This window comes from Agelaius tricolor, unplaced genomic scaffold (assembly GCF_023055355.1).
Source record: "Agelaius tricolor isolate 1412-34295 unplaced genomic scaffold, bAgeTri1.0.p SCAF_26, whole genome shotgun sequence".
Classification (NCBI taxonomy): Eukaryota; Metazoa; Chordata; class Aves; order Passeriformes; family Icteridae; genus Agelaius; species Agelaius tricolor.
In genome coordinates this window covers 860,540-1,431,923 of record NW_027269286.1, presented here as the reverse complement: position 1 = coordinate 1,431,923, position 571,384 = coordinate 860,540, and the positions used below count along the sequence as shown (strand labels likewise).

The following is a 571,384-nucleotide window of genomic DNA, read 5'->3' as shown; positions in this document are numbered from 1 at the left end:
TTCAATGTACACATTTATCTGGGCATGGTCCTTCCAGATCCTCCCTGGGCCACCAGCCCATGAAAGAGCAGATGAAGAGGGACAATGTGGCAATGTGGGAGGGAATCTGTGTACTCAGTACCCTTTCTAGGCAGGATGGGACCACAGGATCTCACTTTACCCACTGTGAAGCTCAGATTTGCCCCTCACTTGACATCAGTAGGACTGATAGTCTCTTACAACAAACACCATGAAATCTGGACCACCTGGAATTGTCTGGCAGATCTAGCTCAGCCTTTAACTCACTGTTAGGAGCAGATATTAGGGTTGCCCTTTTCCCCTACAGGCACTTGTTGTCATAGTGATGGCTGAAATGGCAAATTTAGGCATTTCTTCAGGACTATAGGACATAACATAGGACCATAATCTGAAATAGTGTATTTGCAAGGTTCTCCAATATAGAAAAGTTAGTGAAGGAAAATTATTCCTGCAGAAATACAGTGACATGTTCACTCAGAAGTTAACTTATGAATAAAACCAACATCAAAGCATGAATGGAAACTGAAAACCACGAAGCAGCTCCTCTTTTAAAGAAACTACTGAAAATGTGCATTAGTTGTTCTTCAGACTTCTTACTGTGGAAACTGGGCACACTCCTATGGGTTTTCCAGCAATGTTACAATACCATGCAAAATTAAATGTGAGGATAGAGGTATTTCTCATCCTGGAAAAAGCCCTCTCTGGACATGTAAAGAACAGTTTCTGAAGAGCATCCAGGGAACTGGAGCAGGATTTGCCCTGAATGAACTACACAGGGAATCTCCATCATAAATGTGTCCTTTACACCAATTTCTTACCTGTCAGCAACTGCTGAGCCCAAGCTCAAGAAAAAGCCACGCAAGTGATTTATGGGTTTTGGCTAATATTATTCTAAAAAAAACGACAAACCGATGCCTGTGCTGAAGGAACAGTGAGGGCACAATTCATTAACTAGAAGCTTAGTCTCCATCTTATATCTAATCAATAATACTCTGTAACAAAAATGAAAAAAGAGAGATGTAACTGTACTCTGGGACCAGGTCTATATGACCAGATCAGCATTCAGAGTTAGAAGTGAAGCTACATAAGTAAATATGTGTGGCAAAAGAATGCCCTGACGGACACCTATACTTGTTTATTGAGGAGAGAAATATTTGAATAGAGTAATTTTTTGTCCCCTAAAACAGTAGAATGTCTTACCTAGAAAAATCTGTGGGCAAAAATAATTATGCCAGCACAGCTGGCATAAAATGCTCAATTTTTTACAATTCAATTATATAGCTTTTCTTTTTAGAAATAGATATTTTGTAAAAAAAAATTACAAAGGAAAAATTCTAACTTTGTTTGCAAAAAGCTATACATTAGATTAGACTTTTTAAAAGTTTAATTTTCTGCTTCTGATTTTTTAAACTGAAGCTGTTTAAAGACATTTATTGTATTAAAACTGCATGTTTTGGTGTTCAAACAAATGCAGCCACTCTGCTGCTGTCTATAAGGGACAGAAGGTGAAGTGAAACTATGCCAAGGAGCCAGTCCAATTTTCAGAAAGCACCTGGAGATTTTATACATTGATAGCCTACAAGCCACCAGTCCTTGTCAGACTTTCAGTGGATGATCAGCTCCCACTGATCTAAACCAAAGAAAACAGAAGTGAAAAATAGTTCAGCTCACCTGGGTCTTGATGTCACCTGTGTGGTGATTATCATGATTACATTAATGGGCTTACCTGCCCTTGGAAAGGGGTACACAGGAGGTTGATGCTGCTTTCATCTCCAAAGCACAGTGCTGGGAGGAGCTGGGAGAACACCTGTATCTGGCATCAGGAAAGTGACCTTGGCCAAGCCCCTCTTGGACAGTTTGGGCGTTGTTAGCGAGCCAAGAGCTTTGTGGAGCAGCGGAGCAGGGCTGTGTTCCGCTGGCACATCAAACTGCCCGGCAGCACTGAGGTGTAAAGCAGCTTGAGGAATGCTCCAGGCAAGCAACCCATCTTTTCTTGGAGAGAGGAAAAAAAAAAAAAAAAAAAAAAAGGCTCCTTCAGGCTACTTTTGCGCCCTGCATTCGGGGCATGTAATTGTCCGCTGTAGCCACAGAGCGGGGCCCTTGTCTTTGGGAGCCTGCGGAGGGCAGGGGATGCGGAAAGGTCACTGAGCCAGGAGCAGCCGGGCTGGAGCTCACCAGGTCTCCTTGGACAGCTGGAGCAGATGCAGTACAAACAGGACTAGCAAGAAAAATAGGAGGTACATGGAGCTTGTAAATAATCTTCCCACGTAGGTGTCCTTGCAAGGGCTCTCACCAAAAAATAAAAAATGCTGAAGGGAAAAATCTCAAGTACAGTGGGACATGATGTTCCTTGGGGATTCAGCCTTGCTGGAGTACCATGGGTCAGACAGTGCGGGGAAGGCAAACCAGCTGCACAGAAGAGGGGTAACGCTTGCTCCCAGGGTAAAAGACTTGTTGGAAATCCAGACAAGACTTTCAGCTTACAGAGACAAACCTTTCAAGTGAGCTGGCAGAGAAGGGCTGAACACTGAAAATAATTTCAGTGGAATAAACTCTCCACGGAGCTGAAGAGTTTCTAAGTGAAAAGCATGACAGTGTTTCAGGATGGGAATAATGTGGTAATCTTCTTATATGTGGTAATCTTCTTAACCCATTAAATATAATGGGTTAACTTGACAGTAGGGCTGAGGTGACAAACTGTGCAAGAGAGTCCCAGATGTAGAGGCTGCTATATATTTCAGGTACTCTGATTAAATATGCTTGAATGGACCATATTTGGTGAACTGAAGCAAAATACTTTTTCTGCATTTTCCAGAAACTCCTTCAGTTCTTTCCTCATCCTTGTTTTGTTTATATTCTTTTTCTATAGATTTACAGGTATACTTTACAACTACCTGATACTCTGCAGTCTTGGAGTCGTATCATAACAAAGTTAATGGCAGTGTTTGAGTTAGAGGGCTCAGTAACAACTGAAAACAGCTCAAGGAAAAAGCTGACTGTGAAATGTGAGCCCACACCACAAAAAGGCAGTGGAGAAGCTGGAAAAGTATTTGGCTGCAGGGAGGAGGGAGAGCTGAGCAGCTCTTCAGCAACAAATTATTGAAATAATTTCCTCCCAGTAAAGATACTGCTTACTCAGCTCCAGGGATGAGAAAACACATCCGGAGGAGGCAGCAAGCCAGAAGCCTCTGAGTTTTTGCACTGACATGAAGGGGGCTGCCTGAGGATTGCTGGATCCAGTCGTCTTGCCCAAAGCAGGGTCAGCTGCAAGCAGGTCAACACATGAAAGCACCACAGCCTCTCTGGACAATCTGTGCCAGTGTTTGACTACCCCCTCAATAATCTATTTTCTTGTGGAATTTCATGTGTTACAGTTTGGCTTCTTCTCCTGTTGTGGGCACCACTGGGAAGGCCCCAGCTACCTCTTCTTCCTTCTTTCCATAAGGTATTTATATACATTGATTATATCCTTCAGAGCCTTCTATAGACTAAACGGTCCCAGCTCTCTCAGCCTCTCCTCATGTGAGAGATGCTCCAATCCCCTAATCATCTCAACAGCCCTGAGCTGGGCTCAGTGCAATATCTCCACATCTCTCTCTCTTCTTCTGGGAACCCAGAACTGGACACAGCAAAAAATATCCCTGTAACTCTAGTTGGAATAGAGTAGTAGAATATTTTCAGCTGGAAGGTATCTACAGTGATCATCTAGTATAACTGTCTGACCACTCTGGGGCTGACCAAAATCTAAAGCATATTGATAACAGCATTGTCCAAGTGCTTTTTAAACACTGACAGGTTTGGGATATCCACCACCTCCCTAGGAAGCCTGTTCCAGTGTTCTCAGGTTAACTTAGGCTCAGATTCTCAGGTGGATTTCTTTTCTTCTTCCTCTTTTCTTTTTTTCTTGAAGAACTGGTGCTTAACAATCCCCAAAAATGCCATTGTGCTTTTTGCCTGTGGCTTCTCCTGATGCTATTCTGTTGGAACCTACTTGTTTCTATTCAAATCTGTCCTGAAGAGAACAGATGCAACTCAGCTGAAATCATGATGACTATACAGTCCTGTATGTCACTGCAGAGTGAAAAAAAAGTTAATAGCATCTAGTAAACTACAAAGCAAAATCAAATGTGTGGTTTCAGTTATCATAGCTATTTTCTGCAGTTGGAAAAATGCTTTCTGTTTGGTGAAGTTTGACAACAGCTCTGAACACAGCCGATGGGGTTTCAACAGTTTCTATTTTAATATTAAATGTCTCTATATCTGCAAGTATAAACACACTGCTGGGAACAAACACCCATCTTGACCTGTGGTCTCATCTCTGGTTTTGATTAAATTTCTCCATTTGCAGCAAAGGAAGCAACAAATTTACAGCTTTGTCAGTAAGGGAAGATAGTCAAACAGTTGCTCTGTCTTGATTTACAGCTTGTTTATTTCTATCTGCCAGTGAACATACAAATACATTCTGTAACAGATTTGGGATTTCAAAGAGCTTTCAGAAGAGAAGTAATGTTTTCTGATCCCTTTTAAACAGCTACGTCTTTTTTCAAGGCCAGTTGTCAAATACAGTGAAAAGTGACATACAAGAAACTTTTGTCTAGATGAATAGAATATTCCAATCTGTAAATATATCCATCAAACCAGTTTGGCTCAGGGAATCTGCAGGTTTACATCCTTTATTAGTCAGCAAGTTCTTTGGCCTCTGTAAGGAACTAATCACCACCATAAGTCATTACCACTTACCATACTGCATGTCTACTTTTAAAATCTGAAATCACCAACTCCAGCGTCATCTGTATTGTTTGGCAACAACAGCTGCATTTCTAATGATTATATTTACACCAGACTTTCCAAATTTGTACTTTAAAGCCTGTGTAGTGAATGGCAGAGTCTGTCTTGTTTACAAATGCATGGACAGCTTGGCAAGAGGTATAAATGTGTTTGGGAAGTGTTCCCTAACCCCTCAGCCTGCTGGGCAGTGGTGCCATGTGAGGGGAGGGCAGCTGCTCCCACTGAGATTATCCCATCTTCCAGAGTTACACCTGTGTTATGTCAGTGACAATGCCATACCTTTCTTAGGTCTCTCCAGTGACTTGGATCCAGCCATGAGAACAAAATTTGCATGGGATTGGGTGGCAGGACAGAGCTGTGCTCACACAGTGCAGTAAGGACAACAAGGCATTGTACCAGTCTGGGGTTGCAGTTCTAGTCATACTTGGCACTTCAAATCATAAATATGAATGTTTGGCTTGATTTAAAGCCCAGCTGACCACAGGATCCAGTTCACAAAGCTGCTCATTATTTTACTGCAGAAATAGAGTGACAGGTTACACTTTGAGCAGGGGAAATGATAACCCAGAAAATGACATGACAAAGAGGAATGAGGTAGTGAATCCATTTCTCTTCCCCTCTCGCTGGCCTTCCCTTATTCTGATGGGGAAAAGTGGCAGAGCCACTGCCATTTATCCTGCCCATTCCTTCCTACCCTCTGCAGGTGCACCTTGCACTTCCTGCAGGTCAGAGCTCAGGTCTTCCTGGCCGTTGTGCAGAGCCATGTGTGCCCCCTTCCACCCACTGCACATTTCTGAAATCACAGGACAAAGGCTGGCCCAGAAAGCCCTCATCAGTACAAGCAATTTCTGTCCCTGCTGTCCCTGCTCACGTGAGTACAAACATCATATCCTTAAAGGACAGTTTAGGAGCTCCTCACTTGCTACTTGTATTTGTTAAATGCAGGTCTTTTACAAGAAACCCCTACTTTGTCCTGGTATCCGGTAAGAATAAGCTGCAGTATTGGTGAAGAATGAAAAGGAGTTGTGTGGTATTTATGATTCAGCAGCAAAAGCTGCCCCCTGGAGGAACATGTTATCAGGCAAATAAGATAATAAGATGCAATGGGGTCCAAAAATACCTCCACACATTCAACCGTGAGCATTGTTATTGTAGTTGCTTTACTAAGTTAACCAAAGAGACTCAAAAACTGAAATACAGACTTTATACAGAACGAGTTGGAAGTACAAATAAACAAAAGCAACATTCCTCAAGAATTAGTTGTGTTTTATAAACATCAATAAACACTGAAAAATATGTGAAAACTAAAAAGAAAAAAAGGAAACAATATCAACAACTTTAAATTGTCCCAGTATTAAGCAGGTTTTTTGTACTTTTGCAATAGGGATTTCATCCAGAAGTCCTTATATAATTAAAAAAGGAAAAGAAAAACAGTCAGCATATTGCTGACACAAGACCAGGGAAGGGGTCACAATTAAAGCAGAAAAATGACACATCCAGTTAGAAGTGTATTACTATTTGGCAGGAACACTCTTAATGAACACCGTCTATGCGTGAGAAAGAGACAGCATCACTATTACAGGCAAGAAGTGATTATCAGGTATCATTCATTATCCATTGTCCAAAATTAAAATTAGTTAAAGAGGAAATGAAAACTAGAAAAGGAGAGGGGAAAAAAAATAAGGAAACTTTTAAAAACACCTCTTGATAATAGTCTTCTAAGGCAAATGTTACATGCACTACCTCCCCAAGAGACCAGACAAAGCTCTTCCATTCCTCGTGTGTTTCCTTTCATTTGTTTTCATGAAGAAAGGTTTGAGAGAGCAGAGCGCTGGGAAGAAATACTGCAAACCTCTAAATTAGTGAACGAACTTCCAGCATCACTATTGTACTCAGGGTAGGAGGAACTGGAAGAAATGATGTTTTTCAGCCTCTGAAGTGCAATGATCAGTAGCAAAAGGAGAAAAGCTAAGAGACTAAGGAATATAGAAACATAGACATAGACGTTGGATAAACGGCCAGGCGATGAATCCACTGAAGTTGAAAGGGATGTGGGATACAGCTCCAGAAAAGTCCCATTCTCCATGTTTCCCACAAATCCAGATGAAGGGTCGGGTTCTGACATTATTGGGTTTGTGTTTTAAAAATCACAACAGATCTTGTATTTGAAGGCAGTTTTAGTGGCATAAAAAGGGTTTATTTTAAGCGAACATTTTTCCATCACAACGATGAGATGACAAGTCAGCCAGAGAATGAATTTATCCTTTACTGCTCAAGCCCAGGACAATTTAAGATTTTATCCTTCAGAACTGCAAGGGAAAAAAAAAAAAAAAAGCAAGGTTAATTTACTAGCAGATAATGTGCACCTGATATAATTTAGGTCTTAAGAGTTACATTTCTTAGCTCAAAGATGCACTTCTTAAAGAATTAATCAGCAATTATCTCTATATCTCAATTTTTCAAAATGCAGTGATTAGGAGAAATCCTACTGAATCCTAATGGATTGACTCTTTCCAACCACGAGTTGTTTAATTGCAGAAGAGCACAATCAAAAATGTACTGTATATGGGACACAGGTACTGGAATCCAATTTATCTTGTGATAAAAAATCTAGTCAAGTAATGAAACTCCCTCTCAAGACTTCAGCTCCTCAACCTAGATGAGCAAAGCCACTCAACATCACAATGTGATTCATGACAATGAATCCATTTTACCTACTTACTCCACAGTGTCTTGCCAAAGGCACCCAGAACCAGAAAATCTGCCAGACTTGCTCTCTTGTTGTGTATTTATTAAATGTTTTGAATGGCTTCAAACATGAAAATGTACCTTGCTGTAATTCTGCCATTAAGATACCAATGGCAGGCATGTTTCAGTAGAGTGATACAGCTTCTGACTCCTCCAAGCAAAATCCCAAGGAATGGGCAGCCCTGCCAGCCCAGCAAGCATGACACGACTATCTAAGGGCTATGGAAAAAAGGTTACATTCCAGATGTTGTTTTATTGTTTATTTATTGTGTTTGCTGTTTTATAGTGGAGCTTTTGGTGGTCTCAATCAAGCATCCCAACAGCTTGCAAGATACACAGGAGTGCAAAACTGCATCTGCAAATATCAGATAAAAAAATTCTTACCATTATGGTCTACAACTCATAGTGATGCATAAAATATACTAAACTAAAACCATTTTATCACCCTAATAGTATTTAACCCCATAGGAAACTGTATTTGTTGTATCTCCTGAAATAAGTCACAACAGACTGAACAAAGAGAGATCTTTATGAGATTATATTCCTTTTGAACTGTCTTTAATTTGGTGATATAAAATTAACTAATGGAACAATATGTGTTCATTTCATGTTCTGGAAATAGTTAAGTGTGTTATAGCTAATTTATCCTTTTTAAAAGATAGGCTTTGATGTAGAAGATGTTTATTCTTAATTACGTGTCATAACGAAAATTAGATCCGTTATCAATTGAATTGCTCTATAATAATTTAAGGAATTACTTCACATGAATTCTTTAACATGGCAGAAGTTGAAAGCCTTTAAATTTCTCAAAAATTTAAAATCTACTACATTCTGCTTTTACTACTAACAGTTGACCCCGGTACAAGGAATAACTTTGGCATTTTTAAGGACTTTTTTTGAAGTCAGTGGAAAATTTATAGTATTAAATAGGACTAATCAGAAACTCAGTTAAGCAGAGATGTGTTTTGCTAAATCAGAGCTTTTATAGATCTTACAACATCACCCAGGCTATTTTTAAATTAGTATTTTGTAGTGATGTAAACTCTGATTCCAAATGAAGCCATGAGTAGTTTTATTCAGTGCACCACAGCCACCACTTCAGCTCAGGTTCCTGCTTCTGCTGGGAGAAGAAGGTAAGTGCCATGAAGTGTCTGTCTCTCTTACCCTGATCCTCCTGAAGAAATAACCCCTAGAGAGTCAGATGGCAAATTTACTTTCTTGTTAATTAGGGGTTTTTTTGCATTTCTGAAAACTAAATACAACAACATCATAAGATTTAGCCCATACCTAGTCCTCAAAAATGATTGGGAATTTTGTCACTGACATCAAAGTATAATGGCAAAGCTGGTAAACTGCAATAAACCTGTTGTCTTTCTGAGAGCTGTAAACTGACCCAGGAAACGAACAATGCAGGGAAATTTTTCAATTCTCTAGTGGTCCCTGCCTTTCCCTCATCTGTTTTTGGAAAGTTGAGTTGGTTTAAAGCAAAGAATGAATTGCAAGTATTGCTCCTGAATGACTGCAGATGGAGAACTCTGTCTGACAGGAGGCGTCTTTCCAATTAACCACTCTTGAAAACTGCTGGGACAGCAGAACTGGCACCTGTCTGCTGGGGCACTCAGGTTTTGTGGTGTAGCTGGATCTGGATTACTTTGTCAGAGGCACCTCTGCAATGCCAGGACAGGGCTGTGTGACTTGAGGAGGCTCCCTGAGTCCTCCAGTGCAGCCTCACTGCTGAAAGCCCCAGATCATACTCTGCCTTTCTGACTATGGCTGAGTTTTCCTGCTATTGCTCCTTTGTTACACAGCCTTGCTGCTGTGATGGACAATCTGCCAAGAAGATTCACACATTTCAGTAAGGTCCAAGAAGGCACAGACTCTACCTCCACTGTCTGCTGGTTTTAGATGCACAAGAGAGCAAAACCTTGTTCTGCCACTCTGGTCCTAAAATATGAGCATTGGCACAAAAGGAAAGGCTCTCCTAGATACATGGTGTCATTTGTACATCCTGACTTTTCAACCAGAGCCACTATTTAGCTATATTCTCCCAGCTGTGCATTGTTTCTTCATTCATGTCCTTGGTATAAATACCTCTCACAGGTGAGGACAACCACTCTTACTCCAGGGGTAAGCCAACTTGGCAGATGCTGTAGGCAGGCTCAGTTGGAGTTTTTCACATTTCCTTTTATCCTGTGGTAAGTAGGAGATGGACAAGGTGGCATTCACCAGAAGAAGGGCAAACTGAGCAGGTGAGGGATCAGGCAAGGCATCACTGTGTGTCACTGTGCAGGTACTAGCAGTTCCACGCCTAAGCAGCCACGCCAAAGCTAGCCACTACTGCATATTTGATGGGATCTGCTGGAAAATTCATTTTGTAAGGAAATGTAAGTGTAATCAGGAGCAGAGGCCTCACAATTAGCATATGCCCTGAGTGCCACATTATATGTAACATATGTAATTTAATCCTTAGCATTGCTAAGACAGTAGCCATCTCCCAGTTCAGACTAAAGTGAATATTAAATGAGACTGCAACACTCTGCAGGATGGCATGAACAGAGGTTTTTCATCATCCCAATGTTGTAAAAGCTTTACTGTCTGTATTGTATTTCTTCATATATCTTGATGCAACAACTCTACTTCTCCAGGCTTAGTCAGATATAATTTAATGGCCTGCACTCACACCACTGAAACTCTAAAAACTGAGGAACAGGCAGCAAAGATAGGTCTGGTAGACTCAATTTCTTGTGAGTTTATCAGCCACAGAAAAGCACTTCATTTTCTTGGCTCTTCCTATATTTTCAGGACTACAAGCTAAGAAATATCTTGGTTGTTTCAGTGTCTTCAAAACATTTCAGTGTCCTCAAAAGCAGAGAGACAAACTGACATCAAAGAAAATCAACGTTTGTGTATTACATAAGCTAACACTTTTGTCACAATCTCCTATGAACTGTTTCTTTACAGGTAGAAGGTATCCTAGAAAGCCTTTATTGTAAACATCTCCTAACAAATGAGATCTTAATTTGTCTTTAGCACAGTTACAACAGAGAGGTCCTCATCTGGCCAAACTTCAACATGCTGCAGCAGGGCAGGAAGAGCAGGAGGAAGATTGTGCAGGTTCCCAGGTGACATGGTGATGCCAGTTCTAAGACTTACTCATCCCTAAAGATGTGTTGCTCCTCCCCAAGTTCTGCTATCACAGTGATTGGTCCCAAAAGCTGGCAGCAAGTCTTCACTAGATTGATATATGTATGAAGGCCAGGGAGCTCCTGGTTTAATTCTTTCATCTTCCCACTCTTGTTTTCTACACTTATTTCCTTCCTAGGTTGCCAATATTTCCCTTCCAGCAAACATGTAACACAAAATATTTAATGCCAATAAAAATATGTTTGCATGCTCATACTAAAGGGCTGAATGAATTTTACGTACCAGGAGCACTACAGCCTTGAAAGGCAATATGCTCTAGACTGGAAAAGTGTAGCAGTTTAACATCATGCAACTAAATAGGACAGTAGCTCTAGACAGGAAAAAAGATGTGAGCAACATTTTATTCCATTGAAAATGTAGGTAGGAAAGGCAAAGAATGACTTCTAGCTCGCAGTTTAACAAGAATATGATCCTTAATACTTCTTCTCAGATGCATGCCTTTGGCAATTAAAGACCACAAGTCAGTAGGATGCTTCCTTTTTCCATTACAGATGGACCGTCCAGGAGCAGAGAATCCCTTTTCCACTCTGCCTGGGAAACAGGATCAATTGCCAACTGACTCAATAAAATAGAGCACAGAAGGAAAAGAAAAACTATTTCCTGCCACAAGGAAAGTTTTCCTTTTAATTTATTATCTAATTTCATTTTTTATTATGATTTAATATGATTTAAATTTATGTCTTTGAAAATCTAAGAAGACAAGTGCCCAGATGGCTTGGTTGCAGGTTAAAATCAAGTTATATTTTGTTTGGGGGTTTGTGTGGGGCTGTAAAAAGGAAACCCTCTGAACCATAAGGATACTTAGATTAATTCAGATAGGCTCCAACGATTCTCTAATTTACATTTCCCATGGATCTGCGGATTAGAGTCATTTGTATCAATGTAAATCAAAAACATTGTGACCTGGGATCAGACCCAGAACCCATGGGTTAAATCTGATCTTTGAAAGTAAAAGAAAAATAAGCAAGGAGAAAGAATAAAATACTTACAAGCAGGAAGAAGATATGGAAATAGAAGCTAAATGTCCAATGCAGAGGATGTGGTTGGTGTTCACGCCCAAATCTAAAGGGACTGCATGCTGAGAAAAGCCCCTATAAAAAAGCAAATAAAAGTGGAATAGTTTAATAATAACTCCAACAATAATAATACAATAAAGGAAGGACAAGTGCTGAATTTTGACTGCTCTTACTGGCAGAAATTTCAAGGGAAAAAAGCCCAATCAACTGGAACCCTGGCTTGTGTTTTATTCCTGCTAACAACATCCTTCTGTGGCCCTGTTACAGCATGGCATGTACAGCATCAAAACCATGATCCAGAACTCTGTTTTTACAGACAGGCTTTGATAACACCTTACCTTTGTTCTGCTGTGTGCTCAAGGACCAAGACAGACATTTGTCCTCTGGCACATTTTTAAGTACTAGAGCACTGTATCTGCTCTCCAATTCATTTCACATTATACCCTGAAGACTCCTGCCAGGAATCCGGTCTTTTGGATTACACACTATTATTTATTCATCCTCTTTATTTCTGACTATCTGCAGTTTAAATTTTGACATACTTGAAATATCCAAACTGAATATGTTATGTGCACATGAATAGCTAGAAGAATTTTGTGTGCTACATGCATTCAATACCTAAAATTAAAACATAGCCCCTGAATTGTTTTTAATAAAGTAAATTAGATTTCTTGTGTATGAAGAAATTATACAGATTAAAGCAAAAGAGGGCCAATCTCAAACAGATTTTCCCCTCTGGGAGACAAAAGACACTTTCACAATCACTGTACATCTTAGAGCTCTGCCCCTTCAGCACATTTGGTTTGACTGTGTTAGAGAAGCAGATCTCTGGGGATGGATGTTGATGCATTGTTGTGCTGCTTTCATCCCTTCAGTCACTGAATCACTTCTGGTTTAAGCCTCTCCAAGTTCAATACAGAAAATTGTCTAGTGCAGCTGTTAAAAGACAGTATTGTTGAAATCCAAATGTTTTGATAACACTGACTATACTAATGTTCCACCAAAGGGAGTCAGACAGCTTCCTGACCATCTCTTTGTGAAGGAGAAGTAGGAGACTGTGGGTGAACCCCAAAGTCAGCTGCCCCAGAGATGGACCCAGGATATGCACTGGATGTGAGGGTATGCACCCTTGTCACCTCACCCAGAACTGCTTCTGAGGCTGAGGCAGGTGTGGTACAGGATGGAGAGGAGGTACAGCAGCCCCTGTAAGCATTTTCTCTGGCAAATACGCCTCACGTGGCCAAGAGCTCTACCCTATGTCCCTCAGTTTTGTCTGCTTGTAGCAGAGATCCTTTTCCTCCCCTTTCTTTCTTTCCTGGGGGAAAGAGGCATAGATCTCTGCAACAGGGCTGTATCTTCAATCAAAGCAAATACAAAGTATTTTGCTCTTTTTTCTTGGGCCAATCTTTGTTAGTCCATCTCCTCCCAGATACACAGAGCACTGCTTTAGCCCACTTAGCCCCTCATTCAATACAACAGCGCCACAATCTCCAGCAAGGCAAGACCCCCAGAGCCTACCAAATTTTGGGCTGATTAAACATGAAGTGAAAAACACAAGGCTTCCTCAAGGCTTCCTAAGTGCAGGCATTCATATTCAAATGGCAACTGTACACAGTGAGGCAGGGAGGGCAGAACTTTTAATTATCTTTGAAGAACAGAGAAATACTTGGACCAGAACATCAATAAGCTTATCTTCAGAAGACCTCTTGCCATACACAGTTGTATCCCACAGTCCTTCATCCTCTTGCACCACTCTAATGCACCTCACACATATTTTTACTGTTTCAGGTGTAGTAGTAGCCTATAAAAGGAATTGGCCCAAACAGTGTATTCATTCACTGTGCCAGTAAGATATGCAAGGAGTAGGGATCTATCTGTTCCCTGTATCTCTCAGGACGTGGAGAGGGGTAAGGAGTCTCACTGCTGTGCCTCTGAGAACTTAGATAGAGAAATGGGGCCCTCCTGGTCTAGCATCCTATGAGACCATCAGTCTGAATCTCACCCAAAGGATACAGTCACCAAGGAAATCAATCTCCTTCCTGTGCTGGTCTGTTAAAAATATTTATTTGTCTTTTGAAAATTTCCCATGGAAAAATACAGGTTGCTAAAAAAAACCCACCCAAAACTCAACAGCCTACTTTTTGCTGACCCTGGGGATGGGTCATATTTGATTTCTTGGTGTCCAGTCCCAAATCTATTCCCCTTATTGCCACTCGGAATAACTTTTGTTGCCACTCTCAGCCAAATTCAACCCAGGCAGAAACCTCAAAAAGATTTGAGCTCCTAAGTTTAATGACAGTGGGTGATCAGGCAGAGAAGACATGAAGGTTCACACAGCCGTTTGGTTGCTCATAACAGCTTTAAATCTTGGTAATTGACCTCTACAGTCAAAAACAGCCACTAAGGTGTCACTGTCAAAGTGATCCCAGGTGCCAGGCTGGAAAGGAGGTCCAGGGCAAAGTTAGCCAGGGAAGAGGAGAAACCAGCAGGTGTCAGGAATCCTTAACTTCTGCATTTTGTGTAATGACTTCTTGTTTGATTTCTTGCAACATCTGATTTGGAAGTTTTGTTTGAACAGAAAATTTAGTGTAGTGTGGAATGGCTGCTTAATGAGAAATGAAAATTCCATTAAAACCCATTTTCCTCAGTGGAACAAGTATATGAAAGTATTTCAACTGCCTCTGCTTTGTTGCCTTCTTTAGTGGTTGAGCCTCCCATTCCTGCTACCCCTTCTTTCTGAAGGCTGTGTGGAGCATCCGACCAACTGAGAAGCCTCTCAGGAGATTAATCCAGCATACATCTGTGTGGCATAGCGGTGATGTAATTAATCTCAGAACAAACAAAAGTTAATTAAGCTTCACCACTTCATGCCTGACTCTTCACATGGGCTCCCAATAACCACCTCTTTTATTTGACACAGGCAGAGCAGCACTGGACTCCACAACTGAGGCCAAGTGGCCATGCAGTGGAGGGCTGGGCACTGTCTTCGCTCTTCCTGAAGCCACCACACTTCTCATGGGGCAGTGCTTCAGCTCCTGCATATGGTTTATTCAGAACAAAACCAGATATATCATACCAAATATATCATACCAGATAAAATACCAAGCTCCAGGGCAAGCAGTCCTTGTTATCTGAGCTTGCTTTCATTTTTCATCACACTCATGTGTGGAACTAAAAACTTGCAGGGCTTAGACCCTCAGGTTCACCTCCAGGTAGAAGGGAAAAACCCCTCGAAAGTATCATACCCGTCCCCTTAATCTACAAGGAATGCAGTTTTAGGACAAAGTGTGGCTAGATCTGGAACTGAATGGACTTAAGCTCTCTATTGTCTCTGCCAGTGCTGCAGCACATCCTCCGGCCCGATGCCGATGACACGGCTGCACGCACGAGCGTACCTGAGAGCCCTCATCTCCCACTCTCCACATGGGAACATCCACTCCCGTCTCGGGAGAATTCTGGGCAGACTACAGCAAGGAGCTTTGCTGAACAGTAAAAGCAAAGTGAACTTTGCTGGTCAAGGGGGTTATTGGTCCTTACCTAGCGAAGATGTGACCCAGGAAGTAGAGTCCGGAACAATAGGAAAACACCTTTCTATTGCAAAATTCAGCTGATATGCTGATTTCAATATATTTTATAAAAAAAAGCAGGTATAAATCACACATTTTATAAATCACAAATAAATCCATATCACACCCAAAAATGTCAAGCAGATTTCATTTCAACCTTCTTAGGAACTTTGTCACAATATAAAGCTAGGACACAATTTTTTACACTTGGTTCAACAGAAATTTCTGTTAATGCATCATTTTCAGGGTTTTTTTTTCTCTCAAAAAAAGTGCAGATTCAGTATCAACTACACTTAAATGTCTGTACATTTAAATGTCAAGGGAATTTTAGGCACAGATGTGCTATCACAGTAACTCCATTCACTGTAACTCTGCTTCCTGACTTGGGTACCTTGTGCTTTACGAAGAAAAGTAAGAAACCACGCTTCTCCTTTGATTCTCTGTTTCCCCTCACTGCTGTAACAGAAGATCCCTATCCCCACCATTCCTTATTTTACCAACACAGGCTGCATGCATGCCCTCCCCTGATGAAGAAACCATGGCATATTTGTGTGCCTAATATTCACATATAGTCCCTGTTTGCAAAACAGCCTGCAACGACTCGGGCAAAGAGTCAACACGATTGCAAAGGGAGCTGCAGCGAGCCATGCTGTGCTGTGCAAGCATAAGGGGGCAGGGTTGCGCCTGAAATGCCAAAAAAGAACAAGTCAGGATAATGTAGGCTATGGAAGGAGAGTTTCTGCTGGTGCTAGATAGAGTGATCTGTTCAACAACTGCCTCTCAGATGTCCTAGCTCTAGAGGACACTGTCGTGCTCCAGTCCAGAGCAAGTGTAATTCCAGTGGCAGGGATGATGACAGACCGGATGAGGGCTTGTCTTAGCATCTCACCAGACGGCTGCTGAAGGCATCAAACCAAAGCAAATGTGCTGGGACATTTCAAGGAAATTAAAGGAATGATGGACAAAGTGCCTATATGAAGTTACAAGTAAGCACAAGGTGGAGCTGGGAGAAATGCAGAGATGATGACTTGAAGGAGAAAGATGCTGAGGGCACAGGCTGATCAAAGCCCAGGGGTACATCCTGGGGAAACAGGAGACTTGGTACCTCATGTACAGGGCGACTGTCAAGGACACTTGAAGCCTCAGACTTTCATGTCAGATGCAGGGAGAAAGAGGGAGCAGCAGAAGGGCTGACAAAGAGGGGAGATGCAGGCTAAGAGGTGAGTTTTGCAGCAGCGCCATGGATCGGCTCTGTCGTAACAGGATTTCCTCTGCGCAAGCCAGGAAAAGGAGGCAACCGCAGTCATGAAGACACAGAGGGAGGACTGCTTGCAAAAGAGTGCAGGAGGTAGAGGTGAAAATATACTGACTTTTTAGTATTTAGATTCCAAGTCTCAGACCTATAAGGAACACCAGATTTTTCAGCAACTTCTGAATGTACTCTTGTTGAGATAATTCCTCTTCTGCTTCTGTGTAGATGGGGTGCAAGAAGGAAAGGCTCTGTTGCTTCCTGCCTCTGATAGAGAATTTACAGAAGACAATTTACAATTTGCACTGCACCAGTAAGACCCAATTATGAACAAAGACACTTGGCAGAGATGAGTTATCCTAGTTCAGCCTTTTACATCTGAAAAGGTTAGCAAAATGTCCACGACAACAGCTTCCTATGCCAAATAAATTCACATACATACATTCATGGTGATAGTATTAGATTAGACCTGGATGCTGAAATAGCCTAAGACCCCTTCCCCAACAGTTCCAGGTCCTGCAGCATATATCCTGTTGACAGCAAAGCATACTTACTGGATGTAGCAAGTAGCAGCCTGCAGGCAGGCCAGCCTGTGTAGCAGAGCACAGGAAAGCTGGGGAAACATGAGGGAGGCAGGGGGGGGACATGCCTGCCTTTTCTTTCCCCACCTGGGGTGATAGGGGTGGCCCAGTCTGAGGAAGAGGTGGGAAAGGAAGGCAGCCAGTACACAGCTACAGCCAGCAACCATCCCTAAGGAGAACAAGCCCTTCTAGGGATAATAGCAGAGAGAAGGCAGCTGGTGGTTTCAGGTTGCCTTTTGTTTCAGTCTGCTCAGGCACAGGAAAGTTAGAGTAGGTTCAAAATGACTGTAAAAAGCAAAAGCACAAGGAAACAGACATGGCATTCCAGCTGGATCCCTTATCACAATAAAACTGCCAGCACTATATGCATCTTATATGGTCCAGATTTTATACATTTCTCCTATTCATCTTTCTCCCATTCTGCTATAATTAGCTGAGAATTAATTAAATAATAGCTAGTATGCATTCCTAATTGTCTTTGCTTATATAAATGTTAATCAGCATGGCAAATTCTCGGCCCTTTAGCACTATTTTCACAATTTGCCTGTAACTGTTTAGTATTTGCAAGGCTAGGAAGAGTTTGCATTACTTGATTTCTGTTCCAAACTTTATTGCATCTAGCAAGATGATGTTGAAACAGCCTGCAGCTTTCAGGCAGACATAAAATGCTTGCAAAGGGCATATTTTTGTGCATCCATCCTGTGTTTTTTTCCATGCTGTGCTGAATAAGCTCAGTTCTTCTCCCACTACATTGGATAAGCGTGTTACAATTTATTTGCAGAGGGAGCAATGCTTTCCCCGTCATCTTTCTGCAAGCATTGTGAAAGAGCACACGGGTGGCAGCCTGTTCTTATGCCCGCTGAGCCAAGAATTTGCTTGCACAGTGATGACCCAATGGTCTGCGCTATCACACCCCTGGGCTGCAGCATCTTTCAGCAAAAGAAACCAGCCCGTGCCTCCCTTCTCTCCGCATCCCTCCTTCCAGAAGCTGTGCAGCCCCGTGCTGTCACCACGCTCTCCCAGAGCGTTCCCCTTTTTTGCCTCCGCCGAAAGCAATTTCTCCAAACCCAAGAAGCGTTCGTTCAATTCAAGCACTCGCCAACCCGCGAAGTGAGTTAGGCTAAATACAGGTTCTTTCCAAAAGACGTTTGTGAACGATCAAGCGCAGGCCACAAAACACATACCTCGGTTAAACGCTTGTGAAAACCAACTGCCCTTGGTTACAGCACAGGACAGGCAAACCGCTAAAGATGCTCCCTCGGAGCAGCAGCACGGGCGAGGCGCGGCGGGAGCTGTTCCAGGGCGCACAGCAGCCTCCCAAACCCGCCGGGGACCCGCCGGGACCCGCCTCAGCCGGCGCGGCACCGCTCGGCGCCGGACAGCGGGAGCGAGCGGCCCCGGGAACGTGCGAGCAGCAGCGCCGGGCAGCCGGGCAGCCGTGCTCGCCGAGGCTCCGCTGGCACCGAGAGCACGAACAACGCGCACGGGTGAGGGCAGGGGCAGGAAAAAACGCCCCGCACACGGAGTGTCGACCTCCCTCGAAAAGCAGACGGCTGACGCCACCGGGATGCTCCGGCTCGGGATGCTCCGGCTCAGGCACAAGCGGCAGCGCGGCCCCTTCCCACCCGCAGCCGCCCCGCTGGGGCAGCTCCGCTCCCCGTTCCTCGCTCCCCGCTCCCCGGCGCGGCTCCAGCCCCGGCTCCGGCTCCCGCTGCCGTCCCGCGCGGCCGCGGAGGCGGCGCCGCTCCCGGCCCGCCCCTCGCCCGTCCCCGCCGTCTCCCGCCCGCTGCCGGGCGGGGCGGCCGCTGCTCCAGCGCCCGGACGGGGCGGGCTGCGCTGGGAGAGGGGCTGGGGCTGTGCGGGAGCCCGGGCGAGGCGCTGTGCTCAGCTGGAAGTGGGGCGAGCCCCCCCACCTCACCGGCCTTGCGGGATGGAAGGCACCGGCATCGTACAAACCCGCATCAACACCTGGCTCTTACCGTCCCGCGGCTGTCGCACAGCGTACATCTCTGAAACGAGATGTACTTTCTGGTACAAGCCCTGTGTCCGGGCTGGTCCCTCGAAAAAACAACAAAACCCCCCCCCCATATTGAGTCCGTATTCCACTGGGCAGAGTGGGAAATGCGAGATCCTTCGGAGCAGAGCGTCTGCAGAGGGGGTCAGATCGTGGCACCATAAAGGAGCTGGACCTAGCAAAGCAATGGGGTAGAAAAGAGGTTTCCTGGAAAGTGAAAACTTGCAGATGGCTTTTGAAAATTCTGCCAGATTCTCGGCTGGCTGAGACCTTTAGGGATACTTTGACATCATGTACTCTGGAGTGAATGAATAGTTGTGCTAAGATCAACTGAGATAATAAGGTAGTGTAAATGAGAACAAAACCTGGCTTCCCTAGTTCATTTGGAGAATGACTTACCTGCAGATATCACATGCTCTGGAATGAAATATCGAGAAAGTGTTGGCTGGATCAGACACATTTCCTTCCATGGACACTGAGGAAGGAAAGGTTCATCTGGCTTCTAGTACACTTGTCTCATCCACGCTTTTTTTGGCCAAATGACTTTACTGTGGGTTAGATATCAGTGATGATGAGCACTGTGAAGAGCAGATGCACACTGTGCAGCTCAGTCTTGTGTCTGGCTAATGTCCACGTGCAGTTCTGAAAGGATGTTGGAAAAGGTTGTTCTTCATTTTAAATTGCTCTTAGGGAGATGTGCAGTCCATAATGTGCTGCAGAGGCACTTCTGTGAGATGTGCTCTCTTTGATACAGTCTACACAGTTTCATTAGAAGAGTAACTTGGAATGTCATGAAACAGTCAGTCTTGGAGGAACAAGACATATGAATAGATAGGAAAAAGACAAAACTTAAAGGAAAAATAATTCCCAAGAATGAGCCTTATTTCTCCTTGGTAATAACCAGTGAATGCAGTGGCATATAAGAGACAGGTTTGACTTTCAAGTGGCAAAAATGCTCCATATTTCACCTATGAGAAAGGAAATCAATGTTTTTGTGGGTTTTTGTGGGGTGGATTTTGTTTAGTTTTGGCTTTTCAGAGTGGAAAGTCATATGCATGGCATATGAACAAAAAAAGAATACCGTATCAGTTAGTGCCATGATATTCCAAACCTGGAAGCAGACCTCTGGCTCACTTCAACTTGCAGCCACTGCAGAAAAGGGCACATTTGACAGTGAACTTGATGATTGCATAAACTTCTGTGGGAATAGCAAGCAAAGCGTGTTGAAACTGTAGGGAAAGAAATGTTGTAGACACCTACTACAGTACTGGTTAGATTAGAGGTGGATAATCCTGCTGGAATAATTTAAAACAATGCAGAGAATTTGCTATATCCTTTTTTATTTGTATACTCAGGCTAGAGGTAGAGACTTTCTGGTACAAGCCCTGTGTCTGGGATGTCACTGGGTATAAACAGAGACAGATGGTGCATTGGAGCTCTCAACATTGATTTTGCATATAGATAAGTTCCCAGGTACAAAATTCTAAGGAGATAAGAGAACCAAAAGCAGTAAAGCAAAATGTTTGAATCTTGAAAATAAGAAAGCAGTGAATGGAAGGGTTTCTGTTATATCTCAATTTTTCCAGCACTGGAATTGCAACCTGGGACAGGCAGAAAGAATTTTCCCAAGGTCAAGCAGCGAGATGAATAGAAGGAAAGGCAAATGCAGCAGAGCTGAAGTGGCTGCTGAGACAGACATGCTGTTGCTAGGACTGGCCAGAATAAAAACCCGGTGCTTTCTAAAGGAAACAAACTATGATTGCTTGGGCTTGTATTACTTTTGTTGATTTTTGCTCAAAGCTGAATCCACTGAAGAATGAGAAAATTCTCAAGTTCTTCCTGCTGATGAATGTGCTTACCCCAGAGCATCAGGCACAGTCACTAGTAATCCTTGGCTTTGGAAGAAACTGAGAAGTCAGATCCAGATCTATCCACTGTGTCTCACAATCTCAACATACGCAATGTAGGCTAGGTCATATCATCCTAGCATGTTCAGGTACAAAAAATACGAGTACTTAGGCCACAAGTGAGAATTACTTTTTGCAGCTGTGCTCTGATTTTTCATTCTTTTCCTAGATAAAGCACCTCTCAAAGGGAGGTGAACAGCACTGCTAGCAGAGGTTATGATTTGTTCAGCAGAGCAGAGAGAACAGGGCAAAAAGAGGAACAGAGCAGAAAGGCTTTTGTGCTTTTTGGAGGTCACTGCTGTTTCTGTAAGTTTTTTAGCCTGGGCTACGTCACTGATGTCCTGCCACTTTTTGTGGCCTGTTCATTAGCTGTGAGCTGCTCAGTGACTTTGGGTAGAGCTGCACCAGAGGAGTTGTCAACAAGATCAGGCCTCTCTCACCAAGGCTGGTGGCTGCGTCAGGACCTCATGCAGGGGCTGTGGCAGCAGGAAGCACCACGGCTCCAAAGTAATTAAGTTGCTCTTTTATTGCTCTTCCTCCTTCATGCTCTCTATGCAAACAACACAGTGTGAGTTGGCCCTTCCTCAGGGCAGTGTCTTTCATGCAAAATGTGTTTCAAAATGTTTTGCAATTATAAAATATACCAAGAGTATTAAACAGAGAAATGGGAAGACATATATTTTCAGAGAAGGTTTGAAAGAAAGATGACAGTAAAGAAGAAAAAAATGCATGGATTCTTGAGATGGTGAGAATAAAAAAAAAGTAACAAATAGAGACTTTTTTTGTTTGTTTGTTTGGTTTGTTTTTTGTTTTTTTTTTTTTTAATGCAGTTGCGGTCAGATAAGTACTGATTTTTCCTTTGAGTCAGAGCAACAGGTTGAGGGTCTGGAAGGGTCTGGTTGCCTCCGAGGTTCTGGCAAGAGCACATCAAGGAGATGTAGCTTGACTGATGCTCAGTGTGATTGGGCCTCCAGAGCTCAGTGTCATTCCTGCTGCTATTAGGCTGTCTATGAGGCAGCATGGCTGTAGTGGATAGCTTTTAATAGCTTTTCTTAGAATACAGAAAAATATGGAAAATTAAATGTTATTATTGTTATTATGACTGATTTGATGGTTCTTGATATGATTTCCTGTACCTTCTCAGAGTCATTAGGTGGTGGAATAAGCAAACAGTGACTGTAAAAACTTCCAGAGGGAGTTCTTACTCATCCAAGTTTGAGTACAGGAATTAGGTATACATGATCTTCTCTAGTGGACTTAAAGACATTTCTCTTCCTCGTTTTGACTATCTAAGGAACTTAGGAACTTCCTCAGAAAGGTCTGCTTCATTGCACTCCCAAGATACAGGAACATAGCAGTTAAATGAACTAAATCCCACCCAAGAAAATCAGATCCTCATCTGTTCAGCTAAACTCTCCACTTTAAACATTTACATATAGAGAATGCAGTTCTACTGAGACCCAGGTTAAAAATAAAACCTGCTATTTGGACAACCAGTGAATACTGTCTCTTCCCTCATTCTTTACCAAGATCTCAGGAGAAGGCAGTGAATAGTAATGCCTTCCTGAACCTGACTATGTCCTCTTAGTGCCTGGATTTGTACTCAGCTTGTAGCACTGCCTTGAGCACCCATTTTGTCTTGTACTTCTTTGTGAACATGGTGGCTGAAAGTTAATGAGTTTTGAGGGTAACCTTTTCCGATACTGAAAAGGCTTTGGCACTATAATTTGCATAAACATTACTATTTAATAATGGCCAACACAGAAAATAGGAAACATCTTTGAAGACTGATTGAGACAATATTTAACTTCTAATTCCTCCATCACATAAAAGCTACTTGTTAATGCAAGGACCAGCTAAATGAATTCTAAAGCTCAATTAACTCCATCATTAGATGTTTTTAAAATACTGTTAGACCACTATTAGACTTAGAATTCTCCAGATACCTCTGGTCTTTTTAATTACCTGGAGTCATTATAAGGAGCAGTCACTGAAGTTCATTCATTCTCTCCATGCTTCCTACTAATCCACTTACAAACTTTGCCACTGAGCAATCTCAGGAGAGGCTATCTTTAATGAGACCCCCTATGGAATAATGGGCTATTCATTTCCCTAAATGTCACTTGGATCATATTAATACATTCATATTCTAATAAGAGGACAAGTGCCTCATACACTGCTTATGTGTGATATAAAATCTTGGCATGGATCAACTCTCTCTGTTAGTAGTCAGCATTTTTCACTGAATCTTTTTCATTTTTATAAGCTGGCTCTTTGTTTAGGACATATCTGCAGTGAGGTACATTAAGTACATGGATAATGTCCAAGGTCAAATGGTGGTGGCTTCTCATGTCCAGGGACTGCTGCTTCTTCTGGGAATCAGGATTCATTAACAGCCAACAGCAAATCCTGTACAGAGACAGATGAGAAAGTTGCACTTAATTTTTAAAGGCAATGAAATTCATACATAACTTATGATGAATAAATAGTTCTGCAAGTATTGCAACTGCAGAAGTTTGTTTTCTTGGAGATTTGTGTCTTGTGGCTAATTACTTCTTGTCTGCTCAAAGACACAAACTCCACTTGAAGTTTTGCTAGGCAGAGCAGTTATAAGGTGGTATGTATGTATATGTAGTTTTTCTGATGGTCTATCTTTGTGAGAAGGACCAAGATGTTTCTTGCCCTAAGTTCATAAGGTCTAACTACTCTATTTCAATGAAATTGATTCTGGTTTATTTATGTATTGGTAACATCAGATTATACCTATTAAACGGGGACATCTTGCCCACAGATACCATCCATGACATTTTAGATGTCATAGGGTACCAGAGACATTGTGGAGTGCTGGTAGATATGAGCAGGGCCTATTGGAAGCATTCGGATTTCTTACTTGGTAACTGGGATGCAGGCAGGATGCAGGCAGTATGCCTAAGGGCATCTCAAATGGCACTGAGCTGAGCCCCAGTTCTTTAGTATCTGTATTGGAATCTTGGGCACTCATCTCCAAATGTACACATATAATTAAGTGTTTTAAGGAAAATCCAACCAGCCAACTCCCACCCATTTTTATATTTTAAATATATATATATATATATATACACTTTATTTTATTACTTAAGTTGGGGGTGGGGGCAGTGACTGACATCTGGAAAGGGTTTTCTGTTCACATAGATCTCACTGTGGAGCCAGAAAAGCTGTAAGTGCCAAGCCAGGATTTCCAAATTCCAGTGTTGTTCTGTGCGTTTGCTGTCACTGCAACCCACAGGCTCTCCCAAAAGCCCATCATTGCATCAGCCAGTACAACCACTGTTTTCAGTGATTTGCCATTTGAGGAATAATTCTGTATTTCATCTGTTCACAGGCACACTCTTGGCTGCTATTGCACCTGTATTAGATGATCCACTTAGGAATACTGGATATAGCAAGGCAGAACTACCCTGCTACCCTTACCTGTGACATCTTCATGTTCATGTAATTTTCAAAAGATTGTTACATACCTGTCAGTTAATCAAACCATTATAAATCTGATGCCCATGTACTAAGCAATCATCTAATACCATTCTGTCAGAGCAGAAGTGCTTTAAAGGGGGTAAAAATTTGATCTGAGATGATTCTAAAGACCCATTACACTGCCAGAGTGCTCCAAAGTGGCCTAAGTATAATTGGAAATCAGGACCTCCATCACAAAGATAAATGATCCCGCCAAAAGAACAATCTCATCTCCACAAAATAGCAGGAGCAACAATAGTAGAGATAAATCTCTTCAGGGACCTCCTGTTTGAAGTCTACAGAGCCACCTGCAGAGCCCATAGCAAGAAGGGAAAACAAACCTAAAGTGCAAGACAGATCTCATGTGGGGCTGCCTTTTACCCAGGGGATGAAGCACAGCTACTGCAGCCCATCTATTTATGTTGGATGAAATATTGCCAAATGACTCCTCTCTCTCTTTAGAAGGCATCTTTTTTTTTTCCTTTTTTTTTTTTTAAATACAGTAATAAATTCTGAGCTAAGGAAAAAAAAACAGTGTAAGGAAAGGTTGTTCATTATAATTCTGAGAAATGTGAGGGTTTTTGATAATTTTAACATCTCAAAGGTCAGTGACTGCTGCTTCTTTGTCCCTGAGGTAACATTGCCTTTTTCTGTAGTGTCTCTGTTTCATCAAAGTCAGAGAAAATCTATGAACTGTGTGATAACCTTAGGTAATTTTTTGGAGTGGTAGCATAATGTGCTGTGATATCAGCACTGAGATAGACTAATTTTGATAACATATCAGCTCCTGAGTGCATCTGCACATACCAGCCCAGGAACATATACACTGAGAAGATCAGCTTTTCATCCCAACCCTATAATAAAATGCAAGTTCTGTCACCAACCAAGAGTGAAGAAATAGCAGCTGTTCCTGCCTCTTTCTGTGATCTATTCACATTTGAAGCACTAGTGAAAAAATAAGTAGATTCCCTGCTGGTTTAGAGTCTTATAATATCAAAGGCAAATAATCACAGGTTATCTGTGGACAGAAATGCCAAAGATACACAAAAGGGACCTCAGTTCTTTTTCTTCTCAAAACTCAGCCATGTTAATGGCAAGTGCAATTTTCATAAGCTTTTCAACTGAGACAGTGTTTCAATAAGTTGGATCTGATTCTGAAGAGTACTAAACATGTGCTTAGCAATATATGAGGAGAGTCCTCCTTTGGCACTGGTATCAGATCCTTTGCCTTTGGAATCTCTTGACTGCAGTCAAGGATGCTAAAGCATAACAGTGATAGACAGAGAGGCAAATAAATCTTCTCTGGACGTGCTTATCTCCTTGTTGAAAGTAGAGCTTTGCAATTTTCCATGCTCTCACCCTAAAGCAAGCATATAATATATCCTATGTTATGCAGCTGTCCTTCAGGCCTCTTATAAACTACAATTCTTTTATTCCTACCTCCTTAGGTTCTCTCTTTTATAGGCTCTCCTCAAATTTTAAACAGAAAACTCAGGGCTGGAGTTGTTACACTTTCTCATCCAGTTTCATGTGTACCGAAAAAAAGGCAATTCTTTTTTGCTATTCCTTTTTGACTGTGTTTCAGATCAGAGGAAACCTAGCAGACAAGGTCTTCCTGTACTGCACCTTTGAGGCTTGGAAGCTCAAAGCTCTGCTGAAGTGTAAACCAGAGCAGTAAGGGAAGATGCCTGACCCAGCCATTTGGAGGGATGGGATTGTTTGTGAAAGGCAGATGAACAAGGTCATGTTAGATTTTTGTGTCATGGTCTCCAGCCAAGGCTCATGCTGACTACAAACAATTACCCAGGACCAGCCAACACAGGGAGGGTAATGCAACACTTAGACATATGCAGGTTGTGTCATGAATACAATGTCCTGTATTTTGCCAGTTTGATTGATTCTAATGTTAATTTTTTCCTTTTCCTGATTTTCAGTTTTTGCTAGGTAAGGTTGAAAAGTAAGGTTGAAAACCTTATTTTTCTTTTCAAAAACCACTCAAGGTGTATGGAGGGCCAGCTCTGTAGTGGGAGAGACAAGCAGCATGTGAAGAATAGGACCTGACTTGGTGTGTCTGATGAGCCTTCTTCATGGCATTTCCCAATGTCCTTTCTTTTGTGGTAGGCTATGTAAGAGCTCTTTCAATGAAAGATGCTATAAAAAGACTTTATTTCCTAATGATACCTTATTACCCAATGAAATGGGGCAAGGCTAATTGCATCACTGTTGCAAAGGCTCAAGGGATGACTGAGAAAGATGGTTTAGCAGTTTCAGGATGGTGGGCTAATAGCTGCATGCTGGGGATTATTCACTTCTCATATAATTGTATGCATGTGCAGTTCCATGGGCAGCAGTGATTCATATGAGTGGCAGAAGAAGGCCCTATAAGAAGAAGTGTACCACAAACTGATTGATTTATTCCCATTGCTTAGTATGGAAGACAAATTTCTTGAGCCAGATTTCTAATATTGAAATCCATGAAAGTATTCTGCTTGGCAGCTATTTTTGACTGTTAGCAGAAGAGCTGTGGAAAATGAATTTTTGATATGGTTTATTTATAATCTCTGTTCCAAGTTGTCCTTCATAATTAATTAAAACTGACTGGTGCCAGTTTTTCGCCCTCTGCCATTACAACAAATTCATCACTGCTTATAATCTGATTTTTCATGAAATGAAATGAAAAATTCCACCAGCTTTTTCAGATACAACCTGTTGTTGCTTTCTCATAATTTACACATGCATATATGAATGCATTTTAGTAAATTGCTGGGTTTCTTGGTCTGTAGTCCTGATTGTCAGAAAAAGGTAAACTCGCCCCTGGTTATGGTCACATGAACTGTGAAGTACTTGACATTTGGAAGCATGAAAACACCAGAGTGCTATTTAGTCAACTTTTTAAGTTTTTGACAAGCTGTAGTGTAATGGGTGCAAAGAGCTTAGCAAATAACATCACAAATGAAAGACGGATTTTATTTACTATTTCTATTGCCCTTAAACTGAAGTAATTGTTTTTAATATGCACAAAATAGCTAAAAATAAGAAATGAGTTATTACTATGCAGCAGTAATAAATTCCCAGACAATAAGTTGAATATAGGAGTTTGATTGTTACCTTTTTTCCACCTAGTAAAGTGAAAAATTAATTTTAAAAATTCACCAGTTTTCAATGTGAGGCATATATTTGAGCCTTTATCCCAGGGTAATTTACTTCCATTAAGACCCAAGTCAGTAATGGCCAAAGTCTTCAGTTTTACCCTTTCTATTTATTTGCTCGTCTCTCTGAAAGCAGACTGATTGTTTCAAACCATCACCCATGCCAAACTGAACGGATTAGCACAGCTCTTTTCATGTCAAATCACCTCACAAAGGAAACAGTTCTGAATGTGTATTATAGCTCTAAATTGTACCAGTGTACTTTCTGTAGGCTTTAGCAATAACCCCATGGAGACTTGGAGCCTATGCTCGTGTTTATTGCTTTGACATGTTCTTTGTACAAGTACCAGAGACACAAAAAGTCAAAGTTGTCACTTGAATTAAAACAAAGGCATCACACTTTCCCCCAAAATAAATTCTTATCAAACTATTGTGCATGTTTTCTATCATGCAAGTTGTGACATTTTGCCTCCTGCCTTCCTATTCATTGAAGTGTACTAAATTATAAGCTGATAGAGGATAATATTTTTTTCTTTGTCTTAACCTGCTCACTAATTTTGTATGTTGATATACCTCTGAAATATCACCTTTGTGCTTGGTGGAGGGACAGAGGTCTAAAAGCAGGAAAAGCAATATAAGGTTCGGGTACAAAAAATTAGCTGTGCTAGTGAAAGACACATTTCAAATTAATCCTGTCACTGCCTTATGGAACAGTCTTATTTTCCTCTATTTCTCACTCTTCTGTGGGCTGCAGAGATACAGATGGACATATAGCAAATGCAGCAGAGACAGCCTGCATATTGCCAGAGGTCTTAAAAGGCATTAAAACTGTTTCCATTCTCTGAACTTTTTTTTGCACACTATATCCCATGGTAGGATTATAAGGCCAGAATTTATCCCTTAAACCTTACCAGGGTATATGAGTTTCTGTAGTAGATCACTATTCTGAATTTGGGAAATATTTATAGTACTTTAAACTCCCATCTTCATCTAAGACAGTCATCAACCTGGAGTACACATGTATTTGCTTCTATAGGATGTCAGCAGTCTTGAGTGAATATTCCTCAACTCTTCATTTATCCCTCCTAGCTGTCCTATTTTATATGTTAAGAATATCCTTTCATTCATTTAATCTTACTCTGGAAGACACTGAAGCATTTCTAAGAGGTCGCTTAATTTCATTAGCTTTTCTGAAAACAAAAGCACAGCACGAACACCTTAGTAGAAAAATTAAATTACTAGATAGAAGTCAGAAGAGGGAAATGCCCTGATACCAGCTTTAAAGACCATAGACTATTTCTAAACTCATCACTATAGTAACTAAAATTATAGCCACAGTCTTGGAGATCAAAACTTGCTGCAAGGAAGAAGAAGATGGGGTGACTTAATGCTGCTCTGTATGTGTCAGGACAGCAAGGCTATGTCTGAAATTGAAAGTTGTCAAAGCAGTCTCATACGGTCGTCTTCTGTTTATCAGACAGTTTTACTATAATATTTAACATTGTTCCTCTCTGAGCTACATTTTGTCTCCTTTTAGTTAGAGTAGTCTCTGAAAGCTATACAGAGAACAGTAATTAATAGCATTTTTAATCTCAGGTGTCACTCTGTAGGCAGAAAGGAACATAGGATGCAAAAAAGTAATAAAGCTTATATTGGCTGTAGGCTTTTGTGAGCATTTCCAAGTTTGGAGACAATAAAAAGCCTGATTGTAGGGTCGCTCCATGTTATTTTACTTAAAAGTTAAGCAGAATGGTAGCTGATGGTAAAATTACTGGTTATATGGCTGTCACTCAGCCATGAATTTAAAGGGAGTTGAATGGATAAATCCCCACCCATTCAAAGCAAATCAAAGGAAAGATACTCAATTTTACTCAAGTGGTCCAGCTTCCACATTTCAGTGAAAAATTAATGCAAAAAGCATACTGGATTTTTTGCCTTCTTCCGGGTTTTTGGGCCAGAGTTATTGTCACTTCTGATCCTCAAAAATGCCAATAATGGAAGAGTCAGCAGCAATGACAATGGGAACAGCAGTGGTTAAACATGAACTGGTGACAGAATTTCATCTCTTATAATACAAAATCTAATTAGCATTAATATATTCTTCAAGCTGAATAGCACCCAGTGTTTTGCATACATAAGTACAGGCAAATATAATTTAATAGCTTGGTAGATCAAAGTGCTCCATGTAAGACCTGAGTATCTGCTACACACAGAAGCAGCAGTGCTTGTTGGGATTTGTGGCATCTCTTCCGAGTGAACACCATGATGGCATGGAGGAGGAGGGACTGGGAGGATGACTGTGGAATCTAAGGATGTGAAAGTGAACCCCAGATGCCTTATGGATCTGCACTTTTTAAAGAGTAGAAATGTCCAAGTCCAGATGCCTCACACTTATTAAAAAAATTCTACCTTTGAGAGAAACAGGTAAGCAAAAGAGGCTACAGTTGAGGTTGGCTTTTGAGAGATTTTGTTCAGAATATACGCTAAAAATAAAAGAGATGCGGTAACAGTCTTAGAACCATAGTCACAGAATGGTTTGGATTGTAAGAGACCTTAAAAATCACCCAGTTCCAACCCCCCTGCCATGGGTAGGGAGCACCTTCCACTAGACCAGGTTGCTGAAAGCCCCATCCAAGCTGGCCTGGAGCTCTTCCAGAAATAGGGCATCTACAACTTCTCTGTGCAACCTGTTACAATGCCTCCACAACTGTCAGAGTAAAGAATTTCTTCCTAATTATCTAATCTAAACCCAACCTCTTCCCATTTAAAGACATTCCTTCCTGTCCTACATGTCCTTGTAAGAAGTCTCTCTCCAACTTTCTTGAAAGCCCTCTTCAGGTACTGAAAGGTGCTATAAGGTCTTCCTGAAGCATTCCCTTCTCCAGGCTGGACAGCCCCAACTCTCTCAGCCTGTCTTCACTGAAGAGGAGCTCCAGCCCTCTGATTGTCTTTGTGGCTTTCCTTGAAACCACTCCTTTGTGGATGCTTGTCTTCATGTTATCCCTATTCTAGATGAAAGAAAACAATAGTTTATCCGTTTATTGCAAGGAGTTTAATGAATACCATATAATTAATATCATGTAATGCTTACAAAGTATTTTGAGAAAAGAATATGAAAGTGCTAAGGGCTGTTAGTGTAATGGATGTCTTAATTTTTTTCATAACAGTCAGACAGTTTTCATGTAGCAGACAGTTTTAAAGCAATAACATGAAAGACTAGTAGCACTTATTAGTTTGATGGTATGAAATAAATAATGGATATCCATTCCTGGGACCTCTTGCTTCTTTGGGTAATACTATTTGTTCCTTAATTTATTACTTCTTTATCCCAAGACATATGTGGCTTTCAAAGAGTGAGATAGATTAGAGCAAGGGGAAGGGGAAGAGCTGGAAAAGAAGCTGAAGAGCATCACCACCACTATGAATATTTAAGTAGTTAAGGGTGAAGGTGTCAGCTTTTTACATTAATTTTTTTTTTTTTTTAGGGTTTTCCCTGTTTGGTTTAGTCCATATACTGGGGAAGGAAACACAAAGCATTGATGCAGCAGGATCACCCACTGGTGGAGTTGTTCCAGGAGGAGAGAAAGAGCAGGTAAGGTGCCAAGTGTGGGCAGGTGGAGTTTTCCATAAATCCTTTCAGGATGTACTGGTAGGAAGAGGTGGGGCTGATGTGATGTAGGAGTCCGAGGTTCCTATTTAGAATACAATCAAATCTGAGTGGAAACCATAATTTTTTTTTTTTTTCTGCAGAGTTTTCTTCAGGCATTGATTTTCATGAGGGATCCCCATTAGATCAGCTGTATAGGTATATTTTGCATCCAAATAAAAAATACATGCTGACCATGAAGAGAGAGAGTAGCTTTCACCCCTGGAGCAGAGAGAGCACTGCCAGAGGGTTGCCATTCTGGGTAAATTGTTCTTGGAGTGGTGTCAAGACATGAGGAAATGCCCAGAGAAACCAGAGGGCATCTCTCAGGCACTTAACATTGTGCTTCACGTCTTGGGGTCAGTCAGAATTGCTGGCAACCTCAGGTTGCAGGCAACCAAAAGTCAAGCTAAAATCTATCGAGGACAAATATGAAAATGTTTCTTCCAATTGTTTGGGACCTGATGTAGGTGAACTGAATTTTCAATCCTTCTAGAAGGTGATTCTTCTATTCCAAAGTGAACCTTTCCCTTTCTTCACAGTGGTGTTCTTTTTTCTGTTGTGAAAACAGAAGTATTTTCATTTGAGGTTATGTACAGACCTTTAGAGTAACCCAGTTAAATCAGATATTAATGTTTAAAATTTTGCAATTTTCCTGCTTTTAAAAGTGTTTAATTATTAGTTATCTGATAGAAGGAAATCTGTTGTGAAATAATCCTCAGGCACAAGTTTACAATGCTTTTAAATTCAAAGAGAAACTATTTCTTCTGTCATTTCCCAGGGCTTGCAATCAGTGTTCCACTAATTAACACACTGAGATATACATTAGTTCCTGTTCTTGCTGCTATATAGCACACTGACTGATCCACACGTCAGCTTTTCCCTTTCAGCATTCAGCCCTGGAAATCAGGCTGAGGTTTTTAGGTGGTGTCATGGGGAACCAATGAGGTGAAAGACCCTCTGTTTTCACTGTTTCCAGCTCCATTTGAGCAACTGTGGCAAAAGCAGTCGGTTTGTGCATGGGCCATTTGTTTCCCCCTCTGTTTTGTGGGACTTCTTGTTCTCTCTTAAGCTAAAAACCAGTCTGTTAGTAGTAGTGTTCTTGGGGTAGGATGGTTTGTGCCATTCTCTGGTTGTAGTTAAAAAAACTTCCAAGTCAGAGTCAAAAAGAGTCTGAAAAATCTGATAAACACAGATCAGAGAAAGGAAGCAAGGGGGAAGAGGCATGTCTATGCCCATCCTGCAAAGATGCAAAGGCCAGCTAATCCAATATCAACTTCTTCCAGAGTCTTAATGGTCTCATCACCTTTTTGTGAGCACCACGTATTCCCAATCTCTTGCAGGTAACCCTATCAGCACCCTCCAGAAATAAAACTGAGGCAGCAGCAGATTGCATGTCAAAGGTGTGTGGTAACCCAGCCCTGCAAAGGTGTCAGAAATGTGTCAGTTATTAATCAGACCTTCAGAAGAACTTAAAGCTGGTTTCATCTTTTTCCTGCTGGTTTACAATGTAGCTTGTATTTGGACCACGGGGGTGTTCCTTCTTCACAAAAAAAGAAGTATCCATGCTAGTATAATAACATCTGATTTATAAATGTTTGCATTTCTGGGTTCCAGTGTGCATACATCACAGGTACATTGATGTTTGTACATGTGTAGTGCTTAAAGAGCATTATATAGAGAATTACAAATATATATGCGTATGTGAATATACCATTCCAGCCTGTACTAACATAATTTTTGGTTTTGTTTTTTTTTTTTTTTTTCTATTCAGAAATTAATTATTTGCAACTAGAAAAAGAGATTTCATACTGAAATTTTTTTGCATGGCTCCATTTGTATGTACATGCATACACAAAGCAAGTGAAGATTTGTGAAGAGCTGAAGTATTCTTAATATTGAATTATGTAAAATAGATTCATGTTTATCTTTATTATTGTGTAAAAAAATTGTATTCTTTCATATTTTCTGCTGACTATCAGAGTTTTTTGGTTGGTTTTCAATCTCAAGATGGACCGTCTGCTCGTGTCTTCAATCAACTGAATATGGAAAAGTGACATTACATTTGCTAAAATCCAGAACAATTTCATAATGCATCTTGTACATCTTCTTCATGTTGACAGAGAAAATTGTGACAAAAATTTCAACTAGTGTAAGATTTTCTCCAGACCTTCAGCAAATTTTGTTCTCTGAATTCCCTGTAGCCCCAGTGCAGAACAGCAAACAAGTATTCCACTTGCTTTTTTGTGTATGCTCTGACAAATCTAACCTGAAGCTCTCTTCTGAGCAGAACCTTTTTATAATATTCCCCCTCCTCTTGAATACAGCAATTTCAGATTATTTTATCTTCAGGCACTTTTTGTTCCCTCTTCTAATCCTTATCAACAGCATGGCTTGGATTCTTTAATTTTACAGATCATTATAAGCGATGATAAAAAGACTAGACTCGACATGGGTAAATGCCAAATCTCGGCATGCGTTGGTTACAGAGGTGTAGCTTACATGAAACATGTGAGAACATGATATAAGTTATTTGCCAGTCGGGGGTCTAAAGTGTCAGCATTTTTGTGCCCCAACAGGACAGATACTGGCCCAGTGGCTGCCTCTTTCCTAAAGCTTCAGTTCAGGTTTGAATGAGCAAATGAAACAATCGCCTTCACCTCTGTGGTTTCCTGCCCTGTGGATTCTCCAATGTTTGATAATGTGACAGTGAGCAGGCTTTCCTACCATCCATTAACTGATTCAAATCTGTTCCCTTCCCCACATTGCTGGTTTGCATTAAATTAGTGGGATTTAGTAATTTTGAGATTTTTTCACTGAAGTTGGCCAACATTGAAAAGATATAAAAAGGCAGGAAATTATACACAGGTGAGACAGACAAGATTGTGTCAGCTCTACTTCCATAAGAAATCAGGCAGGTAATCTGTAAAATTTACCTTCTTGTACTGCAAGAAACATTGCTCCTATAACTCTCGATGTAAGTATTTTTGGCTGGAACAGGACTATATTCCTGTCAAATAATGGGGCAGACTTCTAGTAGGATTATAACTACATACAGGTAGGAAATGTCTGATGCAAAGAATTTCCAGTTCAGCAACAAAAATGGTTTGATAACTCAGAAGATTGATGTCACTGTCATTTAATGGTTTTTAGGAGCTGCAAAAGATATATATTTTGGTCCCTATATTACCAACAGGAGAGATAATTTACACATTATTATGAATTTATTCATTTCTTAAAACTATCACTTCTGTTTATTTGTTTTCATCAGATATTTATTCACAGTCTCACAAATCTCACCCACCTTTTTGTCATCTTTGTTTTGTTCCTAACACCTCAGATTTTAGCAAAGTTTCAAAGGACCTTGTGCTAATCCTGCCTCCCAAGTCTTCACAGGAAGCTGCATCTTGTGTCTGCTGGACCTCTACGTGCAAAGAACTGAGATCACAAAGTTCAACTATTAATTAGTTTCAGTAGTGTAATGCTTAGCATAAAAGACAGGAGTCAATGAAGTATAGCTGTGGTTTCACACTATGGTTTATATAGAATCTTACCTGGGATTAAATTGCAGGAATACAAGTAAATAGATATTAGAAGTGGAATGTCATTATTTAAGGACTAAATGCAACATCTCATTGTTTTTATTCACTAGAAATAAAAACTTCTGTTGGTGTTACCACAATAAACTGTGTATATCATTATTTGAGTTTGCTGTTCTTTCTGAATTTACTCTAGCACCTAAGGACTTTGAATTGTAAAGTTCAGTTGCGTATCTGAATAACACATTCTTGCCCTTACTCTGTGGTGCAGAAATACAGACTTTCACTAGTCCTTGTGGTGGTGCAGCTTCAGTGTTTTGTTGTGCAGAGTACTATGGTGTGTGAAGAACTCTACAGTTAATTTTTGTGCAAATCTTAGAGACATGTTTCTAAATCAACATTACATAAAATATAATTTTGAGGGTTTTTTTTCTTCCTTTGTGCATTGCCTATTTTACCGTCATTGTAATAAAATAATATGGTAAGTTTTAAGGCGAGTGGGTTCATATATTATGTCAAAAGCTTACTTATTTATATACCCTGTCAACTTCATTCTCACAGTGGGGTTCTTTTTGGATAATGGCTACACTTCAGAGATTGGAAAAGGCATAATTATAGTTCGTCCCACACTGACTCATATATAGGGAGGGAAAATGAAATCTGGAGTAAGGATATTTTAACATAGAAGACCTCTATCTTCTAAAATAACAGCTACTAAGCTACTTTCCCTTTAGTAAAATTCTAATACTTGCAGGGCTGAAGAATAAAATCTAGATAATTAAAGTTCCCTGTTGATTATGTGTTATTTATTTGTTAATACCACAGTTTTCTTTTTCTCTCTAACACCAAGCAGATTTTTATGTTGCAATTCTCTATATCATCTAGAGCTAATTTAGCCAATTTTATAGATGCATATCCCAATAACTACTCCTGCTTGGTGAAACTTGCATCCACCTTTCCATTATCAAAAATTCTGTTCCCAAAAAGCTAATTGCAGGTAGTGCTGTATGAATAGGATATCCTGATCAGGTATTTGCTGATGGTTCCATCTGGCATCAAAGAGCCCATGGCTTCAGTCACAGGATCACAGAGTGGCTTGGGTTGGAAGGGGATGTAAAGATCATCTAATTACAGCTCTCCTGCCACAGGCAGGGACACCTTCCACTGGACCAGGCTATTCAAAGCCCCATCCAACCTGGCCATCCAACATTTCCAGAGACATGGCATCACAACTTCTCTGAGAAATCTGTTCCAGTCTCACATTACAAAAATACTTCTCCATTTCTTTAATTGTTACTATTACTTTTGATTCCCTCATTTCTAAAAAAAAAGAGTGCCATTTGCCTGAAATAGAAAATGGGGACTCAGCCTTTCTATTACAGAAAATATGTTTGCAATGCAGAGCACTAGTGAAAGGCTGATCGCCTATTTTAAATTATTCTGCACAAAATACAAACACACACATTTTTTGTATAAAAACCTCCATGTATGTCTCTTTAGCAGGTGGTTTCCTCCCCAAGGTGATGGAGAATTTTTGTTTCTTCACCCTCTTATCACTTTGATGGAAGTGTTATTTGTCACAGTCACTGGCTCTGATTCTCAGAGGGTTTCAGGGATTTGCACATTTCCAGTCCTTCACATTCACAATAAGAAATCTTTTCAACAAAAACCTGATGGTGCAGATCATCCTTTCTACTTACTGTGATGATTGAGGACAGAAAAAGATATTAAACATGTTCTATTTCATGGATTAACTGTTTTCAGTTTTCCTGGAAAATGTGTTCTCTGGTTCAATTTCACTTCGATAGATCAAGTCCCCTGGGCCTATTTATCACATGAAAAATGTGAGGTAACTGGATTTTGTATAGAAAAATGACTCTACTTCAACCAACATTTACAACACTGGCTTAGATTTTTGGGAAAAAACAAGCCTGTCTACAGAAGGTAAGGTTATTTCTGTCCAGACTTTACTCACACTTCAGCAAGGAAGATATCGCATGTGGCATATTTTAGCTTTTTATCACCAAAGTTAGCTCTGTCTGTTCCAGTGGTTAACCATGAGGTGCAGATGAATCCTATAAGCCTCCTGAAATTTATTCTAAAACTTTGGTTTGGACTGTAAGTGTTTTGAAATTCTGTGTGTTTGCCTAAATTAAATACTGCTTTAATTTATCCAAATAATTATGAGTGTGCTTTCTCATATGAGGGATTTTCTTTAACCAGAACTAAGCTAGGTTGCAAGTGATTTGAAGTCTTCTTAAGCCAACTGGCAGAGCAGACTGTGTTCTGTTGTTTGATGAAATGCAAAAAAGAGCACTACTTTCCTGCTTGTAGGATTAATTAGTGCATACATTCCTTTGTTTTCACAGGTTTTTCCCCATCCAAATTTGAATAAAAGCCTTCTATTTGCAAGAAGCTCTCTTGCTCTGTCCTGCTTTGATTATCCTGAGAGAGTATTCACACTGCATGCTCATTTTACCTACACATGGATATTAGCAAGGTGCTCCTTGTTTGCCTTGTCTTGTTTTTGTGGCTTTTGCATTCATCCTTTTTCATGTAACTTGAGAAAATTCCTCTTCCGTGCTTCCATTTTCCCAATGTTTGTGCAAAGATTTGTATGGACCTGAGCTACATTTACTGCTCATTACTATTATTCATTGTTTGCCTATTCTCTTCATTTAAGCTTCCATGCCACTTCCCTGTCTTTCCATGTCCCTGTTCTTCATTTGTGTTCTTTGGATATCAAGAGTTACAAAAGACATCCCTGAGCCAGCCAGCACTTTCTCTTTTGTTTCTGATTTCACCATGCTTAGTGAAGTGTTTGAGAAGACCAAATGGGTTTCCAGGGCTTATTTTTGCTACCTGTGCCCAGTTCTGACTGCTGGTGTCCTGTGGCCACATTAGAAAATTAAGAGCCAGCACATGTCCTTCCTTTGTATTCCTGTAGCTTGGCTCTTGGTGTGCTGGGGTGGTATTTTACCAATACATTAACACAGAACTATATTAAGTCAATTATTTATCAAAGCATTTTGTTCTAGATAATATTTTTCCCTAGCTGTTCAGTGTCCATGGCAGCAAGATTATGTTAGGTGTGTGATGTAGGCTGGCTTGCAGCAGGAGTCCCCTCACTACGTTTTAGGGTTAGGCTGCAATCCCTGTTATGCTGCGTGGTAGATAGGAGCTCTCAAAGGTGACAATCATATTAGCTGGTTTACCAACTCCTGTAGCTCAAAAATGAGTGGATTTATCTCTCAAATAACTAAGTCAAATCAATTATTACTCATTAATATTCAACATCAACATTAAATCTCCATACATTACCTAAAGGGAATTGTGCTTGCAGCATTCACGTCCTCACTTTTTCCAAGAGAATTGCTCCTATTTATATGCCATTTGTTTATGGCACCTGAAACATTTAATTTCCCTGCTGCAGATCTCTCCCACGCCTGCCTTGACTTGATGTTTTAAGTCAGTTGCTGACAAGCTTTCAAAGACCATCATACTGACTGTACCTTGCATAGGTGCAGTTCTGCTGTGCTTCATCAGCCGCAGCAGAACATGAGTCTCGTACCCGATCACATGCAAACCCAGAAATTACAGTCGTCAGCTGCCTTCCCCACCAGAGCCTTGTATGAATACAAATGATCCTGAGAGGAGGTTCATGGTTAGGTAACTTACCCCGTGTACTGTACAGTCTGTACATGTTTTGTATGAGATGACTGAAAAATGACATTTGGCCCATGCTTAGAATAATTTAATTTGGAAAAGACCTGTAAGATCATCCAGTCCAATATTAAAACCTATCCCTAAAGTCAGATGGACTCCACCTAGTAATAGTTAAACAAATCTTTCTCTTGACATCCTTTCTATGGCCTAGGAATGGATGAAAATCTTTCTTATTTGACACACTTTATAGAAATTTAAACAAACATTTCTCTAGTCCAATCCAACGATGTCTGATTCTCAGTGTGATGGGATGATGGCCCTTCTGCTTGACATTTCTATAATTCTACTAAAATCCTAAGTCCCGAAAAGCAATGTTTCTGTGTATTATTGCCATTTTTAACAAGAGGAGGAAAACATGTAAGGTGAATTAATTGTCTTGTCTTTCCTTATTATCTCTTAAGATACAGGATCTATTTCCTCTCCATTTAGATTCCAGTTATTTAAGTACTGTAAGTTAACACGAACCTAATTTCTGAAATGGGATTTTAATAGTTGTAATAGAAGAGGTTGGAATGTGAATAATTTTACCTTCCGGATAAAAACAAAAGGAGCTTCTTTCTGTTCATTGGATAATAGAGTAACAAACCCTCTGATGTGCCAATGTGTTAAAGCCAGAACATGTTTAGACTAAGGTGCTGAAACAACTTAATTTGTAGCAACTGGTAAGGCAGTTAGAAGAGTTTGGTTGTTTCTCCTGACATTCACTGAAAGGTGAGCAGGGTCTGACATTATTGCCCATAACAGCAATGTGAGGTAAGGGTAAACCAAACTGTGGTTAGCTACACCATAGGGTATCCTGATGTGCACTACAGGGCTCACATGAGGTGTTGACTGCTACACTAATTAAATAACTCATGGGTTGATATGGGATACATTGCAGCACAAGAAGATTGGGTTATACATTATTTGGTTTCTGATTAAGTGATAAAAGTTACTGTGTTAACAAATAAGCAGCACCTTCCTTGAGTACAAAATCACAACTACTTTATGCCTGCTTTAGATTTTTATCCATGGGGGCACAGTCTTTTTATGTGAGTTTTACTGGAAAAAGAAATTGTCAACAAATGTTGTTTTTCCAGGTGTCACCTACCATCTAATAATCAGGAACAATCTTCTTCTTTTTTTCCCCCAAATGAAGTTTCTAGCCAGTAAGGTGTGCTCAGATACCAATATATAATACGAGCTTTTGTGTAAATTATTAGGGTATTTTTGAAATGAGTTTTAAAAGAGGCCATGACAGACCAGTTACCCTGACAAAGGCCGGTGTTGTCAGAGGATGAGCATGGTCCTCAATGTACCTGTAGCATTTTTATGTCAATCGATGTAGAGAAATGAAAGCACCTCATGAAAACCAGGGTAGAAGCTTATCTTTCTTCACCATATAGTTATTGGAAGACAGAGAGATGAACTGGTGAATGAGAATTCAGAACAAATTCACTGGATGTTATGCTTTATGGACACAGCTCACTGGCAGGTAGTAGCCAAAATATGATGAACTATGAGAACTGTGTGTTCAAGGCCAGGTTGGAAGGGGGCTTTGAGCAGCCTGGTCTAGTGGGTGTCATCCCTGCCCATGGCAGGGGGGCTGGAACAAGCCGATCTTTAAGGTGCCTTCTAACTCAAACCATTCTATGTGTCTATCATAATAAGTAATTTTGAGGGATTTCCTGAACTGTGGCTCAGGTGATGCTTCTCAGCCAGAGAATGATTCTTGTATCCCAACACAAAATACACAAGACCATGTAAATTGTCATTCTCCTTCCTTTCCATTCCTCCTTTCTGGATATGCATCCAGATCTTTGTCTGGTGTTGACATTTGAGATTAAAGGAGAGGCAACGAGGCTGTTTAGGTTCAACCCAATGTTATGTATAGAATATATATAAAAGTTACTCAGGGAAAATGTAATAGGAAGAGCTTACCACAAAAATAGGTAATTTCATGGCCAGTGCACTGGGTTAAATTTGTTTCTCTTTCATATCTAGCCATATCTACAGTTAAATATGTCTTTTATCAAATATGTCTTTTATCAAAATGAATGAGAGATCACAGATGCTCAGGTATTTCTAGATTGTTGGAAGCCAACAGCTGGAACTGAAGAGCAAAGAAGAAATTAGTCCTGCATAGTAATATGTCTAAGAATAAAGAGAGCCAGCTCCTGTCCCTAGGCAGCTGGTTGGTAGCTGTATTGTCTGTATTGTCTGTATTGTCTGTCATCCTCAGGTGAGAGGGTGATAAAATCATAACTTTTAGGATGTGCTTAACTTGAACCAATGTGGTTATTTGGGAGCTGGAGTGGTGAATTATATACTTATTACACACTTATTATATATATAGGACCCAAGTAACTTTTTATAGTAGAAATGCCTAAATATAAATAAGTCCATGTTTAATCAGAGAAATGAGGTTCCCCAAATGCACTGGGGAATCCATGACAGGAGAGAAATATGTATTTAAGTTACATCATCTAGGTTGCAAAAGAATAAGTGCCTGGAGCAATTCTTTGGCATTTGCCCAAATACAATACCTTTAAAAGATGACAGATATATTGCTCTGCTGGGTCAAGAAAATTGTAGAATGGGAAGGGATGACAAGCTGCTGCCCAAGGTTTGCTTTATGAAAGTATTGTTTCAAATGTCAGTGATCAAGAGCACTACTTTTATCTCCCGGGGTTTTTGTGGTAAGTTCAGAGTTAATGGCCAAAACTTGAAACCTTGCAAAACAAAAGTGATAACTGGCTTCCATAATCTCAGTCCAGTCTGAAGCATACAGGCAAAATGGTCTGGGCTTTAGTTAAAATATTAATATGTTTTTTTTACTACCCGTTTCACAGTTTTTTTTTCTTAGATAAAATACCTGTAAAAGTCTCTGAGTATGAATAGAGATCATGTTTATTTTTGTAGGAATCACACAGTTCTTAATGTCTAGAACAAGACAAAAGCTGCTGTGTGGGAAGAGTGGGAAGAGCGTGGTACAATAAATGCACTTAATCAGCTGCCAATTATCTAATTAGCAAATGTAAAAATGGATGGAGAGATTTAGAGAATGTAGGGGGGGTTGCCATTCACCTACCAGCATTTATTTGTGAAAGAAGGTCAAGATGCTCCTGTTTCTTTCCCCTATAAGTGTCCTTTTGCACTCTCAGATTAAATTATACATTTCAGAGAAGAACAGGGCAGATGTAGACAGAAAGGAGCTGGTGCAGCACTGTGAGTGAGGATCTCTCTTTTAGCCATCTGAAGACAAGGAGCTGCTTCAGTGGTACAGCAGGAGAAAGGCTCTCCAGGTCCTCCCACCCTTGGCTAAACAGACAAACCAGATTTTGGAGGCAGTTGAGTGTCTCCTCTAACTTGAGAAAGCCCAGACAGTTTTCTTTGACTAGAAACAACCTCTTAGAAAGTTCAGTTAAATAAGAAAGAAGCCTGCTGATACCCTTTGACAACTCGAGGTGGCTGAGAAAAATCCCATTTTATGTCTGTAGCTTTCTTTCTTTTTTTTAGGGTTGTGTAACTATTTGCTACTCTCCTTATCCCTATCTATATATATCTGACATATGCTGAAAACTAGAATTTTGCTCCTACACTTACATAGCTAGAAAGCCATTAAGCATTACTCAGTCAATATTGAGCCTGCTGACAGCTGAATTGGCACAGCCAAAAAGCCTGAGAGCTTCCTTCCTAGTGTGGATGAACTCCAAAGTCCTTACCATAACTGGGAAGAACAACAGAAAAAAAAATTAAAACCTTTAATATACACCTATCTAGATTGTTTCTTACATGGAAAGGTCTGAGTGGAACACACAAGGTCAAAATTTTGATACATTTTAGAATGACTACAGAAACCATCCTGAAAGCCTGGTGAAGTCAGTAGATATTGACTTAGGTTATTATAATGTTAGATTATTATGATGTTAAATCAATATTTTCTATCTATGCATCAATGTTTTTTAAGTAACCTGCACAGAGGATTTATCTTCTTTCCTGAGTATTCATTTCATGCTCTAGCAGAACTTATAGACTTAAACAGGACAGGACTCATATAAGTATTTATAACTTACTTTAAAAGGTGTAGAAGGACTGTAATTTTCCAATACATTTTCTCAGACCTTTTTCGGTGTGTATTTTATCCTGAAAGCATTTTGCCTCTTGTTAGCAGGAAGTCTCTGGAAACACATTTATAACAAAATTTCTCCAGTTCAGTTGTCAAATTCCTTGAAATAGCTTTCTTTGCTTTACTGTCCTGCTCTCCTGGTTTCCAGAAACAGAGGAGTAATCTTCTATAGCATAAAGAAATTAATGATTTGTAAAGACTTTTGGAAAAAATGTTAGTGACCCCAAATAATTTCAGTCAATAGCTTATGTGCTTAAGCACTTAGACTGTTGCCTTTTTTGTTTGTTCATTAGTTTGTTTGTTTGTTTTCCCTATATGAATGAAATTCCCGACTAGGTAAGAATTTCAAAGCTCTCACATCAAAGCTTTTAGTCTTCCTTTTTTACACCATGTTTTCATATTTGGAAGGAGACATGGTAACCTGTCTCTGCATTTCATATTTCAATATTTGCTTCTAGCACTATTTGAAGATACAAGTTTTTTCCCATGATTTTGAAATGGAGCAGGTATTTACAGCTTCTTACATGTTTAAAAAATTCAGTGTAGTTAAAAAAAACCAGATAGGACACTTCCTAAAAAATGAAGGAAAATAAGGAAGTGTGAACCACTCCTAGAGAAAAGGAATAATAGGAGCTGAAGAAGCCAAGGCAGGTAAATATTTGGGGTGCTCAGTGCTGCCAGTGTTTTGCTGGGGGAAGGGACTGATTCTTTATGAACAGGCCCAGGAATGAGTCTTTGCACAGTGTACAGTGGTGAGGCTGCTGCCCTCCTTGTACCTGAGAAATGAATAATTGGTGTGCCTGCCTTCCTTGAGAATGTTTGTCTTCTCAAAAGTGTCCCTTCTTCTAGGGTTGGGCAGGAGTCAGGAGATGTTTGTGCTTGAAAATCCTGCAGTGTGTTCTCTCATTAAGTTCTCTCTTAGCAAATGATTTTTATGACTTTTATCTTTTGGTTCCTCCTCAGTTGAACACCAAACTGGTTTCCATTTGCCAGCTCTGCTGACCTGCAGGTGCTGTTTTCCAGGGCTAAGAGAAACAAAACTGCTTGGTGTCTGCAGCTCTCAGTGTTGGAGGCTGCTCAATTTTAATTTTTGTTTCCTGGCATGATTTGCCCTAGGAGCCTTTTAGTGGTGGCTGGGGATCTCATTCTCCTTCCTGGTCCAAGCATGCACCTACCCTCATGCAGCTCTTCATCCACATGCACTGCCCACAGAGGAGCTATGAAAACAAAGAAGGAAAAAGATATTTCATAGGCACTAATTACACCTGCAGATGATTCTTCCCTGACTTTTATTCTCTGCTCGTTGTTAAAATCAACAATCTCTTTATTATTATTTCAAAGCAGTGACTACCCCAGGAGCGAGTGTGCTAAAACTTTCACACTCCTAATTCTGATTAAAAGGAAGAGCCCATTTCTTTGCAAGCTAGACAGGTAAGTAATATAGAAAAAGGAATGAAAATACTATAATCTTTTGTCTTGGTTCCCCAAGTCAAGTTTTTGTTTCCATCTGAGTTCTTGACTTTTTCTGGTTTTCAGAAGCAAAAATGCAAAGATTTAGTCACTTCTTATACCCCTGAAAGGAAGAACTGTCATGTTCCATGGAAGCAACTGGAGCTGCCAAGAGGGGTCTGGCTACCCTAGCAAGGAAGAACCACATTGCAGCAGCTGGGAGGTGACAGGTTTTTCCCTGCTGAAATTCACCCTCATCAGGAGGCTGTCACATCCCCAGCTTTTAAGCTTTCTGCAGACCATATTTCTTTGGACAGGGATCCTGATATAACCTTGATGGCTGGCTGACCATCTCCTGTGCTTTCAGAAAGTCTTATGCAACACAGACACTGTGCCTTGAAGGAGAAAACTCTTTTTCTTTGGTCAATAAATATAAAAACACTGCTCGGATGTGATGGGGATAAAAGCCTTTAGAAAAAACCAACACAATCTCCCTGGTGACATTTTGGGATGATTTTTCTGTCATGTATACTGCTCTAATCCCTATCCAAATCATTCTATCTGGCTTCTTCCAAGCTATTTCATCAGAAATAAGCATAAAAAAATTATGACAAATGCTGCAGTCAGTTGTTATGGGGAATAGCAATTTTGTGAATTTTAAGAAAAATTGAATGTTTTACACACTAAAGAAGAGTGACATTCAACTCTTTGTTCTTTGAGAAAATATGAGGACACCATAAAGAAGATATTAATACCACCATGAGTGAAAATACATACATTAATTTTACATAAAGGAAAAGGTTCTTAAGTGTAAGCCCAATATAAGAAAACACACGTCATGCTGAGGTAAAATGAGATAGTGAATATGAGGAAGAAAGCAGTAGTTGGGAAAACACATAATTTCCCTTTTGTGTTACGTGTGGGAGGTGAAATTGTACCACCTTTCTATGGCAATTGCATCTGCTACTGAACATCTGTTTCCATCTGTAGGATTAGTCTCTGAATCCTACTACCACCTTTCCTTCTCTTTTAGACAAAAAAGGCAAGACATGCAGGTATGTTTGCACTTCTCTTTGGAGTATCTCCACACTCTGGGGTGTTGGGGTTGTGCTCCCACCACACTGAGATTCCTGGACACCCTTGCAGTAGCAATCACCCTGTGCTGCTTTCTCCCAGACTGATGCTAGCAGATAATATTGTTCCTATTTGAAGTGGTTGTCTGTGTATGGGGACAGAGCAGTAGGATCAGCACAGACAATCTGGACTGGATGAGGGCTGAGGTGGAGCCAGACACTGATGCTTCTCCCCTGGGGGCTGCACTTGACCCTGAATCTTGCAGGGCCCAGAGCCACTGCTATCAAGACACATAGAAAGGGATATGAGTGTGTGAAGCTGTAAAGCACACCTGGGAAAAAGTGTGTCCTGGAGATATCCAAGTGGAAACAATTAGAGAGAGACAGAGACAGGAAAGAAACATTAATGCATTTTAAACAGTGGGAAACAATTTGGATGTGCAGCAACACATGTCAATACCACTTTGGCCCCACAGCTGCTCTCTATTTCCAGTACTTCCTTACTCCTAGCCTAAGTTTTGCTTATGCTGGGGCTAAATTCACTTCCTTCCCCATTGTTTTGCATTTCTCATAAGCCTGCATAACTTAAAGCCTGCGTATCAGGTTGGAGACAGACAGAAAGGAATCACTCCAGAATCACTCCTTCTTTCAGACAGTTTTTTCCACGTGCTATTCTCCCATTCTTTCACCAGATATCTGCTTGGGACACATCCCTCTGCCATGTGCAGACCCCAACATCCCCATTTGGTGCCCTGCTACAATGGCTCCCGGGAGTGTGCCTTGAAGCAGCCCTGAGTACTTGGCATCCCGCAGGATTAGTCATTCTCAATTCACATTTCTTTTGGGAAGTTCAGCCTCCCATTTTTGCTTCCACTAATTAACGTCAGAAATATTTTATTGTCATGCTGTCTTTATCCCAGTGTTCCTCTAATTAGCTCTCTGAGTTATTCAGTGTGCATTTGAGGCTGTGCAGTGTTAATGAGCCTGTCAGTCACAGTCTTCAAAGACTCACAGCTTCAGAAAAGCCAGAGATGGAAAGGACCTATTAAAGATGGATAGTCCCTGCCTCTGAAAGCCAGAGTCCTCCAGGCTTAGTTTAGCCACTTGTAAAATGGGCAATGTTTCTTCTCAGCTTTGAGGGTGGCACATGTGTTCTATTCAGCTCAGCAGTTTGACCAAAGCAAACTTTGCATACTGAAATGGAAAGGTTATTGCCATGTGTCAAAGGCACATGGAAAGATGATGCTTGATTGACAATTACCCTGCTCTGCATTCTGGTCTTATCTTCACAGCACACCTATGCTGAAACTGTATTTTATGTAAGTTAAATCCTTTCAGAGTTTGCTAAAGTAGGGACAGTATAGAAGACAATGACTCCTCTAAAATGCATATGGGATTTTTGGAAACCAGCCACACTGGAGCTAGGATGGTGATGCTGGCCTTTTACCAGGACCTGAGATATCTTTCCAGTTTAAATATATTTCATGCCTATCTCCTGAGCTGGATTCATCCCATATGGCTGCTGCTGCAGACTTTCATTGAGCCACAACTCCTCAGAGCTACCTTTGGCTGGCCCAAAAAACCTTTCCCATTTTATGTATCTTAGCATTTCAGAGGCTTTAGCCACTTGAATGGCAGCTGGATGTCAGTTTCTGTGCACTGATGTCTCTGCTGCAGAAGGGGCCTCATTCTGTGGCTGCTCCATCCATCTGCAGTGCGGAGATCCAGCCTTTCATGCAGGGGACTGATCTGGCTGTCTGCTAAATAAGTGGCTTTACTGGCTGAGATGATTTGACAAGGCTGAAATTCGATAATCAGAGCCAAAATTTGGCACTAGCACATCACAAAAAGGGCCTATTTCCATGGGGACCCTTGTGTAGCAGTTGATTCAGCTGCATAGATATTTCTGACAAATTGCAAATGTCCATTTGCTTTTCCCATCTCCTGTCTCAGCCTCAGCACCATATTCATGACAAATGAGAAAAGCAGTGGCAAGGTCTTTAGAGAGATTTATGCAAGTCTAGTTTTTATTTGGAAGCTGTTCACAGTCACTGGTGCGATAGGAAAAAAAGCTGCAAAGCTCTGGGGAGTTCAGTAACATCTCAGCTCCACGCTCCTCTGCCAGGCAGAGGAGCTGTGGGGCACAGGGTCCTTGGCTAGAGATGCAGGGCTGCTTGCTTGTGTTGCATTGCCTCAATGGCATGGATGTTTGCTGATGCTTCCAAGCAGCTGTTCCAAAAAACCCTGCAAGACTTTTCAGCTTGTCACCAAAGTTATTAAACACAGCTCGTCCTCAAGTGGTTGCAATGCCATCAGGGAGCCTGAAGGTGAAATGCTATCTTTTTCTCATCCAGCCCACCCAAACCCACCCATACTGTTTCCATGAGGCTGCTTGGCTGCAAGGTCTTTTGGAGTGCAGTTCTTGCAGAGAGTTGGAGGACACAGAGCTGAAAGATGGACAGGGCAGAGGACAGGATCTTACCAGCCTGTAAGGGTCCTGACAGCTATCCTAGGAGGAGTGCAAGCCCATGACTTCCCACCAGCTCACACAAGACAGAGATCAGCTTCTTTTCCTTTTGGTAGTCTCTTCAGGCTCATACCTAGACACTAGCCTTCTCTGTACAGACTAAACAACCCCAATTCATTTGATCTTTCCTCATCATCCATATCTTTCGCACTTCTCCAATAATTTTATTTGGTGTTTCCAGCACCAAAAGTTGGTCACAGAAATCCAGAATTGACCATCCCACAGCTGAGAGAAGCAGACAACTCCTTTCCTTGTGGGTAGGCTATTTTCCTGCTGAGGGCTGATGTTTCTCTGCTTTGCTTTTCAAAACCATGCAATTCCTGCCTCATATTCAGGGGTAGTTGTAGCTCAACCTCTCTTCTAGAAAACTGTCTTGGGACATTTATTCCCAAGTAATCTCAGTAAACCCATGACAGTTGATACATCTGGCTTTCTTCTAAGTGCTTCCAGAAAGCTTCTTTTGTTGCTGGATCTTTCTGAGATCCAAAGGCTAGTATTTGCCAGACTCTTCTCACACAGGCTCAGCAGTGCTGCTGCCTTTCCCAGCCCCCCAGAAGCTCATCTATTTCATGGCTTCACAGAGCTCTGCCCTTGCCACAGCTGCAATACACCCTGAGGTGCATCTTGTCCCTGTGTCATGGGTATGAAATGATTAGTCAATTGATTGCAGTTAACCTTTTTTACTAAGGGAAGCAAATAATCATTTAACAGTTGCAAGCAAAAGGTATTAAACACAGTCCACTTGTACTGATAAGGGATTACACATTTTCTGTTTGTCTCCTCATTACTGGTGTTCCTACAGAAGCTAATAAGAAATTCTATGACCAGAGACAGAGGCATCTCATATCATGTCTTTCTTTTCCCTATTTCCCTGTTTGAGAGTTGCACTCAGTAATCTTTTCTCTCTTGTCTGTGTGCCCTGTGATATTAGGTCAACGAAGAACTCAGTAACCAGACACACTCACCTCTTTCTAAACTTTGCATACCTCCTACTCTCTGGGACATTTGGCAGTTTTGTTTTTTAAGAGCATTTCCTTACAAAAAAAGCTGTCTACTCCATTTTCAGTTTAATTGCCTCCCATGAGTTCTTACTGCCAGTTGCCTGAGTCTATCAAAAACTGCTTCCTCAAAGGCCATCTTATCTTGCTGCTCTCCCTCATGAAGTGTGGCAGTTTCATCCTGCTATGGTCCCTTGCATCCTGTCCTTTCCTTGGCTGAAAACAAAGATGATCTCCCCTCCCACAGCTAGCTTTCATATTTAGATTAAGTGCTGTATGTTCTACGTCTTTTGTAGAAACAATCTGTGCTTTACTCAGTCTCTTTGGGATTGGTTACATTTTATTTTTTCTTAGCTCTCAGCTCATGGTTTTTTGTCCTTGTATACTGGTTTTAATTGGGATAGAGTTGTTTTTATTCCTAGATACGATGTTTTGAATTTGTGATGAAAACAGACATACTGATGCTTTAGTTATTGCTGAGCAGTGCTTGCTCAGTGTAATGGTCTTTTCTGCTTCCCCCACTGCCCTGCCAGTGAGTGGACTGGGGGTGCAGAAGAGGTTGAGAGGAGAAACAGCTGGAACAGATGACCCCAAATGACCAAAGAGATATTCCAAACCCTATGGTGTCATGCTCAGCAGTAAAACGGGGCATGGGGGAGGTTGTTCAGAGCTGTTATTTCTCCATTCTTGGGATCTAGCTGAGCAACCATTGGTTGGTGGTGAGCAACTGGGATTTTTTTTTGCATCACTTACTTTTCTTAGTTTTGTTTTGTTTTGTCCCTTTAATTTTTTTGTTGGGTTGCTGGTATTTCTTTGGGGGGAGAATGGCGGGGGGTGAGGGGGTGGTTGTGTGCTATGGGTTTGCTGGTTTGTTTGGTTTTTAACTATTATACTATCTTTATCTTGAAGTAAGATTTTTTCACACTCTTACCCTTCTAATTCATTCCCCCATCCCATTGGAGATGGAAGTAAGTGGCTGAGTGATATTTAGGTGCCTGCCAGGGGTAAGCCATGATACCTTGCCAACTGAATTCTCATTCATCTCATGCCTTGCTGCTGAACCTTTAGTTTGCTCACGTGTCTAAGTCACACATGATTAGATGTAATTTGTCCTGAAAAATTTATACTCAAGCAGTGAATTGAATTGGAAGCAGCAGAATGACTGTGAGGGAAGTGCTTGTTTAATGTATCTAGAGCAGGGTCATGGACAGTCCAAGCTGGTCTGCATAGATAGATACAGACAGGGCCTCTTGGCAGGTTATGTGAATAACCCTTTGCAGGGTTATCGAATCCCTAGAGCTGGCTCACAACTTGAAAATGTGTGAGGGAAGGGTGTGCACAAGTCTTTCTGTACCTACCAGTATCTTCACGCCCTTCATGCAGAGGAGTGTGCTTCTCTGGCTGTTGACCATGAGGTGCAGGGTGCAGCTGCCAAGGAAGAGGATGAGAACAAGGTCGTGTTTTCAGGTCTGCTGAAAGTGCCCAGCTGCAGTCCCTGCAATCCCTCCTGGCAGACATGAGGGACAAGCCATTGCAGAGACATAGAAGAAGAGCATGGACCTTAGGTGATGCCTTTGGCATAGCAGCAACCAGACTGTTCCTCTTGTAGAAGAAAGGAACAACCTTGCAGATCCTAAGTAAAAGCAAAGCCAACCTTCAGGCTTCTTCCACTGAGGAAGCAGGTGTTAGATGACCAGGTGTTATCAACTATCTGTTCAATGGCTCTCTCACAGGAGAGCCTGGTGTGGTATCTCCAGATCAGGTTTTAAAATCTATGCCTGAGGTTCTTCAGTAACTTTAAGAGGATCGGAGATTTCAGAAGCAGATGCTTTGTCTTCTTGGTTAGCATAAATTAGCAAGAAGCCTCTTTGCAGAGGGTGCTTTTCAGCTGAGGTTTCATTATGAGCCTTAAAGTCTATTGAGAACTTTCCTCTGCCACCAGAGGTCATGCCACTGTTTTCTAGCATGTTGAAATCTCAGCTGTTCATTTTCTGATCCTCTAGCACCAGAGCACGTGTAGTGCTGGTATCCATCTCCAAACAAGTGGTATGGTTTAACTTAATGGGTTCTGTTTAAACAGATGAGCTTCTGTGATGGACCAGTTGAATACCTTGGAAAAGCTTCTGGAGGAAAAAGAATGCAAGAGGAATTTCAGTAGGTCTCACCTATTTTCACCTCTTTCCTGAAGGGCTTAATTTGCACAGCCTGACATGTATACAATGAAAGTGGATATAAATTAAAATGTGATTACATGTTTGTAAACACACAGAATTATTTTCTTCATCTAGCCAGTAGAATCTTTCTGCAACAGTAGTTTGTTGTGAGATACTTCTAATCTTGACTTAAATTGGCAGTGAGTTTCTGCTTGCTGCCATGGAAATTTATCCATTAGTGCAAGTTGCTGGTGGACAGGATCTATTTTGTTTTGCTCTAGCATTCTCTCACGTAAGAGGATACAATCTTAGACACGACACCCTTAAAATCAATGCACAGTTTTAATAAAAATGGTCTTAACCAAAGATTTTACAATCAATTTTGTACTTTGCTTGCAGAATGATTTGACTTTAGCAATTAATCCTAGCCTACACTACTCTCTGCTGTAGGAGAATATGACCCAGAAGTTTTACCACAGCTTTTAATAAAGATGTAATAAAGAAAAAAAATCAAATTCAGATGCCTATCTGATAATATATTAAAACCTTCAAAGTGCCATTGTAATTGTAAAATGCCAAACAATCTCAAGAACACAGTTGAATTTGCAATAGAAGGAACCATGAAGTTTAAATTTCTATCATGAGAGGAATTAGCAAGTTAACTTTGAACTAATTGCTGCTTTTCCAATGATTGTAGTCTCCTAGGAATAACCTACTTTTCTTAGCACTACAGACTTGATTTTGTTGAAAGAATACATACACACACACATTACTTTCATGTCAATCACACAATTCTAAGGTTTATTTTAGCCTTCCTAAATATTAAAAAAACACAGTGAGTTTTGCCTCCATAACTGAAGAGGTTCTACTACTTAAATTACCAAAAAGAAATGCAATAAAAATGAGTTCAGTGAGCCTCTGTTTAGCATCATGAAAATGAAACTTTCTGAGTCCTTTTAGCTAGTAAAAATTAGTAAATTGAAAAATAAAATTATATTTCCTCCTTCTCTAGGCTGTACCTCCTACATTTATGATGCACATATTTAGATGTAATCACATAATTCTAATCAAGAATAATTAGAAATAATTATACCAATTGCCAACAAGTTATTTGAATAACTGATTTCACATCTAGGAGGAGTGAGGCCTTCTGTAGAACCAGATTGTAAATCAAATTTTTTACTTTGCTTTATCTGATGAGTGGGGTTTGTTTGGGTTTTTTATTTTTTTGTTGGTTTTGGTTTTGGTTTTTCACTTCTGGTTTTAGGGATTTTTACTAGATCCAGAATTGTGATAACAAAAGATTCAGCAGTATAAAACTGTGTCGGAGAAAAAGAAGCATAAGAGTAGGAGAAAAAAACCCTGTTTCTTAATATTTCTTGGTACAAGTTTATCAAATCCCTTTTTTGCTAAAATTAGCTGAAGAAAATTACAAGAAATTTCAGTGCCAAAATCCCTGTTTTCACTATGTGAAAACCTGCACACCAGAAATGAAAGCAGTGGTATCAATGCTCCGGGAACAGAATTTTGTGGAGTTCACCATATTAAGAGCATCCAAGCATTGTTCTCAAAAAGACTGGACACTTGCAAGCTTGGTGTCAAGAACCCAGAAATTCTGGAACACTGCTAGATTCAGGGCTGAGACCTCTTGTGTGCCTGTCCCCTCTCTTCAGCTTTCACACCCTCCCCTCAGGAGGTCCATCACTCCCATCTGCCTTCACCAGCCTTTCCTTGACAAGCATGGATCTGTACGTCTGACCTGGTGCACCCGATCCAGAAGCCAAACTAGGATTAGCATTTGGATTCCAGCATGTCTCACCGAGTTTGCACGATTCAGCTTTGCAGTTGGGATTCAAACCCATATGCAATGGGAACTGTATTTTTGTTGCAGTGGGTTTGTTTGGGTTGTATTTTGTTGGGGGGATTTTTTTTGTTCTTATTTTGTTGGTTGTTTTGGGGGTTTTTTTCACTTCTAACAGATAGTTCAAAAGCCATGACATTTCCCACTGGAATGCATTTCTCAAAGTATGCCTGAAGAGCTGAGTAAAGGCCTTTGAAGAACTTTTTCCAAGAAAATGCAACATAATTTTTTGTACTTCCAAATTTAGCACACAGTGTAATTCACATGTGGAATTCATTGAAACAGAAGAGAGGCCAAGGTTTCATCTATGTGGACTGTAAAAACATCTGTAGTTATAACTGAATGGTCCTCCCCAAAATGATCCTCAATGATATTTTCTGTAATTTAGATACTGACTGACAGATATCAGGGAGAAGCTTCCATGGGGTAAATGAAATTCCAGCAGTGCCACCAATCTCTGAAGCACCTGGTACACAGTTCTGTGAGAGAGCAGCTACAGGGTTAAATGGACCACTTGGGCAAATGTTAAGTTTAAAAGACTTGGTCCAGCTGAAATTCCCTTGCAAGTGCACATGAGATACCTGCGCTTTTCCTTACTTCTGCAGCTGTTAGCAAAGATGAGGGTTAGGCAGATTTATGCCACAGTGATGTGAAAGGAGACTATTCTACCCCCTCTCCCTTCCCCTGTAGACAAACCCAGAGATTTAAGAAGCTGTTCTTCCAATATTGTAATATTTTCACATTCACACTGTGTGACTTCCCTATAAGAGAGGCAACTTTGCAGAACATTCATTGTATAAGCCAAAGATCTTTAAAAATGGATGTCAGAAGTTAGACCCCTGAACAGGCAGTCTGCATTGCAAACTGAGCTCCTACTGTTTCTCTTTCCTTCAGGAGCACTCAAATCCTTTCAAACATGAATTGTTCAGTGAGATGTGTACTATTGACCTGGTAAGGTTACAACAGGTACCTTAGTTTAGAAACCTTGTTTTCCAACTGATATTCAGCAAATTACTACTAAAAAAATTAATTTACATTGTCAGCAATCAGATAGCACTTTCATCTCTAAATATAGCACTTTATAATAGCATTATATTTACCAAAGTAGAATTGCACCCAGTATATTCAGTAAGATTGCACACAGGGTACACAAACTTCTTCCTTATTCCAGTAGCACCTCCATTAATGCTGGCTTGTATCCCAGTGGAGAATTGATGGAATAACAGACTCAGTCTTTGTTTTCCCAACGTACTGTGGGAGACTGAAATGTTATGGTTAGTGGCTTAAACACTGTCATGAAGGACTTTTTGCCCATTATGGGAAAATTGTATAACGAAGTTGTGACCACCTAACCCTCCCTGAAGATGCCTCCTGACAGGGAACTTTGGACTGAGTTAAGCTGCCTAAGGGAACTTGAGATAAAATAAAGGTGACACCCTTGTCCAATTATCTCAGGCTCAGGGGGAAGTAAACAGGGCTGAGGGAGAACCATGTATCCACAAAAAAGGCAAACCCAGCAGCTGTCCTGAAATTGGTTCTGGCTGGGTTTGGAGTGGGCGAGGCCATAGCCCACAGACCCATCTGCTGAGGGGCCAGGTTTGTGCACACTGAACCCCAAACCAAGGAGGGAGAAGAGTTTTGGGGCTGTGGTGTAACCTCTGGTCAGAGAGGGTGAACACCCATCCTCCCTTACACAAACCAGCTCAGCTGTAGAACCCACCACCCTGGGAAGGCCACATCCACGGGACATTCACGTGAGGGGCAGCTGAGGGGTGTCATCATCCATCCTGACCCCTGAAGTGCCCCCCAGACTGATTCCTGAGGCCTTGCACCGCAGAACTGAACAGGATCCAAGTGATGCAACGGGTCCAGAGTCTGTTGCAAGAGACTGTGTCAGTCTTGCCATCTCCCTGGGGGGATACCTGGGCATTCCCACCTGGCCCAAAGGTATATTAATCCATTGGATTCTGTGATTTGGGGGACCCTCACCACCAAGAAGATGAGAAGAAGAGGATCAATGGGACACCATCAGGATCCAGAGTGGTGATATTTTCTACTTAATCTGTCTCTCTATCACTCACTTTCTCTCCCTCTATTTCTCTCTTTCCCTCCCTCACATTTACTGGTAAACAAAAGCCATGCTATTGACTTCAGCATATGGTCTTGTTTCCACCTTAACTTGGGCAGAGGCACCTCTCTAAGAATTTTAATGACTGTATCATAACACCTACTCTAGAGGAGTTTACTGGACCTGCTCTTTTGCTACCTGCAAAGTGTAGGCTTTTTATCTTGAAGCTGTCTATGTCTGTTACAGCTTGAGTCAAGATACTTATAAAAATAAGCCTTCTTTAAAAAACCCCAATGCAGTAAATTGATTAATAATAAAATTTCTGAACTTCAGATTTAAAGAAAATTTAAAGTAAGAGTAATGATCCACCTTAACAAATATGACTTGAAAGAAGCTCTTCAAGATATTTACTCACAACTCTTTTTGTCTTTCCTTTATTAAATTCTGTTACAAGTTCTCTTATCATACTCATCAGCAACAATTAAAAGATGTATTTTCATCAGAATTCTGTTTCACCTTAAATCCATTGTTTAGAAATGGTGTTTGCATCCTCACTGAATTCCTGCTGAGGAAAAGTAATCCACAATCAATACTTGTACTACACTGGCTTTCATCCTGAAGAGTTGAGGTCTTTAGGTTCTCAGTTTCCAGTTCTACCACTAAACTGCAATGATTATTGCTGCAGTGGTCTGAATGCAAAATACCAAATATTTCTGAAGGTTAAAACTGACATTCTCATCTCACAGTTTGTTCCCTTAAACTTTCTCTCCCTTGAGAGGTGCTAAGAAAAAAGCCTCTAAAAGTACATGCTGTAGCAACTACGTGAACCTTACTCTGGGAACCCAATTGAAGGTGAATGCTGGTATAATAATAGAGAACTACGAACAGAAGCTTGGTCAGAAACTCTGGCAAGAGCTGTGATAAATAGACTGCTTTTTTTTTTTTTTTTTCCCAAAGTTTGTGCCTGCAGGGAATACTTTGATTAAAATGCCTTCAAATTTCATCCCAGTTCTGCTACCTTTACTTGTAATGGCAGCACTTATGGGAAAAATGACAACCTCATCCACCACAAGCAGAGTTGAAATTCAGGTCACATGTCCTGATTTTCTCCCTTCACTGTACTTAATTTAAAAATAGATTATGACAGTTAAATAAGAAAATTAGTTGAAGTTCATTAATTGGACTAAGGTGCTAAAACAGAAGTAACAAAAGCATCTGAGGTGCTTTTAAATGCTTTTGGCTGTGCAGTGCTCATTGAAGGTAGGAGTCTGCCATGATGGAGGAGTCACATATCTTCTGTCACAGAAGAAAAATATCTGTCATCTTGGAGTATCTATAGTTCAAGAAGGTTGCATTTATAGAGGACCATTGTGGATGGATGCAAGCACCTGAAAAGTGATTCTAGGGAAGTCTAAAGCATTCTCAGGCACTTTTCATTGGGATTCTGAAGTCCAATTCAGTATTACTAAGTATTACTGCAAAATGAAATGCAGAAGGAAGTTCAACACTACAGCTTGATTTTTCAAACATGGCAAGCCAAAAAGAATTTGGTTACTGCATTAACATGGCCCCATTTTCAGGACTGCTACTGATTTTGATGTCTCTGAATGGGTTTAACAATTTAAGACTTTAAGCTTAAGGCTTCAATTCTCCTAAAGGCAAATAGGGCTGAACTAAAGCAAATGCTGACTTCCTTTTCTCATCAAATGTGGGGAGGCTGATCCTCCCCATGATGGGCTGGAGCACTGAAGAGTCGTCACTAGAAGTGGAAGGAGCTGTTGTATTGTGAGACACCATATACCACATTCTTAAATACCAAGAAAAAAAGACACTTGGGAGCCAAAAGGCTGCTGCGTGGTCCCTGGGTCTTGCAGCTCCTGACGTAAATCTCACAGAAGAAAGAGGGCAAAAGGAAATCTGCTGCTGTGGTTCCCTGTTTGATGCTAGTTGCCTCCCTGCAGGATGAGGGACAGATAGTTCCATAAACTCTGTGGGCCACCAGGAGCTCATAGGAGTCCTGAAAATCTAGAGACAATAGTTACATTAAAACTGCTAATGAGAACAAATCAGGAACAAAGCTTGAACAGCCCACCTTGGCTGGCCACAGTTTTAAGTAATAGTTCATTTCCTGCTGGGCTTTGGATCACATCACCCAGTTTTCTCCTGGGCAAAATAGGAGTATACTTTACTCCAGGAAGAGCTCAAAACCATTATGGATGAGACTCCAGCAGGTTTGGCTCCCTGTGCCCCACACAGTCCTATGATGCCATCCCAGCTGCCTATACTCCCTCAAACACTCTTGTTTGTCCTTCTGCCCCATGCAAAGCTATGCAACATGTCCTCAGTTTCAGGTTTTAGAAATAGCATTCTGGTGACCTACAACACCAATATAAGGTACTTTGAACTGAAAAAAATGTAAAAAAGAGTGTAGCCAGGTATTAAAGCCACGAGACATTGCATAGGAGCTAGGAAACACTTCGAGCCAAAGGCTTATAGATATAGCCAACTCTGCTCTGCTTGGGTCTGCACTGCCCTGTGGTGAGCCCTAAGCCATGTAGGCAAGAGCCAGCTGGTGCTCCTTGACCTCAAGACCATGTGTTTCTTCTCTGGCTGTCTTCCACTTGGTAGTGTAGACATAGATTGTGAAACCTAGAACTGCCACAAAGGAGCCATCATGTCAGCTCCACCCACTGGCCACAGTTCCCACAAGACTCTGTACTCCAAAATAGCAGGGATTGTCCAACTTTCCTATTTGTGGGCCTACCTGAAATAAATAAAAGCTTTCCCTCGTTAAATTCGCAAGCTGGAAGAAGTAGCAGATGACACCAGCCATTTTCTTCTCATGTGAAACCAAGAAGCTTTGTGAGCCAGAGTCCAGACTTCCAGACTCTATTTCCTATGACACCAAAATGGCATCCTGTAGTAAATGCCAGTGCAGAATTCTGTTATACAAGAAATTCTTAAATATCCATAACAAAATTACAATGGGTAACACCTCACCAACATTAAGTCAGCAGGGTTAGAATACAATGGATTACATACAGAAATTGTGGAGCAAATATTACGCTGAGGTTCATTACTTCTTTTTAAAGGTTCAGTTATGGTGACAGTGAGGAAATAGCATTCCTATGGAGAAGACACCATGTTCTTTACAACCCCTTCATTTGCAGTCTCTTTCCTCCAGGAGATCACTGAACCTCATTCCCAGAAAGCAGTCTATGTCATTTTTATCCATTCTTCTCCAGAAAAGTAAAGCAAAAAGATGTAAGGTTGAATTTCTTTTTTGTTTTTCAAGAATTTTTATTTTTGCTTTTTAACTCTTTATGGTATTTTTAACCATGTCTTACCAGCTCCACGGGAAAAACACCCATTGCATGGAGCACAGGCACAACATGGGGACCTGCAATGCAGACCTGCCTCTCTATTCAAACAGCCTTGGCTGCTGGAATCACCTCTGGGCACATGTGCAAGCTCCCTGTGCAAACTCTAGCTGAGCGCTAACCTCTGTTGTTCCTGCCACATGCAAGGACACCACACTGAAATACTTCTGTGCTGAGCAGCCTTCTTTCTCCTTTGAAGGCAACTCAGGTGCTGGGAAGAGTCTTGCTATGCCAGCAAGCCCTGGGAAGAACCCATCCCCCATGCCCAGCACTTGCTGATGCTCAAACACCTTCATTTCAGAGTGCAGCAGGTACCACAAAACTCTGTGTGCATTGCACAGAGCAGACATATATGATAGAGAACTGGAGACAAAGGCTCTGCACTGAGAGTACCAGCACATCTCACCTCAGCTGAAACAGATAAAAGCAATTTTCAGCAAATACCAACCTGGACAGGGATTTAACCTTCATTATGATAAGTCCCGTATCTTCTCAGCAAGCCTCTGAATAATTTAGTGCCCTGGTTCTTTCTGTCATTTCACATAAGATATTCAGCTTTTATGGAATACAGAAATGAAAAACTAAGTTTTCAGTTCATAGATGTTATATTTTTTTCAGAAATGAAAGTGAATGAGAAACCAAGAAAGTATAACTGAAGAATCTGTTTTGAGTGAGGTACTTTATGTTGTCTTTTTAGACCTCCTAGAGACAGCTGCATTTGACTAAGAAAGATGCCCAGATGTTCACCTAATGGACAAAATAAAGGATAAAACAAAGATCTTGAGTGACATATTTTCTTTTGCAAACATGAGGTCTTTTGCTTTTTGGTACAAGCATTCATTCATTTGAGGTTTAGTGTCCCCCAGATGCCAAAGAAAAAATAAAAAAACAGTTCCCAGCAAGTGACTGTTTCTCTGTGAAGTACTTAAGGCTATATATAAGAATGTTCAGAGAATTATTAATACAGAAAACTAGAGAGCAGAGTTTCAGGAGAAATGAAGATCCACATTTCAATAGAGCCAGAGAACCAGACCAGCAGTGCACACACAGAGTAATTTTGTCTTTATCAAAGCATTCAGTGTCAACAGCAATCTATTTTTCAGAAGCAATTAAGTAGTATCCAAAACATCTCTTTTTAGAAAAACAAATTTTTGTTTCTGAGAAGCAAGAATCCTCTGGCATTTGTCAGCTCTAATGTTTATGACTGTATTTCCTCTTTGCTGATTGATAGCTCACAGAACCAACAGAAGTGGGGAGAAGGAAGGTGAATTTTTAGCAATTAGAGAAGGATTCTGAGTCTGTAACTCCTAAAAAGAGGGGAAGAAGACGTACAGAAATGCTTCAGAGCACAGTGAGAAATCTATCAGACACAGATTTTGCTTAAGTCCTGTACTAGTTTTGCAAGTGTTAAAATAGACAATAGCTTAAGGCCACAGCTATTCTGTATTCTGTTTGATTGGAAGTTCTGAAAAAGAAAACCAAGCTGGATTATACCCAGCATTCCTGAGAATAGCTGGAGACATGGGCAGAACTCAAAACCACACATATATATGTACATAAATAAACACAGAAATTATATCTCTCTGGTTGATTTTAAAAGCTTTTCTCCAGGAGCATGAAGAGTCAGTGAAAGACTCTTAAAACCTTATAAATCTCCTGGACTTGAAAACTTGACTTTTCAGCATCTCAATGCTTATAATAAAATTTTCAATTCTGGGTTTAACGAAAATATTCTCTCTGGTTCAATACACTGCCAAAAACCATGAATTTAATTCTGTGTCTTAACAGCAGAGAGGAGGAGAAGAAAGCAAATGGCCAGAAGAGAGAGTGATTCTGTGAGGCAGTCTGGAGATGGCAAATTGAAATTAATCTCAAACAGAAAGGGTTCAAGGTTCTTTTTCCAGGCATTGACCATCTGATAGTCTGTACAAAATGCTGATACACTTCAAGTGAGCATTGAGGGGATTACCAGGGTCCCTAGGAGCCCCCTGGAAGACATTCCCCTTGGCTTGAGGATGCCTTCATACTTGGTAATCATAATCCACCAAATTGCCATAGCACAGCTGCACACCTGCAAATAATGCAATGCCCAGGGCAGAGTCCTGTGAACCCTTAAAAATGTTTTCAATGTTTCAGCAGTATTAGATATCTAAATACCTTATAAAATAGCCATGTGTCATTAACCACATCAAGCATGTGGCCACCTCTCCTGATTTGGTCTCTGGTTTGGTTCTTTCCCTTGAATCCACAACAAAGGTGACAACCACAGTTGAAGTTTGTGTAGCCAGAGCCAATTTTAAAATCATAGAATAGTTTGGGTTATAAAGGACCTTTAAAGGTCATATAATTGCAAACCCCCTGCAATGACCAGTGACATCTTCAGCTAGATCAGATTGCTCAGAGCTCCATCCATCCTGGCCTTCAATGTTTCCAGGGATGGAGCATTCCCCAACTTTGTGTGCAACTTGTTCAAGTGTTCTACCACCTTATTTGTGAAAAAAAATTATTATTTATATCTAGTCTAAATCCAATCTATTTTAGTTTAAAACCTTTACCCCTTGTCATGTTACAACAGGCCTTACTCAAATATCCATCCCCATCTGTCGCAGACATCTTTCATGAAAAATCCTTTCTTAGGATTTTTCCTTGTGAGAAGCTGCAGTTTCAGCAACCAAAAGTAAACAATGGTTATCTGCTGCTGTGGAATGCAACAGGTAGACCTGTGACTGGTCTCCTGTGGATGTTTGGATTTACTGACCACTCATGGCAGAGCTGGCTCTTGCTCTCTGTCTGAGACACAGATCTTTGTTATTCATTCTTGTCTATTCTTAGCTTAGCTAGCTTCTGAAGACACCTTTTCCTTTCTATTTCTTTTTAGTATAGTCTTAATGTAACATATATCATAAAATAATAAATCAAGCATTCTGATCATGGAGTCAACATTCTCGTCTCTTCTTCATCCTGAAAACCCTTGTGACCACGGTCACACCCATCTTTTTCATAGCCTCTTTAGATACTGGAAGGATGCAATAAACTCACTTCAGAGTTGTCTGTTCTCCAGGCTGAACAGTCCCAACTGTCTCAGCCTGGCTTCATAGATGTGCATTTTTGTGTCCCTCCTCTGGATCCCTTCCAACATGTCCATGTCTTTCCTGTGCTGAGGTTTCTATAGCTGGATGCAGTTCTCCACATGGGGTCTCATGAGAGCAGAGTTGAGGAGGAGACTCAGTAGAGGCTGGAGAGGTGTTTTCCTGACATTGTATTTGTTTAGGTCATCTCTGCCTTTCCTGGACATGTTCTTTGGATGACAACATGAAAGGCTGTATCCAGCCCTCTATTAAATATGCTGCTGTCAGAAGTGCAAACAGAAATCTACAAAAAGGTTCACTTGGGGTGTCTGACATTGTTGAACAGATTCCTTTTTATGCTGCCTGATTAGCCCTTGAAGCAGGACTTTGTTGAATTGGATCAGCTGGAAACAGAAGTCCTAATAGCAGACAGATCTGTAAGAATGGAGTGAGGCAATACAGCACAGGTTGGGAGCATATATTTTGCCTAAAGATGGTTAAAGAAAGTAACAGAAACTCCATGTATCCAGTTTGACCCCAGAGCCACGTACAGGTGCTACCAGGCAGCCAAGAGTGTGATCTGTGAATCCAACCCTGGAGAACGTGTTTCTAATGCTAAGTGAAATACAGGTGTTTAAGATCACCTCCACTTGGTAAAGACCTTGGCTGGAATCCTTCAACATCCTCTGAAATTTCCAGACATAAGTTTTTACTAAAATGAGAATTAAACGCTATAGACATCTGCCACACATGCTCTACTCTGCTCGTGATCCCTGCCATAGTTGTCTCTTCAGTTTTGAAAGATGATTCTCTAAATCTTTTCTCTGTGTTCATTCTCACAGCAAGTATCCACTGAGCAAGGCTTTATACTGCTGACAAGATTAAAAATAATAATCAAAGAACCAGAATGAGAAAATAATTGCTAGTTGTGGACTTATATTCCATCAGCTTTGTCCTGTCAGTGGGGAACAACTCTGACCACATAAGCACTCAGGCAGCGAAAATGTCAAATTTAGCATACTTACTGCAAATGTGAGGCAGTTTTAAAAGATTTATTGAAAAAAATATATAAACTGGGAATGAAAATGAAATAACAGGGACATGACTCTATCCCCAACTCTTGACACATCAAGACCATGACCATGGGACATATAAACTGCAGCAATCAAGCTTTGGCACAGATCCATGGGTCATGGTATGTTTCCCTACTCTTATCCTTCCTTTCACTTTCTTCCTTTCTTTTCCCTTATACATGTTGTTAAGATTTCTTGGTCATGTCATTTTTGGGCACTAGAAGAAGGATCATGGCTTTCTCTCCTCAGTCTGCCAGGCAGAACTCCAGCAACCTGGCAGGTGAGGTTTTGGTGTTCTCCCTTGTCAGCAGTGCAGATGCTGCTCTTCTCCCTGTGTTTCAGTGCAGGTTCTCCAAGAAGGGGGCTTCTGAAATTTAAAAGAGGTCCCAACCTCTGAAGTTTGGCTCCTAAATTGCTCAAAACAGCACGACATCAGTGAACAATCACTTGTCAGAATTTTTGTCTCGTGTGTTAGATTGCAAAACCTGAAGAATTACCTTGCCTTGTGGGAGTGGAGAGGAAGTTGTCACAATCATCCATCATTTAGCACTCTTCTGCATCAGCTGTTTATGTTCAGTCATCCTAATGTCTTTATGTTCCAATGTTGGTACCAGTGCCCCCACTGTGCAGAAGTACTTCCATCTCTCCACTGGGACTTGTTCCTCCATGTTACATCACTTCTAACTTGGTCAAATCTCAGCTGAACAATGTCAGAGTTAAAGCAGTTTATTTATCATCTTATCTGCCAATAAACTAGAAGAGATTTGCAGTAAGGGTATTAGTAAGAACTTGGAGCTTGGCAAATTGGAAGCATTAAGGAAAAAAATGCAAATTGAGAAAACTAATACAAAACAGTCCCAAACCCCTGTTTTCTGAAAAAATGTACCTAAATTGTTATCTGGAGTAGAAATTAATTAAAAATTCTCTTTTATTCTGTCCAATTCAAGGACTTTTGGGCACTGAAATTCTTGAGACTGAAATCAAGAGAGGAAGGTCTCCCTCTCTCTCTGTCTCCCTCCCTCCTCCAATGCTATCAAGGGCAGACTAAAACAACCTTTCAAAAGATTCCTTTGATTTTTAAAACATTGGTTTGTCATTTAACAATCTTTCAGCACACTTACAGTCAGGATGATTAACGGCACAATTTGTTGCAGACCGACTATTGAATTCAAGAACTTAGTCATCAAAAGTTTTGGCTTGCACTAGATAATTGATCAAGAGAGTTGCAGTCAATTCACTTTCATCACTGAACAGTCCTAAATCACACACAGAAATCCATCCTGATTTAGAAGACTGCTTAGGCTGAATGAAAAGTTTGATTCAATTGCCTCTGCCATCAAGGACAAAAACCATACAGAATAATCATTCTAACCACCGTAGCTCAGAATTCAAATGGGCTCAATGAACCTGCTTAAGAATGAATTAGGCTGCAAATTATTTGCATGAATTACTGAGGAAATAATTATGAATGACAATTACACTGGGAAGAATTAGGCTTTGTTCACAGAATAGAAACAATATTCATAAGTTCTTTGTTAGAAATTGTTTACCCTACCCCAATATAAACAAGTGAAATTAAATAAAATAATTACCAAATAAGAGAAATAAAATTATTTTGAAAACATAATCTGAATTTTATTGGCCCCCCTAGTCACAATTAATAAAAACAGAAGCATATTATATGCATGCACACATATGTATATATATATGTGTGTGTGTGTGTATGTATGTATATATATATATATATATATATATATATATAATGTACATATAAACAAGATGGAGGACCAGACATAAGTATACATTCTGTTTTGCCTTAGTGAATAAATATTATTTGAAAGGTTCTGTTTTTAGGACACCAAAAGAATAAACACACTCATTTTGCTTGTGGATTTGATCAAAATAACTTTCAAAGACAGGTCTTGAACAGACTATACTTACTTAATTTGCTTAGTCTTTGGGCAATTTATCTGTAATCATCAGGTAATTTTCTAAATTTAACCCAATGATTTGTTTATTATTTTTTACAATTCCCTTTGTAAGAATTTGAAAGGTCTTTGTAAAGCAAAATTTTTCTGCTGCAGAAGTTATTTTATTGGAATTTTTTTTTCACTGAAGTCAATAGAAGCTGCTTTGAAATCAAAGCATTTCTTCAGGGCAATAAGGCTTCATTTATTGTTTGGAGCCATGCAACTCTGACTAACTTTGATCATCTTATAAACACGTGGGGCATAAACTTTGCAGCAAAAGTACAGGGAAAGAAAACCTGAAGGAGTAAATGGAAATAGGTAGCTCACTACAGAGCATCTAATTTCATCAGTAGTCTTGGCAGGGGAGGGTGAACCTAAGCAATACCTTTTTCCCATCTCTCCATCTCTATTGGTTCCAACCTAACATAAATCAACCCTCCTAAATTTGTGTCAATGTAAACCTGTGGGACCAATGATCTCGGCTAAAAACAAAACCTCTCCTTTGGAGATTTATTAATAAAAAATATTTAATTAGATTGAATTTACAGACTCAAGTTAGAGAAAAAGAGATTCACAGAGGCTGGATCCAGGGGAGGTGAGAGGATGGGAAGTCCTGAGCAGCTGCAAGCACAAAGGTTTGCTTTCCTCTCACAAAGGAAGAGAGTCACCTGTATAAAGCAGTGACTTTATTCTGCTCACTGAACTCATTCTGCTTTGTGCTTGTGGGGACAGTTCAGAAAAGCTAGGCAATTCCTCAGGAAAAGAAAATGGCCATGAAAGGATTCCTTGAGAGGCTTCAGTGAGACACAAACTAAGGCTCAGTTGTGGTGCAATGACTGAAGAGGAAAGTCATCAGAGATTATTAATCTCCTGACCCGCAGAGCAGAAGACGTGAATGATTTGATCACAGCATGACCCTCTCATATTCCCTTCATTAAGAAATGATACATAGGCTTACACACCACTGGAAGATTACAAATATTGCTATTCCACAGGCAGATGACCAAATAAAACACTCATTCCCTGACATTTTGGAAGGTTGGTCAGAAGATTTATGACCACTATTAAGTTTAGAACTGCTAAATAGAATGGTTCCTTCATTAGCATACAGAAAAAAATTTGCTAAGTGTATTTTCATTGTGGCGCCAGCACACAATGGAAAAAACCTTTTTTTTTCCTAAAACAAATACAATGTGGCTGAAGTGCTACTATTTATTTTATAGACATGGGGTATGTATCCTAATTCTGGTTTTGTTCTCAGGAGGTGGTTAATAAGATAATATACCATTCCTGGATCAGAGGAAAATTGATACCCAGTGAAACCTTAGAGGACGATCTCTCTGTGTCAGTTGATAGAGTCACTTTTCTAGTGCTGATTTTTCTGTTAGTAGGAATGCTACCATTTTGTGACAATTTTTCATTCTGTTTGTTTTTTGTTATTTATTGATAATTTTGTTTATTTAGATACTGATGAGAATTTAGGGGAGAACCTGTAGGGGGATAGAATATAAGAAAATAAAGACAGTGTAGAAAGTAATCTTACCCCTAAGGAGTTGCAGCTGGGCCAATTATCAAAGATTAGGAACAGGCCTGACTTTAACAGGCCACAGCTCTACCCAATGAGAAGAAGAGTGCTATAAAAGAGTGGGGTGGCTGGTTGAGAAGGGAACTGGAGCAGTTGGCTGCTTTGTGAAGAAGAAGTAAGAGTCAGTGCTCTGAAGAGCTGCCCATGAGAAACACCAAGAAGGTAAGAAACTTTTATAATAAGGAAACAACAGTATGGAACCCTTGCAATAAGATGACAACAAGAAACAATGAGCAATTCATTATAAACAGGCATCTCTCATTGTAAATATAAAGGTCTAAAGAATTATGAGCCAGTGGAAACTTTCCCAAAGAAGGAAAGGAAACAGGTATTTCAGCAGCTTCAGGAGATCCAGTGCCTCACAGCTGTCCCTCCAGGATGTTTATGAAAGGGATAGTATTCTGAGAACTGCCTGGGTTTGCCAGCGTGTTCCAGTTCTTGGCATTTCCAGAAACTTGAATGAAGCTGATATAGCACTTACTGATCATCAAAATGTCACCACAGCTTTAGAGTGAACTAACTCGTAACCAATACTTTGTCAAGAAAGAACAGGGCAATTACTCTGTCAGAGAAGTGTAAATCATGTACAGAAAAACACTTTCAGACAAAAATAAAAAGCATCTGTAAGGACAACAAGTAGTGAAGTGATGGATGTCCAGACATATATATGTACAGCACTGCAGCAAAAAAGATAGGCATTAAAAATCTTGTCCTTGTCAGGTGCAAGATGATGAACTAGGTGTGGATGAGTCATGGCTTTCTCCTCAACCTGCATTTAAGGTCAATGTGCCAGCTTCTGTTGTGTGCTTCAAACCACTAAAAATCACTGTGAGAAAACTAAGCTTTGGCCACTATCTCAAAGGAAGGCAGATGTCATTTGCATGGACTCTGGTACCTGAAGGAATAACCACAATTAGCAGGTACTTCTGGGTTTAGCAGAGGGAACAGGTTCTCCAGTACTGATAAGGTAAGGTGGCCATGGGGATTGGTACTGATTAACTTCCAATTCTTTTCAAGGCAGGCAAGCAAAAGCTTAGGGAAAGGAACTACTTTTTCTTTCCAGAACAGAATCTTTGCAAACTTGACAATCACAGGAGTTTTTTTGCAAGATCGCTGTCTGAAACTGCAGAAATTGACGTGTTCTTTGCAGGTCCCTAAAAGGACATGAAGTGCCATATTTGAAGCACAGTTGTTGCAATCTACTTTCTTATGCTAAGAGGTGAAAGATACTCAGGCCAGATAACATCGAAAGTTCTCCCTTCTAACAAGTACTGCATGTAAGCTATCATGCAAAGTTGATGGTCGTTGTGATGTGAATCCCCTGGGCTGAATCAAAAGTATCTGGATTGACAACTAAAGCAGAAAAGAATTTGTGCGGTGGTAAGGCAATTCAATCCCTGGGACCCAAAGCAGCTTTTTCTGTTCCTGCCAAATCACTGAACACACATTAGTGATACATTCAAGGGTACAGAGATCAACAAGACAAAAATCTTTGTGAGCCAGAGCTACTATCATGTAGGAATAAATTGTGTGCAAGATTGCTTTAGTGAGGATTTGGAGCAAGGGAAAGGGAATTGCATGGTTCAAGCTATGCATATTGTGGAGGAGAAAGAGACCAGGATAGGACTGGTGGGGCTAAACGTGTACATGTGAAAATGAGGCTCTCTATGTCTGAACTTGTCATTTAGGTACATCCAGGGTGTAATTAATTTGTCCTAAAGGACCTATCTAAACCAGACTACTCGACACATGTCCTGAAAGTGTCTTTTTCCCTGCTGCCCCAAGGGTAACCAAAGCTGTCAAATTCAGGTGTAGATGACTACACTGCAGATATTTAACCAGCCAGGAAGTCCCTTGTTCCTATCTTAATATAAGCTATATTCCTTCATCAAAGGAAAGTGTTGTATTTTTTGTCTGGTGTACTTTGAGAGATCTTGCGCTTCACTGTTACTAAGAATTTTTTTTTTTTACTATAGAGTATTTGAAGTTTTGGTGGTAATGCTATAATAATTTTCTTTAATCACCAAAATAGAGCATTCTGTCATTCTAAGGACAGTTACTAAACTACAATTTGTTCTCTCTGAGGAAGTCTTCAGCTCTAAATGTTTAAAAAAATACAGCATTACAGTTCACAAAGTTAGACAATGCTAATTTCTGAAACTTCCTACTTTTTAAATATTTTTTCTGTTAATAGCATCCACAGACATTGAGAGGAAAACTTTCTTTCTTGTTCAGACAACATTTTTGTTAAGAAACCTGTTATTCCTTCTTCCTTCTTTGACTGGAATGGGAAACAGAAGATCACTACCCAAATGCTAAAAAAATACACAGTAAACACCATTTTTGTGTGCATGATTAAAAGCAAAGGAGACCCATTATTTATAAAATACAACAGAAACTTTACTCACTTTTTAAAACTCTTTGTTGTTGGGAGTTTGCAAGAAGCCCAGAGCATTTTTTTCTCCCTGTCCATTAACAGGTGTCAAAAAAAAAAAAATCTGTTCTCTCTCATTTTTCAGCATGGAGTTATGTCTTGCAACCTTCTTAGAGGCACAAATGGGGATTGTTTGAGAAATTAGGCATATGGAGCTTAATACATATATAGACTAAATGTAGGCTTTTTTTTCTACAACCTGTGAGGATTGGAGAAAGGTTTTGAAATGAGAAACTTTACAGGATCCAATTGTTTGGTGTATCACAAGTAGCGTGACTGATCACAGGCTCAATGCCTGTGCCAAAGTACCTTTACAGGTAATAAAATCTAGATACACAAGAAATTTTAAATCTAGTGGAGAAAGGCATATTTGGAGGCTGAAGCTATGCACATTACAGTGAGAAATTATACACATGTGTTTAAATGTAAGGGCAATTTCCCATTAAAATAGATAACCAAGAGTGGAGCAAGATCATCCACCTCTTCGGGTTTTCAATCTCATCCTTATTCATCCTTCTGAAAGCTGTGCTTTAGTCAAACAAATTGTCTTCATGCATGGATGACTGTAGCATCCCATGAATTCTCCCCCCTTGGTCAAGCCCTCAGCCCTGAAAACATTAACTACTTACCGCAGAGCCATCCCTCCCAAAGGGAAAAACAGTCTTCCCCGTGGACTTGGCATCACAACTTCCTCGGGTTTCTCCTTCCCCCTCACTGGCTTGGTACCCCGGTGGCCACCCCCCTAGCCCTGGACACCAGATCCCTCTGCCCACCCCTTAGCTCCACCCCTCACCCCTTCCCCTTTGTAAGCTGCCTGCTCCAGGTGGTTCATCCTCTTTCCCCGGATTTGTCCTTCAGCGATGGTGTTACTCTGCTGGAATAAATCCTTTCAAAAGAGCCTTTCTTGCCTCTATCTCTGAGCCAGCTGCGGTGAGTGTTGAGTGGAGTTTGACTGCATTGCCTGAATGTTAACTCAGCTTGCTTTTCAACAGGAGAGGATTGCTGGGGACAAGAGCCAGGCTGCAGCACCTACCCGCTTTAACACCTGCATTTTTAGATGACTGCATTGAATGCAATAGCTTGTGAAAATGGTCAGACCTGATGATGTAAAACTCCCTGTTCTTAGATGTAACGAGTGTAGGAAATTACTCATTTATGTAAAGTTGTGTACATTATTACTGCACAGGAAGGTTAACCTTCACCTTGCATAGCCTCTAGAATTCCATTCAGTCTTTGTAAGTTAGGGACAGTGATTTTTTTCCTTTCTACTCAACAAAAATGTATTTATCTAAGATCAAGCTAATTGACAACTTCAGAATTTCTGTTTCCTTACTGCTTATTATGTACTGAAAAGTACATCACAACTTTTTATGAAGATGCTCTCTCCTGGAAGAAAGTCAGGTATATTATTTCACTTTCTAGTCCAATAAATGCAGAGATGAACAGTAACTTGCAACTGGTGGGGAATAGATTGAAAATCCCTGGTACAGGTGACCTAAATCCTGCTTACAAACACAGGTGCTTTACAGAAGGATTACACCAGATCCCTGAGCCTAACTTTTCCTTTGTGTGATCCTGGCTCTGAGTTCTGCACAATACCCTTCTAGAAAGCCAGAATTTCTTAACTTCATGATGCTTCTGCTCTCTACAAACAGCAGTGTAGGTAATATACCTTTTTTGGGGTACTCACCCTTATTAGAGGAATTTTCATCTCAAATTAGAAAGAAATCTCCAACAAGCTTAATGAACAAGGAGAGATAAGACTAACTGTGCCCACTACAGGAAGGACATATCAGAAGTGGGGAGAGGGAAGAGGAAAAAAAAAGGGAAAAAAGAGCCCTTTTGTCTGAAGAGGCCACCTGCATTTTTTCAGTGCTTACAATCTGCCCCAGCAGGAAACACTTCAGCATGAATCACAGCTGTCAGTCTTTTGGTAGAAGCTGAGGAGGGATTTGCAAACTACAGAAGAGGACCTGCTCAGCAACAATGCTGCCAAATGGCCTGGTACTGTAAATGCTCCATTTCCACAGTTCTTGCAGGGTTTGGTAGGACCAAAATGTTTTCCCTGTCGTATCACATTTTGGCCTGTGCCTCTACATGATGGCCAGTAGGTAAAATTCCATGTGAGGATGTTTATAGTCAGTCACACCTCCTCTATTCCCTGGGAGCAAACCCTAAGGGGTAACCTGAAAATGTACCCAAGAATGATCCTGTGAGTTAAAAAACAAGATCCCTGTCAATGTCAGGTATTTGGTCAATGTAACAGTGTACTAATGTTTTTAAATTCCATTGTTTTTCTTATAAAACATGAGAAGTTGACTAAAAGCTTAAGCAGATTTGATTTTTCATTATAGGACAGAAACAAGTAAACTCCTAGACATATAAATAAATAGATGAGTATTCTGCCAAAATCTGAAATATTCTTATTTCTGCAGTACTAACATAAGATTATACAAGATCTTTGTCTTTTTTTAAATAACTGGAGAAATTTTAATATTCATACCTAAATTCAAGTTGTAGGGGCTTTAAAAAGACCAATTGGTATCACAGGCTTTGGAACATAATGTTACCAGGAAAAAAAACCCCTGTTAGTTGAAAAATTTTGGCATAAATTAAATTCTTATCCACATTAATTCAGCACTGAGAGCCAAGTGCTTAAGAAGTTGCAGATTTAATGAATAACATGGACACCAATCTGAAGCAAAAGGGCACATCACTAATGTGATGATCTCAGAAGCCCTTGTGAGTTCCTTCAGCTGATGGTGAAGGTGGCTAAAGTATGTTCCTATATTAAAATACATAACAGGACGTGCATCATAATGGGCTGTGTTACCAAGAAACATGTTATGAACCTCATCAAAGACAGCTGCTGTTTTCCACACAAATTTCCCCTGCCTGATGGAGTAGGCAAAGCTACAGCTCTGAAACTTGCTGGCTCTCAACTGCCAGCAGAAACAGCAATTCATTTAATGCTAATGGCACAGAATATAATTAGATATATTTGTGTAAGTCAGAATGAGAACCCTTTCCTTCTTTTTTTTTTTTTTTGTCTTCTTTTCCCCTGTGTGCTGTTTTTCAGCACAGAAAAATATATGAAAATATATGAAGACAAGCTGTAAGCCATAGCATTACTGGATAGCAAACCCTTTAGCAGCTACTCAGCTACTGTGATGCAGGTGATACTGGTCTAACAAATTTACATGTTATGAATAACAAATATCTCTTGTTAAAAGTATCTTGCAAGGGAGGAAGAGGATGCAGGTTTGCAACACTGACTACCTCTAGATATGATGAGAGCAGAAAGACTGGAGCCTCACATTGCAGAATCTGAGATAATACTTAGATGTTTCCCTTCACAATTGTTAGAGGATCAGTGGCTCTATGATTACAACTTCTTTTCTGTGCGCAATATCCTCTGCAGACAGAATTATCACGCAATTCCCTTACTGCAGATACTCACGTACAGAGATTGTTGTTTTGGGAAGACTTCATATTTTCAACATAATTGAAGTGATTCATTTGAAAATAGGCACTTGTTTCTTTTCTTGTTTTGCGTGAATATCCTAAAATCTATTTTTTCCTGTTTTGTCTGTTTTCTTTTCTTACGTGGTCCAGTCATTTAAGCTGATTTTTCCACAACAGGATAGAGTCATAGTATCACAGAATCACAGAATAATTTGGGTTGGAAGGGATGATCTTTGTTGGACAAAGTTCCACATGGAACTTTGCCGTGGTTAGGGAATCTTCCACTAAACCCTGAGTTGCTCAGGATCCCAATCCAGCCCAACCTTGAACACTTTCAGAGATGGGGAGTACGCAACATCTCTGAGCAACCTGTTCTGGTGACTCTCCACCCTTATAGTAAAGAATTTCTTCCTAATATCTAATCTAAAGCCATTTCCCTTTGTTCAATCACTGCATGCCTTCCTGAAAAGTCCCTCTCCAGTCTTACTGTTGCCTTCTTTAGACACCAGAAATCTGCTATAATGTCTCCCTAGAGTGGTTTGGGTGGGATCCTTTGCTACCAATTACTCAATTCATTTCCCAAAGGCAAAATGGGGAATCATTCCCAGCAGGAAATTATTTACACCTTGGCCTGTGAGCCTCTGGGAGGATGTGGTGAGGCTGTTGACGTGGCATTATTGCTTCCCACAGACAGTGATTTGGAATTGCTTATAATGTTATAATACAGAAACTAAGGATTTACTTGCCCCATTTTTTTTCTTATCTATATTGTGTTTTTCTCCTTTCACTGATGCTTTCTCGCTCCCTTTTACTCCTCTACCTTGTGCTAAAGCCTGCACCCAGGATGACTATACAGCAGAAACAAATTATTACATAATTGGAAAGGCAGGTACTTACATTTAACTACATGCAAAAACACTCTCTTGAGTGACTTAACATAGAGGTCTTCACAAGAAAAAGGTCTCCAAGCTAAAAATTTGTTTCACTAATAATTCATTTTCAAAACAGATAATTATGCAGTGAGACACTCCAAAGCCTTTATCACTGTTCAATAATGCATGGCAAAATGCAGAAGAACTTTGGTGCTAATTTTTTCTTGATAACCTTTCTGATTCTGCAGCCTTTGCTGAATTGTTTTTTTGTCTTTTTTTGTTGTTGTTGTTGTTGTTCAAAATGCCTTTAAAAATACAGGCTTCAGAGCAACATGTGAATAATTTAAGCCCAAGATGACAATTAGGTTGTAAAGCACTGAGGTAACACGTTTTATGAAAAGTGCATGCTTTTGGTGCAGCTGTGAAAACCTGAGGCTGGTTGATTTTCCTTTCCAGAATGAAACCTAACCTAGCAAGGTTATTTGGATATCTGCGGGACCTAGTCCCTGTGTTGAACTTCTATTTCCCCCTGATTTATTTACATGGATGCATTATACAAATAGAGGAAAGCAGATTGTGATTCCATCCCATTAATGGAAATCCTTCTGAAAACATAACAGGGAAGAAAAAACATCAAGGGGTTTTGTACTGATTACTGATGTGTAATTTTCTGAAAGCTGTGAAGGAGAAAAGGTAGGGTTGCTAATTGTTGAATGGGATATGATCCAAAAGACAGAGCCAGTAGCCATTGGAGAAGGGTATATATTGGAGGTTTGGAGGATGTTGTTTATAATCCAGACACAGCTGGGAGGCAGGAAAGGCCACTGGTGATGCCATTTCCTATACAAAGCTGTCAGTATGGCACATTTTCCAGTTGTTTCTTTGCAGGAATCACGTCATTATGTGGCCATTTCTCATCCCCAGGAGACTTGAGGGCTTCAGATCAATACTTGAAGTAGGTAATTAGTGGATATCAAAGGTGATATCCAATTCAAATTTGGATATCTAATTCAAAGGTGAGGAAGCAGTTGGAAGCAAGCGGCTTCATGGGCTAAAATAACCAGGTCACATCATTCTTGTAATGTAAAGCACATATATGCTGAAAGATGGAACAGAAAATATTAAGTACTCATTTGTAGAACTGCAGACTATAAGCTTCATAGAATCTAATGTCACTCTGAATAAAGTTATTATCAAAAGATAGGAAAGCACTGTTCTATAAACCTGCATGGTAAATATTTTTATTCTGTCACTGTAACTAGCATTTTAATATAGGTGTCACAGTAGATTTAATCGCTTTGCCAGGCCTTGCAGACTGTTCAATGTTAATATCACTGGAGGTCAGCCACTGCCCTGCCCCACCATGTGAAGATCGTCCAAAGTTTTTGTCATGGATGAGTGTGCTGTGATTGTGGCAGGTGCACTGATTCTGACAGCAGGTGAATCTGGAGAGAAAGCAAGAAAAGTATTTAAGTTCTCATCTGATTTTCTATAGGACAAAAAAGAGCATTTTGGAAATTGAATAGTCTTCTGCATGATCTTGCAGGTTCCCTGCAATAGAAAAAGTGTGTGGAAAAAATGACCTAAAGTGGTAGGTGTTAATGTCAACAAAAGGTATTTACCCAAACACCTGAAATTACTGCAAAACAGCTATAATATTTTAGAGATGGGACAATATAATTCTCTCAATGAATGTTATTGATTCTTCATGGAAAAAAGAGAATCTTGAACCAAATTTATAATTGTTAATGTGAAGCATAAATGTCAAACTAATAGAAACTCGAGCATTTTCCGCTGAGACACCACACCAGTGTGAACCCCCAGCTGGCAGCTGAAGAAGGGACACAAGCTTCCAGTGCTGCTACAGAAATGTAATTGAGAGCAAGCATGGCAGGCCAATGGCTGTGATATATCACTAGGGCTGATGCAGCAGCGCTCCTGGATAAATATATTCCTAGAGACCTTACAGATAAACTCTGAGCTGATCCCTTACACTAGTAATATCCACAAAACCCTTCCTATCACTACTAGGTATGTAACCACAACACCTCTGTGGAACTGTAAAGTAAAGATCAATATAATTTTTTTTATTTTTTTTTAACATGCAATACAATATCGGGAGAAGCTTTTAACTAGTGTCAGGTTAAGATGTGCACTCAGAGCTCTTTGTGCTATGGCAATACAGCGTCATGAAAACGATGCCAGCTGTTTCCTGTAGATCCTCCAGGACTTCATCTGTCCCAAACTTTAAATAAAAAGATGGCACAGTAGATGGGTTGGTTTTTTTTACTTCCAGTTTATTTATTTCTGTTTTATTAAAATGTTATTGTATATTTAATTTTATAATATGCTTAATATTCTTTATGAGAAAACACAATAGAATCTCCCTGGTACAACTGGCCATAGCATTAGAGCTCTAGAGATAGATTTAAGGACATTGAAAAGCCACCAGAGAGGGAATTAAAAAACCCTAATCTCCATAAGTCTCAGTGGGATAAAAGGATGTGAACTTTGCATGTAGCTAAGAGGAGTTTTATAATCTCAGTAGAAGACCCAATGTTTGTGGATCCATTGTAATCACCCAACATTATCATTCTCTTGTGAAGCTTCAACTTCCCAGTCTGTCCTGTGTGACTCAGCGTTGCATAAAAAATTATTTGTGAATATGAACCACCTTAGTAAAACTGTGAAAATTCTCTGTTCTCTAGGGTCTTGGGAAGATCTTCCATTGTGTAGAGTGCTATTAAATGGGTTTTATTAAGCTTGCATAGTTTTTGTATGGGTTTAAATTTGCTATTCTTCTCATTCTTCCTCCATATGTCTCATCTGGTTATATATATTTTTTATTAACTGTATTGGCTATAATGAGAGGTCAGGAATTAAAGGATTGTGCTGCAAATAAATAAAATGCAATGGATCTACACTGTGGGCTGCCACCCTTAACATGTTCTAAAGGTGAGGGTTGAAGCTTTTATGTTTTTTTAAACAGTAAGTTTAAAAAGCTCATAGCCCAGATTTTTAAATGTCTAACTACAGTGATTTCAGTTCAGCAAAGAACATAATAGAATCCAACAAATCCACTGCAGCAGTGATGCCTCTGTCCAGTAGGAAAAAAACAAGTTGTTGGTGAATGCCCTTTAAAAGGTTTCAGCCTGTAAAATAGATTTTTATTCATCTTACCTCAGTTTACCATATAAATAACTTTGACAAGTATTTTTCAGATTTCTGGTGAACTACTACCATAAAAGGAAATTAATAATATCAATTCTAGTATCTCTTGGAGGAGCATAAATCGATCTGTCTCTAACATCCTGTGTGGAATTACCGTGGATACAGAATCTGGCCTGTTGTCCCTGGTAGAAAGTAACTGCTTAAATGGAGGGGTTTGCTGGGTATAATTACTTAAAGACCTCCACTGATATTTCATAGAGCATTTCAGTTATTTAAGAGTAGTAAACTCATGCCTGGGTCTCTGTGCAACACTATGCAGTCCCTGTAAAAGAAATAGCAGAGTACAAACACATTTCATTTAAAAAATAGGGGACGAGAAATGAAATCTTGCGAAACAGAAAAAAAAAATTAAAAAACACTCTGGAAAGGAGATAGCATCAAATAAGATGCAATCAAAAAACCTAGGAAAAACCAGAGAACTGGGACCTTTAATGACTAGCAGAAAATGGTCTGGGAGGAAATGATGTGTAGTGCAAAGGACCAAAACATGCCAAAGCGAACCTCATAGATCTGGCAACACCTGGAGACAAAATCAAGGAGGAAGACAGAACATTGATGGAAAGATATGAGTGATATGGCATGGATACAGAAAAGAAAAAAGACATGGCAATATGAAAGACATCAAGAGCCATGGAATGCCATGAAGTGCAGGGACATGGACCAAAGATTGCCCAAGTGGTCCTCATGGAAATTGCAAAATTTCGTTTCCTTTCTTGAAAGGAAATTTCACAATTTACTTTTTATTTATTTTCTTCAATTGCATTTCCTTTGATGTATCTCCATTCCAGAGCATATGTAAGTCCTTCTTTTCTGTTCCCAGGACATAAATAGGGTTTAATTTTGGCAAGCTTTGGCCCATGTCCCTGAACTTTTGATCGCCTGCCTTTTGATAGCCTTCACTTAGGCAATGAATTTTTTCTTTTTTTTCAGTATCCAAGCCATACCTCTCATATCTTCCCTTAAACTTGTGCCTACTTCCTTGATTTTTTTCTCCTGATTTTTCAGCATCTGTGAACTTAGTTTGGCATGTTTTTGCTTGTGTACTGCACCTCATTTCATCCCAGACCATTTTCTGGTAGTCACTAAACGTCCCAATTTTTTGGGTTTTTTTTGGGTATTGTTCAGTTGCATTTCATTTGATCCTATTTCCTTTCTAGAGTGTTTGTAAGCCTTTCTTTTGTGGTTCGCAAGATTCCCTTTCCCTACTTGAAAGGAAATTTCATTTCCATTTCCTTTCAGGGAAGGGAAAGGGAATATTGCGATTTCAATGGGGACCACTTGAGCAATCTTTGGTCCATGTCCCCGCACTTGAAGGCATGCCATGCCTTTTGATGGCTTTCACTTAGGTGATAATTTTTTTTTTAAATTTTTTTTTCATTATCCATGCCACACTTCTCATATCTTCCCCTCCAATTTGTGTCTTCCTCCTCGATTTTTTCCCCTGCTTTTGAAGCATCTGTGAGCTTAGTTTTGGCATGTTTTGGTCCTTTGCACTGCACCACATGTAGTCCTGATCCATTTTCTTGTCCAAAAATTTCCCAATTTCCTTTTTTTTCCCCCTTCAATTGCATTTCCTTTGAAGGTATCTCCATTCCAGAGTGTTTGTAAGTCCTTCTTTTCTGTTTCCAGGATTTCAGTGGGGTTGAAGATTGGCAAGCCTTGGCCCATGTCCCTGCAGCTGATGATATCCCGTGACTTTTCATGGCTCTCCCTTAAGCAATGATTTCTTTTCTTTCAAATATTTTTGTTTCAGTATCCATGCCATGTCTCTCATATCTTCCCCTCAAAGTTGTGTCTTCCTCCTTGATTTTTCCCTGCTTTTGCAGCATGTGTCAGCTTAGTTTTGGCATGTTTTGGTCCTTTGCACTGCACTTGATTTTCTCCCAGACCATTTTCTGGTAGTCCAAAAATTCCCAAATTTCCTTTTTTTTTTGCTTTACCAATTGCATTCAGTTGATCCTCTTTCCTTTCCAGAGTGTTTGTAAGCCTTTCTTTTTGGGTTTGCAAGATTCCCTTTCCCTTCCCAAAAGGAAATTACATTGCTTATCGCAAAGAGAGAGGAAATTTTTTAATTTCAATGGAGATAAATTGGGCAAGCTTAGGCCGATGACCCTGCACTTGATGGTGTGCCATGCATTTTGATGGATTTCACTTTTGCAAAGTTTTTTTTTTATTATTTTGTTGATTTTTGTTGTTGTTTTTTAATATCCATGCCATGTATCTTATATCTTCCCCTCGAAGTTGTGTCCTCCTTTGAGGAGGGATAGAATGTAAGAAAATATAGTGCCGAAGGGAGTCTCACAACTGAGGAGCTGCAGCTGTACTAATCACAAAAGATTACGAGCAGGCCTGCCCTTAAGAGGCCACAGCTCTGTCTAATAAGAAGACAAGTGCTAAAACAACGTGGGTTACCAGATGGAGGAGAGGGTGGAAATTGGTCAGTTGTATTCTGAAGGGAGGTAGAGTTTGTTATCACTCCAGTGAAAAAGAAGAAGTTAGAGCTGTAAGGAGGTGCCACGGAGAAAACAGCAAGATGGCATGGGAGGTTAACAATATGGTGAAAGAAACATCTGTAAGCTTAGTTTTGGCCTCTTTTGGTCCTTTGAACTGCAGCTCCTTTATTCAAAGGCACGTTTTTAAAGACACCAACTTTGCCAAATTTCTGAAATTTTGGTTTTTTTTCAAGTGCATTTCATTTGATCCTATCTACTTTCCAGAGTGTTTGTAAGCCTTTCTTTTTGGGTTCACAAGATTCCGTTTCATTTCCTTTCGGGAAGGGAAACGGAATCTTGCGATTTCAATGGGGACCACTAGAGGAATCTTTGCAGCATGTGCCTGCACTTGATGGCATGCCATGCCTTTTGATGGCTTTAGCTTTGGACAAGATTTTTTTCTTTTTTTTTTTTTTTCAATAAGGTATACATGCCATGTCCCTCCTATCTTCCCCTCCAAGTTGTGTCTTCCTCCTTAACTTTTTCCCCTGCTTTTGCAACATCTGTGAGCTCTTGTTTTACCCTCTTTTGGTCCTTTTCAGTGCACTTGATAAAATCCTGGTCCATCTCCTTGTACTCACTAAATTTCCCCAATTTTTTTTTTTTTCTCCTCCAAATGCAATTCCTTTCATGGTTTCTCCGTTCCAGTGTGTTTGTAAGTCCTTCTTTTCTGTTTTGGCCTTAAGCAGAGATCAATTTTCCAAGCTTTGCTGCATGTGCCTGCATTTGATGGCATATGGCCTGCATTTGATGGCTTTGACTTTGGGCAAGATTTTTTCCTTTTTTTTTTTTTTTAACATATCCATGCCACGTCCCTCTTACCTTCCCCTCTACATTGTGTCTTCCTCCTTAACTATTTCCCCTGCTTTTGCAACATCTCTCGGCTTAGTTTTGGCCTTTTTTGGTCCTTTTCAGTGCTCTTGATAAAATCTTGGTCCATCTCCTTGTAGTCACTAACTTTCCCAAATTTCCCCAATTTTTTTTTTTTCTCCTCCAAATGCAATTCCTTTCATGGTATCTCCGTTCCAGTGTGTTTGTAAGTCCTTCTTTTCTTTTTTGGCCTTAAGCAGAGATCAATTTTCCAAGCTTTGCTGCATGTGCCTGCATTTGGTGGCATATGGCCTGCATTTGATATCTTTGACTTTGGGCAAGAATTTTTCATTTTTTTTTTTTTTAAGTAACCATGCCATGTCCCTCCTATCTTCCCCTCCACGTTGTGTCTTCCTCCTTAACTTTTTCCCCTGCTTTTGCAACATCTGTGAGCTCTTGTTTTACCCTCTTTTGGTCCTTTTCAGTGCACTTGATAAAATCCTGGTCCATCTCCTTGTACTCACTAAATTTCCCCAATTTTTTTTTTTTTCTCCTCCAAATGCAATTCCTTTCATGGTTTCTCCGTTCCAGTGTGTTTGTAAGTCCTTCTTTTCTGTTTTGGCCTTAAGCAGAGATCAATTTTCCAAGCTTTGCTGCATGTGCCTGCATTTGATGGCATATGGCCTGCATTTGATATCTTTGACTTTGGGCAAGATTTTTTCCATTTTTTTTTTTTTAACATATCCATGCCACGTCCCTCTTACCTTCCCCTCCTCGTTGTGTCTTCCTCCTTAACTTTTTCCCCTGCTTTTGCAACATCTCTCTGCTTAGTTTTGGCCTCTTTTGGTCCTTTTCACTGCACTTGATAAAATCCTGGTCCATCTCCTTGTAGTCACTAACTTTCCCAAATTTCCCCAATTTTTTTTTTTTCTCCTCCAAATGCAATTCCTTTCATGGTATCTCCATTCCAGTGTGTTTGTAAGTCCTTCTTTTCTGTTTTGGCCTTAAGCAGAGATCAATTTTCCAAGCTTTGCTGCATGTGCCTGCATTTGATGGCATATGGCCTGCATTTGATATCTTTGACTTTGGGCAAGATTTTTTCCTTTTTTTTTTTTTTAAGTAACTATGCCATGTCCCTCCTATCTTCCCCTCCACGTTGTGTCTTCCTCCTTAACTTTTTCCCCTGCTTTTGCAACATCTCTCTGCTTAGTTTTGGCCTCTTTTGGTCCTTTGCACTGCAGCTCATTTCCTCACAGACCAGTTTTTGCGGACAATACATCTCCCAATTTTCTGGAGTTTTTGGGGTTTTTTTCAATTGCATTTCATTTGATCCTATCTCCTTTCCAGAGTGTTTGTAAGCCTTTCTTTTTGGGTTCGCAAGATTCCGTTTCCTTCCCGAAAGGAAATTTCATTTCCTTTCGGGAAGGGAAACGGAATCATGCGATTTCAATGGGGACCACTAGAGGAATCTTTGCAGCATGTGCCTGCACTTGATGGCATGCCATGCCTTTTGATGGCTTTAGCTTTGGACAAGATTTTTTTCTTTTTTTTTTTTTTCAATAAGGTATCCATGCCATGTCCCTCCTATCTTCCCCTCCACGTTGTGTCTTCCTCCTTAACTTTTTCCCCTGCTTTTGCAACATCTGTGAGCTCTTGTTTTACCCTCTTTTGGTCCTTTTCAGTGCACTTGATAAAATCCTGGTCCATCTCCTTGTACTCACTAAATTTCCCAAATTTTTTTTTTTTTCTCCTCCAAATGCAATTCCTTTCATGGTTTCTCCGTTCCAGTGTGTTTGTAAGTCCTTCTTTTCTGTTTTGGCCTTAAGCAGAGATCAATTTTCCAAGCTTTGCTGCATGTGCCTGCATTTGATGGCATATGGCCTGCATTTGATGGCTTTGACTTTGGGCAAGATTTTTTCCTTTTTTTTTTTTTTTAACATATCCATGCCACGTCCCTCTTACCTTCCCCTCTACATTGTGTCTTCCTCCTTAACTATTTCCCCTGCTTTTGCAACATCTCTCGGCTTAGTTTTGGCCTTTTTTGGTGCTTTTCAGTGCTCTTGATAAAATCTTGGTCCATCTCCTTGTAGTCACTAACTTTCCCAAATTTCCCCAATTTTTTTTTTTTCTCCTCCAAATGCAATTCCTTTCATGGTATCTCCGTTCCAGTGTGTTTGTAAGTCCTTCTTTTCTTTTTTGGCCTTAAGCAGAGATCAATTTTCCAAGCTTTGCTGCATGTGCCTGCATTTGGTGGCATATGGCCTGCATTTGATATCTTTGAATTTGGGCAAGAATTTTTCATTTTTTTTTTTTTTAAGTAACCATGCCATGTCCCTCCTATCTTCCCCTCCACGTTGTGTCTTCCTCCTTAACTTTTTCCCCTGCTTTTGCAACATCTCTCTGCTTAGTTTTGGCCTCTTTTGGTCCTTTGCACTGCACTTGATAAAATCCTGGTCCATCTCCTTGTACTCACTAAATTTCCCAAATTTTTTTTTTTTCTCCTCCAAATGCAATTCCTTTCATGGTATCTCCGTTCCAGTGTGTTTGTAAGTCCTTCTTTTCTGTTTTGGCCTTAAGCAGAGATCAATTTTCCAAGCTTTACTGCATGTGCCTGTATTTGATGGCATATGGCCTGCATTTGATATCTTTGACTTTGGGCAAGATTTTTTCCATTTTTTTTTTTTTAACATATCCATGCCATGTCCCTCCTATCTTCCTCTCCACGTTGCGTCTTCCTCCTTAACTTTTTCCCCTGTTTTTGCAACATCTGTGAGCTCTTGTTTTACCCTCTTTTGGTCCTTTTCAGGACACTTGATAAAATCCTGGTCCATCTCCTTGTAGTCACTAACTTTCCCAAATTTCCCCAATTTTTTTTTTTTCTCCTCCAAATGCAATTCCTTTCATGGTATCTCCATTCCAGTGTGTTTGTAAGTCCTTCTTTTCTGTTTTGGCCTTAAGCAGAGATCAATTTTCCAAGCTTTGCTGCATGTGCCTGCATTTGATGGCATATGGCCTGCATTTGATATCTTTGACTTTGGGCAAGATTTCTTCCATTTTTTTTTTTTTTTAACATATCCATGCCACGTCCCTCTTACCTTCCCCTCCTCGTTGTGTCTTCCTCCTTAACTTTTTCCCCTGCTTTTGCAACATCTCTCTGCTTAGTTTTGGCCTCTTTTGGTCCTTTGCACTGCAGCTCATTTCCTCACAGACCAGTTTTTGCGGAAAATACATCTCCCAGTTTTCTGGAGTTTTTGGGGTTTTTTTCAATTGCATTTCATTTGATCCTATCTCCTTTCCAGAGTGTTTGTAAGCCTTTCTTTTTGGGTTCGCAAGATTCCGTTTCCTTCCCGAAAGGAAATTTCATTTCCTTTCGGGAAGGGAAACGGAATCTTGCGATTTCAATGGGGACCACTAGAGGAATCTTTGCAGCATGTGCCTGCACTTGATGGCATGCCATGCCTTTTGATGGCTTTAGCTTTGGACAAGATTTTTTTCTTTTTTTTTTTTTTCAATAAGGTATCCATGCCATGTCCCTCCTATCTTCCCCTCCACGTTGCGTCGTTCTCCTTAACTTTTCCCCCTGCTTTTGCAACATCTGTGAGCTCTTGTTTTACCCTCTTTTGGTCCTTTTCAGTGCACTTGATAAAATCCTGGTCCATCTCCTTGTAGTCACTAACTTTCCCAAATTTCCCCAATTTTTTTTTTTTCTCCTCCCAATGCAATTCCTTTCATGGTATCTCCGTTCCAGTGTGTTTGTAAGTCCTTCTTTTCTTTTTTGGCCTTAAGCAGAGATCAATTTTCCAAGCTTTGCTGCATGTGCCTGCATTTGGTGGCATATGGCCTGCATTTGATGGCTTTGACTTTGGGCAAGAATTTTTCCTTTTTTTTTTTTTAAGTAACCATGCCATGTCCCTCCTATCTTCCCCTCCTCGTTGTGTCTTCCTCCTTAACTTTTTCCCCTGCTTTTGCAACATCTCTCTGCTTAGTTTTGGCCTCTTTTGGTCCTTTGCACTGCAGCTCATTTCCTCACAGACCAGTTTTTGCGGACAATACATCTCCCAGTTTTCTGGAGTTTTTGGGGTTTTTTTCAATTGCATTTCATTTGATCCTATCTCCTTTCCAGAGTGTTTGTAAGCCTTTCTTTTTGGGTTCGCAAGATTCCGTTTCCTTCCCGAAAGGAAATTTCATTTCCTTTCGGGAAGGGAAACGGAATCTTGCGATTTCAATGGGGACCACTAGAGGAATCTTTGCAGCATGTGCCTGCACTTGATGGCATGCCATGCCTTTTGATGGCTTTAGCTTTGGACAAGATTTTTTTCTTTTTTTTTTTTTTCAATAAGGTATCCATGCCATGTCCCTCCTATCTTCCCCTCCACGTTGCGTCTTCCTCCTTAACTTTTTCCCCTGCTTTTGCAACATCTGTGAGCTCTTGTTTTACCCTCTTTTGGTCCTTTTCAGTGCACTTGATAAAATCCTGGTCCATTTCCTTGTAGTCACTAACTTTCCCAAATTTCCCCAATTTTTTTTTTTTCTCCTCCCAATGCAATTCCTTTCATGGTATCTCCGTTCCTGTGTGTTTGTAAGTCCTTCTTTTCTGTTTTGGCCTTAAGCAGAGATCAATTTTCCAAGCTTTGCTGCATGTGCCTGCATTTGATGGCATATGGCCTGCATTTGATATCTTTGACTTTGGACAAGATTTTTTCCATTTTTTTTTTTTTTAACATATCCATGCCACGTCCCTCTTACCTTCCCCTCCTCGTTGTGTCTTCCTCCTTAACTTTTTCCCCTGCTTTTGCAACATCTCTCTGCTTAGTTTTGGCCTCTTTTGGTCCTTTTCACTGCACTTGATAAAATCCTGGTCCATCTCCTTGTAGTCACTAACTTTCCCAAATTTCCCCAATTTTTTTTTTTTCTCCTCCAAATGCAATTCCTTTCATGGTATCTCCGTTCCAGTGTGTTTGTAAGTCCTTCTTTTCTGTTTTGGCCTTAAGCAGAGATCAATTTTCCAAGCTTTGCTGCATGTGCCTGCATTTGATGGCATATGGCCTGCATTTGATGGCTTTGACTTTGGGCAAGAATTTTTCTTTTTTTTTTTTTTAAGTAACCATGCCATGTCCCTCCTATCTTCCCCTCCTCGTTGTGTCTTCCTCCTTAACTTTTTCCCCTGCTTTTGCAACATCTCTCTGCTTAGTTTTGGCCTCTTTTGGTCCTTTGCACTGCAGCTCATTTCCTCACAGACCAGTTTTTGCGGACAATACATCTCCCAATTTTCTGGAGTTTTTGGGGTTTTTTTCAATTGCATTTCATTTGATCCTATCTCCTTTCCAGAGTGTTTGTAAGCCTTTCTTTTTGGGTTCGCAAGATTCCGTTTCCTTCCCGAAAGGAAATTTCATTTCCTTTCGGGAAGGGAAACGGAATCTTGCGATTTCAATGGGGACCACTAGAGGAATCTTTGCAGCATGTGCCTGCACTTGATGACATGCCATGCCTTTTGATGGCTTTAGCTTTGGACAAGATTTTTTTCTTTTTTTTTTTTTTCAATAAGGTATCCATGCCATGTCCCTCCTATCTTCCCCTCCACGTTGCGTCTTCCTCCTTAACTTTTTCCCCTGCTTTTGCAACATCTGTGAGCTCTTGTTTTACCCTCTTTTGGTCCTTTTCAGTGCACTTGATAAAATCCTGGTCCATCTCCTTGTAGTCACTAACTTTCCCAAATTTCCCCAATTTTTTTTTTTTCTCCTCCCAATGCAATTCCTTTCATGGTATCTCCGTTCCAGTGTGTTTGTAAGTCCTTCTTTTCTGCTTTGGCCTTAAGCAGAGATCAATTTTCCAAGCTTTGCTGCATGTGCCTGCATTTGGTGGCATATGGCCTGCATTTGATGGCTTTGACTCTGGGCAAGAATTTTTCCTTTTTTTTTTTTTAACATATCGATGCCATGTCTCTCATATCTTCCCCTGCATGATGTGTCTTCCTCCTTAACTTTTCCCCCTGTTTTTGCAACATCTGTGAGCTCTTGTTTTACCCTCTTTTGGTCCTTTTCAGTGCACTTGATAAAATCCTGGTCCATCTCCTTGTAGTCACTAACTTTCCCAAATTTCCCCAATTTTTTTTTTTTCTCCTCCAAATGCAATTCCTTTCATGGTATCTCCGTTCCAGTGTGTTTGTAAGTCCTTCTTTTCTGTTTTGGCCTTAAGCAGAGATCAATTTTCCAAGCTTTACTGCATGTGCCTGCATTTGATGGCATATGGCCTGCATTTGATGGCTTTGACTCTGGGCAAGAATTTTTCCTTTTTTTTTTTTTTTAACATATCCATGCCACGTCCCTCTTACCTTCCCCTCCTCGTTGTGTCTTCCTCCTTAACTTTTTCCCCTGCTTTTGCAACATCTCTCTGCTTAGTTTTGGCCTCTTTTGGTCCTTTTCAGTGCACTTGATAAAATCCTGGTCCATCTCCTTGTAGTCACTAACTTTCCCAAATTTCCCCAATTTTTTTTTTTTCTCCTCCCAATGCAATTCCTTTCATGGTATCTCCATTCCAGTGTGTTTGTAAGTCCTTCTTTTCTGTTTTGGCCTTAAGCAGAGATCAATTTTCCAAGCTTTGCTGCATGTGCCTGCATTTGATGGCATATGGCCTGCATTTGATGGCTTTGACTTTGGGCAAGAATTTTTCTTTTTTTTTTTTTTAAGTAACCATGCCATGTCCCTCCTATCTTCCCCTCCTCGTTGTGTCTTCCTCCTTAACTTTTTCCCCTGCTTTTGCAACATCTCTCTGCTTAGTTTTGGCCTCTTTTGGTCCTTTGCACTGCAGCTCATTTCCTCACAGACCAGTTTTTGCGGACAATACATCTCCCAATTTTCTGGAGTTTTTGGGGTTTTTTTCAATTGCATTTCATTTGATCCTATCTCCTTTCCAGAGTGTTTGTAAGCCTTTCTTTTTGGGTTCGCAAGATTCCGTTTCCTTCCCGAAAGGAAATTTCATTTCCTTTCGGGAAGGGAAACGGAATCTTGCGATTTCAATGGGGACCACTAGAGGAATCTTTGCAGCATGTGCCTGCACTTGATGACATGCCATGCCTTTTGATGGCTTTAGCTTTGGACAAGATTTTTTTCTTTTTTTCTTTTTCCAATAAGGTATCCATGCCATGTCCCTCCTATCTTCCCCTCCACGTTGCGTCTTCCTCCTTAACTTTTTCCCCTGCTTTTGCAACATCTGTGAGCTCTTGTTTTACCCTCTTTTGGTCCTTTTCAGTGCACTTGATAAAATCCTGGTCCATCTCCTTGTAGTCACTAACTTTCCCAAATTTCCCCAATTTTTTTTTTTTCTCCTCCCAATGCAATTCCTTTCATGGTATCTCCGTTCCAGTGTGTTTGTAAGTCCTTCTTTTCTGCTTTGGCCTTAAGCAGAGATCAATTTTCCAAGCTTTGCTGCATGTGCCTGCATTTGATGGCATATGGCCTGCATTTGATGGCTTTGACTCTGGGCAAGAATTTTTCCTTTTTTTTTTTTTAACATATCGATGCCATGTCTCTCATATCTTCCCCTGCATGATGTGTCTTCCTCCTTAACTTTTCCCCCTGTTTTTGCAACATCTGTGAGCTCTTGTTTTACCCTCTTTTGGTCCTTTTCAGTGCACTTGATAAAATCCTGGTCCATCTCCTTGTAGTCACTAACTTTCCCAAATTTCCCCAATTTTTTTTTTTTCTCCTCCAAATGCAATTCCTTTCATGGTATCTCCATTCCAGTGTGTTTGTAAGTCCTTCTTTTCTGTTTTGGCCTTAAGCAGAGATCAATTTTCCAAGCTTTACTGCATGTGCCTGCATTTGATGGCATATGGCCTGCATTTGATGGCTTTGACTCTGGGCAAGAATTTTTCCTTTTTTTTTTTTTAACATATCCATGCCACGTCCCTCTTACCTTCCCCTCCTCGTTGTGTCTTCCTCCTTAACTTTTTCCCCTGCTTTTGCAACATCTCTCTGCTTAGTTTTGTCCTCTTTTGGTCCTTTTCACTGCACTTGATAAAATCCTGGTCCATCTCCTTGTAGTCACTAACTTTCCCAAATTTCCCCAATTTTTTTTTTTTCTCCTCCAAATGCAATTCCTTTCATGGTATCTCCGTTCCAGTGTGTTTGTAAGTCCTTCTTTTCTGTTTTGGCCTTAAGCAGAGATCAATTTTCCAAGCTTTGCTGCATGTGCCTGCATTTGATGGCATATGGCCTGCATTTGATGGCTTTGACTTTGGGCAAGAATTTTTCTTTTTTTTTTTTTTAAGTAACCATGCCATGTCCCTCCTATCTTCCCCTCCTCGTTGTGTCTTCCTCCTTAACTTTTTCCCCTGCTTTTGCAACATCTCTCTGCTTAGTTTTGGCCTCTTTTGGTCCTTTGCACTGCAGCTCATTTCCTCACAGACCAGTTTTTACGGACAATACATCTCCCAGTTTTCTGGAGTTTTTGGGGTTTTTTTCAATTGCATTTCATTTGATCCTATCTCCTTTCCAGAGTGTTTGTAAGCCTTTCTTTTTGGGTTCGCAAGATTCCGTTTCCTTCCCGAAAGGAAATTTCATTTCCTTTCGGGAAGGGCAACGGAATCTTGCGATTTCAATGGGGACCACTAGAGGAATCTTTGCAGCATGTGCCTGCACTTGATGGCATGCCATGCCTTTTGATGGCTTTAGCTTTGGACAAGATTTTTTTCTTTTTTTTTTTTTTCAATAAGGTATCCATGCCATGTCCCTCCTATCTTCCCCTCCACGTTGCGTCTTCCTCCTTAACTTTTTCCCCTGTTTTTGCAACATCTGTGAGCTCTTGTTTTACCCTCTTTTGGTCCTTTTCAGTGCACTTCATAAAATCCTGGTCCATTTCCTTGTAGTCACTAAATTTCCCAAATTTCCCAAATTTTTTTTTTTTCTCCTCCCAATGCAATTCCTTTCATGGTATCTCCGTTCCTGTGTGTTTGTAAGTCCTTCTTTTCTGTTTTGGCCTTAAGCAGAGATCAATTTTCCAAGCTTTGCTGCATGTGCCTGCATTTGATGGCATATGGCCTGCATTTGATATCTTTGACTTTGGACAAGATTTTTTCCATTTTTTTTTTTTTTAACATATCCATGCCACGTCCCTCTTACCTTCCCCTCCTCGTTGTGTCTTCCTCCTTAACTTTTTCCCCTGCTTTTGCAACATCTCTCTGCTTAGTTTTGGCCTCTTTTGGTCCTTTTCAGTGTACTTGATAAAATCCTGGTCCATCTCCTTGTAGTCACTAACTTTCCCAAATTTCCCCAATTTTTTTTTTTTCTCCTCCAAATGCAATTCCTTTCATGGTATCTCCATTCCAGTGTGTTTGTAAGTCCTTCTTTTCTGTTTTGGCCTTAAGCAGAGATCAATTTTCCAAGCTTTGCTGCATGTGCCTGCATTTGATGGCATATGGCCTGCATTTGATATCTTTGACTCTGGGCAAGAATTTTTCCTTTTTTTTTTTTTAACATATCGATGCCATGTCTCTCATATCTTCCCCTGCATGATGTGTCTTCCTCCTTAACTTTTCCCCCTGTTTTTGCAACATCTGTGAGCTCTTGTTTTACCCTCTTTTGGTCCTTTTCAGTGCACTTGATAAAATCCTGGTCCATCTCCTTGTAGTCACTAACTTTCCCAAATTTCCCCAATTTTTTTTTTTTCTCCTCCAAATGCAATTCCTTTCATGGTATCTCCATTCCAGTGTGTTTGTAAGTCCTTCTTTTCTGTTTTGGCCTTAAGCAGAGATCAATTTTCCAAGCTTTACTGCATGTGCCTGCATTTGATGGCATATGGCCTGCATTTGATGGCTTTGACTCTGGGCAAGAATTTTTCCTTTTTTTTTTTTTAACATATCGATGCCATGTCTCTCATATCTTCCCCTGCATGATGTGTCTTCCTCCTTAACTTTTTCCCCTGTTTTTGCAACATCTGTGAGCTCTTGTTTTACCCTCTTTTGGTCCTTTTCAGTGCACTTCATAAAATCCTGGTCCATCTCCTTGTAGTCACTAACTTTCCCAAATTTCCCCAATTTTTTTTTTTTCTCCTCCAAATGCAATTCCTTTCATGGTATCTCCGTTCCTGTGTGTTTGTAAGTCCTTCTTTTCTGTTTTGGCCTTAAGCAGAGATCAATTTTCCAAGCTTTGCTGCATGTGCCTGCATTTGATGGCATATGGCCTGCATTTGATATCTTTGACTTTGGGCAAGATTTTTTCCATTTTTTTTTTTTTTAACATATCCATGCCACGTCCCTCTTACCTTCCCCTCCTCGTTGTGTCTTCCTCCTTAACTTTTTCCCCTGCTTTTGCAACATCTCTCTGCTTAGTTTTGGCCTCTTTTGGTCCTTTTCACTGCACTTGATAAAATCCTGGTCCATCTCCTTGTAGTCACTAACTTTCCCAAATTTCCCCAATTTTTTTTTTTCTCCTCCAAATGCAATTCCTTTCATGGTATCTCCGTTCCAGTGTGTTTGTAAGTCCTTCTTTTCTGTTTTGGCCTTAAGCAGAGATCAATTTTCCAAGCTTTGCTGCATGTGCCTGCATTTGATGGCATATGGCCTGCATTTGATGGCTTTGACTTTGGGCAAGAATTTTTCTTTTTTTTTTTTTTAAGTAACCATGCCATGTCCCTCCTATCTTCCCCTCCTCGTTGTGTCTTCCTCCTTAACTTTTTCCCCTGCTTTTGCAACATCTCTCTGCTTAGTTTTGGCCTCTTTTGGTCCTTTGCACTGCAGCTCATTTCCTCACAGACCAGTTTTTGCGGACAATACATCTCCCAGTTTTCTGGAGTTTTTGGGGTTTTTTTCAATTGCATTTCATTTGATCCTATCTCCTTTCCAGAGTGTTTGTAAGCCTTTCTTTTTGGGTTCGCAAGATTCCGTTTCCTTCCCGAAAGGAAATTTCATTTCCTTTCGGGAAGGGAAACGGAATCTTGCGATTTCAATGGGGACCACTAGAGGAATCTTTGCAGCATGTGCCTGCACTTGATGACATGCCATGCCTTTTGATGGCTTTAGCTTTGGACAAGATTTTTTTCTTTTTTTTTTTTTTCAATAAGGTATCCATGCCATGTCCCTCCTATCTTCCCCTCCACGTTGCGTCTTCCTCCTTAACTTTTTCCCCTGCTTTTGCAACATCTGTGAGCTCTTGTTTTACCCTCTTTTGGTCCTTTTCAGTGCACTTGATAAAATCCTGGTCCATCTCCTTGTAGTCACTAACTTTCCCAAATTTCCCCAATTTTTTTTTTTTCTCCTCCCAATGCAATTCCTTTCATGGTATCTCCGTTCCAGTGTGTTTGTAAGTCCTTCTTTTCTGTTTTGGCCTTAAGCAGAGATCAATTTTCCAAGCTTTACTGCATGTGCCTGCATTTGATGGCATATGGCCTGCATTTGATGGCTTTGACTCTGGGCAAGAATTTTTCCTTTTTTTTTTTTTAACATATCGATGCCATGTCTCTCATATCTTCCCCTGCATGATGTGTCTTCCTCCTTAACTTTTCCCCCTGTTTTTGCAACATCTGTGAGCTCTTGTTTTACCCTCTTTTGGTCCTTTTCAGTGCACTTGATAAAATCCTGGTCCATCTCCTTGTAGTCACTAAATTTCCCAAATTTCCCCAATTTTTTTTTTTTCTCCTCCAAATGCAATTCCTTTCATGGTATCTCCGTTCCAGTGTGTTTGTAAGTCCTTCTTTTCTTTTTTGGCCTTAAGCAGAGATCAATTTTCCAAGCTTTACTGCATGTGCCTGCATTTGATGGCATATGGCCTGCATTTGATATCTTTGACTTTGGGCAAGATTTTTTCCTTTTTTTTTTTTTTAACATATCCATGCCACGTCCCTCTTACCTTCCCCTCCTCGTTGTGTCTTCCTCCTTAACTTTTTCCCCTGCTTTTGCAACATCTCTCTGCTTAGTTTTGGCCTCTTTTGGTCCTTTTCAGTGCACTTGATAAAATCCTGGTCCATCTCCTTGTAGACACTAACTTTCCCAAATTTCCCCAATTTTTTTTTTTCTCCTCCAAATGCAATTCCTTTCATGGTATCTCCATTCCAGTGTGTTTGTAAGTCCTTCTTTTCTGTTTTGGCCTTAAGCAGAGATCAATTTTCCAAGCTTTGCTGCATGTGCCTGCATTTGATGGCATATGGCCTGCATTTGATGGCTTTGAGTCTGGGCAAGATTTTTTCCTTTTTTTTTTTTTTTAAGTAACCATGCCATGTCCCTCCTATCTTCCCCTCCACGTTGTCCTCCTCCTTAACTTTTTCCCCTGCTTTTGCAACATCTCTCTGCTTAGTTTTGGCCTCTTTTGGTCCTTTGCACTGCAGCTCATTTCCTCACAGACCAGTTTTTGCGGACAATACATCTCCCAGTTTTCTGGAGTTTTTGGGGTTTTTTTCAATTGCATTTCATTTGATCCTATCTCCTTTCCAGAGTGTTTGTAAGCCTTTCTTTTTGGGTTCGCAAGATTCCGTTTCCTTCCCGAAAGGAAATTTCATTTCCTTTCGGGAAGGGAAACGGAATCTTGCGATTTCAATGGGGACCACTAGAGGAATCTTTGCAGCATGTGCCTGCACTTGATGGCATGCCATGCTTTTGATGGCTTTCCCCTGTTTTTGCAACATCTGTGAGCTCTTGTTTTACCCTCTTTTGGTCCTTTTCAGTGCACTTGATAAAATCCTGGTCCATCTCCTTGTAGTCACTAACTTTCCCAAATTTCCCCAATTTTTTTTTTTTCTCCTCCAAATGCAATTCCTTTCATGGTATCTCCATTCCAGTGTGTTTGTAAGTCCTTCTTTTCTGTTTTGGCCTTAAGCAGAGATCAATTTTCCAAGCTTTGCTGCATGTGCCTGCATTTGATGGCATATGGCCTGCATTTGATATCTTTGACTTTGGGCAAGATTTCTTCCATTTTTTTTTTTTTTAACATATCCATGCCACGTCCCTCTTACCTTCCCCTCCTCGTTGTGTCTTCCTCCTTAACTTTTTCCCCTGCTTTTGCAACATCTCTCTGCTTAGTTTTGGCCTCTTTTGGTCCTTTTCACTGCACTTGATAAAATCCTGGTCCATCTCCTTGTAGTCACTAACTTTCCCAAATTTCCCCAATTTTTTTTTTTTCTCCTCCAAATGCAATTCCTTTCATGGTATCTCCATTCCAGTGTGTTTGTAAGTCCTTCTTTTCTTTTTTGGCCTTAAGCAGAGATCAATTTTCCAAGCTTTGCTGCATGTGCCTGCATTTGATGGCATATGGCCTGCATTTGATGGCTTTGACTTTGGGCAAGATTTTTTACTTTTTTTTTTTTTTAAGTAACCATGCCATGTCCCTCCTATCTTCCCCTCCACGTTGTGTCTTCCTCCTTAACTTTTCCCCCTGTTTTTGCAACATCTCTCTGCTTAGTTTTGGCCTCTTTTGGTCCTTTGCACTGCAGCTCATTTCCTCACAGACCAGTTTTTGCGGACAATACATCTCCCAATTTTCTGGAGTTTTTGGGGTTTTTTTCAATTGCATTTCATTTGATCCTATCTCCTTTCCAGAGTGTTTGTAAGCCTTTCTTTTTGGGTTCGCAAGATTCCGTTTCCTTCCCGAAAGGAAATTTCATTTCCTTTCGGGAAGGGAAACGGAATCTTGCGATTTCAATGGGGACCACTAGAGGAATCTTTGCAGCATGTGCCTGCACTTGATGGCATGCCATGCCTTTTGATGGCTTTAGCTTTGGACAAGATTTTTTTCTTTTTTTTTTTTTTCAATAAGGTATCCATGCCATGTCCCTCCTATCTTCCCCTCCACGTTGCGTCTTCCTCCTTAACTTTTTCCCCTGTTTTTGCAACATCTGTGAGCTCTTGTTTTACCCTCTTTTGGTTCTTTTCAGTGCACTTCATAAAATCCTGGTCCATTTCCTTGTAGTCACTAACTTTCCCAAATTTCCCCAATTTTTTTTTTTTCTCCTCCCAATGCAATTCCTTTCATGGTATCTCCGTTCCTGTGTGTTTGTAAGTCCTTCTTTTCTGTTTTGGCCTTAAGCAGAGATCAATTTTCCAAGCTTTGCTGCATGTGCCTGCATTTGATGGCATATGGCCTGCATTTGATATCTTTGACTTTGGACAAGATTTTTTCCATTTTTTTTTTTTTTAACATATCCATGCCACGTCCCTCTTACCTTCCCCTCCTCGTTGTGTCTTCCTCCTTAACTTTTTCCCCTGCTTTTGCAACATCTCTCTGCTTAGTTTTGGCCTCTTTTGGTCCTTTTCACTGCACTTGATAAAATCCTGGTCCATCTCCTTGTAGTCACTAACTTTCCCAAATTTCCCCAATTTTTTTTTTTTCTCCTCCAAATGCAATTCCTTTCATGGTATCTCCGTTCCAGTGTGTTTGTAAGTCCTTCTTTTCTGTTTTGGCCTTAAGCAGAGATCAATTTTCCAAGCTTTGCTGCATGTGCCTGCATTTGATGGCATATGGCCTGCATTTGATGGCTTTGACTTTGGGCAAGAATTTTTCTTTTTTTTTTTTTTAAGTAACCATGCCATGTCCCTCCTATCTTCCCCTCCTCGTTGTGTCTTCCTCCTTAACTTTTCCCCTGCTTTTGCAACATCTCTCTGCTTAGTTTTGGCCTCTTTTGGTCCTTTGCACTGCAGCTCATTTCCTCACAGACCAGTTTTTGCGGACAATACATCTCCCAGTTTTCTGGAGTTTTTGGGGTTTTTTTCAATTGCATTTCATTTGATCCTATCTCCTTTCCAGAGTGTTTGTAAGCCTTTCTTTTTGGGTTCGCAAGATTCCGTTTCCTTCCCGAAAGGAAATTTCATTTCCTTTCGGGAAGGGAAACGGAATCTTGCGATTTCAATGGGGACCACTAGAGGAATCTTTGCAGCATGTGCCTGCACTTGATGACATGCCATGCCTTTTGATGGCTTTAGCTTTGGACAAGATTTTTTTCTTTTTTTTTTTTTTCAATAAGGTATCCATGCCATGTCCCTCCTATCTTCCCCTCCACGTTGCGTCTTCCTCCTTAACTTTTTCCCCTGCTTTTGCAACATCTGTGAGCTCTTGTTTTACCCTCTTTTGGTCCTTTTCAGTGCACTTGATAAAATCCTGGTCCATCTCCTTGTAGTCACTAACTTTCCCAAATTTCCCCAATTTTTTTTTTTTCTCCTCCCAATGCAATTCCATTCATGGTATCTCCGTTCCAGTGTGTTTGTAAGTCCTTCTTTTCTGTTTTGGCCTTAAGCAGAGATCAATTTTCCAAGCTTTACTGCATGTGCCTGCATTTGATGGCATATGGCCTGCATTTGATGGCTTTGACTCTGGGCAAGAATTTTTCCTTTTTTTTTTTTTAACATATCGATGCCATGTCTCTCATATCTTCCCCTGCATGATGTGTCTTCCTCCTTAACTTTTCCCCCTGTTTTTGCAACATCTGTGAGCTCTTGTTTTACCCTCTTTTGGTCCTTTTCAGTGCACTTGATAAAATCCTGGTCCATCTCCTTGTAGTCACTAAATTTCCCAAATTTCCCCAATTTTTTTTTTTTCTCCTCCAAATGCAATTCCTTTCATGGTATCTCCGTTCCAGTGTGTTTGTAAGTCCTTCTTTTCTTTTTTGGCCTTAAGCAGAGATCAATTTTCCAAGCTTTACTGCATGTGCCTGCATTTGATGGCATATGGCCTGCATTTGATATCTTTGACTTTGGGCAAGATTTTTTCCTTTTTTTTTTTTTTAACATATCCATGCCACGTCCCTCTTACCTTCCCCTCCTCGTTGTGTCTTCCTCCTTAACTTTTTCCCCTGCTTTTGCAACATCTCTCTGCTTAGTTTTGGCCTCTTTTGGTCCTTTTCACTGCACTTGATAAAATCCTGGTCCATCTCCTTGTAGTCACTAACTTTCCCAAATTTCCCCAATTTTTTTTTTTTCTCCTCCAAATGCAATTCCTTTCATGGTATCTCCATTCCAGTGTGTTTGTAAGTCCTTCTTTTCTTTTTTGGCCTTAAGCAGAGATCAATTTTCCAAGCTTTGCTGCATGTGCCTGCATTTGATGGCATATGGCCTGCATTTGATGTCTTTGACTTTGGGCAAGATTTTTTACTTTTTTTTTTTTTTAAGTAACCATGCCATGTCCCTCCTATCTTCCCCTCCACGTTGTGTCTTCCTCCTTAACTTTTCCCCCTGTTTTTGCAACATCTCTCTGCTTAGTTTTGGCCTCTTTTGGTCCTTTGCACTGCAGCTCATTTCCTCACAGACCAGTTTTTGCGGACAATACATCTCCCAATTTTCTGGAGTTTTTGGGGTTTTTTTCAATTGCATTTCATTTGATCCTATCTCCTTTCCAGAGTGTTTGTAAGCCTTTCTTTTTGGGTTCGCAAGATTCCGTTTCCTTCCCGAAAGGAAATTTCATTTCCTTTCGGGAAGGGAAACGGAATCTTGCGATTTCAATGGGGACCACTAGAGGAATCTTTGCAGCATGTGCCTGCACTTGATGGCATGCCATGCCTTTTGATGGCTTTCCCCTGTTTTTGCAACATCTGTGAGCTCTTGTTTTACCCTCTTTTGGTCCTTTTCAGTGCACTTGATAAAATCCTGGTCCATCTCCTTGTAGTCACTAACTTTCCCAAATTTCCCCAATTTTTTTTTTTTCTCCTCCAAATGCAATTCCTTTCATGGTATCTCCGTTCCAGTGTGTTTGTAAGTCCTTCTTTTCTGTTTTGGCCTTAAGCAGAGATCAATTTTCCAAGCTTTGCTGCATGTGCCTGCATTTGATGGCATATGGCCTGCATTTGATATCTTTGACTTTGGGCAAGATTTTTTCCTTTTTTTTTTTTTTTTAAGTAACCATGCCATGTCCCTCCTATCTTCCCCTCCACGTTGTGTCTTCCTCCTTAACTTTTTCCCCTGCTTTTGCAACATCTCTCTGCTTAGTTTTGGCCTCTTTTGGTCCTTTGCACTGCAGCTCATTTCCTCACAGACCAGTTTTTGCGGACAATACATCTCCCAGTTTTCTGGAGTTTTTGGGGTTTTTTTCAATTGCATTTCATTTGATCCTATCTCCTTTCCAGAGTGTTTGTAAGCCTTTCTTTTTGGGTTCGCAAGATTCCGTTTCCTTCCTGAAAGGAAATTTCATTTCCTTTCGGGAAGGGAAACGGAATCTTGCGATTTCAATGGGGACCACTAGAGGAATCTTTGCAGCATGTGCCTGCACTTGATGGCATGCCATGCCTTTTGATGGCTTTAGCTTTGGACAAGATTTTTTTCTTTTTTTTTTTTTCAATAAGGTATCCATGCCATGTCCCTCCTATCTTCCCCTCCACGTTGCGTCTTCCTCCTTAACTTTTTCCCCTGCTTTTGCAACATCTGTGAGCTCTTGTTTTACCCTCTTTTGGTCCTTTTCAGTGCACTTGATAAAATCCTGGTCCATCTCCTTGTAGTCACTAACTTTCCCAAATTTCCCCAATTTTTTTTTTTTCTCCTCCCAATGCAATTCCTTTCATGGTATCTCCATTCCAGTGTGTTTGTAAGTCCTTCTTTTCTGTTTTGGCCTTAAGCAGAGATCAATTTTCCAAGCTTTGCTGCATGTGCCTGCATTTGATGGCATATGGCCTGCATTTGATATCTTTGACTTTGGGCAAGATTTTTTCCTTTTTTTTTTTTTTTAAGTAACCATGCCATGTCCCTCCTATCTTCCCCTCCACGTTGTGTCTTCCTCCTTTACTTTTTCCCCTGCTTTTGCAACATCTCTCTGCTTAGTTTTGGCCTCTTTTGGTCCTTTGCACTGCAGCTCATTTCCTCACAGACCAGTTTTTGCGGACAATACATCTCCCAATTTTCTGGAGTTTTTGGGGTTTTTTTCAATTGCATTTCATTTGATCCTATCTCCTTTCCAGAGTGTTTGTAAGCCTTTCTTTTTGGGTTCGCAAGATTCCGTTTCCTTCCCGAAAGGAAATTTCATTTCCTTTCGGGAAGGGAAACGGAATCTTGCGATTTCAATGGGGACCACTAGAGGAATCTTTGCAGCATGTGCCTGCACTTGATGGCATGCCATGCCTTTTGATGGCTTTAGCTTTGGACAAGATTTTTTTTCTTTTTTTTTTTTTTTCAATAAGGTATCCATGCCATGTCCCTCCTATCTTCCCCTCCAAGTTGTGTATTCCTCCTTAACTTTTTCCCCTGTTTTTGCAACATCTGTGAGCTCTTGTTTTACCCTCTTTTGGTCCTTTTCAGTGCACTTGATAAAATCCTGGTCCATCTCCTTGTAGTCACTAACTTTCCCAAATTTCCCCAATTTTTTTTTTTTCTCCTCCCAATGCAATTCCTTTCATGGTATCTCCGTTCCAGTGTGTTTGTAAGTCCTTCTTTTCTGTTTTGGCCTTAAGCAGAGATCAATTTTCCAAGCTTTGCTGCATGTGCCTGCATTTGATGGCATATGGCCTGCATTTGATGGCTTTGACTCTGGGCAAGAATTTTTCCTTTTTTTTTTCTTTAACATATCGATGCCATGTCTCTCATATCTTCCCCTGCATGATGTGTCTTCCTCCTTAACTTTTCCCCCTGTTTTTCAACATCTGTGAGCTCTTGTTTTACCCTCTTTTGGTCCTTTTCAGTGCACTTGATAAAATCCTGGTCCATCTCCTTGTAGTCACTAACTTTCCCAAATTTCCCCAATTTTTTTTTTTTCTCCTCCAAATGCAATTCCTTTCATGGTATCTCCGTTCCAGTGTGTTTGTAAGTCCTTCTTTTCTTTTTTGGCCTTAAGCAGAGATCAATTTTCCAAGCTTTGCTGCATGTGCCTGCATTTGATGGCATATGGCCTGCATTTGATGGCTTTGACTTTGGGCAAGATTTTTTCCTTTTTTTTTTTTTTAAGTAACCATGCCATGTCCCTCCTATCTTCCCCTCCACGTTGTGTCTTCCTCCTTAACTTTTTCCCCTGCTTTTGCAACATCTCTCTGCTTAGTTTTGGCCTCTTTTGGTCCTTTGCACTGCAGCTCATTTCCTCACAGACCAGTTTTTGCGGACAATACATCTCCCAATTTTCTGGAGTTTTTGGGGTTTTTTTCAATTGCATTTCATTTGATCCTATCTCCTTTCCAGAGTGTTTGTAAGCCTTTCTTTTTGGGTTCGCAAGATTCCGTTTCCTTCCCGAAAGGAAATTTCATTTCCTTTCGGGAAGGGAAACGGAATCTTGCGATTTCAATGGGGACCACTAGAGGAATCTTTGCAGCATGTGCCTGCACTTGATGGCATGCCATGCCTTTTGATGGCTTTAGCTTTGGACAAGATTTTTTTCTTTTTTTTTTTTTTCAATAAGGTATCCATGCCATGTCCCTCCTATCTTCCCCTCCAGGTTGCGTCTTCCTCCTTAACTTTTTCCCCTGCTTTTGCAACATCTGTGAGCTCTTGTTTTACCCTCTTTTGGTCCTTTTCAGTGCACTTGATAAAATCCTGGTCCATCTCCTTGTAGTCACTAACTTTCCCAAATTTCCCCAATTTTTTTTTTTTCTCCTCCCAATGCAATTCCTTTCATGGTATCTCCGTTCCAGTGTGTTTGTAAGTCCTTCTTTTCTTTTTTGGCCTTAAGCAGAGATCAATTTTCCAAGCTTTGCTGCATGTGCCTGCATTTGATGGCATATGGCCTGCATTTGATATCTTTGACTTTGGGCAAGATTTCTTCCATTTTTTTTTTTTTTAACATATCCATGCCACGTCCCTCTTACCTTCCCCTCCTCGTTGTGTCTTCCTCCTTAACTTTTTCCCCTGCTTTTGCAACATCTCTCTGCTTAGTTTTGGCCTCTTTTGGTCCTTTTCACTGCACTTGATAAAATCCTGGTCCATCTCCTTGTAGTCACTAACTTTCCCAAATTTCCCCAATTTTTTTTTTTTCTCCTCCAAATGCAATTCCTTTCATGGTATCTCCGTTCCAGTGTGTTTGTAAGTCCTTCTTTTCTGTTTTGGCCTTAAGCAGAGATCAATTTTCCAAGCTTTGCTGCATGTGCCTGCATTTGATGGCATATGGCCTGCATTTGATGGCTTTGACTTTGGGCAAGATTTTTTCCTTTTTTTTTTTTTTTTAAGTAACCATGCCATGTCCCTCCTATCTTCCCCTCCACGTTGTGTCTTCCTCCTTAACTTTTTCCCCTGCTTTTGCAACATCTCTCTGCTTAGTTTTGGCCTCTTTTGGTCCTTTGCACTGCAGCTCATTTCCTCACAGACCAGTTTTTGCGGACAATACATCTCCCAGTTTTCTGGAGTTTTTGGGGTTTTTTTCAATTGCATTTCATTTGATCCTATCTCCTTTCCAGAGTGTTTGTAAGCCTTTCTTTTTGGGTTCGCAAGATTCCGTTTCCTTCCTGAAAGGAAATTTCATTTCCTTTCGGGAAGGGAAACGGAATCTTGCGATTTCAATGGGGACCACTAGAGGAATCTTTGCAGCATGTGCCTGCACTTGATGGCATGCCATGCCTTTTGATGGCTTTAGCTTTGGACAAGATTTTTTTCTTTTTTTTTTTTTCAATAAGGTATCCATGCCATGTCCCTCCTATCTTCCCCTCCACGTTGCGTCTTCCTCCTTAACTTTTTCCCCTGCTTTTGCAACATCTGTGAGCTCTTGTTTTACCCTCTTTTGGTCCTTTTCAGTGCACTTGATAAAATCCTGGTCCATCTCCTTGTAGTCACTAACTTTCCCAAATTTCCCCAATTTTTTTTTTTTCTCCTCCCAATGCAATTCCTTTCATGGTATCTCCATTCCAGTGTGTTTGTAAGTCCTTCTTTTCTGTTTTGGCCTTAAGCAGAGATCAATTTTCCAAGCTTTGCTGCATGTGCCTGCATTTGATGGCATATGGCCTGCATTTGCTATCTTTGACTTTGGGCAAGATTTTTTCCTTTTTTTTTTTTTTTAAGTAACCATGCCATGTCCCTCCTATCTTCCCCTCCACGTTGTGTCTTCCTCCTTTACTTTTTCCCCTGCTTTTGCAACATCTCTCTGCTTAGTTTTGGCCTCTTTTGGTCCTTTGCACTGCAGCTCATTTCCTCACAGACCAGTTTTTGCGGACAATACATCTCCCAATTTTCTGGAGTTTTTGGGGTTTTTTTCAATTGCATTTCATTTGATCCTATCTCCTTTCCAGAGTGTTTGTAAGCCTTTCTTTTTGGGTTCGCAAGATTCCGTTTCCTTCCCGAAAGGAAATTTCATTTCCTTTCGGGAAGGGAAACGGAATCTTGCGATTTCAATGGGGACCACTAGAGGAATCTTTGCAGCATGTGCCTGCACTTGATGGCATGCCATGCCTTTTGATGGCTTTAGCTTTGGACAAGATTTTTTTTCTTTTTTTTTTTTTTTCAATAAGGTATCCATGCCATGTCCCTCCTATCTTCCCCTCCAAGTTGTGTATTCCTCCTTAACTTTTTCCCCTGTTTTTGCAACATCTGTGAGCTCTTGTTTTACCCTCTTTTGGTCCTTTTCAGTGCACTTGATAAAATCCTGGTCCATCTCCTTGTAGTCACTAACTTTCCCAAATTTCCCCAATTTTTTTTTTTTCTCCTCCCAATGCAATTCCTTTCATGGTATCTCCGTTCCAGTGTGTTTGTAAGTCCTTCTTTTCTGTTTTGGCCTTAAGCAGAGATCAATTTTCCAAGCTTTGCTGCATGTGCCTGCATTTGATGGCATATGGCCTGCATTTGATGGCTTTGACTCTGGGCAAGAATTTTTCCTTTTTTTTTTCTTTAACATATCGATGCCATGTCTCTCATATCTTCCCCTGCATGATGTGTCTTCCTCCTTAACTTTTCCCCCTGTTTTTCAACATCTGTGAGCTCTTGTTTTACCCTCTTTTGGTCCTTTTCAGTGCACTTGATAAAATCCTGGTCCATCTCCTTGTAGTCACTAACTTTCCCAAATTTCCCCAATTTTTTTTTTTTTCTCCTCCAAATGCAATTCCTTTCATGGTATCTCCGTTCCAGTGTGTTTGTAAGTCCTTCTTTTCTTTTTTGGCCTTAAGCAGAGATCAATTTTCCAAGCTTTGCTGCATGTGCCTGCATTTGATGGCATATGGCCTGCATTTGATGGCTTTGACTTTGGGCAAGATTTTTTCCTTTTTTTTTTTTTTAAGTAACCATGCCATGTCCCTCCTATCTTCCCCTCCACGTTGTGTCTTCCTCCTTAACTTTTTCCCCTGCTTTTGCAACATCTCTCTGCTTAGTTTTGGCCTCTTTTGGTCCTTTGCACTGCAGCTCATTTCCTCACAGACCAGTTTTTGCGGACAATACATCTCCCAATTTTCTGGAGTTTTTGGGGTTTTTTTCAATTGCATTTCATTTGATCCTATCTCCTTTCCAGAGTGTTTGTAAGCCTTTCTTTTTGGGTTCGCAAGATTCCGTTTCCTTCCCGAAAGGAAATTTCATTTCCTTTCGGGAAGGGAAACGGAATCTTGCGATTTCAATGGGGACCACTAGAGGAATCTTTGCAGCATGTGCCTGCACTTGATGGCATGCCATGCCTTTTGATGGCTTTAGCTTTGGACAAGATTTTTTTCTTTTTTTTTTTTTTCAATAAGGTATCCATGCCATGTCCCTCCTATCTTCCCCTCCAGGTTGCGTCTTCCTCCTTAACTTTTTCCCCTGCTTTTGCAACATCTGTGAGCTCTTGTTTTACCCTCTTTTGGTCCTTTTCAGTGCACTTGATAAAATCCTGGTCCATCTCCTTGTAGTCACTAACTTTCCCAAATTTCCCCAATTTTTTTTTTTTCTCCTCCCAATGCAATTCCTTTCATGGTATCTCCGTTCCAGTGTGTTTGTAAGTCCTTCTTTTCTTTTTTGGCCTTAAGCAGAGATCAATTTTCCAAGCTTTGCTGCATGTGCCTGCATTTGATGGCATATGGCCTGCATTTGATATCTTTGACTTTGGGCAAGATTTCTTCCATTTTTTTTTTTTTTAACATATCCATGCCACGTCCCTCTTACCTTCCCCTCCTCGTTGTGTCTTCCTCCTTAACTTTTTCCCCTGCTTTTGCAACATCTCTCTGCTTAGTTTTGGCCTCTTTTGGTCCTTTTCACTGCACTTGATAAAATCCTGGTCCATCTCCTTGTAGTCACTAACTTTCCCAAATTTCCCCAATTTTTTTTTTTTTCTCCTCCAAATGCAATTCCTTTCATGGTATCTCCGTTCCAGTGTGTTTGTAAGTCCTTCTTTTCTTTTTTGGCCTTAAGCAGAGATCAATTTTCCAAGCTTTGCTGCATGTGCCTGCATTTGATGGCATATGGCCTGCATTTGATGGCTTTGACTTTGGGCAAGATTTTTTCCTTTTTTTTTTTTTTAAGTAACCATGCCATGTCCCTCCTATCTTCCCCTCCACGTTGTGTCTTCCTCCTTAACTTTTTCCCCTGCTTTTGCAACATCTCTCTGCTTAGTTTTGGCCTCTTTTGGTCCTTTGCACTGCAGCTCATTTCCTCACAGACCAGTTTTTGCGGACAATACATCTCCCAGTTTTCTGGAGTTTTTGGGGTTTTTTTCAATTGCATTTCATTTGATCCTATCTCCTTTCCAGAGTGTTTGTAAGCCTTTCTTTTTGGGTTCGCAAGATTCCGTTTCCTTCCCGAAAGGAAATTTCATTTCCTTTCGGGAAGGGAAACGGAATCTTGCGATTTCAATGGGGACCACTAGAGGAATCTTTGCAGCATGTGCCTGCACTTGATGGCATGCCATGCCTTTTGATGGCTTTAGCTTTGGACAAGATTTTTTTCTTTTTTTTTTTTTTCAATAAGGTATCCATGCCATGTCCCTCCTATCTTCCCCTCCAGGTTGCGTCTTCCTCCTTAACTTTTTCCCCTGCTTTTGCAACATCTGTGAGCTCTTGTTTTACCCTCTTTTGGTCCTTTTCAGTGCACTTGATAAAATCCTGGTCCATCTCCTTGTAGTCACTAACTTTCCCAAATTTCCCCAATTTTTTTTTTTTCTCCTCCCAATGCAATTCCTTTCATGGTATCTCCGTTCCAGTGTGTTTGTAAGTCCTTCTTTTCTTTTTTGGCCTTAAGCAGAGATCAATTTTCCAAGCTTTGCTGCATGTGCCTGCATTTGATGGCATATGGCCTGCATTTGATATCTTTGACTTTGGGCAAGATTTCTTCCATTTTTTTTTTTTTTAACATATCCATGCCACGTCCCTCTTACCTTCCCCTCCTCGTTGTGTCTTCCTCCTTAACTTTTTCCCCTGCTTTTGCAACATCTCTCTGCTTAGTTTTGGCCTCTTTTGGTCCTTTTCACTGCACTTGATAAAATCCTGGTCCATCTCCTTGTAGTCACTAACTTTCCCAAATTTCCCCAATTTTTTTTTTTTCTCCTCCAAATGCAATTCCTTTCATGGTATCTCCGTTCCAGTGTGTTTGTAAGTCCTTCTTTTCTGTTTTGGCCTTAAGCAGAGATCAATTTTCCAAGCTTTGCTGCATGTGCCTGCATTTGATGGCATATGGCCTGCATTTGATGGCTTTGACTTTGGGCAAGATTTTTTCCTTTTTTTTTTTTTTTTAAGTAACCATGCCATGTCCCTCCTATCTTCCCCTCCACGTTGTGTCTTCCTCCTTAACTTTTTCCCCTGCTTTTGCAACATCTCTCTTCTTAGTTTTGGCCTCTTTTGGTCCTTTGCACTGCAGCTCATTTCCTCACAGACCAGTTTTTGCGGACAATACATCTCCCAGTTTTCTGGAGTTTTTGGGGTTTTTTTCAATTGCATTTCATTTGATCCTATCTCCTTTCCAGAGTGTTTGTAAGCCTTTCTTTTTGGGTTCGCAAGATTCCGTTTCCTTCCTGAAAGGAAATTTCATTTCCTTTCGGGAAGGGAAACGGAATCTTGCGATTTCAATGGGGACCACTAGAGGAATCTTTGCAGCATGTGCCTGCACTTGATGGCATGCCATGCCTTTTGATGGCTTTAGCTTTGGACAAGATTTTTTTCTTTTTTTTTTTTTCAATAAGGTATCCATGCCATGTCCCTCCTATCTTCCCCTCCACGTTGCGTCTTCCTCCTTAACTTTTTCCCCTGCTTTTGCAACATCTGTGAGCTCTTGTTTTACCCTCTTTTGGTCCTTTTCAGTGCACTTGATAAAATCCTGGTCCATCTCCTTGTAGTCACTAACTTTCCCAAATTTCCCCAATTTTTTTTTTTTCTCCTCCCAATGCAATTCCTTTCATGGTATCTCCATTCCAGTGTGTTTGTAAGTCCTTCTTTTCTGCTTTGGCCTTAAGCAGAGATCAATTTTCCAAGCTTTGCTGCATGTGCCTGCATTTGATGGCATATGGCCTGCATTTGATATCTTTGACTTTGGGCAAGATTTTTTCCTTTTTTTTTTTTTTTAAGTAACCATGCCATGTCCCTCCTATCTTCCCCTCCACGTTGTGTCTTCCTCCTTTACTTTTTCCCCTGCTTTTGCAACATCTCTCTGCTTAGTTTTGGCCTCTTTTGGTCCTTTGCACTGCAGCTCATTTCCTCACAGACCAGTTTTTGCGGACAATACATCTCCCAATTTTCTGGAGTTTTTGGGGTTTTTTTCAATTGCATTTCATTTGATCCTATCTCCTTTCCAGAGTGTTTGTAAGCCTTTCTTTTTGGGTTCGCAAGATTCCGTTTCCTTCCCGAAAGGAAATTTCATTTCCTTTCGGGAAGGGAAACGGAATCTTGCGATTTCAATGGGGACCACTAGAGGAATCTTTGCAGCATGTGCCTGCACTTGATGGCATGCCATGCCTTTTGATGGCTTTAGCTTTGGACAAGATTTTTTTTCTTTTTTTTTTTTTTTCAATAAGGTATCCATGCCATGTCCCTCCTATCTTCCCCTCCAAGTTGTGTATTCCTCCTTAACTTTTTCCCCTGTTTTTGCAACATCTGTGAGCTCTTGTTTTACCCTCTTTTGGTCCTTTTCAGTGCACTTGATAAAATCCTGGTCCATCTCCTTGTAGTCACTAACTTTCCCAAATTTCCCCAATTTTTTTTTTTTCTCCTCCCAATGCAATTCCTTTCATGGTATCTCCGTTCCAGTGTGTTTGTAAGTCCTTCTTTTCTGTTTTGGCCTTAAGCAGAGATCAATTTTCCAAGCTTTGCTGCATGTGCCTGCATTTGATGGCATATGGCCTGCATTTGATGGCTTTGACTCTGGGCAAGAATTTTTCCTTTTTTTTTTCTTTAACATATCGATGCCATGTCTCTCATATCTTCCCCTGCATGATGTGTCTTCCTCCTTAACTTTTCCCCCTGTTTTTCAACATCTGTGAGCTCTTGTTTTACCCTCTTTTGGTCCTTTTCAGTGCACTTGATAAAATCCTGGTCCATCTCCTTGTAGTCACTAACTTTCCCAAATTTCCCCAATTTTTTTTTTTTTCTCCTCCAAATGCAATTCCTTTCATGGTATCTCCGTTCCAGTGTGTTTGTAAGTCCTTCTTTTCTTTTTTGGCCTTAAGCAGAGATCAATTTTCCAAGCTTTGCTGCATGTGCCTGCATTTGATGGCATATGGCCTGCATTTGATGGCTTTGACTTTGGGCAAGATTTTTTCCTTTTTTTTTTTTTTAAGTAACCATGCCATGTCCCTCCTATCTTCCCCTCCACGTTGTGTCTTCCTCCTTAACTTTTTCCCCTGCTTTTGCAACATCTCTCTGCTTAGTTTTGGCCTCTTTTGGTCCTTTGCACTGCAGCTCATTTCCTCACAGACCAGTTTTTGCGGACAATACATCTCCCAATTTTCTGGAGTTTTTGGGGTTTTTTTCAATTGCATTTCATTTGATCCTATCTCCTTTCCAGAGTGTTTGTAAGCCTTTCTTTTTGGGTTCGCAAGATTCCGTTTCCTTCCCGAAAGGAAATTTCATTTCCTTTCGGGAAGGGAAACGGAATCTTGCGATTTCAATGGGGACCACTAGAGGAATCTTTGCAGCATGTGCCTGCACTTGATGGCATGCCATGCCTTTTGATGGCTTTAGCTTTGGACAAGATTTTTTTCTTTTTTTTTTTTTTCAATAAGGTATCCATGCCATGTCCCTCCTATCTTCCCCTCCAGGTTGCGTCTTCCTCCTTAACTTTTTCCCCTGCTTTTGCAACATCTGTGAGCTCTTGTTTTACCCTCTTTTGGTCCTTTTCAGTGCACTTGATAAAATCCTGGTCCATCTCCTTGTAGTCACTAACTTTCCCAAATTTCCCCAATTTTTTTTTTTTCTCCTCCCAATGCAATTCCTTTCATGGTATCTCCGTTCCAGTGTGTTTGTAAGTCCTTCTTTTCTTTTTTGGCCTTAAGCAGAGATCAATTTTCCAAGCTTTGCTGCATGTGCCTGCATTTGATGGCATATGGCCTGCATTTGATATCTTTGACTTTGGGCAAGATTTCTTCCATTTTTTTTTTTTTTAACATATCCATGCCACGTCCCTCTTACCTTCCCCTCCTCGTTGTGTCTTCCTCCTTAACTTTTTCCCCTGCTTTTGCAACATCTCTCTGCTTAGTTTTGGCCTCTTTTGGTCCTTTTCACTGCACTTGATAAAATCCTGGTCCATCTCCTTGTAGTCACTAACTTTCCCAAATTTCCCCAATTTTTTTTTTTTCTCCTCCAAATGCAATTCCTTTCATGGTATCTCCGTTCCAGTGTGTTTGTAAGTCCTTCTTTTCTGTTTTGGCCTTAAGCAGAGATCAATTTTCCAAGCTTTGCTGCATGTGCCTGCATTTGATGGCATATGGCCTGCATTTGATGGCTTTGACTTTGGGCAAGATTTTTTCCTTTTTTTTTTTTTTAAGTAACCATGCCATGTCCCTCCTATCTTCCCCTCCACGTTGTGTCTTCCTCCTTAACTTTTTCCCCTGCTTTTGCAACATCTCTCTGCTTAGTTTTGGCCTCTTTTGGTCCTTTGCACTGCAGCTCATTTCCTCACAGACCAGTTTTTGCGGACAATACATCTCCCAGTTTTCTGGAGTTTTTGGGGTTTTTTTCAATTGCATTTCATTTGATCCTATCTCCTTTCCAGAGTGTTTGTAAGCCTTTCTTTTTGGGTTCGCAAGATTCCGTTTCCTTCCCGAAAGGAAATTTCATTTCCTTTCGGGAAGGGAAACGGAATCTTGCGATTTCAATGGGGACCACTAGAGGAATCTTTGCAGCATGTGCCTGCACTTGATGGCATGCCATGCCTTTTGATGGCTTTAGCTTTGGACAAGATTTTTTTCTTTTTTTTTTTTTTCAATAAGGTATCCATGCCATGTCCCTCCTATCTTCCCCTCCACGTTGCGTCTTCCTCCTTAACTTTTTCCCCTGCTTTTGCAACATCTGTGAGCTCTTGTTTTACCCTCTTTTGGTCCTTTTCAGTGCACTTGATAAAATCCTGGTCCATCTCCTTGTAGTCACTAACTTTCCCAAATTTCCCCAATTTTTTTTTTTTCTCCTCCCAATGCAATTCCTTTCATGGTATCTCCGTTCCAGTGTGTTTGTAAGTCCTTCTTTTCTTTTTTGGCCTTAAGCAGAGATCAATTTTCCAAGCTTTGCTGCATGTGCCTGCATTTGATGGCATATGGCCTGCATTTGATATCTTTGACTTTGGGCAAGATTTCTTCCATTTTTTTTTTTTTTAACATATCCATGCCACGTCCCTCTTACCTTCCCCTCCTCGTTGTGTCTTCCTCCTTAACTTTTTCCCCTGCTTTTGCAACATCTCTCTGCTTAGTTTTGGCCTCTTTTGGTCCTTTTCACTGCACTTGATAAAATCCTGGTCCATCTCCTTGTAGTCACTAACTTTCCCAAATTTCCCCAATTTTTTTTTTTTCTCCTCCAAATGCAATTCCTTTCATGGTATCTCCGTTCCAGTGTGTTTGTAAGTCCTTCTTTTCTGTTTTGGCCTTAAGCAGAGATCAATTTTCCAAGCTTTGCTGCATGTGCCTGCATTTGATGGCATATGGCCTGCATTTGATGGCTTTGACTTTGGGCAAGATTTTTTCCTTTTTTTTTTTTTTTAAGTAACCATGCCATGTCCCTCCTATCTTCCCCTCCACGTTGTGTCTTCCTCCTTTACTTTTTCCCCTGCTTTTGCAACATCTCTCTGCTTAGTTTTGGCCTCTTTTGGTCCTTTGCACTGCAGCTCATTTCCTCACAGACCAGTTTTTGCGGACAATACATCTCCCAATTTTCTGGAGTTTTTGGGGTTTTTTTCAATTGCATTTCATTTGATCCTATCTCCTTTCCAGAGTGTTTGTAAGCCTTTCTTTTTGGGTTCGCAAGATTCCGTTTCCTTCCTGAAAGGAAATTTCATTTCCTTTCGGGAAGGGAAACGGAATCTTGCGATTTCAATGGGGACCACTAGAGGAATCTTTGCAGCATGTGCCTGCACTTGATGGCATGCCATGCCTTTTGATGGCTTTAGCTTTGGACAAGATTTTTTTCTTTTTTTTTTTTTTCAATAAGGTATCCATGCCATGTCCCTCCTATCTTCCCCTCCACGTTGCGTCTTCCTCCTTAACTTTTTCCCCTGCTTTTGCAACATCTGTGAGCTCTTGTTTTACCCTCTTTTGGTCCTTTTCAGTGCACTTGATAAAATCCTGGTCCATCTCCTTGTAGTCACTAACTTTCCCAAATTTCCCCAATTTTTTTTTTTTTCTCCTCCCAATGCAATTCCTTTCATGGTATCTCCATTCCAGTGTGTTTGTAAGTCCTTCTTTTCTGTTTTGGCCTTAAGCAGAGATCAATTTTCCAAGCTTTGCTGCATGTGCCTGCATTTGATGGCATATGGCCTGCATTTGATGGCTTTGACTTTGGGCAAGAATTTTTCCTTCTTTTTTTTTTTAAGTTACCATGCCACGTCCCTCCTATCTTCCCCTCCACGTTGCGTCTTCCTCCTTAACTTTTTCCCCTGCTTTTGCAACATCTCTCTGCTTAGTTTTGGCCTCTTTTGGTCCTTTGCACTGCAGCTCATTTCCTCACAGACCAGTTTTTGCGGACAATACATCTCCCAATTTTCTGGAGTTTTTGGGGTTTTTTTCAATTGCATTTCATTTGATCCTATCTCCTTTCCAGAGTGTTTGTAAGCCTTTCTTTTTGGGTTCGCAAGATTCCGTTTCCTTCCCGAAAGGAAATTTCATTTCCTTTCGGGAAGGGAAACGGAATCTTGCGATTTCAATGGGGACCACTAGAGGAATCTTTGCAGCATGTGCCTGCACTTGATGGCATGCCATGCCTTTTGATGGCTTTAGCTTTGGACAAGATTTTTTTTCTTTTTTTTTTTTTTTCAATAAGGTATCCATGCCATGTCCCTCCTATCTTCCCCTCCAAGTTGTGTATTCCTCCTTAACTTTTTCCCCTGCTTTTGCAACATCTGTGAGCTCTTGTTTTACCCTCTTTTGGTCCTTTTCAGTGCACTTGATAAAATCCTGGTCCATCTCCTTGTAGTCACTAACTTTCCCAAATTTCCCCAATTTTTTTTTTTTCTCCTCCCAATGCAATTCCTTTCATGGTATCTCCGTTCCAGTGTGTTTGTAAGTCCTTCTTTTCTGTTTTGGCCTTAAGCAGAGATCAATTTTCCAAGCTTTGCTGCATGTGCCTGCATTTGATGGCATATGGCCTGCATTTGATGGCTTTGACTTTGGGCAAGATTTTTTCCTTTTTTTTTTTTTTTAAGTAACCATGCCATGTCCCTCCTATCTTCCCCTCCACGTTGTGTCTTCCTCCTTTACTTTTTCCCCTGCTTTTGCAACATCTCTCTGCTTAGTTTTGGCCTCTTTTGGTCCTTTGCACTGCAGCTCATTTCCTCACAGACCAGTTTTTGCGGACAATACATCTCCCAATTTTCTGGAGTTTTTGGGGTTTTTTTCAATTGCATTTCATTTGATCCTATCTCCTTTCCAGAGTGTTTGTAAGCCTTTCTTTTTGGGTTCGCAAGATTCCGTTTCCTTCCTGAAAGGAAATTTCATTTCCTTTCGGGAAGGGAAACGGAATCTTGCGATTTCAATGGGGACCACTAGAGGAATCTTTGCAGCATGTGCCTGCACTTGATGGCATGCCATGCCTTTTGATGGCTTTAGCTTTGGACAAGATTTTTTTCTTTTTTTTTTTTTTCAATAAGGTATCCATGCCATGTCCCTCCTATCTTCCCCTCCACGTTGCGTCTTCCTCCTTAACTTTTTCCCCTGCTTTTGCAACATCTGTGAGCTCTTGTTTTACCCTCTTTTGGTCCTTTTCAGTGCACTTGATAAAATCCTGGTCCATCTCCTTGTAGTCACTAACTTTCCCAAATTTCCCCAATTTTTTTTTTTTTCTCCTCCCAATGCAATTCCTTTCATGGTATCTCCATTCCAGTGTGTTTGTAAGTCCTTCTTTTCTGTTTTGGCCTTAAGCAGAGATCAATTTTCCAAGCTTTGCTGCATGTGCCTGCATTTGATGGCATATGGCCTGCATTTGATGGCTTTGACTTTGGGCAAGAATTTTTCCTTTTTTTTTTTTTTAAGTTACCATGCCACGTCCCTCCTATCTTCCCCTCCACGTTGCGTCTTCCTCCTTAACTTTTTCCCCTGCTTTTGCAACATCTCTCTGCTTAGTTTTGGCCTCTTTTGGTCCTTTGCACTGCAGCTCATTTCCTCACAGACCAGTTTTTGCGGACAATACATCTCCCAATTTTCTGGAGTTTTTGGGGTTTTTTTCAATTGCATTTCATTTGATCCTATCTCCTTTCCAGAGTGTTTGTAAGCCTTTCTTTTTGGGTTCGCAAGATTCCGTTTCCTTCCCGAAAGGAAATTTCATTTCCTTTCGGGAAGGGAAACGGAATCTTGCGATTTCAATGGGGACCACTAGAGGAATCTTTGCAGCATGTGCCTGCACTTGATGGCATGCCATGCCTTTTGATGGCTTTAGCTTTGGACAAGATTTTTTTTCTTTTTTTTTTTTTTTCAATAAGGTATCCATGCCATGTCCCTCCTATCTTCCCCTCCAAGTTGTGTATTCCTCCTTAACTTTTTCCCCTGCTTTTGCAACATCTGTGAGCTCTTGTTTTACCCTCTTTTGGTCCTTTTCAGTGCACTTGATAAAATCCTGGTCCATCTCCTTGTAGTCACTAACTTTCCCAAATTTCCCCAATTTTTTTTTTTTCTCCTCCCAATGCAATTCCTTTCATGGTATCTCCGTTCCAGTGTGTTTGTAAGTCCTTCTTTTCTGTTTTGGCCTTAAGCAGAGATCAATTTTCCAAGCTTTGCTGCATGTGCCTGCATTTGATGGCATATGGCCTGCATTTGATGGCTTTGACTTTGGGCAAGATTTTTTCCTTTTTTTTTTTTTTTAAGTAACCATGCCATGTCCCTCCTATCTTCCCCTCCACGTTGTGTCTTCCTCCTTTACTTTTTCCCCTGCTTTTGCAACATCTCTCTGCTTAGTTTTGGCCTCTTTTGGTCCTTTGCACTGCAGCTCATTTCCTCACAGACCAGTTTTTGCGGACAATACATCTCCCAATTTTCTGGAGTTTTTGGGGTTTTTTTCAATTGCATTTCATTTGATCCTATCTCCTTTCCAGAGTGTTTGTAAGCCTTTCTTTTTGGGTTCGCAAGATTCCGTTTCCTTCCTGAAAGGAAATTTCATTTCCTTTCGGGAAGGGAAACGGAATCTTGCGATTTCAATGGGGACCACTAGAGGAATCTTTGCAGCATGTGCCTGCACTTGATGGCATGCCATGCCTTTTGATGGCTTTAGCTTTGGACAAGATTTTTTTCTTTTTTTTTTTTTTCAATAAGGTATCCATGCCATGTCCCTCCTATCTTCCCCTCCACGTTGCGTCTTCCTCCTTAACTTTTTCCCCTGCTTTTGCAACATCTGTGAGCTCTTGTTTTACCCTCTTTTGGTCCTTTTCAGTGCACTTGATAAAATCCTGGTCCATCTCCTTGTAGTCACTAACTTTCCCAAATTTCCCCAATTTTTTTTTTTTTCTCCTCCCAATGCAATTCCTTTCATGGTATCTCCATTCCAGTGTGTTTGTAAGTCCTTCTTTTCTGTTTTGGCCTTAAGCAGAGATCAATTTTCCAAGCTTTGCTGCATGTGCCTGCATTTGATGGCATATGGCCTGCATTTGATGGCTTTGACTTTGGGCAAGAATTTTTCCTTTTTTTTTTTTTTAAGTTACCATGCCACGTCCCTCCTATCTTCCCCTCCACGTTGCGTCTTCCTCCTTAACTTTTTCCCCTGCTTTTGCAACATCTCTCTGCTTAGTTTTGGCCTCTTTTGGTCCTTTGCACTGCAGCTCATTTCCTCACAGACCAGTTTTTGCGGACAATACATCTCCCAATTTTCTGGAGTTTTTGGGGTTTTTTTCAATTGCATTTCATTTGATCCTATCTCCTTTCCAGAGTGTTTGTAAGCCTTTCTTTTTGGGTTCGCAAGATTCCGTTTCCTTCCCGAAAGGAAATTTCATTTCCTTTCGGGAAGGGAAACGGAATCTTGCGATTTCAATGGGGACCACTAGAGGAATCTTTGCAGCATGTGCCTGCACTTGATGGCATGCCATGCCTTTTGATGGCTTTAGCTTTGGACAAGATTTTTTTTCTTTTTTTTTTTTTTTCAATAAGGTATCCATGCCATGTCCCTCCTATCTTCCCCTCCAAGTTGTGTATTCCTCCTTAACTTTTTCCCCTGCTTTTGCAACATCTGTGAGCTCTTGTTTTACCCTCTTTTGGTCCTTTTCAGTGCACTTGATAAAATCCTGGTCCATCTCCTTGTAGTCACTAACTTTCCCAAATTTCCCCAATTTTTTTTTTTTCTCCTCCAAATGCAATTCCTTTCATGGTATCTCCGTTCCAGTGTGTTTGTAAGTCCTTCTTTTCTGTTTTGGCCTTAAGCAGAGATCAATTTTCCAAGCTTTGCTGCATGTGCCTGCATTTGATGGCATATGGCCTGCATTTGATATCTTTGACTTTGGGCAAGATTTTTTCCTTTTTTTTTTTTTTTTAAGTAACCATGCCATGTCCCTCCTATCTTCCCCTCCACGTTGTGTCTTCCTCCTTAACTTTTTCCCCTGCTTTTGCAACATCTCTCTGCTTAGTTTTGGCCTCTTTTGGTCCTTTGCACTGCAGCTCATTTCCTCACAGACCAGTTTTTGCGGACAATACATCTCCCAATTTTCTGGAGTTTTTGGGGTTTTTTTCAATTGCATTTCATTTGATCCTATCTCCTTTCCAGAGTGTTTGTAAGCCTTTCTTTTTGGGTTCGCAAGATTCCGTTTCCTTCCTGAAAGTTAATTTCATTTCCTTTCGGGAAGGGAAACGGAATCTTGCGATTTCAATGGGGACCACTAGAGGAATCTTTGCAGCATGTGCCTGCACTTGATGGCATGCCATGCCTTTTGATGGCTTTAGCTTTGGACAAGATTTTTTTCTTTTTTTTTTTTTTCAATAAGGTATCCATGCCATGTCCCTCCTATCTTCCCCTCCACGTTGCGTCTTCCTCCTTAACTTTTTCCCCTGCTTTTGCAACATCTGTGAGCTCTTGTTTTACCCTCTTTTGGTCCTTTTCAGTGCACTTGATAAAATCCTGGTCCATCTCCTTGTAGTCACTAACTTTCCCAAATTTCCCCAATTTTTTTTTTTTCTCCTCCCAATGCAATTCCTTTCATGGTATCTCCGTTCCAGTGTGTTTGTAAGTCCTTCTTTTCTTTTTTGGCCTTAAGCAGAGATCAATTTTCCAAGCTTTGCTGCATGTGCCTGCATTTGATGGCATATGGCCTGCATTTGATGGCTTTGACTTTGGGCAAGATTTTTTCCTTTTTTTTTTTTTTAAGTAACCATGCCATGTCCCTCCTATCTTCCCCTCCACGTTGTGTCTTCCTCCTTAACTTTTTCCCCTGCTTTTGCAACATCTCTCTGCTTAGTTTTGGCCTCTTTTGGTCCTTTGCACTGCAGCTCATTTCCTCACAGACCAGTTTTTGCGGACAATACATCTCCCAGTTTTCTGGAGTTTTTGGGGTTTTTTTCAATTGCATTTCATTTGATCCTATCTCCTTTCCAGAGTGTTTGTAAGCCTTTCTTTTTGGGTTCGCAAGATTCCGTTTCCTTCCCGAAAGGAAATTTCATTTCCTTTCGGGAAGGGAAACGGAATCTTGCGATTTCAATGGGGACCACTAGAGGAATCTTTGCAGCATGTGCCTGCACTTGATGGCATGCCATGCCTTTTGATGGCTTTAGCTTTGGACAAGATTTTTTTCTTTTTTTTTTTTTTCAATAAGGTATCCATGCCATGTCCCTCCTATCTTCCCCTCCAGGTTGCGTCTTCCTCCTTAACTTTTTCCCCTGCTTTTGCAACATCTGTGAGCTCTTGTTTTACCCTCTTTTGGTCCTTTTCAGTGCACTTGATAAAATCCTGGTCCATCTCCTTGTAGTCACTAACTTTCCCAAATTTCCCCAATTTTTTTTTTTTCTCCTCCCAATGCAATTCCTTTCATGGTATCTCCGTTCCAGTGTGTTTGTAAGTCCTTCTTTTCTTTTTTGGCCTTAAGCAGAGATCAATTTTCCAAGCTTTGCTGCATGTGCCTGCATTTGATGGCATATGGCCTGCATTTGATATCTTTGACTTTGGGCAAGATTTCTTCCATTTTTTTTTTTTTTAACATATCCATGCCACGTCCCTCTTACCTTCCCCTCCTCGTTGTGTCTTCCTCCTTAACTTTTTCCCCTGCTTTTGCAACATCTCTCTGCTTAGTTTTGGCCTCTTTTGGTCCTTTTCACTGCACTTGATAAAATCCTGGTCCATCTCCTTGTAGTCACTAACTTTCCCAAATTTCCCCAATTTTTTTTTTTTCTCCTCCAAATGCAATTCCTTTCATGGTATCTCCGTTCCAGTGTGTTTGTAAGTCCTTCTTTTCTGTTTTGGCCTTAAGCAGAGATCAATTTTCCAAGCTTTGCTGCATGTGCCTGCATTTGATGGCATATGGCCTGCATTTGATGGCTTTGACTTTGGGCAAGATTTTTTCCTTTTTTTTTTTTTTTAAGTAACCATGCCATGTCCCTCCTATCTTCCCCTCCACGTTGTGTCTTCCTCCTTTACTTTTTCCCCTGCTTTTGCAACATCTCTCTGCTTAGTTTTGGCCTCTTTTGGTCCTTTGCACTGCAGCTCATTTCCTCACAGACCAGTTTTTGCGGACAATACATCTCCCAATTTTCTGGAGTTTTTGGGGTTTTTTTCAATTGCATTTCATTTGATCCTATCTCCTTTCCAGAGTGTTTGTAAGCCTTTCTTTTTGGGTTCGCAAGATTCCGTTTCCTTCCTGAAAGGAAATTTCATTTCCTTTCGGGAAGGGAAACGGAATCTTGCGATTTCAATGGGGACCACTAGAGGAATCTTTGCAGCATGTGCCTGCACTTGATGGCATGCCATGCCTTTTGATGGCTTTAGCTTTGGACAAGATTTTTTTCTTTTTTTTTTTTTTCAATAAGGTATCCATGCCATGTCCCTCCTATCTTCCCCTCCACGTTGCGTCTTCCTCCTTAACTTTTTCCCCTGCTTTTGCAACATCTGTGAGCTCTTGTTTTACCCTCTTTTGGTCCTTTTCAGTGCACTTGATAAAATCCTGGTCCATCTCCTTGTAGTCACTAACTTTCCCAAATTTCCCCAATTTTTTTTTTTTTCTCCTCCCAATGCAATTCCTTTCATGGTATCTCCATTCCAGTGTGTTTGTAAGTCCTTCTTTTCTGTTTTGGCCTTAAGCAGAGATCAATTTTCCAAGCTTTGCTGCATGTGCCTGCATTTGATGGCATATGGCCTGCATTTGATGGCTTTGACTTTGGGCAAGAATTTTTCCTTTTTTTTTTTTTTAAGTTACCATGCCACGTCCCTCCTATCTTCCCCTCCACGTTGCGTCTTCCTCCTTAACTTTTTCCCCTGCTTTTGCAACATCTCTCTGCTTAGTTTTGGCCTCTTTTGGTCCTTTGCACTGCAGCTCATTTCCTCACAGACCAGTTTTTGCGGACAATACATCTCCCAATTTTCTGGAGTTTTTGGGGTTTTTTTCAATTGCATTTCATTTGATCCTATCTCCTTTCCAGAGTGTTTGTAAGCCTTTCTTTTTGGGTTCGCAAGATTCCGTTTCCTTCCCGAAAGGAAATTTCATTTCCTTTCGGGAAGGGAAACGGAATCTTGCGATTTCAATGGGGACCACTAGAGGAATCTTTGCAGCATGTGCCTGCACTTGATGGCATGCCATGCCTTTTGATGGCTTTAGCTTTGGACAAGATTTTTTTTCTTTTTTTTTTTTTTTCAATAAGGTATCCATGCTATGTCCCTCCTATCTTCCCCTCCACGTTGCGTCTTCCTCCTTAACTTTTTCCCCTGCTTTTGCAACATCTGTGAGCTCTTGTTTTACCCTCTTTTGGTCCTTTTCAGTGCACTTGATAAAATCCTGGTCCATCTCCTTGTAGTCACTAACTTTCCCAAATTTCCCCAATTTTTTTTTTTTCTCCTCCAAATGCAATTCCTTTCATGGTATCTCCGTTCCAGTGTGTTTGTAAGTCCTTCTTTTCTTTTTTGGCCTTAAGCAGAGATCAATTTTCCAAGCTTTGCTGCATGTGCCTGCATTTGATGGCATATGGCCTGCATTTGATATCTTTGACTTTGGGCAAGATTTCTTCCATTTTTTTTTTTTTTAACATATCCATGCCTCGTCCCTCTTACCTTCCCCTCCTCGTTGTGTCTTCCTCCTTAACTTTTTCCCCTGCTTTTGCAACATCTCTCTGCTTAGTTTTGGCCTCTTTTGGTCCTTTTCACTGCACTTGATAAAATCCTGGTCCATCTCCTTGTAGTCACTAACTTTCCCAAATTTCCCCAATTTTTTTTTTTTCTCCTCCAAATGCAATTCCTTTCATGGTATCTCCGTTCCAGTGTGTTTTTAAGTCCTTCTTTTCTGTTTTGGCCTTAAGCAGAGATCAATTTTCCAAGCTTTGCTGCATGTGCCTGCATTTGATGGCATATGGCCTGCATTTGATATCTTTGACTTTGGGCAAGATTTTTTCCTTTTTTTTTTTTTTTTAAGTAACCATGCCATGTCCCTCCTATCTTCCCCTCCACGTTGTGTCTTCCTCCTTAACTTTTTCCCCTGCTTTTGCAACATCTCTCTGCTTAGTTTTGGCCTCTTTTGGTCCTTTGCACTGCAGCTCATTTCCTCACAGACCAGTTTTTGCGGACAATACATCTCCCAATTTTCTGGAGTTTTTGGGGTTTTTTTCAAATGCATTTCATTTGATCCTATCTCCTTTCCAGAGTGTTTGTAAGCCTTTCTTTTTGGGTTCGCAAGATTCCGTTTCCTTCCTGAAAGTTAATTTCATTTCCTTTCGGGAAGGGAAACGGAATCTTGCGATTTCAATGGGGACCACTAGAGGAATCTTTGCAGCATGTGCCTGCACTTGATGGCATGCCATGCCTTTTGATGGCTTTAGCTTTGGACAAGATTTTTTTCTTTTTTTTTTTTTTCAATAAGGTATCCATGCCATGTCCCTCCTATCTTCCCCTCCACGTTGCGTCTTCCTCCTTAACTTTTTCCCCTGCTTTTGCAACATCTGTGAGCTCTTGTTTTACCCTCTTTTGGTCCTTTTCAGTGCACTTGATAAAATCCTGGTCCATCTCCTTGTAGTCACTAACTTTCCCAAATTTCCCCAATTTTTTTTTTTTCTCCTCCCAATGCAATTCCTTTCATGGTATCTCCATTCCAGTGTGTTTGTAAGTCCTTCTTTTCTGTTTTGGCCTTAAGCAGAGATCAATTTTCCAAGCTTTGCTGCATGTGCCTGCATTTGATGGCATATGGCCTGCATTTGATATCTTTGACTTTGGGCAAGATTTTTTCCTTTTTTTTTTTTTTTAAGTAACCATGCCATGTCCCTCCTATCTTCCCCTCCACGTTGTGTCTTCCTCCTTTACTTTTTCCCCTGCTTTTGCAACATCTCTCTGCTTAGTTTTGGCCTCTTTTGGTCCTTTGCACTGCAGCTCATTTCCTCACAGACCAGTTTTTGCGGACAATACATCTCCCAATTTTCTGGAGTTTTTGGGGTTTTTTTCAATTGCATTTCATTTGATCCTATCTCCTTTCCAGAGTGTTTGTAAGCCTTTCTTTTTGGGTTCGCAAGATTCCGTTTCCTTCCCGAAAGGAAATTTCATTTCCTTTCGGGAAGGGAAACGGAATCTTGCGATTTCAATGGGGACCACTAGAGGAATCTTTGCAGCATGTGCCTGCACTTGATGGCATGCCATGCCTTTTGATGGCTTTAGCTTTGGACAAGATTTTTTTTCTTTTTTTTTTTTTTTCAATAAGGTATCCATGCCATGTCCCTCCTATCTTCCCCTCCAAGTTGTGTATTCCTCCTTAACTTTTTCCCCTGCTTTTGCAACATCTGTGAGCTCTTGTTTTACCCTCTTTTGGTCCTTTTCAGTGCACTTGATAAAATCCTGGTCCATCTCCTTGTAGTCACTAACTTTCCCAAATTTCCCCAATTTTTTTTTTTTCTCCTCCCAATGCAATTCCTTTCATGGTATCTCCGTTCCAGTGTGTTTGTAAGTCCTTCTTTTCTGTTTTGGCCTTAAGCAGAGATCAATTTTCCAAGCTTTGCTGCATGTGCCTGCATTTGATGGCATATGGCCTGCATTTGATGGCTTTGACTCTGGGCAAGAATTTTTCCTTTTTTTTTTTTTAACATATCGATGCCATGTCTCTCATATCTTCCCCTGCATGATGTGTCTTCCTCCTTAACTTTTCCCCCTGTTTTTGCAACATCTGTGAGCTCTTGTTTTACCCTCTTTTGGTCCTTTTCAGTGCACTTGATAAAATCCTGGTCCATCTCCTTGTAGTCACTAACTTTCCCAAATTTCCCCAATTTTTTTTTTTTCTCCTCCAAATGCAATTCCTTTCATGGTATCTCCGTTCCAGTGTGTTTGTAAGTCCTTCTTTTCTTTTTTGGCCTTAAGCAGAGATCAATTTTCCAAGCTTTGCTGCATGTGCCTGCATTTGATGGCATATGGCCTGCATTTGATATCTTTGACTTTGGGCAAGATTTCTTCCATTTTTTTTTTTTTTAACATATCCATGCCTCGTCCCTCTTACCTTCCCCTCCTCGTTGTGTCTTCCTCCTTAACTTTTTCCCCTGCTTTTGCAACATCTCTCTGCTTAGTTTTGGCCTCTTTTGGTCCTTTTCACTGCACTTGATAAAATCCTGGTCCATCTCCTTGTAGTCACTAACTTTCCCAAATTTCCCCAATTTTTTTTTTTCTCCTCCAAATGCAATTCCTTTCATGGTATCTCCATTCCAGTGTGTTTTTAAGTCCTTCTTTTCTGTTTTGGCCTTAAGCAGAGATCAATTTTCCAAGCTTTGCTGCATGTGCCTGCATTTGATGGCATATGGCCTGCATTTGATGGCTTTGACTTTGGGCAAGATTTTTTCCTTTTTTTTTTTTTTAAGTAACCATGCCATGTCCCTCCTATCTTCCCCTCCACGTTGTGTCTTCCTCCTTAACTTTTTCCCCTGCTTTTGCAACATCTCTCTGCTTAGTTTTGGCCTCTTTTGGTCCTTTGCACTGCAGCTCATTTCCTCACAGACCAGTTTTTGCGGACAATACATCTCCCAATTTTCTGGAGTTTTTGGGGTTTTTTTCAATTGCATTTCATTTGATCCTATCTCCTTTCCAGAGTGTTTGTAAGCCTTTCTTTTTGGGTTCGCAAGATTCCGTTTCCTTCCCGAAAGGAAATTTCATTTCCTTTCGGGAAGGGAAACGGAATCTTGCGATTTCAATGGGGACCACTAGAGGAATCTTTGCAGCATGTGCCTGCACTTGATGGCATGCCATGCCTTTTGATGGCTTTAGCTTTGGACAAGATTTTTTTCTTTTTTTTTTTTTTCAATAAGGTATCCATGCCATGTCCCTCCTATCTTCCCCTCTAGGTTGCGTCTTCCTCCTTAACTTTTTCCCCTGCTTTTGCAACATCTGTGAGCTCTTGTTTTACCCTCTTTTGGTCCTTTTCAGTGCACTTGATAAAATCCTGGTCCATCTCCTTGTAGTCACTAACTTTCCCAAATTTCCCCAATTTTTTTTTTTTCTCCTCCAAATGCAATTCCTTTCATGGTATCTCCGTTCCAGTGTGTTTGTAAGTCCTTCTTTTCTTTTTTGGCCTTAAGCAGAGATCAATTTTCCAAGCTTTGCTGCATGTGCCTGCATTTGATGGCATATGGCCTGCATTTGATATCTTTGACTTTGGGCAAGATTTCTTCCATTTTTTTTTTTTTTAACATATCCATGCCTCGTCCCTCTTACCTTCCCCTCCTCGTTGTGTCTTCCTCCTTAACTTTTTCCCCTGCTTTTGCAACATCTCTCTGCTTAGTTTTGGCCTCTTTTGGTCCTTTTCACTGCACTTGATAAAATCCTGGTCCATCTCCTTGTAGTCACTAACTTTCCCAAATTTCCCCAATTTTTTTTTTTTCTCCTCCAAATGCAATTCCTTTCATGGTATCTCCATTCCAGTGTGTTTGTAAGTCCTTCTTTTCTGTTTTGGCCTTAAGCAGAGATCAATTTTCCAAGCTTTGCTGCATGTGCCTGCATTTGATGGCATATGGCCTGCATTTGATGGCTTTGACTTTGGGCAAGATTTTTTCCTTTTTTTTTTTTTTAAGTAACCATGCCATGTCCCTCCTATCTTCCCCTCCACGTTGTGTCTTCCTCCTTAACTTTTTCCCCTGCTTTTGCAACATCTCTCTGCTTAGTTTTGGCCTCTTTTGGTCCTTTGCACTGCAGCTCATTTCCTCACAGACCAGTTTTTGCGGACAATACATCTCCCAATTTTCTGGAGTTTTTGGGGTTTTTTTCAATTGCATTTCATTTGATCCTATCTCCTTTCCAGAGTGTTTGTAAGCCTTTCTTTTTGGGTTCGCAAGATTCCGTTTCCCTTCCCGAAAGGAAATTTCATTTCCTTTCGGGAAGGGAAACGGAATCTTGCGATTTCAATGGGGACCACTAGAGGAATCTTTGCAGCATGTGCCTGCACTTGATGGCATGCCATGCCTTTTGATGGCTTTAGCTTTGGACAAGATTTTTTTCTTTTTTTTTTTTTTCAATAAGGTATCCATGCCATGTCCCTCCTATCTTCCCCTCCACGTTGCGTCTTCCTCCTTAACTTTTTCCCCTGCTTTTGCAACATCTGTGAGCTCTTGTTTTACCCTCTTTTGGTCCTTTTCAGTGCACTTGATAAAATCCTGGTCCATCTCCTTGTAGTCACTAACTTTCCCAAATTTCCCCAATTTTTTTTTTTTCTCCTCCCAATGCAATTCCTTTCATGGTATCTCCATTCCAGTGTGTTTGTAAGTCCTTCTTTTCTTTTTTGGCCTTAAGCAGAGATCAATTTTCCAAGCTTTGCTGCATGTGCCTGCATTTGATGGCATATGGCCTGCATTTGATGGCTTTGACTCTGGGCAAGAATTTTTCCTTTTTTTTTTTTTAACATATCGATGCCATGTCTCTCATATCTTCCCCTGCATGATGTGTCTTCCTCCTTAACTTTTCCCCCTGTTTTTGCAACATCTGTGAGCTCTTCTTTTACCCTCTTTTGGTCCTTTTCAGTGCACTTGATAAAATCCTGGTCCATCTCCTTGTAGTCACTAACTTTCCCAAATTTCCCCAATTTTTTTTTTTTCTCCTCCAAATGCAATTCCTTTCATGGTATCTCCATTCCAGTGTGTTTGTAAGTCCTTCTTTTCTGTTTTGGCCTTAAGCAGAGATCAATTTTCCAAGCTTTGCTGCATGTGCCTGCATTTGATGGCATATGGCCTGCATTTGATATCTTTGACTTTGGGCAAGATTTCTTCCATTTTTTTTTTTTTTAACATATCCATGCCTCGTCCCTCTTACCTTCCCCTCCTCGTTGTGTCTTCCTCCTTAACTTTTTCCCCTGCTTTTGCAACATCTCTCTGCTTAGTTTTGGCCTCTTTTGGTCCTTTGCACTGCACTTGATAAAATCCTGGTCCATCTCCTTGTAGTCACTAACTTTCCCAAATTTCCCCAATTTTTTTTTTTTCTCCTCCAAATGCAATTCCTTTCATGGTATCTCCATTCCAGTGTGTTTGTAAGTCCTTCTTTTCTTTTTTGGCCTTTAGCAGAGATCAATTTTCCAAGCTTTGCTGCATGTGCCTGCATTTGATGGCATATGGCCTGCATTTGATGGCTTTGACTTTGGGCAAGATTTTTTCCTTTTTTTTTTTTTTAAGTAACCATGCCATGTCCCTCCTATCTTCCCCTCCACGTTGTGTCTTCCTCCTTAACTTTTTCCCCTGCTTTTGCAACATCTCTCTGCTTAGTTTTGGCCTCTTTTGGTCCTTTGCACTGCAGCTCATTTCCTCACAGACCAGTTTTTGCGGACAATACATCTCCCAATTTTCTGGAGTTTTTGGGGTTTTTTTCAATTGCATTTCATTTGATCCTATCTCCTTTCCAGAGTGTTTGTAAGCCTTTCTTTTTGGGTTCGCAAGATTCCGTTTCCTTCCCGAAAGGAAATTTCATTTCCTTTCGGGAAGGGAAACGGAATCTTGCGATTTCAATGGGGACCACTAGAGGAATCTTTGCAGCATGTGCCTGCACTTGATGGCATGCCATGCCTTTTGATGGCTTTAGCTTTGGACAAGATTTTTTTTCTTTTTTTTTTTTTTTCAATAAGGTATCCATGCCATGTCCCTCCTATCTTCCCCTCCAAGTTGTGTATTCCTCCTTAACTTTTTCCCCTGCTTTTGCAACATCTGTGAGCTCTTGTTTTACCCTCTTTTGGTCCTTTTCAGTGCACTTGATAAAATCCTGGTCCATCTCCTTGTAGTCACTAACTTTCCCAAATTTCCCCAATTTTTTTTTTTTCTCCTCCAAATGCAATTCCTTTCATGGTATCTCCATTCCAGTGTGTTTGTAAGTCCTTCTTTTCTGTTTTGGCCTTAAGCAGAGATCAATTTTCCAACCTTTGCTGCATGTGCCTGCATTTGATGGCATATGGCCTGCATTTGATGGCTTTGACTCTGGGCAAGAATTTTTCCTTTTTTTTTTTTTAACATATCGATGCCATGTCTCTCATATCTTCCCCTGCATGATGTGTCTTCCTCCTTAACTTTTCCCCCTGTTTTTGCAACATCTGTGAGCTCTTGTTTTACCCTCTTTTGGTCCTTTTCAGTGCACTTGATAAAATCCTGGTCCATCTCCTTGTAGTCACTAACTTTCCCAAATTTCCCCAATTTTTTTTTTTTCTCCTCCAAATGCAATTCCTTTCATGGTATCTCCGTTCCAGTGTGTTTGTAAGTCCTTCTTTTCTTTTTTGGCCTTAAGCAGAGATCAATTTTCCAAGCTTTGCTGCATGTGCCTGCATTTGATGGCATATGGCCTGCATTTGATATCTTTGACTTTGGGCAAGATTTCTTCCATTTTTTTTTTTTTTAACATATCCATGCCTCGTCCCTCTTACCTTCCCCTCCTCGTTGTGTCTTCCTCCTTAACTTTTTCCCCTGCTTTTGCAACATCTCTCTGCTTAGTTTTGGCCTCTTTTGGTCCTTTTCACTGCACTTGATAAAATCCTGGTCCATCTCCTTGTAGTCACTAACTTTCCCAAATTTCCCCAATTTTTTTTTTTCTCCTCCAAATGCAATTCCTTTCATGGTATCTCCATTCCAGTGTGTTTTTAAGTCCTTCTTTTCTTTTTTGGCCTTAAGCAGAGATCAATTTTCCAAGCTTTGCTGCATGTGCCTGCATTTGATGGCATATGGCCTGCATTTGATGGCTTTGACTTTGGGCAAGATTTTTTCCTTTTTTTTTTTTTTAAGTAACCATGCCATGTCCCTCCTATCTTCCCCTCCACGTTGTGTCTTCCTCCTTAACTTTTTCCCCTGCTTTTGCAACATCTCTCTGCTTAGTTTTGGCCTCTTTTGGTCCTTTGCACTGCAGCTCATTTCCTCACAGACCAGTTTTTGCGGACAATACATCTCCCAATTTTCTGGAGTTTTTGGGGTTTTTTTCAATTGCATTTCATTTGATCCTATCTCCTTTCCAGAGTGTTTGTAAGCCTTTCTTTTTGGGTTCGCAAGATTCCGTTTCCTTCCCGAAAGGAAATTTCATTTCCTTTCGGGAAGGGAAACGGAATCTTGCGATTTCAATGGGGACCACTAGAGGAATCTTTGCAGCATGTGCCTGCACTTGATGGCATGCCATGCCTTTTGATGGCTTTAGCTTTGGACAAGATTTTTTTCTTTTTTTTTTTTTTCAATAAGGTATCCATGCCATGTCCCTCCTATCTTCCCCTCTAGGTTGCGTCTTCCTCCTTAACTTTTTCCCCTGCTTTTGCAACATCTGTGAGCTCTTGTTTTACCCTCTTTTGGTCCTTTTCAGTGCACTTGATAAAATCCTGGTCCATCTCCTTGTAGTCACTAACTTTCCCAAATTTCCCCAATTTTTTTTTTTTCTCCTCCCAATGCAATTCCTTTCATGGTATCTCCGTTCCAGTGTGTTTGTAAGTCCTTCTTTTCTTTTTTGGCCTTAAGCAGAGATCAATTTTCCAAGCTTTGCTGCATGTGCCTGCATTTGATGGCATATGGCCTGCATTTGATGGCTTTGACTCTGGGCAAGAATTTTTCCTTTTTTTTTTTTTAACATATCGATGCCATGTCTCTCATATCTTCCCCTGCATGATGTGTCTTCCTCCTTAACTTTTCCCCCTGTTTTTGCAACATCTGTGAGCTCTTCTTTTACCCTCTTTTGGTCCTTTTCAGTGCACTTCATAAAATCCTGGTCCATCTCCTTGTAGTCACTAACTTTCCCAAATTTCCCCAATTTTTTTTTTTTTCTCCTCCAAATGCAATTCCTTTCATGGTATCTCCATTCCAGTGTGTTTGTAAGTCCTTCTTTTCTTTTTTGGCCTTAAGCAGAGATCAATTTTCCAAGCTTTGCTGCATGTGCCTGCATTTGATGGCATATGGCCTGCATTTGATATCTTTGACTTTGGGCAAGATTTCTTCCATTTTTTTTTTTTTTAACATATCCATGCCTCGTCCCTCTTACCTTCCCCTCCTCGTTGTGTCTTCCTCCTTAACTTTTTCCCCTGCTTTTGCAACATCTCTCTGCTTAGTTTTGGCCTCTTTTGGTCCTTTGCACTGCAGCTCATTTCCTCACAGACCAGTTTTTGAGGACAATACATCTCCCAATTTTCTGGAGTTTTTGGGGTTTTTTTCAATTGCATTTCATTTGATCCTATCTCCTTTCCAGAGTGTTTGTAAGCCTTTCTTTTTGGGTTCGCAAGATTCCGTTTCCTTCCCGAAAGGAAATTTCATTTCCTTTCGGGAAGGGAAACGGAATCTTGCGATTTCAATGGGGACCACTAGAGGAATCTTTGCAGCATGTGCCTGCACTTGATGGCATGCCATGCCTTTTGATGGCTTTAGCTTTGGACAAGATTTTTTTCTTTTTTTTTTTTTTTCAATAAGGTATCCATGCCATGTCCCTCCTATCTTCCCCTCCAAGTTGTGTATTCCTCCTTAACTTTTTCCCCTGCTTTTGCAACATCTGTGAGCTCTTGTTTTACCCTCTTTTGGTCCTTTTCAGTGCACTTGATAAAATCCTGGTCCATCTCCTTGTAGTCACTAACTTTCCCAAATTTCCCCAATTTTTTTTTTTCTCCTCCAAATGCAATTCCTTTCATGGTATCTCCATTCCAGTGTGTTTGTAAGTCCTTCTTTTCTTTTTTGGCCTTAAGCAGAGATCAATTTTCCAAGCTTTACTGCATGTGCCTGCATTTGATGGCATATGGCCTGCATTTGATGGCTTTGACTCTGGGCAAGAATTTTTCCTTTTTTTTTTTTTAACATATCGATACCATGTCTCTCATATCTTCCCCTGCATGATGTGTCTTCCTCCTTAACTTTTCCCCCTGTTTTTGCAACATCTGTGAGCTCTTGTTTTACCCTCTTTTGGTCCTTTTCAGTGCACTTGATAAAATCCTGGTCCATCTCCTTGTAGTCACTAACTTTCCCAAATTTCCCCAATTTTTTTTTTTTCTCCTCCAAATGCAATTCCTTTCATGGTATCTCCGTTCCAGTGTGTTTGTAAGTCCTTCTTTTCTTTTTTGGCCTTAAGCAGAGATCAATTTTCCAAGCTTTGCTGCATGTGCCTGCATTTGATGGCATATGGCCTGCATTTGATATCTTTGACTTTGGGCAAGATTTCTTCCATTTTTTTTTTTTTTAACATATCCATGCCTCGTCCCTCTTACCTTCCCCTCCTCGTTGTGTCTTCCTCCTTAACTTTTTCCCCTGCTTTTGCAACATCTCTCTGCTTAGTTTTGGCCTCTTTTGGTCCTTTTCACTGCACTTGATAAAATCCTGGTCCATCTCCTTGTAGTCACTAACTTTCCCAAATTTCCCCAATTTTTTTTTTTTCTCCTCCAAATGCAATTCCTTTCATGGTATCTCCATTCCAGTGTGTTTGTAAGTCCTTCTTTTCTTTTTTGGCCTTAAGCAGAGATCAATTTTCCAAGCTTTGCTGCATGTGCCTGCATTTGATGGCATATGGCCTGCATTTGATGGCTTTGACTTTGGGCAAGATTTTTTCCTTTTTTTTTTTTTTAAGTAACCATGCCATGTCCCTCCTATCTTCCCCTCCACGTTGTGTCTTCCTCCTTAACTTTTTCCCCTGCTTTTGCAACATCTCTCTGCTTAGTTTTGGCCTCTTTTGGTCCTTTGCACTGCAGCTCATTTCCTCACAGACCAGTTTTTGCGGACAATACATCTCCCAATTTTCTGGAGTTTTTGGGGTTTTTTTCAATTGCATTTCATTTGATCCTATCTCCTTTCCAGAGTGTTTGTAAGCCTTTCTTTTTGGGTTCGCAAGATTCCGTTTCCTTCCCGAAAGGAAATTTCATTTCCTTTCGGGAAGGGAAACGGAATCTTGCGATTTCAATGGGGACCACTAGAGGAATCTTTGCAGCATGTGCCTGCACTTGATGGCATGCCATGCCTTTTGATGGCTTTAGCTTTGGACAAGATTTTTTTCTTTTTTTTTTTTTTCAATAAGGTATCCATGCCATGTCCCTCCTATCTTCCCCTCCACGTTGCGTCTTCCTCCTTAACTTTTTCCCCTGCTTTTGCAACATCTGTGAGCTCTTGTTTTACCCTCTTTTGGTCCTTTTCAGTGCACTTGATAAAATCCTGGTCCATCTCCTTGTAGTCACTAACTTTCCCAAATTTCCCCAATTTTTTTTTTTTCTCCTCCAAATGCAATTCCTTTCATGGTATCTCCATTCCAGTGTGTTTGTAAGTCCTTCTTTTCTTTTTTGGCCTTAAGCAGAGATCAATTTTCCAAGCTTTGCTGCATGTGCCTGCATTTGATGGCATATGGCCTGCATTTGATGGCTTTGACTTTGGGCAAGATTTTTTCCTTTTTTTTTTTTTTAAGTAACCATGCCATGTCCCTCCTATCTTCCCCTCCACGTTGTGTCTTCCTCCTTAACTTTTTCCCCTGCTTTTGCAACATCTCTCTGCTTAGTTTTGGCCTCTTTTGGTCCTTTTCACTGCACTTGATAAAATCCTGGTCCATCTCCTTGTAGTCACTAACTTTCCCAAATTTCCCCAATTTTTTTTTTTTCTCCTCCAAATGCAATTCCTTTCATGGTATCTCCGTTCCAGTGTGTTTGTAAGTCCTTCTTTTCTTTTTTGGCCTTAAGCAGAGATCAATTTTCCAAGCTTTGCTGCATGTGCCTGCATTTGATGGCATATGGCCTGCATTTGATATCTTTGACTTTGGGCAAGATTTTTTCCTTTTTTTTTTTTTTTTAAGTAACCATGCCATGTCCCTCCTATCTTCCCCTCCACGTTGTGTCTTCCTCCTTAACTTTTTCCCCTGCTTTTGCAACATCTCTCTGCTTAGTTTTGGCCTCTTTTGGTCCTTTGCACTGCAGCTCATTTCCTCACAGACCAGTTTTTGCGGACAATACATCTCCCAATTTTCTGGAGTTTTTGGGGTTTTTTTCAAATGCATTTCATTTGATCCTATCTCCTTTCCAGAGTGTTTGTAAGCCTTTCTTTTTGGGTTCGCAAGATTCCGTTTCCTTCCCGAAAGGAAATTTCATTTCCTTTCGGGAAGGGAAACGGAATCTTGCGATTTCAATGGGGACCACTAGAGGAATCTTTGCAGCATGTGCCTGCACTTGATGGCATGCCATGCCTTTTGATGGCTTTAGCTTTGGACAAGATTTTTTTCTTTTTTTTTTTTTTTCAATAAGGTATCCATGCCATGTCCCTCCTATCTTCCCCTCCAAGTTGTGTATTCCTCCTTAACTTTTTCCCCTGCTTTTGCAACATCTGTGAGCTCTTGTTTTACCCTCTTTTGGTCCTTTTCAGTGCACTTGATAAAATCCTGGTCCATCTCCTTGTAGTCACTAACTTTCCCAAATTTCCCCAATTTTTTTTTTTTCTCCTCCCAATGCAATTCCTTTCATGGTATCTCCGTTCCAGTGTGTTTGTAAGTCCTTCTTTTCTGTTTTGGCCTTAAGCAGAGATCAATTTTCCAAGCTTTGCTGCATGTGCCTGCATTTGATGGCATATGGCCTGCATTTGATATCTTTGACTTTGGGCAAGATTTCTTCCATTTTTTTTTTTTTTAACATATCCATGCCTCGTCCCTCTTACCTTCCCCTCCTCGTTGTGTCTTCCTCCTTAACTTTTTCCCCTGCTTTTGCAACATCTCTCTGCTTAGTTTTGGCCTCTTTTGGTCCTTTTCACTGCACTTGATAAAATCCTGGTCCATCTCCTTGTAGTCACTAACTTTCCCAAATTTCCCCAATTTTTTTTTTTTCTCCTCCAAATGCAATTCCTTTCATGGTATCTCCGTTCCAGTGTGTTTGTAAGTCCTTCTTGTCTTTTTTGGCCTTAAGCAGAGATCAATTTTCCAAGCTTTGCTGCATGTGCCTGCATTTGATGGCATATGGCCTGCATTTGATATCTTTGACTTTGGGCAAGATTTTTTCCTTTTTTTTTTTTTTTTAAGTAACCATGCCATGTCCCTCCTATCTTCCCCTCCACGTTGTGTCTTCCTCCTTAACTTTTTCCCCTGCTTTTGCAACATCTCTCTGCTTAGTTTTGGCCTCTTTTGGTCCTTTGCACTGCAGCTCATTTCCTCACAGACCAGTTTTTGCGGACAATACATCTCCCAATTTTCTGGAGTTTTTGGGGTTTTTTTCAAATGCATTTCATTTGATCCTATCTCCTTTCCAGAGTGTTTGTAAGCCTTTCTTTTTGGGTTCGCAAGATTCCGTTTCCTTCCCGAAAGGAAATTTCATTTCCTTTCGGGAAGGGAAACGGAATCTTGCGATTTCAATGGGGACCACTAGAGGAATCTTTGCAGCATGTGCCTGCACTTGATGGCATGCCATGCCTTTTGATGGCTTTAGCTTTGGACAAGATTTTTTTCTTTTTTTTTTTTTTTCAATAAGGTATCCATGCCATGTCCCTCCTATCTTCCCCTCCAAGTTGTGTATTCCTCCTTAACTTTTTCCCCTGCTTTTGCAACATCTGTGAGCTCTTGTTTTACCCTCTTTTGGTCCTTTTCAGTGCACTTGATAAAATCCTGGTCAATCTCCTTGTAGTCACTAACTTTCCCAAATTTCCCCAATTTTTTTTTTTTCTCCTCCAAATGCAATTCCTTTCATGGTATCTCCGTTCCAGTGTGTTTGTAAGTCCTTCTTTTCTGTTTTGGCCTTAAGCAGAGATCAATTTTCCAAGCTTTGCTGCATGTGCCTGCATTTGATGGCATATGGCCTGCATTTGATATCTTTGACTTTGGGCAAGATTTCTTCCATTTTTTTTTTTTTTAACATATCCATGCCTCGTCCCTCTTACCTTCCCCTCCTCGTTGTGTCTTCCTCCTTAACTTTTTCCCCTGCTTTTGCAACATCTCTCTGCTTAGTTTTGGCCTCTTTTGGTCCTTTTCACTGCACTTGATAAAATCCTGGTCCATCTCCTTGTAGTCACTAACTTTCCCAAATTTCCCCAATTTTTTTTTTTTCTCCTCCAAATGCAATTCCTTTCATGGTATCTCCATTCCAGTGTGTTTGTAAGTCCTTCTTTTCTTTTTTGGCCTTAAGCAGAGATCAATTTTCCAAGCTTTGCTGCATGTGCCTGCATTTGATGGCATATGGCCTGCATTTGATGGCTTTGACTTTGGGCAAGATTTTTTCCTTTTTTTTTTTTTTTAAGTAACCATGCCATGTCCCTCCTATCTTCCCCTCCACGTTGTGTCTTCCTCCTTAACTTTTTCCCCTGCTTTTGCAACATCTCTCTGCTTAGTTTTGGCCTCTTTTGGTCCTTTGCACTGCAGCTCATTTCCTCACAGACCAGTTTTTGCGGACAATACATCTCCCAATTTTCTGGAGTTTTTGGGGTTTTTTTCAATTGCATTTCATTTGATCCTATCTCCTTTCCAGAGTGTTTGTAAGCCTTTCTTTTTGGGTTCGCAAGATTCCGTTTCCTTCCCGAAAGGAAATTTCATTTCCTTTCGGGAAGGGAAACGGAATCTTGCGATTTCAATGGGGACCACTAGAGGAATCTTTGCAGCATGTGCCTGCACTTGATGGCATGCCATGCCTTTTGATGGCTTTAGCTTTGGACAAGATTTTTTTCTTTTTTTTTTTTTTTCAATAAGGTATCCATGCCATGTCCCTCCTATCTTCCCCTCCAAGTTGTGTATTCCTCCTTAACTTTTTCCCCTGCTTTTGCAACATCTGTGAGGTCTTGTTTTACCCTCTTTTGGTCCTTTTCAGTGCACTTGATAAAATCCTGGTCCATCTCCTTGTAGTCACTAACTTTCCCAAATTTCCCCAATTTTTTTTTTTTTCTCCTCCAAATGCAATTCCTTTCATGGTATCTCCGTTCCAGTGTGTTTGTAAGTCCTTCTTTTCTTTTTTGGCCTTAAGCAGAGATCAATTTTCCAAGCTTTGCTGCATGTGCCTGCATTTGATGGCATATGGCCTGCATTTGATATCTTTGACTTTGGGCAAGATTTTTTCCATTTTTTTTTTTTTTAACATATCCATGCCACGTCCCTCTTACCTTCCCCTCCTCGTTGTGTCTTCCTCCTTAACTTTTTCCCCTGCTTTTGCAACATCTCTCTGCTTAGTTTTGGCCTCTTTTGGTCCTTTTCAGTGCACTTGATAAAATCCTGGTCCATCTCCTTGTAGTCACTAACTTTCCCAAATTTCCCCAATTTTTTTTTTTTCTCCTCCAAATGCAATTCCTTTCATGGTATCTCCGTTCCAGTGTGTTTGTAAGTCCTTCTTTTCTGTTTTGGCCTTAAGCAGAGATCAATTTTCCAAGCTTTACTGCATGTGCCTGCATTTGATGGCATATGGCCTGCATTTGATGGCTTTGACTCTAGGCAAGAATTTTTCCTTTTTTTTTTTTTAACATATCGATGCCATGTCTCTCATATCTTCCCCTGCATGATGTGTCTTCCTCCTTAACTTTTCCCCCTGTTTTTGCAACATCTGTGAGCTCTTCTTTTACCCTCTTTTGGTCCTTTTCAGTGCACTTGATAAAATCCTGGTCCATCTCCTTGTAGTCACTAACTTTCCCAAATTTCCCCAATTTTTTTTTTTTCTCCTCCAAATGCAATTCCTTTCATGGTATCTCCGTTCCAGTGTGTTTGTAAGTCCTTCTTTTCTTTTTTGGCCTTAAGCAGAGATCAATTTTCCAAGCTTTGCTGCATGTGCCTGCATTTGATGGCATATGGCCTGCATTTGATGGCTTTGACTTTGGGCAAGATTTTTTCCTTTTTTTTTTTTTTTTTTAAGTAACCATGCCATGTCCCTCCTATCTTCCCCTCCTCGTTGTGTCTTCCTCCTTAACTTTTTCCCCTGCTTTTGCAACATCTCTCTGCTTAGTTTTGGCCTCTTTTGGTCCTTTGCACTGCAGCTCATTTCCTCACAGACCAGTTTTTGCGGACAATACATCTCCCAATTTTCTGGAGTTTTTGGGGTTTTTTTCAAATGCATTTCATTTGATCCTATCTCCTTTCCAGAGTGTTTGTAAGCCTTTCTTTTTGGGTTCGCAAGATTCCGTTTCCTTCCCGAAAGGAAATTTCATTTCCTTTCGGGAAGGGAAACGGAATCTTGCGATTTCAATGGGGACCACTAGAGGAATCTTTGCAGCATGTGCCTGCACTTGATGGCATGCCATGCCTTTTGATGGCTTTAGCTTTGGACAAGATTTTTTTCTTTTTTTTTTTTTTCAATAAGGTATCCATGCCATGTCCCTCCTATCTTCCCCTCCAAGTTGTGTATTCCTCCTTAACTTTTTCCCCTGCTTTTGCAACATCTGTGAGCTCTTGTTTTACCCTCTTTTGGTCCTTTTCAGTGCACTTGATAAAATCCTGGTCCATCTCCTTGTAGTCACTAACTTTCCCAAATTTCCCCAATTTTTTTTTTTTCTCCTCCAAATGCAATTCCTTTCATGGTATCTCCGTTCCAGTGTGTTTGTAAGTCCTTCTTTTCTGTTTTGGCCTTAAGCAGAGATCAATTTTCCAAGCTTTGCTGCATGTGCCTGCATTTGATGGCATATGGCCTGCATTTGATATCTTTGACTTTGGGCAAGATTTCTTCCATTTTTTTTTTTTTTAACATATCCATGCCTCGTCCCTCTTACCTTCCCCTCCTCGTTGTGTCTTCCTCCTTAACTTTTTCCCCTGCTTTTGCAACATCTCTCTGCTTAGTTTTGGCCTCTTTTGGTCCTTTTCACTGCACTTGATAAAATCCTGGTCCATCTCCTTGTAGTCACTAACTTTCCCAAATTTCCCCAATTTTTTTTTTTTCTCCTCCAAATGCAATTCCTTTCATGGTATCTCCATTCCAGTGTGTTTGTAAGTCCTTCTTTTCTTTTTTGGCCTTAAGCAGAGATCAATTTTCCAAGCTTTGCTGCATGTGCCTGCATTTGATGGCATATGGCCTGCATTTGATGGCTTTGACTTTGGGCAACATTTTTTCCTTTTTTTTTTTTTTAAGTAACCATGCCATGTCCCTCCTATCTTCCCCTCCACGTTGTGTCTTCCTCCTTAACTTTTTCCCCTGCTTTTGCAACATCTCTCTGCTTAGTTTTGGCCTCTTTTGGTCCTTTGCACTGCAGCTCATTTCCTCACAGACCAGTTTTTGCGGACAATACATCTCCCAATTTTCTGGAGTTTTTGGGGTTTTTTTCAATTGCATTTCATTTGATCCTATCTCCTTTCCAGAGTGTTTGTAAGCCTTTCTTTTTGGGTTCGCAAGATTCCGTTTCCTTCCCGAAAGGAAATTTCATTTCCTTTCGGGAAGGGAAACGGAATCTTGCGATTTCAATGGGGACCACTAGAGGAATCTTTGCAGCATGTGCCTGCACTTGATGGCATGCCATGCCTTTTGATGGCTTTAGCTTTGGACAAGATTTTTTTCTTTTTTTTTTTTTTTCAATAAGGTATCCATGCCATGTCCCTCCTATCTTCCCCTCCAAGTTGTGTATTCCTCCTTAACTTTTTCCCCTGCTTTTGCAACATCTGTGAGCTCTTGTTTTACCCTCTTTTGGTCCTTTTCAGTGCACTTCATAAAATCCTGGTCCATCTCCTTGTAGTCACTAACTTTCCCAAATTTCCCCAATTTTTTTTTTTCTCCTCCAAATGCAATTCCTTTCATGGTATCTCCGTTCCAGTGTGTTTGTAAGTCCTTCTTTTCTGTTTTGGCCTTAAGCAGAGATCAATTTTCCAAGCTTTACTGCATGTGCCTGCATTTGATGGCATATGGCCTGCATTTGATGGCTTTGACTCTAGGCAAGAATTTTTCCTTTTTTTTTTTTTAACATATCGATGCCATGTCTCTCATATCTTCCCCTGCATGATGTGTCTTCCTCCTTAACTTTTCCCCCTGTTTTTGCAACATCTGTGAGCTCTTCTTTTACCCTCTTTTGGTCCTTTTCAGTGCACTTCATAAAATCCTGGTCCATCTCCTTGTAGTCACTAACTTTCCCAAATTTCCCCAATTTTTTTTTTTTTCTCCTCCAAATGCAATTCCTTTCATGGTATCTCCGTTCCAGTGTGTTTGTAAGTCCTTCTTTTCTTTTTTGGCCTTAAGCAGAGATCAATTTTCCAAGCTTTGCTGCATGTGCCTGCATTTGATGGCATATGGCCTGCATTTGATATCTTTGACTTTGGGCAAGATTTCTTCCATTTTTATTTTTTTTAACATATCCATGCCTCGTCCCTCTTACCTTCCCCTCCTCGTTGTGTCTTCCTCCTTAACTTTTTCCCCTGCTTTTGCAACATCTCTCTGCTTAGTTTTGGCCTCTTTTGGTCCTTTTCACTGCACTTGATAAAATCCTGGTCCATCTCCTTGTAGTCACTAACTTTCCCAAATTTCCCCAATTTTTTTTTTTTCTCCTCCAAATGCAATTCCTTTCATGGTATCTCCGTTCCAGTGTGTTTGTAAGTCCTTCTTGTCTTTTTTGGCCTTAAGCAGAGATCAATTTTCCAAGCTTTGCTGCATGTGCCTGCATTTGATGGCATATGGCCTGCATTTGATATCTTTGACTTTGGGCAAGATTTCTTCCATTTTTTTTTTTTTTAACATATCCATGCCTCGTCCCTCTTACCTTCCCCTCCTCGTTGTGTCTTCCTCCTTAACTTTTTCCCCTGCTTTTGCAACATCTCTCTGCTTAGTTTTGGCCTCTTTTGGTCCTTTTCACTGCACTTGATAAAATCCTGGTCCATCTCCTTGTAGTCACTAACTTTCCCAAATTTCCCCAATTTTTTTTTTTTCTCCTCCAAATGCAATTCCTTTCATGGTATCTCCATTCCAGTGTGTTTGTAAGTCCTTCTTTTCTTTTTTGGCCTTAAGCAGAGATCAATTTTCCAAGCTTTGCTGCATGTGCCTGCATTTGATGGCATATGGCCTGCATTTGATGGCTTTGACTCTAGGCAAGAATTTTTCCTTTTTTTTTTTTTAACATATCGATGCCATGTCTCTCATATCTTCCCCTGCATGATGTGTCTTCCTCCTTAACTTTTCCCCCTGTTTTTGCAACATCTGTGAGCTCTTCTTTTACCCTCTTTTGGTCCTTTTCAGTGCACTTGATAAAATCCTGGTCCATCTCCTTGTAGTCACTAACTTTCCCAAATTTCCCCAATTTTTTTTTTTTCTCCTCCAAATGCAATTCCTTTCATGGTATCTCCGTTCCAGTGTGTTTGTAAGTCCTTCTTGTCTTTTTTGGCCTTAAGCAGAGATCAATTTTCCAAGCTTTGCTGCATGTGCCTGCATTTGATGGCATATGGCCTGCATTTGATGGCTTTGACTTTGGGCAAGATTTTTTCCTTTTTTTTTTTTTTAAGTAACCATGCCATGTCCCTCCTATCTTCCCCTCCACGTTGTGTCTTCCTCCTTAACTTTTTCCCCTGCTTTTGCAACATCTCTCTGCTTAGTTTTGGCCTCTTTTGGTCCTTTGCACTGCAGCTCATTTCCTCACAGACCAGTTTTTGCGGACAATACATCTCCCAATTTTCTGGAGTTTTTGGGGTTTTTTTCAATTGCGTTTCATTTGATCCTATCTCCTTTCCAGAGTGTTTGTAAGCCTTTCTTTTTGGGTTCGCAAGATTCCGTTTCCTTCCCGAAAGGAAATTTCATTTCCTTTCGGGAAGGGAAACGGAATCTTGCGATTTCAATGGGGACCACTAGAGGAATCTTTGCAGCATGTGCCTGCACTTGATGGCATGCCATGCCTTTTGATGGCTTTAGCTTTGGACAAGATTTTTTTCTTTTTTTTTTTTTTTCAATAAGGTATCCATGCCATGTCCCTCCTATCTTCCCCTCCAAGTTGTGTATTCCTCCTTAACTTTTTCCCCTGCTTTTGCAACATCTGTGAGCTCTTGTTTTACCCTCTTTTGGTCCTTTTCAGTGCACTTGATAAAATCCTGGTCCATCTCCTTGTAGTCACTAACTTTCCCAAATTTCCCCAATTTTTTTTTTTTTCTCCTCCAAATGCAATTCCTTTCATGGTATCTCCGTTCCAGTGTGTTTGTAAGTCCTTCTTTTCTTTTTTGGCCTTAAGCAGAGATCAATTTTCCAAGCTTTGCTGCATGTGCCTGCATTTGATGGCATATGGCCTGCATTTGATATCTTTGACTTTGGGCAAGATTTTTTCCATTTTTTTTTTTTTTAACATATCCATGCCTCGTCCCTCTTACCTTCCCCTCCTCGTTGTGTCTTCCTCCTTAACTTTTTCCCCTGCTTTTGCAACATCTCTCTGCTTAGTTTTGGCCTCTTTTGGTCCTTTTCACTGCACTTGATAAAATCCTGGTCCATCTCCTTGTAGTCACTAACTTTCCCAAATTTCCCCAATTTTTTTTTTTTCTCCTCCAAATGCAATTCCTTTCATGGTATCTCCGTTCCAGTGTGTTTGTAAGTCCTTCTTTTCTTTTTTGGCCTTAAGCAGAGATCAATTTTCCAAGCTTTGCTGCATGTGCCTGCATTTGATGGCATATGGCCTGCATTTGATGGCTTTGACTTTGGGCAAGATTTTTTCCTTTTTTTTTTTTTTTTTTAAGTAACCATGCCATGTCCCTCCTATCTTCCCCTCCTCGTTGTGTCTTCCTCCTTAACTTTTTCCCCTGCTTTTGCAACATCTCTCTGCTTAGTTTTGGCCTCTTTTGGTCCTTTGCACTGCAGCTCATTTCCTCACAGACCAGTTTTTGCGGACAATACATCTCCCAATTTTCTGGAGTTTTTGGGGTTTTTTTCAAATGCATTTCATTTGATCCTATCTCCTTTCCAGAGTGTTTGTAAGCCTTTCTTTTTGGGTTCGCAAGATTCCGTTTCCTTCCCGAAAGGAAATTTCATTTCCTTTCGGGAAGGGAAACGGAATCTTGCGATTTCAATGGGGACCACTAGAGGAATCTTTGCAGCATGTGCCTGCACTTGATGGCATGCCATGCCTTTTGATGGCTTTAGCTTTGGACAAGATTTTTTTCTTTTTTTTTTTTTTCAATAAGGTATCCATGCCATGTCCCTCCTATCTTCCCCTCCAAGTTGTGTATTCCTCCTTAACTTTTTCCCCTGCTTTTGCAACATCTGTGAGCTCTTGTTTTACCCTCTTTTGGTCCTTTTCAGTGCACTTGATAAAATCCTGGTCCATCTCCTTGTAGTCACTAACTTTCCCAAATTTCCCCAATTTTTTTTTTTTCTCCTCCAAATGCAATTCCTTTCATGGTATCTCCGTTCCAGTGTGTTTGTAAGTCCTTCTTTTCTGTTTTGGCCTTAAGCAGAGATCAATTTTCCAAGCTTTGCTGCATGTGCCTGCATTTGATGGCATATGGCCTGCATTTGATATCTTTGACTTTGGGCAAGATTTCTTCCATTTTTTTTTTTTTTAACATATCCATGCCTCGTCCCTCTTACCTTCCCCTCCTCGTTGTGTCTTCCTCCTTAACTTTTTCCCCTGCTTTTGCAACATCTCTCTGCTTAGTTTTGGCCTCTTTTGGTCCTTTTCACTGCACTTGATAAAATCCTGGTCCATCTCCTTGTAGTCACTAACTTTCCCAAATTTCCCCAATTTTTTTTTTTTCTCCTCCAAATGCAATTCCTTTCATGGTATCTCCATTCCAGTGTGTTTGTAAGTCCTTCTTTTCTTTTTTGGCCTTAAGCAGAGATCAATTTTCCAAGCTTTGCTGCATGTGCCTGCATTTGATGGCATATGGCCTGCATTTGATGGCTTTGACTTTGGGCAACATTTTTTCCTTTTTTTTTTTTTTAAGTAACCATGCCATGTCCCTCCTATCTTCCCCTCCACGTTGTGTCTTCCTCCTTAACTTTTTCCCCTGCTTTTGCAACATCTCTCTGCTTAGTTTTGGCCTCTTTTGGTCCTTTGCACTGCAGCTCATTTCCTCACAGACCAGTTTTTGCGGACAATACATCTCCCAATTTTCTGGAGTTTTTGGGGTTTTTTTCAATTGCATTTCATTTGATCCTATCTCCTTTCCAGAGTGTTTGTAAGCCTTTCTTTTTGGGTTCGCAAGATTCCGTTTCCTTCCCGAAAGGAAATTTCATTTCCTTTCGGGAAGGGAAACGGAATCTTGCGATTTCAATGGGGACCACTAGAGGAATCTTTGCAGCATGTGCCTGCACTTGATGGCATGCCATGCCTTTTGATGGCTTTAGCTTTGGACAAGATTTTTTTCTTTTTTTTTTTTTTTCAATAAGGTATCCATGCCATGTCCCTCCTATCTTCCCCTCCAAGTTGTGTATTCCTCCTTAACTTTTTCCCCTGCTTTTGCAACATCTGTGAGCTCTTGTTTTACCCTCTTTTGGTCCTTTTCAGTGCACTTCATAAAATCCTGGTCCATCTCCTTGTAGTCACTAACTTTCCCAAATTTCCCCAATTTTTTTTTTTCTCCTCCAAATGCAATTCCTTTCATGGTATCTCCGTTCCAGTGTGTTTGTAAGTCCTTCTTTTCTGTTTTGGCCTTAAGCAGAGATCAATTTTCCAAGCTTTACTGCATGTGCCTGCATTTGATGGCATATGGCCTGCATTTGATGGCTTTGACTCTAGGCAAGAATTTTTCCTTTTTTTTTTTTTAACATATCGATGCCATGTCTCTCATATCTTCCCCTGCATGATGTGTCTTCCTCCTTAACTTTTCCCCCTGTTTTTGCAACATCTGTGAGCTCTTCTTTTACCCTCTTTTGGTCCTTTTCAGTGCACTTCATAAAATCCTGGTCCATCTCCTTGTAGTCACTAACTTTCCCAAATTTCCCCAATTTTTTTTTTTTTCTCCTCCAAATGCAATTCCTTTCATGGTATCTCCGTTCCAGTGTGTTTGTAAGTCCTTCTTTTCTTTTTTGGCCTTAAGCAGAGATCAATTTTCCAAGCTTTGCTGCATGTGCCTGCATTTGATGGCATATGGCCTGCATTTGATATCTTTGACTTTGGGCAAGATTTCTTCCATTTTTATTTTTTTTAACATATCCATGCCTCGTCCCTCTTACCTTCCCCTCCTCGTTGTGTCTTCCTCCTTAACTTTTTCCCCTGCTTTTGCAACATCTCTCTGCTTAGTTTTGGCCTCTTTTGGTCCTTTTCACTGCACTTGATAAAATCCTGGTCCATCTCCTTGTAGTCACTAACTTTCCCAAATTTCCCCAATTTTTTTTTTTTCTCCTCCAAATGCAATTCCTTTCATGGTATCTCCGTTCCAGTGTGTTTGTAAGTCCTTCTTGTCTTTTTTGGCCTTAAGCAGAGATCAATTTTCCAAGCTTTGCTGCATGTGCCTGCATTTGATGGCATATGGCCTGCATTTGATATCTTTGACTTTGGGCAAGATTTCTTCCATTTTTTTTTTTTTTAACATATCCATGCCTCGTCCCTCTTACCTTCCCCTCCTCGTTGTGTCTTCCTCCTTAACTTTTTCCCCTGCTTTTGCAACATCTCTCTGCTTAGTTTTGGCCTCTTTTGGTCCTTTTCACTGCACTTGATAAAATCCTGGTCCATCTCCTTGTAGTCACTAACTTTCCCAAATTTCCCCAATTTTTTTTTTTTCTCCTCCAAATGCAATTCCTTTCATGGTATCTCCATTCCAGTGTGTTTGTAAGTCCTTCTTTTCTTTTTTGGCCTTAAGCAGAGATCAATTTTCCAAGCTTTGCTGCATGTGCCTGCATTTGATGGCATATGGCCTGCATTTGATGGCTTTGACTCTAGGCAAGAATTTTTCCTTTTTTTTTTTTTAACATATCGATGCCATGTCTCTCATATCTTCCCCTGCATGATGTGTCTTCCTCCTTAACTTTTCCCCCTGTTTTTGCAACATCTGTGAGCTCTTCTTTTACCCTCTTTTGGTCCTTTTCAGTGCACTTGATAAAATCCTGGTCCATCTCCTTGTAGTCACTAACTTTCCCAAATTTCCCCAATTTTTTTTTTTTCTCCTCCAAATGCAATTCCTTTCATGGTATCTCCGTTCCAGTGTGTTTGTAAGTCCTTCTTGTCTTTTTTGGCCTTAAGCAGAGATCAATTTTCCAAGCTTTGCTGCATGTGCCTGCATTTGATGGCATATGGCCTGCATTTGATGGCTTTGACTTTGGGCAAGATTTTTTCCTTTTTTTTTTTTTTAAGTAACCATGCCATGTCCCTCCTATCTTCCCCTCCACGTTGTGTCTTCCTCCTTAACTTTTTCCCCTGCTTTTGCAACATCTCTCTGCTTAGTTTTGGCCTCTTTTGGTCCTTTGCACTGCAGCTCATTTCCTCACAGACCAGTTTTTGCGGACAATACATCTCCCAATTTTCTGGAGTTTTTGGGGTTTTTTTCAATTGCGTTTCATTTGATCCTATCTCCTTTCCAGAGTGTTTGTAAGCCTTTCTTTTTGGGTTCGCAAGATTCCGTTTCCTTCCCGAAAGGAAATTTCATTTCCTTTCGGGAAGGGAAACGGAATCTTGCGATTTCAATGGGGACCACTAGAGGAATCTTTGCAGCATGTGCCTGCACTTGATGGCATGCCATGCCTTTTGATGGCTTTAGCTTTGGACAAGATTTTTTTCTTTTTTTTTTTTTTTCAATAAGGTATCCATGCCATGTCCCTCCTATCTTCCCCTCCAAGTTGTGTATTCCTCCTTAACTTTTTCCCCTGCTTTTGCAACATCTGTGAGCTCTTGTTTTACCCTCTTTTGGTCCTTTTCAGTGCACTTGATAAAATCCTGGTCCATCTCCTTGTAGTCACTAACTTTCCCAAATTTCCCCAATTTTTTTTTTTTTCTCCTCCAAATGCAATTCCTTTCATGGTATCTCCGTTCCAGTGTGTTTGTAAGTCCTTCTTTTCTTTTTTGGCCTTAAGCAGAGATCAATTTTCCAAGCTTTGCTGCATGTGCCTGCATTTGATGGCATATGGCCTGCATTTGATATCTTTGACTTTGGGCAAGATTTTTTCCATTTTTTTTTTTTTTAACATATCCATGCCTCGTCCCTCTTACCTTCCCCTCCTCGTTGTGTCTTCCTCCTTAACTTTTTCCCCTGCTTTTGCAACATCTCTCTGCTTAGTTTTGGCCTCTTTTGGTCCTTTTCACTGCACTTGATAAAATCCTGGTCCATCTCCTTGTAGTCACTAACTTTCCCAAATTTCCCCAATTTTTTTTTTTTCTCCTCCAAATGCAATTCCTTTCATGGTATCTCCGTTCCAGTGTGTTTGTAAGTCCTTCTTTTCTTTTTTGGCCTTAAGCAGAGATCAATTTTCCAAGCTTTGCTGCATGTGCCTGCATTTGATGGCATATGGCCTGCATTTGATGGCTTTGACTTTGGGCAAGATTTTTTCCTTTTTTTTTTTTTTTAAGTAACCATGCCATGTCCCTCCTATCTTCCCCTCCACGTTGTGTCTTCCTCCTTAACTTTTTCCCCTGCTTTTGCAACATCTCTCTGCTTAGTTTTGGCCTCTTTTGGTCCTTTGCACTGCAGCTCATTTCCTCACAGACCAGTTTTTGCGGACAATACATCTCCCAATTTTCTGGAGTTTTTGGGGTTTTTTTCAATTGCATTTCATTTGATCCTATCTCCTTTCCAGAGTGTTTGTAAGCCTTTCTTTTTGGGTTCGCAAGATTCCGTTTCCTTCCCGAAAGGAAATTTCATTTCCTTTCGGGAAGGGAAACGGAATCTTGCGATTTCAATGGGGACCACTAGAGGAATCTTTGCAGCATGTGCCTGCACTTGATGGCATGCCATGCCTTTTGATGGCTTTAGCTTTGGACAAGATTTTTTTCTTTTTTTTTTTTTCAATAAGGTATCCATGCCATGTCCCTCCTATCTTCCCCTCCACGTTGCGTCTTCCTCCTTAACTTTTTCCCCTGCTTTTGCAACATCTGTGAGCTCTTGTTTTACCCTCTTTTGGTCCTTTTCAGTGCACTTGATAAAATCCTGGTCCATCTCCTTGTAGTCACTAACTTTCCCAAATTTCCCCAATTTTTTTTTTTCTCCTCCAAATGCAATTCCTTTCATGGTATCTCCGTTCCAGTGTGTTTGTAAGTCCTTCTTTTCTGTTTTGGCCTTAAGCAGAGATCAATTTTCCAAGCTTTACTGCATGTGCCTGCATTTGATGGCATATGGCCTGCATTTGATGGCTTTGACTCTAGGCAAGAATTTTTCCTTTTTTTTTTTTTAACATATCGATGCCATGTCTCTCATATCTTCCCCTGCATGATGTGTCTTCCTCCTTAACTTTTCCCCCTGTTTTTGCAACATCTGTGAGCTCTTCTTTTACCCTCTTTTGGTCCTTTTCAGTGCACTTGATAAAATCCTGGTCCATCTCCTTGTAGTCACTAACTTTCCCAAATTTCCCCAATTTTTTTTTTTTCTCCTCCAAATGCAATTCCTTTCATGGTATCTCCGTTCCAGTGTGTTTGTAAGTCCTTCTTTTCTTTTTTGGCCTTAAGCAGAGATCAATTTTCCAAGCTTTGCTGCATGTGCCTGCATTTGATGGCATATGGCCTGCATTTGATGGCTTTGACTTTGGGCAAGATTTTTTCCTTTTTTTTTTTTTTTTTTAAGTAACCATGCCATGTCCCTCCTATCTTCCCCTCCTCGTTGTGTCTTCCTCCTTAACTTTTTCCCCTGCTTTTGCAACATCTCTCTGCTTAGTTTTGGCCTCTTTTGGTCCTTTGCACTGCAGCTCATTTCCTCACAGACCAGTTTTTGCGGACAATACATCTCCCAATTTTCTGGAGTTTTTGGGGTTTTTTTCAAATGCATTTCATTTGATCCTATCTCCTTTCCAGAGTGTTTGTAAGCCTTTCTTTTTGGGTTCGCAAGATTCCGTTTCCTTCCCGAAAGGAAATTTCATTTCCTTTCGGGAAGGGAAACGGAATCTTGCGATTTCAATGGGGACCACTAGAGGAATCTTTGCAGCATGTGCCTGCACTTGATGGCATGCCATGCCTTTTGATGGCTTTAGCTTTGGACAAGATTTTTTTCTTTTTTTTTTTTTTCAATAAGGTATCCATGCCATGTCCCTCCTATCTTCCCCTCCAAGTTGTGTATTCCTCCTTAACTTTTTCCCCTGCTTTTGCAACATCTGTGAGCTCTTGTTTTACCCTCTTTTGGTCCTTTTCAGTGCACTTGATAAAATCCTGGTCCATCTCCTTGTAGTCACTAACTTTCCCAAATTTCCCCAATTTTTTTTTTTTCTCCTCCAAATGCAATTCCTTTCATGGTATCTCCGTTCCAGTGTGTTTGTAAGTCCTTCTTTTCTGTTTTGGCCTTAAGCAGAGATCAATTTTCCAAGCTTTGCTGCATGTGCCTGCATTTGATGGCATATGGCCTGCATTTGATATCTTTGACTTTGGGCAAGATTTCTTCCATTTTTTTTTTTTTTAACATATCCATGCCTCGTCCCTCTTACCTTCCCCTCCTCGTTGTGTCTTCCTCCTTAACTTTTTCCCCTGCTTTTGCAACATCTCTCTGCTTAGTTTTGGCCTCTTTTGGTCCTTTTCACTGCACTTGATAAAATCCTGGTCCATCTCCTTGTAGTCACTAACTTTCCCAAATTTCCCCAATTTTTTTTTTTTCTCCTCCAAATGCAATTCCTTTCATGGTATCTCCATTCCAGTGTGTTTGTAAGTCCTTCTTTTCTTTTTTGGCCTTAAGCAGAGATCAATTTTCCAAGCTTTGCTGCATGTGCCTGCATTTGATGGCATATGGCCTGCATTTGATGGCTTTGACTTTGGGCAACATTTTTTCCTTTTTTTTTTTTTTAAGTAACCATGCCATGTCCCTCCTATCTTCCCCTCCACGTTGTGTCTTCCTCCTTAACTTTTTCCCCTGCTTTTGCAACATCTCTCTGCTTAGTTTTGGCCTCTTTTGGTCCTTTGCACTGCAGCTCATTTCCTCACAGACCAGTTTTTGCGGACAATACATCTCCCAATTTTCTGGAGTTTTTGGGGTTTTTTTCAATTGCATTTCATTTGATCCTATCTCCTTTCCAGAGTGTTTGTAAGCCTTTCTTTTTGGGTTCGCAAGATTCCGTTTCCTTCCCGAAAGGAAATTTCATTTCCTTTCGGGAAGGGAAACGGAATCTTGCGATTTCAATGGGGACCACTAGAGGAATCTTTGCAGCATGTGCCTGCACTTGATGGCATGCCATGCCTTTTGATGGCTTTAGCTTTGGACAAGATTTTTTTCTTTTTTTTTTTTTTTCAATAAGGTATCCATGCCATGTCCCTCCTATCTTCCCCTCCAAGTTGTGTATTCCTCCTTAACTTTTTCCCCTGCTTTTGCAACATCTGTGAGCTCTTGTTTTACCCTCTTTTGGTCCTTTTCAGTGCACTTCATAAAATCCTGGTCCATCTCCTTGTAGTCACTAACTTTCCCAAATTACCCCAATTTTTTTTTTTCTCCTCCAAATGCAATTCCTTTCATGGTATCTCCGTTCCAGTGTGTTTGTAAGTCCTTCTTTTCTGTTTTGGCCTTAAGCAGAGATCAATTTTCCAAGCTTTACTGCATGTGCCTGCATTTGATGGCATATGGCCTGCATTTGATGGCTTTGACTCTAGGCAAGAATTTTTCCTTTTTTTTTTTTTAACATATCGATGCCATGTCTCTCATATCTTCCCCTGCATGATGTGTCTTCCTCCTTAACTTTTCCCCCTGTTTTTGCAACATCTGTGAGCTCTTCTTTTACCCTCTTTTGGTCCTTTTCAGTGCACTTCATAAAATCCTGGTCCATCTCCTTGTAGTCACTAACTTTCCCAAATTTCCCCAATTTTTTTTTTTTTCTCCTCCAAATGCAATTCCTTTCATGGTATCTCCGTTCCAGTGTGTTTGTAAGTCCTTCTTTTCTTTTTTGGCCTTAAGCAGAGATCAATTTTCCAAGCTTTGCTGCATGTGCCTGCATTTGATGGCATATGGCCTGCATTTGATATCTTTGACTTTGGGCAAGATTTCTTCCATTTTTATTTTTTTTAACATATCCATGCCTCGTCCCTCTTACCTTCCCCTCCTCGTTGTGTCTTCCTCCTTAACTTTTTCCCCTGCTTTTGCAACATCTCTCTGCTTAGTTTTGGCCTCTTTTGGTCCTTTTCACTGCACTTGATAAAATCCTGGTCCATCTCCTTGTAGTCACTAACTTTCCCAAATTTCCCCAATTTTTTTTTTTTCTCCTCCAAATGCAATTCCTTTCATGGTATCTCCGTTCCAGTGTGTTTGTAAGTCCTTCTTGTCTTTTTTGGCCTTAAGCAGAGATCAATTTTCCAAGCTTTGCTGCATGTGCCTGCATTTGATGGCATGTGGCCTGCATTTGATATCTTTGACTTTGGGCAAGATTTTTTCCTTTTTTTTTTTTTTTTAAGTAACCATGCCATGTCCCTCCTATCTTCCCCTCCACGTTGTGTCTTCCTCCTTAACTTTTTCCCCTGCTTTTGCAACATCTCTCTGCTTAGTTTTGGCCTCTTTTGGTCCTTTGCACTGCAGCTCATTTCCTCACAGACCAGTTTTTGCGGACAATACATCTCCCAATTTTCTGGAGTTTTTGGGGTTTTTTTCAATTGCATTTCATTTGATCCTATCTCCTTTCCAGAGTGTTTGTAAGCCTTTCTTTTTGGGTTCGCAAGATTCCGTTTCCTTCCCGAAAGGAAATTTCATTTCCTTTCGGGAAGGGAAACGGAATCTTGCGATTTCAATGGGGACCACTAGAGGAATCTTTGCAGCATGTGCCTGCACTTGATGGCATGCCATGCCTTTTGATGGCTTTAGCTTTGGACAAGATTTTTTTCTTTTTTTTTTTTTTTCAATAAGGTATCCATGCCATGTCCCTCCTATCTTCCCCTCCAAGTTGTGTATTCCTCCTTAACTTTTTCCCCTGCTTTTGCAACATCTGTGAGCTCTTGTTTTACCCTCTTTTGGTCCTTTTCAGTGCACTTGATAAAATCCTGGTCCATCTCCTTGTAGTCACTAACTTTCCCAAATTTCCCCAATTTTTTTTTTTTCTCCTCCCAATGCAATTCCTTTCATGGTATCTCCGTTCCAGTGTGTTTGTAAGTCCTTCTTTTCTGTTTTGGCCTTAAGCAGAGATCAATTTTCCAAGCTTTGCTGCATGTGCCTGCATTTGATGGCATATGGCCTGCATTTGATATCTTTGACTTTGGGCAAGATTTCTTCCATTTTTTTTTTTTTTAACATATCCATGCCTCGTCCCTCTTACCTTCCCCTCCTCGTTGTGTCTTCCTCCTTAACTTTTTCCCCTGCTTTTGCAACATCTCTCTGCTTAGTTTTGGCCTCTTTTGGTCCTTTTCACTGCACTTGATAAAATCCTGGTCCATCTCCTTGTAGTCACTAACTTTCCCAAATTTCCCCAATTTTTTTTTTTTCTCCTCCAAATGCAATTCCTTTCATGGTATCTCCATTCCAGTGTGTTTGTAAGTCCTTCTTTTCTTTTTTGGCCTTAAGCAGAGATCAATTTTCCAAGCTTTGCTGCATGTGCCTGCATTTGATGGCATATGGCCTGCATTTGATGGCTTTGACTTTGGGCAAGATTTTTTCCTTTTTTTTTTTTTTTAAGTAACCATGCCATGTCCCTCCTATCTTCCCCTCCACGTTGTGTCTTCCTCCTTAACTTTTTCCCCTGCTTTTGCAACATCTCTCTGCTTAGTTTTGGCCTCTTTTGGTCCTTTGCACTGCAGCTCATTTCCTCACAGACCAGTTTTTGCGGACAATACATCTCCCAATTTTCTGGAGTTTTTGGGGTTTTTTTCAAATGCATTTCATTTGATCCTATCTCCTTTCCAGAGTGTTTGTAAGCCTTTCTTTTTGGGTTCGCAAGATTCCGTTTCCTTCCCGAAAGGAAATTTCATTTCCTTTCGGGAAGGGAAACGGAATCTTGCGATTTCAATGGGGACCACTAGAGGAATCTTTGCAGCATGTGCCTGCACTTGATGGCATGCCATGCCTTTTGATGGCTTTAGCTTTGGACAAGATTTTTTTTCTTTTTTTTTTTTTTCAATAAGGTATCCATGCCATGTCCCTCCTATCTTCCCCTCCACGTTGCGTCTTCCTCCTTAACTTTTTCCCCTGCTTTTGCAACATCTGTGAGCTCTTGTTTTACCCTCTTTTGGTCCTTTTCAGTGCACTTGATAAAATCCTGGTCCATCTCCTTGTAGTCACTAACTTTCCCAAATTTCCCCAATTTTTTTTTTTCTCCTCCAAATGCAATTCCTTTCATGGTATCTCCGTTCCAGTGTGTTTGTAAGTCCTTCTTTTCTGTTTTGGCCTTAAGCAGAGATCAATTTTCCAAGCTTTACTGCATGTGCCTGCATTTGATGGCATATGGCCTGCATTTGATGGCTTTGACTCTAGGCAAGAATTTTTCCTTTTTTTTTTTTTAACATATCGATGCCATGTCTCTCATATCTTCCCCTGCATGATGTGTCTTCCTCCTTAACTTTTCCCCCTGTTTTTGCAACATCTGTGAGCTCTTCTTTTACCCTCTTTTGGTCCTTTTCAGTGCACTTGATAAAATCCTGGTCCATCTCCTTGTAGTCACTAACTTTCCCAAATTTCCCCAATTTTTTTTTTTTCTCCTCCAAATGCAATTCCTTTCATGGTATCTCCGTTCCAGTGTGTTTGTAAGTCCTTCTTTTCTTTTTTGGCCTTAAGCAGAGATCAATTTTCCAAGCTTTGCTGCATGTGCCTGCATTTGATGGCATATGGCCTGCATTTGATGGCTTTGACTTTGGGCAAGATTTTTTCCTTTTTTTTTTTTTTAAGTAACCATGCCATGTCCCTCCTATCTTCCCCTCCACGTTGTGTCTTCCTCCTTAACTTTTTCCCCTGCTTTTGCAACATCTCTCTGCTTAGTTTTGGCCTCTTTTGGTCCTTTGCACTGCAGCTCATTTCCTCACAGACCAGTTTTTGCGGACAATACATCTCCCAATTTTCTGGAGTTTTTGGGGTTTTTTTCAATTGCATTTCATTTGATCCTATCTCCTTTCCAGAGTGTTTGTAAGCCTTTCTTTTTGGGTTCGCAAGATTCCGTTTCCTTCCCGAAAGGAAATTTCATTTCCTTTCGGGAAGGGAAACGGAATCTTGCGATTTCAATGGGGACCACTAGAGGAATCTTTGCAGCATGTGCCTGCACTTGATGGCATGCCATGCCTTTTGATGGCTTTAGCTTTGGACAAGATTTTTTTCTTTTTTTTTTTTTTTCAATAAGGTATCCATGCCATGTCCCTCCTATCTTCCCCTCCAAGTTGTGTATTCCTCCTTAACTTTTTCCCCTGCTTTTGCAACATCTGTGAGCTCTTGTTTTACCCTCTTTTGGTCCTTTTCAGTGCACTTGATAAAATCCTGGTCCATCTCCTTGTAGTCACTAACTTTCCCAAATTTCCCCAATTTTTTTTTTTTCTCCTCCCAATGCAATTCCTTTCATGGTATCTCCGTTCCAGTGTGTTTGTAAGTCCTTCTTTTCTGTTTTGGCCTTAAGCAGAGATCAATTTTCCAAGCTTTGCTGCATGTGCCTGCATTTGATGGCATATGGCCTGCATTTGATATCTTTGACTTTGGGCAAGATTTCTTCCATTTTTTTTTTTTTTAACATATCCATGCCTCGTCCCTCTTACCTTCCCCTCCTCGTTGTGTCTTCCTCCTTAACTTTTTCCCCTGCTTTTGCAACATCTCTCTGCTTAGTTTTGGCCTCTTTTGGTCCTTTTCACTGCACTTGATAAAATCCTGGTCCATCTCCTTGTAGTCACTAACTTTCCCAAATTTCCCCAATTTTTTTTTTTTCTCCTCCAAATGCAATTCCTTTCATGGTATCTCCATTCCAGTGTGTTTGTAAGTCCTTCTTTTCTTTTTTGGCCTTAAGCAGAGATCAATTTTCCAAGCTTTGCTGCATGTGCCTGCATTTGATGGCATATGGCCTGCATTTGATGGCTTTGACTTTGGGCAAGATTTTTTCCTTTTTTTTTTTTTTTAAGTAACCATGCCATGTCCCTCCTATCTTCCCCTCCACGTTGTGTCTTCCTCCTTAACTTTTTCCCCTGCTTTTGCAACATCTCTCTGCTTAGTTTTGGCCTCTTTTGGTCCTTTGCACTGCAGCTCATTTCCTCACAGACCAGTTTTTGCGGACAATACATCTCCCAATTTTCTGGAGTTTTTGGGGTTTTTTTCAAATGCATTTCATTTGATCCTATCTCCTTTCCAGAGTGTTTGTAAGCCTTTCTTTTTGGGTTCGCAAGATTCCGTTTCCTTCCCGAAAGGAAATTTCATTTCCTTTCGGGAAGGGAAACGGAATCTTGCGATTTCAATGGGGACCACTAGAGGAATCTTTGCAGCATGTGCCTGCACTTGATGGCATGCCATGCCTTTTGATGGCTTTAGCTTTGGACAAGATTTTTTTCTTTTTTTTTTTTTTCAATAAGGTATCCATGCCATGTCCCTCCTATCTTCCCCTCCACGTTGCGTCTTCCTCCTTAACTTTTTCCCCTGCTTTTGCAACATCTGTGAGCTCTTGTTTTACCCTCTTTTGGTCCTTTTCAGTGCACTTGATAAAATCCTGGTCCATCTCCTTGTAGTCACTAACTTTCCCAAATTTCCCCAATTTTTTTTTTTCTCCTCCAAATGCAATTCCTTTCATGGTATCTCCGTTCCAGTGTGTTTGTAAGTCCTTCTTTTCTGTTTTGGCCTTAAGCAGAGATCAATTTTCCAAGCTTTACTGCATGTGCCTGCATTTGATGGCATATGGCCTGCATTTGATGGCTTTGACTCTAGGCAAGAATTTTTCCTTTTTTTTTTTTTAACATATCGATGCCATGTCTCTCATATCTTCCCCTGCATGATGTGTCTTCCTCCTTAACTTTTCCCCCTGTTTTTGCAACATCTGTGAGCTCTTCTTTTACCCTCTTTTGGTCCTTTTCAGTGCACTTGATAAAATCCTGGTCCATCTCCTTGTAGTCACTAACTTTCCCAAATTTCCCCAATTTTTTTTTTTTCTCCTCCAAATGCAATTCCTTTCATGGTATCTCCGTTCCAGTGTGTTTGTAAGTCCTTCTTTTCTTTTTTGGCCTTAAGCAGAGATCAATTTTCCAAGCTTTGCTGCATGTGCCTGCATTTGATGGCATATGGCCTGCATTTGATGGCTTTGACTTTGGGCAAGATTTTTTCCTTTTTTTTTTTTTTAAGTAACCATGCCATGTCCCTCCTATCTTCCCCTCCACGTTGTGTCTTCCTCCTTAACTTTTTCCCCTGCTTTTGCAACATCTCTCTGCTTAGTTTTGGCCTCTTTTGGTCCTTTGCACTGCAGCTCATTTCCTCACAGACCAGTTTTTGCGGACAATACATCTCCCAATTTTCTGGAGTTTTTGGGGTTTTTTTCAATTGCATTTCATTTGATCCTATCTCCTTTCCAGAGTGTTTGTAAGCCTTTCTTTTTGGGTTCGCAAGATTCCGTTTCCTTCCCGAAAGGAAATTTCATTTCCTTTCGGGAAGGGAAACGGAATCTTGCGATTTCAATGGGGACCACTAGAGGAATCTTTGCAGCATGTGCCTGCACTTGATGGCATGCCATGCCTTTTGATGGCTTTAGCTTTGGACAAGATTTTTTTCTTTTTTTTTTTTTTTCAATAAGGTATCCATGCCATGTCCCTCCTATCTTCCCCTCCACGTTGCGTCTTCCTCCTTAACTTTTTCCCCTGCTTTTGCAACATCTGTGAGCTCTTGTTTTACCCTCTTTTGGTCCTTTTCAGTGCACTTGATAAAATCCTGGTCCATCTCCTTGTAGTCACTAACTTTCCCAAATTTCCCCAATTTTTTTTTTTTCTCCTCCAAATGCAATTCCTTTCATGGTATCTCCGTTCCAGTGTGTTTGTAAGTCCTTCTTTTCTTTTTTGGCCTTAAGCAGAGATCAATTTTCCAAGCTTTGCTGCATGTGCCTGCATTTGATGGCATATGGCCTGCATTTGATGGCTTTGACTTTGGGCAAGATTTTTTCCTTTTTTTTTTTTTTAAGTAACCATGCCATGTCCCTCCTATCTTCCCCTCCACGTTGTGTCTTCCTCCTTAACTTTTTCCCCTGCTTTTGCAACATCTCTCTGCTTAGTTTTGGCCTCTTTTGGTCCTTTTCACTGCACTTGATAAAATCCTGGTCCATCTCCTTGTAGTCACTAACTTTCCCAAATTTCCCCAATTTTTTTTTTTTCTCCTCCAAATGCAATTCCTTTCATGGTATCTCCGTTCCAGTGTGTTTGTAAGTCCTTCTTTTCTTTTTTGGCCTTAAGCAGAGATCAATTTTCCAAGCTTTGCTGCATGTGCCTGCATTTGATGGCATATGGCCTGCATTTGATGGCTTTGACTTTGGGCAAGATTTTTTCCTTTTTTTTTTTTTTTTTTAAGTAACCATGCCATGTCCCTCCTATCTTCCCCTCCTCGTTGTGTCTTCCTCCTTAACTTTTTCCCCTGCTTTTGCAACATCTCTCTGCTTAGTTTTGGCCTCTTTTGGTCCTTTGCACTGCAGCTCATTTCCTCACAGACCAGTTTTTGCGGACAATACATCTCCCAATTTTCTGGAGTTTTTGGGGTTTTTTTCAAATGCATTTCATTTGATCCTATCTCCTTTCCAGAGTGTTTGTAAGCCTTTCTTTTTGGGTTCGCAAGATTCCGTTTCCTTCCCGAAAGGAAATTTCATTTCCTTTCGGGAAGGGAAACGGAATCTTGCGATTTCAATGGGGACCACTAGAGGAATCTTTGCAGCATGTGCCTGCACTTGATGGCATGCCATGCCTTTTGATGGCTTTAGCTTTGGACAAGATTTTTTTCTTTTTTTTTTTTTTCAATAAGGTATCCATGCCATGTCCCTCCTATCTTCCCCTCCAAGTTGTGTATTCCTCCTTAACTTTTTCCCCTGCTTTTGCAACATCTGTGAGCTCTTGTTTTATCCTCTTTTGGTCCTTTTCAGTGCACTTGATAAAATCCTGGTCCATCTCCTTGTAGTCACTAACTTTCCCAAATTTCCCCAATTTTTTTTTTTTCTCCTCCAAATGCAATTCCTTTCATGGTATCTCCGTTCCAGTGTGTTTGTAAGTCCTTTTCTTTTTTGGCCTTAAGCAGAGATCAATTTTCCAAGCTTTGCTGCATGTGCCTGCATTTGATGGCATATGGCCTGCATTTGATATCTTTGACTTTGGGCAAGATTTCTTCCATTTTTTTTTTTTTTAACATATCCATGCCTCGTCCCTCTTACCTTCCCCTCCTCGTTGTGTCTTCCTCCTTAACTTTTTCCCCTGCTTTTGCAACATCTGTGAGCTCTTGTTTTACCCTCTTTTGGTCCTTTTCAGTGCACTTGATAAAATCCTGGTCCATCTCCTTGTAGTCACTAACTTTCCCAAATTTCCCCAATTTTTTTTTTTTCTCCTCCAAATGCAATTCCTTTCATGGTATCTCCATTCCAGTGTGTTTGTAAGTCCTTCTTTTCTGTTTTGGCCTTAAGCAGAGATCAATTTTCCAAGCTTTACTGCATGTGCCTGCATTTGATGGCATATGGCCTGCATTTGATGGCTTTGACTCTAGGCAAAAATATTTCCTTTTTTTTTTTTTAACATATCGATGCCATGTCTCTCATATCTTCCCCTGCATGATGTGTCTTCCTCCTTAACTTTTCCCCCTGTTTTTGCAACATCTGTGAGCTCTTCTTTTACCCTCTTTTGGTCCTTTTCAGTGCACTTCATAAAATCCTGGTCCATCTCCTTGTAGTCACTAACTTTCCCAAATTTCCCCAATTTTTTTTTTTTTCTCCTCCAAATGCAATTCCTTTCATGGTATCTCCGTTCCAGTGTGTTTGTAAGTCCTTCTTTTCTTTTTTGGCCTTAAGCAGAGATCAATTTTCCAAGCTTTGCTGCATGTGCCTGCATTTGATGGCATATGGCCTGCATTTGATATCTTTGACTTTGGGCAAGATTTCTTCCATTTTTATTTTTTTTAACATATCCATGCCTCGTCCCTCTTACCTTCCCCTCCTCGTTGTGTCTTCCTCCTTAACTTTTTCCCCTGCTTTTGCAACATCTCTCTGCTTAGTTTTGGCCTCTTTTGGTCCTTTTCACTGCACTTGATAAAATCCTGGTCCATCTCCTTGTAGTCACTAACTTTCCCAAATTTCCCCAATTTTTTTTTTTTCTCCTCCCAATGCAATTCCTTTCATGGTATCTCCATTCCAGTGTGTTTGTAAGTCCTTCTTTTCTTTTTTGGCCTTAAGCAGAGATCAATTTTCCAAGCTTTGCTGCATGTGCCTGCATTTGATGGCATATGGCCTGCATTTGATGGCTTTGACTTTGGGCAAGATTTTTTCCTTTTTTTTTTTTTTAAGTTACCATGCCATGTCCCTCCTATCTTCCCCTCCACGTTGTGTCTTCCTCCTTAACTTTTTCCCCTGCTTTTGCAACATCTCTCTGCTTAGTTTTGGCCTCTTTTGGTCCTTTGCACTGCAGCTCATTTCCTCACAGACCAGTTTTTGCGGACAATACATCTCCCAATTTTCTGGAGTTTTTGGGGTTTTTTTCAATTGCATTTCATTTGATCCTATCTCCTTTCCAGAGTGTTTGTAAGCCTTTCTTTTTGGGTTCGCAAGATTCCGTTTCCTTCCCGAAAGGAAATTTCATTTCCTTTCGGGAAGGGAAACGGAATCTTGCGATTTCAATGGGGACCACTAGAGGAATCTTTGCAGCATGTGCCTGCACTTGATGGCATGCCATGCCTTTTGATGGCTTTAGCTTTGGACAAGATTTTTTTCTTTTTTTTTTTTTTCAATAAGGTATCCATGCCATGTCCCTCCTATCTTCCCCTCCACGTTGCGTCTTCCTCCTTAACTTTTTCCCCTGCTTTTGCAACATCTGTGAGCTCTTGTTTTACCCTCTTTTGGTCCTTTTCAGTGCACTTGATAAAATCCTGGTCCATCTCCTTGTAGTCACTAACTTTCCCAAATTTCCCCAATTTTTTTTTTTTCTCCTCCAAATGCAATTCCTTTCATGGTATCTCCATTCCAGTGTGTTTGTAAGTCCTTCTTTTCTTTTTTGGCCTTAAGCAGAGATCAATTTTCCAAGCTTTGCTGCATGTGCCTGCATTTGATGGCATATGGCCTGCATTTGATGGCTTTGACTTTGGGCAAGATTTTTTCCTTTTTTTTTTTTTTAAGTTACCATGCCATGTCCCTCCTATCTTCCCCTCCACGTTGTGTCTTCCTCCTTAACTTTTTCCCCTGCTTTTGCAACATCTCTCTGCTTAGTTTTGGCCTCTTTTGGTCCTTTTCACTGCACTTGATAAAATCCTGGTCCATCTCCTTGTAGTCACTAACTTTCCCAAATTTCCCCAATTTTTTTTTTTTCTCCTCCAAATGCAATTCCTTTCATGGTATCTCCGTTCCAGTGTGTTTGTAAGTCCTTCTTTTCTTTTTTGGCCTTAAGCAGAGATCAATTTTCCAAGCTTTGCTGCATGTGCCTGCATTTGATGGCATATGGCCTGCATTTGATATCTTTGACTTTGGGCAAGATTTTTTCCTTTTTTTTTTTTTTTTAAGTAACCATGCCATGTCCCTCCTATCTTCCCCTCCACGTTGTGTCTTCCTCCTTAACTTTTTCCCCTGCTTTTGCAACATCTCTCTGCTTAGTTTTGGCCTCTTTTGGTCCTTTGCACTGCAGCTCATTTCCTCACAGACCAGTTTTTGCGGACAATACATCTCCCAATTTTCTGGAGTTTTTGGGGTTTTTTTCAAATGCATTTCATTTGATCCTATCTCCTTTCCAGAGTGTTTGTAAGCCTTTCTTTTTGGGTTCGCAAGATTCCGTTTCCTTCCCGAAAGGAAATTTCATTTCCTTTCGGGAAGGGAAACGGAATCTTGCGATTTCAATGGGGACCACTAGAGGAATCTTTGCAGCATGTGCCTGCACTTGATGGCATGCCATGCCTTTTGATGGCTTTAGCTTTGGACAAGATTTTTTTCTTTTTTTTTTTTTTTCAATAAGGTATCCATGCCATGTCCCTCCTGTCTTCCCCTCCAAGTTGTGTATTCCTCCTTAACTTTTTCCCCTGCTTTTGCAACATCTGTGAGCTCTTGTTTTACCCTCTTTTGGTCCTTTTCAGTGCACTTGATAAAATCCTGGTCCATCTCCTTGTAGTCACTAACTTTCCCAAATTTCCCCAATTTTTTTTTTTTCTCCTCCCAATGCAATTCCTTTCATGGTATCTCCGTTCCAGTGTGTTTGTAAGTCCTTCTTTTCTGTTTTGGCCTTAAGCAGAGATCAATTTTCCAAGCTTTGCTGCATGTGCCTGCATTTGATGGCATATGGCCTGCATTTGATATCTTTGACTTTGGGCAAGATTTCTTCCATTTTTTTTTTTTTTAACATATCCATGCCTCGTCCCTCTTACCTTCCCCTCCTCGTTGTGTCTTCCTCCTTAACTTTTTCCCCTGCTTTTGCAACATCTCTCTGCTTAGTTTTGGCCTCTTTTGGTCCTTTTCACTGCACTTGATAAAATCCTGGTCCATCTCCTTGTAGTCACTAACTTTCCCAAATTTCCCCAATTTTTTTTTTTTCTCCTCCAAATGCAATTCCTTTCATGGTATCTCCATTCCAGTGTGTTTGTAAGTCCTTCTTTTCTTTTTTGGCCTTAAGCAGAGATCAATTTTCCAAGCTTTGCTGCATGTGCCTGCATTTGATGGCATATGGCCTGCATTTGATGGCTTTGACTTTGGGCAAGATTTTTTCCTTTTTTTTTTTTTTTAAGTAACCATGCCATGTCCCTCCTATCTTCCCCTCCACGTTGTGTCTTCCTCCTTAACTTTTTCCCCTGCTTTTGCAACATCTCTCTGCTTAGTTTTGGCCTCTTTTGGTCCTTTGCACTGCAGCTCATTTCCTCACAGACCAGTTTTTGCGGACAATACATCTCCCAATTTTCTGGAGTTTTTGGGGTTTTTTTCAATTGCATTTCATTTGATCCTATCTCCTTTCCAGAGTGTTTGTAAGCCTTTCTTTTTGGGTTCGCAAGATTCCGTTTCCTTCCCGAAAGGAAATTTCATTTCCTTTCGGGAAGGGAAACGGAATCTTGCGATTTCAATGGGGACCACTAGAGGAATCTTTGCAGCATGTGCCTGCACTTGATGGCATGCCATGCCTTTTGATGGCTTTAGCTTTGGACAAGATTTTTTTCTTTTTTTTTTTTTTCAATAAGGTATCCATGCCATGTCCCTCCTATCTTCCCCTCCACGTTGCGTCTTCCTCCTTAACTTTTTCCCCTGCTTTTGCAACATCTGTGAGCTCTTGTTTTACCCTCTTTTGGTCCTTTTCAGTGCACTTGATAAAATCCTGGTCCATCTCCTTGTAGTCACTAACTTTCCCAAATTTCCCCAATTTTTTTTTTTCTCCTCCAAATGCAATTCCTTTCATGGTATCTCCGTTCCAGTGTGTTTGTAAGTCCTTCTTTTCTGTTTTGGCCTTAAGCAGAGATCAATTTTCCAAGCTTTACTGCATGTGCCTGCATTTGATGGCATATGGCCTGCATTTGATGGCTTTGACTCTAGGCAAGAATTTTTCCTTTTTTTTTTTTTAACATATCGATGCCATGTCTCTCATATCTTCCCCTGCATGATGTGTCTTCCTCCTTAACTTTTCCCCCTGTTTTTGCAACATCTGTGAGCTCTTCTTTTACCCTCTTTTGGTCCTTTTCAGTGCACTTGATAAAATCCTGGTCCATCTCCTTGTAGTCACTAACTTTCCCAAATTTCCCCAATTTTTTTTTTTTCTCCTCCAAATGCAATTCCTTTCATGGTATCTCCGTTCCAGTGTGTTTGTAAGTCCTTCTTTTCTTTTTTGGCCTTAAGCAGAGATCAATTTTCCAAGCTTTGCTGCATGTGCCTGCATTTGATGGCATATGGCCTGCATTTGATGGCTTTGACTTTGGGCAAGATTTTTTCCTTTTTTTTTTTTTTAAGTAACCATGCCATGTCCCTCCTATCTTCCCCTCCACGTTGTGTCTTCCTCCTTAACTTTTTCCCCTGCTTTTGCAACATCTCTCTGCTTAGTTTTGGCCTCTTTTGGTCCTTTGCACTGCAGCTCATTTCCTCACAGACCAGTTTTTGCGGACAATACATCTCCCAATTTTCTGGAGTTTTTGGGGTTTTTTTCAATTGCATTTCATTTGATCCTATCTCCTTTCCAGAGTGTTTGTAAGCCTTTCTTTTTGGGTTCGCAAGATTCCGTTTCCTTCCCGAAAGGAAATTTCATTTCCTTTCGGGAAGGGAAACGGAATCTTGCGATTTCAATGGGGACCACTAGAGGAATCTTTGCAGCATGTGCCTGCACTTGATGGCATGCCATGCCTTTTGATGGCTTTAGCTTTGGACAAGATTTTTTTCTTTTTTTTTTTTTTTCAATAAGGTATCCATGCCATGTCCCTCCTATCTTCCCCTCCACGTTGCGTCTTCCTCCTTAACTTTTTCCCCTGCTTTTGCAACATCTGTGAGCTCTTGTTTTACCCTCTTTTGGTCCTTTTCAGTGCACTTGATAAAATCCTGGTCCATCTCCTTGTAGTCACTAACTTTCCCAAATTTCCCCAATTTTTTTTTTTTCTCCTCCAAATGCAATTCCTTTCATGGTATCTCCATTCCAGTGTGTTTGTAAGTCCTTCTTTTCTTTTTTGGCCTTAAGCAGAGATCAATTTTCCAAGCTTTGCTGCATGTGCCTGCATTTGATGGCATATGGCCTGCATTTGATGGCTTTGACTTTGGGCAAGATTTTTTCCTTTTTTTTTTTTTTAAGTAACCATGCCATGTCCCTCCTATCTTCCCCTCCACGTTGTGTCTTCCTCCTTAACTTTTTCCCCTGCTTTTGCAACATCTCTCTGCTTAGTTTTGGCCTCTTTTGGTCCTTTTCACTGCACTTGATAAAATCCTGGTCCATCTCCTTGTAGTCACTAACTTTCCCAAATTTCCCCAATTTTTTTTTTTTCTCCTCCAAATGCAATTCCTTTCATGGTATCTCCGTTCCAGTGTGTTTGTAAGTCCTTCTTTTCTTTTTTGGCCTTAAGCAGAGATCAATTTTCCAAGCTTTGCTGCATGTGCCTGCATTTGATGGCATATGGCCTGCATTTGATGGCTTTGACTTTGGGCAAGATTTTTTCCTTTTTTTTTTTTTTTTTTAAGTAACCATGCCATGTCCCTCCTATCTTCCCCTCCTCGTTGTGTCTTCCTCCTTAACTTTTTCCCCTGCTTTTGCAACATCTCTCTGCTTAGTTTTGGCCTCTTTTGGTCCTTTGCACTGCAGCTCATTTCCTCACAGACCAGTTTTTGCGGACAATACATCTCCCAATTTTCTGGAGTTTTTGGGGTTTTTTTCAAATGCATTTCATTTGATCCTATCTCCTTTCCAGAGTGTTTGTAAGCCTTTCTTTTTGGGTTCGCAAGATTCCGTTTCCTTCCCGAAAGGAAATTTCATTTCCTTTCGGGAAGGGAAACGGAATCTTGCGATTTCAATGGGGACCACTAGAGGAATCTTTGCAGCATGTGCCTGCACTTGATGGCATGCCATGCCTTTTGATGGCTTTAGCTTTGGACAAGATTTTTTTCTTTTTTTTTTTTTTCAATAAGGTATCCATGCCATGTCCCTCCTATCTTCCCCTCCAAGTTGTGTATTCCTCCTTAACTTTTTCCCCTGCTTTTGCAACATCTGTGAGCTCTTGTTTTACCCTCTTTTGGTCCTTTTCAGTGCACTTGATAAAATCCTGGTCCATCTCCTTGTAGTCACTAACTTTCCCAAATTTCCCCAATTTTTTTTTTTTCTCCTCCAAATGCAATTCCTTTCATGGTATCTCCATTCCAGTGTGTTTGTAAGTCCTTCTTTTCTTTTTTGGCCTTAAGCAGAGATCAATTTTCCAAGCTTTGCTGCATGTGCCTGCATTTGATGGCATATGGCCTGCATTTGATGGCTTTGACTTTGGGCAAGATTTTTTCCTTTTTTTTTTTTTTAAGTAACCATGCCATGTCCCTCCTATCTTCCCCTCCACGTTGTGTCTTCCTCCTTAACTTTTTCCCCTGCTTTTGCAACATCTCTCTGCTTAGTTTTGGCCTCTTTTGGTCCTTTGCACTGCAGCTCATTTCCTCACAGACCAGTTTTTGCGGACAATACATCTCCCAATTTTCTGGAGTTTTTGGGGTTTTTTTCAATTGCATTTCATTTGATCCTATCTCCTTTCCAGAGTGTTTGTAAGCCTTTCTTTTTGGGTTCGCAAGATTCCGTTTCCTTCCCGAAAGGAAATTTCATTTCCTTTCGGGAAGGGAAACGGAATCTTGCGATTTCAATGGGGACCACTAGAGGAATCTTTGCAGCATGTGCCTGCACTTGATGGCATGCCATGCCTTTTGATGGCTTTAGCTTTGGACAAGATTTTTTTCTTTTTTTTTTTTTTTCAATAAGGTATCCATGCCATGTCCCTCCTATCTTCCCCTCCAAGTTGTGTATTCCTCCTTAACTTTTTCCCCTGCTTTTGCAACATCTGTGAGCTCTTGTTTTACCCTCTTTTGGTCCTTTTCAGTGCACTTCATAAAATCCTGGTCCATCTCCTTGTAGTCACTAACTTTCCCAAATTTCCCCAATTTTTTTTTTTCTCCTCCAAATGCAATTCCTTTCATGGTATCTCCGTTCCAGTGTGTTTGTAAGTCCTTCTTTTCTGTTTTGGCCTTAAGCAGAGATCAATTTTCCAAGCTTTACTGCATGTGCCTGCATTTGATGGCATATGGCCTGCATTTGATGGCTTTGACTCTAGGCAAAAATTTTTCCTTTTTTTTTTTTTAACATATCGATGCCATGTCTCTCATATCTTCCCCTGCATGATGTGTCTTCCTCCTTAACTTTTCCCCCTGTTTTTGCAACATCTGTGAGCTCTTCTTTTACCCTCTTTTGGTCCTTTTCAGTGCACTTCATAAAATCCTGGTCCATCTCCTTGTAGTCACTAACTTTCCCAAATTTCCCCAATTTTTTTTTTTTTCTCCTCCAAATGCAATTCCTTTCATGGTATCTCCGTTCCAGTGTGTTTGTAAGTCCTTCTTTTCTTTTTTGGCCTTAAGCAGAGATCAATTTTCCAAGCTTTGCTGCATGTGCCTGCATTTGATGGCATATGGCCTGCATTTGATATCTTTGACTTTGGGCAAGATTTCTTCCATTTTTATTTTTTTTAACATATCCATGCCTCGTCCCTCTTACCTTCCCCTCCTCGTTGTGTCTTCCTCCTTAACTTTTTCCCCTGCTTTTGCAACATCTCTCTGCTTAGTTTTGGCCTCTTTTGGTCCTTTTCACTGCACTTGATAAAATCCTGGTCCATCTCCTTGTAGTCACTAACTTTCCCAAATTTCCCCAATTTTTTTTTTTTCTCCTCCCAATGCAATTCCTTTCATGGTATCTCCATTCCAGTGTGTTTGTAAGTCCTTCTTGTCTTTTTTGGCCTTAAGCAGAGATCAATTTTCCAAGCTTTGCTGCATGTGCCTGCATTTGATGGCATATGGCCTGCATTTGATGGCTTTGACTTTGGGCAAGATTTTTTCCTTTTTTTTTTTTTTAAGTTACCATGCCATGTCCCTCCTATCTTCCCCTCCACGTTGTGTCTTCCTCCTTAACTTTTTCCCCTGCTTTTGCAACATCTCTCTGCTTAGTTTTGGCCTCTTTTGGTCCTTTGCACTGCAGCTCATTTCCTCACAGACCAGTTTTTGCGGACAATACATCTCCCAATTTTCTGGAGTTTTTGGGGTTTTTTTCAATTGCATTTCATTTGATCCTATCTCCTTTCCAGAGTGTTTGTAAGCCTTTCTTTTTGGGTTCGCAAGATTCCGTTTCCTTCCCGAAAGGAAATTTCATTTCCTTTCGGGAAGGGAAACGGAATCTTGCGATTTCAATGGGGACCACTAGAGGAATCTTTGCAGCATGTGCCTGCACTTGATGGCATGCCATGCCTTTTGATGGCTTTAGCTTTGGACAAGATTTTTTTCTTTTTTTTTTTTTTCAATAAGGTATCCATGCCATGTCCCTCCTATCTTCCCCTCCACGTTGCGTCTTCCTCCTTAACTTTTTCCCCTGCTTTTGCAACATCTGTGAGCTCTTGTTTTACCCTCTTTTGGTCCTTTTCAGTGCACTTGATAAAATCCTGGTCCATCTCCTTGTAGTCACTAACTTTCCCAAATTTCCCCAATTTTTTTTTTTTCTCCTCCAAATGCAATTCCTTTCATGGTATCTCCATTCCAGTGTGTTTGTAAGTCCTTCTTTTCTTTTTTGGCCTTAAGCAGAGATCAATTTTCCAAGCTTTGCTGCATGTGCCTGCATTTGATGGCATATGGCCTGCATTTGATGGCTTTGACTTTGGGCAAGATTTTTTCCTTTTTTTTTTTTTTAAGTAACCATGCCATGTCCCTCCTATCTTCCCCTCCACGTTGTGTCTTCCTCCTTAACTTTTTCCCCTGCTTTTGCAACATCTCTCTGCTTAGTTTTGGCCTCTTTTGGTCCTTTTCACTGCACTTGATAAAATCCTGGTCCATCTCCTTGTAGTCACTAACTTTCCCAAATTTCCCCAATTTTTTTTTTTTCTCCTCCAAATGCAATTCCTTTCATGGTATCTCCATTCCAGTGTGTTTGTAAGTCCTTCTTTTCTGTTTTGGCCTTAAGCAGAGATCAATTTTCCAAGCTTTACTGCATGTGCCTGCATTTGATGGCATATGGCCTGCATTTGATGGCTTTGACTCTAGGCAAAAATATTTCCTTTTTTTTTTTTTAACATATCGATGCCATGTCTCTCATATCTTCCCCTGCATGATGTGTCTTCCTCCTTAACTTTTCCCCCTGTTTTTGCAACATCTGTGAGCTCTTCTTTTACCCTCTTTTGGTCCTTTTCAGTGCACTTCATAAAATCCTGGTCCATCTCCTTGTAGTCACTAACTTTCCCAAATTTCCCCAATTTTTTTTTTTTTCTCCTCCAAATGCAATTCCTTTCATGGTATCTCCGTTCCAGTGTGTTTGTAAGTCCTTCTTTTCTTTTTTGGCCTTAAGCAGAGATCAATTTTCCAAGCTTTGCTGCATGTGCCTGCATTTGATGGCATATGGCCTGCATTTGATATCTTTGACTTTGGGCAAGATTTCTTCCATTTTTATTTTTTTTAACATATCCATGCCTCGTCCCTCTTACCTTCCCCTCCTCGTTGTGTCTTCCTCCTTAACTTTTTCCCCTGCTTTTGCAACATCTCTCTGCTTAGTTTTGGCCTCTTTTGGTCCTTTTCACTGCACTTGATAAAATCCTGGTCCATCTCCTTGTAGTCACTAACTTTCCCAAATTTCCCCAATTTTTTTTTTTTCTCCTCCCAATGCAATTCCTTTCATGGTATCTCCATTCCAGTGTGTTTGTAAGTCCTTCTTTTCTTTTTTGGCCTTAAGCAGAGATCAATTTTCCAAGCTTTGCTGCATGTGCCTGCATTTGATGGCATATGGCCTGCATTTGATGGCTTTGACTTTGGGCAAGATTTTTTCCTTTTTTTTTTTTTTAAGTTACCATGCCATGTCCCTCCTATCTTCCCCTCCACGTTGTGTCTTCCTCCTTAACTTTTTCCCCTGCTTTTGCAACATCTCTCTGCTTAGTTTTGGCCTCTTTTGGTCCTTTGCACTGCAGCTCATTTCCTCACAGACCAGTTTTTGCGGACAATACATCTCCCAATTTTCTGGAGTTTTTGGGGTTTTTTTCAATTGCATTTCATTTGATCCTATCTCCTTTCCAGAGTGTTTGTAAGCCTTTCTTTTTGGGTTCGCAAGATTCCGTTTCCTTCCCGAAAGGAAATTTCATTTCCTTTCGGGAAGGGAAACGGAATCTTGCGATTTCAATGGGGACCACTAGAGGAATCTTTGCAGCATGTGCCTGCACTTGATGGCATGCCATGCCTTTTGATGGCTTTAGCTTTGGACAAGATTTTTTTCTTTTTTTTTTTTTTCAATAAGGTATCCATGCCATGTCCCTCCTATCTTCCCCTCCACGTTGCGTCTTCCTCCTTAACTTTTTCCCCTGCTTTTGCAACATCTGTGAGCTCTTGTTTTACCCTCTTTTGGTCCTTTTCAGTGCACTTGATAAAATCCTGGTCCATCTCCTTGTAGTCACTAACTTTCCCAAATTTCCCCAATTTTTTTTTTTTCTCCTCCAAATGCAATTCCTTTCATGGTATCTCCATTCCAGTGTGTTTGTAAGTCCTTCTTTTCTTTTTTGGCCTTAAGCAGAGATCAATTTTCCAAGCTTTGCTGCATGTGCCTGCATTTGATGGCATATGGCCTGCATTTGATGGCTTTGACTTTGGGCAAGATTTTTTCCTTTTTTTTTTTTTTAAGTTACCATGCCATGTCCCTCCTATCTTCCCCTCCACGTTGTGTCTTCCTCCTTAACTTTTTCCCCTGCTTTTGCAACATCTCTCTGCTTAGTTTTGGCCTCTTTTGGTCCTTTTCACTGCACTTGATAAAATCCTGGTCCATCTCCTTGTAGTCACTAACTTTCCCAAATTTCCCCAATTTTTTTTTTTTCTCCTCCAAATGCAATTCCTTTCATGGTATCTCCGTTCCAGTGTGTTTGTAAGTCCTTCTTTTCTTTTTTGGCCTTAAGCAGAGATCAATTTTCCAAGCTTTGCTGCATGTGCCTGCATTTGATGGCATATGGCCTGCATTTGATATCTTTGACTTTGGGCAAGATTTTTTCCTTTTTTTTTTTTTTTTAAGTAACCATGCCATGTCCCTCCTATCTTCCCCTCCACGTTGTGTCTTCCTCCTTAACTTTTTCCCCTGCTTTTGCAACATCTCTCTGCTTAGTTTTGGCCTCTTTTGGTCCTTTGCACTGCAGCTCATTTCCTCACAGACCAGTTTTTGCGGACAATACATCTCCCAATTTTCTGGAGTTTTTGGGGTTTTTTTCAAATGCATTTCATTTGATCCTATCTCCTTTCCAGAGTGTTTGTAAGCCTTTCTTTTTGGGTTCGCAAGATTCCGTTTCCTTCCCGAAAGGAAATTTCATTTCCTTTCGGGAAGGGAAACGGAATCTTGCGATTTCAATGGGGACCACTAGAGGAATCTTTGCAGCATGTGCCTGCACTTGATGGCATGCCATGCCTTTTGATGGCTTTAGCTTTGGACAAGATTTTTTTCTTTTTTTTTTTTTTTCAATAAGGTATCCATGCCATGTCCCTCCTGTCTTCCCCTCCAAGTTGTGTATTCCTCCTTAACTTTTTCCCCTGCTTTTGCAACATCTGTGAGCTCTTGTTTTACCCTCTTTTGGTCCTTTTCAGTGCACTTGATAAAATCCTGGTCCATCTCCTTGTAGTCACTAACTTTCCCAAATTTCCCCAATTTTTTTTTTTTCTCCTCCCAATGCAATTCCTTTCATGGTATCTCCGTTCCAGTGTGTTTGTAAGTCCTTCTTTTCTGTTTTGGCCTTAAGCAGAGATCAATTTTCCAAGCTTTGCTGCATGTGCCTGCATTTGATGGCATATGGCCTGCATTTGATATCTTTGACTTTGGGCAAGATTTCTTCCATTTTTTTTTTTTTTAACATATCCATGCCTCGTCCCTCTTACCTTCCCCTCCTCGTTGTGTCTTCCTCCTTAACTTTTTCCCCTGCTTTTGCAACATCTCTCTGCTTAGTTTTGGCCTCTTTTGGTCCTTTTCACTGCACTTGATAAAATCCTGGTCCATCTCCTTGTAGTCACTAACTTTCCCAAATTTCCCCAATTTTTTTTTTTTCTCCTCCAAATGCAATTCCTTTCATGGTATCTCCATTCCAGTGTGTTTGTAAGTCCTTCTTTTCTTTTTTGGCCTTAAGCAGAGATCAATTTTCCAAGCTTTGCTGCATGTGCCTGCATTTGATGGCATATGGCCTGCATTTGATGGCTTTGACTTTGGGCAAGATTTTTTCCTTTTTTTTTTTTTTTAAGTAACCATGCCATGTCCCTCCTATCTTCCCCTCCACGTTGTGTCTTCCTCCTTAACTTTTTCCCCTGCTTTTGCAACATCTCTCTGCTTAGTTTTGGCCTCTTTTGGTCCTTTGCACTGCAGCTCATTTCCTCACAGACCAGTTTTTGCGGACAATACATCTCCCAATTTTCTGGAGTTTTTGGGGTTTTTTTCAATTGCATTTCATTTGATCCTATCTCCTTTCCAGAGTGTTTGTAAGCCTTTCTTTTTGGGTTCGCAAGATTCCGTTTCCTTCCCGAAAGGAAATTTCATTTCCTTTCGGGAAGGGAAACGGAATCTTGCGATTTCAATGGGGACCACTAGAGGAATCTTTGCAGCATGTGCCTGCACTTGATGGCATGCCATGCCTTTTGATGGCTTTAGCTTTGGACAAGATTTTTTTCTTTTTTTTTTTTTTCAATAAGGTATCCATGCCATGTCCCTCCTATCTTCCCCTCCACGTTGCGTCTTCCTCCTTAACTTTTTCCCCTGCTTTTGCAACATCTGTGAGCTCTTGTTTTACCCTCTTTTGGTCCTTTTCAGTGCACTTGATAAAATCCTGGTCCATCTCCTTGTAGTCACTAACTTTCCCAAATTTCCCCAATTTTTTTTTTTCTCCTCCAAATGCAATTCCTTTCATGGTATCTCCGTTCCAGTGTGTTTGTAAGTCCTTCTTTTCTGTTTTGGCCTTAAGCAGAGATCAATTTTCCAAGCTTTACTGCATGTGCCTGCATTTGATGGCATATGGCCTGCATTTGATGGCTTTGACTCTAGGCAAGAATTTTTCCTTTTTTTTTTTTTAACATATCGATGCCATGTCTCTCATATCTTCCCCTGCATGATGTGTCTTCCTCCTTAACTTTTCCCCCTGTTTTTGCAACATCTGTGAGCTCTTCTTTTACCCTCTTTTGGTCCTTTTCAGTGCACTTGATAAAATCCTGGTCCATCTCCTTGTAGTCACTAACTTTCCCAAATTTCCCCAATTTTTTTTTTTTCTCCTCCAAATGCAATTCCTTTCATGGTATCTCCGTTCCAGTGTGTTTGTAAGTCCTTCTTTTCTTTTTTGGCCTTAAGCAGAGATCAATTTTCCAAGCTTTGCTGCATGTGCCTGCATTTGATGGCATATGGCCTGCATTTGATGGCTTTGACTTTGGGCAAGATTTTTTCCTTTTTTTTTTTTTTAAGTAACCATGCCATGTCCCTCCTATCTTCCCCTCCACGTTGTGTCTTCCTCCTTAACTTTTTCCCCTGCTTTTGCAACATCTCTCTGCTTAGTTTTGGCCTCTTTTGGTCCTTTGCACTGCAGCTCATTTCCTCACAGACCAGTTTTTGCGGACAATACATCTCCCAATTTTCTGGAGTTTTTGGGGTTTTTTTCAATTGCATTTCATTTGATCCTATCTCCTTTCCAGAGTGTTTGTAAGCCTTTCTTTTTGGGTTCGCAAGATTCCGTTTCCTTCCCGAAAGGAAATTTCATTTCCTTTCGGGAAGGGAAACGGAATCTTGCGATTTCAATGGGGACCACTAGAGGAATCTTTGCAGCATGTGCCTGCACTTGATGGCATGCCATGCCTTTTGATGGCTTTAGCTTTGGACAAGATTTTTTTCTTTTTTTTTTTTTTTCAATAAGGTATCCATGCCATGTCCCTCCTATCTTCCCCTCCACGTTGCGTCTTCCTCCTTAACTTTTTCCCCTGCTTTTGCAACATCTGTGAGCTCTTGTTTTACCCTCTTTTGGTCCTTTTCAGTGCACTTGATAAAATCCTGGTCCATCTCCTTGTAGTCACTAACTTTCCCAAATTTCCCCAATTTTTTTTTTTTCTCCTCCAAATGCAATTCCTTTCATGGTATCTCCATTCCAGTGTGTTTGTAAGTCCTTCTTTTCTTTTTTGGCCTTAAGCAGAGATCAATTTTCCAAGCTTTGCTGCATGTGCCTGCATTTGATGGCATATGGCCTGCATTTGATGGCTTTGACTTTGGGCAAGATTTTTTCCTTTTTTTTTTTTTTAAGTAACCATGCCATGTCCCTCCTATCTTCCCCTCCACGTTGTGTCTTCCTCCTTAACTTTTTCCCCTGCTTTTGCAACATCTCTCTGCTTAGTTTTGGCCTCTTTTGGTCCTTTTCACTGCACTTGATAAAATCCTGGTCCATCTCCTTGTAGTCACTAACTTTCCCAAATTTCCCCAATTTTTTTTTTTTCTCCTCCAAATGCAATTCCTTTCATGGTATCTCCGTTCCAGTGTGTTTGTAAGTCCTTCTTTTCTTTTTTGGCCTTAAGCAGAGATCAATTTTCCAAGCTTTGCTGCATGTGCCTGCATTTGATGGCATATGGCCTGCATTTGATGGCTTTGACTTTGGGCAAGATTTTTTCCTTTTTTTTTTTTTTTTTTAAGTAACCATGCCATGTCCCTCCTATCTTCCCCTCCTCGTTGTGTCTTCCTCCTTAACTTTTTCCCCTGCTTTTGCAACATCTCTCTGCTTAGTTTTGGCCTCTTTTGGTCCTTTGCACTGCAGCTCATTTCCTCACAGACCAGTTTTTGCGGACAATACATCTCCCAATTTTCTGGAGTTTTTGGGGTTTTTTTCAAATGCATTTCATTTGATCCTATCTCCTTTCCAGAGTGTTTGTAAGCCTTTCTTTTTGGGTTCGCAAGATTCCGTTTCCTTCCCGAAAGGAAATTTCATTTCCTTTCGGGAAGGGAAACGGAATCTTGCGATTTCAATGGGGACCACTAGAGGAATCTTTGCAGCATGTGCCTGCACTTGATGGCATGCCATGCCTTTTGATGGCTTTAGCTTTGGACAAGATTTTTTTCTTTTTTTTTTTTTTCAATAAGGTATCCATGCCATGTCCCTCCTATCTTCCCCTCCAAGTTGTGTATTCCTCCTTAACTTTTTCCCCTGCTTTTGCAACATCTGTGAGCTCTTGTTTTACCCTCTTTTGGTCCTTTTCAGTGCACTTGATAAAATCCTGGTCCATCTCCTTGTAGTCACTAACTTTCCCAAATTTCCCCAATTTTTTTTTTTTCTCCTCCAAATGCAATTCCTTTCATGGTATCTCCATTCCAGTGTGTTTGTAAGTCCTTCTTTTCTTTTTTGGCCTTAAGCAGAGATCAATTTTCCAAGCTTTGCTGCATGTGCCTGCATTTGATGGCATATGGCCTGCATTTGATGGCTTTGACTTTGGGCAAGATTTTTTCCTTTTTTTTTTTTTTAAGTAACCATGCCATGTCCCTCCTATCTTCCCCTCCACGTTGTGTCTTCCTCCTTAACTTTTTCCCCTGCTTTTGCAACATCTCTCTGCTTAGTTTTGGCCTCTTTTGGTCCTTTGCACTGCAGCTCATTTCCTCACAGACCAGTTTTTGCGGACAATACATCTCCCAATTTTCTGGAGTTTTTGGGGTTTTTTTCAATTGCATTTCATTTGATCCTATCTCCTTTCCAGAGTGTTTGTAAGCCTTTCTTTTTGGGTTCGCAAGATTCCGTTTCCTTCCCGAAAGGAAATTTCATTTCCTTTCGGGAAGGGAAACGGAATCTTGCGATTTCAATGGGGACCACTAGAGGAATCTTTGCAGCATGTGCCTGCACTTGATGGCATGCCATGCCTTTTGATGGCTTTAGCTTTGGACAAGATTTTTTTCTTTTTTTTTTTTTTTCAATAAGGTATCCATGCCATGTCCCTCCTATCTTCCCCTCCAAGTTGTGTATTCCTCCTTAACTTTTTCCCCTGCTTTTGCAACATCTGTGAGCTCTTGTTTTACCCTCTTTTGGTCCTTTTCAGTGCACTTCATAAAATCCTGGTCCATCTCCTTGTAGTCACTAACTTTCCCAAATTTCCCCAATTTTTTTTTTTCTCCTCCAAATGCAATTCCTTTCATGGTATCTCCGTTCCAGTGTGTTTGTAAGTCCTTCTTTTCTGTTTTGGCCTTAAGCAGAGATCAATTTTCCAAGCTTTACTGCATGTGCCTGCATTTGATGGCATATGGCCTGCATTTGATGGCTTTGACTCTAGGCAAAAATTTTTCCTTTTTTTTTTTTTAACATATCGATGCCATGTCTCTCATATCTTCCCCTGCATGATGTGTCTTCCTCCTTAACTTTTCCCCCTGTTTTTGCAACATCTGTGAGCTCTTCTTTTACCCTCTTTTGGTCCTTTTCAGTGCACTTCATAAAATCCTGGTCCATCTCCTTGTAGTCACTAACTTTCCCAAATTTCCCCAATTTTTTTTTTTTTCTCCTCCAAATGCAATTCCTTTCATGGTATCTCCGTTCCAGTGTGTTTGTAAGTCCTTCTTTTCTTTTTTGGCCTTAAGCAGAGATCAATTTTCCAAGCTTTGCTGCATGTGCCTGCATTTGATGGCATATGGCCTGCATTTGATATCTTTGACTTTGGGCAAGATTTCTTCCATTTTTATTTTTTTTAACATATCCATGCCTCGTCCCTCTTACCTTCCCCTCCTCGTTGTGTCTTCCTCCTTAACTTTTTCCCCTGCTTTTGCAACATCTCTCTGCTTAGTTTTGGCCTCTTTTGGTCCTTTTCACTGCACTTGATAAAATCCTGGTCCATCTCCTTGTAGTCACTAACTTTCCCAAATTTCCCCAATTTTTTTTTTTTCTCCTCCCAATGCAATTCCTTTCATGGTATCTCCATTCCAGTGTGTTTGTAAGTCCTTCTTGTCTTTTTTGGCCTTAAGCAGAGATCAATTTTCCAAGCTTTGCTGCATGTGCCTGCATTTGATGGCATATGGCCTGCATTTGATGGCTTTGACTTTGGGCAAGATTTTTTCCTTTTTTTTTTTTTTAAGTTACCATGCCATGTCCCTCCTATCTTCCCCTCCACGTTGTGTCTTCCTCCTTAACTTTTTCCCCTGCTTTTGCAACATCTCTCTGCTTAGTTTTGGCCTCTTTTGGTCCTTTGCACTGCAGCTCATTTCCTCACAGACCAGTTTTTGCGGACAATACATCTCCCAATTTTCTGGAGTTTTTGGGGTTTTTTTCAATTGCATTTCATTTGATCCTATCTCCTTTCCAGAGTGTTTGTAAGCCTTTCTTTTTGGGTTCGCAAGATTCCGTTTCCTTCCCGAAAGGAAATTTCATTTCCTTTCGGGAAGGGAAACGGAATCTTGCGATTTCAATGGGGACCACTAGAGGAATCTTTGCAGCATGTGCCTGCACTTGATGGCATGCCATGCCTTTTGATGGCTTTAGCTTTGGACAAGATTTTTTTCTTTTTTTTTTTTTTCAATAAGGTATCCATGCCATGTCCCTCCTATCTTCCCCTCCACGTTGCGTCTTCCTCCTTAACTTTTTCCCCTGCTTTTGCAACATCTGTGAGCTCTTGTTTTACCCTCTTTTGGTCCTTTTCAGTGCACTTGATAAAATCCTGGTCCATCTCCTTGTAGTCACTAACTTTCCCAAATTTCCCCAATTTTTTTTTTTTCTCCTCCAAATGCAATTCCTTTCATGGTATCTCCATTCCAGTGTGTTTGTAAGTCCTTCTTTTCTTTTTTGGCCTTAAGCAGAGATCAATTTTCCAAGCTTTGCTGCATGTGCCTGCATTTGATGGCATATGGCCTGCATTTGATGGCTTTGACTTTGGGCAAGATTTTTTCCTTTTTTTTTTTTTTAAGTAACCATGCCATGTCCCTCCTATCTTCCCCTCCACGTTGTGTCTTCCTCCTTAACTTTTTCCCCTGCTTTTGCAACATCTCTCTGCTTAGTTTTGGCCTCTTTTGGTCCTTTTCACTGCACTTGATAAAATCCTGGTCCATCTCCTTGTAGTCACTAACTTTCCCAAATTTCCCCAATTTTTTTTTTTTCTCCTCCAAATGCAATTCCTTTCATGGTATCTCCGTTCCAGTGTGTTTGTAAGTCCTTCTTTTCTTTTTTGGCCTTAAGCAGAGATCAATTTTCCAAGCTTTGCTGCATGTGCCTGCATTTGATGGCATATGGCCTGCATTTGATATCTTTGACTTTGGGCAAGATTTTTTCCTTTTTTTTTTTTTTTTAAGTAACCATGCCATGTCCCTCCTATCTTCCCCTCCACGTTGTGTCTTCCTCCTTAACTTTTTCCCCTGCTTTTGCAACATCTCTCTGCTTAGTTTTGGCCTCTTTTGGTCCTTTGCACTGCAGCTCATTTCCTCACAGACCAGTTTTTGCGGACAATACATCTCCCAATTTTCTGGAGTTTTTGGGGTTTTTTTCAAATGCATTTCATTTGATCCTATCTCCTTTCCAGAGTGTTTGTAAGCCTTTCTTTTTGGGTTCGCAAGATTCCGTTTCCTTCCCGAAAGGAAATTTCATTTCCTTTCGGGAAGGGAAACGGAATCTTGCGATTTCAATGGGGACCACTAGAGGAATCTTTGCAGCATGTGCCTGCACTTGATGGCATGCCATGCCTTTTGATGGCTTTAGCTTTGGACAAGATTTTTTTCTTTTTTTTTTTTTTTCAATAAGGTATCCATGCCATGTCCCTCCTGTCTTCCCCTCCAAGTTGTGTATTCCTCCTTAACTTTTTCCCCTGCTTTTGCAACATCTGTGAGCTCTTGTTTTACCCTCTTTTGGTCCTTTTCAGTGCACTTGATAAAATCCTGGTCCATCTCCTTGTAGTCACTAACTTTCCCAAATTTCCCCAATTTTTTTTTTTTCTCCTCCCAATGCAATTCCTTTCATGGTATCTCCGTTCCAGTGTGTTTGTAAGTCCTTCTTTTCTGTTTTGGCCTTAAGCAGAGATCAATTTTCCAAGCTTTGCTGCATGTGCCTGCATTTGATGGCATATGGCCTGCATTTGATATCTTTGACTTTGGGCAAGATTTCTTCCATTTTTTTTTTTTTTAACATATCCATGCCTCGTCCCTCTTACCTTCCCCTCCTCGTTGTGTCTTCCTCCTTAACTTTTTCCCCTGTTTTTGCAACATCTGTGAGCTCTTGTTTTACCCTCTTTTGGTCCTTTTCACTGCACTTGATAAAATCCTGGTCCATCTCCTTGTAGTCACTAACTTTCCCAAATTTCCCCAATTTTTTTTTTTTCTCCTCCAAATGCAATTCCTTTCATGGTATCTCCGTTCCAGTGTGTTTGTAAGTCCTTCTTTTCTGCTTTGGCCTTAAGCAGAGATCAATTTTCCAAGCTTTGCTGCATGTGCCTGCATTTGATGGCATATGGCCTGCATTTGATGGCTTTGACTTTGGGCAAGATTTTTTCCTTTTTTTTTTTTTTTAAGTAACCATGCCATGTCCCTCCTATCTTCCCCTCCACGTTGTGTCTTCCTCCTTAACTTTTTCCCCTGCTTTTGCAACATCTCTCTGCTTAGTTTTGGCCTCTTTTGGTCCTTTGCACTGCAGCTCATTTCCTCACAGACCAGTTTTTGCGGACAATACATCTCCCAATTTTCTGGAGTTTTTGGGGTTTTTTTCAATTGCATTTCATTTGATCCTATCTCCTTTCCAGAGTGTTTGTAAGCCTTTCTTTTTGGGTTCGCAAGATTCCGTTTCCTTCCCGAAAGGAAATTTCATTTCCTTTCGGGAAGGGAAACGGAATCTTGCGATTTCAATGGGGACCACTAGAGGAATCTTTGCAGCATGTGCCTGCACTTGATGGCATGCCATGCCTTTTGATGGCTTTAGCTTTGGACAAGATTTTTTTCTTTTTTTTTTTTTTCAATAAGGTATCCATGCCATGTCCCTCCTATCTTCCCCTCCACGTTGCGTCTTCCTCCTTAACTTTTTCCCCTGCTTTTGCAACATCTGTGAGCTCTTGTTTTACCCTCTTTTGGTCCTTTTCAGTGCACTTGATAAAATCCTGGTCCATCTCCTTGTAGTCACTAACTTTCCCAAATTTCCCCAATTTTTTTTTTTCTCCTCCAAATGCAATTCCTTTCATGGTATCTCCGTTCCAGTGTGTTTGTAAGTCCTTCTTTTCTGTTTTGGCCTTAAGCAGAGATCAATTTTCCAAGCTTTACTGCATGTGCCTGCATTTGATGGCATATGGCCTGCATTTGATGGCTTTGACTCTAGGCAAGAATTTTTCCTTTTTTTTTTTTTAACATATCGATGCCATGTCTCTCATATCTTCCCCTGCATGATGTGTCTTCCTCCTTAACTTTTCCCCCTGTTTTTGCAACATCTGTGAGCTCTTCTTTTACCCTCTTTTGGTCCTTTTCAGTGCACTTGATAAAATCCTGGTCCATCTCCTTGTAGTCACTAACTTTCCCAAATTTCCCCAATTTTTTTTTTTTCTCCTCCAAATGCAATTCCTTTCATGGTATCTCCGTTCCAGTGTGTTTGTAAGTCCTTCTTTTCTTTTTTGGCCTTAAGCAGAGATCAATTTTCCAAGCTTTGCTGCATGTGCCTGCATTTGATGGCATATGGCCTGCATTTGATGGCTTTGACTTTGGGCAAGATTTTTTCCTTTTTTTTTTTTTTTTTTAAGTAACCATGCCATGTCCCTCCTATCTTCCCCTCCTCGTTGTGTCTTCCTCCTTAACTTTTTCCCCTGCTTTTGCAACATCTCTCTGCTTAGTTTTGGCCTCTTTTGGTCCTTTGCACTGCAGCTCATTTCCTCACAGACCAGTTTTTGCGGACAATACATCTCCCAATTTTCTGGAGTTTTTGGGGTTTTTTTCAAATGCATTTCATTTGATCCTATCTCCTTTCCAGAGTGTTTGTAAGCCTTTCTTTTTGGGTTCGCAAGATTCCGTTTCCTTCCCGAAAGGAAATTTCATTTCCTTTCGGGAAGGGAAACGGAATCTTGCGATTTCAATGGGGACCACTAGAGGAATCTTTGCAGCATGTGCCTGCACTTGATGGCATGCCATGCCTTTTGATGGCTTTAGCTTTGGACAAGATTTTTTTCTTTTTTTTTTTTTTTCAATAAGGTATCCATGCCATGTCCCTCCTGTCTTCCCCTCCAAGTTGTGTATTCCTCCTTAACTTTTTCCCCTGCTTTTGCAACATCTGTGAGCTCTTGTTTTACCCTCTTTTGGTCCTTTTCAGTGCACTTGATAAAATCCTGGTCCATCTCCTTGTAGTCACTAACTTTCCCAAATTTCCCCAATTTTTTTTTTTTCTCCTCCAAATGCAATTCCTTTCATGGTATCTCCGTTCCAGTGTGTTTGTAAGTCCTTCTTTTCTTTTTTGGCCTTAAGCAGAGATCAATTTTCCAAGCTTTGCTGCATGTGCCTGCATTTGATGGCATATGGCCTGCATTTGATGGCTTTGACTTTGGGCAAGATTTTTTCCTTTTTTTTTTTTTTAAGTAACCATGCCATGTCCCTCCTATCTTCCCCTCCACGTTGTGTCTTCCTCCTTAACTTTTTCCCCTGCTTTTGCAACATCTCTCTGCTTAGTTTTGGCCTCTTTTGGTCCTTTTCACTGCACTTGATAAAATCCTGGTCCATCTCCTTGTAGTCACTAACTTTCCCAAATTTCCCCAATTTTTTTTTTTCTCCTCCAAATGCAATTCCTTTCATGGTATCTCCGTTCCAGTGTGTTTGTAAGTCCTTCTTTTCTGTTTTGGCCTTAAGCAGAGATCAATTTTCCAAGCTTTACTGCATGTGCCTGCATTTGATGGCATATGGCCTGCATTTGATGGCTTTGACTCTAGGCAAGAATTTTTCCTTTTTTTTTTTTTAACATATCGATGCCATGTCTCTCATATCTTCCCCTGCATGATGTGTCTTCCTCCTTAACTTTTCCCCCTGTTTTTGCAACATCTGTGAGCTCTTCTTTTACCCTCTTTTGGTCCTTTTCAGTGCACTTGATAAAATCCTGGTCCATCTCCTTGTAGTCACTAACTTTCCCAAATTTCCCCAATTTTTTTTTTTTCTCCTCCAAATGCAATTCCTTTCATGGTATCTCCGTTCCAGTGTGTTTGTAAGTCCTTCTTTTCTTTTTTGGCCTTAAGCAGAGATCAATTTTCCAAGCTTTGCTGCATGTGCCTGCATTTGATGGCATATGGCCTGCATTTGATGGCTTTGACTTTGGGCAAGATTTTTTCCTTTTTTTTTTTTTTAAGTAACCATGCCATGTCCCTCCTATCTTCCCCTCCACGTTGTGTCTTCCTCCTTAACTTTTTCCCCTGCTTTTGCAACATCTCTCTGCTTAGTTTTGGCCTCTTTTGGTCCTTTGCACTGCAGCTCATTTCCTCACAGACCAGTTTTTGCGGACAATACATCTCCCAATTTTCTGGAGTTTTTGGGGTTTTTTTCAATTGCATTTCATTTGATCCTATCTCCTTTCCAGAGTGTTTGTAAGCCTTTCTTTTTGGGTTCGCAAGATTCCGTTTCCTTCCCGAAAGGAAATTTCATTTCCTTTCGGGAAGGGAAACGGAATCTTGCGATTTCAATGGGGACCACTAGAGGAATCTTTGCAGCATGTGCCTGCACTTGATGGCATGCCATGCCTTTTGATGGCTTTAGCTTTGGACAAGATTTTTTTCTTTTTTTTTTTTTTTCAATAAGGTATCCATGCCATGTCCCTCCTATCTTCCCCTCCAAGTTGTGTATTCCTCCTTAACTTTTTCCCCTGCTTTTGCAACATCTGTGAGCTCTTGTTTTACCCTCTTTTGGTCCTTTTCAGTGCACTTGATAAAATCCTGGTCCATCTCCTTGTAGTCACTAACTTTCCCAAATTTCCCCAATTTTTTTTTTTTTCTCCTCCAAATGCAATTCCTTTCATGGTATCTCCGTTCCAGTGTGTTTGTAAGTCCTTCTTTTCTTTTTTGGCCTTAAGCAGAGATCAATTTTCCAAGCTTTGCTGCATGTGCCTGCATTTGATGGCATATGGCCTGCATTTGATATCTTTGACTTTGGGCAAGATTTTTTCCATTTTTTTTTTTTTTAACATATCCATGCCACGTCCCTCTTACCTTCCCCTCCTCGTTGTGTCTTCCTCCTTAACTTTTTCCCCTGCTTTTGCAACATCTCTCTGCTTAGTTTTGGCCTCTTTTGGTCCTTTTCACTGCACTTGATAAAATCCTGGTCCATCTCCTTGTAGTCACTAACTTTCCCAAATTTCCCCAATTTTTTTTTTTTCTCCTCCAAATGCAATTCCTTTCATGGTATCTCCGTTCCAGTGTGTTTGTAAGTCCTTCTTTTCTTTTTTGGCCTTAAGCAGAGATCAATTTTCCAAGCTTTGCTGCATGTGCCTGCATTTGATGGCATATGGCCTGCATTTGATGGCTTTGACTTTGGGCAAGATTTTTTCCTTTTTTTTTTTTTTTAAGTAACCATGCCATGTCCCTCCTATCTTCCCCTCCACGTTGTGTCTTCCTCCTTAACTTTTTCCCCTGCTTTTGCAACATCTCTCTGCTTAGTTTTGGCCTCTTTTGGTCCTTTGCACTGCAGCTCATTTCCTCACAGACCAGTTTTTGCGGACAATACATCTCCCAATTTTCTGGAGTTTTTGGGGTTTTTTTCAATTGCATTTCATTTGATCCTATCTCCTTTCCAGAGTGTTTGTAAGCCTTTCTTTTTGGGTTCGCAAGATTCCGTTTCCTTCCCGAAAGGAAATTTCATTTCCTTTCGGGAAGGGAAACGGAATCTTGCGATTTCAATGGGGACCACTAGAGGAATCTTTGCAGCATGTGCCTGCACTTGATGGCATGCCATGCCTTTTGATGGCTTTAGCTTTGGACAAGATTTTTTTCTTTTTTTTTTTTTTCAATAAGGTATCCATGCCATGTCCCTCCTATCTTCCCCTCCACGTTGCGTCTTCCTCCTTAACTTTTTCCCCTGCTTTTGCAACATCTGTGAGCTCTTGTTTTACCCTCTTTTGGTCCTTTTCAGTGCACTTGATAAAATCCTGGTCCATCTCCTTGTAGTCACTAACTTTCCCAAATTTCCCCAATTTTTTTTTTTCTCCTCCAAATGCAATTCCTTTCATGGTATCTCCGTTCCAGTGTGTTTGTAAGTCCTTCTTTTCTGTTTTGGCCTTAAGCAGAGATCAATTTTCCAAGCTTTACTGCATGTGCCTGCATTTGATGGCATATGGCCTGCATTTGATGGCTTTGACTCTAGGCAAGAATTTTTCCTTTTTTTTTTTTTAACATATCGATGCCATGTCTCTCATATCTTCCCCTGCATGATGTGTCTTCCTCCTTAACTTTTCCCCCTGTTTTTGCAACATCTGTGAGCTCTTCTTTTACCCTCTTTTGGTCCTTTTCAGTGCACTTGATAAAATCCTGGTCCATCTCCTTGTAGTCACTAACTTTCCCAAATTTCCCCAATTTTTTTTTTTTCTCCTCCAAATGCAATTCCTTTCATGGTATCTCCGTTCCAGTGTGTTTGTAAGTCCTTCTTTTCTTTTTTGGCCTTAAGCAGAGATCAATTTTCCAAGCTTTGCTGCATGTGCCTGCATTTGATGGCATATGGCCTGCATTTGATGGCTTTGACTTTGGGCAAGATTTTTTCCTTTTTTTTTTTTTTTTTAAGTAACCATGCCATGTCCCTCCTATCTTCCCCTCCTCGTTGTGTCTTCCTCCTTAACTTTTTCCCCTGCTTTTGCAACATCTCTCTGCTTAGTTTTGGCCTCTTTTGGTCCTTTGCACTGCAGCTCATTTCCTCACAGACCAGTTTTTGCGGACAATACATCTCCCAATTTTCTGGAGTTTTTGGGGTTTTTTTCAATTGCATTTCATTTGATCCTATCTCCTTTCCAGAGTGTTTGTAAGCCTTTCTTTTTGGTTTCGCAAGATTCCGTTTCCCTTCCCAAAAGGAAATGAAATTTCCGTTCGGGAAGGGAAACGGAATCTTGCGATTTCAGTGGGGACCTGTAGAGGAAATTTTGGTGCATGTGCCTGCACTTTATATCATGGTATGCCTTTTGGTATCTCTCATTTTGGCTACCATTTTTTTTTCAGGTGCAATGCCATGTCCCTCATGTTATCCCCTCTACCTCCTTGAGTTTTTCTCCTGCTTTTGCACCATCTTGAGCTTTGATTTATTATATATTTGTTGTGAACGGCAGGAATTTGTGAGGAATTGCCTCACAAAATATGCGTGAACAGCAAATCCCAAAGTTTATTGATAGCTTACACATATTTATATTGGTGTTAATGAAGCTTATACATATTGCAAAAGCTGAGCTCATTATTGGTTAAAGCACACTTGGATCAACCACACCTACGTCTATGCTCTAATGATTATTTTGTTTCTATGTTTACATTCCTTTAGTTACTCTATCTAGGCTATCTTCATTTTCTGGCAAACTATTTTCTCCCCCATCTTCCTGTTTCAGCGAAGGTCACCATGACCTCTGTCAGTGATTGGACACTGGTTACTTAATCCCCAGCTTGTTTCCCCTATTCTTTATCCAACGCTATCACATCGAAGTGGCCTTTCTCAGCTAGCCAATTATCCACAAAGCTCTCCACATATTTTCACTCTTTTCTTTCCACCTCATTTCCTTCCAGACAATTCTCTTTTAGACCCTAAACATCCCACTTCCCTGGTTTATTTCTGTGTCTATGATAAAAGAAAGAATACTAAAGCAAGGCTTACCAACACTCTGGAAATGAAAGGAAATGAAATGGCATTTAAAGGACCAAAACATTTTTGAAGGTTTTCCACCTCCAGAAAATAACTTTGGAGGTATGGATGTGCAGTGCAATGGACATATATATGCCAATACCACTCTCACAGATATTTCAAAATCAGGAGAGAACATCAAGGCAGAAGCCTGAACATTCAGGGCAAGATAAGTGAGACATGGCATTGATACTGAAAAACAAAGAAAAATAATCTTTGTTGAAGTGAAAGCCTTCAACAGGCATGGGATTCCATGAAGTTCAGGGATATGGATGAAAGCCTGCAAAATTGATTCCCATTGTTATCACAAGGACAATGTTATCACATTTGTCAACATATATGTTACTTCTTTTCAGCTTGTCTAGCTGTGCACTTCATTTACAGAAGGAAGGGTTCAGATATTTCCAGCTTGTTGATAGGAAATTACAGTTCAAACAAGCCACAGAAACAATCTAGTGAGAGGCAACATGCAAATTAAGCTGAGTCAGGATTGTTGTGTTGCCTTTATTCACAGCTATGCTTATTAGATACTGGGACTTAGTCTCCATGGAAAGAAAAGTCTTGATTTTAGAGCAGAGGCTGCTGTGCAGCATGGGAAGGCTGATAAATGTTGAGGAGGAACTGGTCCTGCCCAGGCCTGGTAATGGGAGTCTTGCAGGCTGCAGGGAGGTCTGATGATCCCCAGTGCTTCGAGCAGGAGGTCTCTGTGCTGCCCAGGCAGGAGCCAGAGTAAGGCTGTTTACCTTTCCAACAGATTCCAGTTATCCCTTTTAGTGTGCATGCAGAATTAATTACCTGTCAATCCACACAGATGGCTTCAAAATAGAACACAAAGTACTGAACTTTCTTTTAAGCTCCTTTCATACCAAAGCAGTGGCTGGCAAGACCCTGTATAACAACCCCTGAAAGTCAAGAACTATCAGCTAAGACTCCAGTTAGAGAAGTGGAATTGGAAAAATTGATCTTGAAACTGTCCTCCAGAAACTACGTCTCAAGGTTACCATCAGCCTGTGTATATGGAACAGAACAGGGGGCATGAAACCCAGCTCCCTGGGCTACAGTCTTCTGTCATGCTTTCATACAGGCAGAGAAATGGATGAATAAACCACACTGTTTTACATTTAAATATATGAAAACACTTTTTTTGCTGAAGACATTCCACCTCATTCTTCATTTCATCAGTTTCTAGTTCATATTACAGAACAGATCACTGGGGTTTTTTTGTTAAAGTAACTGTGATATTTCATTAAAATGTTGGTAGTGTGAGGCTCTGACTTTCTTACAAAAATAAATGCATTTTATATAACCTACCAAGTATACTGACTGTTGCTTTTGCCCTTACCACTAACCTTAGCACATAAAGGTTGTAAAGTGTTTCAAGTGTTCAGCAGACATTCACTAGCTTCAGAGAAAGGCTGCCTTTTCTAGAAGAAATCACAGGAGAACCATTCAGGCATATTGCCCTTCAATGTTAATGGCACCTTCTCTCTTTGTACATTGTAAAAAAATCAATTTGGTCATTTGAGGGGTAAGAAGTCAATTCTAGTCACTCAAGTTATTTATGGATTTAAATCCCTCATGCCCTAATGTAAGAACATTCCTACCATTACTGGCATTACAGAAACACAGGCAGTGAAAGAGAGTACTAGGCACTTTATAAATATCTTTCTCACAACGAAGGAACATGGCCTTGATTTGAGTCTTTGTATCTAAAAAGACAATCCACTTTGACAGGTGAAGAGACATCTTTTTAATCTTACAACTGACAACTCTTTTTTTTTTAATGAGAATAAATTTAATCTTTGCTTTTTGTCTAAATGTTAATTTTTACAATTCACCTCTCCTTGGACAACGTTCAGTCATGAAAACTTTTATTATTAGTTAATTTTTTTAAGAGTTCTGAAACTATTGTCTTCACTGAAGGAGGAAAGTATTTCTTCTAAAACAAACTCTTAATGAGCCATGCAACACTTGGGAACATTTCAGCAAGTCTTACATCTTACTAAAGCAATTGTGAGTTTGTCTCTTTTAACCTACTCTTAGAAGCCACATAACAGAACCTTGCTCTGTTTTAACATCTTCCAATTCCAGAATATACCAAGGAAGGAGAGAAGCCCAGTTTTAGTCCAAGAGTAGTGTCCAGACTTCAGAGTGCCACTGCAACAATCCCATCTCAAGAATTTGTGTTTCTAAGGAAGAATTATCCTCCCTCCTGTAAAGAAGAAAAGCTGCGACTGATAACCAAGCAGAGCTCCACAAACAGCTTCCACATCACAAAAGAACATAAGCCACAGGACTTTTCCCCAGTCTTCATTCTTACATAACAAATGTCTGGACTGCACATGACTTCTATCTGCTGCCTCTGATCACGGGACTTGCCTCTTAATTGCTTCTAGCCCCCTTGTGGCTTCAGTTCAAAGCTTTTCCAAGCTTTGCAAAGGCAAAGACAAAGAGAGGAAGCCAGTATGCATACTGAATCAGTATAGACTATTCTCTCTGCTTTCATATATTCACACAGTAAAGTGAAAGTTAGTCCAAGAATCAATGTCTGATTAATTCTGCCAAGCAGACTAATCCAGCCTCAAGTCAGTAACTCAACATAATAAGATTTCTTTTATCCTCCAGAAAATAACTGACTGCAATAGCTTATTTTCCAGAATGCCACAGAAGAAAATGTACTTGCACGTTTCAGCTCATTTCACCCATACATCAAAATGCAATGATTTTAAAATTACACGAATGCCACTTCATTTCAGTTGTACAGCAGAAAGGGCACAGGTTAAAAACCACTTTTGTACTTCAGCTAAGTTAATTTTTCAAAATTTGACTTTTCCTCATTTGAGGCAAAGGCACCGAATGTAACTCTGAGGACTGGAGAACCTGCAGCATGACATTGATGATATTAAGGATTTTTTCCAGTGTAAGTGATTCTCTGATATCTGCCTCATATTCATTAATTGTGTCTCAACTTCACTGACCTCATCTGAGTTTATGTGATATATCCACATTGCAAGATGACAGAACAAAAAATTTCTATTTCGTACAACTACTACCTGCAGCTCCAAAGCCTTTAAAGGGTGCTTCAATTGGCTCAGCAATTAAGAAAATACATTTCTTTTACTTATCCTTGGATCTATTATTTCTGAAGATCAAAAGATAATGTTGTGCTTCTCTGATGATGGAAAGTGTTTGATAGCATTTAATACATTTAAGTAGCATGATTCATAAAATACCAAGCAAAGTTCTTATATCTTAATGAGCCCAGAGTGTGATTTGCGTAATAGGCACAGACATATCAAACAGTGTCTCTGGCCCATCACTGAAGCAATTTCACCAGAGGGCTGATGCAGCCTTTCTCACAGTCAGGGCACATACACTTTCTCTCCCCTACCCAGCCAGGATTTTAGCAAGACTTGTTAGAGAGTACTGTATGTGAGAGAGCATGTGGGTCAGGCTCGACCAAAGGCACAGGCTGCCCCTCCACACATAAACTGTACAAAGCCTCATTGCTCTGGGACACCAGAGGTGACACTGACAAGCCTGCAGGGTTCTGACAAGCACAGCTACGGGACAGGCCATTATGGTTCTGCAGATATAGACAAGAGCAAACAGCATTTACCTGTCAATACCACCAGCCACAGGCAAAAACAATGGTGCGGTTGTTGGAGGTTATCTTATATCCATGACTATAAGCATGACATCGCAGACAAAGTAAATCGCAATGCAGAGCTGATGTGGCAAGACTGCTGGTGTAAGGTGAGAACTGGAGCTCTCTAGCTCTTCAGAGGAAGGGAAGTTTTATGGAACAAGCCATCCTCACACAGGTGAAGCTTCCTTCCCTGGTGGAAATACCAGTTCCTCTAAGCTAGCCCTGTTATTTCTGCAGCCAGCCATGCTTCTGTCTGTCTTCTGAAGCTGCCAGGTCACAGCTGAAGAAAAGATGATGGCCTGAGATACAAGTTCATTTCAAGTATGAAAGAAAACACCATGAGATGGGTACTACTCGTGGTTATTCCCAAGGAGACATTGACAGGAAAGACTGAACCAAAGGTGAATGGCTCTGCAGGTGATCAGTGTCCCTATACCTTGCTGTCCCTTTTCTAAAGCTCCCACTTCTTTAATGTTGATTAAAGGTTACTTTTTTCTCAACTTTATGTTTAAATGTTTTATTTAAGAAATTAATATGCAAAATTGGAACTTACTAGAGCTCATTCCTTGGGGGTATGTGTAATTATGCAGATTTGAACTGAACATAAATTACACATTTTGCATTTTCACAGAAAAACATGGACAGAGAGCTGGATTTTCCGTGTTGTTCCAGTAACTGACTACTTTTAAGAATCTGGTCTAAAATATGTACATTTTTGCCCCTAAGCAAAATTTGTAAGTTTCAGTTAAACCAATTTTAATAGAAAATTAATTTATGCTATTTAAAAGACTAACTGTAGATAGTTCTGTGCACAATATTTTTTTTCTAGTTGTCAGTTAACTGTCACAACAGCACACCCCAAGGATTGTGTTCATGTGAGATAACACTTCTGTTAGGTCACTGACGATTGGTTCGTGAAAGACCTTTGAGGTTTGGGCTGTCCAAGCATAACCTGCAATTTCAAGGAATCTTACTGCTAATTCTAATCCATTTTTAACCTAGAGATCATTTTAAGTATTAAGGTTTAAATTTTAAAGCCTTACATATTAAAAATACAAAAACACAGCCAAGGCAGTTCTGAGGTCATAGAACCATAGAATATCCTGAGCTGGAAGGGAAACTCAATGACCAGCAAATTCAACTCCTGTCCCTGCACAGTACAACCCCAAGAGTCACACCATTTGCCCAAAAGCATTGTCCAAACACTTCTTGAACTCTGTCAGGCTGGGGCTGCGATCAGTTCTGCTGGGGAGCCTGTTCCAGTGCCAAATCACCCTCTGGGTGAAGAACCTTTTTCTAATATGCAACCTAAACCTTCTGACACAGCTTCCAGGCCATTCCCTGGGGTCCTGTCACTGGTCACCACAGAGAAGAGATCAGTGCCTGCCCCTCCTCTTCCCCTCACCAGGAAGCTATAGACTGCAATGAGGCGTCCTCTCAGGACACCTCAATGCACAGTATTGACCCCTCAGGTCACAGTATTAAAATACCAGCGAGCCTGAGTTTTGTTCTGTCTCCCTCACACACACACCAAAATTATCTACAGTCAGAACTAATGTAAAAATGAAAAAATGGCTTACCTTTAGATTATTAGTTGTGGTTGTTCTAAGTTTCTGAATTGAGACTAATATTCAAAAAGGTGCGGGTGAAAATCTGCAGAAGAAAAATCCAAACGTAGAGATGCTTATGGGAGGAAATATCTTCTATAAAATGCCATCACTTTGGGGGTCTCAGTATCAGAAATGGCTATATAATTAACTTGTTAACATCTTTTAATTGCTTCTTTTGTATCAATAAATGACATCTTTTGCTCACATTCTAGATGTGAGTTGTGTTTCCATGAAGCCTCTTGGATTCTGAGAGTCAGAGGGAAGAACAACTCTCATCACTGTTAACATCATAGTCACCAATTAAAGATCTATGAATAACATCTTATAAGACTAAGCAGGCCCAGAAAGGCAGCTTGCAAAACCAGTTGAGGAAGTGCTTGGGATATTCTACTGGAACCCACCCTGGAACACTGGAAAGGAACATTTCTTTCTTTTCACATAAATGAGGAAGGCAGAGAAACTGTTTCTGCAGTCTTGCACTGCCTGCCCAGCAGTTCTAAAGAACAAAGACTTCAGGTACTAAAGTATATTAATGATCCTAAAAATATAAAGATTTTTAAAAAGCGAAACAACCCAAACCTGTAATTAAACCTTTCCTTGAGCTAGCAGAGTGGTTTTTTTGAAGTGTGAAGAGCTGCAAAAATCGGTGTCTCAGGCAGGTAGGAGGAAGAACACTGGTTGCACCAAGGCAGGCAGCAGTGCTGATGAGTGTGGTGGGAGGTGTGGGACAGCTCCGCCACACACCACAGGAGATGGCTGAAGTACTGACACAGCCTGTGAACAAAAGCTTTTTCCTCCTTAGAACATCACTGACACAGGACAACAAGTATAATTTTTCAGTTCAAGTATAATTTTCCAAACTAATGAGAATCTAGGGTCTAAAATGCCAAGTCCCCCTCAGCTGTGCTGGGGGTTAGAAATACGCTGAGTAATTAAGGGGAGAAATATTCTTTTCACTTTCCCTCTCTTCCATCAGAGGTACACAACAGTCAGCAAAGCACATTCTCCCCTCTGTGACATGAACAGAGTAGCCTGGCTCTGTGAAGGCCTATTTTGAGTCAGGCTACATCAGTTCCCCAGGTGCAGTGCACTGGATGATCAATTGGAAATGGTTGTATGAAGGTGAGGTGCCCTGATGCCTTACAGAGCTCTTAGAGCACTCCAGAGGCTTGCTTTCTAGCAGAATAATTAAATTTATTTTCTCAAAAACTATGAGCAAGGATGGACTAGGAGAATAAAGAGAAACAGGGTCACTTTAATCAGCAGCAGGTGGCTTTTAATACTTTCAGTAAGCACAGTTACAAAAATAAGAGAAGATCAGAGACAGAAACTGGGGAATCACATGCAGTCTTTGGAGATGACAGCAAGGAGATAAAAGATAATTCTAGGGAAGATAGAAAAGAGCCATCCAAGTTACCAAAGAGGAAAGATTCTTAAGAATGTGGAGATCTTCAGTCTTGAGATCAAACCACAATATATCCTAAGGATATCAATGGAAGACATGAGAAGAACTGAAAGATAGAAAGTACCCTAAAATAATGACTAAATATTACTATTTATTCTGTGCCTTGCCATCTCATTCAGCAAAAAATATTAGTGCCTTTTAGAACCACTGATATTTGTATCCTCTGTTTCACTTCACGTTTTGTTTATTGTCTGCAGAAAAATTGTCACCTTGTTTTTTTCCCCTCCCCATGCCTTTTTATCATTTTCCTATTCTGCATATTTTTTCTGCCGCAATTGCATCATCAATACCACCTATGATGCTAATGAAAGTGAAGGAAAATGTTTCTGGTATCACTGTGGATGTTTAAGGTTAGATGTGGAAGTTAAGCTTCCTGTAGCATCAAGAGAAAGAAATTGGTGCCTTGAAAGAGTTATTCATCTCCTCTTAAGGTGGGTGTGTGGGGCACAGGGGATAACACCTTTTGAAGGTACCTTTTCCCGCCCATGGACTGTAGGGAGTCCAAGCTCAGGCAGCTGGTTTTGACAAGACATTGGAGTTATAGATCCAATTAATTAATTCTCCCTTAATATTGCAAAAGCTTTACTGGCTAATGAAAAAATGTAATGAAAAAAGGCCTGTGTACTGTGCCTGCATATAGATTTATTATGCATTAGAGGAATATTTGTACAGAAGTCTAGATTTTGGAGGATCTTTGGTTCATATAAAAATCTCAGCAGGGACAAAGCCCTGTTGACATACTTGGTAGGGAAAAAATATGCAGGGTCCCAGAAGAAAGATCACTGAATATGGTTTAGAAAAACATTTACCAGTTACCCTGGAGAAACTGGTTTGTCAAGACCTTGCTGAAGGGGTCAGTGACGTGGGGGAGATTATTGCAGAGGCATGGTTTGGCTTATCATACAATGCTGCTTGTATTCATTTCCTCTCAGAGAGACCTGGTTTGACATAGAGGATCTGTTTCTCCAGTGAATTTTCCAAGACCAAAAATTCACTGCTGCTTACCATGAGGGTAGGACTCAGCCTGCATGCTTGTGTGGCTGCAACACACAGCAAATAAGCCTCTGGACTCTGAGACTTGGTCCTCATAAGGACTGCTCACCCCTCTTGACAAAAATTATAACGTTACTGGCCTAAGAAATATAAGACAAATTAATAATGGTGTGCTTTTCATATTAGCAGATAACAAACACAAACTTTAATTTTTTTTTTTTTGTATGGGACCTCCAAGCCATTTGATAAAAAAATAAAGCAGGAGTAGTGAGTTCAAATGTAATCAAATGGCAAGGGAGGGGACTTACCTACTGCACTCCACATGGGAGTACAGATATATTTCTTGTCTGATCAAGTAGGATTAAAATCCAAGAAGATCTTTTCTGCAAAATCCCCAAGACAATAAATTAATCATTGGCCTGTGTATATAAGGTGAATTACTTGGACAAACAGAAAAAGTATCCCAAAGCCAAAGTGAAAAATTACAAAGTTGTCAGAATTTTTGATTATTAAAAAAGAAAGCATGTTGGTGCACTTTTATCTGTGAATAAATTCTGCTGTAAATGCAAAATAATCCTGAAGGATCTTGTCATATAAGTGTATACTGAGTATCTTGACTCATGGAAGAGTTTTAGCATACAAAGGATAGATATGACTTTTGTTTTATTTTTGCTTGAAAACACAATACTTCCCTGCTAACCATCCTAAAGTCCTTACAATTTCAAAATAAATGAAAACAGAATTTCAGACACAAATATATGAATTTAAAATACATTTATCTACTGCAGCAATTTTCACCTAGATAGAATAATCAGTATCATTTGATAAGGAAAATTTCCTCATGTAAAATAGGATTGAGGAGAAGGGAAGAATAAATTACTTTAGAAGGACGGTGAGCTGTAAACCTTTAGATTTCAAACACATACATAAGAAATCAGGAGTAGATATAAAGATAGCATTAAAATCTTATAGTTAAAACTAGTCCAATGTATTTCTAGATCTGTACTAAACGCAAATCACAAGAGACACACATTTCCCTTCCAGAATATCAGACAATCCAACCATTATGTCAATCCCAAAGGAGGTAGCCACAAGATGGCCACTCTCCCTGTGCAACCTATATAAAGCAATATACATTTAGAGCAGAATAGGTAATTACTCATATTTTTCATTAATACACTTATTTTCTGACTTTACCTGACATCACTGAAAACATTCTGTTTCAGGTACCTGATGCCTGGGCTAGTTAAACTATATATCCTATTAGTTTGTTTAAAGGTAAGAGGGCAGAAGATAGTTGCTTTTATCTCTGTTTCTGTTTTTCTCAGTCAAAAATTGAGCTTGATGAAATTAGTATATAGAAAATACTGGGTTTAGTATAGTTTAAAAAGGAAGAAAACAAGCCTCAGCCTTTGAAAGAGAGAGCTATATATGTCACACCCTTAAATAAATCTTAGCAGCATATAAGCAGCTCAAAAATGAAATTTTCAGTAGCACATCTTCCTCAGCATCACATGCCCATGGTAACGATCAATCCTGAAAGGCAGCTGTGGAACAATGGAAGAGTTTCAGAAATTCGATGTTTTATGTTTCAGAGCCAGAAGCTCTGAGAAAAATTCCAAACTCAGGCTACACTGTTGTTTTAATTCTTTGGCAGACAATAAATTGTGAGTCTCTGCCCTTCCCAAATGCAGGGGTTAATGGATCCCTTTCCCTGTGGGAAGGCCTTATAATTGCTCTCCTTTTGATGTTAATGGGAAACCCTGCAAGGATTTCCTCTCTGAGCAGAGTGCCTCTGGGCTTCCACACAGGTCCATGAGCATGATTCATCAACAAGGGCTGTGGCTAGCACTAATGAAGAGGGGGGAAAAAGAGAAAATTCAAGGTTTCAAGATGCTTTCCCATAGTTCCTTGTCCATCAATTCTCATCTACTATCCATAAGCTGGTCATTAACCCTCCAGCTCTGTCTTTGCCTGAGCCACAGAGAAAGCCAGGGGCTTGTTATACTTTAGAAGAGTTTACATGTAGGGGTAGGAAAATAATTGCCCTCCAGAGTAAAAAAGGGTAAAAGAGAGATACGATTTTCTTAAATGGAATGAAATACAAGACTGCCACCTAATACACTCTTGCTGTTGTTGGACAGGTTGAGGGACTAACAAGTACATCCCATAAATATAGGTCTTTTCCTGCTGGAACACAGGTTCAGAATTTCATGTCCACAATGACTAGAACCAGTGTAAACTTACTTAGAGAAGCATATTTCCCTCCTAATAATCATACAAGAACAAATATTGTATCTGTAGAGTAGAGTACCAGTCTGGGATAAACTAAAAAAGTTGGGTTTGCTTTCCTTTTGGAATACAGATTCATCAGACAGGACTGGCCATCCTACTAACCCTTTCTTGCTCACTGGATTTCAATCTAGTAGATTGTTGAATGTGAACAACCAGAACTGTACATAGATGAAATCACTGCAGCACAAAGCACATTGCAGATATCTAACCTTACGCATATTAAGACTGCAATATTTTTTGGCTTTTCCATTTCAGAATATTTGTCATTTAGGACAAGAAGTGGAAATAGAAACAAAATGGGAAGCATGGGTCTTTTAGAAGTAATGAAGAAATTATAGAATTACTAGGTTTGATTATTAAAATTTTACAGTTTTAAGTATTCTATCATATTAAAGATTTAAGTATTTTCTCATTCTCAATTGTCGCTATAGGACACAAAACACATGCTCACACCGTTCTCAAGGTGAAAGAGAAAAAAGGGCCATCTATTTTCTGACTCCAACATTTATAGTTTTCCAAAAGTGACAGTGGATTGGAGGATGACAGTGGCACCTCTCCAATGCCACTGGTTGAACCAACAGTCCATCAACTCTCTCCTCCTCCATAAAGGAATGCAAAACAATGAGTTATTTACAGAAAGTGTGTGAGAAAGTTCACTATAAGAATGTCAACATCAGAAGGCTTAGAAAATCTTAAACCAGGGTGACACTCAATTTTTCATAATTCTACTATCCTTTTTTTCCTGGAACACTAAATATGTAAAACAAAATTTTGTCTTCTCTCCCCACACGTATAGAAGACGCACTGACTGCGTATAGCTTTCTTTTAAAAGTAATTTAGAACCATCTAAACTCCAAAACCAGAGGTTTTCCAAACACCAATCATTTCACTGACCACTAGTGAAGCCCAGTGTCACCCTGTGTTCATTTCCAGTTGATTATTTGTCATTTTCCTGGCCTGGTTAAACAAAAATCCTTATCCTGAAAGACAGGCTCCTTGGGATATTACCCAAAACATTAGACAGGTCCTGGGGAATGTAATCTGATAGAGCCTGAGGAGCTAGAGAACAGGGAGACACCAATGTACAGATAAATGCCACAAAGCAGAATCCTCTGAACAGCAAGGATATTTTGCACCTCTGCCAGTATTTTTTCACTTCATGTATTTAATAGTTCATTCTCATCACAGTAACCACAAAAGGAATTAGAATTTCTAAGGCTTTTCATGATCAGAGCAACTACTCTTTCCTTAGAAGTGTCAAATTATTATAACTGTCACTCTACTTTCATGTGCATTGAACTCACCACTGTAACAGGCATTAATTTTACTCAATATTGAATTCACTGTCATTTCCACATCTCAGTCCAAAAGGAGGACGTCAAAGTTATTCAAACTTATTCAAAGTTATCTCAAGTAATTGAGATAATAAATCACAGTGTTTAGTCCCAAAGCCACTGAACAGGAAACCACAGAGAATGTGTTGCAGAACTGTCAAACGAAGTTCTGTACACAAAGAAACGCGCTCACCATTCTCTAAGTTGCTCCAAACAAACTGTGCCTCTCTGATATTCACAAAGTCATACAGTTCCTCCAAAACAGAACGTCTCTTCCAGTGTGTAGGACATGCAGCACACACTTGAGATCCACTTGAGATGTTCAAATGCTGCTGACTTCGTGTATCACTTTTAGCCATTTTCTCCTTGTAGAATTCAGGTCTCTGCAGTGCAAGAGGCTGTGTGGGAACCAGGGCCACTATAGCCAGTAGAATCCCAAGAACAAGACAGCTAAGCAGACCAAGATGTGACATAAATGACCTCTTCACTCTGATGGCAGCTTTGACTTCAGCTCCTCTGAGTATAATGGGAGCTTTCAAACTTCTAGCGAAAGCATGCACAATGTGGAAACCTAAACTTATGGGTCTAAATCTGGAGATGAGTTAGACCTTACTGTCAGATCAACAGGACATATAAATAAGCTAACAAGTTTACTTGGCTGAGATTTGTTGTCTACCTGTGAAAATGGATATGTTAATTTCCTGACACTCAGGGACAAATATATGAGATAAAAGTGAAAAAAAAAAATACTAATGAAAGCGAGGGAGAAAAAGGGCCGTGCAATATCTGTGAGGAGCTTATCAAAGAGAACAGAGCTGGGCTCTTCACAATCCTGCATTTTGGGAAGACAAGATACAGTCATCAGTTGAAAAAAGGATACTCAAGCTGGCTCTATAAACTTTTGCACTGCAAGGATAGTGAACAGTGGAAGAGGTTGACCAGAGAGATTGTGCCATTTCTGCCCTAAATGGTTTTCAAAAACAGGTGGAATAAAGTTCTGAGCAGACACCTGGGCCCTCATGGCTGACTGCTGCATGCTACAGGTTGGAATAGACACCTGAGTTACTCTGGCAGAGAAATCTGTCATCTCTATTCTACTATCGAAATTCAGGATTATTTTTCTGCATTTTTTCTCCATATGGGAAAGGCTTCAGCTGAGCAGTCTTGAAAGTCAAAAGTCCTAGAGTTACATTCTCCTTTTCTACCATTTCCTCTTAAAAAAAAAAGTGAGGGGAATGTGTAGTTCTAAATATTGTACCCTGTCGATGCTTCCAAGAAAGAACATCTTAGATGTTTTTGGACCTTTCATGTGTCAAAAGCCTTTCAGATTTGTTATCACTGCTGCCAGCACAGAAAAGCAAGGCAGCAGGTGGTACACAGTTATGCTTATTGAAGGACAGATCACATTCTTCCCTGAAAAAGCACAAAGGAAAACCACCTGCCCTTTTAAACAGTGATTTCATATCAGCATTTTAATTTCCACTTGATACTGATCTCCATAAGCATTAAGGCATAACCTTTGTCAGATGCCTGTGTTTACCCAGCACAATTTCATTATTAATATAATTTTAATATGGAGCATTTGATGTACAAGTACAACTGGGACAAGTCCCTATGGCTAATATTCATTTAAGCTATTATGTTGCTGAGGGCTATCTGCAGCTGCATCAAAGACAGTATGAATACACAGAACAGTGCTGAGTCCACAGAGCCATGAGAGCATGAGCTGGCTTTTATTCTCTTCTCTTGCATCAGCAGCATTTCCAAACCATGTTTTAATGAGTGCCAGCATGAGCAAAAACAATCGATTAGATAGTCAGCAAGCCCTCCAGCTATATCCTGATTAGGCAGAAGTGGTAGGTAAAGAGCCATATTTTTACTCATATCCTGGGAAAATGTGTAAAAAACAATGCCATATGAGTTCTGCCCTAAACTCCAAAACTAGAGTGTTCTACAGCATTTCATAAAAATCATACGATTGCATCTTCTCATGCACTTCTCTGCCCTTCCCATTTCTGAGGTAGCAGAATCCTTACCTGTATTGCTTAACAGACACCCATATTTCCCTTAGTGTCATCATAGACAAAAGCCTCTCTTAAAAAATTTAAAAGAAAATAAAGAATCAAAATTAAAACAAAACACCTGCACAAACCTAAATTTTCTTTTTACAGTTTTCTGAAACATACTTCCCCTCCAGTTGTGAAGGGGATTGCTAATGTCTCACTCTTTCAATGTTATATTTATCATAGCTCTCATCACTTCTCATCATGTTGTCACTAACAATATTTAACTAAAACCACAAAAGGGTGAAGGTTAAAATAGAAAGGACATTTAACACTTCTGCCTTCCCAGCGCCAGTGGTGGCTAAATTGGTTTTTCTTTCTTTTGGGCACACATAGAAATATTTTCATGTTCATAGTCTTACAATAACATACTGTTTTCTTATATCATATACATTTTAACACCTGCTAATTGTTCAGGAAAAAGGCTCAGAATATCTTCAGAAAGCTATGTTGATATAGGTTTACCTTTACAGGTTAAAAAAACCCACCAAAGACACAGAAGAGCAGAAGACAACATTCTCAGCTTCAGGACTTCTATTTATCAACCACCCACACAGAAAGCTTGATTTTCAGATGAAAAGAGCTGAGCCCCTGGATTCCCATTTGTCACAATTACCACAAAAAACTGAAGAGGCTTAACCTGCCCTAGTAGGAACACAATTGAATCCAGGTGCTCCTGAGCATGTAAACCATCAACAGCAGATATCTCTGACCCATAGCTTTTATCCAGAGATGCCCCAGGGCAAAGCAGTGCTGTATGACAGGCTAGAAACAAAGTATTTTAAATCTCTTTTCCTTCGGAGGAGCCTTACTCCTGGTAGGACTGGCATCAAGCCCCAAAGACTTAAAAGGTTTTACTTTGTTTCTGAGTTTGGTTTCGTTTTTGTTTTGTTTTTAGTTTTTTTCCTTCCCCTCCCTCACTGCTTTATTCTTCTCCTGGTTGTGTAAGCAGTTTTGAATGTTCTAACTCACATGAGTAAAGGCTTCTGGAGAAGGGAAGATTACACAGATTATTTAATGAGAGTCAGACTCATCCTCCCCATGTTCCCTCCTCCTAGCTTCACAATCCCTTGTTCTTGGCAAGCTCCAAACAACCACCTATCCCTGCACCTCATCTATTGCTTGTACTAGCTGTCTTTGTTCTTGACCAGATCCCTTCTCTGAACAGATGTCACCAATCCCAGATGCCTGCTCAGTTACTCTGTTCCCTGGTTCTGGTTTTTGTTTTTTGTTTTTTTTTTTTTCCAGAAGAAGGGAGGCAAAATTAGGCCATTCAAACACCAAACCAGAAAACTCTGAGTCACAAACACGCAAGCTTTCCTGCTATATGACACTTTACACGCTTTTTTGTTCCTCTTACTAAACATCAACTGATATGGCTGTGAGGGATTATTATTTCCTTCATTTTTGCAGGCAGAGAAACTTAGGAAATGATGCCTCACATCATTCCTTCAAGCAGGCCTAGAAGTTCTGACACTCCCACCTACTCCAATGGGAATATAGATTAGCTCAACACTGAGTGCCTTTGAAAACCCTACCCCACATTTCTGCCTCAAAGCAACTCAAAACCTATCTCCCAGGTGCCTTTTAGTCAGTAAGCACTGCATCTGTTTCTAGGAAGTTATAAACACAGCATTTTGCAAAACAACTGTGCAAAATCTCTGGAAAGATTAAAAAAAATAAATATAAAAATGCATAAAGCTGCTGCACTTAGGTAATGTCAATGTGGACTTTAAGCCATTACCCATAAAATACATGAAAGGGCAAAAAAGCATACGGCTGCAGCTGTTGATCTGCTCAACACATCTGATGCAATATGCAGTCTTTTCCAGAAATGGAAATCAATTATGCCTAGAATTATTAATGCAGAGACAATATGTACATATGCAGAACTGCCAGCCCTGGAGTGAACAGTATACAGTCTTCTTGTTGGACTACTGCTGAGACAGTTTTACAGCATCGGTTCCTATGAAAGCTTGAGTAAATGTGTTTACATAGTAATTTCAAATGCAAAAACCATTTTAAGTTACTGCCGTAACCAAGAATAATGATACAATGTTTAGCAAAGTGTCAGATGACCAAAACAATTGCAGTATATGTTCCCCTTGTATGTTAGAGTTGGAGCCTGGCACTACTTTGAAAATCCAAAACCTTTCTGAGGTTCCAGACGGCCACGTCTGCTCTTGGTACCTTATAACACTTCAATTCCTGCAATACTGATAAGTTTTCCCTAAATAATGTCAAAGAAACATTACTATGGTTTACAGCAACCCATTGCATATTAGCAGTGCAATCACATAAAATAAATCAGAGATGAGTGACTCAGTTAATCACCTTCTTACTGCACTTCAAAGTGAAAACAAGCTGCTCAGTAAAACTTGGACAAGTATTGCTACTGATTCTGACAGTTTTTAAGTGCCTAAATAACTCGGGAGTGTGAGTCTCTAAAATTGCAAAAGTCCTAGGCTTCTTAGTCATTCAGGCACTCCTGAAAACTTTCTCAGGTCCTAGGTCAGTCAACTGAAACCTGTCCCAGCCAACATCAAGTTCAGCTTTAGCCTATGATTGTTTCTAATAAAGTTACAGCATGCCATGGACTGGGTTGGTTTCATTTAATCTTCTAGGTTACAAAGATCAAAGCTACCAAACAACTTTTCTGTTCATCATGGTGGAAGATGGCATAAAGGCTCATACTGGCATGAAAATGTTATGAGAACTGCTGTGGTGACATTTTTATCATCAGTTATGACAGAGATGGCTGTAATAGAATGGAGGCCACAGGTGACAGATCAAACATCGGAGCTCTGTGCAGCATCTCAAAATTATTGGAGCATGTTGGCACACAGGTGACCAAGAACAAGTTCAAAGCTCTCAGAGGCTGCGTGCACAGGTACATACAAAGCACGTATGTATGTACATGCTTTGTAGAAAAAAGTAGAAAACCCCTGCTACACACCACATCAACACACATGGTAGAGACTTTTACCATTAAATTTCCTACCTCTTACTTTGAACTCCTAAGGATCAAGCCACCAAACTGGAGAAGGCACCAGCCTGTATGTCAAATAAAGTTGATAGAAGATATTGCCTTCTGCTTTTGGAAGAGTCTGTTCATCCTTTTATTTTTTAAATTTTTTTTAAATTCTCCTGACTTTGATAAGCATTGATGAAACCAAAATAATACTGGCAAATACAACTCACAGTTATGAGAACTATATACTTCTAGCATGCATGTACAGCAGCAAAGCAACACCTCCAAAGGAGGTGTCCAATTCCACCCTATTTCTGCTTAAGACCAGTCTCATAATGAAGTATTTTTCCTCAAGTGTAGAAAGAGTTTTCCTTGCTGCTGCAGCATCACAACCTCAGCCATGTGCTTAGAGAGATCCCATGCTTGCTTTCTTGCAAGAATCCTGGGTGCAAACAACTAAATAACTATTTAGTGCAATACAATACTTTCTAACAACCTTCTTTTAAACAGTTGAAAGCAATTTTCCTTAGCTATCCTTTCCCACGCTAAGCAAGTCCTGCGTCCTCAGTCATGAGCAAATGAGTTGAGGAAAATGAACTTAATTTATTGCCAATAAAAAAAAACCAAAAAAACTACTGATTTGATTAGTGGGAAAGAAAGAGGCAAACTTTGAAACAGCTTTCTTTTCCTTATTCCAAAGGCCTGGCCTCCCTCCAGACTGCAGTGCGTGGGGATTCAGTCCGTCTATAATGGCTTGCCTGTGACACTATCTCCCCCATGCTTCCCTCTGCTCTGGTGTGGGACCTTTCCCAGTGCTGCAGAGGAATCCTTTGCCTCCAGCCTCGGTCTTCCCTCAGGTATTTTCCTCCTTTCTCACATACACTTTCCCTGAGGAGCAATATGTTGGCTGCAGAGTTCAGCTGTGCCCTGTGGTGCATGGGTCAGAGGCAACTGGAACCATCTGTGTCCTGCACAGGGCAGCCCCCTGCTGCCAGCACCTCACCACAGACACCCAGCAGAGCCATGTAATTAGATGTTCCCTAACTCAATCCTCTTCCACTGCAGATGGAAAGCATCAGCATGATGCTGCTAGGAAAGATTAGGGGGAAGACACCATTACATGCCTCAGGCTCCATTGTGTCCTTCACCCCTAAGTTTCAGAGTTTTAACTTCATAAACTGTTTATCCTCCTTTACCTTATTAATCTGCTTCTGGTATACTTTGAAAAAAGGAGAGCTAAGAAGTGCAAGCCATGTCTGACCATCCAAGCAACACTGAGGTGAGCATTACTAAAAACAAAATAGGTATCAAAATCCATACTATTACCTCTGAAATTTAAATAAATAAATACTGGAAAAAGCTTGAAGTCATTTAGTGACAGTGATTTCATATAAAAACCAGAAGGTGATACTTAATACTAGCATAGTAATTACAGCTAGTATACATTAGCAGTGCTTCTCAGCATGGAAGACATCTGGCCAAATCCTGCCTAACTGATGGCTTGGATAGCTTGCCAGGAGGCAGAGAGATTGCCTCTGATTTATACACCGGGAAAAAATTGGTGAATCAGCTTTCATTAAAAGCAGGCTTCAGCTAGAGCCATATCTTCAGCTGTGTGAAGCTGCCAGCAGTTACTCTCAGTACTCATTAGGAAATTATTTTCCCTGGGACTGTGGACCTTACAGAGCTGCAGCTTACACTTACTGCCTTCATGAGACCATGATGAGAGCTGCATCCTATCCCCTGATATCCATGTTGTTAGAGGGTGTTCAGTAACTGGGGAGGACTGCTGCGAACGCACAAGAGCTAGAAATAATTTTTTACCATGAAAAGAACCCCAAACAAATCCAAGCATAGCAAACTCAGTCCATTTTGTTTACAAGAGAAAATAACCATAGGGTAATTTAATTGCTGTGGTTAAATTCTGACATGAGAAGAAAATGCAATTAGCGAAGGGCTCTTTAGCCTAGCTGGTGAAAGGAAAATTAAAGGACTTGAAATTAGAGTCAGATATATAGAAGTCAAAAATAGAATGATTTCAACAGGGATTTAGCAGCACCCAAACATGGTCAAATGCATTAGAAAATCTGATAATTGCTTCTGACCTTAAAAATCAATGCATCTATACAGACAACATCAGCTAAGGCCTCTGTACACTTTGACTCAGTATCGAGCAAAAAACCCCATCACTTTTTGTTGCCAAAGCCTGAGCTGCAACAAGCCTTCTAATTAACCATCACCCACAACTATCCTAACACACACTTATTTCAAATTATACACAGAGGTTTCTTCCACTGCTTCGAGACTGTTCATACAAACTAACTTAAAAGGTTCACTGCTGAAACAAATGAAAAGCAGTCTGCTCAGCAGGATCCTACAAAGCATTTATTAAAGACAGAACAAATACAAATGAGTCGATGAATTAAGCAAAAGAGTAATCATGTTCTCTGAACAAGAAGCCATGATTCTATTCAGCCCCTGCACAATGGGATCTGCCACAATAAGACTACCCACTCATTTCAGTCCAAGTGTTTACTGATGAGCAGTGGAAGCTGCATGTATTTCCTTGGCTTTCTACAGTGCCAAGAGATCTTTCCTTACAAAAAATTAGGAGCCAAGCTCTTTATCAAAAAATTGAGGGTTCTAGGCAGAAATTATCATCATCCCTGGATGCAGAGTATGGCAAAAATACTTGTAAAATATGTTCCTATCTTAAACTCTGATCATGAAATGCAGGCCCCATTTGATGGCTGTGTGAGATTCCATGAAGATTTCACTAGTTGAAGATGGGGCAGTCAATAAGGTTAGAAAACTAAAACCTAGTGATAGCCTTTAATCTCTATCCATTTATAGATCAAGGGCAGGTGGATTCATTACATTCAGTACTGTAATGAGCCTTTTTTCTTTACCTTTAATGTTACATTGAATTTTATACCATTACACTCAATGTCACTCTTGAGTTTTTCAGTACCTTTAAGATGAGTTACCACAAAGAAATTCCCACAATCTCCTTGCGCATCCTTACAGGAATGATCACTCCTGTCACGCCATACCAGGAAAACTGGCAAATGTTCTATTATTTTTCAAACACTTACCAACCAGACCTGTGGAGGCTTTTCCCATCCCAAAGCATCCACAAGTTTCTCCAGATGGAGGAATTTTGATTAATGTTCTGTTGTGCTAGAGACAATTCAGTACAGTATTGATACAATATTGCCAGCATAGTCTTTATGATGGTTTGATTAATTAATTAAAGTTTGGTGTGTGTTGGGTTTTCTATACCTTGTTTCGTGTTTGTTTCTTTACCTTTAAAAAAATTGCTTCTCTCTTTACAACTCAGCTTTGAAAGATTCTGGAGGTTTCATCTGAAAATACAATAAAGGATTTTTCCACAGTTAAGTGCAGTCAGCATTTGCTTTAACCCAAGTGGGAGTTACAGAGATCAGCAGTTCCTATATAGTAAACAGAGAATGATATTCAGCAGAACCCACTTGTACATCACTTACTTACTGCCCAGCTCAGTGATCTGGGAACATGAGCAGTGGTTATACTATGAGTGTCATGATGGCCTGAAGTCCAGGCACTAAAACAATAAGCCATTTGCAGAAAGTTTTGTGAGGTAAAATCTGGCAAACTGCAGCAGAAGTTTCTGCACTGATTACTGGCAGAAAAAACAGGGCAGTCAGAGGCTGTTTACTCCCTGTTGGGCTTGTCTTTACACCAGGTGATATAGGACAAGTAATGGAAGATTAAGAGCCAAGTTCATGTGTAAGACTGGATGCAGGGAGATACTTTTAAAATTAGTGTGCTCTACTCAACACTAGTGTGCCAGTCGTGCCCCATGGATAGTTATTACTTGCTGGCTCTGGGCCAAGAACCATGCACAGTGTTATCCTGCTGGCAAAGGAGCCTCTGCAGGGCCACATCATCCTTCCACTCCATTTGAAATTTGTGAGCAGTCACCAAATGACAAGAAGAGAGAGAGGAAGGAGCACAATGTCCAGCTAGCAGTGCACAGGCATGTGTGGAAAATTGCATTTGTTCGCGAGTGCTCAAGTGCCTACTGAAGACACGCCTGTGTGATGTGAACACCCTCTGCTCTCCCTGGTACCTCTTTCATTCAGAGACAACACCACCTTCTGAAAGCTGCTACTGTTAGCCAGAACAAAACATTTTTTTTTCCTCTAGCCAACCTCCATGGAGTGTCTCAGGCAGCCCATACCTCTGTGCACATGACATAGTAGTTCAGCAACTGTCTTAAAATAAATCTGTACAAATACAGGCAAAAGCTCAAAGAGAATAAGGAACACAAGCTCAGTCATAGCTCAGCAACATAACTGCCCAAGGAGAAATCATTTCCCTTTGACTTAAAAATTTTCTCTGAAACGTTTTTTATTGAACTGTCAGACACCACTGCAGCACTCAGATGACTGCCCTCAATAAAAATCTTCCACTGACTCTGACAGTGCAGCTTCTGCCGCCTATTTAACAGATTAAAAATTAGAGCAAATACATTTTGGAAATAGCTGTAGAAAAAGACAAGTACAAATTTGAATGGGTGAGCAGGTTGTGGAAGTAAAACTCAGTTCAAGTTGGGACAGGACAAGGACAAAATGACCAAGATGAAAAAATTACACTTAAATATCTGAACTGGGCAACAATTGTCATACATAAACACTCTCCATATAGCTAGATTACACTGAAAAAAAACCAACCAAAACAAACCTGCATTCAAATTTTCAATGAGCAAAAGAAATACATTCAAACTTAAAAATTATAGGTAATTTTCCCCCTCTTTCCCGCACAAAGCATACAAGATCTGTAATATTAGAAATGCTTCATCTGCCCAGCTTGCAATATAAGGAGCCACTCCTACATCAGACTTGCTTCCACAGAAGACTTATGTAATGAATATTAGCAGAGCACTTTCCATCATATTTTTATCCTCTCTGAATCAAGCTTTAAGTCAACATCAGTTAGCTTGGCTTTTATAGCCAGGGAGAAAAAAAAATCTTTGAGAAAAATTTTGATAAACTAGTGCAAAGAGTCAAACTTCACATACAAGACTAGAGATGTTCTGAAAAGATAATTTACTTTGTCCAAGTATCCTTGGATCACCAGATGTGAGACATAGGCAGCGCAGCTGACAACCTTACATTGCAACTTTGCTAAATCCTGGTTACACGTCACAAAAATGTAATTGAACAAAGCTGTGTTGATACAGTGATCATACATGTTGCTGGTCTACATGCAAACCATGTAAAAATGAACCCAAGAAAAAACACTTTGTTGGACTGTGACCCTTTTGGGGAACGCTGAGGTTAGCTTTCCCTTCAAGCCCCAGATCAAGGATGCTAGTGCCCTCTTCTGGTCCTGTCCTTCAGAAACCATCAGGATACAGCATCCTTCTGTTCAACAAAACAAAAGGCTCAAGGTCTTTTCCAACTGTGCCTCCTCAGCAAACAGAGGTGACAGTACACCATGCACTGGGACAGGTGTGCTGTTGGAAAGCGTGTGCTATGCAGATGTGCTCCAGAGTGAACCTGCTTCTGCCACCTCAATGCCTCACTCCGTTGTCACATGCAGGAACAGCACTGTTGCTGCTGCTCATCTGCACTCTGCTTTCCCATCCATTTTGTTAATGCTCAGAAATTTCCATCCTCTTTATGAGGGGAAAAAAACCTGCAAATGGATTATTCTGTTTTGAGATACATGTGGCTACAGTGCCTGCCTAAACAGGGACGAGTTTACATGAATCTATGGTAAGGAGCACACGTCATCTGTTGAATGCTGCGGGGTCTAGCGCCCTCTCTTACTTTTTCAAGTAATTTACACATCAAAACACAAACAACAATAAACAAGAAGAAAAGGCAGCTTGGCTGCAGATGGTGGAGGGAGGAGATTGTTTCTTGCCAGAACTCAAAGCTTCCTCATGAGCCTGGTTTTTCAGCACTTGGCTCCAGTAAGGCATTTCTGTGTTCAAATAAAGAAAATCAAAAAACAAGGTCTGAGGACTCCTTTATTGTTTAACTAGGTATTTACTGGTGTCAATGGCAGGGACACTTGGTCATTCTAGACATATTGCTAAGACAAAAGAGAAGCAGACCGCAAGCACAAGCTCTGAGCACAGACATCCACACAGCCTTTTAGCTCACACTGAGTATTTTGTCCTGCTCCAAAAGCACTCTCCAAGACAAATCTACTTAAAAAGCTAGCCAGCCCAAAGAATCATGGAAACAAGCCAAATAGAGACAGACATTTGGCCAGGAACCAGTCCTTGCTCAGTCCACAATTATTTTTCATTACCAGCATAGCCTAACTAGGCAAGTGTTGTCATCTTATTGCAGGAGTTCCATATTGTTGTTTCCTTATCACAAAAGTTTCATACCTTCCTGGTGTTTCTCGTGGGCAGTTCCTCAGAGCACTGATGCTTTCTCCTTCACAAAGCAACCAACTGACTCCAGCTCCCTTCTCAACCAGCCACCCCACTCTTTTATAGCACTCTTCTTCTCACTGGGTACAGCTGTGGCCTGTTAAAGTCAGGCCTGTTCCTAATCTTTGATAATTGGCCCAGCTGCAACTCCTTAGGGGTAAGATTACTTTCTACACTATCTTTATTTTCTTATATTCTATCCCCCTACAGGCAAGCACTGTGCAAAACTCCTAGACAGAGCCATAATTTTAGCATCTTCAGAAGGATTAGGGCCAGGACTGCCTGGTCTTTCCTAGCCCAGACCCAAGTTAATTTGATGCAGTAGGCATGTACTTTAGGATTAACTCTATCATGTGGTCAGTATCTGTCTGTAGGCTGTCTTGTGAGTTTGTCTGAAGTTTGCAGGGCTGCCATCTACAGTGACAAACCACAAGGAAGAAGAGCTATGACTGGCTATATTACTTATCACACAGGTTTATGCCTAATCTACTGTTTCTCTACATCTCTGCAGTGCACATTCTCCATAAACATTTATCAGGGATGTTCATTATGGACATTTCATCATGCTAAACTTTGTCTTTTTTGCATTTTAAGTAGATACAAGCATCCAAGAGAAAGTCAGAGCTTGCCATACAAGAGAACTATGAAACAACAGCTAAAAATAAGTATTCAGTGTATTTCTTGTTTTATGCAATGGGAAAATACATACATCCATTATAAGCACTAAAGGACACAAGAAACTTCAGAAGAGTTAGCTTGACAGCTCTAGAACATCTGAGTAGTAGGGGATGGGTCTGTACTGCCTCCAGTTCACATCTGCCTAGCACAGTTTGTACAAGTATAGGAAGATGATCTTGCTCTGGGGAAGCAGGTGCTGAGGAAAATTGCAAGATAAAAAGCTTAAACCCAGGAAGCAATCACTGATGTTGCTAGCTTGTTTCTCATGCTTCAGAGCAGCCCTACAAGCTGCTTCAAGGCCACTGGCTAAAATAAGTATCCACCTCAGTGATCAGAGCCGATTTGAGTCACTTGTAGAGCTGACAACAAGCAGGTATCACACAGACTGATCACACAGCCAGATTTCCCAGCAAGGCAGACAACCTTCTGCAGCTTAGCTATTCTGAACACAATCAAAGCATTCTCTCTAAATACCTAATTACCTTTCAGACATCCTTAACTCACCCCAGAGAAGAGGAAAACAAAGGCAGACCATAGCTTTTAAGCCAGTACTTTCCCATAAAGTATCACTTATCATAAGTTGCACTTATCCCTGTTAATCTTAAGGGAACAGTGGATCCACAATACATCTCCAGTTATAAGAACAGCTTACTCAAGACACCAGAGATGGCTAAAATATTGTTAGAAATTATTGGTTAAAAATGTTAACTACAACACAGAAAACCACTATCATGCAGCCAAGTCTCTTGAAAGTTGCAGCATGATATTATGGAGATTGCTAGAATAAGATTAGGGATGTTCATGTTTGTTCTAATACCAGTGTTAAAGACCTCTTGAACTGAACATCATGGGTTAAAGATAAAATCCTCAACACCTCGGTTCCAACCTCCTCCACTAGGAGTCCTGAGTGATCCCTCAAAGCTCCTTGGATGTGCTCAGCCTGCTGTTTCACAAGTAGGTTTTGTCCCAGTGAATTTTAACTGGGGGAAGATACTGTAACCTGCATAGAAGTCAATATTCAGCCTTTGAAACACACACGCTGATATTCAACAGACTGACCTTCACAGCAGAGATAACTGAACATGATCATCCTTGGCATTTCCAAAACTGCCACAGTTGAAGTATTTCCTGAACAAAAATAACCTCAAACAAACATACAAAAAAACCCAAAAAACAAACAAACAACAAAAAAACCCCAAAACAAAAACAAAAAAAAACCCCAACCTGAGATGAAGGACTACATTTTGTTCATCACGAAAAAGAGACCAGTGTGTTACAAGAGTTCTCTGCTGACTATTTCTGTACTACTTCATGAGATATGAGCTACAAGGATACCAGGGAAGGGGTTGCAGGAGCCCACACATAGTCCCACCCAGCAAATGGTACAAACAGATAACTAACAGAAATAACGACCAGGTAAAGGCTGGGGAAAGGGCAGGGGCAGATTAACACCCAGCAGGGAAACCTTTCCCGCTGACAAATGGTACAAGCAGATAACTCACAGAGATAACGACCAGGGAAAAGCTGGGGAAGGGGCAGGGGCAGATAAACAGTCTGCAAGGCAGGATATTTGCTTGCTGAAACTTGATAGGGCACATATTGCGTTAATCATAAGATTTTGGTAATTTTCCACGGAGAAGTCACCAAATAAAGACATAGGGTGAAGAAGACGCAGCTGAGGAAGACTCCGCAGCCTTTTATCACCGACCACCAGGAGACAGAAGGATGACCCTCTAGCAACAACCAGCGCAGGCGCAGAGAACTCCGAGATAACATGGACTCCTGAAGGATGGAGAGGATAAAAGGACTGAATCAGAAACTAGTTGGCGCGGCAGTAGGTGGAGCTGAGACTCCCCTGTCGCCCAGCGCTGAGCCTTTGCTTACGTAGTATAACTGCTTCAATAATTAATAAATTCTTTGATTGGAAATTGCTCGTTTTGAGTCAATTTTATAACACAACCAACTAAACAACCAAAAAAAAACCCCCCAAACAAAAAAAACCAAAAAAACAAAAAAACAAACAACAAAAAAAAACAAACAAAAAACCCAACAAAAACCCAAACAAACAACAACAACAAAAAAGTTTTATTTGTGGCCAAGGTCTACAAGGCGATGAAGGTCAAGAATTGAGACTGTCTTGGTTTAAGCTTTAATGCTCATTACCTTTTATTTCTTTTCCATGATATGGCTGTCTTCAAAAGGTCTGGTTCTGTTTCAAGGATCACACAAGGTTGTGAGCTTTATACCTCTTAGTTTCTCCACACAGCACAGGCACTACATCATTGAAAACTTAAAGCTTCCTTTTGGATCGCTTTCATCTCCCTCTTTATAAATCCATCTTCCAGTACACCTGATTTTCAGTACAACCTTTAGTACCCCTACATGTTTTTGCATCTGTATACAAGTACTTAATCTATTAAAACAGCATTATTTCACCTTCATTACCACTTTATGCCCAACTGTAATGTCTTTTATCACTTGATCTCAGGTATCATTTGCAGAGAACAGCCCACAAGGGGTAGGCCAGAGTTAAGTGTGATGATTCACATTGAAGGAGAGAGGAGATAGCACTCAGTTTTCACCTTGGAAGAGTCAAGGCTCACTCCTATAACAGCATTAAGTCTTTTTTCCTTGCTCTGAATAAGACAAATTCAACAAAAGGAAGTGAGATTAGAGCAGGAACTTTCAAAATGACATTATTACAGATCTCAGATGAGACCACTTCAAGATGAGTTTCTTGTATCTCACAAATTAAAATTTAATCCATCTTGCCCAAACTCCTTATTAGCATTCAGACTGCAGCATTATGTGATTCTTCATCTTAACTACTTTTTTTTACCCTTTCTAGCCTTGGATTGAAACAATATTTAAGTCAAAAGCTGAGTTGAAAAATAATTACAAAACAAGAAAGCAGATGAAGTACAGTCTTCACATATTATAAAAAACCAAAAGCCCCAGGTATATTTTATTTGTATATCAAAGAATTGAAGCTCTGAGAATGAGAAGTGAAACTGCTGCAATAGCCTTGCAGTTGTAAGTTAAATTTAAGAAAGTAAAACAGAAGAGAAGTGTAGCTTCTAGAAAGACTCCAGATGTTAAAACACTTAGTAAATTCAGACTCTCACTTTATTAGATGCACCAATCTATTGGCCCAGCAACATGAGGCATGACTGTGGTTATAGACTGTTTATAAGAACAAAAGCTCATCTCTTCCCCATTACTGCTGCAGCATGACCACACAAATCTTTAGTCTCCTGTAACACAAGGAAAACATTCCTGCACTTGAGACATTCATTTCTGCTTTGAAAATATCCAACACCACAGTTAGTTGCAGTTCAGTGAGTACAATTACTTACAGGCAGAATCTTGTTAATATGGGGTTTCAGAATATCTTATGTTCAGTCTGAAACACCAAACAAGCTGATACTCATAAGCTGGGCAGACTTAGCAACGCTTGCTCAGGGCACTCACCACTTCCTTGTGAAACAAGCAACCAAGAGTTGCCTGTTGTAGGTAGGTGCCACTGGCACAGCTTTGCACTGAGACACTCTTTAAAGAAGCTGACTGCAAGCAGGAGTGAAGTTCATGGCCTACCTTTAAGACATATGTCCACAAGCCATGAAATTCAGTGCATGAACAAAATCTATAGATTGAGGCCCCCACCACAAAATGAATGCCACAGACATGAGCATGGGATATGTGGTCACTTCACTGTCCATTATCATAGACATATCAAGACAAATTCACTCTACTGATTAGAAAGTGTTTGAAGCAAGAGACCAAGAACTAGACTGAAACTACAGCACAAGACTGTGCTAGACTGAAATGGAATACTCTCCTCCCTTAAAGGATTTTTACTTTGAGACAAGTGAAGCAGTCACAACCACTACCTCCACTTCAGAGAAATACAAGAATTTGCATTACTAGAAAGATCCATCAGGCTGCACAGGGAGGAATTAAGGGAAAGGAAGTCTTACATAAATTGAGGGAATGCCAAAGCTAAGAGCCTCATCACACACATATTGGCATAATCAGGTTTTAAATTAAAATAAGAGGCTTGTTATCTGCTACTTAATATGTCTGCTGAATTGCATCCTGGTGTCAAGCGTTAAACCTATTCTTGCTTGGAAACTCATAATGCACTGTACAGATCACTCTCTTAGGAAGCAGTAAGCCCTGGAAGTTTTAAACTCTTGCAGTACGAGCACACCTCATACTTACCTTACCATTTATATGAGTGGATTATAGCTCTCTACATGTTGACCAATACGACTAACTGATTTTTAAACTACTTTGGACAGGGGTGGTGTTTGAGAGTACAAGGTGGTGCCCTGTTTGGATGTTTGGGGTTTTTTTGAAGCATTACCTAACAAATACCTGACAGTGGGACACAAGACCATGTAGCAGCTCAGGCAAAGACAGCTAATAGCTCTGTCTCATTGCCCTCCCTTCACACATGATCACCAGTGCTCTAGTGACATGAGACTTCATCTCAGACAGGTTTGTTATAACAACACTCCATACTACAAGAATGACTCAGGAGCCATCCAGATCAACTCTGCCATTCCAGTACCTCATAGCTTTTGGCATTGCTCTCTAATGCAGTCTGTTCACCAGTGTATGAAAACCTCCTAATGCTCTGCCAGTCACAATCTCCCAACTCCCTGCAGGGCAAACCCCTATTTTGTTTCCATAAAGGGAAGTCTGACTTTTACCTCAACATTGATAATCTTCTACAAACATGTTCAGAGTTCAAAGACCAATTGCATGTGGATGTTCTTGGTCTGACACGGTAAACAAGTCACAGAAAATAACTTCTGTTCATGCCCACAGGATCTTATCTCATTGAAGAGAGAACAAACAGGACTACAGCAAATCAGCTGTGCCAACAGGGATTTCAGGTTGTGGTGGTTCAAGCTCGGCTTTATCCACACCAGCCAGCTTATAAGTGCTTACAGCTATTCAGTAAAAAACAAATCCCACCTCCCCCCAAAAAAAACAAAACAACAGAACAAAACATTCAAAAATTCATTCCACTCACTGTTACTGCAGGTATTAACTGAAGTCAGAAGATTCACAGAAGTAGAGTGTAATAAGACATTTATTAAAAGTGCTTTCAGTTATGTTAAGAGCTATAGTCTAATACCTATTTTTAAAAAGGCATCTCATTAAAAAATATTAGCTTAAAAACCATTCTGATCACTGTGGTTACAGACACATGACCCGCAGTGCTCTATGAAATGTTAGACCAGCTTTGTTGATTGGGACACAGTAATCTTCAAGTCCAGGATCCACAGTGTCTAGCTTAGAGGAAGAACTGCTGGGAGCTCCAGAAGAGACACCTGCAGGTACCTGGAATAGAAATGAAGTGACTACAGATATTGGCTTTAGATTTGTCAACTGAATTATCTATTGCACTGATTGTGCAATACATTGGTGAAGAGAAGCATCATCCTGCAACATTGCAAACAAAATTGTTATCCAATGCATCTGCATACTTATGGATTAATCACTTTTCTGGTCAGAAAGGTTTTCTCCTCAAGGAGCTGATGGAGGCTTCTGTTTCAGAACTAGATGCTGACAACTGTGAGAGAGCTACAACAGCCACAGCCCAAGCCGGAAAACCAGAGTCATCCTGTGCTTACAGCTATCCAAGACACTGGTATACTGGTTACTTACTTTGGGTGCTTATACTTCTGCTTAATAGCTTGCAGCTGGCAATGGGATGCATCAAGGCATGCTTTGTGCAGGTCAGTCAGGCAAGGCGCTATCTCGCTTAAGGAATATCCAGTAAATGCAGCAAGTGTTTCTGGCTGGTCAGAAGAGAAAAAACAGTGTTACTCTATTGTAGCCAGCAGCCATCTAGAAGATGGGTTTCCCACGGAAGCAGAAACTCTTTTCACTACATCAGAGCTCACTCTAGACTCTTTAAACATGAAAAAGATTCAATTGTATTGTGCCATCAGTTTCACTCTAGGTCTTCCTTGGTGCCATGAAGTCTGACAAGCTCCTTCTGCTCAAAGCATGTGCATCCATTACATCTCTTCTGGATCTTACTCTGCACTAAAGCTATTTCTCCGACATACAGCTGGAAGGTCTACCAAGGCTTGTGGTAAAGCAGCCACAATTACACAGCAGTATAGTCACTCAAGCAGACAGAATCAGTTCTCCCCTTTCTCCCAGAAAGACCCTGAATTTGGCATTGGGGTGTAATTTTGAACATTTGTGAGGCCTTTGGTACAGCCTTGATGTGAGCAAGACAGTAAAATGCCTTCCATTTCAGAGGAGAGGCATGATATTTCAGGTTTACTTAACCTTATTTAGTCATTTATCAGGTAGTCTCATTAACTCAAGAACAGCTACTCATTCTAGGATTTCAGCCTTCAGAACAATATACTTTGTAGGTACTTCTCCTCCTTCTCAGCTCAGTTCTAGCAATAACAAAATGATTGAGCTATTTATTAACTCACAGTTGCTGTTCTTACCCAGAAAGATCTGTTCACTGTATAGTTTGCTAAACAGTAGGCTGCTGCAGCAATTTGTGAAGGAAGATACTTCAGAAGAGGATCAACTTGGAGGAGACTCAGCTCTGCAAGATACTGAACAAGAAAATCCAAGTTTTTCAAAAAGAATCAACCTAATTGGTACAATCAGTCCAATACTGCAAGTATAAAATTTGTCAATAGCCTCAGTATGATGCACAAAAGCATAAACTATGTATTTAGTGAGAATAATTAGCATTCTAGTCCTGTTGATCTTACAGAAGATCCTTTATCATGTTTCAGGGGGGACAGAAAGACCAGATTTTGCCAAAGCCTAACCCATCTACTCTAATCCGAAGTTCTGGTACTCTAATCTGAAGTTCTGGTTCCATCATCAGATCTGACTTGTTTTTACAGGTAGAGACTCAGAAAAGTCAAGTTTCATAAAACTGATAGACACACTCTTCCTATGTGCTCAGGCTCTTGTCTATATCGATAAACACCTGGACATCAGGGATAAATGGACAGCTCTAAGAAGCACAATATGGGTTCTGTTGGAGTAGAGTCATTGTACAATCCTATACCCTTTGCAGAGAAGCAGCTAGTTAGATGTTTTATTGTAATTTTGTTGTTTCTAAGCATGGTTGCCTACTCCAGGCAACTCCTATGCAGCTATGCAGGTATATTCTGTGTCATTGTGGAGCAATATGCAGTAGCACCAAATCCAGGACAACCTTGCTACACAGGCATTTTTACCACCTCATTGCCTGGTCAGTGAATTATCCCTGACCAGACAAGACAGACCAAACCTAGGACTTCCATGAGGCATCTATCCAAAAGTCTCAGCACACAAGCCATCGCTATGAAACATGCAGTTTTAGGCCTGTTGCAGAGACTGCCTCCTGAAATGCAAGTAGTTCTCCTTTAAGGATCACTTCTTCCCCCTCAGTCCCAGAAGGCAGATAGACCATACCCTTGCAAAGTTCTCTGTCCTCATACAGATTCCACGTCTCTGAATATACTGAAGGAGGAACTGGTTGATGGTTGGGGCTGTTAGGTCAAAACCCAGCACTTTGAGAAGCAAATGTTCCATTCTTAGTAGCTGCTTCTTTGTGTAGGTATCATCTGTTATATAGACAAATTCATCTACATCTGGTGGGTAGATCTCTTCATACTTCCTGAAAAAGGGATACAGAAGCCACATTTTTCAGCTTTGAAGTTATATGAGAACATGACATTACTAAAACTTGTGGAAAGCTCTAATTTTACTTGTTCCTCCAGGCTAGCTTACAATTTAGTTTCAAACTTGGGCAAATATACTTAGAGGAACTTCGAGTCATCAGTCTAGAGACATACATTCACATCTTTAGCTCTTAACAGCTAACAGTGGGCAACTCTCAGTAACACAGCACACTCCAAACACCCATGCACCCGTAAGTTATGTTGCTTACTCTGTCTAGTTAGAGCAGTTAAAGGCCAACTGTAGATTGCAACTGAGTCCATTGCAGCCTTACAGGCAAGCAGTTTAACACTGTACTGCTTCTGCTACTGTGTTTATGGTTACAAGCTTGCCCCATTACAGTTTTTTCACATTCAACATTAAATGCTGCATTTTAATAGTACCAAAGGATTGGTAATCTTGAGACATCATGAAAAGCTACCTACTAATGCAACCGTCCTTCCTTCCTTCAAATTGCATTAGAAGACTAAGCCCAAAAATAGGCTTCAGATCACCAAGATTTTGGAGGATGAAACACTTACGCAGCCAGAAGAATTGCCGCTGTTCCCACAAGCTGTAACTTGCCTCTGAGAACAGACATACAGGAAAGAAACCTGTCCAGGAAGTTCACTGCCAAGTACAAAGTCTCTGTCCGAAGTTTATATTCTTCCCCTACTTCCACCAGCCAGTCTACCAGGATAGCACGCATTCCTGTTGTGATATCCGGCTGCTTCTTCATGTAGTAGGGCTTGGGCCTAAATCTTACCTGTTTGGAAAGAGTTGAAGAATCAGGATGATCACTCTGAAGAGAACCATGGATGGCTGAGCTGATGAATATTCTTTATACTTACACTAAAAAGAGCAGGGGTTGTCCCACTCTTAATAACTGTAAGTACTAACTGCAATTATTTTGCTAGTGGTAATTATTCCCAGCTAGTGGCACCTCTAGAATTTCTACACTGAAGAGACAGATTGAAGCTTCGGTGCTAGCAGGAGAATAGTAAAACACTTCCTGGACTATGGACAGCCTTTGCCATCAGTTGAGCCATTCAGAAAGACCTGAAAATGAACCAATCAGAATTTCCCCCTTCTTCCCATCAGGAGGCTGCACTTCACTGCTCTGACATAAGGAGGTAGGAAAACCTACTGCTATAGCCAGAGAGCTGTCAGTGAGATCCCATCAAACTCCTGTAGCATTATTACAGCATTCTATGCCCATTTGCAAGAATTCTTCCTACCAAACAAGTCAAGAGATGCTTCCATCATAGGAATTAACAGGGATGCATTAATCCAGAAAGAACTTATCCCTGACTATATGTTGCCTTTAGAAATTACTTTTACTATTTACTTTCTCTTTGTAGTTCAGTGGCAACCCTGGATCTTTGCAATATTGCAGCCTACCACAGATACCTATAAGCTTCTCACAGCAACTTACTTCTGCCTCTCGGAGGTACTGATGAATGTCTTCTGCATACTCTCCCACAGCCAGAGTTACAACATCTTCCATGTGATCCTCTGGCTGGGATTGGAAGGATGTGTCCACTACCATAGGAGAGCCTAACAGGTAATAGGAAGCAGCAAGACATTTGTATAATTAATCTCTTGACTTTCTCTTGCTAATTTTAGCTCAGAAGTATTGCCCCTCATGTAGGCACAATCGAAGTTAGCTTGCAGTGTTATTTGTTGTCACATAAGCTACTCACTAGCTTACAATTCACAACTCATAACCATCCTACATGTGGTTGTGCTACGGACACCATCTGAGTAGTAACAGGAGTTACCTGAACTCAGATTCAGCAGCCGGTGAATACTGGATGTCATTGCACTGGTATCCAGTTCACAGTGGCTTAATTCCAGCTCTTCAGACACTTGGCAGCTGTAGTTTTCTTTATCTTCTGAGTCATCTATGTAGATAGCAAAACCTTGCTTTGATGCAGCACTGATGATGCAGCTGGGCACTTCATCTTTTCTAGATGAAGTGATGTTGTTTTCAAAGCCAGGGAAGCGCTTGATAACAGCAGCACCCTGAAGCAGAGCACACAGTAACGCTGTGGGAGGGCAGCTCAGGAGGAAAACAGAGTGTGTCACTTGTTTTCAAAAAGAAAAGCACTTTCCTTATGTAACAGACACCAATAACAGAAGTTCATGAGAAAAGCCACCAACTAACATTTGATGCCTCTGAAGTTGGTGCCACTCGTTGCTGTCTTGCTGTGACTGACTCCTCACAGAAAGAATCAAGATTAGCAAAAGTCAGGAAACCAGGGGAGCAGCATCATACTCAGTGCCTCCCACCAAGGAGAACGTGGGTGCTGCTCATTTCCAATGGGGCTGGGAAGTGCAGTCTGATACACAGTTCTGGCAAGGAGCAGTTGCAAGTGCAGCAAGTTAACAAGTGCTCAAGCACTGCCACAGACTTAGGAACGACTGCACTGGCAAGAAGGCACTTCAAGCAGAGTTAAAAACGGAAGTTTGAATTTTTGAGCTTAAGCATCACAACCCCTAGGACTACGTGTGACCAGGTTTCACACCATCTACAATGTTTCACACCATCTACCAGTAATCCACCAGCTGAGTTAGGGGCTTTATACAGCCAAAACCAAGAAGAGTTTGTGTGCCCATACCAGCTGCTATTTTAGGTCAGAATAGTAACATTATCCCTGCCCCACCAGCAGACTCCAGGAGGGCTCAAGGGACAGAAAAACGACACGCCATTAACTTGAACTTCTTGAAGGCTCTGGCACCCTGGAGTGAGCACGGCTAGCCACACACCAATGAGAGCTTTGGGTCAGTTCACAGCCCTTCCTTGAACCACCCCCGACACTGTGCAGGGTAAGCGGCCGAGTAGTATCCCTTTCTTACAGGATTACTTATTTACGCAGAGTACTTCCACGGGGAAACACCCGCAGGGTGGGACTGTGCGGTTACTAGCAGGGTTTCTCGGGAAACTCACGCTTGAGAACTGGAGCCCGAGTCACCTTCTCACCCCGCCACGCCAGGTCATTGCCGGCAGCCTCGGGGCAGGTGCGTGCACCGCTCATGCCGGCGGCTGCCAGCCCGGGGCCGCGGAGCTCAGCCGGGCTCTGCGGGCAGGGGGGCGGCAGGGCTGCGGGCAGCGGGGCTCACCTGGCCGCCGGGCCGCTGCTGCTGCTGCCCGTTCTCCGTCAGCACCCCCAGCACGGCCCGGCCGCCGCTGCTGCGGAGGGCGGCGGGGCAGGACTCCCGCCGTCCCGCACGGCTCTTCTCTCCGGTGCGATGCATCGCCCCGACGTCGGTACCTTTCGGAGGAGCGAAAAAACCCACAGAAATAAAACGAAATCGCGGGGGGGAAAGAATAATGAAAAATCCTCCGAACGACCACAAATGCGCCCCTGGCAACCCCTTCCTCCCGCCCGCCCCGCAGGATGACCAGTGGCCCACCGCGCTGCCCGGCTCCGCTCGCCACCAGCCCACGGAAGGGTCCGGCCGCCCTGCGCCGCCCGCCGGCCCTGCGTAGGCGCGGCCGCTGGAGGCGGCGGCTGTTGGCCGGGGCCGGTTGGGAGCCCGGCGGCTCAACCCCCGGCGCGCCGCCCCGCCAGCCCCGCCGGCCGCGGGTCGCCATGGTGACCCCGGCAGGGCCCGGCCGCGCCGCCCGGCCCCGCGCGGGCCCCGCGCAGCCCCCGGGCCCGGAGCCGCCGCGGCCGCGCACCGGCTGCGCTCCGAACGCGCGGAGCGCAAGGATGGGATGTTGTGGAAAATGCATGTATTTTATGATTGGCTTTTCGCAAATATTAAAATGAATATTATATGTGTTGTGCTAGAAAGTAATGCTGTATTAATTCTCTTAAGTAGTGTGTTAAATATAGTTTTAGGTTATAAAAATGTTAAAATAGAAACTATGCTATGTCGGATACTTTTTTTAAAGAAAGGACTCGCAGCGAGATAGCAGCCACCGGACACCTAAATCTTTCAGAGAATAAGAATTTATTGCCCTCTTAGCAGAAGAAACGAACTTCTTCCCGCCTCAAAGGCACTGTTAGGATTCAGAGGAAGAAATTGACGGTGACCAGACAGAATTCTGTATTTGAATGGAATTTATGCATCATGTATGAAGTGTATAAATATGCAACAGGCTATTGCTTTTAAGGGTTAATCCTCTGTTAACGGATGTCCTTTTTTGGGCTCGTGCTGCCCAGAAAAAGGTACCCGGACATCTGTAATTCTTTGTCTCTATTGTTTCATATTGTCCTAATTCAATTTGTCCAAATTATTATTACTCTAATTGTATCATTATTTTTATAACCATTTTATTACTAAAACTTTTAAAATTTTAAAAACAAGTGATTGGTGTTTTTCACAGATGTGCAAGCAACAGCAGCAGCTCTGTGCGAACAGCTGGGCTTGGACTTTGATATCAAAGTCTGTTCTCCCTTTGTAAAGGATACACGAGAAAAAGGAGCTTTTAGTTCGTTTAAGGGTGAGTTTGACTCCTGTGATAAGTCCAAGCCGAGGGACAGCTAGGTGACGACCTGGCTGTGCTGTTGCACGGCTAAGCAGCGCTCAGCTGCCAGCACGGGAAACACAACGGTTCATTCAGTCAAACCAGCAAAGTTTGTCACCAGTGATGTGGATAGTGATACATGCAAATTGAGCACGTGTGGGAAGGCTGTGGCCATGCTAGGGAACATGATTAGATTTCTGAAATGATCTTGGCAAACTGGATAAATGTTCAGGAAAATCAGGATGCTTCTGAAGCACAAGTGCAAGGTCAGAGCCAGTGGATGCAGAAATGCAGGGTGAGGAACAGCCAGGTAGGGAGCAGCTCCCTGAAGAAGAATCAGGAGGTTACAGTGAACCTCAGCCTGAGCATGATCCACCAGGATCAATCATAGCTGTCTGAGTAGGAACAAACAGGAGTATAGCCTGTTTGAGCCCTCTGAAAGTTCATAGTGAAGACAAAGGAATGAGAACTACAGCAGCTGAAACCTCAGCATGAGATTCAGGTTAGATGCCAGAATCATGACACCCCAGAAGAGACAGCATGGGAAATTTCAGAATTTCCCTTGTTGCAGATTTGTAAGACCAAATTAAAGAGAATTTTGTTAAAACTGTCTGTGCGTTGGCAGTAATGATACTTGAGATGCTCTCCAGGGATTGGAGAAATGAAATGTAGAAGAGAGAAATGAAATGAAATGTAGAAGCTATGATCCAAAATTCTGATATATCAAGCAGGGTTTTATGCCAGAATTGTTTTTTGTAGTTCTTTTGATCCAATCCGCATTAAAGGGCTGTATTTTTTCTTCACACTCTTCTTACATTTATTTTTTAACCAACTCACTCTGAACCCCCAAAAAGATTTTATCATAAGGAGCAAGTGGTATATCTGAGGGTGAAAAATGTTACCTGATCCATTGTTCATGACATACTACTTTTCCTTTTGGATGGAAGGGGCTCCATGTCCTTGCAGCAACAGGGTTGTAAGCAGGTAGTTACTGTAGTGGATCTGTCACAGCTACAGGTGTGGGCAAAGGCAAGTCAGGGAAACAGAAGGTTATGTTGTATATCCATGCTCTTCTCTTTCTTTAATTTCTAACCCCCAGGTTTGCACAAGGACACTTCACTTGGGGGCAGTTATTTAAACATTTTCATGCCAAGTTTTAATTTCTGAAAAGAAATTGGTCTAGGCTAATATTTTATTTCAGCCTTTGAAATAAAATATTAGCCTAAGTTGAACTTTAAACACTCCTTACTCTCTTGTTTTGATGGGATGACCAAATTCATCTTCAGTCTCTAAGCATTCTTTGTATCCAAGTGCCCATGATATCTTTATTCCATTTAGACATAACTTAGGAATCTCAGCTAGCCAACAGATGACTTATTCATACTTTTATATATGAGCAGCATATGGCTATCCTAACTAGTCATATTGTGCATTAATGTAGCTGAAACCCCTCTCAAATGCTTTTAATGAGGTTATCTAAGCTCCAGTTTCTCAGGGACTCTTTGAAACAGCCCAGTATGGATTAGTACCTGAGGGAGGCCAGTGAGATTTGCCAGCCACTACATAATTGTAGCAGCAAATCAAATAAAGCTTTGGGCCATTAGTCATTTGCTTCTGAGCTTCCCTTTGTGTTCGAGAGGAAGCTGAACCCTTCCTGAGTGGACTCCTAGGGCTTCTTGCAGTAATCACTGTCTTACCGATGATTTCTAGGAAGAGAGAGAAGTCAGAGCAATTCCTGACCTGGCAGGGATGTTTCCTTCCTCTGTACCTCTGGAAAAGACAGTGTTAAAGCACTTTGTCTCTTGTCTTGTCTGTCTTTCGTAGTTTCTTAGATCATTCTCCTTCTTGCAGTCTTTGCTTCAAATGTCCAGCTTTGGTGCCTTTTTCAGCTAAAGGGTCTTATTCCATGCTGTGGGAGAGCCACTGGTTCCTGCTTTTTCTCTGAAAATCACTGTTAATTCCCGGTTTTTACACAGCAAGCTCTGCACAGGCTTCAGTTCACAATCTGGGGCATGGATCCCTCTGCCCACAAATTAAATCACTGTCAGCTGTCCCCTTCTCTCTTCACCCTTTGAAGTATTTTCGGGTCCCTAGCGTGCTTTAATCCCTGGGTTTTCAGCTTGGCCTAAATAGTTATTGGCCTGCAGCCTGGGAATAGCATCTTCACTGATAATAAAACAGTCATAGTCTTACAATTAAGTGCAAGTATAAGATGAGAAGCAGTTCATGGAAGACTGTTGCAACTTTCCAGTCTTGCTCCTCTAAGTCTCACATTGAATTACAACATGGCACTCATATAGGAAAACCCATTCAGGAAGGTTAGACACAGTTACAATGACTTTGGCCAGGTCACATTCAATATTTGGCAAGTCTTTCCAGACCAATGCATTAAGCAGTTGTTCCATGTGTGGCATAGACTCTTCTGAGGTCAGCTTTATGGCAGAGCAACAGTAGAAATCCCCTGAATAGCAAATTGGATGCACAGCTGCATAACATCCTAGGAAATGTGCTGTGGGAGCAGTCTTAGAGTCAGAAAGTTTCTAAAAAGAATTATGAAATCTCCTTGACATTAAGAGCAGTGTCTGAAGTCAGTGACCTGCAAGGTCCCATCAGGACTTTGTTGGATGGTCTTAAAGTACCAAAGAAGTAGAAAACATGACTTCTTTCACATGGCTATGATTCCTTGGGTTGTGAATAGTCCCCTGGTTGCAGTGTGTTCCAATTATCCTACCATGTGAAATTAATTTCACATTACTTAAGAATACATAGACTGTATCTTGAGTTTTGGTGTTTTTCTGAACCACCAAAATCATAAAAATGGTCAAGAAGTAAGACATAGGTGCAGGGCTCAGGAGTTGCTGCCCAAGGCATACAGACAAGACTAAGACATAGTTTGAACCACCAACTCTCCACATACGGAGTGATAGATCACTTAGCACTGTCTGTACTGGGCATTTGAACTATGTCCCAGAAAGAGCCATAAACATCTTGTTCCCTCTACATCTTGCTTCTGTATTCTGTGCTTGCAGTTGTGTTGTACATGGTGTGGTTGATGCTGTGAGAAGCCTGATGCACTCTGCATCTTTATTATCCCAGTAGGTTGCCTAAGCTTGGAGCACAGCCTGCCTGCAAATCCCATTGCTCTCATGCTAGATAATACAGGGACCCTCCAGAAACAAGCCTTTGCCACTCTGTCTATGTGTGATAATAGGCAGAGCTCACTTCAGGGAGCAGTGGGACCTACCAGAGTGACACAGAGCACCAGCTGATGCCCACAGCAGGGAAGCAAGGCATAAAGCCTTGAACAGCTGCAAGATTTTCCGCTTTGGGGCTGTAGCAATCCTAACCAGAAGACTGTTGTGCATCACAGAGGAATGTCAACTCAAGCAGGCTGTGCTGCCCTGTGCTGCATATGCACCTTGTCCTTCAGGATAAACTCAGCAGGGTGATGGTAACAGAGGAGCCCACAGGCAGCTCCCACACTCTGTTTCCAATTACACCACCTGTGTGGCCTTGGCATTATCTTAAAGAAGCACAGCGAGTTCTCATGTGAACATACAGTTGGTTGACAACAGATATAATGAATACATTATTTTTTCTCAGAAAATTCTATAAGAGATCTCAAAACCAAAGTGTTAGGGAAATTTTCTACAGGATAGGGTCTGTACCATATGCTCTGAGTAGAGGTCTGTGAGATGCTGCATGGCTCAGGGCTCCCACCATCTGAAGGGATGTAAAATGACATATATTCTTCCTGTTTCTTGTGTTAGCTCCAGAAAATGGTGTTTTTAGCAATAGCTTATGAAGTCTGAGTGCCTTTCTTACTGGATCACAAGGTACACTGAGGTAGCCTTGGTGCTTTGTACTACAGGTTAGCAGCAGAATAGCCTAAAGTTGATCCCAAAGATGTTTCTGTATCAAGTGGTGTAGAAGATGACAAATAAAGCTCCAAAGAGTTCTGGCTTTGAGGGTGCTTTTCCACAGCAGTCTGGTCCCACTAGCTTTGTGACTATGTAGGATGCCCAGTACCACTGCAGTTACTCCCATTTCACCCAGAAGTACAAGAAAATGAGCTTTTTCAGTATCAAAACAATAACAGAACATAAACTATACCCTTTTGTGCTTCATGTGAAGAGAAAACATCAAACTTAAAATGAAAAATTTCTGCTAACCATATTTTATTCCCTTACAACCTTCTCTGTATTGTAAAACAGCTGATAGCAAGCTTTAGCACTGTGCATGTTTTAAATTAATGTCCTGCACAGAACATTAATATCTCAACTCTTGTTTTTCATTTCAGAGCTACAGAGGAAAACACCCATAACTTTGACAGAACCTTGAAACTGTACTGCATAATTCAGAAACAGCTATTTCTGAATTCTTCAAATCACTCTCTTTAATAACCATCTAGCTCCACTGCCAGGTTCTTCTGCCAGGTATTGCTGAAGTGAATGCTGAAATGCCATTGCTGTATAATAGGTCTTTTCTCAGTCAGGCCCTAATTTATGGTCCCTATACTCATGCCATCTGTTACTCAGCTGTTATTGACAGGTACTGCTTATTTCTACTTAGAAGCTGACAGTTGAAAAGTTTCAAAAGAAATTCACGTTCTGACTTGGTGATCCTGTGGAAGCAGACTCTTGGGGACTGTTTCTCGGGTTACAAAGCACAAACAAGCTCTCAGAGTGCAGCATCTGGACAGAGTGCCAACCATATCCTGGGCTGCATCCAAATCAGGGTGGCCACTAGGGTGAGGGAGGAACTCTGCTCCTCTTCTCTGCTCTGGTGAGACCCCCCCTGCAGTGCTGCACCCAGCTCTGGGGTCCCCAGCACAGGAAGGACATGATCTGTTGGAGAAAGTCAGAAGAGGCCACCAAGTTGATCAGAGGGATGAAACACCTCTCCTATGAAGAAAGGCTGAGAGAATTGGAATTGTTCAGCCTGGAAAAGAGAAGGTGTGATCTAATTGCGAACTTCCAGTACTTGAAGGGAACTTACAGGAAAGATGGGGAGACATTCTTTATGAGAGCATGTAGTGACAGGAGAAAGGGAAATGTGTTCAAACTAAAAGAGAGTAAGTTTAGATTAGATATCACAAAAAAATTCTTTACTGTGAGGGTGGTGTGACATGGGCAAAAGTTTCCCAAAGAAATTGTGAATGTCCCACCCCTGGAGGTGTTCAAGGCCAGGTTGGATTGGGCAGCCTGATCTGGTAGAAGGTGTCCCGTCTTATGGCAGGAGGATTGGAACTAGATGATCTTCAAGATCCCCTTCCAATACAAACTACTCTAAGATTAAAAGAACAATTAATTTGTTGCTCTCAATTCTATTTGTTTGCGTTAGCAATTCAAATGTAGTGGTGTGTACATATAAGGCATATGAGTTGGGCATGAGTAGTTGAAGATCAACTATCTGTAACAAAAACTTTTAGTAATAAAGCAAAATTTATAGTAATAGCAACAGTAATATTGGAAAATAGTTTTTATATTTATTGTTTGGAAAAATAGGTGCAATGATCAACATCTATAGTGTTGTGAAGGCAAAGGTTATTCATAAAGGCTTCAGCTCAGCACAACAAAATCTCAGAACAAAAACAATGCATGTTTTGGTTTTGAAGGAAATGATCAAAATTACAACTATTTATCAGACTGAATCATGACTAGTAACTGTTGCTTTGCATGCAAGATTTGGCATTGCTGGAATATGGCAGTGTTTTAATTAAACTGGAAGAATGGTTGTCCTCTGAATGCTATGCCTTACGTATTAAGTGCATGACTACATGCCACCGTGCACGGGTGAAAGGATAGATTAAACAGAGGATGGCTTAACAGAGCCATTGCCAGGTGGATTCATGTCCCTGGCACTCTTTCCCCTGCTTTCCCTAGAAGTCAGTGATTAGACTCATTAAAAGTGTTGGATGTGCTCCAAGATGAGACATCAGACCATCCATGTGGATTCCATAACCCATGAAGCAAATAGCCTGTACTGTACTGATCATACCTGGAGCACTGCAGTCTTGCTGTTTTCAAACTAAAGAAAAAGAACAGTGCACTTTGTCACAAATTATATACCAGGATTATTAGCCCTGTATATTAGTGTTGAAAGAGGAAACAGAAGTAGCCAAACTCTTCCTTTACTTTATGAGTTTCCCTGCCTTTTTTCTTTGGTTTAATTGGAATACCTTGTGGTTTCTCTACAGTGTAGTGGAGAAATTTTAGTTGGCTCTTGATTATCTAAGTAGATTAATTAATGACACTTTCTCACTGCAATTACACTTTGCCATTGCAGTTATCTGAACTCTGCTGTTTCAAGTCACCTATTCTGTGTCTGTGTTCATAATTACAGTGTGTTGTTTGTAGTGGACGTATGGCACAGCACTGCTAATGTACATATACAGCAGCTACTATTAAAGTAGCTGAGCTCCCACGTTCTTATTGCTTGCTGCATGCTTTGCTAGTGATAAATGATAGCCATTTTTCTCTACCACAGCAAGAACAGAGATTAAAACTCTAGATACCAATCTGATCTCACAGGTCACAGCCCTGTCTGTTGTAACCTGTTTCATGTTATAGCTGATAGCAGTAAGAGGTCTTTCATCAGCCTTGTTTATTTATGTCTGTGATTCACAGTGATGATTTGTAATTGCAAGTGTATATGTCTCACAAAAATGCAATGCAGAGCTGCAAAAAATGACCTTGTAGGAGGGATAGATATTAAAAGTCTAATGTGAATAAAGAAATCTAAACAATTAGAAATCTAAACAAATCTCAATCCAATTATCTACATATAGAACAAATCTATATATAAACAGTGGAGATGGGTAATTAGTAGGGGAAAATAGAGGACTGGAAAATTCAGCACACCTATTTTACATTGTATAAAATTTAAAAAGCCTATTCAGGTAGTCTTTTCTCTTTGGCTTGGTAACATTAATCTTGGCTACGTCTTGGAAAACTGAGAAGCTCTGGGATCAGAGTTGGAATTTCCAAATTCAATCCAGTGGAGAATAACTCCATAATGTAGAAAACACAATGGTTTAAATAGGGAAAATATAATATACAGTGCCTGCATATTAAAAAAGGGTTAAAATGTAGCAAGGGATGCTGAACAGGATAAATGCTAGGAAAAAATGTGGAGGTTTTTGTATAAAAAATTTAAAAGGGCCTTATAGGAAGAGATTTAAATATCTTAGCATCTTACTAAGCAGAAGACAGAAAGATGACAGGATTGCATTAGGATTCCCCTGGGAAGAATATACCAAGCCTGCAAAGCCCATTTATTCTAGCAGACACTGAGATAATAAGATTCAGTGACAGGTACCTGAAAACAGTCAGATTTCAATTAGACATAGAGCAAACATTTGTAACGTGACCCATTACAGCAAGCCCCCAGGGGAAAGCAGGATGTCTTTCAAGGCTTTCAGTGTGCCTTTAGTTAAGATGTACATTATCCAAAAACATTCCTGCTACCGGACTGTATTCTGGAGTAACTGGGGAAAAAAAGATTTTGGTACGCTAATAGGAAGCTCAGTGAGATGATCTAACAGACCTTTGGCCTTTAAGATCAAAACAAGTCTTCTCTGAAAGTTCCTGCAGAGCTCTGTTTGGGCTGTAGCATCACTGACTGAAGGGCCCCATGAGTTTTCACCTGCATGCTTTTCTTTACCTAATTCCTTATGCTAAAAGCAGCTCTTTCCTCAGAAAATATAGTAACAAACTCTTTCCTCCCTTCTTACTCTGGACCGTCAAGAGATTGGTGTCTGTTCTGTCCTCTAGTTGCTGCCTTCTCCCTGTTTTCACCCTTCCCTACTTTCCACCCTAGAAGTCGACCCATGTCCTGTTCTCAGGTAGTTAATAGGCATCTATTGGTTCTCTCTAAAGCCTGGGAAAACTTTACTTCTGATACCCTCCTGAAAAGAGATAGACATCTGAGAGGTGAGCAAACTGTAGCCATTTTAGAATCCTGGAAGAATTCATTTGTTAGCCAGAAAAAAAAGGAAAAAAAAGAAAAAAAATAATTTTATCTCTAGCTCACAGACTACCACTGGGGTACTGATAAGACAGTGAGAAATAAATGCCTTTCTTGAAAAAGAATATACTATCAGAGACAGTACTTAGAGAGCTTTCTTTCATTTCCTGACTTTAGGTTCCCTTTTAGTGTCTAGTATTCAGATTGCTTTTCAATATTTTCTATATGTGCTTCGTGCCAAGAGAGCAAAGAGCTTTTACTTTTTTTACAAACTTTTCAGGCTTTCAGATCTTATTTTCTGACAGCAATGCATGGTGGCCCTCTTCCAGCATGTATTTGGTGCACCGCAGAGAGCTTTATACCTGATTCTTGCAATGATTTCAGCACCAGGGTGAAGGAGACATGGAATCCCACTGTTGTAGGGTGAATAAGGAAGCCTTTGGAGCTAGATACCGCAAAACGAGACATAAATGTCACTGTTTTCCTCTCTCCCTATAAGTAGTGTCTCTTTCTTGTTCATTTAATGTCAGTATTCCTTTTATCATGAAGATGAGTCACTACTTTCTGGTTGTACAGAATACCTTTTCTAGATTCTCTGTGCACTTAACTTAATCAACTTGAGATACAATATTTAAAAAGCTATTTCAATCAGTAAAATGTATTAACTCCTTTACTGATTCTAAAAATTAGGTGTTTAATCTATCTTGCAGCACTACTACTGCTTATCTGTTATGAAACACTTAAAATAATAAATAAAAATGCATGAAGTGAATAGGAAGGAATTTCAAAGTTTTCTGAAATGAAAATATTCCAAAATTAAGTACATGGAGAACCGTGTATATGAATTTTCATTGAAATAATATGATTTTGTGAGGGAAAAAAGACCCAACAAACGTGTTTGGGCTAGTTTTAACTAAGCTTCTGGAAGCTTTATGTAAAGACAGAGCAAGCAGCCATTCAGTTTGCATTTGCAGGGAACTGTGGTTACAATAAGCTATTAGCAATGCCAGGACTTTCAAGAGTCATGAATCACAAAGTCACAAAATCACTTAGGTTGGGAGGGAGCTCTTGAGCTTGTCTAGTTCATCCCCCTTGCTCAAGCATGGTCAGCTACAGTAGGTTGCCTGCCTTCTGTCCAGCTGGGTTTGAATTATCTCTGCAGATGGAGACTCCACATCTTCCCTTAGCAATGTGTTGCAATGATTGATCACTTTCACAGTAAAAAAACCAAAAAAACCAAAAAAACAAAACCAAAAAACAAAACAAAAAAAAAAAAAAACAAACAAAAAAAACAAAACAAAACAAAACAAAACAAAAAAAACCCAAAACCAAAAAACCACCCTTCCACCTTTCTTGTGATCAGGTGGAATCAACTGAAACTGTGTTTCAGTTTATGCCTGCCACCTCTTGTCCTGTTATTGAAGAAGAGCCTGGCTCCCTCTTCTTTGTTCTCTCCCATCACATTTTTATACTCATAGGTGAGAGTCCCCCAAGGTTTCTCTTCCCAAGGCTGAACAGTAACAGCTCTCTCAGCCTTTCCTTGTCTGTCAGATGTTCCAGTCGCTTAATCATCTGTGTTGGACTCACTCCAGAAATCTGTACCTTGTACTGAGGATCCCAGAACTGGTCCAAGTGTGGCATCACCAATGCTGAGTGAAGAGGACAGATCACCTTCCTCAACTTGCTGGAAATGTTCTATCTAATGCAGCCCAGGCAGCCACTGGCCATCCTGGCAGCAAGAGCACATGGCTGCTTTGGGGTAACCTTGCTGTCTATCAGGACCCCAAGACTGTTCCCTGTCAAGCTGTTCCCCAGTTAGTCAGATCCCAGCATATGCTTGTTCCCCTCCACGTGCAGGATTTGGCATTTCCCTGTACTGAACTTTATTAGGCTTTTGCCAGCCCATTTCTTCATCCTGCTGAGGTCCTTCTGAAGGGCAGCACACCAATTCTCTGTATCAGTCACTCCTCCCTATTTTTTATTTTGTAAACTCACTAAAGGTGCACTCTTCCCATCATTCATGTTATTAATGAGGATGCTAAAACAGGGTTGGCCTGAGTACTGACCTCTGGTAGTGATTTGCCTCCATCTTTGTGACTTTGTGACAGTGGCTACAGTCCTTTCAGCCTGCCATTTCAGCCAGTTTTCAATCCACCTCCTTGTCACTTTATCTAACACACACTTTGATAGAGCTGCCATTTCTTATACCTCCACAATCAGTCCTGAAGGCTGCATGGATATGGCACATGAGAACAACCCTCTCCCAGGCTCACACTTTTAAATACACCTGTGATTGCTGTCCTAAGGCATTGCAACAAACTTATCTATTTAGGTTTTGGGTACTAAAGTGATTCTCAGAACAAGGTGGATGCCTTCAAATCAGGCTATATAAAAATGTTACAGTACAAAGTGCTAAAGAGTTTGTAAGCATTGAGCAGGGGACTTCATAGTAGAGAGTAGTGTGATTCTTGAGGGCCAATAAATATATTTTTCATTCAGTGTCTGCATAAATGCAACTTTTCTTCAGACAGTCGGATCAAGGTTTTAACATGTAATATAAAGCTCTTATGAGAATAAGAAAATAGGTAAGAATAAGAAGATATTAATAAGTACATGACAGTCTTCCTAGCATATCAGTGGTTCATCTAGTTGAACAGCATACCTCAGGAAAGGATCAACACTTCAGAAAAATATGAAGTTCTTTCAAGTGCCCATTGTGTGGTTACAGAAATTGCGTCCTCATTATCAGATTTCTAGTCATAATAGTGATCAGTGGCATATAAATCAGAGAAAATGTTCTTGTGGTCCAGATATGAAAAGTATAGTATTTCTCTCTTGAAACCTATCGTCTCTTAATGACAAGAGAAATTTATGTTCTCTTACAAATAAAGGGAACATCTCGTTTTAAAGTTGAAAACCCGAGTCACCTTCAGGAGATGCCTTTCTCCCTCCTTTGGCAATAGACAGAGTCTCTCAACAAGTTATGTTGAGATGAATACAATTTCTTGTGGTTATTTTCTGTCTGGAAGCATATGAATGTCTAAATGTTTCAAAGTCTAAAACTAAACTCTCAGACTGTGATATCTGATAAGTAATATGTATTCAGTATTTAGAAATTATACTGTTATTATTTTTCCATGTGGGAATGCTATTTCTGCTTATATTGATTTGTCTAGTTTTGTCTTTGACTTCAGCTGGAGTCCATGTAAGCTTTTCATGCTCTTTATACTTTTTAACAGGTCAAAGACAATTGCTACTTTCTTGTAAAATAGGAAAAGGGCACTAATAACTTGCCTTGTGTACCCAGAAAGTCCCGTGTCTCTGGATTTTTACACTGTGAAAGATTTGACAGTATTTGGCCAAACCTCTCCCTCTAACATGTTAATGGAGTCATGTTGCTTGTTACAAATATCCCACTGACTTCTTTTAGACATTCACATGTAGCCATCCAAGGCTATTGCAGAGCTCCAAGTAATGTCAGAGTCATGCTGGGAGTGCAATTAACTATTCTTTATTTTCGTTTATTGCCATTGAAAAGTTGTGCTCAAGATGTGCTCAGACAGAAGGGACAAAACACCTTTTCAAAGTATTAATTACAGATTTTATTAAAAGCATACAAAAGATTTGAAGCATAACCAAACAAACAATCACTGTTCTCTCACCCTAGGAGAAGGGAGAAAAAAGAATTCCAGTGGCAAGGAGCTTAGTTGCTTTTGCCGAGAAGGGAAACACAGGCCTCCTAATTAACAGTGCAGTTAAAGAAGGGTGAGCAGGTTGTTGCCAAATGTAACCCCAGGGAAAACTGCAACTGCTGTAATCCAGGGAGTTATTTACCCAGTCAATAAAAACAGGCTGAAACAAATGACATGACGCCCTGAACAACTGTGGTCTGAGAACAGGGAGTTGCCAAGGAACGTGCTTCTCCCTCAGTCCTGAGGAGCTCAGGTACTGCAGCAGGTACTGCAGAAGGAGGGTGTGCTGTATTGCATGGTCAGTGTTGGGCACTGAGCTTGGACCTCATCCCAGTGAAATAAGAGAAATGCCAAACTGAACAGGTCTACGCACTATGAATATCCAAAGGGAAATGATGGTCTAAAAACTCCTCAGGTATTGATCTGAGTCAACTTTTGGGCTATCACGTGTTGAACTGGGCTGCACCATTTTGGATTTTGTAATAAATCTCAGGAGATTTAGGTCTTCATCTAACCGTACCTGGAGAAAAAATGAGGTTTCCCAATTGTTTATTTTATTTATTTATTTATTTATAAGCTTCTGGAAGCTTTATATAAAGACTGAGCAAGCAGCCATTCAGTTTGCATTTGCAGGGAACAGTGGTTACAATAAGCTATTAGCAATGCCAGGACTTTCAAGTGTCATGAATCACAACATCACAAAATCACTTAGGTTGGGAGGGAGCTTTATTGAGTTATTTATTGAGTTATTTATTGAGCCAGGACTTCATTAAAGAGCTAGTGGACCTTTTTCACAACACTGTCAGCATCTTTCAGAGTGTCCAAAAAAAAGAAAGAAAATCACTTTCAAAAATCTCAATCCAAAAGTGATTGTGCATGCCTCAAAAAGGCAAAACTTTACTGTCTATGTCTTGGCTGATATTTAGGAGGATACCAGAAAATGCCCCAGATTTAGAGCTTGCCTGGCTTACACTGGGCCACTCAGTGTTGAGTAACTCAATGTCAATGTTGAGTCCAGTCCTATGAGCACTGTATTGTGAGAGACATTGATAATGGTCAGCTAAATATGGCTTTGCTTTTTTCTTCCCCATCCGTATTAGATTATCCAGAACATCTGCCATAGCCTCACATAGGCTCATAGGCTCATTCTTACATTCTTGATGTCTTGAATGTAAGTGACAAAAGGTAGTTAAAATAAAGCAGTGGCTACATATTTGAAGAATATGGAATACTGTTGGTTGGGGTACCAATTAAAATCTTAGTGCTTATAAACAATTTCTTTCTTAGCTTCAGAAATATTGTGTTGAACCTTAGAGCCAGCTCCAGGTAATATGTGACCAGAGTTTGGATTCTTTGGTACTCCTTCAGATAAAGAGGGCTCGAGTAATGAGGTGGTTGTGTGAGTAAGATTACCAGGATCAACAAGGATTTTAAGGACTTGGAGTGACATATCCTCTAAAAATGCCTTTTTGATTAGCTTTGATGTAGTCTTCTCAAACTCTACTATCAAGAAAACCAGCCAATATTTTTTGTGTGACGGCAGCTGAAGTAGCAAGTAACATAAAGGTGAATCTGGAATTGAAATGGTTTCCTGCCTTTGGTTGTCTGAGTACCTGTGTCCATGCTGAAATCTCTTTGTGAACACAAACAATCAGTTTCCAAGCAGATTCCCCACCATGAAAGACACTTCTGAGATCAGTGTGCACACCCAGCTGGTATGAGTCATTGTGCTGAGGGCTACTTGTCCCTTTCTTGTTTTTACAGGTGTAAAACCAGCAGCTACCTGGTTACACTAATGCAAATGAGTAGAGGATGACACCCAGCAGATCATCCACACAATTGGAAAGTAATCAGTGGAAACAGCTAGATTTATAATTGTGACAAAAAAAGCATTGGAGGCAAATGAAAGATCTGACCTAGCTGGAAAATCTGCCTGTAAATCCATCAGTAAACTCTTTGGGTTTTTCTCTTCCCTAGAAAATAACTAGAAGCAAGGTTCCTAGCTACCAGGGGCAATGATAGAGCAATTAAAATGCAGGAAATTTTAACACTGTATAGTGCTTGCCATAAAGGCTGTCCCCATGAGGCCCAGCTGCTAATGGATGGTTGTTCATAGGGCTGGGGGATCCATAGTCTCCAGGCAGGGCAGTAGCCTTACCATACACCTTTGGCTCCTGGCTCATAATAAGCTTCACCTCCACATGCCACAGACATTGCTGCAGCATAGAGACCAGAGGGAAATGAGGCAAACATCAGATCAGCACAAAACCTTAGAAATGGCTAGCATAAGACAGTTCCAGCTGAGCTGGGTGTTCAATTACTGTTATTTAGGCTTTCTGTGAAGCAAATACTGAGTAAAAGACAACTTCAACATCATATAATCCACACAGCTTTTAATTGAAGCATGGTAGCAATGGCACCTGCTCACAGTGCACATCAATCTCATCTATAAGTACTTCCATCATTGCAGATCACAGCTACAGCTGTCTCCTAAAACTATATTATTTTGTTGAATGATGAATGACATTGTGAAATATTACCTATAATCAGTACCCATTATGGCAAAGCTCATTAAATTTCTGACAAATCTAGTGTTGACAGCACTTTAATTTTGTTTTATTGCCTTCTTTTATCTACACAATTTCTATCTCTGGTTTACAGTTAATGAAAGACAGCAGAACTGCACTGTGCTTAAGAATCAGAAAAATAAGTATTCATCTTTTTAAAAGTCCCTTATTTAGGCCATAGGAACAGCGGGTACTAAACAACACACTCATTGAAAAGGTGATTAAAGTTTAATAAAACTGTCAAGTGAAATAAACCAATCTCCTTGCAAAACATTCTGTTTGCCAGGTGCCTGGACTTCAGCTGTTAAAAAATTCTCTTTCCACAGTCTGTTTAAATGTGTAGCAGACTAATGTTGTGACTGCCAAGACACAATTCAGTATTTTTGCATGATCTGTTGAGATTTGATAATAAGGCTGCTAAAACAACATATTCAGAAGCCACTATAACAAGCACTATGTAGGATAAATGCACTTTTACTTAATTAATTGCTAAAAACATTCTTATCTCTCACTGTTCAAGTTAGACATTGGAGCCTGGTCTTTCACCCCTGGCTTCATAGATGTGATTCTCTACCCATCTGGTCATCTGCAAATGTCCAAACTATGTTGCTATCTGTCTGACTTGATGGAGCTTTGCAGCATTTTTTCCATATGCATATGATTATACAAAATCCAAGGTAGTAAGAAATCAAACACATACATATGGATATAAAACCTATAGCCCCTAAATCTGTAGTCCCCACAACCATCTGAAACAACTTTATAAGACTCTATTAAACTTTAGAAATTGGTTGTTATTAGTGGATTACTAATTATTAATTGATTTGCTATGCAGTAACATTTTATGACTTTTTTGCAAGCTGTAACATTTTAAAGAGGTAACATTGCAAAGAGGTAACATTTTATGATTTTTTTGCAAGCTGTACTCTCTGTAGAGCTGCAGGTGAGCTAATGCAGAATGATTCATCAGTGACATATTCCCATGATTCTGCCTGACATGTCAGAGTGTGCCCTGTACATCAGACCTTTCCTCCATGTTCTCCAGCAGCCTCTCTGAAGAAAACAGCTCAAACAACAGTGTTTCTTGAAGGTCAGGATGTTCCTGAGGGATTCACAGTTATGAGAACATCACCATGTTCTTTAATGAGAACATCACCTTGCCTCTCACAAGGTTTTGCTGTGCAAAGCGCATCAGCTCCCTGATTCAGGGGCAACCCTGATCAACAGGAGCAAGAGACCTCAAATAAGGAGGCAACAATAACACCCTGGCACTGCCCTGAGTTGGAAAGGCAACCTGGCTCTCAGCAAGACAAGCTTTTATGGGGGAACTCTGGAAATTTCATGTGGCCTTGAGAGGGGGAAAATGTCCTCCTGAACAAGTCTGTCTATTCACCTCCCAGCAGAGCAGGCTTTTCTCTGATTTTAGAGGCAGCCAGGAATACTCACCCAGCCAAATGCTCACTACATACACAGGAAATTAAAAGAATGACAGCTAAATCTATAATGGCTTCTGTGTCTTGGTGCTGAGATATCCTGTCCTCTCCCTACATTCTTCCCTATCATAATTACTTTTGCTTGCAACTCATTTTAAATTGCATTGCAAGGTCCTTGGGAAGAGGGTGGATGTCTCTGTGTGTACTAGCTCAGCTTCATGTGTGAATTTTGTGTTCCACAAGCATGTACTGCTGCTATGGCTAAAACATACACATATAAAAGATCTCTCTTGACAGGACAGCCTTAGCTTCCCCTACAAAAGTTTAAAGCAAAGATAGTAAAACATGCAAAATTAAAAGACTGTATGAATGTCTTGAATTTTTAATTTCCCCATACTTTCTCTGTGCTTATGACAAGATGTATGAATTTACACAAAACTTTAATTAGAACTAGATGGTGAGAACTGGGAAGCTTCATGAAAACACACCCATTTGCAATTTTATCCTAAAGATAATGAGATAAACTTCATATTTTTTCTCCCCTTGTGCTTGGCTTTTCAATAATACTGCCAACATATATTGTACTATGTACAGCATTATCTGTACAAACCCACTACAAAGTAAGAATATAAGAAAAATAAGATATGCTACATTTAAGAAAAAATAATTTTGTTTCTTTATGCTTTTTACAGTGGTTTTGAAAAAAAAGTGTGCATAGCTTCTTAGTAAGGAACATGCATGATCTTTTCAGCATACAGAAATCAGGCTTTGTAGCAAGATCCTTATTAACTGATAATGCCTGGCATTCCACTGAATGCATTGCCAAAGCATCCCAGCCCTGCTGTCTGGAGCAGGGCTACCAGTGAGGCCAATTCCTCCACTCTTACACTGATAAACACCCAAGGTTTGAATCTGCTGCCTGGTAGTTTAGATCAAGATTATCGAGTTATGCTTTCTCCCTTTCTGGCTCAACCAAAAAAGTCCACCAAAAAGCCAAGACGGGATACTAAGATAAAACAAGTATTTCCAGGGGATTGCATTTATTTTATTCTGTAACAAAGGAATTTTTTTTTTTCCTGAGGACTTTAGACCATCCAAAAGTGTGGGGAAAACCAGCTTAGGTTCATAAAATTGTTAGTGCTGGTGGTGACAATGCTGAAGTAATAAGCAGGAGAAGGAACTTCAGTTTAATGACCTGGGCCACCAAGGGCTCTATGCTCATTTTGATTTCTGTATGTTAAACATCTCTTTCTGAAAAAGCTATATTTAGCAAAAGTTGAGAATTTTATGCTCAGAGTGCTATCTAGACCAGGAATGATCACCCTTTAATTCTTGATCTGTACTGTCTCAATGGCCTAGAACACACCTCAGGCCCCCATGGGGCTGAGAGTGCTACTGAGATTATTTGTATTCTCCATGGTGGGAAAAAGCAAACCACCATGTCCTGCTAAGACTGCCATTGCTAACTTGCCCAATGTAATCTTACCCTGCAAAATGAAATGCTAGAATGCTGGGAGAGCTGTTGCCTACAAATTGGTCCCAAAGCTTACAGGAGATTCTGATCTGCAGTTTGCAGGGTCAGGATCTTTTGGCTACCTATGTTCTTGAACAATTTGTTACTGCTTTTTTTTCCCCCCTAGGAGATAGATGTTTTGGATAGACATGTATAGGAATTGTTGCAGACTATTTTTCTCCTGCAAATCTTTCACTGCTGGATTACCAGGAGGATGAAACAAACCGCTTCATGTTGGCTCAATACACGTCCTTAATCCCTAGTCTCACACATATGGCATTCTCTCAGACCACCTTTTGCTGATTTGAAGGAAGATGAAGGATACCATTTTTCCCTCTTGTGCTTTTATCACTGTTGGAACAAAGAGGTTTATTCTTGTTATCTCTCTCTGGTGAGCAAAAAAAGATAAACCACAGGACTCAGAAACTCAAAGAAAAGCTGAGAAATGTAACTAAAAAGAAAAAAAAAGAGCTGGCTGCTGCAAGGCACTGCAGGAAGGCAAAGATGGTGGGGTGTTCCATGCACAGCACTCCCTCTGGGCCTAATGGATGAAGCGAATGTGAGAAGAAGGTAGCAAAAAGATGATAAGAATGTTTGTCTCCAGTGCTCTTTGTTCTTTGTTTTAGCATTTACCGGGCATCTTCTCTGCTGCTCAAATCTGTAACTAGATTTTTAAAAAAATATCTATAGCTTTGTTGTTATTGCTAAAAAATAATAGATTTGCTCAGTCTATTTCAAAGAAATTGTTACTCACCTGAAGCTCTGTGTAGATTTTATCCCTATTGCTGTAAGAATCAAAATACCTGCTCTTCTAACCTGCATTGTGTTTTACTAATAGACTGCAACACCTTTGTAATCCAAGGCCAGAGTACAGCAGTGACAGCCACACGTTTCTTCAGTTCCACAGCAAGGTGCAGCACTGCTGATGTTAGCTGCTGAGAATGCTTCCAGCTGATGTGCAATCCTATTAGGACTAGTGTACACATCAACTAGTCTATGACTTGCAGACACTCATACCAAAACCAAATACACAGGAGGCCTCTCTCTTCCTCTGGCAGCAGCTCCTCTAAGAAGTCTTTCATAAATGGCTCTTTAAAAGCTGCCTTCTCTATGCGCCTATTGACATTTGTGTATTGATCAACATAGAATATTTATATGCAGCTTCCAGCTGATACTAGTCTCAGAAGGAAAGAGTCAACGAGTGATGAATATTGTTTACTTGCTTCCTCCAAGTCATAAACTGTGTGTTTTTCCAGCTTTAGCAGAAAACAGCAAAGTGATAGGATTTGTTTCATTTATGAGAACACAGGACACTATTTCTTAGTATAAATTTAAATTATTAACACTTGAGTTGTTTGTAAAGGTGGTGTACACCAGGAGTACTAAGGTATTACTAATGATTTTTTGGCTTAGAATTTGCTTGAAGGACATACAAACAAATTCAAGGTGATGGCTAAGTGTAATTTAAGCTGTAATGTAGTCTCCTAATGAGAGTTTATGTCTACTCTGTGCAATGATGACTGCTGAAACAGATAATACTGACACATCTAGAAAAATAAAGCAATAGAAAAGATGGTATCATCACATTATTCATTATTTTTATGCCTTTTTCCAAAGGAAGCAAGCTAGGGAAAAAAATATGGAGATAAGCAGGTTTCAAAATCATTTTGGCAATACTTATTTAGGACACTTCATTCAAAAAAGTTTTGCACCCAGAGATTTTAATTAACTGTGTATACCAGACAAAGGAATCACAGAAACTCAGTCATTTCTGAGGAAGAGCTCAAGCGATTCTACAGATAAAGGATGAGCTGTGAAAATCAGCTTCTCCAGCTGATCCAGAGGACTAGCTGCTTGCATCAAAGCTGCAGGGTGCGTGTAGGCAGCTCCCCCCCTAGGCCAGTGGGATGTATCATGGGGAGAGGCTGGGAAATTCGATAAATTTGTAGCTCTTTAGGTCTTGGCAGGAGTGAAGCAAGATGCAGTTCATCAGTTTTCAAGCAACTGCTGTTGCAGGAGCTCCCATAGCACATGGCTGCCCCAGATCTCACACACAGCCTCCTATGCCCTTACACACCAAGCTGAGCTGGACTGGACCCAACCTGTCCCTGTCCCTGTCCCTGCCCCTCTCCTGTCCTTGGCTGCCTGTCTGGTGCTCCCCCATTACCCTTCCATGCCACCCAGCACTCTCACAGCTGCCACCACTGCCTGACACCCCAGCTACTCCCAGCACAGCTGGCACCCCACATCACCTGGGCCTCATTCCTGCAGATTTGCAACCGTTACAGCAGACACACCTTCCTGTGTGTGGAAAACACACACAGTTTTCCAAATTACTGATCCTGACTGTCGCTTGTGCAAGAAATGCAGCTGCTTTGACAGAGATCAGTGCTGGAGTGCCTGCCTGAACCTCCCCACCTGGGCTTTCTCAGGAGCCAGTATGACAATAAAGCTTGGTGGCCCTGCATACCTTCTTCTTTCTGTCTGGAGACTGAAAACATTTCAGTTTTCAAGTGCTTCACAGAAAGCCCGTGTATAGTACCTGTCTCACAGGGAGACACTTCCTGGGCTCTGTAGAAAGTGAATCACAAGACAAGACAAGGCCTTGGACATGTGTCCTTTCCTGCTTCCAGCTTCAGAGCTCTCAGCCCTCATCAACTGCAGCCACCACTGCTGCTCCTCAGAAGGGGGCTACTGCACAACGTGGATAATTTGCTCTGGCTAACACTGCCAGCAGTAAGCCCTGCACTGTGCTTTGTACTCCAAGAACACACATGGCAACAGCCTTTACAGCAGTAAGTGCCTGTAAGAGTGGCAAAGTGGTGGGATTAGTTGCTGATTCTAAGGACTGTATTCAATTATTTAACAAACAAATATTCTATTTATAAAATTTTATGTCATTTACTCTATATTTTCAAAGTAGAATGTTTGTTTAAAGAATGTGTCCACAAAGTAAATAGATCAATTATGGGTTCAGGCTTAAACAGTGTATTATTGTAAAATGATTAGCTAGGTTTTTCTACAGTTAATGACAGAATTTGTTCAAGGAATTTCTGAATCAACTGTGGTTTGATGTATTTTCAGCACAATTGCCAAGTTTGATTTAACTATACCACATGGCTGCCTGAAGTGCATTAGATTGACCCAGGTTGACAATGAACATTTGTTGGTCCATTGCTCTTAATTATATAAACCTTCTCATTAGCTCATCAAGTTTTTCTGCTTTACAGTCAGAAAGAGTATGTAAGCATTAGGGTGGAGTGGGCTCTTCTCCCCTCCAGAGCCCTTACATTAGCACAGGTAATGCAATGTCCTGATTATCACTGAACTGTTAGCAAAACTTCAGTTTTCCATACCTATATAGTATTACTTCAGTCATACACTATCTTTTGTTTCTTCCTTGCATATGATATCAGCCTGCTAGCAGGTCCATGTTGACTTCTCTTGGTCCATCAGTCTCTTTAAAAATTTTATGATAGTGTCAGAGTCTTACTCTATTTGAGTGCATTTAACGTAGACTAACAACGGGGATCATGCACTGATCTTAACATTAGGTGCCAATAAACAGGGTAATGTAGTCAGTCTGGCTAACAAGTGAATAGAATTATTTTCAGTAAGATTACAAGAGTCAAGTATGTTTTTAGGAGGGAGCAGTCCATGCATGTAATTAGGGAAATGCGGTATCTGCCATACTTGTTGCTTTGCATAAGGTTTCTTTTTGTTATATACTCATGTTTAATCTCTGAGATCTTTTTGTCTATAATCTTTTCCAGAAGGGAAAATTAACTGCAGGGCAATAGTTGATTTGTAGAAAATGCTGCTTTTACTGTAAGTGCAAAAGCTGAGACGGAAAGATCTGATACAAGAAAATGAGAGTGCTATGTTTCAGAGGGGCTATAAGTCCTCTTTAAGTATTTCAAACTAGACAAAGAACTAGAAGTTGTCTCACCTCTAATGTGTGTAGTTGTGTTAATTTAGTTCAATAAGGATGAACTCAGATTTAGGTTGCAACTGGCTCCTTAATTTAATTCCAAAAGTATTTTTAATGTACTGATGTTTTCATGCCTACCAGACAAAAAAGTATACAGGAAGGTTTTTTTATTTTTATACAGGCTTCAAAAAGTCAAGGAAATGGTATAAACAACTTAACTACCCATCCTTAAGTCAGGAGAATAATGTTCTGCTCTTGAATATCTATTTTTTTACTCAGGCAGCTCTTGAAAATACTTACAAAATACATGCAGTTGACAAGAACAGTGGAACAAGTTCCACTTGAGTAAATATGTATTGAATTTAAAGCACTTTACAAGTGAAAACAAGTCATAGAGAATGAGCATCTTCAAAACCCCATTTTTTTAAACTTAGAACAAAGTAAGCATTTGAACAGTCCAAGAGGAACATGGCATATTGTGAGGAAAGCTAATTTACCTTTCACTGTGAGGTGCTGTACAGGCACTGTGCAGAAGTTTTCTTTTCCCAGATGATGCAAGCCACCTTGCCCAAATGCAGGTGCCTCCCTGTGCACAGAGGTGTGCCTTTCTCACAGCCCCTTAGTTTTGCAGAAAGATCCATGTCCTATTGCTTCTTATTAGCTTATGCAAACAAAAGCAATGAACTAACTACTGCACACCATAGAAACAGCCTAGAGGGTATATTTTAAATCCTTCGGGTACTGGTGGTGCTGCATTTTCTCTGGCAGCAGGGCTATTTCAACAAGTTTCTCAGCTCTCTGCTGCAGTTTGCTGTCCCATCAGTCTGCAGGTGATGGAAACCTACCTTAAATGGCATAAAAGGCACTAAACTGTCAAATCAAAGAAAAATAAACAGTTCTTCATGTGTTGTTTTTGTTTGGTTGGTTTTAAACCAGGATGATTCGACTGTTAAGGTCATTATGCCCTTGGCCTTTCTGCATTTCACTAGTATGCAAACAGCATGAATTCCTGAGTACTCAAAGGGTGAAGAGACTATCTGTTCATTTGGTCTGCAAGAGGGAAAGTGGAAGGATGTTTTGGTCCTACAGGTATAGAGACCTCAAGCCTGGTTAATTCCTTAATAACATTTATTGAGATGATGCACATAAAAAAACCCCCTTAGCTTTAATTAAGATGCATATTATGTTTTCTTAAATATTTTATTAAATAAATAATATTTGAAGTAATAAAAAATCATTCTGGAATATAATAATGTCTCAGGCACTGAGGGAATAGAGTATGAAACTCATTAAAATGTAATAATTGAGATATTACCTTGTTACTTGCATTTCAATATCATGCACATACTTTATCTTGTAGGTGAAAGAGTTCTCAGTGATAGTTATTGGAATTTGTTTGTTTTAAATTAGTCCCAGAAGGGTTTTCCTTGTATTCCGTTTATAAAAAAAAATAGATATTAAATATTTCAATTACAATAATTCTGAAGTTTAATATAAATTCAAGAAAGTTAAAAAAATCAATTTCATTTCAGGAAAGTTTCATGTCCACTAAATTTAATGCATATTTCTCCTTCGTTCAAGAAGATTGAATGAAGAAAACAGTAATTTTACTGTAGCTTATTTATACAGTGGAACAAATTGCCAACACTTGTACTAGGCAGTTTGCCTAAGGAAGTACATAAAGGCAAAAACTAAGCTTTTGTTTAAAGTTCAACTTTTATATTGTAATATCCAAGCTGGAATAACCATGAGACATGTCTGGGTAAAGGATGCAGCCTCCTAACCTAAGAAAGAGGAGTTAGCATAAACACAGAAGTTAGCAGGTCATATTCTCTAGACCCTTGGACAAAATCCTACAGATGTGGGTCCATTTACAGCAGGTCAGTCCATCAGATTTTAGAAGTACTTAGGTGTCTGTGTCATTGTTGTCTCATTTTTCTCTATGTTTTGGCAAATTTAAAAATAAATTCAATCATACTGCAAACTAATGTATTACCTAGCATGTTTACCTGTATATTCAAGGTCAAGGCTCCTCAATGAGTTTCCTATCTAAGTATTAATAACAGAGCTGTGACCTTCTAGGTGGCTTTTTCATTCAACTTTTACAGCTTCTGATGATTAGATTGAATGAACTATTGACTATTGTTCCATATTATACAGCTTTTTATTATGAGATTTACTGACCTTTACTTGATATTACCCATATTAAGAAACTTTGGAGCTTTATGTCAGTTTCTGATGGCAGTTTTTGTCTATCAAACTAGTAAATATAAAAAATTTCTCATAAAATAAAAAAGTATAGGCACTGGATTTACAGAAATAAAAAAAAAAATCAGGAAGTTTTTAGTCTATGGGTTAGCAAGTAATGCAGTCAAAACAAGGCTGTAAATCCAGAATTACTGAACTGAAACCTAATGGTGCATTCTAGCTAATAAAATCACGCTTACATTTTACATTATGACTTCAAGTAGATATGGCCACAGTACAACCTTCAGTGTTACACAGAAATATTGAAAATAGGTGTAAGTATCTCTCTGCTATCCTATAGTTTGCAGTACAGATGATAACAAAGCCTTGTTTTTCACTTCAGTATTACTTCATTTCAGGCTCAAACCTCTGTACATTACATAGCCTGCTTTGTAATGTACACTGCTTTCTTTTCTGCAGTTTAGTCCACAAACAAGAGATAAAAATGTACGGAGAGCAGCAGAAAAGGTTCTTCCAATCTATCAATAGCTTCTCCAAGGACAGTTAGCTGAAATACATAAATAATTGAACTGTGGTAGCAAAGATAAATTCCATCCTGTTTTGATTGCTGAGGCCACAGCAACAGCTTACCAGAAAAGACAATGCCAGGATCTCATTGTGCCTCCAGATCAGGTCAGCACAATCCTAAAGGTTCCTTCTTACAACTTGGGATTGTTGTGACCCAAGTGCAGCACCCAGCACTTTGCCTTGTTGAACCTCACACAATTGACCTCAGCCCTTTGGATCCAGCCTTCAGATCCCTCTGCAGAGCCTTCCTGCCCTTCAGCAGCCCACAGCCCTGCCTGATTTGGTGTCATCTGCAAACTGACTGAGGGGACACTGGATCCCAGATCACTGATAAAGTACTGAGCCCTGGGGAACATCATTAGTGACTGGCTGCCAGCTGGATGTAGTTCCACTCGCCACCACTTTCTGGGCCCAAGCAGCTGGCCAGTTTTTTACCCAGTGTCCAAACCATGAGCAGCCAGTTTCTCAGGAGAATGCTGTGGGCAATGGTGTCAAAGCCTTTACTTTGACTTACAAAGTACTGTCTGTGCTGCACAGAACCATTGCCCATGCCTATTTGTCTCCTTCTTACCACTCATGACACTCATCTCCCTGCTCTCACTCCTCTGTGTTTTTTGTCCACTCAGCCCTTTGCAACTCACTCTGGTCTTCAGCTGAGTGCAATCAAAATCTATTTCTCATAGAGTATTGGGCATCCAAAGCTGCATATAATTGCAAAGCAGGCTTTTAGCAAATGAGCCTGAGGGCTCAGGTCATCCTGCAGAAAGCTGAAAGGACAAGGTAGAGACAGCCAAAACTTTGCTCGCAGTAGAGTGTTCTGTGTATGTCTTGGATTGTGTGAGCCAGGGGGGCGCAAGCTCCCTGTCCTGGGTCTTCCACGGCTCACCTTCATGTGGGCTGACAACATATTAGGGACAGGATGCTTGTGTGTGTAGTAGCCTGGACTAGACAAATAAACATCTTCAACAAGTAGGAAGAAAAAAGGGCTAATGTTGTGAAAGGTCCCTTTACAGGGCAAGGAAAAAGGTGGTGGGGTTATACTTGAGGAGATTGGTAAGGCTTGGGATAGATGATAAGAGGAGCTTGTTGGACATTCATAAAGACTTTGTTGAATAAGTCTTTTGTTCTGTAACAGAAGGGAAGTAATTTTGTGTATCATCCAAACAAGCTTGTAGGTTGTTTAATGATACAAAAATCTCACATAAGTGGAATCTCATATAAGATACAACAAAGCCTGATTTCAGGCTAAACATTAGCCTGTTTCAAAAGATGTATACACATAATCAAATTTTTATCCTTTTAGATAAATGGGTACGTACTACATTTCATACTCATTATCTGTAGGGCCAAAGTATGAACCTCCAATTTAGACACCTAAATGAAATAGTCAGATTTTCAAATGTGTTTGTTATTCAGCCATTCTCAGGTAGCACACTTCAGAATAGGACCATGCCATTTAACTGTAACAGAACAGCCAAATCATACGAATAACTACAGTTTTTCTCAAAGCAATGTGAATGCTGCCATCTAGCTATGCAATATCAGCATATCTCTAGTCCAATTCTGCTAGATACAAACTATTTTGGTTTCAGTTTGGAATAGAGCAGAATAGAGATACAAAAATTCCAATTGCACTTCTGTCAATTAAAAAAGTTGACTGCAGCATTCATTATAAAAAAGAAATTATAGTATTATCAAATACTAATTTAACAGCAAACTGAAACGATAAGAACAACAAGGTTAAAATTACTGCCTCTAAAGGTGAACAGACCTGTGAATGACATATTTTACAAATGCAGGATTTTATTTTTCGAAGGTTTATATATGCTTTCAGAAAAATTGACTTAATAATAAAGTTAAAAACACACATACATAAACTGAAGTCCAGATCCATTTCCCAGTTCAAGATTTATTTACCAAAGCTCAGCATTTCTACAAAAGACAGTTTAAGAAATATCCATTTTGTTATGTTTGATCCATAAACTGTTTGGAAGTGTTTATGTAGTGTCAGCTGAACCCTCAGTATTCTCACAGTACTGTTTGAGTTCTGCCATGGCCATATGGAGGCACTTTGGGACGAATATCATTGCACACTCAAGATGTTGATCCACCAAGCATCCCTCTGAATACCTCTTTCGGTAACCAAAGGACCAAGAGATATCAGACATGTGCACAGGACTCATCCTGATACTGAGAAGGCCATGGGTGGCCTCAGCACCTAGACTTGGGTACTAGAAGAATTTTCACATTTCATCCAGAGCATTATGTACAGAGTTGGGCAGAGCCAGACTGCTGTTTGAGTTTATTGTTTGAGTTCAACCAATCACTCTGGTTGAACTCCTGCCCATCAATTTGAGGAGCTTGTGTTTCAAAACAAATAGAGATATACGATCCCTTCAGTTATTTTTCCTAGGTGGAGAAAATTAATGTAATTACAGGACAGATATACCACCTAGTTAAACACACAGTCTCTAAGTACAGAGCTGTTGGGAACACTATCCACTTCCCTCCTGAGGAAAACAAATCTATTTCATCTAGCACACACATAGTAAGACTTCAAATAGACTGTGAAATTTATCCAAGGACAGACATAAGAGGAGAGGAAATCTACATAAGCAGATGTGTTTAATCTAGTATTTAATAAAACCGTGCCAAATAGGCCACAAAATATGACATATATCCCTGCATAGGATCAGTTCATAAAATTCTCTAGTCTAAAAACTGGCCAATACCAGGTTCATCAAAAGAAGATGCAAGAAAATTTACAAAATAACAGCCCTCGGGCCCATTCTAATTTAAGCAACAGGAGATATGTCTGAATTTCAAATTGTGAAGACCTGAGACTACAAGATGACCCAGAACTTCAATGGGAAGGGTCACAGATTGCCTCATCTAAATCATTAGGAAAACAAGTGCTCCCCCAGATCATCTGTAGAAAAATCTTGATGAAATTTATTCTTCCATACAGTATATCACAAGGCCCTAATTCTGCCAATATAATTTTGGAATAGCACACTGTAAAGTTTGGGTTTATGTGTTTTTGTGCACACACAGCTAATTAGAATTACATCTTCTTATTAAAAGACAAAGAGACTACATGCAATCAAATTACTAACTCAAGTTATCACAAAGGCAAAGCCACTTGTGTGGCTTTTGAATAACATGCATGTTGAATAACATGCAAAAAACAACACTTGATTTTACTGGTGCTATACACATTAGTGCTTGATGGTGTTGTGAGCCACAGAAAGCAGAAGACAGAAGAGAAGTTACCTTCATATTCCCAGAGAAAATAATTTAGGGTGAAGTGCTATCAATATGCAGACCTCTGTTTCTCCTAAACATCAAGAGTATTAAAAAATATATTTAATTATGGATTAATTATGAGATGCACTGCTTTCTAACTCTGCACTTTCAATCTTGCATTTTTAATATCTTGTGTAGCCTTCCACCCACTTCAAAAACCTGTAAAACAACAACCATGAAACCCAGGATAAATGTCATAATTCAGTATTATTTATTAGCTGCATACAGTTTCACTCCTGCACTTATGAAGTGCAAAGTGTCTCTCAATAGTGTCGCTTTTTTGACAGCATCATACTTTTCCAACTTTGGTGCTGAAAGAAATGTATTTCAACACCTCTGCTGCTTTCTGCAGTCTGACCGTATGCCACATCACTCTGGAAAATAATATAGTTGCTATCTAATAAAGTGCCCATTATTCTAAAGTGCCACAAAGGAGGCATGATGGAATACTCACTCCACCAGCATTTGAATTTATTCTTCCTCTGAACTGAACAACCAGCATCTCAATATTGTATCAACATGTGTGAATAACTTGAGTTTTGTGGTGCCCAGCTTTGCTGTGGTCTGTCACAGCACCCATAAACCATCCAGGAGAAGAGCTTTGTTACCACTAGTCTTTACAGAGCCAGATTTTTCCCTGGTCTTTCCGCTTCTGACCATTTTTGTCAACTCATTTTATGTATTGCTGAATAAACAAACTGAACTCCCAGTCAACTTAAGCTGGCCCATCATCTGTCTCTCTTGTTCTCCCATTGCTGTCCCCGTTAGCAGACCCTCCAAGAGCACATTGATCCCTTTCCAGAAACACTTCCCCTAGGCTGAACTTGAGGACCATGTTTGTAGTATCTCTGACAGTCAGGAATATTAAATCTGGAGTCCCATAAAATGGTCTTGATTTTCTGTGCTTGCTCTTTGGGACAACACAAGAATACAGCAGACTGGGGAGAAAACATTTAGCGATTATACACATGCAAATACTTGCTTCCAGCAAAAGGCAGGGAAAAACCTTGCAGAAGATGGCAGCAGCCTGGCACATGGCCAAATGAAGTGCACAGATGCTGTCTGGACCTGGATATGTTTCTTTGAACTAGAGCCTCCTTCTTCCCAGGGCTGTACTGGTAACAGCCAGGTTATTCCATCACCCTTTGGGACTGACCATCCCAGATGGGATCGTCTCAGGAATTAGGTGCCATTCCAGATGTTTCATACTTGTCTGCTCTAAGTGCATTACCCCTGCTTGTAGCCCAAAGCTGTCAACACTGCACAGAGATGTTGAAGATGTGTTCTTGTACCTTAACAAAGTGCCAGTTCAGTCTGAGGTCAGTGGCTGGCATAATTTCAAAAAGGTGCAATATTACCTTTGTCAGACAGCTCTTATTGCTGTTTCCTTGCTTGGCTTCGGGATATTTTTTCTGCAAACGATTAAGGAGTTTAAAGTAGAAAAAAGGTAATAATCACAGCGAGATCATCTATTCATCTACCACAAAAGTTTTTACTATTGTTAGGAGCTGTGGAATAATTACATATTCAGTTGTACCCACACAACAGTGATTTATTGTGCTTCCATCAGTGATTTGGAGGCTGCTGACTTAAAGCACTCTGTCTATGCGGCCTGATTCCCATCGGATGTGCAACCAGGTTCCAGTCGTACTGGCATTTAGCATGAATCAATGAAATTTATTTGCATACAATTAAGTGGTTTGGGAGAATTCTCACATCATTTTTACTCACAGCCTCACTCCCCCAGGTTTGTTAGCATTTAAAGATCAGTTTGAGATCCCTCAATGATTTTACTGTTTGTGATGCTTAAGTAGCTTAGAAAGATATATATATATATGCCTATATACCTTAATACAGATATATTCACAGATATTGCCTAGCTTGCATAGACTTTATGTTATTAAAGTATAAAAAGGAGATATTTGGGGGAAATCACTAAATATATAGCTTACCTTACCTAATAAGCAGAATTAGCATTTACAAATGAGGTTGAAGACTTGCAGAAAAAACACACAGTTTAAAATTTGCAGATTCAGGTGAGGCAAAAGCAGTTTATTTCTATAGCTGTAGGAGGGAACATGTCATGGTAGCAATTCAACCCTCAGTCTAATTCTGACTTAAAGCAAAAGTACTGGGGCTTATATAAATTCACAAGAGATACAAGCTGCCCTGTGAGGTGAGGGGTGATACAGCAGAGCAGCGTCTGGTGGAAGGAAAGGCTGTCAGGGCACACGTGCCCAAGTGTTCCTATAACAGATCAGAGCACAGCCTTGGTACTCAGCTGCCCAGCTCATCCCTCCCTTGCTTCTGACACTACTGTGCTCCTCATCAACTTCCAGACCTTGCAAGGTCTGCTCCCACAAAACAATGTTGGCAAAGGTACCCCCTGCATGGTTAAAAACCTTTAAAAGTCCTTCTATTGTTTTGTGGCCCTGCTTCAAAAGAGATTGTCACTTTTTGTTATAAAAACTTTATTTCCTTGTAAACTTTGTGTATACAGGCATAACATAATCCAGTGACATCTGGTTACCTGAGCACAATCTGTCATCTGTTTAAACAAATGTTTAGGGCCCTCTCCTCCAGTCCAAACCCTCATCTGTCCACACAGGGCTTCACGTGCAAATACTGTCCTCATTGCAGTTAGGAAAGAGGAACCCTCCCTGATTTGTGGACAGCTTGTCTCTCATCATCACTGCTGTTCAGAAAGAGGAACTCTCCCTGATGTGTGGACAACTTTTTCTCTTTCAGGCTGCTGTCTGTTTCTTGTCTGTAGGAAAAAGGACTGAAGAGTGGGCACGTGAAAAGTCTGGAACACAGAATTCCTAGAAAAATGCTATGAAAAATGTTATGCTAGAAACCACAATGTGTGACAAATTTCCAGAGATACTTTGGAGCTAAATGAAGCTGAGCAGTAAACCCATCTGCCCAAGGGCTGGACAGGGCCACCACTACCTGAAGTCAATATTTACTATGAATTTCTTATGGTGTGTGGTCCTGAGTGTGTTAAACAATGAACACAGTCAGTATACACACACAGTACCTCAGAAAGCAAGTTAGTGAGCCTTAACAGGGCTGGAACACAGCAAGTTCTGGAGCTAGCACAGATAAAGAGTCATGCACCATGGAATGCACCTTTGCTAGATTTAACCAAGCTAGAAATTTTCCACTTGGAAGTCAAGCTGCAGAAGAATTTTAGCATTGATTATCAAAGCTGCAAATCAGTAATATTTTGCCAGATTATATCCAGTAATTTGAGCAGCTGTTTCAATGAACAGTTGGAAGTTTGACAGAAAACATGAGTGTTCATGTTCTAAGGCAAGTGCTGGATGTTTAGTGAAATAATTTTTCCTTTTGTTTTTTCACAGCGCCAGTGCACAAATTCAGCTACCCCTTCCCACAGCCCAGGACTTAGGGCAGCAACCAGCTCCAGCTTGCCCAGGCTGGTAAATAAGTCTCACCTGGAGACAGCCACCTTTGGAAGTACAACCTTGCTCAGTGCAGCCTGCCTCTTCGGCACAATTAGAGTAACAGTCAAAGTGAAATGTGAAAACATGCCATGAAAGGGGAGACTTCAGAATTATAGCTTTTGGGTCTTAATTTTCCATTTTTTGGATATTCATACTGACTCCATAACTAGAATTTGAGTGTATTTTGTGCTTTTGTACACACACAAGCACCTAATTAGAATTACAGATTCTCAATCTACAGATTCTTCATCTAAAAGATGAAGAGCTATATGGATTTAAATTACTAACTCAATTCCTTTCCAATGGCAAAGCCACTCAGCTACTGCAAACAACAGGGAAAAAGCCCCCATGGTATCACTGGGGGTATACATTATTTTTCAGTTTGATGTGTTGATCATTATACATTATTTACCACCAGGGTCACCTCAGCCTGCCCAGATGCCGGCAGATGGTGGTGAGAGCCACAGAAACCAGATGTGAAAAGAGAAGCGATCTTCCATGTTCCAGCAAAATTACTTTATAGTGAAGTGAAATCAACATGCAGACCTCTGTTCCTCCCGAACATCAGGAGCATTACAAAAAGAGGAAAAAAAAAAAAGAAGAAATTTAAGTAGGGCTACTGTATGAGGCGCGCTGCTTTCTAACGCCGCATTTCCAATTTTGCATTTTAATCTCGTGTGTAGAACCCCTCCAACCCTCTCCCCCCAAAAAAACCCCAAAACAAACCAAACAACAACAAAAACCCAACTCACAAAAACAAACAAGCAACACTCAGAAATACAAACAGACAACAAAACAAAAATAACACCAAAACCAAGGCAAACCGCACGCTCCAGCGTTATTTATTAATTGATGAAGCTCCGCCCCGGGCTCAGGCCGGCCCGCGCCGGGTGACGCCACAGCCGCGGACCCTTCGGCCCCGCCCGCTGCGCCTGACCCGGGCGAGGGCGGGGGTGGTGGCGCAGGCGGGGCCGGGCCGGGCCGGGCCGGGCCAGGCGAGGCGAGGCGTGGCCGGGCTCGGCGTGGTGGAGGCTCGGGGCTCGGTGAGGCGGGTGTGGGGTCGGGCCCTGCCGGGCTGTCGGGGGTCCCTGCGGAGCCGGGCGGCGCTGGTTGTAGCGGGGCGGGGAGGGGGAGGCACCGGAGCGGGCCGAGGCCGGGCGGCGGCGGTGGTGGGGCAGCCGCCGGAGAGCCGGGAGCCCCTGCGGGCAGGTGGTGGGCGGGGAGGGCCGGGATCTGGGCAGGCTGAGGTGACCCTGGTGGTAAATAATGTAGTGAATGTCTTGAGGGGTTATTTGTCAGAGTACTTCGGAAAGGTGCTCCTTTTCTTTTGTCTTGTTTGCTTTGTTTTTCAAGGATTCGAGTCAGACCGGTTTGAGTTTCTTGAATCTGGTAAAACGTTGGTAGAGATCAGAAACCGGCAGGCACACATAGCTAATGAAATAGTATTAAATAGCAGTCTTACATAACACTGAATTTTCCATGACGATCTTGCAATGTTTTGGAATGGTAGTACGATGTCTTTGTACTTCGGTGCTGCGGAAAACGTCAGTGCTGGGCAGCGCAGCTGCGAGATGAAGGCCATTATCTGCCCTCCTCGTTTTCTGCTTTCTCTTTTAGAGAAGTGACAAGTAGGCACCCGGGGCCCGAAAGCTCTGTGGTGACAGCGTGTGATGGAGGTGCAGACCAAGGAGTCAGGAAGGAAGCTCTTTTATTCGGACAGAAATAATCTTAAAGCAGCAGTAGATGAGGAAAATTAGACGTGCTGGCTGAGAGAAGAAGGTGTAGGTTGAAATGTCAGAGGATGGCAGTTTACTGAAGTATTTGGTAATTTTTTGAGAGGAAGAATTACTTTAATAGCACTAACTCTTTCTGTTGTCTAGTCTGTGATATTATCTAGCATGACAAAATTTTTTTCTTTGCTTAAAAACTAGGAGTAGGCCACCACTTAATGAAAAATTTAAAGGCTTCTTTAAACAACCTAAATAAGCTAAAAGCATAAAAAGGTAAATTTCTTAGCTAGTACCTCGCTTGTGTTAGTTTATAGTCTAGACACCATTTAATTCTTTCAATTCTTGAAAGTTACTAATACTTTCTTACTTGCTCTTTTCATACAGAAATAAGGCTTAAACAATTGTGTTTGCATGGTACTTCTTAGTTGGTGGCTGAGAGAAAAACAGGTTGACAAATTAGAAGAGCTCTTTTTACAGGTGTTTTAGTTTGGGGTTTTTTTTAAATTTGATTTGCATTTTCCTCCCCTACTCTCCTTCAAAAATAGTGAGTTGGCAAGTGTATCCTGCCTCTGTCAGTCAGGCTGTTTAATCCTCTTAATAAGCCTTAGACTTCATGTTTACAGTCTAGCAGTGAGATCTACCATTGACCTGTATTTTTGTTAATATACATTACTTTTTAATGGAGTGGACTTTGCTGCTTCAGAGGAAGGATGGGTGAGATGGTAGCTTACCATACCAAATTAAACTCTAAGTTTCATTGTTGGACTGAAACCTCCTTTGGTCAAGTCACTTAAAACCACAGAGTATATCTGTACTGGTAGAAGAAAAAGGGCTCAAGTGCTCGACTGATCTGTGATTATCTACAGTGCACTTTAGCTCTTACCTCAATTTTGGACTGGCTTTCTCTGAGACAAAGTTCCTCTGAGTCTTAATTAACACTAAATGGTACAGATCTGGGCTGATCTGAACAGGCCATAGGACCAAAGATTAGCTGGCAGTGCTCTCAGTATTGTAATACACATTATCCCGTTCATTACAGCTTTAAAACAGAGGAAATGAGATTCAGCATTATACAGGAGTGGATTACTCCTGTAATAAGCATTACAGGAGTAAATATTTAAATATATACAGATAAATATTAAAATATGCAGGACACTTAAATACTATATTAAGAGCGTACATAAAAAAAAGTGAAAAAGTATATTCCTTGGATATGATTAGATTGCTATTTAAATGTTCTCTTTCAGAGAATATTTCTTCTTGTGAGGGAGCAATTAGATAAGCTTATTTAATACCATCCATTCTTTTGTATTAGTTGTAATCAATTACTAAGAGAATGAAATTCAGGTCTTTGGGCTGACTTTTAGTTCTCACATGTTTAGCTTGAAATCCACTGTGATGTCCTTCCTCCATTTCCAAGTGCTCTGCCAACCAAATGCATTATTTGGAGGTGACTATGCTGCACATATACTGCAAACTTGGGATGTTTCAGACAATCAGAGTTCCTGAGCCAGCTTTTGTAGCTGTGCTGTGCACCAGTGCTCTGTGTACACTGATGGTGCTGACATCTCCATTTCCTTACAGAGCTTTTCCAGTGTTATTAAAGACTGAGCTTTAGCAAGAACAGGGCTGTTGTCATTATGAGAACTGTACAGTGAAGAGTAAATGAATTAAAGATTAAGTTGCAATGTATTTAGGATTTTACTTGATGTCACTTCTTGTTATATGCTAACAATCACTAGCAAAAGAATTAGTTGAAACCTGTAAAGTATCTCTGCATTAGCCTCACCCAGAAAAAAAGAAAACCAAATCAATAAACATGGGTCAAAGGGGACTTGTACTGCAGTTGTGTTCACACAAATGAATCATTTACTTCAAGCCTTGAGAAAGGACTTCATACAGGCTTAGGGATACAGGCACAAAAAAGCTTAAACCAATGCATTTTGCTCAATAGAAAAGTAAATGGTGATGATAGATTAAACTTGTCTGTCCTTCTCAGTCTTCTAAACATTTTCTGTGTTTTAAGAACCTACAATTCTCAAATCAGAGTCCTAAAATTCTCAAATCAGACTCTTTACTGTTAAATTCGTTTTCATCTTCATATCCTAATTAAAAGGAAAAGTGGATTTTTCAATAGTAAATACAAGTGTTGACACACAGTGATGTGGTTTGGCTGTCACCAAGTTTTTCTGCTGTAAGGATCCAGCTATATTCACAACCTTGTAAGGAGTTCTTTCCAATTGCTTTTACTCTAATTGTTTGCTGTTGTGCCAGTCAGGAGCATACTCTTAATTTCTAAAGCTGAGGTCCTTGGTGGTTAGTAAATACACACTTATGCCAGTGTTGTTCTTTAGCTTAAAGATGCTGAGCCTCTTGGCAACAAGTGACTGCAGTCAATCAGCAAACTCTCCTCTAGCCCAAAATTTGCTACATGATGGGCAGTGAATCTGGTGGCTTGAGCTGCTGCTGACCCACGGCACTGGGCTGCCTTCTCAAGCACCTCTGTTATATTCTGAGCTATGTATCTGTTGTTGTACTGAAACCACACATCTTGACTTTATGTGAAATTGGATTCTGTAGCATCATAAAAACAGATGCCTGCCAGATTACATGACACTTCTGTTGTGTGACTGCAGATGCATCAGTTACCTAAATGCTCTCTGCATTTTCATTATAGAGTGTGGGAGTAGAACACAGTATTCTTTGTCTCTTTAAAATTTTTTCATGACCTGCACTTTGTAAGTTTCTTTGTTTTTGTTGGAGTAGAGGAAGGATATTTTCCAGATTATTTTTTTTTAGTTTGTTGATAGTCTAAAAGAAGAAGAGACATTAAGTAAACTTAAATGTAGGTACTATTTCAGGATTTTATTACAAGTTTGGATTTAATTCTTTTTTCTTTCCAAGTAATTATTTATTATTACTGATCTCCTTTCTTCTTTTCACCCGTTATATTTGTAGAGACTAATCCAATCTCTTAGCCTTTGTTGTATTGCCTTGGTAAGCCAAACCTACACCTTTCTAGGGAAGAGTGATTGATTCATCAGAGAAAAAACTTGCTCACCTCCTTCTGGCACAGCTTCCTTGAGTGTGGCTCAGTGTGTGAATTCTCACCAAAGCTCTGTACCGTGGTATTAATGTTTCTACCCGTGTAATGGACGTATTTTCAGTTTTGCACTTTGTATTGAACTTACCCCCATGTTTTCTGTGGTTTAATATCATTGTGATTAACACATGTCTGCTTTCTTTCATTTCCCTTACTGCAGAGAATCATGGTTTTACTTGAAAATATCTGCTCTTTAATTTAATACAGTATCCCATTTTTGTTCAGTCATTATTCTCTTCTAGTATAATTGCCTGCATTTCCTCTCAAGGCTGCCAGCAAAAAAACCCAAACCAAACCCAAATTCATTGGAATTATTTGTATTTTCTGTGTTTGGCCAAGACTGACAATCTGTGTACAGTTAAAACAATGAGTTAACAAATTTTAGAATTCAAATAAGCCTACTGGATTCTTTTCCACACTTCAGTTGAAATACATCAGGCATTTTGAGGAATACATTCTGAAACAGACTTAGAACCTGCAAACTTTTGTACATGTTGGTACTTCCAATTTTTGTCACTAGGGGTGCAAGGATTGTAAAACACCAATTGCCTTTTCTCACTCTATAAACACTGTAAAGGAAATAAGTAATTCCATGTTTTTATTTTGTAAAGCACAGCTTTAACTGTTCAAAGTATATCACAGTTTTGTTTGTTGATGTTAGTTGATTGAGATCTAAAAATCTGTTGAGTGCTTTCTCTTAAATTATTCAAATGGAAATGTACTGTTTGTAAGTTCAGCCTTTATTTAAATAGACAAAATGGTAACTGAATTTTTTAAAACCTTAGAGATGTTTTTGGGAAAGTTAAATTTTTTAAAGTTATTTGTTTATTCCTCTTGTTTGCGACTGATCTTGAAGATGAAAAATTTAGCATCAGGCATGTCCATGTTCTTCTGATGTTTAATTATTAAGAAATAAATATCTGTGATGTAACCATATTTGATGGTTATAGATTCCTTGCTGTCTTGGAATCATGTCAGCTGAATCTGAATGTTATTAGGAGATAACATATCAGACACTGTTCCACTGTTCTGCTAATACAGGCAGTAGGGTCATCATTAAGAAGACATTTTATTCTAAGGTAAACATTGTTTGGCTTTCTCTCTGTATATTCTTATTGATTTTTATTCCAATTTGCAGTAATGGAACAACTGCCGGATCCAGTTATGCAAGAAGATGCAAATATTAAAGCCATTAATGAAGAGTACAGGAAAGCCTTTATTTATATCAATAAAGGACTGAATACAGATGAACTGGGTCAGAAGGAAGAGGCAAGAAGTTACTATGAGCAAGGGCTTAATCACTTGCTCCGAGGAGTTAGCATTCCATCAGAGGGTCCTGAGTGTACAGGGTCCCAGTGGGAGTCTGCCAGGCAAATGCAACAGAAGATGAGAGAGACCCTGCAAAATGTTCGTGCTCGACTCGGCAGTCTAGAGCAAAACACCCCACCGGTACAAGCATCTCCTGCTATGATGGATACCCCTCCTGGGGTGCCCAAATTATACCCCTCCATTCCTTCCAAAGAAAAGCCAGAAAGACCCCCTCCCCCTAATTCTCTGTTTGTTCCAAGTCAGTTGCCTGCAGCAGATGGAAGTGTTGCAGCTGTGAGTCAGGGGCAAATTCCAGCTATGAGTCCATCATCTGCAAAACCTCTTTGTCTGCCAAATGAAGCACCTCCTGCCTATACTCCTCAAGCTACCAATGGCCACTTTACTGTGTCCTATGGCACAGACTCTGGGGAGTTTTCTTCTGTCAGTGAGGACTACTACAACAACAAGTGTACTCAGCCACCTCCCCTGGAAAACCTGGGAGTGGATGCAGATGAGCTGATCTTGATTCCCCAAGGAGTACAGATATTTTTTGTGACTCCTGATGGGCAGGTTAGTGCTCCTTCATATCCTGGATATCTGCGCATCGTCAAGTTCTTGGATACAGATAGTGAAGCTGCTCGGAATCGTCCACTGGCGTTTCTTCAGGTAACAGGAAAATAATTTTCTCCTTTAATTAAAATTTTGAGAACTGTCTTAAAGCTCTAACAGGAAATCTTCTTAGGTTCTTGCTCTTGTGAGCCTAAATATCCCTGTGATAAAACAAAGGGTGTTACAGGTGTTGCAGAAATGCCTTTCTGCAGCTACACACTTCTACAACTCTTTCTGTGAAAAGCACCTCTGTGTCTTCCCAAGGTTTTCAAGTGCTCACTGTTCTCGTGAATTGTAGTATGTAAAGGACTTGACTTAACTTGTCTTTCCATTTCATAAAATTGACTTATTTTTTTCATGTAGAGAAGACATTCTGATTCACCTGTTGTAACAAATCAGGATAAAAGGGGGTTAGGTGCTACCCACTTCATTGTCAATTAGTGTTAAGGCATTGCAGTTACAAGTGATAATTTGAAATTTGAGGGTCCATGTTAATCCAGACTCAGAATTACAGATAAAAAAGATGCATTATTTGTACTTTTTCAGTCCCTATTTTCTTCATGTGGGCATGTTCTGTAATGACCATAATATTTCTGGTCTGGATTCTGACTTTGGATCTTCTTGTTACAGCTAAGATTGGCTGGTTTGGGGTCTGCTGGATCCTGATCTGGGGTCTGCTGGTTCAGCTCCACTCATGTTAGGTGTCTTCAATAGCAGGCCAGTGACAGCCATGCATTTCTATTTGTCCTGTCACATAAACCTGTCCTGAGATCTCCAGAGCGGTACAGGCGCTGTGAATCCTGACTTGTTTGGCAGTTCTTTTCATTTGGGCCTCAAGACGAGACCTCAGTTAAGAGAGTACCAGACTGAATTCTAGTCCTGTGAAAATTAATACTTTCTTTATATTAGACTGTCAGAACTAATCAAGAATGATAGTTCCAGAATCACATGGGGATTGTTTTTCTTTTTTCTTTTTTTCAGGATGGTATAAGGCTTTTTATTTTTCATCATAGAATCATAAAACAGTTTGAGTTGGAAAGGACCATAAAGATAATTTATTTCCACCCCCACTGTCATCAGCAGTGAACCTTTCACTAGAAGGTTCCACTAGAAACTTTATGGAAAATCAAGTTTATGGCGTGTTTCAGTATGTTCTGCCTATCTTCCTTCTTAAAATCATCCTTTGATTCCATGTACTTGTTTTTCCTAGGTTTGTGACTGGTTGTATCCTCTGATGTGTACCCAGTCTCCTGTTCTGTGCTGCAATACTGGGGTCTACATGTTCCCCGACACGATGTCCCAGATACCAGGGTCCTACGTGGGAGTAGTGCTGTCTTCAGAGCTTCCAGCAGCTGACAGAGAGCTGTTTGAGGATCTGTTAAAACAGATGTCTGACCTACGAATCCAGGTAAATTTCTGGGCAGTCTGTTATAAGCCAATAAGGAAAGGTATAAATCATCAATATATTCTCACATTTACATTTAATTGTGTAAAATGACAGATTTTTGTCTTGGTGGTAAGCTCATCTGTGAGAAATAGATAAAGTAGCCATGATAAAGCAGCATTGTAATGAAACTGTAGGTCCTGTGAGATGAGACAACAGAAGTTTTAAAATACTGAATTGTAAGCACAGAGTGGAGTTCAAGACCATTTTTTATATTTTCTCTATTTTTCTGAAAGAGACAGGACCCAAAATGAAATTATGTGTTCAGGAGAAAGCATGCTTTTCCTTGCGTGTACATGCACATAACTCTCAATGTAGTTTTGATGATGGCATTCTTGGAATATCCTGCCCAAACGTGTTTACAGTTCAAAAATGCTAAGCCACTTCAGAGAAGATCAGTGAAAATAGTATGTACCTCAGAAATCTGCCTTCCAATGGGATCTCAAAGTAGATGAATCTGGTGCTTTATTGCAGTAAGATGTTGACAGTAGAGAAAACAAAATAAAAACCATAGTCTAAAAAATGTGCAATGAAATTCAGTGATTTGTAATAAAGTGGAAAATATTACTCTAAGAGCCCTGGAGCATAATTTCAGGAAGAGTGATGATCAATAGCTACTTAAAAGATTATAGCATCACTAAATCTTTTCATGCAAGAATTTTGTTGATTCACCAAAAGCTGAATTCATTGATGACGAAGGACTAGTTTGGAGCATCCCATGAGGGCGGAGTTCTGTTAGGGTGTAAGTCCTGGTGAGTTCAGCAGGGAATTTCACTAGCACAGGAGGCCACTAACTTTTCTTAAAAGAGAAAAGTACTACAGAACTATGTGATATTCACTCACTGGATAAAATTCTGTCATTTTTCCTGCGTAGAAGTAGTTCAAATTGGATATCTTATTAGTTCCATATTTTCCTAAAACTTTGTGTTTTTGTTAATGTTCCCTGATGCGATGTCACAGGTGCCAGGATCCCATGAGAGAGTAGGGTTACCTTCAGAGCTCCCAGCAACTATGAGAGCACATTTTGAAGATAAATTTAAACAGAGGTCTGGCCACAAAGTCCAGGTAAATCCCAGGACATTCAAAAATCCTATAGTAAAAAAAAAGTCACAGAAATGCATGGTAGAATTGCTGATTTGATTGACAGCAGCTGTGTATGCTGTGTCCTGTGGGTTTTTTTTTTTGTTGGATGGCTTTTTTGTGTTGTTGTTGTTTGGTTTCTTGTCAAACACCAATTCTGTTACTGCACCTGCCACATTTCAAATCAGCATATTTCTGAAGTCTTAAAAACTCTGATATAGCGCAAGTATTCCAAAGCCTAGTCTGATGGCCATTTAATGTGTCTGTTTTACATAGTAATTGTGAGGATTTAATTGACAACCATATTTTATATAAATACAATACTGAGTTCCCTGTCTTATTAGAGAATCCATTTTTGCTCCTTAGGGTAGATCTTAGAAGTCTTGTTGACTGGTTTTCTTTATAGTGCCCCAACCTGTGGCATAACTAAATTACATCTGGAACATAGTTTGGGTTTTTTAATAGGTTTTTTTTTGTTGCTTTTTACCTATTCATTGAGGTAATTCCTCCTGCACAGTCCTCAGAGTGTTTTGGTCACATGCTGAAGACATTTCTTGAGCTCCAAGATTTCACATTGCTGTCAAGCAGTAAATGATGATGTAGTACATGTCAGTGATACATTTTGTTGTCAGTGATACAATTGTTAACCTTCTGGGTAGCAACCTCCTAAGGTTTCATCTGTTCTTTTCTGTTAATGTTGGTTTTACTACAACATTCAAGATGTGCAATACCCTGCTTTTATATCCAGTAAATATTTCAGGGGAATTTAAGAATTCCCTGTAATAGCAAATACCATTCTGTATTGTATATTCTGATCTGCCTGTGAGTTTAATCTATAAATGCTCTCATTTAGACTCTTCTAGACTAAAGAAAAATGTTTTTTCTTTCTGTCATTAACTAGCAGTGCTTTCAATCTTTGAAATGCTTGAGGGGCTTATTTACTTTTACATGGGACAAGTTCTCTTAACAAAAACTTAAACCTATTACAATTTTTTTAGATTTCTGTAATTAAAGTTTAATTATGCATTGCCTGTGAGCTGTGTAAAGTGATGTTACACATTTTAGAAGTGTTAAGCAGCTTGTAGTAGTGGTTGCTGTGTTTTAATGATTAACATTTACTACAGAAACAGTAGAGTTTGACACGAAGTAACAAAGGACCTGCCCACCCAGCATTAAATAGGGGTCAGTGTTGTGCATAGTTTGATGTTTTCCTTGGCTGTGCCAGTCTGAAAAAGCAGCAACAGCACACAGCATGAATAATCTCCTTTATTTTTGAATATGGGAGGAAAGAATGAGGAACAAAACAACCTCAACAGCTGCATTCCTTTAGTGTAGCTGGATTCTCTAACCAAAGACTGCAGTTCCCATGCTGAATAACAAAAGAGTTGACTTGTGTCTGAGAAGATAAAATTCTGTCTGAGAGATGGACAGTCTCTTATCTGTTTTGCTGGTGAACAAGTAGTGTAAATTTTCCATGCTTAGTTATTTGGCCATATGGCTGCATTGGCAAGCAAACTTTTTCATTGTAGCTGGATGAAAAAAGTGTACAAAAAAGCTGACCTGCCTGATAAGCTTTCTTGGATGTCTAGAATTTTTGTGGAAAAAGTAATTGAGTGTTAAATTTAGCTTGAGTTTCTGTACACCTACCCAAGGCATGCACAACTTCAGTATTATTTCACAGTGGATGTGTATGATCTAAACCAGAAATACTGATGATAGGTTGCAAAGTAGATGCTCAGATGTTTGCTTTCACTTGTCAGCCTTCTGAAGCCTCTAGTGATGCAATTCACTTGCCTCAGACTGTACATATCCAGCCACAACCTGAAGAAGCAGAAGATCAGAAAGAGTTACCAGAATGGAGTGAGAAAGTTGCCCATGGAATCTTGTCAGGTACAGCTGTAATAAGGGGACTTGTGTTGAACAGAAACCAATGTTAGTGACATTTAAACAGTATTTTCACATAAATGAAATTATGCTGATAGAAGCAGAGTGATCAGAAGTAGTTGTTCACTAGTTCCAGTGTTGATCCTCTAAAGGATGCCTTGATGAGCTTTATAAAAACCACGCAGAATATAAATCCATTGCCAACAGCTTGTTCAGTGCAAATGAGTTTGGCTTCTCATTTGACTCTATTAGACTATCGCCTGCTGGGACTCAAACCACTGTGACAGAATAATTTTACCCCTGTATGAACACATATTACAGTAGGGCATCTGTTGTGATTTCTGCAGATAAACATGTGGGTTTTTTTCCTCTGAGAACCTTTGGAATATACTGATGACCAACAGCTGATTGTATATGAATCTGCAAGGAGGGCTAAAGGGCTGGGTTTGTATGTTTTCCTGAGTGCTAATAGCATTGAGATGTGCAGTTCTGTAAATTCTAACTGAGCTGGTGCTGGCACATCCATGAAAAAACTGAGTATCTGAATTAGGCTGACGTTTGGATGTGGGCTGGCCGTATTAAACTTAAATGAAATGAATGTAAAAGGTGGTAGTATATGGGCAGAAATTACTTCAGGACTTCTGTGCTGTCCCATTCAGGGGAGAATATAATTGCAGACTCCAATCAGGAATGTTTCTGTTTCTGCAGATAAACCCACATGTTTATCTGCAGAAAACCTTCCTGTTTTGCAGAGGCAGAGGAGGGATAGATGAAGGAATCACAGTCCATAATATTGTACATACTAAGAAAAACAATTTTTGCCTTGAAGGTGCATCTTGGGTAAGCTGGGGCCTAATGAAAGGAGCAGAATACACAGGTAAAGCTATTCACAAAGGAGCTTCTAAACTGCGAGAGCACATTCAACCAGAAGAAAAGCCTGTGGAAGTCAGCCCAACTGTAGCAAAGGGACTTCATGTAGCAAAACAGGCTACTGGAGGAGCTGTGAAAGTCAGCCAATTCTTAGGTAAAAATTTTCATCTCATAGAATATAATATTTTTGTCTTAAATAATAAAAACTTAGTAAAATGCAAGCTGGTTTCTCTAGCCAGTAAACTGGAGGAGTTACTGACTTGATAAAATTCAGAGATCAGTAGTTTGTGCCTAGTTATCTCCTGCAAGAGATGTGCTTTAAGACTAGTACGTATTACTTGGCCTTGAGACATCCTTTTCTTTCCTAAAAGAATAGTCTGTATAGTCTTAAGTTTGACATGCTTTTGACAGTTAATTCAAAATGTTGTCTCTTATTTTTTTTAAATTGATAACCATATTTTTTAAACCTCTACTCTCACTGGTTACTAACATACAGTAACAAGAGAATGTGTGTGTGCATATTTTTAAACATGCACACCTGAAACAAGTCTATCTAACTAGGTATAAATATCAAAATAGAAATGGCCTGGTATTCAGAGATGCCTGGAAGCCCTAACAACTCACAGTAACTTAATTTTGTTATTTATTTGCATATAATGTTTATATTTACCATCTAGTGACTCATCCAAGTTTAAAACTAAATTGTGCTGATCTTATATAACTACTTTGAAGAGTTGGAATGCTTGTAAGAAAGACTTCTACAGAAGACAAGTCAGGAAAGCAGCAGCTTGTTCTCTATCTACAAATTAGAGATAACAAAGCAGTGGAAACAGTTTGTTGAAATTTGAGTGTGAGATGTGTATAAATGTCTTTTAAGGCACTTTTTATTCACAAGGCCCATATTACTTGTTTCTTAGGATTTGCAGCTATGTAGAACCTGAAAAATAAAGTTGCTTTGTATCAGTTGGGCACTTACATGTGGATTAAAGTCTGTGTTTTATATAAGCATATTTAAATAGAAACATCACTTAAGACTTCACTGAAACTTCCTGTTAATTATGATTAAAGATTTTTAAGGAAGGATGTTCTATGTTCTCACTAAATAACCTGCATAATCTTGTTTTATGGTAGTTGAAGGGGTGTGTTCGATAGCAAGCTGTGTCGGAAAGGAGCTGGCTCCACACGTGAAGAAGCATGGCAGCAAATTAGTTCCAGAATCCCTAAAGAAAGATAAAGATGGCAAATCTACTTTTGATGGTGCTCTGGTTGTAGCAGCAAGTGGAGTTCAAGGTAATAAAAATTCCTTACGCTTTTTTTAATGGCATATTTTTAATGGTATGAACTCAAATAAGCTGATTGTTTCTACAGGGTTTTCAACAGTGTGGCAAGGTTTAGAAAGTGCAGCGAAGTGCATTGCTAAAAGTGTTTCAACTGAGACTGTAAAAACGGTCAAACACAAGTAAGTTATGTTTTTATTGTTTTCATCTTCTATAGCACACTGTTACTGTCTCTGAATACTGGCAAGAAAAGCTTATGAAAGTGCAGGAAAGCTAACTGAAATACCTCCTTTGCTGTAATTATAGAGCACATGATAAGGTGGTAAGTGCACAGTAATGAGCATCTCTTGTATGCAAAAATCCGAAATGAGGAATTGTAGGAAGTATTTTTTTAGTTCTTTGTAGAAGTATTACAGCTTCAGGCTGTCTTACAAACAATGTTCAGATTTATATCTTTGCTCTATTATATAATATCATTATGAAAAAAGTTACTGGTTTAAACCTCTGAGCTCTAATCCTGAATTTATGCAAACTTAGCTAAATTTATGAAAAATAAAATAACCTTGTCTGTCAGCAGGTTTGGCTAAAGCAAGGCAGTACAAAAATTAAGAAAATTTTGTAAGGAAATCTAAGGCATATATAGCAATAGTAGAACAGCCTCTCTTGCAGAATAAAGATGTTCTGAGAAGAAGATAGTGGGGGAAGAGGACAATAACATTTGGGATTAAGATGATGATACTAAGTTGATGGAAAGATGAAAGCTGTATGCATGTGGAGAATAATGGAATATATTGAAATAACTGTGAAACATGAAATGCACCCTTCACAGAAAGGGCAGTAGATTCAATAGAAAGTGAAGAGTAAGCAGAAGCAAGCAGTTTAAATGGAATTGGTGATAAGTGTAGCAAAAGAGATATTTAAAAGGATTGCTGAAAGTGCATGCAGGCCACAAGCCAGTGGTAACAAGATAAACATCAGCATACAGTATTAAGCAGATTGGCATTCAGGATCGTGTTTTGATGCATTTCAAATAGGAAGCTAAATAGCAAAGTTCTAGTCAGTTGTGGTTTATTGCTAATGTGTTTTTTTTGCAGTAGGAATGTCAGGACAATTGTACTGGTACTTATTTCACATAAATTCACGTTAATGTTTTTGTTTTAGATACAAATATAGGAAGTATGGAGATCAGCAGACAACAGACACTAAGAGTGAAAAACAATAAGTAACTACCTGTTGTAGCTAACTGCAATATGATTGAAAATATTTGATATGGAATCTTTAAAATCTATCCTTATAATTAGATTAAAATTTTACATAATCTCCCTTCTGTAAGCTGTGTTTTTTTCTTTCAGTGACAAAGATGTCTGCCACTCAAAATACCAGTGAATGAGCTAAATTCCACTTAATGGAAACAAAGCTAAAGGAGCACCATCAGTGTCTCTAAATAAAATTAAAAAAGGCTAAAATTTAGCTGCAGTACCCTTGTGGATGGAATTTTAAAGAGATGCTCATCATATGCATGTTGATTAGAATGGGTGGGAAAATGTAGCTTCAGAAGTAATGTGTCTGCCAAAGTTTTTTTAAAACTATTTAAATAAATGCAGTATATATATCTGCACAATTTTTTTAAAAAGAGTTAAAAATTATGCACTTCAGGCAGGCAAACTAAAAAATTAGTTATCAGACATTAGGAAGTTGTTACTCTTACTGTACTGGATAAGCTACAATCGTACTTTAGATAAGGTTACTTATTTTACTGATGCTGTACTGGCTTATGATGTTCCTGACATGAAAATAATCAAATTGACAAACTAATCAAACTGACAGATACATCTGCTGTGAGATTAATTCTCTGACCTGCAAATCCAATGTTGATGATTCAAGGCTTGTTGCTCTATCAGAAAATTAAAGGCAAAACAAAAAACCCACGAATTCTTTTTATTCGGTCTCATTGTTAGTTCCAAGCACATGCTCTGGCTCTACTGATATATTATAGATTTTTTGGATTCTTTGATATTCTTTGCTTCTCTCTATCTTGAGGTCCTCAAAGAACCTCTTGTCATAACAACCACAGGGAAAAAGTAACTGCTGACTGCTGGGATTCTGATGCTGTCCGGAATACTTCCCTTTGCCCTGGTTTGTCTGACTGCAGTGCTCTCTGGAGAAATGTCTGGCTACCCAGAACAGTTGAAGTTACTGCTCTCACTGTACTCTTGTCCTCCTTCATTGTGCTCTCTGTGCACAACTGAGTCCTTAGTCTGAGACTGCCAGCTTGCCCACTAAAGCACAAAGAAGCTGGACTCACAGCCCACGGGAGAGACCAAAGGTTTTTATTGCTTTGTAATTTTCATTGTGTCCTCAAGATAGTTTTGTTGACCCTTTTGGAGTTCTGTAATGATGCAGCATTCCAGGGGGGGTCTCAGAAGAGAAGAGGAGAGGGGCAGAATCGCCTGCTGGCAATGGTGCTTTGGATGCAGCCCTGGATACAGTTGGCTTTCTGTATAGAGAGTGTGGGAATTTTACCTAAGAACTAAGGTGAAAAAGGACCTTTAGTGATTGCACAAAACTTCTCTCCCCTCCCTTCTTATCATTCTATAAATAGGTTTTTACTCTTCAAAATTAGAGGGGAAAAAGGGAGAAAGACTGGAAGTGTTCTTGAAGAAAAAGAGAAGGAGCATATTGGTATTTTCAAAGAGCAATTGATCTGATAGAGGAGCAGCCTTTATTCAAATGGCTTCATAAATTCTAATTTTATTCTTTAGACATTTGGGCACTGTGCTTATTTTTTTTTTTTTGGTAATGCCTGAATTTTGCCTCTCAAAAGAATTCCAGTGAAGATTAAAATACTAAGTATACAAATCTACAAAACTGCTCTCTTTCCTTAGGTATGGAGAGGATGCCGGTGATGCTACAGACAACGCTATGAATTCTGCAATCAATGTTGGTGTTACAGCATTTAACATTGAAAATATCGGTATCAAATCTGTTGTAAAGAGAACTGCAAAAGAAACTGGCCATGCTGTGCTAGATGAATATAAAGTATTGGATAATGAAAAGAAGGGTAAAAAATGAAAGCAGTTAAGTACTTCTCAGAGCCTTACATTAGAGATTAAACTTCCTATTTAGAAGTAATTACACTGCTCATCTGACATTGAACATAAGTCACACTGTACTTTTCAAGCAACTGTTACTTAATTTAAAAGGAAAATGTAAAAGTAGGAGGAGCATTTGTAAGAGGAAAAATGAAAGTTGTCACCTCCTTGCTCAGTACAGAACAAGAGGTTTAAACAACTGGATCAGGGCTTTAGGCAACTGGAAGTTTGCAGTTCATATACTTGCATCTTTAAGCACTTTTTCAAAATAATATATGGAATAATAGATTAATATAGAAGTCTATTGTGAATATTTTTGTAACACTTTATATTTATAAAGAAGGTGGTGATACAGAAAGAGTAGGATGGCTAATTCTGGAATAAGTAAAATTACCAGTTTTGGCTTTATAACTATCCTTAAGAATTAGTTTTACTAATCAAGCCTTGTCTTATTTAATATGCACAACTAATATAAGCATTGTGTTTTATTGTTTCATAGAGAATTTCTCTTTTCACCTACAAAAAAACTGATCTTACCCAAAGTTCATGCTAGGAGAAATGAAAGGTGAACCTCAGGTAATTAGGTAGTCATTCCCTTTCAAACTTTTTTTTCCTCATCCAGCATATAAGTAAACCAAAGATACCAAGTATTTTTTCTAAAAGAGAGTTCTAGAAAACATGCATTTTTAGTTTTATAGTTCTAGAAAAAATGCATTTATAGTTCTAGAAAAATTTATAGTTCTAGAAAAAAAAATGCATTTTCCAGTTGACTTCATAAGGAATATACAAAGATTCTTTGAAATTCAGGTTTTTATGTAGAGAGAATAAGTATGGTTTTGCATAAATTAAAGTATTTTTCTGTGAAAATATTAGAGGGCACTGGGAAATTCTATGCATTCTGTACTTATCAGCTGATCCAGAAAGATTCAGATTATATATCATGACCTCATAATGGAAGACTCCTAATGTTTGAACAAATAGTTCTAATGATCATCATCTTTATTCCATTAAATTACACAAGGGTGTGAAGTGTTGAAAAAGACAATGAAGACAAACCCTTTTAATTAAGAGTTATGTAGAATAGACACTTCTGTGTAGATTTGTCATCCCATTTGTACCACATAATAAAATAACTCAAGATGTTAAATCCTTGAGATGCTTTGACACTGCTACTTATTTAACACTTTACTATTTAGTTTTAAAGCTACTGTGCATTCTAATATTGGCTGGACCTACAATAGGCAGAATGCCAACAACTTACAACTTATCTCCTTTCATGTAGATGGAGAAAATAACTATAAATTGTTGTTGGCAAGTAATATTTGTAGAAGATTGAAAAAATACAGTAACAACTACAGTCTGTTAGAATGGTAATAGAGGCATATTTTGTGGTAGCTACTGCAGGCGTGTGCTTAAAGTGAGAAATGTGAACGAAAGGATCTAACCACTTGAAGTGTAACTTTGATTTATGCAAATAAAGATAAAATCTGTGCTTGATCTTTTTATGATATGAAGCTACTATATGGATCCATAAATGGAAGAACTAGGACTTCTTCAAAAGTAATAAAATAGCAGTATTGGGGTATCTATACAGTATAAACAAGCTCATCAACTAGAGCTTAAATATTTCAAACTAATAAGTTCCATCCAAAGTACACTCAACAATTTCTGTTACTATAGTCTGCCACTTGCCAGCTTGTGTAACCAGTTAAAGATTGCTGAGACTTAACACTAGCAAAAGCATTTTTTGTTGCTATGAGCTGTATTTACAATAGGGATATAGGTATTTGTATCTTCTCTCCCTTGCATTTCAAGGTTTTGCATATAGCTCATACCGTTCAGTTTCATCTATAAACCATCAAAGCACAAAGTTGCATTAAAACAACAGTTAAAATAAAGGTGTTACAGTCTTCAGGAGACCACATTGGAGTACACTGAGGAAAAACAACATTTAAATGCCATCAGTATGAGGTAGTGGTGTCTGGCTTAACCTGCTGTTGTTTTCTTCATGTGTATGTCTTTCAAAATGGATTAAAACTATTTTTTGAATGATGCCTACCCCATTTTACAGTTTGTAATGTGCTATATCCATGATCTTCCCTTTTACATTGTTCCAAAGTTTAGTTAATTTTCCCAGCTGATGGTATGATGCTTGAACTTAGCTCACTTCACCTGCCACTTCTTAGGCCCAGCGTAGCAACTCCATAGGCTTCTCCTCCATTCTTTCACCATATACAACAGCCTTCTCACATTTACTGCGTTATCTCAGCTCTCCATTTATATATTAAGCTCCCAAAACCTCCTGTCTTAGGTTGGCTTTCTCTTCATAGCTTGGTTTTATTTCTTTGAACATCTTTTGATACATGAAGTCCTAGAAATTTTACTAAGCCGTGTAATGTATTAGCTACTATGTGATTTCCTAAGGCATTCTTACTTCCAAATTTAGTCAAATACTTTTCTGCTACAATATTGGTCTCATATCTTGTCTTGAGAGGGTTACTATCAATGATACCTAAGTCATTCTTAGCTATGGCCATCTCTGGAATTTTCATAATTGTGTAGATATAAACCATGGTTCTTATCTCAAATATAAACCCCTGTATTTGAACAGATTCTTCTAGATTCCAAGGGTTGTTTGATTGGTTTGTTTAATGCTGGTTTAAAACCAGCTTGCAATAGCTTATTTTTAATGTTCCCTGAATAAATCCATAATCCTTTAAAAAGAATTGGTAAACCTACCTTCCACTACAAAAAAACATGCTGACCAGCTTAGGATAGAATGATGAGGGTTGGAAGGGAGCCCCTGGTCTCTAATCCACCTCCTGCTCAAAACAGGTCTAGTCTGGAGCACTCTGCCCCAATTCTGCTCATGTTGTGATTATCTCCAAGGATGGAGACTTCACAGCCCTTCTGGGCAACTTTTACCCAACTTGACTCTGCTCAATATTTCCCCTTATACTGAGCCAAACATTTTTAAATGCAGGTGCATTCTGTTGCATATCCTTCCATCATGCACACTGGAGGAAACTTTGGCTTCTCTCTCTTATGTAGACTTTCCTATTACATAGCTAATTACAGCACTAAGCTCTCCTTATGCCTTCTCCAGCCTGAACAAAGGCAAGTTCCTGACCTAATGCAGCCCTTGGGACTTGTTTGGGAGTCAAAAGCTAAGTGCTTCAGCATGTGTTGAACAGAGTGGAAGAACTCTCCCTCAGTCTCCTGGCCATGCCCTTGCTATGGCAGCCCAGGAGCCCTTCAGTCTTGTTTGCTGTAAGCTGTTGGCAGCTCACATGGCAGCTTCTTCACCAGGAAGGCTGTGTCTTCTACATCATTGCATTCTAGACACTTCTCCAGCCTTATTGATCCATGGGCTTTACCCATGCCAGATACTGTGCTTTGCACTTGGTTTTTTTTTTGAATTTCGTTGGGTTTCTCTAGGCTGTACACCTAGAGAAGATACATACACACCTGTGAATGGTCACCCTTTTCCTCCTGCATACTAAATGCTCCTCCCAACTCATCACCATTATCAAATTTGCTGGGCTGGTGCTTAGTCTTCCAGGTTGTCAATCAGGAATTAAGGGTATTGGCTCAGGTATTGATCCCAGAGTCAAGCAGTCATACTGCTGATCTCCACACTTCAAGCCTGATGGCCCGGACAATTTTCTAGAAGCCTTATGAACCAGTTATCCAATCTAGAACTCACCAATTCAGTTGTAAAAGTACTGTGGGAGACTACGTGAAAGTCTTTGGTAAAGTCAAAATATACAACATCCACAAGTTTTCCCTTTTTGCTCCCAGTTTCACCCTGTCCCTTGCATCAAGTCTGGTGCTTTTCCTGTGCAGCTGCTAAGGCACTTCAGATCACCAACCAGCAGAAACTGTGAACATTAAACATTTTCCCTAATGTAAGCTTTCAATGTTTCAGGAGCTGTACTGGCTCACTGTAGAGTTGCACAAATGTCAAAAGCTGGCACTGAAGCAGCCAGAGAAGGTGACAGGAAGAACCTGACAGATGTGATACCACTCTTAAGCAATAATCTGATTAACACACTCCATAACGATCTACCTTGATCTACCTTTCCCTTGCCCACACAGCCATTCATCATACCTTAGTTACTGGTGCTACAGAAATAACTTCTTTGTAAAAATTAATTTATGCCTTCAGCAACTGATCTACCTTGCTTTTAAATAATTCTAGGTGTTTAATGCCTTTACATATCATAAATACTTATTTTAGTATAAAATTATGTTTTCAGAACACATTGTGTTGTGACCAAGTTTTCTAGCTGTTCTTACTAAAATTTTTGAACTCAACCCATTAAAAGCCTTAAAACAATAATGCTTTAGCAGTATCCATATACCTAATTTTAACCAATTTATTTCGAATAAAGAAATGGAGGAAAATTCTTTAGCGTTGCAAGTGTCATTATGTTACTGCTGTGATTCTTAAAAATATTGATGAAGTTTTACACACTGTCCTGGTTTAGGGCAAACTGGGGAGAAAACCTCCAAAGGGGTTCCTCCAGAAAGCAGATTCGAGCAGTCCCTCCTCCAGCTGGTTCGGGAAAAGGTTTCCTTGGAGAAAAGTGGAAAAAAACCTGTTTATTTAACAGGCAAAGCATTCACCAGCACAAAAAAGGAGTTTTATTAAACAATAAAACCTCTCGCTGCTCCGAAGAGATGACAAATTCAGAAAGCCCCCTTCATGGGCTGTAGCTTGGCTCACTCAGTCTATTATCAGTCTCTAGCGTAGGAAATGCTGCGGTCCAGGCCTGGCCCGGTGGGCCACAGGGGCAAATTCCCAGTGCTCTTCAGTCCAGAGCAGGTCCAAACTTCAAAAAGAAAAACCACAGTCCAGGGAACTCCTCTGCCTCAGCTAGCTAAAAACTAACTAAAAACCAAAGGAAATCTCTCTCCTGCCATCTGTCCATGCTGCAGACAATACAGTCCAGGAGAAGGATGCGGGGGAGCAAATGCAGTCCCTGATAACAAGTTCCATGCTTCTTCTCTCTCCCCCTTCACTCTTGGAAGCAGTCTTAAAGGTGCAAAACATATTTCTGGGCTAAACAGATGAATGGGGATACAATTCAGCATTATAAAGTCACCCCGGAACACACACACAAGACCTCAGTCCACCAGACACTTTTGCTTTTCTCTCACTTCAGTTCCCAAACCATCAGGCGATGCACCCAGTTAGACCTCCTGTGCTGTGCCAACCCAGCCAGTGTGGTCTGGGCCCATCCTTATGTGCACAGTGACCTGGTTCCTGAGAGTTTACCTGGCTAAGATTACTAGGTAGTAATCCCTGGGTGAGGATGGGACCTGAAAGTATCCTGGAGAAGAGGTCAAATTCAAGTCTCCTGGGGCAGAAAGAGTATGCTGTGGGTGGGGATACAGCCCTCAGTTCCCCTGTGCCCTCTGCTCTCAGACTTCCTGGGATTCCAGGCCTCTTCCAGAGCTTTCTGAATGTGCCCACGCATTGAGAACAATTCATCATGCTGGTTACATTAATCTTGAAGCAGTTCACAAAAAATTTGTAACAAGAAAAATGGTTACTGATTAAAACCTTTGCTGTTAATATTCAGTACAGTCAGTGAGTTATGAATGCTAACCTAGGTCCAAGCGATTACTTAAATTACTGGTTTGTTATGAAATGTGTTTTCAATATGAATCTTAAAAAGGTAGCATTCAGTAAGACATGAAAGCAAAATGAGCAGCTAAATTTAAATGCAGTTACAGTTCAGCACTCCTAAATTTGTTTCTTGATTAAATTATATCAGAAAATTCTGAATTCAACCACACCAAAGATGGTAATTCACTGATTAGCTGATAGCATTAGTTATAACTTGAGACTCAAAAATCATCTCCTGCTCAAGAGGAGGAGTCTCATATATCAGACAAATGAAATTAAAATTACTTTTTCTTCTTAGAATCAATCTTCCCACCCTCCATCCTACCATTGGACTCCCATTCATTAGGTCCTGCTGGATTAGTGTCCCACTGTTGCAGTATAGGTGAGGCATTAGATTGGGTAATTCCAATGTGACACACTACCACTTTAGGATTACAATTCACACCATTTCAGGACTGGCTTGTGGATGGCAATACTGGTTAATGCTATGTTAAAGTAATGGTAATACATAACCCATGTTTTAAACTTTTAAATCAGTGCCTCTGTTACCCAGCAAGTGGTAGGGCTATGGCATTTGGCTTGCTACTCATGCAACAGAATTACTTGAACTGAGAAAAACATACCCTTTCTCATAATATATCAATAAAGGAAAATTAAAGTTCACCCCCTTCCTGGGAAAGTGAACTGACAGTTCCTTTAGTGAGCATTAAGTCTTGTGAAATGGTGAGTTGATTTTTTGCTCCCAGTTTCACCCTGTCCCTTGCATCAAGTCTGGTGCTTTTCCTGTGCAGCTGGTAAGGCACTTCAGATCACCAACCAGCAGAAACTGTGAACATTAAACATTTTCCCTAATGTAAGCTTTCAATGTTTCAGGAGCTGTATTGGCTCACTGTAGAGTTGCACAAATGTCAAAAGCTGGCACTGAAGCAGCCAGAGAAGGTGACAGGAAGAACCTGACAGATGTGATACCACTCTTACAGCAATAATCTGATTAACACACTCCATAACGATCTACCTTGAGAAACCCATGAACTGATCTGGAATTCCTTGTTTGAAAAATGCAACATCAAACATTTTTAAGCATCAACTGAGACCATGTAAGATAATTAAAGTATTTCCCAATATATTTTGACTAACACCATTGATTTGATCAGTGATAATGATTAAAGCAGATTATTCTGAACTCTCCTATCTCAAGTTAGGGTCTTACACACTGATTTGGAAATAGCACAGATCACAATTATCGAGTGTGCTAAAAGATGGGCTGGTCACGCCATAGGCCAGGTTCCACAGCACTGTGCCTGCCTTCACATGTAAGTCACATTGTCTACTTAAAATCGTGCTACTTCTCATCCAGAAGAAATATTTTTAAAATCTGCACACATTTGTGTTTCCCTAGGTAATGAAAAGCTCAGCTCACAGTTCAACCTACACGGTCAAAACTCTTAATTGGGCCAAAGCTGTATCCTATCTCCCCCATCCCTTTCTGGTGCTGCCGAGCCACATGCTGGGCATTTCGCTAGACGGAGGACAGAGCAGCCCGTCAAACGCGGGCCTTCACCGCAGCGGCGGGCGAGCGCTGCTACAAACGCGGCGGACGGGACGGGGCGGGGGGCGCCCGTCGGGGCCGGGGCAGGTGCCGGCGGTAGCGCCCGACCCCGTCGCCCTTCTCGGCTTTCTGTGAGCAGCGGGAGAGCCGCGGGGAGTGAGGAGTAAAAGGTGCCCGAGCCGGGGCTGGGGTGGCTTCAGCGCGCCGCTCCCTCGGGCTCCGCCGGCCGCCCGCAGCCGTCACCCCGCGCAACGTCGGCCACGCGGGGGATGCGAGCGGGACGGGCGCCGGCGGCAGCGGCGGCAATGGGGGAAGGCGGCGGCCGGCGGATGGCAGAGCCGGAGCGCTTGGCGCTGGAGTTGGGGCGGGAGAGGCGGAAGCAGTGAGTCCGGCGGGGGTCGCGGCGAGGCCGGGCACAGCGGCGAGGCCGGGCACAGTGGCGAGGCCGGGCTCAGCGGCGGCTCCGGGAGCGGCACCGCAGCACCGCCCGCGGGGCACTCCCGCCGCCTCCCTGCGGCAAAATGGCGGCTGTGTCCGTGGCGAGGGGAGCGGGCTGGGCCCACAGTGTGCCGGGAGCCCCTCAGCGCGGCCCGGCTGTGCGGGGAGTGCCGCTGGCTCTGCTGGGCGCCGGGAAGGGCTGGCCCGAGTGATGCGAGTGGCACGGGGAGCCCGAAGAAGCGGGATAAATCATGTCAGCCGAAAAGGAAGATACGGCTGGCTGCCATGGTTAACCGCAGCACGCAGCTCAGCACCACACAACCGCTCTCTCCCTCTCCCCTCCGTGGGTGGGATGGGGGAGAGGAGGAAGGAACGGCGAAAGAGAGAAAATTAGCGGGTTGAGACAAGGCAGTTTAATAACTAAAAAGTAACAACAACAACAACAAGGAAACAAACCCAAGAAAAGCAATTGATGCAAAAACCTCCAGGTGTTCACCACCAGTGGGACAATGCCTTTCCCGAGGCTAAGCAGCCCCAGCAAGTCCCAACACCTTAGTTTTTCTTTCTGAATGTGACATGATTTAGTATAGGATATCGCTTTCGTCAGTGGTATCAGCTGTCCCAGCCATATCCCTGCCCAACTCCTTGTGCACCTCCAGCCCTCTCACTCATGGGGTGATGAGCAGAAAAGGCCTTGACCCAGTGTAAACAATGCTAGATGGTAACCAAAACATCACTGTGCTGTCAACACAGTTTTCATCACAAATCTGAAACATAGTCCCATGTTACCTACTATGGAGAGAATTATATGTGTCCAAGGCGAGCCCAGTACACTGGGCTGGGAAGCCACTTTGGGGGAAAAACAGAGAAGACTTTTACATGGGTGCATGCCTCACTGGGGGAAGACAAATAAAATGGAGAATGAGGTGCCTTTATGGACACTTCTTTCTACAAGGTTGAGTAAAAGTGGAAAGCTGGATTTCACTTGTCTCTAGGGTTGGTAAATATCTCTGAGACCTCTAAGTAAGGTATGGCATTTCTGCATGTAGTTTGCAGGGATGAGGATGTGTTTTAGCAGTCAGTCCCCTTGCTAAAGCAGCAGTTGTTTCAGCACTGTGATAATTGTTGATTCTCATGCCTGGTGGGATTGGTTTTTTCCCCAGTTTGCTTAGGAAGCTACATATTTTTCCCTGTGTTGAAGAATATGATTGCCTTTTGAGTGTTAATAAATGGAAACAGGAAATGTCAGAAGCTCCTGTGCTGCCTTAATTCAGACCCTTGATATTTACATTTACATACCGTTTTCAAGCATTCTATTCATACTGATTTTTTGCCTGAACAATGTTTCTTTCAGTGTCTGAGCTGCAGACCTCTTCAAACTAGTCCTGCAGTTGTGGACTTTATAAAACGTTCATTCATAAATGGAAGAGGAAAACCCAGGACTAACAGATTCAAAATGGCACTTTATGTATTCAAAATGGCACAAAAAGTAGCTTGGACGTGCTTGCACCAATGTGTAAGCAAATGACCTTTAATAAATCTCCTGACTTAGTAGTGCCTCAGGGTAGGTAGATCAGTTATCCTCTGCATGCACCAGTTCTTTTACCTGACACATGGCATTAATGATGATCAGGTCAAAAGTTGAGTTGTGGTGACTTTATGGATAAAAGCAAAATATATGTTCAATAAAAATCTTTATGGTGGTGGCAGTAAAAGACTTTCAGCTCCAAGTGAAACTATTTTCTTTGTGTGCGAATCGACAGTATTATTATTGTCTGTTTCCCAGGAGCTATTTATTCAGCTTAATTGCCAATGACCAGGCTTGTTAGACATCTCCATCTAAACCAGTGGCATGTGTAGTCAATGAATACAGAATAGCTTTTTGAAGGTGTGATTCATCTGACCTACTTTGCCTGGCTGTTCGAGCAGGAGATGACTCACACCCTAGGAGGTGCCAGTTTCTCTCCCTTGGGTAGAAAGCAAGCTGAGGATGAGTGGCTTGCAGATAGATGTCTGCATTCCTATACTGCCATCTCACCCTTGTGTTCTTTTTACTGGCATATATGATTGTTGTGCCAATTAGGCAGTTTGCTAACAGCCCACCTACCGCTCTCATTTAGCAGTCATGAAGAAGAGATTTCTGCTTCACAGAGTAAATTGAATCATCCATGTCCATAAGGGCATGTTCCTAATGTACCTACTGATTCTCGATGATTGTGGATGTAGTACTGTGAAATCTTTCAAATTTTTTTCTGACTGTCATGAAAGTCAGCTCAAATCTGACTCTGTGTTGTTGTGATCAAGATTCAGTGTACGTTTTGATTGGGAAATGTCATGGCAAATGTTTCTGGGAGAGAGAGAGAGAGAGAGAGAGAGAGAGAGAGAGAAGGCATATAATACTGCAGTGCACTATTAGACAAAGAGGTTTTAAAGACATATATTCATACATGTCAGCTACTTAGTAATGTTGATGGAATTGTATGTTACTTCAGCTTGTGAGATTTCATTTCCTGTGGCTTTCCTTGCCAGGAAAGCTGCAGCATTTTCCCAGCACACTGCTGACTGCAAGTGTCAGGAGTCCAGAGCTTTCAATACTGTGCGGGCTCTTCTATGTGATGCCCCTCCACTGTGCAATATTGTTTCTGCTCTGTTCGTAGATTCTGAAGGCATCTGTGCATTTTATCTTCTACAGGGCTCAGTAAAGATCTGCCATGTTATAGAGCTGATGACTTGCCCTGAACTTCTCCTGACTTTTCTCCTGAGTTTTTCTCTTCACTATAGAAAATCGCTTCAGGCAGCCTTTTGCCTGATGTGTGTTCCAGATATCCAGACCTGGGTAGCAAAATGTGCAGGAAAATGGTTTTCATCCTAAATGGCTGCCATTGTCAAGTAAAGTAACACCTTAAGCCTTGAAAAAGAAATTTAGCTTTTTTTTTTTCTCTTTTATAGTTTCAATCAGCGCCTTCTTAACTGAACTGCATATTTTTTTCTCATTTTCTTCACAAGAGCTTTTTTGTTATGCTTAGTATGCAAGGATGTGGTTAGGTTCTCATGAAAACTTAAATGTAAGGTTTCAGGATTTACAGGCTTTCTTCTGTGATGACTGTAAATTGTCCATTGACATGGAGAAGATTAATAGGTCTTGAATAGACTATTTATGTCTATGTGGGGTTGCAGGTAAAAAGTGCAATGCAGTCCCTCTAAGCAAAGACCAAGTCTCTGGGCAGGTAGCCAGCTATACACAGATGCATTAAATTCACACTAACAGATACATGGCATGACCTTCACTTCCTATCACAATTAGAAATAACTCCAAAAATGCAAAATTAACATTAAACCCCAGCAATACTTACCAAGCCTCTCAAAGTGATTTATTTCTACATCCCTTCTCTATCTGGGCAGGGACTGCATTTTACTGAATATACACTGCCTAAAATAGAGTGGTTTCACCCTGGATGCATTCTGGGTGCTACTGGACTATTAAATGTTGATTAACAATTATATTTTTTTTAAAAACTGGTTTCTGTTCCCACATAGAAAAAACACTTTCTGTCAGTGTAGCAATTACAGCGTGACACCTGATAATTTACCATTTTCGTACATATATTCATCAGAACAAAATATAATTGGAATTTGGCTTCTAGTTTTGTTAATGGTGCAGAAAGAATAATAAAATCTAATGAAAGAAATGTTTTATCTAGTCTTGGAATGGTAACAGAAATTGAAAACTGGAAACACTGGATTTAAAGAGTTTATTCTTCCTGTGTTTTCCCTCTGCATCTGAGTACTTAGTTAAGATTTCTTTGAAAATGAAAACAATTTCATTTTGATACGGCTCAGGTCTGGTTACAGCTTTGACTGTTTCTAATTTTCAGTGTTATTTCCTTTTAAAAACTCCCATTTTAGCTCTCACTGTCATCATAATTTCCTCTTCTCCAAGCTCTGAGAAGTTGATAGAAATCTGCTTTGCAGAAACCTTATCTATTTGTGTTGAAATGATAGCAGCAATGTAGTAAGATTTTGTCTTTCTTCTTCCTAGCCATCTGCCTCTTTTATTTGGAGTGGGAGAAAACAGGCAGCAGCAATCAGATTTCCTTTGGTTTTCCTACGTCTAAAGCTTTTTGAGTCATGCTTCAAGGCTATCTTTGACTGGGTTTCACCCTATCCTTTTTGTCTCTAGCAAGTTACCAGTTATTTTTTTGCCAATGCGCCCCCTGTCTTAATTTAATGTTGGTAAAGACAAAAAGAGCAATAGAGCAAGGAGGGCTTGGAAGCCCCACCTCCCCCCTGCCATTCAAGATATCTGTCCTACTGTTCTCTAGTGTGTCTCTTTCACTGAAAACAAACTTGGCTTACCTTGAATTACTCTTTTTTATATTTCTTTGCGATTTCAGCTCTTCAGCCCTCCTTATTCCAAGCTTACCTTTTCAACTCCCTGTGAGCAGTTGGTTTGCTTCTGCAGCTTGCAGTTGAAATCTGTTGTTTCAAGCTATGAAAAAGAAGTGATTGTGTGCACTAGGAGTGCAAAACCAACTGAATGTGAGCACAAGGAGTGCAAGAGGTGATGCAGTCTCTCAGTAATCAATCTCTGTCATCAGAGATTTGATTTCTCAGAGGTTATATAATTATTTCTTGAAGAGTGTTTCTTGTGGACATGTTCAGAAAATTAATATCCGTGTTGACAATGGAAGCTCTCCTGTAAACACCCCCCCCACCCCCAAATATTACAGCCTAATAATTTTCTCACTTGCATGTTTTAATGAGCTAGGCTTCAATGTTTCAAAGACACCAGTCATCATTTCGGCATTGTAAAGCATTTCCCAAAGGGCTTTCTTTGTAGAGTTTGTGTTCTCAGTTCTTTTGGAATATCTTAATTTGGGCACTGAAAAATTGAGGTACCCAAGAACCATTGACTGTTTTTTTTGAAATGTTGGCCTTTCAAACTTAGCTTTAAAGGACAAAACTGCAAACTGCCTCTGCATTTCTGTGCATTGTGTTTTTTGCTTGCACCTATCTTGGTGTGGCCTGACTTCCTGAGACCTCACAGGCAGGAGCCTTTCTCCATAGACATCTCCTCAGAGAACCAGGCTGTTAGCATGAATATGGTCAATAAATTATCAGTAATGTGCTCTTGATTTGATCAAGATCATAGGGTTCATTGTAAGACACTGAACTACCATCTGGCCACTTTGAAGGATGCGAGTCACCCAGCACCTTGTCTGAAGCATGCCAGGTGGGTTGTGCTCTTGTCAAAGTCCCCTGCTACCTTCTCCTTCTGATTATACCTTCCAAGGCAGAAGGAGCCTGGTTTTCCTCATACCTTTCAGCTTTCTGGCTGACCAGTATACAGGATAGGCAAAAATATATTTTCCTAAAAATGGTGGCTTGAGGTCCTGTATTTTTTTTAACACTCATCTTACTTTAATTACTCACTTTCTTTTCTGATAGTCATAAAACATCATTTGTTTTGATTGAATTTAATATGGGTGCAATTTAGGAAATTACTATTAATCATTGAGCAGTAAGTCAAAATGAAGAACTAATTCAGAATTTCAAATAGTACATCTCTCAGGCATATTTTTGTTTTAAAAAACATACTCATTGGGCATCTTCTTTTAGATGAAAATCTAGAGTCAGTGTCCCCTCTACATTTTTTTTAATTCTGATGCATGGCTAGAAAATTACTGTATTTTAGGAAATGTCAATCTTGGGTTTTTGTGGAAGTAGTTTTATTTGCAAAGTAGAAATGCTTCATTGTTTTAAAGACACTGCAATAACCACTGTAGTAACCATTTTTCAATACATTTAAGGATGGACAAGATAATGTAACTACATAGAAATGACCAATAGATTTGAATCTTCTGAATCAATCTTCTGAAAATATATTTGATCTGATTTTTTCTGATTTCAATAATATGACTAGTACAAGAGCCGTTTATTGGCTTGTGTAGCAATTTATTGACTTCTTTTAATACCACAGGCAGATGCTTGAAAGCTCAATATTTGAACTGAGAAACACTGTAACAGAACTAGAAAAAAGTCTTAACAGTACTGAAAATGAAGGTAAGTGAATTACAACAGTCTTTCTAATTGATTGGGAAACACAGATAAATAATTATTATAGGAAGAATCTACAGGGGCTCAGATTTTATTTAGAAATTTAAATTTTTGCTTTTCAAACATGACTATTATAACTGTGGTGCTTCAGATGTGAAATTAAGAAATACTATGTGTGGCCATGCTAGCTTTTTACTGTTAATTATTAATGAAACTATGAATAATATAAATTCACAGAGTTGGTTAATATTCTGACCACAGTAAAAGCCTAGTGAAAATTTCCCTTGATTTATATTTTCAAGCTCTTTTATATGCAAAGATGCTTATTATGAGGATTACTAAGTGAAGATTTTCTCAGTCTCCAGTTAGTTAAAAGGAACAGATTTAAAAATGCTTTTGCTTAAAATTACATTAACTAATCTGGAAATATAATAATTCTGTATTTGTTCTTTAAGATAATGAATGGAAAACCAGATATGAGACACAAGTAGAATGGAACAAGCAGCTGGAAAGGCAAATTAATGTTCTTCGAGATAAGGTGGAGCTTATTCGTGGAAATCCAGCAGGTAGAAAGGGATATTCGTAGCTTTTTCAGTAGAATTAGTGATGATTAGAGATGTTGAAATTATATCAACAGGTCACAATTTTCTGCTTATTTGTAGATAAACTGTCCCTTGTTCGCACCTTTGATAAAATGCCTGTGGTAAGTACTGTGACATTTAGTTGGCTTAACAAATCACAGTCTAGTTGGAAAACTCATATAGTCTTTGTTTTTTCATGACAAAAAATAGCAGCAGTCTGGTCTAGAAGAAAAAAACAATCAGTTCTGCTTATGTTTTTATTGTTTCATATATGCAATTGCTTATAAAATATTGAGTAAAATCCTTATGTAGGAAGTATATAAAACCTGATGTTGGGAAGAGTTATGTAGTGAAATTTATTCCTGAGTGAAGGTTTTATAGTTGAATCTGCAGTACGGCTTGTGAGATGGAATAGCTGGACTAGATCTATGAATAAATGGGAAAACATTAAACCTCATGGAATCATTTAGTCTTTGACCACTCTCACAATAAAAGGTGTCTTTAGTTGTGACAAAATAGAGTTCCAGCTGTTTCAGTCTTGTCCTATCACTGGGCACTGTTGAGAAGAGCCTGGCTGTTTCTTCTTCATTCCTTCCCATCACAAATTTATACACATTGATAAGAACCCCTGGACCTTCTTGTCCCCAGGCTGAACAGTTGCAGATCTCTCAGCCTTCCCTCATCTGTCAGGTGCTCTGGTCTCTTAATCATCTTCATAGCCCTGTGTTGGACTTGCTCCAAGAAGTCCATATCATTCTTGTACTGAAGAGTCAAGAACTGGACCCAGCACTGCCACTAAATCTCATGAGTGCTAAGGATAAGGGTTGGAATACCTCCCTTGACCTGCTGGCAGCATCTTCCTAATGCAGCCAGGCAGCCACAGGCCACCCTTGCAGCAAGAGTGCATTGATTACTTGGGGTCACCTTGCTCACCAGGACCCCAAAGACATCGTCTCCCAGGCTGCTTCCTAGCCAGTCTGCTCCAGCGTATACTGGTGCCTTATTTCTCCCCCAGGGGCAGGACTGCATTTAAACTCCACATGATTCCTCTCTGCCTGTTTCTGCAGCTTCTTGAGGCTCCTCTGCATGGAAACACAATCTTTTGTTGTATCAGTCAGTAATCCCTGTTTTGTATTAACTGTGATAACCTAAGTGAGTATTTGGAGTAACATTTTACATAATATAGTCACAGGAAAAGTTCTCATTTTACAGTAAATTTTTGCATCACTGAAGGAAATATCTGTTTTCATTTTTTAAATTTTATTCCTTAATGCACTCATACTTCATGTCCTTTATTTCAACACAGCATAAAATGTTTTTTCTGCAATCTTGAGGAGAAAATGCCAAGGAAAAAAACCCAGCAAATGTTATGGCGATTTTGTCTTCTAAGGTAGTAAATAAAGTAAAAAAGTAATTGTAGATTCAGAACTGCTTTTCCCTTAGCCTGTCATCTGCTGAAATATTTGATAACTTTTCTGCTTCTTACCCACTTTTAGAAATAGGGAAGGTAGATAAAGATGTGATAATTCCTTGTAATACATTGTGATAATGAACATTATGAAGCAAGAGTGTTGTGATTTTTATTCCTGTTGCCTATACTTACAGAAGTGTTACCATCAGACTTTTTTGGTACTTCAGAATCTGAAGATTGTTGGAAGTTTAGTGAGCCTAGAGGAAGCTGCGTGCTCTGTTAGTGGGAAGGATGATTATCTGCTGTAAACAGGATGTGAATAATTAACTACTTTTTCTGATCTGATCCAAGGCTTTCAAACAGTCAGCATTTTTGCCAGTTTCAGTGTTGTCCTAAGGACCATGGTGCTTTGTAGGTCGGCAAGATTTTTTTTTTCTTTAGCAGCCAATTAAAAAGAGAACAGAATCTTCCCCATCCCACTTTCCTGTTTCACTAAATTCATCTGATAATACAGCTGGGATTATGTTCAAAGAAAAGTCTCGAAGACAGAACACTGATCTAAAAAATTTACAGCAGTCTGCTTTTTATGATAATATTCCTGTCAGCCTGTAAAGCACAGACTGGCATGCATAGCTACAGTATCACAAGTATTTATTTCCCTCCAATTGCCAGTACTCTCCTAACCAATCAAATTACACCTAGCCAGGCACTCCAGGAGGCATTACCCGAGGGATAATCCCCTTTCCCACCAACCCAGTACATTTCTAATCCCTGCTATGCACTGCATTGCCTGTTCACCAATGAGCCACAGTTCTCAGAGGTTTGATTACTGTTTCCATAAAGGGAAGAATGCCAGCCCAACTGAAAGGTTCATCCTGCCAGAAGGAATCTAGAAAAGCTTGAGGAGTCCTAGGCTCAGTGAAGCCTGGGAAAGTCTGGAGCCCATGTGCTAGACCATGCAGTTTCAAATCCTAACTTAATTCTTCCACCTTAGAGTTAATAAATCCTCCTGTTTGCTAATCAGAAAGGGAAGTGCTTTAAGGATTTAATGAAATGTTTAATTTCTTTTCTTGTTTTGATTTTGGGAGATGGAAAGAACAGAAAAATAGTAAGGTATTATGTGGGCTTTGCTGTTTTTTGGTTTTGTTTTAGTTTTTTTTTTTAACTGAAGCTATTAGAAAGGTAAGTGTTTATTTACAGATACTCTTGGAGAATGAAGAGCTGCTTTGCTTTTTATATATATAATTTTAGATGATAAAACATTGGTAAAAATACACAGATAATTTTTTGTGGTGTTCAAGCATTTAGGTTTGTTAAAGTTCTTTTGGGGTTTTGAGGGTTGTTCAGTAGATTAGGGAAGAATATTTAGCTTCTTCACAGATGAGAATAAAGAGCAGATGTGAGTGGTAGAAAAACAAAGAGTTTTCAGCCAGTCATCAATATACATTTGCTCAAAGTGAAAATGCTGAGAGTGGGTATATAAAGCATGGCGCGTGTGTCTGTAAAATCAAAAGTACACTGTGATAGTCAGCTTTCAACTTGCAGTTGCATATGAATAGGAAATATATTCCTATATGAAAATATTCTTCCTAAGTGTATTGCATAGGAAAGATTTCTTCACTGAAAGGCTTGTCAAGCACTGGAACAGGTTGCCCAGGGAAGTGGTTGAGTCACCATCCCTGCAGGTATTTAAAAGACAAGTATTGTGATGCTTGGCAACATGGATTAGTGGTAGACTTGGCACTAATGGGTTCATGGTTGGACTTGAAGTTGATTCTGTGATTATGTGAAGCTCTATGGAAAGATTGAAAAGGGGTTCTTTCAGCAAGGTGATACAATTATACAATTCCTACAACGTGGCAATTGTAGACAGTAGATTTTCAGTAGATTTTGTTTTGAGCAACATATTTAGAAAATTAAATATTATTTTCAAGTACATATAACCTGTCTTCCCAAGAAATTTAAAATTATATCTAGCGTTATTAGAAGGACCTCTAATAATTCTTAATTTATTGAACAATTTCAGCTGTATTTAACAGAGGAGTTATCTCAAAGTTGCTAAAGAGATTTAGCTCACTCAAGCTAGTTATTTAAGGTCCCACTATAGTGAATAGAGGGAGAAAAACATACCTATAGAGTAATTCATCCTCTTTAGATATAGGTAGAGTAAAATATTTTCTTAATATCAAGCACTTCAGGCAAAATAAAAAAAAAGGTATCAGTCATCAGGGACCTGGCAGTCAGCAAGCTATAAAAACCTGAATGAAAGAGAAGAATACAAATGCAAATTCTGGAGTGATGAACAAGGAAGCACAGAGGATTTTCTGTGTTGAAAAATTGCAGTAATTGTTGAAGATGGTTTGCACTATTTTTGCTTTAGAATTAGAATTGAACTGAAGGATAATTTCTTTCTATTAAAAACACCCCTACACCATTTATATATACAGTTATTACTCTGAAGTCTTTATACTGATATGAGATAATCCTTTTTTTTTTTTAATTCAGAAAAATTATGTAGATGTCATGTAGCAATAAATGCAGAACCAATACCTTGAACACAGAAATTCTTACTGCCAAGGTCTAGAAAATTTTTTTTTTTGTGTACTGAGGGCAGATTAAAAATAAAAGTGACAAGCACAAGGGAGTTCCAACAGTGAAAACTGTTTAGTCAGTAATTTCCTTTATGTTCCAATGAAAAATACAAATGTCATATAGTACTTCAGAAATAATTACAGAAGGAATGCATTCTCTCTAAAGTATAACAAGATGTGAATTTTACTTACATCTTTTAAACATGCTGCTTTCATTTGTTTGCATTTTTTCATAAAATGAGTTTTGGTAAAATACATGTTCTCTGCTAAGCATAATTTCCCATATAAGCAGAAAGGAAACTATTCCTTTCTCTCTCACCATTTGTGCAGGAACGAATCCCTAGATAGCAGCTTTAGTATGCAAATACTGAAAAGCACACTGCGAAATCAGTTCACAAGAGCACACTCCTGATAGCATTGCCTTAGCAACGCTCTAGTTAAGATTAGCCCAGGAACCAGGGCTTCTGGGATAAATCACCATTTTTTCTGAATGTCCAGCACCACAGAGGAGAAAATTCTGACATTAAGGGCCAGATACTTGCTATGCAAAGCTGCCTTTCTATAAGGACAGTGACCACAGAGCTGATAGCCTTACACAAGCACCTCAGAGTTTTTTGCTGTCAGTTTTAAACTATAAGCAGAATGTGTGGCAGTGTCACTCTGGAGACATATGTGATTGCAATATGACAGGAAAGGTACCTTGGGTTTCTGAAAACATGCAGTGAAGACCTTGTATTTCAGTAGGTGTTGATAACTGCCTATAGGGACCATCAGCACTTATAATGTCATAGGAAATGTTGACAATTCTCCTAGCAAGTGACTCTTAAATGAACCTTGTTGCTCTTCCTGGGTTAAGCCATGAGTATCTCTATGGAAAGAAGAAATCTAGTATCCTAGCTTTTCATGAAACTTGGAAGTATTTTGGAGAACGTTCTGTCTCTGGTCTGACTGCCCTAAGCTGTTATCCTGCCTCCTCACAGACTTCCCCTTCCTACTCCTTTCATTTGACCTTCAAGTAAATACTTCAAATACCTCCAAGAGACCTTTTTTCTTTTCCTTGTCAAGTTGGCATTAATTGTTCTTCCTGGTGGCTTTGCTCAAACCAGGAGATTGTTTTACTCAAATCACTTTGTGGTGTGCCCAGAGGCAGAATATACTTTGTGTTTCAAAGAAAACAATCAGAGAAAAGTCTTGGAGTCAAGTGACATTCTTATTTGTCTGTTGTCAAGAATTCCTCAGTTCCTTGTTCTATCAATCTGAACCACAGCGCTGGAGGTCTCCGTTTTAACTTCGCCTGCCCAAGTCAGCGCATAACCCCTGTGAACATTGTGCAGAGACCACTGAAATAAAGATTTAGGGAGTGAGCATCCCACCCTTGTGCACTAGTACAGCACACTAAAGCAATTCCACTCTGGGTCTGGTTTGGAATCTAAGGATGGTGCTGACCACAAGGGGGCACTTGGCATTTAGGCAAGCGCAGGGAGCCTTTCCCCGCCTGCGCTGACGCTTTAAGAGGATCCAAGTGTATGTTGCATGGAGAAATACGCTAGGCTAAATAATTTTGAGGTATAATTTTTTTATGCGATGTATGACTCGTGAACTTATTGATACCAATCTAAAATCCATTTCCATTTCAGTAAAACTAAGGATGTATTATTTGGTTTTGCTACTAGTGAGTTTGAAATGATATGTTAAAGGCTTCTTGTGTTGCTTTTTTTAAGGAAAACTGACAGATATATTGCTTTTTTTCTAAATCATGGAGAAAAAATAAAGATCAAGCAAATTGCCATAAGGATCATTAGTCTGCCTGAGCAGGGCTCTGATGAAAACAAGTTTGAGCTGCTTGATGATGCCACGGATTTTTCACCTTGTCTGTTGTGAAATGATTGTTAGAAATTGTTACCTCTGTTGCCACTGAGAGCAGGGCAAGGAAAAATCCAGAATGAGAGCAACTTTTGTGGGTGGCCTTAAAATTCACTTGCATTATCTTTCCATATAATTTCATTTTCTTGCAATATTAAGCCAAATGTGTAACTTCAGTCAAGTGAAAAAAAAAATGGTGGGAAAAAAGAAACTGGAGAATTGGTGTTCCCTTTGTAAAACTCTGGACTTGGTCATTGCTGGACACAAGATTAATGTGTCTTTGCTCTGAGAGTGAGCCATGCTAAGCACCACAAAATTTTGTTATATAAAGGAAGTATTCATTTAAAATCTCAGTGTGTCTTTTAGCTTTTTACCAGCTTTCTCAGAGTGGTTTGACATAGATGATATATTGAAAACTAAGGATCTTAAATTCAGGTTAAATGCCTTAGCAGCTTATGTCTTCTTTTCAGGCATACAATGTCCCACTATTCAAAGCTTAGTAGAAGAACCTGTAATGAATCTATCTTTAAAAAAAGATCAGGATTCAGTTAAACTACTTCTAAAAAGCTTTTCCAGAACTTACCATACTGGTTTATCCTGGAGTTTTGTGGACAATTTTTCATTCTGGGGGAAATCTGCATAGTTCAGAAGCTCCTTCTGGTTCTCTTGACCTATCACTGGTCTTTTCTTTGTTTACAGTCTTTTTCATGATGTAACAACTCTGCTACAAGTCGGTGTTACTGTATGCTTTAAGTTCTGTTTTCTGTAAACTTTTGTGTAGTTTTACACAAGTAAAAGTGAAGTACTTTTGAAGTACTAGGCTGATTATACAACCATGATCATAGAGAATTGAATCTGTTTTGGTGAGGTTTCTTTCTGCATGCTTCCCACAGATTTCAGGAAAGACAAATCCAGCTCTTAATGATTTGGCTGAGTTGATATGCTGTTGTTTCTCACTTCTTGATTTGTGTTGATGTACAGCAGCTAAAACCTGCAGATAAACAAGGACTCTGCTAGTTCCCCAATAACTGCCTTGAAAGTAGGAGTGGGAGATAACTTACAATCAGTCCTGGCTAAAGTAGACCTCTAGAACCTCTATGAAGTTTTGTCCTTTAAAGTTTCTTAGTGTCTGGTTTTGAAATTGCATTCTATAGTGTTTGGGGACTTGGAGAGGTCTTTTAGTTGAGTAGGAACATCTGTGTCATGAGATTTCCACAAGAACTTTAGTACTGCCATACTGAGCTCTGTGTCATCAATTAGGTTCATGGATGCAGGAATAGAAGTTCTCAGGCTGGGTTAGCTGAGTAAATTTAATAGGTATTAGCTGTGAGAAACGCAGCTAGATTGGGATTCAAACAGGTTGCATATTAGAGATGGAAAACCAATAGGAAGTTGGTAAGAAAAATCCAAGAAGTGTGCCTGAAATCCTGCCTTTGCTTCAGAAATAGACATGACCTTTCAGCCTTTTTCCCTTTTTCCATCTACTTCCATGAAAATATTTGTATTTCTGACTCATTGACAGCCTGGCTTCAAAAACTGTGTCAGCACTAGTTAAGTATGATGGTGGCAAGGGTATTCTCAGGCTCTGAGATATGAGAATTCAAGTCTTGGGGAAGCAGAGGACTAAAATGTAACTCAACTACTTTATTTTTGGGTTAAATTTTAGGCTGTTAGATAGAAGAGGCTTTCTTCCCCAGGTAATATGAGTAGAACATCCTTGCCAGGTTGTACTCTGTTAGAGGGATGACGACTGGAAAGCTTTGTATTGATACTCCATGAAGGCTTTCAGCAGCAAACCAGGCAGCTCAATTCAGCTTGGTCAAATGGGCAGTCACAACAGCAACAGCTCAGATGCCTCCCTGTTATTTGACAAAAGCAGATGTGAGGAATGTAAGACATTGCATAGACTGCTTTATTAGCACTAAGATGTTAAATTCTGCCTGAAGTGCAGTTCCAACTCCAGTCCTACTTTGATTTTGGGCTTCACTTCTCAGTCTGTAAATTTTGAATATTTTATAGCTTTCTTATTTCACAAGGGATTTGTAATCGTGGGTTTATTACAATTTATGAGGTAGGTTTATTACAATTTATGAGGTAACTGTACTCTCAGTCACATTATCAACCTATTTCCGTCTGCTTGCTCATCAAAAGCAGTGTAGTGCACAGTTTGTTTGCTTGCATTTGGATAACATCCTTGCTCCAGAGCTGAATGAATGCCCAGGCATCTGCAGTGGACCAGCTGCATTGGCAGCAAAAAATAGACAGTGCTTCTGAAAGGACTAATGAAAAAAGATCTAAAAGTAGTTTACTTTGTAAGTGAAAGAACTCAAAGAAATTAGATGAGTACCATCACTGAGGAGATACCAAATTGCTCTGTTGTAAGTAACAGCTGCAACACCAAGTCTTGTTGTCTTATATAACAATGATGGACAATCTAGTAAAGAAATAAATAGTGTGTTGTGGAATTACATAGAACAAATCTGGAGAGCAGCATGAACTTTTGTATTTACTGTATTTGAGCTTACTGTGGTGATACAAAATATGTAGTAGGTGGTACAAAAGATTTTGTACAAAATATTCTGTCATGTGGTTATAATCTTTAATGTGCACTAAGGTCAAGAAGGAAAAAAAAATTCGTTTCCTAGTTCAACAGTGCTGAGATCTTCTCTGTCTTGTTTAATTCTGTAGAGACACTGATGTTTGAAATGAAATAGCACATGACCCTAGTGGAATTAAGCCAAATCTTCTCTTTAATCTGCAGCTTACTTTTTCTCCTTGAATTGGCCAACATTGCCTGAATTGACTGTAGGAGCCTTCTGTATTTGGACAAAGATTTTATCTGCATCCAAGGCACTTCTGCTTTAATTAGGAAAAAAACCTGCAACTACTCCTCAGTTCTTTTCATGTCTCCAGTACGCCTGTTGTAACAGATTAAAGTTAATAATGGTTGAATCAGGGGCAAAATACTCCTCAAAGATACAACTCTTCTGTATCTCTTTTTTTTTCTTTTGAACAATGGGAGGGGTTATTCTCTCTTGCTATGTTTTAAAAGTACTGTGCCTTTCGCCATGCTCCTGCAAAATCTTGATTGTAATAGAAATTCTCCCTAGGGAAATCTTCAGGAAACCCAGAATTTTTTAAATGAAAAATAAAATTTGGAACCAAAAAGTAACATGTTATGCAGAAAATTATGCAAAAGAATAAAAGTTGCAATAATCTGCAGATGCTAGAAAAGACTGGAGACTTAAAACAGGCAGATGTAATTTTTTTACCAGCAGCAAGCATTCATAAACTCTCTGAGAAATAAACCATATATGGATACTGGCCTTCTGGATCTGAGACTAGCATGATAAAAAGGGAAAAAAATAAAAATTCCCATGGAAAAAAAAACGGAAAAATATTTGGAGAATTGTTATCTTGGTTCAGTGTTTACCAGGAAAATCTGGTAAACAAAGGCCTAGCAAAGCATTAAGATCATGAGAAGAAATAAATTATTATCAAGGGATTGGTCAAGTAATCAGTATAGAAAGGAAAGGATTCATCTGTTTTGACTAAGGAGGTGCTTGTGTTAGAAATAGAAAAAAAAAAAATTCCAAACCGGATACTTATTTTACACAGGGGACCTGAGCAAACAAATGGAAGAACCTGACTGTCCAGGAATGTAATAGCATTGATAGCAAAAACATGGAGGGATAACAAGTACTAAAGGTACAGACTTGCCAGGAAAGAACAAAACAGAGATAGATGTGGTATGTAGCAGATGTGAGAGACTTTGACAATAATGTTGATTCTTTCTTCGTCAGCTATTGGGATGAATTAATCTTGAGAATGGGTTGGAAAACAAAGTTTAGTCACAATAGTACTTGGAAATAATATTGAAATGTACATTGAACAATATGAATCTCTTACATATTTTTCTTTTATGGTAATAAAAAAAAATACTTTGCTTTTCCATATGTAGCTGTCTACCCCTTCGCTAGGTCTTTTAATTCCTACTGTAGGCAGTTAAGGTCTTATTAATACAGTCAACTAAGTAAAGAGATTTGTATCTAGATTTATTTAGTTGGCATCTTCAGTGGAATAATTGTGTAAGCAAAGAGTTTTGAAGATGTTTCAGTGCACAGTCGCCCATTACTGCTCCAGGAGGATGTGTCTTGTGTAACCCATGTGTCATATCAGTCACACATGAATGTCTTGGACTCTCTAGAGCAATTCAAATGGAACTGAGCTGAGCTCTTTAGCTGCTTAGCTGAGTGAATCACTGCACATCATTGATTGTCTTCACTCTGACTCTTAGTAGGAGTTCAGTTCACATTTGCACACTCAAATGTAGATACCCTTACCTCAGACTCAATCCATCCAGTCAAATATATATATATATAAATATCATCGTTCGATGGATGAATTTGAATGTAATATTATTAGACTACTGACAGAAATTGTATTGTATGCTAGACTTGTAAATGAGGACTAAAAAGAAGTGCTAATAATGATGAGACACAAAACTCAATGGATAATTAACACATTTTATCAGAAAATAATAGATAAAAGAGACACAATGCTATTTATATTTTTAAGATCTACCAGAACATTGCAGAAAAGCCAGTCAAAAAACTTGTCAGATTAAGTGCTCATGAATTCATTCACTTTAAACTAAACATGTACATATTGCCTAAGTTTTAAGTAAAGGCAGAAACAATAAAATGCAGGAAAGGAAAAAATAGGTAATGTCAGCAAGTGCTTGGAAGAAGAAATGACAATAACCAAAACCTAAGGAAAACTCAAAGAGCTGTATATGCTTGAAATGAGGCAAATGGGTAATCCATATCTCAGGATTCTGAAAGAACTAGCTTGTCACATCACTAATATGATAGCAAGGGGTTCTAATAAACGTGAACATTGTGTGCACTGGAGAAAAGCACATTTTTCTGTTTAAAGAGAGGAATAGTTGTTGTAAAATGAAATTGAAATATGGATTTATTAAAAGGGGCTCATGGTGGGAAAACCTGTTGACATTCTGTGATAAAACAATATATTTGTTGTCACAATAAATACAGTAATCTTGTTCACTGTGACCTCTGATAAAGATATCATGTCGCATGGGAAGTGACTGATTAATTTGGAGAAAATGAAAATGAATAGATTTGTTAGAGGAGTAAAGAGCTGGCAAATGGAACATGATAGCAGTGATTAGTGAAGGAGTCTGCTGGGAGAGTACAAGCAGAGGTCTTCCAGGACCAGGTTTAAGATGAACCTTAATATTTAATGCATGACCTTGATACAGACAGTAGAATTAGATTGTGATATCTCTCTCCTGAAACCAATTACATAATATAATTGGGATCTGGATGTGGTTTAGAAAAAGAAAGACAGTGAAGACTAGATTATTAAAAATGTGAGTAAAATTTAATAGTGTAGGCCCAAAGGATTTAGAAAAGAGTAAAGAAATTATGTTATGAATTGAGAACTGATACAACTGCAGAGGAGCATCTAGGTATTCTAGCTGATGCCTTGTTGACTGTGAGCCATTATTGTGCAGCTGTGCAAAAGGAAAATGCAATCCTAAAATTTATATAGGTAAAGAAGCATCACTGATTGTTCAAGGCAATGAGATGGCTTTTGGAGTACTGCATAATGTAGGCCAGTTCTGTTCTCTAGCCATAAGAAGGTTGAGCGCCAGCCTGGTGTACAAAGGGATTACTAGGATGAAAGGACAGCCTAGTGTGTGAAAGATAATTTCTGCAAATTCAGCTTAATCATCCTCATAAAATGAATGTGGAAAAAAGATGCTCATGTCTTCGGTATATACATGCTGGGGAGAAACAGCAGGGAGGAAGAAGAACAGTTATTTAAAACACATTTAAATACAAGAACAAACAGGTGTAAACCAACCTTGAATAATAATAGAATAATGGAATGGTTTCAGTTGGAAGGGACCTTAAAGACCTATTAATTCCAACCCCCATGCCATGGACAGGGACACCTTACACCAGATTGTTTTCCTCAGAGTCCCATCCAACCCTGAAGACCTCCAGAGATGGGGCATACACAACTTCTCTGGGCAACCTGTACCTGTGCCTCACCAACCTCACAGTAAAAAATGTCATCCTAATAGCTAATCTAAACCTGTTCTCTTGCAGTTTAAAGCCATTACCCCTTGTCCTGTCACTACGTACCTTTGTAAAAAGTCTCTCTCTGGCTCTCTTGTAGGCTCTCTTCAGGTACTGGAAGGTGCTGTAAGGTCTCCCCAGAGCCTTCTCTTGTCCAGACTGAACAACCCCAAATATCTCAGCCTGTCTTCATAGGAGAGGTGCTCCAGCCCTGTGATTTTTGTGGTCCTTCTTTGGTCCTTCTCTGCTGCAACAAGTCCAGATCCTTATCTTGGGAACCCCAGAGTTGGATGGAGTACTCCAGGTGGGGTCTCAAGAGAGCAGAGCAGAGGAGGGAAATCACTTCCCTCAGCCTGTTCACCACTTGTGATACAGCCCAGGAAACTGTTGGCTTTCTGGACTGCAAGCCACATTGCCAGATCATGCCAAGATTTTCATCTACCAACATCCCAAGTCCTCCTTCTTAAGACTGCTCTCAAGCCATTCTCTGGAGAGGATGCATTCTCCCTAGACATTCTATTACCACTAACGTACCTATAGAAGCTTTCCTTGTTGCCCTTGACATCCCTGTCTGTGTTTAATTCTGTCAGGGCTGTAGCTTTCCTAAACTGATCCCTGACTGTTCAAACAATCCCTGTATTCCTCCCAGACTACCAGTCTACATTTCTAGGCTTCCTCAAAGCTCTCTAGGCTTTCTCTAGGCTTCCTCTAGGCTTCCTTTGTGTGTTTGAATTTGTTCAGGAGCTACTTGTTTATCCACACAGGCCTCCTGGTATGTTTGCCCAAATTCCTCTTTATTGTAATGCAGTGTTCCTGAATTTGGAGGACAAAACTCATATAATTATGTCTCTACTGGATGGAATGGATCAAATTATGAGTGGGATTATGAAAAGCAACTCTCTGTATTAGTAGTAGAAGAGGACCTGCTTGGGTCCTCCCAAGTGTGGGTGTGTGTTTTAGTTCCATTACACAACAAGCAAAGATTTGGCCAGTGCCAGTAACCAAAAATGGACTCTACTGGTGTTACTCATTCCTATTGTAGACAATGTAGATGGCTGCACACACCACAAAGTATTGCTTTCTAGCCAAATTGGTATGACTTACCTTTGATGTCCCATGTGGTTCTTCAACCAGCTCAGCAGCTCTCTCAGAAAGCAGTTTGAAAATGGATGTCCTGGTAAGATGTGAAAACTTCTTCCTACTAAAAAAGAGCCATCAGAGGGAATTTTGCTTAGAGCAAAGGAGCAATTCTGACTGGTTACCACAAGGTGAATTTGCTTAAGATGCCAAGGAGCAGCAGCATGGAATATGTACCTATGTCATTTTAACACAGTGGAAATGTGTAATGCATAGCTGGTAGCTGGAGCATGTGGTTAATTGCTTTTGCCTCTGCAGTGTGCCAGCTAGAACCATGAAAAAAAAAATGCACAGGAACCAAAGAGAATGACAAACATCATAATGCTTGAAGAATAAGGACTATGGTGATGTCATCTTTATAGAGAATGGAAATAGATGTAAAACATTGTTTTATTTACCATAATCACAGGGTTCCTTAAAGGAGATTCTTAAACAGCTAGAAGAAGAGAAGAAAATTCTCCAGAACCAGCTAAAGGACTATGAACTTAGACTGGAACAAGAAGCAAAGGTTTGTAATCACTCTATCCCTCTAGACTGTAAAAGCTGCTATGTTGTGTGGCAAACAGATTGTGTGTGGAACACACAATAGAATGGTTCCAAAAAAATCTGTCACTAAAAAAAGGCTCTGCTGTATATCTGAATCTTCTGTATGATTCAGATTTTAAAATTTGTTCTTAATGATGAGCCTATATCTCATTTTAACTGTAGGCTTACCACAAAGTTAATGATGAGCGGCGCTTGTACCTCTCAGAGATCTTACAGGTAAGAAACATGTGTGACTCAGTAACTTTCGTGCTTTTCTGATAAAAACAGTATCTGTAATGCCATTAGATTGGCGTGTTTTATTACTTCATTTGTGTACCAAATACCTTACAAAAGCTGATTTTCAAAAAATTTAAGAGCCATAAATTGAAAGATCATACAGTTTATTTATTTTAAATACTTTTTTTGCTTTTGTATCGATTGGAGTTTCAGTGTTCCCTAGCATAGTAAAGTGCCCATAACTGAGAAAACTGAAGCAATTTTCTGATGCTTGGCCATCCATTAGTCACAAGACTGCTGTGCAGTTCAACAGAACAGAAGCGAATTGTCAGCAGTAGTGACAGCCACCTTAAGTAGTAATTCCTCCTTTTCATATGTCTCCTTTTTTCTTTTAAAGATAAACTATCCAACCAGTTCAGAATTAAATACAGCATATATTTCCGTTAACTTTATAAAGCAGGGATAAAACACCTTGCTTTGGTGAAATCACAGGTCAAATTTTATTGATGCAAATTATGTAATACATGAAATTTAATACTACAAACTGGAGAAACCTGTAAAGAAATCTGTAAAGATTTATAGTACTTATTATTCTAGGAAAGCTCTAAATTCCTAAATAATTTAAAAGTAATAGCTTAGTGTGATATTCAAGAATTGCTGCCACCGAGTCCCTTTCATAGCTAACTGGGGTAAAAGCCTGTAATTAGCATGTGTTTGCACAGTAGGCAACTGATTCCCTTACATGGTTCATTGCTACTTTGGGAAATCTAAAAGAATTGCTTAAATGAACTTTCCAGCATGAAACCAAGAAAAAGCCTGGGAAATGCTCATGATAACTGTTAATATTTTTACATTAGCCATAAAACTGAGAACTTCTGGAGGAAGAAAGGAAATAAAAGCAGATTTTATTACTGAACATGCTAGCAAGAGGAGTGCCTATGTTCAGCTCCCTATAAAAACACTTAAATATGCGTAAGACACCATTTGAAGTGAGGTATATGCATTGGCATGTGGCTTAGTGAGGCACTGGGATCTAGAATTTTGCCATCAACACTCAAGGTAGTTAGTACATTATATTTTCAGCCGTTAACTATTTACTCTCATGATTTCAGTATCATATGAGAGCAAAATAGTCATCCTCAGATTAATATTCCTATCTTTAGTTCTCTAAACATCAAATAGCCATTCTAAAGTAGTTGTAGAGGAATCCTCTGTAATCCATGAAGAAAGAATCATGTGCAAAGTATCACATCTGTTTTAGGTCAAGATGAAATTCATTTCCCTGGGGACTTTTCTGTCCATCCTCCTGAGCTCTAAGCAGAGTGTGAGTAGTTTAGATCAAACATTGCTGATCTGAGCAGGGCAGTCACCCCACATCCCAGCTGCTGTGGGCAGTTTTGAGCACCTCAATCTAAGAAGGGTATCCAACTACGTGAGTGTGTCCCAGGGAGGGTTAGCAGTGTGGTCTGGCCTCAAGGGCAGGATTTATGAGAAGCAGCTGAGGTCACTTGGTTGGTTCAGCTGGGATGAGAGAAGGCAGAGGGGTGACCACATTGCTGAGCAGTGACCTCACCCCACACTACACCTTCCTCCAGAGGGGCAGAGGAAGGGAAGGTGCTGATCTCTTCTCCATGGTGACCAATGATAGCACATGAAGAAAGGGAATGAAGCTGCATCAGGGGAAGTGCAGATTGAACATAAGGAAAAGGGTCTTCATTGAAAGGGTGGTCAATCACTGGATCACAGTCCCCAGGGAATTGGTCATAGCACTAAGACTTCAAGGAGCAACTGGATGACACTCTTTGATTTTAGGTAGTCCTGTGAGGAGCAGGAAGCTGGAATTGATGATCTTTATGAGACCCTTCCAACTTGGGATTCCAACTATGATTCTGTGGTTTACTGTTGATTTCAAAAGGATCAGTGGTTTATATGTTCCCTTCAGGTTTTTTTCTGCCATGACTTTGATTTAACTTTTATATTATTTTAAAATCTGTACTGTATATGTTAAAATCTGTATGTGTTAAAATCTGCCTTCTCTTTTAACAGTCCACTTTAACAATAGAGGCAGAAGTAGATGTACATTCAGTACAGACTCTTTCAACTGTACTAAAATATCAATGTTCTAGAGTAATATTGCACAGTAGTATTGGCTGCTGTTGAGTTAGAAGGATTTACCCATAGGCTAACAATTTCCTTACCTTGCACAGTAAATATACCACAAGGTATTGCTGTCCTGTGACAACAGTGTATCCTAGTGACACTCTCTTATTGACAGTGAATAGATACAGTGTTCTTCTAAGCCTTTGTTTTATCTCATTATGTTTGTAATTTTTTTTATAGCTGACAGTAAGAAAAAAAAATCATAGTATAGAAGTTTTTTACTGGTAGGTATTAAAAAATACCAGGTGGTGAAAAGCCAGCAGGTTTTTCCTGCTTTGTTTTGGATTCCTCCTGAAGCCTGTGGCAGAAGCAGAAGATAAAGATGTTTCTGAGAAGCCATTTATTTTATTTACCTTTTTATTACTGAGTGCATTTCTGCCTTTTTTTAAAAATTATTTACAGAATATATTTATCTTCTGAGGGCTTTTGATGTTTGTCTTATCTGGCCCATAAGGATGCAGTCAGTTTTAAATGATAGTTTTAAAAGAAATAAAAAAATTTCACAATCTTGAAAGCTCATGCTAGAGGCAATGGTTTCTGGTGTATTCTTGTTTGCTTTTTTTGTTTTGTTTTTAGTCTGGAAAAGCATTGGTTTAGGATTTGGAGTCCACAGATGTCAAAGGCACTCTCTGCTGGTGTTCAGAAATTGGTTTGAGAGCAAAGCAAAGAAGAGCTATAGTGGTTCTTTATAAAGGCCATTCTTTCAGGCCAGATTTTTGCCACAAACTGTTGCAAGCAGAGTGGCATCTGACTTTTGACTGGGATTTCTTTTCAGAAAAGGCCCAAGATTATAGATAGCTACAGCTGGAAAGCTGCTTGTACAGCAATGGCTAATTTTACTTGGGATAGGCCTGGAGTAAACTGTACCAGCAAAAACGGTGCTATGGATAATAATCATATATACAGGCACTCTGTATTCATATAAATTACAAAAACAGTGAAGGCAACCTTGGCATTGCTGTTGCCTCGTGTGTCACAGAATCACATCTGCTCAGATATGATAATATGATAAATTAAACTAGCCATTATCTTTAATACTGGAGTTCCTCAATTACAAAAATTTCTTGCCTTCAATAAAGTAAATCCGTGCAAATCCCATTTACGTCTGTAACTGTGATTGGGGTTAGGATTTAACTTGTTTTGTAAAAATTTGGCTATTATTGCAGACCTCAGCTAAACCGAAAATTTTTGAAAGGAAAAAAACAGATGCTCTGACTGGCAAGGGAGAAAAACAGATACTGAGGTAAATTTCCTTTATATTCCTGTTTACTGGTTGATTATTTGTTGCTAAGTACTGTTTTGAACAATGCAACTTTCTGTTCATGTTAAATATCATAGCATAAGCCCACTGACAAAGTATTACTCAACATATTTTTTCATATTGCTTTTCATCAATTTTATTTATCACAAATGTTGAAAATAGATATGTTTAAATCATTGTTTAAGAGACTTCTGTTTAGTTATATGGTTTAGAAATATAAATTTGAAAAAGTCCACCTGCTCTGAGATACATAAAAATAAAATTAATTTCTGATTGCAATACTTGTGGGTAAGCTTGATATTTGAGGAGATTTATTTTTTAACTGAATTGAATATGTTAAGAATATAAAGTGTCAAGAATATAGGGAGCATATATGAAAAATTTGTTGGACCCAGTCACCTGCCTCCAGTGGCCATAAACAGATGCTTACAAAAGTGTGGAAGCAAGCAGATATAATACTTAATTTTGAAACTCTCCCAAATAATTTATATTTGGAAACTTCCTAAGATAGTATGGTTTCTATGTATTTAGTGTCTCACAGTGAATACTCTTCCACAAACCCACTTACCTATATTATTAAAGTGAGCATACACAATATATATTGGAATAATCTAAAAATGTAATGAGTAAATTATAAACATGATATTGTGTTGACCTATTTGCTTACCAGCCTTTTCCTTTCATTCTGTATAAGCACAGAATCACAGGATTTCATAAATTGGAATAGTGGATCTTCATGTTCCTGGAGAGTATATTAGTAGAATATGAATTTATGCAGTACAATATGAATTCAGTTCTATAACTGAAGTTTTTCAATACATAAAAAGCACTGTGTGGGTTTGAAGTGCCCCATATGCCACTGTATCACTTTTGACCTCAGTGATATTTAACATGGTTCCTATGGAGAAGGTCAGAAAGCTAGAACCAGGAGGATTCACTGCCTCTGCAGTGAGATTAAATATCATCAGCCAGATACGGAGGTTTGCTGAGGGTTAGCGCTGATCTGTGATCATGGTGGGGTTTTTTACAATCTATTTTAGCAGACCATTACTTACCCTACTGTTATATTACAGTGTGGTTTTGTAATTTTCTTTATATCAAACAAAAGAAAATAAAGTGTAAAAGAAAATAAAGTGTCCTCTAACTGCTGGTCTCAGAAGATGTATGGTATAACAAAATATCCTGTTTCAATCCATTTTCCCTAAGAGGACTTTTTTTTACTTTTCAATGTTCTTTAAACATATGAAGATAATTTTTCATCCTTTAAATTGTCCTTAGAATATAAGAGCCTAGTTTTCAGATGATTGACTGTTATAGCCAGTGACTTAGAACTTTCAGGACAAACTTCAATGCTTGCTGGCAACATGAATGTAAGAGTGGGGATTTGGCATAGTTTGTGTTTTAAAAAAATACCAGAATATAAGTATGCACCTCATGAACATCACAAGGTGACTATAGCCATTGTTATATTATTCCTTTTTAATTATGTTTTGGTTTATAGCCTGGGGGTTGTTTGTTCAAGCTGACATTAATGAGAAATAATTTCATTAAAATAAGAGAAGATGTGCATGTTCTTGAGAGTAATTTGAACATTTTCTGTCTAGAGTTCTTATCTCACCTTTGTTGCCCTTTTACAAAATATCTGCATTGGAATTCAAACCATACTAAGAAACTGCCTAATGATTGTTTTAACTATAGGAACAGGTACAGAAAGCCCAACCTGTGTATTAAACGAACACTGAAAACATATTTGTGTAGTAGTTGTGAACACGAATGTGGATTCTTTGCTTTTTTTTGCTAAGGTTGGGATTAAATGTGTGAGATGGTATAGAGATCAGTGCCTGTCAGCACAGAAAATCAAAAATTCTCAGGATCCAGAGTTCCAGCAACTAATTGTTGATGCATTCAGTTTCCTTGCCATCCAAAACAGAAGCAAGTTCAGCAGAGGTCCTTTTTGAGGTTATTACAGGACAAGAAGATAGGCTAGCTGACAGCTGGGAAGAACAGGGATGTCTTGATGGCTCATATATCTGATGCGATTTGAGCAGCCAATTTATTGTCATTCTGACCCCTGCTGTTACACTGAGATTTATGCTGGGGCTTATTAGCTGAATTTCAACACTGCACTGCTACAATTACCTGGCTTCTAAGTCTGTAAGTCTAGCTGGTTTTGAGTGGAAGAGGTTTTGCTGCCTGCAGAATTCCACACAGGCATTTTCTGCTATGTTCAGCTGTAAAGTGATCTACAGTTTAATCAATTGATTTTGAGCAATCAACTGATTTGAATTTGAATAATTGATTATCAAGCACACTGGGGCCTTGGATTGTGATCTTCCAACTCTGAGTCGAAGTACCTCTGTATCTGTATGGGCACATTTCTCCCTCCAAGACCAAGACTGCTTGCAAGAGCTGGAACAAAACATGTTCAATCCCAAGAAGACTAGTGAGCTCTAGGTTTGACTTTGTTCCCTCTTTCCCCACAAGTCTGAAACTTGCACAGATACCATCACTTCTATCACATATCTGGGTATCATTACAAATATAACAGTGTGATGTTGTGATATATTTTCCTTCAAAATGTCTTTGCTTGAGAAAGACACTGAAGCTCTGTATATTGTTGTTAGTATGTAAAGTACTGACTTTCCTCTGCAGTAATGAACAGGAAGAGAAGCAAAGGGACATTGTATAGGAGCAGAAAGGCAGGCTTCTTATTCAGGAGAATGACCATTCTAGACTGAGAAAGCATCATTCTTTCCCTGGAGATTTCTTTACATTCCCACAGATTTCTTAGAAGATCAAGATGAAGCTCTAGCTGGTTTCATGTAGATGGTGTATGTATCCGTGATGAGTACCACTTCAAAAGTCTGCTGGCAGCATCTCCTGCAGGCATTTCTGGTGATCATGGGTTCAAGAGCTTGGCTTTCCAGAGTGGAATACCTGCAGAGAACTGTAACTACACCTACAGGAAGTGTTTTCCCCTTTTCTGGTGGGAATTCTTTAACTGATGAAAATGTCTCTGTAGCCAGTTATCACTCTCCTAGTGCCAATATTTAGTATTCTGTTCATGTTCTCCAAATGACATCACTTAGGTAACAGGAATCATGAGATGAAGATTGCATTTGCAGAATAATTAGATTCTCTGCTAACCTGCGAACCTAGAAATATACTTGTTTTTTCCTTTCTCAGGTTTATTAATTCACAGTAGTAATCAGATATGCAAATATAGAAAGCATGCACATTTTTAGCTGTTAAAACATACAGGCAATGTGACATTTGCTGACTAACTTCACCCATTTTATTTCAGAGGAAGACAGAGTGTTCCAGGAAACCCGAAGATGGTTAATCCTCAAAAACGATCAATTAAAAAGACTGTAGGAGTGAACCAGCTTCCACAGCTAAAGCACTGATTTAATATTAATGCCAAGAACTTCCAGTCACTTTTTAAAAAATTTAATTTGGCTGAAAGTTTCTAAATTGAAAATGAAAGTATTTGTGTCTTATTGCAATGCCAGACCCCAATGTCTTCTTGGCTGCCCTAGTCTAAGTGTTCCTCTGTCTAATGGAATTGCTCTTCTAGTGGCCTCTTTGCACTGGTGACTTCTGACCCTTTCCATTCTGCTTCACATCAGTGATTCTGAAGATGTTGGAAAACTTGGAGAATATTTAATGTCTTATACACCGTGTAGATCCTTGAACTATGCAGCCATGGAAAACAAACAAGCCTCTAGCATTTTTGACCTCTCAATCCAAGACGAGATAACCTGGAGTGTTGTCTAAATATAACTTTTTTTAAAAGCTGGCTTGCCACAGATCCCATGTTGACTACCACTTTCTGTCTGCATGGTTTAGAAGCACAGCACCATTTCCAGCTGCTTTAGGCTCTAGTAATGGATAGAAATGACAGAAAAATTGGGCACTTTTTATTAAGTACTCTTCAGAGCCTATCTTGTGGAATGTTGTTTCTTTTAAACACTATATATGTTCTATACGGAAACACATATCCCGATATTGGTATGTTGCTCTTTGAAATTTGAATTCTCAGATGAACCCTTGTATCCACAGTCTTGGGGTCATAAAAATCTCTGTCTTCTTTGGTGACATTGATCCTTGTACTTTTTGGATCCAAAATAGTGCCAGTCTTAAAAGTCATCTCTTCAGTGAAAGTAGAACTACTTTGTCTCTTCATTCTTAAGTATGCAATTATTGTTGCAGTTTTATTACCTACATTTTAGTTATTAAATTCAGCAAAATTTTTTCAAGTGGCAATGGGAAAAATGTTTTGGTAATGAAGCTTCAGTCCTCTGGGTTACATCTTAAAAGCTCTTGGCAGAGCAAATGTGGTTGCTTGACTGCCCTTTATTATTTTAAGAGCATTCCTAACTCTTTGCAATAAGGTTTTTTCCCTCTTTAAGAGCAGTACTAATAGTTCCTTATTACTGGCAGCATTAAAGTGACACTGTAATTAACTCATAATAAACAACAAACCAATGGTGTCATTCTGAAATGCAGAAAGCAAACACCTGCAGTATGGTACAGCATATTCAGTATGGAAGTCCTTGGTTTTTTTTCTCTTACATAGTATGAAATTCATTACAGATATTTGTCATGTTACCATGATGCACATGGTATTGTTCTTTCATAAGCAGGTTGGTCTGCCTGGCCGGTTTTTTCCTGACAGCATAGCACAGCTGGTTAGGTTAGCACTCTTTTGTTTGTGTTTTTCACGTGAAAAATTTCCAAATGTTTGTTGTGCTGGCGTTTGTCACTGTGGTGAAGGAGAGGGGAAAAATCACCATAATGGCTCTATTGGCATAAAAGATAAGGGACATCTGCAGTAGTAAAGAAGATCCAGTTCTTGGATTCATGCAGCAAGCAATTCCTGTCTCTTAATCAAATGTTAGTGCACTCAAGTCTGGTCTGTGTAGCACCTCAGAATAACTGGAAAAACTGCACAATTATGACAGAACATTTTTTCACAACAGGAGATTTGGATGCTTCCCTCAAGGATATTCCTCACTGAGGACTTGAAAAGAGACTTTTTTTGAAGCCTTAAAAGAGACATTTATTGGTACAGGAATGACCTGGGAGAAGAGCAGACTATGTCCTATTTAGTCCCTGTTTCACCTTGCCAAGAACAATTTGATTTGATTTGGGATTCAAAATGCAGTAGTATGATAATTAGTTGCTAAAATGTGCTGTTTGACCATTCTAATTGTATGTCCAGCTGTAATCTTTGTTGGGCAAAATGGTTATAGTTCAACACTCATACTCTTTTAATTACTTGGCATTTCATTTTCTTCCTGGTTTTCTGAAAATAAGGACAAACCTGATAACTAAATTTGACTACTCCAATTTCTTTGCAACAGCAAAAAGAGAGTTGTTGGTTTCAAAAGTGTAGGTCTCTTTGGATCAAAATAAATCTTTTACATTTCTAGCTTTCCCAAAACATGTAGGAATTTTTTGTTTGATTTGATGGGGTTGGATGAATGAGTGTTTTGAAATTCCTGGATTTATCTTGTGGGGCTTTTCTTACTGTTTTGTTGTCCTGTGAAAGGCATTTTTTTAACATTTGCAAAAATGAACAGTTAGACGGTTTTATGTAATATCTTCAATATGATTATTTCAGCACATTTAGGATTAATTAATCCTTCAAATACTTCATAGTATGCAGTATTATTTTAGGCCTAGAAGACAGAATCAGGTTTATTTAAAGTAGATATGGGAATGTAGTGATGTCTGGTTTTCCCCTGATTTCACAACAGGGTGATGTTTTGTAATGCTGCCAACCATTGTGCCAACCACGATAAAGTCGGCCTCCTCTTAAGTCTCTGTGCATCATACATGACACTGAAACCAAAAATGGGAAACTGGATTGCTGGCAGTTGTGGTCAGTGATTGAATGGAGCTAAACATCAGAGGAAGACAGGATCAGAGGTGAACGTTTGAGTCTGGCCAAACTTCTTCCTAAAGTGTAGAATGTACTTGATACTCCAGATATACTGATTGTAGTGTGTAAGTGGCTTTAATTGATGGACTGGGAAATTTGGTATCCTTACTTGGCACTTGAGAGTATGCTGCCTTTACATGGTTACTCATGCAATTCCATTAATTTCAGATGAGTCATGATTTTGAGGTAACTAAGGCATTTTAAGTATTTATTTACCCCATAGTGTTTCTGGAAAATATAAATTTAAAATCTCAAATGCTGGTAAGCACACATTTCTTATTTCCAAAAAAAACCCCTTTCTTTTATTGTTTTAGAGTCTCATGATTAAAAATGGTATTGAGTCGTGATATCTGTTTTTAATTAATCAGTTTAGCAGCAGTGTACTCTTCTATGATGGAATAAAACTAAAATGTTTATTGGACAGGCATTGACTGTCTGGCTGATTATTATGTAATTATGCAGCATAACCACAGGCTGCAGAGAACTGGGGTGATAGGCTTCCTCATGTTCAGGATATCATTAATAATAAGCACGATATTTTGTTGCCTAAATACTTTGTTTAATGGGTTCTCTGTATTTAAACTGACTAGGTGGTACAGTTGACAGTTTCCCTGATTCCTATGATATTCTATCTCTACTGGCAAAGATGAAGTGCATCATTTAGGCTTAATACATTTCCAGTAGAGGAGGATGCTGTGCAGGCCTTTTTACAAATGTCATGCAGACACAGTAGCAAGCAAATAAAATTAATAAATCAGCAAGTCAACCTCTGTGATATTAGCTTCTGCTGGTTTTGCCAGACTGGTCTCAAACATGACATGTACTTTGAACTAACTCTAGCTGGAAGCAGATATAATGTGCATGGACTAAAATTATAGCTTATTGCCACAGTTTTATAATTTTACACACAGGTGTCACACTACTGGCAGACAGCTCTAGATTGGATAATGAGGCTTTTCAAAGGTGGCAGTACCTTATTTACTTGGCAGATAAGTTTAACCCTCTCTTCCAAAAATCCAAACATTGGATTTAGTTCCTTATAGGTTACATCTTAGAATTCAGTTTTCCTGCACTTCACTGATCTTTGTCCTAAACTACCAAATAAGAACCATGTAGAGATCAAATGAGTTTCTCACGTCTACAAGAATAGCATGCTGATGGAGCCAGGTTTTGCCTGTGGTTCTGGGAGCAGCTCAATGCACCACCCCACAGAAAGGGCTCTCACTGGCTCCATTTCTAGGCTGGTAAAGTTCCTATGCTCTGTTCCCATGTAACTTCTTGCCCCTCCCTTTGTTTCCTGGGAGAAGATGAATTCTGCTTCAGGATCCCATCTGTAATTTGGGGAGAACGGTATGTTTCTGGTGCTGAGAAGTAACAAAAAGATACATACACTGGTGCTGGAGGGAAGCCAGCTGGTAAAACCACAATGAATCTAAGTAAGCCTGACCTAAATCAAATGGGTTTTCTTTTGTCCTACAATGAAGATGGATAATGTTGGTGCTCTGTTGGTGCAGAAACAGCTGTGGCTGCTGCATCTTACTGAAGAGATTTACCAGTAAAGACTGATGTCGGGGTATTTCCTGATGAACACAAGCCAGTGTGACTCAGCAGTGACACCAGTTGCTGTGCATGTCTTGTCAGAGGAAAAAATGTCAGCTCTGTAAAGAGAAGGACCCCATGTGAGATCCAGGACTGGCCTCACTCCCACACCACCCTGCAACAGGCGCTTCCCCCTGCATCTGTCTGATCCCTCATCACAACAACAAGTGTCCTGTGTGGAATCTGCTCAGGAATTGTGTGGTGTAACAGAGCAATGCAGGCTGGGGACCAGAAAAATTGGGCACAGCTGAAGGGTTATTTTCGGGGAAGGATGAAGCAACAAGGCTGTGCATGCTTGACTCATCCTGTGCTGATTAGGAATAGGTTACTGAGAAATCTTTTAAAAAGATGAAAAGAAGGAAAAGTAACCTGGGAATAATGTGTCCCAGTTTGCAGCTTAAAAGCCATACATCTAAATCTGAGCTAATCACTGTATACTCAATGAGTAGTCAATGGGGAATAAAACAAAACCAAAACAGACACCTTCAGAGTGCAGCTCCTCTCATTCTTATAGAGATGCTTAAAATGGATCCACATCAACTGGATTTCTTTCCCCTGACTGGAAAGAGAATAGAGGATGCCAAATTCAGAATAACCTGTCCAGCATGTAGAAAGGTAAGCTGAACCCTCTTCTTGTAATTTTTTTTCTATTTTTCTTGCTCTGGCTAGGGACAGTGACACCCAAGATTAGTAGAGAATCTCAGCCAAGAAGTAATACTGAGCTGCAATTTGACTCTCCTTTGGGCTGATCTTTTTGTCTCACAGCAGCCCAGCACTCAACAGAGGACCTGTTCTTTAGGCATTGAATTTACAAGGCTCAGAGATCTATTCTCATGTTGCATCAGTACTTACAAGGACAAATTACCTTTCTTTTTTATCTTCCCTTTGAGTACATTTGGCAAGCTCCATGTTCTTTTGAAATCAAACCAACAAGCTACTGCATTATGCTAAAAAGCCGTCCTAAAGCCTGTAGACCTCCAATATACAGGTGGGAAAATACAGCCCATAGATCAATCTGCTAGAGACTTTAGGAGAAAATTTGATGCAATTGTGATAGGAATCAGTAACCCGGAGATCAATCCTTTTTTGTGTGTTCCTGTCTCTTAAAAAGCTGAGCTAAGGATTTACTGATGACATGTCAAATTATTGCCTGGGCAAATGTGTTCTTGGAGGATTAAAATAGTTTGCAATTCCTGCCAGGCCTGCAATGGCTGACAGCATAATTTCATTAGTATAATACATTCCTAGGGCAAGAATAATTTGTCCAAATACACTTAAAATGTTTGGATGAAATAATCTACCTTGCCTGAGGCTGCCATCAGAAAGCACTTATCAGGCCAGACCTTCAGTCTCATCAACACCTGTGCAGGTGGCTGCTCCTGTGCCATGGCTCAGAGAGGTGTGAGAGCCCCATATCCTTCACTGGCTGGAGAGGAGAGGAATGGAGGACCATTTAGTTCTGAATTTTTTACTCCAGACATCTGAAGCAAAGCACCAATCCTGAAACCATACTGTGTTGTGCTGTGCTCATTGCTGCCTTGGCTAATATTGTATCAATATCTCCAGAGGCTGGAGTTTCTGGGTGTACCCACAGACATGCTGAGCAGGAAAAGGAATAGGAGTTCCTCACAATCCAAATCAACAAAAAGCTTGAAGGAGATAGAAGAAATCTCTTTCCAGCCTGATCAAAATTAGAAACCAACAAACATTATAAAACCACACTGAGTTCCTTGGCTGTGCATTGATGCTTCAGTCATTCTGGGCTGGGCCTGACCCTGGTTCCCTGATCCCCAGCTCCACTTGCAGGCAATTGTCCTGCCCCAGCCTTGGCTGACCCTGTCCCCAGGGAGATGCCCCTGGTGCTCTGTCCCCAGTTTGTACTGCTCCTGGTGGGGGCAGTGGGATGGTCCCTGCCCTGCCCTGCTTGCCAAGGAATCCCCTGCAGCTCCCAGCCCCCAGTTCCAGGGGTCACTGGCTGCCACCCATCCTGTCAGATTTGCACTCTTTGGTGGTGCTGACATAAATAACAATTCGCTGACTGCAGGAGTGATTTACTTTAAGCACTTTAGCACCTGCTGTTGCTCATTACAGGATTATCATGCCCCAGATTGTTCCTGGCAGCCCAGGGTTTACAGTGTTACCACATGGCACGTGTGTAAGAGTTACCTTACAGGGGTGGTGGGTTCATGCACTTGCTCTGTCCTCTCCATGACCCTACTTCATGCTAAGATCTCTCATGTAACTGGAAGCCACAGGTTTTAGGCATGTGACAATCAGAAAAAAAAATCAACAATTAACTCAACATGAAGGCTTTTAATGGTAGATACCGGCATCTGACAGTATCTCATGGTTCAGGATAGCAGCCCATTCTCCACTGTTGACTCATTTTGTCACTGTGTGGATATCATTGCAATTAGCCTTGCCTGAGAAGGATAAGAAGGATACAAAGATGGAGCTTGTACTAAAGGCTCTGCTGACATCTGGCATTTCACACTGTTCTCCTGGGTTGGCATTCAGTGGGGGAAGTTATAATAGTTTTTAGGGCACATCTTCCAAAATTCTTGGCAAAAATAGCTGTCTCACTCCTCCTGGTAATCTCCTCTGCCTACTTAATTGCTTAAATTGCTGGTTCTTCTGTTTTCTGATATCTGCAACACATCCTTTCTCACTGTAGCATTTCACAGTGCTGTAGATTTAGAGCTTCAACTTGTTTTGTTAAAATTGGTCACCTGCAGCCTAAGCCATAGAAGAGTTCCATTATTATTTTCTGGCCTGGTAACCATGTGTATCCTACTGCCAGCACCAGCCACAGTGGTGCCTGGTATGTCCTCTGAACTGTCTGTCCTCTCTCCTCTCACCATCAAAACTTTCACTGGAAGTTACTTTAATTGTACTGCTTAGGATGGCTTTATGGACAACCATCACTTAAGAGCAGTGCCCATGGCATTTCCAAGTAGGAAAGACGGAACAGTCTGTGCCCAAAGATACAGAAAATGGGGAAAAGAACATGCTAACACTACAGAGAACAAAGCACCCTGCAGCTTTCTCAGCCATTGCTGTGATGAGGTGCAACAACAAAATAACCCGACCAGCAACAAAAAATCCCCAACCCAAAATGACCCCCCCTAAAATCTAAATAATAGGTTTATGTAGTGAAAGACAGAACTGGTCTATACAAGTTTTGAGTTGTTTTGAGGAAAAGGTTCAGCATGACTATAAAAACATTGTAGAATCAAAATTCATATAAACTTCAAGTTTAAATAAGCATTGCTGCAAAGTGGGGGAGAGGAGGAAGGTTACCCTATAAAAGCCTTTGGAATGTTTACTTAAGAAATACCTTTGAGGAACTCTTTTAAATCAAAAGTGGTGCTTAGAGGCAAGGGATATACTTCTGATACAGAACAAAAGACATTCGCTGAGGCCATAATTTCTTTACTTGTAAAGATAAAGTTTAACAAGTTTAATGGACTGGTAATATTCTTATATAAAGAAAAAAAAGAGATATTCTAAAGTAAACCTGCATGCTTTTGGCATTCTTTTTGAGTCATGGAGTGTAAGCATAGCTGAGGTACTTGCCCTATATAACATAGTGAAGATGGCCTAAGAGCATCTAGTAGAATTCTGGACCCCTAAAAAACGGTCCAGATAGCATAGAATATGTTTTATGCTAAGAGCCAGATTTTTAAAGGACTTTGTAGAGTAGATTCAAAGAGGGCCTGAATTATATAGGACTGACAAGTTATTTTCTAAAGGGGAATGTACTGCTGACACTCTGTATGTTGCATGGGAAAAGTTAAAAAATTGTAGTACTCAGATGCTGAATGGGGGGATGTACTCAGATGGGAAAAGTTAAAACTTGCAGTACTCAGATGCTGAATGGGAGGAAGCATAAGCCAGCCAGCCAGTAGTCCAGGACAATGAACAGGAATGGTGGGGAGCTCCTGTCAACTCTGCTTTATCTTATCCAAACCAAGTGAGGAGAGCTTCCATTTCAGTTATTTGCCACTTCACGATGACATGCAACTTAACCAGAAAATTCTGCACTGTGCTCCATTTCAGCACTCTCAAACGTCCTTGGAACAGTTTAACCTTTGGAGGGTTTCTTGTTACTGGAGTTTTCTACAGAGCAGAAATGAATGCAACACTGATGTAATTGTGTGTACATTGCATCACACATGCTTTTCACAGTCAATCAGAATTCTCTGATGTTTGACAAACAGAAAAAACTCTGCTGAAATGGTTAAACAGGTCATTAGTTGCCTTTTTTTTTCAAATATTATTTCACATTTTGAAATGGATGTATATAAAAACACTGAGAGTAATCTTAATCAAGGGAAAGAAAAAGGTTTCCTTATTAAGGAATGCTGAAGAGATTTTGTGTGACCTTTTCACCCACTCAAATCAACAGGCAAATCAACATTTCGATTATGCACGTCTCCATGAGTGATGCTCTTACCAGTTTAGTTATTTCACTTTGTTGTTGCCCAAGAATCATTATTTTAAATATAACAGGTCAGTCTCCTTCTTCTATTTCTTCACTGACCTTAAACATAACTGATATTTAAGAGCCTGAAGTTGTGATTTTGACAATTTTAACAAAGCAGTGATATCAAAAGTCTTTTGTCTATGAGCTGATTAGTCAGGCTGGTGACTCTTGATAAGTTCAGGCTTCTTCAGTGAGAGTAGAAATACCAGAAGATTTTCTCTCCAGGAATGACACTGTTATCAAATAAGCATTTTGTATTTGTATACATCTTGTCCTGCATTTTTAAACCCAGGCTGTGCAGGAAGCATTAACGGTGGCAATGTCTAAAGTTATTTTGTGGCATCTGACTCTTAGCTGGGTAGTGGAAACACAAACCAGAGAAATGCAAATTGTTTTCAAGGAAAATTGCTTGGTTTTCCCACTTGATTTATCTCCTTGATTTTTGGTAGAAAAGGTAGGAAATTGAAGTTGGTCTAGACAACACGTGCATGCAGCTTTTCTGGAATAAAGACATTATTTAATATCAGGGAAAAAAATAAATAAAAAAAAGAAAATATACTGCTAGATGTTGATGATTATTTTTCTAAAATATGTATTTTATTTTCAGAATGGAAACATCAGTGGAAAGTACTTTGTACCAAAGGTTTTTAATGACTTTTAATGACTCATATTTATGAATCTTGGTTTTCTCTTTGATTTTTCAGGTAGAAGGCCCTGTCTCAGCTGCTGGAAGCAGTGTTTTTGGCATGGAGAAATCCAGGTATTGCTTTCTGAGATTAACTATTACCAATGGAATCACGCTTGGTAGGGAGTGACTGTACAGCCTGTCTGCCCATTTGGATGAGATGTGCATTCCATGGGAAAACTTGCAGCTAGTGTATGGAAAACCACAAAAATCTGCAATACCTGTAGTTTTGTTCTCAGGTGACAGTTACCTAACTGGAAGAGAATTTTCTTGGGTTCATAAAAGGAGGGGTTTCATTCTTGTTGCTGTATTGTACCTTTAACTATTGGCTAACACTTCAGGCTGGTGGGTAGAAATTGCCGGTAAGCTGCAAAGCTCCGTGGATGACATCCCATTCATCTGGGCTGGGCTCTTGGGAAAACATTCTTAAAAGGAGAAGTGGTTGAGCTAAGAATAGATGATTACTTCTAAATTTGCTTTCTAAGGGCCATTAAGTAATCAAATGAGCTCCTGTGATTGGGAGGAAAGCTCAGTAAACCGACATAGTGCTGGGTCAGCATGTGTACTAGTGAGCACACAGGAGGGAGCTTTGCATGGCTGAGTGGAAAGTTTCCAGTGATAGCCATGACCTGTTCTCTTCAGAATAAAGGATTTCATTAGGTGAATATTGAACAGCCCTTACTTTGGTCTACACCACCTCCCAAGGTCACCCTGCAGGTGGTGACCCAGCCTAGATGTCTGTAATTCAAATAGGAGACAGCAAAACAACCCAGTATATGGAGGTACTTATCTTTAAGGCTTCATTTTATTTAGACAGTTCTGAATATGGAATGATGTTATAATTAGGACACTCGGCTGGGCTGTAGGAGATGATGATGATACAGTGACTCAATTTCTCACTTGTCTGTGGGATAACAACTGTTTCCTGTGGGCGTTGTAAGCACTATAATTCTGTCATGTTATGGAGGTGTTTCCAGCTCAACGTGACAAGCATTGCCGGTTAAACCTGTAAGAGTCCTCTAACTCAGAAAAATGGAACAAGAAAATTTAATGAATGGTGGAAATTGTGCATGCTTATATTTTTCATACACCAAAAAACAAAAGGGATTATTTGGGTTTATTGGCTGGCCACCCAGAAAGATGTAATACCCAGATTTCTGCAGTGCCTAGTTTCCTGCAGGCTGCTCAGATCATGGACTGCTTCTGCAGCATAGCAGAGCCCTGATCCTGATTCTTTGTGACAGCCACTTCCACCAGTCTAGACCAAGTGAGTGTGAGAAATCATGGCAAGTTAATAATGTTTTTCATCCTCTCTTCCTGAAGGCTAAATGTCTTCTCTGTAGGGACAAGGATCCTCCAAAGGGTGAAACAGAGCAGCCCACATTTGCAGTCAAAAGGACAGCCACAAGTAGAAACACATAGTCTCTTCTGCAGAGTGCCATGGGCATTACTTTGAATTAATGATTTCAAAATCTGTCACGTTCTGCTTCAGAAACTGATGGAGGAAAGGGCCCTTTTATCTTCCTTTCTTTACTGGCAAAAGAACTGGACAAAATCTGCTATTTTGTCCTGGCTGAGACTGGTACAGAACATCCCTTATGACTGAATCATTGCCAAACACCCTTGGTGTTAGAGACATGAGCCTGAATGAAACTGTCAACTGTACTGGGAATGTTTTCAGTTCCCTCCTCATCTCTGATCCACTTTCTCCATACCTTTTCAAGGAAAGAAATAGGGTATTTGGCTTAGGTTTTGGATTTTGTCCAGGTAGATGTAGAGATGGAAACCCCTTCTTACTGCCAAAGTGAGAGAGATACACAAAAAATACAGAGAACACTTGTATGTTAAAACTGATTGGGAGCAAATGGAGAATGATGATAATAATAATAATAATAATAATAATAATAATAATAATAATAATAATAATATGTAAAGTGACTTCACTCTCTTAGTGTTTCTTAAAGTGTGAGTTTATGGCTTATAACTTAGCTGTAGCTGATTTCACTTTGAATTCTTCAGGCTTCTCAATCTAAGCACAGAGATCCACCCACAAGAAACAGCTTGCAGACTCAGACCTTTAGCTGGAAGAGTTGGCTGACTTATGTCAATCAGCCTGCCAGTATATTCTCTCCCTACTCCCTTCCTAAAATAGCAGTAGCTAGTTGAAAATTTGTTTTCATGGGGGTGGGGAGGTGATAGGAATAATAAAATGCATTCATAAGCCTGGTTGTGCATCATCCTGTGTATATTAGCCATTCACATGTGGTGCATGGCTCCAGAGTTCACAGTAATGCCATTCAAAGGGATTTTGACATTTAAAGGTCAAGTAGCACCTCATTCATTTGGAGAGAATAATAAAAAAAAATAAATTAAAGTGAACCTCAGAAAGATAAATTAAGAGAACAATGGTGTGATAGCTTGCCATTTTGCTTGCAAGGGGTTTTGAAGATCAGTCAGTAGTTTCTCTTGCCATTCACTGTGAAATATAAAAGGGGTATATAAAGACAAGCCTCTGGTGTAAAAATGGCTACAGTGCCTCTCTGCTAGAGATCAAATAGCCAAGGTGCTTTGAAAATCAGAGGAAATAACAAAAATTATGTGACAAAGTTCTGTTTGCTGCCCTCTGCTTCCTTCCTCAAAGAGCTGGAAACTGAACTAGCCTTGCCTCTGGTCCATGCTTTCCTCCACTTCTTTGCTTCTCTTTTTTTTTTTCTTTGATTATTTTTTTAAATAAGAAAAAAAATTGGTAGGTTTAGGAAAATGTACTTATTAAGGAAGAAGAACCAACTGAGTTTTAAAGGCCCTCTTATTCATCTTAAAAGTCACTGAGTCGTGCTGGCAGAGGGCACACAGTGCTGCTATTTGCACAACCTGAGGGCAAGAAACATTTTTTTTAAGCTCTTGTTGTTACAACACTTTATAATAGGCACAGTCAGAGCAAAAACCTTCAGGAAAAAATGTAAACATTTTTATAAATTTGTTCTCTTGCATAAGAACTGAAAGGTGAAGCCAACTTTTCCCCCATTCCAAAGCAAAAATAGACCAGAACTACAAAGAGCAGATTAAATTCTCATCTTTTCTTGAACTCCCTTTAAACAGAAATGTGGTTTCACAGCTGGACACTCTCCATGTGTGTAAATCACTGTTTGTTGCCTACTTTTCCACACCATCCAGCTCACCTGAGAATCTGCCTTTGGTGTGTGCTGTTGAAATGAATCTTTAGGCTGGACTTTTAAAAGGTTGACATTTAGCTAGATGGGAAATAAATACCACATGACTGTAATGATAGCACACACTCTTTATCCCCCAACTTTTGGAAGGATGAAAGCACAGGCCTGTCTTCTTTCAAGGCATTTTCAAACTTCCAGTAATGAGTTAGCAGGAATTTATTGTTGGAAACAAAACACCGTGACTGCCACTGCAGAGTTCCCTACAGAACTGCCATGCACAGCAGCCTCGCTGGTTTGAAACTACCACATGTTGGCAGGGAAAAGGTGCAACACACTTAAATCACTTCCAACATGCAAGATTTCTAGGAAAAAAACCCCAAAACAACACAGTGAAAGGTCTCCTACTATCAGATTATGATTTGTCACTGCCATATGGAACACTTAAAATGAAGGTTAAAGAATTTTCAAACTCATCATTTATTTGGCTCTTCTTTTTACCAAGTTTCTGAATGCTGGTTTTACAATCCCATAATTTAATAATGAAAAGAGTAAAGAGCAAACACTACATATGAGTGTCTGTAAAGGACATAGAAGACTAAGCAATATATTTAAGTTGAATTAACTGGAAAAATTTAACTGGATTGTGCTGAGATGTCATAATGTACAATTTCTATGAACACTAATTTTTAAGGAATGCATCGTTTTGCCTCTGAGTTTCTCCACTGTGGTACAAAACAAGGACACATGTAGGGAAATGGGATTATGTGGCAGTCATATTTTCTGGAAAAATCCCTTTGCCCAGGATGCTTCTTCTGGGAAGCTGAGAAGCCTCAGAGCAAAAGGCAAACAGTATTATCTCATTTGCTTCTCCTGTGTTTTGCTGCTTTGGAACGTGGTTGGAGATTTTTTATCCAACAGGTGCACGTTTCATTGGTTTCATGTGAGTTGTTTTGACTTATTGGCCAATCACGGCCAGGCTGTGTCGGGGCTCTGGAAAGAGTAATGAGTTTTCATTATTATCTCTTTGTAGCCTTCTGTCTGTATCCTTTCTCTATTTTTTAGTATAGTTTAGAATAGTATTCTTTAATATAATGTAGTATCTTCAAATAATAAATTAGCCTTCTAAGAACATGGAGTCAGATTCATCATTCCTTCCTGACACCCCATAAATACAATAGGATTCTTTTCCTTGGGAAGTACTTGATCTGCTTTCTCCCTACCAGAAGAAGCCAAGATAGTGAGTGTTGTTAATTCATTAAGCAATTCATTCACTACAACACGGCTGGCTTTCAAGGAGAATATAAACTCTTCTGATTATTTTAACTAGAAAATAAATTAAGTTTTTAGTATTCCAACTATGATTAAATGACGGTATTACTATGAAGTTATTACTTTGATCTCCTGAAGCAAATAAAGGGGGGTAGATGATGTTTTAGTAATTCTTCAATACTATCTGGTTATACAATGTATATCCAAAATAGGATTTTTCAGGCACTCAGAACTCATTCTAGATATTTTACAGTATTACTACCTAAAAATATTTACCTGTGCCTGATTTTTCTTCCTATCATTACATTGCAAAAACACTTCAAAGCAATGAAAGGACTCATAAGAGGCATCTGGTGCCTGGGCTTCCATCACCACTAGCCTGTGTCATGTCACAGAGGTATTCCTGACAGATGTGAGTCCTTCAGGATCTGTATCTCAATTATGCTTCTTCACTGCTGAGTGTCAATACACCAGGTGTATTCATCATGCACAAGAAGACAGTCTAAGAGAAAGAGTTGGGGTTGTTCAGCCTGGACAAGAGAAGGCTCTGGGGAGACCTTGTAGCAGCCTTCTGGGACTTAAAGGGCACCTGCGAGAGAGCAGGAGAGAGACTTTTCACAAGTGAATGTAGTGGTAGAAGAGAAGAGGTAATGGTTTTAAACTGTCAAGAGAGTAGATTTAGGTATTAGGAGGAAATTTTTTACTGTGAGGGTGGTGAGACACTGCTACTGGTTGCACAGAGAAGCTGTGGATGCCTCATCCATGGAGATCTTCAAGCCCAGGTTGGAATCAGTTTGGGGCTTTGATCAATCTGGTCTAGAGAAGCTGTCCCTGCCTGTGACAGGGGCATTGGAACAAGATGTTTAAGGTCCCTTCCAACTCAAGCCATTCTAGGATTCTATGATTCCATCATATTGGCAAGTGTATAACCTGTCCCTCATCAGGAGTAGTTTTTTCTTAATCTTCTAATAGCCTGGGACATTGCTTTTCTGAGTGCTGTTTGTGTGGCTGTGTGATCACAATGGCACCAAGTTTACGTAGATCTGTCGCAGATGCTGCCTGAGACCAAGTCCCTTGGCACCCTGCTGTGAGTTACCTGGAAACACTCCCACAAACAGTTCTGACAGTTTTATATTTATGTTGTGCAGTGCTTTGGGCTCCAGAAACCAGGGCCAGACTTCTGTCCCAGGATTATGTATCACCTTCTCTAATGAGATGGAAAACACACCAGAATATAATGCTTGGAAACTCAGTGGAAACGACCACACAACAACCACTGGGAGAGAATTTTCCCTCATCCCAGCTGCCAAAAGGGCTTTGTGCCAACAAGAGAGGCAATGCAAGACAGAAGCAAACCACTAGCAACACCCTTGTCAAAGAAATGTTGATAGCTTGCACTGCTACTTTACAAATCTCAAACCAGATTTAAGTGACCTTCAGGATTCCATTCACAAACAAAATGGAATAAGAAAATTTAAACATGCTTTGAGCATGGGTTTGGCTTTCAGTTATCCTGAGGATCTTGTTGAAGATCTTAGCTGGGTTGGTTTACAGGCAGTGTGCAAGTTTTTTTTTAAGTGCCCATCTTCCCCTTCCTGTGAGGTCAGCCAGCCAGTCTGCAGCTGAGTTCCATGGAGATACAGAAAAAGGAGTAAAGCAGCTGAAGTTTAAAAGACCATAAATTACTCCATTCTCTGATGGTGGGTGAGTGCAGGTTGCACTAATTTTTCACACCAGCATCCCACTTTCCTTAATGACTGTCTTAACTTCAGCCCTCACAACTGTCTTTCAGGCAGTTTTTAAAGCATGCAGAAGTATCAAGCAGAACCTTGTCATTTCTCCATATTTGCAAATTGAGCTTTGATAAGACAGGTTTTCATGAGTGCATGCAGGAGGACACTGTTGTCAGGGATGACAAAATCTGGCTGGTCAGGACTATTTTTTTTTTTTAACACTGTAACATGAAATGATGTTTTTAGTATTACTTCAGTGAGATCCAGAAATCTTAGAAAGACTTAGACAATCGTTGAGGGGGGGTTTTGATGCATTTTTTTCCCCCCTCACATTCAAGAAATGATCCAATTATAAGCCTATAGGAGTTATGATCCTTCCTTAAGTTGGGAAAATGTTCTTAAGATCCCCTCTCAACACCAAGAAAGAAAGAAAATTGCTCCTAGAAAATGATTCCATTTTTCAGGCAAGTGCATTCTCACTGACATTTCCCTCTCACTTTTGAGAAAACTCAGCTGAGTCCCTGAAATTAACAGTCATAAATGTGTGTAAGGATGTGCGGAATGAAAAATTATATGGAAGGTAAATTACTCCTGGAAAGTAAAGGCCATGTAGCTAACTGGAATGGAAAGGCAATTGTCCATTAGATTCAGCTCCCATCTATCCATCACAGCCCAGATGTCCACAGTCAGGACAGCCACAGGAATGGACTCATTCAACTCAGTGGTTCTTAGGAGAAGGTGGGATGATGTTCTGTATGGGTTAGACCATTTCCACCAGAGTTCCTTCCTTGCTGTGCTGTGCATGGGATGGACCACAGACATTTCTAGCCCAGTGTGTTGTCGGGTCCGGCTGTCTGTCTCTGCCCCGACACGGGTAGGGTGGTTCTTGGGTGGCACGCGATGCAAAGGACGAGTCTGGACTCTTCAGCTTTTCGATCTTCAGGTTGTTTATTATTTCTTATCTACAAGATTTTCTGTCTGCCCAACAGAGGTCTGATCTGCAAGCAGTCACAGGCACTCTCTGACCACCCACGGGGCGGTCATGTCTTTTTATACTAAAACCTACGTATACAATATTTACCTTTATTTTCCAATGCTTTTCACCCATGTTAGCAAGTGCACCTTCACCATAAACCAATCCCCAAGTGCCAACATCATCACAGGAGATGGAGGACAAGAAGAAGAAAGAAGAAGGACGAGACACGCCCTGATCCCTCCATCTTGTCTCCATAACCCCCCTGTACTAAAAACCTTAAAGTTTATATCTCACCCTCTAAATGTGTCTCTTTTACACCTTTTACTCTAAAGTGATTCTCTTGTCCTCAAACTCTTGTTACTTCTGTGGATGGATCAAAATCAAGCCACCAAACACTCTTGGCAACATTCCAGGATTTTCGAGACCCCCAAGGGTTCTCCTGGCATCTCTGGACATCGGGAACGATGTGCTGAGATCCCACAGTGTGTATAGTTTGTTCTAGATTACTTAAGAACAGGAAATCAGTAAAACTGAAATAACAAACAAAACCTAACCAAAGCAGGCAGTCTTTGTCCTGAGATTTGATTTAGGTACAAAAATGTAAGCATTAATAAAAGGTTACAAGATTACTTATTTCTGCTTGTTATTGTGCTGCCAACAGTTCTTGCCATTTTAAAATTGCCCACAGTGTCTTTCAAGGACCTTCTTCATCCCTTTGTTCTCCTCAGGGAATTTATCTATCACTAACCTTTAAAGAGTCCTTTATTTTCCCAGTTAGTGTTTGGAAGCACTGCAGAACAGTTTGAAATATGTATCTATATGTAGAGAGAGTTTATCAGGATAAAGCAAATTTTGAGATTTCTGACATTAAATTCCTAACACATCATATAAATATGTTATGTTAAATCTCTGGTTATCTGGGCAGGGTAAAATGTGATTTTTTTTTTACTCAGTTTAGATATGGCCAACAGAATTATAAGCAACCTAAATATAAGCTAAGGCCCAAATTAAAAAATGGCTACTATGTGCCTAATTTAATCTTAAGTGTAAATTACTATTCAGGTGCCTTTTTTTCAGTTGAAGTTTATCTAATTTAAGGAGCTCAGGACTTGCCTCTTCACACCTTTTAATATACTGAGTGAGAATCAAGTGTGTGGGTTTCCCTCACCTTGATTACCCTTGCCATCAGAAGGAGAAACTGTGCTGCAAGTAATAATAGCAATATTAAGACACTTCCCTTTATTTTTTTATTCCAGGCAGAGCATTCCAGTCAGTTTCTGAGAAGTATAATTCTTGCCAATAAGAAGATTAAAGGCTATTTAGACTACCATCATTTGTGGTCCATGGAGAACCTAAAAGCAAAATATTTTACCAGTAATACCTGCATAATCATGATAAAGATACCAGTAACTTTTTTCCTAAAATGGTTGTAGTTGCCCATACCTACAGGCTGTAAATAAAGCTGTCTCACAAAGAAGAGATATCAGTCTCATAAGTAAGAATGTCTGCTTTCAATATGAAAATGTTTGATCTAAGAAGCCTGAAGCTTAAAAAAAAATTGAGAAGATTTTTTCAGCCTTACATTTCCTCCTAGAGTGAAATCTTTACCCTGCTGCTTTATCAAGGCAAAACGGTGGGTCTGAAGATGAACTAAAGTATTGTGTCTGAGTTACTCACCTTCTGTTTCTTGAAAATAATTCCCTAACCAAGGGTTATTTGTTAGGATCACCAGTTGCATTCAGACATTACTCAGTGGTTAGCAGAATGCAGCATGCAGGTTTGCAATGCTTCCAAGAACTGTAGAATCATAGAATGATGCAACTTTTTAGGCTGGATAAGATCTTTGTTAACATAGCACTACCAAGACTGCCACTAAACCATGTCCCTCAGTGCCACATCCACGTGTCTTTTAAATACCTGCAGGGATGGTGGCTCAACCACTTCCATGGGCAGCCTGTCCCTATGCTTGACAAGGTTTTAGTGAAGAAATTTTTTCCATCTGAAGAAAAATATTTTTTAGTTGCTTTTATTTTTAACTTTTTTTTTTTAATCTATAAAAAGATCAGTTAGTTTAGGGTTGAATATGGGTTAACTTATGGATTTTTAAAAACCTCAGAAACCTCAAAAACTAAAAAAAAATATTTTAAAACATAAAATCAGCCAACCAACCAACCAATCAAAAACCCAAAACAAAACATAAAAAACAAATTCAAACTTGAACTTCTGTAATAGAAAACCTCCAGGCACCAACACAGGCTGGGGAACAACAGCTGAAAGACAGCTTTCCAGAGAGGGATGTGGTGGCTTTAGTGGACAAGACAACCAAAGGCAACAGTACACCCCTATGCCAAAGAAGGCCACTTCTAATAGCTGCTGTCCCATTTCTTTGATTAAATTCTGTTCTGGACTTGCTCTTCAAGTTCTTTAAATTGGGGTAGTACCATTTGATTACAAACCCGTGTGATTACAGTGAAGGCAGACTATCCAGGCTTTTTTCTTCCCTTTTCCTTTGAATGCTAAAGACTTTCACACACCAGTTACTTGTGTGAAGATTCTGACATTTCCATGAGCTGATCAGAATATGCATAAGAAGACTCAGAGGATTTTCTTCTCATTACAAAAGTTTAAGTGACACAGTCACATTGGGGTGTTTTATTCTAGGTAACAGACAAGAGTGCCTAAAGAAATAGTTTATTGATCATACTCTGAATGTTGCTATAATTACTTTCTGTTTGAAAATAATCAGTTGAATGTTTGCTGTTGTTAGGTGAAGCCAGTTGTTAATTATCTACATTTTCTTCTTTTTTCAGTTATTCTTCCTACATAATTAAAAATTCTTCCCCATCCAAAGAGAAGTCTGCATTCCAGCTGAGTCTGAGTCTCCTAGAGGGAAACTTTTTTCTCTTATTGCTGGTTTTTAGTCATCCCCTGCTGATATCCTGTCGTCCAGTCAAAACAGAATGAATTTGCAAGAGGCTTTCAGCAGCAAAAAAGTCCTTGAAGCTTTGCTGTAAAATAATACATGCAATGTTCTGGAAAACAATTGAGCTCACAGTGCTGGAATACAAAATCATAATAACAACCACTAATCAGTATGACACACCAAGCCCAACCTTAATTTGGAACAATTTCATGTAGTTCTTGGGGACTGTCAGAATGTGAAGTGGATGTAATAAAGACAGTAACAAAATTAACTTATAAAAGTGTATTGAGTGAAGCAAACAAACACATAGAAGTTTTAACTGACTGATAAACATGAGGTCAGATTTCATCTCACAGCGCTGAAAACCTTGTCTGTTTTGTCTGAGAATATTGTGACATGCCTAAGAGCAATCCGGCATGATGCCTAAGAGCATCCAAAATGACTTAGTATCCAAATGAAGAATTTAAAACCCTCCCCAAACATTTCCTAATTAATTCAGCTCACTAGATTGCCTGTGGACTGTCAGTGCTGATGTGAGGAATTGGCAGATTCATGCACAGTTAGAGACAGATTCTTCTAGATGCCACCAAAATGGAATCTGAAGATAGTCTACAAATACACAGTGTTGTCACTATGGAATCCTGTGGGAATTATCATGTACATCAGAAGAGCACAGAAGACAATCTAGATTTTGTTTGGAACACAGACTGGAAGACTAATCTGAGTATTATCTGTCTTAAAATCAGTTTAATTAAATTCATGAACCTGGTTGAATGGAGACATTTTTCTTTTTGTTTTTTAGTATATAAATAAGGCACTTCTCATACTTTTAAAAAATATTTGTGTGGAGAAAAGGAGATATACAATCACTGTTGTACTGAAATAATTATTAAAATATTAAGATTTTTGTAATTTTATGGCCAATTCAGACAATTAACCTGTTACACTAAACGTGAAATTTAAATTGTTGGAATTTGGAATGCACAAATGCTTTCCAAATAATAATAAGTTACCCAGATATTTTTCTGTGCCTGATACTCTATGAACATGAATGTGCAGAGCCCAACATGTACAGGGTATTAGACAAAGCAATGGGCCAAATTCAGACTGGTGAAGCTCAGCCAGATTGTTGTGCATGATTCAGTAAGCTTTTACTGTGCAATAATTAAAATAAATCATGCAACAATTCTATGCTGCTCATTGTTTACGGATCTTCCCTTGCAAAGTTGAAATTATTCTTTCCTCTGTGAGGGTCTCATCATCACTGTTCAGAGTTACTGAGAACAAAGCTGATCTCTTGTTAAGGAGCACTGCAGTAGAGGAACTTGAGAAATGCAGGGGTTCTGTTAATCTGAAGTACAGTCCTATCTGATATCCAAGCCTGGTATCAGTCACATGACAAGCAGTATCTCAAGCCATCTAATTTGCTCTGTCTTTTGCAATTCTGGATTAATCTGGAATATAGGTATTTTGCTGGTGTCACACCTAGTCACAAGGTTAGAGATTGAACACCATCTAACTCCTTATTACCCCATTTTGTTCCTGACCCATTGTCAATTTTGGGACTGAATCAAAAGCCCCTGAATATGTTGCATAACCCAGTAAAGAATTTTCTTTTTTTCTATGGTGATATGACATGAACAACCAACTCTTTAAATTATTTTCTAAGTTGTTCAAGAACAACTTAATTTATTTGAGATGTAATTGATGGAAAGCACAGTTTTCAAACAGTGCTTAACAGCATGGAAGTTCCCAAGGTGCTGTGTAAGATGCAATGATTTCTGCCATGAAACAGATTTCTGTTGATGTTGTTTTCTATGAATATTGCTTGATCCAATGGAACTTGTTCTAGAGCTCTACTGAAACAAATCAATTACCTCTTGAAACTTTTCCCAGTATCATCTAGCTTTATAACCAATACATTTTAGTTTCTAAATACAATAATTTTATATAGTGCTCTACTAGTTTTTGATGATTTATGGAGTAACTATAATAGAACTTGCCTTTATAAAATAAAGGCAATAAAATAATTTTTACTCTCTGATGAGGCCTTGTTCTGCTAAAAAAGTCAATTTTATAATAAGAGCTTCCATTAGGAAATAAATTTTAAGTTACTTTGAAATATGTGCCTTGAGTTTGCTCTTCATTCACAAAACCTAATTTGTAAAAGATGTATTTTTAATAAGATCACAATTATACAGGAAATATTAATATTTAAATTCTCTTGAGCCTGAAGACTTGTTGTTTAATTTAATTTTTTATGTCATGGTGAAATAGAGTATTGAAGAATGCAGTGTTCCTGCACCTGTGTTATGCAGTTAAAGGCATCTTAATACATTTTATTTTGTAGTGTGCCTGGTAGATTGAAATCTGCTGTATTCTGCTGCAATCTGCTACTCATTTTCTCACAGATAACAATGAAATTTTTAGTCAATTTTCTCCTTTCATTGAATATATGGAAGATAGCAAAAAATTCTTATGCCAGCAACTCCCTCTACAGCTCTCTACTAAGGACTGAGGCACCTGAAGTTGACTGATATCCTTTCTTTTTGGCATGCAGTGCTATCTGTGCATATTCATAATACCCTGTGTCATTGCACATCCAGGAGCATCAGTCTTCATAGGTGAAACACTCCACAGGGCTCACCCCTAAAACCTACTGAGATCTGGGACAACATCAATATCACCCAGCTTTCCAGCCTGTTTTGATATTCCTTGTACCCCATGTGTACTTTATGGGAAGTACAGGCCCATGTGAAAGGGTTCAGATGCCTAGAGCACAGACAACTTTTTTAAACTTACCTTTCCTATGCCTGTTCTTCTTGGGTCTCCTACAGCTTTGAATTAAGTCAAGAGTAGATCTCCTAGTACTCAGCTCACACCTTTCTGAGCTCCTCATACCTACTTGTATGATTAATTAAATTGTTTTACTTCTCAAAACAGGAGATAAAAAACTGCCTTTCATAATTACAGAATTGCTGAAGCTGATATCTGTAACCCATGTGCCATTTAAATGGTTGATTCCAGTGACACGAGCAGTGCTAAAGGAAAATTACAAAGAGTTGTAATTAATTTACAGCAAGGCACTGAGTTAGATTTCTTTGAAATGGTATTTCTTGTTAAAAGTCAGCCTGAGCCTCTAAGAAGAGCAGATGGCAAAATAATCTAAAAATGCATTTATTTTTAATACTAGAGGGATACCATGAGAGAGAGATTGTCAAACAAAAACCATTTTATATGGCAGCAGTTGAATGAGGAAAAGCAATAAGATTCATATTGTCATTTTTCACAGGTGACTTGTTTATATTTTTTCAGAGAGCTATTAGGCTCTCTGAATGGTTAATAGGGAATTGTGTATTCATAACCTTTTCTCTAGGGGTTCCTTAGAACTACCAAATATCCTACTCCTCCAGTTGTCTTCTGGGTCTTGGCTCCCTGATCATCTTTTGTGTATTCTGGTTTGGGTAAGCACTCCTTTGGACTGAAACATTTAGTTCCCCACAAAATAAAGTCTAGGTGCAATTCTGGGGATAATTCAGTCCAAAAAGTGTTCTCCAAAGAAGATATGACCCTACACAAGCTATTAACTCCTGCATTACATTCTTGCAACCCAGTCTCAGCGGGCTTTGCAGCCTCAAGCAGCCTTACATGTCTCCCCAAAAGAGGTAATACATTAGTTCTGTTTCATGTTATAAAAATACAGGTCTTGATAGGCTGAAACAATTTATTTCAATTTCTACTAGAATATGCAATCTATTAAAAACCAATTGTGTTTCTCAGCAACCAGGGCACCATGTAGGTCTCCGAGAAGGAAGCCCAGGGCTAGTTTAGATGCAGCCAGCTTGTTCAGGCAGGGGAAGTCCCAGTGTGGACAGGAGCCATCCTGCAACTGGGAATGCAGGGGTGTCCCTGTAGGAAATGCATTTAGAAATGCAGGTACAGCCAAAGATACTAAGCTTTACCAGTTATTCAGGCAACTGATGTCAAACTCACAATTGTGTTATTGGCAACAAGCTGCCTACAGAACTTCCCCTACGCTGCTCCACTCTACTGCAGAAAATATTTGTGCTTTGGTCCCACAGAGCCTGTTTAATTTGTTTTTTACCTTGATGTGGTATCCACACACTTTAATGTGTATCATTCCACAGAAAGTCTTTGGCATAGACTTCTTCAATAATATTACTTTACTAATGCGAACAGCTCCATTGGGTCTTAGTGATTAGTTGTGTACTCAGGTGTTTTTTGCACTGGGTCCCAAACTGTGTTCAGAGTAAAAGTGGTATAGGTTTGTTCTACTGCAACCTCTAAATAAAAACATCTGCAGTACAGTGACTTCAAAGTCCCCATGGTTCAAAATACTTACCTATAACAAAATGGATGCTTTTTTTGATCTGGGGAAACAGTGTCCAGTTAAACTACACTTTGTTATATCCATCCCCAGCTTTCATTTATATGCCAAAGATCTACTGCTCCTCCAACCCTTGAAATTTTATTAAGAATTCTGCTACTGTTAGCAATGTGCTGAATCAGAGTGGGATTTTCTTTAATATAAATGTGCAAACCTAAGATGAACATCTCAACACAGCTTTTCAGCTCTGCAAACTTGGCTATGCTTTAGAGAAGCTGACTTCATTCACCAGAGTGTTCTCACAGTTTTGAGCAGCACATAAAATCTTTCCTTATATAATTCCCTTTTTTTCTTCAATCCCTAGCACTTTCTTAAAGCTACTAGGCATACATGATATTTTATGTTATTTCTAAACAAAGTAAAAATCTGTGTACAGTTTAATTAAAGGCAAAGTTTTAAGTAAGTAATTAGGTTTACTGATTTCTAGCAGGCTTAAGTATACCTTCACACAAATCAATCAGCAAATGCTCCAATCAGCATATAGGTAAATGTTCTGCTAAGTCATAATTCTGGTTTGTTTTTTTTAATAATTGCATTATCTGTCCTGTATCTCACCCATGCTCAGCTCTACTTTTGGATGTCTTCCTCATCTTATATCTCTAATATTTGTTCTCTATTTGTCTTCATTACTTAGAAACTGCTTCTTTATTTATTTTTAGAAAGCAAACCTTTTTGTTTTACAGATTCCTCATCTAAGCATTCTTTCTATCACTTGCTGAACATCAAAGTTCAGTTTCTGTATTTACTGAGGAAGATGCTTCAAATCTAAGGAGAATTGACTTGGTTTTATTTTACAATTAATGTGATCAGCAGAAATATTACTTTCCAAACATCTCCAATCTGATGATGCCTTTTTGCAGCTGCAGTCAATATAAAACATGAAACATAAACAGAAAATGTATCCCCTCACCTCTTTTTCAAATCCAATCTTAGAAAGAAAACATTCAACAAAGATCTTCTGAAGACACTTCTTAGAAATCTGGAATGCAATTTCAGACACACATGTCCAGTCCTTGAAATTTCATAACCAAGGGCTGTAAAAACAATCCTTATGAGAGGAGTGGAAGCTTTCCTTTCTTATTTAGTTTTCATTTGTCCCTTTTGGGGAAAGTGAGACAATATTTAGAGGCTATCAGCATAGTTCTTCATTTTGTCTTGCAAATTTGTGTCTGCAAAGAAGACAGCAGAGACTCTGAGCCTGCCATCACGGATACGTAGGGATACTTCATGAATATATTCTACCAGGATAATAGAAGCAAAACAGACAATTAGACAGTATCTGATGACCACAGAGGTGCACCAGGCTGAAGGACAAGCTTTAGGATTAAAGCTTTAGGAGGATCTAGGGTAGAAACTAAGCTGAGAAGATGCTTGCTGTCTGTCATTGCTTGAGGCAGACCTGGTATTGTCATTCTGTACACTCAGAGCTGTGTGGCCAGAAGGGTAAACTATTTACCTTCTGTTGGTCATGGCAAGGCACAGCCACGTTCCCTCTGCTAAAGCCTGGGTATTCTGTGGCAATAGGCTTTCCAGAGTGCTTGGGAGGGAGATCAATGTGCACACATAGCCCCCTCTCCCATTATCACGCAGTTCTCATTTCCACAGGCTACTGGTCTGATTAACAACTGATGCCAGTTTCCATTTGTTGGTATAATAGAACTGTTAATTTTATAAATGCCTTTACACTCGACACATAACCTAATACTTGTGAGAATAAGAACTCCCCAAATACAACATAAACTGGGACTAAGAAGATAAGAGAATATCTTATACCAGTGGCCCATTACAACCCCCCTCTGCTTTTAGGGGTTATTTATATGCCATTTGTATTACAGTCACGTGCAAAGGGCCCCCACTGCAATACAGTGAATCATAAAATAAATGGCAGTATTTTCTTTAGCACTGTTAATACAGGAAGCAGATGCTTGTGAGTAGTGCACAAATCACACCATGGCAAACATTTCCAAATGAAAGCCTGAGAAACCAATGGGCTGTACCTCTCAAACAGCAGGTATGTTACATATATTATATATGTTATAGGTTTGACCCAGGCTCTCTGAGGGGTAGATTATGGTTGCTTGGGATAGGCAAAATTCCTTTTAAGTCTTTTAAAAACAAAACAAAACAAAATAAAAAACCCAAACAAGGCAATTTGCTTTACTTTGAATTTTAGCTCATTCTTGTATCTAAGGGGAAAAAAAAAATACATATAAGAAACTTACAATAAAAGGGATGGGGAGGCTAGGACGTACAACATAAGAGGATCTGTACAGATACTAAACCATTAACCTCCCTTGTCTTATTTTGCATTGTGTCTGATGTGTGTACATGGGCATACACATATATCCTTTCCTTTTCCTGTTTATGTCTCATTATCACTGATTCTTCCCAAAGTATATCTTCTTCTATCAGGCTTGTAGGCAGTACCTTGTCTTTCATCTTTATATAACCACTCTCCCCCTCAAGTTTCAACACAGCAGCCTGTTTCTTCCTCTCAGCCTCCACATGGCAATCACCCCCTCTTTGCCATATAGTTATGCAGTACCTCAGTTCTCAGCACATACACGTATCTAAATTTTCATAAATTCAGGAAAATACCTGTTCTGCTTTTGTCTGCTAGATCTTATTTGTGGGAAAACATGCCAGGCTCCTTATGTACCTAAAGGAGAGTATTTTAATCTATAGTATCTTGTAACAAAACCAATCATGTACATCATTTATTCAGAGTATTATCTAATAAACTTGCTTTACTTAAGTTTGGTAGACACACACTGCATACTTAAAACTTTGTTTTAAGTTGCACACTGTGAAATACAGATGGGGTTGACCCATTATGGGTGGAAATTAGTGCTCTTTAAAACCTATACTCACAAGTTTCATTTTAACTTGCATCTCTCAGAGCATATTATATTAGACACACATAAGAGCATACATTCCTACTGATTAGACTGGTGGTTTTTTACAGGCATATTGTCATCACGCATAGTTATAATACTAAAATATGCAGCATAAGTTTTAAAGCCTATCTTTACTTTGTTTCCTCTTTTTTCTTCATCCAGCTTTGTGCCTGTTTTATTCTTTCACACCCTGAAGCTTCGTGTTTCCTCTCTAGCTGTAGAATGAAAAAGTATGAACACCAAAAACTCTGCAGGGAGTTCAGGAGAATGGCTATTACAATATTTCTTTCTGCAGTTTTCATGGCTTCTTACACAGACAGAAGGGCAGAAAGGGTGCAGAATCTAGGGCAATTCTTCCAGCTTTGCACTATACACTATGTGGCCATGGGGAAACTGAAGGACTCACTGTGTATGCCCAGCAACAATAAAGCAATCCCTGTTTAATGAGAAAGGAGAAAAAAGCATTTTTCAAACCAGATATTCAAGGATTCATCTTAATATGGAGTTCAGCCTTAGTTTGTATAGGGTCACTTCAGCTCCCTTGCAAAATAAAGCTATCAACTTCTAACAATATTATTTTTGTCTCATAAGCCTGACAAAAGCACAGCTTTTGCTATAGGTACATTTTTCAAAACTATTCACACAACTGAAAAGTAATTATGATTCTGATTTTTTTTCTTCCTTTATAATCCACCTTTGCCCTTTGCTTCTTTCTCACTCTTGCTCCCTAATTTTGTTTGCCAGTGGAAAGGGAGAAAACAGAAAGCAACATAAGTAATCCTGGGTTCAGATACCCACCTTCTGCTGGACTACTTCTGTATCCAGCATCATCAGGGATTAGATAAAAGATGGCATCCCTGGAAACCACAGCCCAGGAATTACTTGTTTGAGTGAGTAGGCAGTATGGTTATGTTCCTGCATGTTATCTGTGTGCAAATGTAACAGAACTTAAATGAGCCAGAGGGGAGTGTTGATTATTCTGTAGTCCTACTTTCATTCTGGAATATGAAGTAGCATAGGAAGACAATTTTCTTACTGAGATTATGGATGCTTAGGGAATATGCTGAGCTGCCCAAGGAACATGCAGGGATTGCATAAATGGATCTGTCTGGAAGACATTTGCTGAGGCAGAGATTTTCTCTAGTGGTTTAGCTAAAGATATGAAACTCATAAAATTCAGTGATCCTCAATTAAAAATTAATTTGCTCTAAATTAAGGAGCAAACACTGTCAAACTGAGCACCTACCTGAACTTTCAGCACGTCTTTGGCAGTGATAAGGTATGAACCAACCATTCTTCCACAGAGACTCTTCACACTTCCTGGAGGATCACTGCCAGCTTGCTGCCCTTGTTGAACAAGTCATGTCCATCAACTGCCTCCTGATCATCTGCAGACACTGGAAACTGTAATCAAACTGGAGAAGAGGAGAGAACTAAACTATTTTGAATTCCAGAAAATGTTATGAAATAAGACACCTGAATAGAGAGAGAGTATTTGTGTCAGTGATGAGGAAAAGATTAGGAAACTTTCTCATCATTGGACATCCAAGAAACAACATAGGCAAGATGTGCAACTGGCTAAACTCCATTTGCTCTGCTGCTCTGAGAACAATTATTTCAGCATTTGTCTTAAGAGTGAAGGAACTTACTGCATCTGATGGTAAAATTATTGGTGACTTTCATCTAGTTAAGTGATTATCACAATATTGTGCAATGGATTTATCACTTCTGGAGTTATTCCCTTTTGCAGGTTTAACACAGCATTTTACTAAAATAAGTCCAGGTTCTTTACTAAGAGTGAAAATTTAAACAATTTCAGGCTGATACATTTGTTTTGCTTTTAAGTCATTTTTTTGCATCTTTTGTTCATCAAAACATTTAAGTAGCTCAACTAACATGAGAAACAGGTAAAAATGTTGAAATCCTTTAATAGCATATATCTACTAACTTTTGTTGTGTACCAGCTTATATGATGCTCAAATCTATGCTGAAACTGTAACTAATACTTCTCATAACACATGTAAGATATTTTAAATTATAAAGAACATTATATATATTTAAGTACTTAAAAATAAAGAAAGGTGCATTTTCTGAAAGATTAGCTATCAAACTTTACATTGGTTCAATTTTCAATGAAAGGCTTTAGGCCACTGTCAGACAGCAGTGGAAAGCTATGCTGACATTAAGAAGGCAGCTAGAACAGGGGAAATATTCACACAGTAACATAAAAGAATCCCCATTAAAACATCTGAGACTTATACACATAGAGGATATTGAGGTTTCATGTTCTTCTCTGCTATGAGCAAGAAATAATACTTTATATTAAGTTACTTGCTGTCTTAAAATGATTGTGCCTCATGTTTTCTGAATGGTTTAGTACTTAAAAGTGGGACAAGTAATTATCTCTTACATAATAAACCATCTGCATGGATATAATTAAACATTTGCTCAGTTGTATTTGATATTAAACCAGAAAAAGAATGTGGTTAAGTAGCATTTATCATGCAAAAGATGTCAAAATCAGCTGAAAATCCATCTATAATATCCTGGTTAGTTGCTAAGCTTTTGAAGGGGTCTTGAATAGATCTCAAATGTGATGCTGCATAACTCAGGTTGACATGGTAACATGCATAGTAAGGAAAATCTCAGCTTTATGATCAACTTCATTTTAATTCCCTCCCCTTTTCATATGCTCCCCTCAGTTTCTGGAGTAAATGTATCTTAAGAGTCTCTGATTGCAACTCATAATTATTTGGTGTAATTAAGATGGCATGCTAGTCTTTTGTTTTGTAGGCTGCAGAACAGTAGCAGGTCTATGAAATGAATCCCTAGCAGCATTTTTTTAATGACCATGTTAAATTTAGTGCTGTTCCGAGAGAGATTATGTGTTTTTCTTGGTTAATGGGATGTTTGCTATATTCAGACATCTGGCAGCACTGTGCCTGAGGAAACAGGCAGAAAAGAACCTCGGTGTAGCTACTCTTACAGACATATAAGCTGTTAAGGGTCAGTGACCACAGCCATAGGTCCTGAAGACCCTTGCTAAGAGGGCAAGGCCAGAAGAGTCATAGCTTGAGAGCACAGGCTGACATAATGATAGCAGGGCAGAAAAAGGGCCCTGCAAGCCAGAGGAAAAAAAAGTTTGCAAGGACAAAACTGAGACATAGTCAACATTTCTTGATATATTTGGATAAAACTGAGGCTTCAAGGATGACTATCACAAAATTTTGTGGCTTAAAGTAAACATATCTTTAGATTATTAAAAAGAATCTTTCTAAGAGCTTTATTTCTTCTTCGAAATAAATAATATTTTGTTTTTAACAAGGATTCACATCTTTGTACATTCCTGAAGCATTTTCTCCTGTGCATGAGAGAGCAGTACAGACTGGGGTATGGTGTGGGTTGTGTCTGGCACCTTATAGCATGTGATTGAGCCGAGGGAGGAAGGCAGGGAAGAGAGGAACTGCAGAGCTAAGATATCCTCTGGGGAACATGATAGTCAGGCTAGGAAAGCAAAGTGCTACACTGCACAAATGCATGAGGGACAGACAGAGATAAAGAGGAGAGGCAGGACCTGCTTCACTGTGTGACACTTCACAGGTTACTGACTCAAACTCATCCAATCCTTTTGGGTAAGTCATGGATGATAGAGTGCTTCAGCTCCAAGACTGCTTGAGGGATAGGAGAACTGTGAGGTTCTACAGAGGACAAATGAAGGCAGACTCAGTGACCCAAAAAAAAAGCTTAGCTGAATCTTTCTCTGCCACCGTGACACTGGTTGCTCTTCAATCTCAAAATAACTTGCTACTTAGAAAAGTGACATGTTACCATCCCAGCAGACAGCAGTGTTACAGACTGAGAAATGTGTGTTTGTCTCCTGGCTTTACAGGGAAACTTTGACTTATGGAAATTTTGACATCACTGTGAGAGATCTCTTACAAAGGAAATTTAATAAAAGAATTAGAAATACTTTAAAAGGAAGCTGAAAAAGGAAAGAGAAGATCTTCCTCTTCTCTGATAATTGTGGAATTAAAAAGATTGAGAAATGGTGGAAACTTTCCATGACAGCTTCTGAGTCCATGGAAGCTTCACATATCTTCTTAATGTCTGATTGCTTCTATAATGGCGCTCCAGAGCGCCATTAAAAACAAAGAGAAAACAATCTTTTTTTTTAAACTTAGAAGTGTTTTTTTGTTATTTGGATAATTCTTAATGTAATAACCCTGGAAAAAATAAACCGAGGAAAGAAAACAAGAATTGTTTGGGGGCAGTTTCCCCATGGCCTTCACCACCCAAAAAGGAAGAAAGAAAAGACAAGTTTTAATGCCATGATCAATTAATTGTTAACCCTAAAGAAATGCTATTTTTCCACAATAACTTCCTTTATTGAAGCTTCACAAACTTAAACTATACACAATTTATGGTTCTTTAAAGCTTTAATGAGGAATAATTCTGTTTATGTAAAGCAGCCTTTCTTATAAATTTTCAAGGGATATTTTACACTAAACTTCTGTGTACTAAAGCAAAATTAATTAGTTCTTCAAAACAGAGGACTCTGAATTTCACTTTCATGGCAAATTAGATTTTGTTTTGTTACTATCTAAGAGCATGTAGATTAACTTTCTTAATACCAATTTCCTTTCTATCAACAATTATTTGAATGTAATCTTAAGATTTCTCTTTGACTTCTTTATGGCTATTAATAGCAACAGCATCTTTTTATCAAAATTTTTCTGTAATGCTATATGTGAATTTATTTCACATTGACTGCACCTAAACCTTCAAAATGTAACTACATACATGGACAAGCAGAAAAAAAGTTATTGACCAGCTACCCTACTCTCTTCTAGACCTCATTAATTTCCCCCCACAAACATGGTTACCCTATAGATTACAGTGGCTCTATTTATTATCAAAGGACTGAGCTGACAATCCAGAGACTTTTAAAATTACAGAAAACATCAATCTATGCCAGCCCAGAGCTTTTGCCTCACATTTTTTAACAAGTAATTCTAAAATAGCGGCTCTTAAAGTTATTTAATTTTGAATGATCCCAGATCATTGTCTTTTAGACTGGCTGCAGACTTTTCAAGGTCAAGTTTTTGAAGAATTTTGGGCTAATTCTGGTTTGGTACAGTAGAACTGGAGGTGCCTGGACCTGTCCAGAAGGGTAGTATGTTGGGATGATTTCAGTTTTGTATTTAGGTTTCTAAAGTCTGAGTTCAGTTTTAAGTATTTAAGTCCTTTCTCTGGGGGAAGATGAGAAGACTGTCAGCTACATTTAGATGCCTTCTCCATTTACTGGCTGTTTAGTTCCTCTCAGAGAGTCTCCAACTTTCATTCTTTTTCCTCTGTGTATGCTGATTTAGTTGTCTGTGCATCCCTGACATAATCTGGGATGACTGTGGAATATTATACTTTGATCCAATTTTACCTTAAGTCATGTTGCCACAAGAGTCACAATTATTCCATTAAAACACTGCTAATTAAAACAGCCTGCTCTGTCAGACACAAAACTTTCACCGCCTGTGTATTACCTTAGGTTTTTTTAGCAATATTTAGGATTGATATATGTGATCCTTTTGTTTTTTGTTTGTCTTTTACCTGATGAACTTTACCAACCTTATGGTAGCTAAGAATGGCCAAATTAGCATAACCAGAGATATTATTAAAGACTTTCTCTAGACCTTATGTTTTAAATAATTTGGAAATAAAATTATTTCCTGCTCAGCATCTTAAAATAATATTTACTATTTATGCATGCATTGATGGTATTAGACGATTAGGCTGAAATCTCTAAGATTACCATGATAGATTGAGGGTTGAATATCCTATAAATTAATCAGTATTTTACTTTCAGCAATAATGTAGATAAATCTTTAATTAAAAGCAATGGAATTAGTTCTACCTGCGGCAGCTCTTTGTCCTGGGGTGGTTGAGTGGAAGCACCATCAGTGTAGACAATGTAAGGAGTAGCAGTTACAGCAAGAGCTTTGCCTTACACCCCTAAGCTGGGAATGGACTCTGAGAGAGGATGGCATCCATATCCTCACCCAGAAAAATGGCCAAAGGATCAGATCTGGGTTGTAACAGGAGCTGTGGAACCCAGCAGACACTGCTCGACAACCTCACATGGCCAGTGCGACACAAAAAATAATATCTAGAAGGTGAAAACACTATTCCTATGCAGTGAAAATTTGAGGCATTTCTTGTGTCACTAAAGTCTTCCCACTTCATTTCTCTTCCTTGAATGACCTGAGGTTTTCCCTGGTGTTTCCTGTTGATGTCCCTCACATATCCCTTAGGGACTTGGGATACACACTGGCTGATTACCTACCGGAGGATGAGCTTACATCCATCCCTCCCTCCCTCTCCTCATAAAATCGTGCCTGAGCTACTGTGATATTCCAGCCCTCTTCTGATTGACAAGACCCACTTGGCAAAAATGTATTATTTGGGGCTTTACTTCAAAAGTGCCAAGAGTTGGTGAAGAATTTTACACTCTAAATTCTTTTGGGAAGCATCTCCTTTTTAAAAGTAATGTTTGTAAAAATTGTATCTCAACCCTAGCCTCTCTAACTCATTTTAAAAATGCTGGTAAACAAAACTACCACATATGCTGTTCTTAGGTCATTAAAAAACAAACAAAAAAACAAAACAAAACAAAGCAGTTTGTGCATTTAAATTCATAAAACATTCCAGCTGTCTCTCCAAATGAAAAAGACAGTCCTGAAATCTTCAGCCTAGAGCATGTGAATACCACTGAGATTCAGTTGAGGTTATTGTTAACATACATATTCTAAATTATTTAAATTGCTTCTGCTAAAGGTTAGCAGTCAGAAAAGAATATCAATTCTGTTTAACTTGTTTAAACCAAAGACCAGCAAAAATTCAGATCCTACATTTAAGAATTATTTAAATTCAGCTTCTTGGCAACAAAGGAGAAAAATTATAGGAAGAGTTTACTCAAATATATATCTTTCTATACATCATCTATACATGATGATGGAGAATATTTGGAGATGGATAGAGTTGTTTCACAGGCAGGATTTGACCTGCCACATGGATGGTTCATTTATAATTTATAAACCCAAAAGACAGGGCTTTAGGTTTAATATGGTAACCAATACAGGCAAATCAAATCAGCAAAAGAGCTCTTTAAACATGTCCTTACTCATACCTGAAATAATATGTCTGAAAGAAAAATAAAATATATAAGTCTAACAAGCCATGCTTCAGCTGAAGGCCTTTCTTTGACATAATTAAAGCATTCATGGAATATCAGAAAGTGAAATAAGATAACATTCCAATACTGAATGTGTTCCCTTTAAAATGAGACCTCTTTCCAGAGGAAAAAAGATGTAGAAGTAACTTTAAGAATGTTTTATCCAATGACCAGCGTGTAATTATATCTGCTCTATGTAAAGAGACTTAACTCCTGGTCTGCAGTTTAAAACGATTAATTTCTTGGAGAAGTCATTTATAAGAAAACAAATGAGGAAAAAAGTCTGTAACAGTGAATGATTTTACCAGATTCAAAAATCCAGTTGTGCAGTTAGAGTATTGTTTTTTTTTAAACACAGACTTGATGAAGAGAAATACAAGACAAATAATCTAGCAAAAACTTTTCTTTTGCCCATTATTTTAAGTCTGTTCAAAGGAAATATCAATGACAAACATATGAGAAATTAACACTGAGAAATTTTACAATAACAATGCAGAACAGACAGAAATATTCAACTAATATTTCTTCATAATATGGTCCCATTCCAGTCAGGAATGCCATATGTTTTTGCCTAAAATAATATGGAAATAATTTTAAGTACATGAGTAATTTAAAAAGAAATTATTACTGGTCTGCCTGAACAATTAATGTTGCTATTCAAGAAATTCTAGTATGTTAAGGATGTAGAACATAGATAAAGCCAAGGACAGCACAAAAAATATGACCTTGATTTTATAATTCTATATGTGCTGGAATCACTAGCAGGTAAAACAAATGGAGTCCTGGTATTTGATGTAATCAATACCAAAAATGATTGTGTGATTAGTGACAATGATCATGTCAAACTGGGAAGCTTTCTGGGTGAAATTGTTGGATATGATTGATGAAGATGACTGCACTGACATACGTGTCTCTAAAGTGACAGACATCCTGCAGTATATCAACCTAATTAAGTGACTGGCATTGTACAAAATCAGTGCAACACACAATAATTAATTGTGAAACGGCTAAATGGCGGATCTACAAATGCAAGTATGGGCAGCTAACCACCATCCCTTGGGTAATGCCGGAGGAATTTGTAGGGTTCTGCTGTTTCTCAGAAGTGGGTTTTTCCCAACGTGAGGCTGGTGCCAGGCTCCCAGCCCAGCCCGGGCCGGCGCACGGCTCTGCAGTGCCCAGCTGGCTGGTGCCGCTCCAGTTGCTCAGATCCCTGCTGGGAGCTGGCACCGGCTGTTTGCTGAGCTGGGCATATGCAGCAGCCTTAGCACCAGTTCCCTTGGCCTGGTGTGGCATCCTGAGAGCTGAGTGCCTCTCTGATGAGAAGTGGAGTGGGCTGTAAACACACCCTTGACACCGCTGCCGTGGGGGATTGAGCCCCGCATTTCAGAAAATGCTGTCCTCTGCTGCTGCATAAATTTATGAGGCTCTGAAGAAATATTTAACAACATTAATGGTAAAATTTTCAGATGACATGAAATGCATAAAGCACTAAATAATGCAAAGAAGAAACAGTTTTTCTGTAGGGAAATTGACATCCTTTAGTGAGCCAGGATCATTTGAACGTGCTTTTTGAGACAGCTGAATGCAAGGTCATTCAGCATGAACAAAGAATGTAGGTCACGTTTAGAAGACTGGAGACTGTGTCCTGGAAAGCAGTGACTCTGAAAAGGAATTAGGGGTCACAGTGGTTAGCCAACTAAAGAGAAGCTCCCAGAACAGTGTTCCAAAGCATTCAGTACAGCCTTCAAGATACAGGAGTGTTGGGTGGTGACATAACTGTATCTGATTCTACTTTGACAAAGGTGCTCAAAAATTACAAATGTTCAGAAAAGTTGAACCTGTTGGAAGACTCTTAGATCTGAAAAACTTGGTCAATGGAGATGAGAAATCTAAGTTACTTTATCCAAAGTGAAATGACTGTACTGTGGTTTATAAAGATGCATTTACAGGGGTCTTAGAAATACACTATATTTCAAAGTCTGTCCAACAAGGAAAGACAATTTTCTATTAACAGTATACTTTGTTAACAGGATTATTCTATAGCTGTTGAAATGTTTTATTCAAGTTTTTTTTTCTATTTGGAATAGCATTGTTTTAATTCAAATGGAGAACAAACACTAGAAAAAAGGTAAAGCATATTTTAAAGTGCTTAAAAAAAAGCATGGTAAAAATGCTTGACAAACAGACTAGACTATTGTGTTGTGTCTTTATGTTAGACACAAAACTTCAAATGAACAAAACAACATATTTTAAAAGATACTTTCCTACTGGGTTTATACTCCTGCCTTAATTTATACTGTATTCTTTTCTTTTGACCTTTTTTTGATATAGTCAGAGTGAAGGTCTTTCTTGAACATCTGCGAAATATTTTGAACACTTAGGCAAGATGTTAATAATACATGCCAGAGAGATGTAAACACCAATGGGAGAAATAAATTATGTACGTGAATACAGGGCACTATAGCTGAAGTAATGAGTTGAAACATAAGAAACTTCCATTAACCTGATCATCAGAAAAAAAAAAAATTCTTTATCATTGGAGGAATTCAACTTTAAAGGGATGTTTCCTTTGGGGAGCAGAAGCCCCAAGACATTTAAATGAGACATTTACAATGAACTGAACAAAATAGCACTGAAGAATGTTAAAGAACACTCCTTTTTCAGGACCACAGTGGTATTTTCCATCTCTAATCTGTGTGATTGTCTGCTTTTTCTTATCATTTAAGATTGTCATGAATATTTTATTTGATTGTTGACCTACAAAAGAAGTGGTTTAAAGAATATAGTTTTGTTGTAAGACTACCAGAATTCTTTTAATATTAGTTTCCATTCTCCTCCCGCATACACCAAAGTTGCCAATATCACTGGTATCTGTTTTGTCTAAGCACAGACCAGGACATTTTCAAACACAACAGACTAAAAAGCTGGTGAAATATTCAATGTGGATGTGCTCATTTTTTAGGAACTGGCACCTGAAAAACAAGTCTTTATAGTAGTGACTCTGCACCTCATTGTCCATAGGGGAAGAGTTAAGTGCCTTAGAACAAGATCCACAAAAACTAAGCTAGGTGGTAAGAGTGTGCTGAGGACACAATTGGACATTGAATTCTGACTCTTTTTGATGTTCAGGTATTTTAATACTATTACTCATTTGAGCAGAGGTTTTTTCTGAAGGTTTTAGGTGCTCATTTCTCTTTCAAATCTAGGGGAAAATCTGTAGCCAGAAGACTCCTGTTTGTTCTGTTCTTTAGCGATTAAAAAACTCCTCCAGGATGATGAAGACAAGGCTACAATTAATTTTTCTCCTTTAGGGAATCTCCTGTCTCCTGAGAACATACATGTGGACTTCTCTGGGGGAAAAGAAAAGAAAGGGAGTGCTCCATCCCCTTCTTTTGAGCCTCTTACATTTTTTGTAGATGGAAGGCTTGGTGTGCCTTCAGAGAGATTAAACAGGAGCCTCTATTCTGATTAAAGGTCTGTCAAAGGGAGCAGGGCACCCTGGGCTTAAGTCCCTGCTCCACTGATTGTCTCTGGATTTATGGATATAAAACACATAAATTGTCCGTAATACAGACACACAAAGCCATCTTTTGTCCTTCCCAAATGAGTGCCATAACCATGAGGTTACAGACTAATTCCCTCTCTCTGATCTAATGCATTTTTAATTCTTTCAGAGTGGAGCAGCTCCAACAGAAGGGACACACTATGTTTTCTTCTCTTCCATGTCCCCCTGGACCACAGGCTGTTTACCTGACAAGCAGAAGAGGACTGAAGTCTTTGCTGCACAAAGGGAAGCAAACCATCTCCTTCATCTCGAAAGGATCTCATCACTGAAATTTTTACACTAAAGTGAAGAATAACAAGCCTATGAGGAGAAAGCATCAAGTATGGCTGAAGTTTTGTGTGAAGGTTGACTTGGCAAACATCCTCCAAGACCTGATGGGCTCAGGGGTTGGGTGACTCAGTCAGATGAAGCCTGAGATACATTTAGCCAAATACATGTTCTGAGAAATTTCATCCTAAAAATTGTAACATCTATGGAAGTTAGTCACCTCCAAGGTCAGCTGTAACTAAGCGAGTAGTATGAATCAGCATAGCTCCTGCTTTTAATACCTAAATTCCACATCAATCCCACCTTCAGCACCCAAGTCATGTCATGGGGCTTTGGAAACTCGGTGGGATTTCAGTACCTCGCGCCCAGGCGAACCTCCTGGACGTGCCAACATACCCATTTGCTAAAATTACTTCCCAAGGCGTTTTTCGGACTCGGGCCAGATGCCCCCCTCGGCAGGCACAGCTCTGCCCCGGGCACAGGCAGCTCTGGATCGGGCACGTCTCCCGGGTCGCGGCTGCCCGGGGCGGAGGGAGGCGCCGGGCGGGCCGGGATGTGGCCCGGGGAGGTCCCGCCGGGATGGTGCCCGATGGTCCCGGCAGGGCTCGGCCGGCACCCGACGCGCTGCCCGGAGCGGCTCCGGCATTCCCGCAGCGCCCATGGAAGAGCGGGCCCGCAACGGGAGGGAGAGAGGGGGAGACAGCGGCGGCGGCGCCGCCCTCTGGAGAGCGCCTGGGAGAGGCTGGTGTGAAGAGCCGCATTTCAATGAGGGCCGGGCTAATGCAAATCACTGCAACCGGCAGCAGCAGAAGAAAGGCGAAGCAGCTGCAGCCCGGGCTCCCCAGCAGCGCGCTACAGCCAGGGGAGGCGTAACAAAGGCAGCAGAGCCGCTTTCTGCGGCAACTACTGCGCCTACAGCCGGGTGGTCGCGGGGGGAGGGCGGGAGCCGCCGCTCTTTGGCCCCTTCCCATTCCGAGCCGCCGCCTTCCCTCCGCGCCCGGCCGGCAGGTCTGAGTGAGGAGGTGCCCGCCAGGCTGAGGAGAACAGGTAAGCACCGGGGCCGGGGCCGTGCCTGCCCTGTCCTGCCCTGTCCTGTCCTGCGCGGGGGCTGCGGCGTGCGGGGCCGCCGGGGCGCGGTCGCGGAGCGGAGCGATGCACCTGTGCCCATTGTGTGGGGCGGCGGCCTCTGCCGGGCTCTGCGGGAGCGGCTCCGCGGGTGCGGAGCGAGTGCCGGGCTGCGGGAGCGGCTCCGCGGGTGCGGAGCGAGTGCCGGGCTGCGGGAGCGGGTCCGGCCCCGGGGAGCGAGTGCCGGGCTGCGGGAGCGGGTCCGGCCCCGGGGAGCGGGCGCGGCGCTGCCCCGGGTGCCCCGCGGCTCGGGCATCCCGCGGGGGGCTGAGGTGCCCGGTGCCAGCTCCGGAGGAATGGGCGTGTGTCGCACACGGTTCCCCTACCCCCGCAGAATAAACCCCATCTTTTCGTGAGCCCGCTGCCGCATGCATCCGTGTTCCCCCACCAGACCCGCCGCCCTCCCCCGGTGGCTACTGGTCATCATCCGGCTGCTTAGTCGCCCTATGATCTGCGCTGGGTCCCAGTCACATCGCGGCGTAGTGTGGTGGTTGTTTTTTTTTATCAGCATGCGTGGTTTTTTCATGGAAATGCTCATCCACACCTGTATTATAAATAATTCTTTAACAGATGTTAGGATGTTAGGGTGTGAAGTGTTGGCGTGGTGGTTTTTCAGGGGCGTGTCTGCTCGTTTTTGCGTATCTGCCTGTATAAGACTATATATTTATACACATAAATGGAAACATCAGATCAAATTGTTTAGGATTTCTTTGTCTGCTCTGACCTTGTGGTTTAGACACGCTTTTCTCTACATACCAGGACTGTGGAGCTAAAGGGGAGGTCTATTTCTGCTTTAAGGATGTATTTGGGAATTACAGATAGTATTGATAAAAGCATAAACGTGTGGAAGAAAGGACAGTGACTCACACTTCTTCTTGCCCCTCGTCCAAAATTAATAAAGCTGAAAGAGAATATCTTTGTCTAAACTTTTTTTTTTTTTTTTGAAGGGGGTGTATTAGAGATGGTTTAAGCAAAGATAACAGCAGACCTAAGAAAAATCCATTTTTCTTGGCACGGGAATTGCTTCAGAGATACAGTTTCTGAATTGTGCATTCTGGGATTGTTTAAATCTGAATAATAGGTTCTCACTGGAAATGGATGGGAATTGAAATAACTGACAAAATTTTTTTAACATGGAAGCAGTGATGGTGTGTTCTCAATCCTAAAATGTGGCCACAAAGCTGTATTTTGCATTTAACCTATAGAGTGAAATGCCACAGCAAATGTTCATTTCACTGAAATGGGATGTAGTGTGCATGGGAAAAGCAGAGATTAGTCTTTTTTTTTTTTTACATATATAAGAAAACACATACACTGTACTATGTGTAGGTACTTCTGAAGGATTTACAAATATAAATCCTGCATTTATACATAAGCATATGATCCTGTGTCAGTGTAACAAAGTCAGTTGTGAGCTGTAACCAAAGTAGGGTAAATAATTTCCACTAGGGCCCCACATTTGCCTTAGGTTCCTGTGCTGGTCCAGCACATGGACTGCTCTGAGAAGTTGCTGAGCACATCAACTACAGCTTTGCAGCATCAGGGTCCAGCTGTATAATCATTGGTTTAATACAAACTTCTGCAAGTCAAAGAGCATCTGTAAGTTTTCCTCTATTTCCTCCTACTGTGCTACAGCTGGTTTGAATGCATCTTTTTTTTTTCTTAATGGTCACATCATTATGAGTGGTTGAAACAAAGCTAGTGCTTGCTGGTTTTTTGTCTTTTTATTGGAAATCAATGAGAGAGGCCACTTCTAAATTAGGTCTATGTATCTGTGCTATAAATAAATTTTCAGTGCTTTACCATTCTGCAGACAACTGCAAATCTAGGTGGCTCCTAAATTAAAATGAATATGTGTAGAACCTAATGATCTTTTGATTATTCTATTTTTTTGTATTTTTGTGTCTTCTGTTTGCAAAGATTAATGTGCACTTTGTATTATTTAGTCTTGTGTTGGTTGTCAAAAAGTAACAGAAGTATTTGCCTCCTAGATTTTATTTCAGAACATGTCAACCTCTGTTTATGTAAACTGTATTGAACAACTGGGATTGTTTTGGTCAGGGCTGAGGGGTGTTTCTCACAGTCAAACATGGGAGACACGGATTGCTTATTTGCTCAGTGGCACTGATTTTATCACCCCTTTGGTGATGGCAAACGAAGCTGTTGGCCTTAATCAATTTGAATATTAGGCTTAGGATATTAATAATACATCTTGCAAGACATAGAGCCCTGAAGTAGCTTGCTCGTTGAAAAACACTGTCTCCTAATATATTTTTTCTTTAATTTTGTGCCATTTGAGCCCTTCTGTTGGTTCAGAGTATGTAAAAGCATTTGTGCAAAGACAATGAAATAATGTATTACAAAGCTTAGGCTATGAGGAAACCAATGGTTGGAATATGCAGGTAGTTTTTAACATTGGGATTGACCCACTATGTGTGATAGTCCTGATTCTCATTGCCAACCTGCCAGATCTATTCCTCTGAAAATTTCTTAATTACTTAGTTGTTGGCAACTGTCAGCCCTTCTGAAACAACACCTCTTGAGATCACAGTTGGAACCAAGAGTTTAGTGGAGGCGAACAGTTGAGAAGGTAGGTGAGACTCAAATAGCCCCTGAATATAACATGAGAAAAAGTAGAAAGCTGATGCATTTATTCCTTTTTTCCAGTAGGTCAACTTGGTCACCTCATTTTCCGAGATACAATTTGAATTTGAACAAACACTTCTCAGTGTTTGCTTATCGTTAGCATTTGGGTTCATGAGTGACGTTATTAGGACATCTAACTTAAATGTAATTCTTAAGGCGTGGCAAGAGGCTTATGTGTGAAATGACCACGTGACTGTAGCATGGTTTTATTCAATTTTTTTTCTCAAGCTAGGAAATAGTCCTCTGTAATAGCATTATATAGAACAGGAAGTCTTAAATTCAGCTCCCTTAAAACTTCTAAGTTTCTTAAGCTTTTTCTCTCCTCTTGTGCATTCCTTAGGTTGAACTTCCAAGATGTCCCTTGGGAGAGATATGGAGCTGGAGCATTTTGATGAGCGTGATAAAGCTCAGCGATATGGCAGAGGGTCCCGGGTGAATGGTTTGCCCAGCCCTACCCACAGTGCCCACTGCAGCTTTTACCGAACCCGCACTCTACAGACCCTGAGCTCTGAGAAGAAAGCCAAGAAAGTTCGTTTCTACCGTAACGGAGACCGGTACTTCAAAGGGATTGTATACGCCATCTCCCCTGACCGCTTCAGGTCCTTTGAAGCTCTCCTGGCTGACCTGACCCGAACTCTGTCCGACAATGTGAACCTGCCCCAGGGAGTGAGAACAATCTACACAATTGATGGCTCCAAGAAGATTTCCTCCTTGGACCAGCTAGTAGAAGGTGAGCAGTAAGATCTGGAGGTGTAAAGTTAGGTTTCAGTCGGCCTTTGTCTAATCTTTTAAGTCTTTCAAAAAGAGGTGATGGTATTCTTATTGATAAAGGAAGGATTTTCAATGGTCTGACTAGAATTGTGGATATCTTAAATGACACCTTGAAATATTGTTGCCTTGCTACTTCTTTCCTTCTTGTTGAATGTGTCTAACCTTTTCCTTTCAACTTAGTGTTGATAGTCCTGTATCCTGAAGATTGCATCTAATCTTTCTTTTCATAAAGATGCAAGGTCAAGCCAGTGAGAGTTTAGTCTGTTAAACTTCAAAAGTTCTGTGGTGCTAATGAAACTTATGTGAAATTCAGTTCAGATGTTTTTGGTTTTTTAAGTCTCTGGAGCCTAGTGAAGAGCTCTACCTCTTCTCTACAGGTAAATATGTCTTAAGTAAAATACTAGCGTCTCATTGCATGGCATAAAGTTGGCCACCTGTTAAAAGAGTAATATTGTAGCCTTGATTCAGCTGGGGTAGATTGTAAACTTTTTTCCTCTGTAGCATGTCCCTTTTCCCCAGTCATAGAATTGGTAAGGTTGAAAATGACCTCTTACATAATTGAGTCCAACCATTAACCCAGAACTGCTAAGGCCACCACTAAATTATGTCCCTAAGTGTCACATCTGCATATCTTAGAAGCCTGCAGGGATGGCCTGTTCCAGTGCTTGACAGCCCTTTCCATGAAGAAATTTTTCCTCATACCCAATCTAATCCTGCTCTGGCTCTACTTGAGGCCTTTCCTCTTGTCTTATTGCTTGTTATTTATGAGGAGAGAAAACACCCACCTTGCTACAACCTCCTTTCAGGAAGCTGTAGAGATCTTAGGTTGTCTGTTAAATAAAGCTCATGTACCTGCAGTATAAACCATCACCAGTGGTTTAGTCAGAGCCGACAATTCTTGGTACCTGTAAAATGTCAGACATGCCAATCATTAATAAGCCCATTGAGAACAAATTTATCATTCCTTCAGTGATAGTTCTATTGCCAAAAGAAGCTGTCAGCATTAATCAATTTGAATATTAAATTAAAAAAATTAATAGTACTTTTCTCAAGTATTAAGAATAGCTAAAGTAGCTTTTCCAACATGAAATGCTTCTGGACTGCAGTGGGTTTCTAGTGTAAAACATCAGAATATACAGAGTATGAAGGCATTGACTATCACATGGCTATAAATGAGAGTGTTTTTTACCCATGAAGTTCAAATGCAGGTACTTGATTGTGTTCCAAGAAAATAGAGGTAGAACAATTCATTCATTTTTGCTTCCATCCTACCCGTGGCCTCAGTGTTGCCATGGACAAACCAGTAAAGAATGGATAGATAGCCACCAGACAGCCAATTTAGAATTGTAACAGAGATTGTAATTTCTATGTGATTTTCATTTTTAGCACCAGGTGAGAGAACTTACAGTACCAGGATGTAATGAGAGGATCAGAAAAAGGCTAATATGGAGAGAGAAGAATAAAAGGGTAATGGCAAATGTGGCTCCTGAAAGAGGAGTGCAGCTTTGCATAGCAGGTGTTCAGCCACCATTGGGTTGTCTCCTTTTTGTGTCACAGCAGAGGAAAGCTTTTTAAGTATTGAGAACCTGATATTCTTGATAATCTTCCTTGTGTAAAAAGGAAAGTAGGGGGCAACATGGAGATGCTTCAGAAAGAAAATTGAAGGGGCAGGATTGTCTGTCTAGGTTACAGGTTTAGGGGTTAGGGCCAGAGGTGCAGTGAAATGGAAAGGAAACTGGTCTGAGGAGCAATGTTATCAATTTCAGGGCACAGTTAAAACTATATTTGTCAGGACAGTATTTAATTGCCAGAGAAAATCAATTTCTGGGAGGAAAGACCAATATTAATCAACGTCTGTTTAAAAGCAGTCTTTGTGCATTTGCTTATTTGATTGGTATGCTCAACAAGAAGCAAGTTTCATTGATGTTAATGTTGATTTGCCCAGTCCTTTTGCAGCCAGTCAGAACCAGTTTTGAAAATAAAGAATTGAATTCAAAAATAAATCCAGCAACCTGTGAGATTGGTTTATTTTGGCATCCTAGTGAAGGATAATACCAGCTATTAATCAGTCAGTCAAAATGAATGACAGTGCAAGGACCTAGGTTTATTTTAAAGAAGGCGTTTGGGATTTCTTTTTGTCCTGTGGGACTTTATTCCATACCCTTCCAATGAATACATCTTCCCTTCCTGGTATAGTTCAAGGAGTACAGTCTTGTTTTCGTGTCCCATTAGGACTGTGGGATTTACAGAAGTCAGTCTTTGTCTGGAAGAAGAGAGTTACATCCTTATTCTATCTGAAAAGGGGCTTCTGTTTATTTGTATAAAACTGCAGGGTGGGTTGTTTCACTCACAGAACTTCACAGTGGAGCAAGGGTTCATATATTATTAGCTCAATGATGGTTTTTGCATAAGCCTCTTCCACTCTTTACTCTACAAATTTATTAGAGTTTGGCTCGTCTGGTACAGCATTAATTAGCTTGAAGCTGTGCTTTGTGTTTAAATAGCTGGAAAATCACTTGATTTTTGCCTCTTGCCAAATAACATTTGTGCTCCAACTACTGAAATATGAAGTATTGCTTTCTTCATGGTGAGACTATTCCCTTCCTGTGTGAATTCACTAATTAATTTATTGAGACTGTTATGAATTTATGTGATTGGAGGAACATTGATTTGGTGATTCCAATGTAAAGCAAATGTATAAAGCCTTGATTTTTAGAATTGGTTTTTGCCTTTATGCCTGAGGAAGTGAGGAAGTTCCTGTACTCTTACCTTCTCATGTGGTACATAAAGACAGAGAGGCTCGTGAGGGAAATGAGACAGCAGCCGCTGTCTTTCATCCCAGAGCTAAATACACAGAACTGCATGAAATACAGTCCCAAAGGAAAAAGATTGTAAAAGAGCTGTTTTGCTTCAGTTATATTTAGTTTCATTCTGCATACAGTTCAGAGCTGGCATGGCTGTGTACTGGTGATGTAGATTATTTTGAGATGGACACATTTTCTCTTTATTTGAAAGTAATGACATCCCTGGACGTGGGGGTTTTGTGGGTTTTTGGTTTGATTGATTTTTTTTTTTTTTTTTGTATTTCCCCCCCCCCCCCCCCCCCCCCCCATCTTTTTGTTTGGGTTTTTTTATTTTCTTTGTTTTTCTTAAGACTTACGTGTGTGAGATTGGTTGGAATTTGATAACAAGAGGCATGTACTGTTGTAAAAAGTTTCACATGGTCTGTAACTTCTGTCATCCTACATGAAGGAAATAATGCAATGGATTCGGGTTCCTTCTTTTTGTCAGCCCTGCTGTTTGGACCCTCTCACGTTTAAAGAATGTATTCTGAATGTGACGTGACTTTATTTCCTAGGCATGACATGCAATCAAAGCATGTAGAAACAATAAAGATGAAGTTGCTCTTGAAAGCTAAATTTTTCAGCTGTAAAGGAAGTTTCAGGAAAGAACTTTGCTTTTCCAAAACTGTATCAACCTTAGAGCAACCAATCTTAAAGGTGGAGAGATCTTACCCCCAAAATAAAAATGAACATTGCAAGGTAACTCTGAAACAAATATTTACAGTTTTTACTCCTGGGGTCCTGCTATGTGGAACAAAGACCACAGTATCAATCTGTAGCCAGAACTGCATCTCTTTCTCATTAATTTTATTATAATATTACCTCAGAGTTTTGGGTATGAATCTGAATTCATTGTTTTAAATTTCTACGTATACCAACCACAAAGGTAACCCTGCAGCTGAGAGCTGGCCGTCAAAGACCAGCCGAAAGCCCCAGACCACAAGGCTGAGAACGTACTGGGAAACAATTTTATCACATGTCAATATTGGGTGCACTGCCAAATGATTCTAAAGACTTCTGTCTGTGTCTGCATGTTTTGTGTAGGCATAATGGCAAAAACAGTTTTAAAGAATAATCTCAAAAAGAAAAATTAATGCCTCTCAGGGATTGCCTTAGAGCCACAAACCTTGTTGAAACCTTTTGAAAGGATGCAGATGTGCCAGCTTTAAAATCCAGTAATAGCTGTAGCCAGCTAATAACTCTTGGGAGATGTGAACCTTGCTGCAGGGCAGAGGAAATGCTGGGTCACATGAGGACTTGGGAAGGCTCTCTTGATGGAGGCAGGCAGTTTGTGCTCAGAGCAGCAGAGAAGCTGCCTGCCAGTGCAGGGTTCAAAAGGCAGTGTCTCCTTGCTGAAGGGATCGGCTGCAAGAGTTCCTTACCTGTTTTGTATATGGGTCTTGCTGCTCCTACTGTCACCTCATTTCTCATATCTCAGCTTCTCCCTCTCCTTCCCAGTACTCCTGCTGCCTTCTTGACTCTGCCAGCCACACGGGTGTTGTTGGTGAGGAGCCCAGCCAGGTCAGACTGTAGGAATTGATTGACGTGGTCTCTGATGCTCTCCAGAGCTAATGGCTTCTTTCTTCGAGATCATGCCTACCTCAGCAGCTGGGAATCGATGGGCTGGAAAGATTCATATGCATGTGTAATGTGCTATCAAAATAATAATAGTAAAATATCTGTTTAAATGTTTGTAGAGCTGAATCTATGTGGACATTTGTTTGTAGGATTAAATTTACACTGGATATTTACCATGGACTTGATCCAGGGCTATCAAATTTAGGGAAACTTGGACTGAATCCTGTGGCAGAAATGGCTGCAATCCTTATATTGTTTAATAAACAAACAGCTGAATGATCCTGTTGCATAAAATAGTAGAGGGTTGTTCTGGCACTATTTATTTGATTATTTGTTCACCCATTAGCCTGTAGATTGTCTTCTGTCTTGCTTAACAGCTTCTTGGAAGTCCATGTGATATCTTATTCTAGGTGCTTTATTTTTTGGTGGGCTTTTTTTTAAGTGTGTACAGTGTCTGTCTTACTTGTAACAAGATTGCAGAAATTTGAGGGGACAGAGGAAGTATTTTTGATGAGGGGAAATAACCCCAACTTTTTAGTCTGAACTGAGAAGAAAGTAAGTTTGTGAAAGAAGTCCTTTCCAAGGTCAGAGGAGATCTGATTTGAAGTTTCTGGTGCATCTGATTGCTGGGTGAACATGTGTAGGTCAGATTTATTTCCTGTAGATGCTCCATCTCTTTTGCACTGTTGCATTTTTTTCAGACCCTGCAGGAAGATAAGGCAGCAGCAGTGCGGTTAAAGTAGGTTATTGTTCTATTAACTAACACATTTGGGAACTATCAAGTATCAGTAATTTATTTCATTCAGGTCATCTTCCTTTTGCAATCTGCTCTGAGTAGTGAGGGGCAGTCAGAATTTTTTGTCCTTTCTCCTGAGGGATTGATATTCTGCCTTTTGTATGTATAAAACCAAAGGGTAGAAGTGAATAAAGGCATGTATGCTTAGGCATGGAGTGCTGGGTGTGCTAAGCCCTTCCCCATCCTCTTAACATATCTCTTGTCCTATCTGTTGGGGAAATGGACCCCAGTAAATCACTGCTAATTAATAAATTGACTTTACATTCCTACTGCATACTGTACTCCAAGGAAATCAACACTATTTTCCATAAATTGGCAAATCCTGACCGCCACAAAGAGGGGTTGTGTTCCCTCTGTTTGTGAGATTCAAACTGGTTCTCTCTTCCTTCTCCAAGATTTCCACCTAAGATAACTGGCTTCCTCATGAACCCGTTTTAGGCTAAGTCACTTTAAGCACAGAAAAGCAACACAAAAAAATGGCTTTTAAGAGATGATGCTTTGGTCATTCTTATAGGGAGAATATCAGTAAGCTGAAGTAAACAAACTGCTAATACCAATGTGGAAAGCAGGGAGACACTTGCATCAGGAAAGCTCCAGTACTTACATGCAGTGATTCAATGTCTCCTTAGCAACCACTTTGTACACACAGATATTATTTCTACAAATATTTAGTAAGTGAAGCAAGACTTGAAATTCTGTCATGACCCATAAGAACTATCCTCCAGTGTTGCATGTCTCTGATAGGTCAGTTGCATTGAATTTTGACAGATGTGCAGGTAGTAGTTTGTGGGGTTTTTTTGTTTGTTTGTTTGTTTTTTGTTTGTTTTTTTGGTTTTTTTTTAATTTTGTTTGTTTTGGGTTTTTTTTAAGCATAAACGATGTTTTGGGATCGGCCCTTCTACATGATTAGCTTTATGAATAATTTCTCAATGTTAAGATTTATTTTATTGTTACACATGGCATTTCCCAGAATTGTTGAGCAGTTATACAAACTAAATTGTAGGGTTACTGACCAGCAAGTTTGAAACTGACCAGCAAGCGCTGTGCATCTTTTTTGCAAGGTTCCAGTGGTATGTGTTTCCTTTGCACTGTTGGTGTGAAGAGGCTCTCAGGAAAGAGATACTTTCTAAGGTGTAGTAATCACTTTTTTTCCTAGATGCCAGATCTCCCAAAGCAACTGGGTGTTCCCCTTTTCTTTTCCTAATGGCTATTGATACTGTAATCAAGAGTCAAAATTCCATTAGTGACAGATGACTGCGCTGTGAAACCCTTGCTTTCCTCTCCTGGGGAGCTGCAATCAAATTGTCACCGTTAAATAGGCATTGTTGTCTGTGCCCTTTGCTTAATCCAGTTTCTTCAAAGAATCCTTCTCAACACTTGTTCTGTTAGGAATATAGTGTCTGGAGGTCGTTACTTTCTTCTTCCAGCTGCCAGTTACTCAAAGCCGATGATGAAGAAGCAATAGCTAAAGCAGGGAGATGGATTACTGGACTTTTAAGTCATGCCCCTTGTGAAATCTTTTTACAGTCTTCTCTCCTGGAGGTACTGGTGAAAAAAAGGGAATGAAAATCTAGGTGAAGACCTTTTGTCCTTTTGAGATTCCTCTGTGTACAAACACCAGAGGTACTAAAGATTTTTATTCTTACAGGCCTCACTCTTAGGACCAGGATGCATGAAAATTTCAGTCCCTAACTAACATCTAACTCTGTATTTCTATATAAAATAGTTCTTACTAAAGATATTTTATCTTAGAAGGCCTTGGATGCTCTACCTCCAAGGTGTTCTGTAGAAAAATATGAGCCTCTTGAAGGGAAAAAAATTATCTTGGTGTAAATATTTTAGTGATATGGTACCATTGGAAATGAGGAGAGGGCAAAAGTGCTTATGTTCAAACAGTCCCAAACCTTCAGTGATTCTATTGGTCCTTTTTAAATGATCATTCATATAAATTTAGTTTTGTAATGAAGAGCTGATGTGCAGTTAAATGCTACAAGGAATCCATCTGACCTTTAAATGTAGCTGATATTAAAAATCATGTGGAACGCTGTCCTTTCAAGAAGGGGAACCAAAAGAGTTCTTAATAAATTAAATGTAAATCTTCTGAGTACACTGTGTATCGACATTTATTTATGAGCCTACCCTTTGAGAAGTGAGTTTTAATTTGAAGACTTGATTTTAAATAAATGTTATTTTCTGCAACTGAAGTGACCAAATTCCCTAAGAGGGCTGAACCTGAAAATCCAGATTTATATCCCCCCTGCAAAAAAATAAAATAGGAGGTTGCTGGTGGATTTTACTGCTTTCAGCAAACACAAGTGTAGACAAGAATAAATTTTGCTTAAAAATTTTGAAGAAACTTCTGCAAATTATTTTATAGAGCAGGTATTTATTGTATTGAGAGCAGTCTTACTTATAGTAGGATTTCTTTTTTTCCCTTAAAACTTGCTAATTTTGTGGATGTGGTGGGTGCATTGAGTAGCTAATACTAGAACAATTGGACAGGGACATGGATAAAAGAGAATCTTTACTGTTTGACCAATCATTACTGTAGCTGAGCCCTTCTAGTCTGATGTTGCCATATACATATCTGTCTATCTATGCAGTGGCTAAAAGGAAGATCCTTCCTTTATCCAAGCCTCATGTCCCAGTGTTCCTGCCTCCATTTTTAAATGTGGTGACTGTGTGTCTTGCCTGCATTCCTTGTGTGCTGTAATAACTCTAGAATTGGGTTGGGTGCCTCGAAACCCAAAAATTTCTGTTCAGAAATAAATTTGTAATACTTACTTTTCTTTTAATGATTGAACTGTGAGTCCTCTTTCCTTAGAGGTATGGGTCATTAGGCATATTTTTGTTTCTTACAGGTTTTTTGGCATAGGAGGTGCATCACTGAGTTTTTTTCTGGTTTTGTAACGCTGGGTTAAATTTCTGACATGAAGGCCTCTGTGCTATTGAACCCAGAAGAACTAAAACATCTCAGATGTCTCTGTGGTATTGTTCAGGATAGGAGCTTGTATTATTTGTGATTTAACTGTAGGTTGCCAGAAGGTATGGTCTTGCTGGATCTAGTATTGGTCTCTGAGTTTTTTGGTTTTTGTTTGGCTTGTTTGTTTGTTTTTCCTCAGACAGAGTATGAACTGGATCAGCTTGATGTTGCAAAATTAGTAGTGTCTTTGGTATGTTCAGTCAGATCACTGAGCTGATCCAACTCATCCATTGCTACTGCCAGCACAGTCACAGAGTCAAGCTCAAGGGAGAGTTTGGGAGCACCCAAGCAGCTGCCCCTTGCACAGCAGCCTTCAGCTGGACTACTGGATTCTGGTGCTAATCTACATAGTGCTGGGTTTTCTGGCTGATTTCTAGTTCCCCAGAAGTTGTGTGGGTGTGGTATTTGCAAAAATATTTTACTGTAGATAATGCTCCAACAGGAAGAGGAACTAATAGCCACTATTTTTCTTTTAAGTATGGCAAATTTGTTGTGATGAGAAGCCTTTAATTGCTACTCTTTGTCTTCATTTAACCCACATATATATTTAGTCAGTAAATAATACAGGGAGGTTTCTTGTCTATACATGTCCTGGGTTTGTGATGCCTAAAGATGAAAAAAAAAAAATCAAATGTTAACAAATTTCCATGACACTTTCACCCACCTTCTTATAAAACATTATTTGTAGCCTATATTTTTTGGTAATGTTTCATAGTATTTCCTCTGAAATATTTGGGGCCTGATGTTTTCTTAGGAGTGGGCCAGTTAAGCATGAAGGCTGGAGGAGTACTGTGATAATGTGCTGGGCCTGGGCTGCTGGTGAAATACAAACATTGTTTACTGTGTTTACTGACAGCAGTGGTCCCCACTGCAAATAGTGTTTTCTGATAAGAAAACTGCTGCTTTCAAGGATTTTTGTAACAGCATTTCTTGGACAGTTAGCTGAAGAGTGATCTTTAAAAGATCACTCATTTTCTAGTCAGTAGCATCTGAGAAGGGAAGAGATCAATATTTATGCACTGTAGACAAAGAATGTTAAGAATAATATTTAATAACTTGAGAATGATTTGATTTTGTATTTTTCTGCATTTTTTTTTTTTTTCTTCTTCTTTCTCCAATCTGACTTGCTGGACTTTTGCTTTTGTTTCCACAGGGGAAAGTTACGTATGTGGTTCCATAGAACCCTTCAAGAAACTGGAGTACACAAAGAATGTAAACCCAAACTGGTCAGTGAATGTTAAGACAACTTCTACTTCTCGTTCAGTGCCATCTCTTGCCACTGCTAAAGGAGGTGCTCCAGATACAAAAGAGAATAAGGATTTCATTAGGCCTAAACTGGTCACTATCATCAGGAGTGGAGTGAAGCCACGGAAGGCAGTCCGGATCCTGCTCAACAAGAAGACAGCACATTCCTTTGAACAGGTTCTTACTGATATAACCGATGCCATCAAGCTGGATTCAGGGGTGGTTAAACGCTTGTACACACTAGATGGAAAACAGGTAAGAATTTTCACGATGACCATTCTCAGCATGAAGAAAATATAATTTTCCCGACCAAAAAGAATAGTACATTAGCAGAAAAGAGTCCCATTTGCTCTAGAATGTACAGCCAGACCTTCTACTGCTTATAGTGCACTTAAGATCTGTGAGCAGCTCAGGAACACCATGAAACATTACTTGGCCTTGGTGAAGGTCTTGCTGTTTATGATAAATAATAGCTCTAAATCTGTTCTGCTGAAAGTGTGATGTGGTTTTGGCTCTGCGTGCCGGAAATGTAGGATGAAGGATGTCACTTAAGCTCATTCTCTTAACTTGTTTCAGCTTTTTCTTGCAGCAGTTTTATGAGTCATTGTGCTTGGCTTTCCGTAAACTCTAAGAACAAACAGTGAGGATGCGTTTCACCATGATAAATGCAGACCTACTGCTCTCCAGAGTGACTAAATGATGAATCTTATTGCACCTAAAATGGACAATGAAGAAGGTGCAAGCTTAGAAAATGAATGAGCTTTTTTCCTTATTGCAGGAATAAAGGTAGGATTATGTGTGGGGCTCACATTTATTGAGGAGTCTCTTGTGGGTTTCATGTTATTTCTTCTGTGAAATACCTTCAAGCAGCGTCTCTTTTTTTGCTGACTTATTAAATTGCAGCAGAGTGAGATTTTTGAGAGGCTTCTTGTTGAGCTTGGGGATAGAGGGACACGAAAAAAATATTACAGAATAATCCTACTTCTTTTTTGTCTTTCACTTTATTTGTAATTTTTCTATGGACATGTATTAATTATAGCAAAATGGGAGAAGCTCTTAACCTGCTGAAGGGCAAGGCTAATTTCAGCGTGACCTGAATTGATTTAGAGCAATGGTGACTCTAGAGAAATAAGGCAGATATTTGCATTTACAGATGTAACTTATTAAACTGAAGAAGTCTCCCTGAGAAGCTAGAAGCTGCTAGAGACCGTGATATTTCTGCCGTAATATAGCTGCGTTTTTACAGATTCTAGGTTCAATGATGCACAGATAAGCAGCAAACAGTGTTGCTGTTGTGAGATGCTGCCAAATCTGCCTGATACAGGTGAATCAATGCTCAGCAAGATCTGGTGATGTCCTAACACATCTGCAGTTACTGGGGGTGCTGTGCAGGCATAGCTCCAGAAGCAGCTACAGCAGTACTCTCTGATCTCAGAGGGGGCCATTCAAAGGACAAGCTGCTTATTCAGAGCACTGGTTCAAATCAGGGCCAAGTTTGGCTTGACCAGAAGTGCCTTCTATCTGCTGTTTTGTATCAGTAACCTCTGACATAGTTATTGGTGACTGTGTACATGCCTGTAATGATCTCCTTACTGTGATTTTATTGGGAACTTTGACCTGGAGGAAAATGTGGACGTGAAATTCCTTTTGTCTGCAGCAAAGTTGAAGTGTGTGTTGGGGGAAACTCTCAACTCCTGTTCTTTCTTGTCTCATGCTCCAGGGAGCACTAAGACTAGTAAATTTGAGGAAGGAGTTGACATTTTAAAGCTACAGAGGTCAGTGGTGGTCTCTGCATGACATTGACAGATCTTGAATGGTTATTCCAGTTCCTGCAAACCCTCTCAGTAAAAAGAAAATGCAATATGCTTTGTATTTTATACGTAAATAAACTTGTGGTTTAGCTCTGAGGAAGTGCAGCCTGGAAGGATGCCCATGTGGTCTCCTGGATAATGTGTTCTGCTTTTATCTTTTTGTATTTAAAACTCCCCTGTAATGATCGTGCTTAGAACAAACCAAAAGAAACCCCTTTACACCTGTTTTGGAACTCTAATTCCTGAAATTACCTAGTATTATCCTACTACTGGGGCAAAAGGGGTGACCAGATTTCTTGGCCCTTATGTTGGCATAGTTCAGTTGAATCCTTTGTCAACTCATGAGCTTTGACTTGAGCTAAACTCAGTGGTGTTTTTGTTGCCTACCTTGTAGCCTGAAACCCTCGTATCCAGAAGCTCTCCCAAGACCACCACCATCTTCACACTCCTTCCCCTTTTGGATATACACATGGAATTGTGTAGCTCACTGTCTAAGCCCCCTGGAAAGGTCAGGGTTTAGAGGAAGCGGTGTGTGTGTCCTGCAGGTGTAACAGAGACTTTGCTTTCTCCATGTACAGAGCAGCTTTGCTGGCAGGAAGGGAAATGAATGACTCTGCTCAGCAGGAGCAGCCTGTTGCTCAGCCCTGAGTGGGGAAGTCATTGATTTCCTGTGCTGCCAGGCAATTGCTGCTCCATTTTTCTTTGCCAAAAGCCTGATCTCCCAGATGGCGCTGGGGACACGATGATAGATTTTTTTTATTGCTAAATTCAAGCTGTGAATTATTACTGGGAGGAAATCCATGGTAAATCCAACATTTTTCCAGTACTATTTGTAGTTGGAAACTTCTACTGTGACTCCTGCTGGAGTTCTGAAGATTCTGGAAAAGCCTGTGTTGAGGGGCTAAATCTAACAAATCTATGATTAAATCTTTCATCACTAACTTAAAAAGCAATAAAATCTTAAAGCTCTGAGTCAAGAAAAGTAATTTACTGTAAGGATAAGAGAATAAAGCTCTCCTGGGTTCATTCTTTGGGACTATAACTTGGAGACAAGCTATTTTGTACTGTCCTCTCTTCTGATTTTTTTATGAGGCCAACACTGGAATTGCCCTTCTGAAGCAATAATGAGTCCCCTGTATTGTTAATGCAGGTGGGCAGTGTGGTATGTGTATTGTTGTTGGATTCTATAATTAGATGCCTCAGGCTAATAAAAGAAAGCAGCAGCAGTCAGAGACTTGGCATCCAAGTTAGGTGGTTGTCCCATACTGACACTACACATGGAAAAATAATACTCCTAGATACTTAAATACTCGTCCTCAAATAGCCTTGTTAGTTGTGATGTTTTGATCTGTATCTCTAAAATATATTAATAAACATTTTGTTCAGTTAAGAGGAATTTAGGTGATGGCCTATAAAATTTGGTGACAATGCAAAGAGTTTGTCATGATGAAAGAGGTAGTACTTAGACAGTCAGAACCTCAGGAAAGTTTAACTGCTTGGAAGAAAGCTCTCATTTGACATCCAGTTGATTCCCCATCTCAAAAATTCCTTCCTGGTTTTGGAAAATTTAGTAAGTTTTGGTGCACATGATGCTTTGTCAATGTTCTTAGAAGTCCAGGACTTGATTAAGTAGGTGTGTTGCATTAGCCATTTCAACTTTTTAATTTTGGAATAGCAAAAGAAATGTGTTGGGGGGAAACCAAACCAAAAAGAAGAAAATAAACTAAACCTAAAAAAACACAAGAAAGCAATCCTCAAAAAAAGTTAAACCCCAACAAATTTAACCAGTCTGTCTCATTGGGTCATTGGCAGTTTGAAAACTTGATGTTTTCCAGTATTGGGTGGCTATTGACTTAGGATTTCATGCATTACTTTAGTTTTATTAAATAATAAAAAAAAACTAAAACCAGGGTAACTAGTGGCTTATTTGCATTTCCTTATAGCCCATCAGAATTTGTATTTTGACTTCAAGGTCTCAGAAGCCTTAAAATACCATTTCATTTGTGCTAAAAAGGGCACACTATGCAACTACAATCTGATTATAAAGCACACCAATGGCCTGCATTTAGCATACTTTTGCAGTTTAATTATTAATGACTCCTCAGAGCTGGATGGGTTTCACACTGTGTCTGGAATAGTTTGTATATACTTTTATAAATACACTTAATTTCCACTGGTACAATGGTCTTTTTACTCTAGAGAAAGAGATAGAATTACTTCCCTGTACCACAGTGATGCATTAGAAGATGGTGGGACTCTGAGAAGTGTTCAACAGTCTTATAAGCACAGGCCAAATTCAAAAGTTTTCCAGGGGGAAAGCTTGAGGCATTTTCCTTGCCAACTTTGCTATGTAAGGAAAATGAAAATAGAATGAGTAGGTGTAATGGCTGCCTGTAGGAATACAGATAATGAGGGCATGCTCTTACTATGAGCACTACTCAATTTTTTAGATTAACCTGATGTTTAAGTTCATGAAGAGATATTGTCAGCGTTGGCCCTTAATATTATCACATACTTGGGCGGAGAAGAAACACTTTCTCATGACTGAAATGTGTCTTGCTTCTCTGTAGCTGCACTGTTCCAGTTTGATTTCTAACCTTTCCTTAACAGAAGGTGGCATTTTTAGTTTGATGTGCATTTAAAAATGGCCTTCTAAAAGGCAGTGTGTGGACACAGTGCAGACACTGAGGATGCAAGCTGTGTGTGGAGATAGAGCCCAGTCGCTTTGTTGCAAGCTATTCTCTGGTTTCTGTTTGCTTGGTGCACTTCTAGAATAACACCAATGACTGAAACGGGTGAAAACTAATCAAGGTCACATTTAACAGTGATATTGTGAAACAGTGCCATTTTTAGAAATATTATGATGTGTATATTTGTGCAGGGTATTTACAGTTTGCATGTTTTGACAAAGACTAAAGGTTGGACAACTGTGCTTTGTTACCTTGTGCATCCTCCGTGTGCTTTTGGCAGAACAAACATCTGGTTTATAATAGGACGTACTTATTTGAACAGGTGGTTTGCTTAGCTTAACAAGATGCAATCATGCAAATTATTTTTCAGTATATGCATTATGCTGTTGATTTGACTTCAGACAGATAAATGGTCAGTGCCAGAGATACCAGAATAAAAGTCACTATCTAGTTGGGTTTTTTTCCCTCATACACAAATCAAATTACCTTTACAGGTATGAAATACAGCCACAGTTACTTAAAGACGTATACCTTACAGGAAGTACAGTGTGAGGCATAGGATGTCCCTCAACAGCCTTGTTTTAAGCCATTAAAGTAGCTATTAAAGAATTGTGACTGCAAGGAAAGGGAACATCACCATACTGGAAAGCTTAAAGCTTCTTCATAGAGTGTAATATGCTTTTGTTTTTTTGTGGAAGCCCACTATAAACTGGCTGTGTTATGATGCAAAAAAATCCGTCTCCTGTGGACTTCTCATTCTGAGGACACGTGATACCGTAGTTTTTAAAAAGGAATACCATTATTCTAAAAAAATACTCTCTTAAGGAAGCAAAAGCAGCTGTTTGCACCTACACCTAAAATGAGCATGTGATTTTTATGGTTTTGTTCTTAACCACTGAAAAACATTTGAATAATAACATCTGTATTGTACAGTAAATTTTTGGCCAAAGGTATTTTTTTAGGATATATTAAACATCTCAAATGTCTTTCTCTAGACCTGGATTGTCCTTGGTACAGAAACATCTACGTAAATGAAGGTAGGTATCATTCACAGAATAACATTCTCATCTCAGCATTTGGGTAGTGTATATTGTACAACAATCTAGACCAAAGGAATGTTAACCAAAATAAAATTTTTGTTCAGCAAGTGACTAGTTTTGTGTCTGCCTGTAAGTTTGATTCACATCAGCATTTGTAATCTTAATGAAGAAGGTGCATTTAATTTTAAGGGTGACTGGTTGGGCATGTTCTTTGTATTTGTAGCTGCAATTTGTATTGAAGTTTTTGTATTTGAAGTTGTAGCTGCAATCCACTCAAAATAGCACTCATTGACCATTTTCAAACATTTTTCAAAACCAGGAAAAATGTTGAGTGCATCTTATCTTCTGTATCTCAGCACAGTAACTTCATCTTCTCCCTTTTGTTGAAGGCTTTGGAGCTGCTTGCCAAGCACAGGCACATGGGAGATGTTGATAGACCAAAGAACAATGGTGAATTCTCTGTGAGGTGTAGCTGTGCAGATCCTGACTAATTGTGAGAAAACATTAAGTAAAATGACTCCTGCAGCCCACATAAGCATTTTAACAGGAAAGCAGCAGCTCTTGAGGTGGTACTTTAATACTGGACAACTGTCTGGGGTCCTGAAACCCGTTGTGCTCACTCTGCATGAGCTGTTCTTTCCTAAAGGGCTTCTAATGTGACTGCTAGAAGGCCATACCCATCAGAAGATACTGTGCTACTTATTTTAGACATGAATTTTAGGCCCTGTCTGGGCAATTCTGACAGACTACCATGTTATATAGCTATGAGAGACATTTAAAAAATCCCAAAGAGCACCTCTCCACCTTGTAATGTACCTTACTTTCCCTTCTTCTTGCCTGCAGTATATTTAATCAAAATATTTTTTTCCCTTGGGAAGATGTATAATTTTGTATTTTGAAACTGCTTTGGGGGAAGGATTAAAAAGATGAGTTTTTTTCTTAATACTGAGGAAAAGGCCCCTTTGTGAAGACATGATAGTCTGAAAAGCAAACAAAAAATATCAATGAATGAAAATGGTGTGTTTCAGCAAGTTGTGATGTGCTCTGGAGGTCTTGGGAAATTCTTATGGTTACTGTTGAGAAAAGTGGATTTCCACTACAAATTAGACTGTACTTTGAGAAAGGCATAAAAAAGTGGCTTAAAACCATTTGTGCTAGGGTAGAAAATTTGCTGGCAATTGGTGTTATCCTGGTGTTAGAGGTGAGGTCCTTGAACTCTCGTGCTTCTGGATAGGCTGTTTCATTGTCAAGTTATGACATTGACTAACAATTTTAATTGTTACTCAGATAAAGTCCTCTGAGAAGGAGTGAACAGGAGCCCCTTCCATGCTGAAAGCAGTGCGTGTTCATTCATTTGTCTAGGGTCGGTTCTTATTAAGCTGAGACTGACAACTGTGTTGCTCTGTGTCCAAAAGCTTCTCACAATAGGAGTTTCCATGGTTGCCAACTGGCATCCCACAGGAACTGCAGACTGACTTTGAAAATTGAGAAGAGAAGACGCCAACTTCTGCATGCTTGGGTGAGGCTTGTCTGCTGGGCAAAACAAGAGCTGTTGTTAGGTGAATGAGACTGAAAACTTGCATACCTGCTTCAGAATGTGTTAAATGTCACATAAGCTGATCTTAGTGTCTTTAAAGATATCCACATAGTCATTAGGGAGTTTATGTACTGTCAGAAGCCTTTCTTAAGGAACAGTAATTTCTATCTCTTCAAGGTGGAGTTTCGTACTGTGTGAAGAAGTGTTTCTCAGCGGAAAGGAGATGGTGTGGTCATTCAGAGCTATCCATTTCCAGAATAAGGATCCTTTTCCTCTACATCTGGCCTTTGTTTAAATATGCAATGTAACTAAGAACAGCTTATTATCCAGTTAAGTTCTGATTTATGTTTTACTGATTATTGGGGAAGGAAAAGAAAAGCAAATGGGAACATCCTCAACTGTATAATTTTGTTGTGGAGAGTTTTTGGGATTTTTTTGCTTAATTGTTTCATGGAAGAGAGTTTGAAGAAGTGCTTGCAGATTTCTCTCATCATGCTGTTCAGCTGTTTTGTAGATACAGGCATGAGATTACTGGCGATCATGGAGAAGAGTTTCCACTGCTCAGTAAAACACAATCCTTGGGATGAATTAAGTCCTTAATAAAGAGCTGAAACCTTTAACTTTTTTGGGATGCTTTCAAACAGTAGCCATCCTAAACTTTCTCTGTTCTGCTCCCCCTGCCTTATGACTTTGTCTGAACCAATGAGATCGATGGTTTCAAGATTGTTATGGTGTATTGTCAAACTATGGTGTTCACCGGGATGATTTTATTTATACTCTTTGAAGCTCTGACTGTTAGTAATGTTTTTTTTTTTTGTTGGCAAAGTGTGTGTTTCCTTTCTCTTAAGTGGTATGATGTAATGATCCTTTAGAAAAGCATAATGGATTTTGGTTTTGCTGGGTTGTTTCTGTTCCGTTCTGTTTTTCCTTCTAAAGTTAGTTGTTACAAGAGGACTAAGAATTTCTAGCCATTTAGGAGAATCTTAAGTGTCATCTAAAGAAAAAACCCAGCATTTTCTTCTCACAATTTTTTGTAACATGTTTTGTTCCTGAGAAATAAAATTATACTATTCACAGGAAAAATTCTTTATTCTGCCTTGTAGCTTATGAGAACTTAAAGATTTCCTTTTTAATGTAAGTATTTTTTTATAATTATGTCTTTGGATCTTGGGCCTTGAATTCTTACACAAACACTGGAAAACCTTGGCAGTGCCTGTTTTGAAAAAAGTTGAGTTAATGAGCTAAAGGATAATAACTTACTCAAACTCAAGTTTGAGCAGCTACCTGAGATTTAGTGCATGTCCCTGATTACTTGTTTCTTTCCACTTAGTTTCCTATTCAACACCTTTTGCCTAGGTGTTGTGTAGAAGATGCTTATGTGAATGATGAATACTGAGAGGACAAACTACATAAATATTCTGTCATTAGCTGTGTTCTTCTCTGAAAACTAATCCTTGCATTTATAGGAGCCAAGGTCTTTAAAATCCTTCAAAAGGCAATCGATACTGGCAAAATAAGTAAAAAATTACTGAGCGTGCAGGAAATTGTAGTGTCAGCCCAATTTTTTTCCTTGTTTTTCTTATTAAGTTTTTATGAAACCAGATCCTTTTGTGAAACTGCAGTAAACTGTGAAACATTTTGTGTTCAATACTTTGAAGCTTCGTAAGCCATACACTTTGTGTTGCTTATAGTGAGTGGCAAGAAACAAATATTTTTGAATATTCAACCTAGTTAGTCTGGAATTGTTTCTGGTGATTCTTTTTCTGTAGAAAGCAAGTCTAGGGCAATGACATACTTTTCAGGTGCTTGTTGAGTTACTCAAGATGAATTCAGGTCTCTACCTCTAGAAGGATTCTTTTCTGTGTTGGAGATGCAATTTAGTTTCTTAGACGTGAATTTTGGAACTGAAACTGAGAGGATCTTCAGGGACAACAGTATTATGTAATAATAAATCAGTGATGTACCATGTATTCTGCCTCTTTCCCCCTCCATTTCTCTTTAAGCTTGAAACTAATTTGTTCAATCCTGGAGGAAGACTTAATCTCTTCTGAATCTATGTCCCAGTACTGTGTGCCAGTTCATAGGGCCAGACTGTCCAGACTCAATCAGATTTAGAAACTAATACAATTACCAGGAGGTGAAAATATTTCCATTTTACTGAATGAAGGCAGTAAAGCTCTGAGAACAGCTTAGATTTTTATGTTTAAATCAAGAACTTTTGAGACTGTTTTCCTTATGTCGCTGGTTAATGGTGTATGAGGTGTGTATCACATTTTTTATTAAATTTTAATAAGTACTTTCTCTTATGTTTTACCCCAAAAAACTTCTGAAGTAGGTCAGACTACCTACTACAAGCAGGTGATTTTGCTTGGCAAAGCTGCTGGGGAGGGAATGAAGCTTCTTCCATAGGATTGATTTCTTGAAATCATAGACTGAAGAGCAAAGAGGTCTTTGGGGACCTGAGGACAGGACATAGTACTTTACACATAGATAAAAATGAGCACAAATGGGTCTGAAATTATCAGATATAAGGGAGTGTAACTAGAGAAAGCAAGGCAGAAGACTCTAGTATGCTCCCACTGGAAGCAGCAAAGCTTTATATAGGGTTTGGAATTCAGCTGTATGATACTGAAAATAAAACTCATGTTAAGTAGTTAAGGCTGATTGCCTCTCCCAAATCAGTTGTTGTAGTGGATTTGGTTTTCCATTAAATGTTGAATCTCAGAAACTTCTTTTAAATAAAACTCCTCTGAGCTTTAATAGCTTAAAATTGTGAGACATTTACTCATCAAGTGAATAGAGAATGAAATCTCAGTTTGAACTGCTTTTAATTATCTTTTTGGTTTTGTATAAGCAATGATTTTTTCAAAGCTGCCAGGCAACAGGGGACAACTGGGGGCATCTTGTGGAATAGCCAGGGTAGAATGGCTTTGATTAAAAGGGAGGGAAGACAGACATTGCCTAAAATGGATATGCTGACTTTTTAAATAGACTAGTGTTTGAATACCTTCACCTGCCTTCACTTGCAGACAGGTTATATGTCTGTTTTACATTAATTTGAATTGCAAACTGCAGCTGCTGCCATATACCATGCATCCAGAAGCTAAACCTAGTTCTTCCTTTATTCTAGCTGTCCTTGAAATATCTTGCTGTCTCATTTTCCCTTTCTTATTTCTTATTCACCTCTGAATCATTTTTCTGTTTCTGAAGGTTTTCTAGGAGTCTCCTTAATTTTCTTTGATTTTTTAACTTGTGTCTTTCAGTACTATTTGCTTTCTTTATTTCTAGTCACAACTCCTGTTTCTTTAAAATCTAGCAAATTCTGAAAAATTGTGTTTTCTGTGGAGTTTCTGTGTGTGAAATGGTTTCCTGAGCACATCTTGGTTCTATGGTCCAGCCTTTGTTCTGTTAGTATATCTTGTACACTTATAACTAAGATTTCTTTAACCTTCTGCTGTTTCCCATGTATGAAATCTGTGTTTGCATTTACACCCACACAAAATCTGAGTTAAAGCTAATGCAGTTTATGGAGTGTTTAAGTGGCATGCTTGCGTGCTCCTTGGTGAGAAAATAACTTTGAGAAGGGAGATGAGTGTGTTGTGGGAATGGTCCTGGCACACTGTGCACTGATAATGAGAAACCCTGTGTTCACACCAGAATTAACCCATGGATGCTGTAATTCTGTCTTGCTGATTAAGAATAAAAAATTTAAAAATATAGAAATTCACAATCATGAAAAAAGTCCATATATGGCCTTGTTGACTCTAGTACAGAGTAATTTGGGGTTTTTTTTCCATTTTTACTATAGCTACATTAGCATGGATGGGGTCAGTGCCCCTGTGAGGTTATGATGGTGCTAGCAGGGTTTATTATCTCCTGTCATCTGAGTAGCCCATATTGTTGTCTGAAATGCTTTTGTACTGCTTTATTCTTGCTATGTCAAAATACTTCCTGAGCTCCAGCACCTTCACTTTTCTGTACATTTGTGGAAAAAAGGCTGCCTATAGGTCTTAGAGAAAAAGAAATGATATTTGGATGTTTCAGTTTCTAAACCAGAACACATCTGTTCTGGGGCAGATTTGGGAGCATTGTGAATACTCTGGAGTAATCTGTTTAAATAGAGTGTGATCTTGATGAATTAGGAGCACGAACTGCAATCAGTGTAAAATTTAATAAAGCAAATATGAAGCAGTTAATGTAGGAAAGAATAATCAAGTGGCCTGTCGGAACTAGAGGAACAGAAACCAGATGAGAGAGCAGTGAGCATGATGTAAAGATCTTTAACACAAGAAGTGTTGAACATTGCATTGCTATGAAATGGTGGGAGAACATCCATGTAGAAGTGTTTAGTGCTTTTGCACTTGATTAGCATCCTTGTGAATGCAGTTGTTCACATCTGCTTTTTTTCTTCAGGGATAGGCAAACTAAAAATTCTGTTCCTTATGTAAATAAAATTGGACTAATATTAGCATTGATTAGCAGTCAGTACCATGAGCAAAGGTTGAGAGAGACATAATATCTTAAGGGATGAAATAGGAAAAGCAGGGCTATTCTAAAAAGCTAACAACATGAAACATTAATAAAACATTGAATTTTTTTGTTTTGTTTTTGTTTTGTTGAATTTAGCAGCAAATAAATTTGAGATGAACATTTGACATCTGTATTCTGGACATGCCAAGTAACTAGGTAAAGTCTCTCTGGGGCTCTATTTCTGTGACAGAAGACCAAAATGAAATAAAACCTTTTATAATCATGTATAGGTATTCCAGTAGTCAATGTGTGATATTTTGAGGTAAAGTATTTGTCAGAATGAATACATTTGCTCAAGAAATTTTGTTCTTGATAAAAAGTGATTCAGTTCAATTTCTTTTTAATCAGATGATTTCATGAAGACATCATGAAGCTAAAGCAGTTTTAAAACATTGAATTTTAGATGTAGGACGAAAAGGACAAATTTATTAAGATTTATAGGAGTTCTTATAGATTACTGTTATTTGTAGGAATGTCATCTTGCTAAAAAATGCTTTCAAACAAAATTATGTTGCAGCTTAATTTAAATCCCATTTAAGCAGCAGTATTTAAATGAGGTGGCCTGGTATAGAGCCCGCTGTGCTTCATCCTTTGGTTGTTTGTGGGGGGAGGTGATGAGAATGAAAGGATGAGACTTTCCTTTCTCTGGCAAGTCTTCAATGACACTGTAGGAGGAGTAGCTTTTAAATGCGGCATCCCTGTGAAAAACTAACCTTTCCATCTGCAGATGGAGGAGGGCTGTCCTAGAAAAGAAAATCTAGCTCTGGTTTCTCTTGTGCCGAATCCAACTGAATGCCAGTCATTTTTCACAGCATTCAGTAGGAACTGTACTCTTAAATGTTACAGGAGGAGGAGGAGAGGAACAACTGAATGTCACTTTGTACCTCTGTAGGAAGAGGGAAGCTTTAACTTTGCCTGCTTCACTTACAGGCAAGTAATCAGGAGGATCACCAAAATTAAGAGGCGGGTGCTCTAAAAAGAGTGAGTGATACTTGAGGCTCTTCACCACTGCTCCCAGTTCCTCCCCTGGCTAGGAGAGGCTCTCCCTTGGCTTCAGCTTCAAACTCAGCATCTTCTCCTGCTGCAGCACTGAAATAGAAAAATTATGATTATTATGTAGTCCTCATGCTTAGCCTTTTTTTTTTCCTTTTCTTTTCTTTTTTATAAAGCAGTCTGTCATGACTTCTGAAAAGACAAGCAGCTTTACAATTCCAAAGTTTCTCCCCTAGAATAACCTAGGTAGAGTGTGTGGGAAGGTTTTATATCCCAAATCAATTTACAGTCTGTCTGTACAGTAAGTGTTTCTGTTCTTTGGGAACAAAGCCTCACTTAAAATATGTACCAAGTTTCCTTAGCTTTATTCTGTATTATTTTAGATTACTACCTGGAAATAAGCCTGTTAACTTAGTACCAAAAAGCCCTCCAAGATAAGGAAAGGTAACAAGTAGTTTTCAGCTTGTCAAGTAGAGCTGGAACAGTTTTTCAAGGTGCAGTGGGTGTGTGCTGCATTTGAAAGAACAAAGATTCCACTTCTCCACCTTTGCAGTCCTAATCAATGTTAGGCGGAAAATGATGGATAACAGATAAATGGGACGCTTATGCAAAATGAGACCAAGACATTATATCTTCATCAACGTGTACATAATTCCTTTCTAAATTAGTATTTAATCTCAATCACTTAGAAACAGGGGTATAGAGAAAGGTATGCTGATTACTAAATAGTGGACATGACGTTGAGCATGAGACTAGATAACTGCTCTCTGTGAGGGGAGATAATACACAGAAACTGAGAGGGCAGTATAAAGGTGTCATGGCTGATGCTAGGAGACTGCAAGAGGGAAGCTAACTGCAGCGCAGAGGAATAGTAAGGAGAGAAAATATTCTCTCTCAAAGAAAGCAGCACAGGGCTACTGAAGAGATGTGAAAAGATGACTTGCCTTTTACACAGGAATTTCTGTTAAATGTAGGTCAGTAAAATTCAGTGAAACTCACAGAAGCCCTGGGAGTAGAAGAGTTATTGGTGGTCCCTGCAGGGGGAGAAGCTGCTATCTCCTGGCAAATCCCAAGTAATGCATCCCGTAGAAGGAAGAGAGGAAGGATAGATCTAGAAGGATAGATCTAGAAGGGTAGATGCTCCTTTGTTTCTAAAGACATAACAAGTAATTTAGAGAGTCATCTGCCATCATCATAAGCTGTGATATATCCAAGTATTTATGACACATCACAAGTAACTTTGGCAAAGCTGTAGCTGAAGCTAAGTAAGAGCTTTCCAAATAAAAAAAAATAGCAGACAAAAGGCTTGGTAGCCCAGCTTTGGTTTGTCTTGTTAGTGGAGCCATGATTTGAGTTCTTCCCTTTAGGCAGCTATGTTCTGCATGACTTTAAAATATTCTGTGGGCTTCATGCTATCAGTCTTTCTTTCTCAGAAAAGATGTAAGTGCTGTGAATAATTCCATTCTGAGTCAATTGGCTAATGCTAGCAAGTGTCAGGTATTGTGACACATCCTGCAATAGAATAGTCAACTAAATTAACCAGGCTTTTTTGGTATTACTCCCATTCATAAAATTCTTGCGAAACTTTCTTCAGACATCATTCCCTTGCTTCTAAATTGTCATAGAGAGGAGAAGCAAGAACTTCAGCTAATTACCAACCCTGCAAAACAGCTGAGCAAACTGCTCTCTTCCTAGTTTTCTCCCTTCCTATAGGGAAGATGTTATCATATAGGGAAGGGGCAGGGAAGCAAAGAGAAGGTTGCCTTGGACTTACTCTTTCTTTCTTTCTTTCTTTCCCCCAAAAAACTTATTTCCTGAACAAGGATACAATTGATCTACACCAAAAAAGATATTTTAAAAAATTTTTACAGGCCTTGCATAGTTAAGGTTTCATTTTTTTGAGATGCCTGCATCAATCTCTGCTGCTCAGTAATGTGACCATGTGGGAAGTGCAGGTTGGAGCTCTTTTGTGTGCTTATGTACACACACACCCACAATCCAACATGCACATTGGGGATCTTGAGAACAAATAGGGAGGCAGAATTTTTTTTTCTGAATTTTGTTGGTTTGTTTGTTTCTTTGAGTTGGTGTTGTCTGTGGGGCAAAAACCCTGTGCTATCCCAGTTACTTGTTTCTTGCGGATTTTTACCCTCCATCTTCTCCCTACATCTTGTTATGATGGTTCAGATTTCCCTCAGATTTGTGAAGCTTGGTTTATATGGGAACTAGTACTGAGCAAAGCCCATCTGGACTAGTCCTTTAACTGTGACAGATGGCTTTATAAGGAAATAGTTTCATATATGGCATAGCATGTGCAGCTATCTTTGGAGAGGAAAAAGCTATAGGCAAGTTTGGGTTGGTTCTTCTCTGATCTTCCCCTGTCACTTAAAAAAGCAAACAACCTGCCACTTGCCTAAAATATTTGTTAAAATCTTTTTGGTCTATGGAAGAAATTGTCACCAACACACTCATTATTTTACCATTGCTGCTGATCTCTGGAGATATAGAAGTGTGTTGCTCTTATATGAAAATCTGGAAGTCCTCATTTTCAGAGAGACTGGGCTAATGTTTGTTAATACTCATAGAATCACACAATCATTTAGGTTGGAAAAGCCTTTTAAGATCACTGAATTCAACAATTACACAGCAGTGCCACGCCCTCCACTTAACCAATGTCCCTGACTCTCTTTTAAATGATTTCACCAGTTCCCTGGTCAGCCTATTCCAATACTTGACAACCTTTTTTGTGAAGATTTTTTTTTCCTCCGATCCAATTGAAACCTCCCCTGATGCAACTTGGGAGAAGAGACCGACCACCATGTGGCTACAGCCTTTTTTCCAGCAGTTGTAGAGAGTGAAAAGGTCTTTCTTGAGCCTCCTTTTCTCCAAGCTAAACATTCCCAACTACCTCAACTGCTCCTCATAAGGCTTATGCTCAAGACCCTTGCCCAGCTCCATTGCCCTCCTCTGGACCTGCTCCAGCACCTCAGTGTGCTGCTTGTAGTGAGGGGCCCAAAACTGGACACAGGATTTGAAATGTTGCCTCACCACTGCCCTGGTCCTGCTGGCCACACTATTGCTGAATCAGACAAGGATGCCATCTGCCTTCTTGGCCACCTGGGATCATGTTCACCTGGATGTTGGCCAAAATGTTTCAGAATAAGAAAGGATCCTTAATCCACTGGATGTCTTTGAATTGAGAATGAAGTTGTCAAAATAAGCAGTAAACTGCATTTATCACAACAGCTCCCTTCTTCCAACTAGTTAATAATTTGATGAAAAATTGGAGATGCAACCTCTTCGCTGGGTAAACTGAATTCATGTAGGTGGTAAAGAATGGATTTAGGTGGTAAAAAATGGCTTTTTCACCCACTGTTTGGAAAATGTCTTCTAAGTATAATGCTGTCAAGTATCTAGGTGCAATTTTATTGACTGGTTTCTTGAGATGATGGGAAGTTTAAGATGATTTACCAGGCTATGGCTTCAGCAGAAGAAAACTGGGACTGTAATAGAGAGTGTATCTTTACCTACATCTTTAAAGAGCAGAGAATGTGCAATGATGTATTTCAGTGAAAAAAGTTAGCAGCCCACAAGCTAATAAAAACTTCTGACACTTTTGGACAAAGATTATAGAAAACAAAGAATGTGTGCTACCCACCTTCTTTGGCTCTTTGCTAAGGTGACAGTGCCTCTGACTTTTCTAAGGCATCACAATAGACAAGCAGTTAGTATAAAGTATATGTGAAATATAAACTATATATGAAGTATAAAGCCACTTCTGAGACATGTGAGAAACTCATGCAGCTGTCTTATAGTTCTGTCAAGAGAATTTGGCCTGTTCAATGTCTGGTTAAAAGAACTCAAATTCTTTGTGTCTTGTTTGATATTTCTGGGTTTCTCTAAGGATAGCTCAAAAGTTACGGTAGGTCTGTTAGAGCACCGTATTAGAGAGAACTTTACAGGCAATATTTGGTACACCAGCCCTTCAAGCTATAAAAATTAAATTTTATCCTCTACTTACTTCTAACCCTCTGGAGAATCTGTATGTAGTAGTGTTTTTCAGGTTCTTAGGGTAAGCCTGTCTGTGTTGGGAAATAGGCTGATGGTGTGTAATATCATATGCTGGAGAAACATCTTCCAAGATTGTACAGCTCAAAAACGACTTCACTACTCCATGAAAATTAATGGAATCTGTGCAGAATGTCTTTGTTTACATAATAGGCAAGGTGTTAAACTATGGGAACTCAGGAACTTATGCAGTTGGGTTGCCTTTTTTTTTGTTTGTTTATAATTTACAATAACTAATTGATGTGCAGCATTTCTCCAGGGCAGCTGTTTAGCTCCACTGTGTTTTACACACCTGACAATCATGGTGATAATCAGCACTGATAACACTGGCTTTCACAGTTCATTGAATAGCTGAGCATGAGTGCAGTTGTGTGACTGACTTTTGATTTGCAGAAAGCATTAAGAGGATGCATTTTTAAACTGCTGAGATTCTGGTCTAGTGGAAAGAGTCTATGGACTATTTATTTCAGTCCTCACTTATTATGTTTTGTACCTGTGAGTCTGCTTAAGTCAAACTTGAAAGAGCAATAGAGATTTTGCAGCAGTTCCAATCACTTTGAGGAATTTTATGGCTGAGTAAAATAGACTTGGGTCGATGCCCTTGGTGCTGCAAGTGGACTTTTCCGCTTAAGGAGGTGAAGCAGCCAGGACTCCTGTCACTGGTGCTGTGTTTTGCAGTAGTCAGATGGTCAGTAAACAGGTAGTTCCTACCTAACCTGGACTCTGTGGAGATGCCATGGTGAATTGGAGAGGTCTGAGGTTAACATGGCAGGAGGAGAATCCATCCCATGCCCATTGATGGGCACCTGCCATCAGTGAGTCGCTGTCTCTGAGCAAATGCATGCAGGCTCTCTTCATCTACTTCCCTGGGATGTATAATTCTGGGGAGTTAACTGGCCTGGCTAGGCAGCTGAATGAACTAGTTTGCTCTTTGGAGAGAGAACTTGCTGTCATATTTATTTCCTTTCCCGGGAAATGCAGCAGGTAGTTGGGTTTTCCCCACCTTGTTCACTACTAAAAATGCATGCCTTGAGTGTGCTCTCCACATGTGCACATACTCAGAATGTGACTGTGGTTAGAATGCATTCAGAGATGGCCATCTCTGACATGTCTCTAATTACTAAAGTAGAAAAAAATATTTTCTACTAATAAATATTTATAAATGAATAAGAAACTTGAACATACATTTCTTAGCTCAAGTGATCTATGATATACATAATTGTTCTGCCTTTTCACTGTGTTAACACTTGTTTTATCCAGCTTGCAGATATTTTGGGCACACTCCTCAGCAGTTGTTCTGTGCCATTTTCCATCAGCCTTCCTCTTCCCTGAAAGAGAAAACACTGACTGGCTGGCATGGAAGGCATTCCTCTTCAACTGCAGTATAAATCTTCAGGTGTGTTTGCCAGCTTGAAGCAAAGGGAGAAACGGGCTACTAGCTGCTGGTGCAATGAAATGTTATTTCTTTGTAAGTCAAATTTTACAGAAATAGTGACATTTACAACTAATAATTTAGTATTTTCAGTACTGATTCTTTTAATGGTGGGAACACTGTAGGAAGTATTACAGAATATACCCACCCTGTTTAGGGTTGCCTTTATAACTGCTTTGTTTCAGAGTTTTTATAAATTAGTCTCTCTAGTTTCCGTGGCAACTCAGTTGTCTGCATTGGTTGCCAAGAAACAGCTTCTGCTGCACAAAGGGCAGGGACACTGCTGTGGAGTGATTTCATTCTTGGCACTAATAGGCAGTGGAAGCGAAAGCTTGATATTCCATGGAGTGTGGCCTCCATATTGACTGTTAGAACTTTATTTTTTTTAAAGTGTCATTGAGGTGTTGGCTTCTTTAATGTAACAAAGCCAATACAAACCTCCTGTTATACACAGCTACAGAATGCCTGTGGAGAGATGTGATAGTTACACACAGTTAGACGTAAAGCACTGGAAAATGCGTGTTTTGAGAACAGGTTAACTGGCCATACAAGAAATCCTGTGATTCTCTGGTTAAAAAATTATTTGTTTTTACAATAAGTCCCAATTATGTGGCTTGTAGTCAGCAATGAAATGTTCTCTACATCTATATAGAGAACATTTCTATATATAGAAATGTTGTCTATATAGATATAGAGAACATTTAATTGTTCTCTATATACAATTCTATATATCCCAGCAAAGACAGGATTAAAAGTGAGCACTATTGGAATAACACTTGGACACATGGCTCCCTGGGCCCTCTGGAGATCTAAAAGTTTTTTCCTGATTTGACCTGTTGTAGGACTACAATCTGGATTCCCATATGATCTTTCTTTTAAGAAGCACAAACTGACACCTGTCATCAGTTCTCTAAAATGAATGCAGGCAGAGGGATCATATTGTGAGTCATGATTCTGCATTAATGTAAAATTTTATTTTTGAGGCTGCCTTCCAGCTGTCAGTTCCATGGCTGTGAATTTCTGAGTGCACGTCTCAAAAAAAACTGATTATAAAGAATTCATTTGGAATTTGTTAAAAAATAATACAGATACTTTCAAATGAGAATATTCATTTGCCTATTATTTTTCTAAGTGGTAATCAATATAAAATATTGCATATTAGACATAGTAATGAAACCTGTTCTGTGAAAGAGTGAGAGAATTGGACTAGGAGACCTAGGAGCCTGGTGTAGATATAGAAATAGGGTTTTTTGATCTTGGTATAGAATCTACAGCTCAGATTTAGTCTGCCTCCTCTCATCAATTCTCTAGAGAAGGGCCATTACTGTACAGTGTTACAGGAGTACTGCTCTTCACTGGGGTTTGAGTCAATCAGTATTTGGAATAGCTGAAAGGAGAGGGAGTTGAGTAGTATAATACAAAGTAGTTTTATATATGCAGAAATGTAGATATTCTTGTGAAGGAGAAATGCAGTTGCATAGCATTGTCTGTCCACAGGTGTTAAAGAAAAGAGGCCAAGAACAGTTGTTTTCCTTTTTAGCAAAAATGTCAGGAGGAATCTGGAATTTTAAGGCAGCTGACAAAGTACAAGGAAAAGCTGAGCAGTTAGAAACTTGATAGCATCTCTGGATCCATGGCTTAGGCTAAAAGCAGCATTACCTGTAGCCACTTTGCCTTCCCAAGGACTGAGCAAAATACAGCCTCCTAAGGTAAGTGCTGCCAAAAAGCACAATGATTACTTTCTAGTTTTTGGACACTGTAAAAAGTCCTTTACCACACAATATTAGCCCTCCTTTTGTGAACTGGCATGCCTGCAGGCTGACTCCCAAGAGCTCTTCTGGACTTGAATTAGCTTAGTTTAGAAATGCTTTAGCTTTGGAAAACTGGAGTTAAGTCTCTGAAGCCAAGTTGGTGCCTCTGCTTGGTCCTCTCAGTTTGATGGATTACTGGAATGGAGTTTTATCTCTGACTTCTGTTATCACCATTATTACTGATTTTATTTTTTTTTTTTTAGTTTCAAATGTAAGTGCAGAAGTGCTCAAACTTTTCCTGTGCTGTTGTAATAAAATAATCTGTTGTTTCATAGAGAAGGTGTTTGTTAGGTAAGTTACAGAGCCGTGAGCACAGATAAAACTACTGGAAATTAGAGTGAGCAATAACTTTACTTAAAATAATAATCTGTAAAATAATAATCTGTTTGAAAAGCTAGATATCAGATCTCAGGTATGGTATTGCACCTTAAGCAAACCAACTGATTTTTTCAAGTTAGGAATAAAGCAGTGGGTATGATGATGGTATTTCATAGGGCAAAACAGAGTCCTCAACCACCTTTTGCTGTAATCTAAAGGCTTTGAATAGAGAAGAAGAATGCACTGGAATATAAAGGAGGAAGTTGCCTATCTTTTAATGAATGACATAAATAGCAGCCTGTTCTTTGTGCTTGCTCTCCCTTTCAGATACTTAATTTCATGATACAAGCCCTACAATGTTCTTTAAAAACCTTTTGGGTATTATTAAGTAGGGAACATTAAATTCTTTTTCTGCATAATGTACTTACAATAATTTGTAGTTGCCCAAATAGCTTTACAAGTCACTTGAGGCATGGTTTAACTAAAATTTATATAAATCAATTAGATGCTAAAACATACTTAATGTTAAAGTTATAGCATGGACTGATCAAATCCAGGCAAAAGGATTAAGTATTTGACCTAAACTTGTCCTTTTGAACCAGATGCAGGGCAGCACTCGAGCTGTAGACTTAAGGAGATGCTCTGATGTTGTAATCTCCAACCCAGACAGGTTGTTTGAAGAGTCAGTGATCACTGTTTAAATATTTATTAAATAAGGATGTTTGTTATAAATACTATTTACAAGAGAGCAAATGACATTGCAATACAATTCAGTGCTACTCTCTGAATTATTATTAGATCTTTATGTAAACTAGATCAGTCATGCAGATTGTACAGAACCTGGCTGAACTGTCAATTTTTTTTCCTCCTCTTACATAACAGTCTTTAAAATCCTGATTTGATACAACAAATCCACACAAATGTTTTATGTAAAATGCATGTCCTATATTCCATCTCTGCTTACTGCCTACCCTGACAAAATTGATCAAACTACTGAATACACACTTGAATATCAATTTCTGAGGAAGTCCTTATTTTTGCTAGCTCTGTAATTGCCAAAAAGAATTATTCCAAAAGAATAATTCCAAAAAGAGGGCTTGAATGGGGAAAAAAAGCCCAGGTTAGTGCAGTTTACATGAGATGGGGTTGCTTTGTACCTTGCTGACGTTGTCTGGTGTGCTCACATTGGCAGGATGTGCTTCCCAGCCTGGCTGTGGCTCAGCAGCTCTTGGCAAAAATGGTGCATCAGCCAGCCCTCTCCTGGTGGCTCCTCCCAGCTTTTGGTACCATCAATGTATTCTTGTTTTGATCTAGAGCTGGAGAGTGCCTCTGTTCAATAGTCCAGTTTTCTAATAATTCAGTCTCATAAGAAGGAACTGAATGATGGTTTTAAGGTGCTTGTGCTTCCTAATGAAGCTTACAGTCATTCCAGTCTGAGGTAAGAACCAGTCTCTTTTTACACTGCCTCCAAAGTATCTGGAGAGAAAAAGAGATGCTGAATTTAACCATGATTATTTCACAGCATATCTTAAAATTCAAAAACCTAAAGCTTAGATACAGTCTGTGCCATGTGTTGAAACTGAGCTGTGAGAAAATTCTGTAAGCATACTAATATTGCCTTAGAAAGGCATTCATCTGACCAAGTAAATAACTTCCTAGAAATCTCTGGATACATTTCCCTGTGAGGGTAATTCAGAAGAATGTTAACGCAGAATTGAGACTCTTCAGAAATACCAATAAAAAACCGCCGGTGACTGGAATGTCATTTAGTTAATTGTCAGTATTTGCTGTCTAAACACCTAAATAATGTACTGTTAAAAGAAAGTTACTCTTATACAATACTGTTGTTGATTTAATGACATTGACATCAGCTGTGTAATATGGCAGAGTCTATACACTTGTTGACCCTTTTTAGCCTTGAATGATTTAGTCCAATCAATCCTTGTGTTAGAAGAAATTAGGGATATGATATTGTTTTTACAATATAATGCAAAAAAATTGGCTCCAAAAACTACCTGTTTTGTTCAGCTCCTGAAAATGGACTCATTCTTTCTTTAGTCACAGCCTGGCTCCTCAGATATTTGGATTTGGGGGAAACTCTTTTACCCCCATTTCTGCATGAGTTGGTGAAAATATCATGAGTCATCCTTAGATTTATATTTTAGAATATTTGTTCTTTGTCTTTTCTGTGTCCTGCCTTGTTTAAGGCTCTGTAAAGGTGCGGTGAACTTCTTTACTATTCTATAAAAAAGGACCTTTTATTTGTAGATACACAGGTTGTGGTAATTGGGAGTGGAGCTGTGGCTGAGCCTCATCCCCAATGGGCTACAGCTGTGCAGGGCAGGTGAGCAGCATTGGAGGTAATGAGCCATGATGTGCTGAGGTGCACTGACCAGTCAGGAAAGGGCACACAGGTGCAGTGCATTAACATGAGGGGTATAAAAGAACAAGAAGGGCTCATACTTAATGCCTTTGGGAGTGGTGTTACTCTGTGTTTATGGGCTTGTTAAACTAAGCCCTTCTGATGAATGCATCTAGGTAAGTGCTGGTCTTGCTGTTTTTAAATATTGTGTAGTGATGTTGATGTACCTTTTTACCTCATACTCATTTTCCTACCATTTTGAATAGTAGCTAGTATTTTGTTGCATTAAGCTGGGCCTCTTAGTCTGATTAACAGAGGCAATTCATTTTAAAATGGGATGACTTCAGCAAGATAAGGAGCAGGAGGATAGACATTTATTTCTGTAATATAAACTTGTGCAGTTTTTGCCTTTGGGACTTTCCTTTTTTAATATACATTGTGAGACCTTAATGGCTTTGGCTCATCACAAAAGCTCCATCTCATAGTACTGACAATTAAAACACACACAAGGAGAATATGCTTCCTAGGGCTCGAAGTCGGCTTAGAGGTGTTGAGTCTGGCTTGGTTCAGCCTCCAGGGTTTATTAAAGTGTATATATGGGGAAAAGCTCCAGGGTAGGGTGTCATACCACTGTGTTTAATCACTCAATCTGGAGCTTCTAGATGGCCCACAAACCTGCTGCTTTGGCTGAGGGATCAACAGATGAAATTGACAGTTTTTGTGCCCTCTTTGAAAAGGAACAGAGAAGGGTTGCAGTGATGGCAAGACTTCAGAGATACTTGTTTTCTTTTGAACATGCACAGGCTTGGCTAATGTTTCACAGCAGTGGCAAAAGCCCACCCTGTGATTTGGAAGCGAAGCTGTATTTGTTATTCACAGTTGTTTTCAAGGGGGAGTCTTGCAAGAAATGAGTTTTTCAGGCAAAATGCTCCCTTTTCTCATTGCCCTTGTTTCTGAAGTTGATGGATTTTTTTAATTGTGCTTTTAAATTGAAGAGAAAGCTAGACTGGTGCACTGGCTCAGTTTGCTGAAGTTTATAAGCAGCAGGGTACTCCCAGTGGCTATGCTGGGCAGCCTCCTTAGGTGTGTCTGCTTCTGCATCTTATTAAGTACAGCTGAAAGAGTTGCTGATAAGAACTAAGAAAGGGGGAAACATTTTCATTTGTCACCTTGTGTGCTGAATGCTAGTCATCATGTTTCTACATTAAATCAATCAGTTATTCACAATAGCTCAGCCTTGATTTGCCTTTGATCTATGCATCAAACCATAATGCTTCTCTTGGTTGCTTTCTCATGATTGCTGTACAATGTTTTCAGAATTCTTCTGCTGTGAGTCATTATTTGGCAGGGACGTGGAGAGCTACAGGGTCTAGCTGAAAACTGACAACTTTCCACATTCCGCTGATCTTGGCCATATTGCAGAACAGTAGTGGTCTCTTGTACTTAGGTCTTCTGAGTCTTGTGTGATATTTTAAAGAAGCTTTTAATCTCAGTTTTGGGTTTATTGTCAGAAAAAATATTTGTATTGAATAAAATGTCTGTGCTATATATTAATGTATAGTGTCTTTTGTTGTATTGGTCCTCATGTACAACTCCAGGACAAAAAGCTGTTTATTTTAGCATGGCTGCTTTCTCAGCATTCAGACTAGTAGTGATATCAATCTCTTTTATCTCAGACACTTGAAAATGAAAAACCAAATGATCATGATCAGCTTATAAAGTGATTTGCTTATTTTAAAAATTAAAAAAATATGGAACTTTCACTTCCTTTGCCTGTCATCCCCTGCCTTTTTTTTTCCCTACCAGATGCTCTTCCAGAGTTTCAGCTGGGAATAGCTAATAGTTCCCTGGTACTGCACACTGTATGCTGAATTCTAAATTGAACAAGTATTGCATAATTGCCTGAGACCAGAAACAGGAGGTTTGGGGAAATTACCAAATATTGCATGACTCCTGATTAAAATTTTGCATTAGGAAGGAGTTAGTCCCCCAAGTGCAAGCTAGGGTTTTGGTATGAAAAACAAAGCATTGCGCATATGCAGCATAAAAATGAAAACCATATGTAATACTACAGTGCCTTGAAACAATTGTAAGTGAGAACCTGTGAGCCTGCAGTAGAGTTTAAAATGTGTGTAATAACCATGGTGTGTTCTCTCTGCTCCTGCTGGTACATTCCGCCCTTGATGCATTTTCACTTCATAGAGCAATTTGCATTTTTATCTCCAAAATTTACTGGCTTTTGACTACGTTCCAAAGGTTATCCCCTGTTCCCAGGGCTTGTCTAAAACTTTGCTCTAGAGCAAGAAATTTAGTGTCCAGTCAGGATAAAAATACTGGAGATTACAGTGGTCTTTTAAATGATAATTTAAGATACACCAGAAGTAAATGCTTATCAGGCAACATAGTGTTGGGAACAGATTTGGTGGCTAATGCAGGAGACATCAAATCTTCTAGTTAGTGGCCTGTAAACTAATGATTAGGTTTCTCTGCTGCAGGGCAGTGTGGAATTTGTGGGACTCCTGCAGGTACTTTTCAGAAACACCTCAGCACTCTTGGCAAGATTTTAAAAGATGTTTATGTGTGCTTAGCTGCCTGCAGCTAGTATTAATCTGAAAGCCTTATTAGGTACTTAACAGCATCATTAGCTGCCTAAATACCTTTTAAACTATTTGTCTTTGCCAAAAGGATCACAAACTTAGCTGAATTGTTCTTTTAAACTCAGCTATAAGGCTCAGGTTTCTCAGCCTGCTAAGAGGTAGGGTCAGGTACAAAATACGTTTAAGTAAACCCAGACACAGTTTGAGATCTATATGATGGGGTTTTTTCAGGGTGTGCTTCACAGGAAAACTGGGGAAGGTATAGGATCTCCATATCTCAAAAGAGATTGTCAAATGGTTGTTTCAGTGAGCCATATATCGGAGAAGGAAGTAAGGAAAGCCAGTGGGAAAGTGGACTGGCCTTGGAGTTTGACTTCAGTTCCTAGGTCTGGTTCAGGCATTCTGAATGAATGTGCATCACGCTGTTTTTGTAATACAGCCAGGCACTATAACCTTCTGCTTAATGTTGTCACCATAAGAAATGATTCCTAATCTTAGCAGCCACATAGTAAAATAGAAATAAGAGATTTAAAAAAAAAACAACATAGGGCTGAGAAGAAGAAGCTTCTTAATACAAAGACACCTAGGGTAGATGCTTGACTTCATGGTGGCTTCCATTGGTTTCTACCTGGCAATTCCTGGAATAATCGAAGTCTTCTATCCTACATTTCAGCTTCTCAGCTCTGCTGTGTACCTTCCCAGTCATTCTCCAGAGCATCAACATAAATGAGCACTGCATACTCTCTACTATGTCAACTACCTCAGCATGTAGCTTAGAAGCTATGTCTTGTCTTAGTCAATGAATAATTTTGTAATTTTTTCACTGTACATTGAGATTCATAATCCATCCCTAACTGTGATCATTTAACAAATCAACGCATCATTGGACCATTTTTAGAGAGGTTTGCTGGAGAATTTTTTTTTAATATGGGAAATCAAGGATAATAACAAAGGACCCTGCAAGTAGGGTGGTTTCAAAAGAAAGTTTGTGGAAAATGGGGTGTTGTTCACAGATGGAGGAAGGCAGCCCAATGACAGGAGACATTGGTTGAAATCCTCTTTTATTCTCCCATCAGTCTTTGTAGAAAAAAGCTTTCTTGGCAAAGTGATTTGGGAGAGAGAGGAACATCCAGCAGTTGGGGAACAAGAGTGTAAGGACTACTTCTCTAAAGAGCTGGATGTACTGAAATGGATGAGTCTGCTAGGCTCATATTCAGTTCAGATTTGACTTGTATATAAATGAGATTCTGGTATTTGTTATTCAAGTCAAATATATATAGAACAGACCTTTTTATTTAATATGACCTCCTGGCATAGCACTGTCCAAACTATTTCAAAGTCTCTTGGACTAACTGCTTGTTAGTTATATTTTCAAATCTGGAGCATAAAATGGTTTTTGGAAAATGGAAATAAGAGGTTCTATCTTGCAAGAATTTTTTCTGACCATCATATATGGCACTTGCAGACCTGTGCAGTCATCTGTATTGTAACTTACCTTTGGCTGATGAAACTGCTAGATGTTCTCCAGCCATTCCATCCTCTGGTTCTGTGTTTACTGGTCTTGCTAACCTGAATTTCAATTACACCAAAATACACACAAAGCATTCATGTTGTTCTTGTGGCCCTTCAGTATAGTCTTGTTTTTGTGCTTATCTTTAATTAAATATTTTCCTATTTGTCTCTGAGCAGGTGTGGTGGTCATTATATGTACAGTAGACATTTCCCTGGTTCTGAAACTCAGACTAATTTTTAAGATGGTAGTGTTTAGTGTCATAGAGAGATGGGAATTTTTATTACCAGCTCAAGTTCATGTGGTGTAATTAACATGTTTCATCCAGATTGAATCTCCAGAGGTTTGCTGTCAACACAGAGCACCATCCTAGAAAGCAGTTTCCTGTTTGGCTGGGGTTCTGTTAGCAGTGCTGCCAAAAGATGCAGTTGTGTTTCCCTTTGTGTCTTCTGTGCCAGTGCCAGGACTCAGAGACAGCTGACTGAAGTCCCAACACCAATAATCCCGGTACAAAATGGGGGATGGGGAGAAAGTGTTGCAGCTGGCCAGAGGTGGAAGGCTAGTAGGTGACTAGCCACATGAGAGCAGCACTGATGTGTGCTGGCTGCAGTTTGTGAAACCACATCCTAGCAGATATCTGCTGGATATGTTTGAGTTCTGTTAGTTAGTTTGCTCAGATTTAAGAGGTTTTTCACAAGAATTTCTAAAGCCATGAACTTGGCTGTAGATTCCCAATGAAATGGTGAGTCTGTGCTCCAGATTGTGGAATTATAAGAACTTCTTATGGAAACGAGCATTGAAGTTTTTTCCTATGAAGAAATCTCTTCATGTAAGAGCTGTAGTTAATGAGGCTTCCCACATCAAGGTGGTGTGAGACTGCTACATAGCATGGGGAGTTTTACTCCAGATATATCATTCCTTGCCAAGTTTTGGGGAGGAGCATTTCCATTTATAGAAGTGAGGTAATACTGTTGTTCTATTAAAAAGGAGGAAACAAAGGGCAGAAAAGGCAGGGGGAAGGACAGGATTCTGGTCGGAATAGGACGTTAATTGATCTCTTAGTCCTGGTGGTGCATTACATAGCACTATGTAATCACAGTGGTATGTAACAGCTCACCTCTGTGTGTGGGGAATAAGCAGACTGTGCCTTCTGGGAAGATGTGTCTCCAGCTCCATTCCCTTCAACCACAGCTTCTGAGGAGGGAGTTCCCATGTGACTGGTAATGCTCAGTGTACAGTGAAGTCATGTGGAGTTTGCCTTTTATATAGAAGCTTCTTGGTTTCCTTTCATCAGCCTTCAAAAAATTCTCAGCTAATTTATCTCTTTACCACTGTGTGCCTCTGGGCTAGAGGGCTTTAAATTTAGAGATACTGCTTATAGGACCAAACCAAATAAAGGCTATTCAGCAACCTCTCTGCTGAGTGGCCTTTTCAGCTTCAAAAATGAAGATGATGTACTGGGTAAAACATTGTGCTGGAATAGCAAATAACCCTGTTCTAAGATGGTGTTTTGGTGGCAGGCGAGTAACATGAAGATGGACGTAGTTGGGACCTTGTCTCTAGATAAAGCTGAGTTTAATGATAAACAAGGAGCATATATCTTCTATGGCCTCACAGAAATGCCTTGGGGAAAGTCCTTTGCTTGAGTGCATTTAGTTCTGCTTAAAGTTCAGGGAGTTTTCAGCCCATTGGACTAGTTCTTTCTGCTTAGACAGGAAAGCAGGTGCCTGCTTTGGGTGGCAGAGCTGGCTGATGGCAGGATCAGTGGTATGCCTCAAGTTACAAGGCTTACAGTGTCAGGGCTTCATATGAATGTTTGCTTTCATTATTTACTTTTTATCCCACTTGATCACCTCTGACTGTTACTGCAGCACATTGGGGTTTTAAGGCCAGATAAAAATCATCTCTTTGTTGTTAACATAGGAACCTGAAAAATGTTTTGTGTGTATTTTGGTGTAATTGAAATTCAGGTTAGCAGGACCATTAAACACAGAACCAGAGGATGGAATGGCTGGAGAACATCTAGCAGTTTCATCAGCCAAAGGTAAGTTACAATACAGATGACTGCATAGGTCTGCAAGTGCCATATATGATGGTCAGAAAAAATTCTTGCAAGATAGAACCTCTTATTTCCATTTTCCAGTAAACTCATTTTTCAATAGAGCTTTTTTAAGGTGATTAGAAAAGATACTGTTTTAGGGCCCAAAAAGTGGTCCTAGGCTATGATGTTTCCTAGAAAAAGATGATTCTCATTTGATTTCAGGTGATAATATTGTTTAGGTAGGGAAACAAATTAATGGGACAGTTACTTAGATATATATCAGAGTAGGGTAAATTCTCAGGCAGTTTTGGTGAACTACTTTGTGAATGCTATGAGCTGTTCTGCTGTCGTGGAAAACCGTGGAAATTTCCTTTGGAGCAGAAACTTTTGGAATAAAGGGCATTGGCACAGCTGTGGCAAACCAGCTCTTGGGGTGTCTGCTCTCCCTCTATACCAGCTGGCAGAGGGCTGGTGCATCTGCTTGTCCCATTAGCAGCTGCCCTTCTGGGTAAGGAGTGTTTTAATGCAGAGCTCCAGTGGCTGCTGCCTTTTTGGAGAGTTACCTGAGCTAGCAAACCACACGGATTTTTTTTTTTTTTCTGCCCCTGGCTGTCTGTATATGTTATATTGAAACTTAAAGGGGTGGGAAGTGTTGAAACTAGATCCCATGCTGAATTCTTAAATAAGATGAGCCATTCCTACTAATGCGGAGTGCTTTTGCTGTTTTCACTTACTGTATCTCTGGAGCACTGAGGCATAGCCCTTAGCAAATTGTTCAGGATGTAATATTGTGTCTGTTCTGTAATATCACCAGCTTGTACTCTGAAACCTCAGCAGCACCTACAGTATCTGCAAAGATGTAGAAAAAGTATCGATGTTGAAGTTGAAAGAAGAGTTCTTTTTACAGCTGTAAAAACAAAGGCATTGAGGATGTGGTACTCACTAACTTTGGCATCTGATTGATGTGCTTTTGGTACAGCCTCACATCTAGCTGTAGGAGGTTAGCTCCTACAGTCCTGTTTCCAGGAGGGAAAGGACTGCCCAGACCAGGAATTAACTCAAGTGCTGCTGTTTTTTCTGACCTTTGGAACAGAATTCACAATTCTCTTTTGAATATAGATCAGAAAGGGGGAAAAGTGAAGTGACAATGTGTGGTATTTTTTAATGTATCAGAGGGTGGAGAAAAAGGATCCTCTGAATGAAAGGTGGCAGAAAATGCTTATCTACCAAGCAACTGCTGCAGAGGAAAATGGTGATTATTATTTTGACAGATGAGAGGAAAGGATCAGTTAATGGTGGAAAAAATGAAGTTCAGGAGTAGTTTCTCTCAGCCCCTCCACTGTTTCACTTTCTTAAAGACTGATACTAGGGAATGAGAGGGAGTTGAGAAGTTACAGCTCTCTGTGATGTTTGACTGAGACAAGAAGTGAAAAGGAGCAAAAGGTGGGAAATAGATAGTTCTGGATTTTACTTGATTATGAGTACAGAGCTAGATAAACCTTAGTATCTGTTGGATTACTGAGTCTTTTTATAAAGAGGAGACAATACAACTCTGCCCTTCTGTTTAGAATAGGATTACTTTCTTACTGATGCTTGAAAAGATCCTGCTGGTTGGAAGCACCCATGTTCACCCAGGAAAGGAGTATTTCTATTTTTTTTGGAGGTAGTTTTCCCCTCTTGTTGCTGGACTTACCATTTTCTGTTGCAAAAAAGAAAAGTCCCGTTCTGTTTGAATTCCCCTTCTTTCTTAACTCCCTGACAAAGTCCTATGTAATGTCTAATTTTTACTTCTATATGATAATTTTTAAAGTACTGCAAAGCATGAGATGGTGGCTGGGTACCATTGACTCAAAAATAGCAAAACCCCAGGTATGGCACTGCATTTATGCCTCTTTTTGGGACTTGATTCTTTGTGCTGGCTAATGACCTGGAATTTTTATGAAGTTACATATGTATGTATTTGTCAAAGAGTTTGTGAAGATTTTAAATTCAGGTCTCAGGATCTGTAGGGTGAAAACTTATATATGTTGGATACCGAAGGAGAATGCAACCAGGAGCTCAAAAAGCCTGGCCCAGTATAGGAAGGGAAGGAGCCTTGCATGGCCATGAGTTTGTGTCTTCAGGTGAGATTCATTAGCCTCACTTCAGATGTTTGTATCCTCCTCTCTTTAAGACTGTCTAAACTGTTGTAGTAGTGAAAAAACACAGGCATTTCTAAGGCATGACTTATTTCATCTCTCCATATTTTATAAGGGGAGATGAACTGGGCCTGCAAGAGAGGATTGTTCCTTTGTGGTTTGAGCTTGAGGTTACCAGAGTCCATGGCAATGTTTGTGTCGTGGAGGGCCACAGCCAGGGCAGAGCATGACCACAGTGCTCGGGACATGCCTGGCACTGGATGCTGTTGGAAGCAAAGGGAGGAGAAGGGGGCTGGCAATCTGCTACTTGGAAATCCACGCCAGGAGCAATGTCGTAATAGGTTGTGCTCCTGTTAAGAGCTCTGTCTGAGAACTGATGGTTTCCTGTTCTGTGGGTTTTGTTTTGTGGTTTGAGTTTTTTTTTTTAATTCCACTTTGGAGTGAGGGAGTTATATAACAAGTGTGTCAGCACACCCACACCAGCAGAGGTGACACAGTTACAGGGTAAGAAGAGCAAACCAAGGATGCTGCTTGCCCAGGAATTAAAAAAAAATGGGCTGTTCAGAGGTGTTTAGTTGCAGTGATGGCAGCTCTAATTTTTCTGTCCTTAATTTTGTTGCAGTCATTGTCTGTCTTGAAAATGTGGCTTCAGAACTCTTGGAGCTTTATGTGAGAATCTGTAATGGCTTTTTTTTCTTCTTCTTCTAAGCTGCTTGATATTATGCTTTAGGGAAAAAAAAGGAAAATCTAGTTCACAGTATTTTATTTGTATACTCTTTTTAATTTGCCATTGGAGATCTTCCTCTTTTTTTACGTTAGGAAGTTTTGGGCCACCTTTGTGGCACATTGGTTTGACAGTCAAATAGGAAGTTCATAGGAGCTTTTTGGTTTAGGTACTTAGTCAGAAGTAATCTGATTTTTTTTTTGTTAGGTATGGGTAACCTTTTTTGACATGTTTTTGAGTATACCACTCAAAACTGAGCATAACAGAAGAGACAAGGGATGTCTTGTGCTTTTTTGATTGAAAAAAACCGCAGAAGTTTCATTTTTCAATGGAAAAATCAAAGCTAGCAGGTTGGTTTTAGTTTTTATTCATTCTGACTGTGCGTCTCAAAAGAGTAATTGACAAGAAAAGAATTAGATTTTCTGGTAGTTTTTCTGGCCTACAAACATCTAATTAAATTTGTTAACCTGCAGTAAAAAACAATTGTCAGAGCACAGGACATGTTGATGTAATTATTTTCACTGTTTATCTTGTGATAGGAAAATGCATACAGACAGATCAATATCACAATCCTTATGAAATGTCTCTTCTGGGGAAGACTTGGGGAATGATGCTAATGCAGATGCTTCTCTGAGGCTGTCTTGCTGATAGTTTCAGTGGTTGTAGTGAAAGAGAGGAAGGTAGGAAGTGGAAATCTGGTAAAAGCTAGATTATGCTTCATTTTTGCATTGTGAATATAAGAGGAGGTGCTCTGGTAACCCAGCCTTTCTGAAGGAAGTTTCTGAAGGCTTTCCTTTCAGCAGTTCTGAGCATCCACCAGGGCTCGTTTATTCTGGAGAGTAGTCTCCTTCTTTGTCCTTCTGAAATTCTATTAGGTGTTTGTGGAAATTTCTTTCCTAATGACTCCTGACACTTTATTTCCTTTTTTAACTTTCTGCTGAGCTGGGGATTGATATTTCCATGCATCTGTCCATCATAACTATCAAGCTCTTGCTCTTAACAGGTAATTGTTAACTCAAGCTCACAGTTGTCTTTGTGCAGTTAGTGTTGTTTTTCCTGTATGCCTGATTTAACTACAATGAATGTTACCTGCCATTTTATAGTCCACACACTCATTTTTCATAAAATCTGTTTCCTTGTCCTGGTTTAAGCCCAACTGGCAGCTAAGGCCTGCAGAGCAACTCACTCACTCTCCTTCCTCTTGGCTCCCAGTAGAATAAGGGAAGAGAATTGGAAAGGGTAAAAGTCTTGTGGGTTGAGATGTAAACAGTTTAATAATTAAAATGTTGTAATGGCAATAAATTGGAATAAAAAGGAAAATAAACCCCAAGAAAGACAAATGGTGAAAATAAAATCAGTTGTTCACCACCAAACAACTGATGCCCAGCCAGTCCCTGGGCAGCAGCCTGCTGTCAACCTTCCCCCAGCTTTATATGCTGAGCATGACACCATATGGTAGGAGATGTGCCTTTAGCCACTTGGGGTCACCTGTCCCGGCTGCGTCCCCTTCCAGCTTCCTGTGCCCCCTCAGCCTGCTCGCTGGTGGGGTGAGAGGCAATAAAGGCCTTGCCTCTGTGTAAACACTGCTCAGCAATAGCTGAAACATTCCTGCATTATCAACACTGTTCCCAGCACAAATCCAAAACACAGTCCCCTACTAGACGCTGTGGAGAAAATTAATTCTATTCCAGCCAAACAGAGAGAATTTTTCTAGTTTACCTTTTTCATTTGTTATCTTGAGACCTTGAAATTCTTTCTGGAAGGTCTGTTGAAGTAGAGGAACTAGATTAGGCTTCTGCACTGGCTTGTGTCTAGAGCTCCAGTAACCATGTAAAACAGGATGTTCCATTTCAAAAGCCAAGCTGACTTGTCCCAACAAGTTTATATTTACCCAGATAGCTCCTAATTCCATTCTTCCTTGCAGTTTTTATTAGTAGATACAGCACAAATCTCGGGCTTAATGTCTTGCTCACAGTCTCTTAAAAGTCTGTCACCTTTTCCACCAGAGTCCTCTAGTACCAAGTTTTAATTGAGAGGTGACACACCGTTGTGTTAGTAATTCTCTGATTTCATGCTTGAGTTTCTCTGGGATGCCTGGGTTGAGTGCCATCTGGTCCTGTGAGCTGTTAGTGTTGGTTTTGTTGGCTCCTGCTGGTTTTGCTCAAAGTCATTGCAATTTCAAATGCATCCATGGAGACCTGTAGAAACAGTGGTCCTGCTAGGGGAATCCTGAGAAATAGTGTTGCAGTATCAGAGCATGTGACAAAAACTCAGTCAGACTTTATAGGAGGGAAAGGTGATTTTATTTTAATACAAAATGGGTTTCATTTCACACTCTTGCACCTGGGTACTTGCAATCACCAAGATACTTCTGTTCACACAGTTTAGCATTCAGGTACTAAGATGTATCTATCTAAGCTGTTGGTCTAGGATTCCTTGCAGTGATGTGGAAGACAAGGGAATTGAGCTGCTGAGTTCACTTTGCAACTTGTGGACTCTTTGTTTGGCAGGCGTAGGGATAATCCCTTCATCTGTTCTCACCCCTGCATCATTTAAAATTAGTTTCAGTCTCTTGTTTTAGACTTCTTTTCCAGATTTGAGTATCTGGAAGCACTACGTGTAAATGCACTGGAGTTTGTTGACCTGCTAATCCAGATACCATACACAAATACCATTGATATATTATTATATTCCCTCTTCTGTTGTTTATTTTCCTGGTGTTTCATCCTCAAACATTAGCATTTGTCTTTGATTCATACCAATGTTCATATTTCTGTTAAGACTCTTTACAGAGGCCCCCCAGTGTCTCACACTGCAGTGAATGTGCCTGATGTATTTTCTGTAATACCTTTCTTTTCCTTACTACTCTGATGATGAGTTGCCTCCTGGAGTTTCTGGCAGGTTTCCTGTTCCTGATATGCTTGAAAAAAGATTTGTTATTAGTGCCTACCAGTTGTTCATCATATCTTTTGTTTGTTTTGCCTGTCTTGATGTGTTTTTACATTAATTTGCCATATTTTAATGATCTGTTGAGCTGTGTTTTTCTATTTGGATTTGACTTCAGCTTTTTTGAAGGTAACCTCAATCCTACACTGCTGTTGTAAACAGTCTGGTTTCCTTTCTTAAGTTCTACTTAATAGGAAATATGTACCTGCCTGGTTTTTCTGGTTATCACTGTTCCTAATCTCCACATTGCCTGCAAAGATTGAAATTCTTTATCTGGCCCTCTTAAATGCTCTTAACAAGCTTCCTTACTTCTTGTTTTCAGTCTGAAGCTGGATGCAGCTACAGATTTATTTTTCTTCTCCATTGCTCCAACTGGGAAGCTATTGCGTGGAAGAGTTTTCAGAATCTTGTAGCTGAAGAGCCACTCTATATTTAGGATTAAATCAAGGATATCATCTTCTTTTGCAGGCTTCCTAATCAGCTGCTCCATGAAACAGTTACTGATTTAATGCGAAAAAAAAAAGTCACATCCTGATATGATGGGATGTTTGTGATCTATATTGAAAGGAAGTGAGCTCAAGTCTCTCAATATGATGCTCTGCTTTCATCTTATTACATTAAGTGTTGCTATTCTTATTAGGTGGTAGTAAGGGCCTGGTTTAGCCTGGAATCAAGAACATGAGTATGCTGCTTTGTTGATATATTTCAAATAAGAGGAAATGAATATACTTGCAAATCAAAGTTGTACTATATTTAGCATAAGCATAGATTTATTTTTTTGTTTTGTTTTTTTTTTTGTTTAAAAGGGACTTTTAAAGATCATCTGCTCCAACTTCCCTTCTGAGGGCAGGGACATTTATTAGACCAGGTTGCTCAGGGCCCCATCCAGCCTGACCTTGAACACTTGCAGGTTGGGGCATCCTCAGCTTCTCTGGGCAACCTGTTCCAGTGCCTCACCACCCACATTGTATGAAACTGTCTTTCTTGTGACCAGTCTAAACTTCACCTGGTTTCATTTTAAAGCTGTTTGCTGTTTTCTGATCATTACATGCCCTGATCAAAAAGTCTATCTCCCTCTTTATTTCCCACCTTTAAGTATTGAAGAGCCACAATGAGATCTCCCCAGAGCCTTCTGTTCTCCAGGCTGAGCAGCTCCAGCTCTCTTAGCCTGTATTCATAGGAGAGGTGTCCCTTCCCTCTCAAAATCTTGGTGGCCCTTCTCTGGACCTGCTCCATGTCTTTCTTGTGCTGGAACCCCAGATCTGGATGCAGTAGTCCTGGTGGGATCTCATGAGAGCAGAGGAGGAGAATCACCAGTCAGCCACTCAAGTCAAGTAAGTGCAGTAGTTTTTATGACACAAGTGTTGAGTAAATACTTTAGTAAAGGGAAAACAAGGACAGCTAAGAGGATTAATTCTTTCTGTATTGAAGATGTCTTTACTTAATCCACTGGGCAGTGTTGAAATGCCTCTAAAGGTACAATGAAGAAAAAAAGTGATTCTAGTTCTCTTTAGATTTCTCAAGTAGACTATTTCTTATTTATGTGTGTTCCCAAGTATTCAGGGGGACTTTATCAGCTCTGGCACCTTCCATAAAATAGTATTTTACCATGCAAAGAGTAGCAAAATTTCAGGACTTCTTTTGATGAGCAGTGCTGAAAACAACTCATATTGAATGTCTTCTGTATTTGCTTCTGACTAAAAGAAAGGAAGGGATGGAGGAGGGTGGTGAATTGGATGAAAGTAGCTATTTAGCAATGGCCTCGAAAACATACTTAACAAAATCAAAGAATTTGTCAATGTCTGAGGACAGAAGATGTAGTGGTTTCTTAAAGACATGTTGTAAGGACACAAGTACTAGCTGTTTCTTTGGGAAGAATAGATAACCATAATTGCTACTGCCTAATTACAAGCTATTCATTAGTCAGAAACTGAAGGAGCCATGCAAAAAAGGGGTACTAGGTCAGCTTTTGAACATGTCTGAAAAAAGAGTGGTGCTCGTGTGTAGAGACATTATCAGAAGGACTTGGTACAAAACAAGAAAGAGCTGGCAAGGCTGCAGTAAGAAAACATGCTGTAAATGTATTAGTAGCAAAGGGAAATCACTGAAGAAAGACCTTGTCTGTTATTCAGAAAGATGAGAAAGTTAACAACAGATGTTGCTAAAGAGGTTGTAAGCACCATTTTTACTTTACTGAGCAGGATTAGCTGTGAGCAGACAAGCACAAGGGTTAAGATGCAGAACACAGCCTAGCATACATCCATGGAGGCTAAAGCTTGGGGTCCTTTCCTAAATACTCTTACAGCGGATAGAAAGTTTAGGCAAATGACTAAAATGGGTTGATGCTATTAGGGACCTTTTCTGAGAATGAACAGAAGATAACTGAAATCCTGAAAAACCAAAGAAAGACTGACTTAGTGCCTTTTTCTAAAGGGATCAGGGGTCGAAACTATAGAACTACAGGCCAAGCAAATTAATTCCTTGAGAAATGCTGAAAAAAAGCAATTGACAAGTGTTTTGAGGAAAGTGAGGGTGGGTAAGCAACAATCAATATGGACTTGGCAAAGAAAAGTCACTTTGAATCAGTTTGTCTTCTTTCTGTGACAGAGCAACATGCCTCCTGGATATGGGAGAAATAGGTTTGATACATCTTGACTGTAGGAAAGCTTTTGACACTTTTCTAGCACTCCTATGAACAGGGTGTAAAAATACAACTAGCTGAAGCTTTGTACAAAGGAGATACAGAACCAAGAGTAGTGTATGGTTAGGCTCATTTGTTTCCAGGTGCCAGAATCTTCTGATTTTACTACATATTCATATTAATGCTGTGAAACAGGAAGAATTTTTAATTAAGATCTGTCCTGCAAATTTAATCAAAGAGAAAAGCTATGTTAGAAAAGACATTTAAAATTGTTTTTTTCTTTTAATGCTGTAAAAGCTAAGGGTGAAGTTGAGAGAAATAACCAAATATCACATAGGAATTGGTTGCTGGCTAAGCAGGTTTGAATAAAAGAATTTTGGTGTTGTAGTTGATTTCAGCGGAACGCTAACTGGGAATGACATCTTGTTGGGAAACATTGCTACTGGCTTTATAAGCAAAGTGGTTATTTGTAGTACTGCTAGGTCTCATAAAAGTATGGAGTGAAATGAAATGTGCCCTGCTTGGGGCTTCAGGCTCCAGAAAAGATGTTTGACAGTTTGGAGATAAGCTAAATGCAAGAGGACCAAGGATGAGCAAAGTTGTAGAAAAGTTCCATGACATGGCCTGTGACTATGACAGTCTGTGTCTGCAGTTCTTGTTCACATGATGGCACTGCCTAGGCTACTGTTTACTGTCAGTTTTAGTAGCTCTTGAATATAATCATGCGTTTTATTTGTCCTTTTAATGTATTCATAAAACTACATTAAAAATGTGGGGGAGGAGGGGCTGAGGGAAGTCCTTATTCAGAAAATGCCCTTACTGAGATTGTAAATTCCATCACTTATAAATTGAGAAAGGCCATAAGTGTATTCAGCCTCCATGTGTGAACACAGGCAGACTTTTTAGTTATGCAGTTGAGTGGGATTTTTCTCATACACCCAGCATAGGAGTGTGCTCATCCTAAACATATCTGCTATTACCAGTGCTTGGTTTAGTGCAGTCCAGTGTTTTTAAGGTTTGGGGCTTTTTTTAAGTTGTGGTTTTACTTGTGTAGGATGCACTGTGGATCACTTCTGTCAGCTTACTGCAAGCCAGTGAAATGAGTTTGAGTGGTTTAATATCCAGTTGTTCACACTCCCAGTGCACTTTGATATGAGAAGATACTTGAAGAACCATTGCCTTAATATAGTTGAGGGGATGGAATACTTGTCATTTATTGCTTGTCATAGTTTTCCATGGTAGCTGGTGATATGTATTGGTTAAATTATCTCCACAGCCATATTAAAAAGATAATGTTCACCACTTGCAGAAGGTGAATTTAGAATGGTAACTTTTCCTTCTTTCCATTCATGCCAGAAATAATTACAGTGATGTAAGGAAATTGGTTTATTTATATGGAATGATAATAAAAAGATGAGTAAGGTGGTGTATGTGAACTCATAGATGGGCAAGGTCTTACGCTGATTTCTCTTCAGCTGGTGTAACTTCAGTGTAACTGGAAAGAAGTCCTGCTCTGTATTTTGTATATATAAATGGATAACATTTCTAAGAGGCACTTACAGTGTGTGCTGAAGGGTGGAGATATGTTTTTGGAATGTGGAATTCTTGAACTGCATGTTTTGAGGTCTGTTTCGGTCTGACTTGCTACAGAAGAGAGTATTTTATGTTATCTTGTAAAAGTGAATTATTTGTGCCATTCAGCCCCCCAAAAATCTTAAAGTACGTATAGAAATGCAAAAAGTGTTGCCTTTTCAGATTACAATGAAAGCACACTAGTCTGTGCAAAAATTGAGAACAGCATTTCTATAGTACACAGTAATGCTGGATGGCCATATAAAAAAAACCCGACCAACTACACAAAAACCCCCAAACACATCAAAAAAAATCACCCCAAAACTGCAACAATCAAATCTGTTTCCTCTTTATCCCTTCTTATGCCAGCCATTTTCAAACAGGAGCTGTGCACTGAGAGGCTGTAATTGCTTGTTAGGAGGGTTGGAGCAGCTTAGGGGATACACTTCCTGTGAAACCTTTACTCAGTAACTTCAAGATTTCTGCTTGTCAAACTGAAATCCACAGCCTGGAAAGCTCAGCAGTGGTGGCAGTCACAGCTGTGGCTGTGTCCTCTGCAGTCTTTCTGTGTAAGCTCCTGGGGGCTTGTACAGATGAAAGCTCCTGGTGTGTCTGCAATGCAGTCAGGAGCGTGGCTGCAGTTCCCTGTGCATACTGAGCTCGCCTTATGCCTGGTCGAGGCTGTTTTCTCTAGCTGTAACAGCACAGCCTCTAATCACTCCTTGCAGCAGCCTCTCCATTTCTTTGTTCCCAGTAAACTGCTTTTGGTGCAGGGAATAAGAGGCAGCAAACAGAAGACTGGAAGCCCCATCTTAGCAATGAGTGTTGAGTGAGAATGCAATGGAGGAATTCACACACTCTCTGCTGGCAACAAGAACTAGAAATTGTTTTGTACTAAACAGTTTCCTCTCATTTTCCCATAATTTACCTCTCCACAAACATGTTTAAACTGTCTAATGGTTAAATATTAAGCTTCACTTATTCATACAGATTGTGTACAAAGGCATTTTAACGAGCCTGTCAGCTCAGTGGACTCTGACAAAAGGAGCTGTGGCTGTTCTTGTAGCACAGCTTCATAGATTGTCTTGCAATAAACAACAGCCCAACAGAAGAGGATAGTGTTTGAGTCAATTAGGTTGCTTGATTTTGTCAGCTGGCATATGGTATCTGCAGCCCTTAAATGGGTTTAAAACATAGATCTCCTGCTGTGCTGATAGCTAAATCTGATTATTCAATGATCTGGCTTTTCCTGTAAGATACCAGAATTAAACAAGGCAGCACATTTATTACAACATGCACCAGAACTGCATCAGTGCATCCTTTAATGAGGAATTTATGAAACCAGCTTTGTGAGATTAGACTGCTGAAGGTGAGATTTGACTGCTCCAATTGCCTGGCATTTATGAAGAGGTAAATGGGAGGTGTCTTATATGTTACCTAGTATTTCCTGTAGCTTTGCTCTGAAGCAGTAGGAAATATCTCCTTACCAACTACTGTAGAACAATTTAGTGATGCTCACTGCATTATCAGACACAAAACTGCAAAATTTTACTTTCCTGCAGTGTTTATAAAGAAAATGTTGATGAAGTTCAGTTTTGGTCTCAAAGAAATTTTCAGAAAGACATGCAAAATATAGAGGATTTGCAATTTAGAACTTGCTTCAGACATTTTTTCCTCCCTTGAGTTTTTCCAGTTAAAAATTTATTGCAACTATATTTTGCATTTTTTTTTATATGTAGTAGATATTTAGGTGGAACAAACTGCTACATTAGTGCACAGTCTTTCACTGTGGGAACCTAAGCAGGATCAAAGTGGGTATTTTCACCTTCATTCCCAGGTGATTTCTAAGTGCATATGGGACTGGCCCATGAATGTGACCCCTCATTTCCGAGTGTTTGCACTTAAAGTACTGGGGGTGGGAGAGGGAGGTTAGCCAAGACTCTACCTTCAAAACAAGTTGGAATGTCAACTAGATCATCTCTAATTTCTTAAGTCTTTTTTATTCCTTTATAAATGTGGTGGTAAACTTGTTTCATAACATTTTCACATTGTTTCTATGTTTGTCTGTGTATTTTTCCTCTGGAAAACATATTGTAGGATATGGAAACACTATTGCTGTAACTTCCAGTCTCAATAAATATACATCTTATAATCACAAATAAAAGCAAAAGACGACCTTTATTAACAAAAGATGACTTGCTTGTAAAAGCAGTAACATGTATTCCTGTAGTAGGATTACAACGAAGAAATTAAATTTGCATTGCCTAAAGTCAACCTAGTAGTCAAACACCGTCCATTTATATTTTTATGTTTTTAAATGCTGTGTATCAGATGAAAACAGATGAAATTGCTCATGAAATCAGATGAAATATCTGATGTCCCATTTCTTTTGTTTGTTATTCTGGAGAAATAGTTTTCAATGGAAAAAAAAAGTTTGTTTCCTGAAAATCAGCGAAAAGGTGTTAGTTACCCTGACACACATCCAGGTTAATAATAAAATCAATGGACATACTGTTCACTACTGTTGGTAGCACACTCAAGTTATTCATAGCATGGTAGTGCACTTGGACAAATGCTTTATGTTAAGGATTTGTGGACTTTAGCTGGGACAGCACTCTTGATAGTGTAATGCAGTTGCAGTTCCCAGGGTGCATGTCTAAAGGGTTGGCATTTGTCACAAAGTGGTGACATTGTGAAAAATCTACCAAACTAATCAAATGAGCCAAGTTACTTAAGTATTTGCTTGATCTTATTTCAAAGTTCTTCCTTTGGCTGACATAAAAACATTTACAAATTGAGTTTGTTTCTATGTTAGAGTTTATTTTTGGTAGCTCAAACATGTATATATTTCTTCTGGGAACAGCTTGTAAGTCATTAGTACTTTCTCCTCCTTTCAACTGAAGTATTTCAGATAAATTTTTCAAATGTGCTAGTCAACTAGCCTGTACCCAGCCTGTGATTACTATTACTACTGGCCCTGATTATATTTCTGTGGTCTGGAGGTGAAAAAGAGGTTAAGGAGAAAGATAAAAGAATTTGCAGGATTTGATATGAAATCCTCTCTCAGAGGAATCCATTCAGGCTGGGGAGCATTGGTGGTTCTTGGGGAGGGGTTTATGAAAGTTCACCTTTCTTTGTGGAAAAAAAAAACCCACCTGGTGGTTGTCCCCTGGTGTTGCAGAGGGTGCTGATGGTTTTTCTTGAGGACCTTCTGACTGTTCAGAGGTTTTGTAAGTGCTTGTTCTGTGAAGCATCTTAGACCAAACTCACCTTCTGAATGTTGTTTCACAACCAAGTAGTGGCCAAAGTTCTGCCAGAGTCTCCTGTTCCCTTTTAAAAAAGGCTGAAAGGAGGTTCTGTGAGGAGCCAGGCCCATTGAGTGAGTGTCAAAAGTAGAGCGTTTTGCATGAGTCACTCCTGTTTGAGTGATGGGAATACAACTGTCAGGCTTTCTTATCAATCATGGTGTAATGCGTCCTCCCAGCAGTTGCTCATGATTTATTCTTCCTTCTGCAGATAGATTGACTTTGATTGCTTGTGCCTTTACAGAAACAAAACCTAAGTCACCCAGAATATCTTTATTTGCTCTGCAAGACTTCTGCCCTAATTCATGCTTTCTATGCTTATCATCTAAACTTCAGTAAAAGCATGCTTACAGTTTTCCAGTCATTGATGGGAGCTTTCTGTTTTCATTAAGTAACATTGCACTGAATACTTGTTCTTTGTGTTTACTCCTACGGCTGATAATGAACTCATTTTCAGGACAGCCTGAGTTGACAGGGCTGCTTTGATTCCCTGGAGCAGTGTGTTACATATTCAGATTTCCTGATTGCTTTGAATGTGTTTGCTTTAGTGGCTATGCAGAATTATTCCAGTATTTCTGATACAAGGAAGTAAAATTGCATTAAAGCAAAGCAAGCGTGATGGGTTGATACAGTAGAAGATGGACATTTCTGGTGGAAGTTATCTTGTTACAGCAACAGTGACATTAAATTTATATGTGCCTCCAGTTATGTTGGTTCTCTGAGTTCAAGTATTATTAGGCAGGTCCAGTTGCCTGAATGTACCCTCATTAAAAGTGAGAGTCCAAAGGCCAAAGCGAGAGACTTTGAAAGACTAAGGATTTGGGATCTACATCCTATTGCATTCATCATGAATCAGGGTATTTTGAAGACTGTATTTCTTGTGCTGTATACTATTTTCCTGCAAATATTATTAAAAAGAAATATTAATACTGCCTTCTTGTATTCAAGGGAATGCAGAAGGAAGAAACTATGCAACTGTTTCCTATAAAGACATTTTTTTGTCCTACTTTGATACCTTCAGGATATATTAACACAGTATTGTTTCTGTAGTGTAGTGAATGTTTTGGATCTGAGAGTGACTGCCCTGCCTTCACAGACAAGGAAGCTGGATAGATTTTAGCTGCTTGTCAGCACATCGGTCTTTTGGCTATAACCTTTAGTTTCTAATAGTCTGTCCTGGGGGTGAAATGAGTTTATGAGACTGATTGTCTATAAATCCTATCCATCTTCCTCAGTATGTCTCAAAGAAAAGATATTAATCTATTAAACTCACCTAATTTTCCCCTTAAATACCATGAAGAAAGGTGCTATTCTGTCTCATTTCCATATGTGTTGGCATTCCAAACTTGCTGGCTATTGAGAAGTTGTTCTGTGTGACTTGAATGGGATAACTTCAGTTTTTTTTCTTTCTCATATTCTCAGTGTTTGCTTGCTAAGCCCTACATTTTAAGCATTAGCCCCATGGACACTGAGATGCTTGAGAGTTACAACAAGGGGATCAGGCCTAACCAGCACGGGTTTATGAAAAGCAGGTCTTTCTTGGCCAACATGATCTATTACAGAATGACCTTACTTAGTGAATGTTGTCTACCTAGGCCTTATTAAAGCCTTTGACACTTTTCCCCACAACATTCTCCTGTAGAAACTGGTAGCACATGGCTTAGACAGGTGCATTTTTCACTAGGTAAAAAACTGGCTGGATAGCTGGGCCTAGAGAGTGGTGGAGATGGAGTTACATCCAACTGGTGGCTAGTCACCAGAGGTGTCCCTAGGGCTTAGTACTGGGGCTAGTCCTCACCCCCAGTCCATTTGCAAATGACACCAAAGTGGTCAAAAGTGTTCATCCATGAAAGGGCAAGAAGAGTTTGTAGGGGGATCTGGATAGGCTGGATTGATGGGCTGAGATCAGCTGGAAGAGATTTAACAAAGCCAGGGTTGCAGATCCTGCAGTAGGATCACAACAATCCCAGGCAGTGCTACAGGCTGCGGGAAGAATGGTTGGAAAGCTGCCTGGTGGAAAAAGTACTGGTTGACAGCTGGCTGAACATAATCCAGGTGGCCAAGAAGGCCAATGGCATCCTGGCCTGTATCAGCAATGGTGTGGCCAGCAGGACCAGGGCAGGGATTGTCCCTGCACTCAGCACTGGTGAGGCCACACCTTGCATCCTATGTCCAGTTCTGGGCCTGTCACTACATGAGGCGTGGGAGCAGATCCAGAGAAAAGCAATGGAGCTGGGGGAAAGGGTCAGGAGCACAGGTCTGATGAGGAGCAGCTGAGGGAGTTGGAAGTTATTAGACTGGAGGAAAAGACGCTCTGGTGGGACCTTATCAGTCACTACAGCTGCCTGAAAGGAAGGTGTAGTTGGTTAGGGGTTGGTCTCTTTTACCAAGTGGCAGAACAAGAGGAACTGGAACAAGTTGTGTCAGGGAAAGTTTTGACTGGATATTGGGAAAGTGTTTTTCATGATAAAGCAGGTTGCCCAGGATAGTGTTTCAATAACCAACCTTGTAAATATTTAAAAGTAATGTAGGTGTATATGGGACAAGGTTTAGTGGTGGATGTGACAGTACTTAGTTAACAGTTGGACTTGATCTCAAAGGTCTTTTCCAACCTAAATGATTCTGTGTTTCTAAAGTGGTCAATAAAGTTCCCATTCATTACCTATGTTGAATTATCCATCAGAAAAGATTTAATATTGTGAGGGCTGAACTTGCAGACTCTTTGGCTTCATATTCTAAGTAAAAAATGGTCAAACATGATTCAGTCCTTGGTTTCTTCAGTATCTGAGTCAGTTCTGAAAATGTGCATTAGAAGACTGATAATATTTTTGCTGGCCTTTATATCATGGTTAAGTGCAGTGCTACACACAGGATCACAGAATCATAGAATTAGCTGAGTTGGAAGGGACCCACAAGGATCATCAAGTCCAACTTCTGGCTCAGCACAGGATCACCCTCAAGAGTCACACCATGGGCCTGACACTTCCTGAACTCTTGTCAGGCTGGCGCTGTAACCACTTCCTTGGGGAGTCTGTTCCAGTGCCCAGTCACCATTCAGTGAAGAATCTTCCTGATATCCAACCTAAAATTCCCCTGACATAACTTCAGGCTGTTCCCACTGGTCACCACAGAGAAGAGATTAGTGTCTGCTCCTCCTCTTCCCTTCCTAAGGAAGTTGTAGATGAGAAGTTCCAATGAGCGTTATAGTAATGAAAAATAAACATGGTGGTAGAGGTGTCATTCTATCAATAAAAAGTTTACATTATATTGTAGTACAATTACTTCATGATATGTAAAAGCTTTTACTTGCTACATTTATGTAATTTGTTGACAAACTTTTATCTGCTGATACAGAGGAAACCCAATTGTGAGTAATGCATCTTTTGCATGATTCGTAAAACTTGTGTTGCTGCACCCGTTTAATAAATTTGTCTTGAACATTTTAGGCAGGAAGGGGGAGTTCTGCCCTGATAACTGTACTGAAGGTAGCTTTCAGATTCTGGCATCCTGGGAAAACCTGATTAGCTTGACATACAATTGATTAACAATAACATGCAAATGTGTTTATTCTCTTTTCTCTCAAACAACTTCACTGGGAGTTTTCAATTTTGCCTTGGAAATCAGTAACTTTTGTATAGGAAAACAGAAGCTTCACCTAATCTCAAGTTAAGTAGGTTTTAACCATGTTTGGTTTTTCCAAACTGCGAATCTGCAAGTCCTTCCCACGCCCAGATCTGCACACACAGAGATGTGAAAATAAAAGGGCATAATCTGGTAGAAATTCTGCTGTCATTATAGCATATACAAGATTATGACAGTTTTGGCTGAAGTACATTTTTCTAACAGGCAGCATCTGGCCTTTAGAATTAAAAGTAAGACTGTGAATAAAATTCAGACTGTTCACAATGCTATTCACAATGAGTGATTGTAAGACTGTTTTTCAGCAACATTTGTCTTTTAGGTAGTGGCTGGAGCAATTAATATCTAATGGTAAGCATTCTGCTTCTTTTGCTGAATCCATTGTTTTGATTTTAAAAGAATGAATCAATGAGAACAGAGCTTTCTATTTACAGCTTGCCCAGCTCAGGTTAATGAGCCAAAACAAAAATATACACAGTGTTTGATGGGAAATAATAGATCTTTATTTTGAGCAGAAAATGCTTAGAAGCAGAGTATTTGTTAGATCTAATCAGATGGGTTTTTTTTAAATACAAAAGCTTTAATGTAATTTCAAGTCCCAGAATGAGGTATATATACTAATTCAGAACTGAGATAAAAATTGGACATAGGACCTGCATGCTTTAGAGGAGTGTGTTTGCTCTGCATTCTGTCCTCTTTTGCCTCATTACAGAAACAAAAACCCCAAAAAATTAATGACAACGTAAAATACTTTTGCGTTGCAGTGCCTGCTTGTTTTAGGAAGGGAGAGGACAACAGTCTTTTTTCAGCTTACAATTCTGATTCTCTTTATTCTGACCTCTAACTCATATTGTGTAATGTTTGTGTGTGTGTCATCTGAAGGTCCAAGACCCTTCACCAGTCAGTTTTGAGGCACTGTGTTTCAGGCTGCTCACAGCTGGCTTTGAAGCACCATCTTGCATAGAAAATGTTCAAGGCTAGGCTGGATGGGGATTTGAGCAACCTGATCATGTGAAAGATCTTACTGCCCAAGGCAGGGGAGTTGTAAGCTCCTGTCCATTGGTGGCAGTTTGTGTGAAGTTCCCATCTCAGTTTAATACTGAGTACTGTTTTAAGATATTTTTAGTCATGTCAGGTTGGCCTTTTTTATAGGACATTCTAGACCATCACTTGTTTTTGCCATTACTTTCATATTTAGATACAGGTGAAGCATTTTAACAGTAGTGGTTGTCTTACAGTTGATACCTCTGTTCAAGGGGCATTATGCAAAACTGTGTGCTCTCACTAAGGCTGCCCTATTCATGGGATCAGGCAGTTGAAACTGAAAGAAAGGAAATACATGTAGAATAATTCTGTTCGTAAGAAATATATAGTTATTTCCAACTGTGAGTATTTAATCTACTTCTTGAGCTAAGTAAGGTAGCTTATGCTGAGAAGTTTTGCTCTTCATTATGGCTCTTACCACAGTGAAGAGCTAGTTTCTGCTGGAGACTGAAATGCAAAATAGGAGAGGGGGAGGAATAGGAAGAGATGTGTATGGGGGAGTACTGTTACATTCCTGGATCATGTATGTGTCTATACCTGAAGCATCAGTGATTAGCTTGCATCAAACTTTGGGGTAAAAAGTTATTGTCATACCTCAGAAAAATGTGCTAATGTCTTCTAGTAACTCGTATTACCTTGCCATTAGTAAGACTGGAGAGAATTATTCACTTTCTCTTCATTCATTTATTTTTGGTTTCTGTCAGGAAGTGAGCTACTAACAGGGTTTTCTCTTTTCCAGCAGCTTTTAAAATAGCTTCTTTTTTCATCCTTATTTGTTTTAAAAGACACCAGTCTTTGAGATGTCTTAGATGCCGCCTATTATTTAAAATTCAGCATTTTAAGTAGCGCTCTGGTATGAGTCAATGCTCTGTCTGCCTTTTATCAGCTCCTTACCTTGCCTAGCATAAAGCAAAATTGAATTTACTGTGTGTTTCATGGATGCCTAATGTTGCAGACTTGATACAGAGAGCTGAACACTTCCCAGTGATTTGTTAGCAACCCTGTATTATAACATCAGAGTTTTTAACTGAAAGTTAATTTCAAGGACTGCTCAATAGAGTTACAGGAAAAGGAAGAGATGAAGTTGTCCCACGGGCTCCATATGAGCAGGCTTGTGGCAGGCATGAGCTGTGTGGTGAATCAGAGGCAGAGGACTCTAAGGACAAGGGGGACTTGTGGGGTAAACATACTTTGTAATTACATAATTCAAAATGTGATACTGCTTTTCTCTTTGTGGTTTTATAGATGAATCATCAGTTGCAAGTGTGAAAATCGGATACTTGCCTGAAGATTGAGGGACAACTTAAGTAAAAAAAAAAGAAAAGCGCTTGATCTTCAGTGTTTCAACCTAGTTCTCACCCAGAATAGGTGATTTGCCTTTCTCTGTATAACCAGAATGCCACAATCTTACCAAACTATATATATAAGCTAACAACAAAAGAATAACATGGTTGTAGTAACTGACACTTAGGTTTTCTTTGCTTTTGAGTATGCTAATATCTGGACTAGAAAATTGTGGTCCTTCATGTTAGTTGGCTTTCTAAACTAATAATGATCTGTGGCGTACTTTGCAAAGTGAAACAGCTTCATTATGGGGTTAAGTGCTGCTATTCAGAGCAGTTTGACCTGATGGGTAGGGTAATTTCTGGAGTAAAGCGAAAAATTTCTTTTCCCTTATGGAAAGGCTTTGGCTTGTAGATAAATGCTTGGGGTGAAGCATTTAAGATTGGCAGAGGTGGTACTTAGGGTACAGCCTTCCCTCCCCTCAGTTCTTCATGTTGCCTGTTAATTGCTCAGGTGTTCTATTGAGTGCATTTAGTAATTTAAGACCCTGTTACTGAGGGATCTGTTGTAATACTGTACAGGCATCATACAGTCTTTCCACTGTATGAATATAAGGGCCTCATTAGTCTAGTCCAAGGTTTTGCTTTTCTTGAGTACACCTGAGGTTACTTTGCTATTCATAATTTTTGTGTCCCTACTAAGAGCTTTCTAAAACTGCAGTGAAGTCAAGCTTGGCTGATTCTGAGATATTCAAGCCCAGCACAGGTCTTGAGAAAACGGTTAAAGTGGTATTTCTGTAAGTTTTCTGTGAAATGCTTATGCACTTCATGATGATCACTGCCCTGGTCCTGCTGGCCAACTATTGCTTATATAGGCCAGGATGCTATTTCCCTCCTTGGTCACCTGGGCACATCTGGCTCATGTTCAGCTGCTGTTGACCAGATCAGTCTCCACTGGGCATCTTTCCAGCCATGGTTCAGCTGCACAGCCTCAGTTCACTGCTGCTCAGAACGTCTCCTCAATACTTCCCTTTCCCACCTTCTGCAGGCCAAAAGTTCCTCTTCCCTCTAGAGGAGGGAAGAACTATGCCTACTTCTCAACTTTGATTTTCTGCTCTAGACAGTCAGAAGTGTTGAAGGTGGTTGTTCAGTTATTCAGAGGTTTTCACTGGCAAGAACTTGAATCGTGTATTTGACCTGGAGCTTCTTGTATCACTAAGGGACTAGATCCACCAGGACCTGAAGTGGCAGCAGACATAAGAGACCATGACACTGCTCATTGCTGTGTGTTTGCATGAATGCTGAAGATGTTTCCTGGAAACGTCATGCTGGGATATTCTGCAGTCATACTGTAGAAGACACACACTTCCATGCAAGACCATGCTGTGGAAACAGCAGCTCCTGGAATAACAGGTCATTTGAAAATCTCAGCAGGAACACGATGGGGCCCACTGCTGATTGTCAGCCTGCTGTCAGCTGGCTGAGCCTTGAGCAAGGATGTGCAATGTTTCCAGGTATAAGTGTGCTGCATGCTCAGGCTGACCCTGCTCTGGGATGGCCTCAAGTAAGACTTCTGGTGTAATGTCAAATTTTATAGCTCTTCTTCTGGATCTTTCTGCTTTGTACCTGTCCATAACTTTGAGCACTAAAGTAAATTGTGGTGTTGGTGCTGCTAGCTTGAGGGTTGGATTTGATGATCTTAAAGGTCTTTACACTTTTCAAGAGTCTGTGATTCTATGAAATACTTGATAAAGCTGAGGTACTGTTATTGTAATTTCTGAGGTTGGTAATTTTGAATACAGAGTATCTAGTGCCAGCTGTATGTTTTTTTTCTGCTGTCAGGAGTGTTGCAAAGCTAAAATATTCACCACACAGTTGTTATTCTAACTGGAGGACCAGCTACAGCCGTATCACAGCTTGCACACTATTTGTTATAATCAGTGTATTTTATGTATGCACTCTGCTTAAACATAAGTTGCATGATCTGCAGTCTCCCTAAACAAACTCTCTTGCCTGTGCAGATATGTGTGAGGCTGATGACATTTCCCCCTGTATTTCTACTTCTAAACTAAAGTAGTCTAACAAGATATTTTCCCTGTTCTGAATTTCTCACTGAGTGACTCTATTTTAAAAGGCATCGCCAATCCTGTAACCTTGCTTCTGTGTCATTGGAAACTTTTCTTTTTCCAAAGCCCAGGTCCATTATTTAGTTTGCCACATAGGCTGTGAAGAACCATTATCATTTTAAAACATCATTGGCTTTTCACTAAGAAATTGGACATTTTCAGTATTGTGCTTTAGTGGGCCCATGCTTAAACAAGAATGCAAATTCACTGTGACATTTAGTGAAAAAGCAAGAAAAGGTTTCACTGTGGATAAAAGAAAGAAGTAGAAACTCCAGATACTTGTTCAATGATGTTGTTTCCTCCTAAACTGAAGAGCTGTCACCTTCTATATGTGATTTTTTTTTTAATATGCAAAATTTAGATGTGGCTATAAGGAGAGTGGTAAGACATTTTAAGATACTTTGATCAAAATCCACAAGGAAGAGAAGCTAGGGCCACTGAATTTCAAAATTGATGTATGACTTTTAATCTCTATTTATTGGTAGATACATATTTTTATTTTGATTGAACAGTGAAAAATTCACTATTTATTAGATAGCTAGGTTTGGATGTAGGTACATAAATTTTCTGTGTGTTTGCTGAAAGTTTTTGTATGGAAAACAGCAATATAAATCGAAGTTTTGTTTGTCTCAGCTACCTACTGTGCCTCATTTGAAAAGATCTGCTTCACTGTTTGACAATCTTTGAAGAGGCACTTCCATTTAAAGTCTCTGGTATGAAGTTTTTTTTCCTTTCTTTGCGATAGTTGCTGTTATGGGAGAACACCTGTAAGTTAATATTCTATGAACATATGAAAAACTCAGTTTCTGGGATTTTATGCTTTGGGATTATTGTGTTATGGAAACAAACTATATCAGTATCCTGTTTCCATATAGGCTAGAGACTCCCAGGGGTTTATAAGAAACTTGAGATGCTGGATAGTGTACCACAGTATCAGCTCTACATGAATTACAATCAGGGACTTATTTCCCTTATGCTCCAGCAGGCAAAGGGGGATAGAGGTAGAAGAGAATAAAGGAAGGGGTGATTGATTTCATCTAGCACTAACTGTCTGAAATTCAGTGTCTAAGCTAATTGTTTAGACATAAGTAGATACTTCCACAGGGCAATTCAGTTCCTCTTAAAATAATCTGATACGACTGATGCAATGAATTACCCTTTCAAGTCTGCTGTCCTCCAGTAACTATGGTCTGTCTTCAGAAAACAAGCTGAAACTTTTCTTGACTTGTGTAATATATTTATTTTTAAAATGACAGGGTATTCTTTTAAGTTCTAATTTTTTCACTCTGTAGGGATAACCTGGCTGACCCCCTCCCTGTCAACCTGCAAAATATTCTGCCCCATCCTCTAGTCTAGGGCCATGTAAGTAAAGAAAATATTAAGCAAATCTTAAAATCTATGGTTGTGTTTTTGTGCAAGCTCTATGGGAACTGAATGCTTAAAATGGACTATTGGTCAGTCCTCTAACAGTGAGTAGTGTGAGTTTTATTTCCATCTTTTTGGTGGCTGGCTTTTTGTTTTGTTTAGGGATAGTAGGAGAGCTGGGGAGGGCGAGAACAAGTCATCTCTGCAAGCAGAGGTACAAATACAATGCTGGCTCACTGTATATTCCTAGGTCAGTTTTTAAATCACATTCTTTAGCTTCATCCAGAAATCTTGGTCTTGTTATTGTTTCTGAGATGAAGAGATCAGTTTTCTCTCAACATCACAACAAACTGCAAAACTGGTGCAAAGGCTCAAAGACCCTGGGCAGTTTGCCAGTGCTTTCTGTGCCATCCTTGTGCTACAGAGAAAAAATTCTTAATTATGGTCAAACCAAGCTCGTGCATTAGTTGTCTACAAAATAGTTCTTGTTAACGTAAAATACTTTCAGAGCCCACTGAGCCTGCAGGCTACCATGTGGTTGTACTATCTCATTTTCTTTGTAGACTGCAAGTCTTGAAGATTGTATAGCTTCTGTATCAAATTGCTTAAATAATTGATCTGTATCACCTGTATGAAGCAATGCAATTACCTGCTAGGATGCCATCTTACAGCAACCTCCCCAACACATACATCTTTCTGGAAGAATTTCATCCATACTGTAGATGCAGTCAGATGGCAGATTGTGGCTTCCCCAAACACATCTCTTGCTGCTGCCTTATTTGTGACAAAGGACCATTTGGAGGCTAGTATAAGGGCATGAGAAAATCACTTCTTATAGAAATCACTTCTTATAGCTTGCTCAATATGAATAATTGCATGGAGAGCTCTGGGCTGAAAGGTCTGGAGGTAAATTTTTGCTGATGCTGCTGCATCCCTTGAGGTAAAGTTTGCAGACATGCTGGAGGCCAGGAAAGATAGAAGGGAGCTCATACTGAAATCAGTTATCATGATCCAGACATTTTATATGCACATGCTTGACTCATCATTCTGGATCTTCATCACAGATCAGATTCTTGTCACAGATTGACTTTAGGTGCCTGAAAGTATTAAAAAAAGAGAAAAATGTGCTGGAGAATTACTAATGGTGACAATTACACATATTATTTTGACTGATTATAGGGAGATAAGAGGATTGTTTGGAACTTAGTAGGAAATAATTAGTGAATTAAAATACATAAATAATTTCAAGAGAACATTTCTAAGATAGGGCATGTCATAAAAGCAGGGGAATGAGAGCTGCTTTCAAAGAGCAGTGCTGTGGATTAGGGCAAGGGGCTCTGCTGGTTGTCTGGGATATCCAGGGTCATCTAAGCCCTAAGAAAGGCGATGAGCTGGAAGAAAGCTCCAAGCATTATGTGCTTAACCTTTTTTCCTCTGCTCTTTGAGTGATTTGGGGAGAATAAAAAATGTTGATTTGGAAGGAAGTTGCCATTTCAAAGTATTAATCAGTAACTGATAACAGCTAAGCAAGTATTACAGTTAGGCTTGTCCTAGATTCCCCAAAACTGTGGGGGTATAAGGTGGTACTTAGAAAGACATGAAGGCAGAATAAATTGTTTTTGAGAAGTGTATTGTTAAGACAGTTCTTATTTGAAGCATGACATCTAAACTATAAATTTACACAAAGAATCCCCAGCAGCAGTAAGCAAAAGAACATGGATGCATCTTTCTGTGAACCCTCATGGCATCTACCTGCTACTGCTGGTATCAGGGTATATGGGTTAATTGCTCCTAAGGTCAAATTTGATTCTCTTTTTGTCCTCCTTGTCCTGCCTGTGGGTCTATGGGATGTGTTTGAAAGAAGGGCACAAGTGACTCTGCTCCTGAATTTAATGCAAAATCTCCTTACACAGACATTTTTAAGATGGCAGCATCTTTTATTTTCATTAAAATGGTGTGTTTTAGCAAAGATGACCTTGAAAGCTTCTGAAAATTCTTCTCTTGCATGCTAACATAAGATTTTGTATCCCTTATTCAAAGCTTAGGGCATGTTTGATGTATTGCAGATAATTAAAAATACATAATATTACAAGGATTTTACATCAGGCAGAGGAATGACTTTTCATAAGTAAGTTTTGTATTTCAGAGCCTGTATGCATGACATTGTCCCCAGGTTGAAATAAACCACAATGGTATTACAAATGTCACTTGTTTGCCAGCATGGTATGTTTTGAGCAATCATCTGGACTCTAATTTTTTATTAGTGAATATTTTTTATATTCACTAATGAAGGATGTGTTTCTTAAGCTGTAACTGAGGGAGCAAGACCATGATTCTGACAAGTAGTCCTTTTATTCTGTATGCACAAATCTGAAAATTGTTTCCTTCAGCAGCTGTCATTCGGTTACTTAAATGTGTATATCTTGAAGTGCTGTCAGCAATATTAAAATGCTTAAGTGAAGACTGTTGCTTCATCTTGCTTGAATGAGGAGAGTAAAAGCCATTACTGCATGGCTTTCCTCTCTTACAGATATCGGAGTGCTGAATGATTAGCTATAACCAGGGTTGAGCTGTTTCTCTCCTAAATCTAACCTCCTTTACCCAAAAAACCACACCCTGGAACCCTATAATACACAAAGGGTAGAAGCTACCTTACTGGAAGAATTTTCTTGTTTTGCAAAGACAAATTGATAGAATTACTTAGCAGCCAGCTCCTGTAATATTGCAGAGATTGACGAGTGGTGTAGTTTAATGATGAGAACAATTTTGAAGCTGTTGGCTCACACATCTTCTGTCCTTATTACATTTTGAGCAGTTCAGTTTCCAAGGCAACTGCTCATGTCAGCATACAGATGTGCTTAAAGCTATGGGAAGATATTTCCCAACAATATCCTTAATGTAGTGGCAAAACATAAAGCACTAACTTCTTTCCAACACCTGCAGAGAAGCTGGGATTTGCTGTGAGCCAGCAGTGTGTCAGGTTAATGCAGAGATTGACCAAAGGGGAATGATCAGGATGAGTATCAAAATGAGACATGGTGTTTACTGATGAAAATAATATCCTTCTGATTAGATCTGTTCACTTGGAGGCTAGAAAATGAATAATGAAGAGACCATGGCCATTGTTGTTATGGCACTGTAGTGGCGAGGATTTTTGTCCTGGTATTGTTTTTGTGTTGGGAAGAAAAGATTGGATAACGGGGCAGTAAATTGTGAGCACAGCACTGTGAAAGGTGCAATACTTGCTGATGGTGCTTTTGCTGGACCTATATTTCTGTCAAGTAGGTCGGGTTCTGAACTAGCTAGGGCTGCTTTCTTGAGGGAATAGAATAAAGCAAATAAGCATCTTAAAGCTGTTGAGATGTTGAGCAGTTACAGTAATGGCTTTAGTTGAAAACTGTGGCAAAGTACAAAATAAGTACTATTTGCAGTGTCTTTTGAACCAATAGGAGGACATTCTCTGCAACAGAGCACAATAATTATCTGTTAACAAATGAGGGGAAGTTATCCATGGGTACAGAGATGAAAGGACCAGAACAATCTGTGGTGGTCACCTATCCCCAATCTGCTATGTATAGCAGAACAAAGGGGTTTTTTTTGGCTGCCAGTGTTGCAGCTATATTTGAATAGCATCCACTATAGCACAGAAACTGATGTTTAGGAAGTTTCCGGTGATTGAAAATTCCACCATAACCCATAGTAGTTGCTTAGTATTTTCCTTTGTTGAGATATATATTGCACACTTCAATCTGAATTTATCCAGCTCCAGCTTGCAGTAATTTGGCTTGATTAGGTCTTTGTCAGCTAGATAGGAATTCCTACTGGTCAGCAGCATGCTGAGCACAGAAGATGAGGGAAAGCCTCCAGCTCTTTCTCCCATTAAGCTATTTGCTGCTCCCCAGCTCTGGATATTGCTCCACAATAATGTTGACAGAGTTTGCTGCTCTTACCCATCCCTCTGCTCAAGCCAAAAAGGATGAGCAACTGGAGACTATTCATTTACTGAACATTGTGAGCAGTAGTCAGGAGTACAGAAACTCAGGGATGTTTCTGATATACATGTTGCATTGTATCAAATATGTATTTGAGAAAGGGGAGTTCCTTAAGGAAAACATTTCCCAATTAACTGGAGATATGGATAAACAGAATTATAGTTCAGCAATGACTAGACATCTTTGCTTCTGCCATGTGTGTACCTGGAAAGGTATCTTTAAAATCTTCTTGTATCATTTTGTTACACAAATGTTTGCTAGTGGAATATACAGTGTATTTCACAAGGTTCAGGAATGTATGGAAATGTGTTCCTTACTGCATGAAGGGTAAATTAAAACCTAATACTTAATATTGGAAGAATTGTACATAGATTATGATTAAGTCCCAAAAGAAATCCCAAAAAGTTGCATAATTGAAGAGGCAGTGCTCAGAATATTAAGAGAATGTGGAATCTCAAAATGAAGAAGGGTAAAAGAACTTCATGCCTCATCTCTGTTCTAATGCTGCTGGTACCAAATCTTCTGATAGATTTAAGTAAAATCTTGTACAGGAGGGCAGAAAAATTACTTCCTGAAGTTAGACATTGATATTTGAAATGATAATGTTAAGAAAATTATTAACTTCAAGAAAATTTCATTATCATGAAATTCTTCACATGCTTTGTTGTGAAGATTGCATGACTGTGTTAGTTCTTGCCCCTGTTCATCCCCTTACCTTCTGTAACCTGCTGGTTCAGAGTGGTTCCATAGTTTCACTGAATAATCCTGTTTATGTATATACGAAACAGAAGAGTCAATACTTGTTAGAAAATATGCACTTTCGTGGATTTCCTTTCAAGAAATTTTAGTTTTGCTGCAGATGAGTTGTGAACATTTTTAATTTCAAGGCAAAAAAGATACTGTTGAAGAAGTGGAGCATTTACAATAAATTATCATTTTTGTGGTGATTTTTTTCCAAGACTTTTTCATTTCATATTTTTGAATAATTTTTCTGCTATAGATAAAAGTAGCCTTTGAAATGGATCGTGACATCTGCTTGCAGACTCAAGCTTCAAGCCTGTAAGTGTTCACAGGGAATTTTCATTCTGTGGGAGACTGCAATGTGTCAGAGCTTTGTGCTTAATTGGGACAAAATATCAACCTCATTTCTGAATGGAGCAGTTCAAAAACATTGCCACTGTTTTTGTTTAAAATATTGATGGAATACTTATGTTCTCACAAAATGTTTTAGTTAAATCAAATCCTCATTTCCCAATGAGAAAAATCCAAGGTATTTACAGCATGTTTTATACAACAGCACAAAACACTGAGTTAGAATCCACTTTTTATAATAGGAATTAATTTTTGTATGCATGACAGAATTGGATTTTGGTTACTTAGTGAGAGTCCCTCTATGATGAAGAAAGAATCATTCTGTTGCAAAGTTATTGTCTTGCAAAACTAATATGACCAGGTGAGCATTTTGCTATCTGTTTTGCATCCTTATTTTTAGTCCTTTAATGAATTGATTAGGATAACTGGGCCCCTTTGGTTAGGGATTGCACACTGATACAAGGAGTTTTCCTGAGAGTAAAATACAGCAATGTGTTCTCTCAAGAATTAAGTTAGTGGTGCTAAGGAAGTGGCTCAGCAAAGCCTGATTTGGAGCTGTTGGGAAGGCAGAGGGGTAGGACCCTCACCATTACACTTGTGTGGCAGAGATATGGAGTGAGAGAAATGGATTCTCTTGGTGCTCCTCCTGGAGTGTGTTCTTGCTGAAGGCACTACTTCAGCAGATGTACTCAGACTTGTGCCTGCCATGTTTGCTGACTGAAAATACATTCTTTGTGTTCTTTTGGCTTTTAAAGCTCAGAGTTTAACCCAGCCTTGCTGTGATCTGGGAGAGGTGCAGGGAGCATGGCACAGCCATCCAAGTGCAGCTGTGCTGTGCCCTGAAGTTTGGTTATAAATTATGGTTACAAGGCAACAGTCAGCAACAGTTTTCTGCCAGGTGGAGGGGAGCTGTTTGGGAAATTTAAAGCAGCTGTAGGCTTGAGTTTTAACTAATCCAATACAAGTCAACAACTGGGATTCTAGAAAGTGAATTCAAGCCATGGTACCGTTCTGTTTTGGAATGTAAATGTTGTAGCTAACCCTGTCTGGTCATATTGTGCAGTAGAGCAATATCCATACCAGAACAGCTTCTTCAATAACTTCTACTATGGAATGGTTTCAGTGACAGGATTAGGCTGTTTCTCCTATTTAAAGAGTCATTCAAGTGACAAGAGCCTCTGCTTTTCTTTGCTGAAGCCTCCTCTGAAAACAAAAACCTGTATTTTTCCTATCCTATTCTACACATTTTTGCTTGCTCATTTTACCACATCTACTGGGAAACCCTAATATCACCAAACATTACAACAGGTGCTCTGTGTGTTCTTCTCTAGTTCACAGAAGGAACATAATTCATAGCACTGAAGCTGAAAGTCGTCGATGTTTAGGGATGATCTCCAAGAATGGTCTGTCATCAGATCATTGTAAGTCAAGTGACTTTATTGTAATTGCAAACTGCTGTTGAGGACTTCTGACACTTTAAATTACCCTTGCCTGTGTAGTAAGGGAACAATATGGTGACCTGTTTCTGGTGTAGTTATGAAGAATTGATTATCTTTCAAGCTACATCTTAAAACTTTTGTTTTGTAAGTGTAAAAAAAAGTCAGAACCACCCAGTGGATGAATTTAGTTAGAATCAGTTCAACAGATCCACTCAGAAACAAAAATGTAACTTTTGATTACAAAGTTGGTTTATTATTCTAGTTTTAAGGGATTTTTTGTTTTCCCATCAAAAGATGCTTATTTGCATGTTGATATTGCAGTGTAATAATATGACCTGTAGGGTTTGAAGGGACTGGTGTTTTGGGTTTAGACCAAACACAAACAATTTCCTTGACAAGACTTTTGGAGATGTGTGGGACTGGGAATGGCACCCAAGTTGAATGTATAGCTGTTTTTCAACAACACAAGTGGCAGTGTTTTGGACTGAGTAGAAATAAAGGCAGTATTCCTTGAATAATTATAATTAAAAGTGCTTTGAAACTGGATTAATTCTTTGTGCTTCCTAATGTTCTCATAAACCACAGTAAACATGACTGCAGATTAGCTCTGCTGCAACTTTCTGCCTGCTTCTCAAGCTGATATTCAGAGTCTTTCCTTGGCAAAAAAACCAGAAGTCATTTACACATATAGTGCTTAGAGAAGATGCTAAGGAGGGTCGCATTTTGTGAAAGTCTTACAGACCACACATTTTGTGCTCTAGTTTAAAAAATAGCCACCAAGCATAGCTCAGCCCTGAGGGTGAGGATGTGAGGTTAGTGATGTTACGTAAGTTAGACTGTAGTCATAACTTCAGTATCTTTTATGTTAAATGTACTGTGTTTTGTTTTCTGTTTTAAAAAAATCCCAACAACTTGTCACATTTTTGTCATTGTTTTAAATTAATTATTTCTCGGTATTATTTCTGGAATTTTAGATTGTCTTTTATACTTAAGAACTGCTGCAGCTGTAAAAGGGATGAGTATGGCTGCACCCTGAGTTACTCAGTGAGTTGCAATAGTTGATCATAAGCTGCTCCTGTGTATCCATTTTAAGACATTGATGTGTTTTAGGGCTTTGAGGTCTCCAAATTCATCCAAAACCTCTGTGTACAGTGGAAGTAGAAGAGTCCTGGTAGACTATTAGTTATTCAAATGTATGAAAGATGTGGGGTCTGCTAATACCTTTTTATTTTTACCTTGTCATGTGTTAGCCATTTGTACTATTGGTCACTGTTGACTAACCTAGAAAAAAATATAATTTGAGGCCAACAGAAATAACTCTATCTTTCAAGAATCTATAAGCTGTAGCTGACGAGTTTTTAGATTTTTTTTTTTTTAAGACTTCTTTCTGGGAACTAAGCATTTTTAATTGATTTTGAAAGGTGCTATTAGAGAGTAATTACTAGTGGAAGTTCCAATTAAAATGGATGTTTCAACTCTTCAGATTTATTGTAGGAGGCAAAAATATAGAGGAGGGAAGGTTGTATTGGTAATTAGTATTTTTTTGAAGACTATAAAAATATATCAAATGCTTTAGAGAGTTGCATAAAGCAAGTTTTGTAGCAGATAGACTGTATACAGTGATAAATTGAACACAGGTTTTGGTGCTGCAGCATTAATTAGAGATAAATACAAATAGGATATGCAACTCAGGATGTTTAATTCTAAAAGGAATCTTCCCTTAAAACTTCCTCAAATTGCTGGAAACCATTGTCTGAGGGGGTTATTTGAGTAATATTTGCAGGATGAGACACGTGTAATGAAAGATCAAAGAAAGAAGAAAACTTGGGAGAGAGGCAGAACAGGAAGGATTCTCTGCGGAGTTGCTGACAAGGTTTAAGTGGATGTGAGCAGGTAACAGGGGAATAAGGGACTTGGAAGAAGGCCTTTAATGTGGATTTCTCTTTGAGATAGCACAGTAATCCAAGCCAAAGACCTTCACCTCTGTGATCTTCCTCTGTGCGGAGGATTTGTCTCTGAGGTGGCAAGTTCTTAAGGAATTGGACATTGGACTAATGAAGTCTAAAACAGTTTAGTTTGGATTTTGAAGTCAGAAGTTCAGACCGGGCCAAGATTAAATGTAAGCTAAGCCTGGAGTATGATTGGTTTCAAGATTTTTAAAGATTCTTAGATTATATGAATTGGGGTCACTAGGAGAAGATTCTATACCAACAGCTATGTTGAGAAACTAGATAATTTTTATTACAGCAGTGTTTCATTCCATCACCTTTGAAGCTGCAGTAAAAATTGTATCAGGCAGTGAAAAAGAAAGCCTTGTAAAGGAAAAGTATTGGTCTATGTATTAATTAAAAAAAATAATGAGCCATTCCTGACTCCCATCTGCCTCTATTTTGTTTATCTTCCCCCTGTTTTATAGGTTTTATTTTTCAACAGAAACATTGTCCTCTACATCTTTTTGTAGATTCTAGTGCTTTTGTAAGATTTTTGAATGTAGAATGAGTTTGCAGGAGGGGATGAGCCAAGCCTTTGTGGTGCTGTTAGCCAAATAAAGATTGCTTATTAAAGTTTTCTAAGGCATTCAAAAAGTTATGTATCAAAATAGCATCTTTGCATTGGCTGCCTTTTTAATGAGGCAAGGCTTATTATTAATGTTCCTCAGTCTATGGAAGGGCTTGAGTTGATTCTGAAATAGGTGAAAGCTTAGGTGGTTTCTCCTGTTCTTTGACACATCTTGATGCTCCTTCTGGGAACACAGAAAGGACTTTTACTAAGCTACTGATGAATTCAGTTTACTGGTTCAAGCAGTATTTGAGCACGTTCTGTGGAGCGCTGATGAGAAGTCAGTCCATGGCAAGGTGAAACCAGCTTCCTGCCTTTAATGAAAAATAGCACTATAAATCCTGGTCTTGTTTTGTTTTCAGTTTCCCTCATGCTTCACAAGATCAAGAGACATTTAATATAAAAAGTGTCTGCTTTCAGAAAGTAGTTCTTTAGGTAAATCACTGAACTGGGCAAAACATAGAAAAATTCATGGCGCATAGTTCCTCAAAAAATAAGTTCATCAGTTATTCTGTTTCCTAGGTAAAATATTATGTGTATAAAAGGTAATCTTTACAGACTGAGGAATGTCCTCTATATTTCTATCAGAATTTAAAATACTGTCATAATATAGAAAAAGTGGTTGCATTTTATATTTCTGGTTCTGTGCAATGCAAGGTTTGGTTTTTTTTTTTTTTTTTGCCTTCTAGATGTGGGGTTTTTTGTCATGAACTGAAAATGTGAAATGGATGTAAATTGTTCTCAAGTCATATTTAGGAATGCTGTTCTCTGACCAGATCCTGTTTTTTATAAAGTATAATGGAGGTAGATTATTTAGGACTGCTTTTTATAGTGCTCACCTTTACTCTTCACTGATGTGCACAACCCCAAGTGCTTTCTTCAGGACTGTCCAGAGTGAGACAGAGCATATTAATTCATGGCTGGGTCAGGAACTGCAGTGCTGTCCATGGAAAACTTGGTTTAGCTGATGGTTTTTGCTGTGCAGAAGTTATAATAAAATAAAAACCTACTGTGAATTGTAATTCTTGTCTAAAACTCCTGCTATTTTTTTCCAGTTAGTTAAACAGATTCTGTTCTGGCATCTGGCTTTGGATTGTGTTTGGTATCACAAGGACTTTTCCTCATAGTTTGACTTGCAGAAAGTTGATTGCACTGTTTCTGCTAAAATACATCTGCAATTTATATTTAAGGCAAATGTCATGGTCATTGTTCAGAGTATCCGTTTTACAGGGTTTTGTTCAGGCTGTCTCTCAAAGCTACTGTTTTCCCTCATTTTAATAAATTCTACAAACCTAAATTTTGGAAAATTTTAGTTTTTCTTCTTTCTGAAAGACACCAAATAAAATCACAATTAAAAGCAGTTAGCTGATAGTTGCTGTCAACTGTCATAATCTCTGGAATGAAAAAATTCTCTTCAACTTTCCCTTGTATGTAAAAAATACAGAGTAAAACAGACTCTGGGATGTCACCATGACTGCTGGCACCTAGCATAGTCTCAGGTCATAGTGCTGTCACCAACACCACTGTCCATAGGCTTTTTTTCTTGTCTTGGATAAACTCACCTGTCACAGTCAAATACATGGAATATATAAATCTAAATGTTAATCAAAGTGTTGTTTTCTTCATCTGGTTTTGCTGGGTTGGTCTGAGTTACCTGGCATTGTTTTGCTTAATAAAGAAGATACAAATGAAATATTTATCCTTCCTACATCTTCCTTTCCTCAGCAACTAGATAAAGTGCTGCTGCAGGATAATGTGTTTCACTTACATAAACACTTGTTTTTATGAACGTGTTCATAAAAACTCCTGTTCATCTTGTTAATTTTACTTCTCTTTCAAACTTCCTACTGATCTCTTCAGTCTCAGTTTCTGCCTACAGGTAGAACTATGTGTGACCTTCACTTTTTATCTGTAAGGTAGTTAATTAATTATGGCTTAACATCTAAGAAGTGGGAAAGCAACTAGAATAATTGCTTGTCTGCATTACTGGGGAAAGGTCTTGAAATGTGTGCCAACCCAATTTAAATGCTTTGCTGTGCATGTTGTCACAATTACTTGATGTATAGCAGTGGGTTAATGGTGTGATGTTGGGGTGTTATTTGGTAGCGGGGGCTACAGGAGTGGATTTTGTAAAATGCTGCCGGAAGCTTCCTCCATGTCCTACAAAGCTGGTGCCTGTGGGGTCCAGTATAGACCCAGCCCTGGCCAAAGCCATCAGCAAAGTAGTGCCTCTGGGTAACAGACTTGAGAAAATGGAGCTGGGGAGATGAGGAAAGGGTACACAACAACTTCATCCAGAAAGAGGAGTGAGAACACGTGAGAGAAACATCAAGGTAAGAAGGGAGGGGAAGGAGGTGCTCCAGAAGGTGCTCTGTGGGGCAGAACAGAGATTCCCCTGCAGCCCATGGAAATCCATGGAGCAAAACAGAGATCCTCCTACACCAGTGGGAGACCCCACACCAGAGCAGGTGGATACCTGAAGGAGATCCATGGGAAGCTTGCACTGGAGCAGGCTCCTGGCAGAACATCTGACCCTGTGGAGGCAGTGTGGGCACTGAAACAGTGTGAGCCAGAAGGATTGCACCCATGGAGTGCACCCACACTGGAGCAATTTGTGAAGAACTGCAGCCTGAGAGAAGGATCCACACTGGAGAGGTTCATAGGGGACTGTCTCCCGTGGGAGGGACCACATCTGGGAGTCCTCACCCTAAGGAGGAAGGTGTGGCAGAGACAAGGTGTAATGAACTGACCAGAACACCCATTCCCCATCCCTCTGTGCTATGGGGGAGGAGGAGGTAGAGAAAGGGAGATAAAGTTGAGCCTGGGAAGGAGGGAGTGGTGTTTTTTGATTTTTTTTTTTTTTTTTTCCTCTCATTATCCACCTCTGAATTACTTGGTTATCAGTGAAACTAATTTCTCCAAGTCAAGCCTGTTTTGCCTGTGACAATAATTGATGAGTGATCTCTCTCTGCCCTTATCTCTCTATGTTTTCTCTCTACTGCCCAGCTGAGGAGGGGACTGATGGAGCAATTTGGTGGGCACCTGACATCCAGCCGGGGTTAACCCACAACATGGAGAGTGGCTTAATTTAAAATAGTCCTTTTTCTTATCCGTGGTCATGCTGATATGCCAATTATCTTGCATTCCCTGTGACAGCAGCTGAGTGCTTTTGAAATACAAGGTCAATACTCTAATGGCAAAGGGATTTTTCCATTCAATTCTAACACAAAGATTTTAGTAATTTGTAGAAGTTAATGGGATAATGAAAAATGTAAATTTATTTCCCAAAAATTTTAAAACCAAATTAAATCTATTTTTTCACATGTATTTCCTTGGGATTGTATACTGCATTTCAGCAGAGGGACTTTTTGTAACCATCCAGAAATTTAGGATCAGAGTTCAGCATTGCCACTGTTCTTATCTAAGTTCTCATGGGTTGCAAAATGTGTGAGCCACCCCTCTACTCATAAATATTCCATTTCATACCTGCCTAGATCTGTTTGCCAAAATGCAAGTGTCAAATATATTAGTGTGCATTTGGGGAAGAAGAAATCATCTGCCAAGGAGCGAAGAGATATTTCACTCTGTGTTGCCTGTGCAAAGACTGGTGGCTCCTTGCTCCATCTGTGCACTTCAGAAGGGTTGGTCTGATTTTGGCATGCCATGTACTCTGTGGCATCTTGCAGGGTGTCACATTGCTTGTGGTGGCTCAAGGAGTAAAGTCATTGGTAGGAGAATGGTCTTTATTTTCGGATTTTAAAAAATTGATCTTGTTGAAGCCATTTGGATTTTATTCTTAATTAAAGAGCCTTACAAATTTGGAGATAAATGAAACTAATGTGCTGGGGTTTTTTGGTTTTTATTGGTAATGTGTTGCATTTTGAAAACCATCATTGGAATAAGCTGGCAATTTGAAAGAATGGTAAAAAAATAGTAAATAGCAATTTAGAAATTAAGTAAGAAAATATGGCCTGTTAGTGCATTGGGTTAATTAATTTAATGGCAGCAATTTCAACTAGAATTAGAACTGTAGTAAAAGAATGTAAAAAAAAATGCCCATTAACAAGATTCAAGAGACAAGGCTGTTTTGCTGATGTTCTCAAAATCTACCAGGTTACAAGATGTCATAGGTCTGTTACAGACATAAAGGATATTAAATTAGAGACACTTAAAATGGCCACAGGAGTAAAGAAAAATCAGGAGAATCTGTAGATCCTCTCTCTCTGTTTAGGAATGCCTGTATTTCTGAAAGCACATGTGTATTTTTTTTTTGCCTTGGGGATGTCAAGTGCTCTTAAAGACTGAGTTATGTAAGGAAATGATTGGGGGTATAGCATGGAGGACAAGGGAGACAGAAACTGGCAGCAAATAGAGCCAAACCCAGCAGTATCATATGGAGTATTACCTCGTTGACATAGGAATCCTAGTATAGGATGAAGGAAAAATGCTGTTGCTTAAGGCAGGAAATGCTGTACTAGTGAGTTTATATCCTTGGATATAAGGGAAATCCCTGTTATGAGCATTGTTAGGAAAATGTAGTCATTTGATACTGCTTCAGTAAGGAGAAAACCCATTAGAAGATAGAAAAGAAACATTTGCCTGCCTTAAAGGACTGTTCTTTTGGAGTTTTTGATAGTTTCTTTTCTTCCCCCACAAGATTTCCATGTTAAATTTTAGAGGTGATTGAAGACTTTGCATTAGGCTGTTGTTACTTCAGATAGGATGGATTGGTCCTCCTGGATGTGCAGGCTCTGTCATATCAGTAATTAATAATTCTTCAGAATATGCTTTGCAGATCAAACTTGAGGGTCAATACTGACTTGTAGTTTTCCACTTTTGCATCAGCTCTTGTAACGAGAGTAAAAGGTGTTGATAAAAACCTCTATTTCTTTATGCCATGTGCAGCTTTCAAAACTGTAGCTGTTTTAAGGTCCATCAGCACCATTTTGCTGAGCATCTCTGCAAAAGGAGTCTATAGCAAGGGTGATGGTTTCCCGTGAGAGACACAGTTCCGCCTGAGGGGCAAAGGTGCATCTGCAGGACAGGTTTTTCAGCAAGGGGTGGCCAATAGAGGACACTACTGCAGTGAGATCAGCTGGCACTTCATTACCCTGCCTCAAGACTGAAAAAAAAAAAAAAAAGTTATTGCCCTGTGCTGTTAGAAATACCTATTAAGGCCATCAGGTACCTGAAACCTTTCTGGGTAGCAAGAGAGAAGCCCTTGAGTACTTCAAAGTGTGGAGGTAGTTGGGCACTGCAGCACAGGCATGACATAAATTGGCATTAAGTGCTGGAAGTGTGGTGGCTGTGGGAAGCCTGGTAGGAGGCTTTCTTGCTGCTCTGATGGTGGTGCCTAGGACCCCTCATACAACTCTCTTTTCCACTTTTCCTGTTTAAAAAACAATAAATGTTTCTTTTGTGCTGCCACTATTCTGGATGACTCATGAGCTTCCTCTTCATACCAAGACTGTAGCCTTTTTCTTTCCAAGTAAAATAAGAACAATTCAAGTCCTGTTCCCTGAAAAATCATCTCTACAAAGGTTTGGGTAAATGTGAATCATAAGCTTCCTATTGCCTGCAGATGATTTTTTTCTTGCTGGGGCTCATTCAGTTTCTTTACAGCTGTGCCTCATAAGAGCACTTGCTGCCTTCATTTTCATTTGTATATATACCCTAGCATAAGATAAAATGCTATAGCATTGTTTCCTGATCTGTATACCTCAAATTGTTTACATAACTCTTAAAAAATAACTACTACCATACTGAGTCCTTTCTTTCTAATGAATAACTGATCTACTTTTAAGCTTTTCTGTTAATAAAAAAGGTATTAGTGAAATACAAATTAATTTTTATCTCTTCTACAGCCCATTTACACAGTGATGTGTAGAGAGCTGATGAGGACAAGGGAGAGAGAGTTTGGCAGGAGTAATTTCAGTGGACATCAAAAGGCAGGATCAGAAGTGAAGGAGGCGTGGAGATGGGGATAGGAATTCCAGGACTAAACACAGTCTTGTTTTCTGCCTTTGAATGTGGAGAAGGGCAGAAAATAGACCAGTAGCTGCAGATGCCAGAGAAGCCAGGAGGGCTTATTTTACCTACTTTTTCTTCTTTTGGCCTTTCTGGAATGCCTGCTTTAGATACTAACACTGCAGCCTTCTATCTACATGAGGTTATGTTTCTTCTGTGCTGTGTCTAAACTCCTGCCTTTGGCAGTACTCCTTAGGGAGGTGTCTCCATCTCCCAACCACCTGGCCTTGGAGCAGGAAGGCAGTGATAGCTGCTCAGCTCCACTTCACTGTTCTGCTTTTTCCATTAGACTGCCCCTGCCTCCTCTCTCTTTCTTTTCTATTAAACAGCTTGCAAACATCCTCTGTTTTAATCTCTACCTCAGTTACTGTTCTTCCTCAGAAAGAGAGCAGTACATTTGACTTGTATATTGTCCAATATCATTGTAACTATATCCATCCTTTCTGATTGTCTGGATTTGCCTTGGTATCCTCTATCAATCTTCTGCTTCTTATCTTGCCACTCAGCTGCTCTATACCTTGTCATTTAGCAGCTGTTGACTGCTCCTGCTTTTGATTCTCCTTTTGTTGGTTATCCTGTAAGGACAATTTGTTTAATCTTTTTGCCATTTAAAACTCCTTGTATAATATTAGTTGAAAATCATTGTGACGCTCCATTTGGCAGGCCTGTTTTTGGCTATTAAGTTATTAGAAAAAAGTTTTGGTTTTTTTCCACGTGGTAAAATACAGAAAAATGATAACTTGAAATGTCGTTTTGAAAATTGCATTCATTTTTCTGAACAGTGAATGTACTCTACCAGAATTGAATGTTTCTGTGATAGTGTTTGAAATATACCATTGCGTGCCCTGTACCAAGCATATTACTTGTAAGCAGTAAATCAGCTTATCTTCAAACAAATTAAATCTGACAGCTGGCCTTTCATCACTCCCTATCAAATGAACATGTCAGACTGTTCCACTCATTAACTCCTGCTTAAGTCAGGATCCAGTCTGGGTTTCATATGAAGTGAAGTCACGATAGCCTTTTAGCATCCATTCCTTAAGGAAGTTCCTAAGGTTTCTCCCTAGGAGAAAGATTTGAAATGTCCTTCCCGCTCCACCCAAATTCTTTAACCCTGGGGACAAATTTGTGTGGCTGTTGTGGGGCTGCTTTGGTGACAGCAGGGAAGTTTTGGCAAATGGTACAGAAAGAAATGTATCTTCTTGTTGTCCACATGCATGATTTTAGCATTGTAAGTTATGCTGTTTAAAGAAATGTTGAAAATAAACTATTTTGGTAGCCAGCCTCTGACTTTTGAACACAGAGCAACTTTACTGAGGTGTTTTAAATTGCAATACCTGTTACTTAGACATAATGGCATATGGATCGGTTGCCTCCTTTCTCAGCGTGTGTGGGAGGATGTTAAGGTACATGGATATAGCTTCTGCAGATGTCAAGAGGAAGCAGAGAGTGTTAAGGAAAGCATTTCTAAGGAATGATCTGTTTATAAAGAGTTTTCAGCTGAACTGTGCTGTATGTGGGTCAAGCAGTATTAACTTTACTGTGCTAGATTTTGGACAATATATAGTTTAGTCTTTCCACAAACCATTTATAGACTGAACTGGAACACAGACTGATGAGATAAAGAAGTGGAATATAAACAGGGCTGTCGGGTAAGACTTGCAGAACTGACTCCTATCTCACACTCCCCTGCTGCAATCCTCTGCGCTTTTTTGTGGTCTTTTTTTGACCTTTTTGCTATCACTTGACTCCAATTTAATCACAGGCATGTAATGTGTGAGAAGATGCCCAAGAGGTCTTCAGATAAGTCTGGAGAATAAAAATATCTCAAAGTTTAGCAGACTTGAATCCAATGAAAGACCATGTCTATCCCTGGCAGAAGTCCCCTGTTTTGAACAAAATGTTGTCGATCCAAAAATAGAGGTAAGCATAAATTAAAAACAAAGAAGCAAACAAAACTGCAATTAATTATTTGACTTCTGTGAAGTTTGGTTCCATATTGTATATTTAAAAAAATCTCAAAATATTTGGAAATTACAGCTCAGAAAGAAACAGGCTTAAGTTATTTTATTTTGTTTATGACTGTGCTATTTCTTGTAAATGAAGTATGCAGTATGAATTGCCCATAAGTTTTCTTACCCCCTCCAAGTTCAGATTTCTTTTTAAGGTTAATTTTTGTGAAGCACTATATGAAAGTTAAGAAACTATGATCTGAGTTAGGTTCAGAAGGTTGGAGTAATAATTAGTTGGATAAGTAAGGGAGAATCATGGAAATAAAATGTCTGCTTGGCCTGTAATGAATGAGAAACTGAGAAACAGATAGCAGGAGTAAGATCAGATTCATAATGAAGTCTCAGAGGGTTCTGTGCTAGGACTTCATTATGCTCATAAATGTCTGGGAAGAGGGGTCAGTGCTGGGCTATCATCGTGTTTCCCATTGGGAAAGGCTATCTTAGAACTTGTGGCAAAGATTTACACATTTATTTCATAATATTAAACAACTGGCCAGAAAGAAACACAAATATAATTTCTCATCTGCAGATGGAAAGTGATGCACCTAGCAAGGCATGTGATAATGCTGCTTCTGTTCAGGAAAAAAACCAACTCTTGAAGTTGTAATGGGTTGTATTTTAAAAGCCTCAGCTTCAATACTCCACAGTGGTCAAACACACAAATGGAATGTTAGAAGTGGTCTGGAGCCAAAACAGCAGATGCTGCTGATGCCCACAGCATTGGAGTGCCATGCACACTCCTCAGGTTGTGTGTGCGGTCCTGCCCAGCCCTGGTTTTTCTCTGATCTACAGAGTAGAGAATATGGATAAAGACCCTGAAACTTACTCCTAGATTAAGACCTTTTTAACATGGAGAGGAAAGCCAACAAAAAGGAAATGGAGTTGGGGTCCATACAGCCATGAATAATGTGGGAATGTTAAATAGGGAATTACTGTTTGCTGTTTTTCATCACATGAGCAAGAGGTGATACATCTCAAATAGAAATAGAAAACAGTTTTTACACTTAATTGCCAAGTGTAATGTCACTCATAAAAAAATGTAAACCCTTATAAATGTCACTAAATTGTGAACTCTGTGCACTGCTAATGCATAAGCTAAACCTATGTGACAAGCAGACAGAGATCTTTCACTCTGAGCTAGCACAATTGATCATGTTTTTTCAGTTCCTTTTTAGTTTCTATCTCAACTTTAAATTAGAATGTTATGACCATATAAATGTCATATGTGATGTCTATTATTTAAGCTGAAGAAACTTGAAAAGCCATGGAAGTTAGTTTTGTATGTACAAGCAGGTGTATGTATGTGTTAAAAGTCCATTTTCTATTTACCGAAAAGACCGGAAATTTCATTTGAAAATAAAGCTACTTTCTCTCAGCGTCTGGACTCTTGCCCTAGTTACCAGTTTCAATGTTAGCAGCATTAAATAGGTTTAGAGTTATTCTTCAGGGATGATAATCTCTCAGAGAGATTATTTCTCTCATTTGTGTTATATCACAGTAGAAATACATTTTTGTTAATTGAGGTGTTGGGGATTGTGAGGGGAAAAAGAACAATTCCTGCTGCTCTTTGGTTGTTGTAAGCATGCTGACTGAGGGGATGCTGCTATTGTTTATGCACTCTGTGACAGAATGATCAAACCCTTGGCTCTGTTCTTTCCTTTTCTTTTAAAGATAAACTGTAAAAAGGAGCCATGCAGGGATATTTGATGTATTGAGAGAAGGGAGACCAAATGTAGAAACAGACTCTGACTTTGCAGAGTACGCCAACTATATTGAGTCTATAACAGTTCTTTTAAGAGATGTAATAAATATTTTCTAAATTTTGTTATTCTAAATCTATGTTTTACTAGAAAAAAATACCTTGTGTACAAAAGATAGATCTTGCTGCATTCTATCCCCTTTAAATCCAGAAAGTTTGTTTTGGCAAGAAAATATAAATGTAAAACCAAATTGTTTTTGACACCAGGCAAAGCAAGAAGATTGTATTTGCTACAGAGTGTGTAGTCTTTATCAAAAACCTCACAATAGACTGATTTGGAGATAGACATTTCTCTGCCCAACAAAGCATCTAGATATCTAATGACTCAGGAAACTGCTTATGTCTTTACATTTCATCAAGATAAAAGGATATTTGAGCAGAACTCCCAAGTTTCTATTTAGGCTTCTGCATTCCTTGACCACAAACATTCCTTATCTGTGCCAGTTTAAAGATATGTCATAAATACATTAAGTTTTGGCAGGATTAGAGGGAGAAGGATATTTGTTGTCCTGAAAGTGGGGAATTGTATTCATTTTTCATGTGCATGCTATAGCATTGTGGGAGAAAAATATTTGAAAGGGCTTCAAAGGGGTCAGTGGCCTATTGAGACAGACTCCCTTTTCCAGGGCCAGACCAACTCTTGGAATTTGTTTGCCTAAAACTTCAACCTCCAAAAGATCCTGCAACTTCTCTGGGGAACATTTTCCAGTATTTTTACTGTTCTTGCAGCCAAAAAGTTTTTCCTAAAGTATAACCTAAATCTTCCTTGCTTATCATTAAATTCCTTCCTGTCCTAGCAGCATATCTTTTCCCCATGCATCCTTTCTATATACAAATGTTTATGACCAAGTCATTTTTTCCCCCCTCCAGACTAAACAACTTTGGTTTGCTCAGTTTTATCCCATATGTCATGTTTTTATACATTTTTCTTTGTTCTTTGTCTTCTTGGACTCTGCAGCATCTCCCATCCCTGGAACTCTGTTGTTCATAGCATTAAATTGTCTGAAGTCTCCCTGGAATGCTTTTTGGTCTGAGCTATCTCGCACATTCCTGCTTTATGGAAATGTTTGATTTACTTGTTTAGATGTCATCTGAGGGTCCAGGTTCATTAGAAATGTGTAGAACATTATATGTAAGGTGCTTCTTACTTATTATGCCTATCTTTGTCTGGCAAAAATTTTAAAGAGCAATGACTTTATTATGTTTGTTTTGGGGTCACTAACTAAAAAAAAATTGCTATTAAGCATTGAGCCCAGCTGCCAGTCCCTGTGGATCCCTGCTGGAAATGCTGTATTTTCAAGGTGATTTCCCAGTTGTAGCTACTGTTCAGGAGCTGTTATCTGCCATCTTAATCCAGCTATTATATGTGTTAGTGATGGTGAATACTGCTGAGTTTTTAATCAGAATGCAATGCCAACAACTCAGGTATCTAAGCTAAGTTTGTCAGGTGCATCTATGTAGTTACCTTAATCAACCAATTGTTATTTCATCAGAGAGTAAAACCAGGTTTATTTGACAAAATAGATTTTTTCCACAGAATTGCATCAACCAACACTCATTACATACCAATCTTCTAACTTTTTATTTCCTCAGTGTATTGCAGTTATCAGGAGAAGTGTCAACCTAAGAAAACATGTCTGTCAATGTTGAGATGACTTTTTTTTTGGTTGGTACCCTTCCAGGCTTTAAAAGATTTTCTATAGCAGCCAGAGGTTTATATTTCAACAAGATAGACTATTTTTTAATTTCATCTAGATTTTTGGTTAATACTTATCCAGCTCTTCTGATTTTGAAAGTATAGGGGTTTTTTAGGGTGTTTTTTGGTTTTGTTTTGTTTGACTTTGGTGTTTTTTTTTTTCCTTTTGGTAGTAGCTACTTCCTGATACTCTCTTCAGTTTTCAAGGGATTGGAACACACTCTCTTGTGACTTAATGCAGTAGCTTCTCTGCCACTTCTGAAATGGGGGATAGACAAACCTTTTTCTGCCTCTCTATTAACAAATTTGGTGTCCTTATCCAAAGAGAACCCATACTGCTTCTTTTGGTCTCAATTTGCTTAATATTCAGTATCCTGAGTTGTTGGAAGTGGGAATTTTCCTTTTTCTTATTTTTTTACTGTGTGATTTGTTTTTCTTTTACAGCTACTATTTAGTCATCTCCTTTCCATTTGTGTGATTCGGTAAAGGATGTTTTAAATTGCTTTTTTTTTAACCACCAAACTAAGGACAGCTTTTATTCCATGTTATCTCAGTCATCCAAGTCACAGGTTCTGGACAACAAAACCCCCTGTTCTTTTCCAGTTATGCCCATGGTAATGGAAGAAATACGTAGCCACTGTTCTTCATTCAGAAGAAAAACTTAGCATTATGTAAGTCATTTTGCTTCCTTTTTTTTTTTAACATGATTGCATAGAAGGTTTTAACAGAAGAAGTGAAATGCAGTTGTTGGTTTCAACAAAAAGTCAGGCATACATTTCCTGTCTTGAAGTGTGAAAAAATAAAAGCTCAGTCACTGTGCAGTGATGGAAGAGGGTATTGTTCATTCTAGCAGAAGGGAAGAAGGAGAAAATGACAACTCAGAATAAGTCTGATTCTGTACTGTTCTCTGGAGTATAAATGTTTGGGTGACTGGTGAGGCAGACAGGCAAAGAGGCAAATGAGGTTGAGCTGCTCTGAAATGTCAAATGTACCTGGAGAGGTCCTGAATTAGAATGCCACTTCTTGGCATTTTCACTGCTCTTCTAGAAGAAATATTGCAGATGGGAAAAAAAGAAAAAGAGAATGAAAATGATTTTCAGTAATGCTTTGTTGCCTGCAATTATGTTTCTTATTGATACTAATATTTTTTTTGTTTTTCTTTCTGTGTGGAAGTACCATTTAAATATGTATTTTCAGTAAGGTTGATCAGAAGGATGCAATTAGATTACTGAATAAAACTGAACTTGGAGTTTCCCTCTGCTTGGAAAGGTTTGGTTGCATTGGAAAAGAGCATCAACAAAGAAGCGTGCAAAGAAAATTGACTAAACCTCTCAAGGTATAGATGATTCAGGCCTTAGCAGCAGACTTCCTAAAGTTTCACAGATGCATAGAAAGCTCCTGTTGCCAGTGCATAAAATAGGCTACTCACACATGAAATCATTCAGGCCTGTAACACCTGAAAAGTCACATGACTTTTCCTCTAAATGCTTGGCTGACATTTTTGCCTTGGAAAGTGGGAATTCTATGGCACTGTTTTGCAAGTCAACTATTTGAAAACTATCAGATGAGCTCCCTAGTTCTCCAAGGGCCTGTGAAGGTGAAGAAGGAAAGAGGAATAGTTTTGGGGGCTGGAAGGGCACAAGACACCCTTCTACTGCCCAGCACCTGTCCCACAGGACAGTCCTCAGTGCTGCTCTGTGGCCCTTTCCAGGTGAACTGTGATGGGGCATGTTTGTCCTTCACAAGCACCAACTCAGCACATTTAGGAATATTGGAAGAGCAGAGAATTACCAACACTTAAGTAATTTAGTATGCTCTCCTACAGCAAAGCATTGTGTATTCATCTGGAATGGTGGCTCACTGACAGCTGCTGAAAATTCGCAAGTGTTCCCAGTGGCTTTCAGATACATCATAGTCATTTGTCAAACTGAAGTCAGAAAGTTTAAGTGTTTTGAATTTATCATTTCCCATGTACACACTGATATGTAGGACAACTCTGGCTTTGTCTTCCATATCCTGCTTTATTAACAGTTTTGTGGTCATAGAGGAAAAAAAAAATACTGTGCATGATCAGCATATCTATCCAAATCCAGTTGCCTCCACCCTCATCCACAGTTTTACTGTTGCATGAAAATTAAAGTTGACAAAAGGAACCAATTTTGCTCTTGTTTCTTCTAAATGGTACCTTTTGGAAAATATTATTTTGACACGCATGTGAAAGCCTCAGTATTGGTCTGTTCTGCTGTCACAAGAGCACACAGTGGGGATTTCTACAGTAGTTTTAAATTTACAAGGTGCCGTAAGCACCTTGGAAGCAGTCTGTCCCTTCCTTCTCTTGGAAGCATCTCTTCCTGATGAGTCTCTGCAGCAGCACAGACTCATCAGGGGCTGCTTCACCTTCCCAGGCAGTCACTTGCTTCCACAGGAGAGGCATGTCCCTGCTTTCCATGGCAGACAGTTGTGATGCTGTGTGCTGCTGGTTCCTAGTAATTCCTGTTCGCCTTATTGTGCTGTCATGCTTGGCAAAATTAAAAATGTAAGAAAATGCTTTTGAAGCAAAATAGTTATCATTCAGGAATTTAAATGGCTTCAAGTTCAGAGTGAATCAGTCAGGATACAAATCTTGTAGTTAATTGTATCAAAGAATATTATGCTTCTCTATCAATGTATCAAGATGTAGCTGGGAAGCCTTACTGATATTGAAGTGGAAATGCACAAGGAATTCCTAGTGCATAGGCTCTTTCTCCTTTTTTTTCTAGTTTGTCTCTCAGTTATTTTGAACCTCATTATAACTGGAAAATTGCCTTGCATAACATCATGCACTGCACGAACTGAAAGGGTCTGTGAATAGAAAATGGCAGTCAAGTTCTATCGCAATCAGAAATGCTGTTTTTAGGCCTGCTGAGTACTACTTCTCAAAGGTTTTCCATGGTTAAAATATGATTGCTATAAGTGTGATGGTAGAAGCTCAGAGAAAGAAGTGAAATTTCTTCTGGATTTGCTTGAAACAGGCTTAAAATACTTCTGCTGAACTGTGCTGGGAGTTGCAGGATTTTGTGTCAGGTGCTTGAATTCTATCAAAGCTTAACTTGTGAAATGATCTTTTTTCTCACCCCTTTTGTTACCTTTTAAGAGTAGCAAAGTCTTTACAAGAAACGTAACTGTTGCTTCTAATGTCCCTCTCTTTGCAAAGTGTTGGAATTTTATAATATTCCTCAAATCACTCTCTTTGAGAAGCTCTCAGAGTTTGGTAATGAAGCTAGAGGCATTATTTTCCAAATCCATACCCCTTCTGTCAGAGATGAGCAGCACTCTAGATTCCTCCAGGCCTGAAGATCTTCTGAGGCACCCACACAGTCTGAGAACTGCAGCCTGTTCCAGCAAGGCAGAGGAATCTGCAGCATTTGTCCTTCTCTCCTGAAGCCTCCAGCTGCCCTACTCAGCCCAGTGGTAACCAGGTCTGGAAGGGCAGGTCAGGAGGATTGCTTTGTAATCCAGCAATACAAGGGAGATGGAGACACTGACAGAAGATCAAGAGCCCAGAGAGGGATAAGTGGCTTTCACTTAGAGAGCTGGGTCAACAGAAGATGCTTGGCAATTCCTCTGTCTGCTTTCTGATATGGTGCAACAGCCAAGACCAGAACTGTGTGATAGACTTTTTCCACAGAGCACAGTGTTCAAGTTTTGAAGCCACAGAAGATCCCTAGGCTGGTTAGGGGCTCTACTTGGGCAAAACAGGGAACTCTTTACATGCTACCTTTAAGTTTTCAGTAAATTGTGAAATAATAGAAAAATAAGTTCTGTTATTATTCTATTATTAACAATAAATTTGATTAACCTTTCATGGGTAGAATAATCAATTAGTAGATTTATCAATCTTCAAAACTCAACCTGTCATGCATGTAGTTGTGGTAATATATAGGAAGCCTTAAGATGCAGCTGCTGTTCTCTCCCAAACACAGGTGAACACACATTTATACTATTTTTTCATTCCCTTGCCTTTGTGTCTGTGAAGTCACTGTGGCTTATATCAGAAAAACAGTCTGCAAAATTTACTTAAGAAAATAGAGTAGAACTCTCCTATTGCATCAAACTATCATATGAAACTTAAGTAACATTCAAGATGAAATTATAAACCCTTTCCTTCTTTAGTCAACCACAGCCCACAAGCCAGTCCTGGCAATAAGGCCCAGGTGAATAATCATTGGGAAAAGTTCCCAAACCTTGGATTCCTCATCCTGAAACGTTTTGGCCTTTGCATCCTGTTGTGCTTTTGAAAAGTGATCTTTCCCCCTTTGTCACTTTCTACTCTTTGACCTCTTGCTCCTGTCTGTTACCCCATTCTATTTCTGCATTGCTCAGCAACTGTGCTCCAGGCAGTTGTAAGGACAGAAGGAATCCCTGATGCTTGGTTAGCTTGGTGATGCCATTTTAGCCTCATCCCTTTATGGATATATCTGAATGCTCTGCAGAGTAAAGCAGCAGAGGAAAAACTTTCAGGCTCTTCTTTTCTCTGACAGAAGGTAAAAAAGGAAAGTTGAGAGGAAAGGCATCTATGTGCCATACATTTAAATGACTCCAGCAAGGCTGAAGCTCTGACAGGGCGGGACAGTTGCTAGAATGCAGTGGGCACTAGGACAGAAGCTCTGCTTTGATCTTGTTGGACTGACTGTGATTCTAGAAAGGAGCTGAGAATCAGCAGGGAAGGATAAGGACTTATTTTTGATGATGGAAAAATACTATGTAAAGGAAATGAGATGACAGAAAGGGGCTGTAGATTCTTCATGTTGAGTTTAAATGTTTGAGCCTGATTGCTTGTCAGGACATTGCAATCCAAAGATTAAAAAAAAAATGGAAAAAAACATAATTGCTCTCTCTTGTGGTGTGATTACCTTCAATTTAGTGATAAGATGACTTTGTTTTGAATAAGTTAAGGTACTAATTGTACTCCTGTGCCTCTCCTTCTTCCTTGTACCCTGTGGTGGCAGAGATCAGCCTCGCAGACAGTTGCTGTTCTCCTGCTGTGCTGTGAGCAGGTAGTGGCTGCTATATAAAACACAGGTCTGGCCATAGAGGGAGGAAGAGCTGTGGAGTTTTCAGTTCCCACATCTCTGCATGATTCCAGCCCTCTGGTTGACAGTGCACAGTCATGTTTTGATTGTATGAAATGGGGAGGGAGATAATGCAAAGATTATCAGGCATTCACTGGGGCTGCAACATGAAGGGGAAAATGTCTGCAAATGGCTGAAGGGTTAAGTGTTAAATCTAGGGATTTTGTGTGGTTCGGATACTTGTTTGAACTCTTTACCCTAAGTTTCCTCACTCCTTCTTGTTCTGTTTGTCTTCATACTTGTGATCTGGCCATTCATGAGATACCATGGCCATCTTCTCCTTATTCCAGACAGACAGACCAGTGACCATGGTGTGCTGGCTTTCTTACAGGCAAACACCTCTCCTTAACTTTGGCTTCTGAATTTTTCTTTCAGTGAAGCTAGAAGGAGGTTGGAGCTAAGTTGTGCTGCTGCATTTTAAATATATATTGCTGTCAAAGATCCTTAAAACGTGTTGGATACAGTTTCTTTTTTGAGTTTTGTACATATTTAGTTTTTTTAATAACAAAAAATTACATGAAAAACTGTGCATTAAATAACCATTTTAATTTTCTGTACTATCTAGTGTTGACTCTTACTGCTATTAATAGTTCATGTGTAAATGCATTAATGTGCTAGAACTACTCTTTAATACTTATAAAATCATTTCAGAGATGTTAGCAGGCATTATCTCAATTTTACAGAAGGAACAGAGGCATGGAGAGATAAAATGCAGAGTCTCAAACATCCTCTGATTCTGGGTAGCCAGAATGGTGTGTCTGTACCCGGGCTTCCAACTATGCATCCCCTTTCACCATTCTCTTTAACAGCTGAGCTTTGCTGTGTTCAGTCACGACACCCTCCTCTTCCCCCGCCGTTTCCTTTTGTTCACCACGTACCTGCCAGCTTTCTCAGCAAATGAAGAAGGGTTCTACAGATAACTAAGCTTTCTTCATTATCCTCTTCAAAAGGACAGCAGCTCAGGGCATGAGGCAGTGTATGATCATGTAATTAAAGGCTGTGTGGTGTCCATTCTGCAGCAGTGGACAGTGAGGAGCCACAACTCCTGGCTCCCATTCTAATACCGCAGTAGCATCTGCTGGCCGGAGCAGCAATTGCACATGGAAAAACGGATTTTCAGTTCCTTGAGTTATAGAGTTGGGAGGGGCACATCCTCCTCAATACTGCTTTGCACTTTCTGAGGCTGGAAATTGCCCTATGGAGGCAGAGCATTAGAAAAGCACATTATTAGATTCAAATGTGTCTATGGAATGCATATTTGAATAATGCACACACCCCATAAATCTGAGCAAATTAGAGTTTTCATAGGGAGTGAAAAAAGGCTTTTCTTTGACCTTGGTGTAGTCCCTTCTCCAAAATATTGAAGGGCTAAATTTTCCATATAAAGCACTGGAGTTATATTGTTTGGGTTATATCCTGCCTAGTAACAGAGAAATGGCTGACTGGCTGCTGCTGAAGGTTTCCCTTCTGTTTTCTGGACTGATATTGATATGAAATGATGGCAAATGGTTTTGGAACTCAACACGATCATTAAAGAGGATGATCCAAAATGCTATATATACCTAGTGCAGCCAGCTGTACATGTTGCATAAATTCTCCTTTCTGCAGAGAAAAAAAATAGGAAAATCAGTCTTCATGAGACCAAAATAAGATCTCTTTCAGAAGAGAGTAGTAATTTAAAATCAAAGTGATTCTTCCTTGCAGTGATACCATAGTGGTGCTTTATCCATTCTGGTTACAGTTCATCATCCAAATGGTTGGAAACTATGAAGACTATATGTACATTCTGAAAGTGCCCAGCAAGACTTTTAGCCATGGAGATTGATTTCAAAGCTGACAAAAGGTAATGGTCAGAAGCTGTGTGCTTGGCCCCACTTATACCTGGTGAATATGGACTGCATGAGTGAGGGCTTCTGATTGCTCTCACAGCAATGTCACGCATTTTGAGATTCTCTCCCCTGACCCCTGTTGGGCTTCTGCAATCATGAGATGACAGGAAGGTTACAAGCCTGCTCCTTCCAGGACTTCAGGACAGGAACACAGATAGCCCTGACCTTTCCATCCTACTGCAGCTTCTTCCACAATTTTTCAGCTGGGAGATCCCTGAGTCCATTACTTGCTGTCAGATTGTGGGGGGAAGCTGGGAAGGAAAGATGAAAAGTAGATAAGGTGCACTAGATAGGATACTGGAAGAAATTCTAATGTGGTTCTGCAGATGAGCAGTTCCTACTTCTGCTATGTTTCTCCTGGTTTTGTAAGAAGACATAGTTGAGTCTTTTTTTGCCAAGCAGACGCTGGTAGAAGGCTTTGGTGGCAATGGCCCATAGTTTAGATGGTGCTGCACACAGAGTTTGCCTTCAGGTAGTGGCAGGATGACTTTACTATGGTGTCACACAGATGCTCTGGGGTCTCCTGCCTTGTGGGGCTGTGTTGTTTTAAGATTTTCTGCTTCCAGTTTTCTGTGTTTGGCTGAAGTAGGGGAATAAACTAATTTCTCCCCATGGAATGTGAGCGCAACTCAAATAAATCGGAGTTTCTGTGCTTGAAATGCTGATTTTTGCCGTAGGATCACAGTATTATACAACTTCACAGTAAAAACTCTGTTCTGTTGACTTCAGTTATTTCCTAGTAGGAAAAGGGATAATGCTAGTGCAAACTTCTTCTGAAGATTATGTATTCTTGCTTTAATATAATGCCATTGAACCAGGACAAATAATTTTCATTGATAAACATTTCAAATCTTTTTCTAGATATAAAGTAGATGATTTAGGCTCTCCTTCAGTGCTCAAGGAAAATTTCCTTGTCTGTATTATGCTTTTTACTCAACACTATCCAGACTCAGGACTCTTTGTAAATATACAAAAAGTATATCTGTATTACAACACATTGATTAAACCAGAACTAATCATGTGATGGCTTCTGGAATGTCTGACAGAAACTGAGCTTGGAGCTGAACCTACAAGAGTTTATTCCTAGGCCTAGGAGTTAAATCTATATAGCCCAAATGCTACAAGGCTGTGAACCTTTGTTCCCTCTTGGGTCTTAGTACATTAATTAGTCTTTTATGGCTGCTAATTAGCCCTTCCTGCATTTCAGTTTCACATTCTGGACTTTTAAGGATGTGATTTTCAAACTTCATTGTCACCTTAGAAATGATCAGTTATGTAAGTGTATGTGTTCTTGTTTTCCCATGGACATTGGCTAAATTTCCAGATTTTTTTAATGCTCTAAGGTATTTTAAACAGTAGTAAATACAGGATTATGTTTGTTAAATGAATTGAAAGTTGCAGATTTCAAAAGGTCAAGGATATTGAGCATGACAGCAGCTAATTGAAAATAATACCAGAGGAAACTGTCAGGCAGCAAAGGCTCCTTCTGCACAGGTGAAGTAGGTGGCTGCAGTGACTTTTGTGCTGAAGGACCATGTATGATCACTCCTTAATGGATTCAGAGTGTCTTGTGCTCTCTACCTGTGGAGTTACATCTCCATATCCAGTTGGGGAAGGTTAAGGCTGTAGCAGGTGATAAACACAGTGGCAGATTTATAGAAATGAGTGAGAGAGCAAGCGGAGAGAAGTTATAGGTTAAACAAGTACTTGCAAACATTGCACTTAACATCACACTGTCCTTCAGAAGATTCAGTGTACTCTACAGTGAGTTCACAGCGGTCATTTTGGCTCCAGTAAATATCACCAAACATTTAGGTCTTTTGTGTGTTTATCTTAGGAAGTTAAGTTACAAAAAAAGATACTGCAAGACATTGTATCTGAAACACCTTGTTTCATTCTGGAGTTTCTTGTTTTTCTTCTCAAAGGAAAAGAGTGTGTGTTTCACTCTGTTGGTCATCTAGCTCAATGCTGGAATCTTCATTGTGCTGTGCTGAAAGGTTTCCATGGCTTTGTCTATCTGCCTGTTGCTTTTACTGCCTCTGAAGGCTACAATTTGTGCTGGTGAGTGAAAACACACTGTCATGGTTATTATGAATCTGTGCTCAGAAGCAAATGAAGAGCATGATGAAGAAAGCATCTCCTGCCAAATAAGAAAAGAGTTAGGTTTGAGAAACAAATCTATTTTCTGACAGCTTGTGTCCCAAATGTCTCACTTCAAACCTTAGGCAGTTCCAGGCATTAACTGCTGTGAATTACAATAATGGATAAATTCAATTGCAACTTTGACTTTGAGTTCACAGTAGAAAAATTCTCCAAATTAAATGTGCTGGATCAAATCTCCAAGGGTTTGCAAAGGCTGGGTAGTGGTTAACTCTTTCTGCCTTCTGCAGTGACAAAAATTACCCTGAAAGGCTTATTTCTGCAGAAAAGGTCATTTAGTAGATGTCTTACTCCACGTGAGACAACCTGCACAGGAAGAGCTCAGTGCTTTGTCTTGACTGTGTGCATATTTCTTGATGTGAATGAGGTTTGGCCTTTATTGCTTGCTTCATCTCATCCCTATGCTATGCTTGTATAAATCCTCATCTGTGAGATCTGAAGAGACTTTGTGGAGATGGCTGCTTGTGCAGTGGAGCGTGTGGTTGTTCCAGCTTCACGGCAATCTGAGGAACTAGGTGAGATAGCAGTAGTATGGAAATGGCATGTCACGTTAGTTGGGAAAAAAATGAGCTGCTGCTCACTGTCCCCTGCCTATGTGTCAAAGTAATCCTGAGTCATCATTTCTTGTTACCCTTCGACCTCCTGGCACACTGGTATTAAGTCTATTATGGAAATGAAATGTGTTCTGTAAACTCAGGTCAGTTCTTAATGGACAATAATTCAAATGAAGAGACACATAATTGGTAATAACTTGCTCTAATTGACATGCTTTTCCCAGGACAACTCCAGTGCTCAGACAGCAGGAGCATGGATGTTGTTAACCAGGGCAAGTGTGAAGGACGTCCCACTTTTGTATGTCCTCTGTTTTTTTTCCCCTGGGTCAGATGCACGATAACTTTCCTCCAGGCAAAATTTCCTTCAGGTCATATGCATATAGACAGCTCCCACCTCAAAATCAGCCAAAAATTTCCTTCCTACCTCAATTACAGTGCATTTGAATGCTGTTACAAGCAATGATAACAGCAGACAGTAAATATTAGGTGACACTCCAATGTATGTGTCTGCTTTGTTTTTCAAGCCTTGATCAGACTCCTTCCTTCCAAGTAGGCCAGTCTTAGGCTAGCATTTAAGAAATAGTATTTAATATTCTTCAAATTACCATAAATTTGAAGCCCTTATGTGCGGAAGTGCAGAAGACAAAATTTCTTTCAGTGTGTGCTACATGTAGCAGTAACAGCACACTGACTTTTTACTTCCTTCTAGCCCAGGACATATGAATGAAAAAATGTTTTAATGGAGTGCATTGATATTGTATATTATTTTAATTGGCCATCTTATAACAGTACTGCTTTTATTAAATATAGAAGAACAAATATTTCTCTTAAGTTGAGCAGACAAAAGTAGACATTCCTGCTAAGTGGAAAGCTTTCATGAGCTTTAGGGTCCTTTTTAAAAATAACTGCAGCCACTGTGCAGGTTATTAGTTATGAAAAAACTGAGAATATTTTCTTCTTCTCCATCTTAGGCTCCCTCAGAGCTGCCAAAAACTCCAGTCATCTACCAGCAAGTTGTAAAAGAAAGGCATTTTCTAGATGGAATGTAGATACTGGTTTCATACACAGGAACATTCAAAAGGGTGCACAAATTTACATGTATTACTAAGCTAATAAGTTTTGATGATTTATGTTTTTAAGCATGTTTCTGAAAAGCATTTAGTGTAATTTTAACAGTTTGAAAAACAGTCGAATGTCATCTGCTGGGTTTTTCTCCTCCTGAAAGTCCCCTGCCTGCCTTAATAGTTAAAATGTGTCTCAATTTCCGTAGTTTATGTAGACATCCTATTAATTGAGGGGAAAATCTTTCTAGACCTTTAGGACAGCTTCTGGGATCATTATTTTAATCCCGGGGAGTTTTGTTCATATTATATGGTGACAAATGCACTTTCTTCTAGACTGCATGCACAGATTTTAATCTGCTGTAATGCACTGGGTTTCAGCCATTTCCTTACTGCAAATGAATAATGAATAAGCTGTGGTTTGAGAGCTAATGTTTCAAGATGAAATCTGAATCTCATTGCAACATGGATGATATTCATTTGTCATCTCCATGGAAACATCTATTTATCAAGGCACTGCAGCTAAGACTGTAACAAGAAAGTAAGCAATTGTTGGAATGCAGGGCTTTTGCTGGGAAGCAGACTTAGCAAACAAAAGATAGGATTATGCAGGACTGTGGCATTATTTTTAAAATTGGAATTTTTTTTTAAAGAATGCGTAAATCTTTTGCCTTGAAGGATATGGATTTTGCTGTGTTTTGAAATGCTGAAAATATCAGTAGAATGAGGAACAAAAAGCATAAATATCCTGGGAAATCTCTCCCACTATCACCTGTTGTGGTCCACGTGCTCTCAGGAAATTCTAAAGCTACAGAGTTGTGTGTCTCCCCTTACTCAAAGTACAGCAGCGTATGCCCCCTACATATAGCATGAGAGCTATAAACTTGACTGAATTTAACAGCTAGTGATGCTTAGCAGAAGAATTTTCTGTGAGGCATATCAAAATTCCTTAAAACAGAGCCTGGGTTAAGTATCTTAGTGAGGAGTAGGGGACTTGTGGAAAAGGCCCAAAGGTATAGTAGGTATCATTCCTCAGGACTGGCTCACTCTTTCTTCTATTCTTTTCTCATTTAAGTAGTCACAATAGTGCAATCCTGAAACACTGTTTAATATTTCATTTCATAACAGGCTTGAATTTATGGATGTAAGCTGTGGACTCAAGTTTTTTTTTTTTTTTTTTGGAATTCTTAAAACAGCTTTCATTGTGTTCCAAGAGGTAAGCTCAGAGCTTGTGAGGCAACAGAAGAAGCATGAAAATCTTTTTTTCCAACTTCTGTTTATGGTGTGTTTCAGCTTTTTGAATCAGGGAAGAGCTTTCCTGAGCAGATGATGCTCTCCCCCAGGGAATGCTACACGCCCTCGCTGGGGCAGGTGATGCAGAAGAGAAAACAACCTTTTCTTCCCTCTAGAGTTTGGCTGCAGTTTCCACAGCTAGACAAAGTAGTTACCCCTCTTCCTCAGGAGCATGGTCCGGAATAGTTTGGCCTCTGGGACAGGCAGTCAAGACAGGTAGCTTTGTAATTTGATGTCTAAGTAAAGTTACTGATTAATTTGTTCAAAGGACAAAACTGAGAGGGATTGGTAGGGGTGAAATTTGTTTCTGGAAAGTATGGATGCCTATAATCTTATATATATATATATATGTATATATACATATATATATATTATACATATGTATACACATATATGTATAATTCTGTTATATATATACACACATATATATATGTGTTCTGTTATATATATATACATATATATATATGTACAATTCTGTTCCAGTTTTGTTTATGAAAGGGACTTACATTGAGGTTGTTTTTGGTTCTGTTTTCTTCTTAAGGGAATGAGCTATTTTGAAGGATTTTCTTTGATTTGTGTCATGGTTTTGGCTTCTAAACCTATGTAAGGTCTTTTTATCTTTCTTTACAATTAATTTGAAAAATCAGGATTTTAAGAAAAAAAAATTCAACTTGATTTTTCAGTATAGTTACAATATATATGCTGTGTCAAAAATGAGGTATACATTTAATTCCAGCATGTAAGCAGCCCTTGTGACAGAGGGAAGCATACTGACTTTGACAAAAATGGTGCAATTTTCTTGTTACACAAAGTATGTCTGGTCGTGTGTGCACTTGAATTGATGTCCTCTGGCCATGGTGGTGGTGTTCTCCTGTAGTGCCTCTTGTCCCATGTCACTATGGAGAAGGAAGGTGCTTCAGTAGGACCTGATTGTTAGCTCCAATTGTCAAACATGTACCCTCCCCAATTGCTTCACAAGGGCAGAATAATCTACTAGCTGAGAGCAAAAAAATGGATGAAGAGAAAGAAGTGAGACAACAAGGGGGGAGTAAGGCAATTGAGGCAGCAGATATTAATGGGAAAAAGAGTAAGAGTGGGAGGGTGATAACAGGAGAAAGTGAACTAAAGGAAAGAAAAATCACAGAATTGTTGAGGCTGGAAAGAGACTGCTGGAGGCTCCCCTGGTGCCTGGTCTGGACCAACTCCCCTGCTCAGGTGGGGTCACCCAGAGCAGGCTGCCCAGGACTTTTTAGAGTCCAGATGGCTTTTTAGTGTCTGAGGCTGAAGACTCTAACACCTCCCTGTGCTAGTGCTCAGTCACTCTCACATGAAAATCTTCTCCTGATGCTCGGAAAAAATGTGAGAAAGTGCGAAGAATAAATTCATGCTGTGAGTGGGGGAAAAAAATTAATAAAAGCTTGGGTGATTGCCCATAGGCAAGTGTAGCTTTAAGAAAAGCTAAGTTCATGCACCTGAAGTGTCAGAAAGGGAGAAAAGCCTTCTCTTGGATTTCTCACTCTTAAAAAACTAGTTCAGCAATGGTTCAGCAGTAGCAGCTTCACTGAGGATGTAGGAGAGTTCGCTCATGATCCTTTTTCCCCCTTTATCTCTGGGTTTATTCGCTGTTCGGCGCCGTAAGCCTGTCTGGATCTGAGGGTTCCGGCTGAGACGCCGCCAGCCCGGGAGCCCCGCAGGCGGCGCGGAGCGGGAGCGGAGCCGCAGCTCCCCCGTGTGTGCGAGCTCCGCTCCTGCCGCCTCCGAGCGGCGCCGGCAAGCTCGGCACACCCTGCTGAGGGTTTGGGGTCTGCTCTGAGCGGTTAAAATTGAATGGCGACCTCTGGAGCCGCTGCAGGCAGACCCAGGAATTGTTTAGCCTCGTTTGGGGGCAGTATTCATTTCTCTGAATATTCACGGCTGGTTCAGAGGCAGGGCAGGGCTGCTGCCGGCCATTAGTGTGATGAATTCATGCTGAAGTGGCCACTGATGAATTCAGCAAGGTAGACAGTAATCTCTGCACAGGAGATAATTTAGAAGATACCCCAGACAGTGACTCGGATCTCGCTGTTCTCCTGAGCCCTTAAGTTGGTTGAGTCATTATACCATTCAAGTGTGGGTGGCTTTTCCCCCATGAATATTTATTTTTCCATTAACTTCTGGGTCACTTTAAAGGAATTAAGGCATTACTTGATCAAGTTTCTGTTTGCAGAAACAAGTTCTAATGTACTCTGGAGGATCTTTGGCTAGGTCTTACAAATCTCTATTAGTGCTCTCTTCCTGTGTTGTGTCTCTGTTTTGTCACTCTTCCACACTGATTCACAGGTTTGGGAAGTCAAGACAATTAGGGATGCTGAGTAACTGTATTTGTAAAGGTTAACTAGAGGCTTTTATTGACACTGTAAGCTATTATGTCTGTCAGCAATGAGGCACCTCTTGAAAATTATTCAAAACACTTAAAGGTGTGTTCTTCCTCTGAACCACCTTTTCTGAAATCTCTTTCTATTCAGAAAGAGAATATTAATGAATTTAACTTTGGTGAATAAATTCCTTCTGTGTGTAATGGCAGGTAAAAAGAAATATGATTTAATATATCTTTATTTAAAAGGAACATACACAAACCACTATATTGCCAAGTAAAAAGACCTATAATGCATCTTTCTGGATCCTAACTCTGGCCTTATACAGATCCATCACTGCTGGTGCTAAAATCTCTGGCTCCTACTGAGAGCTTATTCTGGGTCCTTGTGGGTTGTTTCTGTACCAGGTTACTGCTCTGAAGTAGGCAGTAGGCATTTTTTATTCTTTCAGGTTCATTTTTCTTGTAAGAAGAGAAAGCTTGACCACTTTTGGCTTCAGTAAAGAAGGATTATACCAAAGGCTTGAACAAAAGGCAAAGGAAGTACCTCTAGAAAAAATGCAAAGGAGTGGAAGGAAGTATCTTGGGGGATTGTAGAGTTACCTTTGTTTTAAATGATTGGGAAAACTCAAGTAAGAGTGTATGTTTGAGATATTTTTGGCTAAGTGAATCCATTGCCTGTTATAAATTTGCTAGAAAATTGTAATTATGTAGCTAACATAAACCAAATGTTTCTCATATGCCTAACTTGCATTGAGAAGGGCAACTATGACGGGAGCCCTTGAACGGTTTTAAAGCACATGGCAGCACTCTGCAAGCTTGCTTGTGAAAGTGATTTTTCTGTGTTCACATTCCCCATTTTCAAGTTTTCCTTTAAGCAATAAAAAGACTTAAAATTTGGATTCCAATATCAAGTTATTACTGCACTATCTTTTAAGAAAGAAAATTCTCTCATATTTTTTTAAGCACTACCTGCACTTGCTGAAAGGAGTTAACATCACTTCCAAACTAATGAAACCAGTTGGAGTAATTGGAGCCTTGCCATTAATATGAGAGTGCTTATCCCCTGTCATGTGCCTAACGTTTGTGAATATCATTCAAGGACTCTTTGCATAGTCCCAGGACTGAGACTGGTTCATAATTGCTTCCATCCCCATCAGAGTGTGTCACCATCTGTGACTGTGTGGGCTCTGTATTCAGTTCCTTCTTTCTGCTTTTGCCTCACTTGATAATTTTTTTAGTGTTGCACAAATGACACAGCTTTAACAATTAGTGTATCCATGGCTCCATGTTTGCTCTCAGGTGGTTAAGATACTTACCTTTCCTCTGCTTTGCTTTTGAGCTGACAACTTATTTCTTTCAGTTTCTCAGTTAAGAAAACACCCAAAAACTCCCCAAACCACTGCTGCCAAACCCAAATGCAAGCACAGGAGAGAGATTCAGGCTATGACATTTCATAGATATGCCTAAAATTAGAAGAGATAAGAAGGTTTGTCCAAAAAGTTGGGTTTGGGTTTTTTTTTGGGGGGGGGGGGGGGGGGGGGGGTTGGGGTTTTTTGTTTGTGTTTTTTTTGGGTTTTTTTTTTTTTGGTGGTTTTTTGGGGATTTTTTGGTTTTGTTTGGTTTTTTTTCCTTATGGACCAGATATTTTTTTGGTTCATATTGGCAACTACAAATTGATCCTGGAATTTTTAGATTGGTTTATATTGATACGCATAGGATGTAGAGACAGGTATGTGGACAGAACTTCATTTCCTGGATTGTTCTGGATGCAAAAAATGAAGTTGGGTGCTTTGTGGAGATTGAGGATTTTGTCCTGGGGATCTTGCCCTTTGTGCTGCAGAAGAGCATCAGTAAGTGAAAAGAAAATTCAGAGACACTGCAAGGTGTTATCACAGGTGAAATTGCTTTTGGTGCAAATTTCCCTCTCCAACATGGTGCTATTTTCTGTGATTGTATTTTTCTTTAGAACTTATCTGTGCCTAGCAGCTTTCTGAATTGCAAATGTGCTAAATTCTCCTACATTTTGTAATGTTGCTCTACCACATCATTCCCTATGAGATGTAGGATCTTAGAAGTAAAGGATTTGTAGCTGAAGGCTATTAAGTTTGAGATCATAACAGGTAGTAGAATCAGAACACAGGGGATACAATTCAAAAGATTATAAAGTTTTGTAAGGAATAGCCTGACAGATGAATAACTTGCTGTGCTTCTGGACCTCCAGTTCAACAAGTTATTTGGGGCTGCACTGCCTGAGCATAGATTGCTTCATCTTTTTGATTTCATTTTGGGTTTGAGTCAAGTCTTTGAATGTTTGTTAAATAGCATAACATTTCCAAACACATCTGGCAGGTATTTTTGGTATGGCTTTTGCATGTGAGCGATGCTGCACTGCCAGCAGAGATGTGCATCTGCATCAGGGTGTCAGTTTGATATATCTTATTATGTCAAAAATAATCAAAACAAATTCCTTTGGTACTTACTACATCTCCACATGTTTCCTCTAAGCTATGCTACAGCATAATATAAGTCAACCTAAGGGTGCACAGATTAAATTAAGCATGAATGCAATGCTTTTGGCTTGTGCAATCTATAAATACACAGCAGTCAGCTTAGTGATGAATGTGGAAGGGTAATACATCAGCAAAAACTTTTCATTTACATTTTCTTAAGCACCGAGTAGTTTTGAAGATATAGTACCAGGGTATTATAGTAATTTTAGTCTTAATATTAAGGGCTCTGGATATTGATTTTTCATGAAACGATCTCCTTTCACCATTTATAGCTTAAATATTAAAAAAAGTTTTTCTGGCAAAATAGAAGGGATTTTGAAGGAATTCTTTTCTATGCCAGCATGCTAGAGCTTTCAGATGTGCTTGAGAAAGCTCTTCAACTCTCATTGTAACATTAATTTATTCTATCTTTTGCTGGCGGGGATTTATCTGTAACTTGCACTGATTACATCTTAGCAGATTTCTTTTTAATTCTCAGATCTTTCAGAAATCAGTTGTGACTCTGTGTGTAGCAGTACTTTAAAAATCCTTTTTCCAAGTGCTGGCCTGAATTTTTTGCTTGCTTTTTTTTTTGTCAGCTCTAATCCTGATGGTTCATGTCATATTCATGGATTTATAAACACTGCTTGTTTTTTGCTTGCTAGATTTAGTGTCCCAGGACTTGCTGTACTGAAGCACTCACAAGCAACAGGCTCTGTTCCAGTAAGAAACTTTTACATGAAAAAGCAATCTCCATGTTCAGCAGGCCTGAGAAATCTCAACAGTTGTAACCAGTCTGCATGTGATGTGGAGACAGTGTTCTGACCAAGGTGTCTCTTCACAGAGCTGGACTTAAAATTCCAGCTTTTTGTGATTATTGCCTGTGTCTGCTCTTTCTTCATCCTTAAGCTTTTGAACTCTTTCACGTTGTAAATTTCCGTAGGTTGGATTCTCTCTCTGCACATTTCCTACCTTTGCTGCTCTGTCCTAAGGAGCCAAAGCCCAGGAAGAATGGCAGGTACAAGAATCACTTCACCAGAGTACAGATTACCCATGCAGACCATGTTTACAGCCCTTAGTGGTTTTTTCTGAATGATACAGTCTTTGTCAATGGAAATACCTTAAATTTTTAATAGTTATTAGCAAGAAAAATTCCCTGATTAATTTCCCAAGAAATGCTCTTGGGGAAATAAATAATTTGAACAGTGGCTTTGCTGCATAGACACTTATATATTAATATTAATGTTTATTTAACATGTTCTCTATCCATCTTGTTAACATCTGTTGTAATAATGGAAACTATTGCCAAATAGTTTCGAGAGTGACGGTAATGAGATAGTGTGCATCTGAATGTCTGTTTGGATTGGATTTTAGATTTATTGTCTATATTCTGCACTTAGACGAAAGGGAACCTCTCAATTTTCACTTTTCTTGAGCATAAAGAGCTTTAATGGTTGAATAATTTGATCTGGTTATTGAAAGGATTACTATTGTTGTTCAGCCCAACTGACCCTCTGGAATTTGAGGAAGGTGTTTAACCATTTGAGCTGTTGCATTTTGTGCTATTTTATTGTCCTTATCATTACATGAAATGCTACATTATCAGCAGACTTGTGTTGTTTTTGTACTGGCTCCAGCTGCAGTGTGCAGGGACTTGTTGAAACCTTGACATCTGTTTTCCCTTTTCCTCCTTTTTTTTCAGAATTCAACCATGTTGCCTTTTTTTCAGTGTTGCATGCTGAGCCTTAAGTTAGCATGAGTGTGCAGCCAAAAGCCATTACACCTCTCACTTATGTTCCAGGCAGTTTGTGATGGAGTGCTGTCCTGCATGCATTTTATTAATGATTATCCCTGAAAGAAATAGAGTTTATGGCATTATCACCAGAGTCCACCATTAGTCAGTAAGCTAACATGAGAACATTGTGCCATGGATATTAAGGTGATACACTGCGATTTGGGAATTAAAATGCTTTCAAAGAAGGGAAAATAACTCTCCCATCTCTAAATGCATTTGGGTAGCTATATATATTTTTGCACAGTCCATCTGCTACTTGAAATTGGTGGTTGAAATCTGGTTCTGCTGCAGGCACAAGGTGTGATTTGTTCGGTTCAGATATTAACTCTTACAAATTTCATGCTTCAACCTACTTTTGTAGTGTGCACTCTCACAAGAACAAGAAAGCCATAAATGTTCCCACATTTGATAAAGCTCTGCCGAGGCAGGTTGCTCTGATTTGAAACACAAAAGAAAATCTTATTTTTAGAGGTCTTTCAGAAATCTGCTCCTGGAATGCCACCTCGTGTCATGGTAGTCTCTAAATTGGATGCTTTCATAATGGTGTGTAGGCTATAACTTTGAGCTTTTCATTGATCAGTCAGTGATATATATATATATATAATTTCTGTTATATCTGTTATAGAGGGATTGCAGATTGCAGTACCTAAAGCAAAATTACCAATCAAAGCTTTCCATCTGGATTTGGATCCAGACAGCCAGTAAATTTTATTTGGACCAGTTCCCAGAGAAGCTGTGTCTCCAAGGGAAGGCTGTGTGATCTCCCAGTGTCTCAAAAAATGATTGCAGCTTGCTCCCACAGTTCCCAGCTGGGAAGGCAGAGAGCAGCATCTGGCCAGCCAAGCAGAGCAGGACCCAGCTTACAACCTCCTGCTGAGTAGAACTTCACAAAAATAAGCAGACCCCTAGAAAAATACATAGTGGACGGAGGTAAAAAATTAATCAAATGCTTCTGTTCTAACAGTTAATTCAAGGATTCATACTTGCCTTATAGCATGAGATGGATAGATCTTTGACTTGAAAATGGAAATAACAGTGTTGTAGACTTTCAGGTAAAATGGTGAGAGTGGCTTTTGTTGGAAAATTGTATTGATTTCAGGGAGAAGCACTGAGAAGCACTCAGAAGTCTTTACTGGTGTGGAGGTATTTTGAAAAAGTGGTTTTTGAGAAACATTGATTGTGTGCATCATATTTTTGAGATTTATGGATGAAATGCAATAAAAGTACTTCAGAAGTAGCAGGCCCCCTGTTTCAGGTAATGGGCCAATATAATGCATTTACTAAACACAGTGAATATGACTGAGCAAAATGATTCATTTCACCTAGCACTAGAAGCTTGCCCTGAAAAACATTTTTGTCTGTACTTTTGAAAGGGATTTTCTTCTTATCTCCAAATCTGTAATTATAATTTTCAGAAATTGGCATCTGACTGCATTTTTCTTTTGAATGAATTTTTTTCACCTAGTTGGTCCCTGCCTCCTCATTTAGCTGCTCTAAGCAACTAGAAGGATCATCAGTGAAAATTTGTCATGAAATGTGAACAATGAGAATTCATAATTGGTTGTTTTTGCATATTTGAAAAACTTTGAACACAGACATGAGAAAGTAGTCCAGTGCTCTGCTGTTCACAGCAGACAGAACAAAGCTGTGGATTTAGGTTTTTTTTAATATATCTGCAGTGGTATTCTAGAAAGTAGTACTATTCCAACTGAGGTAAAAAATAATATTTTCGCTTGTAACATGATTGGTGATTGAAGAACAGCTTGGGTTTTTTACTACATGGCCTTCAGATTGTGGGGTTTTCTTTTATAAGAAAGCAATTTGTACAAAGGCCTCCTTCAGCCAATGGTCTTGCTAGTGTCACTGCCTTTTGAAGGACACACTGACCAGTGCTTAAGATAGTTTAGGAGACTGCTCTGAAACCCGCTGCTTTTGTGCAAGTGCAGTTGCAGGAGTACAATTATGTGAATGGTGAAGTAAATGTACACACCATCTTGACAAAGAGGATATAGCCGTACTAGGATTTGTTGCTCCTTAAATCATGGACAGCATATTCTGTACTTAGTTTTTCTGATATTTAAGAGCAGAATAATAAAAAATAAAAAGCTCACAGGGGCATGGTATCTTTTTTCAGCAAAACCCAGCTTTTCAATCTGGGTAAGTTGTTTCCCTTGTACATACGCTTTCTGAAAGTCAGCCTCCAAAACTGTTTTAGCTCCTCTAACAAGGTCTTATTCAAGCACCTGAAGTCAAGGAGGTTTTATTTTGCCAAGTGATCAGAAATTAGAGTAATATTAATTTCCTGTTTCTTAGGAAATTGCATTCTTCTTATGTGAATACAGTGTTTGCAAATAGTTGCCACCTGTTAGGAGGAAGAAGCCGGGTGGGCTGCTGGAGTCCGCACTTGGTGTGACTGGCCACTAAAGGGTAGTGTTGTATTGCGGCTGCTAAGGGCAAATGCATGAGTGCAGCAGAGGAAACAAAAATACTCCAGATCTAGTTGAACTCTGCTATCAAGCCTCACCTATTTTTCCATTGGCCCCCTTAATTACATCTTCTGCTATTAAATCAGCCATCCTATCAATGTCAGATAGTCCTGAAGAAACATCCTCTGTTTAATATGAATGTATTTTAAATGTGCGAGGCGAGTTTTTTCTTCTCTGTTCCTGTACAAACTTTGTTCTGGTGTTTGAATTGTCCATAATGAGCATGCTGATCTGTTGTGCAGTTGCTGTGGGATTTTATGGTGACTAGCAGGATTCAGTCTTCTCCAGTGCAAAAGCCACATTCTCGTGGCTCTTGTCCTGTCTGCCATGAAGCAGATTTTGACAGGAGCAGTCTCAAGTGGCCATGTTGGTGGTTCCTGTAGAGAAACCTTTCATGACTCTCATGCATCTCAGCATTGCAGTCACACATAAGCCCATGAGGTGTCTGCTGCTTTCCTCAACTTCTCTAACAAAGAAGCTCATTTAGTAAATTAGTGTCTAACAAAGAAATTATTTACGTTTCACATAATGTTTTGAGCCAAAGTATAGTAGTTACTGTGCATTAGAACACTGCAAACTTTCTACTATCTTTATCTGAATTTTAAAGGATTAAGGTGAAAGCTTTTAAGAAGGGCTTGTCATAAAGTGAACTTGTTTCTCAACAGCAATCTGATGGGACATTTGAAAAACCTAATTTAAGTTGATTGGTTTTCTAGGTGTGCCATCATTTAGTGCAAACCAGAAAAGTAAAATAGTGAAGTAAAACAATATATTAACATTAGTGTATAAAGCATAGTATGAAAAGGTTTTCTTGTCCTTATGAAATACTTTACTGACCAAGAAAGACATATTTTACTGAGTACATATTTTAACTGAAGAAAGTAGGTGATTTTTCTGTCAGTTTTTTGCCAAGTCTGATAAAGATCATACAGGCTGAGCTGTGTATATCACTGATTGGATGTTGATGAATACATACTTTGTAGAAGTTGACTGATACTACATCTTCAGCAGTCAGAAGGGGAGAGAAACCTCTGTATTGGTGGCAGAGGAAGCAAGATGAAGAGCAGTGGGTCCTGAGCCAGCACTGACCAACACGCAGCTGAGGGGACAGTGTGCATGGAGGCAGGTGAAGCAGGACTCCCCAGGTCATAGGGATGCTGGCTTGCTTTCCCTCTGCTCCTGACAGCCAGCAGGATAGCAAGCTATTTCTGCTGCATTTGAGGATGAAAATTCATTGTTTTGAGCTATGGTGGTGTCTTGTGATTTGGGGACACACACACACACACACACACACAAAATGAGAGGCTTTAATCTGCAATGCAGCCACACAGGCCAGTTGGCAAAGAGCAGCTCCAGCCAGCTCGAACCCCTGGAGTAACATCTCTTCATTTACAGAAACCCCCACGGCACCATCTCCTCTTCATTTACAGAGGGCACTCTTGTAATGCGAATCTCGTGATAAACTGCTCTTCTTCACTGAAAAGCTCTCACAGCTTGACAGTGCAGTTGTCACCATGGAGATTTCACTCCAACAGCAAAGAATGAATTTGGTGCTGTTTAACTTGGGGAATGTGTAGCAGCTACTTCCCAATGGCTTCAGCTAAGCCACCACCTGAGGAGAGAACTTGGATCAGAAGCTGAGAGAGGAAGTGCATATACACTGATGATAAATTAAATTTTTTGTAGGTGACTGGCTTTCCAGAAATGGCATGTGTGTAATGACAGATAAATGTGAAAGGGTATGAATAAAAGCCTCAGAGCCTGAGCCAAAAGGAAGAGAAATAGACTTGCCTTAACCTTGAAGGAAATATTCAAATGTGATGGTCTGTGAATTCCAGCTGAGGTATAATTCCCTTTCCTCAGAAAGAAGTGAGGGCCTGAGGTTCCTTGAGGAAAGATAAGAAAAAAAGAGACTTGCTATCAAAATGCATTTAGAAAGAGCAGGTATTTTTCCTTCCCCTTCCCCAAAAGGCCATATTGATATGCTTGGATTTCTCATTTCACAGCAATTACCTAAAAAGCAGTATGGAATGATTAATTTCTGATTTTCCTGAAGCTCTGAAATGCTTCTGTGTGAGTAACAGTTGATTATTTTACCAGTCTGTATTCTGAGCTCTACACAATAAGCAGTATGGTACAAAGCTGAACAAAGCACTGGGAAAGCTAATATGAGATGCTGGGAGATAAATGGAGTAATACAGGAGGTCTCTTCTGATACTGCATTTCTGCTAGGATTAGGAAGTGATTTTCCCTCTCTACTCTGCTCTCCTGAGACCTGCAGGGGAGTGCCACAGAAGTGATCAGAAGGCTGGAGCACTTATCATATGAAGAAAGACACAAGAGACTGGTGGTTGTTGAGTGTGGAGAAGGGAAAGCCCTGAGAAAACCTTATTTGCCTTTGAGAACATAAAGGGAGCCTGCACAAAGTCTGGGGACAAACTTTGTAGCAGGGCTGTTGTAATAGGACAAAAGGTTCTAAATGGTTTGAAATATTTTTTTAAACTAAAAGAGGGTAGGTTTAAATTAGCTATTAGGAATTAACTCTTTACTGGGAGGGTGATGAGGCACTGGCACAGGTTGCCCAGAGAAGTTTTGGATGCCCCATCACTCCTGGAGATGTTAAAGACCAGTGGCAGGGCTATGAGCAACCTGGTCTAGTGGAAGATGTCCCAACTCGGGGGGTAGGACTAGAGGAACTTCAAGATCCTTTGGAACCCAAACCATTTCGTGATTCTATTATTTATAAGCTCTCAGGAATATTCATAGCTGTCATGAGACTTGTTACTGACTCCCAGGGAGAGATGTCAGTGAGATAAATTCAGTATCTGAGATATTCGTCTGTGAAGCAATAGATAAATAGTGGGTAAGTACTGCAAAGGAAGTGGTTAGTGGAAAATGTCGTTTGGCTAAGGAGAAAAATGAAGGGAAAATACCAATAAAGATCAAATTGAGTCTTAAGGGGGGCTTTCAGGTTTTTTTTTAGCTTGAAAAATCAGCCAGAGGCAAAAAAGAAATAAAATAGTAGTAGAGAGGTATAGTGAGCTCCTTTGACATGAATAACTGAAGAGACCTGCCTAAGAATTAAACATTGAGTCTGAGTGAGCCAAAAGTAGCAGGAAAATTTAAATTAGCTCTGTAATAAAACTTATAAAACTTGACACAAAATTGATGAGTCAGAGTCCTAAAATCATGAGTCATTTAAACAATGAGGTTTTTCCAAGGATGAAACATTTTTTTGTGTCTTTTTTCACTATCAGAGAAGTGGTAATCAAACTCAACATGAGACTGTTTAAGATTCAAAAAGGCTACTTTAAAACAGATTTAAGACTTCCCATCTGGCTGATTATGGGGTGAAGTCTGGAAGGCAATTGTCACTGACTTTCTGCGTGCCCCCTCCTTTGGACTGTTCCTTCCTCACTAGCCTCGATTACCTCTCTGTCGCCCTCTGTGTGTGCTCTTGGCTGGCAGCCCATGTCTCCATCTTCCTTAATACCTCATATTTTCCTTTTGCCATGCTTCACTTCTCTTTGTCTTTTCATAAAACCCTCTACTTATCACTTGAATTTTCCTTAGACCCTTCTGCATCTCTTTTGCTTTAACCACCTCATTTCTTTGTCCTCACTTTTCTTTCCATCTCTCCAGCAGCCATGATGCCTGAGGACATGCCAGCTTGAGGTTTCCTCATTGCTCATCCAAAACAGCTTTCAGCTTTAAGTCAAATTAAGTCATTATTAAAAGAAGACAAACACACAGAACACCCCCTCCTTCTTTTCTGTCCAAGAACCCAGCACTATGGAAATTGTAACAAAGGTGTCAGATAGTAATCACCATGGTTCTGGTGTAATGTGCTGGTGCTATGAACTGTTCCTGAATGCAGTGGAAAATTTTGTTTTCTGAATATTATTTATTTAAAAATATCAGTGTTTCAGTATTAATTTGATGTGTGGTGAACTTTAAAAGAATAGAAAAGTATTCAATTTGCTGTGACTGATATACACAAAGAATTTAGTTCTGGGGGGTTTTTTGTGGATGTGTTTGAAAATGTGAATTTAAAAGGTCCCTGAACACAGTCAGAATACAGCAGTTATAAAAGAGGATTGCATCTGTAGCCTTCATTTCATGCTTTTACTGAAAGGATTGATCCAATCACTCTCTCCATCCCTTTCTCCCTCCTTGATTCCCTCCCTCTTCTTTCTCTCTCTCTTCCCTTTGCCTTTCCCTCTTTTCCCCTGTGTTTTCCTTTCCCTTTCTTCCTCCCTCTGCACCTCCTCCAAACTACTTCTGACTGCCCTTTCTTACTGGTGAGAGAATATAACCAGGTATTGGCTCTACAAGCTGCTGTTCTTGGGCCTTGTGCACTCCACAATGTGAAGCACAATTTCTGATTCTTTTGTGTATATGAGAAGGAGGATCTCCATAACAAGGAGACCATCTAGAAAGAGGTGAACTTTAGTGTTTCAGGCCAGTCAAAGGAAAAATTCCTGTAGTAGTTAGGGGATTTCTCTTTGGCTCCAAATGCTTGCCTGTTTAATTAAAGAAGGAAAAGTGAAGATAATTTTTCAAAATGCCTATGGTATGTAGTGTATATGCTACAGAGCCAGTCCTGAGGTTGGGCTGGAAGACAAGTTTGCTGCTCTTGCTCTCTGTTCTCCTTCTGGGACAGCTCTGCTGATCTCCTTTGTGCTTCCCTGGCAGCTGTGGGTGCCTGGCCCACCCAGGTCCTCCCCGGTCCCTCCTTCTGGGAATGCAGCTGCTGTGGTGCTTTGACTAGAGGGTCAAAGCACAGTAGCAGCTACTGAGGTAGGTACAAAATAATTTGGGGATCTTCCTAGGTCACCTTCCCAAGCCTGTGCTTCCCACTGGAAGGGCATGTGGGTGTCTTGAGTTGTTTACTAGGGCAATGATGAGTTGTGTGGAATCCAGGCTTCACAGCGTACAACTTACTGAGGGGACTTAAGGCTTGATAAAATTTTCTGCCTCTGTTTTTTATGGTTGTGGCCAGGTCAGCCAGTTTTATTTTTGTGGCTTGCCTATAACCAAAGCCTATACTAGTGATTTTGCTTTCTGCTGCTTGTTGTCTTTCTCAGCACCAATGCAAGCACTCCCTGGCCCCTGCTAATGCTACTGTTATTTGTTAGCGTAAAAAAGTGTGCAAAGTGTAAGAGAGACACCATTATTGTTAAATAACATCTCTTTACAAGAAAGGTTTTTGTTAAGAAGAGTCACAGAGTATTTAGAACCGTGTGTGGCAGACAATGTTTTTTCATTTTCTTTTTATTTAAGGTATACATTTGACTGCATTGTCTTTGTTTCCCCCCCTGTGAAAAATAAAACCTTATTTGTGAAAGAGAATATGGGTTCTGTGCCTTGAAGACAACAGAAAAGTCCAAGGGAAGCTTTTGTAATTTGCTGATGTAAAACCTGACTAATTTTAAATTTGATCACAAGCAACAGAGCACACTGACCTCTAAAACACTTGTATGGTCCAGCTTAGGTGAGAAAAATTCTTGATCTTCTAAACTCTGACTTTTTAGGAGCCATCTTTTCCAAAAGTGAAAATGGGTAATAAAAACCAGGTCCTGTTGCTTAGCTGATGACTGGGTGTGAATAGAAAGTGTTTGCAGATTTCTCTCTAAAAAAGCCTGAAAGGGGGTGCTGTGTATGTGTCAGATGCCTTTTAATTTAACTGCTGAGGAGTGTGAACTTGCAGAGAGGGCCAGGGATGCAGAGACAGAAGGGATGGAAAATGCAGACAGTGAAGGACATCTCAAGGCTTCCAATAGCAATATTAAAAGGTACTGGAAGCCTTAAGAGAAGTTACTCTGGAAGAAGATGGATTGAAGAGGAAATTGTGATCTTGCTACAACCTTTCTAAGAGCTAGTATTATAATTCCAAAATTATTAAAATTTCAGGAGGCAAGAAAAGCTGTAATTTTACATACAGAGTATGAAACTGAGGGCAAGGAAAAAAGAGGCAAGCATAAGAACACTTTAAATTATAAGTGTAAAGTTTAATAAAACCCAAAGATATCTAAACACAATTTATTTTTTGTGTGTTAATCCTATTTTCTTTCTTATTTGCATTTAAATTGCACTGATTGAACCTGAGATGCTTTAAAAATTGGCGTAGTTGAGCCTGGTTAAGTCTTGCTACCTGAATTTTAATGTCTTATTTAGTCTTCAAAGAAACCCTCTCAGCTGGGCAGAGCCAAGCACTTTTGGGTTTTATTAAATCTATTTTTTTTTCTCTCAAATGTGAATTTAATTTGTATTTATGTTTGTTGTCAAAATAACTCAACTTTGTGCCTAGAGTTGCTTATTGCTGGTTTGATTCTAATACTCTGCTTGGTATAAAGACAAATGTAAAAGTTATCACTCCCCAGAAGTGTGTCAAACTTGGGAAGCAAAAAGGAAATCACAGGATTTTTAATGTTATTCTGCAAATTAGTAGTTTTGTACATGCAGTGGGAGAGGTGGCAATTTCAGAGGAACTTGACTGAAGGGAAGAGCTGTTTGAAGTTTGGTGGGAGTATGGGGTGGGAAGATAGGCAGGATATGTCTTGTGGACAAAAAAGAAAGATGGGAAGCAAATGAGTTTATTTTAACATTGCTGAGGCTGATACACTAATAGAACATAAACTGAGTAGGAACATGGTATAAAGCTCTGTCAAATATTTACATTTTTGATGTTGGTGTTCAGGTAGTGTGTAGTGTAAAGATGACAGTGGTCATAGAAATAGGGTTGTGGTGGATCTGAATTTAAAAGGACATGCATTGTTTAAGGAAAGGATAATTTAGGAAAAACCATTATTCTTCTTTTGGTATTTATTTCATCTAGTTGTTCTCTCAGTTTTCTGTGTTTTTTTTTATTTGCATATGTTCTTCCTTTAAAATTGTTTTAATTGTGAATAGTAGTCTACAAGCAAGTCACGGCATGTACCTCTATTTTTCCACTTTATGTAATTTCTGCTATAGAGGCTCATAACTGTTGTGGATGTCCAAGCCTTCAGGCATGTTTCTGGGAATGATGATATGAATTTTATAACCCCTAGACACCAGTTACTCAGATTGGTGGGGATACTTTTTATGCCAAAATCTGGCAAAATCTCATTAGGTAATTCTTTGACTTGTGTTTTTGTAGACTTTAAATGCTTTTTCTGAGGGGGCTTGTTTAGATGAGCTGGACTGTTCTCAACTGTTTTGTCAGTTTTTAGAGACTGTTGATGTGTTGCTTTGCTGACTGTAGAGTTGAAACTCAGTTTGTGAAATTACCTGTTCAAACATCAGTGTGCTATTTCATTACAAAACTTGATATAAAAATATTTAAGTGAGCCTACTCTTCTAGAATCTTCTTGTCAATGTGAAGTGAGAACAGACTTCATTAAGTATTTTTGTTTTAGAGATGGATAGACATCTAATTTGTTTTTAAAATTTATCAGAGGTGTATCAGCAAGTCCAAAGTCAGTTTTTGGTAAAAGTCACTGATTCTTTGTTTAATATGATTCCATATGATTGGAAAGATTGAAATGATTGATTGATTTTTAAGCAGTGCCTTGTAAAATAACTAAAAGCTGTTGTAAAGAAATCATAGAATAGAATGATTTAGGTTGGAAGGGACTTAAAGCTCACCTAGTTCCAACATCCCTGCCATGAACAGGGACATCTTCAAATAAATCAGGCTGCTCAGAGTTGCATCCAGCTCTTGACATAGAATGTTTCCAAGGATGGATCACCTACCACCTCTCTGGGCAACCTGTTCCAGTGTTTCACTATCCTTATTGTAAAAAGCTTCCTTATATCTGCCCTCTTTTAATTTAAAACCATTGCCTCTTGTCCTGTTGCAACAACCCCTACAAAAATTCCGTCCCCACTTTTCTTCCAAGCCCTCTTTAGATACTCAAAGACTGCAATAAAGTTTCTGAAATCTCCTGTAGGGACATAAAAACACACCAATGTAATCCCGACTGTTCATATATGGGGTAGAAGGAACATATCCTTTTACTCAGTACTAGAAGAATTACTCCCAGCTCATCTGACTTGCCTGTTGAGCTTGGTCCCTTCAAAGAGAACTTCCCATTGACTCTGGCATAGAGGGAGATTGTGAAGGAGGCTTAGTTCAGCCATGTGAGTTTGATTCCCTGTCAGAGAGATTTTGCTGAAATAACTGCATTTCATTCTGCATACAAAGCCGTAACCTTGTTTCATTGCAGCCAAATGATGGAGATGTGAACTGAAAAGCAAATTAATTACTCACTAACTGCTGAATGGTATCTTGTGCACAAACAGAAGGCATTTACCTCATACCATAGATGCATCATGTAATAAATCTGACAGTTACGGCTTTTTGTCTTATCTTTCCCTGCAGTGTCCATAAAAGTGTTTCTCACTTGTAACAGATGGTCAGAGCACAGCTTTGAAACTTATCTGGAGATGAAGCCCTGTTGATTCCATTAAAAGTGAAGAATTTTCATGCAGATGGAGACAAAGAGGGATTTATTGTTACAATTCTGATGGTGAGGTATTTCATACAAAGCCTTCTTTTCCTTTTTCCTTGTAGGTGATGTGCCTTCAGGATTTTTTCGGCGATGATGACATTTTTATTGCATGTGGACCAGAAAAGTTCCGTTACCAGGATGATTTCTTGCTGGATGAAAGTGGTAAGATGTATTTTTTTAAATGCTTACAATGAGAGTAAAGGGCAGATTTCCATATCATGCTAATTAAACTAAAGTAGTATCACCTGGATTGATTTCAGAAATAGAAGAAATATTTTAATTCAAAATACTGACAATAAGAGAATTGAAAGCAACAATAAAGCTGTCTGCCTATTGCAGCATAAAACTTGATTTCAGCCTGAATTTCACATATTGTATGAAAAGTCATGTTTGGTGGAATTGCTTTTTTTTTGTAAGGCCTTTCATGTTTTGACTTTGAATTTATTCTGGGTTTTTTATCACAATTTCTTAGGCTCCCAGTATCTACCATTGAGATTTAGTTAATGATTCAGTTTAAGTTATGTGATAAAGAAAGACAGATGCAATTCTGTGTGGAAGATAAATGTAATCAGCAAAAGCAGACAAAGTCATCTGAGAAAATTCAATGAGTTCTGTTTTTCAGAGGCTGACTAATACAATAATGAAATCAATGTATGTAATTCTCTAAGGAAAATACAAGTTTTTTTTCAGATACCTTTATTGTTACAAAGAGTATTCCTGACTTGGGAATCACAGTTGTAAGGAAAAAGAAGAAAAAGCTAACTATAGGCTTTGTACATTTAAACAAACAAAGCTGTCAACAACATTGAATTTATTTTTGTGCATAACAAGACACAGCAAAAGTTGTATTGCTCCTACACTTTCTCCCTCCATGGTATCTTTGTAATCCATTGGTATCAAAATATCTAATATTTTTTAAACTATCAAAGGTCTGAAAGAACACTTGGCTGAAGAATCAGTCAGACAAGATTTTGTTACAGCAGTAACTACTTCACAATCATTATGTGTGTATCTGTTTAGCTTTACCACTTCATCATGGTTTTTGATGCAATTATTCTCTCACAGTTCAAGATGGTGTAATTGTATTTTTCTGACTAACCTGTGAAGCTGGAGGGCCTCTTGGTTTTCCCAGATCCAGACAAATGCTCGGTTAGCCTGTGTAGGAGCAGAAGGTGGCAATTTGTGCAGACCTGACTCTGTGAGTTGAAGGATGACTCTGAAAAAGGAGATGTCTCCTGGGAACAGCAATGACCTTTTGTGTCAGGCACAGACAGAAGCAAGAACACCATCTGCATTCCTCTAGAGGACCTTATAATATGGAAATAAAAATCAAAGTAGAGCACCAGATCTGCACTTTGCAGTAATGAAATTGCTGTAGTTGACTCTAAGGCAAAAGGTACCAATGGTGAAAAAGTAGCTTTAGATATTTTTAGAATGAGAATTAGAAAGGTGAGGGGGACATTTGACCAGCAAAGGAGTTTCCCAGGTGGCTTTGTGCTCAGAATGGATGTCTTGCCTTTAAGGAGAGGACACCTGGATAGTTGGCTGTGTAGTCTGGGTTCACTTGTTTCTCTTACCTGAAGGATGACACTGGTGGCTGCACAGTGTCTCCTCGCAGTGAACCCTGTGGCAGTTTTTCCAGCAAAGACTCAAGAAATGCTGACAACAGCTTTGTCTAAATCCCTTTTGGAAGTGTGTAGTTGGTTTTTGGAGGTCTAGTGCCAAAGTACAGACATAGTCTGACTCTGCTTAGTCTGTTCATCTGACATATCAACATTTCTTTGAGTAAGCAGTATCTTTGTCTGAAACTTTGGTGCTTAAAACCATTTTTTACTGATCTTAAGAGAAATCCTAAAAATCTACGCTGAAAACACAACTTTAGCTATTTGTTGTAGTGTTTGCTTTTCTACCAGGTAAAGATTCAGTGAACATTGACTGTTTTTTTACTGGAGGAATGAAGAAAGAGGAGAAAATAAGACTGTGTCTCTAATTCCTTTGAGAAGCGTACACCAACTTTGCTCTCTCTTTTTCAGGAGGTTTGATATCAGAGAACGTGTTTAGGTTGCTTGCCATAGTAGCTGATGTACCAACTGATGTGCATCTAGTCAGCCTTCTCTGAGCAGGAGCAAGAGTTGGAGAGAAAATAATTTTTTTAAAAAGGAGCTTTTAACTTGTTTGGCTTGGCAAATGAAGTTTGTGTGATCATGATGCGTGTCTGTGCATTCCTCATAGCTAATCTAAGAACATTACAAGTATTAGGAGGTGCTGTCCAACTGTGCAGGGCTTGTAAAGCCTGTCTCTGCTTCCCTGAAAAGCATCTTGAAGCAACACTCTGCTGGCTTGTCACTACATCTCTCCAGTATCCTCCAGGTTCAGCCAGGTGATGAGAATAACAGTGAAGGTGTTGCAGCAGGAGGAGTAAAGAAAAGCAAAATTTGAAGGCAGGAAAGAAAAGTAAAGAGAAGAAATTTATAAATTATCAGAGTTCTGGGGTTTTGGGAATTACCTCTCAGGGAGGAAGAGGTTTTGTGGTCTGGGTTCAGAACTCCTGGCGAGCAGGAGGCAAAATTGGGGGTTGGGAAGCCAGTCACCTGTTCTGGGATCCATTGTAACTAACATTAGGTTAGGCACGTAGGTAGTTGCCTGGGACTGAGCCATTCCCAGCAGATTTCTTTCCCAGTATAAAAAACCTTAGACTTACTGACAAAGTAGAAGGTAGATGTTTGGTTGACTCAGTTAAAAGTGGATGTTTTGAACAGTTCATATGAATTATGCTCCAGAAATGTCTGGTTTGCTTCTCTAAAGGCATCTATATGCCTGATGTAGCTGTTCTCGTCTACAGTTTGTGTTTTAGAGTTGCTTAAAAAGCTTTTAGGATGAGATTAATTCCACCCTGTCAGAAAGGAAAAATCTAAAATCTCATCAGTTTGCATTATTTCTAGTCATCTTTGTTTGTTCTGCTCCCGTGGCTTGCTCTTGCCTTTGGACAGCACTTCTATTCTAAAAGCCACAGAATCAGAAATTTAGAAAAATCAATCTAGAAGTCAGTTTAACGATCTCCTCATCTAAGTGTGAAATTAACATTCCACATTTAATTTCTGGCATACTTGGCTAACAAGTCCCTCTAAACCCTGTGATGAGGAAGAATCTGTATCTTCCCAAGACATTCTGTGCCAGTGGTAAACTCTTCTTACTGTTTTTCATCTATCTTCCCCAGATTCTCTTGCTATAAATGAAATCCATTACTACATTTCTTATCTACTTTGACCATGGGAAACAGATGATTCCTTTTTCTTTGAAAAAATCCATGGGCTCATCAATTTTCTTTTCTTTAGGCTGAATAATTAGGTCAGCTTTGCTTTGACTTCAGGCTCAAACCTGCCCTTGAATGAGGCTGTGTGTTCTTTCTTTATACCATCTCCCTTCTCTGTTTTATGTCTTTCAGGAAGAGGCATTGCATATCCCCTTGGCAATCAGCTAAGGAAAGCCAGTTAATTAGGGATCCATCAAAGAGGAAAAGAAACAAGCAGTCCTCACTATACATTGCAGTTTCTTCCCTGCCTGGATGTACAGATGGTTTTCATGCTAAACATGCTGTTTATTGCATGAAATGCAGAAACAATAGGCACCATCCCCATCGTGATTCCTAGCAATCATCTCCATATCTGACATGATCAATAGATATGATAGCCACACACACTCTCATCATGAGAGCTGTTGATGGAACATAAGAATGTATCTGGGTGACCATAAAATTAAGAAGTAAATGCTCCTTGTTTGTCAAGTGTCAGTGGTGATGCTATTTTCATACAAAGTTTTTATGGGAAATGTAAGCACAAAAGCATTACATGAATGAAGCACACATTTCAGCAGCTTGCAAGAAGAAAGAATTCCTCAGCGTAGAGTATGGCAGTGACTGCTTCAGGCATTGTTAGCTTGCAGTTTTGGAAAGTCTCCCAGAAATCCCAGGTTTTCTTTAACTCATGGTTATTCAGTTTTCAAAGAAGAGGTCAGGGGATGCCTTTCAATAGCCCTTAGCTGTGCGTTGGCAAAGATTAAGGTTTAAGGGCCACTCTCACAAAAATATTTGCAATCAGCTATTATTTAGGCACCTAAATAGGATTTTGCAATGTGAGTAAATCATGAGATTTGCCCTAATTCAGAACATCTCTTCTGCTTATATAGTTATTTATTTCTCAGCACTGTAAAATAAGAGAGCTTTGAGGCTGACAGCGTCTGACTTTTTTTTTTTTTTGTTTTAATTATTTTTTTATATAATTCTGTTAATGCTTTCTGAGTTCTTTGCAACCTTGAGAGTTGCACACAGAGGGTATGGCAGACTTCATCACGTACTGAGGTGCATCATGTACAAAAGCTGCAATCTCAGCTGGCCAAAGCCAGTGTCTCTGACTCCAAGCAGTGTGTAACCAATACAGAATGTCTGGATGTGAAAACAAGTGCAGATTGCTTGTCAAAAGTACATATTACTGTTACGGAAACAATGAGGAGAATGACTCTGTTTTAGGGGGAAATTAGGACTGGAACTTTGAAACCTAATTTCACTTTGACTTTGCTGGCCTGTGCTAGTCCTCAGCTCAGCATCTCTGGGCCAGCAGCGTTACTGCTTCATCTTGCCAGCAGCAGACAACTTGCCAGGAAAATCTGAGTCCTGTGGTGTCCGCACACACATGCGTGTGCGCATGGAGGCGTGCACCCGCATCTGATCCAGGAACTGCAGTTAAGGTCAGGGGTATCATGTTTATCCCTGTTAATAGCTGTCGTGTCTCTGCAACCTTCATTTATCTGTCCTTCCTAAAAGAGGCAGGAAGGGGAAATCAGTTATAGTCCTCATCTACCCTGATTTATAGGACAGAGACTGATGTGTTAAGCAGCTTTTGGCTGGATTAGGAGTGGAGAGCATGCTGGCTGACTTACTCTGCCCTCATCAAAAACTCGTGCTTTGGCAATTGCAAAGTAATGGTGGGTTCTGGGGACTTCGAGATACAACTTTGCTTTCAACAGAGGCATAAATATAAAGTGTTCCACTGCAGTGTGATATTTTCAAATGTCAACAACTGCTGGGCCTTGGAAACAGATATTCTGTGTATGAGGAAGAAACAAACTAAGGCAAGAGAGGCCAGACTTTGGCTGGATCTACCACTTAGACTAATGGTTCAGAAAAGCAAGAAGGAAAGATGTTGTTTTTCCAATCGCTTTGCATCCAATGCCCCCTTTATCTTCCTACTACAGGACCTCCATTTTCATCTCCACCCTCTTTAATACAGTTGCACAGTACCCTCAGCTCCCTCCCATTTGAGCACATCAGTACTTGTCCTTATTCCCTTCCTCACAATAAGTACATTAACAGGGTCTCTCTTTTATCCAGTAGAGGGACATTCCACAACTTTTCCCAACACTCTTAACCCCTCACTGAGACCACCTGTGTCCAGCTGTGCTGGAAGTACCTCCCTCCCTAGGTGTGTGCTTCCAGCTTGGCCCTGGCTGCCTGGAAGTACTTGGCCGTATGGCAGCGTGTGAGTGACTCACTTGTTTCTGTTGTGTTAAACTCTTAAAAGGAGGATGCTGATCTTCAGTGAAATCCTCAGAACAGGCTGTTAGCGTGATCGTCAGGTGGCTGTTAATATATCATGTGGCGTTCATTAAATAAAATCTGTAGTAGCACTTGAGTCAAATGAGCTGCTCACATGAAAAATGCATTCACAGAACTTCAGGTTTATTCTATGCATCATTTCTCTTTTAATGTACGCCTTTTTTATAGGTATGTTCTTGATTGCAAAAGCCCACTTCTTTTTTTGTTGTCTGCAAATTTGCTTTCAGTATTCTCCACTGTGTTTTACAGGTGTACTAACTTGAGACATTGCTTCTCACCTTTCTGCCTAAGCATCTCTAGCAGAGAAAGCTTGGCCACTTAAACCATAAAATCTTTGTTTCCCCCCCTCCCCCTGCAGCTGGCAGATTTATAGACATGAATAAGGGATGTTAGAGCTTTCAAGAAGATAACATATGTGCTTTCCAGTCCAGATTTACACTGAAATGCATGCCCCTTTCCCCAACTCCTTGCCATGCATGCATGTATATTTGCATAGTTATCGCTTTTCATCCATGTTGCAGTGAAGAAGTTGCGTGTATGAAGTTGCGTGTATGAATAGCCAGGAAAATTTGTGATCACTTACAGCTTACCAAACAGCCATTGAAACTGGCCAAACAGTAAAACTGCAGTTAATGCTAATTCATTCTGCTCATTGACCCAAATGTTCTTCAATATGTTTTTGCAGTATTTGCTTCCCCAGATGTCTGTTAAAAATAGCATGAATGAAATGCTATCCAATAAACTAGAACTGGTGGAAATTCCCATTTCATTTGCATAATGAGGTTTGAGTGTGCATATTCCTTCAACCTTTTTCATCAGTAAAGCTCATTTTGGATATAAAAGTGCTAAAATTTTGCACCCAAAAATATCAAGGATTTCCTCAATAATATTTACATAGTAATAAATTGTATTTATGTTGGGAATTTATAAAAGCTCAGCTTATTTTAAAAAAAGGAGAAATTGTTATTAAGCATCATCAATACCATTTTCTAATGTACAAGGAAATTTAATCATAACTGCTACTGTTATCAAATAGTAAATAAGAGAGTAGAGTGGATATTTATTTGTTTTCTATAGCTTGATATTTTTGCTCTTTCATTTTGATTCTTTCTTGTATTTTCTTGAGTATTTAGATTATTCAGGTGGTCCAGGAGAACATTTTTCTTACAGAACATGTTGAGCTATTTTCCCAAACTGTGAACATCTCAGTTGTATACCCAAATGCAGAAAGTGCAATTCCAATATTTATGACCACTTTTTAAAACAAATTTTCAGTTCTGGGGAATAATAACAGAAATTTGATACACACAACAGGGTAGATCTTGGGACTCAGGCTCTTACTTTGACTGTCTCTTATCTGTTCTTTTGCCATGGAAGTTGCTTCATTTTGCAGCCTTTGATGATATTCCAGTTTGTATAATATTCCATTTGAGATCACAAGTTTAGTTTGGAGCTTGTGTGTTCAGTCTGATCCTCAGAAGATGGTAGCTTCCAAAATAGCAGCTTACTTTCAGTTCTTTTTAGGAGAGGTTCTTCATTTTACTTTTCCAGTTCTAGTGATGATGGAAGTAGAAGATATTAGCTGTATATTATAACCTCCTCCACCAAGTTTGTTGAGTAGACTGGTGAAGAGTGTAGAGAAGTTTCACATCGGAGATGTTTAGAAATTACCTTTTCTGTATGTTTATCTTTGTACTTTTCTTGTCTCATTAATTAGTCAGGTAAAATGGAGCATACAGTGTTGGTAATCTTGGCCAGTACATTTGTACTTTTCACAGTTTGAAGATACTTTAAAATGCTGGAAACTATTAGAATATGATCAATTTCTGAAATGGTGTTCTGTTGGCAGGCGATCCTTTGGTGAGCAGCATTGTCCTATTACAAGTTTGTATGACACAGCTTTGAGATGAATGGTTCTTGTGTCATCCCTGCTTCCTCATTCAGTCTGAGAACCTGAACAAAATGTGCAACTGCTAAAGTGTATTAGGATTTGCCCTGGAGACCTGCCTGTTTGTTGGGTGGCATGGTTGTACCAGAGATTTTGTATGGAGATTAGAATCACCCGCAGTAAAATTGGACTGACTTGCTAAATTGATCACTGTAATTTTCTACTTTTCATTATAGATATTTTTCCCCCTAGACCTAGAGTTTTGTCATGTGGTGACAAAGCTTGTGCACAATTTTTTTTAGTGGCAGAGCTGTCCAGATACTTTTATACTGGCAAAATACATTGAAAAGAGTATAATTATTCAAAATCTGAAGTTATTTAGCTTTTAGAAAGCAAAAAAGTTCTGAAGGGATATGAGGAAAATGTCTTCATCCTTAAGACTTCTTTTAAAGTCTTATCAAACATGAACTTCAGCACAGCAGCTGAAAGAGAATCAAACACAACCTGGAAAATATTTCAAAGTGATGAAAGTGGAGTAAACCAGGGATATAGATTTGTATTTTATAGTCATACCTATTCATTGAGATGGTGTGTATACAGACACAAATATATCAGGTATAAAGGCCAGTAGAAGACTTCTGAATGATGACTGTGGTGGTCTGTGCTGCAAAACTGGTGGCTCACAGTGTGTGCTGCAAGAGTGCTTTGGTGCTGTCATGTACAAAATGCAACCTACAGAGATTTCCCGTGGAAAACCTCAAAAGTCTTACCTGACAGCTCAGGTTGCTTCTGCAAGCACTCACCTTCGAAGAAACTTTTTTCTGAGCTCCCTGCAGGAGAACTGGTTGCTAATAATATGCATAAAGCAATATAAGGCTGAGTAATCTTTAGGAAGTCTCATGTTGCCATGGAATTGAACACCCGTAGGTGGTAGGTCATGGAGCTCTGATTTGGCTTCTTTTATTCTTCAGTCAGAGCTTTTTGAAATTTTGTTCTAGAGGAATTGTAACCCTGGTTTTGTTTTGTTTTTCTTTTTGAAAGAAAATCTTCTAGGGACTTAAAATTTATTAAGGCAAGAAGGGGGGTAACATGAAATTTCATTCTTTCAAATGAAGGATCTCATCCAAGGAAAGTTTGTAAAAGATGACTAATTATTCCTAATGGAGTAGAGAGTAGGTAAAAGACAAAGAAATTTAAGTTGCTTAGTCTTTTCTATTACTCTGGAACAGAAGAGAAAAAATTTTCCTCAGCTACTTAGAACTGTTAAGATTTTCTAGCAAAAAAAAGACAACTTACAGAGTAAGGCAGTTTCTGATGAGGACACTGTGTTCAGGAAGAAAAAAAATCCTGGAAGAGAACAAATTTGATGAAGCTTTATACAAATTATTTCTGTCTTAAACTGTACATGCTCTTTCTGTTTTGCAAGCACATATTGATGTTTGCAGAATAAGTGACTACAGAAAATGGAATAGATTTGGTTTTGCACAGCAGCTGCTGTATACTGCAGGGCTGTAAGATAGGTGATATTCTTTTCTGCTTAAAAGTATAAATTGGGAAACCATGGGAAATATCAACAGGGAGCCTAACTTTGGGATCAAGTAAATGCTTGAAATTGACTTTGAAAATGGAGTTTTTGAATTAATACTTAAGCATTTAATAATAAGGACAAACCTGCATAAATAAAACAGGATAGTTTTTGAAAATCACTTTAGGGAGGACCCCTCTCTGGAGATTCTGGTGGGAGTCTTCTGGGATCATAGCTCAGACTGCATGCAGACAGATAGCTGTGATAGTTCTTAGCAGCAGGAGAAATTCTAGTGTATCATGAGGTACCTTAGACTTCCTAGATGCATATTAAAGCCAAAATGCTGCTAGTGCTAACTGGGAACATTTATCTATCTAGATTTAGTGCTGTTAATAATAATGATATTATAAAAAAGCTGTCTTAGGAAGAGCATGAGATGTTGTAATCATATACTGATTTCATTTGTGTTGACCAAAAAATGAAACCAGTCCAATATTAAAGGTTTTATTACATTAAGAAGGAGTAATTTGAAAAGTCAAAAGAATTAGTCAGTGTAGTTCATTAGACTTGAGAGTCTGGGGATTTGAATGTTGAAGGAGGTTTGGAATTTAAACCAAAAAGCAAGCCAAAAGCTGTCTTAGGTTTGCATCTGTCCAAAATACATTGGTAAGGGTCCAAAGTTCAACTGACAGAAAATGGAAAGCCTAAAAGAAATTGTTCAGTAAAGATTTCGATACCAAACATGGAAATAGTCACATTTGCAAAAATTATGCTGATTTTGAATAAAGGTTTTTAGCCAGATTTGGAGATTAAAAAAAAAAAATCACAAAAACATAGCAAACCATCACAATCTGAGGTCATGATACAGTGTAGTGATGACAGATCTACTATCTCAATTTTTTGGCTTCTATATTCAGCAAAAAATAAAATGCATCATGGGAGAAAAGCCCCCTTTCTAATCAAAATCCTTGGAGAAATGCAGGTGACTGTCCCTACAAAGAATGCAGAAGTTGAGTCAGTTGCAAAGTGTATCATGCACAAGTGAGATCTGTCACTATTCAGGAAAAAATGAGTTTGTATAGGGTATTAAGACAGCAACAGCATTTAGTGCTCTGCACCTTCCTGTGAAGCAAAACCCCTGATGTTAAAAACTTGCCTATCTTTTTTATTGATCTGACTGTCCATATTGAATAAAAATAGTCTCTTTGAGTTTTCAGAGAGGACATCAACCTATGAATACACTCATGTGTAAACTTCAAAACACTCCTCTGACCAATCTCTGAAGTATGCTGTGGCACACAGAATGAAGGATGGTTTCATGGGCTATTTCTGACCCAACATGCATTTTCGATCTGCAATTATTTAAACTTTTCTCAGAAGAGAAAAACCCTGTCACTGGGACTTTACACACCTCAGTATGTGTTGTGGTGTTAGCAGATGTTCTTAGTAAAGCCACATTTTCCAGATATCCCACTGTTAGCCTATTGCCAGGATGATTCAGCCAGTTTACTTTAGTTTTATCTAAATAATTATAGTAAAATGTAATTGCCTGAACCAGATAGCATTCAAGGAGAACCCATTAATATTAGAGTCAAAAGCTGCCTAGGGATTTTTAAATTAGAGACAGCTCTGGAGTCCTTGACATTTTTTAACTTGGGAGACTTAATTTCTGTGTTTTCTGTTGACAGGTAAAGTAATGTTGCGATAAGTCTGCTTGGTACTGTTGTGGAGGTTGAAGAATCAAAAATGTGGGTGGTCTGAAATCGTGTGTGCCTGTAGATGGCAGGTGGGTTTTGTTGCCCACCTTCCAGCTCGGCTCATGGTGTGAGGCATGAGAATCCAGGTGTGAATATTGGTTTAACAATATCAGCAAATCAAAGTGCTTTGCTGCAGTGAGAGTGCTGTCTTTAATTGTTTGGTGCATGGGGACTAATCTGCAAAAAGTGACTGTTGAGAAAATCCATACTGTATAAGCTGGAATCTCCAGTTTGGCCTTTTTTCCTCTATCCATTTGTAGATTCCTTAGGCTCTCATTGGTTTGCTATCTCTCTGATGTTGCAGCTCAATATTTTTTTTTATGTGTGTGAAAATTTGATAAAAACATTCAAACCTGCTAATATTTGACACTGTAAACATTTTTTTTTTAGTTAAGGCCTCCCAAGTATTGTTATTTTAAAAATCCATTACAGTACCATGTGGTTTAATTTCTTCAGACATCATTTTATAATTATTTTTTTTTAATTTCTACCTGCTAACTTTTAATACTCTTATTACAGGCAGATTTGAGGTGCTAACTTGAAAAAAAATCAGTCTGTAATATTTTCAATTCCTTGTGGTATGTTAAATAACTTTATGTGCTGCAAGAGAGCCAGTGTGTCCCTCTTTAACTTTCTTTAAAACCAGACCTACTGCAGCAGACACTTACATAACAGCTTGTGTTTAAATGGAACAAAAATGCAGCTTTTATAACTCCTCCTCTACTTTTTAAATCAATTTTTTAAAAGTTTAATGTCCTTTTCCTACCCCTTACAAGCAATCTACTCCTACTTACATGTTCCTGCCAACCCAAACCGAATTCATACCAGTTACACATGTTAGAATTTGGTATAATTGCATTCTTTGGAGAAGTTTGTGATTGGTGGTTGGTGAATTGGTCTAGATTTGGATACAGCTTTTTATAGGGAAGTCAGAGGCATGGTGTAAAAGGAGCCTACAGCCACCTCCATAACACCTACACCTTCCCCACTGCCCTGGGATATAACACTCTCTTTTAAATGGATGGATGGCCAGATGGATGGATGATGTTTGATAAAGGACAGGATGAGAGGAAGACCTGCAGGAAATGCAAAGTAAGCATGACAGTAGTTTCATAATAAGTACTGTTGGTGCACAGCAAGGTAGCACAGAACAGGCAACATTTTTGACAGGATTCCAAAACACCTGATATTCTTGTCATGGACAAATCTGTAATTACAGCTTAAAGCCCTACACATGGATAGAGCTATACGAGGTACCGAAACCAATGACTTTCTGGTAGACTAAAGTAATCTGATTCTTTTCTGGCACTGGTCCAGATTTTCCACCTCCAAAACAGGTGTCCTGATATTTTGTGTGCAGGGATTCAAGACACATGAAACTAAAGAAGTAGGAAGCAAGAAGGTGCATGTTTTTACAGTCTAGTAAGTAAGGACATGCATCAGGGAGAAAAAGCACACTTCCATTCAGCTCTTTCCTTCCTAGGATAGTTGGCAGTGTCTGTATCCACCATCCCTTACAAGCAAAAATACACAGGCATTAAACGTTAATTGTCATCTCTTTAAGTGTGTGTCCTAATTGCCAGGTAATGGAATGAAGCACTTTTGTAGGTGTTCTTGTTGCTTGTGCTGGCCCCATTGACTGGCATGGCCATATCATGTGTTGCTTTGTCACCTTGGTGGACCACACTCTTGGGAATCTCCTTTGCATCCATGAAAATGCTTTGACAATGAAAGAACCTTAAACCTTGAAAATGACAGTCCAGAGCCAGGAAACTTCATCCTTTCTGAAGTTGCATCCATAAACCAAAATGTTATAGGCATAGCTCCTTAATCACACCAGTACTTTTAGTTTTGTGGTTAGAGGTATCTTTGTTCTTATTGTCAATGAACTTAGACATTTCACATACATTAAGTAAATGGTGAACTTCAGTTAGTACAGTGCCTGGGGTTTTTTTTTATTGACAGCATGTGAGTGAAAAGAGAATTTATGGTTACTTTTACTTTTAAAACTGATTAAACAATATCCTTCATACTGTGTGAAATAAATATTTTTCTCTTAAGTTCCTACATTTTTTCTGGAGTATTATGATCTACCCATATATTTCTAATTTCTCTGTGAGTCAAACAGTTTTGTTTGACTCACAAATCAGTGCTTTGTGAACCTATACCAAATTGAAAGTAGTTTTTTATTGGAAAAAAGTAGAATAAAAGTATAGAAAAGTGTAACTTGTAAATTACTTAAGAATGACCATGTTTCACATCTTGTGCAACAAGAATGTTACTACAGCAGTTATTTAACTGTTCTTAAACTCACTGGGACACTAACATTGCAAAGAATTAATTCCTTACAAGCTAGTATTGTACAGATAGTCCAACAAGGTGTTGTACGTTATTTGAAGAAACTTGTGCCCAAGCACTGAAAAAAAGAAAATTAAAAGAGTCCACACCTAGTACAAATAGTGTGCTGTTATTCCTTTTCTGCTTTGTGGCATTTTAATATGTACTTTACTGTTTGTCTCCCCATTTATGCCCAGAGTTTCCGAAATCTTGATCAAGTTAAAAAATGCAGTGTGCATTTAAATTTTCAGAACTTTTTGGGCACAGAAGTAGCATGTGGCCTTGTTAAAAGACATAAAATTCTTATATTGTGTTGAGCTTGTGTCTGGTAACTGGTCAGAAGAGTGAAGCAGCTTTGGAAGGAGCCAAGCCTTTGTCAGTTAATATCAGGGTAGAGAGTTTCATAGAGTGATTCATGAATTGATATCTCAGCAGACTCCTTATATGGGAACCATGGTTATTCACGAGCTCTGGTGCTGAAAGTCTTATCAAGTACTTTGTGTCTGGGCTCCAGCAATGTGCTAAAAAGTTTTCAGTCATCAAGTGACCCCAGGACTTCTGGAGAACATGCTTTTTTTTGTCATTTCAATCCTTTTCCTGGGTCCTCTCTTAAACATTGCTTTCTCAGCCCCAAGGTTCGGTTCTAGCTGAGATCAAAGGGGTTAATTCCCATTGCAGAAGTGCTGATGAGGTTTCCTAGCTAAAATAAGAATTTCCTTGATAGTGTGTATTTCTGTGTTGCATTAGAAGTAAACCTAATGGATAGATTTTTTTTTCGGGATTGTGCATTCCTTGGATTTTTCATTTATTGAACACTAATATAGCTTGCATTGCATTGTGCATCTTCAATGAGATAGGATGTTGACTATTTCCTCTTGTTACTTTTATGATGTCATTATTTCTGACTCTGAATTTGATCCACGTGCTTGTTTAGGTATTTGCAGCTTGCCATGGGTGACTGATGTTTGCTGATGGAGATACAATTGTATATATCAGGAATTCCTTGTAATACAGAACAGGCCTTCTTTGAATGGTTTAAATGTAAATGGAGTTTATGGGTAGACTGCAAAATAGGAATCTTTCTAAGATCAAGTGGGATCTTCATAAATATATTTTATGGCTCTTATTTTTGAAGATAAGGGTGAATGCTTCTAGCCTGACACTGTACCAGGCTAATTCTCACAAGATCTAGCACACAAAATCATAGGATCTGAAAGATTATAGAGGAACTTGCAACTATTGTTTTTGTTGCAGTCCCTTTCATACTATTCCTTAAGAATGAATCCCGAGTTCCTTCATAATGATGGAAATATATAGGTCTTGTTGCAACAGGAAACCTGAACAAGAAAGTTCAGTGAATGTTATCAAGAAAAGAGAGGCATATATATTGTCAGTTATGGAAACTCTTCAGGGACAGTTTATCAGCAACTCTGTTTGTTACTTTTTCAAAATTATATTGCTGTGGTTGGATGTAAGTGAGGTTTCCTTTTTAAGGAAAGTAGTCTCCATTAACCTACTGAAATGTTGTTGTTGTCCCAGTATATTGACATACTGTGGGGTGTTTTTGCTTTATCATTGGAAGGTGTAAGGAGGGCACACCTTCTCCAAACTCTCAAATGAATGGCAACATACCGGTTTTCTGTGATGTATGGCAATATCTGTATCTGTGTTTTCACGTTAGCTCTTCATATACTCTTTATATATTTTAATGGAGCAATGAATATAACTTTGTGATGAATTTGTTCAAGAAATAATAGAATAGAATAGTTCAGTAGGAAGGCTGTGAATTTTCCTGCTTTCCTAAGAGACCAAGCTTTTGAAAAATGCTTTTTGCTTATATGGTAATTTTGAGGGAACAAAGTCACCTGTAGACATAATTTGAGAAAGAATGTCCATGATTAATTAGATCATGGTATATATTTGCTATGGCAGAGATTTCAGATGAGCAGTTTCTCTCTTTAACAGATAACAGAGAAAAATTCTTAGCATAATTACCTTATAAGCACATAATAGATGCTTTCTGAATGAGATTAGAACATAATTCTCCTTTAAACTAGGCTAGAAGTCCCTTAAGGAAAAATACCTTTGATCTGAACAGTTCCTAATGTTACCTCTTCTTCCACAAGTATTCCTAACTTCGGTGGCCGAATTTCACCACATTTTCCAGAACTTTTCCTGTCCTCCCACACACACATGAAATAGACTTCTTGGACTCACCCCTAAGACTTAAGTCTCACATCTTTCTTCGTTGATATTACTTAAGTTCCTTCTGGTAGTCGTGATAGTGCAGTTAGGTGGATGGGCAACAGAAAATAATCAGTGATAAACATGAAGGGAAAGTATCCTTCTCCCTCTTTTTAAATAACCTGCATGAATATGTCTCAAAACTATTTAAAGCTGCTTTCATGTCTTTATCTTCCCTTTGGGAAATAGTTCATGGTGCTACACCAAGTACACAATGTTCTTTGTAATGACAACAATGCTTCAAAAAACCTTTACTCATAGCCTGTACAAATTCAGGCAAACAGGAGTATTTAATCAGACACTGCCTTTCGGATGTCTGTGTTTTTCATGTGTGGTTGACATGCAACTTTGGAATCTTGGCATCATAGAATAGTTTGGGTTGGAAAGAACCTTCAGAGCTCATCTAGACCAACCCCCTCCTGCCAATGAGCAGGGACATCTTCAACTAGATCAGGTTGCTCAGAGTCCCATCCAGACCTTGACTGTTTCCAGGGATGGAGGATCTATCACCTCTCTGGGCAACCCTGTTCCAGCGTTCCACTAGCCTCATTGTAAAAAATATCTTCCTAATATCTAGTCTAAATCTACCTTCTTCTAGTTTAAAGTTCTTACATCCTGGCCATGTTTCTGTATGGCTCTGTCTAGACATCTTAATACTTCCTTTTTGTCAAATTCTTCAAAGAAAGACTGCACATTTTTGTGGGAGTGGTTAGCACCTCATAAATGGGAACACTTCAGTAAACTATGTTTCCAGGAGAACAGGAAGAATGAGAGGAAAAGGGATCCTCAGCCCAAAATATGATTTTTACCAGTTCAACTGCAGTCTTCCTACAACAACATACACTTGCTGTGCATTTTTCATTAGAAGTAGCATTGCTGTCAGGCCTCCTGCTTGGTAAGTGTTTATATGCCACATATTATGTGTATTAGAAGTGCCTAACTAGGCAGAATATGATTGCCATCCTAGCTAGTCTAGTTGAAGCTGGCCTCATTTTCTTTAAAGTTGCCTGTGATCTGCAAACCCAGTAATGAAGAAGGAAAAATGAAATGAAATGAAACAGTAATATGTATCTCCTGGGTATTTCAAAGCCAGAGAGCACTAATTAAAATCTAAGACTTAAATATCTGATCCTTAGGGTATGAAACAGTGCATAGGTTAGCCAGAAACTGTAACTTCACAGATAAACAGGGGCAAAATGAAAAGATAATTGTCTGAGGCCAGTTAAATTGGGTGTTTAGAAGGATTTTATTTGAATAGATGTTGGTTTATATATCTTAATATATTATCTGTGCTGTTAGATACTTAAGCTGTAAGATGCCAAATGTGGTGCAGCAGTTACTGGTGTTCTTTATGCACAGTGTTGAAGCCTTCTTAGAATGTAACCCCTCATCCAAGGAAAGTACCCCATCTTTGCTGACTCATCACAGGACAGGGGATAATTCAAATTGTTTAGAAATGCTGGTGAGAAGCCATTGGAGTTTGATGCTCAGGAAATTTTGTGCTGATAATTTTACCCTGTCCTCCTTACCCTCCAAGAATCTCCAAAGGAATCAATTGGTTCACATGTTTTCCTTTACCCTCAGGTTGTAAGCAACTGAGTGGTAATGCGTGGTCTGTGATAGAAAAGGGCAGAAATAGAAATCATGTGTGGAAACAGCTAAAATTGGACTATTATGAGAAGAGATACACTATAAGGAAAGAACTAAAAATATTTCCTGGATAGACGTAGACATGTGTGCATACACAAATGGGAACAGAACTTTAATCACCAGTATACAGATTCCATTGCTAAGGGATTTTACTCCTTTAATGATCTAGTGATTTTCACTTCCCTTTTCAGAAGGTTTCTTGCACTTTGGTTTTGTTTTGCTTTTTAAAGCAAACAAAAGTATTTGGCAAAATTTTACTATTTTCAAACATCCCTTTTCAAAAAGACTATGAAAAAAATTAAATCTTTCAACTACAGAATAAAAGGAAAAACCTCTCTAAATCCAAATCACTATGCAGTGGTACTGTATGAATATTAACTAAATCAGACTCACAAATGTAAGGGAATTCAAACCATATTTTACTTCATAGTTATTTGGCTGCCCCAGAGCTACAGTGTGGCTGTTTCCTCTTTCCTCTGCTGTCCCTTACAGGACAGCACCAAGAGTACAAAACAGTGAACTCCAGGTCACCTTTCCACATTGGAACTACCATAGCCTCACACTATCAGAAAAGGGATATTGGAAAGGAAGTTCTGCCTCTCACCTGATAGTTCCAAATGAGAGATGCTTGGTGGTGGTAGTACAACATGGCACACCCAACCATGCAGTCAATGAGCAGAAGCTGTAGAGGAGCAAGCAGGATCTTCAGAAAATATCTCTTTAAGATTTGAAAGCTTTTAGTCACATGAAGACACGTCTAGGGGTGTCTTTTTAGGGGTGTCTAGGGGTGTTGTATTTTGACCATTCCTTTGCTTTTCTGCATATCTCTACAAATCAAAGAAAAACTGAATTTTATCAGTGAACATTTTAGGGAATCAGTTTGGGGAGAATTCCAGTTCTGCTTCCTTCTGGTCTCTTTAACCTGACAAATAATGCGCTTTCCCCTCACCAGTTCTATCTTTTGGGAATCAGTTGAGGACTTTTAAGTTGGGTAAGTCAATCTGAGGACAGACAGTAAACATGGAAGATTTCAATCCACATTTAAAGTATTCATGAAGATTTGTGAGGAACTGATAAACAACATTTCATAATGGGAGGCATCAAGCAGCTTCAACTGTAACATTGAGCTGAATGTTCACTTGAAGTGAACTGTTATGTTCCACTTAATGTAATCTCAATAATGTGTTTTGCAGTAGAAAGGAGGGCTCATGATACCGTGTAGGCAACATTGTACACGTGAGTTGTGAAGAAACAAAAGTTGCTGGCACCAAATATCTTACCTTTTAAATGTGGCAATGTGATAAATATGAGTCAGAGAACAGAATAATTTGGTGTTTCTTTGTACATCTCTTGACATGCACTTCATCAGAAGTACAAAATTTTAAAATTGCTATTTTATTTTAAAAAAAAATATTTTAAATAGTGCTACTAATTACCAGAGCAAGAAAATAATTGTGTATTTTACATTGGGATATCAGTAAAAGTATGGTGTCTGGAGAATGATGCAAAGAAAGGTGCCATCTGAGACTTCTTCTCTTTGGCCTGGGGGCCAAAGTCCTCACAAAAGTCAGGTGCTTGGAGATATCCGAACACATAAGTCATCAAAGCAAAAGAAAAAAAAAAAACCAACCTAAAACAAGATAATAGAATTTTTCTGAGCATCTTTTATGCCAAAGTATTCTGTGAACATGTTCAAAAGTTATCAATGCATTATAAAAACCTTGGAGTATGAGCTGGCTTTGGTAAAAATTAAGAAAATAAAAACTTGTATTATTAAAATATTTTCCTTTTTATGACTTTTTGGAGTGAGAAAAAAAAATTAGCTTGATATTTGAACTGTTCAAGAAAAGATTATTTAAAAAGCAAGTTACATTGCGCTAAAAGCCTTTGAAAGATGTAGAAATGAGAAGATAAGTTAGAGATGTGCAATTTAGCTTATTAGATCTGAGGCCTGAAGTAGAATGCAACCCTGGCATTTGGTTTTCAGCCAATAGACATCTTTGGACTGAAAAAGTAAGTTACATCTGTGCCTCTGCTGAAACTGTCTTTAGTACCCTTTCTTCTCATAATACCTATGTACATGTTGCAATATGACAAGTTTGGAACAATGAAAATTAGAAATTAACTCCATGGTAGAAGGACACTATTTTCTAGCACCATGTGATTGCTAATGGTAACTTCAGCAAATACCTGTGGCAACCCAGAGGATTTAAATCAACACAAAAAGTAATCAAAAATGGTGTAATAACAAGAATAACAGTGACAAATAACAGTATGAAATGTGATGCTTGCAGCTTCCTTGACTTGGAAATAAAAGGACAAGTCTTACACTGTGACTCTTCCTTTGCCAGGACACCACTGTTCTTACAGCTGGCACTGGTGGGCTTCCCCTCATGGAATCTTCTCAAATTCTCTCTTTGTTGTCATATGCTTGTTCTCCAGCTGTAGTCCCAGTGTTGCTTGTGTTATATCCAGCCCCTCAGATGTGATTTGTCAGGGGTTCTTAATTGCCCATTCCTGGCTGGATCACAGAGTGTCGTTTGCATCCTTCTTCTCTTCCACCCTTTTCACATTCTGCACAGTCGATCATGCTTTCCACAGTAACTTCTTCACCATTAGCCCCTGTATTTTCCTCCTCCCAGTTTCTTTTCCTACTCCTTCATTGCCTCAGCAAATCATCACAAAACCAAACAAAACCCCCACCTATTCCTAGGGGAGAGGGGAGAGACAGAATAAGCCTCAAAATGTGATAAGACGCTGGTAGACAGTATTTTTGTTTCCTGCTGAGTTAAAGATGTTCTTCAAAATTGTTACTGAGTCAAAGCTTCTGTGTCCTGGGATTTTCTCATGAATGATGTTTCTTAGACCACTTCATTTTAAGATTTTACTGATATTTGAAACAAAAATGTCCTGTGTTCCTTTCTTTTTACTGACAAAAACTGTTGTGTTGCAAATGTGAAAATGGAATTGCAATGATATGTATTTACGTTAATGGGAGAAATTATTATAGCAAAGTCTTTCAATGTTTTCTTTTTTATCTTCTTGTAAATCAAATGAGATTGTGTCTCTTATGTTTTATGCTTTGACTTTGATGGTCATACATGTTAGGAGTGATCACTAGGATTTCCTGCTTATGATGTTTGTACTGCTTGTGGTACAAGCAAACTCACTGTCAAAAGAAGACTTGTTTACAAATTTGGACTATTTGAAGAGGGTGATATTTAGGCACTCTTGCCCCTTAAATAAGACTTATTTCAAAATTTTATTTTTATCTCCTGTTCAGAATAAAAAAAGGAAAGAAAAAAAATTCAATGTAATTGAAAAGAATCGTAAAACATCATTTCAGTGATATGTATCATTTATCTGAGAAAAAATAGGAAGTCTTATTAGAAGGTTTATGTATGGTCAAATAGAATACAGGAGGGATATCATCAGCATGTCATATATATGACATATATATTGTCATAATTCCTTCATGGTAACTCAATTTAAATCAAGATGCTCAAGCTGAAAATGTGCACTGAAGTGTGCATATTAAACATCTGCTGTTTAAAAAAAGTCTAAAAATATTTGGAGAGGGAAATAAACTGTGAAATTCTGCTTTCTGTTGTTTTATCTTTTAAGACATTTAGCTCTGTAGATCATATATGGAAAATTCCTGTTATAATGAGCTGGCTTTGATAAAAATAAAGAAAATAAAAACTTATATTAATAAAATATTTTACCTTTTATGACTTTTTGGAGTGAGAAAAAAAATTAGCTTGATATTTGAACTGTTCAAAAAAAGGTCATTTTAAAAGCAAGTTACATTGTGCTAAAAGCCTTTAAAAGATGAGGAAATGAGAAGATAGAGATGTGCAACTTATGTTATTAAATCTGAGGCCTGAAGTAGAATGCAACCCTGGCATTTGGTTTTCAGCCAATAGACATCTTTGGACTGAAAAAGTAAGGCTGTTTAATTATGGAAATCATGAAACCTAGGATATGAGATACAATATTAAAAGAAGGCTATTTGCTAAACCAATCCAGTCAGTTTCTTTTGGGTACTCAGCGTGATGTACAGGTAGAAAGTTACAGAAATTCAAAAGAAATGAGAGGAACAGTTTTGTAAAAAATATGGAAAAAATGAGTAGAACTGGGTTGCTTCTTGGGTTTTTTTATAGCATGCTTTGAGAATAAATTTTCTTTACTGATGCATATGCTAAAATAATCTTTTGCTGCAGTCTCTCTGCATTGCTTTCCGAAATTTGAGGATGAAGGACATAGCTCTGTTTTCCATCCAGGTTTACATGAAAAAAGGTGCCAAATTACTAGCTCTTTTGATCAGGTAAATTTGCAGGAAAAAATCACCCAGCTAAGAGAAGTTCAAGCTTCCCTAGGATGAGTGCAGGGGTTCTCTTTACTGTGTGTGGCATGGCTCATCTTCAGGTCATGCAGCTGGACAGTTTTTGAGGTGAATCTTCTAGTGTGAATCTAGGTCCTGTATCTGCTAACAGCTTAAACCAATTGGTTTAGTATTCTTTCCCTGTAAGCTGAAAAAGGGAAAAACAGATAAGTGTCCCTTGTCTCCTTTGCTGCTTAGTAGGTTGTAGTATAAATGCAGAGAAGTGGAATATAAGGCTTTTGCTTTATGTAGGTGTTCTCCTCTTCTATAGTACCAATACAGTAAAATCACCACATATTTTCCCACCCCCTACGTACTTAAAGAAAAAATAGCTTATGCCTGAGATGTAAAATTAATCTTGTGGAGATCAGCAGCACGTTGCTTTCCTTAAATTCTATTGCTTCCATAGAGATTAATTTTCCATTTCAAATTGCTAGGAGAGCCATAAAATATTTAGATAGCTACGTCTGTAGAAATCTTTTGTTGGATACAATTGAGTCCAGATAAAGAAGATCTGCAGTTAACTTTGCGGTCTGGATCTATGCAAACTTAAAAAAAAAAAATCAAAACTGTAAACCAATGATAATATCCAAAATTAATGCTGTAGAACTTTCTGTATTATTTAAACTAACTTTCAGATTACAATGAAATTAATTGCTCATTTGCCAGAGTAATGAAAAGCAATGCATTGTATTAAACCTAGGATGGTTATAGAGTTCTACTGATATAAAAAGCTTTCTTACCAAGCTGAACTGGAGAAACAATGCATGTCTCTTGCATAACCTCTGCAGGTGTTATCAGCTACTTTATTCTCTTCATGGTGTAAATTAGCAAAAGAAAATGTAGCATATGGTCTCTTGAGGTACGTAAACATATCAAAAACTGTGCAGAGATAGACAAAGATAACAGATCAGAGAAAATTCTGTACAGTCTCCCTTGAGCTGCAGTCCATCCACAAAAGCCTTGCCTTTTCACCCAAGGAGAGAAGTGCTGAGGATCCCCAAGTTGCCATGGTGAGGGTACAGAGCAATTGGCTGTTCTTTACTTCACCAGGACTCTGGTATCTGTGGTGGAACTTTGCACATCTGAGTGATGCATGTACATTTCTGTCCTGAAGAAGCACAGTTCTCCATTTGATTCCTTGACTTCCTTCTGTCCTGGCTCCCATGCAGTAACCTCTCCTGTCTTAAGAGAAGCCTAATGTTTCCTATGAATTTTCTTCAAACAAAGAGTCCATTATTTAATCCAGTGCACCCAGATGTTCTAGCTGGACTCTGGGAAGGGGTGGGGGATGAAGAGGAAGTCAGAAACAGTAAAACTTTCATAAATGGCTGTTCTTTTGTTATGTCTTTTGAAAATGGAGTAGTGCCCGCTGTGTTCCATAAACACGTGCATTGCATTAGGTACAAGCCAATGCATTTCATTCAAGCACATCTAAATATTAGGGGGGAAACCAGCATGAAGTTATGGTTGCAGGGAAGATTTATGGGGAAGAAGAAAGAGTTCTGCCTAGTTCAGTGAGTAATAACTTGATTGGTAGACATTTATAGGGTAATATTGAAAGAGCAAACAAATGTAAGTCATTTAATTAGGAAATTGAGAAAAAAACAAGAATAAGAAAGAAGAAGCTGAAGTAGACATGTACAGCAACAGCTATAAAAGTATCTGTTGAGTTGGTCTTCATAATGAAGAATGGGGAACACAGCATCTGATTCACACAAGGTTTCTCTCAAGTTGCAGCTCGCAATAGTTGTGCCAGTGTAAAACTGGGAATTATGTATCTGTGTGTGTCTGGCGTGCTTTGTGTAGAAGTTCTAAATGGATGTTTGTAATAATTTGTCATTAGTGGATGTATAACCCATCCTCATAAAATTGCTGGCCCACTGTGAATTAAAATAAAACGTATCAGTCTGTGTGTGTGTATGCTACCACATTAATAATAATTTGCAGAATGATAGGAATTGTTTCAGCTGCTTCATTCAATATGGGAAGTCAGGGAGATTCTAAATCATGGAACAAATTATCTTTTATCCTAAAAGAGAGTGAAAACACTACTGTTAGATTTATGTGAATGAACATATGCTTTTGCACCTAGCTGTTCTGGAAGCAAATTAGTAAAACAGCTCTCCATACTGATGCTTTTGAGTTTTTGGAAAAATAGTGAAAATATTGTTTATACTTTTTAGAGGTTATTTTTTTTTTTTATTATGTGATTAAATAAATAGATTATGTTATAACCCTTTAAATTCCTTTTTTAAAATGTAAATTATTTGCTTGGTTGACTTCAAGGTTTGCGTATACAGGCAATTTCAGTAGCTTGAAAAGTAATCACCCATCAGCTCAGATGTATAAATTGTGCATGTACACATAATTAAATCTTCCATTGTAGGCTCAGCTAAGCCATGTTGCATTAAGTCACTTCTACTATGCATGTATGCAGATAATGGCTCTGACTCAGCTGACACTTAGCAACTGGGTAAGCTGCAGTAACCTGGCCATCTGCTTTTCTCTTTTTAAATTTCTGTTTTAAAACAGACATAACGATTTTTCTCATTTCTTTTGCTTTTTAAAAATACTTTTTCTATTTTGGCTAGGCATGGATCCAGCTTTTTTGGTGAGGTTGGATCAGCCAGGTTCTGCACATTAACTTGGGGCCGCAAAGTAAGAGGGGTTACTAAGACCTGTGTCCACAGCTGTGGCTCATACTGCTCTGAAAAGAGAAGTCAAAAGTCCTTCTCTGTTAGAGGCACCAGGAGAAAAAGCACTCATCAACGAGCTCAGCACAGACCAGCACTGTGGAGCCACAAAACAATCTCCTGCCCACATGGGAGTCTGCAGGAAAGGGTGGGAGGTTGACAGCTTTTTGGATCTGGCCCCATTTCATCTTAATCTGCTCTGACTCCTGATCTTTTCAAAGTCTCCCTATTGTGCGTGTGATTTCTGCTAAACACGCAGAGAAATTTTTAAGATCAAGACCATATGATATAGCAAGATTAATCTACCCTTTGGCCTTCACCTCTCCCTCCCACTGGGGGAGAGGTTTGGTTCTGCTAATTTGTCATGTTGCTTTTTTTCTTCTTCTTCTGCCATCATTTTTTTTTCTCCTCATGGTTCACCTAAATTGGAGACTTTTACCCAAACACTTTCAGCCTATAATGAAGATAAATAGATTTCTTCATGTCCACTACATGAATTTTGAAGACATCTTTGTTTATTTCACCCAGTTTTAATACGGAGAATTTGTAACTCATTTGTAGAATATAAGTGTTTTTTCACTTGTGTTATATATTGTGGCTGAGCGAATCCCTGTAGGTCTGTGGAGCAGATGTGTTAGCACAGGCAGTAGAACAGCTTCATTCCTTCCCTCATCTTCTGCAATGCGGTCAAATTCCGAATTGTTATGATATGCATTAATTAAATATGAATAAATAAAATATCACCAGATAATGAAGCTGCAGTTCCCTCTGTCATATTAAATCATTGATGAGGTACCCGTGAGTAGGAACTGTAGCCGATGATGTCTTCTGCCTCAAAGTCTCTGATTGGCTTTGGGAGCATTTGTGTAAATTTTTCCATCATCCTTGCATCAATAGCCAGAAAAAAATCTTTTGCCTCAATAAAAAATATATGGATCATGATACCCTCCTGTTTGATCAAGCCATTCTTTTCATGCCTCCTGACATCTAAATAGTTACTGAAAGTGGGCCAGTTTTTCAGATAACAATTGTGTATTTCAACTGTGTTATTTTGTTATGTATCAGTACGTAATTTGCAAGCTTGTTAGAATAAAGATGTTTTTAGGAATAGATGCTGAGTACCTCTATTACCTGATTCTGTTTTTAAAGTCATATTTACGCTATAAAAATATTAATTTTTATATAATTAATTTTTATGTAATATTAATGAAGGAATGGAAGAAATCATGAACGAATAAAAATACTTGTTTGAGCTTTCTGTTTCAAAGCAGCCCAGATGTTAATCCAGCTATTCTGGAGTCTGCAGATCCTACTCTGCTGGAAAGAAAGTCTGAATTCAGTAGTCATGCTCTTCTGAAAATGCCTTCTGTCCCCATAATGGCTTTTGACCCATTTGAAACGTTTCTTCTGCATCCATATCTATGACTTTTGTATCTATAAGTATCTCAGATTTACAATACTTAATTTCAGACTCTACTGTTTGCACCATATTCCTCGCACCTGTGAGAGGTACATAGATTATTTGGTTTATATGTTGTGAGAAAGCACATGTTTGGTTTCATCAGATGTGACTATTAGGGAAAGGAGCTCCTCTTTGAACAGTAAGGCAATTTTCTCATGAAACTGATGACTTTAAAGGATGCTGCTTATTTGAAACAGTTCAGGCATCAGAATTCTATTCCCCTTCTTCAGCTGTTCCTGTTGATCACTTAATTTGTACAGCTCAGTCCATCAAGTGTTTCTTGCTCCTGGCTTTAGTCCATAACTGCAGTGGAAATGCCATTGCCTAGTCATGGTCTACAGAGTGATGAGTTGAAACTGAACAGTCAGAGTACTTGAGAGTTTGATTTACTATGTTCTCTGGTATTTCATCACTGAATTTGCACTGGCTTATAATACTTGTATCTTTTTCCTTATATTTCCTAATTTTTAATTTTCTTTCCCTCAAAGTAATATCTCTAGTCCTCTGCTTTTATATGTTTGATGAACTGAACCTTCTGTCGCATAAAGATAGCATGGAGTAATAATAATTAGGAGAGGAATTTTCCAGGGGCTGATAATTTACTTTCTTTACCTTCATAGAATTCCTGTTAATACTAGAGATGCCCAAGTGAGATTTAAATAAACCCTCTCACACAGCCCAGCAGCCTGCTGCAGGAGCACAGAAGTTAGGATATGCTAATTTACCCTTCTGAGCTGCATTGTCACAAAGCTAGGTTGGTGCCACCACTCAAGTTAATTCCAGGATAGTACCTCCAGATCTTTATGCTGCAGTCGTAAGAGTAAACGTGCCTCATCAAAAAATCCCCATTTGTTCATCACAGTCTTTCAGCACAGGAAAGCATGCCTGATCTACACAACAGAGTTTTGGCATCCAGAATTACCTTTTATCTCCACAGGTTTGCATTCAGGCACGTGTAAACGTGGAGTAAGCAAACAAAGCCCAGCTTGTGGCACCTAAGTAGAACCACATGCCAAAAATCTAAGCTAGCAATGCAGCTGCCAGCAAATCCTCAGCGTGCACACGTCCCAGGAACAATGTCAGCAGCTGCGAGCCAACAACATTTCTGGCAGTGATGTTTTCCAGTTAGGCCTTGCCACGCTTTATATCTCTTGCCCATCTGTTTGTTTTGCATTGTGTTACATCATCTCAACTGCAATAGTTAAATTATAAAATCATCAGGGGATCATACGGAGAGGGAAGCGGCCATGTTCAGGTTGCCTCAGAGAGAGCTTTCTATTCATAGACGTTAGTGTCAGAGAAAGTGTAGAGGGATTTTTGTGGGAGGAACAGACATATGGGAGGCTGGGACTGACACACAAAACCATGGGGAGGTTAGAAGCAAATTGGAAAGTTAAGGCAAGGATATGTTGTCTTCAGTATTTCTACATTTTGGGTATGAAGTGGATTTATGATGTCCTTGAAGAGATCCTTGTGTTTCAGACACTGGAAGAATGGAAATTAGGAGTTCTAGGGACTATTTTATCATTGGCATTGTTGTCTATATCAGTATTTTGTGACTTTGTATAGCATTGTTATCTGTATGCTTAAGTAGGTGATAAGAAGTCACGTTCTTTCTTAGAATATCTAGAGGAAGGTACAAGTAGGTCCTGTGAATAAACCTGGTTTTTCAGTTAACTTTTACATTCAACTGTGTTAGGAATTTTCTGTATTTGCTTTTTTTTTAATATTGCTGTAAAAGAGAAAGTATGTTTTAATGACTTTTCAAAGGAAATTAAGTAGTTTTTTGAGCATATTTGTAGATAAGTTAGCAAAAGTGTTTAGTGATAGTTGCTCCTTATCTGTTCAGAAACTGCTTCGGAGTGTTGCATCCTTTCCAAAACTAGGAATACTTTTAAATATGGGATAGTCTCAACGTTTTAAATGAATGTTTTAAAGAAGTAAGACTTTAAATGAAAAACATATCTGAGAAAATTGTGGAGGATTCACAAAGAATAATGTGGCAGAACTTGTTAAATTAATTATTTGTTAATCTTTCATACTTGCTATACAACTTCAAAAGCAGCCCAATATTTTGTCACGTGTCAGTCCTTTTCAGACACTTACTTAATAGGATATCAACTTGGTTTAAAAAATTGGAATTGATAGGTTTCCACATTTGCAAACTTTATCAATTGGAGTATGGTTTTCATTTCATGGAAGAAGATCAACTCAAACTGCATTTGTCTAATATCAGCTAAGTTTGTGCAACTGTTAGTGAAATAAGGTTACAAAAAATAGTTGTAAAAACAATGACCCACTGAAATGCTAGACACTATCATAAATGCAACCTATAACTTTTAGGGTAAAGTGTAAAGCATTGCTTTCAACAATAACCAAGGCAATGTATATAAATACAGTCTTTTGATCCATAGTTAGCACTCCTCCTGTACCCCCTGCCTACACTCTTCTTGTTGATTATCATTTAGGCACTGGCTGCATATTAACCTCTGATCCTTGCTTCACATGGTTACAATCCAGAGTGCTTCAAAAGGTTATGTAGGCTAATGTAGTTTTGATTTGTTGGCTTTTATTCTCTCATTCTCTCTCTCTTTTTTTTACTAGCTTTTCGTGAACTACATGGAATGTGTGAGCTTTTCTGTTTTCATCTAGGTTTTTTTATCTGGACATGCATGTGAACTTAAGAATGAAAGTTGTATTTTGAGAGCAGATTGAGTTGTGGAAAATGTAGATAGAGACATCATGCCTTTTCATCAACCCTACCATTACAAAATCAGTTTAGATCTGTCCAATGAAAGTACAAAAGCATCTAATCCATGAAGCCAGTAAGAAAAATGTCTTCTTTCAGTATGAAGTTCTGTCATCTAGTTGGTTTTGAGGAAATGTACATATATATCAATGGTATGAGACAATATTAGCCAATCAGACTCTGAATTGTCTGTGAAGGAGAAGGTCTGTTTTTTGGAGATATCAGTTCTGCTAATGTCCTATTGAGAAAAATTCAAAAAGTTAATCATTCTGGCTTTTGAAGACAAATAAAAGATTTGTATCTCAACAGTCCCCCCAGTCAGGAAATGATAATGATTTTAATTCACAATTCAGCAATCACTTTTCCCTCACTAAAATGTTCTTTGATTTCACTTAGTTTTACATACAGTTAGAGTGTATCTCCTCCTTTTACTTACCTTTCAGCTAAATTCAGGCAGAAGTGCTGACAGTGAAAAAACTTTAGAGTACCTTTTATTAGTCATACTAGGAAGACTCAATCAAAAGAATCATGGAAGGGATTTGAGAGGTTCCATAGGAGGACCTGCCCTACCTAAATTGACTTTATAGGTTTCTGGCTAACATGTGTGTGTGCAGTTGTGGTTAGGGAAATTCAACAAGTCCTCCACATGATCTGTTCCAGTACGTCCTTATCCTTGCAGTTGAAAACAGGTTTTCTCATGTCTGAATTATTCTACCTTTTGGAAGCTTAAGATTTCTCTGCTTTGTTGTATTTGTTATAAAACTAATGGTAAGATTTTATTTTTCTTCATTTTGGCAGTCTGTTAAGTATTGAAGGCTGCTTTTGTCTCATCGCTTCTTTTCTGAAATGAAGTTCCCATTTGTATTAGCTCTCCTTCATTAGTCATATTTCCTCACATTGTAATATTCCTTAGTACTCTCTTAATCCTCTGAAGGTGAAATCTTCATAAATGGGAAACAAAAAAGTGGATTTGTTGTGTTAGCTAACACTGCAGTAGCCCAGGGGATTAACTCAGATGTCCTCCACAGAGGTGATACCCTCAGCAGGGGGATGATTCCATTTGCTGTAATAGTTTATTTCAAATTCAGCATGTGACCCACTGCAAAACTTATGTTCCTCTTTGCAGAGCTGCTGTTTTGCATTTAAGGAACTGACTCTTGTAGTGATGGCTTCAACCTTTATTGTGTTGCTTATTCTTTCATGGTTCTAGTATCTTGGACTTGTTGAATCTTATCTGCTTTTTTCTGATGACTTTGTAGTTTTCAGATTTATACTGTTCCACAATGCCTACAGTTTTACCGATGGTAGTATGACTATGTAGTTATCTACAGATTTAAAATGCATTTAATTAATTGCATTAATTGCATATTAAGACAAATGTTGACCAGGAACTCTGGTGAGTTTCTCTGCTCATTGTCTCCTAGTTTGACAGTAAACTACCCTGGTTAGCTTTTCCAATGCCCATCTTAAAAGCAATTTCTATTTTCTTGAATCGCAGCTTGAGTTTCGAAATTCTGAGCCTTATCATCTCTACTGTCTCTCCTGTTATCCTTTATAGGAAGACTACTTTGACACAGTTTATTGGTGACAAAACTATTTTGACTAAGTACATAATTTTAATATCTTTTAAGCTTCAAATGTATTGTTTCCTTTATTGCTTTGTATTGTCTTGGAAGGGAAGTCCCAGAGAAGGGCTGAGCTTGAAAGGGACCTCTAAAGGTCATCTGGTGCTGGGTGCCCAGGATCATGTCTAGATGGCTTTTGAATATCCCCAAGGCTGGAGACTCCACCATCTCTCTGGGAAACCCATGCCAGTGCTTGCTCCCTTCAAAGTGAAAAGATGCTTTCTGCTACTCAGAGGGAATCTCCTGTGTTTCAGTTGGTGCCCATTACTTCTTGTCTTGTCACAACCAAAAGGAAAGGAGCTTGATCTGTCTTCTTTATACTCTCCCTTTGGATAACTTTTCTCAATAATCTCAAATAAGGGTGTCCTCTGCAACTCCCAGTTCACTATTGTGTCACAGCTTTAAAGAAAGGCACTTGCTTTCTCTCTTGGATCTTTATCTGTCCTTCAAAATTCTCATAAAATAGTGTCTGATAGCTTGGAGTTCATTTTAGATGTGTCTCTAAATATTCTTCACATCTCTCTAATTTGAAAATGTTATCTAAAAACTCTCTTTGACTTGTTCTCTTCTTAGTGTATCTTGTCTTCTGGTCTCACTGTTGTTAAAGTTACATTGTCTGCCTGGTTGCAGTTAATCTTTTTAATGATCATTTAAATAAGAAAACCCCCCACAACAATTGGTGTCTCATATTCATCTGTTATTTAATGGATATTTTATATTTGTATATCCCTGGTTTTGTGCAAGACTCTTTGCTAATCTAACTAATTAGCTGTGTAAGCTAAGGGAATTTGATTTGTGTTTAACTGTTATGACTGTAATCATTATCCCACTATAGTCTAATTCATTTCTTTGAAGAAAAAAAAAAGGCTTTTAAAACTTAATACTTTGCAATAAAATTGTTAGACTAATAAGTAGGCAGATTTAATTGAAAAAAACCTCAAAGCAGAAGTAGGGCAGTTTAAATACATATTTTGTTGCTCACCTCAAATAAGTTACACAGAAAAATCTTCAGGACACCTTGCTAAAATGTATTAAAAGTTAACTGTTAACTGTTCAGGAGACCTTGCTAAAATGTATTAAAAGTTAACTGTTTTGAATGGATGTTTCTCAGTAATACCTTTAACTGATATTTTCCACGTGAAGATGATGTTCTGCAAATGAGAGTTTATATTTGTAACTGGGAAATGGCTTGAGCTTCTAAACTTCCAAAAGAGTAATTTGAAATAGTGAACAACTGAAAACAATTTATACTCCTCAGACAGCAAGTAGTAATACTAGAACACCAGAATTTGTTGGACTGCAGCACTGACACTTCTCTTAGACAGTAATTGAAAAAATATATGATAGAATGCCTGTGTACTTGGTGCTTAGGATGCTGTTAATATTTATCATATGGATTGGATAGGAGGTCTGGTTATTCTCAAAGAAGAAAATTATTTTAATGGGTAATAGGACAAATATTAGCTCTTTGTGCTGAACAGAAAAGCAAGAATTTTGATGAACAGAATAGTTGGCAACTAATTAATTTGTACCATTCTCTCATTTCATCTCCAGTTGAATGAATAAAACAATGCCAAGAAAATTGCCATCCAAACTGTGCAGATAAAGTAAGGCACTTCAGTGTTGAATTTTTCCTGTGGCTTCAGCAGTGATTTTTGAGATATCTGTTGATATACTATATGTCCAGTAAACAAGCTTTTGTCACAGAAAAAAAGGAAAGCCATAAGCAAAGGCATGCCACATTTCTTTGTTCCATGAAGAATAATGCTGTGGCCATAAATAAAAATAGCGCAGGTGGTTGCAGTTGTAATTAGTTGTGCCATCTTAAACATTTCCAGTTAAAAGTAGTGATATTTGTGAAATTTTGGTCACTGCAGCTAGAATGGTACATCTGCAGAGGTGTAGGGAAAGGGTGCTGAACACAAGGGCAAACTAATGAACATTTGTATCAGCATTGGAAAATATTGGCTGAAGAATATTGAGCAAACAGTGATAATTAAAATTTCTGGGAGTGAAACAGAGTATGTGTCAAGACATGCAAGACATGTCAAAGAGAACATGTGCTAGGGGTATGTTTTAGCTAATGACAAAACTCTTATTTCAACTCAGTCTTCAGGTATGAGAAAACAGTTTCTGATAGTCCAGTTTTAATTTCAGAAATTAATCTTATAATTCAGAAATTAATATTTTAATATTTTAAATTAATATTTTATGCAAGTTCATTCACATTAATTCAGTCAGAAGTGTTTCAGATTCACTTAGACAAGCAGGTTTTTTAAGAAGTCTTTTAGTTTTTTTCTGCCTAAAAATGCAGAGCTTGAAAATAATTAGATATTGTGCCTCATCAGAAAAGCTGTTGCAGTGATGAAAAATGTTTTTTCAGTCCTTTTTTTTCCACTGCTATGGATTGGAATCTTTCATGATAGCAGATTTCTTTTCTGATGTAAAGCAATATTTAACATAATATTGTTTTTGTAGACAAAATATTAATGTGGAGCTTTGTGTGAGATGAATCTGACAAAAAGGTTAGGACTTGGAGAAGGTGGGGAGATAAAATCTACTCATACACAGTAGTTACAAAATACAGCAAAATCTTGTGTTATTGTTTGTATTAAGTAAAAAAGCCTGTAGGTCTTTCTTACTAGTCCAGAGATACTGCTTCTAATTAGGGTATTTTCACCAAAAATGAAAACCTAGAATTTGTATCTGATAATTTATGAGTATCTGATAATTCATAAGATTCATCCTTTCTGATAATTCATAAGATTCATCCTTTCTAACTTACAGGTTCCTAAGATAGGTCATAGAAATGAACACTGAAAAATGTTCCATTGACTGTAGAAGGACTGTGGGGTGAATAGTTCATAATTAATCATATTTTTATCTAGCATTAGATGAGTTCTATGCTCCCAACAGTGTCCTTAAGACAGGAACATGTTTGGAAAAAGAATTGTAAATACTTGAAGAAACATTTTGATTTATATGTAAATCTGTTTACCTCTTCTGGTAAATATTTAGTCTTTGGTGAATTTAGAAACATTTGAATTCAGAATCTGACGATTATACATTAGAGTAGAATGAAATGTTAGTGATAATATCATATATTATGTAGTTATAATAATATTAGTAGTGATAATACATTTCTTATGTCTAAATGAGGAGTAGTGCATACATCTGAAAACATTCTTAGCTATGGTTAAGCGATTTGTGTTCCTGAGATCTTTCAAGATTCTCTATTTTCTTGATGTGTAATAAGTCATAGATAGCTTTAATAGTTTGTACTTTATTGTATATACTTACCCCAGTTTCAAAATTGGAGAATGATTTTTCACATGAAAGAAAATCTAGCTGTTTCTGTATTTTATACCCCAATCAAAGAATATTTCTTTGCAGAAAAAAAAAAAAGGAGATTTAGGTAATTGCTTCCACAAGCATTTGGCACACAGTAAAATAGAATTCCTAATCTTTATTATGTGTGGAAGACCAATTACTGGTAAGAAATCAAATCAGAAGATCCAATGTCTCAAAACCCTATGCATTTACAGTGACATAGAGCTTAGAGCATGGGATCAAACTTAAGGATTTTGCATTCTACGCATACATCGCTGTCCACCCGCATCTGCAATGTGTTCAGGAACACATTGAACAGGAAGACATGCAGGAAAAAAATTGAAGCAGGCACAACCATGACGATAGAAGCTTGGAAATTACTTAAACCTCTGTGAAACACTCTATATCCCTTTCATTTTTGGAAACTGCATGATAGTTACCCTTTTGAACATGTTGTAATTGCAAGTCATAGCTGCCAGTGATTGATCAGTTGGGTAGGGTGAATTGCAGTGTGTATCAATGCCACTAGACAAGAGGCTCTTGCTGAAGAGAGTGAAACTTAGTTCTGCAAACAGAAGATTACTGGCATTAATTGAAGGCATGAATACAGCTGAAAAGTAAAATCTTATTAGCTGCATTAAGAATTAGCAGCATGGGACAAATTACCATTAACATTAAAAACTAAAATTGGTACTGCATTTGGGGTAATGATCCATTGATTGGCCTGAGGACATTGCTGGTGACGCTAATGTCTTTAAGCAGTGGTAAAAGGCAGCAGCCTGGGGCTTACAGCAAAGTGGCTTACCAACAACCACAGACATCCCTGATCCTCCCCCCTTGCTTATCTGCAGGATACAGCTGTTGCCGAAACCAAGTTAAATGTTCTCGTCTTAGAGAAACAGATTGGCAGGGATACTGAAAATATAAAATCTATTCCCAACACACAGACCTCAAAGAAAAGCAAAACACAGCAGAGAGTGATATTTTTGCCCAGAAAGAACTCATGAAGGCCATACAGTCAACTTCTGAGTTGCTGACAAGTAAGCCTTTTTGATCTCCTGGTAATTTAAATAACTTTTCACAGTCTTCTCTAGAAGCACATTAAGCTTTTTCATTTTATGACACATTTATTGCAGATTAGTTACTCTCTGCTGCTTTTTTGCCATTGTAAAATCTAATGAGCGTAGAAGCTAATGTAACATTTTGGAAATGAAACACCATGGGGCTGGAGACTGCAGGCATTGTGATTCCATGTGTTAGCATCCTTTATTTACTTTATGCTTACCTCATTTTGTCCATTTTGCAGCAGGAAGAGTCAAGAGCTCACAAGTATGTATGCTGGGCTTCCACCCTGATTCTGACAGTTCCTACTGCTGATTGACACCACTGTACAATCACAGTAACTCTATTTTTCTTATCTTGTCCCTACAGTCTTAATTATGTCAGATTGTAGCCTTGGGGTATTTTCTCTTTTTTTTTGCCTCAGCCCTATTGTTAATGTGCAAGAAAGGCCTCAGAACTCTGTGGTAATATTCCATACAATAAAGGGACTGCAGTGTTACATTTTTAGCCTTGCTGCTGTTAGTCTGTACTTCTCTCTCCTACTTTATAGCTTTGTATGTAGTTATACAATAGAACATCTTATTGCAAGATGTTTTCACTGGAAAAGCATTCTTATTTATATAATATTTTGAGTTGTAAAACAATAAAGTCTGTAAAGTTCAAACTGTAAAGTTGACCTTCTTTTGTCTTGCATTACCATGGGTGTCATCATTTTGTTCCTTTAATCTCAGTCAGTCAATGGTGAGAGGAAGGACTGGGGTTTCATGAAACATTTCTTTCCTTACTGAACATAATATAGAAACACTTCATGTTTCTTCTTGGCTGGGAATGCCATGCCTACATGAGTGAGAAAGGCAGTTGTCTCTTCTGTCAGGAGTTCAGATCTATTTCTGATATAGTTTTGGCATCAAAAGAAAATTGGGGGAAAAACACTCTTCTGTTTCATTACTTGCAAAGTAATCCAAATACTGTTGATGAGGAGAAGGTATGTATTAATTTGCTCACCAGTTTAGATTCTGTGTAGAAAACAAAGTTTCAAGAAAACATGCATTTTTGTTTTGTTTTCTCTATACACACAGAGCTTTCCTACAGCAACAGGCAAATTATGGTAATGTCTTAGAGGAACAAGCAGTGGTTGTGTGGTTACTGAGTGGGATCTTTGCCTGCAGTAAAATTTTACTTTACAAAGTAAATGTGACAACAGAATTGCATGCATAAATGGTTCCTGGGAGCTGAGACCTATTTAAAACAAGCAGCCTGGTTACACTCTGCCAATGACTGGAAATCTTTTTAGACTCTGGAACTAGTCTTGACCTAGTCTTTGAATGCATGTGTTTCTTGAGCCTGCTGTGTGCAGTACTGAAGGCTTTCCTGCATGGCTCTCCTCAGGCCATACCATAGCTCATGTCCTTTAAGAATAAACTCATAAACCCATAGAAAAGATGGCACTTGACAAGTTTACCTTAAAGAGAATATATGCTCATTTGAACTGTGACCTTTTAAAGTTTCACAACCTGTGAATTATTTTTGAGACGAACAAGAAAATTGTGCCAAAGAAGTTGATAATTGAGCTCAAAAGGGTTTAAACAAATAGAAAAATAGGAAAAAAAAAAGATGGTATTTCTGTGACATAGATTAAATGGGACTCAATAGAGACAGGGAACTGACTCTGCCTAGCATGTGATGCTGCACCTGGAATGCTGTGTCTAGCTTAAAGCTCCCCAGTTTAAAGGAGATATCATTAAACTGGAGGCAATTAGAGAAAGACCATCATTTTGGGGTAGCTGGAGGTCTTGCTGTGTGAGGAGAGGCTGAGGGAGCTGAGGTTTTTCAGTGTGAAAAAGGAAATTGCTTCAGGGGTACCTGCCAATATCCTCCAATGTCAGTGGGGCAGCATCTCTTCTCCATCAAGGTAGTGGAGTCAGGCTCTTCACAGTGATGCTTGGTAAGAGGGTGAGTGGTGATAAATATGAATTGAAACAAAAGTTTTAGACTGGATATAAAGAAAAATGTCTGAGATAACAGCCTCACTGGAGTCCTGGTAGACAATATCCACTGCTATCCCTGCATCTGCCAAGCTGGTCATTTCATTGCAGAGGTATCAAATTGGTTGAGCATGGCTTCCTGTTAGTGAATCCATGATGATTGCTTTTGATGGTTTTCTTGTCCTTAATGTGCCTTGAAATTATTTTCATGATTCATTTATCTATCTCTTTCCCAGGGACTGATGTGAGGCTGATTTCTGTAGTTCCCTGGGTATTCTTGAAGATAGGAGTGAGATTTGCTGGGTCTTCAAATGGCTATCCCAATCATCACTAGCATTCAAAGACTATTGAGTGGCTTCACAATGACATCATCCAACTCCATCAGCACCTGCAGGGTGCATCCTGTCAGGTCCCATGGACCTACATGTGTCAGTTTTGCTTAAGTATTCTCTAATCTGATCTTCTTCTACCCAGGATAGGTTTTCCTTTCTCCAGACTTTCACACTGCTTCTAGGACCTGGGATTCCTGAAGGTTTGGCTTGATAGTGAAGACAGGCAAAGAAGCCATTCAATACTTTAGCTTTTTCCACATTCTGTGTCATTGGTGCCCTATCTCATACACTGGGGCTCCGTTTCATGGGTGTGCATTTTCTGTAGCCTTCCTTTTGTTCCCTCTGCGTGTAAAGAAACACTTTTTATTGCTCTTGATGTCTCTCATCAGATTAAATTCTAATTGGGTTTCAGCTTTCCTAACTGTGTCTGCATGCTGGGACTTGGACTATATACCTTCCAGGTTACCTGTCCCTGCTTCCACCTATTTTATGCTTCTTTTTTATGTTTTAATTTGGTCAACAGCAACATGTTCATCCATGCAGACCTCCTGGCATTTTTTAACATCTTCCTGCTTGTTGAGATGGACTGTTGTGGAACTTGAAGGCGATCCTTTAATATTCCTCAGCTTTCTTGGGTCCCTCTTCTTTCCAGGGTTTTATCCAATGGGACTCTTCCAAGCAGATATGTGAAGAGTCCCAAGTCTGCTTATCTGAAGTCCAGAACTGTGATCTTGCATTTTGCCCTCCAATCCCTTCACAATACTGAACTCTCCTATCCTGGTCACTGCAGCTAAGGCTGCCTTCTGCCTGCACAGTCCCAGAGTCTTCCCTTTTTTTCTGAGAGTGAGCAGAGCATCTCTTCTTACTGTTTTTCCTCTGTCACTTGGAATGGGAAGTTGACACCGATGTTCTCCAAGATCCTCCTACACTGTGTATGTCCCAAGTGGGTTGAAGTGTCCCCCAAGTCATCCAGGACTATGAATATAAAGCTACTTCAAGCTTTGAGCAGGAAACTGGACTAGGAATTTCTCATGTTTTAACTGGATTATCCTATGATCCTGTGATGCTTGTACATTTCTTGGATTATCATATGGTCATTTGTGTTTCCTGTGGAGAGAGGTTGTTTATCTGCAAGAGGTGACTTCCTCTTAGGGCAGTATGCCATTTGTGTGGGGTTACTCACAGGTCAGGGTCTGTAAGTGCCCCTCAGGATGATTTGCAAATGAACTGTGTTTGCATGGCCACATTTTGGAGGTGGGAGTGGCTAAAGGGGAGGCTTCTTTGAGGAGTTACCAGCAGCTTCCCCCATGTCTGGCAGAGCCAATGCCAGCTGGCTCCAGGACAGACCCATTGCTGGCCAAGTCTGACCCAATTAGATATGGTGATAATGCCTCTGTGACAACATATTTAAGACTGGGTGTTTTAAAGGTATTGAGAGAACCTGAATGAGTATTAATACTTGTAGTAAAATAAGAGTTAAGCTTTAGTATGAATTGTGGGAGAGGTATGTAGATAATTGTTTTCTTTACATGCTGGAAAGAGGAAAGCTTTTTATATATTACATAAAGTAGCTGTTTTCTTCATAGACTCTTAAGTTCTTCAACAAAGCAAATGATATATTCTAATGGGTTTCACTTGGTTGGAGCATTCTGCTTTATTTACTTATTTATTGTTGTTTGTTGACCATTGGAATATGCAGTTCCCCTTCCTGACTGTTTCCTGTGGATGAGGCCCACACTAGGATTACATGACAGTTTTAACAGGCTGTTAGATGTTTGAAAATTTTGCATTTTTGTTTACAGGCAGATAAAGAACCTGCTTACATTTGCATTGTATATAATTTCTGGAGCAGCTGTTTATGCCAATAAATCAATGTAAGATTCCTGCTGTAGTTACCTAATGGCACCTAATTGAAAGCTTTCATCTGATTCCACCTGTTTTCAGTAGATAATTTCCTCACAGAGTAAATGTTTTTCTCCATTTCCACTGTTAGGTATAAAACAAGAGAAGTCATCAATGAATCACAAAAAAATGTCAAGAGAAAGAAATTAGCTACTATTGGGCATTAGGAATGTGGAGAGTTTGGTAAGAAAAGCTTCTTTGGGAAGATCAAGGCATTTCTCTGGTCCTCTCAGCTCTCACCTGTGCTGGATGTTTCACTCAGTAACGCATCAGTTCTTGCTTCTATTTCCTTGAACAGCTTGATGAAAGACAAACAGTTAGGGCAGCCAAGAGAAATAAATTTCATTACATCATTCTCGGGTGTATATGTTTAAGTTAATTAGTTATGCTCAATTTTATTTCTTTGTTCTCTAATCTGTCTAAACTATGTTACAGGCTCCACTGATCTGTGAAGACTAAATAATGTGCAGGCTTCTACACAGTATTTTCTGACTAGGAAGAAAAAGCTCTTGTTTATTTCTCTTAACCTTTGTTGAGGAACCTTAACCATGGGAATAAAATAGGAAACAGGTCTGGTACAGAACTAAATGTTTACTGATGTGTTTTTAAACAAGTGAAGTGTACTGGCATTGTCAGGTGAAGACAGTGTAAACATTGCTGCAGAGTTTTAATTGTGTACTGACTAAGAAGTGGATCTTTTTTTCCCAACTGTGTAATATGTCTGATGATTAATCTAGTATCCATTAGGAGTGCAAGACATCAGTGCTATGCACAATAAGTTCTTTCATCCCCAGGCCAAGAACCCTTTTGCAGTCATAATGCAAGGATGCCTACAGATCTGTGTGGGTGTACATAAACTCTAACCTGAACATCTTGTAGTGTTCTCGAGTGGGAGGGTAATTTCGCCTCTTCATTGATTTTACTGATGTCTCTTATGAGCGAGTAGTGCTGTTTCCCTCACCTGTGATGAATTGTGTGTGCTACACAATGTGGGCTATTGCTCACCAGAGGATTAAGCAGGAGCAACAAACCTGCTTTATTTTCTTCAAACCTTTCATCAGTGGAAGACAATTGCGTCATCATGTTCAGTTGTAACATATTGATACAGAAAAGAAGACTTCCAGTTTTTCTAGAGGAGACTGCCTCGGCTGACAAAAATGCTTACATTGCATCTGGATTGTTTACAAAAAATGGCTACATTACTTATACTTAAATCTTCTAAAGCAAATAAATTTTATGAGTAGTCTCAGTACAGTTAAATTAAGCTGTCCTAAGTACCTGCAGTAACCATGGAATTTAAAAGTCTGGAATACTGCAGCAGTTCTTTGTCTGGGATATGGTACGTACTGTACTTGGATTTTAATGGAGCCATTTATACAGATTTTATACTTTCTCATAAAACTCCTCAAGGTGAATGAAAACAAGCGTGGGCTAAATGTTTTCACTTCTCAATGCTCTTTCTGTTACAGAATCTTGCTGGCTTTCTTAATTGCTAACTTATGCTGTTTCTTTGTCTTCTAGAATGTCGGGTGGTGAAATCCACTTCCTATACTAAAATAGCTTCGAGTTCACGTAGGAGCACCACCAAGAGCCCAGGCCCATCCCGACGCAGCAAGTCTCCTGCTTCTACTAGCTCAGGTAAAGCAAGCAAACAGTCTTTCTTAGCAGCAGCAACCATTCTGTTCCAATAGAGTGGGCAATGCACTTAAAATTCCGCATTTCTGAGGAAAAACATGGAATGTATAAAATAGTTGATACTGAAAATTCGTGTGTTTTCTCAGTGACATCTGAGGTCAAGTGTCTTCCCAATACAAAATGAGGCTTCAGCATCTTATAAATCATACTCTGGCATTACAGTGGTTCAATTCACTTTATTTTTTCATGCATGTTTTTGCTTCCAATACCTAAACACGGAGGAAAAAAGATGTATGGCAGTCTTTGTACTAGGAACTGAATGAGAACAATCCAGAAAGTAGCCCAAGTTATGCAGCATAAGATCTGTGTTGCTGAAAGGGTAATTTTACAATCTTTTTTAATTTTGTTTCTGAGGGAGTGAGGAAAGGATTTATTAAAGGTCATGAGGATATTGAGAAAACAAGAGCAGGGCAGAGAAAGAATGCAGTTACAGATGTGAATGTGAGGTGCAAGATAGCTGAGGAAGAAATGTCAGAATTGACCTAACAAACCAGCGATACAGGCTGGAGCAGACACAGCAAAAAGCTTTCGAAAGTTCTGTCTGAAGGGCCTTGCTTTGGCTGCCTTTGCAGTAGCTCCCACTAGATAGCTGATGAGTAGTTCACCCCTGCAGTTTTTCCCAAGCAGAAAAAATAAATAAACAAAAAAGTGCATTAGATTGCCAGTACTGGTGCCTGAAGGTACGAATAATCCTTGGTGTGAGCCATTTGAGTAGACCCATTCAAGCATTTGCAGCATTGCAAGAAGCAAACATTAGAGCAGTCTGGAAGCCACCTCCCTTTTTGCCTCAGTCTTCTGCCAAGAGGAAAGCAAATGGCATCCTGAAACCTGCATCCAGCACCATAAGGTCTCCGTGGGGAAGTGGTGATCAGAAGGGCCCAGTGCTGGTTTCAAAGAGGGTAGAGATAGACCAACTGGAACTTTTTTTTTTCTTTTACAGAAAGACAAAGATGAGAAAAAAAGATCTTGCTCTGGGAAGGAGGAAAGTGGGAGAAACACAATGAGGGACAGAGGTGTAGATGTAGGTAGCAGGGCTGGGAGATAACTTGCCTCCTACACATCCTAGAGAACAGCTGAGATACACAAACCTGAATAGAGGTATTGAGATAAAATATCAGTTGTGAGGAACAAGTCCAGAGTAGCTCTTTCATAAAAATGTTAAGTTACTTTCTTTGTAGCTAGGTGGAACAGAGTTAAATTTAACTTTAAGGGAGGTCCTGTTTGGTGTGTGAAGGATACAGACTCTGATGTTTTTTTCCTAATGAATTTGTGAGTAGAGGTAATGAACATTGAACTGTGTATGCTCATTTCTATGTGAAATAAGTGAATAATACCAAATCTATGGGATTTCTATGGGACTAACAACATTTTTTCTGTGTTGAATATCTGATACCATGTTAGTTTTGGTCCTGAAAGAAATAGTACTGTTTTTACTTAAAGGTGCCGGGGAAGAGTAGGTGAGGAAATCTTAGCTTCTTGCAGTCCACTTCTGTAAATGTCTGAGCAGAACATATTACATACTTCAAAAGATCAAGAGATTATTTTACAGCCTGTAGAAAAATGGAAATGTTTTTACTATACAACAACAATAATTAATATATCATTACATTTATAGCAAGAAATGAAACAGTGTAGTGAAAATATTAAAAATGCAAACTATTTTGGATGGTGCTGTGCTGATGACAGATGTAGCCATCTTAAGCATTTCTTAGGTGAAAATATATTTATAGGAAGTAGGCACATGTTAGTTTGTCACCAGCGGCATTTCTTCAGGGTTCAGGTCTAGGACCAGTTTTGTTCAATATTTTTAATAATGTCCTGGATAGAGGAGGTGAAAGCACCAGTAAAATTTTTGAGGATGATAACAAACTTGGAGGTGCTGATGACTCTGAAGGAACAAGATGCTTTGCAAAGGGATCCAGGTAGATTGGAGCATTGGGCAATGATTAATGGGATGGAGTTTAGGAAGAACAAATACCAAATTCTGCACCTGGGATGGAGTAATGCCAGGCACGAGTGCAAGCTGGGAGAGGAGTGGCTGGAGAGCAGCTGTGCAGAAGGGATCTGGGAATGCTGGTTGGCAGCTGGCTCGTTACAAGTCAGGGATGTGCCCTGGTAACCAGGAGAGCATACTGCAACCTAGGATGTGTCAAACACAGCACCATCAGCCAGGTGAAAGAGGGGATCATCAGGATGTGTTCATTGTTGGTGTGGCCTCACCTTGAGCACTGTGTACAGTTGTGGGCACCACAGTTTACGAATGATGGGAAGGTGTCCAGAAGTGGACAACAAAACTAATGAAAGGGCTGGAAGGTATGTCCTATAGGGAGCAGCTAAGGACTTTGGGCTTGTCTTGTTGTGAGAAAAGGGCTGAGGAATGACTTGATTGCTTTCTACAGCTTCCTGAGGAGGAGATGTGGAGATGAAGGTGCTGAGCTCTTCTTTCTCGTATCCAGTGAAAAGGCACATTGGAATAGTTCAAAGCTGTAGGGAAGGTTTAGACTGGACATTGGGGAAGCATTTCTTTTTGAGAGCTTTATCAAGCATTAGAGCAGGCTACCCAGGGAAGTGGTTGATTAAGCATCCATGGAGATATTGAAAAGATTTGTAGACATGGCACTGGGGGACATGGTTTAGTGGTAGACTTGGCAGTGCTGGATTAACAGTTGGATTTGACGATCCTAAAGGTCTTCTCTGGTCTAAACTACTCAATGATTCTATAGCTAGGAAGCATTCCTTTACCAAGAAATACTGTGTGGTTGCTTGGATGACAGGTGCTCACCAAAGCCACTCTATTGTGAAGCTCCACTTCTCAGCTGAACATGCTGAAGTTTTGATCAGCCCTGAGTTGGTCAGGCAGTTGGACTAGATGGTTGTTGTAGGAACCTTCCAATGGAACTATTCTATTTTATTCTATTGTGTTCTGTCCTATTTGATTTTAAATTTGTTAAGCTTAAAAAGGATAAACAATTGCAAGTGTTTCTATAGAATTTATTTTTAGTGAGGGGAACAGCTCTGATTTGGCTGTATCTTTGCTGTTTGCTTTTTTCAAGTAGGTCAAATTTTGTGAATGGTACAATAAGCCAATTTCTAACCTTACATACACAAGTACTTAGATCAGTATTACTTTCAAACAAGGAAACAATATTGTACTAAGCACTTGCTATCAACAATTGTTATTAAATCACACAGAGCTAAAACCAGTCAATGATATTTTAAAATGCTATTTTATATTAGACATTGCATTTTAAAAAAACAGTAGTAGAAAGAAAGAGGACAATGACTCTTAGATGGTTTTAGACAAAACCCAGCATTCTCCCATGAAATACAGAATGGAGAGATTTCACTTTTCTGCCACCCAGCAAGCATAAAATTGCTGCTTGTTTCTTGGAATTCTGTGTACCTGTGACAGAAGCAGAAGAGAGAAATTGCCGTCTAGCACACATGTGAGCTGATAATTTTTTCCATGAGGTCTACATTAAATATCTCAGTACTAGAGAAGCTCCTGAATGACTTGTGCATAGCTGGAAGTTATGCTTTTGTTGTCATGTTTTTACTGCTAAGTGTATGTACATGTATTTTTATTGTATGTTTTTAAACTGCTTTCAGTTAAACTTCAAACTACTTTTAGGGATTTTTCTTTCATTAGCAATAAACAGGGAAAATAAGAAGAAGAGTAGATTCTTTGTTCTGATCAAAGACAATACATACATATTACAAAAAGTTAAAGGTGTATCATTTTCTGAAGGGTTTTGTCTCAGAACAAAGTTGGAAGAAGTAGGGATAAAGGGAAACAGAAAGCATACTTGGTAGTGTACCCTTGACAAAAAGCTGAGAGAGGTGAATGGAAAAGAGCATGTTGCTAATTAGAAAGAATTCAATTCCTTTTGTTTCTTTTTGATTCTTGCTGCATTTTGAGAAGTCTGCACATTCTAATTGCACAAAAGGATCATATTTCTGCTTCATACTTAAATTAATGTTCATATCAAGAAAAAGAGAAGTCTGCACATTCTAATTGCACAAAAGGATCATATTTCTGCTTCAGACTTAAATTAATGTTCATATCAAGAAAATACATGTGGATAATTACATGGGCCAAAAAAGGAAACTTCCATAGACAAAGACTATGTTAAAAAATATTCAAATCTCAAAGTTAGATATTAAAACTGGTAAAATTGTCGAATGAAGAGATATCCTTGAGTTAACTTTTATTCTTTTGTGTATGCATCTGTAGTATGGTGTAGTCTTTAATGCAGGTATTCAACAGCATAGCTGATTTGGATTCATCATTTTTAGAGTTAATGAAGGCACGGTGTTGGGCCATTTTCCCATTATTAGAGAAATAAATGTATAAACAAGGCTAAGACATGTAGACAATCTATTCTGGTTTAGGCACTTAAATGCCATCCTCAACAACTGTTTCCCTTCTTTGACACAGAATTTCAGGTGGTCAATGAATTAAGCCAGACTTTGGCTTGCACTAGCAATTTATAAATTGGATGAAGTCCATGAGTTCCTTTTTCTGGGCAAATGGTAGTTTGGGGTGATAAAGTTTCCCAAATTCATCCCAATAGCTTCTGAAGTTGCTTACAGAAATCAAAGGACTTATGTGGAGGGATTGGTCATTTGTTGCTTTTCTGGTTCTTGTTTTTGCATCTATAAGTCTGGAACAACAATATTTTACCAAAACCGGTGCTTTGAAGATAAACTCAGTAATGTTAAATTATTTTTGAGGAAATTCTGCTTGAAGGCCCTTGCTTTCCATTTCAGTCTCACCTTGTTGTAGTGACCGCTGACTCTGTGAGGAGCAGGCAAAGGACCCTAAATGTCCCCTCTCCCTGGGGAGCCATCACCCACTGTCCTGGAGAACCATTTCCCTCATTGTCTCATCTGCTACTGGAGAAAAAGGACTCTTAATGACAATTTCAATGCTCTTAGATGACTTTCACCCTTTGCAGGTGCCTTTTGCCCTCTGTTGCCCCTAAAGACAGCCTCCTTGGCTGAAAGTTCTACACAGAACCTACCATAACAGCACTTTCAGGCTTTGCAGATACATGGCTATAGGAATAACATCATGGAAATAACAGGATGAAAAACACCATCTCACAGGTTCTAGAACACACTGCAATGGCAGCACAGGGCTAAGTGGGGAATCTGTGATGGGAAATCAGGCTGCAGGTTTGCAGGGAAAGACCCTTAATGAAACCAGAGGCTACAAAAGTGATCAGGGCCACAAAGGTTCAAATCTGTGCCCTGGTTAGCTGAGGGCACAATAAAAGGTATCCGTCTGTGAGAAACACACACTCCCTGTTGTTTTTTGAGCTATGCAATCTGCAGTGAGCAAAAGGACTGCATCTGCCTTTACACCTATTTTTGTGCATATTTCAAAGGCATGTATGCCTTTACATAGGTGGTGTTCACCTTTTTTCCATCCTTGTTTTTTCACTTTATTTTTTTTTTGTAACAGAGCATATGTTTAATGTACTTATATTTTCCTGATAGGCTCCCTGGCTCCTGAGAACAGATGCATCCTATTTTTATATAAAAACACAGAATAATGTTTTCTTCCAAGAGTACAAGTAAGCTAGGAAGATCTGTGTAAGGGCTGACTTCTCAGTCATTATGTTTTCTTCAGTTTGTTATTTACATCTGACAGTGTTTCAAAACAGTACCATCAGACAGAAATCTCTCTGCAGGAGGTTTGCTTTCTGGCTTTTTACAAATCCATTTGAGGTATTGTCTGCTTCAAAAGGTTTTCAGTCTAAATAGAGAAGAGAAGCATGGAACAAGGCAAAGAAGAGAAGCAGAGAAAAGATAGTGTGACCTCCTGAGTAGGCAGAAGGCTGATGTCTGATTCCAGGTGCAATAGATAATCCTACCTCTATTTAATTTTTCTGATGTATTCTTAAAGCCTGTAAATCACTTTGATGTGGTTTTGTTGGCATCAAATAATATTTGGGAAAGGGCATAATAAAAGAGACATTTAATTTTGGTGAGACTGGGTATCAGCCCATTGCTGGTGACCAAAAATTATGAATGTCTGATGGCTATTCAGTAGCTGGTGGCTTCTGTCCAGCTGCCATTTAACACCATTGGTGGCAGCTTCAGTGTGGGTGAAGAGGTAGTAGATTCAAAGAAAGCAGCAACACTTACGTCTTCATCATCGTTATTTTTAATCAAATCAAGAGCAGCATGAGATGACTGGAATTACTGTACCTTTGGTCCATTAAATTAAAGAAAGATACTGCATTTGGGTGAACTCTGGTTTACCTCCTGAAATTCCAGTTCTAATTTTCAGGACTTACTCTCAACAAAAGTAGCTACTTTTTTTTTTTTTTTTTCAGTTTGAGCACCTTCTTCAAAATTGTTTCCTTCTCACTTTTTCTCCCTTCCTGTTTCCCTCAAGTTATCACTCAGAATATGTCAAATGCTTGAAATCTTATTTACAATATCAATTCAGGTGTTAAAGTTTGGTTTTAAAAATTTATTTAGGAGTTTGGGTTATTCAGTGTGACAGGTGACTATTTCAAGAATACCTGGTTTGATATGTACCTACTCCAAATGACAAAGGGAACGTAGTGAGGAATGGATGGAGTAGGTCATGTTACCAAAGACTATGTGAGGGTTCTTTCTTAAATTGTACCTGGGTAAAGAAATTGTGAAACTGCATATTAAATTAAAGCCTAATCAAAACTGTAGATGCTGCCTAAAGAAAAAAGTGGATATGGAAATAGGATCTTATGAAAGCCTTCCCTAGGTCAGATGCTTGTGCTTTCCTCTGCTTGTTTAAAAAAAAAAAAAAAAAAAGCAAAGGAAGTAGAGGTGTTTCTCTGCAATAGGGTATGTTTTCATTTAGTCTGGTAGGTCAGCCTTAGGCTCTTATCCAGAAGCAGCCCTCCTTCAACCACCTGACTCCAGAAGGTCTTTTGTATCCCAAAGGAAAAAGCATGATGTACCATACTGCCATTATTCACACTGTTACAGGTACTCAGCTGACTGATTTTATAATAAATATGCTGAAGCAAAATTTTCCTAAAGCCAAGAGCACACACCCATGGGAGTGATGGAGTCATCCTGCGGACCCAGGGATTTCCAGATTATTTTTGCTTTGATCTTGGCTTCTTTTTAATTTTTTATTTATGATGTTTGTCTTTGATAGTAATCAGTGAAAACTTAATTTTCATAATTATATACCCAGTAACAAAAACAAGGGTTGGTAAGAGAAGTAGATTTCGTTATGTTGAGAAGTTTAACCCTCTTAAAGGATGAAAAGTTAGATGCTAAATGAAGGAACGTGCTCAGAAATTGTACTCTGTTCAAACAGACTGATTTGAGAATCCTAGTCTTTCTAGTTAGGCAAAACAGTCCAAAAGACAGATTTTCATTAAATCTTATGTGCACATAGATGTTCTCCTGATTAGGTACTACATTAAATTAGCAGACAGTTTCATAGATATCAGCTGAAGTGGGGAGGAAAAAAACCCCAAGAAGCACTCAGCTTCTGAGACTAGAGATAAAAACAAATACTGGTGGGTACCAGGGAACTGCATTTTCTAGGCAGTCCCCTTTCTTCTGAGATATAAGATATGCCTTCAATATCTGTGTGTCTGCAGCACTTCTCTGCTTGCTAGTGCAGACATGGGTGACTTTGGGTTGAGGTGGAAGTGCCTGTGTGGGGTTTACAGGCCCTGCTGAGCTCTGCACAGCTTGGGCTAGACTGTGTGGCTACCATGGGTACCAGTGACTAACAAGGACTGGTATATTGGTGCCTGCTGGGATGGGGAATGTATACATGACCTGTAGGTGATCCTTTCTGCTGACGTTTCTGATCTGTTAATCTGTTGATCAGGTGAAAGTTCTGTGTAGGTCTGTCAGGCCTTGTCTTCAGTGGCAAAGGGATGTTCTACCTTTATCTGCTTAACTTTTTGACATAAACTCTACAAAAGATTGAAAATAAAAAGAACAGTTTAGCACCAGTTGAAAGGAATGCAGTATTGGTATCTGGGCTTTTTTTCTCAACCAACTGCATGCTAAGGTAGAACCTCTAAAGCCTTGTCTTCACTAGGGAGTCATACTGAGGGCACTTGCCTAATGTGGTGCTCTGTGCACGCTCAGTCTTTTTTCTTGTTAAGACAAAAATGACAAGATGTACAAAAGTAAAATACAAAAGCAGAATGAACAAAAAGGCAAGATACGGTTTATTTCATAACTATCTTCTAACTACATAATCTTATCGAGACAAAAATTTTGTTTTGGAAAGGACAGTGAAAAACTACAGAAGTAATTGCAGCAAGGTCAAATAGTAATCTCACATTATCTCCTAACAGTTGCTGAATATGACCTACACATGTTGTGACTTGTGTAAATCATTTTTTCGCTGAACTTTCCTATTCATAAGTTGTGGCTGCAAAAAAAACCTGCACTGTTCTTTTCCTTTAGTGTCCTCTTTCTTCTTCACACACACTTTTGTGTTTGGCAAACCACTTTTTTAAACACACCAAGTTGTCTCTATGTGTTTTATAAAGTACAATATGCTTGCACATCCACAGGCAACTCTATAGAAGACTGATTTTACTACACTGCAGTGGTATTTGTGGCTTCTCAGACTGGCACTCAATGCTTTAATTAATTTTTTCTTGCTTTTTTTTTCTATTACTTAATGAAAATATGCCCTATCAAAGTTTATTTTTTTGAATGCCATCAAAGTACTTTTTACTTGCAGCATTTTCATTAGTTTATTATCATAGTATTATTCATAAATATTATCATATTTATTATTTATATTATCATATGAAAAGCTATTTTGCATTTATCTCAGTAGATGCTGGTATCCAGCTTTAGTGTTCTATTTTATGGGTTTTTCCATCCTCATGTGTGTGCCAGGTGCTGGAAAAGCAAGTACAAATACAGGTTCTTGCTCTGTTGCGCATTCTTAGCAAGAGAGGACAGTGAGGAAAGGAGTTCACAGCCAAGCAGTTGCATACATCTGCTCTGAGCAGCCACAATAATTTTGGTATTGTTACAGCTTTTTGATACATATTTCACTGGTGAAATTTTGAACTGATAAATCTTCTTCTCAAGGTGACGGGAGGGCGCTGTGTTAAGCTGAATCTATGACCCTTGCCATTTTATGAATAAAAGTGACAAGAAGCCTCTTGCCTCACTCAATAAAATGATCAATCACAACAGTGATTTACCAATTTCCTATGTCTTTATCTACATCAAGGTTCCCTCTAGGAACATATGCTGTATCAGTCAGTGAGAAATGCAGAGCAGATACTGGATAGAAATGCAGTTTCCAACAAAAATACATTCCATCTAGAAATGGATTTTAGGGCAATTTAGTGATCAGGAATGCAGTGTTATTATTAAATCTTATAGCTTTTATTCACATATTTGTTGACATGTTTTCTGGTAATGAGCAGCTTATGTAAGAGTGGTGTAATGATTGTAAATGGAGTTCAGGAAGGGGGTCAGAATCACTGCAGTCTCTTCCTGCTACACAGCACCTAATATCACCTCTATTTGCAAATTCAGTCCAATGACTCATAAGCGCAGGAAGCCATAAACAAAAAGCTATAAAAGGAGGGTCCCTGGAATGTACTGGGAAAATATCAGAAATTACCATTTCTGTCCTGTTGCAATGTCTGTCTTAAGGATTATATTAATAGTATCAGTACTAAGAATAACATAGTAACAATAATAGCAGTATATATCTCCAGGTATGGAGAGCATCTGGAAGGATTCGTCTTGTGTAGCTTTGGAAGTTTACACTGCAATGGAGGCTCCTAGTAGATTGTTCATCAGGTCAGGTTTAGATGATAGCTTCAGGATGATACAACTTCTGTTGGGACAGCAACTTGGTTAAAATAAAGTCTAGAAAACTACTTCAGATGTACAAGCCAATACAACAGGTACGTGAAGATTGGTAAAAGGAATCTCATCTCCAGAGCTAATTGCCATCTCTGGAGTTTCCTTATCAGCTCTCTATAGGGAGTCCTTGGGAGCTCTCAAAAATCCTGGTACATGTTTTATGTACAGGCACCTTTGTATTTTGGATATGGGTAAGGAGGTGAGAAAACTTCACTTAAATCTGCTGAGGGCCTTAATTCATTAATTGCACTCTCAATTTCACATGTTACATGGTCAAAATAAGACAACTACCATAATTTTCCTTTTTAAAGGCACGGTTGAAGAGATCATTCAAACTTAGTTTAAACACTCTGGATACTCTGATAGTGACAAGTAAGAAATTTTTAGGATTTATGGTAATACTGTGTTTTCTCATCCTAAATAGATACTCATTAACATAATATACATCAATACAGAAATATGTTGACAGTTAAATACACTGTTGCTACTGTTTGTCTGGTTCCACTTGGTAGCCTCAAGTTTTTGTCTTCAGGACAGTCATTGCTATAGTAATTCTAAAAAAAGCTATTGTTGGTAGTTATGGGGAAGGAGTCAATCTGTTAAGAACAGGAACCAGTGCCTAGTGCTACAAGGTATATTGAAATGTATCTGTTATCTTCAATTTTGTTATGATAATAAGACCTAAGAGTATCTTCTTGGTTTAAAGAGAGGGCAGAGCACTAGACCTGTTATTCAGCAGTCTAGAGGACTAGCTCTGTGTGAATAGTAGGAGTTTATTGTTGGTTTCCAAATTATGACATAGGTGTTTAGAAGATACATTTTACAACTTTACAAGTTTGAGATTCTGATTTTAATTCATCTCATCTTGCTCTTTTCCTAAATTATTTCAGTGATATCAGTAATAAAACTTGATTTTAGTCACTGTTGGACAGATCTGTGCCTGTTTTGCTGAATAGTGTATGAACATACACAAGCATGTGTGTTTCCCTACACTTACTACAATATTTGAATGAGTGCTGATATGTGCAAATCATTGTCCTCTGTATAAAGATACTTAGAAGCCTGGATGAGTGGAATGTTTTTCTATAAAACCAGCCTATTTAAATCCAATTACAGCATCTTGTTGTTTCTATAGTTATGAAAATATATTGCACCTGTACTCTAAACAATGCCTTGCACAAAGTGATTGATCACTTGAGATTGGATCACTCATAGCACCTAAACACTATTAAGTGATGGTCCTTTATCATGCAGTATAATGTGTTTTATTGATGTGTGTGGTGTGGTAGGTATACATATTTCTTCATTGTAATGTGCGGGCCTAGTATTAGCCAGTAAGAACAATGCATTATGCAAAAAGTAAGAAGAATCTTTTAAAAATGCCTACTGTATTATCCAAAGGAATTAGCATTTGCTAGATTGCCAGTCAGCCAAGTTTTTACAAGAGTTATTGTCATTTTGATTTTCGGATGAGTCACTTGCTACATTGCCCCCAAAGGCACCTCATTATGATTCAGTGCACAGCATATAAAATTGCTCAGGCTTTCGGGGCTCCATGGAAAGCGAGTGGGGGTTGCGGTGGCTCAGCAGCGTTGTGAAGCAGCAGCATTATGCTTAATTGACACCTTTGATGTAGCCCTAAGACAGCACCTGCACCTCCCACTGCTGCTCTGAAGACGTCAGCCTTACGCAGAAAAGGCTTCTGCTTATGAATCCTGCATCGCATTCAGCTCACTCTGTGAGCAGCCCCAGCTATCCTTAACTAATCCCATTGCTTCTCAGTTTGGCTACAGCTTGGCTTAGTACAGAGCAGGAATTTTGCTGCTTGCTCTTATCAGGTTAAACAGTCAGATTTTGTCCATGTTAGAACTCATAGAAGGTAAGTCAAATACCTTGTTGATATCCTTAGTATGTAGATATTCTCCTAAGATTCAGAATCTAGGAATCTGATTGTTCTTTTTATCCTAGCACTTACAAATGTAGACTCTGATAGAACAGTTGCTTGTTAAAGAGTATTTACATGTATATGTGATACACGCTTTGTAGTGTTTCTGTCAGTGTGAATATTATTGATAGCCTCTCGTGTGATTACTTTGTAGTAGAATTCTGTCCTCTGCTGGCATTGTTTTGTTAATTTATTGGATAATGTCATGTGCATGAGAAGATGCTTCTATAAAGATAGGCACTGGCATATGTGAAGAAACTTGCTTATTTGAGAGAGTGATGCTTTCTCTAAGTCAGACCGGAGGAGTTATATCCAAGTCATTTGCCTCCAGAAAGCCCTTCTGGGTTAAGTCTGAGGTGGTGTTTGGGTCAGATAGTATTGCAAAAATCTCTTCAAATGGTTGAGTCCTCACTCAAAAAGTGAAAAGCAGGCAGCTGATTTGTTCTTGCAAGCAATACGGTGTTTTATTTTTAGTGGGCAACACTTCAAGCCATAGTTAAATGGAATGAAAAGGTTTATATACTTTGTCTTTTAAGGTTAAAGAGGCATCTTGTTTCCCTTACTTTCAGTAATGGAAGTATTTTACTTTCAGTAAAGTACAGGAACAATACAGTTTAAGAAAACATGATCATATTCTCTGCCATTGACTGAAGTCTTTTCAGGTTTTTTCATTATTTGCTTTCACCCTGTATAAAAAAATTCCTTCATGAGCCAAAAATCTAAGGAAATAATTATTTTGTGAATTACCTTATTTAATGTTTCAAGCATTAAGCAAAAGCAAATTAATCTGTTCCATAGAGACTGAAGAAAAATGTTGATTTAAATATTTTTTTCCTTTAATAATGCCTTGTATTCATTTATTTCAATTTCTTGTCCTTTTAGTGAATGGAACCCCTGGTAGCCAACTTTCTACTCCCCGCTCTGGGAAGTCTCCAAGCCCATCTCCCACCAGCCCAGGAAGCCTACGGAAACAGAGGGTAAGGAAATAAGGAAACTGATTTCTGAGCATGGCTGGGGAGAATCCAGCATAGCCATTATCCAATAGCCTTCTCCCTTCTGATCCCTTGTATGTGTGTAGAGCTATAGGGTGGAAGAGCCTGGCTACAATCCTTGTGTTTGTAAAACACCCTGAAGTGGAATACAACTGTTCTGTGTCTGTCAAAATGCTGAGTATGCTGAGAACTGGTTTATACTTAGGGGGAAGAAACAGGGTTTTTTTCTCCTTTTTCACAAAACTTTTTGTTTGTTTGCTTTACTTTCTTTTTCTAAATATTTCACAAGTGAAAGAAAATGTCAAAGAAATCTCTTTTGTTCCTGACTTGCTGTGAGCATTGTCACTTGCACAATCTACAGACTGCTTTGATTTTGAAGCAAGGTGAAAGAATGCACTGTGGAATTTAGCTGTGATATCACAGCCTTGTGCAGTGAAGATACTATCAGCACCAAGGCACATGTCCATCACTTTCCTGGATGAGAGTTGATAGTAGCTGTAGGTTCCCCCTAGTTATCCTGGACTGAGGAATCTACTGTATTCCTAAGCATCCAGAACTAAGCTAATGCCCATGTTACTGCTGTAACCTTCTGATAAAATATTACTCATTCAACCCAAAAGCTCCACACGCCGATAGAATTAATTTTATCTGTTTAAAAGAAATAAGACTGATGTCTATGTATTTTCTAAACTGTGGTCAGTTCTCAATGAAAGCATCCCTGAGGCAGTAATCTGTATCTCAGACTTGTTTATAAATAGAGTTTGAACACATGCTTTTTCTGCCTTTTCAGTTTTTAAACAAAGATACAAGTTATGTCTCTCAGAATAATGGGATTATGTACAAAATTGGCAGTGCTTGACTTCAGGAGCTGGTGTAGACCTGATTCCCCAGATACCCAGATCAGGAATAGCTGTAGCATGACACAACTCCCTTCTAGCCTGCAGACCCTTCTTCATATCTGATGTATGCCAGGGAGATGAGGAATGGTGCATGTCCAAGTCTTCCCTCCATCTGGGATACAGCTATGGGTTTCTGCCATGACTTGTTTACAGACACGGGGGCTGACTGTGATCTTGCAGTGTAGGGACAGCCAGTGAGCAGCAGCTCAGAGCCTCAGGGTATTGTCATGGTTTTCATCATCTGGTACACAGAGAGGAAAGATGTAACTTCCAGTGGGTAAGCTGGTGCTAAAATCTTCTTGAATGCAATGTCTTCCCCACCTGTTTGTTCTCGCTCTCAAGGCTTATTAATGAATCATTAATAAGTCACTGGAGAGGGAACAAAGAGTCTTCCAAATGAATTATACATTGGTGATGTGAGGGCGTCTGTTTAGATGGATGATACCAGTTTACATTGGATTTGCATTTGCTGTAAGGCTGTCTCTTTTCATTGGTAACTTTCCTAAACTTTCTTCTCACCACTGAAGCTTTGCTCTCCACAGTGAAGAAATGTTTTTCTGCTAACGTTTGTGGATGGGTGAGTGGGAGCCATGTGATCAGCACCATTAGACACAAGAGGTTTCTAGGCACAAGATTTCTGACTTTGAAATGTGAAGAGGAGAGCAGATGGGCTTCTTTTTATGTGTAAGTGTAATAGGATCACCGAGTGGCAGTATTATGGATGCAAAGTGCTGTGTAGCAGTAACAAAATCAGACTGCTAACTGTAGAGAAAATAAATATTGAAGTGTACTACAGGAGAGATAAGACTAAGATTGTTAGTGAGATGAATTCTCTTCTCCAATATTCGTATTCAGTCCTCATGACCTCGGTAGTGGACCTTTCATGCTTGTCTGGCTTTATTTTAGACAGATTTATTTTTTTTACCTGATGAAACATGGAATATATTCATGTAAAGATAGATTGCAATCATGTAAAATGCATTGCAATAACATTATTTAGATTACAAAATCAACTCAAAGTTCAGGGATGGAAACTTAACACTCAGTCTGAGAATTTATTTCATCTCCTTTCATGTTTAGCTTGTGAAGTGAATGAGTAAGAAGTTCAGTGTAAAAACATATGATTGTGTCATTAAAAGTTATAATGTGCATTCCAATGAATAAATAAGGCATTAAGCAGTGCTTGAAAATCATAATTTCCTTGTTAGCAATATAAATGGTGTTCTGTTTAGTCTTAGTACAGATTTTTGTGTCTTTTTATTTAAATTTCACCTAGAGAGGTTATTTTATGTACCATGTTGTCATGAACCAATTTTAAACCCAAAGCATTTTGTTCTGTCTTCAGTGGCTTCAGCTACAGTGCTGACAAGCCAGTAGCAGGGTGAGGTTTATTCCCTAGGAGATTGCTGAAGTGCTGGTATCTTGTGATAGACATACAAGGGAGAAGAGATGGATTAAAGTTCCCATCTTGTCCCCTGTGTTGAGAGGTGACATCTTCCTGCCCTGGAGGAAGAGTGTTGGCTGCTGTAGCTGTGATCTGGAGTTGAAGGTGGTGGCTGGTTTTCTGACTGCTCTGTCTTTCTCTCTTTACCTGCAGTTTGAGGGAGCTACTGCTTTAGAACTGAAATAAGATGCTGGGTCCTGGGGACACCAGCTCAGCTCTGAAATTTGTGGTGTTTTGTGCCTCTCCCTGTGCAGTTAGAGTTACAGGAGTTCTGTTCTCTCATGCCATCAGGTACATGGGGTGCCAGGGGTAGGTACTGGCTCTGGAAGGTGATAGGAACATTTCCTCTAGCCTAGCCTGCTTCACCTTGCCTAAACTAATCAATCAGCTCTTCAGCATCCCCATCCAAGGCTGTGAGGGCGTTGTAGGCTTGGGACATCACGATGCCCAGGGGTTCTAGGCAGGCTGCCAGTGTTTTTCCTGGAAGAGCAGCTGAAAGGAGGTCAGGCTTTTGAATCCAGAGGCACCAAAGCAAGATACTTCCACAAAGGTGGGGATTTCTTCCTGGGAATAGTAAAGACCTGTGGAGTGCATTAGGCTGCTTAATATAGGTATTAATCATTTTACTTACTGACATTTCATCACTCATGTTTTTAAAAAATGAATTCTGGCCTTTGAAGGAAGGCTTTTGATTGATGTGAATAAGGCCAAAAATGTGGCCTTACATGCTGTTACATGCTTACTGTCTTGTGGTACATACTCAGGAAAACAGTACTCTTGTAATCCTATAGGTAAAATTTTGTACCCTTAAAAGCCAGAATACAAAAAAGATAAAATGTATCCTTTTCATTTGCATATGTATGTTGGCTGAGTTGTTTCCAGAAATTCAGAAGTCAGTGAAAGTTATATTTTTATAATCTTCTGCGAAACTCAGTCTATATTTGAAGAAAGTAAGATTTGAAAGATTAATTTCATGGGTGTAATTCACGAAGTTGAAAGTGAGCTAGGAACAATTTATCAGCTATCTTAGCTAACTGTCAACCAATTTTCAGCTTCTGAATATTTTAACTAGCGGGCTGTGTGCTATAGTTACTCTTTCTTGCAGTTTAATTATTGCTTTATTCTTAAATAGGAAATTAAGATTCTAGTTTTTAAATTGCTATGAACATAATTAATTTTTGGAGTTTTTTTCCCAGAGGATTAATACATTTGAAATTCAGGTTTGAAATAGCAGATTGAAGTAGAGTTACTGTGTTATCCACAAATATAGTTACTACTTCAACAGAGTGCAGTTAACTATGCAGACTCAGAAAAGGTACATGGCATTTAGAAAATAACTTAAGTATTTTTTCTGTGTTCTTAGATGTTACAACCTACAGAATAAAAAAGAGTTAGTTTTAAGGTACCTCTTCACTGGTTAGAGAGGCTCAATTCTATCTATATAAGGATTTTTGAGTTGTATGTAGCCAAGAAGTCTGATTCATTCAGCAATTTTTGTCTTCTTATAATCTATGCAAAATAAGAAATAGATTCTTCTCATAATTTCAAGACACACAGCTCTCTGGCTAATTATAGGTAAGAAAAATTCTTTCAGAAAGGGAAACTTTTTAAGACTTTCAAGTATTTAAAAACAGGTAAAATAGCAGAGAAAATGACACTGAAATCTGGTGAATGATTTTGCTTTAAAGCAATCATAGAGTTATGAAAAGAAGTGCAAAAATATTCTCTAAATATTAAAATTCAGAAATACCTTATTTGTTAGTTCCAAATGCATAATTTAAATTTTTTTTTAATATTCAGAAGCAAGAGCAGTCACCTGGGAGATACTATTCAAAATTTTGGGGTGTTACCCTCTCTAGCAAATCCAAAGATTCTTTTTTCCTGTAGTATGTATTAGAAATTCCCAAACTGTATATTCCCAAAAGACATTTTAATAATTAACTAGCTAGTTAGTATTCAGAATAAGATGTCTATTTAAAATTGTTCTCTTGTTCAGATTGTTTGCAACATAATAGAAATGCATCTAAGGTCTGTTTTCACTCTGCCAGTCTAATGTCTCCTACTGTGTGTGTATAGATGCCCATTGGCAGAATACACACAGAATAAGCATTCTAGGTTATCAACCCCCCTTTAAGGTACTTAAATCCATTTTATATCATGCCTACAAGTAAAATATGAATTTGCATTGTTTATTGAGATCACAGTTTGAAATTTGTGAAGCATTCAATTTAGCTGGTCCTTTTTGGTAGTACAGCTTTCAGATTTGTTCATTTGTTCTCTCGGTTATCTTACTATAATTAAAAAAAAGCAAACCTAATCCATTCAAGGTCAACCCAAAAGCTGGCTCCATCAGCTTTCCCATTCTCATGTTTTTCTTGTACTTTGTCTTACAGGGATTTTTTGTTGCAATTTGTTCATATGTTCTATATGGAAAGAATCCCCCAAAACACCTTTAAGATATCAGAGAATGGCTACGAGATATGCTGGGCACCTGCCCAATCAGAACCCCCTCTGAACCATCAGTTATGCTTAAATCACCTTAAAAAGACAGTGCCCTGTCCTCTACCACTTCTCTTTTTAGAGCTTTCATTCCGTGCGATTGTGTGTCTTGACGAGGGTTGTTGTGCTGTGTAGGTGGGAGAGGGCCATGTATCATCCCATAGCACCTCTGGCACTTGAGGATTGTCTGATCTGTCAGAGGATCAGAGTGTTTTGAAAGAATGAAGTGTACAGATCCACTCAGACTCTCCCTCTGCTGTCATGAGCTGGTTGCTTGGCTACCGACAGAAGGAGACGGTGATGGGGGGACAAAGTGTAAAACATGCTGTCTTTTTATACACACACACACACACAGGCACAGAGGAGCTGTGGGAAAGGAACACCACTGTCAGTATGACATAGGCAACAGCAGAATTCAGTGTCAGCAGCTCAGGGGTCAAATGTTGCTGGATCCATGCTATATCACCAGTGGGTGGCAAGTTTTTATTACCTTATGTATGGTAAGCACTTACTCTGCCCCTGCAAAATGGCCAAAAGGGCAATACATTCCCTTTGAGATTAAATGAATGTTTCCAGGTTTCCAAACCATTAAGAGATTCTCCAGAACAGACAAATACTGTTTGAATTGTGTTTAATAGGAAAGACTCAAAGAAAAAAATAATTGCCTCTGAGAATATGCTGTACATTGAAACTTCAGCTTTATTTACTAACCATCTATCTTTTTGATTAAAAAATAATAATATGACATTAAGACAACAATATGAGCATATAGAACATGTGTATTTTGTGTTAAACAATGTCTTCTGGTCTACAGTAACAAAAAGAATATAAGACAGTTGCAGTGCAACAAATCAAACAGAATAAACAAATCTATACTGCACTTCATCTTACAGGACCTGTATCGCCCACTCTCTTCGGATGATATGGATTCAGTAGGAGACTCAGTGTAAAAGAGAAAATGGAACAATGTTTATGGTTTGTGATTTGATGAAGGTTTAACATTTTTAAAGAAAATAGCTGCTAATTTACAGTAATAGTGAATCGCACAAAAGAGTTTTGCATATTTAATATTAACAACATGGGGCCAAATTAATTCTAGTGTGTGGGGGTATTTTTTGGCTTTATCACTGCATTTTAATGCAAGAATTTGTAATGAATGAGCCATTGAATATGTCCATCAAATCTAGAACAGCATTGTGCATACTTAAAGGCACAAAGATTGGATAAGGTGAATATAACGCACAAATACATAGTGGGCACATTTATGAATAGCACTATTTTTATCATCAAAGGTACTGATTATATGTTCTGCTTTTACCATATCTATCTTTATTCATTTTGATATGAACAGTTAATGGGTACTTTGCTTTTACCGACGAATAGGTAAAATGTAGAGAAGAAAAAACCTGCCATATTAAACTGCTTGCACCACGCTGTCTGATCCCAACACGCACATTTGAAACACCCTAAGTTTAATCTTTTTATCCAAATGAAAGTGAAGAAATCCTGTGTGGTCACAGGACAAAAGTAATTCTTTCAATGCAGTGTTCGAATTCTCTTCACTGCCTTGCCATCTGATGACTGTAAACAGAAGGGTGCTCACAGGCATTATGAATGTTTTACCTGGCAAGAGCTGTTAATGCTGATCATCCATGTGTTGCAAGCAAATGGGGACAGATTTCTGACCGAGCAAATACGCTGTCTAGCAGTGTCATGTGACATACATTTGATGACATCTTTTGGAAAAATGTATTTTACCTGAGAAAGTAGTTGATTATATTCACTTATGTTAGGAGTGGGAACATCATTTTCTATTCCCTATAAGACAACATTTTGTGCATTTTAAAAAGAAGGCCAACAGAAATGGTGATACTGTAAATCATCCTCCTATTGACCTAATTTTTCTGTTTTCACAGTATCTAGAGGTGCTCTTTTTATACAGCATGAATATGCAAAACTCCTTTAGTGTTAAAGTAGGTCATGCATTAGAACCAGTTGCTTAACAAATATCTACTAATTTTCGTTTGTTTTCTGCTGCTTTATTGTGAGAATTAATTTACATAATAGCAATATTTCCCATTGTACGTTGTATTAAAGCCCATAGTGTAGTGATCACACACTTTTGCAGACTTATACCTTTCCTTTAATTTTCTCAAATACTAATAATTTAAGAATTAGAAATCAGCGTGTTTCTGATTCTCAGCAAAAATCTATAGAGCTTATATTTTTGAGCTATTTAGTGATAATTTAATATATTTTGAAATCAGGAAAATTTAATTAATTGAAGAAAAGGTTTAGCTGCCACATGCTAACTTCTAAATATAGTGAAATAATTCCTTTATACTGATTTGTCCATATAAAATTCAGCAAATGGAAATTGTTGGCATGTGATGTTACGGCTTTACTGTATCAACATAATTTTCTTTACAAAGGATATTTACAAAAAGAAATAAAAGGGCAGCAGAATACAAAACTTACCTTTTCTGTTTCCAATATGTGGTTCCAGTATCACCTGGAGGGAAAGTCATTGGTCTGGCAGGTTTGCTGAAGCAGTCAGGTCATTCCCTTTTGAAATGCATGTTTTGCTATTCCTGCCTCAGAGTTCAATCTAAAACTGTTCCCAGCCATAAGAACAGTCCATCTCTCACCCCATACCATAATGCAGAGGCTGCCCTGTTCTACTGAAAAAGTTCACAGCTGTGAAGTTACTTGCATTTTTGGTTGTTATGAGGGAATGTCTTTGCAAAATCTATTACTTGATCCTGAGAAATGCGTATTATTTAAAGGTGCATTGGAATCAATTTCCAAAAATTCAGGCAACTAGACCAGATTGAGCAAAATACTTACTGACATTTTAAAAATTGTTTTTTCCTCTAAAGAAAATAAATTCCAGGAATTTTATTTTCTTTCCCTTCTCCCACATAGGCTACTGCTGCTTTAGGCAGTTTATTAAGACTGTTCTGCACAGGGAGTACAGATTGCCAGCAAACCTGAATCCCACAGCTTTGCTTAGCTGTGGAAAAGAAAAATGGACCTTATATCAGTAATTGTTATCATAGTGAGTTCTCCATCAAGACTGTTTTAAAAAAGATTATGCTAGTTCATAACATTTAATCATTTCAACATATGACTTGTATTAAGGGGCTATTCAGGGGCAAGACATATCATTAATATTTCATTTTAGGAATGAAAGTCCCTTAGAGATTGAAAAGGTACACTGTTTATAGACTTTGAGATCCTTTTTTGTGTGGAATGTAATTCCCATTATACATGAGCAGAAATGAAATGTTTCTTTTGAACAAGACCAGAAGGTTTCAGTTTATGGGTGGAACTGAAATTGTGTTCCTTGATGCTGTAATTCTGCTTGCAACAGCACAGGTTTTAGTTTGTTCCTAGATTTCATCAACTACATTAAATAATAGAATAGCTTAAGCAACTTTATAGTGTTTGAACCTCTGAAAGTTCTTTGTATGCTGCATTATTTGTGCCTACTCCAAGGTGATTATGATGTAGCTAAAGAGTCTTGTATAGATTGTGATAGCTTTGCTTCCCTTTGAGCTTTATGAATACTTGTGATTATTTCCCTAATGCTTTCTGCAACTTTGTTTCATTTTGTTTTTTAAATCTCTTTTCTTCTTTTGTGCAACAAGCAGTTCACATGTGAAGCACAGAATGCGTATGTTTATATTTACACGCACATGCACACGTACATAGATTAATGGCTTTGGAACCCATGCGCTGTTATGTCACATTTGTGACTTTAAACAAATAAATGGGGAAAATGTTTTAACAGGAGGATGCTCGTCTGGTGGGATTCACTACAGCTCTGTTAAAGTTGGTGGAGCTGCACCAACCATTACTTGCTGAGCAGCTACCCCAAGGAATTCTGTACTGTTTTAAGAGATTGCATCTATGAACAAGGGCTAATTTCAAACTGAAAACCAGAAGTTAGTGGCAAGCCCACCATTGATTCCAAGGTGGGAAGGATTGAACCTTACGCACAAATACATACACACAGACAAAACATTAATCCTAAACTGAAAATTGAAATTTGAATATTGGGAATGGTATTCTTTTAACATGTTCAGTCTTATGCTTCCTCTTCAATGATGCTGTTCTGAAGTACATTAAGTCATGCAAAATTAGAAGTTCTTTTGTTGAAATCATAAAATCTTTAGCATTCATTATGCAATGTGAAAATTGCTTCCCAATTTGTAAAATAATTCAGAGACAGCACATTATATGTAGTAATATAATTTTCTCTTCGATTCATTTTCACAGGGCATATTTGGCTGAAAGATAAAAATTCTGGGGTATTAATATTGTGGCTATAAATGTATATTACAAGAAAGGATATATAAAGTTCCTACAAAGCCCCCTAGAAGAACAACTGGATTGAGATTGTGTGGAATAAAAATTGAGATAAATAATTGTGTTTTCTTCTGCAGCTTCATAATTCACACTGCTGTGTGAACTTTATATAGTGCATATATTACAAAAACTGCACTCTGAATGTAAAATGAATTAATAATATAAAGAACCTCTGATCAATCCAAGTTTACTGTTTCTGTCAAAAATGTAGAGAAATTAACAGACAGAAAATCTTTATGGTGCTAAATTACCTCATCACTTGATGAATGCATAGATTAATGTTGTCTGTGCTTTTTTTTATATCCAGTTAATGGTGTGCAACCAAATCCAAGATCGGTTTTTATTGAATCTCCACTTTCAGCTCTATCTGCTAGTGACAAGAGCTTGTAACTGTGAGTGATGAAAAGTAACTTTACAAAGCACAGACAGCAATACCTTTACGTGCAGAGCAAAGCAAGCAAGTGGTTGTCCCCCTCTTTGGAAATGAGTGTGCTTCCCTCAGGAAAGCCCTTCCATCCAGAAACCAGGGTCTGCTGAGCAGAGCTGGGGCTGCTCTGAGCTGTGCTTGCTGCCGTGACAATTTTGGCCGGCTCAGCTGGCCTGTCTCCAGCTGGCAGCTGCCCCCAGGCAGGCAGTGGGTCTGTAGGTGACACCTGAGCTGTGTCGCGCAGGGCTGAGCGCGGTTCCTGCGCGGTTCTGTGTCCCTGATCGCGCATGGTGGTTGTCCTCCCGTCCGCTCCAATTAACCCTCAGCAGTGAAGTGTGAAGAAAGCTGTACTATATTCAGCGTGTCCTTGTTGTCTGGTGTTACATGGGTAATTAGGTTGTGGTTTGCCCTGCAATACAGTGTTTTGGAATTTGGGCTCTAGTGAAAGAGGAGCTAACAATGTTTGTGTTAAGGCCTCTTCGTTTTCTTAGTTGCACTATGATATTGTAAATATTGGCACATTTACAACATAAGTTTAAGATTTTACAAAGTTATGCATACAATTATTTTTTTTAATGAAAAGTGCTTGGATATTTGCTTTTAAAAAGATACCATTTTTGTATTCATGTAATGCAGGAAACCAAAAAGAAAGCTGTTGATTTATCAACAAAACATGTAAAACTTGCAAAATAAATACCGATGAATGTTTTATTTCTTATAATCAGCTGATGAAAATCACCTTCATTTTTGTGCCATTGTTTCATCATACTGTATTGTACTTGTGTTTCATATTTGACCATGTCATCCTGGTTGCAATTTGTTATTTTGCTAGATTTAACATTAATGTAGATTCTTGTAAGTGATGTAATAAATATATATTAAAAATACATACTGTTCAGAGAATTTATTTTGGAAACATGATTAACAGGCTTTAATTCTTGCAGTTGGTGTTGCTTGCTCATTTTGGATCAACATTGTCCATCTAACCTTAGTGTAAGCATGTGGGATTCGTGCATCCTAATGGGTTACTTTAAACAGTAGATGCATTCAGTGTCTTTTCTTTAGTTATAAACTCAGGGCTTTAGTGTGTAGATAGAAAAAATGCTTCAAGGAGGAATTTGGTTTGTAGTGGGTGTTGTGAAGACAGTAAATATAACTGCCTGGAATTGCTTATGGGTAAATTTGTGTGCACATGATGGGCTAGATTTGAAGCCTGAAGTGGGGAATTAGTAGACTATCCAAAGCAAGGTACCAGCTCCCTACCAACAGCCTGAGCCCCAGCAGCACTTCCCCTAAGACAAGTATTAGGAAAATATGCTTGTGAAAAGCTAATAGTACTGAACATACCTGGTGTGTTTTAAAATAAGTACCTAATTTTGTGATACATTTTTCCACTCCTTAAAAATGCATATCCACATATCCATAGCCTAGTTTTATTTCTTGTTTGGCAGGGATGGGGGAAGAGAGATGTTACAAATTCTGACATGTCATCTGCCAGCCTGATGCTTCAGCTGATGTTCCCGGAGGAAACTGTGGGCTTGATAAAAGTTCTAGTTTTGAAATGCCCTTGGTTGCTGGTAAATAGTTCTGCCTAAAAAAGGTGTACACAAGTGAAAAGGAAAACAATATGAGTGAAATGGGGAAGAGTAGAAACAAAATGACTGCAGTTTCTGTCTCTACCAAGAAACAGTTAAAAATACCAGGAGAGCTTTTAAAATACAACTAAATAATTTAAAGTGATGTGGTTATTTTTCTGTGCCCTTAATTAGGTGAAAGAAATAAGAACCTCCTTTAGATTTCTAGCTTTTCAATTTTTATTCTGTAGTTGAGTAGAAAACCTTACCTGTGTATAACTTTAGAAGAGGTAAAAGGAAACCTTCACATTGCATCACTGTACATATAACTTTTTATGTTAACCTCAATAAGGATGCAGAAATGACTGTAATAACTTCCGATACCACAAATCTGATATTTCACTTTTTATATCATCAGTCTTTTCTGAATGATGTCAAAGGGTGAGTGAGCCTAGAGTGAATTATGGCTCAACTTTGGAAGCAGCTGTTAGGAACTAGTGGAGGTTAGATTTAAATTTATTGTTAAATACCATGTAGGAAACTATATTTGTCTTTCTGAATTGTCTTGTTACACAAATCAAATGAGTGTATAAGCATCCAATGCTGCAGCTTAGTTAGAGGATCTTAATAAATCAAAGTGCTTCAAGCTTGCAAATTTAACTTCAGTCTGTCAGCTCCATTTCGTTGCAAATTCTCCCATTTGTCCCTCTATCCCTCAAAGAAGAAAACCAACACAAGACCCTGATAATACACCAGATAATTGCTTGTGTTATTTGAACTTATCTCTTCTCCAAGCTGTGTAAATCCTGAATTGCATAAATGAACAGCAACAAAAAAAAAATCACTTCCCTGTGTAGGGCCTCTCTCAAGTCAAGTGTCTAACAAAATAGGGCAGGATGTAGAATTGTGAATAAGTTTGTAAGCAGGTTTGCATACATTTTTTACTGTTCCTTTCCAGATGAAACACTTTATAAATAAATTTGAATCTGATGTGCCGGTTTAGTGCAGTGTCCAAACTGGAAAAGAAAACAATTGCATCATTTCTCTTTCAATAATTGAACTCCATTAGTTTCCATTCTTTCAGCATGAAGATTGTGGATTTCATGTTTCTTCATGAAGTAATTTTTTTGTCAACTCTGTATGAAAGCTTCTTTTTCCCTGTCTCAGCTGACTGGGCATAAAAATGTAAGGTTAAACAAAAGAAAATGAAAAACATTTTTCACTGGATATAGTTGGGAGAGGGAACTTCAGTATAACCCTTTACTTCTCTCTAAGTTGAATAATAAAAAAATCGGTTTCTCTTCTTAAAAGTTACATCAAAATGTATTACTTTATTGTTTTAAATCAGCTGTCCTCTGCTTGTGTTCTCTGGTAATGTACCATTTTGCTGTTCATTGACTTACTTATTTCTTGCTTAACACTGATAAGTATTATGGGAATTTTTTGGTCTCCTTCAAAGTCTTTAAAAGCTAATACCTGTACTGGATGGTTGTCCTTATTTTACCATTATTCATGATCATCTTTATGCAAAGGAGCTGAGCTTGTCAGGAAGCCATAACAGCTACTTTGAAAAGGTTGTTTTATAACAGACTGAACACTAGTATGGGCTCCAAAAGAGGTGAGCATGGGGCCTCAATGCTTAGTTTTGGTTTTGAAAGCTATTTTTTCCTTACTGAGTTGAACTTCATCTTACACATATTACTGACATGCTTATCTTTTTGTTTTGTTTTGTTTTGTTTTGTTTTAAGATTCTGTAGAGTTCTTTGGAATGGGGACATCATCTTAGGAGGCATAATTTAAAGACATTAATAATTCCCTTCTCCTGAGCCTCCTTCCTGAATTTACACTTTGTTTACTAATTTTAATTCTCACTTCATTAAGACAGTTTCTGAAAGAGTAGAGCTCTTCATGGGATCCAAACTTAGCACTACACCTGTGTGCTTTTCTGTTACTCATATTTCATCCAGATGCTTCCTTTGTACTGGAAAAATACAAAGGAATCTATTGTTGAGACACATTGTAGACTCCACATGTGCTAAGAAAGGTTTTGAGAGGTTTAGAAAATTGAATGCACTGTTTGGGGTTTGAGATTCAGGAATCTGAATTATACTAACAAACTTTCTAGTCATACTTGTTTAAGTCTCTTTTCATAACTGCTAACACTAGTAGTCCACAAGAATAATTCCTGCTGTTTAGTTGGAATGGGATTTTAAGATTAATTTAGGACAAAGGTGAGTATCAGGAGAGAGGAGACATTACAGTAATTTTTATTTTGCTGCTTTTTTTTTTTTCCATGAATTTAGCACAATTTCCACTGAGATAAAGCTATTTACCAAACAGTTGCAAAATAAATCTCCAGGTGAGACATGGCTGAAACTCTATAGTGCTAATGTTTCCATTCACATCAGTGAGGTGTGTGGTGTGCTGGCCATCTGTTATATAAACCTGAATAGGATCTGAAATCCTTACACCAAAGACCTGATTTTTTTTATGCTGTTGCTTTTATGAAGGTGTGCCATAAAACTGGCCATGTGCTGGCAACCTGTGCAACTGGACCCCTTTAAATCTGTGTGAAAGCGATGACATTCCAAGCACCTCAGCATCTCTTAAAATTAAACCAGCTAATTACATTAAAGTCTGTGTGTTGAAGAGATTATACTCTTGCTTAGGGTTCCCCCCCCCCCCCCCCCCATCTGCAAGATCCCTGATGGGGTCCACATCTGTGAGAGCAGCAGCACGCACGACAGACTGCCTCACGATTGGCAAGCCAACTGGAAGGAACGCTGAGACCCACAAGGATTGCTGGACCCGCAGGGCTCTCAGCTTGTGAGAACAGCGAGCTAATTAAAGTCTAAATAAATGAAATATCTTTCTAGCCAAAGTAAAGATAAATACATAAATGCCTGTGTGTTGTTGGAGAGGACTGAATAAAGATGAAAATATTTGTGTCATGTTTATCCAGTAACATCTCTTTAATTGTAAAAGGGGCGCTGCCAGCAGACTTGGTGAATATGTGCAAATGTCCAGTTCCTGATTTATTTTCAATCTCTTCTTTTAATAGGAGGGGTTCAGCAAAGGTAATGAAGAGTATGTTTTGATACATTTTTCAATAATTATTTAAAGTTTTATAAGTCTCAGTGTGTATTTTTAGCAATTCTTCCTAGCTACTGCTTCCTTGTCACTGGCAAGTTCTGCCTCTGCCTCCGTGCCAATGCTTCGCAGGCTGATGTCACCAAAGGGGCTGTATGCTTTGTTTGCAAACTAGTGGTATGTTATATGCTACTAATGCATTATTTCAGTTCTTCTGTTAACAAATAACATTTTAGCCTTCCCATCTTTAACAGTGCCTATAAGAAAAGAAGTAGAGTCACTTAATACATCAGTATGAAGTAAATTTTTCCTTTAAAATTTTAAATTTTCTGTGGGCCACTTTTTTTCAGTCTATTAGACTAAACCTAGGTTAAATACATATTTAAGGAGTTTGCCCAAGACATATTTAGGAGTCAATTTAATTTCACTCATGTGTAGACCATTAAGATTATTTGTATTTAAATTGAAACACTTGCTAAAATGCTTTGTTTAAATGAGCCTTTAAAGATATCTAGTTTTGGAAGGACTGAGCAATTGCATTTCTCAGCTAAGCCTTGGTTTAAGGTCCTTGAAAAATTCAGTCCTCAAATAAATATTTGAATGTCTCTAGGCACCCATTCTGAGAGGATGTGGCCACTGAGTTAGGTCTTGATTTTCACATCTGCCATTCTCACAGATGAGAGCAATGACTGCAAGACTGTAAAGAAACCATCAGGATGCTAAAGGAAGCTGCAGTGCTATGCAGTCAGCAGCCTTGACCTGACATCTACTTAAAAGTGTAATCTCACTAAAGTGCAAAAAATGAAAAAGAAGTAGCTGTTAAATAATCTGTTGAAATTCTAGCACTAACCTTTTTGTGATTGTACTCCTTAAATGTTGTAATGATTCATTCCTGATCATAGAAGTAATAAATATTAAACATGTTTAAATTGTAATTCCTTACAGAAAATACTGTGAGAGGGAAAATTAGTATGAAATTGGATGTCTGTTCTAGGAAAACAAACAAACACAGCAGAATGAGTAGAGAGAACATGTTTTTCTGCTTATTTTACAAGCAGGACTGTAAAGGAAACAATTCTCTCATTACATGTGTATAAAAATAGGCTTTGAGACTGACTTCTCCAGGCATGAGAACTCCTAGCATTTCCCCGTTACCTTGATCCACATCTGCTCACTTGTTCAAAAATGAACCAGAGGTAAGTTTTTATTGGGATGTCACACAGAGTTTAGTACAGGAATGGAACATATATAAACACGTCCTGACCATGAAACAAGAGCAGCAGTATCGTAGCAAACTGCATAAAATCACTCAGTGCTGACTTCTGTTGTCAAGAGGCAACAAAAACAGTCCAAAAACTGATTAATGCATTCTTCAATTCTGGTCAAAGCTCAGAAGAAATACTTGCCTGGATGAAAAGAGGGAGCTGGGGTTGATTAAAGGAAACAAGGGCAAAGAATCTCATGGTAGATGGGATGTGCAAGCTCTCAGGATTGTTTAGTGAAAAATAGGCCAAGTTCAGACTTTGTCTAAGTCATCTGACCTTTGTTTTGGGAGAAATTAAAAGTTATTCTGTTCAAATGAGCTCAGCATACTGGCCAGATTTTAAGTCTGCTGACTGCATTTTCCCTGGCTTGGTACTCAGCAAATATCCAAACTGCTGCAACTTCAGTTACTCTTGCTCCAGTCATGAACTCTGTTCTGCAGTGTCAGACAAAAGAAAAAATTCCAAAGTAGTTGTATTTAATTTGTAAAGTGAGTTGGCACCATGACTGTGGGCATCTAAAAACCTTGCAGACACTGCTAAGGAAGTGATAGTGTTAGTTACGTGAAGTACAGCCTGCAATCTATGTAATTTATAAATTGAAGAAGATAATGAAATACTCCAGCGCTTTCAGCATGTGAATGATGTGAACCCAAGAAAATTTTAGTTTTGCAAATCCTCTGAATATTTTTCACTTAAGTTGTAATAGGAGGACCAGAGGAAATGCTTAGTTTGGCTTTAAGTTTGAAGGGCCACCATTATATTTGTAGCTTCTTCTGGCTTCCTCTGAAGATAGGAAATCCTGAGGATGAGGTATAAATGTTATGCACCACAGGATAAAAGTTTTGGGTGAAATCCAGTCCATCTCAATTGTCTGTGTAGCTTCATCCATCTAGATGCATGATGAAGCAGTTTTCCTAAAGTCTGTAGGTTGAAGGATGAAGCAGGTTTCCTAAAGTCTGATAGATGTTGATAGGTGCTTTGGAAGGCTTTCCTGGTGAGATCCTGCCTCCTACACTTCTGGCATCCAAGGCGGGTGGCTACAAGTTTCCTTTGAGGGGCCACAGAGACACCACCCTCCCCCATTAGCTGTACAGACAGGACAAGAACTTGAAACAGAGCACAAGAACAGTCACTGCCTCAAGTGAGCCACCCCCAGTCAAATGCTTCTATGAAACAGCAACCATTATTCACCCTGACATTTTATTTTGTCCATACACTGCCATAATGATTTCTCCCTTTTAGAACAAAACTGGGGAACATTTCAACAGAGGGAGGTTTGTAAAACTGAGGAATTCTGCACATAACACAGCCAGCTAAAGACTTAGGTTCCTCTAGTGCCTGCTGAGTTAATAGGGTCTCTAAGAGCACAGTCTCCAGCCTGCAGAGGGCATACAGCTCCTCAGTTTTCCCTGCCAAAATGTTTGTGGAATAGGGAGAAGCTGTTGGAGCATACATCAATGTATTCTTGCAGGCACATTGCTTCACTTGGTGGATCAAGGATCTCTCCAGTAATGTGAGGTTACCAAAAGTGTAATTTCAGTGGAAGAAATTGGACTCTTCCCAAGCATCCACATATCCATCCAGCAAAGTAAATAGATACTTTACATAAGGAACACTGAAGCCTCTCCAGGACATGTGTCCAGCAGGAACGTGCTGTAGGTACTCGTGCTTCTTAAAAATCATCTGTTTTCATTTGTGTCTCCATTTCCAGAGCTCCCAACACAGTGGCTCCTCTACCTCATTAGCATCCACCAAAGTTTGCAGCTCTATGGATGAAAATGATGGCCCTGCAGAAGGTAACATTTGGAGCTAACATTTCAAAGCAGTCAGTGTAGTGATAACAGCAGCTGTGTAGGAAGTGAGTCATTCTTCCTGACAGAGAAGGTGGGAGCATTGCAGGCTGGATGATTTTCTGTGAGGAAGCTCCTCAGCCTTAGCAAACCAGTTAGGTTCACTCTGGATCAGAGTTGATCTGGACATCACTCTTCAGAGATATTTTTATTGTGGAACACTTGAGCTTTTATTTTTGTAAGCAACACAGTGCTGACTGGCTTATTTCAGTATTTTTGTCTCATCTGCCATGGTACTAAAGAACACACTGCAGTCCTGGGCCTTTACTCAGAAATGGATAGTCCTACTCCCTGCTAAGGCTTTGAGCAAGTTGGCTAAGGGACAAGGTCTGCTTGAGAACTGCCAGCTCACATACACATCTATGTACATGTGTGTGTATCTGTGCTCCTGTTGGAGAATAACTCTTCATGCTGTCTGTGAATTCAGACAAACCCCAGCCTCCTTGTGTCCTAGCATTCCTAGCATTCACTTTTAATACTCAACTGGAACAAAGGACAGAGTAATACACAGTTAAATGCACTGTCTTAAAGAGTGTAAACACAAATCACATTTCTGAGAGGCTATTTTTTTTACATTACAATATTTATATAGTAGTTTGTATCAGCTGCAGTTTACAGTCAGCTTTTAGAGGCATGTTAGTTATTTGTAACACTATTTCAAATACATTTAAAAATAATAGTACAGGAATGAGCACTAAAACACATTAAACTACAAGCTTTTCCTATGCTTAGACACTGTGTAATGCAATTTTACCTAAACATCTGGTACCCAGGTTGCATGCGAGGTAGTATTATTGAGAACATTTGTTTAAAAACTAAATATTTGATATTGGGGGATGGGGAGGACTAGCACTTAGCACATGAGGAGTTTTATGGATGTCTCAGTTTACAGGATGTAATAAAATAAGTGCTTGAGTGTTGGACTTCTTTGGTACATATATTTAATCATGCTGTGTCAAGGAGTTCCAGCCCTTTTTGGAGGCTGGTCTGCGCTTGTGCAGATCACAGAGGCCTTTTCGTAATTAAAAAAATACAATTTTGGTTATGTCTTGGGGGCATATTGCAATGGCATCTATATAACACTCAAATGGTGGTATGTTTGAGCCCCCAGAAGTCTTATTTTTCATTATTGTATCTGCATGAAACCTGTTGAGTACAATGTCAGCAGCATGGTTTCACTGTACAGTAAGTGAGATACTGACTGAATGGTTTCCAGGCTCCTAAACCGAGGACTTAAAATGCATGTTATGTGCAACATCTGTGTTTCCTTCACTAACAATAAAAATGTACTAATGATTCTTTCAGAAGTGTTGGAGGAAGGTTTCCAGGTTCCAGCGTCAATAGCAGAGCGATATAAAGTTGGAAGAACTATAGGAGACGGAAATTTTGCTATTGTGAAGGAGTGTATAGAAAGGTGAGGAGGATAATATGCTTATTACTGTAAAAAATAATTTAAATATTAATGTCATGCTTTCTCCAGATCGTATGTTTATTTGTAGAATACAGAAATGTAATAAAGTAATGTTTCAATGCCAGATGGAAAAACTAATGTCCTCTCAAATTAAAAAATGAGTGAGTTCAAGGGGCAATCTATGAATTTTTTTCTTCATGGGGTTTATATGGGTTTTTTCTGCTACACTCCACGTGATGTTACCATTTCCTTCTGTTAAATCTCTCTTGTTGCACTGAAATAACATCTTTTCTTGCAGTATGTTCTTGCAATGCTCCTTTTACATTAGACCAGTGGAACATTTCACATACAGCAGCACTCTGTAAAGATGTCAGGAAGTTCTCTGTTTGGGGTGCAGTGGTAATGGTCAGCACAAAGAGGTAATTTTGGATCAAACTACTCTGCCATCTGACACTGAGGTGTAGTCTCTTTCTTATTTATTTTTAATTTAATGGACATCTAACTCCTGCTTGCCTGCTTTGTGCCATTATATTTGCTCGTTCCCACTTTATGAGCCTCACTGCAGACACCAAAATCTAACTTCTTCAGTGACCTTTACTGTTAAGAGGTGAAAACAGTCTTTGATTTTAGACATCTACTCCAGATTGGAGAAGTCACAAGTCACCTCAGTTTTCAGTGTTGCTGAAAATGTCCAGGTTGACATATTCATGTGTCTGTTTCTAAATCTGTTCAGGCTTGAACCTGCTCTACCCAACCTTAAGAGTATAAAAAATATGGAACCAAGGAGGAATGCTCTAAGCAGAACTGTGGTTGCCTTTTAGTGGTATTGTTAAAAATAAGAGACTACGGGATATAAAAGACAGAAGGTATTTCACCTATATGTGAAACAACTGTAGGATTGCTCATGTTAGTAGCAGTGCAGACAAACAAAAAACTGCCAGATCTGGAGTGTCCAAAAGAGAGAGCAATAGAGATGTCAAGGTTTGAGAATGAAATTTCATCAGTTAAGTTTTCTATCCACTATTACCATATCCTGAAGAGAAGACTCTTAGAGAGGACTATAATTTCACCTTTGGGCTCAAACAAAAAACAGCTCTTTAGCCTGTAAAAATATGATGTAAACCCTGGAGAGTGAGATTAAATCTCCTGACAGACAATGATAAATTAGCTTGGCTGGTTTTAAACTAGTCCCCTTGGAAAAATATGGGTCTACCTCTGCATCCAAAAGTGCAACTTGGAGATCACGAAGACAGCTGTTGGGGAAAAGGGTGAGAGTAGATTTTGTATCAGCTGACAGTGTGCTTGTGGGACTTGGCCAAAGTTCTGGTGAGGCCTTTAGTATTCTGCCAGAGTGAGTTCTTGGTGGAGCTGGTCATCCAGAGGACAGTAGCTGTTCAGATCAAACCTCAGGTTCTGAGCACTAAACTGTATGGAAACCTAAAGGAAGCAAAGCAAAAAAATATGAGAGAGAGGAAGCACTGAAATACCCTATGGAGGGGCATGACTAATTAAAGAAATGGGTGAAAACACCCATTTTCACCCAAAATCCCTTTCTAAGAAAAGAGAAAAAGGCAGCTAAAGGTAAAGTGAATAGTGATTGGGAAAAGCAGATTAGAAGGTAAAATAATGAGAACTTGTGGTTTTAATAAACTCATTCAGCTGAAAATGCAATTTGTGCTGCTCAGAGACAGTACAAATGTACTAGTGTGCATGTCACAATTATTTCCCAAATGGAGAGAAAACACATGAACAAAATTAAATGTAGGTCCCATCACACCTAAAAATAATGCTGATTACAATATCCTGGCGAACTTGAATGAAAACTGTTTCCTGTCCTCTTGTCTATCCCACAGGTCCCAGCAGTATCCAGTAACATGGTGTGTCTAATGTACTCAAATAGCATTTTTACCCAGGTATTCCCAGATATATAGTCTTGTGGTCTCTGAGCTATACCGTTCCATAGATCCCATTTCTATCAGAGAGCTACCACTTTGGGAGATTTTGAAAATTGAAGTGGAATTGTTTCTGTTAGTTTATACTTCTAAAGCAGTATATCCTTGCCATCACAAGTGTGGAAGGAGAAATTAAAGATTCGGAGGGTAAATTATACCAGTACCTGTGAAACACCTTCAAAAATATTCTTTTCAGTCTTTTTTTTAAGCATCTCTAACCACCTCACTTCAAAGTCTGATATGTCCATCATTTGCAGAGCCAGAATTAATGGGGTGATACTTGGGACAGAGAACTTTTCCATTTCCTTGTGAAGTATAATTCCTGTGTGCATTACACTTCAAAGGAATAGCACCATAAGGTGTTAAACAAGTAGGAATGGGTCTTGCTACACAAATTCACTGGTCACATGAATACTCCTTCTCCACTGCTGTGAGATCAGTCTGTGAGCACTTCAATACATTCACAGCAGTTTTCCTCTGACAATGAACAGTCTAAATAGAAACCAAAAACCATCTCCAAAATTTTCACATGTGGACTTCTAAATCCCATTTTGAGCATCTGTGAAGGCGCAGGGACACACTCTTAAATACATTTAATGCATGCAAAAATACAACAAAGATAGATTTTTGTCTCCAGTGCAGTCTAAATCTCCGTGAAGTTTGCAACAGTTTAAAGAGCCAGGGAACATGGCACCCAGCCCTGTTATGAGCTAGAAGTCAACTCTGTGGTAGTGCAGTGGGTCCAGACTCCTGTCCAGCCACAACATGTTGCCTTCTTTTTGTGGTCCCTTTTTATTGTTTAGGTGAGAGGCGAGATGCCTGTTTCATGGTGACTTTCTGACATGGCCATGCAAATTTTTTGTGGTGTGTAAGTTGCTGTGCTGCTGACAGGCCACGGTTTTGCAGCTTTTCAGGGGAAAGGATTTACATTATCTTAGCTTTAATTGTCTTTTTACCAAAACAAAGAGCAGTCAGAGTTGTCATCTGCTTATTACATATCTGCTCCATCGTACGCACAATTTGTCCTGCGGTGTTTTTATATGTGTTCATTTTTAACTTTCAGATACTTTCAAATGCTGACATTTCCTCACTAGCTCAGATTTCCCAATGTCTTGGAGTACGTGGAGTCTCCCATGGCCAACAAAAACCATCAATTTCCTTTCTCATGACAGAAAGGAAGCATTCCTAGGGCAACCAAGCAACTTGAAAGAGACTACTATTGAAAGAGGCTATATTTTGTCTCAGTTTGAACCCCAGATATCTTAATTTCTAATATTTCTTGTTCAACCTTCTCCTTCTAGTCCCAAAAATAATGTCCAAATCTCTTCCTGTCCCCTCACTGAGCTTGGACTGTAGCCACTGCAGCACTGGAGAGGGGCACCCCACATGGAGTACAGCCCATTTTGGGGGACTGTAGCACTAAACCCCTGTGTGGGGAGTACCTAACCCTAACCCAGGGAACATAAACAGAATGAATATTTTGGTGGTATTTTTGCTTTTTACTGAATTATCCATTTTTCCTTAAATTGAAAATTAGTGGTACATCATTGCCAGAGGAGTCCTCCATGTTTTAATATGGAAATGAAAATGCCCAGTTGCTTTCCAGATACAGTGCTGCAGTGTATTACTCACTTTGCATGTCCTGTTTGACAGACTGAGCACACTTTTAGACACATTAATGTCTCTGTTGAACATACTCTGTATCAGTTTAATGTATCAGTTTAACTACTGTCATTTGTGAAATGAGGAATGAAAAAAATGACCCTGTATTGAAAGGTTATTTTTTTTCTTAATTTTTAACCAAACACACCTAAAGGCAATGTAATAGACATTTGTAACCTGTTTAGGTTCATATTACAAAATGAAAATATTTCAGTAAGATCTTTTTCTTAAATGATCCCTTTTCCATTTCATCTTATAGGGAAACTGGGGCTTGTAGGCAGAGCTTCTTGTTTTCATTCTTACGGCCGTCTTTTGGTTTTGTAACTTAATTAAGAAGTGGAAGTTGATACTGTTAACTTGTTCACAAGCTAATTTGTCTCTGTTAGTATTCTAGATAATAGATAACTACATACATGTAGTAGTGATAAATACTGTAACGATTCAAAACAACACAGTAGTTAAAAGGAAATGTGTTTTCATCCTGAACTAATTTCTCTTACTGTTTCCAGAACCTTCCACATTCTGCCTAAAAGCCAACATATTTCACTCTGCTAAATATCCTATAATTACTGAATACATAAAAATTATTCCAAGGACTGACCTTTTATCATAACAGGTGTGACTGCAGATATGCAAAGAAATTGCTTTCCATTTTAAGTAAAAAATAAGTAAGTATTTTCTGTGGGCTATATTTTTTGTAGGATAGAAAACAAAAGTTGTTTGTTTTGAAAATATTTGAACCTGTGAACACTGCATTGTATTTTTACATAAAAATGACAAAGTAATAACAATTTTCACTAAAAATGGAAGAAAAAGTCAAGCATTTTTTTTTATTTTGAAAACACTCTCATCTTTATTTTGAAATGCTCTCATCTTAAAGCAAAAAAGTTATGTCTTTTTCTCAGGCATGCATATTTAATAACTTTGGCTGAATTTCCTAACACTAGTCAAATCTAAGCTTTGTTTCTTTAAAAAAAAGAATATTCTACTAGAACTCTTCATTACACTTATTATATTGATATAACAAATATAAACTCAACTGAGAAAAATATTCAATGTGATTAAACATACAATTTTTTTCTCTTTCCTCAGATCAACTGGTAGAGAATATGCTCTGAAAATAATCAAGAAAAGTAAATGTAGAGGAAAAGTAAGTACAAAAAAATATGAGACCAAAAGATTTTTTTTCCAAGAAATTTTTTGTGAGAGGTCATTTTGAGAAGCTGTTGGCATTTGTGTCCTTCCTGACAAGTATTAAAATCTCTTTGGTTGAAGTCTTTGCCTACCCGCTGGAGACTCTTGGAGTTTCAGGAGAAAAGGCAGTCATGTGCTGATCTAGACCTGTGTGATGAATATCCAGTGTTTTCTTTTATCCATGTAACTATGTCTTCTAATTTTCCTAATTCCAGGTGTTATAGAAAGCAGAAAATAACACAAATAATTATAACAAAACTGGTCACTGTCTGTAAGGCATAGGTTAATTAAATTGATGTCAATTTTGCACCAAGTTACTGTTAGCTTTTAAAATCAGTAACAAAAGGTTCTGTGAGAAGAGGCAATCATGTTGTTAAATCTAAAGATTCTGCATCAGAGAAAATTTAAAAAGCTTTCATTTTTCTCGGCACCAGAAGCACATCTTTTCTTCCATTTCTTTTTCTGTGTTCCGCTCTCTCTTCTTTCAGTTACCACACTCATGTTTCCAAACGTGTTCCTTCCCTGTTGCTGGAGGCAACATCTGTTAGTTTTTTCAAAAACCCCAGAGAATCTGTACAGCTCTCAATTCTCTCTGCTTTTTCCACTGTGAATTTTTTTCCCCACTAACCCATATTCATTGAAAATTTTTTGTGTGTCAGGAACACATGATCCAGAATGAGGTATCTATTTTAAGACGAGTCAAGCATCCCAATATTGTACTTCTGATCGAGGAGATGGACATGCCAACTGAGTTGTACCTTGTCATGGAACTTGTAAAGGTGAGTGTTTGGAGTCAAGCTGCTTATCGAATCAACCATATTGAAAAATTCCATTCCTACTTAGGCTTACTAAAAAACATGGGATCACAGAATAATGTAGAGTGGAAGAGATCTCTGAAAGTGGTCATGCATCCTACTGAAAGATGTATAACCCACTGTCAGATTTTTTTTTTTTCAGCTTTCAAATATTTCAAATATTTGTCTAACTTCCCGTAAGCCACACTTGGAAATGCTCTGTTGACTGTATACCACCAGTTTTGTTTGCTTCCTCAAGAGAAAACTCGTTAAAAATTTATAATCTGCCTTGAGGTGAATTGAAAATATACCTAGTCCAAATAGCCGTAAATACCAGCCTTCAATAACAAAAAGGTGAAAGGTTTTCATTAGTTTTTATTAATTTACATTAAATCTAAACAATATTAAATATGTTTTTTCTCTATTGATTTATATTAACACAGTGTCAAACTTGCCTCCCCAATAGCAATCTAAATGTAAGCAGAAGGAAGGGGAAAGTGAAAAAGAAAAGCCTGCTGTTAAAAACATAGTTCTAGTCTAAAAAGTAAATTTGTGAATGCAGTGGTTTATATTTTGGATGCTATTTCTTCACAGTGACTTAGAGAAAGCGCTTTTTGGCAAACAGGATTGTTGATCTGCTTTGCTGTGGTGTAGGTGGAGGTTAGAAGGTGCTCTTAATGTCCCTATTACACCTCATTGAGATATTAAATAGGGCAATCCCAGGTCCAAGTGTTTCTTAAATGCCCTTTCAGTCTCTGGTCTGGAATACAAGAGCAAGTAGAATGACAAGGTTTTTTTGGTTTGTTCCATTATCCCCCATGCTCTGTGGCAGAACCATTGACACAAGCCATGTTCCCAGTCCAGAGCTGGAAGGCTCTGTGTGCCTCATGGGTGGATGCCCACAGATTTTCCCTGTCCTCGTGGCAGTCTGGGAAAGAAAGTCTTGTCCTCGTAGGTCTGTGTCTGACAGATGCCCTATTTGGATTGAGTAGTGCTGTGGAGCTTATGGTCCCCCTAACCCCACTGTCCACCACCTCCAAGCTCTGAGGAAGCACATTAGGAAATGCTGGTACTAAGGAGCTGACATATTTTCTCTGATGAAAAAGTTAAATCCCAAGACAAAAAAAAAATACTAGCAATCTTCCATGCCATGAATCCTTTTGTGTTACCAGTCCCAGAATAATTTCCCCACTCCCTTTACAATCTCAGCCTTCTCTCACTGTTAGGCATGCAATGTGAAATAGCACAGCTTGAGATCAGATACCATTAGCCATCTAGCACTATTTTAATCATAATTACTGCTCTATTTTATTCTATTCTATTCTAAGTGAGCTCACTATGAGACCCATGCTACTGTCAGTTTTCCTCAGTGTCTGCGAGAGCTTGTTCAAAGGTACCTCAATCCCCTTGCACAGCACTGTAATCACATGTAGCCACAGCTTTTAGCCTGCATTGACAAATCCTTCATCTTGGCCCCATGAGGTGTGCTAAGAACTAAAAGCTGTGCCTTGTCTAACCTGCCAAGATGTAAGCACAGAGCTGGTTTTATGGGTGAAACCTGCTGTGCTATTCATGACTGAAAAATGTGTAAACTCTAGTGTCCAATGGATTTTTAATTGAAGTCCTTCTCAGCTAAATGAGAGAGGAGGGGACCAAAAACTCCTAGAAAATAATTAAGAAAATAAGCCTTAAAAATCTATATTAAAAGAACATGCATTGTGTTCACTTTCTGGAGAAATGTGGTTTTTTGTGCTCTTTCTTCTTTACCCTTTAAGATTGCTGCACATATTCTTTTAGCTGTATTATGGAAGGGCACTATAGGAATCTCTGTACTTCTCATATCCTAGAGAGCACTAATAGTCTTTACTTTTATGTAGAATAATAGAAGAAATGTAGAGGAAATAACCTTATTCAGGGAAGTCAACTTTGTTTCTCTGATGCAAACATCTATTCCTTAATATATAGTTGGAAGAAAAGCCTTGTTGCACTCTCCGGGTACTAGGGAAGGCATTTCTGGAGAGACATTAATTGTTAATTCACCAATTGCTGACTGTTACCATTTCATAGTGTGCACTGTTAGAATTGATTAACCATCTGTTATTGACTGACTTTTGAAGACCTGACATTAAATCAAACTCAGAGACAGGAAAGAGAGGCAAGGAGGAAAGGCTTGATAGTGCAGAGCCCGGTTTCAGTTAATACCACCCTGCATTAATTGGCAGTAACATGTTTGACATAAGTGACTGCTGCAAATCCCGCCCTCACCTCATGGCAGATAGGCCATTCATTGCTTTGTAAAGTGTAAGAAAAAGCACTTCATAAATACAAATATAAACACATTGCAAGTGGTGCTTGTAAAAGGAAGCAAAGACCTGGCTTCTGGCACATTGCCTTTTTACACAGCGAAACAAAATTATTATTCAAACCTAACAGGGGTTTGGCCAATTTAAGAAGCAAGATTTATTGCTGAGTTTCCTTTACTGCTCCAGGATATGATTTCACTTTTGCAGAAGAAAAAGAGAGATCATATCATTTACATAACAAGGTAATAAATAAATAATTGGTTACTGTAGTTCCAAATACACTTCCTCATGTGCACAGATGATAAAAACTGCATTCAGATGTTGCTGGTCCTGTTTCACTCCAGAACAGGGGATTTAAGACTGAAATGTCATCCTGAACTCACCCCTGGTGCCTGAATAAATGATAGTGACCTGCTGTGTGAATCGGCTTAGCAGAACCTTGCAGGTTAAAGTGCTCTTTGGGGAGAGGAAAGTCTGAAAGCAATTCTGCCTGATATAGCTGTCAGCTCTGTTAACTCTTTCCAGGATATCACCTCTCCTTTAACCGCAGAGAATCCCACAGACTAAATATATGCTCTCTTTTCTTAGCAGGATACCTGGTAAGAAACTTTACCGACTACAGTAGATGCTTAAATGGAGAAAATTATTCTGCTTCAAATTGGCTTGGCTGTTAAATTGCTCTGCAGCCTCTATATTTTTCTGAGTTTAAGTTTCTCTCGTGCATGAAGATTTGTTCCTTTTCTTCTGACTTCAAGCCAAAATTTTTCCTTCTTTTTAAGGCTCAGCTTCTTTCATTCTTGCTCCTCATAGCTCAGACTATTTTCTTTGTTTGGAGGCAGATGCTTTGCCGATGTTATTGACACTTCTTCTGAGCATCTGGAACATATTAGATAAGACCAAAGATCTGTCTAATCCACTGCCTCATGTTAAAAAGCAGCTGGTACAGGGGTTTCACAGGAAGGAGCTTAGGGAAGATAGATTATTTATCTCACATACTTTGCCACATGCTGATATCTAATACTTAGGGATCAGATAATGCCATGAAGTACATGGTATTGTACTTTTGCCAAATATTTGGCCTCTTTCTCTCTAATCCTCTATCTGGTTTAGCTTGGCCTTTTGTTCTTCCTTTTCCTTGACGCTATGTATCTTGATGTGTCTTGAACAGTCACAAGCCAGGGCAAGAAATTTGATGTGGTCCAGATTTAACAATTTTTGGCTGTAAGCAATTTCCAAAGAGCTGGGATTTTGTATCTACAATGGGAATAAACCTGCCCTGGCATACTTCAGCTGCACCTCAACAATGCAAAAATTTTAATAGATTGTTTGTTTTTTATAACAAGTAAAGTATGTTTTACCAGGTTTGAGTCTTTGGTGGTTCCCTTTTCCTACTCTTTTCTCTGTAACCATGATTCCTGGAAATTATTTTTTTTTTCTTTCCCCTCCCTCCTCCTTTCTCTGGAAAGTGGAAAACGTGTTTACACTGGAGTTGAGCCTTAAAAAAAAAACAGAAAATATCTTGAAGCTGTTGATAAAACCAGAAAATATCTTGAAGCTGTTGATAAAACTATGAGAGCTGGCAAAGCTGGGACTCCTCTGTTGCCTTCAGAAAATACCCACTTTTTCTTTTAAATACAGTCCTCTGTGATTTTTTTTTCTTGTTGTTTTGACAGCAGCAGGAAATTTTTGCATTGCTTTTGCACTTATCTTTTTTTTTTTTCTGTTTTTTTTTCTCTTGTTGGATTGTGTTTTCTTTGTGATGCTCCTTTGACTTTGGCCAAAGGCTCAATACCTCTGAGTAGAATCTCCCAAAAGATCACTGTTTTTTCCTCCAATCTGTCAAGCTCCCTTCTTAATCTCATCTTTAAAATTACTCTTCCATCTTCATCCAAGCACTTCCACGTTCCCTCTCCCCACTTGTCAGCTCACCTCTGGAAATACAGTCATGGCTGCCTCAGACACTGGTGAAGATCATTTCAACTTTGAGGACTTCCACTTAGTTTTTCCTTGTTTTCTTCTTTCCTTCATTCTCTCTTGTTTTCTTTCTTTTCTTTCACTGACAGCAGCTTTCAGCTGAATTAGCATGATGAGCTGCGAATGGCACAAGCAGCCACCTGTGTCTACTAGTATGATTGCCTGACATACATGCTGTAAAGTTCTTCAGTATTAACTGCAAGAGGCATCACACTACCAAAAAATTCATGTCTTGTGTAGAGAAAGTGGTTTCTAAAATCCATGTTTGCAAAGCTTTATGAGATGGAAACAGACTTTTAAAATATGATAGCAGTGAGAATAGATAACTTTGAGTTCTGAGTTTTACTGAGAGTTCCTTCATCTTTCTGGGGTTCAGTTAGGCATAGGGCAAATTTTGATGTCAATCTGTTTGTGACTATTATAAAGTGTGCCAAGGGTTGGTAAATGGCATTGTGATAGACAAATATGTACTCTTGCCAGACATTTGTAGCAGGCTCTGGATTGGGAAGTGCTGGACATGTTAAGAAAGCAGCAGCAAGTGGGAATGATTTGCAGTAGAAACTCCAGTTTCTTGTCTGACCAATTCAGCCATGACCAATGGTTTTGAGTTATTGGTCTGTTTACCTGCCATTATGGGAGTTGTTATCACAGTACCCATAGTTTATAGCTGCAAGGAAACTGGTCTGCTCCCTTCCCCTCCTCCTCCTCCTTCTGTAAAAATGTTCCTTGATCTTCCCTAAATTTTTCAGTCATTTCACAAGCAATGTTGCTCATATCCCATGGTAATTTTGCTCCAGGGAGGAGATCTCTTTGATGCTATTACTTCCACCAACAAATACACAGAGCGGGATGCCAGTGGAATGCTTTACAATCTGGCCAGTGCCATCAAATACCTTCACAGCCTGAACATTGTCCACAGGGATATCAAGCCGGAGAATCTACTGGTAAGTGGAGATTCATCTTTCAGTATTGCTGATAACTTTGGAGTGTGTGAGAAAAGGTCTGCACTTCCTCCTTCCACATGCCTGCCAAGTTTATTTCAGTCTTTTAAGTCACTGATCTTTTAATTTTAACCTTTGCATTGTAAAGCTCTCCTAAGAATAACAGCTGTCCCAGGAGATACAGTAACATTAGGTGGTATGTCTAGATTGTTCCATGGAACACAACAGCTGAGTAATTTCTGGGATCACTAGAAGTAAACTTGTAGTAAACTGCAGGAAGATTTCAAGCTTCTTATAAATATGTGTTCTGTCCTCAGCAGACTATTCTGTACTTCTGTCACTGCCTAAATAATTAGCAACCCTTTAGTTTTACAAGCATGGTGCATGTAAATGCTGTGTCCTAATCATGTCACACATCAGAGCAGAACCAGGAAGAGACTTCATTGTCCTTCCCCTACTACATCTCCAAATAATCCTACAGCACTTTTTATTAAGCCACTTTCACAAACAGACAATCTAAATCTTTGTTTTTCTGACTAAATCTATATGAGCCTTATCCACTGAAGACAATGAAAAACATACCCTGGCAACTATTCTTCTGAGAATTTTGCACACTTGAATGCAACAGTTGCATCCCCCTCATTATTTTATTTCTCCTGAGAAATTAGCTTCTCCTGATTATTCCAGTGTTCTGAGTTTTCACAAATTTGCTGACATGTTCCAATATCAGGATGTCCCAATTCTCCATATATTCTGCAACTGTAAAACAATGTTTGTAGAATCATAGAGTATCAGTTCTCTCAGCTGTGTACTCTCAGCCATGACTTAATGCATTTAGTCCTGCTTGACAATGAAGAGTTTTTATGGGAAAGCTGACTTTAGCAGATATTGCTAAACTTCCAGGCAGTGGGATTTTTACAGCTGAAGTTCCTTTAGTGGCAGGTTCTGGGTGAGGAAGAAGTGACCTGCCCTCATTTTCCAGAAACTGCTGAAAACACACTGGGTGGAAGTTTCACTAGACATTAATGACTGATACACCTTTCTTGGCCCTTTTGCTCCATTTTATTTTCTGGTGTTGGTGTTGATAGGAGGCTGTATGCAGATGTTGTAGCAATCCCATGCCAGGATTCATTAATGCTGCTCCTGGAGTGTGCAGGAGGGTCTTGGTCTGGGACAAGCCTTGCTCTGCTGCTGTCTTGACTTGTCTGTAAATGCCTAAACTCTGTTGTCAGAGTTAAAATTCTGGGGGAAAAGAGGTGGTCAGGAGGTATGGGTAGGAGGTGAGGGCAGCAGGGCAGGGATTAGATTTACCTGCTCAGCTTTTCTGGTAATTACCCACTAATGATCACATTGTTCCCATTGTAGCTGAATTATGTCTGAGTGACTTTTCCAGAACTGTGCATTGGTTTTGAGACTGAGCTGTAAGGATGCATCATTTAACCTCTTGCAGCATCCTAATCCTCAAAAGCCAGCATTTGATTCACAAATTGCATTGATTCTCTAAGTTTTATGAGGTCCTTGAAAGAAACAAGCGCTGTTTTAGAAGAGGGCTTTGGAACCAGCCTTACCTGAGCTCTGATCCTGGTTCTGACATTGGCTGCCTGTGGCCTCAGTGTATCTGAACCTTTCTGCTTTTATCTTAGCTGTCAAATGGGATGTGTGGCTCCTTGGGTCACAAAATTGCAACTAGCATTATTTTCAGGCATTTACAAAACACTTGAAAAATGCTACAGGGGTCTCAGCATTTCTTTTGCCAAATACCTTCTACTTGCCTTTTGTAGCCTGCCCTTTTCCTTGCAGCTCTTTAACCCTTCACCTAAGTGGTCATGGAGGTATTTTTCCCTTGTTGTTCTTGTGCTGTGGCTTTCCCTCTGATATGGTCACAGTGCTGCACATACAAACCCTGGTTGTGTTACTGCTGGTTCTCCTTGCCACTAGTTTGAGAATCAACCCTTCTCCCCCACCCTTTTCGTACTCATGGATTGTAACTTTACAGTTTAGAGGAGCATGTCCTGAGGCTAAACAACCTCATTAGTGGGGAAAAAAGACAACAGGGAGGATGAGCAAGGCTGTAGAGTTGCTAAAGGAGACCAAGGGGAAGTGAAGGGGAACATGCTGCTCTGGAGAAGGAGACCAGAAGAGGATGTTCACCTGGAGCTGCTTTATTTCATCTCTTCCTTTACTTTCACCTCCTCCTTTATCTCTTTTAATTTTTCCTTCTTCCCAAAAGTAACTTTCAGGCTTAGAGCTGATGTGTGAGACCAGCTCTTGGTCCTGCTAATAAATCTTTGTGTGTGTGAACCTGTCCTGTGTGCAGCACCCATTATTTTTTAACTGCTTAAATATTCCATATTATCCTCAGGGCATATAAAGTCCATCTAAGAGTCAACTGTCCAAGAGTTTAGGGTGTGCTGAATACCTGTGATGTTTTAGCATTTTTGTTTGTTTTTTTATTCTCTAGGGAGTCTTCCATGTTTTAATTGGAACATTTTTCATAATTGTTGCTATTTAGAACGTTTATTTTGTCAAGTCATGGGATGTCTTTATAGCCATATAATAAACCCTAGAGAACAACTTCTCTGACTGTTGCCATCTGCACTGATCACAAGAGCAGCTTAGAAAATACTGACAGTCTTTATACTAATAGGATACATATGGTGGCATACAATTATGTGTGGCTGCATTCAATTAGTGTAGTACAATTACACAGTTTTATAGCTTAGTTAAAACAGTGATAGCTCTACGAAGCGGGTAATTTGCACTAATCCCCATTTCTTTAATTGCCCTTCAGTATTTAAATGCAGGAACATATATAGTATTTATTCAGAATAGCATGAGCATTAAATTATTTTTCCCATTCCTTGACTGGCAAGTAACATACCACAGCTTCACATTGGGCTCTTTTTTATATGAAGTTATAAGAGGGTGAGGAAAAGTTACTTTCTTCATTTTTACAAGTCAACTGAAGTAATTTTCCAAGAAAAGTAATTCCTCGAAACAGATGAAGCAGAATAATAGAAAATGCACTGTACCAAACCTTCTGCATTGGTAAATATTGCCAAACAAACCTCTTCTGTAATTAATTTCTAGTATGGATGAGTCCCACAAGGTGTGGTCTATTGAAGGAAGGAATTTACAAATGTTTGCTAGGTTAGCACAGCTCGGAGAAGGCTGTGTAGAAAGATAACTGCATGAAACAGAATATGAAATACTAATTAGGCCAGATTCAGCTCTTCATGTCTAAGTGCACACTTTCCATATTTCAGCAAGTGAATATTTAAAGCCCTAGTCTCTAGACTTTAATTAAAACTGTTGTTGAAATTAGATTTATTACTGCCATTTCAGAGAGCACTTTCTTTAGTTTCAGGAACCAGATGTATTTAACAATCTGTGTTTTGAATAAAACCATAATTGCCTTTTTTTTCCCAGTGCTTTTCTATAAACATAACTTTTTTCTGGCTTAGTAGAAATGTGAATCCATTATAAATTGCTGGTCCTCTTGAAGATCCAGTTGAATTCTTAAAAATAACATAAGGAGAGGAGAAGAATTTTGTGTACTCTGAATGTCTGCTTGTGGCTGTATCACCTCGTAAGCAGGGACTCAGGACAGAGAGGGGTTTTCTCTCTAGACATGACTAACATTAACAAATAAGAAACTGGGAGATGGGGGCTGTATAATACAACTAATTAGTATGAGCTATAGCAGATCTGTAGGAAACTGTGGTGAGAGACTTCAAGAATTTGCTTTTGCTCCAAGAAACCTATTCAAGAGTCCCATGTAGAATTTATTGTATTTTTGTAAGAAAAAAAAGCTAGGATTTTATTCTTAAAACCATAGGTAAATTTGATTTTGGATGTAGGAGTAGCTGGTCAAGATATATATATAGATATATAGATATATATATATATATATATATATATATATATATATATATATATATATATATTTTTTTTTTTTTTTTTTTTTTTTTTTTTTTTTTAAGGATTCTTTTGGTTTTGATTAGGAAGTATGACACTTACTATTTTTGCACAGTTTTGGTGCAGATTGTTTACATGATATCACTAGTGGTGATCCAGACTGCATAGAACTTTGATTTGGCTTGCAAAATAAGAAAGTGATGCATATACATTATAAGAAGGTCTCCTATAGACTCTTTCCATTTTTTAAGGTGCTATTGTAGAAAACATTCCAAAATGGCAAGCAAGGACTCAAACCAGCACTTTGATTAAAGATAGACTTACAGTCTAGTGTTTAATTCAGATACATTTTTATATTTTTTATTTTAAACATTTTTTTACTGGATCTAATTTTAAAGGCACAGGACTTATTATCTGGCATAAGCAGATGGTGAGGGATACAATACAGCATCATAAAAACACCTCAGTTTTCAGTGTTTGCAGATTTGAGGCTCTTCTTTTGCTCTGAGCCATCTTTTAAAATTATAGTTGTTTTACTGATGTTTCTAGTTTGTCTTTTTTTTCATGTGACTACATCTTAATCTCTCTTTGCACTCATAAAACCCCATGAAAGATCACGCTGCCACTGTGAAGACCAGGTTTTAAGACAGGATTTTCACATATCCCCGTTAGCAGCCCTAACTGCTTGTGTCCCCTTGATGTTGACGCTACCGTGCCAGTAAGAAACTCATTGGTGTGTAAGAGTCATCCAAGGAGAGGAGAGCACTTCTAGGTGAAATACTGCAGCCAGATTTGTGTCTTGTGGCTTCAGCACACAGAGAAGAGCCTGGAACTGCTGTCAGTACAGTCACTTTTCTATTACCTAAGTAGCTGAAGTTCCTGTGCAAACCTTTAATCTCTCTGCAAGTAAAATGAATAAACTCAACCCGCCTACGCTGTGAATTCAGTAGGGAGCTGATGTAGGAAAGCCACTGCTGGAAGGTCACGCATTTGCTTCTGGGCTTTAGCACCTAGCAAGTGGTACATCTTTTGTTGGACAGTTGGCAAGATAAGTCTTTCCAAAAAATCCTGACTGTATTCAAGGGAAGTTGTCCAAATTGTCTGTGAATTTTCAAAGCATGAAGAGAAATATGTTAAAGGTAAGGAGGAGGAAAAAAATCTGTAAATGAGAAGGAACACTTCAGGCAGTTAGCAAGTGATTATAGTAGTTGCCTTGATGGTTTTGTGGTAAAACTTTCAATTTTCCTCCTGATTTAGGTTTATGAACACCAAGATGGAAGCAAGTCCCTGAAGCTGGGAGACTTTGGCCTAGCAACAATTGTGGATGGACCTCTATATACTGTCTGTGGGACCCCAACATATGTAGCTCCAGAAATCATCGCTGAAACTGGGTAAATCCCTTGTAGTGGTGATCCATTGATGTGTACTCAGAAGGACACATTCTTATCATTGTGCCAGACTGGAGTTCTTGCAATTAAGATTTTTATGCTGCCTTTGGTTGGCTATGATGCAGAATCATGGCCCATAGAACAATTCATGTGGAAGGGACCTCTGGAGGTGATCTTACCCAAACCAGTTCAGAGCAGGCTGTTTTTGAATTATATTGGTCAACCTCTGCCAGTTGTTAGCCTCAAACTTTTTAGCTTAACACTGAGTCATTAACTAGCCATTTGCAGATACGGTGGAAGTAATTCTCTAGAGACTGCTAACTATCATTCACTTAATTCTATTTTGTTATTTCACACTATCCGCCTCTGATTTGTTCCACAGAGCAAATGCCTGCTGGCTTGAGCAGTCTGCGTCATCTTTGCAGACTTCATGTTGACAGGCATCACTAACTCAAGTAACTCAACTTGAATTAGTTAACTAACTGAAGAATACAGCCCAATGTCTTCTGTGCACTCACACATTCTGATCTAATGTAATTTTAATTTTAAGATAGATGTAAATACAAAAAATATTTGATAGCAGAATGAGGATTGGTAGGTAAACAAAGTTCAGATAAGAATTTATGAGAAATTATTAATGATTCTGAACATATTTCCTCTGTAGTCCATAAGAATCTGATGTCTCTAACCATGTCTCTCACACTTCTAGATATGGCTTGAAGGTGGACATCTGGGCAGCGGGTGTGATTACTTACATCCTGCTCTGTGGTTTTCCTCCATTCCGTGGGTATGGACTGACCTATTCAACCATCCTTGTTATGTGAATTGGTCCCTGTGCTCCTTTCACATTAAGCACAGAGATTCCCACTGGTAGAAGTTCTCTGCTCATAGGGTTTGATGGTTTTTTCCTGTGCTCTGCATAGTGTTCTACACAGGCCCCATAAATGTCTGTGATTTTATGGTAAAATCTCTGTCTCGTGTTTGTTTATTGTAGTTTAAACTTCATTGCATTGCAAAACAAGAGCCTTCATTACAGGTACTGTGTGCCTTTGCCTGAAGTTTTAAATAGACTATGAAATAACCATCTTCTTTCATGGACAAAATGCAGCATATTTTGTGGTTGGTAAAAGGTAATTAAAATGTAAGCCAGTTAATAAAGACATGTCATATATTTTATCCCCTCAAAGCAATTGCAAAGTTGTGGGCAATCCTAAAGACAAGCAGAAAGAAAGAGTGTACCAAATGCACTGTGTTTTATGATCTCACCATTAACACCCATGGCTGCATGTTTGGGGCAATCAACATCTTCCAAAAGCATACTAAGGCATGAGCAATTAAAAGCAATTTTAAGAAGTCTATTGAAACCACATCTGAAAATAATTTCTTTTTGGGTTTTGTTGTTGGTTTTCTTTGGTTTTTACTTTACAGAAGTGGAGATGACCAAGAAGTGCTTTTTGATCAAATTTTGATGGGACAGATGGATTTTCCATCTCCATATTGGGACAATGTTTCTGACTCTGCAAAGGTGAATTTTATAGTTGATGCTATTTTCTTCTACAGTATTATTTCCAGTGGGAGTGTGTAGTACATGTTGTCCTTTCACAGTGTTGTATTTGACGTGTCTCACACATCTCCTGCTACACCTATAAATTCCTCTGGGTCACCAATTATGTTTCATTTGGTTGCTGTCTCTTAGGCTCCAAAAGGTTTTGAAATGGGCCCCATTCTGAAATGGACATCGTATCTCTATATAATTTCTCACACAACACAGACACCAGCAGCCCTTATTGATTAAGAAAAAATTAAAGTAATTCACTTCCTAGCTCAAAAGCTCTCTTAGACTGTGCTTTTTATGTACTTACGAGGGGCACCAGGTACCAACCTGGAGCCTTTGAATGTTATCTAATAATATTATGGAGAGGCTGATTTCCCTTATTGACCCCATTAGAGGATATGTCTGTTCTTTCTTTCTGTCAAAGAACCAGGCCTCCCATTGCCTTATTGTTGCAGAGTGGTATGAAATACAGGCTTGTTCTGGTCACAGCTCTTGACCTGCAGTCTTTGGTGTGCTGAGGCAGATATAATTATTTACAGATACAGACCTTGACAGAGATCATTATACTTGCAAAGCAGATCAGTTTTTTTAACTCTCACTAATTCACTAGAGCAATAGTTTAACTCGAAGATTTTCTAAGGATCTGGCATTCACTCTAGTCATATATATAAATATATGCGGACAGAGACAAAATACATATGTGAATGTAAAAAAAAAATCATATGGTCATTCCATAGGTAGATAAGCACTTACTTTCAGTCAGTTTACTTCTCTGGTCTGTAAGGCAATCTATGAAAAACTGTCTTCCTGTTTCCTTCAGTGTGACAGGGTTTGATTAATCACAAGAAAAAAAAAAAAAGGTAAATTTGGAGGTGGATGCAGGTAAGATAGTAGCTCTGAATCTCCATTCTTTGGAGAGTTACATCCTGCTTTTACAGGTATGTGGAGTCTTCTAACTAATGAAGTTAAAGAATGAGATACAGTCATAGAGTTGGAAGTCCTCTAAACTAAATCACTGTGTTGTAGCAGGCATTATTTCATAACATCATTAATGGGAACCTTGCAAGTCCTTTGCCAGTGGGTTTTCCTGTGAAACTCCTTCTGTCAAATAGTTCTGTCTAAAAATTCTGGTTTGAAGCCTTAGCCTATCCATTTAAGTTATTCCTGTAATTAAGGATGACTAGCTTTGGTCTTTGGCAAGGCACCTTTATTTGCTGTCATATTGCCATACTGTTTCCATGCACTCTGTGAATAAAATAATCTAGGTAATTGCAGAGAAAATCAGAGGGTGAAAAATAATGATTTTAAGTATCGGGGGTTTTTTTTTAATATCTTCTATGTTATTTAAACAAGAGTTTAAAGTAAAACTGTATTTGCTGGCACTTTTTTTTCCCTACAGAGGAATTGGCTTTTTCTTAATGGAAAGCTAACCTAATTTCATGAGACCATCTGTTTTGCACATTATGTATTAAGTGCTTTTCTCTTAAACAGTGGCTTCAGAACTGTAACTCAGAACTGTCTTCTAGCTTTTCAAGATACTGTCAGATATGGATTTAGAAGTTCAGCTGAGAGTTCATCAGTTCATAGTTTTCCTATTTTTTGAATAATCTTAGTATATTTCTTCGGTCAGTAGTTCACTCTCTCTTTGAGCACTCTTACAAAATCAGTTAAAGAGTTCTTAAGTATATGAACTATTGATCTGTTCTTTGAAGGTGTTCTTTAATTTCAACCCTGTATTCTATTTCTCAGGAACTTATCACAATGATGCTTCAAGTAGATGTAGATCTGCGATTCTCAGCCTTGCAAGTTCTTGAGCATCCATGGGTTAATGTAAGTATTTTCAGACTTGTAGATGCTTCTTGCAATTTGGCACCTTTGAGTGTCAAGCTCTTGCTATGCCCTTTTGGAAGCCAGCACATTCTAAAGATGCCACAGATTTAACTGGAAATCAGCTGGGTTACAGGCTGATTTAGTGTATTTTGTACCTTGGAGTTCTCATTATTTTGTGTGTGCTCAGCTACATTTTCTCTGAAATGCACTTTCAACAAATCTCAATCCAATTTGATAAATGTATATCTCTAACTCTCAGCTTGCAGGTTCAGTGACACATTTTATTCTCCTGAGATGAGGTGGGCTCAAAAATCTCACAGTCATGATTGAGAGTTACTGAAATATAGCCCATGCTGTTAAACCTACTTGATCCAGAATGGAACAGGGAAACATTTTGAATCATATTTAGCTTCTGACAGTATTTAAGATTTGTTAATTATTCCAGACTATTTAACATGTTGTAAAATATTTGGATGACAAAAAATTGGGATAATCTATATTCCAGTTCAGAAGGGACAGCTGAAAAAAGAAAGTTGGGATGAACAGTGAAAAAAAATACAGGAAGAGGAAATAATACTTCATTTTGTTTGTTGCAAGTTTGAGTGTGCAGTCCTCCCTGGAATACTCTTCGGTCCCTGAACTACCGTGTCCAAAATTCTTTTCTCACTAAAAATCTATTCTAAAAATTCAAATATACAGTCACCTCAGATATTAATTTTTTTTTTATTAAAGAGTTCTCCATATAGAGTAGTAGTGATCACTTAAGTATTTTCCAAGTACATGCTATAAGCTTGGAGAGCTCCCTTATTACCCAAACTACTTTTTAAATTGTAAATACTATTAACGTGCAGAGCCCTTCTGTGGTGTATGAAGAGTGCAAGGATCCAGGACAATGTCTGATGAAAATCTTTTCATTTTGAAGATGACATTCAAGCAGCTGAAATATTTATTTTCCTTGGTGCCAGGGGCTATCCTTGGACGTAGTGTTCTGTCACAAGTTTATAATGCCTTATGGTTTATAATGCCTTATGGTGATTGAGAGGCCTTATGGGTCTCTCTGTCTCCATGGGAGGAGGATGTGTGGAGATTTCTGGAGTGCTGAAGAGGAGGAGATGGAAGTGACTGATCAGAAGCCACAGAGAGGCCAAGTCACCCGCAGTGTGAGCCTGCACACTGCTGCTGAGATTACTGAAATGTCACTTGCTTACACCACTTAAGGAAGTGGTCACTAATCTTCCATTTTTTCTGAAAAATATATTTGAAATGTTAATGCTACCCCCAGGTACTTACTTTTTTTTTAATTGTTACACCATGATGTGTTTTAAAAAGCCATTTTAGTGTGATGTATAAAAAAGAAGAGGTGCAGCTCTTTGGCAGTAATACAATGGTGATGGTGTGCAAGTGACATGAGGATCTGCTTCCCTGCCCTCAATAGTACCTGCTAGTGAGGATAGCAGGGGAGAGGAGCTGGGGTCTAAAGACTTTGAACACTCCAGAGCTCTGCTAGAAAAACTTGAGCTCTGGTCACTGAAGCACCTTGGCAAATTCCTGAATTTCTGTGCAATAAGTTAACATGCGGAACCCTTTGCCAGAAGGTGGTGTAGAGAACTGGTATGAATGGTCTCAAAAGAGAATTTAATACATTTTTGGAGGATGATCCCATTGGTGCTTATTAAATATAGTGGTCTGGGTAGAGCTCTTGGCTCACAAAGTTCTTAGGTACTTGTTTGGCAAGAACTAGACGATATACCAGGGAAACTTCAGATCTACTTGCTTCTATTAAATATACTACTTCTTAAAGAGTGCCTGTGATGCACTGTTAGAAACAACATGCGGTGATCAATTCATCTTTGGTCTAGCTCTGGTTTTTTGCAGTTTTATGCTGGTAATAATTCTCTGCAATCAAAACCTGTAGCAGTTCTGTCTATATAAGTAAGTGAAACAAATATTCCATGACAATTCTGTAATTCCTTTTTTTCTACTGCTTTTAACAACTGAAAAAAACCAGTGTTTTTTCTGCATCATTACACTAGAGATAGTTCATCATGCAGATCAAAATCGCTTTTTAATTTTCTTATGTCCTCCATATATTTTTTTCTGGGAGTAAAAAGTCTAGCACTGGGACCAGTTCAGGAAAGTGCTTTAACACATTGCAAACATTGCTCCCATTTCAAGGCATCACACATGGAAGCACTTAATACTGGGCATCAAATTAACTAGATGGCACTACAATCTTAGTTCACATCGGAAGAAATAAGAACATGGCTGAGTTGAAACAGGTGTTTAAATGGTTCCATGAGAAAGGGCACTTCCCTGAAGTGTGTCTGGGCAGTATCAGTAGATAAACTAGCAGGGGCAGCCTGTTGATGCACAGAGGCAGAATGTACAGTGTCAGATCCAACTACACAGACCTCTACCATCACTGGCTGGATCAGCTGCAAGTCTGTCACACAACCTCCCTGGACCTCATTTTCCCAGCTTCAGGACAGAGAATTAATGCACTCATCCCTGTTTACAAAAGGCTCTGCAACCTATGTGTTGTAATTACCTGAGCAATTATGTGTATACTGTCTTTCTGAGAAGAAATGGCACATGGAATTTTCACCTACACTCCATTTTCACAGGTAACCCACTTTAATACTTTTCCATGGTGTCAAATGCTGGAGTTTACTTTCTCTATTAGTTTCAGCTGGGATAGGGCTCACTACAACGCTTCCCTTATTTCAGTTTTGAACCTATTCAGAGTGTTAAAGCTACAGCTAAAATACTAGATAGAACAGCTGGCTTGAAAAGCAGGCATGTGTTTTCTTTGACAATTTTAAGAAACATTTTCTCTCTTTGATCAAACCTTTGATAGAAGTGTTGTAACTGCTTACACTGTATAAAACCATTTTGTAGATTGTAAATAACCATTCTAGTTTATAGCTGCTTATTATGTGATTACTTGGTAAATTGCTGAGATTCCTGGAATGTGCTTTGACAGTTTCAGTAGGAGCAAACCCTCGTTTCAGTTTAAGTTTTTGCTATAAAAATATCTGGATTCCTCTTGGAAACTGCAAAGCTTGTTATGGTCAGAGTCAGACCAGTAAAGCAGTTTCGATGTGAATAATATCCCAGCTGTTTTCAATTCAAAAAAACAAAACCTGAAAAGATGTTGGCTACATGCCACTGCCACAGATGGAGATCTTGAATTCTAAATGCAATTCAGCAGCAGTTCTTTGCCCCCTCCATTTCGTTTATTTGGCATCATCTCTCCTATGCAGTACACTTAGACCTGGAAAAAAATCCATTACTTTATACTTCCCCTACAGGGACCCCAAATCTTTACTTTACCTGCTCAATTTTTTTTTGCAAAGTTAAAGAATTATAAAAGAGGCAGGAAGCTTGAGATTTGGCATTTTAAACTTTGATGTTATTGATAACCTGAAACAAGTTACAGGACAAACTCATTCTTCTTTGTATAAGTAGTAAATGTTTCCTAATACATCCCTGAGTAGTGAAAGGGATGTATTAGGAAGGGATGCTGAAAGGGATGGATTGCATTCTGAAAATCCTTCTCTGTTAAAATAATCAATATGAAATGTGTGTTGTTGCTGGAAGAGGAAGATGGCACACACCAGCCTAAAAAGAATTAGAGAACCTGGAGCTTTTATATTTTTCCCTCAATATGTCTGCCTTGGAAATTTGTGTGCAAAAGAAATTAATAGCCAAGTGATAAATATCATTAAGCTAAACATTTGTAAGAAAACTAATTTTAAAAGACACTCCTTATTTTGCAGCTGCACTACTTTTGGTTACACCCTAGGACACTGTACAAAACAAATTTCCTTAGAATCCTTAAAGGAAACAGTGTCCAAAAGCTTTTCCAGCACTTCTATTTACTCTAATTTCCTGCTGTTGCTTGTATAATGATCTATTCATCTGACATTTTTAGACTTGGAAAGTAAAGCTCTTGTGACCATCTTGTGAAATGGATCTAAGCGCTCCAGGGCAGTAGGAGTCTGGGAATCCTGAGCTTCATTACATCTTTATAACATTTACTTTGAGTGGCAATGCTTCCTGCCACAGGGAACAATGCAAATATGAAAACAGTTTTTATCAATTACTAGATTTTCTCCAAGACTTTCTGCCTCTTTTTTATTGTTTTTTACTTTTAATTTTTGTAAATAGACCATGAAAGGTATTTTGTAGAGGCTGATTAAAAAACCCGAACAAACAAACAAACAAAAACCAAAGCAAAATACCCCAAAACAAAAAACAAAAATGTGTTAACATTCCAAGCAATTTATATTGTTCATGTGAAAACTCAAATTCTGAGCCAGAGTTTTCAAACTCTTTTGACTGCTCAGCTCCTGAGGTATGCACAGGAGAGCTCTTCTTTCAGACTATTAGCAGTCAACATCTTCTGAAGCTCATGACTCTTTAAAGTTCCCAGCTGGAGCAACAAAAATAACTGGTCACCTTAAAAAAAAATCTTGTGATTAATGCTAAGGCTGAGATGAAATTCTGTGATCCTAGCCCACTGCCAAAAGAAAAGACTTAGAACAGGGGAAAGAAACAGTTAACCTCTTCAGAGTTTGACATCCCTACCATTTCAGCAACCCAATGAAATTCTTGTCAGCAGTGTTTACACTGTTCTCCAGTTCTACAACTTATCCTGATGATTCTGATCAATTTGATATTTGATGGGGTATTTTTTTCACTTCTTGCCTTTTAAAACTGCAGAGCAACTTTTTTTGTATTTAGATAAACAGCTGTCATCTCTCACCCTCAATAGCTATCCTTTTGTTGACTGAGATAATTCTAGGAGCCAGTTTAATATATATTGATTTCTTTATAAACTATTTTTGAATAAAAGAGAACTATTAAACATCAGATGGCACTAACAGTAGTAATAAAAACTTAGTAACAATAGAGGAATTCTGATATATCCCTATGCTGCATCTTAAACTGGGCTGGAAGGTATTTCATCTGAAAGCTGGAGCCCAAACTATGTGTCTGTGGCATGTTGCCACAGGAGCTGTGGGTGTGGTGCTTCACCAATAAAATATGACCACAATCTTGGTAACTATTGTCTTGTCTGTAATTTAGTCTTTTGACAAGATGACATGAACGCTTGGCAGACTTTCATGTCAAGAAAGCCAAGAGAATGATTTTATTTTTCTTCCCTCCTCTCGTGACGAGGAGTTCACTTTACAGACTAGCTTTCTTCTGGGAAAGGCAAGGTCAACGGGAAGCAGGTTATTTTTAGGGGTCATATACCACCAGGCCAGGACTCCCCAGTGATAGACAATAATCAGCTACTGGGTTCTATTGTTTTGTTTTGTGTTTTGCAGCTGTGTGCACTTGACCATATTTTGCCAGCTGAGACATTTTGTTAAGGGGTGAGTAAGGGATCTCTAAACACAAACTCCCCAAGCTAAATAAATAACAAACCTTACCAACCTCCCTAAAATTCCCATATACTCACTGAACTCATGATTTACTGCAGCAGTTCTGTAGCTCTTCAAAGGGCACTCATAATGGCTGAAAAATAAAAGAAAAAAGTGTCTGTCATCTCTCACTATTCTGATATTTTCTTGTTTTCCTTTATTCTGCTAGGATTTTGCCTAAGTGGAGTTTAAGAATTATTTCATTTGTTTATTCCTATACATACCATGCAGCACCAGTTAGGGATGACTATGGCACATGGCTCTGTATATTTTGCCTGTTGTACATTTTGTTTCCTATTCCACATATTCTGCGTATTTGTTGCCTGAAATCCTGCATATGCTGCTGTTGGGGAAGTCTCACTTAGTAGTGTTTTTTTGCAAGTTTTTAAGGCATAAGGATCTTTGCTACAATTTCTAAAAAACCCTCCTCTTTGCTGGGCTTGAATTCAGTCTGCGGACTTGTGCAAAACCCCAAACTCCATTCTTTCTGTCAGGGTTTCTTCTCAGTATGGAGGATGCCAGTCTCCCTAGGTGCGGGTATCCAGGTTTGCTCTCCAAAGTGAGAAGTCTCAGCTGCAAGGAGGAATGTCCCAGCCCAACCTCTTGTTTTTGTAATATCTTGGAGACCTTTTACTTTTGAGGTCATTATCATTAAATTTATGTGATGAGTAAACAGAATCTTAAACACATCTAAGTCCTCAGGTTTTGAAATATCAATGGGCATAAAAATAACTGGGTAGTGGTAATTAATGAAAGAAAATTGTAAGAAATGGCAAGGAAAATGAATTGTTTAAAAATTATTATTAATGAACATTGACTAAAGTTTGAGAAGAAAATATTGGGTAAAGAAGAAGAGAGAGACTGCTTGGTGCCATAATGTGTTCATCTTGTAAGTACCTTAAAGGTATTGATGGAGACAATGATTGACCCATATTTTAATACAAACATTTTGTAAACTTTTATGCATTGACCTATCAGAATCACCTCACAGTTCCTCTTTTTTTTTTGTCTTTCCTCTCTGAAGCTTTATTTTGCTTTATTTGTCTGCAGGATGATGGCCTTCCAGAGAACGAACATCAGCTCTCAGTAGCTGGGAAGATAAAGAAGCATTTCAACACAGGCCCTAAGCCGAACAGCACAGCAGCTGGAGTTTCTGTCATAGCAGTAAGCATCTGAAATACACAGATGAAACAGATTTATGTGCCCACCAGCCAGTTTTGTGTTTATGACACCAAAAGAAACCAGAGAGGGTTAATATTTAGATAAATGTAGCATTTAATTAATATCAGCATAGTTAGACTGGTATCCTGCACAACTTCTCCTTTGGTTCTCCTTGTGAGTCACATTGTTATTTAACTGCCCTAGGAGGTATAGCTGTACACACAGAACACAGTTCCACATTTTACCAGAAGATTAGTGGACCTAACTCCAACATAAATTCAACAATTTGAACTGGGATCATGATATTTTACTTGGCAGCAGACTCATTATATGGATTTAGGCCACACAGAGACTGTAGGAGGACAGCACCACTTTAAAATGGAAATTTCTTCAGAATTTAATTGAAAATCTCTATGGCAGCCTAAACCTCTCCTCTCTGAAGATGTGAAAGAGAGCTGTGATGCCTCACTGCTGCCTTCATGGTTAACATGAGTCTAGCCACTTCAGATTTAGCTGGGCATTTTATTGTAGTGCCACACACAGCCTGCTTCCCTGTCAGCAGAAGTACTTAATGGGGTAAAGACTTAATGGAACTTCTTGCTGCCTTCTGTCACATTGCAATTCCAGTGGAGCCATTCCAGGTTTGAACATGTCAGAGTGTCTGAAACAAAGCTTGGCCAAAATTTTGACCAAGCTTTACTGAGATTTCAATGGCATCCTCAGTGGAGCATACATCACATACAATTGTATTTTTTCCTCACAGATGAACATGTGTATTACATATACATGGACATAGGATATATTCAGCATATGAAGAGATTATTCATACTAATGCCATTGAATAGTAACATGCACATCCTTCACATTTTTGATACATCTGCTTGTGTTTGTAAGCTTTCCTTTATTACTCATAGTAATGTGAACACTCCAAAGAGTCACTAAAAATGTGACATGTTAAACGTAACCATTCCCATATCAGATTACTCAGTGTTCATTCCCAGCTTCCATAAATTGCAGGTGGTGTGACTGCACATGTACACTTTCTTGTACTGTTTCCACTTTCATGTTTCTCAGCTCAGCCCCTCCAGTGTTGAGTTAAATCAGCATGAAATAAATTCAGCTCAGCACATGCAATCTGGCTCACAGGTGTGAAGTGCTTGTGCAGCAAAAGGGATACTCTCTCAAAGTTACTTGGTATAAGTACTAAAAATTTCAAACTGTGCCTCTCTCATATTTTTCTTTACTCTTTCTTACCCTGAATGTCCTCAACATGGCAGCAAGTTGTTCCTCATGCTTTTCCTAGATTTTTTCAGTCATCAGCTAACATAGTCAGCATTTATTTATTTTCATTTTTAAGCAATAATACTGCAGCAACTCTCCCACAACTAAAACATCACATACCCATTGCTCATCTGAACTGCAGGTATGTTCTTTATAGACTAGCTGAAACCGTGTTCCTATTGAATGGACTGCCAGCACGCTTGTCCATGAGAATTACTGCTCAGATCCTCCATGCTAATGACTTCAAAGCTTAAAAGCAAGAAATGATGCCTCTGTCCTCATCCATCCCTTGCCTCCTTTATGTTTTTAATTTCCCTGCCCTCCTCTTTTTTTTATTTGCCCCAGTTGCTTTGCCAAGGAATTGTTTGCAGCAGTTTAACACCTGAGTAATGAAAAAGGCACTGTAGTGAATCTGTACACTGCAAAACATCAGGAAAAAATGTGTATGATTAATTATATTCTTAATGACTCTTATTTGCTTTTTAGTGTATGGAAATTTAACAGATTATTTTTAGCGATCATCTCTGTGGGCAAACTTCATATTCTGACACGACTGATCCTGCAACTCAGCCTATAAAGTAGAAATGTTTAGAATACTTAGAAGAGATAGGGAAATACAGACCTCTTTAGTGTTTTGGTAATGTTTCAGAATGCTAGATAATTTCCATTTTATGAATAAATTAGGTTTTTTTTCTACAAAAATAATTTAATATGTAAAAGAAAGCCAAAAGCAGAACAACAATGTCTTTAATTGTTGTTTCTGCATTTGGTAGTCTATTTAATATACATTTGCCTTGCATGTCACCAGTTTTATGTTTGGGAATCTCCCTTTAACTGTGAAATCTCAAATAAGCTAAAATTAAATCGTATTAACAAAGGCTGCTCTAGATTTAGAACTTTCAAAGTATGTATAGATGCTGTAACATATTGTTTGGCACTAAAGACATGCACTAACTGTATTTGCTAAAAAAATACTGGGGGTTTGTGCCTGCCTGTATGTTTACATACTTTTTGAGAGAGTGCCTGTGTATATAATATATAGAATTGCCATCTGTATATTATATAACACATCTGTGTCTGTGTTTGTGAAAATGTGTTAATATGTGCTTATATTTCTGCAGCTTAATAGTATGAAAGATAAATATTATCATTATTTTGAGTATTATAACCCTGTTTATGTACAGAGCTTGCTAATATGTGGTATTTAGTTCTTAGTTTGTCCTCACATTGGTATGGTGTGATATTATATGCCTGTTTTCTCTGGTGGTAAAAAGTAACACACCTCAAAGATCTCAAGGAATATTTATCATATGCACCAATTAAAACTATGATATGAAAATTAAGTTCCTAAAGATGCGTCTCTGGTCAGCTTGACTGAAAGGAAGTTTGAAGCTACATGTGTTTTTACAACTTCTGTGGCTACTGCTTCCTTCAGCAATGTCCAAATTGCCTTGATTCCTTTGGTTCAGACTTATGTCTGCTTTATTGATGTGGTAATCTCAGTAAAAGTTGTCTCTGTCTATCCAAGGCAGAGACATCCTACTTCTCATGCATGTGTCCAGACTTCAAGTTTGTCCACATTTGAAAGGATTCGTCAGTTTGGACAAACTACCCTAATGAACATGTGCATGCCTAGCAAAGCAGTTCATTTGCTGATGTAGTAGAATAATTTCTCAAACAAAATTAACTATACAAGTGAAGAGACTTTTCTGTTGATGCAATAATACATCATTAAAAGTTCTGCCAGAGTAACTATGTCAGTTGGGAAAAAATTCCCCTGAACCAACATAGCTTTGCCAGCAAATTTTTAATTGGAGAACTAGCTTTTAAAACAGCAAGAGAATTAGCAAGTCCCAAAAAAACACTGCTTGCTGAAGAGAGACTACGTAGGAGAAATATCACTTTACTTGCCCTGTTCTTAAACTCTTGTCACAGGCGTTGACTACCGGTCTCTGTGGGAGACTGTCTGGGCTAGTGCCCTTCAGTCTGTGTCAGAATGGCCACATTACTGTTAAGCATGTGCCAAAATATTTGCAGGATCATGTTTCTCATGCAGCTTTTCAATAGGAGCAGTATTTTTTAGTTCTGTGATGGTGTTTATAAAAGGTACTGCAGTAAAAACATAAAAGCAGGTTTACATTAACTAGCCTTTTTAAAATTTTGGGGTAGATTTTATTCTTCAGTTCTTCAAGGGTGTCAATTCCATTTATTTTGGTTTGGCCACAAAACAGTACCCTTGTGGCTGTACCCTTTAGGCCTCAGTGACAGTGGCTAGAGCGACTAAGAGTGCAAATCACTTTCTAAGAATGCTTCTGCAGTCCAAAGGTGTGCTGTAATTCCTTGTATGAACCAAGCATCATTTAATACATGTCCTTGTCTGAAGTGTTAAATCTTAGCCTGTATGTCATCACTTTGGTGCTTGTACTTTTGCCATTGTTAGGACAGAGAAAAAGATTAATGCTAATCTGCTGTTAAGGTTGTATGAGGTCTTTCTCTTGGCAATGGGAGTAAACTCCAGCTGGAGATGCAGAGTAAACAAGTAGAACAGAAAAGGAGAAAAGCTGCTTCGAAAGTTGGTGCAGCTCCCTTCTGCTTACAGGGTCCTGGGTTGGGGACCCTGGCAATGGGCAGGCAGCATGTGGGTCATTGCCCTGCATTCTGCTGATTTTAAAATGAAAATTACCCATGCCAAGTGGAATTTTTAGTCATGGGATTTCTTGGTTGGTGTGGAGGAGAAGCCAAGCCTAGCCTGTAAGTTTTGCTTAAAGTTTTTAAAGCTGAACCTGTGTCTCGGCTATCCTTTTACATCTATTGTCTGTGTTGTCCTGGGGTCATTTTCCACAGTTGGGTTTCTCATGGCAGGATTTCCACACCACCAAAATTGTTTCAGCTCTTCTTAGGGAGCGACTTTCCCCATTTTTTCTAAATAAATTTTTGGCTATTCAATTTTAGGGCAATATTTCTGATCTGCTTTTTAGGAAATCATCCCTTTTGTGTGTTTTATGTGCAGCATACAAGGAAGCCAGTAGATGGCAATAGCAGACCAGTGTAGTCAAGTCAACACAAATTTAACTCTAGGTACAAGGTTCCCATGGTTTTAAACAGGAAACATGATTTAAATAATTCTAAATAAGATGTAAGAAGCATTGTTTTAACAAAAAAGAATAAATTATTAAATTCTACACTTGCAGGGGAGTCATCAAGAAAAAGTTAAATTTGCAGTTAGTTCCTAACTCCCCTTTAAGTGGTTGGTACCTGGAAATGTGTTGAACTGCTATTCTGAATTTAGAATTAGAAACTGTCATCAGTATTGGAAATATATGCTACACTCTTATTGAAGCCCAAAATGGCTTTTTCCCTTCATAGAGCAAAAATTTGAAAATCATTGCAACAGTTTTAGAGCAGTTATTTTTCTCTGTCAAGATATTTTCCCCAAAATTTTATGTAATTCAGCTAAATTATGTTTCTACCGTCTGTTAGTGCAGCACAGAAGGGTTAGGGAAAAGAACACATTTTCTTTGTTCCTATGCACATGATTTTGCTGATGATAAACTAAACTTGAAATATCTATAGTCCTTAAGTAATATCACCAGCACAATTTCCTGGACACAATGTTAAGTTCCTTTCCATTCTGACTTTAATTGGTGCAATTTTAAACCAAATAGTTTTGTAATGTTATCTTTTTGAACATGAGGTGTAAGTTGAAATGATAAACAATGTTATTCATGGCTCTGAGTAGTCCTACTCTCCAAGGTTAACGCATTTTTAGAAATGAATTACCATGATTGATGGGGTATCAAAACCTGATTCTTTTCATCTTTACACATTTCATGATTATGAAGCAGTCTAATTTAAGCCTCGTGTAGTCTGTCTAGCCTGCTCCTTGTGATGGTTGCACTGCATTTAATTTTTTAAAAATTATTATTTTTGAACTTCTCCGTTTAATTGCAAAAGATAATAATCTATTACTGGTATGTGCAACTTAAAAGGGCACTACTGTCTTTGGAGGTAACGAGATATTTCAGACTTTTAAATGAATGCATTATGCATTAACTAACGGATTTGCAAACTCCATTTTAGTTTGAATAAATTGGCTTCTAATTTGGCAAGACCAAATCTAGACTTAGTATCTTTTTCTTTTATTTCTTTATTTCTTTTTTTCCTTTTTCCTCTGCAGTACATAGCTTTAGGATGTTAGATAAGAGTGAAAGTGAAAAGAGTAAATATGCACTAAATAAGGAACAGCTTGCTCTGGAGTCTGAATTCTCTAGCTTAATGTCGATCCACTGAGTTGCCCCATTTCTCTCTGCTCAGCTGGACCACGGGTTTACCATCAAGAGATCAGGGTCTTTGGACTACTACCAACAACCAGGAATGTATTGGATAAGGTATGAGATGGTGCAGCGCCAACAGTCAGTGTTTCCATGGCAACGTGCTGGCAGTCTCCATTAACCAGTTCTTTCAGTGGATAAACATGCTTTTTGATTTGTTATCCGGTCCATATGCTGCTTTATCAGTTTCGTTTTAATCTTGATTGAGATGCCACACCCCCTCATTCCCTTTCTTCACCCATCCCTCACACCCACATTGCCAGCTTTCTCTTCATTGCACATGCTCAGTTTCAATCTCCCCTATAGTTAAAAGGACAGTGTATATAGAAAATCTACAGATATGCTGAAGTACGCACCCTCCCCCTCCCTTCTGCTTGTTAAGGCATCTGCTTCCCCTGTGCTCCTGTTTCAAAACACACGGAGCAGCAACAGGCTCTCAGCATATATTTTCCTCTTTTTCCATGCAAGATGTGGAGCTATATACTGTCATTTTAAACCCACTAAACACAATCCTTACCTTAGATTGAACAATGCATTTGCATAACGCGGGCATAGAAACTCTCCCAAGTTCACTGAAATACAATGCATTGTATGTGCTGGTAAGCTTGTGTTTCTAACAATGCATTCCTTCTCTTTTCTTTTTAAAACCCTTCTGATACCTATTTATTTTGGTTTGATTTTTTTTTAAATATTGCATGAGTCTCTTGAATATATTTTTCTTCATTGTGTAACTGTGCCAGGGTTGTCGTTAGCTGGCTTAACCTGTATGATAAAATGGGGCTCTGGGTGGGAGGGGCTTATTCTGGAGTGGGGACAAGGTGGTTTCCAGGTCTGATAGCCCACGAGAGGCCCACACACCTCCTCAATAAATCCAGAGTACTGGAGTTTCCATCAAGTGGTTACTTGCTGTCTTTTTCCTTATTACTCACAAGACTTATATTTTGGTAACTGGAGAAATTTTATAAGTTTACTGTGAGGCCTGTGTTTTCTAACACTGCCTTTAAGAACTTGTCTGTGATTTGTAAAATCTCAGCAAAGTAACCACCTTAGCAAAACAGCAGAGATGGTCACTGTGAGTGTTTCCAGTAAAGTAAAACTCCCACCCTGGATCATTTCACCAAGTGCATGGATCGGGCTGCAGCACGTTTTCCATAAAACCTAATGGTTCCCTGAGCGCACACTGAGGACTAAGTAGTTTCTGATATGGATGTTCTGGGGAAAGAAAAACGAAACAAACCCAAACCCAAAAATAAGCCTATTTTTCAGGCAAAAAGTAGAAAATCAATCCTCTTCATGAGTTGAACGCTGGCTAGCAAAAATTGAGAAAGACTCTCACTCTGAGTGCTGGAGTGCAGCAGTACCTGTAATTCATCTAATTCCACCCTCTTGCACTTATAGTGGTGGCTACAAACCCACTGTGACCTGCAAGGGCAGAGCAAAACCTGCTGATCTGTCTTGTCACTTGGCCTCCTTCTTCGTGCTCCTTGGTTTTGGAGAAGGGGGAATGGGACCTGAGTGCCCAGCTTTAGCTGACTGTGGGTTTGATGGTATTAGAGGAATTTTCTGTCAAGCAGAACTTTGATGAAGAGTTGCAAATTTAATGCCTGGTCTGTAAAATGGTGGGGAAGATCACATGAGCTTTATTTATCTTCCTGGAGGTTAATTGCTATCCATGGTCAGTTTACACTCTTTCTCTGATTTACATTTTTTATTTTATATTAAGAAAAAAAAAACAAGCAATGAAAGTCTTTCCATTTGCTATACACAATATTTCGATCTTTTAAAACCCTTGTTTCAGGGGGAGCAGATCACCAGAAACAGGAGCCTGTGAGAAAAGTGAACATCTCAGACTGGCCTTGACTCAGTTTAGCTGCATAGCCCAGGTTTTGGAACAAACCATATGCATTTTTGGAGAGGTAGGGGGGAAGGCTCTAAGTCTGTAACTTGGTAAATAAATAAAGCTATTAAAAAAAAAGGTCATTTGACTAAAGCACTAGTAATGGCTGCCATCAGCATACAAAATGACACATCCCTGAATAATGGGCTGGAGCAGATGGGCGATAATCTCTCTTATTCATACATAAACTGCTCTGTTTTCCAGCTGGGGGCAGTAACAACAATGTTTATAATTAGGGTTTTCTAAACTGTGCACCTAGTGTGGAAAGGCAAATTGGGAGATCAGGGCTCCTAGGCGCGGATGCTTAATTAGGAAATCCTCTGCGAGGGGGTAGAGTGGACCAAGCACTGCCGCGTGTTTTTTGGGCCTCTCTCATCTCCCAGAAACATGCAGCTGTTGTCGTGACCAACATTTTAATCTAAATAAAACCATTTTGATATAGTAAGTGTTTTGTTTTTAGTAGCGCAGATGCAAAGCATATGAAAAGGTTCATCAATTCATGTCTATAAACAAATAATTTATCACAGGCACATGAAAATTAATCTGAATTCACAAGTACAGAGAAAAATGAAGCCATGTCTCAAGGAAAATGTAATGCTCCCTTTGTTAGCGTTAAACTACTCGTTTCTTCAGGACTCCTCTTTTAGTTTTTATCTGTATTTTCTAGAAGTCTTCTAAAATAATTTCAAAATGGCACTATTTCCTCCTTCAACAACCAGAAAACCTTGTCCTTTCTCTGCCTAAAAGACTTCTGTTTTCAAAGTCCTTCAAAATCCTAATTTCTGAGTGTATTCTGCATCTTCTTTTATTCCCCTTCAGTGGGATAATACATGCAGAAGTGACGTGATTTTTTACATACAGCAGGAGTTGTAGCTGGCATGAGCTATAATGCCTGGAAAATCTTTCACAGTTCCTTGAATATGAGGATCTGGGAAAACACAGGGCCCAAATCAGCAAAATCATTTGGACCCCAGACTAATACATGTTTTAAAACCAATCCACCAAATGTTGGAACATCAGCCCTGCAATCAGAAGTGCAGTAAAGGCCAAAGCAGCATCAATAGGGGACAAGTCTTGGAGGTCCCAGTTAAAACCCTGAAGATTGGGCTGATTCAGAATATCAAAGGAGCACCAGAGTGGTTGCATCCAACAGAAAATTAGTAGAAAATGTCAGTATGTGTAGTAGTACATATATTATATTAGTATAGAATATTAGGGTGTGTTATTTTCTATATATCCAAGACACTCAAGAAAAGCAAAATGGGCAAAATAAAATACAGGAAGTGTATGGAAAAGTCATTAATGATCTGTCTATATGATGAGAATAGAAAGGAGATGAATTACATTGGATACTTAACAAAATTATCGATCTAGTCAATATTAAATTCATAAATAATAGATTTTAAAAATACAGTTCTCACTGTCACAGTTAAAAGTATATCTAAATAGCTCATTTGAAAACCCATAATTCCATCCTCTGTGTTTGGTTCCTAGTTCACATTACTTTGCATCTGTTGAGTTACTTACACCTGTCCCAAGTGGATACAACACACTTTCAAGTCAAAAGTTGCAGCCAGACATCTTGGTGATGGGACAAGGAAGCTGGGAATCAGGCTTGCTATCTGTAAAGTGCCATTTTTAATAACATAAAACCCTCTGTAAACTGAATATTGGTAAATACAGGCAGATACCTAAAATAATTTAAAATATCTTCTCCCAATCTTCGAGTAAAAAATCCACAACTGATTTACAAACTGTAAATAAAATTCACTCATGCAAACAACTTGGCACTAACTCTCTTCCACATGTAATTGAAACCAGCTGAGGAATTGTGTCTCTAAAAAGGGGTATGTCAAAGAGTAAACACAAACTTAAACACAGCAATATGAATTCAACAGTTATGTATACAGAATACTTGTCTTTGTGTTCACTCACCAATTCAGTACAAAGCATATATCAAATTGATTTGGTTTTCTTTCTTTTTTACTTTCATTTTAGCTAAATTTCATGCTGGAAGTTACATGGTGTGCTAAAGCATCAGGCTTTTGTATTTGGAGGTCTGGGTTCAAATCCACTCGATTAATTTGTCCCCTCGATGTGGTCATTTGCACGTCTCCAAATCACCGTGTAACTTGACTTGGTTATACCTTGTGCCTGAGGGACTAAAAATACCATGAGTGTCTTGCTCCTGGACTGAGGTGCATTGCTAAATTTGAAGTACTCTCAAGAAAGTGTCTTGATTCATGAATCAATCACACTTATATATATATATATATATAAAATATATATATAGTGTATATATAATATATATATATATATATATATATATAACCTGAGAAGCCCATGGAAAAGAAATTTAAAAAAGATGAGACTGAAGGGCTGCCTGGCTTGTGCCACAATGTTTAATGGTCATTTTTACAGCAAGGAAACCTGTCAACATATAAAGGTCACTAGCCAGAAGTTTAAGGAAATAAGATAAACTTATGTAGGTGTGAGCATTTAAATGTGTGTATAAATCCATGGATATAAAAGGATGTACTGGAAGAAAAAATACCAGTGTTTCAATACGTAGATTCATCTAACTCCACATGCTAAACAAAGCTTCACAGAAATTGCTAACAAATTGCAAGTATGCTCAGGCAGAATAAAAACAAGCAAAGGGAAGGGTTTCTTGGATTAATGCGGGAACAGCTGCATCTCCAGTTTAGTCTCCTGGCTGGTATGAATAATGTATGGACTAAGAGGCAAAATGCACATTAATGTTCTTTTATTAATGAAACAAATATATATCTATATTTGGTGGCCAGCAGTAAATTAAGACAAGTGAAAAGAATAACAGTCACTGCTCACTTTCATAAAATTCAGTTACTTTAATCCAGTAATTACTGATCTGACAGAAAATATCAGCCCACAGCTAAAATAAGGCTCTTCCCATTGCAAATCCACCACATATATCAAAGTGGTTGTAGTTTTTGAAAATCTGTTCATAAATACACAGTGCAGTGTTTTCCAAGGTAAAAAATAGATTTGCATGGCTCATGAGTCCTGTAACTTCAAGTGGTAGAAATCAGGATGAAGACACTCTTTAAGGAAAAAACCTGGAAAAATGCTAACTGTGCCTTAATATGTCAATGACAGAAACAATGATTTCAAAATAATGCTCTGTTACTACAAATTAGATGCATTTCCAGGAATGGCTTGGTAACCATTTGGTGCTGGGTGTCAGGATTACTAAATGTTGATGCAAAATACATTAGTTCTTAATGAAGTACTTCAGACCCATCACCACCAAATTATTAGAGGCAATCCACTTATGTTCTGCTGGATAAGAAGCTCTACATTTTCTCATATGGATTGCAGTAGGGCAGCTGCATATCTTAAATAAGAATGCCGTCTTTAAATTTTTGTTGCCATTACTCTCATATAGTGCTCAAAGTTCTCAGTCTCTAACCTAAAGCCGGGAAAAATAAAATGTCAAAATGTGATAATGAAAATCTGGGATTTGCAGATTGCCTGTGAAGCATAAGTGCACTTCAGATCCTCCTATTATTTATTGAAAGAGTACCTTGAAGTAGAAATGCCCTGGAAATCCATAATGGACTGGTTCATGCACCGGCAAACCACCCAGATGAACAGCAGGTGAAAGAACATATCTGTTAAACCAAGGCAATGAGTACAAGAGGCCTTTGTTACAAAAACACCAATAATAATGAAAAAGCTGATTTTTGGAGTATGTCCATGTGCACAAGAAAGTACAGTAGGTGAAAATCACCTTTACAAAACACAGTCAATACTCTCATGTATCTATCTTACCATCTTCTCTGTGTTCCAAAGGATGGATCTATCATATTTTGAAATTCTTTCGAGGTAGAAAATAACCACAACATCATTAAATGAAAAATAGCATTTTTGCAGAATGCAGAGACACAATATCATCAGCAGTGTATTACACACTGGAAGTGTCAAATGTCATTGGCACATTGGGCAAAATGAGCCTTTTCTTGCAAGTGCTACAGGGCCTGAGCACTCTGTGGCCAGAAGTGCCCCATTTCATAGTTTTGTCATGGTAAACACCAAACATTAGAATATGACCTGTGTATTTTTGCTCTCACTAGATAAATACTGACCTCTTTGACTCTCTGTGGCTTTGTAACTTTTTATTCAATAAACTCTTTGGGTGAGAAAGGCTCTGGATGTCTCTCAGGCCAGGAGAATAACCACAAAAATGCCCCAGACTCTAGAAATATGTCTTTACAAAGACTGATTAGATCAAATCCAGGGCAAAGACTGGATAAAAATGTAAAGAAAGTAACAAAATATCTCAGGAAGTTTCTAAAGGGTTAGGAAGCCAGAAATATTTGGCCCTACAAACTACAGCAGCATAAGGTGCTGGTTTAGGTGAGACCGTCATGGGGTTTTTGCTTAATATCTTTTATTATTGAGGGAGTGCTTTTATGTATATTTAAACAAATAGATTTAAATAAGAGTCTCTAAAGCTTTTCCAACAATCATAGAAATATAATATCTTAGGATTTATTTCTACAGACATCTTTGAAAAGATGTTCTGGTACCTACTTATCTATGTTCTTTATAAAAAGCAATATCCTAAAACCCCCATTTTCTTATACATTCCCTTATGTGTCAGTTATTTAAATTTAAATACCTTCAGGTTTTGCATATACATTTGCCATTCCCATATAGTAGGTTTTAAAAATAAATTCTCGATTTAATACAAGTATTTTTATGTATTCAACAAGAAATGTTTAAATTTCTCAGGGGAGAGTATCTGTTACCAGAGGATGATGTGATGTGGTTTAAACTTTAAATAAATGCTTATTTCCTGTAAGCATAAAAAAATATCCTTTAAATGGAAATCTGTATTTTATAGAGCGGTAATATATGCCATTCTTTTCAATTTTCACACAAAATTATATACTGTAAGCAGTATATTCACTGCGTGTAAAAGATCTAGGTATTCTTCTGTTTCACATTAAAAATAATCAAAAACTGAATTGGTTCAAGGCTAAGAAACATAGAAGGGATTGAAAATACTAATTAGAGCTCTTAACCAAAAGATAGCAGTAAACAAAAAAAAAAAATGGCAGATGCAAAGTGTTGGATTTTGTAGAAATTATTTAAAACATAGGAATTAACTTATCAAAATGGATCACTTTACCCTTTTAAAGTAGTGCTATATGGTTTCTAGACACAAAAAAAATCATTCAGCAATATAGCCTAACTAAATCCATTTGCTATTATAATTCTGTACTCCTGTCCATCTTTCTGTCTCTGTTACATCATTATTGAATGCTGGTTGCATTATTTGAAAGCCTGGATTGCTATAATGCTATTCTGCACCAGTATGATGGATTTAGTTTTCATTTTAGTCTCAACAATATGTTGGCTATAAATACATCTCTGCTCTCCTGTGAGGCTCACACTGTAACTGGTAAATTTTCTAGAGAAATCAGTCATGCATATCTTAAGAGAACACAATAAATTCTTTGAAGCAGAATAACCTTTTGGCTGCATTCCTTTAAATAGACCTTTTCATTATAGGGACAAATTTTTCAAGCCTTATGAGTGAAGCCTATTTAGTTCTCAAAGTTATCTTTTTCCAGTACCATGATCGCATACTTAGTTGCATTTTGTAAGTCATTTTACTGGTCACCTGCTTTTTCCCATTTTGCTTTTTCCAAAATGGTCATGGGTTGGGATTTAAGGGGGCAGCCCTGCTTCAGAAGCAGCTAACCATATGCCAAAGTGCTCTTGCTGAATCAAGGCCATCCTGTTGAATTTATAATTTTACAGTGATTTCAGGGACTGCAGTCTAAAATCTCATAATCAAGAAGAGAGCAAAACCCAGTACTGTGCTTGAAGCTGATAGTCAGACTAGGGCTACCCTTACTTGGGTTGAAGTTTCACCTCGTAAATGTGCCAGAAAAGCAGAAGAAAGAATGTGGCTGGAAGTTACAGCCATCTTATTAAGAATTGCTTTCTCAATAATGGCAGAATGATCAAAAATTAATACCCATCAAGTAAATATTGCTCTTTCCCATTCCTGGATACCTTAGCTAGACACGGATAAAATTAGCAGAGTATTGAATTCAGTAGACCTTGGTTAACAGGAAGAGACAATGTGGTCAGGCTGAACAGGTCTTTCCGTCAGAGCTCTTCAGCGTTCTCCCTAAGAACATCCATTGAGCGGCATGATGTGTCAAGGAGCTGGGCTAGCTCCCTTTGGTGTTTGTTTTTCTCTCTTGTCTGACAACTTCATCACAATCCATCTTTGTTAGCTGATTGCACTGACTTGAACACGGGTGAGTGTGTATCAGCCTTCATTAGGTCAAATCAAAGACAAGTGTACATCTCTGCCTTGCCTGTAGAAACAGATTTATACTTCGAGAAGGATGGGGGGAAGGTCACTTGGTATTTGGCTTGAAATTTGATCCTGTTAAAGGATGAAATTAATAACATCCAGAAGTAGAACATATGGCATCCATATATATGGCACTGTATCTGCTTGATGATGTCATGCTACCTCTTAAGGTTTGGGAAATGCACTTTTTAAAGTGTTTAGCTATGTTGTGGGCTCAACCTTTCAGACCTGACTGAGACAGAGCAGGCTTAATTTGGTCTGAACATTTATTATCCCTGGTATTTGCAGGCCACATAAAACCTCATGGTTTTCATTACCTTTGCGTTTCACACACAGCCTAATTTCATTTATTCTTATTTTATGCCCCTGCCAGACCACCGCTCTTGATAAGGAGAGGCAGGTTTTCCGACGAAGACGCAACCAGGATGTGAGGGGACGTTATAAGGCTCAGCAAGCTCCACCCGAACTCAACTCCGAATCGGAAGACTATTCACCAAGCTCCTCCGAGACTGTTCGCTCACCTAACTCACCCTTTTAATAAAACACTTTTTCTCAAAAGCCTTGGCTTTAACCCTTTGAGACCCTGAAACTACTTCAGGCCTGTGTGGAGTGAATACAGCTGATCTACCCAGCAATAAAAGCTGGGATGGTGGAACACAAAAGGGTGCTCACAGAATCTTTGTAAGAATAATTTCCTAATTGATTGAAATACTTGTTCTCTGTTTAGATTGCAACTTGCTGCTAATAAGATCCTCAAAGGGTTAAGGCTATTTTGCTTTTTTATTTAAAGATAGAAGCAGTGAATGTTTTCATCAGTGGAGCTAGGAACTGCAGTATGTAATTTTAGCACATGTTAACCCTCTGAGTAAATGATTACCTTAAATCTTGACAACCCATATTAGGGTTTTATTCTGGCTTTTTTGCTTTTATACGCACATATCTTTTATAGTATCCTGAAGTTCCTTGCCTGTTTCTGGCCAAAAATATATCAAATGTACTATTGCTTAGGAATTATAAATATAGGCTTAAAAATGAAAATAAAATTAAACAAATGGTATCTTCTGCAGCAGCTCATTCCAAACCTGCATTGTATTTCCACACGGAGTGACTGTCATTGGAGGATATGATGCAGGGCTAAATGGGAAATTCAGTTTAGGTCATTCTCATGGTTTACAGAAGATGACATGATGATGGCCACAAAAGATTGCTTCCATATAGTTTGCTGCTAATGATAATGTTGAGTTTTGGGAAATTGCTTGAGGACACGTTCTGCCATGTAATAGTATGTAATGATCTAGTTGAGAAGTTCCTGGTTCCTTTGCATCACATTCAGGAACGCACGGGCATCCTCTCAGCATGACCTGGTTATTCTGGCAGAGCCATTTAAAAAGATTAACACTGATGAGCATTACCCTTTAAATAGCTAGAGTACTTCTAAATCGGAGAAAATACAAGTCATTTAATATCTATGTAAAACCTAAACAGAATCAGCAGAAGTTTTGTCTTTAGAATGGAGAAACTAAAAATGATTCACCAGTTTTATTTGTAATATTTAATAAAATGGGCATTTACACAGAGTATATATATATATTACTGGTTTGTTAAAACCTCAAGACAATATTATAGCTTTTTATTTGACCATTATCATAAAGTTGGCTTCCACAGAAATATTACAGTGTGTAGACTTTTGCTTCAGATGTGGTAATTGGAAAAAAAAGAAAAAAGATGGCTCAGAATTTCACTTGAATGAAAGAAAGAACTTTCAAAATCATGTTCTAAAATAAAAGACGTGTGAAATTTATAGTTTCTCTTATTGCTCATATAAAATGGAAGTTTTCTCCTCTAAAGTTAAAGTTTTCTCACAGTGTTTTTTAAAATTCACATGGTTTCCTCTCTCTCTTTCTCTCTCTTTCTCTCTCTCCTCCTCAACCTCGGCCTTTATCTTACCTTTATTCTTTCTTCCTTCCTTTTTCTTTCCTGTTATACAGCCAGAAGTATCAATATACCACCCAAAATGACATGCAGATATTCTCAGCTTTCTGGGAAGTATAAATACATTTTTCAGGAGCAGGGCAAGTTGCCCACAGTATCACTCCCATTCTGAGTGGTGTTTGTTCACGGAACTGTCCGTATGAGCAGTTGTGGCAGCCAATGTATACCTGCAGCTGGTGGGGGCTAGTGTAAAGCTCTTTGCACTTCTAGGTGGAAGTATCAGTTGAACTGTAGTTCAAGAAACATTGGAATTCTGTTTCCCCATCCTATGGAGTGCATCTTTCATTGCCTCAGACATGAAAAATTATATATTGAAAGCTCTGAAGACTTTAAACACAGGAATTTAATCTTGTGGATCTTCACACAAGTGGTATAAGTATTTCTTTTTTTTTTTTTTTTTTTTTTTTTTTTAATCTACCTGATATTGATGGTCTAGAAGTGAGGTATTTAGTAGAAACTAATTCTCCAGATTTCCTGGGTAATACAGAGAGATAAGAATTCCGGGTTTGATTCATCTCACCTGACATGGGCACACATTTTAGGCGGGACTCATGTTTTCATGTTTTGATTAGCCTATTGGTCTCACTCCATCGACTATAGAAGGAACTACTGGTAGAAGTTTACATCAGACACCAACTTCAGATTATGAGTTTACTAGAACCTCATCTAAGCCATAAGGAGACTGATCTCTGAATGCATGTCTGTGGACAGAAGGCCTGTGTAAGGCCTGAGTTACTCTGTCTGGAACCTGAGTAACAACATTTTAAAGCAAGTGAAGCAAATAAGAGAACTCCATTGGGGCAGGAGTTGAAGGGACAAAGGAACTACCATACAAAAGTTCTCAGATTTTAGGTTTTGGGAAAGGGTTGTGTCTGTGTGTCAGATCCTTCACTATAACCATCCAACCCTCAACTCATTGTAGAGAGAAGTTGCTCAGTAGATAGGGAGCAACCACTGTCATCTTAATGGTTGTACATTCGTAACTTTTGGATAGGACAAGGATTTTATTTTTCCATAGGATCAAAACCTCAGTCAAGATAAAGCCTTCCTTGCCACTTACCTACCCTAATTTACAGTAGGTCAGAATCTGGCACAAGTTTGACCAGCACTGACCTTCCCACATTTTATCACAGTCTTCCCTTTAGAAGAGATACAGCTCAGCCATGTAAATGTAAGACATACATGTGGTAATAAAAAGTGTCCATTAATACCACATGCTCCTTGACTATTGTGAAAATTTGGCAGTCTTAAACCAAAGGCCAATGTTCATTCTTCTTAATTAGAGAGGGAAGTCAGAAGAAAAAAATATGTTTCACCTTATGCATGAGAAATATTGTTCAAAAACCCATCTGGGATTTTCCAATCACATTTTCTTTGCTTTGGAATACAGGGTTATCATTAAAATAAGATGTTTGGCTCCTTCATCTTAGACCATCTTGTATTACTTAAAATGTGTGTAAAAATAATCTTAGATCCTGAAAATCCTACTCATCCCCAACATCTTATGTTTCTGATTGTTGGTTCATGTTTTATGAACATAACTATAAAAATATTTCTTTAAGTTATTTTTAGGTTTGTGAGGGACTGGGTTTCAAATTGCTGATATCCTATATTAGGTTTCAAGGAAAGATATCTGAATATTTGAACTGTTTCAAAAGTGTTTACAATGATGTTTTAAAATCTATCCATATACCCATAGATATATATTTTAATATATCCATATATATGTATATATATTTATGGTTTCATGGAAGTTATAATGGTTTAGGCTTGTTTGGCAGTGACTGCCATTTTTTTTAGTCTAATCTCTGAATTCTTGGGGGTAAGTGAAGACAGAATATGTGGCCCTATAAATATTTCAAACACCAATGGAAAAAAGAAATCAAGCATAATGGACTATTTCTAATGTGAAAATCTGGGAGAGCATAGCATGGTCATTTTACTGTAATACAGACCAGTCCTTCTGATTTCTTTCCTCATTTCCCTTTTGAATCATTGGCTGGTATTGCTGCTAAATGTGACAACAATTGTTTTAGTTAGCAGAGATGGATGGCAGTTGTGGTAGGCACCATCTATCACCGAGGAGATGGAGACGAGCACTTCCAAAGGGTGACTCAGGTCATCTAATGTTTGCTCTCTGGAGATGCCTGACAGCCTGATCTTAGTATTAGCAGGAAAGTAGAACAGGGTCACCTCCAGCTTAAGTCCTCTCAAATATAAGCAGGGATAACGTGGACTCTAACCTAAGTGGGATATTCTAGTGAGCTTACATGCAGTGAGCAAACTTTGATGTGAAAATGAAAATGTAGTATGGGCTAGCGCAGGATTAGCTAAAAGGTAGTGAGCTGGGAATTGTCTCATCTAGATGTATCTGTCTAAGAGTTAAGCATCTAATATAGGGCAGTAATCCAATCTTCCCATACAGGTGCTAGAGACTGGTTTCTCTAACAGATAATTAAAATTCTAGGATGGATTAGTCACTCATGAGATGAGGTGCCTAGCCCAAACATATTTAGAATATGATTTATTAAGTCATGACATATAAATTAGTATTTCGCTGAGTTATAATTTTCACAGCATTAATGTACAAAAAATCCAGAATACTATGGTTCTACTCAGAGGGTTAACAGAAAAGCACTAGGCATGCTGATTACATTGGTGTATCCAAACTGCTTTGCTTTTTTAGCCAGTGTTTGCTGATTTTTTCAGAAAATTCTTGAAAAAAATCAAGTTTGAAATAATTTAAGTGTTGTTGTTTAAGGAATTTCTATAACCAAATTAATCTTATTTTTAGCTCAAGTTATCACAGGAATAATATGTATCATTGATGCAGTGTAAGTCTGTAGTTACCAATTTTATTAATTCCACAAGTGATTCCAGAAATCTCTCTTTTTTAAGTACTTATTATAGAGCTTACAATGGTGGCATAGGTGACTGAGACTGTCTTTCTTATTGGTAAACAAACAATATTGTAATTTCAAGAAAGTCCTAAGAATCAGCTTTTCAGTTTGGTAGTGTACTAGTTAGGGGAAAGCTATTTCATTACATGCATTGTGTAAATCATCTTTGTAGATGAAGATTGTTCATATTAATGAACACATTCTTTTTTCCTTGACATTGTAGCAGAAACTGTTTACTTGTTAATGAACAACCAATACATTAATTTGCTTCAGACTGTTAGAGGGGAAAGTGAGATTCCAGTCATTGACAATGTTATTGCTTTACAGTAGCCCTCATCTAATTAAATGTGGTGCATACTACAATAAGCAAAGCCAAACCTGTGAATAAACTCCTGAAAAAGCCTGGTGGGTCTTTATTCAGTTGGGTGCTCGCACACAGTAGCATGTGACAGCAGGAAGGCTTTCAAGAATTGTTGAAATGAAAGCGATATATCCACAAATAAGAGCTAAATTGCAATCCTTTCCCTATGGGGCATATATGTTTGAAAAGAAAAAATAAAGAAAAGAAAAGAAAAATTGGCTCAGAGGTTTGCAGTGGTACTATATTACCACAGGGCAAGTACATTAAATCATTGTTATTTGCTAGCCTGGGGTATATGTTGGAAAATGGCATCGTTTTTATTTAGTTTAGATTGTGGGCAGGGAGAGCTTTCCTAATATTATTGCAGTGCCTGCTAGTGCTGCCATGGTTAAGGCTGTGTTAGTATTTCCATTATAAACTCTTAGTCTCAAAGGTTTTTAATTTGATTGTAAAAATTTGCTTCAGGCAGAAACTTGGCAAACAATTTTTCAGCTCAGAGCGGTTCTTTTCCTAAAATATGAGGGAAATCAGCTTGACCTCTTCAACATTTATTTTCTAAGTGTACACAAACATTTGTGGACACAAAGGCGGTTTTTATGCAGCTCATTTCAGATGTGTCACGTTCTCAAGCATATCTCACAGGTCTTAACTACAAAGGTGACAGCTCAGAACTTTTGGGCATTTTGAAAACCAGGAGGAAAACTCAGTGATCAAGAGCAAAAATGTTCCACATGTGGAAGAGTTTTATTTTGACGTGACAATCATTTAAAGTTTGCACAGTAACGGGTATGTATACGCCCTGCTGAGTGCTCATGTAATTCCTAAACCCATTAATTTAAGTCATTCCATGTAGAAAATGCTAAATATGAATGTATTGGATTTCCCTGTAAGACTGGGAAACAAAGCAGTTTTTTCTTGTGTTTTATAGTAGCACCATGGACAAAGCTGACAATACACCAGTGAAAGGGGTCTGGGAAGAGAAGAATCAAAAGGACATGTTTTCTCTTAAGGGGAAAAAAATTGTCTGAAAAATACAGAGTTGAAAGCTCACACTGAATAAGATAGGTATCAAAAGCAATTTAAAAAGCATAAGTATGGGACCATTTGAAAACTATAAAAGTGCAAGGGAGCCATGCAGTGTAGTGAATCCATGCGTGGAACCAATCACCTACTAATCTGGAGCAAATTTACAGCTACAAACAGCCATAATTAATACACAAATCAAACACACCCAGCAGCAGATGGAATTGAAATCCTAGTCCTTTTAGCAAACATAATGCAAACCTTTTCCTCATATATTCACTAAATGAGGCCGTCTGTAGCTGTTTGAAGTAGTGTTGCATACAGGCTAGTGGGAAATTAGGTGTTTAAAAAATGGCTGCAAATTAAGCGTTTTTAATAGCAATTCTACCTCACTGGGACCTTTTAGGAAATGACAGCTTTTAAAAAGTGATGTCTATGCATTTTGTATTTGTGTGCATATATACTTGGATAGCCCATGCCAAACAGCTTCAGTAAGAATTGAGTTGCTATACTGAGGTTTCATGTTGCCTGAAGTTTTCTGCAACAGGGTCCAGAGGAAGGGACAAAAGTCTCTGTGAAATAAAGAATTCATGGATTGATCCACCCATAATGGAGATGTCTTCCTAATCTTTCTCTTAGTGATCAACTTGGGTGATAAACCACAGTGCTCAGTCATGTCCAGAAGTATCCCCACCTACTCAGTATATACCTGAGTAGGTGGGAAGGGGACACTGGATGGAGCTTGGCACCTGTTTTCTTGGCACCCACCTACAGTGCTGCACATTTGTCAAGCCATGCATAAATATCAGGTTGGAAAAATAACTGTTTGCACCAAATGATACAGCCAGAAAAAGCACATCAGTAGTGATTAGCCACGACAAGGGTAGACTGACATTTGGAAGATGGTTTCCAACCAACTTATCAGTCAGATTTTTGAGTTTTTCCAATTGAACCATTGGAACTGAGAAACTCCAAGTGATTGTTAGGTGCTACTTGATCTGTTCATGAAAAACTTTCTTCTTGAGGTGTTTCTGATACGTCCTCATATGTGTTTCCTGATGTAGGAAGACTCTGGACACAAAAAGCCAGAAGACAGCTTTATTTCTGTGTGTCTAACAGATTTGAATGCTAGTGATGAATGCTAGTTATTCATACACATAAAATTTTAGGTGTCTTGAAAAAAAAGCAGTGATGAAAAGAAGCTTAGCTTACTTGTCTAGAGTTACTCTCAGGAAGAACTGACATTACTACCACAACTGTTGCTGCTATTACTATTCTACTACCACCACCATTGCCCTTCAGAGGTAATTGCTTTGTTTAACCTGTGCATCTCCATTAGATGCCTGGAATGCTTCAAACTTGCCAGTAAGACCAGCAAGGTCTTCCATGAGCATCCATAAATTTGTTTTCTTTTCAAACAGAATGCCCACAGCTATTGAAGCTGGGTTCCATCATATGATGAGGGTTTGAGAATTGGAAAGAGAGGTATTGGTAAATTGAAGGAGAGGATTATTTGTGAAGTGTAAATACAATGTCCAAGGGAATTCCTAGTGCTGTATCTCACAAAAGAGAGTGATAGATTTTTTTTTCTTCAGCAGATTCAAGCACGTAGGAAAATGCAAATAAGCCCTTGAGATATGAACTTCTGATAATTTGGTGTTTATTGTTAATCTTAGCAAGGTGTAATTGCTTCATGGTAATAGAGAGATGAATTTAAGGTAATGTTAGATCTTGGCAAGTTTTGCCATTGCCAGTTAAGGGGTGGGGGGTATCAAATTGACTGACTGATACTAAAACAAGAAGTTCTGAAGAGGCATTTCCAGAGAGTTGATGTGAAAAAAAAAGGGAGGAGGGTGATTCTTGAGTATTTCCCAAAGGCCAGTTTATCACTTGCCATTTGTGCTGATATTTAGTGTCTTGTCTGAGGGGAAAAAAATTGCTCACATTGGTCCAAGGTTAAAGATATAGCCAATATAACTTTTTTTAAAATTTTATTAAGGAATTGACAATAAGATTTTATATTCTACCTGAAAAGAAATTGTTAAATGATTACTGCAGTGTGAAATTAAATAGCACTTTTCTCATGCCTGCTAAAAAGCCATCTAAGGAAGTGGTGGCCTTCAAACAAGTTTCTAAGTTATTTAAATTTGGAAAAATGTTAAGATTTTTTTAAAACTCAGAAAATGCTATGTATTTGATTGGTATAAAGGAATCTTTAATTTTCAAGGTACTAATTAAATAAGTTCTATATCCTACATATTCCTGCAAAAATAAGGAGGAAGACAAATTTTTCAAAATGTAGGTGAATAGAAATTACATCTGATGTTATCACCTTAATTTATGAGGTAACTTATGAGTAAGTTGCTGCTTACTCTTATGTAAAATATTTGCTCTAATTAGGTAATAAAAGAATAGAAAAGGAAAAATCACTTAATACTTCAGCTCTACCCTCAGCTTCTAATGAGTTCATATTTCTTGAGCAGAGAAACATTACAATATATTTCAATTCAGTCATCACAAGCAAGCCACCCCGGAGTTAGATCCAGCTGCATTCCTGAGAAGCTGTGCACAACCTTTAAAAATTAGTCATGCAGCCACATCCTAGCTTTCCCACATAAACCTCTGTACCACAGTGAGTCTTGAAGAACATGATAATAAAAAAAGGATGTAACTATTCAGAAAATTCTCACTTCATGTGTTAATATTGCAGCACAGGAGGTCAGTTTGGACAGAGGTATGGAAATCCAATACTGTCCAGCTGTGGATGGACAGGCTTTGTATCTAGTGCCCTTCAACACGATACATACCAACTCTCATGAGAAATGTGAATGGTATTTAACAGTGGAAGCCTGCTAAATCCCTCTAATGATTGTAAGTTCGATTGTAAATGGCTGGATTTTAGGAATTAGCTGGTGAATTAAGAAATAAAGGACCAGAGAATAATGCATTGCATAGCACTCTTTCATTTCCTCTAATAATTGATTTAATTTTAATTTTGTACTTCTTTCACTATCAGCAAGTGTGCTGATAATGTTTAAAAATTATGAGTAATAAAAATTACAAGATCCCACCAGGGCTCTCTGATTATTTTTGATGAAAGGCAGGAAAAGTGCTATTTTATCTGTTGATAAAAGCATGTATTTAACCCTACTTTCATTTACAAGCTAATAGTTGCAATTTAACCACTGGTTCGTGGAATGATTCTTGATGCAGGACCTAGCTGCAGAACTAAAGAGTCTGTTAGATGTCTGTCTGTCTGTCTAGAATATTGTTTTGGTTTTTTTCCCACAGGGATTATTAATTGACAACTGGGTTAT

The 571,384-nt window shown here is 39.3% G+C and overlaps 5 protein-coding genes across 14 annotated transcripts; 3 read left to right on the top strand and 2 right to left on the bottom strand.

The window, feature by feature from the left end:
- Positions 1-4,429: 4,429 nt before the first annotated feature.
- On the bottom strand, positions 4,430-18,883 carry SERTM1 (serine rich and transmembrane domain containing 1). 2 transcript variants are annotated; one of them, XM_071448403.1, is made up of 3 exons: positions 18,355-18,883; positions 11,748-11,849; positions 4,430-7,115 (listed from the first exon to the last, which is right to left on the bottom strand). In XM_071448403.1, exon 3 carries the CDS (start codon positions 6,929-6,931, stop codon positions 6,608-6,610), a length of 324 nt encoding a protein of 107 aa, XP_071304504.1. In that variant the 5' UTR covers positions 6,932-7,115; positions 11,748-11,849; positions 18,355-18,883; the 3' UTR covers positions 4,430-6,607. The 2 variants fall into 2 exon arrangements, with proteins under 2 accessions (XP_071304504.1, XP_071304505.1); XM_071448404.1 differs by lacking the exons at positions 11,748-11,849; positions 18,355-18,883 and adding an exon at positions 7,636-8,603.
- A 188,418-nt stretch (positions 18,884-207,301) lies between these two features.
- Positions 207,302-213,636, bottom strand: CCNA1 (cyclin A1). Its single transcript, XM_071448314.1, has 9 exons — positions 213,337-213,636; positions 213,043-213,194; positions 211,701-211,944; positions 211,355-211,476; positions 210,462-210,685; positions 209,674-209,878; positions 208,704-208,817; positions 207,898-208,031; positions 207,302-207,570 (listed from the first exon to the last, which is right to left on the bottom strand). Exons 1-9 carry the CDS (start codon positions 213,515-213,517, stop codon positions 207,519-207,521), a joined length of 1,428 nt encoding a protein of 475 aa, XP_071304415.1. The 5' UTR covers positions 213,518-213,636; the 3' UTR covers positions 207,302-207,518.
- A 32,287-nt stretch (positions 213,637-245,923) lies between these two features.
- SPART (spartin) lies at positions 245,924-262,942 on the top strand. Of its 3 annotated transcripts, none has more exons than XM_071448297.1 (9): positions 245,924-246,091; positions 251,020-251,855; positions 253,009-253,206; positions 254,203-254,307; positions 256,083-256,212; positions 257,036-257,230; positions 258,208-258,366; positions 258,445-258,535; positions 261,239-262,942. In XM_071448297.1, exons 2-9 carry the CDS (start codon positions 251,022-251,024, stop codon positions 261,423-261,425), a joined length of 1,899 nt encoding a protein of 632 aa, XP_071304398.1. In that variant the 5' UTR covers positions 245,924-246,091; positions 251,020-251,021; the 3' UTR covers positions 261,426-262,942. The 3 variants fall into 3 exon arrangements, with proteins under 3 accessions (XP_071304398.1, XP_071304400.1, XP_071304399.1); XM_071448299.1 differs by lacking the exon at positions 261,239-262,942 and adding an exon at positions 259,515-261,212; XM_071448298.1 differs by lacking the exon at positions 254,203-254,307.
- Positions 262,943-268,585: 5,643 nt separating this feature from the next.
- On the top strand, positions 268,586-334,186 carry CCDC169 (coiled-coil domain containing 169). Of its 4 annotated transcripts, none has more exons than XM_071448344.1 (8): positions 268,586-268,799; positions 275,048-275,130; positions 275,580-275,690; positions 275,787-275,827; positions 289,227-289,325; positions 289,526-289,579; positions 305,737-305,792; positions 333,993-334,186. In XM_071448344.1, the coding sequence occupies exons 2-8, from the start codon at positions 275,052-275,054 to the stop codon at positions 334,150-334,152; spliced, it is 600 nt and encodes a 199-aa protein (XP_071304445.1). In that variant the 5' UTR covers positions 268,586-268,799; positions 275,048-275,051; the 3' UTR covers positions 334,153-334,186. The 4 variants fall into 4 exon arrangements, with proteins under 4 accessions (XP_071304445.1, XP_071304442.1, XP_071304443.1 ...); XM_071448341.1 differs by lacking the exon at positions 268,586-268,799 and adding an exon at positions 268,849-269,011; XM_071448342.1 differs by lacking the exons at positions 268,586-268,799; positions 305,737-305,792; positions 333,993-334,186 and adding exons at positions 268,849-269,011; positions 292,906-292,982; positions 296,305-299,374.
- A 748-nt stretch (positions 334,187-334,934) lies between these two features.
- On the top strand, positions 334,935-571,137 carry DCLK1 (doublecortin like kinase 1). Of its 4 annotated transcripts, XM_071448338.1 has the most exons (18): positions 334,940-335,197; positions 338,262-338,651; positions 348,046-348,392; positions 449,988-450,087; positions 489,986-490,102; positions 502,860-502,954; positions 520,250-520,334; positions 521,694-521,802; positions 526,506-526,563; positions 527,267-527,386; positions 532,476-532,622; positions 537,795-537,928; positions 538,635-538,712; positions 539,354-539,450; positions 541,230-541,310; positions 547,793-547,906; positions 553,499-553,572; positions 562,165-571,137. In XM_071448338.1, exons 2-18 carry the CDS (start codon positions 338,276-338,278, stop codon positions 562,220-562,222), a joined length of 2,190 nt encoding a protein of 729 aa, XP_071304439.1. In that variant the 5' UTR covers positions 334,940-335,197; positions 338,262-338,275; the 3' UTR covers positions 562,223-571,137. The 4 variants fall into 4 exon arrangements, with proteins under 4 accessions (XP_071304441.1, XP_071304439.1, XP_071304438.1 ...); XM_071448337.1 differs by lacking the exon at positions 553,499-553,572; XM_071448339.1 differs by lacking the exons at positions 334,940-335,197; positions 338,262-338,651; positions 348,046-348,392; ... (1 more) ...; positions 489,986-490,102; positions 553,499-553,572 and adding an exon at positions 501,727-501,911.
- Positions 571,138-571,384: the final 247 nt, after the last annotated feature.

What these genes read in the sequence shown, in the direction of transcription:
- SPART (XM_071448297.1), top strand. Translation starts at nt 251,022, where the DNA reads ATGGAACAACTGCCGGATCCAGTTATGCAAGAAGATGCAAATATTAAA. An exon ending in TGTCTGACCTACGAATCCAG is followed by an intron (nt 253,207 to 254,202) that starts GTAAATTTCTGG and finishes GCGATGTCACAG; the next exon opens with GTGCCAGGATCCCATGAGAG. An exon ending in GGTCTGGCCACAAAGTCCAG is followed by an intron (nt 254,308 to 256,082) that starts GTAAATCCCAGG and finishes TTCACTTGTCAG; the next exon opens with CCTTCTGAAGCCTCTAGTGA.
- DCLK1 (XM_071448337.1), top strand. Translation starts at nt 338,276, where the DNA reads ATGTCCCTTGGGAGAGATATGGAGCTGGAGCATTTTGATGAGCGTGAT. An exon ending in ACACACTAGATGGAAAACAG is followed by an intron (nt 348,393 to 449,987) that starts GTAAGAATTTTC and finishes TTTTCCTTGTAG; the next exon opens with GTGATGTGCCTTCAGGATTT. An exon ending in TTTCTTGCTGGATGAAAGTG is followed by an intron (nt 450,088 to 489,985) that starts GTAAGATGTATT and finishes TTTGTCTTCTAG; the next exon opens with AATGTCGGGTGGTGAAATCC.
- CCNA1 (XM_071448314.1), bottom strand. Translation starts at nt 213,517, where the DNA reads ATGGCGACCCGCGGCCGGCGGGGCTGGCGGGGCGGCGCGCCGGGGGTT. An exon ending in AGTACCTCCGAGAGGCAGAA is followed by an intron (nt 210,686 to 211,354) that starts GTAAGTTGCTGT and finishes CTTTCCAAACAG; the next exon opens with GTAAGATTTAGGCCCAAGCC. An exon ending in GGACAGAGAACTTTGCAAGG is followed by an intron (nt 208,818 to 209,673) that starts GTATGGTCTATC and finishes TTTCTTGTTCAG; the next exon opens with TATCTTGCAGAGCTGAGTCT.
- SERTM1 (XM_071448403.1), bottom strand. Translation starts at nt 6,931, where the DNA reads ATGTCAGAACCCGACCCTTCATCTGGATTTGTGGGAAACATGGAGAAT.
- CCDC169 (XM_071448341.1), top strand. Translation starts at nt 268,899, where the DNA reads ATGCGAGCGGGACGGGCGCCGGCGGCAGCGGCGGCAATGGGGGAAGGC. An exon ending in GGGCGGGAGAGGCGGAAGCA is followed by an intron (nt 269,012 to 275,047) that starts GTGAGTCCGGCG and finishes TTAATACCACAG; the next exon opens with GCAGATGCTTGAAAGCTCAA. An exon ending in TAACAGTACTGAAAATGAAG is followed by an intron (nt 275,131 to 275,579) that starts GTAAGTGAATTA and finishes TTGTTCTTTAAG; the next exon opens with ATAATGAATGGAAAACCAGA.